Raw genomic sequence first — 487,587 nt, 5'->3', positions numbered from 1 at the left:
AGTCTGTTAACTTAAACTTCACTTGTTCCAAGTTTCAATCCTATCGATTAAATAGAACGGGTTCTGACATGGGGTTGAAAATATTACACGTAAAACCCTATGACCCGAGATAAAAAAATGCACTGTATAACTTGTTAAACCCTTTAATAATAGGCGTTAAAACAATAGGGTTGCTATTTAAAAAAAAAAATAGTCAATAATGTCATATCGCACATTTGAGGCACCCTGTAAACAATTTTTTGCATTAAAGTAAAAACAATTGAAGATACTAATCGATGTGTCCGAGCATATTTCCGAAAAAAAGAACAACTTTCATATAGCGAATTTACTCACTTACAAATTAGAGATCTTAAAGGTTTAAATAACCGCTGGTGAAAATCGATAAAATAAATGTTATAGTGTGTATATTGACGCAGTTGAGACAGAACCGCGGTGCAAAAGCCTCCATTGTGGACATCCACAAGTAGTTTTCGAATTCTACCGGTTCTGAAAACGTCCTTTAACGTTGATTTCATATTTAGAACCCGAAATTTTATTGTATTTATATATATTTTTTCAATATATCTCGCCGCGATTTTATCGAGTTAAATTTTCGGCAATTCGGCAACATGGTCGCGGATTGCTGCATTCAAGGGTGTACGAAGGTTCGATATCCGACAGTTGGCGCAAAAAATACGAAAACTCTTTTTAAAGTGCCGGATAACGTGAGTATAAATGGTTGTATTTTTGGTTTTTAGGTACTCGGTTTTCGAAAAAGAGGTTTTCTTTTAAATTCGGAGTACTTTCGGAGACTATATGCGAAGAATCCAAATATGTTTTTTCTGGAGTTATTTAAAAAAAAATACAATAAATACTTTATTGAGACCCTTTTTTGTCCTGTATCAGCTGGTGTTTTTAAATTTATAATGCGACGTTTCCTCTTCCAGATATCATCATTAACTTTATATTCTTTCAAATACGGACCTGGATATTTTTATTTAATTTTTTCGCGTCGGTTTTGCGTCCAATAAACACAATGACATATAGGGTCATCATAAGGTGAATGCGCCTATTCTTGACCAGTTAACGTAAATCTCACCTTTCATAAATGATAAAAAAAGTTAATTAAAAAAATCAATTAGGTTTGTTTCTAAATTTATTATAAGTATTTATAAAATAATGTAAAAATAATACATAAATTTACAAAAAAAATTGGTACCTACTTCTTTGGCTATTAAAAAACTAAGTAAATGCATATGCATATATGAATAAAAATGAGTAAAATATACTTAAGAAAAGAGTAAGAGCAGTAAAATTGTAATTAGCGCAACAATTAAAATTTAAGCGTTATTATGTACAAAATAAACAAGTATAGTCTCTATCAGAAATGTCATCATAAGATAGTCCAATGAAGTCTGTACATTTCATGTGGTACCACCTAGAACACCTATCACATCCGACATTTTTTTCATCTTCCTCTTCAGTATCACTTATTAAATCTTCATTGCAAGATGAACATTGCAGATGCCCTCGTTCAATTATTAAGTTATTATCATTTTCTTTTTCAAACTCTTTTGGTTGTTGAAGAGAGTTTTCATCTTTCTTTCCTGCCTTCTTTTTCACAATTTTGTTTTTATTTTTCATTTGCCTGTCCTCTCGCTTCCTTTTTATATCTTCCTCTTTTTGTCGCTTCTCATCTTCTTGTTTTGTTAACTTTAGTCTCCAAGCTTGAGAAGAAATTGCACTGGGAAACTTATCCTTTACATTCCTATTCTTACCTCTATATTCTACTGGCTTGGGGTATGACAAATGATTATTCAAGATGGATTTTAATCGCATTGCTCTGGGAGGATGCTGAATGTCAGATATTGTTACTGACGCGCTTACATTAATTACGCATTTATTAGATAATAATTGCTTATGATTTCCGTTAAGTTCAATAACATTATTATTTGTTTTATCTGTTAAGGCAGGGGAACTTCTTGCCGGATAGTCATTCTCAATCGGTGATTCATTTTCTTCAGACACAAATTCTACGATAGGTGCACGATCATTATTTTTCGAGTTTTCGTCTATATCTTGAGCTTCAGGTTCAGTTATAACAATGGCTTCTAAATTGTTTTCCAGTGTTACAGCATCGAATGGAACTATTGTAAGGTCTTGCAAACTAACAATGTCTCCTACCTGAATTTGATTTTGTTCTGTTTGTAACCTATTTGCGTCTCCTTCAGCAGATTTAATTTCGTTCAATATCACTTCAACATTGATGCCATACTCTGTCAAGGAAGGAGCTAATTTTAAAATTACCTTTCTTGCTGTCATCAATTCTGCAGGTGTAAGATCTTCTTCGATATTTACTATATCTAAATGCACAGTTTATTCCTGTATATTTTTTACACATTTGGTATAATCAACATTATCTAGATTGAAAGGATACAACCTGCATATCCGAAATCCGTTAATTATCTGCCCTTTCATGTCGCTATTATTGAGAGTTTCTTGGTATAATTGACAGAAGTTTAATTTTGTAACACACATATTTGTGTTTTCCGGACGCGCTTGCCAGTTGCGAACAGTCTTTTTCCATTCGGTCTTCAATGGCTTAAAGACACTTACATCGGCAGGCTGTAACATGTGTGTCATATTGGGTGGCAAGGCATACAGCACGATTTGATTTTGGTCGCAATATTCAGATAAAGCCAAAGTCATATGCGACTTGTGACCATCAATAAACAATAATGTTGTGTCTCATGTTACTTTCAATAATAGCCGCGTGACGTTATATGTGGTGTCTCAGAGGTAATTGTGTACTATATAGCCGTGTGAGCTTTGATCGGCGTCTCAGTCCTTTATAGCTTGTATGGAACTGAAAGAGCGCGGCTTTAACTGTCTGACACTAGTTTTGGTTTTTGAATTTGAGACTCGAAAGTGAATCTTCGTGGTTTCAAAAATAAGTCGTTCATAAAATCAAAATGTATAGAAAATAAACATTTTTATTGATTAAGATACAGCATAAAAGCAAGAAAGCTAAGAAATAAACGAAATACGTCCAAATTCAAACATTATTTGGTACGGTTATGTACCTGGAAAAAGCCTCCAGATTCTCTTTGAACCTTTTGATAACAAATAACGCATCAACATCTGCCAAGGAATATTGACGCCTTAGAAAATTGAAAAGCTTTCAATGTTCTTAGGTTGACGCTCTTTTAAAGCAACATTTTGCCTGGGTTGCTCAATATCAGGACCTAAGAGACTGTTTACGATCTCCTGCTTGAACTTTAGGATGGACAGTTTTTCATTCACTATTTCTTGATGTGCAAAATATGTGCATTTACCAAAGCACTACCAATAAGAAGCTCAATAGCGAGCTTACAGTACCACTTCACCCCTCTGAGTAATGAAGTGGTGTAAGACTTTGATGCGAAAGATCAATGTAGGCTTTATGTTTGTTGTAGTCAACAATCGCAGCAGGTTTTTGAAATTCTTTATCATGGTCATTAAATCATCAGTGTGTTTTGCGGATAAGGTAAGCACAACTCTTTTATCTTCCCACTTTTGGACAATTAGACCTGAGCTTTTTGTTAACAATTTGCTTAGGATTCATTTTTCAAAAAGTGCCAACTAAGTGAGTGTTCCTGGCAAGTAGAGCGTTTGCCAAAACCACACTTGTATAATAATTATCTGTAAAAATAATACGTCCTTAGTGTCAAGTAAGTCATTTGCAAGAGTGAGTACTACTTTTTGTGATGAAGATTGGCCCTCTACCCGATCTTGTTCACAATAAATCAACATAGTGTGAGTATATCCCTTTTTGATGCAGAGCTTATAAAGTTTTATTCCCAACTTGTGCATTCGGAGGAAAAAGGATGCCTAATACGGATGTTAGGTATGACTCTGCTTCACGAAATGACAGGCTCAGGCAGGTGGAAGTAAGACGCAACATTTGTTGCACACGGCCATTGATTTAAGTTTTATGTGTTGAGGCCGCGTGACCATACGAAAACTCTCATAAAAAAATTGCCAAAAAGTTTCTAATTAATTTTTTTTTGTAAAACAAAATATTTATAAGTGTTCTAGAACACCACAATTAACTTTTGAATTGGCCGGAGGAACTAATTTTTTTTTTGCATTACGGCAGTCAACGTGTTAATATTATTAATAATCAAAAGGATTTAAAGCCCAAAAGTTTTACATTACAATAACATATCTGAGAAATCATCATTTAGAAGTTCTTGCATTGAGTAAAAACATTTTTTATGGTGATCTGCCATATCAATGTGTTTCTGCTGTCTGGGGACAATTATATCCATTTTTTTTAAGTCCAAACAAATTACACTTTATTTAGGCCACTTTTTGTCCTCTATAAAATGACAGTTTTCTTTTTATTTCCAGTGCATAAAAGAGCGAGAAATATGGATGAAAAACCTCGAGCCTCACATGAAAAAACCCCACCGCAAACGTAAATTCATTTACGTGTGCGAGGATCATTTCGAGGAAAAATATCTGCGACGTGACCCACCCGAACCATCGTTTATCGATGGAAAAATGGAAACGGTACCACGGAAACGTCTTCGTTTGGTAACGGGGAGTCTACCAACGAAATTTGAGTGCTCCACGGTCACCAGTGAGGAGAATTCCGGTGATGAGCAGTTGGTGACCATCGAGCCTCCATGGTCCCCAAAATCCTTTGACGACATCGATTCAGACTGTTTGTCTTTGAAAAGTGAGTTATTGTCGTCAACTCCCGATCTTGAGGAGCCGTTTTCTTCCGATGGCGAGGAGACAACCACCGATATTCAGCAAAGACTGTCTCCGGAGCAAACGAGTTATAACATGGACAATCTTCTGGATGAATGGATTTCTTTTGGATCTATATACGTCCAGTCTTGGGGTTATATTAGGGCGGCTCCAGTGGGGATCCAGTTTATGTCTTATTCATATTTGGAGCCCTCCAAGTGGCGTGGGATTCTCGTGAGGAACGACATGAGTGTCCAGGTACACGAAAAAAAAAACTAAAGATTAAGAATCTTGGCTGAAGATAAGCTTAGAGTCATGCAAAATATATATGTTATTTAAATATTAATAATCTTTGTCTTAGTATAGCAATACTTGGCAGAACACGTTTGCAAATATTATTTTAATAGGATATAAGCTTTACCATTCTTAGGTAACGTGATTAGGTAGTGATTTTTTAATTAGTATTTAATAGGTAGTAGTAGTGGTGTTTCCGTGCTACCTTAATCTGGATCTTAGTATAGCAAACATTGAGTGAAATAATTTGGCAACTTGCAAGATGAAGATATAATTTAATGAATCTAATCTGAAATAATATTGAATAATGAATGAAATATAATAATAGGAACTTGAGCTGCAACATTTTCCTTAACTTGCTCTTGTACTATTACACATTTATTTTCATTTAAAATAAGATTTACTTTAAATTTTGAGACAAGCGTACATTTAAAAATACGATTAAACTCTTCTTGTCTCAATGTTCTTAAACCAGATTTAAACACCATAACAAGTAATTTAAGATAATTTTTTGAATCGAGTGGTTTTAAGGATTTTTTTTTGTGTGTACCATAAAATGCCTTATATCGCCTCAAATTTTTATGTGCGAAATTTCAGGCGATGGCTCATGGAAACATCGTGAAATATCGCACTCAAATTAAGCGGGTCACGTGCCTCGACGACCTCATGTTGACGATAAAAGAAGTCTCCAGTTTGCACGTGTGCAAAGGCACTCTCGGTCGAGTTTGTCCAGTGGGGCTCTACATGAAACGGATCACCAAGAAGTCGCAAAGGTGCAACGATTGCCTGAAGATTTATCGGAACGAGTATGAGAAAAAGAGACGCAGAGAGATCCGCGAAGAGAAGAAGAAGATAAACCAGAGACGGCTGACGAAGAACTTGAGACAGCAACTCGTACGGGCAAACGAAAAAGTTGAGAGGTGTTGAGCAGTTTGTGTGAATTTGATGTTAATGTTTTTGATATTTCAGATTGTTAAGCTGCAGGATGTTGTGGAGGATTTAGAGGAAGAGATTCGGCGAGAGAAGAAGAAACAGTTGATGCTATAAATGGGAATTTGATAAATTGATGGGTATAAGCCGACTGAAATTAAATCATTTAAATGAAATTGTGTTTCACTATTATGTCCGTTAGCTTGGTTCTCAAATAGTCAGTCAAAATATTATGAATTTTATAATGATTAAGAATCACATTCAATTCAATCACATACTACTGGGCAATCACTTTCCAGTTTTTAAATAGAAATATCGAGATAATAGTAGATATAAAAGGGAAGATCAAGAAAATTTAATTTTTTTAAAATTAATTTTAAAGGAAAAATAGAAATAAAATATATTTCCAGATTTTAAATGAGAAATGAAACAAAAATTAATTTTGCAGATTTTAAGCCAAAAATTAAAGAACATTTTGAATTTTAAGTGAAAATTTAAAAAAAAATAATAAATTGCAGATTTCAAGTGAAAAATTCCAGATTCCTAGGTTTTGAGTGAAAAATTTTATATTTCACAAGTTCAAGAAAATTTTGAATGATTTTAGTGGAAAATTAATTTTCGGATATTATAGAGTAGAAAATTAAAAAAAAAATAATCCCCAGATTTTAAGTTAGTAATTGCAAGAAAATTAAAAATATTCCGATTTTAAGTGAAAAATTTAAAATATTAAACCTACCTTTACCTTTTAATAAAATATAAAACCTACGTGGAAAATCCAAGAATATTTTAAATATCCAGATTTAACAAAAAAACAATTTTTCTGATAATTGATATAAATTTCTGGATATTAAGTAGAAATTTAGAATTTCTGCAAATTTAATATGAATACAATAAATAATTGTGAATTATGCAAATAATACGTAAAACTTTCAAAAGATACTATTTTTAACTGATACTATAAAGAAAATTCAAGAAAATTTTAAATTTTCAGATTTTAAGTGGAAATTACAAGAATATTTTAAAAATGCCAGATTTTATGAAATAACAAATTACCTGATAATTGATATGAATTTCCAAATATTAAATGAGGAAATTTTCGAATTTCTCAAAATTTTTATATACCTTATATTTTTTTATATTTGATATTTCAGATTGTTAGGCTGCAGGATGTTGTGGAGGATTTAAAGGAAAAGATTCGGCAAAGAAGAAGTTGATGCTATAAATGGGATTTTTTTTGAATCTTATCAACAATATAAGTTCAACTATATATTATCAACAACTAAGTCTTATAACTGAAAATAAAACTGTCGATATTATAAATAAAATAGGGTCAAATGCAATAGATGGTGATGGAATTTCCATTAGAGATCTTAAACTATGTCTTCCTTTTTGTCTTAAGCCATTAGTCAATATTTTAAATTCCTGCATCTTAGAAAACCAATTCCCCAATGACTGGAAAAAAGCGATACTCATTCCCTTACCAAAAATACCTTGTCCAACAGATTATAAAGACATTAGGCCAATAAGTATTCTGCCTGTCATTTCAAAAATCTTAGAACGTCACGTATATAACGAAATAGCTGACTATGTTTATAATTTAAAAATTATTCCTGATTGCCAGTCAGGAATTCGTAAATCTTATAGTACTATAACAAGTCTTATCAGTATTGTTAATGATATCAGGTTTAAAGAGGATTCAAAGGAAATAACTTGCCTAACTCTTTTAGATCTAAGTAAAGCATTCGATACCATAGATCACCAAATGCTTTTGGCAAAACTGCACTATTATGGTTTTTCGGCAAATGCCATAAATTTTTTTAGCTCTTATCTTAAAGATCGGTTACATTGTGTCCGAACGGTGAATGATGATGAATTTAAATTTTCAAGGTTTTTGTTATTTAAAAAAGGGGTGCCTCAGGGTTCCATATTAGGCCCCTTACTTTTCTCTTTATATGTTGCTGATATGAATAAGTGCATCGAAAATTCTAAGCTGCACCAATTTGCTGACGACTCCCAAATTTATAATTCTTTTAAAATATCAGACGTTCAGGTGGCACAGAATAAAATTAACGCCGACTTAAATCAGATTGCTTTGTTTGCTGAAAACCATAACCTCAAATTAAATGCTTCAAAGTCATGTGCAATGTTTTTTTCACAAAATAAAAGTCATCTTCTAGATTGCATGGAAAATTTTAAAATTAATATTAATGGAACAGCTATACCAACCGTTGCGGAAAAACGTAATCTAGGGGTTATATTCGATTCAAATCTCAGCTTTGCCTCCCACATTAAGAACAAAATTAAAATTGCTTACGGTCGTTTAAAAAACTTATATCAATATAAAAATCAGTTACCATCAAACACCAAATATTTGCTTTGCAATTCGCTTGTACTGTCTTTGGTGGATTATGCGGACATTGTGTATGGCGACTCACTAACCGTATCTCTGTCAAGGACGGTGCAAAAACTGCAAAATAGTTGTATGCGTTTTTCCTTTAATATATCGTATAGAGACCACATTACTCCTTATGTAAATTCACATTTTATATTAAATATGAGAAATAGAAGGAAGTGTCATATGTATAATTTAATTTACAAAATAATTAAATCAGGTCAGCCGCCATATTTAAGAGACTTATTTTTTCACCATGATTATATACACAATGTAAGAAATCCAAACTTAATTAGAATTCCATTTCATCAAACATCAGGTTTTAAAAAATCATTCCAGTATGTAGGCATTCATATGTGGAACAAGTTACCGGATTACATTAAAAATAGTTCTTGTAATTTATTGCATATGTTAAAGAAATTCTTCTTAATTTTCAACTAACATAGGCATTTTAACAAATTCACACCATCAAATTTTTATTAAAAATATAATTTAATTATTTTTATTTAATTGCAACCAAATTATTTTTGAGTTCTTACTTTTTAAATCAACACTGGTCTTGTTGATCTTGCAGGCATAAAAATAAAATTTTAAATGGTTCATTTTGGAATATCTATTCATTTTTGCGCCGTGTTGCCCTGGTTTTCCAGCCTCGGCTCGTGTTTTTTGCCGCCCTTCCTCCTCTCTGTCTATTGCACAGATGGTACCTATATTAATGTAATTGATATAGTAAATTATTACACTATATTTTTTTATGTTTTTAGGGTTTAATGACTTATTTTCTTAATAATTATAATTGGGAAAGTCTTTATTCTTCTTTTAGTTGTAATTAGGTTAGTATGTTTTAACGGTCTGAGCAGCACCTATAAAAGTCTTTTGAATTAAAAATTGAATTGAATTTGAATATTGTTTTACACCTGTTTTTATTGCCTGTAATAAATTTATTAGAGGATTTTAAAGGATATACATAATAGTTCTTGGAAATTTTATTATTTACAAACCTTTACCTGGCCTATATATAATTACAGATAATATTAAATAGTTATCAGGTAAAAAAGGTAATTTTTAAGAAATAAAATGCAAATTGACGTAATTTACCTAAATAGGTGTCGTGTCAGTTGGATGCTTGAGTGACGATGGCTCTCTGAAACAAAGGACTGTTTTATTAAAAATATTTGTACTAACACTCTCTAAACTCTATTCAGAAGAATATTCTCTATCTATATAGATACATCAAAGAGTGAAGAAGGCAATGGAGCAGTAATATACCTACATTCCCGACTTAGAATTTAATACCAATTTAAAATTGACCAGAATTGTAGCACATTTACTTCTGAGGCAATTGCCATTAGAGAGGCACCTAAACTTGCCTTACAAGACAGTAACAAACACTATGTTATACTATCGGACTCCATGTCTGTTCTTCAAGGCATTGAAAGGAGTTATGTTTGGTCTTATAAAGTGGAAAGGTCTTATAATATGGAAAAATAATAAACTTAAACATTTCTATGGGTTAAGGCTCATACTGGTATTAAAGTTAATGAGCTGGTAGATTTGCTGGCCAAAAATAGAATTGCCGTCGGCAACTACATACCTGATCTTCCTTGGCTCACTGAAAAAATACAAATGTTAAGTGGAATGATATTTGGGAAAATATTTGCAAAGAATCTCCAACAAGTTATTGCAAATTAGTTCCAAAAATACCTTCTGCATACTGACATAGTGAACTAAACGTGCCAAGGCGTTTTAAAACAACTATAATTCGTATGAAATTAGGAAATGCTTGGTACCCAGCACACCTCAACAAAATTAAAGTATTACCCACTGATCTGTGCACAAATTGTAATGTTATGACCTTGGGTGACCTTGTGTCGTTAACTTTACAGTGTTACTATTTTGCCAAGAGTTTGCAGACGGTAGCTCAGAATTATTGGAGGCTTGGGATTGTTTGAAGGTTCACTTATGACTGACTATTAAAGAATATAATCTTGATTATAACTATTAAATAAGAGGGCGCCACTTAGTTTTTTTTTATAAATGAAAGAAAACTAAGAAAATCACTTGGTATATAGGTTTCAATTAACAACTAAATGACCCTGAATAAAGTAGACTTAAAGAGGCAAAAAAAAATATCTTAACAATACAATCAAATTATATTTACATCAAAGATATGTATACACCTCATTTTCTAATCTGTTAAATGTTAATAATTTATTATGAATTAAAACATGAATAATGTTGATATGATTAAAATAAATTTGACAAAAGTAACATTTAAATTATGATTTCACTACTAGGTAGATTTCAGCACTTGAAAAATAAATTACAATAATTAAAATTTTTAATATATATTTGTAGTACGCAGGGGAAAGTTCATGAACCTTTTTACCTAAGGCATATTAGCCTTAACCGAGTTATATCTACTCACCTACTAAAAAAGGTACTGAAAAATACTGAACAAAAAATAACTAAAATTATAGATAAGAAATTGACGTATTAAATTATGATATTGATTAAATATTTGTAGCAATAAATTGAAATTAAAAGTATATTAATAAAAATTTAAATAAGTGAGATAAATCTATGGTTAGTAATATTCAAATAAATGGAATAAACCGGCCTGTGTACTCCTCCAAGAAATGAACGGTAAGGCTTCAAAATCGAGGCTGTGAATGTATGCCATTTGTAGCTTAGCTATCCGGACTGGAAATCTCTAATACTAGCTCTTAATTCTAGCTCTAGCGCCACCGCTTTCAGCAATTTCCCGGGGAAATCAAAATCCTGCAGCCATCAACAATTGAAGAAAAATAAAGAGGAAAACGGAAAAGTAAAACCATAAAACAACGGTTGCCATTGTATTCACTGTCGATAAAAAAATAAATGGCGTTAAAAATGTGACACACTCACCTTGCTAAGTTTCATTATCTATCCATCAAAATCTTGGGCATCCTGCACCAGAATTATGAATTAAACGGTTCCCTAAGGGAACAAGATTAAGGACTATAAATTACAAACCATATTGGCCACTTCCTGCTGAGCTGTCAATGTTAATCCAATCAGAGAAAACATTAATTAAAACCAACCAGAAGAGTGACGGACCGTCAACAGAAAGCATGAATAATTAAACCAGGAGAGTGATGCGTTACAGTAGTAATGTGTCATTGACAGTGTGAATTTAAAGAAATATCGATAAAAGAAGTTCACTGAAATTATTAATATAATTATTGAAATTAATGAAATATCAATGGAGCGTTAGTGAACATAAGAAATAGAAAAATAAAACGCTACAACCTAAATCACATATTTTTTTAATGTAAAAATATACTGAAGAAATCGAGATGGTAGTGGAATGTAAAGTGGCTAGTCCATTTAATATTATGCATTTATTGGCACTAGAAAATGCAAAAATATTTAACCTTCCTTAGAAATGTAAGACTTAGTATTTTTAATTAGAATAGTTATCCTAGTTCCAAGTCTCATTCCCTTATGTTTCCGTGGTCAATATCCCTTGTATTTTATTAAGTCGCCCTGACAGACCCGAGCGGCGTGAAGTGTGTCTCACTATCTTAAATGTTTAGATAGTATTAATGTAAGGATAGGATAATGTAGCTAAGAACCGTCCTATAAATCTAGATATTAAAAATAAGATAGCATTAAAAAAAAGCATAATCTACACAAAGGATAAAGAATATTTTTAAATCAATTATCTGAGTAGTTAGAAATATGCGATACTTAATAGTGGCAAATCAAATAAAATATTAAAAATTGTAACTGGCTGCATAAAATGGTAAAATGCCACATGCCACCAAAAATGTTTTTAAAAGTAATGTTCTTAAAAAAAGCGCCTAATGCCTGGAATAACATCAAAAGTTGGTCCATCAGCCTGGAAAATATTCAGTAAATATACTGGCACTGAAAAACGCCATTTTAAGTGTCTGGAAATTATTTTGGAAATAAAGACTCTAAAATATTCCTTAAAGATCATTGGTAAATAGAATTTTTACCAATTTTAATATAAATAAACAGGTTTTTTCTTCCATAGAACGTAAAGCAGTAAAATATTTTCAGGCTTTCTGAAAGTGTAAGTAATCATAAAGAAGCACCCAATATTAAGCTTGCATTTTATAATACAAAATTAATTGGCTCTATTTTCACTAAATTAAAAGGTCTTATCCGTAAAGAATTATCTTCTAATTTAATTTAAAAGGTTCCCTGCTGTAACTGTGATAAGCACAAGTACGATTGCAATATTATCACTAAAGACAAAAAAGAAAAAAAAGAGCGAGTTTTCGAAAGTAAATTTTTTTAAGCGAAATGTTATTTTTTCATATATAACGACACAGTAAATTGTACAACAAACACCCAATATAATCAGTTGCTGTACATCTATAAACATGAGATAAACCATCAATGTACGGACACAATTCTTATACCACAATAAAACAAAATCTATTATTTTAAAGAATGTCGCTAATAAATTTTAGAACAATACCATCATATATGTATAATCAGTGTTTCTCTTAATATATGTATAATTTTTTTTGCCGGGAACATTGGTAATAAATAATAATATTGTTTAATGAGGAATGGATATATTATATGTATATATTTTTGACTTTGTTATTGGTTAGGTAAGTTTATATATTATGTAATAAGTGATGTTAGCCTGTAAGAGATTACTACACATAATTGTATTGTGTAAGTTAAGTTTCTTGATTTATTGATGATTCTTCTTCACTTATTGGAACCACGCATAATTTAAGTTTGGTATCGGCAATTCGCATAATGCTCTTGTAACAAATAAATAATATTGGTAACACAGATGCATAGGCAGGCGGATTTTGTTACGTAGATGTCAAGAGCAACATTTTATGTTTTCTTAATCGAAAGAGTCCTGTACATCTTAACACTATCTTTTACTGTACATATTGTTTTAATTTATTTATTTGTTTAATTGTAAACTGTAACGTGTCATCTCCATCCCCGAAGATGGCCTAAACAAAGGATGAAACATCGGCGTTTCTTCTGAAATAAAATCAATTTTATTTGAAATTCTAAACCTGGGACACTTTATTTCCATTTCACACTAAGGACCGTTAAACTTTATTAATTCAAAAGAATGTTCTCTACAAATGTCGTTTTGGCTCTAAGAGGATTCAAGTAAATGGTTTAGAAATATTTGAATTTTTATGTAAGGGATCTTAAGAAAGCGTCTAATGCCTAGATTAACATGATAAGTTAGTCCAAGAGTGTAAACAATATAGAAAATAACTGAAGCCTGGAAGAAATACAAGTTTAAAAAACTGGAACTGGAAAACACCATTTCAAATATTTGGAAATTATTTGGATTCACTGTAAAACAAGAATCTAAAATATTCCTTAAAGAAGTCATAAAAAATATATAAAAATGTAAAGGATCAGAAGTAGTTTGATCAGTGAAAGAAAAAGTACAATGTTCTGAAGAATGGTCTCTGAAGTGTTATTCTAGGTCCAAAATTATCTCGATGGAAGTTTCCGAAATATTGAAGTTTTCCTATAGTTACACAACGCAAAACTTATTAAATTATTATTTCATTAGAATGTATCAGTAATATGACCTATAGCTTCGAATATAGGCAAAATATTTATTTAAAACAAACAACAAATACACTCAAGAACCTTTTGAAAAACGACACCGGTTTACAACCATCATAAACTATGTACATCTACCCCATTATAATTTAAATCTCCTTTTTTTTTCACGTTACCTTCAAGGGTGCCAGGGCGTGGGTAAATTGCAACCCCAGACTTCTCAGAAGGACAACGGGGGTTAAATCCGTCGTATACAGCCGATGCAGACCCTCGATTGCCGCCATGGTTGTCACATTGTGCTTTTGCCTTTCGCTCTCGTATTCTCTCAGGTAGCCGAGGTCGTCTGAAAAGGGAGTTTTTATATAACGGTGTAAAAATATAAAAAAGGTGGTGAAAAAGCTGGGTTCTCATTTATCTATCCTTATCTCAGTTTAATAATTAGAAGAGTATTGGAAAAAATTGATGTTTTTCTGGTTCAATTAGATAAACTATGCCAGAAAAACACCATTTCCAGAAGATCCAAACACTATTAAAAAAATGAAACGATGATATAGGAAGTAGGTGAAAAAGTGGGGGTTCTCATTTATATATCCTTATCTCAGTTTAATAATTAGAAGAATATTGGAAGAAAGTGATGTTTTTCTGGTTCAATTAGATAAACCATGCGAGAAAAACACTATTTCCAGAAGATCCAAACACTATTAAAGAAATTAAACGATGATATAGGAAGTAGGTGGAAAAGTGGGGATTCTCATTTATATATCCTTATCTCAGTTTAATAATTAGAAGAGTATTGGAACAATGTGATGTTTTTCTGGTTCAATTAGATAAACCATGCGAGAAAAACACTATTTCCAGAAGATCCAAACACTATTAAAGAAATGAGATGATGATATAGGAAGTAGGTGGAAAAGTGGGGGTTCTCATTTATATATCCTTATCTCAGTTTAATAATTATAAGAGTATTGGAACAAAGTGATGTTTTTCTGGTTCAATTAGATAAACCATGCGAGAAAAACACTATTTCCAGAAGATCCAAACACTATTAAAGAAATGAGATGATGATATAGGAAGTAGGTGGAAAAGTGGGGGTTCTCATTTATATATCCTTATCTCAGTTTAATAATTAGAAGAGTATTGGAACAATGTGATGTTTTTCTGGTTCAATTAGACAAACCATGCCAGAAAAACACTATTTCCAGAAGATCCAAACACTATTAAAGAAATGAGATGATGATATAGGAAGTAGGTGGAAAAGTGGGGGTTCTCATTTATATATCCTTATCTCAGTTTAATAATTAGAAGAATATTGGAACAAAGTGATGTTTTTCTGGTTCAATTAGATAAACCATGAGAGAAAAACACTATTTTCAGAAGATCCAAACACTATTAAAGAAATGAGATGATGATATAGGAAGTAGGTGGAAAAGTGGGGGTTCTCATTTATATATCCTTATCTCAGTTTAATAATTAGAAGAGTATTGGAACAATGTGATGTTTTTCTGGTTCAATTAGACAAACCATGCCAGAAAAACACTATTTCCAGAAGATCCAAACACTATTAAAGAAATGAGATGATGATATAGGAAGTAGGTGGAAAAGTGGGGGTTCTCATTTATATATCCTTATCTCAGTTTAATAATTAGAAGAATATTGGAACAAAGTGATGTTTTTCTGGTTCAATTAGATAAACCATGAGAGAAAAACACTATTTCCAGAAGATCCAAACACTATTAAAGAAATGAGATGATGATATAGGAAGTAGGTGGAAAAGTGGGGGTTCTCATTTATATATCCTTATCTCAGTTTAATAATTAGAAGAATATTGGAACAAAGTGATGTTTTTCTGGTTCAATTAGACAAACCATGCCAGAAAAACACTATTTCCAGAAGATCCAAACACTATTAAAGAAATGAGATGATGATATAGGAAGTAGGTGGAAAAGTGGGGGTTCTCATTTATATATCCTTATCTCAGTTTAATAATTAGAAGAGTATTGGAACAATGTGATGTTTTTCTGGTTCAATTAGATAAACCATGCGAGAAAAACACTATTTCCAGAAGATCCAAACACTATTAAAGAAATGAGATGATGATATAGGAAGTAGGTGGAAAAGTGGGGGTTCTCATTTATATATCCTTATCTCAGTTTAATAATTAGAAGAGTATTGGAACAATGTGATGTTTTTCTGGTTCAATTAGATAAACCATGCGAGAAAAACACTATTTCCAGAAGATCCAAACACTATTAAAGAAATGAGATGATGATATAGGAAGTAGGTGGAAAAGTGGGGGTTCTCATTTATATATCCTTATCTCAGTTTAATAATTAGAAGAGTATTGGAACAATGTGATGTTTTTCTGGTTCAATTAGATAAACCATGCGAGAAAAACACTATTTCCAGAAGATCCAAACACTATTAAAGAAATGAGATGATGATATAGGAAGTAGGTGGAAAAGTGGGGGTTCTCATTTATATATCCTTATCTCAGTTTAATAATTAGAAGAATATTGGAACAAAGTGATGTTTTTCTGGTTCAATTAGACAAACCATGCCAGAAAAACACTATTTCCAGAAGATCCAAACACTATTAAAGAAATGAGATGATGATATAGGAAGTAGGTGGAAAAGTGGGGGTTCTCATTTATATATCCTTATCTCAGTTTAATAATTAGAAGAATATTGGAACAAAGTGATGTTTTTCTGGTTCAATTAGATAAACCATGAGAGAAAAACACTATTTCCAGAAGATCCAAACACTATTAAAGAAATGAGATGATGATATAGGAAGTAGGTGGAAAAGTGGGGGTTCTCATTTATATATCCTTATCTCAGTTTAATAATTAGAAGAATATTGGAACAAAGTGATGTTTTTCTGGTTCAATTAGATAAACCATGAGAGAAAAACACTATTTCCAGAAGATCCAAACACTATTAAAGAAATGAGATGATGATATAGGAAGTAGGTGGAAAAGTGGGGGTTCTCATTTATATATCCTTATCTCAGTTTAATAATTAGAAGAGTATTGGAACAAAGTGATGTTTTTCTGGTTCAATTAGATAAACCATGCGAGAAAAACACTATTTCCAGAAGATCCAAACATTATTAAAGAAATGAGACGATGATATAGGAAATAGGTGGAAAAGTGGGGGTTCTCATTTATATATCCTTATCTCAGTTTAATAATTAGAAGAATATTGGAACAAAGTGATGTTTTTCTGGTTCAATTAGATAAACCATGCCAGAAAAACACTATTTCCAGAAGATCCAAACACTATTAAAGAAATGAGACGATGATATAGGAAATAGGTGGAAAAGTGGGGGTTCTCATTTATATATCCTTATCTCAGTTTAATAATTAGAAGAATATTGGAACAAAGTGATGTTTTTCTGGTTCAATTAGATAAACCATGAGAGAAAAACACAATTTTCAGAAGATCCAAACACTATTAAAGAAATTAAACGATGATATAGGAAGTAGGTGGAAAAGTGGGGGTTCTCATTTATATATCCTTATCTCAGTTTAATAATTAGAAGAGTATTGGAACAAAGTGATGTTTTTCTGGTTCAATTAGATAAACCATGCGAGAAAAACACTATTTCCAGAAGATCCAAACACTATTAAAGAAATTAAACGATGATATAGGAAGTAGGTGGAAAAGTGGGGGTTCTCATTTATATATCCTTATCTCAGTTTAATAATTAGAAGAATATTGGAACAAAGTGATGTTTTTCTGGTTCAATTAGATAAACCATGAGAGAAAAACACAATTTTCAGAAGATCCAAACACTATTAAAGAAATGAGATGATGATATAGGAAGTAGGTGGAAAAGTGGGGGTTCTCATTTATATATCCTTATCTCAGTTTAATAATTAGAAGAATATTGGAACAAAGTGATGTTTTTCTGGTTCAATTAGATAAACCATGAGAGAAAAACACAATTTTCAGAAGATCCAAACACTATTAAAGAAATTAAACGATGATATAGGAAGTAGGTGGAAAAGTGGGGGTTCTCATTTATATATCCTTATCTCAGTTTAATAATTATAAGAGTATTGGAACAATGTGATGTTTTTCTGGTTCAATTAGATAAACCATGCGAGAAAAACACTATTTCCAGAAGATCCAAACACTATTAAAGAAATTAAACGATGATATAGGAAGTAGGTGGAAAAGTGGGGGTTCTCATTTATATATCCTTATCTCAGTTTAATAATTATAAGAGTATTGGAACAATGTGATGTTTTTCTGGTTCAATTAGATAAACCATGAGAGAAAAACACAATTTTCAGAAGATCCAAACACTATTAAAGAAATTAAACTATGATATAGAAAGTAGGTGGAAAAGTGGGGGTTCTCATTTATATATCCTTATCTCAGTTTAATAATTAGAAGAATATTGGAACAAAGTGATGTTTTTCTGGTTCAATTAGATAAACCATGAGAGAAAAACACAATTTTCAGAAGATCCAAACACTATTAAAGAAATTAAACTATGATATAGAAAGTAGGTGGAAAAGTGGGGGTTCTCATTTATATATCCTTATCTCAGTTTAATAATTAGAAGAGTATTGGAACAATGTGATGTTTTTCTGGTTCAATTAGATAAACCATGAGAGAAAAACACAATTTTCAGAAGATCCAAACACTATTAAAGAAATTAAACGATGATATAGGAAGTAGGTGGAAAAGTGGGGGTTCTCATTTATATATCCTTATCTCAGTTTAATAATTATAAGAGTATTGGAACAATGTGATGTTTTTCTGGTTCAATTAGATAAACCATGAGAGAAAAACACAATTTTCAGAAGATCCAAACACTATTAAAGAAATTAAACGATGATATAGGAAGTAGGTGGAAAAGTGGGGGTTCTCATTTATATATCCTTATCTCAGTTTAATAATTATAAGAGTATTGGAACAATGTGATGTTTTTCTGGTTCAATTAGATAAACCATGAGAGAAAAACACAATTTTCAGAAGATCCAAACACTATTAAAGAAATTAAACGATGATATAGGAAGTAGGTGGAAAAGTGGGGGTTCTCATTTATATATCCTTATCTCAGTTTAATAATTATAAGAGTATTGGAACAATGTGATGTTTTTCTGGTTCAATTAGATAAACCATGAGAGAAAAACACAATTTTCAGAAGATCCAAACACTATTAAAGAAATTAAACTATGATATAGAAAGTAGGTGGAAAAGTGGGGGTTCTCATTTATATATCCTTATCTCAGTTTAATAATTAGAAGAATATTGGAACAAAGTGATGTTTTTCTGGTTCAATTAGATAAACCATGAGAGAAAAACACAATTTTCAGAAGATCCAAACACTATTAAAGAAATTAAACTATGATATAGAAAGTAGGTGGAAAAGTGGGGGTTCTCATTTATATATCCTTATCTCAGTTTAATAATTAGAAGAATATTGGAACAAAGTGATGTTTTTCTGGTTCAATTAGATAAACCATGCGAGAAAAACACTATTTCCAGAAGATCCAAACACTATTAAAGAAATTAAACGATGATATAGGAAGTAGGTGGAAAAGTGGGGGTTCTCATTTATATATCCTTATCTCAGTTTAATAATTAGAAGAATATTGGAACAAAGTGATGTTTTTCTGGTTCAATTAGATAAACCATGAGAGAAAAACACTATTTCCAGAAAATCCAAACACTATTAAAGAAATGAGATGATGATATAGGAAGTAGGTGGAAAAGTGGGGGTTCTCATTTATATATCCTTATCTCAGTTTAATAATTAGAAGAATATTGGAACAAAGTGATGTTTTTCTGGTTCAATTAGATAAACCATGAGAGAAAAACACAATTTTCAGAAGATCCAAACACTATTAAAGAAATTAAACGATGATATAGGAAGTAGGTGGAAAAGTGGGGGTTCTCATTTATATATCCTTATCTCAGTTTAATAATTAGAAGAATATTGGAACAAAGTGATGTTTTTCTGGTTCAATTAGATAAACCATGCGAGAAAAACACAATTTTCAGAAGATCCAAACACTATTAAAGAAATTAAACGATGATATAGGAAGTAGGTGGAAAAGTGGGGGTTCTCATTTATATATCCTTATCTCAGTTTAATAATTAGAAGAATATTGGAACAAAGTGATGTTTTTCTGGTTCAATTAGATAAACCATGAGAGAAAAACACAATTTTCAGAAGATCCAAACACTATTAAAGAAATTAAACGATGATATAGGAAGTAGGTGGAAAAGTGGGGGTTCTCATTTATATATCCTTATCTCAGTTTAATAATTATAAGAGTATTGGAACAATGTGATGTTTTTCTGGTTCAATTAGATAAACCATGCGAGAAAAACACTATTTCCAGAAGATCCAAACACTATTAAAGAAATGAGACGATGATATAGGAAATAGGTGGAAAAGTGGGGGTTCTCATTTATATATCCTTATCTCAGTTTAATAATTAGAAGAATATTGGAACAAAGTGATGTTTTTCTGGTTCAATTAGATAAACCATGAGAGAAAAACACAATTTTCAGAAGATCCAAACACTATTAAAGAAATTAAACGATGATATAGGAAGTAGGTGGAAAAGTGGGGGTTCTCATTTATATATCCTTATCTCAGTTTAATAATTAGAAGAATATTGGAACAAAGTGATGTTTTTCTGGTTCAATTAGATAAACCATGAGAGAAAAACACAATTTTCAGAAGATCCAAACACTATTAAAGAAATTAAACGATGATATAGGAAGTAGGTGGAAAAGTGGGGGTTCTCATTTATATATCCTTATCTCAGTTTAATAATTATAAGAGTATTGGAACAATGTGATGTTTTTCTGGTTCAATTAGATAAACCATGCGAGAAAAACACTATTTCCAGAAGATCCAAACACTATTAAAGAAATGAGACGATGATATAGGAAATAGGTGGAAAAGTGGGGGTTCTCATTTATATATCCTTATCTCAGTTTAATAATTAGAAGAATATTGGAACAAAGTGATGTTTTTCTGGTTCAATTAGATAAACCATGAGAGAAAAACACAATTTTCAGAAGATCCAAACACTATTAAAGAAATTAAACGATGATATAGGAAGTAGGTGGAAAAGTGGGGGTTCTCATTTATATATCCTTATCTCAGTTTAATAATTATAAGAGTATTGGAACAATGTGATGTTTTTCTGGTTCAATTAGATAAACCATGCGAGAAAAACACTATTTCCAGAAGATCCAAACACTATTAAAGAAATGAGACGATGATATAGGAAATAGGTGGAAAAGTGGGGGTTCTCATTTATATATCCTTATCTCAGTTTAATAATTAGAAGAATATTGGAACAAAGTGATGTTTTTCTGGTTCAATTAGATAAACCATGCGAGAAAAACACTATTTCCAGAAGATCCAAACACTATTAAAGAAATTAAACGATGATATAGGAAGTAGGTGGAAAAGTGGGGGTTCTCATTTATATATCCTTATCTCAGTTTAATAATTAGAAGAATATTGGAACAAAGTGATGTTTTTCTGGTTCAATTAGATAAACCATGCGAGAAAAACACTATTTCCAGAAGATCCAAACACTATTAAAGAAATTAAACGATGATATAGGAAGTAGGTGGAAAAGTGGGGGTTCTCATTTATATATCCTTATCTCAGTTTAATAATTAGAAGAATATTGGAACAAAGTGATGTTTTTCTGGTTCAATTAGATAAACCATGAGAGAAAAACACTCTTTCCAGAAGATCCAAACACTATTAAAGAAATGAGATGATGATATAGGAAGTAGGTGGAAAAGTGGGGGTTCTCATTTATATATCCTTATCTCAGTTTAATAATTAGAAGAGTATTGGAACAAAGTGATGTTTTTCTGGTTCAATTAGATAAACCATGCCAGAAAAACACTATTTCCAGAAGATCCAAACACTATTAAAGAAATGAGACGATGATATAGGAAATAGGTGGAAAAGTGGGGGTTCTCATTTATATATCCTTATCTCAGTTTAATAATTAGAAGAATATTGGAACAAAGTGATATTTTTCTGGTTCAATTAGATAAACTATGCCAGAAAAACACTATTTCCAGAAGATCCAAACACTATTAAAGAAATTAAACGATGATATAGGAAGTAGGTGGAAAAGTGGGGGTTCTCATTTATATATCCTTATCTCAGTTTAATAATTAGAAGAATATTGGAACAAAGTGATGTTTTTCTGGTTCAATTAGATAAACCATGCGAGAAAAACACTATTTCCAGAAGATCCAAACACTATTAAAGAAATTAAACGATGATATAGGAAGTAGGTGGAAAAGTGGGGGTTCTCATTTATATATCCTTATCTCAGTTTAATAATTAGAAGAGTATTGGAACAAAGTGATGTTTTTCTGGTTCAATTAGATAAACCATGCGAGAAAAACACTATTTCCAGAAGATCCAAACACTATTAAAGAAATTAAACGATGATATAGGAAGTAGGTGGAAAAGTGGGGGTTCTCATTTATATATCCTTATCTCAGTTTAATAATTAGAAGAATATTGGAACAAAGTGATGTTTTTCTGGTTCAATTAGATAAACCATGAGAGAAAAACACAATTTTCAGAAGATCCAAACACTATTAAAGAAATTAAACGATGATATAGGAAGTAGGTGGAAAAGTGGGGGTTCTCATTTATATATCCTTATCTCAGTTTAATAATTATAAGAGTATTGGAACAATGTGATGTTTTTCTGGTTCAATTAGATAAACCATGCGAGAAAAACACTATTTCCAGAAGATCCAAACACTATTAAAGAAATTAAACGATGATATAGGAAGTAGGTGGAAAAGTGGGGGTTCTCATTTATATATCCTTATCTCAGTTTAATAATTATAAGAGTATTGGAACAATGTGATGTTTTTCTGGTTCAATTAGATAAACCATGCGAGAAAAACACTATTTCCAGAAGATCCAAACACTATTAAAGAAATTAAACGATGATATAGGAAGTAGGTGGAAAAGTGGGGGTTCTCATTTATATATCCTTATCTCAGTTTAATAATTAGAAGAATATTGGAACAAAGTGATGTTTTTCTGGTTCAATTAGATAAACCATGCGAGAAAAACACTATTTCCAGAAGATCCAAACACTATTAAAGAAATTAAACGATGATATAGGAAGTAGGTGGAAAAGTGGGGGTTCTCATTTATATATCCTTATCTCAGTTTAATAATTAGAAGAATATTGGAACAAAGTGATGTTTTTCTGGTTCAATTAGATAAACCATGAGAGAAAAACACTCTTTCCAGAAGATCCAAACACTATTAAAGAAATGAGATGATGATATAGGAAGTAGGTGGAAAAGTGGGGGTTCTCATTTATATATCCTTATCTCAGTTTAATAATTAGAAGAGTATTGGAACAAAGTGATGTTTTTCTGGTTCAATTAGATAAACCATGCCAGAAAAACACTATTTCCAGAAGATCCAAACACTATTAAAGAAATGAGACGATGATATAGGAAATAGGTGGAAAAGTGGGGGTTCTCATTTATATATCCTTATCTCAGTTTAATAATTAGAAGAATATTGGAACAAAGTGATATTTTTCTGGTTCAATTAGATAAACTATGCCAGAAAAACACTATTTCCAGAAGATCCAAACACTATTAAAGAAATTAAACGATGATATAGGAAGTAGGTGGAAAAGTGGGGGTTCTCATTTATATATCCTTATCTCAGTTTAATAATTAGAAGAATATTGGAACAAAGTGATGTTTTTCTGGTTCAATTAGATAAACCATGCGAGAAAAACACTATTTCCAGAAGATCCAAACACTATTAAAGAAATTAAACGATGATATAGGAAGTAGGTGGAAAAGTGGGGGTTCTCATTTATATATCCTTATCTCAGTTTAATAATTAGAAGAATATTGGAACAAAGTGATGTTTTTCTGGTTCAATTAGATAAACCATGAGAGAAAAACACAATTTTCAGAAGATCCAAACACTATTAAAGAAATGAGATGATGATATAGGAAGTAGGTGGAAAAGTGGGGGTTCTCATTTATATATCCTTATCTCAGTTTAATAATTATAAGAGTATTGGAACAATGTGATGTTTTTCTGGTTCAATTAGACAAACCATGCGAGAAAAACACTATTTCCAGAAGATCCAAACACTATTAAAGAAATTAAACGATGATATAGGAAGTAGGTGGAAAAGTGGGGGTTCTCATTTATATATCCTTATCTCAGTTTAATAATTAGAAGAATATTGGAACAAAGTGATGTTTTTCTGGTTCAATTAGATAAACCATGAGAGAAAAACACAATTTTCAGAAGATCCAAACACTATTAAAGAAATTAAACGATGATATAGGAAGTAGGTGGAAAAGTGGGGGTTCTCATTTATATATCCTTATCTCAGTTTAATAATTAGAAGAATATTGGAACAAAGTGATGTTTTTCTGGTTCAATTAGATAAACCATGAGAGAAAAACACTATTTCCAGAAGATCCAAACACTGTTAAAGAAATGAGATGATGATATAGGAAGTAGGTGGAAAAGTGGGGGTTCTCATTTATATATCCTTATCTCAGTTTAATAATTAGAAGAATATTGGAACAAAGTGATGTTTTTCTGGTTCAATTAGATAAACCATGCGAGAAAAACACTATTTCCAGAAGATCCAAACACTATTAAAGAAATGAGATGATGATATAGGAAGTAGGTGGAAAAGTGGGGGTTCTCATTTATATATCCTTATCTCAGTTTAATAATTAGAAGAGTATTGGAACAAAGTGATGTTTTTCTGGTTCAATTAGATAAACCATGCGAGAAAAACACTATTTCCAGAAGATCCAAACACTATTAAAGAAATGAGACGATGATATAGGAAATAGGTGGAAAAGTGGGGGTTCTCATTTATATATCCTTATCTCAGTTTAATAATTAGAAGAATATTGGAACAAAGTGATGTTTTTCTGGTTCAATTAGATAAACCATGCGAGAAAAACACTATTTCCAGAAGATCCAAACACTATTAAAGAAATGAGATGATGATATAGGAAGTAGGTGGAAAAGTGGGGGTTCTCATTTATATATCCTTATCTCAGTTTAATAATTAGAAGAGTATTGGAACAAAGTGATGTTTTTCTGGTTCAATTAGATAAACCATGCGAGAAAAACACTATTTCCAGAAGATCCAAACACTATTAAAGAAATGAGACGATGATATAGGAAATAGGTGGAAAAGTGGGGGTTCTCATTTATATATCCTTATCTCAGTTTAATAATTAGAAGAATATTGGAACAAAGTGATGTTTTTCTGGTTCAATTAGATAAACCATGCGAGAAAAACACTATTTCCAGAAGATCCAAACACTATTAAAGAAATGAGATGATGATATAGGAAGTAGGTGGAAAAGTGGGGGTTCTCATTTATATATCCTTATCTCAGTTTAATAATTAGAAGAGTATTGGAACAAAGTGATGTTTTTCTGGTTCAATTAGATAAACCATGCGAGAAAAACACTATTTCCAGAAGATCCAAACACTATTAAAGAAATGAGATGATGATATAGGAAGTAGGTGGAAAAGTGGGGGTTCTCATTTATATATCCTTATCTCAGTTTAATAATTAGAAGAATATTGGAACAAAGTGATGTTTTTCTGGTTCAATTAGATAAACTATGCCAGAAAAACACTATTTCCAGAAGATCCAAACACTATTAAAGAAATTAAACGATGATATAGAAAGTAGGTGGAAAAGTGGGGGTTCTCATTTATATATCCTTATCTCAGTTTAATAATTAGAAGAGTATTGGAACAAAGTGATGTTTTTCTGGTTCAATTAGATAAACCATGCGAGAAAAACACTATTTCCAGAAGATCCAAACACTATTAAAGAAATGAGACGATGATATAGGAAATAGGTGGAAAAGTGGGGGTTCTCATTTATATATCCTTATCTCAGTTTAATAATTAGAAGAATATTGGAACAAAGTGATGTTTTTCTGGTTCAATTAGACAAACCATGCCAGAAAAACACTATTTCCAGAAGATCCAAACACTATTAAAGAAATGAGACGATGATATAGGAAATAGGTGGAAAAGTGGGGGTTCTCATTTATATATCCTTATCTCAGTTTAATAATTAGAAGAGTATTGGAACAAAGTAATGTTTTTCTGGTTCAATTAGATAAACCATGCGAGAAAAACACTATTTCCAGAAGATCCAAACACTATTAAAGAAATGAGACGATGATATAGGAAATAGGTGGAAAAGTGGGGGTTCTCATTAATATATCCTTATCTCAGTTTAATAATTAGAAGAGTATTGGAACAAAGTGATGTTTTTCTGGTTCAATTAGACAAACCATGCCAGAAAAACACTATTTCCAGAAGATCCAAACACTATTAAAGAAATGAGACGATGATATAGGAAATAGGTGGAAAAGTGGGGGTTCTCATTTATATATCCTTATCTCAGTTTAATAATTAGAAGAGTATTGGAACAAAGTGATGTTTTTCTGGTTCAATTAGACAAACCATGCCAGAAAAACACTATTTCCAAAAGATCCAAACACTATTAAAGAAATGAGACGATGATATAGGAAATAGGTGGAAAAGTGGGGGTTCTCATTTATATATCCTTATCTCAGTTTAATAATTAGAAGAGTATTGGAACAAAGTGATGTTTTTCTGGTTCAATTAGATAAACCATGCGAGAAAAACACTATTTCCAGAAGATCCAAACACTATTAAAGAAATGAGACGATGATATAGGAAATAGGTGGAAAAGTGGGGGTTCTCATTTATATATCCTTATCTCAGTTTAATAATTAGAAGAATATTGGAACAAAGTGATGTTTTTCTGGTTCAATTAGATAAACCATGAGAGAAAAACACTATTTCCAGAAGATCCAAACACTATTAAAGAAATGAGATGATGATATAGGAAGTAGGTGGAAAAGTGGGGGTTCTCATTTATATATCCTTATCTCAGTTTAATAATTATAAGAGTATTGGAACAATGTGATGTTTTTCTGGTTCAATTAGACAAACCATGCCAGAAAAACACTATTTCCAGAAGATCCAAACACTATTAAAGAAATGAGATGATGATATAGGAAGTAGGTGGAAAAGTGGGGGTTCTCATTTATATATCCTTATCTCAGTTTAATAATTATAAGAGTATTGGAACAATGTGATGTTTTTCTGGTTCAATTAGATAAACCATGCGAGAAAAACACTATTTCCAGAAGATCCAAACACTATTAAAGAAATGAGACGATGATATAGGAAATAGGTGGAAAAGTGGGGGTTCTCATTTATATATCCTTATCTCAGTTTAATAATTAGAAGAATATTGGAACAAAGTGATGTTTTTCTGGTTCAATTAGATAAACCATGAGAGAAAAACACTATTTCCAGAAGATCCAAACACTATTAAAGAAATGAGATGATGATATAGGAAGTAGGTGGAAAAGTGGGGGTTCTCATTTATATATCCTTATCTCAGTTTAATAATTATAAGAGTATTGGAACAATGTGATGTTTTTCTGGTTCAATTAGACAAACCATGCCAGAAAAACACTATTTCCAGAAGATCCAAACACTATTAAAGAAATGAGATGATGATATAGGAAGTAGGTGGAAAAGTGGGGGTTCTCATTTATATATCCTTATCTCAGTTTAATAATTAGAAGAATATTGGAACAAAGTGATGTTTTTCTGGTTCAATTAGATAAACCATGAGAGAAAAACACAATTTTCAGAAGATCCAAACACTATTAAAGAAATTAAACGATGATATAGGAAGTAGGTGGAAAAGTGGGGGTTCTCATTTATATATCCTTATCTCAGTTTAATAATTAGAAGAATATTGGAACAAAGTGATGTTTTTCTGGTTCAATTAGATAAACCATGAGAGAAAAACACAATTTTCAGAAGATCCAAACACTATTAAAGAAATTAAACGATGATATAGGAAGTAGGTGGAAAAGTGGGGGTTCTCATTTATATATCCTTATCTCAGTTTAATAATTAGAAGAATATTGGAACAAAGTGATGTTTTTCTGGTTCAATTAGATAAACCATGCGAGAAAAACACTATTTCCAGAAGATCCAAACACTATTAAAGAAATGAGACGATGATATAGGAAATAGGTGGAAAAGTGGGGGTTCTCATTTATATATCCTTATCTCAGTTTAATAATTAGAAGAATATTGGAACAAAGTGATGTTTTTCTGGTTCAATTAGATAAACCATGCGAGAAAAACACTATTTCCAGAAGATCCAAACACTATTAAAGAAATGAGACGATGATATAGGAAATAGGTGGAAAAGTGGGGGTTCTCATTTATATATCCTTATCTCAGTTTAATAATTAGAAGAATATTGGAACAAAGTGATGTTTTTCTGGTTCAATTAGATAAACCATGAGAGAAAAACACTATTTCCAGAAGATCCAAACACTATTAAAGAAATGAGATGATGATATAGGAAGTAGGTGGAAAAGTGGGGGTTCTCATTTATATATCCTTATCTCAGTTTAATAATTAGAAGAGTATTGGAACAAAGTGATGTTTTTCTGGTTCAATTAGATAAACCATGCCAGAAAAACACTATTTCCAGAAGATCCAAACACTATTAAAGAAATGAGACGATGATATAGGAAATAGGTGGAAAAGTGGGGGTTCTCATTTATATATCCTTATCTCAGTTTAATAATTAGAAGAATATTGGAACAAAGTGATGTTTTTCTGGTTCAATTAGATAAACCATGCGAGAAAAACACTATTTCCAGAAGATCCAAACACTATTAAAGAAATGAGATGATGATATAGGAAGTAGGTGGAAAAGTGGGGGTTCTCATTTATATATCCTTATCTCAGTTTAATAATTAGAAGAGTATTGGAACAAAGTGATGTTTTTCTGGTTCAATTAGATAAACCATGCCAGAAAAACACTATTTCCAGAAGATCCAAACACTATTAAAGAAATGAGACGATGATATAGGAAATAGGTGGAAAAGTGGGGGTTCTCATTTATATATCCTTATCTCAGTTTAATAATTAGAAGAATATTGGAACAAAGTGATGTTTTTCTGGTTCAATTAGATAAACCATGAGAGAAAAACACTATTTCCAGAAGATCCAAACACTATTAAAGAAATGAGATGATGATATAGGAAGTAGGTGGAAAAGTGGGGGTTCTCATTTATATATCCTTATCTCAGTTTAATAATTAGAAGAATATTGGAACAAAGTGATGTTTTTCTGGTTCAATTAGATAAACCATGCCAGAAAAACACTATTTCCAGAAGATCCAAACACTATTAAAGAAATGAGACGATGATATAGGAAATAGGTGGAAAAGTGGGGGTTCTCATTTATATATCCTTATCTCAGTTTAATAATTAGAAGAATATTGGAACAAAGTGATGTTTTTCTGGTTCAATTAGATAAACCATGCCAGAAAAACACTATTTCCAGAAGATCCAAACACTATTAAAGAAATGAGACGATGATATAGGAAATAGGTGGAAAAGTGGGGGTTCTCATTTATATATCCTTATCTCAGTTTAATAATTAGAAGAATATTGGAACAAAGTGATGTTTTTCTGGTTCAATTAGATAAACCATGAGAGAAAAACACAATTTTCAGAAGATCCAAACACTATTAAAGAAATTAAACGATGATATAGGAAGTAGGTGGAAAAGTGGGGGTTCTCATTTATATATCCTTATCTCAGTTTAATAATTATAAGAGTATTGGAACAATGTGATGTTTTTCTGGTTCAATTAGATAAACCATGCGAGAAAAACACTATTTCCAGAAGATCCAAACACTATTAAAGAAATGAGACGATGATATAGGAAATAGGTGGAAAAGTGGGGGTTCTCATTTATATATCCTTATCTCAGTTTAATAATTATAAGAGTATTGGAACAATGTGATGTTTTTCTGGTTCAATTAGACAAACCATGCCAGAAAAACACTATTTCCAGAAGATCCAAACACTATTAAAGAAATGAGATGATGATATAGGAAGTAGGTGGAAAAGTGGGGGTTCTCATTTATATATCCTTATCTCAGTTTAATAATTATAAGAGTATTGGAACAATGTGATGTTTTTCTGGTTCAATTAGACAAACCATGCCAGAAAAACACTATTTCCAGAAGATCCAAACACTATTAAAGAAATGAGATGATGATATAGGAAGTAGGTGGAAAAGTGGGGGTTCTCATTTATATATCCTTATCTCAGTTTAATAATTATAAGAGTATTGGAACAATGTGATGTTTTTCTGGTTCAATTAGACAAACCATGCCAGAAAAACACTATTTCCAGAAGATCCAAACACTATTAAAGAAATGAGATGATGATATAGGAAGTAGGTGGAAAAGTGGGGGTTCTCATTTATATATCCTTATCTCAGTTTAATAATTAGAAGAATATTGGAACAAAGTGATGTTTTTCTGGTTCAATTAGATAAACCATGAGAGAAAAACACAATTTTCAGAAGATCCAAACACTATTAAAGAAATTAAACGATGATATAGGAAATAGGTGGAAAAGTGGGGGTTCTCATTTATATATCCTTATCTCAGTTTAATAATTAGAAGAATATTGGAACAAAGTGATGTTTTTCTGGTTCAATTAGATAAACCATGAGAGAAAAACACTATTTCCAGAAGATCCAAACACTATTAAAGAAATGAGATGATGATATAGGAAGTAGGTGGAAAAGTGGGGGTTCTCATTTATATATCCTTATCTCAGTTTAATAATTATAAGAGTATTGGAACAATGTGATGTTTTTCTGGTTCAATTAGACAAACCATGCCAGAAAAACACTATTTCCAGAAGATCCAAACACTATTAAAGAAATGAGATGATGATATAGGAAGTAGGTGGAAAAGTGGGGGTTCTCATTTATATATCCTTATCTCAGTTTAATAATTATAAGAGTATTGGAACAATGTGATGTTTTTCTGGTTCAATTAGACAAACCATGCCAGAAAAACACTATTTCCAGAAGATCCAAACACTATTAAAGAAATGAGATGATGATATAGGAAGTAGGTGGAAAAGTGGGGGTTCTCATTTATATATCCTTATCTCAGTTTAATAATTAGAAGAATATTGGAACAAAGTGATGTTTTTCTGGTTCAATTAGATAAACCATGAGAGAAAAACACTATTTCCAGAAGATCCAAACACTATTAAAGAAATGAGATGATGATATAGGAAGTAGGTGGAAAAGTGGGGGTTCTCATTTATATATCCTTATCTCAGTTTAATAATTAGAAGAATATTGGAACAAAGTGATGTTTTTCTGGTTCAATTAGATAAACCATGCGAGAAAAACACTATTTCCAGAAGATCCAAACACTATTAAAGAAATGAGATGATGATATAGGAAGTAGGTGGAAAAGTGGGGGTTCTCATTTATATATCCTTATCTCAGTTTAATAATTAGAAGAGTATTGGAACAAAGTGATGTTTTTCTGGTTCAATTAGATAAACCATGCGAGAAAAACACTATTTCCAGAAGATCCAAACACTATTAAAGAAATGAGATGATGATATAGGAAGTAGGTGGAAAAGTGGGGGTTCTCATTTATATATCCTTATCTCAGTTTAATAATTAGAAGAGTATTGGAACAAAGTGATGTTTTTCTGGTTCAATTAGATAAACCATGCCAGAAAAACACTATTTCCAGAAGATCCAAACACTATTAAAGAAATGAGACGATGATATAGGAAATAGGTGGAAAAGTGGGGGTTCTCATTTATATATCCTTATCTCAGTTTAATAATTATAAGAGTATTGGAACAATGTGATGTTTTTCTGGTTCAATTAGACAAACCATGCCAGAAAAACACTATTTCCAGAAGATCCAAACACTATTAAAGAAATGAGATGATGATATAGGAAGTAGGTGGAAAAGTGGGGGTTCTCATTTATATATCCTTATCTCAGTTTAATAATTAGTAGAGTATTGGAACAAAGTAATGTTTTTCTGGTTCAATTAGATAAACCATGCGAGAAAAACACTATTTCCAGAAGATCCAAACACTATTAAAGAAATGAGACGATGATATAGGAAATAGGTGGAAAGTGGGGGTTCTCATTTATATATCCTTATCTCAGTTTAATAATTAGAAGAGTATTGGAACAAAGTGATGTTTTTCTGGTTCAATTAGACAAACCATGCCAGAAAAACACTATTTCCAGAAGATCCAAACACTATTAAAGAAATGAGACGATGATATAGGAAATAGGTGGAAAAGTGGGGGTTCTCATTTATATATCCTTATCTCAGTTTAATAATTAGAAGAGTATTGGAACAAAGTGATGTTTTTCTGGTTCAATTAGACAAACCATGCCAGAAAAACACTATTTCCAGAAGATCCAAACACTATTAAAGAAATGAGACGATGATATAGGAAATAGGTGGAAAAGTGGGGGTTCTCATTTATATATCCTTATCTCAGTTTAATAATTAGAAGAGTATTGGAACAAAGTGATGTTTTTCTGGTTCAATTAGACAAACCATGCCAGAAAAACACTATTTCCAGAAGATCCAAACACTATTAAAGAAATGAGACGATGATATAGGAAATAGGTGGAAAAGTGGGGGTTCTCATTTATATATCCTTATCTCAGTTTAATAATTAGAAGAGTATTGGAACAAAGTGATGTTTTTCTGGTTCAATTAGACAAACCATGCCAGAAAAACACTATTTCCAAAAGATCCAAACACTATTAAAGAAATGAGACGATGATATAGGAAATAGGTGGAAAAGTGGGGGTTCTCATTTATATATCCTTATCTCAGTTTAATAATTAGAAGAGTATTGGAACAAAGTGATGTTTTTCTGGTTCAATTAGACAAACCATGCCAGAAAAACACTATTTCCAGAAGATCCAAACACTATTAAAGAAATGAGACGATGATATAGGAAATAGGTGGAAAAGTGGGGGTTCTCATTTATATATCCTTATCTCAGTTTAATAATTAGAAGAGTATTGGAACAAAGTGATGTTTTTCTGGTTCAATTAGACAAACCATGCCAGAAAAACACTATTTCCAAAAGATCCAAACACTATTAAAGAAATGAGACGATGATATAGGAAATAGGTGGAAAAGTGGGGGTTCTCATTAATATATCCTTATCTCAGTTTAATAATTAGAAGAGTATTGGAACAAAGTGATGTTTTTCTGGTTCAATTAGACAAACCATGCCAGAAAAACACTATTTCCAGAAGATCCAAACACTATTAAAGAAATGAGACGATGATATAGGAAATAGGTGGAAAAGTGGGGGTTCTCATTAATATATCCTTATCTCAGTTTAATAATTAGAAGAGTATTGGAACAAAGTGATGTTTTTCTGGTTCAATTAGACAAACCATGCCAGAAAAACACTATTTCCAAAAGATCCAAACACTATTAAAGAAATGAGACGATGATATAGGAAATAGGTGGAAAAGTGGGGGTTCTCATTTATATATCCTTATCTCAGTTTAATAATTAGAAGAGTATTGGAACAAAGTGATGTTTTTCTGGTTCAATTAGACAAACCATGCCAGAAAAACACTATTTCCAGAAGATCCAAACACTATTAAAGAAATGAGACGATGATATAGGAAATAGGTGGAAAAGTGGGGGTTCTCATTTATATATCCTTATCTCAGTTTAATAATTAGAAGAGTATTGGAACAAAGTGATGTTTTTCTGGTTCAATTAGATAAACTATGCCAGAAAAACACTATTTCCAGAAGATCCAAACACTATTAAAGAAATGAGACGATGATATAGAAAGTAGGTGGAAAAGTGGGGGTTCTCATTTATATATCCTTATCTCAGTTTAATAATTAGAAGAGTATTGGAACAAAGTGATGTTTTTCTGGTTCAATTAGACAAACCATGCCAGAAAAACACTATTTCCAAAAGATCCAAACACTTTTAAAGAAATGAGACGATGATATAGAAAGTAGGTGGAAAAGTGGGGGTTCTCATTTATATATCCTTATCTCAGTTTAATAATTAGAAGAGTATTGGAACAAAGTGATGTTTTTCTGGTTCAATTAGATAAACTATGCCAGAAAAACACTATTTCCAGAAGATCCAAACACTATTAAAGAAATGAGACGATGATATAGGAAATAGGTGGAAAAGTGGGGGTTCTCATTAATATATCCTTATCTCAGTTTAATAATTAGAAGAGTATTGGAACAAAGTGATGTTTTTCTGGTTCAATTAGACAAACCATGCCAGAAAAACACTATTTCCAAAAGATCCAAACACTATTAAAGAAATGAGACGATGATATAGGAAATAGGTGGAAAAGTGGGGGTTCTCATTAATATATCCTTATCTCAGTTTAATAATTAGAAGAGTATTGGAACAAAGTGATGTTTTTCTGGTTCAATTAGACAAACCATGCCAGAAAAACACTATTTCCAGAAGATCCAAACACTATTAAAGAAATGAGACGATGATATAGGAAATAGGTGGAAAAGTGGGGGTTCTCATTAATATATCCTTATCTCAGTTTAATAATTAGAAGAGTATTGGAACAAAGTGATGTTTTTCTGGTTCAATTAGACAAACCATGCCAGAAAAACACTATTTCCAAAAGATCCAAACACTATTAAAGAAATGAGACGATGATATAGGAAATAGGTGGAAAAGTGGGGGTTCTCATTTATATATCCTTATCTCAGTTTAATAATTAGAAGAGTATTGGAACAAAGTGATGTTTTTCTGGTTCAATTAGATAAACTATGCCAGAAAAACACTATTTCCAGAAGATCCAAACACTATTAAAGAAATGAGACGATGATATAGGAAATAGGTGGAAAAGTGGGGGTTCTCATTAATATATCCTTATCTCAGTTTAATAATTAGAAGAGTATTGGAACAAAGTGATGTTTTTCTGGTTCAATTAGATAAACTATGCCAGAAAAACACTATTTCCAGAAGATCCAAACACTATTAAAGAAATGAGACGATGATATAGGAAATAGGTGGAAAAGTGGGGGTTCTCATTTATATATCCTTATCTCAGTTTAATAATTAGAAGAGTATTGGAACAAAGTGATGTTTTTCTGGTTCAATTAGATAAACTATGCCAGAAAAACACTATTTCCAGAAGATCCAAACACTATTAAAGAAATGAGACGATGATATAGAAAGTAGGTGGAAAAGTGGGGGTTCTCATTTATATATCCTTATCTCAGTTTAATAATTAGAAGAGTATTGGAACAAAGTGATGTTTTTCTGGTTCAATTAGACAAACCATGCCAGAAAAACACTATTTCCAAAAGATCCAAACACTATTAAAGAAATGAGACGATGATATAGGAAATAGGTGGAAAAGTGGGGGTTCTCATTAATATATCCTTATCTCAGTTTAATAATTAGAAGAGTATTGGAACAAAGTGATGTTTTTCTGGTTCAATTAGACAAACCATGCCAGAAAAACACTATTTCCAGAAGATCCAAACACTATTAAAGAAATGAGACGATGATATAGGAAATAGGTGGAAAAGTGGGGGTTCTCATTTATATATCCTTATCTCAGTTTAATAATTAGAAGAGTATTGGAACAAAGTGATGTTTTTCTGGTTCAATTAGACAAACCATGCCAGAAAAACACTATTTCCAAAAGATCCAAACACTATTAAAGAAATGAGACGATGATATAGGAAATAGGTGGAAAAGTGGGGGTTCTCATTTATATATCCTTATCTCAGTTTAATAATTAGAAGAGTATTGGAACAAAGTGATGTTTTTCTGGTTCAATTAGATAAACTATGCCAGAAAAACACTATTTCCAGAAGATCCAAACACTATTAAAGAAATGAGACGATGATATAGGAAATAGGTGGAAAAGTGGGGGTTCTCATTTATATATCCTTATCTCAGTTTAATAATTAGAAGAGTATTGGAACAAAGTGATGTTTTTCTGGTTCAATTAGACAAACCATGCCAGAAAAACACTATTTCCAAAAGATCCAAACACTTTTAAAGAAATGAGACGATGATATAGAAAGTAGGTGGAAAAGTGGGGGTTCTCATTTATATATCCTTATCTCAGTTTAATAATTAGAAGAGTATTGGAACAAAGTGATGTTTTTCTGGTTCAATTAGATAAACTATGCCAGAAAAACACTATTTCCAAAAGATCCAAACACTATTAAAGAAATGAGACGATGATATAGGAAATAGGTGGAAAAGTGGGGGTTCTCATTAATATATCCTTATCTCAGTTTAATAATTAGAAGAGTATTGGAACAAAGTGATGTTTTTCTGGTTCAATTAGACAAACCATGCCAGAAAAACACTATTTCCAGAAGATCCAAACACTATTAAAGAAATGAGACGATGATATAGGAAATAGGTGGAAAAGTGGGGGTTCTCATTAATATATCCTTATCTCAGTTTAATAATTAGAAGAGTATTGGAACAAAGTGATGTTTTTCTGGTTCAATTAGACAAACCATGCCAGAAAAACACTATTTCCAAAAGATCCAAACACTATTAAAGAAATGAGACGATGATATAGGAAATAGGTGGAAAAGTGGGGGTTCTCATTTATATATCCTTATCTCAGTTTAATAATTAGAAGAGTATTGGAACAAAGTGATGTTTTTCTGGTTCAATTAGATAAACTATGCCAGAAAAACACTATTTCCAGAAGATCCAAACACTATTAAAGAAATGAGACGATGATATAGGAAATAGGTGGAAAAGTGGGGGTTCTCATTTATATATCCTTATCTCAGTTTAATAATTAGAAGAGTATTGGAACAAAGTGATGTTTTTCTGGTTCAATTAGATAAACTATGCCAGAAAAACACTATTTCCAGAAGATCCAAACACTATTAAAGAAATGAGACGATGATATAGGAAATAGGTGGAAAAGTGGGGGTTCTCATTTATATATCCTTATCTCAGTTTAATAATTAGAAGAGTATTGGAACAAAGTGATGTTTTTCTGGTTCAATTAGATAAACTATGCCAGAAAAACACTATTTCCAGAAGATCCAAACACTATTAAAGAAATGAGACGATGATATAGGAAATAGGTGGAAAAGTGGGGGTTCTCATTTATATATCCTTATCTCAGTTTAATAATTAGAAGAGTATTGGAACAAAGTGATGTTTTTCTGGTTCAATTAGATAAACTATGCCAGAAAAACACTATTTCCAGAAGATCCAAACACTATTAAAGAAATGAGACGATGATATAGGAAATAGGTGGAAAAGTGGGGGTTCTCATTTATATATCCTTATCTCAGTTTAATAATTAGAAGAGTATTGGAACAAAGTGATGTTTTTCTGGTTCAATTAGATAAACTATGCCAGAAAAACACTATTTCCAGAAGATCCAAACACTTTTAAAGAAATGAGACGATGATATAGGAAATAGGTGGAAAAGTGGGGGTTCTCATTAATATATCCTTATCTCAGTTTAATAATTAGAAGAGTATTGGAACAAAGTGATGTTTTTCTGGTTCAATTAGATAAACTATGCCAGAAAAACACTATTTCCAGAAGATCCAAACACTATTAAAGAAATGAGACGATGATATAGGAAATAGGTGGAAAAGTGGGGGTTCTCATTTATATATCCTTATCTCAGTTTAATAATTAGAAGAGTATTGGAACAAAGTGATGTTTTTCTGGTTCAATTAGATAAACTATGCCAGAAAAACACTATTTCCAGAAGATCCAAACACTATTAAAGAAATGAGACGATGATATAGAAAGTAGGTGGAAAAGTGGGGGTTCTCATTTATATATCCTTATCTCAGTTTAATAATTAGAAGAGTATTGGAACAAAGTGATGTTTTTCTGGTTCAATTAGACAAACCATGCCAGAAAAACACTATTTCCAAAAGATCCAAACACTTTTAAAGAAATGAGACGATGATATAGAAAGTAGGTGGAAAAGTGGGGGTTCTCATTTATATATCCTTATCTCAGTTTAATAATTAGAAGAGTATTGGAACAAAGTGATGTTTTTCTGGTTCAATTAGATAAACTATGCCAGAAAAACACTATTTCCAGAAGATCCAAACACTATTAAAGAAATGAGACGATGATATAGGAAATAGGTGGAAAAGTGGGGGTTCTCATTTATATATCCTTATCTCAGTTTAATAATTAGAAGAGTATTGGAACAAAGTGATGTTTTTCTGGTTCAATTAGATAAACTATGCCAGAAAAACACTATTTCCAGAAGATCCAAACACTATTAAAGAAATGAGACGATGATATAGAAAGTAGGTGGAAAAGTGGGGGTTCTCATTTATATATCCTTATCTCAGTTTAATAATTAGAAGAGTATTGGAACAAAGTGATGTTTTTCTGGTTCAATTAGATAAACTATGCCAGAAAAACACTATTTCCAGAAGATCCAAACACTATTAAAGAAATGAGACGATGATATAGGAAATAGGTGGAAAAGTGGGGGTTCTCATTAATATATCCTTATCTCAGTTTAATAATTAGAAGAGTATTGGAACAAAGTGATGTTTTTCTGGTTCAATTAGATAAACTATGCCAGAAAAACACTATTTCCAGAAGATCCAAACACTATTAAAGAAATGAGACGATGATATAGGAAATAGGTGGAAAAGTGGGGGTTCTCATTTATATATCCTTATCTCAGTTTAATAATTAGAAGAGTATTGGAACAAAGTGATGTTTTTCTGGTTCAATTAGATAAACTATGCCAGAAAAACACTATTTCCAGAAGATCCAAACACTATTAAAGAAATGAGACGATGATATAGGAAATAGGTGGAAAAGTGGGGGTTCTCATTAATATATCCTTATCTCAGTTTAATAATTAGAAGAGTATTGGAACAAAGTGATGTTTTTCTGGTTCAATTAGATAAACTATGCCAGAAAAACACTATTTCCAGAAGATCCAAACACTATTAAAGAAATGAGACGATGATATAGGAAATAGGTGGAAAAGTGGGGGTTCTCATTTATATATCCTTATCTCAGTTTAATAATTAGAAGAGTATTGGAACAAAGTGATGTTTTTCTGGTTCAATTAGATAAACTATGCCAGAAAAACACTATTTCCAGAAGATCCAAACACTATTAAAGAAATGAGACGATGATATAGGAAATAGGTGGAAAAGTGGGGGTTCTCATTTATATATCCTTATCTCAGTTTAATAATTAGAAGAGTATTGGAACAAAGTGATGTTTTTCTGGTTCAATTAGACAAACTATGCCAGAAAAACACTATTTCCAGAAGATCCAAACACTATTAAAGAAATGAGACGATGATATAGGAAATAGGTGGAAAAGTTGGGGTTCTCATTTATATATCCTTATCTCAGTTTAATAATTAGAAGAGTATTGGAACAAAGTGATGTTTTTCTGGTTCAATTAGATAAACTATGCCAGAAAAACACTATTTCCAGAAGATCCAAACACTATTAAAGAAATGAGACGATGATATAGGAAATAGGTGGAAAAGTGGGGGTTCTCATTTATATATCCTTATCTCAGTTTAATAATTAGAAGAATATTGGAACAAAGTGATGTTTTTCTGGTTCAATTAGACAAACCATGCCAGAAAAACACTATTTCCAAAAGATCCAAACACTATTAAAGAAATGAGACGATGATATAGGAAATAGGTGGAAAAGTGGGGGTTCTCATTTATATATCCTTATCTCAGTTTAATAATTAGAAGAATATTGGAACAAAGTGATGTTTTTCTGGTTCAATTAGACAAACCATGCCAGAAAAACACTATTTCCAAAAGATCCAAACACTATTAAAGAAATGAGACGATGATATAGGAAATAGGTGGAAAAGTGGGGGTTCTCATTTATATATCCTTATCTCAGTTTAATAATTAGAAGAATATTGGAACAAAGTGATGTTTTTCTGGTTCAATTAGACAAACCATGCCAGAAAAACACTATTTCCAAAAGATCCAAACACTATTAAAGAAATGAGACGATGATATAGGAAATAGGTGGAAAAGTGGGGGTTCTCATTTATATATCCTTATCTCAGTTTAATAATTAGAAGAGTATTGGAACAAAGTGATGTTTTTCTGGTTCAATTAGATAAACTATGCCAGAAAAACACCATTTCCAGAAGATCCAAACACTATTAAAGAAATTAAACGATGATATAGAAAGTAGGTGGAAAAGTGGGGGTTCTCATTTATATATCCTTATCTCAGTTTAATAATTAGAAGAGTATTGGAACAAAGTGATGTTTTTCTGGTTCAATTAGATAAACTATGCCAGAAAAACACTATTTCCAGAAGATCCAAACACTATTAAAGAAATTAAACGATGATATAGAAAGTAGGTGGAAAAGTGGGGGTTCTCATTTATATATCCTTATCTCAATTTGATAATTAGAAAAGTATTGGAACAAAGTAATGTTTTCTGGTTCAATTAGATAAACCATGCCAGAAAAACACTATTTCCAGAAGATCCAAACACTATTAAAGAAATGAGACGATGATATAGGAAGTAGGTGAAAAAGTTGGGGTTCTCATTTATATATCCTTATCTCAATTTGATAATTAGAAAAGTATTGGAACAAAGTGATGTTTTCTGGTTCAATTAGATAAACCATGCCAGAAAAACACTATGTCCAGAAGATCCAAACACTATTAAAGAAATGAGACGATGATATAGGAAGTAGGTGAAAAAGTTGGGGTTCTCATTTATATATCCTTATCTCAGTTTAATAATTAGAAGAATATTGGGACAAAGTGATGTTTTTCTGGTTTAATTAGATAAACTATGCCAGAAAAACACCATTTCCAGAAGATCCAAACACTATTAAAGAAATGAGACGATGATATAGGAAATAGGTGGAAAAGTGGGGGTTCTCATTTATATATCCTTACCTCAGTTTAATAATTAGAATAGTATTGGAACAAAGTGATGTTTTTCTGGTTCAATTAGACAAACCATGACAGAAAAACACTATTTCCAGAAGATCCAAACACTATTAAAGAAATTAAACGATGATATAGGAAGTAGGTGGAAAAGCGGGATTTTTATTGATATATCCTCATCTCTTATACCTTGCATGCGAAATAATTAGACAGCAAATAAAAGAAAATTTTTGGGAACACATTTTTTAGCTGTTACAAAATACAACACATTAAAGAAATGTTTAGTGGATTAAGAGAAATACATATTGTGTGAAAAATTGGTAAATCGATTTAATAATTAAACAGCTCGCCTATGGTTTGAATCTAGACTTATTCTAGGTATTGAATGTTCTAAGACTGTATATAGTAAAAGTATACTAGAGAGACTAAGCTGATAAAAATTCCTTGACTTACTAATGGTACTTCCCGAATAAACGGCTTTGCCTAAGATGTCATTCAAGCAAGTGACGTCGCCGAAACCCAAATTGACCCCCTGGCCGGCCAAAGGGTGAATTCTATGAGCCGCATCCCTAAAAAACAATAGTTCTCCTTGTGACTTTGAGAAAATGCAATTTTTACCCGACTAGCGCCACCCCTTTGCCAATATACTGACTGGAATGGCCGAAACCCAAAGGAAAACCCGCCCTGCTACCCGTTTCGATTGTTTTTATTTTAGGGGGGAATTGTCGCATCTCGTCGACTCCACAGTTCAGGAATCGCAGGAATGTGTCGAAAGCGCTGGTGGCCTGTAGGACCAGAGAGGACCTACTAAAGGTCCCGTACTAAAAAAGGGAAAATTAATGAAAAGTTGTTTTTTTTTTAAGTTTTACGTACAATCGCTCTGTTAAGTTCATCGACAAACTCTTCGTCCGATAGTCCCAATAGTCGTTTGGCCTCTTGTACAGTAGTGGACCAAACCAAGGAGCTCATATCGTCTGTAAGCTATAACTTGATGGTCAGTCAACTCAAGAAAAAACTTAATTTATATATATAAGGGCTTACAGGGAGTAACGCAACTGGTCCAGTAGGCAAGAACCGTTGCCAAGCGATTTCGTTTTTGATGGGCTAAAGATGTAAATGTTTTTTTTTAGAATCATAGTCTTCCCAATGTATTGCGGACTTACCTCTGAAAGTTTTAATGTGGCAACCACGCCCATTTGATGGTAAGACCAGGATAAGTAGTCCGCTTGCATGGCTTTTCGCACTGACGAGTTAACGCCGTCGCAGCCGAGCTACAATTTAAAAAAAAACTGTCATAATTCAAAAATAAATTGAAATATACTGTATATACTATTATTATTATATACTGTATATATTGTATTTTTGAGAATTTGTATCCGTCTTTTTGGATTGATTTGACCTTAAGTTCCTAGAGGATTAAAGGAATTATTTCAAATTCCGGAATGCCATAAATAATTATATAAAATTCCAGGAGTATTATTGCAAGTTTATAGAAAATACGAATATTGACGTCAAAAGTCTGGAACAAAATGGAAGATATGAGAAGTTATTTCACATTTTTAAACGATATTAAAGATGATTTCAAGTATCTAAAATAACATGGAAAATGGATTCAAATTCCTTGCAATATGAAAAAATATTTCAAATATTCTGAAAGTGAAAAGTGACTTTAAGCTTCTAGAAAGGTCAAGGACTCATTAGAAAGTGGTGGATTAACATAAAGAATTACCTAAAATCTCTGAAGCATATGAGAAATTATTGCGGACTTATAGAAAGCACTAATAATGACGTTAAAAGTCTGAAATAAAATGGAAATATCTGGACGAAAAAGTGGAATTTCTGAGGAAGAATGTGAGTGTAAAAACGTCACTCTCCTTTTAAGATTTCAATAAAAAGAATGTTTTTAAAGGGACCTTAATCTTTTTAACAATTTCTCACTTTTATTGCAAATATTTAAATGAAATAGTTGGAATTTAGGAAAAAAATTACACATATAAAAAGTCCAACTATTTTCGCATGATTTCCTATATAAATGTTCTTTGTGCCTCAAAAACTCTTTTAGTTACAGGCGATTGTATCATTCAAGGTCCAAAGGCCATTAAATTTGAAAATTTTTAAAACCAAATTGTAATTTTATGATTTTTATTTTTTAGCGGATATTTTTGGTCATAGCTTGGGAGCCACTGGTGATATTTTCATAATTTTTTCACGAGAAAATAGTGGGATTCCCGAGGATAAATGTAAGGACGTCACTCTGAATTTAAGATTTTGAATAAAAAGGGCATTTTTGAATGGACCCTTTTTTTGTTGTAATTTTTTTTACCAATTTCTCACTTTTATTGCAGATATTTCTATGAAATAGTTGAAATTTTTACATAAAGAATTACATATAAAACTTACAGTTATAGGCGATTTTATCCTCCAAGGTCCAAAGGCCACCAAACTTGAAGAAATTATGACCATTTTTTTTTTAATTTTTAAATATTTTTGGTCATAACTTGATAATCATTGAAAATATTTTCATAATTGTTTCACGACAAAATAGTGGAAATCCTGAGCATGAATTTGAGTGTAAAAAAGTCACTCTGAATAAAAAATGCATTTTTGGTTGGACCACTTTTTTCGCTCAAATTTTTACCAATTTTATTGCAAGTATTTCCAATGCTTTTTAGCGGACATATAAACTAGCTTTTCTTAGTCTTCGTTTTATGGTACTTACAAGCACTTAGAAATTTCTTATTTTATAGTAGTTTTGTATCTCCTACCACTCTTGGGGACTACTTCTAAAGTATTTCTTCTGTTATAATAGGAAATAGGCCTTGATAATATTGATTTATTCAAATTCAAATATTTTTTTTTATTTTACAAGGTTTTTCTCCTTGCCTAAACTTTTTTAAGATTTTTTGTTTTATTTGTATGGATAAATGAATACCTCTTGGCATTTTTTACCTGATAAGAACTATAGCTGAACTAGATTGATGGAAATTTAATTTTAAAATCGACTTGGAAAAATAATTGCTTTATTTATGAACTTATGAACCTCACAGCAAAAAATTTGTAAGATAAGAATGTTGGTTATAAAAAGTGTGGGTGTTTATGCTAAGGGAATGTATAGCCAAGACCAAAATATAAAATGTTTTATAGTAAAATGTTTACTAGTAGTAAAATTTAACTACATACGAACGATAGTGTATATTCCTTGATTTATTTGATTGGACACCTGTTTCGAGGTTTTTAAAAAAAATTGCAAAATTTTGAAAAAAAATTTTTTGAGGAAGTTGATTCTTTCCACTGAAAAATTGAAAAGGTGCTCGTGGCTCAAAAACTACTCAAAATAAAATTTTCAACATTTGTATGCATACTCTTCAATTAATTTAATTGGACACCTGCTTCAGGGTTTTTTGCGAAAAAATTAAAAAAACGGTTTTTAAGGAGGATGATTTTTTTTTTGAGGAAGTAGAACTTTTTTAGTGAAAATCGAAAAAGTGGCCGTAGCTCAAAAACTACTAAAAATTAATTTTTAAAAATTTGTATGCAAACTCCTCAATTAATTTAATTGAACACCTGTTTCAGGGTTATTTGAAAAAATGGCAAGATTTTGAAAAAAAAAAATTTTTCAGAAAGTTGAAATTTTCACTGAAAAATCGAAAAGGTGATCGTAACTCAAAAACTACCCAAAATACAATTTTAAAAATTTGACTGCATATTCTTTAATGAATCTGATTGGACACATACTTCAGGGTTTATTGAAAAAATTGTAAAATTTTGAAAAAAGAAAATTTTTTTGAGGAAGATATTTTTTTATTAAAATATCCAAAAAGTGTAGGTTAAAAATTAGTAGCTAAAAAACTACTGATAGAAAAATTTTGAAAATTTTTATGCATGCTCCTCAATTAAATTTAATTAAACACCTGTTTCAGGTTTTTTTTTTTAAAAATATAAAATTCTGAATTTTTTTTTTTTGAAAAAATTGATATAAATTGAAAAAGTTATCATAACTCAAAAACTACTCAAAATACATTTTTGAAAATTTGTACACATATTCTCAAATTAATTTTATTGAATACCTGTTTAAGAAGTTTTTAAAAAGATAAACAAGATTTTCAAAAATCAATTTTTTTGGGGAAGTAAAACTTTTTCACTGAAAAATCGAAAAAGTGGTCGTAACTCAAAAACTCATCAAAATACATTTTTAAAAATTTGTGTATACATATATTCCTTGATTTATTTGATTGGAAACCTTTTTTAAAGTTTTTTCAGAAAATTGCAAGATTTAAAAAAAAATTTTTTTGAGGAAGTTGATTTTTTTTACTAAAAATCGAAAAAGTGATCGTAACTCAAAAACTACCCAAAATACGGTTTTAGAAATTTGACTGCATATTCTTCAATTAATTTGATTGCACACATATTTCAGTTTTTTCTGAAAAAAATTAAAAAAATTTTTTTTTGAGGAAGATATTTTTTTAATAAAAAATCCAAAAAGTGCTTGCAGCTCAAAAACTACTCAACGTAAATTTTTGAAAATTCATATGCATTTTCTTCAATTAATTTAATTGAACACCTCTTTCAGGGTTTTTTGAAAAAATTATAAAATTTTGAAAAAAAAAAACGTTTTTTTTGAGGATGATTTTTTTCCACTAAAAACTCGAAACAGTGATCGTAACTAACAAAACCACTCAAAATACATTTTTTAAAATGCGTACATATATTCTCAAATTAATTTTATTGGATAGGTACCTGTTTAACGATTTTTCAAAAACATATACAAGATTTAAAAAAAAAAAATTTTTGAGGAAGTACAATTTTTTTATTAAAAAATCAAAAGTGCTCGTAACTCAAGAACATAAAATTAAATATAATTTTAATTACATTACATTAAATATAAAAAAAAAATTCAAAAAATGCTTGTAGCTCAAAAACTACTTAACGTAAATTTATGAAAATTTATATGCATACTCCTAAATTAATTTAATTGGACACCTGTTTCAGGGTTGTTTGAAAAAATTATAAAATTTTGAAAAAAAAAGTTTTTTTTGAGAAAGATGATTTTTTTTTTCAATGAAAAGTAAAAAAAAAATAGCCATATCTCAAAAACCACTCAAAATACATTTCTGAAAATTGGTACACACATTCCTCAATTAATTTCATTAGACACCTATTTCAGCGTTTTTCCAAAAAGTTAAAACATTTTGAGAAAAAAAAATTTTTAGAGAAATATGATTTTTTTTTCAATGAAAAATCCAAAAAATAGCCATAACTCAAAAACCACTTAAAATACAGTTCTGAAAATTGGTACACACATTCCTCAATTAATTTCATTAGACACCTATTTCAGCGTTTTTCAAAAAAAATAAAAAATTTTGAGAAAAAATTTTTTTAGAGAAATATGATTTTTTTTTTCAATAAAAAATCCAAAAAATAGCCATAACTTAAAAACCACTCAAAATACAGTTCTGAAAATTGGTACACACATTCCTCAATTAATTTCATTAGACACCTATTTCAACGTTTTTCAAAAAAATTAAAACATTTTGAGAAAAAAATTTTTTAGAGAAATATGATTTTTTTTTTCAATGAAAAATCCAAAAAATAGCCATAACTTAAAAACCACTCAAAATACAGTTCTGAAAATTGGTACACACATTCCTCAATTAATTTCATTAGACACCTATTTCAGCGTTTTTAAAAAAAATTTAAACATTTTGAGAAAAAAATTTTTTTAGAGAAATATGATTTTTTTTTCAATGAAAAATCCAAAAAATTGCCATAACTCAAATACCACTTAAAATACAGTTCTGAAAATAGGTACACACATTTCTCAATTAATTTCATTAGACACCTATTTCAGCGTTTTTCAAAAAAATTAAAAAATTTTGAGAAAAACAATTTTTTAGAGAAATATGATTTTTTTTTCAATGAAAAATCCAAAAAATAGCCATAACTTAAAAACCACTCAAAATACAGTTCTGAAAATTGGTACACACATTCCTCAACTAATTTCCTATTTAGAGCGTTTTTTAAAAAAATTAAAACTTTTGGAGGAAGTGCAGTAATTTTTTTTTATTAAAAAATCCAAAAAGTGCTATTTATTTGAACATTTATACACATAACCATAAAATAAACTCATAAAACACCTATTTCATAGTTTCTCAAAAACATAAAGAGATTATGAGAAAACAACATTTTTTTTTGACCCACTTCAAACTCAAAAATCCTAAAAACCACTGAGAACATCCCGATAAAACAAAAAACACAATATTCAGAAAAACATACTCTACAAACTTCATTACGGGTCCAAAACCGTCCGAACAAAAATTTCAGAAATATTGGACTATTTAATAATTCCTATGAATTTCTGACACCGCAAAACAATATTCTTATTCTGGGTAATTTCATTAACGAAATTAATTATTTTCCAACGAATCAATTCCCAAGAAAAACAAACGGTTCGCGTCCGTGACCTAACTGAAGTTTTATGTAAAAAATCTGTTGTATATCATAACATAATCCGTTTTAAGAAAAACTAAAAATAGAGAATCCCATGAATGTTATAACAGGAATGAAGTCGGCTCTTTCGGTTAGTTGCATGTTTAATATCGAATGAGTGAGAAGTTTGGATTGTGTTTTTCCAGTTTGTAGGTATGTGTAAGTAGGCAGATTGGGTATAAATGTGCTTTTTAATTTTTTTTTGAAAAATGCTCCAATAATGAAGAAATGCCTCAAAAATGTGTATAAATTTATAAAAGTGTATTTTAAAAAAAAATTAAGTTATGGTAATTTTTGAGATTTAAAAAAATATATTTTTCTCAAAATTTTGTAGTTTTTTTGAAAAATGCTGAAACATAGACACCTGTAGAATTTAAATTAATTAAAAAATATGTCTACTAATTTTCAAAAATGTATTTTGTATTAATATAAATGTACTTAAGTATTTATGCATATATGTACTTTAACGTTGTATTTCACTTTTTTACTGTTTGTTTTTTATTCTCTTTTACTCGTTTTACTTATTTTTTTTATATTTGTTTTTTATTTATGAAGATATTGTAAGCATGTTTTAATAGAATTGTAATTTATATTATTGTATTTGTATGTAGCAATTTGCTAAATAAATAAACATTATTATTATTATTATTATTATTATTATTAAAATTAGAATTTCCTAAAATTTTTTCATCAAAATTGTTCAAGTTCTTAAAAAAATGCTGAAATAGGTGTCTAATAAAATTAATTGAGGAATGTGTGTACCAATTTTCAGAACTGTATTTTAAGTGGTTTTTGAGTTATGTTTTTTTTTTGGATTTTTCATTGAAAAAAAAAATATATTTCTCTAAAAAAATTTTTTTCTCAAAATGTTTTAATTTTTTTGAAAAACGCTGAAATAGGTGTCTAATGAAATTAATTGAGGAATGTGTGTACCAATTTTCAGAACTGAATTTTAAGTGGTTTTTGAGTTATGAAAATTTTTTGGATTTTTCATTGAAAAAAAAAAATCATATTTCTCTAAAAAAATTTTTTTCTCAAAATGTTTTAATTTTTTTGAAAAACGCTGAAATAGGTATCTAATGAAATTAATTGAGGAATGTGTGTATCAATTTTCAGAACCAAATTTTGAGTGGTTTTTGAGTAATGGCTATTTATTGGATTTTTCATTGAAAAAAAATACACATTTCTCTAAAAAAATTTTTTTCTCAAAATGTTTTAATTTTTTTGATAAACGCTGAAATAAGTGTCTAATGAAATTAATTGAGGAATGTGTGTACCAATTTTCAGAACTGTATTTTGAGTGGTTTTTGAGTTATGGCTATTTTTTGGATTTTTCATTAAAAAAAAACATATTTCTCTAAAAAAATTTTTTTCTCAAAATGTTTTAATTTTTCTGAAAAACGCTGAAATAGGTGTCTAATGAAATTAATTGAGGAATGTGTGTACCAATTTTCAGAACTGTATTTTAAGTGGTTTTTGAGTTATGGCTATTTTTTGGATTTTTCATTGAAAAAAAAATCATATTTCTCTAAAAAAATTTTTTTCTCAAAATGTTTTAATTTTTCTGAAAAACGCTGAAATAGGTGTCTAATGAAATTAATTGAGGAATGTGTGTACCAATTTTCAGAACTGTATTTTAAGTTGTTTTTGAGTTATAGCTATTTTTTGGATTTTTCATTGAAAAAAAAATCATATTTCTCTAAAAAAATTTGTTTCTCAAAATGTTTTAATTTTTTTGAAAAACGCTGAAATAGGTGTCTAATGAAATTAATTGAGGAATGTGTGTACCAATTTTCAGAACTGAATTTTGAGTGGTTTTTAAGTTATGGCTATTTTTTGGATTTTTCATTAAAAAAAAACATATTTCTCTAAAAAAATTTTTTTCTCAAAATGTTTTAATTTTTCTGAAAAACGCTGAAATAGGTGTCTAATGAAATTAATTGAGGAATGTGTGTACCAATTTTCAGAACTGTATTTTAGGTGGTTTTTGAGTTATGGCTATTTTTTGGATTTTTCATTGAAAAAAAAATCATATTTCTCTAAAAAAAATTTTTTCTCAAAATGTTTTAATTTTTCTGAAAAACGCTGAAATAGGTGTCTAATGAAATTAATTGAGGAATGTGTGTACCAATTTTCAGAACTGTATTTTAAGTGGTTTTTGAGTTATGGCTATTTTTTAGATTTTTCATTGAAAAAAAAAACATATTTCTCTAAAAAAAATTTTTTCTCAAAATGTTTTAATTTTTCTGAAAAACGCTGAAATAGGTGTCTAATGAAATTAATTGAGGAATGTGTGTACCAATTTTCAGAACTGTATTTTAAGTGGTTTTTGAGTTATGGCTATTTTTTGGATTTTTCATTGAAAAAAAAATCATATTTCTCTAAAAAAATTTTTTTCTCAAAATGTTTTAATTTTTCTGAAAAACGCTGAAATAGGTGTCTAATGAAATTAATTGAGGAATGTGTGTACCAATTTTCAGAACTGTATTTTAAGTGGTTTTTGAGTTATGGCTATTTTTTGGATTTTTCATTGAAAAAAAAATCATATTTCTCTAAAAAAAATTTTTTCTCAAAATGTTTTAATTTTTCTGAAAAACGCTGAAATAGGTGTCTAATGAAATTAATTGAGGAATGTGTGTACCAATTTTCAGAACTGTATTTTAAGTGGTTTTTGAGTTATGGCTATTTTTTAGATTTTTCATTGAAAAAAAAAACATATTTCTCTAAAAAAATTTTTTTCTCAAAATGTTTTAATTTTTCTGAAAAACGCTGAAAACGTCTAATGAAATTAATTGAGGAATGTGTGTATCAATTGTCAGAACTGTATTTTAAATGGTTTTTGAGTTATGGCTATTTTTTGGATTTTTCATTGAAAAAAAATATATTTCTCTAAAAAAATTTGTTTCTCAAAATGTTTTAATTTTTTTGAAAAACGCTGAAATAGGTGTCTAATGAAATTAATTGAGGAATGTGTGTACCAATTTTCAGAATTGTATTTTAAGTGGTTTTTGAGTTATGACTATTTTTTGGATTTTTCATTGAGAAAAAATCATATTTCTCTAAAAATTTTTTTTCTCAAAATGTTTAAATTTTTTTGAAAAACGCTGAAATAGGTGTCTAATGAAATTAATTGAGGAATGTGTGTATCAATTGTCAGAACTGTATTTTAAATGGTTTTTGAGTTATGGCTATTTTTTAGATTTTTCATTGAAAAAAAAACATATTTCTCTAAAAAAATTTTTTTCTCAAAATGTTTTAATTTTTCTGAAAAACGCTGAAAACGTCTAATGAAATTAATTGAGGAATGTGTGTACCAATTTTCAGAACTGTATTTTAAGTGGTTTTTGAGTTATGGCTATTTTTTGGATTTTTCATTGAAAAAAAAAATATTTCTCTAAAAAAATTTGTTTCTCAAAATGTTTTAATTTTTTTGAAAAACGCTGAAATAGGTGCCTAATGAAATTAATTGAGGAATGTGTGTACCAATTTTCAGAATTGTATTTTAAGTGGTTTTTGAGTTATGACTATTTTTTGGATTTTTCATTGAGAAAAAATCATATTTCTCTAAAAATTTTTTTTCTCAAAATGTTTAAATTTTTTTGAAAAACGCTGAAATAGGTGTCTAATGAAATTAATTGAGGAATGTGTGTATCAATTGTCAGAACTGTATTTTAAATGGTTTTTGAGTTATGGCTATTTTTTGGATTTTTCATTGAAAAAAAATATATTTCTCTAAAAAAATTTGTTTCTCAAAATGTTTTAATTTTTTTGAAAAACGCTGAAATAGGTGTCTAATGAAATTAATTGAGGAATGTGTGTACCAATTTTCAGAATTGTATTTTAAGTGGTTTTTGAGTTATGACTATTTTTTGGATTTTTCATTGAGAAAAAATCATATTTCTCTAAAAATTTTTTTTCTCAAAATGTTTAAATTTTTTTGAAAAACGCTGAAATAGGTGTCTAATGAAATTAATTGAGGAATGTGTGTATCAATTGTCAGAACTGTATTTTAAATGGTTTTTGAGTTATGGCTATTTTTTGGATTTTTCATTGAAAAAAAATATATTTCTCTAAAAAAATTTTTTTCTCAAAATGTTTTAATTTTTTTGAAAAACGCAGGAATAGGTGTCTAATGAAATTAATTGAGGAATGTGTGTACCAATTTTCAGAACTGTATTTTAAGTAGTTTTTGAGATATGGCTATTTTTTGGATTTTTCATTGAAAAAAAAATTATATTTCTCTAAAAAAATTTTTTTGTCAAAATGTTTAATTTTTTTTTGAAAAACGCTGAAATAGGTGTCTAATGAAATTAATTGAGGAATGTGTGTACTAATTTTCAGAACTGTATTTTGAGTGGTTTTTAAATTATGGCTATTTTTTGGATTTTTCATTGAAAAAAAAAATCATATTTCTCTAAAAAAATTGTTTTCTCAAAATGTTTTAATTTTTCTGAAAAACGCTGAAATAGGTGTCTAATGAAATTAATTGAGGAATGTGTGTACTAATTTTCAGAACTGTATTTTAAGTGGTTTTTGAGTTATGGCTATTTTTTGGATTTTTCATTGAAAAAAAAATCATATTTCTCTAAAAAATTTTTTTTCTCAAAATGTTTTAATTTTTCTGAAAAACGCTGAAATAGGTGTCTAATGAAATTATTTGAGGAATGTGTGTACCAATTTTCAGAACTAAATTTTGAGTGGTTTTTGAGTTATGGCTATTTTTTGGATTTTTCATTGAAAAAAAAACATATTCCTCTAAAAAAAATTTTTTCTCAAAATGTTTTAATTTTTCTGAAAAACGCTGAAATAGGTGTCTAATGAAATTAATTGAGGAATGTGTGTACCAATTTTCAGAACTAAATTTTGAGTGGTTTTTGAGTTATGGCTATTTTTTGGATTTTTCATTGAAAAAAAAACATATTCCTCTAAAAAAAATTTTTTCTCAAAATGTTTTAATTTTTCTGAAAAACGCTGAAATAGGTGTCTAATGAAATTAATTGAGGAATGTGTGTACCAATTTTCAGAACTGTATTTTAAGTGGTTTTTGAGTTATGGCAATTTTTTGAATTTTTCATTGAAAAAAAAATCATATTTCTCTAAAAAAATTTTTTTCTTAAAATGTTTTAATTTTTTTGAAAAACGCTGAAATAGGTGTCTAATGAAATTAATTGAGGAATGTGTGTACCAATTTTCAGAACTGTATTTTGAGTGGTTTTTGAGTTATGGCAATTTTTTGGATTTTTCATTGAAAAAAAAATCATATTTCTCTAAAAAAATTTTTTTCTTAAAATGTTTAAATTTTTTTGAAAAACGCTGAAATAGGTGTCTAATGAAATTAATTGAGGAATGTGTGTACCAATTTTCAGAACTGTATTTTAAGTGGTTTTTGAGTTATGGCTATTTTTTGGATTTTTCATTGAAAAAAAATCATATTTCTTTAAAAAAATTTTTTTCTCAAAATGTTTTAACTTTTTGGAAAAACGCTGAAATAGGTGTCTAATGAAATTAATTGAGGAATGTGTGTACCAATTTTCAGAACTGTATTTTAAGTGGTTTTTGAGTTATGGCTATTTTTTGGATTTTTCATTGAAAAAAAAATTATATTTCTCTAAAAAAATTAGTTTCTCAAAATGTTTTAATTTTTTTGAAAAACGCTGAAATAGGTGTCTAATGAAATTAATTGAGGAATGTGTGTACCAATTTTCAGAACTGTATTTTGAGTGGTTTTTGAGTTATGGCAATTTTTTGGATTTTTCATTGAAAAAAAAATCATATTTCTCTAAAAAATTTTTTTCTTAAAATGTTTTAATTTTTTTGAAAAACGCTGAAATAGGTGTCTAATGAAATTAATTGAGGAATGTGTGTACCAATTTTCAGAACTGTATTTTAAGTGGTTTTTGAGTTATGGCAATTTTTTGGATTTTTCATTGAAAAAAAAATCATATTTCTCTAAAAAAATTTTTTTCTTAAAATGTTTTAATTTTTTTGAAAAACGCTGAAATAGGTGTCTAATGAAATTAATTGAGGAATGTGTGTACCAATTTTCAGAACTGTATTTTAAGTGGTTTTTGAGTTATGGCAATTTTTTGGATTTTTCATTGAAAAAAAAATCATATTTCTCTAAAAAAATTTTTTTCTTAAAATGTTTTAATTTTTTTGAAAAACGCTGAAATAGGTGTCTAATGAAATTAATTGAGGAATGTGTGTACCAATTTTCAGAACTGTATTTTAAGTGGTTTTTGAGTTATGGCAATTTTTTGGATTTTTCATTGAAAAAAAAATCATATTTCTCTAAAAAAATTTTTTTCTTAAAATGTTTTAATTTTTTTGAAAAACGCTGAAATAGGTGTCTAATGAAATTAATTGAGGAATGTGTGTACCAATTTTCAGAACTGTATTTTGAGTGGTTTTTGAGTTATGGCAATTTTTTGGATTTTTCATTGAAAAAAAAATCATATTTCTCTAAAAAAATTTTTTTCTTAAAATGTTTAAATTTTTTTGAAAAACGCTGAAATAGGTGTCTAATGAAATTAATTGAGGAATGTGTGTACCAATTTTCAGAACTGTATTTTAAGTGGTTTTTGAGTTATGGCTATTTTTTGGATTTTTCATTGAAAAAAAATCATATTTCTTTAAAAAAATTTTTTTCTCAAAATGTTTTAACTTTTTGGAAAAACGCTGAAATAGGTGTGTAATGAAATTAATTGAGGAATGTGTGTACCAATTTTCAGAACTGTATTTTAAGTGGTTTTTGAGTTATGGCTATTTTTTGGATTTTTCATTGAAAAAAAAATTATATTTCTCTAAAAAAATTAGTTTCTCAAAATGTTTTAATTTTTTTTTAGAAAAACGCTGAAATAGGTGTCTAATGAAATTAATTGAGGAATGTGTGTACCAATTTTCAGAACTGTATTTTAAGTGGTTTTTGAGTTATGGCTATTTTTTGGATTTTTCATTGAAAAAAAAATTATATTTTTCTAAAAAATTTTTTTTCTCAAAATGTTTTAATTTTTTTGAAAAACGCAGGAATAGGTGTCTAATGAAATTAATTGAAGAATGTGTGTACCAATTTTCAGAACTGTATTTTAAGTGGTTTTTGAGTTATGGCTATTTTTTGGATTTTTCATTGAAAAAAAAATCATATTTCTCTAAAAATTTTTTTTTCTCAAAATGTTTTAACTTTTTGGAAAAACGCTGAAATAGGTGTCTAATGAAATTAATTGAGGAATGTGGGTACCAATTTTCAGAACTGTATTTTAAGTGGTTTTTGAGATATGGCTATTTTTTGGATTTTTCATTGAAAAAAAAATCATATTTCTCTAAAAAATTTTTTTGTCAAAATGTTTTTATTTTTTTGAAAAACGCTGAAATAGGCGTCTAATGAAATTAATTGAGGAATGTGCGTACCAATTTTCAGAACTGTATTTTAAGTGATTTTTGAGTTATGGCTATTTTTTGGATTTTTCATTGAAAAAAATATCATATTTCTTTAAAAAAAAAATTTTCTCAAAATGTTTTAACTTTTTGGAAAAACGCTGAAATAGGTGTCTAATGAAATTAATTGAGGAATGTGTGTTCCAATTTTCAGAACTGTATTTTAAGTGGTTTTTGAGTTATGGCTATTTTTTGGATTTTTCATTGAAAAAAAATTCATCTTCCTCTAAAAATTTGTTTTTCTAAATGTTTGACTTTTTTTGAAAAACGCTGAAATACGTATCTAATAAAATCAATTAAGAAGCACTTGTATAAATTTTCAAATACATATGTATTTCAAATTATAACAATTTTTTGGGTCCATAAAAGTGCATAATCCAGAGCCAAAAAACACATCATATTTTAATACATCGCTAAAATACGATTTCTTCCATAAATCAAAACTACATCTCCATCCTACTTGAACGCACCATCAAAAAAACAAAATCTAAATTTAGTTCCAATAATCATTATCCGGAACATAATTGTTTTGGAACGCTCTCTCCTCGAGCAAATTAAGAAATTTCTCACTTTAATATATACAACTTCAAAAGAGTTTATTTTATAAGCTATTTTCAAACTTGCGTGCAATTTATTGATTGCAGCAGCATTCTTATAAATGGACGAGAAAACGATAAAATGGGCAGAGGTCACTATAAACATGGAGGAACCCTCGTTTGACATTAGTGAGGAAGAAAACGAGTCCGGATCGGACTACGGAAGCGAAGTTAAAAGTATCCCTATCCAGCAAATTTGGGATTCGGAGGCTTTATGGGAGGAACTACTGGTAAGTTAAATATTTCTGGTTTTTACAATGATTCTTTGATATGTGGTTTACTTTAGTTGTTACCTGATGGAGACGAGTTGAAAGATCCGATTTCCACGGAAAACAGTGAAGAAATTTTAAAGAAGAATCACGAAAGTGGGTTTTTAATGGCAGCTTGGCTAGGAAAATCGAATGTTTTAAGTGTGCTTCTTGACGCAGGGGTCTCAATAAATACACAGGATAAATACGAGAGGTATAGTATAAAATACCGAGCATACAAGAAGTTTCAATTAAAGAAACCCAAATACTGAGTGAAAAGTTGGAAAATGGACCAAAATACCTGACCAATCAAAATTTAGTTCAAATGCCTGAAACAAACGGAAGAATTTTTATTCAAGGCGTTCCAGGAATTTTTTCACGCCCTTTTTTCACTATAAGATTGTAATCTGAATATGTAAGTGTAATTTTGTTTAATTAATGAATATTTTTATTACTGTACTATAGCTGTAGTATGTAGTCCAAGCCGATAAGTTTTTGGTAATACAAGCACACCTAAAACTAGAACTGGGACGCCTGGACTATAAGATGAGTATCAAATGTATTTTCGTTATGGGATTTTCTTAGTACAGGCACACCTGGACTATAACTTTAAATTTAGTCCAAGTATAAGAATTCATGGAAATTATTAATTTCTTTATTAATGGCACGCCTGCACTATGGCCATAAATGTAGTTCTAGGGTGTAGATTCAACTTTGAGGCATTGATTGACATTATTAGTATTTTTACTACAGACACACCTGGACTATAGCATTGTAGTCCGAGTGTGTAAATCTAACTTTGAATAATTAATGGAAATTGAATTTCAAGAAATTATTGAATTTTTAAGTATTGGAACACCGGAACTATAAGATTGTAATCAGAGTGTTGACAGTATAATTTTGTGTTATTAATGGATTCTTTTACTACCTATACGCCTGGACTATAACTAAATCAAATATGTAGTCCAAGGACATAAGTATATTTTTTTGTTAATTATGAAACGTCTTAAAGTCTCTGGTAGTACAAGTACCCCTGGACTATAGTGTATAGTCTGAGATTGAAAATCTGAACTTTGTTCTATTAATTGATTTTTTTTAATTCTTGGGCATAAGTCTGGACTAAAAATAGATACGTAGTCTTCTTAGACAATCCACAGTCCACAGTCCTCTTAGACAATCCAAGTGTCCAATTTCGTTCAATTAATAAAGCAAGCAAGTTGATAAGATATATATTGATTGATAAATTATTCATTTTTTAGTACTGGGACGTCTGGACTAAAAGATGAGTGTGTATGTCTAATGTTTTTTCATTAAGGGACTTTTTTAGTACAGGCACACCTGGACTATAACGTTAAATTTAGTCCAAGTATAAGAATTCATGGAAATTATTAATGACACGCCTGCACTATGGCCATAAATGTAGTCCTAGAGTGTAGATTCAATTTTGTGGCATTGATTGACAGTATTAGTATTTTTATGACAGACACACCTGGACTATAGCATTGTAGTCACAGTGTTCAAATCTAACTCTGCTCCATAAATGGAAATTGAATTTCACGAAATTATTGAATTTTTAAGTATTGGAACACCTGAACTATAAGATAGTAATCAGAGTGTTGACAGTCTAATTTTGTTTCATTAATGGATTCTTTTATTACTAATACGCCCGGACTATAACCAAAGATGTAGTCCAAGGACATAAGTATAATTTTTTGTTAATTATTAGACGTTAAGTTTCTGGTAGTACAAGTACCCCTGGACTATAGTATATAGTCTGAGATTGAAAATCTGAACTTTGTTCTATTAATTGATTTTTTTTTATTCTTGGACATAAGTCTGGACTAAAAATAGATACGTAGTCTTCTTAGACAATCCACAGTCCACAGTCCTCTTAGACAATCCAAGTGTCCAATTTCGTTCAATTAATGCAAGTTGATAAGATATATATTGATTGATAAATTAATAATTTTTTAGTACTGTGACGCCTGGACTATAAGATGAGTGTGTATGTCTAATGTTTTTTCGTAAAGGGACTTTTTTAGTACAGGCACACCTGGACTAAGTATAAGAATTCATGGGAAATTATTAATTTCTTTATTAATGGCACACCTGCACTATGGCCATACATGTAGCTCAAGGGTGAAGATTCAATTTTGTAGTATTGATTGACATTATTAGTATTTTTATTACAGACACAGACATTTCGTTCAATGCAAGTTGATAAGATATATATTGATTGATAAATTATTAATTTTTTAGTACTGTGACGCCTGGACTAAAAGATGAGTGTGTATGTCTAATGTTTTTTCGTTAAGGGACTTTTTTAGTACAGGCACACCTGGACTATAACTTTAAATTTAGTCCAAGTATAAGAATTCATGGGAAATTATTAATTTCTTTATTAATGGCACACCTGCACTATGGCCATACATGTAGCTCAAGGGTGAAGATTCAATTTTGTAGTATTGATTGACATTATTATAATTTTTATTACAGACACAGACATTTCGTTCAATGCAAGTTGATAAGATATATATTGATTGATAAATTATTAATTTTTTAGTACTGTGACGCCTGGACTAAAAGATGAGTGTGTATGTCTAATGTTTTTTCGTTAAGGGACTTTTTTAGTACAGGCACACCTGGACTATAACTTTAAATTTAGTCCAAGTATAAGAATTCATGGGAAATTATTAATTTCTTTATTAATGGCACACCTGCACTATGGCCATACATGTAGCTCAAGGGTGAAGATTCAATTTTGTAGTATTGATTGACATTATTATAATTTTTATTACAGACACAGACATTTCGTTCAATGCAAGTTGATAAGATATATATTGATTGATAAATTATTAATTTTTTAGTACTGTGACGCCTGGACTAAAAGATGAGTGTGTATGTCTAATGTTTTTTCGTTAAGGGACTTTTTTAGTACAGGCACACCTGGACTATAACTTTAAATTTAGTCCAAGTATAAGAATTCATGGGAAATTATTAATTTCTTTATTAATGGCACGCCTGCACTATGGCCATAAATGTAGTTCTAGGGTGTAGATTCAACTTTGTGACATTGATTGATATTATTAGTATTTTTATTACAGACACGCCTGGACTATAGCATTGTAGTCAGAGTGAGTAAATCTAACTTTGATCAATTAATGGAAATTGAATTTCAAGAAATTATCGAATTGTTAAGCATTGGAGCACCTAAACTATAAGATTGTAATCAAAGTGTTGACAGTATAATTTTGTTTTATTAATAGATTCTTTTATTACTAATACGCCCGAACTATAACTAAAGATGTAGTCCAAGGACATAAGTATATTTTTTTGTTAATTATTAGAAGCTAAGTTTTTGGTACTACAAGCACATCTAGCTATTATTATTTTTATTACAGGCACACCTGGACTATAACATTGTAGTATGTTCCCTTAATGGAAATTAAATTTCAAGAAATTATTTAATTTTCAAGTATTGGAACACCTGAACTATAAGATTGTAATCAAAGTGTTGACAGTATAATTTTGTTTTATTAATAGATTCTTTTATTACTAATACGCCCGGACTATAACTAAAGATATAGTACAAGGACATAAGTATATTTTTTTGTTAATTATTAGAAGCTAAGTTTTTGGTACTACAAGCACATCTAGCTATTATTATTTTTATTACAGGCACATCTGGACTATAACATTGTAGTATGTTCCCTTAATGGAAATTGAATTTTAAGAAATTATTTAATTTTCAAGTATTGGAACACCTGAACTATCAGATTGTAACCAGAGTGTCGACAGTCTAATTTTGTTTCATTAATGGGTTCTTTTATTACTAATACGCCCGGACTATAACTAAAGATGTAGTCCAAGGACATAAGTATATTTTTTTGTTAATTATTGGAAGCTTTTGGTAGTACAAGCACACCTGGACTATAGTATATAGTCTGAGGATGAAAGTCTTAACTTTGTTCCATTAATTGATTTTTTTTTTAATTCTTGGACACACGTCTGGACTAAAAACAAAGACGTAGTCTAAGTGTTCCCCTTAAGACAATCCAAGTGTCTAAGTGTGTTGTTCAATTAGTGGAAGTTGAATTGATAAATTATTAATTTTTTATTACTGAGACGCCTGGACTAAAAGATGAGTGTGTATGTCTATCTCTTCTTAATACAGGCACACTTGGACTATACAGATTATTCTTTGTAGTGTTTAAAATATTGATCTTTTAATTGAGCGGTTGAATTCCTTTCAACAGAAAAATTGCTTCTTCTATTTCCAAAAATGGAAAAAGGGAGCTCAAAAATTACCTGGAAAAACTCTTTCTACTGCCTGGAAGAAATAACAATATTGACCAATTGCCTGGAAAAATTTAAAGAAGCCTTCAATTGCCTGGATTTTTGATCTATATCTAGATTTTCTATCTATTTCAATATCCAAAAGAAAATATATTTTAATTACTTGATAAAAGCCAAAAGTTTAGTTTAAATCGCTGGGAAAAATTCTTTGGGACGTTTGGAAGGGATTTGTTGTAAGTTTTTCAGGTTAATGCATTTTTTTCCATAGACTCGAGACTTTTGGACTAATTTCTATGCCTGGAATTAATTTTTAACTCATTTCTTGATTAATATTCGATAATCCTTTAACGCATTTTAACGTAATTTGTTATACCTACTTTTTCCGCAGGTATCTTCAGTCATCTTGTCCAGGCAGTCGTTTTTCTAAATTTTCGAACTAAATTTCATTATTTTCCCAGGCATTTGATCAGGCAAAATCACTGAATCTTGTAATTAATTTTTTTCTAATTAATGGTGTTTGACTTTTGAATAAATTTTGATTATAGTTAATCTGAAATACTTGGAAAATAGTGCCTGAAAAAAATACAAAACATACTTGTACTGTCTCGAAATTTATTCAAATGCCTTCGTATTTTTTACATTTTCCCGAATTTTTGACTAATTTTCATCTCTATACTACTGCCTGGAATTAATTTATAATTTTTTTCTAGGCATTTTTAATTTTTTTGGCGTATTTACGTAATTTGCTTAGATTATTCAGGTGATTTTAATCAGGCATTTATCCAGACTTCTTGGAGAAAATTTTTAATTTTCTCACATATTTTGATTATTTAACTGAAAAAACCTGCTTAGAAAAAATCAATATTTAGTGTCAAAAGTCCTGGAACACATGAAAAAAATCTTGAATTGTTTAACAGTTATTTTTAGTCCAGGCGTTCTAGGAACTTTTTAATCTTTTTCAAGCTTGGAATCGATTATTTATTCATTTCTTCCAGGTATTTGAAGATTTTTCATAGTTTTCCTTTAATTCAGTCGGTTTCCAGATTTTTGAAGGAAATCTCTAGTTTTTTTGTCCAGGCATTTGCAGTCACTGTTTCCTGTCACCTTTTTACATTCTTCAGGTGGTTTAAGCCATTTTTTTAACTCAATCATTTTCCAGACATTATTTCAACTTTTTCACATAATTTTTTTAATCCTCTTCAACTTCAGACTTTTACATAATTTTCGATTATTGTATTCCAGGAATTTGAAATCACTTTATGCTTCTTTCAGTTCCAAGTGTAATTGTTTTTCAATCTTTTTTATTTTGCAAAATCTGAGACTAGAAAAACCGCCTCAGAAATAGCCCAAAATGTTTGAAAAGGATTTCAAGCGTTCCGGGGATTTTCCAGATATATGAAATAATTTTCCAGGCTTATGGATAAATTTTCATGTCAATTCGAATTCCTGCAATTATTTTTTCAATTTTAGGCATTTGAAGCTTTTTCTGGGTAATTTAGCGTCATGTTTTTACATTTTCCTCTTTTATGTTCCACATCTTCTGTGATTTCCAAGCATATTTTAAGAATTATTTTAAAATGGATTTTATACATTAAAATCATGTAAATATTTCTGCTCCAATCCTTTTAAACCACAAAATATTCTTCCGAACATTAAACTTTTTGTTCATCAGAACATTCCCAACTAAACAACTATTAATTATAACTACAAATTGGGAAATGATTTTTTTAAAAGGGTTTCTCTCAATTTGCACCAACTTGAGAAAATCCACAATACATTTTTAAGGTGTTTATGTTATAATACTCTAAATTCTAAATTGCGGACTACATGTTATGTAAATCATGTTATGTATGTAACTACATGTTAGCCCGATCTCATTTTAACATTCCAAATTTTGAAAAAGGACGTTCTATGTCAACAACTGTCTGTAAAGATTCTTTCTAAAATTAGGTTAAATGTACTTGGAATTGATTTGATCACTTTTATATTCCTTACTGTAGAACAAATTATTACCAGAATCCCCTTTGGTAAAAGACGTTGATGTAGCCCGGATTTCTTAGCGACAAATTTGCTACGATTTCAAAATAGACAGAAGCTCCTAAAACTAGATAAGTCATAGATAATAATTGTTTTGTGATTTTTGACATTCTTCCAATTTCCAGGACCGCCCTTCATCTTTCCTCGTACGCAGGCCACACCGAGTGCGTGTCCCTCCTTCTGAGCCGCGGCGCAGAAGTAAACGCGATCGCGCACGATCAGAACGTGCTCGTGACGCCGCTCCACTGCGCGGCGAGCATGGGACATCTGAACTGTCTGCGCCTTCTGATCAAACATGGAGCCCACGTGAACGTCGGCATCGAGAAACGCAGTCCTTTACACTACGCGGTGCAGAACTTGGCCGTGGAATGTGTGAGGGAGCTGTTGGAACATAATGCTATACCCAATACGCCGCAAGTATGTGTGGATATATTGCCAATTTTAAATGGTAAAAGGGAATTTTACGCTTTTGTTATAGGTGTATAGTGAAGCTCCGTTACACGTGGCCGCCGCCCTCGGCAACGAAGAGGCGGTAAAATTGCTGCTGCAATACGGGGCGGCGGTAAAAGTTCAAAGTGGAACGGACAAATTGACTCCGTTACATTTGGCGGCGGAGCAGGGATATCCATCATGCGTGCGATTGCTTATTGAAGCTGGTGCGAACGTGAACGCTATTAACAGGAAGAAACAGACCGCGCTCCACCTGGCGGTCATGTCGCAGTGCACTGAAACTGTCGAGTTGCTTTTACAAAAAGGTATGAAAATTGCTCTTTTTTTTTGGGTATAGTAAGTGTCTGCTGGAATGGTGGCACTTATACAGTGTCTCCAAGATAAGGATGTCTATCATGGAGATCTCGGCAGCTATAGGAGATACGAGGTTGATTAAATTAGAGAAAAGTTGCGCATTTTAGAGCCTAACAATACGCCGTTTAGAAAGTTTTAAAATTTTTAGTAGATCCGGAGACATTCGAGAAAACCGAAATTTGCCGATTTCGTTTTTATTTTTTTCTGGCGTTATTTAAAGAGATATGGAAAAACAAAAGACACTTTCTCATGGCCACTTTTTAACCTCTAAAAAAATAGCATTGCGAGATTTTTCCATCCAGAGAAACCATCATCAACTTAATTTTTTTATATGGCGCGTAAAAAAAGTACTCCCTGTATAAAATAGCATATTTTTTTACGATTACAACGATGTATGACACAATATGTTTCTACAATATTTAAATTGTAAAAAATAATTTTTTATTAAATTCCGATAGTTTTGATGTAGTAGGCTGATTAAAGAGATTCAGGGTTTTTTGTACAATCTACAAGAAATTAAAAAAAAATTTTTGAAAAGAATCATATTAATATATTCATAACTCAAAAACTAAGAAAGTTACCCATTTAAAAATGGATATAATTATTACTCATTTAATTTGATCAGACACCTGTTTCAAGGTTTTTTGTAAAATGTACAAGAAATTGGAAAAAAAAATTATTACATTATTAATTTCATTGCAAGCATTTAAAGCCATTTCAAATTTTTTTCCGGATAATTGACGTCAAGTTATACCATTCAGGCTTTTAAAATTAATCCATAATCTGTAACTTGGAATGTAGTTCAAGTTTTTTCATGTTTTTTCATTTTAATGATTAAAATACTTGTAAAATGTATTTTTTTACTATAATATGTGTAAATTAGTCCAAGAAGTCTGGAAAAATGACTGTTTAAAATCACCTGGATAGTGTAAAAAAATTATGTAAATATGCCCAAAAAAATTCCCGGAAAAAAATTAAAAATTAATTACAGGCACTAGAATACAGAAGAAAATTAGGCCAAGTTTGAAAAATTATTTCGTATACCTGGAAAATGCAAAAAATACCTTCCAGGCAACTAATTTTCTGTTTTTTTTTCACGTATTATTTTCCAGACATCCAGATTAACTATACCAAAAAGATTCAGGAAAAAACTTTAAAAAAATTACGAGTAACGGTGCCTTGGAATGTATGAAGAAAATAAGAAAATATCGTCTAAAAGTCTGAAATAATGACTGGTTAAACGAAACGACTAAAAATGCCTGAACAAATGACTTGATCGCAAAATATCAAAAAAAACTGGAAGAAATAAATTAAAAATTAATTAATTTCTTCCATAGTTCAAGTTAATTTTCACTTTATTGCAGGCATTTGAAGCTATTCCACCTGTATTATTATTCCAAGAAATTTCAATCAACTTGAAAACTAGTAAGGAAGGAAGTTGAAATTCCCTTGAATTGATATTTTATAAAAATTAAATATTTGTTGTGATCATTGGTAATCAATTATTTACATTAATTTAAAAGTGGTTCAGAATTCTTAGAGAATCATTGACTCAAAATCGATGAAATGTTTAATAATGAAGGAAAATAAGCTCTTGTCGGTTTTGAATTGATGAAATACTCAATCAGGTGCATCTTTGTCGCCCCAAGATATTCATAAAATATTCATCATATTGATGATTATAATTCTGGTCTTGAAATTGATTTGATAAGTCATCAGTCTCATAGGGTGAAAATCAAATATTCGTTATGACTCATATAAGTTAACTATATGAAACTGAATTAACTAATCATTACGGTGATTGTAATTAATGATCGGCTCCAAATCAATGAAATCTTTGTTATGTTTCAGAAAAATCCTTGTCTCCATAAAATTAACGAAACAATTATCACAATAGTTCTAACAAGCATTTGAAGTTCATCCGTGGCTACTGACATGCCATCCAGAGCTTTCAGGAGACTTTTTTTGTATTTTCCAGACATTTGACGTCACTTTTTATCTCTTCCAGTCAATTAAAAAAATCTGTAAACTTATTCCAGGAAATTTCTATAAACTTATATAGGATAATATAAGATGTCTCAATAAACATCGCTTAATGTGGTACAGTTTTTACGTTGTCAGTACTTGTTTGTCAAGTCATCGGTATTCAATTGATTAGAATTATCTATTAAGTTTGTGTCCAAGAATATATGCTGAACAAGAAATTTGGAACCTAGTATATTCATACGCAATTGGAGTGATTGATCTAACGCTTTTACTAATAGCGCATTATAGCACCCAAACAACTGCGTAAAGCTTTATATTGAATGCGATCAACCTTATATAGTAGCGTATTGGAAGCTGATCCATAAAAAATAGAACGGTAATTATACAGGGTGACGCAAATTCGAGCCTCACCATTGGGATCTCGTAAACTAGAAGAGATACGAGGTCGGTTAAATTGAGGCAAAGTTGCGCCATTTAATGCTCATTAAAACGCCTTTTTGAAATTTCAAAAGTTCCGAAGATATTTGGAAATAAACCGATAATAGCAATTTCATTTTTATTTTTTTACGACTCTATTTGAATCGATATAACAAAATAAATTACTCATTCTTGTTGCTATTTTCTCTATTCTACAAAATGGTGCCGCCAGATTTTCAAACCGACGTTTTTTATTTGAGCTGTCATCATCAAGTTTGTTTTTTAAATACGGTCCTGGATTTTTTACTATGGATTTTAATATTAATGGATATTTCTATAAGGACTCATGTGTTATAGAGAAAGACAAAAAATATATTTTTGATAGGATTAAGAACGTTTTCTTTACAATAATAAAAAAGGTTAATAAATAATACAATAATTAAAGTAGTATTCTTCAATTCTTAAGCCCTGAGATATGTAGAAATTTTAGCAAGTATTTATCAAAAACACGCTGACAATCATTGTTTAATTGTTTACTTTTAAACTATTTAATATTTTGACAGTTCACTGGTTGGGACACCCTGTATATAAATATGTAACTTCTATAAAAAACCAATGTTGTCTCCATTAAGTTTTAATAACATATTTTAAAAAATATAAGCGTCTTTCTCATTTGGAAATAACTTAATTACGAGTAATGTGTTCCTTCCAATTAAGTTAAATTATTTTTTTGTTTCATGTCCATGCAATAGTATTTCATATTTTCCATAGTTGCAGTTAATTTTCATTTTATTCCATTGAAGAACATTTATGTTCTTATTTAGTAACGACTGCCTAAAAAATACCTGACAGATGTCAAACAAACGACTTCAAAATGTTCATAAAAAAATCGTTACAAACCTGGAAGAAATCAATTAAAAATTAGGTAATTTCTTCCTTTGTTCAAGTTAATTTTGATTTTATTCCAGGCATTTGAAGCCATTTCAAATTCCTTCCAGATTTTTGAACTGTATTATTATCCCAAAAAAGTTAAATGGAAACTTTTAAACCAGGAAGGAACTCCAATTTTTCTTGTATTGATAAGGTAATCATAATAATGATTGCCAAGGCTAATTGTTCCAAAACAAACGAAATATTTGTTGTAATTGATCGATAATAATATATTTAAATCCTAATTTGATGAATTCAAGTAGCCAGTGATTCTAGAGAATCCTCGACTCAAAATCAATGCATGATTATTAATAATGAAAGAAAATGTAAGAATGAAAATGAAAGAAAATAATGAAAGAAGCTTTTATCGGTTTTAAATTTATGAAATAATAAACACATCTATTATAAGAGATCAGGTAAGTCTTTGTAGCCCCCAAGATGTTCATAAAATAGTCATATTGATTCTGTACAATCTTTAAGATGAAATTGTATAGTAAACTTTCTCTTTGTCTATATTAGATTAAATTAACTAATTATTACAGCGATTATAATAATTGATGATCGGCTCCAATATTTGTTATGTTTTTGAAAAAAATCCATGTCTATAAAATTAACGAATCAATTAGCACAATAGTTGTAGGGACTCATCGATGGGCATCTCTGAAACAATATTTATTTGGTTTAAAAGGCAAATTTACATATAGCGATTTTACTCCACGACTTTTTGCTTTTATAGGTGCCAATTCGAACGCTCAAGACTGCGACGGCCGAACTCCCCTGCACTGTTCGACGGTGAACGTGCAAAGAACGTGCGAGTGCGCTCGCACCCTACTGAAATACGGGGCGAATCCGAACACCCCCGACGCATACGGATACACCCCGATACACACGGCGGCCCTGAACGAATTCTCGAATTGTGTCCTTTTATTAATTCAAAGTGGGGGCGACGTCACCCTTAAGACCAAGGGCGGCATTTCCGCCATGAACTTTATTACGAAAAAGACTCCGGAAGTGTTGCCCAAGTATATTGCCAGGTAAGTTTGAGGTTTGAGTTCTTAGGGAGTCAGATTTGAGGATAGAAACGTTATAAGGTAGTTTTGGTTAAGGAACTTTTTTTAATAATTTTTTTAACAATTTTTCTTTATTTTTTAAAATATTTTCCAGAATAATAAGAATTTCTTTAAAAGAAGTTGAGTGGAAGAAACGGCATTCATTTCCCAATAATTTAGTATACGAACGTTTCTTGAACTTCAAAGAGTTTCTGAGTTAGAGCCAATTTTATCAACCAAGGTCCACCAAGTTTGAGGCTTTTTAAATAGGTTTGAGTTTATTAAGATTCATATTAATTACCTGGCATTTTTGAACATAACTCAAGAACCACTTGAGATATTTTCATAATTTTTTCACATTAATAAAGGAAAATTTCCAAGAATGGATTTAAGGGAAAACATAAAATTCTCAATAAAAGATTTAGGTAGTTAGGGTAGTTTTGGTCAAAGCATTGTTTTTCCTAATTTTTTTTAACAACCTTTCTTAATTTTTTACAATATTTTTCAGAATAATAAGAATTTCTTTAAAAGAATTTAAGTGAACGAACGGGCATTCATTTCCTAATAATTTAATATATGAACGTTCCTTGTACTTCAAAAAGTTTCTGAGTTAGAGCCATTTTTATCAACCAAGGTCCAAGAGTCACCAAATTTGAGGCTTTTGAAATATGTTTGGTAATATTAAAATTCATATTAATTACCTGGCATTTTTGAACATAACTCAAGAACCACTTAAGATATTTTCATAATTTTTTCACATTAGTAAAGAAAAAATTCCAAGGATGAATTTAATGGTAAAAACGTGAATTTGAGTCAAGGATTTGAATAGTTAGGGTATATTTGATTGGATCCCCCAATATCACCCCAGCTACCCTCACAATGGTCCTGCAAGTGTGACTTTATAAGCTTTACACTCTTAAGAGAAAAATGTTATTTCTGAAGTTTTCGCACACAGTCGAACGCCTTACTTAAGTCGCAAAAGAATACTGTGTCATATTGACGATTATGGAAAGCTTCAGTGATGTGTGAGTGAAGATCAAGAATTCCAAGCACAGTATCCCTATTTTTCCTAAAGTTAAACTGGAATTCACTGAATTCTGAGTTATATCTCATTCGTATTATCAGTTATTTCTTAATGCCCTGGCTTTTTCGACAAGTTTTGAAATAATTGAGGTTAAACACAATCTCGCTTATGAATGTTATAACGCATAAGTGGACGAATTTTGCCAGTGGGCCTATTATGAAATGTTTTTTACCATTTAATTAAATCTGTATTTAGTCCATAGATATCACTACTGTTTTTATTTTTTAATTTGTTATAGGATCCCTACACTTCTGAAAAAAAGAAGTTGTATGAGGGATCAATGTTAATATGTTCCATAAAGTGGGGAATTTCTCTTATAGGTTTCAGGTGTGTTTTTTGATAAGTCTCTAGGTTTCTCAATAATGCCCCATATTGTTTGCCCAGGTTTGATGATTTGGTGTTGTTGATTTTTGTTTAGCCCTACTGATTGCATTTTTATAGGATGTTTTGTTTGTTTGGGCATATTTATGAAATGTTTGGTATTAAGAGTCTCTATCAATGGTTTTTAAGTTAGTTTGACATCACTGAGTCAGGTAAACAAATTTTGGACATTTGCGGGTAGAAACACCATTCCAGTCCAGGAACTTGGATTGTTATATTTTCCAGAGTAATAAGAATTTTTTTTTTCTTAAAGGAATTTTAGTAAAAGAAAGGCCAATTATTTACCAATAATTTCATATACCAACGATTTTTTTACCTCAAAGACTTCCTAAGTTACAGGCTATTTAGTCAACCAAATTCCAAGAATCACCAAGTTAGTTAAGATATGTTTATAATTTTTATAGTTATATTAGTATAGAAAAATTTCCAAGGAAGGATTTAAGGTCAAAAACATGATTCTGAGTCAAGGATTAGGGTAGTTAAGTTGGTTTTGGTCGAGGCAGGTTTTTTGCTAAGTTTTTTAACAAACTTTCTTTATTTTTGATAATATTTTCCAGAATAATAAGAATATTCTTCCCAAATAATTTAGGGGAACATAGGGTATTCATTTTCCAATAATTTAATATATGAACGTTTTTTGTACCTCAAACACTTTCTGAGTTAGGGGCAATTTTATCAACCAAGGTCCAACAGTCCCAAATCTGAGGTTTTTAAAATACGTTTGTCAATATTAAGATTTGTGTTAATAACTAGACATTTCTTGGCATAACTCTGGAACCACTTAAGATATATTCATAATTTTTTCACCTCAGTATAGAAAAGTTTCCAAGGATTGATTTAAGGGTAAAAACATGATTCTGAGTTAAGGATTTGGGTAGTTTTGGTTAGGGAAGATTTTCGAGCTACTTTTCATAGTTATTTTCACTATTCTGGACAATATTTTAAAAAAATAATTGGAATATTCTTAAAAGCGTCCTAGACAAAGCAAGGCCATTTATTTCTCAATATTTTCATATACGAATGATTTATGTACCTCAAACACTTTCCGAGTTAGAGGCAATTTTATTAACCAAGGTCCAAGAGTCACCAAATCTGAGGTTTTTGAAATACGTTTGTCAATATTAAGATTTGTGTTAATTACTGGACATTTCTTGGCATAACTCTGGAACCATTTAAGATATTTTCATAATTTTTTCACCTTAGTATAGGAAAGTTTCCAAGGATGGATTTAAGGGTAAAAACATGATTCTGAGTCAAGGATTTAGATAATGAGGGTGGTTTTGGTAAGGGAAGTTTTTTCGCGCTATTTGTGATAGTAATTTTTACTATTCTGGGCAATATTTTTATAAAATAATTGGAATATTCTTATAAGCGTCCTAGATAAAGCAAAGGCCTTTATTTCTCAATAATTTCATATACGAATGATTTATGTACCTCAAACACTTTCCGAGTTAGAGGCAATTTTATTAACTAAGGTCCAAGAGTCACCAAATCTGAGGTTTTTGAAATACGTTTGTCAATATTAAGATTTGTGTTAATTACTGGACATTTCTTGGCATAACTCTGGAACCACTTAAGATATTTTCATTATTTTTTCACTTTAGTATAGAAAAATGCCTAAAGATGGATTTAAGGGAAAAAAACAAAATTCTGAGTCAATGATTTAGATAATGAGGGTAGTTTTGGTTAGGGAATTTTTTCGAGCTATTTGTCATGGTAAATTTTACTATTCTAGGCAATATTTTTATAAAATAATTGAAATATTCTTCAAAGCACCCTAGACGAAGCAAGGTCATTTATTACTCAATATTTTCATATACGAACGATTCATGTACCTCAAACACTTTCCGAGTTAGGGGCAATTTTATTAACCAAGGTCCAACAGTCACCAAATCTGAGGTTTTTGAAATACGTTTGTCAATATTAAGATTTGTATTAATTACTGGACATTTTTTGGCATAACTCTGGAACCACTTAAGATATTTTCATTATTTTTTCACCTTAGTATAGAAAAATTCCCAAGGATGGATTTAAGGGTAAAAACATGATTCTGAGTCAAGGATTTGGGTAGTTAGGGTAGTTTTGGTTGGGGCAGTTTTTCGAGCTACTTTTCATAGTAATTTTCACTATTCTAGGCAATATTTTTATAAAATAATTGAAATATTCTTTAAAGCGCCCTAAACAAAGCACGGGCATTTCTTTCTCAATCATTTCGTATACAAGCAATTCTTATACCTCAAACAGTTGTTCCATTAGAGGCAATTTTATCAATCAAGGTCCAAAAGTCACCCAATTTGAAGCTTCTGAAAAACGTGTGGCAATATTAAGATTCATATTAATTACCGGACATTTATGAACATAACTCAAGAACTATTTAAGACATTTTCATCATTTTTTCACATTAGAAAAAAAAATTCCAAGGGATTTATGGAAAAAAAACTAAATTCTGAGTCAGATCCTTGACTCCGTAAGGTACTAAGGGTAGTTTTGGTTGGGGCACTCTTACTCGTGCTAATTTTCCTAGTATTACTATTCTGGACAATATTTCCATACACAACCGATTCTTGTACCTCAAAAACCTCCTGACCTAGAGGCAATTTACTTAACCAACATTTAAAACGCATCTTAGATCCAGAATACTCATTAAAACTTTCTTTTGCAGCTTCGACAACTCGATACACCTAAACGCCCACGATATCGGCGACATGGACTGTCAACTGAAGTTGGACTTTCGAATCCTGGTGCCGAACGTGGGCCACCAAGAAACCTCCCTGCTCACCACCTTCATCGAGGTGGGCCAAAAGCAAATCCTGGAACATCCCCTGTGCGAGACGTTTCTGCTATTAAAATGGCGCGTCATCAGGAACTTCTTCTTCTTCAGTTTGTTGTATCAGGCGATTTTCGTCGCCTTATTCTCCGCGTACATCAAAGGGATTTACTTGAAGGACTGTCCCTCTTTTAGGAGCGTTAGGAGAAAGGACAGTTGTTATGCCGAGGACATTTACATCGATATGGGATACTATTTGTTGTCGCTGAACATTTTACTGATGTTTAAGGAGTTATTTCAGATATTACACAGTTGCCGGACGTACGTTTGCGATTGGGAGAACTACTTGCAATGGACGATTATCGTGAGTGTGTTCCTTTGCGTACAGCCTACGTATCAAATGAATATAAGAGAGTTTTTGTACACGTGGCAACATCACGTGGCAGCCGTAAGCGTTTTCTTGGCTTGGGTGGAGCTTATGATGATCGTAGCACGATTTCCAGCCTTCGGTCTTTATGTGCAAATGTTCGCAACGGTCTCGTTTAATTTTGCCAAATTTATGTGCGCATATTTTTGCCTCATAGTGGCTTTCACGCTCTGTTTCGGGGTCATTTTTGCCAACTATCCCGCATTTAGGGATCTAAAGTGGGTATTTCTCAAGGTGATTATCATGATGTCCGGTGAACTGGAATACGAGGATGTTTTCTTCAGCGATACATATGAAATAAAATACCCTTATACGGCTCATATAGCTTATCTAGTGTTCGTTATACTAGTCACAATAGTTTTATCTAACCTTATGGTGGGTTTGGCCGTAAACGATATACAGGGGCTTCAAAAGAGCGCAAGCCTAGATAGATTGGTGCGTCAAGTTAAACTGATGGCCCATCTGGAGAGCATGCTTTTTTCGAAATTACTAAAATGGGTCCCACAGAGAGTGATGACTTGCTTGCATCAGCGAGCCCTTTTATTAAGGTCCCAAAGGGATTATACGTTGGACGTGAGGCCTAATGACCCCAGAGAGAATAAGATACCCAAGCATTTAATAGAGAACGCTTTCCGTGTGGCCGTGAGTAAGAAAGAGAAAGCGAAAGGGAGATCTTTTAGGAGGGTCTTGAGCCCGAAAAGTAGCTCTGAATATAAAAGCGGCGTTGAAAAATTTTTACAGCAAAATGAGGAAGAATTTATGGCGGAAGTTAATAAGATGATCAGGCATAGGTTTGAGAGGATACAGGACGAATTAAAGGCTTATAAGCAGGTTGAGAGTAATAGTAGATCTTAAATTTGTTTTTAGGTGTAGTTTATGACTGTGATAATGGAAATGTATAAATCAACTTAGAGACTGATTGAGTTCATAAAAGAATGCAACATTTTTTCTGAAAAGCAACATGAATACCTTACAAAAAGGTCCACACAGAGTGTTATTTTTATTTGTATTTGAGTCAAAGGTATCAGAGAGTTTAAGAAAGATGGCGTAGTGCATAAATCGGATTTATCACAAAATAAAGTAGGAGTGCCTCAGGGTAACATATTGGGACCTATTCTGTTTATAATGTTTGTTAATGATTTCAGTTCAATAAACATATTGCAATATAACACAATTTTCAGATGACACGAATCTGTCAGTAAAAGAACAACAGCCTATGTCTAAATAAAGAAAAAACTAATCAAGTTTTTGGGTATTTTTGTTGATGAGTTTTTAACCTGGTCTTACCATATAGAATATCTGAATGGAACACTCAATCAAATTTGTTACTGCAGGTAGGTTTGTTTCAAAATATATGGATGAGTCATTTAAAAAAATACTGTATTATGCGAATTTCGAAAGCACTGATACTAGATATGGTATAATTTTAACACAGAAATGTCTTATTAGAATAATGTATAAACTGCATTTTCTACAATCATGTTGTGGCATCTTTAGATCTAAGAAAATTAAGACCATCTATGCCCTGTACATAATTGAACTATTGATGTTTGTTTTTAATAATAGGCAGACTTTGTTCCCTGGCGAATATCAACCACAACTATAGTACATGTACAAATAATATCCCTTTTCTAGTACATCACTTAACCTTACTTATATGAGAAAGGTCCTAATTAAGCTTTATAATAAGTTAAGTAGCAATATAAAAAACATTACAAGTAAACTAAAATTAAAGCAGTTCTTAACTAATCTTGAGCCTTATAGTATTGAGGAATATTTGAACCGTTAGAATTAGTAATAATATTGATTTATTAGTATTAGGTTGTTTGTGTTGTGTAGTTAATAGTTAGGGTTCTTTGACGTCATTTCACTTTATATTTGTTTTTTATACAGCTATTGTATGAATTTATATATGATGCTTGTAAAATCTGTATAACTAATAGCAGTAAATAAAGTTTTTTTTTAAGAAAAATGTTCTCTTAGCTTCTACCAGTAAATTACTCACCAATAAGTCACAAGTGTACTCATCTCCATTTTCCAGTTGAATTTTGACATTTTTTTCAGAATATTCGGGGAGGGTGTACTCTTTAACCCTGGCATCATATTGGATCGTAACATTTTGGCAATTTTTAGTCTCTTCAGCGACGGCAGATAATAAAAGATCATTTTCAACTATATATGATACTGTTTCAGTTAGTTCAGGCTGTCCGAATGTTATTGTTGTGTCCGACAAGGCATCCCAAACCTTTAATTTTCAATAAAAATTACTTATAAGTAGTTTGATTATATAGGGGAAAGTACCTGTAGTCTTTTTACTGTGGCAAACCTGGACTTTTCAATGTTTTTCCAGGCTCCGATGCTGTTTAGTAATGTCCGAGTGCCTGGGTTAAGGGATACTACTCTATTACTGTATTTTTCTGGTAAGGTCCATGGTTTATTCTTACTGGCTTCCAGTAAAAGGATCTTTTTTTCTGTTAGTTTCTTATTTTTTCCTGAAAAATGACATAAACTGAAGGCTTGAAAAATCAAAGCAGGAACTTCTTCCACAGGTACCACAAGGCAGTGTCACTGGTCCTCTACTTTTTATTTTTTATATAAATAACTTAGCAAGGGAAATTTAAATAACAACTCCCACCTTTACAATTTTGGACTAACACTAACTTGCTTACAGCTCAATCAGCACTATCAGAACTTCTTGACATCTCCTCTTAGTGACTGAAGGTAGCATAAGAGTTGTTTATAACAAACCAACTTATTTTAAATGCTAACAAAACAATTACAACAAACATAGAGACAGGGATATTCCAGAGACTCAGATGTAGAGTAAATGCTGCTCATTACTCTTTAATAATTCTTTCAAAATACTTGACACCCTAAGTAAATAAACCCAATTGTAAAATATGGAATCATGTTCTAGAGAGAACATGATTCGATTGATGGCCATTTTAGAAAGCTAGAAATTCTAAGACTTTATGGGTTTAATGAATGTTGTTTTATGAATGTGGTGAAGAGGTTTATCGAGTATGAGTCGCGAACAGTCTTCCCCATAGGATTTGTGAGTTTTAATTACCCCCAACATAGACTTAGTAGTGTAACAGAGAAAGGTTCTGCCTACTTGTGAATTAAATGTTTCAATAATATTCCACAAAAAATCAAACAGCAAAAAACTCTTCTTGCCCTTGAAAGGTTATTAAAGGAATTTCTGGTTCAAATTAAACCATATTCTGTATAAGAATTTCTTAATTCCTGATATTTTATTTTCATGAGATACCTGCTTTTAAATATTTTTAAATTTTAATATTGTTATTTTTGGAATTACTAAAATAGTTAAAGAAATATGTGTAGAATGATTAAATAAAGTGTTTAATTAAAGTAATAAAGCAGTATTTGTTTAAATATCGGATCTTTGGCCTAATATAGCAATTTTAATTTTTTACCTAAAGTGCAGGCCAATGTTGTCCCGACCATTCCACCTCCGGCGATAACAATATCGTAATGTTTAGTAACATTATTGGAAAAATGCCTTTTTAGCATAAAATTGACTTCGGCATTACAACAAATTGTAATTTTCCTTATTTTATATAAATTTAATAACATTTTTGGCGTTTGTTATTATTCATACTAACCTCAAAGAATTTATGGAAGTGTCTACTGTAGTCCCGGACAACTATAATTTATTAAGGGAATTTACGTGCATTTATCATCAGGCTAATGATGAATCTGTTAAAAGAAGAAACGTCTAACGATATTATCATTTCGAACCCAGTGGCTACAATGAATGATTCTTTATTTTCATCCAAATTTTTTTTTTCATGTAAATTTGGTTTTCAGAAAAACATGTAGTACAAAGTTGAATATTTTTCTTTTTTGAATCTTTTGATATAATGTTATTTGAGTTTAATATAAAAATAAATGCTCTGTTTCCAACTTTATCATGGCTTTACCTACCTTCAAGTATTCTCTTTTTAGTGATTCATAAATAGCTCGGCAGGTTTCACGAACGATTTGACCTATGGACTGAGGTGATATAGCTGTACTGAATTTAAGGTCTTCATAGGAATTTCCAGTAGCCAAATATCTCAAAGTAACAGTTAATCCTTCTTCCGCACTAATTGCATCTCCCATGACTGTATTTTGTTTCGTAATTGCTGGCCGTACTAACTCTAATAATATATTGAATGAATCGTCGTCCATTCGTAAATAATTCTTGAAATCTATTGGTTCTGTGCAGGCCTGGATTACCCATGGGGCTAAAGGTGCTGGAGCCCCGGACTCCGTCATTCAGAGGATTCCTGGATTCCCCTGAAAATAGTTCTGACTTAGGAAACGCAAACATTGAGAATAGTAATGGTACTATAATAAGCGGCACTAATGATGATAATTCGCACGATGGAAATTTAAAAGAAAATTCAGCAGAGTCAGGTATAACTTAATTTAATTTATAGCAAAGTGTTTTAAAGAATTACATTTTTTTTTATTTAAAAAAATGGGTTAAAAGGTTCCAGAGTTTTAATGGTACCTAAAATTAATTTCACATTTTCAAATAATATTTTATTTTAGTGCCTTCAACAGATAAATCGGATTCAACCCTTTCCCTTGAACGTAGTTTATTGCCACCATAGACTTATAACCAAGGATATCCTTGGTTATAAGTCTATGATTGCCATCTAATAAGGATCCGGCGAAATGGCCAGAGATAATTAGCGATAATTTAATAGATTTTTATTTGGAAAAAGGAGTCGAATATTTTCAAAATTTTGACTCTGATAAAAGTTTTAAAGCTTTATTAAGATCGTACAAATCCCAAAATCGAAAATTTTGAATATCAATGGTATACAAAATTTTGGTAAACGCGGGGAAACGGTAAGGAGGCAGTGGATTTTATATTCTCCCAGCACCGGAAAAATTTACTGCTTTTCTTGCAAACTTTTTAATTTCAACAAAAGTGCTTCATTTTGTTGGGGGTTCTCATATTGGAAAAAGGGTCCTGAAAAAATCGAATTACACGAAAACAGCAGAGCATAGGACTTGTATGAATAAACTTCCTTTGAGAATTAATTTAAAAAAACTAGTAGACAAAACTATTGCAGAAGCCTTTAAGAAGGAAAATAATTATTGGATTGATGTTTTTAAAAGAATTGTATTTGTAATTAAATTTCTGGCAAAAAGGGGTCTGCCTTTCCGGGGTGACAATGAGACAAGGGGTCTTTACATGGGAATGTTGGAACTAATTGCCAAATTTGATCCTTTTATAGATAATCATATTAAGAATTATGGGAATAAAGGTAAAGGCACTGTTTCTTATTTGTCTAAGACTATCTGCGAGGAGTTTATCCAAATAATGTCCGATAAAGTACTAAAAAAGATTAAAGAAGATATAATAGCATCAAAATATTTTTCAATAATAGTGGATTCGACTCCAGATTTATCGCACGTAGATCAGAAATCGATAATTATCCGCTTTTGCTCTAGTGAAAAGGGTGGGCAAGTATATGAGAGATTTTTAGGATTTGTACCTATTTTCAGTCATACTGGTAAATCCCTGTCGGAGGTTGTTATAAATTTTTTGACAAAAAATACGCTGGATTTAAAATTTTATCGTGGACAGTCATACGACAATGCTAGTAATATGTCGGGGCAGTATAATGGCCTTCAAGCATATATAAAAGAAATTACAAGGGTAGCTTTTTACGTGCCATGTTTTGCACACTCTTTAAATTTAGTTGGAGAATGTGCTGTTGAGATGCTACAAAGTTTTTTAATTTTTTGCAAAAATTGTATGCTTTTTTTGGGTCCTCCACACATCGATGGCATTTGCTTTTAGATAATATTGGCAAAAACATTACTGTCAAGTCGTTAATTACCACTCGTTGGAGCTGTAGAGAAGATGCAGCAAAAGCATTATATATAGTAACAAGCTATGTCAAAATAAACAGCTGCCTAAAAATGATGTCGGATGATCTATCAGAAAAAAAAGACACCAAGTTAGAAGCCATGGGACTTTCTAAACAAATGATAAAAATGGAGACTCTTGTAATGGCTACCTTTTCGAGCAAAATTTTAAGACTTTTTGGGGAAGCTTCCAATATACTTCAAAAGCCAGGTCTGAATTTGTTGTTTGGTGAACACATTTTAAAAGGGCTAATCAGAAGTGTTTCCTGTTTCCGAGACCAATTTGACTTGTTTGAAGAAGAAGCCAAAAGTTTACTACCACAGGAAGAATATGAGTATTCTATATGCAGGTCAAAGCGACAAAAAAAAAATACCTGGACGGTAAAAATAAAATATTATTGAATGAAAGAGAATTATTTCGCACGCAGTCATTTTTAGTAATAGTAGATAAGCTGGTCAATGAATTAGAACGACGGTGTAATGCATATTCAGATCTTGCCCAGTTGTTTGGTTTGATTTAAAAACTTAGCTCTAATGTATGTTTATCTAAATCAGAAGTTGAAGAGTTTTCTGCAAAAGTAATAAGCGTATACGCAGATGATCTAAATATTAATTTAACAGATGAGCTGGTATTTTTCTCGGAACTTCTTAAAACCTCTTCCGAAAAAATATGCAATCCACTTGATCTTTTAAGATATATTTTAGAACACCAATTAATTGACATGTTTTCTAACGTATATACGCTTTTGAAAATTTATCTATCGATACCAACAGCAAATTGTGAGTCTGAACACTGAACGAAAAATTAACATAAATACAATGAAAATCTTCATTAAGACAATGATTTTTATTATTGTTTTTCAGCCGATGAACAAGTTCATTAAGCCAATGAATAGTACATCATTAACCACATGAAAGGGATTTCATTATGTTAATGAACATTGTTCTTTAAAATAAAAACCGAAATTATTATTCCTATTAAACGTTTTATAAATATTATGAAAACTATTCTTTGCCGTAATGAATGTCTTCATTATGCCAATGAAATTATATCACTAATTTAAAAGGCTTTTCTTAGCAATAATGACTCATATTCTTTGTGTCAATGAACCATATTCATTGAATAAATGAATCAATTCATTGATTTAATAAAATTATTTTTAGTCAAATTTAAAAAAATTCCCAATGCATAGTTTCTGCACAATTTTATGCAGTTCCCTGAGAACCACTATAGATAAGTATTAATTCGTTTTAGGTAATTTTTTATTTTGGAGAAAATAAATACACATTATAAAGTTATACTTTTATTTATTCTGTGGTATTTAGATACATATTTAGAAATTGCACGTGTATTTGGATTTTACATTACTGAATTTAAAAAAAATTGTTTGTAAAAATGAAAAAAACATTTTAATTTCATGAGGAAATTCAAAATCGAAGATATAAATTAATTTAAAACAAATATCTAATGCCCTTATTATGTTGGTAAATTTAAATCTGATATCATCAAAATTGACAAATATTTCATCAATTTCAAAAATACTGTTGCCTGTAGCATAAATGGATGGCTGTAGGGATACTTTTGTTCTTTTAAGGTGGTCTATTCTCTCCTCGATATCCATAAGACTGCTTGCAATGTAGATAACTGACTCTTGAGCGTCTTTTATGGTATATTTGGTAGTTGTTTTTTTCATGTACAATCTTTCTTAACAGTTTTTGTTGTTGCCACTAAATACTTATGTAAAATCCAGATTAAGGCAGCATTACGCCCATGTACAAACCGATAAATAAATTAAGAGATTATTAACATCAAATTAAAACCTATTAAAATCTTAAGGAACGTGAAGTTTTTTGAATGGTTTTTTACGTCTTTTGGCTTTATTTATTATTAAAGAAAACTGAGAGGCAATATATTGTAATAATTCTACTTACTCTCTGAGATGGTCATCATCGAATCATTAAGTTTTTCCAACTAAGTTTTAACTGATTTATCCTTTACGTGATTTTCCATCTTTAGGAACAGTTTTTCCCATGACTTATCCAATCCTTCCAACAATCCATCCTTGCTAGACATACTATTGAACGCCAACGTAAAATCCATGTCAATCTGTAAACGTTACAAACATCAAATTATTATAATAGTTACTTATTTTATTTAAAGCTCATACCAGTCTATATCCAGATGGATTTTTATAGAAAGACCATTTTTCAGTTATTTCAGACGAGCTTTTGGATGATGAAAATTGGAGATACGTACTGTATGCGCTTTAAATGTAGAAACTAGAAACAATAAAAAAATTTTGAATATAGAAAACTTAGATACTCACCTCTAGCTAATTTCAACTTTTTGATATTTACTTATCCCGTCGTTCTAAACTATTCTTGAACCCAAATATCACTTTTCCAAACTATCGAAACTTTCTTGAATCTATACACCACTATTGTTTTAAAAAACCACGTAAAATGCAGAAGCACAGGCCTAAGGAAGAGATTAAGCGAGTCATCTCCGACCTCCGGTCGCATGCGTTCCAGACAAGAAAAGACTCGCAAAATACATATTAACAGCGGAGATTCAGGAAATATTAACACCGTCTATAGATTACAACTTGTAATCTATGTTGTAATCTATAGACGGTGATATTAATGTACAATATGCATAGGATCAATGAGATCGTTTCATTATTATTATGAAAACTCGTCTTAAATAGGTAAATCATTATGCTAATGTAGATTGTTCTTTAATATAATGAATTTTATTTATTAATATCAAGATGTAGTCAAATAAATCACTTTACATAATATTAATGAAGCTGTTCATTGGGATAATAATTTACCGTATTTGATTTAAACAAAAGTGTTCATTAATTTAATAAACAGTCTTCATTGAGACAAAGAATACCATTTCGTAAATTCATATGTGAATAAATATGCCTTTTAAGTAACCATTTTTTACACCGCAGCCTTTTCTTTTTTTTCACTTCATTAGTATCATCCGAAAACAACGCGACTACTAAAGCAGCTATAGTCTTTTTTGAGATAGTTGGTGCCATGGTGAACTAATACATACTAAACTAGTTGTACTACCGATCGCTTGGAATTTTTGCAAGTCCGTGGGCAACATTTTGTACGATCTGTTTATACGATTTACAGTGCAACATGTTGTACGATCGGTAGTCCAACAAATTGCATCGTCTGTGGGCTGTTTTAGAAACATACAGTCATGCTTTGTACTAAGGAAATAAACGATAACATTATTATTATTATTTGTTGGCTCTACGTTGTACAGCAGACACTTCCATTTTTAACATATCAGTCAAACTTAAAACTTGTCCAATAAACTTTCAAATTTCCGTTTGCATTTTTTTTGTAAATTAATCACTTTTCTTGCTTTATCTACCTTGCATCGTTATCTTAATATGTTTGTTGTGCATTTCAATCTTTAATCCTAATAGTTTATCTTTTTCTATAAATAGTCAACAGTTGATTATAGTTATTGTGTTGTGTTATACCATTGTCTGAGTTGTTTTTGCATTCAGTTGACTAATATATTAAGGAAAAAACCTACCTAAGAACCAAAAATGAATAGCAGTGACGATGACGAGGATCTTATCATTAATGAATTCCGAGTAAGTTTCTCGTTTGAGACATCACGGTTTAGGTTAGGTTAGTCCTGGGAATCCCAGAGCCAAACATCAACTAATTTCTGTTATACTGCACTCTTATTTACCACAATAAGTAAAGTCTCACCCTCTCATGCTATTTACAGTTTACTATTATTACCTTTCCTTTTTTTACACAGAAATATGAGGAACTTCACTTTTCTGGGAGTGATTCCGAGCTGATGCTAGTAGATGATAACTACTCAAATCGTTCGTTTCATTCATCAGACGAGAGCTCTGAAGAATTTGACCCTTTAAAACCACCTCCCATACCTTATGACATACTTATAGCAAACGTGGTGGAGGTATCATCAACAGAAAATAAAGAAATTAAAAAATGTCAAGAGTTGGTTATAGCGGGTACTTAGGTTGCTTATTTGTTCACCCATTTGGAGGTTATTTCTGTTATTTTAGAAAAAAAACGTGCCGTGGCACCCACTTGCCGTATAGCTAATAATTTAAGGGGTTTAATAACAAAGAAGCGATGCCATGTTTGTAAGAGATATGATAAGAAGCATTATAAGGAACCTTATCACTTTCAAAATGTATCAAGATGGATAAGTGAGCAATTAAAGAATATTAATGAAGTAAGTATAGATAAATTACTATAGATTTTCTAATTTACTTTATCATTTACAGCCTGACTTTGATGCTAAGTTCATTTTCTGTCAGCCGTGCAATCTGCCATTATCAGGACTTAAAGATGACTCACATTATTCAGAATACGGTCATGAATTGTAAGGGTTACACTCAATTAATTTAAGATAAAAATTTAATTTTCTTTGAAGGAGCCTACAAGATTTTTGCTCAGATTGCCTTCGGGTAATCGGTGTTTACAATATGACGGAGCATAAACAGTCCTCTCAGCACCTTAAATACTGTAATAAGAAATGCACCGAAATCGCACCGAAAGAACCTGAAGAAAACGTCCAATTACAAGAACCAAACTTAAAAGGTACCTCAAAGAAATCGAAAGCCAAGCAGAGCACTGGGGCAACCCAGAAACGAAAACCGAAAAAATCCGTCGATTTACCGGCACCAAAATTAACGGACGCAGATATCGAACATTTTAACGCACTCGCAACGAACCAGTGTCAGTTTTGTCATGTCCCCAAAAACGGACCGGAACATCACAAACTGAACCCCGAATGCCGAAAGAGGGAAGAAAGGATCATGGACGACATCATTTTAAATCGGCCGGAAATTCTCGAGCAGTTTATTAGGCCTTGTAATCCTGCCTCTGTACTTAAGATTTGCTGCTCTAAAAAGAATTGTAAAGGTGAGTGCGGTTTGGAATTATTAAACGGAAGAATAACTAGGATCCTTCAAGTGGATTGAGTGGTTATAAAGAAAACCTCAGGCTAAGATTGAACTTTCTGGAAGAGTCTCTTAATAATTTTTCCAGGAAGTTACAGAGTGTAATTTTGAAAGAATTTTTGACAGTTTTTGGGTAATTAATAAATTTTTCCAGGCAGTTGAGGTCTTTCTTTCAGGCATTTTATTGGCAGTTAAAGAGGAAATAAAAAACATAAAAGTGACCTTAACTGTGAGTGGTTCTCAGACCTTTACAGACAAAATTGCCTCTAACTCAGGGAGTTTTTGAGGTACAAAAATCGTTCTGGTATGAAATTGTTGGAAAAGAAATGCCTTTTCTTTTCCCTAAACTCTTTTAAGAATATTTTCATTATTTAGAGAATTATGAAAGAGAATATAGAAAATGAATATATAAAAAGAGAATCATTAAAAGAGTTAGTAATAAAAATTACCTCAAGCAAAACTGCTGTAACTATCTTAATTCTGACCTTAGAATCATGTTTTTACCTTTAAGTCTTTCCTTAGGAAGTGCTGTATATTAGTGTGAAAGAATTATAAAAATATCTTATGAAGTTCGTAATTTATGCCCAAAAATATTTGCCTAATAATAAAAATTTTGATGTTGCAGTATACATTCTAAAACTTCCAAATTTGAGAACTCTTGGACCTTGATTGACAAACTTGCCTCTAATTCAGTGAGTTTTTGAGGTACAAGAATCGTTGTGGTATGAAATTATTGGAAAAGAAATTCCTTTTCTTTTCCCTAAACTCTTTTAAGAATATTTTCATTATTTAGTGATCCTTTACTAAAAGAATTAGTAATAAAAATTACCTCAAGCAAAACTGCTGTAACTATCCTAATTCTGAACTTAGAATTATGTTTTTAAAATAAGCTGTGTTAATTCTTTCCTTAGGAAGTCCTGTATATTAGTGTGAAGGAATTATAAAAATAAATATCTTATGAAGTTCGTTATTTATGTTCAAAAATATTTGCCTAATAATAAAAATTTTGATTTTGCAGTATACATTCTAAAACTTCCAAATTTGAGAGCTCTTGGACCTTGATTGACAAACTTGCCTCTAATTCAGTGAGTTTTTGAGGTACAAGAATCGTTGTAGTATGAAATTATTGGGAATGAAATATATTTTCTTCTCCGTTAACTATTTTAAGAATAATTCAAGTATTTAGGAAAATACTCTCAAGAATAGTGAACCTTGAGTAAAAAAGTTTGTAAGAAAAATTACCCCAAGCAAAACTGCCCAAACTATCCTAATTCTGAAGTTAAAATTATGTTTTTACACGTAAATCTATCCTCAAAAAGTACTATATGTTGGTGTGAAGGATTTATAAAAATATCTTATGTAGTTTGTAATTTATGCCCAAAAATATTTGCTTATAATGAAAATATTGATGTCACAATATTCTTTTCAAAACTTCCAAATTTGAGAGGTCTTGGACCTTGATTGACAAACTTGCCTCTAACTCGGTGAGTTTTTGAGGTACAAAAATCGTCCTGGTATGAAATTATTGGAAAAGAAATTCCTTTTCTTTTCCCTAAACTCTTTTAAGAATATTTTCATTATTTAGTGATCCTTTACTAAAAGAGTTAGTAATAAAAATTACCTCAAGCAAAACTGCGGTAACTATCCTAATTCTGAACTTAGAATTATGTTTTTAAAATAAGTTGTGTTAATTCTTTCCTTAGGAAGTCCTGTATATTAGTGTGAAAGAATTATAAAAATATCTTATGAAGTTCGTAATTTATGCACAAAAATATTTGCCTAATAATAAAAATATTGATGTTGCAGTATACATTCTAAAACTTCCAAATTTGAGAGCTCTTGGACCTTGATTGACAAACTTGCCTCTAATTCAGTGAGTTTTTAAGGTACAAGAATCGTTGTAGTATGAAATTATTGGGAATGAAATATATTTTCTTCTCCGTTAACTCTTTTAAGAATAATTCAAGTATTTAGGAAAATACTCTCAAGAATAGTGAAGCTTGAGTAAAAAAAGTTAGTAAGAAAAATTACTCCAAGCAAAACTGCCCAAACTATCTTAATTCTGAAGTTAAAATTATGTTTTTACACGTAAATCTGTCCTCAAAAAGTACTATATGTTGGTGTGAAGGATTTATAAAAATATCTTATGTGGTTTGTAATTTATGCCCAAAAATATTTGCTTATAATGAAAATATTGATGTCACAATATTCTTTTCAAAACTTCCAAATTTGAGAGGTCTTGGACCTTGATTGACAAACTTGCCTTTAACTCGGTGAGTTTTGGAGGTACAAAAATTGTTCTGGTATGAAATTGTTGGAAAAGAAATGCCTTTTATTTTTCCTAAATTCTTTTATGAATATTATAATTATTTAGGAAAATACTTTCAAGAATAGTGATGCTTTACTAAAAAAATTGGTAATAAAAATGACCTCAAGCAAAACTGCTCTAACTATCCTAATTCTGACCTTAGAATCATGTTTTTACCCTTAAATCTTTCCTCAGGAAGTCCTGTATATTAGTGTGAAAGAATTATAAAAATATCTTATGAAGTTCGTAATTTATGCCCAAAAATATTTGCCTAATAATAAAAATTTTGATTTTGCAGTATACATTCTAAAACTTCCAAATTTGAGAGCTCTTGGACCTTGATTGACAAACTTGCCTCTAATTCAGTGAGTTTTTGAGGTACAAGAATCGTTGTGGTATGAAATTATTGGAAAAGAAATTCCTTTTCTTTTCCCTAAACTCTTTTAAGAATATTTTCATTATTTAGTGATCCTTTACTAAAAGAATTAGTAATAAAAATTACCTCAAGCAAAACTGCTGTAACTATCCTAATTCTGAACTTAGAATTATGTTTTTAAAATAAGCTGTGTTAATTCTTTCCTTAGGAAGTCCTGTATATTAGTGTGAAGGAATTATAAAAATAAATATCTTATGAAGTTCGTTATTTATGTTCAAAAATATTTGCCTGATAATAAAAATTTTGATTTTGCAGTATACATTCCAAAACTTCCAAATTTGAGAGCTCTTGGACCTTGATTGACAAACTTGCCTCTAATTCAGTGAGTTTTTGAGGTACCAGAATCGTTGTGGTATGAAATTATTGGGAAAGAAATATATTTTCTTCTCCGTTAACTCTTTTAAGAATAATTCAAGTATTTAGGAAAATACTCTCAAGAATAGTGAAGCTTGAGTAAAAAAGTTTGTCAGAAAAATTACCCCAAGCAAAACTGCCCAAACTATCCTAATTTTGAACTTAAAAAAATGTTTTTATCCTTAAATGTGTCCTCAAAAAGTGCCATATGTTGGTGTGAAGGAATTATAAAAATATCTTATGTAGTTTGTAATTTATGTCCAAAAATATTTGCTTATAATGAAAATATTGATGTCACAATATTCTTTCCAAAACTTCCAAATTTGAGAGGTCTTGGACCTTGATTGACAAACTTGCCTTTAACTCGGTGAGTTTTTGAGGTACAAAAATCGTTTTAGTATGAAATTATTGGAAAAGAATTGCCCTTTCTTTGTGTAAAACTCTTGTTAGAATATCCCGTAACTAAGTATTGTTTGTATTAAGTTCATTTTATAGGCAACTTTTTTTCTATATTTTACTGAGTTGAACATAGAAAAAAAAAGACTGATTCCGACTTTCTCTACAATCTATTTTTAAAAGCAAGTAAAGGTAAAGATAACAACTGCCTGGAAGATACAAATTATTAAAAAGAGGACTATTAGCAATGAACTGCCTAATTTCAGATAGCTGAAAGAGAGAAAGCATCTTAGTTTTCAGACATATATGAAGATTGTTTCTCAATTACTTCCTTTCTAAGTGGTTCCAAAAAAAAGGAAAGTTAAAAAACTTGTCTATAGGGAGTTCAACAACTGAGATAACTTTAACCTAAACGGTGTTAAAAGTTCCCAATTTAAACACCTTGTTTAGCTAAGATTTTATTGTTATTAGAGCTTCCCCGGACATTTCAAGAGGTCTTTTCATCTCCACGTTCTCCCTTAAAAGTTCAAACACTTCCTATAAAACCCTCTGCTATCATTAATCTTAACTTTGAATCAGACAATGCTCCATTGTACCGTATTGTCAATTGGTTGCATCCTTTCTTATGTTTATCTCTTTGCTTCCTTTCTGATAGGAAATATTAAGAGTCCCTAAAGAATTTCAACATTCCACTATAGGATTTGGCATCACCATTCACTGATTCGTGATTTGATTAAATAATATTTGAATAATCCGCTAAACTATGAACTATTTGATGTATATAGTGAGATGTTTAGGCGGTGCTGAACTCCAGTGGGTTCAGTGGGGGGGTCCAGGTGTTGTTGTATTCCTTAAGTACAATGTTATATGTGTTTGTGTGACATCTTAAAGAGAGGTTTTGATAACCTTAAACCTGACTTAATTAATATCTTTTTACTAGATAAGGAAAAATCTAAGCTATTAAAGGAGAAAAGTTACGAGGAATATTTACCCTTTGATGGATACATGAAAGGTTTGTCTATTTGACCAATAAAATTTGTAATGTACCGCTAATTATTCAACTTTTATTAGTTAAAGTGGACCCAAAAGTAACGAAGAGTAAACCACATCAAGACGATCCGTACAAAGTATATGACGCTGTGTTAAAACAAATAGATACTAACGAGAAAATGATAAGGGAATTTGAGTCTATTAAAAATGATTGCTCATCAGATGCGACTTGTAGCAAGTCACTTAAAGGTAATTGATTATTCATTGGTTGACATTAATATGGCTGATGTATGTTTTACTAGAACCTGAAAGTGCTCCTAAGGACTTGCCCGATAAGATGGAAAATAATACTAAAGGTAAATATTAATTAGTTAGTCAGTAAAGATGAATTTATCATTTATTTTGAAAATTGGTTATAATGGAGATAGTGAGAAGAGAGAGAGAGAAATTGATTCAACTGCCTGGAAGAATAATTTAATTTATTCCAGGCAGTTAAATCAATTCATTCATTTCTCAATGAACCAAAAGAGAAGTAGACTCAACTGCCTGGAAGAATATTTTAATTTCTTTAAACAGAAAAGTGAAATAGAATTAGGCTGCAACTCAACTCCCTGGACGGTTTTTTGTTTTGCTTATAGTCACTTCAATATTGAACTCTCAGACAGTAACAAAAAAACAGTTCCCTCAAAGGATAAGTTAATTTATTCCAGGCAGTTGAGTTAATTCAACCATCTGACAAAGAGCAAAAAGTGAATCGGAACGCATTTCACTCTAACTTTTTTTTTAGCATCCTGCAGTCAATTGGTGTTCTCCCATAAACGTCAAATGGATTTCGTGAGCACGTTGCGACGCCTCATCACCGCCCAGCGATGCTACTTATGCCAAGAAAACGTTTTCACGCGAAATCGAAAAGCGAAAACGAACCACTACCGCACCACCGCCCACTTCAACAAACTTTTGGATTATATGAAACGTATTTGTCCCCATTACGGATTTAGGTTCCGCGATACCGTCGCCTTCTTCTGTGTCCCTTGTCACGTTTTTTTCTTCACCTTAAATATGGCGATCAAGCATTATATTAATGACGAGCACAGCAGGTAAATTATAATTGAAAATACTCTTATTTAAAACTTATATATATTTGTAAACGACGTGCACGATCGCGATTCGGTTATAAATTTTAAGGTTCTTGTAAAGAGCGAAATTTGGAAGTAATGCAGTTATGTTCCTTATTTATCAACGCTCCATAAGTACAAATTATTTTATTCCTTATAAGCACTCCTGGACTGGGACTTGCGAGTTCTATTATCTTGACTTTTTGTACAGGGTGTCCCATTAAGAATGTTCCTCGGCTGTATCTCAGGCCCCAATAATCGTAGAGCGTTGAAAAAAAAATTAGTATAAAAGTGGCCCAAAAAAAATAGGTGGAAAATATTTTGAAGTTCATTGGTCAACCGCTAGAGCGTGTTCTAGCTACTTAAAAACTTTAAAGTCTAGTTTTTTCAAAAAACCTTTAATAACTTGCATTCCAAAATATTATCGAAATAATCTACAAAGTATTCCTGACAAAAATGTTTGGACAACCATCAAATGTCAAATAAAGTGGTGGGGAGAGTTTCTATCTTAAATGAGAAAAATGGTAAGAAGTAGGCTTTGGCTGCACCCATTTTTTTTAAACAACTTTTATTTAAAAGCTCTTTTATTGCTTTATTTTTCTACCAAAAAGATATTATTGGAAAATTTTCCTAAAACCCGCTAGGGGGCGTCTACTTCTAACTTACGCTATTCGACTGATTATTTTAAGAAACTCAAATGCAACCATGTGTGTTTTTTTATGGTATTAATAGCGGAGAACAAAGCTTAATAATTTAGTAAAAATCGCATTTTGATATCACGTCTCTAAAAAAAATGTGTCCACTAGAAAGTGAAAACATCAAATATGGTCGTTAAGTTCTATTTACCAGCCGGGTTAAAAAAAACTGGTGTCTAAATGAATCTTTGTGTAGAGAAACAATCTTGGTATACCAGCTTTTTAGAAATTCCGGAAGGTGACGTTTATTTATACACTTCTTTATAAATGAGTTTCAGCGGGAATAAATCTATTCAGTATGGGAAAACTATGCATAGGAACGTTTTAAATTTTTGGACAACGTAGCAACAAATAATACCACATGATGTGCTAAAATAAGTTAAAAGAATAATATTGAAAAAAATACAGCAACATATTAGTTGTGTTCATAAAGGAACTAAAAATTAAAGTTTATATAAGACTATCGGTTAGCAGTTTATTCGAGTACAAATAAATAGCTAATTAAATTATGCCAATTTTAATAATAAGTTGGCTTTGCATTCGTTTAAAAAACAAAAAGGCCGGTGACAACTCTGTGACAGCTACTTAAAAGTTTTCGGTCGTCCTATAAATTTAGTTATTTATTTCGATCAGAGATTATTCTTTGACTTTAATTTAAAATGCGTCTGTCTTTGCAAGAGTCGGTAAATGTTATCAAAATTTTTTATGAATGTTTTGAAAATGCTAGTAGCATAGCTGCAAGCCTGTATGCTTAACGTTTTCCTCAAAACCGGCGTCTGAGTAGAGGCATATTTCTTTGTTTGGCCCGTCGTTTTCGGACAACAGGTAGTGTAGTCCATCAAACCTACCGTAGACAAGGTCGCAGGAGAACGGAGGAAAACATAATAAATTTTTTGGCCTATGTAGAATTTGATCCGCACTTAAGCATCAGAACTTTTTCAGGCGATTTAGGCATACCTCGTTCTGTAGTTCACCGAATTTTGCAGGTATAACACAATTTTTCAGAAATAAGTGACTAGATACTTAAGTTATATGTATAATTTTGACGACCTGTATATTTAAATATGCTTATTAATTAATTATTTATCTTATGCTTTATATTCAATTTATTATGCTTTGTAATCACTTTAAGCTTATATATTCTCATGTAACCTATTGTTTAACAACTCTTTGCTCGTATGTCTTGTAAGTCGGTCACACCCTGTCATAATAAAAGTTTTTTTTAAAACACCCTCGTGTTGGAAACTTATTTAACTGGCGCAGTCGGTAGGATCGGGGCAGTTTTGGCAATAAAAATTCACGTCATCGAGACGATTATTGCTTCAGAACGTGAGTTTCAACTCTTCAGCACCGAGACGAACTCCTGGCAGCTGTGGTTGGCAAGCAAGCAGCAGAGTGTTCACCCGATAGGAAGAAGACCGAAAAGTACCAAACGGTAAGTGCCCAATTCCTATCAACCCTTTTCATTTTCTCCGTTTGAGCAGGTGAAAAGTTCTGTTAATTTCTCCGATTGAGCAATTAATAGTCTAGTATTAAGTTTTATTTTATTTTTATTGATTTTATAAATTGGAAAAGATATATTCCAAATCGATATTGAATTGCACATTTTATTTAGCATATTTAAACTTTGACGATTTTAATTTGAATTTTAGATTTAAGATATAATAGTTAAAGAAAACATTTCTAGTCAAAATAATATTTTATGAATACTAATTTTGAAGATATTGATAGTTTAATCAATACATTTTCACAAACATTAAGATTAAATCAAGAAACTATAAGTGAAAGTATTGAAACATCAAATCAATTCACAATGCCTGAAACAAATGCTTCAAGTAATGTTAATTATACTTTATTAAAAATGTATGTAGACACTATTCTACCATACAACGGAAATCCAAATACCTTAAATAGCTTTATTTCCGCCGCTGATTTCTTATTTGCAACTTATGGAAATGAAAATGACGTAGTATTAAAAAATTATTTGATACGTACGATTCGCATGAAGTTAATTGAAAGAGCTCAAATTCTAGTAGGTTGTAGATTAGAACTAGTAACATGGCTTCAAATTAAAAACGCTTTATTTGACTGTTTTGGCGACAAAAGAAACTTAGAGTGTTTAGAACAGGATCTTTTTATGGCAACCCCTTATAAAAATGAACCTTCTTTACAATTTGGAAAACGTTTACAAGTTTTAAGAAGTTTATTAGCACAAAAAATCAATGGTTACCCATCTACTCAAATGGATGAAGGTACCAAATTAATTCATTTAAGACAATATGATAACGTATGCTTAAGAACCTTTATACGCGGATTACCAAATCCTTTACAAAGTATAATTCGACTCAAAAGTCCAGACTGTATTGAAAATGCTATGACAATGATTGTAGAAGAAGAAAATTTCCAATATACCCAAAATTTAATTAGACCGACACCTATTCATAACAAACAACAACCCCAACAAAAACCAAATCATAATCATACTAGACAACAGTACCAACCCAATAATATTAATTATCATAGATCAAATAATCAAAACTATAATCCAAATTATAACCCTAATTATAACAATTACAATCCAAACCCAAATAATTATAGTAACCAACAATATCTAAACCAAATACACAATAATCAAAGATTTAATACTAATCCTGAATTTCCTAGAGGCCCAGTAGATATTAGACCTCGACAATTACCTCAAAGACCATTACCAACAAATAGACAAGTTTTTGGCCCTCCTCAAAATGTATTTAAACCTACAGGAGCAATTCCTAAAAATCAACCAGAACCTATGTCCACAAGGACAAGTTATACTATGCCTTCTCAAAAGAGTTTTCAAAACAAAAATAATAACAATAATAATCAAAATCATTTCAGACAAACCGGTCCAAGAAACTTTATATCTGAAGAACTATACCAATTTGAAAATAAACGAGAAATTAATCCTAACGAAGAAGAATATTATGCCGATAATATTCAAAATGACTATTATTCTGATAATATGTCTAATCAAGATCAATATTATTCTGGTAATAATGATCAAGAACATAATAACCACTATGAAACATATAATTGTAATGATAATCCCGAATACGACCCCAATTATGATTATTCATCATTTAATGATTTAACATTAAATGAAAATCATAATGAGAATGAAAATTTTCAGATAACCAGTCCTTCAGAAATTCACAAATGATTTTCGATATGAATGTAGAAACAATTAATAGCCTACCATATTTACAAATAAAACAACCCCCTATTAAACTTTTAATTGATACAGGATGTTCTCATTCTCTACTAAGACCATCAATCGCAGAAAAACACTATCCAGACAAAATATATCAATTTTCCTCTACCTTAAAAACTGGCGTAGGAGAGAAAGAAATTTTATTTAAAGCCGATATTCCAGCTTTTCCCGAATTTAAAACAAATAAAAATATTTCATTTATCTTATACGACTTTCATAATTATTTCGATGGCATATTAGGATTAAATGACTTAAAGAACTTTGAGTTTAATATAGATTTAATTAACGAAAGACTAATCAGCAAAAATAATTCATTAACCTTATTTTATCGACAACCCGAGCGTGAGAAATATAAAATTACTGTTAATGCATACGAAGTATTAAGTGCCAAGATTCCAGTAGCACATGATGACATGGATATAATTTTACCAGAGACAACAATAGGTAACTTATACCTTCCCGAGACACTAACAACAGCACGACATGGATTCGCACGCGTTGACATTTTTAATTATACCGATAAGAATATTCAAATTGAGTTAAATGAACCACTTAGAGGTCATATTTTACCTAATTTCCATAAAGAAAATTTTGAATTTTTTCATATAGAAGATTTGAAAAATAAACCTTATAATGTAAATAAATCGATACCTAATTTTGATATAAATAATTTAATCCGACATGAACATCTTAACCCTGAAGAAAAAAGTAAACTTTTAAAATAATAAAAGAATTTTCAGATATTTTTCACAAAGAAAATGACAAATTAACCTTTACTAATAAAATAAAGCACGAGATCAAAACCACCGACGAAATCCCCATACATACAAAGTCTTATAGATACCCCTTTATACATAAACAAGAAGTACAAAGACAAATAAATAAAATGTTAGACGACGGTATTATTAGACCAAGCTCAAGTCCGTGGAGTAGTCCAATTTGGATTGTTAGTAAAAAATTAGACTCCAGTGGAAAACAAAAATGGAGAATAGTAAACGACTACCGAAATGTAAATTCCAAAACTATAGACGATCGTTACCCTTTACCCAATATTAACGATATCTTAGATAAATTAGGACGGTGTACTTATTTCTCAACAATTGATCTATCATCCGGCTTTCATCAAATAGAAATGTCTCCTAATTCAATTGAAAAAACCGCTTTTACAGTAGAAAATGGACATTACGAATATGTTCGAATGCCATTTGGTTTAAAAAACGCGCCGGCAACCTTCCAAAGAATAATGGATAATATTCTAAGAGATATACAAGGAAAATTTTGCTTAGTTTATATGGACGACATTATCGTGTTCTCTACAAGCCTTGAAGAACACATAAAACACCTAAAATACGTTTTCGAAAAACTTAGAGACGCAAAATTAAAAATTCAATTAGACAAATCCGAATTCCTTAGAATCGAAGTAGAATTTTTAGGACACGTAATAACTAGAAATGGCATAAAACCAAACCCCAAGAAAATTGACGCAATACAAAAATTTCCAATTCCAAAAACAGCAAAAGAAATAAAATCTTTTCTAGGATTGCTAGGTTATTACCGAAGATTTATAAAAGGATTCGCTAAATTAACTAAACCATTTACAAAATGTCTAAAAAAGGGAGCTACAATAAATTTGACACCAGAATACGTTGAAGCTTTTAATATATGTAAAAACATACTATGCAACGACCCAATACTTCAATATCCCAACTTTGAGAAACCATTCTTACTTACGACAGATGCTTCCAATGTTGCTATAGGAGCTGTACTTAGCCAAGGAACAATAGGCTCAGATCTACCTATTGCTTACGCATCTAGGACACTAAACCCCGCAGAACTTAATTATTCAACAATAGAAAAGGAACTCCTTGCTATTGTTTGGGCAACTAAATACTTTCGACCATATCTTTTTGGAAGAAAATTTACTATCATCACTGACCACAAACCTTTACAATATTTATTTAATATGAAAGAACCAAATTCACGTCTCGTAAGATGGAGACTTAAATTAGAGGAATTTGACTATGATGTAAAATATAAAAAGGGAACCCAAAATACTAACGCAGACGCACTATCCCGCATAGAGATTAATGTAATAGAAAATCAATCACTTTCAGGAAACCCTGGCGATATCTCAGATGATATAAATCAATACCTATCTAATGAATCAGAAAATGTAACAATTGAAGAACTAGATCAATTAGAAAATATATTTGACCCAACCAAAAAGAAAATCCACATAATATCAGACATTCAAATTAGACCCCCATTTAACCTTCAAAATATTCAAAATACTCAAAATATTCAAAATCAACAATCTGATGGAAATACAGTCCATTCAGCAAATGAAGATCCAATACTAAATATACCCACAACAGAGAACTGTTTGAACACTTACACAAATCAAATCATTATTACACAAAAATCCAATGAAAAATTTAACGTTTTAAAAACTATTCATTTTAATAATAAAAATAGGTATCACTTAACATTAACAAATAATTATGAACAAGAAATTATAAAATTCTTTAAAGAATATGTAAATCCAAAAGTAGTACATTGTATCTACATTATGAAATCGGAAATTAATGATTTAGATTATAAAATAAGTGTAATACTACCCAATACGTTTAGACATAATTCTTATAAACTTATCATGACAAAATTATTTTTAAATGATATAATAGATAAGGATATGCAATTAAAACTAATAACTAACCACCATGAGAAAACTTGTCATAGAGGAATAAACGAATGCTTGATGTCCCTAAAAACATTATATTACTGGCCAAATATGAAGAATGATTTGACAGAATATATTAATAATTGCGAAATTTGTCAGCAAGCTAAATACGATAGACATCCACCTAAAATTAAATTTGCTTTGACACCTACACCCTCTGAACCTTTAGAATCTATTCACATAGACACCTTTCAAATTTGTAACACAAAATTTCTTACAATAATAGACGTATTTTCTAGATATACTCAAGCATACCCATTAGAACCAAGTTGCACAGCAACTATTGTGCTAGATAATATATGTACTTTTATTAGTCATCACGGTTTACCACAACAAATTACTTGCGATAATGGTACCGAATTTAAAACATCACTATTGATTGATTTTTGCAAATTACATAATATAAAAATACACTTTACCACCCCCGGTAATTCAAACAGTAATAGCCCTATTGAAAGAGTCCATTCAACCCTTATAGATTTATTTAGAGTTTTAAAACTAAAAGAACCCAATGCCTCTACCAAGCAACTTATGTTATACGCAGTAATAGGCTATAATCTTGCATATCATAGTGTTACAAAACAGAGACCATTTGACATCATCAATGGCCGTGTAAAATCTTTAGACCCCTTCGATTTAACTGATGAAATAATTCTCAATAAATACATCACTGATCGAAGAGAACGCCTAAAAATAATATATGACAATATATTTAAAACATCCCTAAATACTAAAATAAAACAAAACCAAAAACAAAATGAAAAACGTGAAAACCCCGTTGACATTCCCTCTGGTAGTAAAATTTATGTAAATGACAAACAAGCTCATAGATCAAAAGATAAACCTAGAAAGAAAATAGAAATTGTAAAGAAAGATATCGGAACTAAAGTAATTTCAAATAAAAAGAAAGTCATACATAAATCACAGATTCAAAAACCTAAAAGACTTTCTTTTCCGCAGGAAAATGAACCCCCTGATGATGACATATATCGCACTACTGATAACTGCACCGACACAACAGATGACGGATCAGACTAAGAACGACTTATCAGTCACCCCTATAAATACGCCCTTACTCCCATTCCACCTTGGTAATGCACGAGTAATAGAAAATAAGCATACATTTATAAATTTTATAGACTTAGAACCCTTATTGTTAGAACTTAATAATTTAGAAAACGCTTATAATATTTTAAATGCTTCTTGCAATAATACCAATATAATCAATTTAATGTTAATGCATCATATAAATACTTTTAATTTGCTTACGCACGCAAAATATTTAATTAATGAAATAAAAATTAAATTAAATAATATCAAACCGCATAGAACGAAACGTGGACTATTAAACGTCGTAGGAAAAACCTCAAAATGGTTATTTGGTACTCTGGACTCAGATGATGGAGAGCGCTACGAAAAAGCTATTCAAGAATTACGTAATAATCAAAATACTTATAAAAAGGAATTAAATTTACAAATGTCTTTAACTAAAGAATTAATCAATAATTACAACAATACTATAAGCATATTAAATAAAAATCAAAAATCTTTACAGGCACATGTTAATCAATTTGAAAATCAAATGAACAAAACAATAACGGATATTTCAATACTCCTAAAATTACAAAATACTATAAACCATATAGTTATTAACTGTCAAAGTTTTATAACAATTTTAGATAACATTGAAGATGCAATCTCATTTGCAAAATTAAATACCCTGCACAGCACAATACTGTCAGCTTCTCAACTAGAACTAATAGTTTCAAATTTATCTACCCTTTATGGTACAGATAAAATATTAATGTTAGAGGACCTTAATTACTATTATCAATTAGCAGGACTACAAGTCAGCTTTTCAAAAAATAAAATAATTTTTGCAATTCATTTTCCAATATTCGTAAAAGAATCATTTGAATTGTTTCACCTGTTCTCAGTTCCTATAAACCAATCCTTAATTGTACCCAAATCACCCTACCTTTTGACGGGCACTTATTCACAACAATACCAAGATGAAGCTTGTCCCAAGATTGAAAACCTCTACATATGCCGAGATGCTTTAAATCCAGAACTCAATGATTGTGTTACTACCCTCATCAAGAAAGCTGAGATGACGAAATGCCAACTACTCAATGTAAATGTAACCATACCAATTATACGCCCTATTACCAATCAACATATTTTGGTAATACCTACTTCTACCAAGATTAAAATCCAGAAGCTGTGCCAGAATAAAGAAATCCTCTTCGTGACAGAACCAAGCCTAATTTCTATACCTTATAATTGTGGTATTAGTCTACTTGGATCCAAATTAATGAACAAGGAAGACACTGTAGAAAGCAGCCCTTTCTATCTACCAAAAATTAATTTCGACAATATTGAATTTAAACTTCACTCCGATGTTATTCAACTAGATTCCATTGATTTCAACCATGTCCAAAGACTACAGGAACAAGCTAAACTACTGAAGACCATTCCGGAAGATGACGACCCAGTCCACCCTATTACTTGGAGTTTCGCTACTACCCTTGGTTTATTGCTAATTGTTTTTACTATTGCCTTTGCAGTATACGAACTCCTAATTAAGAAGAAAGAAGAAAAAGAAGAAGAAGCTAACAACCCTACCAATGGTAAATCCGAAAACAGCCCTTCATCCCTGTTGTTTTCGTCTTAGGCGGGAGGAGTTATATGTATAATTTTGACGACCTGTATATTTAAATATGCTTATTAATTAATTATTTATCTTATGCTTTATATTCAATTTATTATGCTTTGTAATCACTTTAAGCTTATATATTCTCATGTAACCTATTGTTTAACAACTCTTTGCTCGTATGTCTTGTAAGTCGGTCACACCCTGTCATAATAAAAGTTTTTTTTAAAACACCCTCGTGTTGGAAACTTATTTAACTCTTACTTAATTTAATTTTTTTTGCATATAGATTTCATCCATTGAACATTAATCACATCCACCAGGCATTAAATCTAAAAGACTAGTCATTGGATGGAGAATATGTTTCTCGAAAATCCAAATTTTCTCAACGAAATTTTATGGACAGACAGAAGCAACGTTCAATAGTGACGGAGGAGTTAACAGACATAATATGCACTATTGGTCTGAAACTAACCCTCGTTGGATACGCGAGATCCAGCATCAGGGAAGGTGGAGTGTTAATGTCTGGTGCGGTGTAATAGGATCTCAGGTTAAAGGTCCATTTTTATTTGATGAGAGCCTAACTGGAGAACGATATCTTGGATTTTTAAGAAATGAGCTCCCAGCATTATTAGAAGAGGTGCCTCTGGTTATAAGAGCCAACATGTTTTTACGAGATGGCTCCAAAATCTAAGCTAGAACGTCCTCTAGCGGTTGACCAATGAACTTCAAAATATTTTTCAGCTATTTTTTTTGGGCCACTTTTATACTAATTTTTTTTTTCAACGCTCTATGATTATTCGGGCCTGAGATACAGCTGAGGAACATTCTTAATGGGACACCCTGTATATTAATAAATATTTAATACAAAAACAGTGCTATTAGATTGGATTTTATAGAGAAAAAACGCTGATTTTTCAAAAAAATTTCTTACTGGGGGTAAGGGTTGTGTTGATGAAAAACAATGTTTTTTACAGAAAATTTATATTCAATATTTAATTTAATAACACTGTCTATTTAGATTTGATATAATTTTATTTATAAATATTTAGTATAAAAACAGCGTTATTAGATTGGATAATATCCGTGATTTTTTTGGACGAAAACCGTGATTTTTCAGAAGAATTTAATCAAACGTTTGAGTTGTGGTAATCGAGTTTAAAAATTAGATATGTAAATCCCGTGTCGATTTTTTTAAATTGTCTTCCTTTTATAAACAGAATACTATATGATATACGTATATTCTACAGTTTAATAAACGATAATAATATATGATGTGTTGCTTGAGATGTTTGTATAAGGGCCCGTAATTAATGAATTAATGAAATATTTTTTGCCAAATTTCGTTTTACTAAAGATTTTATTTAACTTGCATTGTATGCATGTTTGTTCGGAGTGGAATCTGATTGTGAACTGAATCAGAACAACTTTGCATTTTTTTTATAGGGTTGACCCGATTCAACTCCTAGAAGGGGTAAAAAGTTTAGTGTTTGCTTCTGGAGAACGGTACACGGTATTATCTAGAGAGATGCAGTTTTTAATGTTAGATAGCTAAGGACAAGCTAAAATAATTTGCTCTTAGCAGGAGGAATGGGTAGTTTTCTGTATTTTGAAAACGCTGACATTTAGAGACATACGACTTTCAGTGTTAAAGAGCTAATTTGTCAAAAAAAGGGGGTTGAAAGCGGTAGTCTTCGGTATATTGATATTTATCAAGTCTTAAGGCAAAATTTGGTTCAGCACGAGGGGTAAACCACCTTGGAATTATGGTGTACAAATGCATGGAAGTCCGTGGAATTACTTTGAAGTCGTTCAAATTTTTTGGAATTCCTTGAAAATTGATGGAATTACTTGATGTTTTGTAAAATTTCTATAAGTAAGTAATTTTGTCATTGATTTTTGTGCCAACGTTTATGATATTATCCAAGGTTAGATTCATTTTTTATTTTTGGGTTTAAATAGATATTCTTTATAAAACACGCTTCCCTCAAACGTCTTTTTGTGTTCAAATGAACCAAAAAATCTTATTTTGTCTGATTTTTTTACTGATGTTCAAAACAAAAATATGCGAAACGTGCGTGCTACAAATTGCTTACCAATTTAACGCAATACGTTAAAAGTGTTCCTTCATGCCATAGAAATGTACTCGAGTTATTTATCTATATTTATAATTTTTTTCTCTAAGTATAAACTACCTATCTATTACCTAGAATACATTTGTTAATTAAATTTACAATAAAAAGACCAAAAATCTATGGAAGTTATTTACTTATAATACTTTCGGATTTGCAATCACGACTGCTAATAACTACTAGCCGCTATTACAATACGAATTTCACGTCTCGTTCCACGCGCCACGTAATCGCGCGCGATTTATCCTTTACACGTAAGGATTTACGCTCGCTATTCATTCCAAACAGTTTTAACCAAAGGCAAGAGTTTCTTGGTAAATTACGAGTTTTTTTGAGCCACAGTTTTGATCGTCCAATTTTGCATGCGAGCAATCGCGCGTTCGACAGACGCGCGGTTAATAAAACGTTACGTGTAAAGGCCGCTATTTACTAGACGGATATAGCGATGTTGCTGTTTACGGAAGAGGATACGGCAGCGTTTGGGCTTATAGAACCGAATTGCGAGCATGTACGTCGCTTACAAATACTCATTTAAAACAGGTTAATCTATTCAAATACCAAAATTCTCAATAAATAAATAAATTTTTTTAACATGCGTTTGATTTATTTATTATTTCTTTCCTTCTGTTTTCTCTCAAATTCCACTCTATCGGGAGAGATTATATAGCTGCCATGACGTAAGGACGGTACACAACCTAATTTCAAAGTATTTATGGTCACCAAAAACATCACACAGTTCTAACTCCATTTTGCATTATTATAATAAACAGTAATTATAGAATCCTATGGTTTAAAATATATGTATGTATATCTATTTTGTCATCATTATCGAAGTGGGATTGTCTATTTTCGACGACGTATTAAGTAATTTTTAATCTTGATATAGCTGCAGACACATTATATTAAATACTTAGCGGATTGTATAATTATATTGGTTGTAGACCTAATTCAATGTATATTTGGATGAAGTTTTATTTCTAGGCATTCAAGAACTAGTATTGACTCGAATTTACCAACTGAGTAATGGGTAGTAGAGAAATATTGTAATATATTTTATATGTAAATTCTGTATTATTTATTTTCTGCTAATAAACTATTATTACTATTCCGAATATATTGCTTGGTATTTTTTTTAGGTTATGTTCGCGTTTTTGTGACGTTTGTTTAATATTCGACAACTCGGCGAAACATCGGGAGCACAAGACGAAATTCGATGAGTTCATCACCCTGGAAACGGATTTAAGGATTAAAATTGTCAACTTGCACTTCTACAAATACGACACCAAAGTGAATCATACGAAGTTGAAAATTAATTGCGCCATGTGTAGCGGAAGGAGACAACATCCGTTATTTTTGAAATTGTGGGAGAAAGAGGCAGCGGAAACAGACGAGGAATCCGAAGGTGAACCGCCAGACTGGCAAAAGCTTATTGATAAGTTAAAAGTGACGAAAGATGTCGGCAAGGATAAAACAGATGAGGAAATGTTAGCGTTAGACAGGTTGGCGGTGACGGGGAGATGCGGCTTATGATAAAATGCTTGGTAAGGGTTTTTCTTTTTTAATTTTTGCATTCGATAAGAGTTAATTTACCATTTTAAGCCCTTATAAGATAATGTCTTATGATGACGATATTTATAATGAAATGCTTAGAAAAAGAGTAGTTGATGCCCTGTATATTGCTGTTTAACTATTTTCTTTTAACTAAACAATTTGTGGTTTATTTGAGAAACGCTGATTTAGGTGTCCAATGAAATTGATTGAGGATTATGTGTACAAACTTTCGGAACTGTAACTTGAGTGGTTTTTGAGTTATGGCCATTTTCTGGATTTTTTATTAAAAAAAAATCGTTTTTCTCAAAAATAATTTTTTTCTCAAAATCTTTTAATTTTTTTTAGAAACGCTGAAATAGGTGTCTAATGAATTTAATTGATGAATGTGTGTACAAATTTTCAGATCTGTAGCTTGAGTGGTTCTTGAGTTATGACCATTTTCTGGATTTTTTATTAAAAAAAAAAATTCCTCTAAAATAATTTTTTACTCAAAATGTTTTAATTTTTTTGAGAAACGCTGAAATAGGTGTCTAATGAATTTAATTGACGAATGTGTGTACAAATTTTCAGATCTGTAGCTTGAGTGATTTTTGAGTTATGGCCATTTCTGGATTTTTTTATTAAAAAAAAATCATTTTCCTCAAAAATAATTTTTTACTCAAAATGTTTTCATTTTTTTGAGAAACGCTGAAATAGGTGTCTAATGAATTTAATTGAAGAATGTGTGTACAAATTTTCAGATCTGTAGCTTGAGTGGTTTTTGGATTATGGCCATTTTCTGGATTTTTTATTAAAAAAAAAATCATTTTCCTCAAAAATAATTTTTTACTCAAAATGTTTTCATTTTTTTGAGAAACGCTGAAATAGGTGTCTAATGAATTTAATTGAAGAATGTGTGTACAAATTTTCAGATCTGTAAGTTGAGTGCTTTTAAGTTATGGCCATTTTCTGGATTTTTTATTAAAAAAAAAATCATTTTCCTCAAAAATAATTTTTTACTCAAAATGTTTTCATTTTTTTGAGAAACACTGAAATAGGTGTCTAATGAATTTAATTGAAGAATGTGTGTACAAATTTTCAGATCTGTAAGTTGAGTGGTTTTTGAGTTATGGCCATTTTCTGGATTTTTTATTAAAAAAAAAAAATTTTCCTCAAAAATAATTTTTTACTCAAAATGTTTTAATTTTTTTGAGAAACGCTGAAATAGGTGTCTAATGAATTTAATTGAAGAATGTGTGTACAAATTTTCAGATCTGTAGCTTGAGTGGTTTTTGGATTATGGCCATTTTCTGGATTTTTTATTAAAAAAAAAATCATTTTCCTCAAAAATAATTTTTTACTAAAAATGTTTTAATTTTTTTGAGAAACGCTGCAATAGGTGTCTAATGAATTTAATTGAAGAATGTGTGTACAAATTTTCAGATCTGTAACTTAAGTGGTTTTTGGATTATGGCCATTTTCTAGATTTTTTATTAAAAAAAAAATAATTTTCCTCAAAAATAATTTTTTTCTCAAAATCTTTTAATTTTTTTGAGAAACGCTGAAATAGGTGTCTAATGAATTTAATTGAAGAATGTGTGTACAAATTTTCAGATCTGTAACTTAAGTGGTTTTTGGATTATGGCCATTTTCTGGATTTTTTATTAAAAAAAAAATAATTTTCCTCAAAAATAATTTTTTTCTCAAAATCTTTTAATTTTTTTGAGAAACGCTGAAATAGGTGTCTAATGAATTTAATTGAAGAATGTGTGTACAAATTTTCAGATCTGTTACTTAAGTGGTTTTTGGATTATGGCCATTTTCTGGATTTTTTATTAAAAAAAAAATCATTTTCCTCAAAAATAATTTTTTACTCAAAATGTTTTAATTTTTTTGAGAAACGCTGAAATAGGTGTTTAATGAATTTAATTGACGAATGTGTGTACAAATTTTCAGATCTGTAACTTAAGTGGTTTTTGGATTATGGCCATTTTCTGGATTTTTTATTAAAAAAAAAAATTTTTCCTCAAAAATATTTTTTTTCTCAAAATGTTTTCATTTTTTTGAGAAACACTGAAATAGGTGTCTAATGAATTTAATTGAAGAATGTGTGTACAAATTTTCAGATCTGTAAGTTGAGTGGTTTTTGAGTTATGGCCATTTTCTGGATTTTTTATTAAAAAAAAATAATTTTCCTCAAAAATATTTTTTTACTCAAAATGTTTTAATTTTTTTGAGAAACGCTGAAATAGGTGTCTAATGAATTTAATTGAAGAATGTGTGTACAAATTTTCAGATCTGTAGCTTGAGTGGTTTTTGGATTATGGCCATTTTCTGGATTTTTTATTAAAAAAAAAAATAATTTTCCTCAAAAATAATTTTTTTCTCAAAATCTTTTAATTTTTTTGAGAAACGCTGAAATAGGTGTCTAATGAATTTAATTGACGAATGTGTGTACAAATTTTCAGATCTGTAACTTAAGTGGTTTTTGGATTATGGCCATTTTCTGGATTTTTTATTAAAAAAAAAATCATTTTCCTCAAAAATAATTTTTTACTAAAAATGTTTTAATTTTTTTGAGAAACGCTGAAATAGGTGTCTAATGAATTTAATTGAAGAATGTGTGTACAAATTTTCAGATCTGTAACTTAAGTGGTTTTTGGATTATGGCCATTTTCTGGATTTTTTATTAAAAAAAAAATAATTTTCCTCAAAAATAATTTTTTTCTCAAAATCTTTTAATTTTTTTGAGAAACGCTGAAATAGGTGTCTAATGAATTTAATTGACGAATGTGTGTACAAATTTTCAGATCTGTAACTTAAGTGGTTTTTGGATTATGGCCATTTTCTGGATTTTTTATTAAAAAAAAAATCATTTTCCTCAAAAATAATTTTTTACTCAAAATGTTTTAATTTTTTTGAGAAACGCTGAAATAGGTGTCTAATGAATTTAATTGACGAATGTGTGTACAAATTTTCAGATCTGTAAGTTGAGTGGTTTTTGAGTTATGGCCATTTTCTGGATTTTTTATTAAAAAAAAAAAATTTTCCTCAAAAATATTTTTTTACTCAAAATGTTTTAATTTTTTTGAGAAACGCTGAAATAGGTGTCTAATGAATTTAATTGACGAATGTGTGTACAAATTTTCAGATCTGTAACTTAAGTGGTTTTTGGATTATGGCCATTTTCTGGATTTTTTATTAAAAAAAAAATCATTTTCCTCAAAAATAATTTTTTACTCAAAATGTTTTAATTTTTTTGAGAAACGCTGAAATAGGTGTCTAATGAATTTAATTGAAGAATGTGTGTACAAATTTTCAGATCTGTAGCTTGAGTGGTTTTTGGATTATGGCCATTTTCTGGATTTTTTATTAAAAAAAAAAATAATTTTCCTCAAAAATAATTTTTTTCTCAAAATCTTTTAATTTTTTTGAGAAACGCTGAAATAGGTGTCTAATGAATTTAATTGACGAATGTGTGTACAAATTTTCAGATCTGTAACTTAAGTGGTTTTTGGATTATGGCCATTTTCTGGATTTTTTATTAAAAAAAAAATCATTTTCCTCAAAAATAATTTTTTTCTCAAAATCTTTTAATTTTTTTGAGAAACGCTGAAATAGGTGTCTAATGAATTTAATTGAAGAATGTGTGTACAAATTTTCAGATCTGTAACTTAAGTGGTTTTTGGATTATGGCCATTTTCTGGATTTTTTATTAAAAAAAAAATAATTTTCCTCAAAAATAATTTTTTTCTCAAAATCTTTTAATTTTTTTGAGAAACGCTGAAATAGGTGTCTAATGAATTTAATTGAAGAATGTGTGTACAAATTTTCAGATCTGTAACTTAAGTGGTTTTTGGATTATGGCCATTTTCTGGATTTTTTATTAAAAAAAAAATAATTTTCCTCAAAAATAATTTTTTTCTCAAAATCTTTTAATTTTTTTGAGAAACGCTGAAATAGGTGTCTAATGAATTTAATTGAAGAATGTGTGTACAAATTTTCAGATCTGTAAGTTGAGTGGTTTTTGAGTTATGGCCATTTTCTGGATTTTTTATTAAAAAAAAAAAATTTTCCTCAAAAATATTTTTTTACTCAAAATGTTTTAATTTTTTTGAGAAACGCTGAAATAGGTGTCTAATGAATTTAATTGACGAATGTGTGTACAAATTTTCAGATCTGTAACTTAAGTGGTTTTTGGATTATGGCCATTTTCTGGATTTTTTATTAAAAAAAAAATCATTTTCCTCAAAAATAATTTTTTACTCAAAATGTTTTAATTTTTTTGAGAAACGCTGAAATAGGTGTCTAATGAATTTAATTGAAGAATGTGTGTACAAATTTTCAGATCTGTAGCTTGAGTGGTTTTTGGATTATGGCCATTTTCTGGATTTTTTATTAAAAAAAAAAATAATTTTCCTCAAAAATAATTTTTTTCTCAAAATCTTTTAATTTTTTTGAGAAACGCTGAAATAGGTGTCTAATGAATTTAATTGACGAATGTGTGTACAAATTTTCAGATCTGTAACTTAAGTGGTTTTTGGATTATGGCCATTTTCTGGATTTTTTATTAAAAAAAAAATCATTTTCCTCAAAAATAATTTTTTTCTCAAAATCTTTTAATTTTTTTGAGAAACGCTGAAATAGGTGTCTAATGAATTTAATTGAAGAATGTGTGTACAAATTTTCAGATCTGTAACTTAAGTGGTTTTTGGATTATGGCCATTTTCTGGATTTTTTATTAAAAAAAAAATAATTTTCCTCAAAAATAATTTTTTTCTCAAAATCTTTTAATTTTTTTGAGAAACGCTGAAATAGGTGTCTAATGAATTTAATTGAAGAATGTGTGTACAAATTTTCAGATCTGTAACTTAAGTGGTTTTTGGATTATGGCCATTTTCTGGATTTTTTATTAAAAAAAAAATAATTTTCCTCAAAAATAATTTTTTTCTCAAAATCTTTTAATTTTTTTGAGAAACGCTGAAATAGGTGTCTAATGAATTTAATTGAAGAATGTGTGTACAAATTTTCAGATCTGTTACTTAAGTGGTTTTTGGATTATGGCCATTTTCTGGATTTTTTATTAAAAAAAAAATCATTTTCCTCAAAAATAATTTTTTACTCAAAATGTTTTAATTTTTTTGAGAAACGCTGAAATAGGTGTTTAATGAATTTAATTGACGAATGTGTGTACAAATTTTCAGATCTGTAACTTAAGTGGTTTTTGGATTATGGCCATTTTCTGGATTTTTTATTAAAAAAAAAAATTTTTCCTCAAAAATATTTTTTTTCTCAAAATGTTTTCATTTTTTTGAGAAACACTGAAATAGGTGTCTAATGAATTTAATTGAAGAATGTGTGTACAAATTTTCAGATCTGTAAGTTGAGTGGTTTTTGAGTTATGGCCATTTTCTGGATTTTTTATTAAAAAAAAATAATTTTCCTCAAAAATATTTTTTTACTCAAAATGTTTTAATTTTTTTGAGAAACGCTGAAATAGGTGTCTAATGAATTTAATTGAAGAATGTGTGTACAAATTTTCAGATCTGTAGCTTGAGTGGTTTTTGGATTATGGCCATTTTCTGGATTTTTTATTAAAAAAAAAAATAATTTTCCTCAAAAATAATTTTTTTCTCAAAATCTTTTAATTTTTTTGAGAAACGCTGAAATAGGTGTCTAATGAATTTAATTGACGAATGTGTGTACAAATTTTCAGATCTGTAACTTAAGTGGTTTTTGGATTATGGCCATTTTCTGGATTTTTTATTAAAAAAAAAATCATTTTCCTCAAAAATAATTTTTTACTAAAAATGTTTTAATTTTTTTGAGAAACGCTGAAATAGGTGTCTAATGAATTTAATTGAAGAATGTGTGTACAAATTTTCAGATCTGTAACTTAAGTGGTTTTTGGATTATGGCCATTTTCTGGATTTTTTATTAAAAAAAAAATAATTTTCCTCAAAAATAATTTTTTTCTCAAAATCTTTTAATTTTTTTGAGAAACGCTGAAATAGGTGTCTAATGAATTTAATTGACGAATGTGTGTACAAATTTTCAGATCTGTAACTTAAGTGGTTTTTGGATTATGGCCATTTTCTGGATTTTTTATTAAAAAAAAAATCATTTTCCTCAAAAATAATTTTTTACTCAAAATGTTTTAATTTTTTTGAGAAACGCTGAAATAGGTGTCTAATGAATTTAATTGACGAATGTGTGTACAAATTTTCAGATCTGTAAGTTGAGTGGTTTTTGAGTTATGGCCATTTTCTGGATTTTTTATTAAAAAAAAAAAATTTTCCTCAAAAATATTTTTTTACTCAAAATGTTTTAATTTTTTTGAGAAACGCTGAAATAGGTGTCTAATGAATTTAATTGACGAATGTGTGTACAAATTTTCAGATCTGTAACTTAAGTGGTTTTTGGATTATGGCCATTTTCTGGATTTTTTATTAAAAAAAAAATCATTTTCCTCAAAAATAATTTTTTACTCAAAATGTTTTAATTTTTTTGAGAAACGCTGAAATAGGTGTCTAATGAATTTAATTGAAGAATGTGTGTACAAATTTTCAGATCTGTAGCTTGAGTGGTTTTTGGATTATGGCCATTTTCTGGATTTTTTATTAAAAAAAAAAATAATTTTCCTCAAAAATAATTTTTTTCTCAAAATCTTTTAATTTTTTTGAGAAACGCTGAAATAGGTGTCTAATGAATTTAATTGACGAATGTGTGTACAAATTTTCAGATCTGTAACTTAAGTGGTTTTTGGATTATGGCCATTTTCTGGATTTTTTATTAAAAAAAAAATCATTTTCCTCAAAAATAATTTTTTACTCAAAATGTTTTAATTTTTTTGAGAAACGCTGAAATAGGTGTCTAATGAATTTAATTGAAGAATGTGTGTACAAATTTTCAGATCTGTAGCTTGAGTGGTTTTTGGATTATGGCCATTTTCTGGATTTTTTATTAAAAAAAAAATAATTTTCCTCAAAAATAATTTTTTTCTCAAAATCTTTTAATTTTTTTGAGAAACGCTGAAATAGGTGTCTAATGAATTTAATTGACGAATGTGTGTACAAATTTTCAGATCTGTAACTTAAGTGGTTTTTGGATTATGGCCATTTTCTGGATTTTTTATTAAAAAAAAAATCATTTTCCTCAAAAATAATTTTTTACTCAAAATGTTTTAATTTTTTTGAGAAACGCTGAAATAGGTGTCTAATGAATTTAATTGAAGAATGTGTGTACAAATTTTCAGATCTGTAGCTTGAGTGGTTTTTGGATTATGGCCATTTTCTGGATTTTTTATTAAAAAAAAAAATAATTTTCCTCAAAAATAATTTTTTTCTCAAAATCTTTTAATTTTTTTGAGAAACGCTGAAATAGGTGTCTAATGAATTTAATTGAAGAATGTGTGTACAAATTTTCAGATCTGTAGCTTGAGTGGTTTTTGGATTATGGCCATTTTCTGGATTTTTTATTAAAAAAAAAAATAATTTTCCTCAAAAATAATTTTTTTCTCAAAATCTTTTAATTTTTTTGAGAAACGCTGAAATAGGTGTCTAATGAATTTAATTGAAGAATGTGTGTACAAATTTTCAGATCTGTAGCTTGAGTGGTTTTTGGATTATGGCCATTTTCTGGATTTTTTATTAAAAAAAAAAATAATTTTCCTCAAAAATAATTTTTTTCTCAAAATCTTTTAATTTTTTTGAGAAACGCTGAAATAGGTGTCTAATGAATTTAATTGACGAATGTGTGTACAAATTTTCAGATCTGTAACTTAAGTGGTTTTTGGATTATGGCCATTTTCTGGATTTTTTATTAAAAAAAAAATCATTTTCCTCAAAAATAATTTTTTACTCAAAATGTTTTAATTTTTTTGAGAAACGCTGAAATAGGTGTCTAATGAATTTAATTGACGAATGTGTGTACAAATTTTCAGATCTGTAACTTAAGTGGTTTTTGGATTATGGCCATTTTCTGGATTTTTTATTAAAAAAAAAATCATTTTCCTCAAAAATAATTTTTTACTCAAAATATTTTAATTTTTTTGAGAAACGCTGAAATAGGTGTCTAATGAATTTAATTGACGAATGTGTGTACAAATTTTCAGATCTGTAAGTTGAGTGGTTTTTGAGTTATGGCCATTTTCTGGATTTTTTATTAAAAAAAAATAATTTTCCTCAAAAATATTTTTTTACTCAAAATGTTTTAATTTTTTTGAGAAACGCTGAAATAGGTGTCTAATGAATTTAATTGACGAATGTGTGTACAAATTTTCAGATCTGTAACTTAAGTGGTTTTTGGATTATGGCCATTTTCTGGATTTTTTATTAAAAAAAAAATCATTTTCCTCAAAAATAATTTTTTACTAAAAATGTTTTAATTTTTTTGAGAAACGCTGAAATAGGTGTCTAATGAATTTAATTGAAGAATGTGTGTACAAATTTTCAGATCTGTAACTTAAGTGGTTTTTGGATTATGGCCATTTTCTGGATTTTTTATTAAAAAAAAAATAATTTTCCTCAAAAATAATTTTTTTCTCAAAATCTTTTAATTTTTTTGAGAAACGCTGAAATAGGTGTCTAATGAATTTAATTGACGAATGTGTGTACAAATTTTCAGATCTGTAACTTGAGTGGTTTTTGAGTTATGGTCATTTTCTGGATTTTTTATTAAAAAAAAAATAATTTTCCTCAAAAATAATTATTTTCTCAAAATCTTTTAATTTTTTTGAGAAACGCTGAAATAGGTGTCTAATGAATTGAATTGACGAATGTGTGTACAAATTTTCAGATCTGTAACTTGAGTGGTTTTTGAGTTATGGCCATTTTCTGGATTTTTTATTAAAAAAAAAATATTTTCCTCAAAAATAATTTTTTTACTCAAAATGTTTTCATTTTTTTGAGAAACGCTGAAATAGGTGTCTAATGAATTTAATTGAGGAATATGTGTACAAATTTTGAGAACTGTATGTTGAGTGGTTTTTGAGTTATGGTCATTTTATCTTAAAATCCTAATACTTTCAGATCTAGAAATGTTTGATAGTCAAGCTTACCAAGAATTTCTCGAATCCTGTGTAGGCAATCGAACTTAATAGGAGGAGGAGGAGGAGGTAAATTTTGCTGATTGCCATATCATCAATTTTAAATTATCATCATATAAAGTCAAGAAGAAGCGTCATTTGTTTTGATCTAGGGCTTCTTTTTATGTGGGGTTTCAAAAGCAGAAAATAACAAAAAAAGGTTTGTGGGTACTTTTTTATTGAAATATAGTTATACAGAACTAAAAACTTAATAAAATAGCAATAATACAAATTGAACAATGTTTATTTAATATTTGAATATAACAATATATTCGTTAAAATAGCACCGTCTTGTAGCGGTTCTAAGAAAGAAAAATGGACATTTCCCTAAAATAAACCGGCAGTTAAGAGAGATCGAAGATTGGCCCTAATTAAACTAAAAAAATTGAATTCCTAATTAGAATCTTAATTAATTAAACATACGCATAGTTAATTCTCAATAAAACTGAGAACAGATTAATCCTAACTTTGATTTAGTGTCTTAAGAATTTGTTTTTAGGTAAAAAAATTTAATGTGGTACAATTCTGATTATAAAACTATTTGTTCCTACGCTTCTATAGGATTTTCTTATTTTTGTTTTATTTTTAATCCATGACTATATTAATGCAGTAATTTTTTGACAAGAATTCAAATTGAATCAGTTTAACCAAAAAAAAATTCTTACTTGTATTAAACCTCTTACCCTGGTATTCACAACTTATTTTATTACACTTTTGGCAACGTGTCATTCAGTTTGCACTAAAGTTAATACTAAACAAAAAACAAAGTTATTCCAACGTTGCCACACGTTACTGTTTTCGTAAATTGCAAAAGAGTTTATACAATTCTCCTTCTTTTGTCAACACTTCAAACAAAAGTATTTTCGCCACCGTTGCCATTCGGCTGCAACCTGCAGCAATTGTTATTGTGGCAACACTGGTGCGGCTCGTCTTTGGACAGCAACGGAGCGGGATTACCCCTGGGAGTATCTTGTCTTATAGAGTATTTTTGCGCTTTTTTTTTACACATTCCGCACCTAAACATTTCATTGTTTTCTTCTTAATATGATTCATCTATATATAAAGAACGATTACTCACCGGGAAGTTATCATATAGAGGTCCTGCCTGTACTGGGAGGTCATCAGGGCGTACAGGTACGGATTGGCACAGGAGTTTAACGGATAAAAGAAAACCAAAAGGATTTTTGATTTCGTTATGTCGATAAGTGGGAAGCCTACCAGGGCGCAAAGTCCGAAAAACGCTACTGGGGTATATGTGGCAAAATCTAAATAAAAAAAATAAATAATTGAGTGAATTATTTAATGTTAAAGACCCAATAAGCTACCTAGGTTAAAAATTACCAAATTAATAAAAACAAATATTAAGTTAGAAATAGCGTCAAGGGATTAAAATAAAACATGAAGATGTCAGAAACATTTCAAGTTTCGTAGTTAATAATACAAGACCTAATTTTTTAGCAATTATCATGAATCAGAGTTTTCAGGATAAATAAACTGTAAAAAGATCATTTTTTCCTTTTTAAAAAATGGTCTGCAATGCTTCCTATTCCATGCGGCACAAATATACCTTACAGTACGCTTTTAAAGAACAAAAATAGAGTCCAATAAGGACATTTCCCAAAAATAGATCCCTTACCTTAATTGTGACTCGATAAGTGTAAAATAAACTTAAGTAATTTCGTAAATATTCCAAATTCCATATTTTCCAGAAATTTGTAATAATATATAAAATTTCCAGACCTTTGAAGCGATTTTCAGAGTTTGTTCAGTTGAAGTCGCTTGATAAATGTCCCAGATTAAATATTAATTAATTAATATTTAGAATATTGAATCAATTTTTTCAAAGTTTCGGAATTTTGAAGTAAATTTCAATTTCATTTCAGGCATTTCAAGTAATATTTAACTGATTAAAAAATCTCAGCAAACTGCACAACAATAAGACCTACTATACGATTTTAGTTGCACAGCATCTACATATAAATTTCTCTGCAGTCAGTCATGATTATTGTATCTTTAATATGTAAACAATTAAGATCAAAAACACCTGCACAAACTGACGATTTTTTTGGACAAAAAACCCCTTTTTTGTACAGTAAAATAGTCACATAATTAAAATAACCCACATACATAAGTTTTTGGTTATTAACTAATTAATTCAAAAAAACTATTAAATACTTATGAATATATACGGAGCTCTTATCGGTTCATGTTGTTCCGACTACATTTGCGTTAAATTTTTAACTCACCTATAAAAATTAACAAGGCCATTTTCTTCGCTATAGTCATTTCTCCCTTATGGCTCACCCTTCGGGTCTCATACCCTAAACTCAAATAAATCTGAGTATAACAGAAGACAATGATACCCAGAGACAGTCCGTTTATCACAAATATCGCGTAAAGATAGGCCTTGTCTAGGATCGATTTCACCTCCATGGGCAAGCAGATACTAAAAAGAATGAAATAAATATTTGTGCCCTATAAGTGGGAAATGTGCACACCTGGTGCTACTGTAGTTGCTGACGCCCACCAATGGACAGGCCGCCATCACGATCGAATAGATCCAGCCGCAAGTCATTATTTTCACAGCAGTGGACAGTCTGATCCTCTTGGTCAGGTCGATCGCGTATTTTATGGCGAACCATCGTTCTAACGTTACGATTGTTAGCGTGAAAATTGACAAGTGGCCTGCGAATACCGTTAGGAATCCTGCTATTTGGCAACCGATTCCTGTAGAGAAAGAAGAAGTAAATGGTTATTATTTAGGTCGATTAGGGACAGGAATTTTCAGTGAAGATGTTATGCCAATATTGAACCCTATATAAATTAAATGATTACAACTTCTAAATATTTTTGGTTTGTCCTGAAGTGCCTGGAATAATTCTTCCATTTATATTCTCTCTAAATGAGTTAAGAGCTTCTTAAAGTCTAGAAATTCCTAATTGGCTTAAAGAGCCTTATTTCACTGTACTCAAAGACATTTTTTTCTAATTACTAAGTATTTTACGCTTATCCTGGAGTACCTGAAATAAGTTTACCAATCATTTTCTCCAAATAACTTTAGAGCATCTTAGAGCCTGGAAAAAAATTATTTTATTTACCAATTAAATAATGCATATATCCGATATGTCACTATTTTAAAATATTTTTAATCTAGACAATTGAGTTAAAGAAGTGAAAAATGCTTGGCTATCTATACTAAGCTCAAATTCAAAACTATTTATTTGTGAGAATTGCAACAAAAAAGGCAGTTCGTCGATTATAAAAAAACGCTACACATAATAATAATAATATTAATAAAATGTTTTTATTCAGCAAATGATAAAATAATGCCTATTTGCTTAGAAAGACGAAGATTAGCTACAAGCTACTCTTAAACTCCTTCATTAAAAAAACTAAAAAATAAATTAATTAATAAATAATAATTGCAACTATAATTATACATTATAGTTCACTATAAGTAACAACAACCAACCTCCATACTAGCAGTCCCTCAATAAACCATAAACAAGATAACTCATCCCATTGATTCTTCCAAAAATAAATTTCTAAAATTTCTTTTAAATGTATACAAACTGTTATTAAACAGAGGTTTTTGACTATTATAAAAAAGAACAATATTGTACGTAAAAGAACGGGTAAACAAAGCAGTTAAATGGTGTGGCACAGGTGAGAAAGGTATATTTCAAAAATCTCGTTACGATTCGCTCTTTTCGAGATATTTAAATTTTCAAAATTTTCAAATTCATTCAACAAACATGACATTGATCAACTATTTAGTATTGCTCATTTTGAAAGGATTAAGCAGCAGTTAACATTTTTACCATTTATTGCTCTCTTTTGTTTATTATATTTAAGTAAACAATTGATTTCATGTATCCCCATATGCAAAAATCTAATGGGTTAAAGTCGGTATTTCGTGCGGGCCACTGTTATTAATACAAAAGTCAGTCTGTAGGTCTGTTTATTTGTCTTCCTGCTACTTTTCGTTGGTTTGGTGTGATTTGTTTTGTTTATAACCTTGTACTTTTTATTTACTTGTCTCTTCTTTTCTTTTAGGTGTTTGGGGAGTGAGCTTTTTTATGCGTTTTTTCGCATACAAGAAGTAGAATTTGCAATTTGTCGTTTTATCTTCTGGTATACGTATGTTTTATATCGCTTTGGCAATTGTGTAGGCCAAGTTGTTCAAGTGTATGATTTTTTTTTGTCTACTCTGAAGTTGCTTGAATGAAATTTTTCACTGCTTTATTTGCCGACTTGATCAGTTGTTTTTCTTGATTTTCTTTAAAAGTATTCTCGTTTAATTTTCATTTAGGCTTTGTTCCACTAGGTTTTTTTGTATAATACTTTTTTGAATCGCTAGGCTGTTTGGGGTTTTATTCACATTTCCTATGCATTTAATTCTTTCTTGTTTTTTTTCTTTACTACTCCTATTCGGGTTAAATTTGTTTCTTTCTGATTTTTAACTGAATAGGACGTGGAATTCGAAAACCTTGGCCCGTACGAAGTCCAGTCTTTAACATATTAGATTTTTCTATATTAACATAAAATCAATTTTTTACGAAAATATAATAAACAGCAGAGAGCATACCCTTTTTAAGCAAAACTGTTTGCACATTACATGTTTTAAATAAAAAATTAAATTATGCCAAAATGTTGCTGGTGGCGCACTTTATGACAAAATTTAATATAACATAATTAAAAACCATATTTCAAATTTCGTTAAAAACGTGTTTTATATAAATGCACGTAAGACGGACATAGGGAAATATGCTGTTGAAAATATAATGATTTTTTTTTATCTAATACGTATATTCCTGACAGTTTAGATTTGTTTACATGAAGTAGTGCATCATTTAGACATAGATTGGATCTAATATAAGTGACTCCACCATATAAATTTTAGATATCTGATAATTTTAGGGTACTCGAGGTCATTTTTTATTTTATTGTACTACTTGAGGAAAACTCTATTTGTTCCTTGCCGAGTACTTAAATAAAATTAAATTTATCACCCTGTATCTTGGCTGTCTTTGACTTTCGAATTTAACTTAACCTCATTTTTTAAATGGCATGCTTATTGAACCTTACTTTTTTCCATCTCGACTCACCGGTGAAATTTATTTAGATTTTCTGCGACACAATCTGCCACAATTATTAGAAGATCTTCTTCTAAATGTGAGACAGAATATATGATTCGTACATGATGGGGTTTTACCACATGTTAGACGAGAAGTTCATGAACACTTAAATAATGAGTTTCCGACCCATTTCTTGGCCTCCCTACCTCCCAGATTTAACGTCTTGCGGTTTTCTTCTATGGGGCTATTTAAGAGAGTTGGTATATCATAATACTCCGGAAAAACCTCCTTCGATATCTTACAAACCCCTACTTATTTTAATACAAGTCCCTATATATATCTTTTTATAATAAATAATATTAGTGTAAGTACTGCGCTAGCGGCGGTCGAATAAGCAGCAATAAGGCAAAAACCGTTGTAGGACCCTCTAGTTATTTTTTTACATGCTCCTATTTTTTTTTTAGCAACAAGTTAATAGTCAAACCTTGTACAACTTTGCAATTTTTCCCCAAGAAAACCAATCACTTTGAAAATGTCAATTATATCGTCCACCTGAGGATTAGGATTCTCTGAACCACCTGATACCATTAAAAAAATCCTATCTCTTCTAGATTTTAAGAGAATGCGGTCGAATAAGAAGCATCACGTTGGTGGTCAAGCTAGGTCCAACTTTGTAATTTTTTTCAAAAAAAAAACAATAAATCTAAAGGATTCCTTTGAAGGTTTTTGTAAAGATTAAGACCTTCTAAATCATCTGATGCTAATGAAAAAATCCTTTAGTTTTAGAGATATGACCCTTTAAACTTGATGAAAATGTAGCCCTGAGAAAGTTGAAGATGGGCATAATTGAGCCTACGGACAACGACATTTTAATTTTGTACCCAGTTGGCTGCGAGTCGATTCTTAACTATTTTACGATCCTCTAAGTTATTTTCTTACATGCCCCTAGTAATTTTATTGAGCTAGAAAATTCGATTTAGGGATACCGGCCGAATAAGCAGCAACAAGTTGGTGATCAAACCAGGTCCAACTTTGTAATTTTTTTCCAAGAAAACTAATAAAATTAAAATTTTTCTTTTAACATCTCTGTAATGATTAGGACCTTCTAAATCCTTTATTGTCATTAAAAAAACCGTAAGTCTTCCAGATTCTGAGATATGACGCTTCAAGCCAAGTTAAAATCGGAGTTCTGTTAGGAAAATTCTTGTGATTTTATTCGTGGACATGATGAAGACTGGTCCTGATGACCCAGCAGATCTATATTTATATTCGCCATTATAAAATCAATATCACTCTTTTTATATGTGACAGAATAGACTTAATATCAAACTTTGTATTTGTACCGAAAAAGGCCCGTACAAAAAGCGACTGGAATATTATAGCCAGTAATATTCCAGCCTTCACCTAGTATAATTAAATTTGCAACTTTATTTTAGAGTCTTCTAATCATGTAGAAAACTGTTGAAATTCTTATGAATGCTATGTATATAGTCTTTTTTATTTTTTAATACTTTCACAAGATTCTGGAATAAAGGACATAAATGATCAGTAAATATATGTTCTGCACTCACTATTTTTGTGATAAAACTCTTGGCATTTAAAGAATTTTTTAACTGATATATTATAGTCTTAAATGGGGCATTTTTCCCATCCAATATAGCCTTTTTTGCATGTATTGACTTATGAAAAAGGCCTGGGCTGCATTCACCAAATATTATCGAAGTATCATTAGGTTTTAGCTTTTTACCAAAGGTAATTTTTTCTCTCATCGTACTTTCACCAATCAGCCAGTTAAGATGTCATTCGTAATTTGTAATTTTTATTCAAGATAGGTTCATTTTTGTTAATTGCACTTCGTAATCAGTTAAAACACTTTCCACGTTGGATTTGAGTACATTTATGTTTTTTTATTTTTACACTTTGTAATAACACATAAAACCATTTTTACAATTTCAATTTTTAAACTTTTTGTTGTTTAATATCACTGTCATGTTGCTTCTTTAGCTTAATAATAATACTTGGAGTGCTTTCAGTTTTTGATTTATTTTTATTAGTTTTCTGTACTATCTGATTCCATGCCGACTTTTTTTCTAAATCCCAAATTTTCTGTTTTACTTAATCAATCACTTCATCGTTGCCTTAAATATAGTCCTTATCCTTAGTGTTAGATTCAAGTCTTAAAATAATACTTTTTACAATAGCGACCTTATAGTCATGGCAGCTGGATTAACATTTAAAAATTTATACACGGTGTCTTATTTTGAGCTTACATAGTTTTCAAATTTTCATTTATTTTTGATACTGGTATTGCTTGAAGCGCACACTCTGTATACTACTCCTTTTATAATTTCACTATGATAAAACCAAAAATGCTTACCATATTGCCAATCATAAGCGAAATTAAAATATGACCCAACCGAATGAAAATCCATCGAGGCTATTAACAGTAAATACAGTCCCATGCATAAATCCGCGAATGCCAAATTGCAAATTAGAAATCTCGAGACGTTTACCTAAAAAAAAAAAAAACAGAAGAATAATTACCTGTGAAAAATATCCTCCTCTTCCACCTCAATAGCAAGTCAAGCAATTTTAATCATTTTTATAAAGAGTCACATTTGTGATCAATTATTTTATGTCATAAAATGAAAACCTAGCCAGACTCACTTAGATACTGAAAGGATTACCATTAATTACCTCTTAAACAGTTTGTTTTACAAGGTGGCGCTTTATGAATTATTGTCATTTTATGGCAGAAAATTAACTTTGACCATGCCCTTATTAAAAAAAAAATAGGTAGAAAGCTGGAGAGGAACAAAATGATTGATAAAAATTTACCTCAGTTTTACTAAACCAAATGACAATAATGACGGCGATGTTGCCGACGACAGCTAAAATAACCACGAACCAGACCGAGTTTCTGAGCCACGTGAATCCCATGATGTCCTCGCAGGGATTTAGGGCGTTCGGGGCAGGACTGCACTGGACAGTTTGTAGTCTAGAAAATTGTTTTTTTTTTAGATAATTTAATTTGACAACCTTTTGCATGTGTGGTAATTGTTTTCATTAAAGAGTTTTATATATATTGCTGCTAACTGTATATTTTTCGATAAAAAAATGAAACTCTATATTATACAGAGTATTTTAAATTCGGCCCTCAACATGAAGGTCTCGGAATCTAAAAGAGATGATTAATTTTTTGAGACAAATTTTGATAAATCAAATATTTCTTAAAGAAAATGGACGTACCATTTAAAACTGAAGAATTATTGTTATTTCTTGTGCACCAGACTCTATTTTCCTACGTATATACATACTTACTTAAAACTAATATTTCCACAAAACACTTCGATAGGAGTATCATTGATCAGGGTCGGACTGGAATGAAACGTGCCCATATCGTCCTCTTCGACATAATCGGACTCTCTCGGTTTCTGATGGTCCATGAATACCCCGGTCAAGGGTTTCCGCGGTACCGAATTCGGATGCGGCGCAAGAAAAACGTTTAAAGTAAAATTGGGAACTTTCCCTCTTATATAACTCGCCGTGTCCTCGGAATATTCCAGAGACCTTTTCCTCTTCTTATAATTGTTTGTTTGACCGACGGTCTTTTGGTTCTGGATGCAGATTTGCCGCATGTTTTGCTCGTAAACTGCGTGTTTAACGGGCGAGTGTTGCTTCGGATACTTGAAGGCGCAACAGTGGAAATGGTGCGTCAGTTTGGCCATTTTTAAACTCTAAAAAGGGCAATTAAACGGAGAGTGTCTGTAAAAACTCGAGAAGTTTTACCTGTAAATCGTATAAACTAGGAATCGTGTGCAGCGAGGAGGTATCTCGAATTTTAAGTACTTCCAAAGTTTCCAATCCGAAGTATGGTAAAGTTTTTATGGACGTTTGCGAGAGGTCTCTATAGATTGATGAAAATTCAACGTGAAATGTTTAGGCTCGCAAGCATTTTTGACGTAAAAGTAACAATTGATGAATTACTTCTTTTTTATTAAATTTAGATGTTTGATAAATTATTTTTACTTACAATTCTCTCAGGTTCATTAGGCCTTGGAAAGCAAATTCTCCGATTTCTGTCAGTTTAGGATTGGCTGTTATGTGTCTGTGGTAAATAAGAAAAATTCAACTTTTTGCTCGTCTTTAATTTTTTTTTTACTTACAATTTCCCAATTTGAGAGCCGTTAAAAGCGTAATCTTCTATGCTGGAAATGTCGTTGAAATTTAAGGTCCTTGAACGAAAAACGTTAATTTACTTATTACCCTTTTAATTATTATGTTATGGTACTTACACCTGTTGAGCGGATACCTTGATGGAATTGCTGTGTAACTTTTCGATTTTATTGTGATCCAAGTCTCTAAAAAATATTGACACCAAAATCTAATTATTTTCCTTTTTATGTATCGTTTTTTGGATGTTAAGAGATAATTTAAATTTAGCCAACCATTCTTTTACTTTCTTAAAGCCCAATTTTATACAATCCCTTATATTTATGAAAAGCCCTCTTGTCTTGCAAATGCCACAGTTATGCTGCTGATACCTATTCATTCTTCCTGATGAGAACTCTCTATTCCTATTTCTATTAACTATGCTTTGTCGACATTTAATACTATTGCTTTAAATCGTAATTTAATATTAAATTCCAAAAAATCTCTTAATCTTATTTTTGAAAAAAAAATTACAGAGAACGAGGACCTAATTCCAAAGTGTTTAAATGAGTCACTTGATGGCTTGATTAAAATATTACGGTATGACAAAATTGTTTCTTTCTCTATACGATGCGTTGAATAATTTTATTTATTTATACCTTCCATATTTTTTTTTTACCTATTTGTTGCTCTCTTTATACTGTGACATAGTTCAGTTACTTAATTAATTACTTTGATTTATTATACATAAATTAATTATAGATTAGCTCAACAGATGACTAGTCCTGTACCCCTAAATTTTTTTACATTAGTCTTCATAAAAAACGTCGAAACGTCGGCCAATTAAAAATTGGAGGATTTATATTTCAACCATCTAATTGAGGGACTCTATACTCTGTCAACAAGCATTACATATTAGTTTTATTCTGTTAATATTACTAATTATTTAAATTTTATTACATTCTTTAATGTACAAACAAGACGGTGACTTCAAGCCACTTTGAATTAATCCAGGGTTCTTTAAATACAGTCACGATACTATATTAAATAACTAAAATTCTAAATCATCGCAAACGCGTCAAAAATATAACTAATTACGTGTTTGAATGGCGAAATAAAGCTATTTTCACGAAAATAAATTAATAAAAAAATTAAAACAAAAAATACTTACAGTATACTTACAATAAGAACAAAGTATTCTCCGCTGGAAGATAGTGTAGCTCGGGCACCTCGTGCAACCCCGTATTGACTATTCGCCTGTAAAATTGCCATATCAAAATAGAATTTCACGATTTTTTACCGGTTCAAACTTACAAGGATCGAAAGTGACTCGAAGAAACCCCTTTTAACAATCCATAAATAAATTTTATCTGAGGGGCATTGTAGATGTATCTGAAAGGAATAACGTGAATGTTTTTTATATGGAAAAATTGCCCTTTTACTTTATTCTCCTCTTTGAAACGTTCATAGTAGAGCGTGGGAAATGAAAGCCTTTTTAAGGCGACAGTCGAAATATTGACACACGTATTTTATTTTCTTTAGGTATTTTTAGTTTTTTAGATATAAAATTATTTTACTTTTCTTAGATATAAAAGGTTTTAAAAGCGTTACTCAAAGAGTCAATATATAATTAATTAATTAGATCGTTCAGTTAATTAATCAAGACTAATAGGCACGATTTTATCCTAAACCTAATTAATTGAATGTCGACTCACATTGTCCTTAAATTGGATATATTGGCAAAGGCTCCCTCCTCGATGACGCGCAAATTAGGCAGGTCCGAAAGAATACTGGAAAATAAATTAAAAAATTATTACGGTAATCGCTTTTCTTTGTAAGAAGCAATTTGTTTTTTTTTTACTTAATTTAGAACAAAAGAATATTGAGTCCGTGTCATATATTTTTGCCATTATTAGGATTCCTAATCACCCCCTACAGACCCTGATGTTTTTTTTAATCGATTTGAAACACTGCTCTTCAATATTTGTCAATCCTAACAAAGGAACTCAGGGAGGACATTTATTATTATAATTATGAAAAAAAAAACTATTCTTGCCTCACTTACACATCTTGGAGTCTTCCTCTATAAGCCTCCATCGCCTCACTAGTGATCACCGTGATGTTCCTTGTCTCGGAGATGATCAATCGATTAAGAGTAGAGTTCAAGTTGGTTGGCACGTGAGTGAGTCCGTTTCCTCTGCAGTGAACCTCAAAATCGTCCTCGTGCGAGTAAACGGAACAATTGAAGGACGTTGGTGAACGTTTTTGGCTGTTGTAGTTTTCGAAGGTGAAGTCCGAGGTGGATTTTTGGAGGAGTAGAAGGAGGAGGAAGAGAAGAGAGAGAGGCAGATAGAGAGTCATGATGGATATAATCTAAAATAGAGAAATATATAAAGGTATATTATTTAATGTTGCGCATTAAGAGTAAAACTATTGGGTGACAAACTAAGATTCTAGGTGCATACGTAAAAAAATGATTGAAATATCCTGCAGTATTTTTTTCATATTTTTTTTCGTTCTAGGCTTTGCATAAGCATAAGAATAGGATCCAACCGAATACATTCAAAATCAATAGTCATAACTTACTAAAAAAGATAAACAAATTTAAATATATTAAGACTGTGCTTGACTTTTTTTTTTATTTCTTTCTAAGACTACTTTCTAAGTTTCCTTAATTAAGATTCACTCTTTTAATATAAATATCTCAAGACAAGAAATGGTATATTTACTTTGTATTTTATTATCAGAAATTAATTACATAAATAATATTTCAGTATTTTTAGTATAGTATATTATAAGTTGCTGTGTTCCAATAGCCGCCTAGGTGAGAACACCTGTACGCGTCATAGCTGATAAATCAATTATTTTCTTTTTGATATTCACACAATATGTCCACTAGAATACAATCATTATAAACCTATACCTTAATAACTGAACTATAATAAAAAAAATGTTTTGTCATCTCATTTTTTGAAATTTTAAATCTGCAGAGAAAAAAGTTTTATTATACCTAATTTTTTTTGACGATCTTGGAAGCAAATTATAAGACTTTGGTGCTAAATAGTCAAAGAATTTTTTAATTAAACTTTTTAAGTTCCATGGAGTTTTTGTGTGGTTATTGTGTTTATTTCATACTGATGATCAACTAAAACATTTTTTGACTTTTGTTTGTAGGTGTACAGCTTTTATTAATTTAATACAAACACCTTATACTGACAATGTCCTCAGAAAATAGCAATTTATATGTATACCTCCAATCCCTTTTAAATATTATTTATTTAAAGTATATATTTTTGAGAAATCCACCTCACACAACAATACAGTTTTCACTAGAAAATATAAGCGTCGTGTCGACAGCGTAGAAAATTGTTTTACCATTAATATTCTCTTCCAGAAAAACATTCTTGAAGACAATTACGTACAGTATTATTAATTGATGAACTAGTTAGTGACCAGGGTTATTTTAGGTAAATGACGTGGTTGTGGGTTTACTGGTCAAAGACTAAAGAAAAGAATTTTTTTCTAGACCAACGTTTCGAATTATATTCAGGGCTTTGCAACACGATAAAAGCAGACGGCAATTCTTTGAGGAAAAAGAAACAATAATAAATTAAAATAAAGTAATACGTTAATACGGATAGTTAAATTTAAATAAAAAAAAATACATTCAAATATAGTATGGATATAACATATTAATTTAATTTCTTTTTCCGCAAAACATCACCGTTTTCTTTTATGCTATTGGAGAGCCCCGAAGATGAATTACATATAATTCAAAACGTTGGCCTAGAAAAAAATGTTTTTTTTTTAATATTTGGCCAATAAACCAACAACAACGTCATTTACTTAGTATTATTAATTCTTTCCGTTTATCCTTTAAGTAATTTTACTAATAATGTTAGTGGGACTTAAACCTTATTAGGAACATACTTTTATATAATATATGTATTATTTGGGACCGTGTCATTTTTTTTAGATCTTTGGCTGATTGGTCGATAATTTTTAATATTATTTCTTCACCACTTTTAAAAGTTGGGCATTTTATTGAAATTTTGAAACTAGAAGGCACTATGCAGGTCTCAAAATTTTTTTTATGATATTGTCAAAACCAGGTGATGTGTTGCTTGTTAAAGTTGACATATGTTTAATTTTTTTTTAAGTTCATTTTCTTGTACAGGCATTAAGTATATGGAGTCCGAATATTTGCTGGAATATCAGGTGTGCTTATAAAGCCAGTTCTTTAATTTTTTTTAATTATTTTGGGGAATTTAAAATATAACTTTTTATTTTTTTTCACTATTTGAGAAAATATATTTGTAAAAGTTACTGTGGCAATTTCTAGGTCATTGCCGTTAATTACCTTAGTCCAGCCTGTCTGTCAGTCAATCTGTAAGTGTTGTTTAATATTTTCTCTGTTTAGTTTAGTAAACGTCTTGTCAGATGCCTTTGTATCAATTACAACTTCATCTTATAGTATGTTAAGAATAATTGGAACATGATTTGTTATACTCTTATTAAAAATTAACTTCTTTATTACTGAATTTCTTTGTTAAGAATATATAATCCAGACAGATTATCACCAACTAATATTATCAATATCAGCCAAATTTTTTAATTTTATAACAGAGCGATTAAATCAGTTTTAGAAATAGGTGGAGGTTTCTAAATTGTTTTTAAGCATTTTTTTAATAATTTTTACCTAGTTTAGTCCAATAGTCGTTTTTGTTGAAATCTTTACAGTTGTAATATGTACATTTATATTATGTTAATCTATAGAGGCTACCTGAAATGTTTCACTAAGATTAAAAAACATGCAACAGCTTCCAACATTAGCGTATTGCGAGGTTGTCAAAATTTTTGCTTATACTGCGTTTGTTGTGATAATTGGTGGATGGACAGACGTAGAGTGCTTCGTGTTTTTAACGGGTATTAAATTTCGGTTCATACATTTTTTATTTGAATTCCTTCATGTATTTGTCTCATGGTTTCTAGAACATTCAGATTAGTTCTTCGTAAGAATTCGATAAAAACGATTTTCGTAAACAGGTTAACGTTCATAGTTAAGTTGAAACTTTTCAATGCTTAATGCCTTTTTAAGCGTATTAGGTGAACAGTCTAAAAGAATATTCGTGGGTTTTTACTATTAATATATTGGTCTGTATATTATCAGTTGGCTTAGCATTTTTGCCTTTCTTCACATTTTCTCTTTTAATTTTAAAACTTAATTTTTTTAATGCATCGATTACATTCATTATTTCGAATGTTCTTGCCAAATTACCTCTGCATTTTTTTGTACACAAATACGCTGTTGTAACGGCATAGATTTTATCTCAGAAAATGAGATACCGGTACATTGTTTGAACACATTTGATTTAAAAAAAAATTAATCCGATTATGTTATAACAAACAATTTTTAATTAAGTTTTGAAAAATAATTAAAATAGAAGACAGTCAATGTTATTGTTTCAAGTTTCCTTGAATAAAAATTTTAAATATTAATCATATTATGAAATAATTGCGTTTTAATCTAAGATACCATGATTCTTTTTCAAGATAATCATTTTTTTTAGACAAGGAGGTTTGGAAAAATAATTTTTGTTATAATGCATTATTAGTGATTCTATCAATTAGGCCTAATAATTTAAAAAAATATATGGAAGTAATGTTTCAAAACCACCTTAACGGGAATGTTAAATATTAATAATATTAAACATTTTATGACTACATATTATGTTCAAACTATCAATTCATGTTTACTAACGAGACTTGGAAAAATATAACTTTTTTTTTCAGGGCTTACTTACTATTTGGTTATATGTTTGTAAGCCTACTGCTGTTATTTCTTTGGCACATCCTGTATAGTATAACAATTGAAATCCCACGCGAAAACTAAAAAAAAAAGATCCGTTTTCTGTTTGTTATAAAAATGAATGCATGTGACAAAAACCAAACGAGATCCTCGATTGTTTACGGCTGACCGATAATTGCTCCAAATTACAAAATTAAACAACATGGTCGACGGGGGACCATGAATTTTTTCAAATTTTCAGCTTTAAGGTTCATAAATTGGTGACTTTATTGTATACAGGGTGTAACATAAATGATGACTTTAATTTTAAGGGGTGATTCCTTGTAATTTTTTAATTAAAAAAGTTCATATAAACATATGTCCGGAGACGCTTTGTTTTCGAGGTACAGGGTGTTAAACTTTTTTTGTTAAATCGATTTTGCATTAATATCTAAAAAATACTTTTACTGAATTTATTGACATTTTTATATAACTTTATAAGGTATCTTTTGGCTTATTTGTACGTCGCTTAATTTTTGTGAAAAATCAGAATGATAGCCACGACTGGCAATACAAGCATGCAATCTTCTTCCCATCGATTGTCGCACCCGTTGTAATATTCCTGGAATGTTTCGTATAATATTAGAAGAATCTACAATTCTGTTTCTTAAATCAGTTTCATCAACAACTGGTTTCGCATAAACAAGCGATTTCAGATATCCCCAAAAGAAATTGTACAGAGGATTCAGGTCTGGAGATCGTGCTGGCCATAGCTGAGGTCCCCCCCGACCAATCCATTGCTGAGGAAAAGTGTTATTAAGATAGTTTCGAGCAACAAACTAAAATAAGCAGGTGCACCGCCGTGCATAAACCACATTGTATTTCTTGTTGCTAGTGGTAATTCATCTAACAGACCTGGCAATGTTTCTTCTAGAAATTGTCTGTAAATGTCACCATTCAGCCGAGGAGGGAAAAAATGCCGTCTGATAAGATGATCGCCAAGAATTCCTGCCCAAACATTCACTGCAAACTGTTGTTGGAATCCAGTTTCTCCAGTGGCATGGGGATTTTCGTATTTTCTCGGCACAACTCTAATCGTGCAGAAAAATCTCTTGGCAACAGTGTTAAATGTGGTATGGATAAAGTAATTTTGATTGCAAAACCCTTTAAACACTTTGGTGGCTAATATCAAACTGTAAAGATAATCTTCGCGTACTAGTTGGCGGATCGTCTTCCTCTGCTTGCAGAATTGCTTCCTCTAATTATTGAGTCATTATTATTCTCGGTCTACCAACGCGCTCAGCATTAGCAGTTTCAGATTCAGTTTCGCACAGTTGGGCATGGAGTCTTATGAAAGTCGTTTCTCATGGAATTATTCTATTGGGAAAGCGTTTGTGGTAAAGTCGATGGGCTTCCGCATCATTTCCAACTGCAAGCCCTTAAATAAAATACATTTTAGCTAATTCGACGTTATTCATAGTCATCTGCACACTAAAATATATTTTATAAAATATTAAATTGAATTTTTTATTCACCTGATACTTTGAAAACTGTACCTTTAAATATCAATATCAATATTAGATGTCAGAATCCTACTCTGTTTCGTTTGTTCCTTGTAGACTCTGTTAATTCATTTAAATAAGTCTTAAAAAACTAAAGTGCAGAAATTGTTTTACGTTTATGTAATTTTTGCTTCTTTGTCCTTTATTTTTGCTATAGTTATGTTCATTCTCATATTATTGACTATTGTTATATTATTTGCCACTTATTGTTAGTATTGCGTATTTTATTATATTCTTGTAAATTGGGTGTGCCGTTAAAATAAATAAAACTTAAGGGACAAAAAAGTTCCATTTTTAATTGTTTTATTAAAAAAAAAAATTAACACTCTGTATCTCGAAAACGAAGCGGCTCCAGAGACATATGTTTATATGAATTTTTTTAATTAAAAAATTACAAGGAATCACCCCTTAAAATTAAAGTCATCACTTATGTTACACCCTGTATAATAAATACAACTACGTATTATATGTATGACAACTTTTGAAATATTCAATATTCGTTTTATTCCTGGATTTTACGGTAATTTTCTACGTCTTTCAAACATTTTAAATATTTTTTTTTTAAATTTAGAAAGTTTTAGTATTTAAAGTTTTTGTTTTTAATTGAAGAATCTTTCAGATTTTTTAATATTTTCCAGGTTTTCTATATATATTTTTTTTTGCTAAATAAAGATATTATTATTTTAATAAGTTTTCAGACATCTGGAATAAAATATCGTTTTATTCCTGGACTTTAGGTCCACGTCTTTCAAATATTTTTTCTTTTAATTTTAAAGTATTAGGATAAGTTTTTGTTTTTAATTAAAGAATTTTTCAGATTTTCAACATTTTCCAGGTTTCCTGAATATTTTGATAATTTTCCAGGCATTTAGAGTAAAATCTCGTTTTATTCCTGAACTTATGGGCCATTTTCTATGTCTCTCAAACATTTCAAATAATTTTTCTTTTAATTAAAATGTTAGGAGAAGGTTTAATATTCCAGGTATTTGAAATAAAATCTTTTATTATTCCAGGATTTTGGAGTCATTTTCCATGTCTTTCAAGTGTTCCAAAATATTTTTTTTTAAGTTTTGGGATAAGTTTTTGTTATTAATTTTAAATTTCAGAATTATTGAAATTTTTAACATTTTCTACTTTTTCAATAAGTTAGGAATTTTTCATGTTTTTCGAGTAAATAGATTAATTTAGTCCGTGAAATATTTACAGGTGTTTCGAAAATAATAAGTCCTGACCATGTCAAAACGATCGTATTTTTTTTGTGATTAAGTAGGTTTAGAAATTAATAAAGACACTACTCTAAAAGACATACAGAAATATACAGGGAAGTTCTATTTAAAATTCAAAAAGTGCCAAAACCTTAAAAAAACAATCGAATAATTACAATCGGATACTCCAAATTACAAAATTAAACAACATGGTCGACGGGGGACCATTAATTTTTTCAAATTTTTAACTTTAGGGTTCATAAATTGGTGACTTTATTTTATATAATAAATACAACATCGTATGATATGTACGACAACTTTTGAAATATTCAATTTTATTGTGCCTTGAATGTATAAAAACAGTCAGAAAATCAACATAAAAAACGATCAGATCTACTTTTCTAAGCCTCCTTAATTAAACACGAATTATTTTAGCATAACGTCCCCTCAATGCCAAAACCACAAATGTACTCTGCTCTTAAAGAAAATAAATAAAAAAATTAAAAATCAATATAAATTTAATTTGCAACTCGAACAGTGACCAATCCTAATTATATATCAGCACTCTAAAGCAAAAGAGTGTATTTTAGTGCTCATTCCAATATTAAATGGGGGTTTTCTTAAAACTACAAATTTGCACATTCGCGGCTTTGGCATTGGAGATTAAATTTGAAATATTTTAAGATCAAGAAGGTCATTTTCTATAGTAAGTTTTCCACTTCAAAAACAAAATCAATATTTAGGACGAATCACTCAATATATACACCAAAGAAATTCTTTTGCGCGTTATTCTGATCTACATTAGCGGGTTATTTATAGCCGTTATATATAGGAAATGAAATCGTTTCGGCAAACGCTAAAAAGATGATGGCCTAATGCATTTTTTAATGGCCTCGTCGTGAATGAAATGGAAATTAACATGCAAGAGCAAAAATGTTCGCGCGTAAAATGCCAATTCGTTTTTAACAACAACAGTTCGTCATATTTTTTTAAACCAAGGAAGAAGTAGAAGATTCAATGAAGTGAAAAACAATTTAACAATCAATTTCATTAATAAGACTCTTATAACTTCGAATACTTTTTAATGAAATCGTTTTTGACATTTTTAATACGGTTGAATTTAATCAAGTTTGTTAAATTCGTTCGTAGTTTAATCAGTCCCGCCTTAAAGCTTGGAAAAAGAAATCTAAATATTAAATTTTTTAATTTTCGATTTAAATACGCAATTTTACGGGCTTGAATGTAACTTTTCCAAGGGAGGGTGTACCGAAGGTGATTGTCCTTATTGAACCCCAAATGTTAATTGCTCGGTCAAAAATTTTTTCAGTTGTACGATCTGGAAACATGACATAACTTACCCTAAAATGATCCCTTATTATTCTCACGTCTTAAAAGTTAATTTTTTCGAGAAAGTGCAATCAAAATTGTTTTCCAAACTCTTTCGATGATTATTTTAAGGTAAAGCCGATTTTATAAATTTTAACCTTTCTTCCCATTTTCAAAATGCTCCCATTTCTTTTTAGTTCTGTTCATATCCCATTATAACCCGGTGTTTCCGTGCTTTAGGTGATGGGAATAAGCCACTATAGGTATAGTTAGTTTGATTTCGAAAAAATACATTTTTTAGAACGTAAAAAAGGTCGATTTGTTTACGGTTTTAGTATTTTTAAACACAATTTTTTTTTTAATGAAGAAAAATAATTTCTATGTATCAAAACATCGAAGGTTTTTTATAGGCAGAAAAATAAAAATCTTACCATGGATATTTTAACATTAAGAAAAATAACAATATTCTTCAATAGTTTCCCATATCAAAGTGAATAAAATCATTAATTTTTATGTGCTAGAAAGTCGACGGTTTTATATAGACAAAGCAATGTAAACATTTTATAATGAACATACTACCATTTAAAAAAAATTCTGATTTCTGACCTGGTCAGAACGTCGATGATTTTCTATAGTCAATTCAACAAAAAATCTACTATGGGCATTTGAACATAAAGAAAAATGGTCAATATTCAATGGTTTTCAGTATCGAAGTGAATCGTTGATTTACGTTTTTTTAAAGTCTATGGTTTGATATAGACAAAGCAATGTAAACATTTTACAATGGACATTCTGATGATTGTCACGAGTAAAGTAAAACATTTACCTTTTTATTATATATATATTGCAAAAGAAACACAGACACTATTGAGCCATTTTATATATACGACTTTACCTATCGATGATTAGCTGATGAATGAATTACAATAATTATTTTATAATAATTACGTTTATTTGTATATTAATATTGTATGTATTAGTGGGTACATCAGGTGTGTCTCAGTTATTGAAAAAAAAATTGAATATTAACGATTCTTCAAGTTTGAATTTAATTTTCAAGAATGGACTTCTGCTTACAAATAATTTTTTTTATACATCCAGGAGCTGATGTTTTATCTATCGACCTCTGATGGACTCGTTTCTTCTGTTCAATTTCTCACTTAACTTTATTGTTCATTTTATTGACATTGAAAAGAACGAAAAACCTATTTATTGAATAAAAATACTTAATTTGATGGTTTGATTTGATAAATTGTTTGGAAAAGTAATGGGGTGTGATCCTCATATAATTTAATATGGAAAAAATTACGAAGTAAAATATATTTCAAATTATTAATTGGCCTATTCTACGTCTCTCTTTAGCAAAGGAATTCATGTATAATTAAAATCAACCGAATAAGTAGCTATATGCATCTTCACTTAACATTATAAACACATTTGCCTTTAATTTACGTAATTTCGAAATTAATTAAATCAAGAAGGCAGCACAGTTTATTCTAAGGATATTCGACGATGTAATGATGTAATTATAGTTTTTACACTATTCTCTAAGAAGACAATGGATATTCATATAAAATACACCCAATTTTGTGAAGAAAAAAAACGTAGGTACTTATATCAGATAATCAATATGGAAGATGTGAAAAATAGAAAACGACAATGAAAACGACGGTGAAATTGTGATACCGATATGTACATCGTACCTTCGAAGTCGAATATATGTTGTGTAATTTTGGATTTTTGAAAATCATTGTGTTTTATATAAGATTTATGTTCATCAATTCTTTATGGCCTACAGGTTTCACCTACATACGTAAAATTTACCACAAGTACAGGATCTTTCCCTATACAGGGTGTCTACTATAAAAACCGCCAAACTTTAATAGGTAATTAAACAAGTCACTTGCAACAAAAAAGTCGCATAACATTTCTTCGAAAAGTTGTTAGTTCTTCTGGTATTTAACATTTTTTGATTTTATCAAATTTCTTTGTTTTTTTTTCATATAAACAAGAATATCTCCGTTACTCTTACCACCACATAAAATTTAGATATGCCATCTGAAAGAGAAATAAATTTGCTATAAGATGGGCATATTTAAGTTTTTGAGTAATTTTTTATACCGGGTGTTATCAGAAGTTAAATGTAACATTTGGAAAATGTGCAAAATTAGTGGTATCTTCTTCGTTGTCGTTTTTCTAAAATTTGGTAAATAGGGACATGTTTTTTCTTCAGCAAAAACTACTGCATTTAATATGCTTTCCAATGATATACTTACTTTTGTGATAGCTATTTGTTTTCACAGCAATATCATGAGCAAAAGAAAGAAAACCACAAAAATTGAAAATTTTTACCATTAAAATTACCAAACATTTAACTTCTGATAACACCCGGTATAAAAAATTACTCAAAAACTTAAATATACCCATCTTATAGCAAATTTAATTCTCTTTCAGATGGTATATCTAAATTTTATGGGGTGGTATGAGTAACGGAGATATTCTTGTTTATATGAAAAGAAAAACAAAGAAATTTTTAAATACCAGAAGAGCTAACAACTTTTCGAAAAAATGTTATACGACTTTTTTGTTGCAAGTGACTTTTATTAATCACCTCTTAAAGTTTGGCGGTTTTTATAGTAGACACCCTGTATATTGACCTCCCTTCTACAGGGTTTAGGTCAAAAGTATTTTTATAAAACTTTTGGTGTTTGCTTAAAATTTTTGAATCCAATATCAACATTTTTTTTTCTTTTTGAAATGTCAGATTTTGACAGATCAGTCAGTTTTTTCTTATAACACCCTATACAGAATGTTTCAAATAAAGATCTCGGAATTTATAAGAGATCTATATTCGAAATTTTTAAAAATCGATTTTATTTTTTTCTGAGCTTTTTTCTTATCCGATTTTAAAATAATTGACATTTTTGGTTGCCACCTTTTTCTTGCCTCATGATGGTGTTTTTAGATTTTTAATACGACGTTTCGTCTTTTGCCCACCATCATCAACTCGGTTTTTTCTTATGGGCGCTATATTGAATATTTGTGAAAAATTACCTTTTTAACGATGTATCACAACTAATATTCATTTTTTTTGTAAAAACCCGAATATAAAAAATACTTTGTAGATAAATGTAGAAATCTACGATCGTTTCCCAAAATATTATTGTTTGGAGACAACTTAAAAAAAGCAGATTTAAGCCATTTAAATAATAATTTAGCTCATAAACTGTATATTGATTATTCCAATTTTCTTGAGAAGGTGATATGAACCGATCAAATTACATTTACAAATTGTGGCATTTATTAACAGAATTAAAATTAATTTATTAATTAATTCAAGAAATCTTTTAATTTTAATGTTTTAAAATACGTTTTTCTTTTCAGTTTTTAAAAATCGGAGAAAATTTTTTTTAAATAAATTTCAAACATTTCCTGGATTTTCCGGACTTTACGGTCATTTTCCACGTCCTTCAAACATTTCAAATAATTTTTCTTTTAATTTAAAATTTTAGGATAAGTTTTTGTTTTTATTTCCAGAATCTTTCAGATCTTTAACATTTTCCAGGTTTTCTAAATCGTTTCATAAGTTTTCAGGCATTTGTAATAAAATCACGTTTTATTCCTGGACTTTACGATCATTTTCCACGTTTTTCAAACATTTCAAATAATTTTTTTTTAAATTTTCAAGTTTTAGGTTAATTTTTTGTTTTTATTTGCAGAAACGTTCAGATTTTTAATATTTTCCAGGTTTTCTAAATATTTTGTTAATTTTCCAGGTATTTGGAATAAAATATTGTTCTATTCCAGTACTTTGATGTAATTTTTCATGTGTTCCAAACATTTCAAATAATTTTTATATTCCAAGCATTTGTAATAAAATCTCTTATTATTCCAGGATTGGGGTCATTTTCCATGTCTTTCAAGTGTTTCAAATTATTTTTCTTTTAAGTTTTGGGATACATTTTTGTTATTAATTTTAAATTTCAGAATTATTGAAATATTTTAACATTTTCCTCGCAATCCTTTAATATTCCAGGTCGTTAGAATAAAATCTCATTTTATTCCAGGCACTGATAGGAATTTTTCATGTTTTTTCCACTTCGTCAATTTTTTTTTTAATAAATAGAATAATTTAGTCTCTTTTGAAATATTTACAGGTGTTTCGAAAATAATAAGTCATGGCCATGTCACAACGATCGTATTTTTTTCATGATTAAGGCCCGGTTGTACAAGCAGTGGTTCAACTTAAGTTCTACTAAACTGCGGTTCTTCGTTGAACGTAGTTCAGAGGTTCGTGTGTTGTTCCAGTACAAGTTTAGTTAAACTAGGTTCTATTTAAAGTATGCAATGGCCACATAAAAAAGAAGAAAAAGAAATGAAGAACCTAACCTATTCATTAAAATTAATTAATTTATTTCCTTTGTTTTTTGTCTGTTGCCGATTATAAGTATTTTTTGAACACAAACAATACCGTAAATTCCGAGTGTGTTTTGTGCCGCCTTGCTGCTTGCCAAACCGTTTGGGTCTGCTTATCTGACATGGGGCAAGCAATTTCTCTGTGAGAGAAGAAAATGTTCTTATTAATTTAGTAAAGACATACAAGGAAAGCATAGAATGTAAGAAAACGGATCACAACAATCATGAAATTAAAGCAGAGGCCTTGGAGAAAATTTGTCTGGAATTTAACAGTGTTCTCGGAGAGCCCCTTAGAACTGTTACATTTCTAAAAAATAAGTATGAGAATATAAAGAAAGGGCCAAGCAAAAATTTATAACAATAACTGCAAGCGAGAGTGATATCCATGAAATATTAGGGAGCCAACTTACAGGACTAACATCAAAATATAACACTGATGCTATGGCAGGTTTTTTTAACTTCTTTTAAATCATTTTCAATCTTAAATATTGTAAATTTTTAAAAAATCTAAAAGTATTTTTAAAGTCTATAAATAGTGTAATTGAACTAATACAAATCATCATATTTGTCCGTAACCGATAAAATTTGTTCAGAAATTTTATCTACTATGAATCTTACAGCTTGCTTTTCCAACCTAAATCTAGCCTTAAATTCTTTATCATCCCAAATGATCCAGTCTATCCCTGTACACTTATCTAGTACGATTATCTAGGGTGTAAAATTTTATTTACTAATTCCAGAAAATTATCGTCATTCGTAATATCTTCCCCAATAGGATTCATTTTTAAATTTATGGTTTTTAAACTAAATCTAGGGTACCTGGTGGCTAATAAATTAGCACCATACCAAACACAATAATTATTGAAAGGCGGCTGTATTTACGTAAATAAAAAATATCAAAATGATATACTAAATATTAATTTCATCTCAAAAATTTGCTTCAACTCCCTTTGAACGCTCCAAATTGGACGTTCAAGATGAACCGCAGGTTATCGTTTAAACCAACATTGTACAACGGATTAATTCCGCTGAACCGGAGATCTTTATGAACTGTTGTTGAACGCCCATTGTACAACCGGGCCTAAGTAGGTTTAGAAATTAATAAAGACAATACTCTGAAAGACATACAGCAATATACAGAGTTCTATTTAAATAATAATAATAAGTTGCCACCCTGTTTTTCTTCCTAACTGCCATTCTAAGCTCTGTTTCTAGGGTCAAAACATGTCCACGATAAACGGCAAAAAAACCATAAATCGCGATATAAATCTGATGAAGTTTTATGGTTGATGTTTGCTAATGCCTTAAGTCGGCTCTAAATAACGGGTTTAATGTGCGACCGCACTTTTATGGCCTAATTTTTATGATTATTGTTTGGCGAACTGAGAATTTTACACACATATTAGCAAAAATATAGTGGGTGTCTCATCTTAAACACGGTATAATGTTACTTTAATTACTTACTAATATATAAATGAATTTAAGCACTTTCAGTATCATCCGTAAACTAGATAAATTAAGTGCGTTATTTCCTTTGATTATTTTATTAATAACTTATAAAATAAACACACTTGAACCAATTATTGATAAGATTTTTAACGATTGGGAAAATATATGAAGTACACAATATGTTATAATAAAATAGTCGCAATACAGAATGTCAAGCTAAGCTTAGAAATGAACAAAACACGATCCGTTTTCTACCAGTAACTAAAAAATTATATTCGGGACACGCTATATTAATAATTAAAAATCATTTATTATCACTTTGATATTTGTCCAGTCTAGATCAGAATTTCAACACGATCTCTACGAAAAACTGGTCGATCTATTAACGGCTCGTTAATAAGGTGTAAATTCATATTTCAGCCAATATTTGTCCAATTCATTATTTTAATCTCTATAAGTGTTCAATTGTTTCGTGAATTGATCTGTTTTGGTAAAAACTCGTCCTAAAATATTCCAGATAACGTAAATTGTGAAGAATTAATTAAGTTTTATAAAGATACCCGAGCAGATTGATGGTTGATGGTACCTGGTTCGGTTTCTGCAATTTTTGTTGATTACATTTCGTTGATTTTTTTTAAATAGTGACCTAAAAATTCATTAAAATGGAAAGAACTAGTTATTCAAATGTAGATTTGATGAATCTATTTATTATTCATGGGCAATGTGACTAAATTGTAGCAAGAACATGCTGAAAGTTCAACGAAATGTACCCCAATTTACAAAAAATGGATAAAAGTAAATTTGTGCAAATAACTTTATAGAATTTGATTCACAACTTAAAATGATACAAGTTTACCCAAGCTTGTAACGTCTGATGAGAACAACATCGTGAATGTTTTAGCCTACTTTCACGCATATCCGCAAGGTTCCATCCGGAGTGCGTGGTTTAGGCCTAACTTATTATTCTGTACAAAAAATTCTGGACGAAAGTACATCAGCTGAAACTGGATGATTACCAACGTCGCGTTCGATATTGTGAAACTAGAATTTACTGTAAACCAACTCATACTAATAGATATCTTAATTTTAATTCTAATCATCCAATAATGGTAAAAAGTTTATATGATCGTGTTTGTATAAAAAGTTTTTATTATCTACCGAAATGTTGGTTCAAATTAGGTATTTTTTTAAAAATAGGTCTTCTCGTTGTTTTTATCGTTTTTTAATTTTAATATTCATAACAAAGTTAGGTGGGATATTGAAAAGAAGAAACGAGCTCAGATATTAATAGATTAAACCTCAGCTCCTAGGTATATAAAAAAATCTATTATACCTCAAGTAAATTATTGTATTTAAAACTTATTGAACTTAAATTAAATTAAGTATATCGACGGTGGATGTGGAAAGTGGATAAGTCTATTTTTTTTCTTCTTTTGAATTTTGTAAGATAGTAATTTCTAAATTGATTTTTACTATAAGTGACGTTATACTCAATAAAATAAGTAACTCATGAATTCATCACAACAATACAGATTTTACATGATCCATCATATCAAATGCGTTGGAATAATCTAATAGTATCAAGACAGTGGCATTTCCGGAATCTTGAGAAGTGACAATATCGTCCACTATATCACACAGTGCCGTCGAACTCGGGGTCTAAATCCCGACTGTTTGGAAGGAATAATATTAAATCTATCAACATAGTTGATTATCTGAGTTCCCATAGCTTTTTCCAAAATTTTTGAGAAAGTCGGCAAAATTTGATATTGATCTTAGTTGACTTAGTTCAGTAGGGTTATTAACTTTAGCCAGAGGCAAAACGTTGACTATTTTCCAGTTTTTTGGAAAGTTCTTTAAGTTCTCAATACAGCTATTTATTAATGAATATGCATGCTGTTATACGAAAATACATTTTTGAAGAGGAGCCCGCCATATGGCTAAATTACATAACGAGAACAAGTGGGTTATTTTAAATTTTATTATTAGGAAAATACCCGAATAAAGTTTTCGTTTAGTTATCGACTCAATAATAATTGTCTGAGAGAGCCAATTAGGGTGAAGTGGTAGCAAACAACCGTATCTATAAACAAACAGTAATTAATCAATATAGGATCAAACGTGGTCGTGTTTTGATTAATTATTTTATTGATTTTTTTAATAAATACCATGATACTTTTCCATATATTTTTTTCTTAGTCAAAGAGGTTTTGATTCGTTATTAGTGATTATCGTAAGTAGATGAATGAATCGAATGAATTTATTTTTCTGATTGAATAAGTTAAAACAGTCGTGGTATAGTAGTAGATCGACATTTAGAAAATTTGAATATTTACTTATAGGAAGTGGACACAAATGTTAAATATTCAATCTTGAGTTTGATGTCTTTTTATTGACACAATTTTATTTATTATTCTGTTTATGGAAAATTAATTTTAAGTAGTCCATATGTCAATTTACAAATTTCTGCCTAAAACTATTATTATTGAATTCAGCCATGCATTTACTAAACAGCCAATTTTCCAACCAACTAAGTTTGAAAAATTATTTTTCTTCTTGATTATATCAAATTTGACTCTTAAAGTTTAAAAATTGATCAAAATCATGATATCCGAGTGCTATCCGAGCCTGGTAGCATTGGAATGCCAAAACCTAATTTAGCCTATAGTATTTAAAAAAAGACACACAAAAATGCAAGGAAATTTATGTCAAATAACAATATTATATTTCTTTAATATTCCTATTAATAATAATAATAATATTAATCACAATCATATTAAAAATAACATTAAAATTCAAATTCAAAATGTGTTGCCTATTGTTCTAAGAATCAAAAAATTTTAGACTAATTTTTATCATATTGCTGCTAAACTTCGTATTGCTTACATGCGGTTAAAGAATTTAAATAAATTAAAAAACTTCTTATCATCTTAAAATAAAATATAGGTTATGCGAAAATCTTGTGTTGTCATTGGTTGATTATGGAGATATTGTTTATAGTGAATCACTCACAGGAATGTTGTATCGTAAAATCCAAGAATTACAACACTCTTATATGAGGTTTGCTTTTATATACGTCCCACATTACTCCCTATTTAAATAATAATTTGATTTTAAATACGGAAAACAGGAAAAAGGGTCATATGTTTAATTTTATTTATAGAAATCTCAAAACAGGTCAGCCGGTGTATTTAAAGGATTTATTTAATAGTTTTTTTTTATCATAAATATAATACACGACTTATTGACAATTTTAGAGTACCACGGCATAGATCAGCTAATTATCAAAAATCATTTGAGTACATTGCAACCAGGTTTTGGAATAACTTGCCGAGAGAGGTCAAGACTTTTAAGGAGCAAAAGTTCTCGTTGTATATTGAAACCCTTGTTGCTTAACGAGCAATTAGTTGAGGGTGTGAATTGAGCCTTTGAAATATGTCTAAGTGTGATTGGTGGCTAGAAGTAATAATAACAACCTTGTGGCGGAATTATTAACAAAATGTATGTTTTAATTCTATCAATCCTACAATTTTTACGAAACAGGCTGTGGGTTTAATTTTAACGTGTATTAAACACACATAATTTGAATTGGTCACCTGTCTTAAAACCAACTTTCCACTTGCAAAATAATGTTATCCATGCACTATTTACTATTTGCTTTATTTGACAGGAGGAAAGCACTTGTACAATTTTTTTTTAACAATTTAAAAATCTTATAGTAATCAATTTGTTACATTTAAAATAAGTTTTTTACTACAGCAAACAAGCGGAAAAAACTAAATATTTCTCTATTTATATGTTTTAAATTCGTACATATTATTCGATACATATATCCAATCATTCCAGGATTCTATTTCATTTGCTCGAAAAATTAAACAGAAACCATAAGACCACTTTAAATAAAACCAAAAAATTAAATTTTAAATATTAAAAAAGAAAAAAACATAATAACTAGATTAGGATCCCTTATTTAAATACTTGTATTGCTTATTAAATTTCCTATTCTTATTACAATTGCAGCAGCTGATCATAATTAATCTTATAGTAATTTGCATTCTTATTGATATACACAAGTTATTTTGGAAAACGAGGTTGATAGAGAAAGTGGAAAATATAAACATGGAATTCTTGAAAGAATTCAAAATTTGGTAAATATTGGTCTTAGGATGAAGATTTAGACGTTATTATGCCTTGTAATATTATTGATTTACCATTCGGCAAGAATAATGTAAGTAAATACAGTTTTGTAGTATAAGTGTTATAACACTCTGTTAGGGATAAGTAAGAAAAGATGTTTATATAGGAATCTCCAATTTTAGACCTTAAGCAATATAGCAGCACTCTCAGTTATGTTAGTAATATTAATGGAATTGTGAAAGATAGAGACTAAAAGTACTATTCAAAGTTCTATTACGAGTTCTTTGAGTAATTTTGAATTTGATTTCAGGGTATGATTGATATAATTTCAGCTTTTTTCCAGGCATATGAAGCCAAAAATAATTCCATAGGCCTGAAGGAGACCAAATATTATTTTAGTCCACTGGAATGCTTAGAAAAATTATTTGCCTAGATGGATGGAAATTATGGAATTTTATATAAAATACTTCAAAAAAACGTGGCTTTAGATGCCTGAAAAAAAGTCTTGGAAGAGATTAAATTTGAAGTTTTTCCAGGCATTTGCACCTAAAAATAATGCAAAAAGCCTGAAAGATATCAAAAATTATTTTAGTCCAGTGAGCAACATAAGAAAATTCTTCCAAATGTCTGGAATAAAGCTACAAATCCCTTGAAGATGTTGTGGAAATATATAAAATTTTCAAAAAAACTGGCTCTAAATGCCTGGAATATAATGATGATTATAATGATGAATGAGAAATATAATATCTTCCAAATAATAAACTTTATTTTCATAACATGTGGCATCAAACTTTTCAATATTATTTGAAATTTTTCTATTTTTCGTGTCATCTATGATTATTCAAGTTTGTAACAGTATCTCCTACTTTTAATATATCAGATTTCTCGATACATTGTATAAAATTTGTTACCAAATTGCAACACTTTAAATTACAATTTTAAGGACATTCCAATTATAATTTTATAGAAGTTACTTTAATAATTTATTACCGTCCCTATTTGTACTTTTTTTTATAAGGAAAATTCCTCTAATTATAGCATTTATTCTTACACATTTTTTTCAGTGCACTCTTTTTCTTATTAAATATACTCGTTAAACACAATAATATATATTAAGAAGACTTCTTTATATTTCTTTTTTTTTGTTTGTTTCTATGATATACGCGGCTGTGCAACATATGCATTAGGGTGCATACTAATGAGAATCAAATCAAATAGAATATTAATTATTACATAAGTTATTCAACATAACATTTCTTGTTCAACCCTAAGCACCTAGGCAACCTGCGGGTGCTTTTACATTTAAAAATACATTCTCATTAGAATACTTGCCCCTAAGATACCGCACGCAATAAACAAATAGAGTAAATATTTTAATATAAACAATCACAAGTCCGAAAAATCACACAGAAAAGAAAAAAAAAGAACTGCTCAAATATGAATCCAGATTAACACCTATGTAATAAAATAATAATAAATATTATTTTCAAAATAAACAATATTTACCTATAAAATTATCTCTCTAAATCAGTGTAATAAGCATGTATGTAAATATTGAACCAAACTTACCGATAAATTTAATTCACAAAAATGTTCTCACGTTGAAACCGTTATCAAAGAGATTCGAAAAGCGTCTGACGGCGTCGCGACGCTTATCACCGGCGTTTTTTTTCCCGTATAAAAGCGGAAAGTGACGCTCGCTTCGTATCATGCGCCTTAACCGACTCTCGAACTCGCATTGGTGCTAAAAGGTTCGGGTTTTTTTTCCTCTCTCGATTGTTGATAAATATCTGCTCAAATATTTGATTTGTGTATGTGCGGCATGCGTCATCTTGTGCCTTATTTTGAGGGTATTGGTTGAGTGGGAATCATTTATAATTTGCCGAAAAAATTTGTTGTAATTGCTATTCAGAGATCTTCGTAACCTGGTCTGTTTTCATGATGTATGGAATAAGACACACTGGTATAGTAAGTTCGAAATCGAAAAATTACATTTTTCAGAAAAAAATTTTAACGGTTTTCTATTAGTTTTGTTCTTCTGATGTCAAAGAGGCCATATGCAAATAATTTTTTTTCACTTCCAGGCTTTTAGAGTAACTAAGGTAAAATGAAAATCCCACAGTCTTCCACCTTTTGTTTATTAAACATAATTCTGGTTTTGAATTCCCAACATGTTTCGAATACAGCGGTGTCCATCATCAAGGGATAAAAAGTTTAAAATTGGCACAAGTTACACATACCAGGGCTTGAGTTTATGTCAAAAAACCTTTTTTTGCTACGACTCCATTGCAAGTATCAACTATTTCTTCACAACAAGGAATAATTATTCACGTTTTCCCAGGCATTTGAAGCCATTTTATATGAAATATACTTTTCAGGTACTTGTAGTCTTGTTCCAGGCATTTGAAATATTTTTCAATGTTTTTCAGGGAATTGCAATAATTTCACTAATCTTACGAATTCTTTGAGCTCCTTTGAATTTGATTCCAGGGTATGATTGATATAATTTCAGCTTTTTTCCAGGCATATGCAAAATAATTTCATAGGCCTGAAGGAGATCGAATATTATTTCAGTCCACTGGAATGCTTAGGAAAGTTATTTTTCTAGAATGTATGGAAGTTATGGAATTTTATATAAAATACTTTAAAAAAATGTGGCTTCAAATGCCTAGAAAAAAATCTAAAGGCCTGGAAGAGATTAAAAATTATTTCAGTTTACTGGAAGGCATTAAAAGTTACGTGAATTACCAAAAAAAAATTAAATTTGCTTGAAACCCCTGAAAAGAACCACTGGAAAAAATGTAAAATAATCCAAAAAACTTCTGAAATATTTTTTTCAATTCCCTGGAAGACATAAAAAATGACTTTATATGCAAACAGTAATTTAAGACTAAAATGATTATTGTTTATTAATTTAAGTTTTTTTCAGGCATTTGAACCTAAAAATAATGCAAAAAGCCTGGAAGATATCAAAAATTATTTTAGTCCAGTGAGCAACATAAGAAAATTATTCCCAATGTCTGGAATAAAGCTACAAATCCCTTGAAGATGTGGAAATTTATATATAATTTTCAAAAAAAACGGCTTTAAATGCCTGGAATAAAATAAAAAATTGACATTTAAAGGCCTGGAAATAGTGAACAATTTGATACCATGAAAACATATCCGAAAGTCTGGCACAGATGAAAAAATACATCAGTTTACTGGAAAGCATAAGAAAATTATTTCAAATGCCTGGAATAATATTACTAATCCCTGACATATAACTTTAAATGCCTGGAAAATGTGGAAAATTATTCATTCGTAAAACAGTATTTTAGTCCACTGTAAAGCATATGAAAATCATTCCAATCTCCTGGAAGATATGAAAAGTTGAGTTAAATGATGAAAAGAAAAGCTTAAAATTACTTTTCAGGTTCTTGAAGCCTTATTCCAGGCATTTGAAATAATTTTTTTTAATTTTCCAGGGAATTTCAATAATTTCACTAATCGTTGATATATGTCTTTTAATTTAAAAACAAACTAAACCTGTGGTTTGCATACTTTTTACAGCATAAATAATATGAAAACAATGTTATACTGGAATAAAAAGCAATTTTTTTATCCAGGCATTTATACTGAATTGGATTTTGGGTTTCTTCCAGGCAATTTAAGCCTGGAAGATATCAAAAATCATTTTAGTCCAGTGAGCAACATAAGAAAATTATTCTAAATGTCTGGAATAAATCTACAAATCCCTTGAAGATGTGGAAATTTATATATAATTTTCAAAAAAAACGGCTTTAAATGCCTGGAATAAAATAAAAAATTTACATTCAAAGGCCTAGAAATAGTGAACAATTTGATACCATAAAAACATATCCAAAAGTTTGGCACAGATGAAAAAATACATCAGTTTACTGGAAAGCATTTGAAATAATTTTCTAATAATATTACTAATACCTGGCTACATAACTTTAAATGCCTGGAAAATATGGAAAATGATTCATTCATAATAATTATTTAAGTCCACTGGAAAGGATATAAAAATCATTCCAATTTCCTGAAAGATATAAAAAGTTGGGTTAAATGATGAAAAGCAAAGCTTAAAATTACTTTTCAGGTACTTTTAGCCTTGTTCCAGGCATTTAAAATAATTTTTTTAAATTTTCCAGGGAATTGCAATAATTTCACTAATCTTACAAATTCTTTGAGTAATTTTGAATTTGATTCCAGGGTATGATTGATATAATTTCAGGCATATGAAGCCAAAAATAATTCCATGAGCCTGAAGGAGATCGAATATTATTTCAGTCCACTGGAATGCTTAAGAAAATTATTTGCCTAGATGGATGGAATTTTATATAAAATACTTAAAAAAACGTGGCTTCAAATGCCTGGAAAAAAATCTAAATGCCTGGAAGAGATTAAAAATTAGTTCAGTTTACTGGAAGGGGATTAAAAGTTACGTGAAACACCAAGAAAAAAAATAAACTTGCTTAAAACCCCTGAAAAGAACCACTGGAAAAAATGTAAAATAATCCAAAAAACTTCTGAAATATTTTTTTCAATTCCCTGGAAGACATAAAAAATGACTTATATGCATACAGTAATTTAAGACTAAAATGATTATTGTTTATTAATTTAAGTTTTTTCATAAGAAAATTAAGAAAAACATAAGAAAATTATTCCCAATGTCTGGAATAAATCCCTTGAAGGTGTGGAAATTTATATATAATTTTCCAAAAAACCGGCTTTAAATGCCTGGAAAATGTGAAAAATTATTCATTCATAAAACAGTATTTTAGTCCACTGGAAAGCATATGAATAAAATCATTCCATTCTCCTAGAAGATATGAAAATAGGGAGGTTAAATAATGAAAAGGAAAAACTTAAAATTACTTCAAACTCCTGGAATAAAATTTAAAATATCCCAAAAAATTTGCATTATTTGAAAAATTATTTAAATTCCCTGGAAGATATGAAAAATTATTGCAAACGTCTGGCATAGAAAATCTAGAAATTATATCAAAATGAGTGTGAAAGCTTGGAAAATATAAAAATTTGCTTAATTCGCTGGCATAAAAAAGTGATTCTTAAAAGTACAGTTTTTTTTAATATTTGGATTTCTATATCGTCATTTCACTTTGAGCTATCATAAAGCATACAAATATAATGATGGTTTCGGTTTATTTCATTGAAATTAGATAAACTATGCTAGAAAATTAGATAAACTATGCTAGTTTAAAAAATTTTAAATTTCTTTCGGGCATTTGAACCTAAAAATTATTCAGTCATAACTCTCTTATTAGCCGAGACCTTATGCCTGGAATAACACTACAAATCCTTGGAATAAATGGAATATTATGTAAAACGCTTGAAAACGTGGCTTCAAATGCCTGGAAAGTCGTGAAAAATGATTCCTCAAATAACATGAAAAAAAAATCTAAAAGCCTGGAAATGATGAGAAATGATTTCAGTTCATTAGAAGGCCGTAAAAGTTAGGAAGCGAAGATTTGGAAATTATATCAAAATAAGTCTGAAAGCCTGGAAAACAAATAAATTAGCTTAATTCGCTGGCATAAAAAAGTGATTCTTAAAACTTTCTACTATTGATGATTAAGAGTACAGTTCTTCTTAAATTGGGATTCCTATATCGCCATCTCAGTCTGTTATCATATAGAATGCAACCAAAATTATGGTTTCTTTCATTACAATTGGATTACAACTATGCCAGAAAAAACAGTATTTCCAGAAGATCAAGACAACCATTTAAATCTGAAATGATTTATTGTCTTTTGATTTTAAGAAATTTTAAACTTCTTCCAGGCATTTGAGATTGAAAAATTGAAATCTTGCATTTTTAGGCTTCATTTTTGGACTCGTCGAAAATGGTAATTTTGCGAATTTTTAAAGTGCTCGTATTGCCTTACTTTTGCTTATAACCCGGTGTTTTTGTTATATAGGTATTGAAAACGAGACGTTGATATATGTCTTTTAATTTAAAAGCAAACCTAACCTGTGGTTTGTTTACTTTTTGCAGAATTTTTCAACGAATATGGAAACAATGCTGAAAAAAAACAATTTTTTTATCCAGGCATTTGAACTGAATTGTATTTCTTCCAGGCAATTTAATAGATTTTGCTCTTTATTTCCTTGAATTTAAAGAAAAAATTATGGACAAAATTATGTCCATAATTTTTTCAAACAATCATTCATCAACTCATTTTTACTATCAGATCAACTCATTTTTACTACCTGGAATATATAAAATTATGCATTTCCATGCTTCTTATACTGATTTTTAAGCAGTTAAATAAATTTTATTCTTCAACCGTCGTCTGCAATAAATAATTCCTAGAGTGTTTGATATTGATTAATGGCTAAACAAAATATATGGATTTAGTTTTTTTCCAAGCAATTAAACTCACTTTGGTCCTCCTAGAATCAACAAAATTCATTTTTTCTTCCAAGTAGTGAACTAAATCCATTTTTTATTCAGGCAATTGAACCTAATTTACATCTCAACTGCCTGGAATAAATAGAATTATATTTTTCTTCCAGCATAACTTATTTTGGTCCTCAACTACCTGGAACCTGACAATAAAAATTCAGACGTTTCAAAGGCATTTTTCCTTAATTAATTTTGTTTCTTAACTACCTCTTAACTGAATAGTTAAAAAGAGTTTGATACTAATTATTGGCTAAACAAAAAAACATATTAACTATTTTTTTATTTTAAGAATGTTCAGAGCCAGATTTGCTGGAAGAATATTGGTCAGATTTTACCTTTTCCTAAAGAATTGGTTAACAAGCTTTTTTTTTATTTAAAAATCCTGGACTGTGTTTCAATTTTGGTCCTAAACTGCCCAGAATTAAGCATATAATATGTTTTCAAGACAATCGATTATTAGTTTTCAGGCAGTTTATTTGATTTATTCCAGGCAGTTGAAGAATGAAATTTATTTATCATTTGATGTCATAATCAGTAGATCAACTCTTGACTGCCTGGAATAAATCAATTAATGTTCTTCCAAGCAGATAATTTTTTAAGACATACATTTTGTTCCTTAGCTACTGTTCAGGAAGCTTTTTCTGAGCTATGACCATTGAATTTAAAAAAATTGGCAAATTTAGATATTTTCAAAGTCTCTCTTTCCTGCAGATCTGCTCGGATCGCTTCATAAATCGGTATCTTCATAAACTATAAAGTGAAATCATGTGGCTAGTTTAATTTCTAAAAGAAAACACACTATACACAAAAACGCCACATATTAAGGCAGTTTATTCATGGTTTGACAAAAATATTCAATACAAAATTTAAAAAAGCACAATCACCCTGTCCTAAGTAACGAATTACAACGGCAATTCTTTTCATTCGGAAATGGCATAACCCTTTTTGATATGCAAACCAAATGACAAGGAGGATTATTGGGATCCACTATGGTAGGCTTACCCACTAAAACAAAAACAGAACAGTTATTTAAAAAATTACCAATGGAATAATTAGATTTATAAAAAATTTATTTAAAGCAACACTTTAATAGTAAATATATTTTTTAGACATCAGTTTAACTGACTTACCTCGTTGATTTTCAGGCACTGGTGACCCATTGATTCCAATTAAAAAAATATTGAAACAAATTAAGGAACAAACCAACGCAATAAAGTACTTCATATTGGCAACCATTAAAAAAAAATTGAATTTTTATCTGCTGACCTACCAACCTTAGTAAACTGTTCGCTCGGTTCAGTCAAAGCTTTTATAGGAAGTGTTTGTGAATAATGTGTTTCCCCGGATTGTAAATTGTTTTTTTTTTTATTTATGTTAATTACATACGGAGGTTAGTCAGGGTTATAAACAATTGGGTCGGTGCTTTCTTAGTAGCTTAAACGGAATATGATAAATGTTTACTAACACGGACTTTTGTCATGTGTGACTAATTAAAAACCCCATCGAGACGTTTATGTGAAAAATTTATTCTCGTTTCTTTTCACATCAATGATAGACAAAATTTGAATAAAATAACGTAAAGGAATTTCGCTCCTGGAATTTAGGCTGGAAACGTTATTCTGGATAGATTTGGGTAGCTAGGATAGTTTTGGTTGAGGTGATTTTTCGTTGCTAAGTTCTTCAATATTATTTGCATAAATAATTTTAATATTCAGCAGTTTATAGCAAACGAAGAGCATTTCTTTCCCGATGTTTCGTACCATAACATTTCTTATAACTAAAAAAAGGTTTAGTTAGGGACGATTTTGTCTGTAATGGTCCAAGAGCTTCCCAGTTTGAATTGTTGAGAAGCAAATTTTAACAGAAAGATTTATATTTTAGGAATAGTTTACTATTTTTTTTTACAAAGATAGAGGCATTCCAGAAGATGGTTTTGAGGGTAAAAAGGTAATTCTAAGTTAAGAATTTGGGTAGTGGTTGAAGTAGTTTTTCTTTGGGTAATTTTTTTAACAAATTTTCAATATTCTTTTGAAATAATTGGAATATTCTTGAAAAACTTGGAATATAAGAGTTTCACTCAAAGAAAGCAAATTTCTTTCCCAAGAGTTTTATAAGGTAACAATTTGTGTACCTCAAAAACTCACTGAATTAAATTAAATTTTGTTAGTCAAGGTCCAAGAGCTCTCAAATTGGGAAGTATTAATACATACCTTGTAACCTCAAAATTAACTAGTATATTTCTATAATACTCTGTCGTTATCTAAATTGAACTATTTATTAGAATAACTAGACGCTCGAAAAAAAAATACGGTTGACCTATGGATATCAAAAATGGTAAAATGACTATGGTAACGTCTCAAAATTCCGACAAAAAGTAGGAGTATCTATTAAAATAACTAGAGGTTCATAGAGGAGACTTTTTTGGGGGAAATATGAAAGATGTAAGTAGGTGTAGAGCAATGGGCTTGTTGCCGACTTTTTTTTTTCGCAATTTTTTTCATAGAATTCAACAACACTTAACATCCTAAATAAACTGTAAAAATTTCAGCTTTCTATGTATATCCAATCTTTAGATATTCGACGTTAAATATTGAATATCCGTAAATGAGGAATTTACTTTATAGGTGTTTTTCTTTCAATTTGTAAAATTAAAAAAAATTGAGAACATTATCGGACTTATGTTAATTAAAAATTAATCGTCCTTTCTAACTTTTCCAAGTTCACTTTAGAATGCCGCGTTGAATATTTGAAAGCAGTTAAGAAAGTTAGTTTGATATATTAATACTTGGGTTTTATTAATAAAACTCGGAAAAAATAGTAATTATGTAAATTGGCTATTGATTAAAATAACTAGAGGTTTGTAATAAAATATATAGGGGCTCGTTGGTAAACGGCGAATAGAACACGTAAATGGAAGTATCTACCAAGATCTTAGTGAAATACAAAGTGCTCGATGGAAAACCAATTTACTTTAAAAATATGTAAAAAAGGTTTTATAAATATTAGTTCCCAAATCAAGATTTATATTTTTAGACATAATTTAGGAACCACTTGGAATAATTTCCTTTTTTTTTACACAGATAGAGGCGTTCCTGAGAATGGATTTGAGGGTAAAAACGTAATTTAGAGTTAAGAATTTGGGTAGTAATTAAAGTAAAGTAGTTTTTGTTTGGGTAACTTTTTTAAGAAATTTTCAATATTCTTCAGAAAATTTTTATGAAATAATTGGAATATTCTTATATAAGAGTTTCACTCAAAGAAAGCAAAGTTCTTTTCTAAGATTTTTATAAAGTAACAATTTTTGTTCCTCAAAAACTCACTGAATAGTTTCTAAGATGCGGAATGTTAAATTTAAAAAAAATAATTGTAGTTGTCCTGTAGGCAATTCTCTTGACATTTTATAGTATTATTTCGAGTAATAAGAAACGAAATCATGCTTAATCACAGAGACAATTTAATTTTGAGACTTTTTGGCCAAACATTTTTAAAAACATGTGCACCAGGTCCCAAGTCTTTCAAGATCATAAAATCACGATGCATAATTTATCAACTTATTGAATGATTTACTGATTGTAACCTTGACGCGTGTCCTGAAGGTCATTTAAAAGTCAACTTTATTACCTTTCTATAGAACAGTTTTTTTGTACTTTGAATAGGATTCAAAAACTCACTTTTTGTTGTAATTTACAATTAATTCCTAGTTTTCAGACACCTATTTATTACATTTTATTTAAGTATGAATTGACGCTCAGCAAACCCAAAAATCTCCTAGACAGATCCTTATTTTGTACTACATTGCTATGGGTATAAACTACAGTAAAACTCCTCTAATTCGAACTTCTTTATCTCGAAATATTCCCTAATTCGAATATTTTATACTACCAAAAAAGGTATCATCAAGTTTATATGATATTTTATCTCTATAAGACACATTTCTCTATCTCGAATTTTTCTATAAGTCGAAATAACGTTTAACGCATTGCCGATGGCTAACTCGAATTTTGCGGGGTACGGACATTTTTCTAGGAAAAAATCTGTTTGTTACATGGATTTGCTATTGCATCATTTTTCTTTTTATTAGTTCAAACGGAAAAAGGCTCTCATCGCGAGACGTGGCGGTTTTGTGGTTACAGTTTTTTGGTGCGTATGCGAATTAAGACAATTTGTTTTTATTAAAAATAATTACGGCTAAGAGAAATTTAAAGTGCTTACCATTGTGTGAGAAATTGAAATTAATTGCTGAAGTGGAAAAAGGTGAAAAGAAAAAGAAGGATATTGCCGAACAGTTTGGGATACCACCCAATACTCTGTCAACGATCCTAAAAAACAAGGATAGACTTTTATAAAAAAAAGATGATTACGCTTCAAACTGTAAGAGAAGGCTTACACCTTGTGTGAATGAAGATATTGATGAAGCAATCTTGTCTTGTGAAGAATGGCAAAAGAATGTATTGCCCACTCTGATCGTTGCAATATGATAAGGATGACATTTTTAATGCTGATGAAACAGGAGTTTTCTTTAAATGTTTACCCAACAAAACACTAGCATTTAAAGGACAAAAATGCTATGGTGGCAAAAACAGCAAGGAACGAATTACAGTTATGGTTGGAAGTAATATGAGTGGGACTGAAAAGCTTACGTTGCTAATCATTGGTCAAAGAATCAAAGTCAAAGAATCCACGTTGTTTTAAGGGCATTAAATCATTTGCAGTGGACTATGAGTTTAATAAAAAAGCATGGATGACAAGTGAGATTTATGAAAAATGGCTATTAAAGCTTGATAAGAAATTTGCAGCCCAAAGAAGAAAAGTTTTACTATTCGTTGATAATTGTCCTGCACATCCCAAGTCTGTTGAATCTAAGTTAAAAAATATTAAACTTGAATATTTTCCGCCTAAACCTTACGTCAATCTTACAACCCATGGATCAAGGAATTATAAAAAATTTGAAGCAACATTATAGGAAGCGGATTGTTATGAAAGTTTTAGCCCATATGGAAGTGGCAACTCCTACAACTGTGCCGTTACTTGACGCAATTCAAGATCTTAATAAAACGTGGACTCTGGACGTAAAAGAACAAACCATTGTTAATTGCTTTAGAAAAGCAGGATTTGTTAAAGATAAAGTTCAACAAGATGCTGATAACTGGGACGAGGATGACCTTGTTCCATTATCTGAATTAAAAACCCTGTGGACCTCATACAGAAGGGCTATAAACATGAGTGATGTTTCATTTGAAGACTATGTGACGATTGATGATAATGTACAAACAACAGGTTTTCCAACTGATGAAGAGATCCTAGAAAGCGTAATAGAAAATCTTGTTCCAAATAAAAAAGGTAGGCTAGTCTAGATTATGCCTTTTTAGATTGTAAGAATTGTTTTGTATTCTTTCAGACCCTGAAGAAAATGAAGATGATGGCCAAAGCGAAGGTGAGACTGTTCCGACACCTACAATTGACGAGACGATTTCTGCTATTGAAAAGATAAGATGTTTTATTATATCCAGAGAAAATATTCCATATGAAATACACAATTCTTTAAATTTATTAGAAGAAATAAGGAAAAATGGACCAATTTCACACAAAAAAAATAACTGACTTCTTTAAAAAAAATTTATAAACATATTGATATGCATACATATTATGTAACACATACAACATACAAAATTTTAGTTTTATACGAAGAAAATACTTTTTTTGGTACTAATAAACAATAACCACTTAATTAGGCGTTTTTTTCTGTAAGTCGATTTTTCCATAAGTCGAATTTTTTAGTCTGTCCCTTGAAGATTCGAGTTAGAGAAGTTTCACTGTATATAGATACAAATAGTAGATCTTATGCAAGAGTAAAGTATAAGGTACTAATATTTCTCCTAAAAAAGGCATAGCCAAAAATTGGTTCTATAGGAAAGTAATCGAAAAACCTTTAGCACATTTTTTTGATTTTTTTTGAATCAATTATGACCTTTTGCCAAGGTCATAACTGATTCATAATCAATTGAAGAGTTGTTTTTTTTTAAATGCAAACCAAAAGAACGGTTTTCATGGGACAGTCATCAAGTTATCCTTTAAATGACCTTTAGAAATCAATAATGTGGAAATTATGCAATATAGGATAGTTCCTTTTAAGTCGTATAAATCGAAAGCGAGTTTTGATCCTAGGACTATTTTCTCTTTATCGTTATAGTGACGTTTGTATCGAGTCTAATTTTAATAAATAAAAGAGGGTCATGGAAAAAAGTTAGTATGTAGTTACCGTTTTTTTAATTTTTTACAGTTTGACGTGAGCCATACAGACCTATAGACTGAAACCTACCATTCTGAAGGGAACAAAATGAAAACTCCTCGCATGTATATTATGTTTTATTGTACAATATGCTTAATAAATAAAAAAAAAGAATTAAAAGTTGCATAATTTAATTGAAAAAAAAATGTGTGCTTATCAGTTAGATCACAAATATTTTTTCCATTTTTTTTTCGTGTGTGTCCATTTAAGATTTACAATGTTCTTAACATATTGCTACGGGGTCGGATTTATTAATCAAACTTTTTTTACAGAGAGCCCCCCCTTGGATTGTTGTTGAACAACAAAACTAAAAACTGAGAAACCATAATGCATAATGCAAATAAGAACTTATCTTATTATATACACGAATAGGGAAATTGACTGTTTGTCGGTAAAAAGCGTCGCAACAATCCCAAGGACCCATTAAAAAACAACAAACATTATTTTCGTTTTGATACAAAAAAACATGTAAAAAGAGTCTATCTATCTATCTGTCCCACTCTATGTACACTTCTACACTGCTGATCAGTGTTTGTAGTCGGCGCCAGATGGCGCCCTGAGCACTCACTCGATTCACTTAACGGATCAAGAAAAACAAATCGATCATCAATAGGAGGAGGAGGAATTCATTTACAAGAGGCGGATGGGCTCGAGGGGTCACTGTCAATCGAGTACCACCACCTGCAGTTGATCGACTAGTTTCGATTTTAGGTATCGCCACGGTTTTCTTGCCGCACGTCGCAACTCCAACGACGATATTTGACGACGGATTTTTCTACAACAAAAAAAAAAACAAATGTATATTTAAAATTTATAATTACTTAAAATATTAACTGTTGATTTTATCTTAAAAACAGTGTCGGCTTCCATATTATTAGGCTGATAGGTCAATTAATCCGTTTGGACAGCGGACACAGGAAATATTTTTTGACTGTCAGGATTTAGGGGAAATTACAAATAAAATTAACAAAAAAGCTTATGGTTGATATAGTTGGGATTACTATAGAATCGAAGGGAACTCGAGAATAGAAGGTTGGATGTAATCCAAAAGAAGTGACTTCAAATGCCAAGCACTAAACTGAAAAAGCTGACAAGGTCTAAAATATGGAAAAAACTGCTTACATATTAACAGCATACAAAAAAGCACTTAAGTGACTAAATACTTGTGTGTGCTTATAACACTAACATTATAAAAGACAAAAATGTCTATATAATAACTTTAAATTCCAACAACTTATATCGAAATAAACAATTGCGAGAAAAAAAATATTGTAACGATATTCAGGAGTCAAAAACATTAAACTGACTCGCCTTGGCTGTCGTTTATTGCTCCCAAGGTGAAAACTGACTAAAATGTCACGAATCGCTTCCCTTTTAAAGACCAATGGAACAATTTAGAAATGTTTGAAATTTTCTTTATTGTTTTTACCGAAAGAGACCAATAATTTCAATAGAATATTGACATTTAAAGCAAACAAGTATAGATATTCTAAAAAATTTAAAATACGGGCATTTCCAATAATACAACCTAAATTGGGGCCAATATGGAGACCTCAAACAAAATGAACTAGACACTATAAATAAAAGTATTAAACTAAACCCTACTAATAACTTTTAACTATAAAACACATACGAATAAAATAGTACGAACACTAGGAAAATTAATTAAGTATTTATATTTTCATAATAATATAAATAAACAAAACTAGTAGACGAATCTATCCTATCCAATTCGACACAACTAATCCCTAACACAAAAAATGCACAATACAAAAATAACTATTTGGGGACTATTATCACCTTAAGAATATACAAAATTTATTATAATTATGATATATACATATTCCCTAATTTTATTAATGAATATTTTACGTTTTTTTTTATATTTGTAATTTCAGAGGGAATTAAGTTGTTAAATTTTGGCACAAAGTAATTTATAACATCAATCGGTTTGTGATTAAGTGATAAATACAGATTTTTATGTATGTACGTTACTCCTGGTTCCCTGAGTATCAGAAATATTTGAGATATCAGTTTTATGTGCAAACAAGCAGACATTTTTTATTTAAAGTCGATCTATATTACTGATCTTAAAACTATATAACAATTCGTTGAATTTTGGATTACTTACACAAATTGAACATTTTGTTTGTATGTACCACCCCATCCTATAACGCAATACGACTCTATCAAAGTATGTAAAATAATGTTTAAAATAACTTTAACAGCCTGGAATAAACGATTTTTTTTTCAAATACTTCGGAGAACATAACTGAAAATTATTCCAAAAGCCTGAAATACGAAAATTACTTGAAGGTTATCAAAGGAATGTAGACTAAAATTGTAATTAAAATTGTATTATTTCAAATATTCTAGAAAAAAAAATAGTCTAAGGGGGTAAAACATACAAAATGCCTGTAATATCTATGGAAGTAATAAACCATTATCGAAAACTTAAAGAAATGTTTAAGAAACTCTAACTTCAAAAAAATAAATTGAAAATGAAAAATGACTTAACATTAAGGCTAAAATAATAATTCCAAATTCCTGGAATACAAACAAAAATTACATCAAATTACTAAAAACATAAGAGGAACTTCGATTATAAACAATAAATGAGCACGAAATGACCGATTATTCAATTCCTGGTCCAACAACGAAAATCTAAATATCTAATAAATGAAATCTAATAATCTAATCTAACACTTTCAGAGACTTTCCATTGCGATTTAACACTCTTCGATAAACAAATACAGTCAAATTATCAAAGATTACGCACAAAAACAGCAGTTTTCTCGGAAACAGTTACAATCTGGCATCTGTAAAATAAATACTTTAATCTTTGGAAAAAAGATTCAGATTTTGTGCAGAATCTTGGAATTAAGTGACTTGCGTTAGTCTAGACAACACGCAACACGTAATGCGCCTGTACATAAGGGGATTCGAGCGCTCGAATGTCAATAAACAAACGCTCGGCGTATTTGCTTATATACTTAGCACAAATTTTCTTCTGCTTAAATGTTCATTATGAATATTTGAACTAGGTTCTTTTTTCATTTTTTCCGTAAACATATAAGAACATGTAAAATATTGTATTCGTTTTGTTTTATATAAATTTACAAAGCCTATGATTCACTTGATGCGCAAAACATTTTAGAACGTGAAGAATGTAAGATTACTCACTTTTTTCAAGTATCAACCAAGATATTGTCAAAATAAAACACTTTGTTAAAAAATATCAATTGCTTACAACTAATAAAAAAACGTATATTTTGCAAAACTACTTTAAAGCATCATTTTTTGTCCCTTGAACTATCATTAGAACTCGAAAGGTAGATGGAAGTCCAAAACTCACTTTTGAGTGGCCCACTTGGGAAAATTTGACTCAATACCAGTAAGAAACTTACTTATTGGTCTCCGTGGCCCTAAAGTACAAATCGTCGGGGGCGTCCATCCAACTGATGACCTGCTTACGCCCCGATCCGGACCTCGTCATCTGCGCGATCTTTGGTTTGCCGTTGACCTGCGCCACCTGCCGGGGCATCTGGGACCCTCCTCCGCCCATCATCAAGTTGCTGGGGGCCAATTGACCGACGTGGGCGGCCGCCGCCGCCATCATCGCCTGGTACTGGTCGGCGGTGGTGCCGGACGGCGGCGGTACCGCCAGCGGCACCGTCGGCGGTAACGGGGCCCCCGCCCCCGATCCCGGTAACACCACCGGCACCGCGACCGGCGGCATCGCCGGCAGGTGCCGGGATATCGGTAAGGGATCTTTGGCCATTCGTTTTGCTGCCGGTGGGGCGTTTAATGAGGAACCTAAATGAGAAAAAAATCAAGAATGTGGCTTTTTTTATGCGTTATGGATTTTAAGTTCACTGAGAAGGTTATAAAATGTCGTTGTTGTAATCTATTATTGAGCATAACTCTACTGCAAATGTGGAAAATGTTAAAACTAAATGTAACCTCCCAAATACCAAACATATTCAGAGATGTTGAAAATTATTTGCATTGAAGGTTCGTAACGTAGGCAATGGCAGCGAACTATGACAATGAAATCGTTTTTCAGGGTTTAAGAACTTTTTTTTTTTTAAAGGAAACCCTCACTTTTTATGCCATATATGCAGCTTTGATAAATGTACTGGATGATATATTTAGAGCACAAGATAAAAAAATTAATACGATTTTAGTGTTGTTGGACTTTTAGAAGGCATGACACTGTAACTCACGATCTGTTGGTGGCCAAATTGCAATATTATGGATTTTACAACGAATCTTGTATGCTTATAAAATCATATCTATCCAACAGATTCCAATCGCTGTGCTGTAATATTTTTTCTGATAGAGCAGCTGTAGCATCCGGCGTTCCCCCGGGGTCAATTTTGGGCCCCTTAATATTCCCTATTTATACTTATAGATTTACTAAAATCATTGAACTTTTGTAAGATTCAAGCTTTTGCTGATGACACGCAGATCCACATTAGCTTTTAAACTAGAAAGATTTTAAAGAAATGGAATTATGCATTAATAAAGATCTTAAACTTTTATGTGAATTTTCTGAGGATAACAATTTAAAGCTTAATTCGGCAAAATCTAATGTTATGGTTTTTAGTACTAAAAACTTGGGGGTTGTTATCGATACTCAACTAAGATTTCAAGAACATTTTTAAGAAAAATTATACAAAAATCATTTGTTTCTTTAAAAATTTTATACACTAATAGGCACATATTAAGTAAATCCCTTAAAAAAACCTTATGTGAAACTCTTGTGTTATCTAATTTTACATAATGTGTCTACCTCGAAAAACTCATCCATTATCCCAAAGATGCTGGTCATACACTTTTATAAAAGGTAAAAAACACGAAATCTACAGCATCACAAATACATTTAATAAAATAACGAAGGTTACATGTTTCGCTCGACTAGAGCATCATCAGACCTAAACAATAATTAAAATTATGTAACCCGAAAACAGGAGAATTCAACAAAAACTTACCATAACATACACAAAACACCTAATATTTAAGTAAACAGAGATTACAATAAAGTGGCACTTTCTATGTACAAAGAACACAACTAAACAATCAAATCCTTTATACATTTAAGTACAAAGTTACACATTTAAGTAACTATCTATGTACAAAGAACTCAACTAAACAATCAAATCCTTTATACATTTAAGTGCCACTTTATTGTAATCTTTGTTTACTTAAATATTAGGTGTTTTGTGTATGTTATGGTAAGTTTTTGTTGAATTCTCCTGTTTTCGGGTTACATAATTTTAATTATTGTTTAGGTCTGATGATGCTCTAGTCGAGCGAAACATGTAACCTTCGTTATTTTATTAAATGTATTTGTGATGCTGTAGATTTCGTGTTTTTTACCTTTTATAAAAATACTGTGTCTACGTTTATCGTTTTTCTTTGGATTTGGAGAGCAAGAATCGCATACAGAAGGTGCAGAATGCTTGCTTGTGATTTGCGCAAATTTGATCATATTTCACACTTATATAAAGGTAGTTAAAGATGAATGATGTTTTAAGAAACACAACAAATTTTAAGTCAACGTGACATAGCCCAGTAGTTTCAAGTTGGACAATAACGGCAACATCGCCGTTTAAGGTGTTGTCTACAAGATTTTCGATTAACGGCCGTTATTTCAATCGATTCAATCAAATGGTTAATAATTAATTATGGATGGTATGCGATACCACGATGTTGCCATATCATTTACGGATTAAATAAATCATAATTTTTTTGTTTAAAATAAATTTTGTTAGTAATGGCAACATGACGCGTTAATTCTACGAACCACGACTAGCTTAACATAAGTAATTCCAAATTAAGCACTAGTAAATGGATTGTTGTCAAATATCTACAACAGGAGTCATTTATACAGTTCTAGAGTACTTAGAAAACACTTACAGGCAGTAAAAGTGACTCAACTTTCTTGAATTAACTCTCAGTTTACCTTGGGTGCCTGGAAGAGCATTAAGACTACTCAAAAGATACTTCCAGGCATTTAATTTCTAGACTAGAGTTTCCAATAACCTTTAAGTGCCTGAAGAGGCTTTAGAGTACTTAGAAGACACTTACGGGCAGTAAAAGTGACTCAACTTTCTTGAATTAACTCTCAGTTTACCTTAGGTGCCTGTAAGAGCATTAAGACTACTCAAAAGATACTTCCAGGCACTCAAATTCCTAGAATAGGGTTTCCAATAACCTTTAAGTGCCTGGAAGAGGCTTTAGATGACCTAGAAGACACTTTCAGGCAGTAAAAGTGACTCAAGTTTCTTGAATTAACCCTCAGTTTACATTAGGTGCCTGGAAGAGCATTAAGACTACTCAAAAGATACTTCCAGGCATTTAATTTCTAGAATAGAGTTTCCAATAACTTTTAAGTACCTGGAAGAGGCTTTAGAGTACTTAGAAGACACTTACAGGCAGTAAAAGTGACTCAACTTTCTTGAATTAATTCTCCTATACTTAAGTCTCTTTGAGAGTAATGGATGATTATTTTAAATTATGCTGAAGTGCCCGGAAGAGCATTAAGACTACTCAAAAGATACTTCCAGGCACTCAAATTTCTAGAATAGGGTTTCCAATAACTTTTAAGTACCTGGAAGAGGCTTTAGAGTACTTAGAAGACACTTACAGGCAGTAAAAGTGACTCAACTTTCTTGAAGCAAAAAAGTAATATTGGTCACGCGTCCAAGAATTCAATGTAACATACCAAAAGTATTGAAAGAAGTCGTCCATATTATCAAAGAGACCCTGATATAAATAAATCAAAGGAGAACAACACAAAGTCTCGGTCTCAAAAAATTCTTTAAATTGTTAGAGTGGTGACACGTGTTTCGCTCTTTAGGGCATCATTAGACCTAAAAAATAACATTGAACCTCAATTTCAAATATAAGGTTGTATTCAAAATTTACCCTCGATGTGACCTTAAAGCACACTTTTTTCCTCGTAAGATTTTGCATAATATAAAAGATGAGGTTTCCATATAGTTATTTAAACCTTGAAAACCAATTTCAAAGTCAAAGAGATTATGCTCAATTTTAGATTACAACGTATAGTTTGGGATCTAAGCTCTTACTTACCATCATCCCAGTCCAAATCGGAATAGAAGCCAGTAAAAAAAAGCCATTTTTAAAAATCAAAAATATTCGTCATACTAAATATTTGTATAGGTTCATGGTGTATTAAGCGTGATATACAAGATGCTCCAGATCTTTAATCTCAACAATATCTCAACAATTTTAATCGCATATTCTACGTCAAAAATACATTCTACTCTGTCATATGTAGAGAAACGTTTTCATCTGCGAGGTGTTAAAAATATAATAAAAAAAAATAAATTTAAAAAAAAAATGTATTGGACGTAATAGACATTTAATTGGACGTGATATTATCAATTTATGACTTCCTCATATTGGAGTTTTTGCAATAAATCATATATGCATCTCCTGTGAACCGAAGAACTTATTGGTCGCATTAGAAATGCTTGCGAGGAATTACGAAATCGAAATTTAGCTGCTACCATCGAATCTCTAAGACGTCGATGTGAATTATGTGTTCAGCAAAAAAGTTTATACCCCAAATATCTAAAGATTCGTAATTTTAGAAGGTTTTTTCGTAGATTTTTTCAAAAAAAAAATCCCAAAATAAGGATCGACAAGTTCTTTTTTTTAAGTCTAATTTAGTCTTTATTTGGATATAATTATGCTCATTTTTATGTACATTTAAAATAGAAATATGTGAAAAAAAAGAACTTTTTTGTCTAGAACTTCAACGACAAGATACTTACTATCGATACCATTCATCTCTTCGTACGTCCGACGTTTCAAAGAAGGCGACATATTATTCAGAGGAATCTTCTCCGCTTCCGGTTTATTCGGCACTCGCTCGTACAGTAAACTTCCGTCGGCCGCTTTCGGGGGTTTAGGGAAAGCCACCACTTCCGGTTGGGGCAGAAGATCCTAAAAACCCAAAAGAATTTCAATATAAAAAATTATTAAATCAAATTCCTTTCTGATTCCACTAATATTGTAAAACTGAGATCTTTTGCATCCGAATCCAATACCATAACGATTGTGCCAGAAATGGTATCATATTAGTACTTTTTATATGCAAGGGATTTATTTAATGATAATCAATACTATTGAATACTTAAATACGTGAAGAATATAGTACTCAGCGAAAAAGACAGTAACTAAAAATATTGAATAAAACATTATAACTCTTAAGTCATTAATGGAAATTGAAGCGGAGGCTTTAAGTAAGGTTAAGCAATCCTGTGAATCTAATAGTCTGTCTTTAAACATTAATAAAACTAAATTATTTTCATTCGAGTTTGTTTGCACTGATTAGATAAATACACAGGATAAAAAACTGGAAATAAACCACTAAAATAAATTATTAGCCACACTTTAGCAATGCTACTTACAAACCCCGAAAACGTAAAATTTACCTTATCGGTCAAAATCAACCATTGCGGCGTAACCGCACTGGATCTCCCCAACCGGGTGGCGATCGCCGTGACGCTTCCCCGGTTTCGTTTCCTGTACATCATCAGGAGCTGCACCTCTTGTTGCGTTTTATGAGCCTAATTAATAAACAACCAAAAATTTATCCTCGATATTATCGGAACATTATGGCATATTCGTTACCATTTGCGCGGCACATTCTTGTTTCACCGCTTGGATGTTGATGGCGAACGAGGGACACCTGGCGGCGTGTCTCGGTCTCATTATTTCACGACAGAGGCGTCTCGACAGTCGGGTCAACGGGGTCGTTAACAAATGGAACGCGGTCCGAGTTTTCATTACCGGCCGGGGAGAACCGGCTCGCACCGCTATGCCGTGTGCGGTGGCGTAGTGTCGTCCTAGGTGGGCTTTTAGTTTAAATTCTAAAGAGAAAAATGAGTGTTAATTTTAATAGTTTAGTCATTCATGAAATGATAATAATTGTCGCAGTTAGTCGGGTTTTAAAGAAAAACTAGGTTTTCTGGCAAAAAGAACTCCTTTGGTAAAGGTACCATCCCTTTATTATATCCCATATTTAACTGGGGGGAAAAGGGTGCATTTTTTTCCTTATAGGGCATGGGCTAGGCATAAAGAGAACTTATTTAAAAAGTAGAAAGTTTATTAAATGGACTAAAGGAGTGAATATTTACATAAAAATGTACCTAAACCAGAACTGACGTAACTATTAAAATTTTTAATCCAAAGGTACGTTTTTACCATAAAATCCTTCCTCAAAAATCGCTCTGTTGGTATGGTAAAAAAAAAGTAAAATATTTAAAATGGTTCCAAAGTTATACCCAAAAATGTTCGATAATGCATAAAATTTTTAATAATTATTAATTTGCAACAAGCACATTTTACAAATTGTATAAATGTTATTACATTAAGGAAGGATGGCAAGTGACATGAAGGAATAAAATACACTTAGAAATCTAGTTTTAAAAATGGTGAAGTGGCAACCTCAATCCAACTTATAACTGGGTGCTCCAATTAAAAAAACTAGACCGTGGACTCTCTAATACTAAACCGAAATAAATAAAAAAAGATCTCAGCTGATTTTGCTAGAAATGCAACATATACTGTGTTTTACCCATCACTCAATGTAAAAATGCTTATACCAGCAAATTATTTGAATTTTAAGTGTGAATTTTCATTAATAAGATTTAAGGCCAAATTCGTACAACAAATAAGTTTTTTTTTTGTGAATTCGCATTTAAAAACACGTTCGACCAGTTTAATCCAGACGACCTATGTTTGGTATGTAATTCTCATGTAAAAGAAACATTTATACACTTATTTTTTGAATGACCACTATACCAATACTTAAGATTACCACTTTGGCTAGATCATCAACATTTGGCAGATCTAACTTTGGAAAAAACCTTAAAGAGATATTGTTTACTGCAGCAAATATTCTAAAACTGCGTCCTTCATTGCAGAATGAGTAAACCCGATCTATCTCCAAGGTATAATGCTAAAAACAGGAATTAAATTCCTGTGAAGCATATACTATATATATATATATACTCACAAAGCATTTTCTTTAATGACTCTGTCAATAGATGCCTTTGTTTAAATATAAGCTTTAGATTTAGGAATGCTCTCGTAATACACATGCTGTCATGCTCAGTAAACCTCAAATCACTGTCCAGAACCAGCCCTAGATTTTTAGGGTGGTCAACAAGTGCATGTTTATTATTATTATTTAAATTTATTTGAATGCTATCCTTATGCAACTGTCGTGATTGAGTTCTGCCAAAGAGCAACACCTGAGACTTGGAGGGGTCAAGAGTGACGCAGTGCTTATGAGAAATTAAGAGCAGTGACTCCAAATCTTTATTTATTTTATTTATGCACTCGAGAACACGACTCGGATTAAAAGATTTGTACCCCTGCGTATCATCTGCATAAAAATGTACATTACAAGATTCAATATATTTTGCCATTTGGGAAGTATATAAGGTAAAAATAAGAGTCCCCAAAATTGAACCTTGTGGAACCCCAAAACATAATGGCACGGATTCAGATACTTCGCCATTGACTTTAACCCTCTGACCTCTACCCTTTATATAACTGGTAACTAGATTGCAAGCGGTAGTGTCGAATACCAGATATTTTAAAATCGCCAAAAGAAAATTATGATTTATTCTGTCAAACGCTTTTGAATAGTCTAAAAGGACTAAAATAGTTAATTCGTTATTCTCGATAGCTTGAAATATATCATCTGTTACTTTTAAAAGCGCTGTTGAACAACTATATCCTGGTCGAAATCCTGACTGGGTGGTTGGTAATAAATTGTACTGTTGAACATATTCTCGCATTTGATTATATATATATATATACAGAGTGTTAAAAAATTCCGTTCAAATATTTTACGAGTGTATTTGTCTCTTGCAGTTTTTCGATACAATTAACCGTTTTCGAGAAAATCTGGTAAACGAAAGGGAAACATTATTAAACCCAATTAAACTATCAAATTAGAAAAAAAAAAGTCGGCCATGATTGTTTTAATTTTTGTAAATTCAAATTAATTGTATCGAAAAAATGCAAGAAACGACAATTTTAGATTATTTCAAAGCTAACTAGATGATTGTTAACTGAAGATTTTTAAATTTCCGCTCAGAAACATAAGATATATAATATAAGATATAAATCCCCCTGAATCCATCCCTAAAATTTGATTTACACCATTTTTGGGACGGAAAATGTCAAGAGCACCCAAAAAAAACAGGAACTTTTTAAAAGATTTGACGCATAACTGTAGTCAATGTTCCAAATAATCGACTTTCCTTAAGCAATTTGCGCAGGTTGAACGCCAATGCCAACAAGGTCAACATTATTGTTAATCAATAAATATAGATTGCATTCTCTCATCATATTGTCTGTCGCCTGAACCTTAAATCGATCTTAGGAACAAGGAAATTAATAGAAATTGATCAACGAAATATCTTTGTATTTGATGCTATTTGCAATAAAGTATACAAACAACTACAATCAAAAGAATGCAACAAAGAATCAAAAATTATACGCACATTTTTTGCCTCCGGTATTTTAACATAAGTGAGCATTTTTTACTATTTAAGATTATGAACTATTGCATAGTCATTAATATTGTTTAAGTCTTCGTTAAAGTTCTGTTGAAACTGTCCTAAATTACTCCAATAAAATACTTATAGTCATTGACTTTTAGCTTTGGTAGTGGGATGAGTGAATTTCCCAAAGGTCAAAAAAAACATTTTTTCTGAATACATGTATTTATTATATTTAAAAGTGCAGTTTTACAGAAAGGCAAACACAATTTTACGTCCCTGACTGGATGGCGTTACCTTGAGTTATAATTGAAATTATGTGACGATACAAACTATGTTTATCCAGTAGAGTAAAAGCCAAGGGCTCAGTTATATTCTTATGCCGATTATGCCTAAATCAGGAAACCCTAAAATTAAGGGTTGTATCAACAGCTGTATTACAATGAGCATGATATTTATTTATAGTTGTTGCATCAATTAGCTCTGGTGGAATTTCGAAGTTAGGCTTATAAACCAGATTTAATCGTTTTGCGTTAGTCTAAAAGTCCTTACCACTTTGCAGAGAATTTATTGAAATATGTAATTTTTCTCTAGCAATAGCCTGCTTAGTATAATTTCTCACGATAATATCTTAAACGAGTCTCTGTTTTATTTTTAACAAGCCTGATGAGCTTTATCCCGTAATTTCATTAAATTTTATTACAGATAAACTATTAAAAAACAGATAACACAGGTAATATCTCATATGAGAACTCAGTAAAACCTTAACAACAACAACAACAAAATATAGACAAACACAAACGATATATTCACCTTTTCCGCATCCGCCAATGTTACAACGATGGGGGCGATGTCCCATGCCCTTCTCGTCCTCCAGGTCGCTCCCGGACCGTTTTTTTCCGCTACTTTCGAACTCTGTGCCGTCACCGAACCGCGTCGGTATCTTCAAGCCGCCGTATTTTTTCCAGTAGCTCCAGCACTGCTGACACAACCGGCACTGCATGTGTGACGGACCCCACGCGTACCATTGCGTCGAAGCGGTCACTAAAAGCCATCACAAATTTTTTATCAAAATTTTGTTACAAAGTACCTTATAAGTGTTGAATGCATAATTCAGGTGAGACCAAGGATCTATAACGGATTTAAAAATTATAGCCTATCAACTTTCCCTGAAGAATCTCATTTGTTACACAACCAAAAGCTACAAAATGATACAAAATGAAGTTTCCACAGAATCATTTCTGGTTTGTCTGGTTTGTAGATTGACAACTACTTATTTTTCAAATTTGTTTATATCGCGGTTTAGGAAATGATAAATTAGGTGGGACAGTACCTGATTAAAAAACAACGGAGCCTATTTTTAACGTTTAATTATATTCAAACTAAAATTTCAAGGGTTTTATTCAATAATGCGTTGCCTCTATTTCTTCTCACTTCCACCAACCTTTTGCGCATTGACCTAATTAAATTGGCAATATAGGACGTATCAATGGATATCCAGCATGCCTTCAAAGCTTCAAAAAGTTCTTCTTGTTTATTTTTGAAATTTTTACATCGGATGTGACGATCAATGTAATCCCAAATGTTCTCGATCGGATTTAGGTCCGGTGACTGTGACGGCCATTTGATAACATTAATTTTTTCTTGGGTCAACCATTTTGCTTAACGACCTTGGATGCGTGTTTCGGATCGTTATCATGTTGAAAGTAGTGGTTGAGTGGCATAACTTCATCAGCGTAACTGCAGTAAGTCTTTATACATGAAACGATCCATCGTGCCTTTTATCAAGTGTAGTGGACCCATCCCTTAGCTCGAAAAACACCCCCACACCATCACGGAACCACCTCCATGCTTGACTGTGGACACCGTATATTTGGGATCATACCTTTGGTTCACAGGACGCCTAACATATCTTTTGCCATCCGAATTATAATCAAATTGAACTTTGATTCATCACTAAAAATAACCTTTTTCCATTCGGAGATTGTCCAGTGACTATGTTCTCGAGCAAAGCTGAATCGCGCCCGTACGTTTTTTAAACTTAGCAGTGGTTTCTTTGCAGGGCGTCTTGTTTTTAAATCACTATATTGAAGTCTCCTTCTAATGGTACGACAACTAACTGAACCCACACCTTCTTCTTCCAAATGCAGCTTCATTTCTTTTGACGTTGCGAATGGGTCAAGTTTTACTTTTTTTAAAATTAATTTGTCAACACGACAAGTGGTCTTCTTTGGTCGGCCAGTTTTTTTTAGAGGAACAACACTTCCACGGAGATTAAATTTTTTTATTATTTGACTTACTGTTGCAGTCAAAAGAGAAAATTTTCGAGCAATATCCGCCTGTTTAACCCCTTTCCGGTAATCGTCGATTATTCGCATCTTAATATCGATCGATAAAGTTATACCACGTGGCATTTTGAATATTTTTCAAAACTAATAGTAAGGAAAGTCAAATCAAGAGAAACCAACGCATAAAACTCTGAGACTGAATAAATATGTTGTTTGTCAATCCACCTAGCAGTCATTTTGGCCTCCTAGCAGTCAAACAAGATTATTGGAATTTGTTTCTTCAAACTATGTTGTTTACATTCCTGAACACTAATAAGCTCAACCGGTTTTTCCTTTGCTTCAGATAAAATATATCCATAAAAATGGAATTTGTCAATCTACTTTTGGCCACCAGTGTAGCTCGAAATCTTTTATGATTATGGGATAAAAAGATGTGTTTCAGGTGCTATCAGTATGGACAAAGAAAATAAAATAAATCACGATTTCAAGGAGTGTAATATCAATAATGTTAAATGTTTAAAATTGTGTTATATCAAATAAAAAGTACGGTCTCACATTGGATGTCAGTCATATCACGTGGGACTTAGTGTGAATCGTAAGAGAATTGCGACAAAACAAAGGTGTCCGTATTTTAAATAGCAATTAGACCTAAACAACAATGATAACATTATTTTTTAACCCATGGCTGGAGACCCAAAATAATATTTTTGAGTGAGACACATGTAACAACAGAAACTGAATTAGGTGAATTAAATGTTGAGGGATATAAGTTAGAGCAGAGAGCAAAGTAAGAAAACAGAGGGTTTAGTAGCTTAATAATATAAGGTTGTTTTTAACTGTTAAAAGTGTTGATAATTATTATATGTAGTTATTGTCTCTTGAAATCGTATTATCTAGTGTGCAATATATGCGTTCTGTGTTATATCATCCAACTCAGAAAGATGACGGTAAATTTATTAATTTGATGAATGTTAAATGGGAAAAATGAAGTATTTTGCCTATTGGATTGTAATTTGAACTTTCAGGCTCATGCTGATTATGTAATGCAAAAATTCTCAAAAAAAGATGGCTTTATAATTAGAATAGAAATTTATTAATTACAACTTTATAATAATATTACTCTACAACATTTACTCTATTGTGCAACGTTAGTATTCAACCTAACACAATACAAAATAAATCAAATAGAGAAAATCCAAAATAGAGCCATGAGACAAATATTAGGATGCAACTGGTATACGTCCATTAAATGTTCTGAATATCTTGCCAAAGGGTTATATTTAATGCATATCTGTGTATTTTTAAGTTAAAACATAGTATGTTACCACGTTATTTATACCATAATTTAAAAGCATTTAAAAAATTAGAAGAAAGGTATAGTGCAGATGTTATTTTGTTAAAACTCAAATCAATTGCTTGAAACTTCAAATCAACTCGTTTAGTGACGTAGTACTTCTTCTCTAACCAAACAATCTAACCACTTTATTGTAGCTAACAAATTAATTATAACATTTTGTTATTACATGTAGCTTCTATGCTAGCTGAAATGCGTTATTATTATTTGCTCAACGCTTTGATGTCAATAAGACCATCCTCAGTGCTGTGCCATAAATGTTGCTAATTGCGCATGCGACATTAAGATGTGCGAAGTTAAGTAGTCAAAAAAATTGTTTTTGATATGCATTGGTAATGGAGAGACAATCAAAAAAGTCTTATGGAAAGCCAGGAAAAAAATAGAAAGTATAATTCCCATAAGAACACGTGCATTAGAAAAATTGAAAGGATTGAGAATTTATGGAAAATCTGTGGGCCTGAGAGAAAAATGGTTTAAATAAAAGTTGTTTAGAATAACAAGGGCTGTAAATAGAAAAATAAATTTCGAACGTGTTTTCCATACAGTGGGAGAAAATGTCGAAAAACCTCTGATCCATAAAGACAATTTTCTTGAAACTTATGAAAAATTTTAACTTTTTTATTTTTGCAACGAATGCCCTTTTTAAGCGCAAAACGAAAAGTGCTTTATGTATTTTCCTAAAAAATTAACAGGAATAAAGTTACTGGCATTTTTTGGTTTTTGGCCAAAACTGGCAGAAAGATGTCAAAATTTTGAAAAGTTGGCCGATCTAAAAATTTTTTTTTTGCTATGCATTGATAATGAAGAGCAAAAAATCTATAGGGACTATACAGTCCCATATAGAGGCCTAAACGTGATCTGCCAGATACCAAAACATCGTTAAAAGTTTGATCATCTCAAAAACCTCTTCATAGTAATGCGACTAAAATGAATGAGAATTTACCGTTGCAGGATTCACACGCTTTTCCGCCAAGGGATACGGCGGTATCCCCGCTGCCGTTGCTGTTTCCGTTCAGGACTCCTTTGTTGTTATTCAGGGCGGCCGGGTTCGGTTTGTTGCTAAAATAAAGGGTTCATTTATTAAGCGGAATACCTCCTTTATAGGGCTATTACGAAATCCATCTGACTTCGCTTGGTATACACCACTAATAAAATTTACTACTATTTTGTATGAACTTACTAATTGGGAATGTAGACTTGTTTGAGTTTTGATTCCGCTTCTACCGCCTTCACCCGTTTCTGTTGGACATACCTGGAAAAATAAGTAAATAGTTAATGAAAAAAATAAGTAAGTAATTTTGCAGGTTAGTAGTATTAAGTTGTCCCACCAGAAAAAGTAAATAGAAACAAGAAAAATTGTTAGTAGAGAGTTCCTTATTATTAACCCGTTGTTTTTTTAATGATTATCGACGTAGTTAAGCTCCATCCACTAATATTTCCCATAGTTAAGTAATGTCGCAAGACTGTGAATGTGCTTTAACTGTTTATTCATTTAATAATTAGTTTTGAATTTAGAATTTTTTTTGTTATAACTGGTGTCAATTGGAAAACTTGGCACCCTTATATCTTTCTTGCAGTTAAAAATATGAAACATCGGAAAAGCACGTCAATTTTATTTGTAAAGGGGACTCTTTAAATTAATATTTTTAGCCTTCTTACTTAATAGGTAGATCACCTTTAGAATCTTAAATGGAAATGGAACAATTGCATTGGGTCATATATGGATGCATAAAGTGTGATGATGGTTTATTCTCTTCGAGAAAAAACTGAAAACTCACATATTATTGAAAACTGTACGCAAAATTCCCAATAATTAATATTCTTGGAAATGTCATTATTGGTCTTCTATTTATTGAAACAAAACTTGACAGGTGATCTGTACCTTAATATGCTTAAAAATACAATTTCATAATGGTCCAGAAAGAGAGGTAAGATGAGATATCAAAGGAAAAAGTGGATTTTGCCCTCTTTCGGGCTATGAAATGATCTCTCCAGTCTGTAGAGTTTATAAATACATGAGAAAAGTACAATTTCATAATTTGATTTAGAATGTTTCTGAGCGGTGACATTCGGTAGAAAGTGAAAAAGTAGACTTTTGGCCCTCTTTTATGCATATAAACCGATGTGAGTTCCAAGAATCCTTGACGATCATTATGAAATTATTTCTCCCCTCTGTATAGTTCATAAATACGTGAGAAAAATACAATTTCATAATGATTTTGAATGTTTCTGAGCGGTGAGATTTGGTAGAAAGTGAAAAAGTGGACTTTTGACCCTCTTTTATGCATGTAAACCGATCTGAGTCCCAAGAATCCTTGACGATCATTATGAAATTATTTCTCCTGTCTGTATAGTTCATAAATACGTAAGAAAAGTATAATTTCATAATGATCCAGAATGTCCTCGAGAGGTGAGATGCGGTAGAAAGTGAAAAAGTGGACTTTTAACCCCTTTTATGCATATAAACCGATCTAAGTTCCAAGAATCCTTGACGATCATTATGAAATTATTTCTCCCGTCTGTATAGTTCATAAATACGTAAGAAAAGTATAATTTCATAATGATCCAGAATGTCCTCGAGAGGTGAGATGCGGTAGAAAGTGAAAAAGTGGACTTTTAACCCCTTTTATGCATATAAACCGATCTAAGTTCCAAGAATCCTTGACGATCATTATGAAATTATTTCTCCCGTCTGTATAGTTCATAAATACGTAAGAAAAGTACAATTTCATAATGATCCAAAATGTCCTCGAGAGGTGAGATGCGGTAGAAAGTGAAAAAGTGGACTTTTAACCCCTTTTATGCATATAAACCGATCTAAGTTCCAAGAATCCTCGACGATCATTATGAAATTATTTCTCCCGTCTGTATAGTTCATAAATACGTAAGAAAAGTACAATTTCATAATGGTCCAGAATGTCCTCGAGAGGTGAGATGCGGTAGAAAGTGAAAAAGTGGACTTTTGACGCTCTTTTATGCATATAAACCGATGTGAGTCCTAAGAATCCTTGACGATCCTTATGAAATTATTTCTCCCGTCTGTATAGTTCATAAATACGTAAGAAAAGTACAATTTCATAATGATTTAGAATGTCCTCGAGAGGTGAGATGCGGTAGAAAGTGAAAAAGTGGACTTTTGACCCTCTTTTATGCATATAAACCGATGTGAGTCCCAAGAATCCTTGACGACTATTATGAAATTATTTCTCCCGTCTGCATAGTTCATAAATACGTGAGAAAAGTACAATTACATTATGCTCCTGAGTGTTATTGTTAATGGACCTATAACCGTTAAAAGGAGACCAATTGAATGGCCTTCCAGGTCACCGGATTTAACATAACCTTGACTTATTTATTATATTTTTAAATCCATTGTTTCTAAAACACAATCTACTGATCTTATAAGGCGAATTGCAGCAGAACGCCAGTCAATTCGCTGTGAAATAAATTTAGGGAGTTTCAGAGTTTCAGAAAAAAACAGATTTTCCTATGGTTTACAGGAAAATGGACAACATTTTCAACGACTCTTAAGATAGTAAAGTAGATAAGTAGATCCTATGTGTTTTATTGAAAATCCATTATTTAAGCTAGATTTTCTTCCTGTTATTTTAAGAGTGTAATGTTATTCTTCTAATCATTTGTACTGCCAATGCAAAAGTTTTTGAGGGTTGAAACAAGAAGTGTAAAAATATTCATCTAAAGCATCCCCCTTTCAAATAAAATTGACGAGTGTCTTTGCGATTTTTCATATTTTAACTGCAATATAGATACTAAAGCAAGGGAAGTTTTCAAATGTACAGCCTGTATAGAATATTTATTTATTTATTTATTGTACGTTTTCTCCATGAACAGCCCCAGCTTTTGAAGAATACTATGTATACCAAATCAAATCAAAATTTATTCAAAATAGTTCTTACATATACATAAATAATATTCAGGAGGGTTAGGCCTAAGTTAAAAACTTGTATGCTTAACTGTCCTCTAATAGAAATTTTGCAGCTTGCGTATTTTTAATTTTAAGCTAATTAACTATTAACATAACAGTAAAATAACCATATCTTATTAGCATTACGATATTTATAAGTTTAGACGGAGGTGAAGAGGTGATGGCGACGAAAAAGCAAAGGCGGCGAGAACGCGAGAAGCATTGCATAATTATAAGAAAACAATAATTGAAATAACACAAAAATGTAAGGGATTTTATTTCTTTAACTTTTGATTTAACAGGTCTCTAAAGTACATTATTATTACTTGTTATTAGTCGCTTGACCATTACGTGTGTAGGACAGTGTAGGGATGGCTCCAAAACGGAAACACGTGGCTTTAACTATTTAGCAGAAAAATGATATAGTTCAAAAGTTAAAGAAAGGATATATCGCTAAAAATTTAGCTATGGAATATAACGTTGGAACATCGACAATATCAGACATCAAGAAGCATTCTGATAAGATAGAAGAGTAAGTTTTTATTGTTTTTTTTTCTGAGAGATAAAGTTGTGTGACAGATAAAAATGTGGACGCATGACATTTTATTTTAAAAGTTTTGACTTGCATGGACGAGTTTTCATGATAAAAGATAAATTGCATGCATGTTTATATGTGGGGGGTTTTTCAAGTTGTTTTTATTGTTTCTAGATTTATTGGACATTGTGTTACTGGACCAGGCACCAAGAAAAGCTTACGCAAAGCGGAATATCCCGAAATGGAGGTGTATTTACGGAATTGGTTTTTAACTCAAAGGCAGAGGCATGCTGTTATAACCTCAGATATACTATCCGAAAAGGCTAAACAGCTTTATCAAAAACATTATGGTGATAACAAATTTCTTGCAAGTAGAGGGTGGCTAACAAATTTTAAAAAGCGACATGGCTTGCGTTGTCTAAAAGTGAGTGGCGAAAAACTAAGCAATAACCCAGAAGCCGTTGAGCCATTTTTAGTAGAGCTCCAAGATGCGTGGAGCAAAATTCCTTCAAAGACCATAGAAAAATGCTGGCGCAATATTTTATCAAAAACCACCCAAGCTGTTTCATCTGATACAGAGTATGATTCCGACGATTTGATGCCACTAAGTGTATTGAAGGAAAAAATTGGCCAACAAAACTTGACCGATAACATTCAAGATAATATATCTGGCATGATTAATCAACTAGGAGGAAAAGAAACTTCATTTACACATTTGGATGTAAATCAGTGGATTGATGCAGATGACGAGCTAGTTCCAGACTTAGCAAGTGGTGAGAATTCAGGAAATTGTTCCTGAACTTAAAAATACTGTGAAGCATCAGGATGCAGTTAAGAGTTTCAATGTGTGTCTGCAATGGGCGGAAGAAAATGACGTGGAACTGCCAGAACTTGTCACGTTAAGGAGGCTGAGAGAAACAGCAGTGATAAAAAATTTAAAAACCTGTAGGCAGACCCAAATTACACATTTTTTTACTAACCCAAACTAATGTTATTGTCATAAAAAAATTGACCTACTGTATGTGTTATGGCTGCATTTAAGTACATTATGTACCTACATACATATGTATTTATATGTATATTACCCAATAATTTTCTATTCGTTATAAAGAATGTGTTTGTTTTGTTTTAAATAAATAAAATTTGATAAAACACCATTTCCATGTTTTTAATTTAATAATTATAATAGGTTAAGGCAATATCCTCAATTTTAACATAGTGTTTCGGTAATCCGGATTTTTTGCTAATCCGGAACAGCGTTGTTTTTATTGATCCGGATTATCGAGACCTCACTGTACTCAGGGTTTTCTAACAGAAAGTCTTTTGTAATATTTTTGAATTTTCTTCTTCTTTTATGCAGAGTGTTCTTAATTGAAGCAGGAAGTCTATTAAAAAGCACAGGTCCATAATATGTTACAAATCTCTGACATAAGGAATTTTTCATAAAAGGAATAGGGAGATTTTTTTGTAATTTTGCTCTTGATATATAGGTAGCCTCTGTAGGGTTACTTATTTTTATAATATAGTTCAAAGCATTGTGTATATATAAGTTTCGAATATTTAAAATCTGATAGGTATAATATAAATCATCAGAAGTATTTTTAATATGATATATTGACATACAGAAAGTTTTTTAATACTGTTACTATAGGCACCTCCCCATACAACTATGCAATATCTTAGTATGGACTCCACAAGGCAAGTATATAAAGCAATAAGTATTTTTTTCTTTAAAATTTCTCTAACTTGAAAAAGCTTATAAAAAAAATTCTAATTTTTTTTATTAAGGTATATTATATGCTCATCCCATTTTAAATGTTGGTTCAACATAACACCAAGATATTTGTTTATTTTAGTTGCTTTATTAATATTTTTATTGCAAAGACAAGTTTGATTATGTTTACAAATATTGTTATGAATTAATATTTGTTTTTTGTTAGGTTTATCAAACAAATCAGGCGAGTAAGTCATAAAAAAGGTTTTTGTCATATTTAAGCAAAGTACGTGTCGATTTAACCATGTAAGCATCTGTTCAAGACCCACCTCTGCCATATCATTATACGCAAAAAAGAAAACTATAAATATAAAAAAATATATAATTACCTATCAGTCGTTTTCCACATATAATAATACTCGATAATATTCTTCAAAGTCTTCCAGGGCAAAAAGTCGCTCCTGATATCGTCGAAGTTTTTCCCGTATTTGAGCAGCGCCTCCTCGAACAGGTTCGCCTCCGAGGCGCTCCACTCCTCCATCTCGTCCCGGCACAGTACCGGACCGCTGCTCGGCACCAGGGAGCACAACGCGTCCGCGAGGTCGTACCGGTGCCGGTGCAGCGTGTCCATCGCGTGGAAGAGCGTGATGTCGCGACTGGAGGCGGCCGCGCTCATGTGCAGCGACGGCTGTTTCACGCTCGAGCTACAGTCGAGGGCGCGGGCGAACGTACCGACGCTACGTGACACGACCAGCACCTGGTCGATCTGTCGGTCGCTCAGGTTGTGGTGGGGCGTCCACGCTAACGTTTCCGTTTCGGTGAGGTCGCGCTGGTCGCTCTCGCCCTCGCGCAGTAACGGTTGGATATCACATTGGTACCTGGAACGGGTTGGTTCATTTGCAATCTCGTAACATTCACAATAGTAATGGGCAACGATTACTTTTACAAGTATCGAGTAGATACTCATACTTTATATCTAAGTATCAGATACTTTGTATCCGTTACAAAGTAGTCATTACTTGTATACTTGAGGGGCCTAGTATCAAAGATGGCAATCTCCATCATTTTGACTTTTAAGCAAAGCACAAAATTTTGCTATACTTTTATTCTTCCTGATATTAAAGCAAAAAGGCTTCACATAACAGAAAATGGCAAACTATGGCAAATTGTAAGGAAAGTTTAGCTAAATTCCTAACCATTTTAAGAAAAAAATAGGGAAAAATATTGTAGAATGCCGTTTTTGATGCCAAAACTAGTTGAAATGAAATGCTAAATCTTATATAATATTTTGAAGAGTTTTTACAAATAATTTCATTTATTATATAATTAAAGAAAACATATTATTATCAAAATGATGTAACTAGAAAACATTTTGAAACATGAATAAACGAATTATATCAAAATAGAAGGAACTTCTTCAATAAATTTACAGGTGGCTTCTTCAGTTTCTTCATCAACTGTTAACGTAATATTATCTTCTCCTTCTTTAACTACTAGCTCCTCTTGTTCGATATCATTAGAGAGAACATCTTTATAAAATCTAAGCTCTTCTAGGGACCTCCAATTGTTACCAAAGTGCTTAGTAAGTAGTTTATCGACATCTTTAAGTTTCAGCGAATTAACTTTTTGCAGACCACTTTCTATAATAACAGGGTCAATCATATTATGAAGACTACATCGTTTCTGTAAAACACTTTTAAATGTTTGCAAATTATTTTTGTAATGTAATTCTCCTCTGATGGTAACATTTCCAGTTTTACATTTTCGTAGGATGAACCGTTTTGTATTTTTGATAGAAAAATGCCATGTACCGGTTGGTCTTAAAACACTCCAGATTGTTTCTTTCCAATTGAAAACCTTAAAATTTTAACCTAAGTGACTAAAACCGGGCTAGTGACATTCTCCAAAACTTTACCTCAAAATTCCCTACTTGTAAAGTTTGAAAAAAAGTCTCTTCAAGAGGTAGCTTCCTTAAAATTCCTTGGTATACAAATTGACTCCTGTCTCACATGGGTCCCACACATAGACACTCTTGGCAAAAAACTAAATAGTTTCTGCGCGTTAATAAGGCGTCTACGAGAAGAGCTTTCCCTAAATTGTCTGAAGCAAATTTACTATGCGTCGGTCCAATCTCTAATCACTTATAGTGTGATGTTTTGGGGATCTTCAACTGACGCCGTGTCAGTCTTTATAGCACAAAAACGGATCATAAGATGCATGCTCAGACTCACACCACAAACGTCTTGTAGGACTTATTTTACTAAGCTTGGTCTACTCACTGTTCCAGCTCTGTACATTCTTATGTTAGCTATTTTTGCAAAGAAACACCTGCATCTTTTTCAAACTAATGAAGATCATTATGCTGAGGGTATGTCTATTGTGACAAGGGGGAGAGCTGAACTGAGTGTCCCAACTCATCACTCTGCCTTTTTTCAAAGATCTCCTGCCTTTGCTGCTATTAAAACATATAATAGATTACCTCTCGCCCTAAGGCAAGAGAAAAATATCATGAAGTTTAGGAAACACACTGAAAGGTATCTGTTGGGCAAGTGTATCTATAGTTTCGATTTACAATTTTAAATGTGTATTATGATTAATATTAAGGGTTTGTTTATTAATTTATTTATTTTCATAATGTATCATACTTGAGATATATGTGGTAAGGTAATGCACCCAATATTATGTCCAACATTATCTTTTTGTTCTTACTATTTTTATTAGCAGTATGTACTGTGTAGATGTTATCAAATTTTAATTTTGTTCGTTTTGTGACGTTGCTATTGTCTATTTAAATTAGATCTTGAAAGCAATAAAGAAATTATTATTATTATTATTATAATTGTGGCGTTTTTTGAAAACAATGCCAAATAGGTTGTTGGCTGTGTTAAAACTTCCAACTTTTTTATCTCTTTTTCAATATTGCCAAAGACCCTATCAGCTGGCAAGAAGACCATAAAAATTACCTCTATGGTCTCAACATGTTTTGGCCCTTTTGACAAAAGCCATTTGCAACACATATCGATAAGAGTAGTGTTCTTGTTTTGGCCACTACAACCATCTGCCATTAATCTAACGGTGGTGACCTCCGGTTTAAAATCAATTTTGTTAAGCCTCTCGAATACTGCTTAAGAAATTTCGTTGGAACCTTTGCCGAACTCGTTCTCCGTCCAATAATACGAAAAGAAATTTGTTTGAGTAAGCTTCCATTTAGATGTCCCCTGGACTATGGTAAATTTATACAAATAAAGTTGCCTGGAATAATACGCACTTTCATCTGGCACCTTTGGAAGCACAAGGTTTTTTTGGCAATCGAAAGATAGTGTTATTAAATCATCGCGTGACTCCTTAAGCAATTCAAAAAAGGCATTAGCTCTTAGCTTATGAATTTTTTTCTCAGTAGCTAATTTTTTTCCTCTTCGTCTGTAGATCTCTTAATCTTTTCTGTTAGCTCTTTCTATTAGGCCGCTACGAGGCGTCTTCTTATTGGTCAAAGTGGAGGTAGCCGACTTTGATACTTAACGACTTATGGAGATTGCCGCGTTTGATTGATATTTTACTTATAAAATATATTTAGTACGCATAAGCAGCCACCGGTGACATGGAAATTTGGGATTTAAAAAAATATTTCGTGTAACGAGTAGTTGTGGTCGAAGGATTCGATTACTTCGAATCTTCGCATGTATCAGATATTAAAGTATCGGGTAGATACTATTCGCGCATCTCTAATTTACAACACTGTCTCATTTTATAAGATTAACACGTTAAACGACCAGCCCTAATATTTGAAACTTTACTCCTGGCCCAGGCTATTATTTTGCTTAAATCTTGGTCGCGTCATAAGATTATTTTTTGAGAAATAGTTGTTGGAAAGGAGTTTTTAGTATAAAAAAAATGCGCACCAATTTGGTACACGCGAGCAAGAGAAAAAACAAGTTAAGTTTACCACGGACATTGTGTACCATATTGGCTCATACCCAGAAATGTTTCTTTTACATTTTATTTTGACAAAATAAACTAAGAAAAAAGAAATTGTCTGCAATTTCATCAACAGTTATAAAGAGCTATTAATAATCTAAGTCTAAAAAATGTCTATAATCGTCCTATTCCTTTGAATCTATGAGATGCAAACCAAATTAAGGACTATTTTGCTTCAGTTTATAGACCGTTATTAAATTTCTAAAATAGTCTGAAGCCTAAAATCAAATGCACACGGTTGTGATTCAATATCAGCGTCAATATTGCAAGACTGTGTTCCAAAGCTACCTCCAAATATTACGCATTATATATATAACTGTTGCCTAAAAACTGTATCTATTTCTTATTTTATAATTTTTGATTATTATGGACCAATTGGTATATATCTGTTCATTTTTATATTAATATTAGTGTTACCATTTTAAACGCAAATTTTTGTTGTGCTATCTAAAATAATTTCCCTTATATTATTTGTTAAAATAGGTTAAGTAGATTAGCCTTTGGCTAGACTTCGCCTATGTACACTATTGAAAAGTACAAATAAAGCCATTATTTATTTATAAGGTGTTATCGGTTTTGTGATTCTTATATATTTCAATATTCGAAAATTCTTAATGCTAAATGTAATTAGAATATTTGTATTTTTTATAAGCAAATAAACTGTTTTAAAATGCTATCAGAAATCATACTTTGTACCAACTCGTATTTCTCCCTTATCGGCTAAAAGTGTTTTCTGGGCAGGGTCGTAGACTAGGCAGTAAAAGAACATGTCGTCCTTATTGAGGTACGAGGAGAGCGCCTCCGTTTCGTTGAAGAGCGTCACCGAACATTTGCCGCGGATGTGGGTGGCCGGGAGGGTCTCCACCTAAAACAGAAAATTAATTTAAAAAAAAAATGTAAAAAACGCAAAAAAACACAAAGACATACTTGTCGGGTCAAGAAGAGTTCTCTATGTTTCATTTGGTGACGCTGCTTGGGACCCAGCTGCTCGCTGGAAAGTGAAGAATCCGAGACTGGACTACCGTTCGTTTCGTCTAAGGCACCTGGAAACAGAAGCAAAAGCTTTTACTACGAAATAAGTCAAGGTCTCATAGTGCAATCGCTTATCTGGGAATCATGAGTTTTGTGCATCAAATTATTTTAGTTTTGGGAAGTTCTCAAGAGTCAAAAGTACGTTACATTTGCAGGTAGTAGTGAGGACAAAGAGACTAATTGTTAATAAAAAACTAAAAAAGAAATTAGAAGATCAGACAATAACACTATACTACACTATTTAATGCATCTTATTATATATACAGAAAATATCAATTAAAAATGAACACGCTTGAAAGCGTCGTACATCTGCCCTGAGATAAAAACACCCCTGGTTCCCTTCTTTCTTCTAATCGATCGAAGTTTACTTCAATACGGCTTATTATTATTACTCGCTCCCTTTGTGCAACCCCTGGGACTTATTTTATATTAAACGTTATTGTCTTTGTCTCGGGGTGGTTGGAAATAGCGAAATCCGATAGGTTTTGGTAAGCGTTAGTTTTTTTTTTTTTTGGTTATTAAATCTTGTATGGGGTAAAAAAATTAGAGTTTTCGTAGCATTTTTGGGGAACATTCAAGTCATTTCACCTGAGTTTCACTAATGTTTGAATATCCTGAACCACCGCTTAAGGTTCTTGAAACATTAATGAAATCCAGAATTTCTTATTGAAAAGGATTTTCATTTTTACGTAATTAATTCAAAGAATTTTTTATATAACCTAAAAGCCACTTAGAAATTTTTTATTTGCTTCTTTATATTAGTGCAGAAAACTTCTCGAGGATGGATTTTCTTTCGATAACTGGAATATTTTAAAAACAGTTTCAGGCAAATAAAGAGTATTTATTGCCTAAAAATTTCATATATGCACGAATCTTGTATCTCAGACATTTGCTGAGTTAGAGGCAATTTTGTCTACGTAGGTCCAAAAGCTATCAAATTCGATGTTTTCAAATTCACAATATTCTTAACATACAATATCAAGATTTGTATTCAGCATCACATATTTTCGGATACAACTTAGAAAGTACTTAGAATATCTTCATCATTTTTTACACCGATATAGAGGAGTCCTGAGGATATATTTAACGGCAAAAGGGGATTCTCTGTTAAATACTTGCATTGAAAATTCACAAAATGACCATAACTCAAAAACCACTCAAAATACGGTTTTGAAAATTTGTACACACATTCCTCAATTAATTTCATTGGACACCTATTTCAGCGTTTTTAAAAGACATGAAAACATTTTGAGAAAAAAATGTTTTTTGAGAAACATGATTTTTTTTAGCATTGAAAATTCACAAAATGACCATAACTCAAAAACCACTCAAAATACAGTTTTGAAAATTTGTACACACATTCCTCAATTAATTTCATTAAACACCTATTTCAGCGTTTTTCAAAAAAATTAAAACATTTTGAGAAAAAAAATGTTTTTTTAGAAACATGATTTTTTTAGCATTAAAAATTCACAAAATGACCATAACTCAAAAACCACTCAAAATACGGTTTTGAAAATTTGTACACAGATACCTCAATTAATTTCATTAGACACCTATTTCAGCGTTTTTGAAAAAAATAAAAACATTTTGAGAAAAAAAAAATGTTTTTTTGAAAAACACGATTTTTAGCATTGAAAATTCACAAAATGACCATAACTCAAAAACCACTCAAAATGCAGTTTTGAAAATTTGTACACACATTCCTCAATTAATTTCATTAGACACCTATTTCAGCTATTTTTAAAAAAACTAAAACATTTTGAGAAAAAAAATGTTTTTTGAGAAACATGATTTTTTTAGCATTGAAAATTCACAAAATGACCATAACTCAAAAACCACTTAAAATACAGTTTTGAAAATTTGTACACACATTCCTCAATTAATTTCATTAGACACCTATTTCAGCGATTTTTAAAAAAACTAAAACATTTTGAGAAAAAAAATGTTTTTTGAGAAACATAATTTTTTTAGCATTGAAAATTCACAAAATGACCATAACTCAAAAACCACTTAAAATACAGTTTTGAAAATTTGTACACACATTCCTCAATTAATTTCATTAAACACCTATTTCAGCTTTTTTCAAAAAAATTAAAACATTTTGAGAAAAAAAATGTTTTTTGAGAAACATGATTTTTTTAGCATTGAAAATTCACAAAATGACCATAACTCAAAAACCACTCAAAATACGGTTTTGAAAATTTGTACACAGATACCTCAATTAATTTCATTAGACACCTATTTCAGCGTTTTTGAAAAAAATAAAAACATTTTGAGAAAAAAAAAAATGTTTTTTTGAAAAACACGATTTTTAGCATTGAAAATTCACAAAATGACCATAACTCAAAAACCACTCAAAATACGGTTTTGAAAATTTGTACCCACATTCCTCAATTAATTTCATTAGACACCTATTTCAGCGTTTTTCAAAAAAATTAAAACATTTTGAGAAAAAAAATGTTTTTTGAGAAACATGATTTTTTTAGCATTGAAAATTCACAAAATGACCATAACTCAAAAACCACTCAAAATACGGTTTTGAAAATTTGTACACAGATACCTCAATTAATTTCATTAGACACCTATTTCAGCGTTTTTGAAAAAAATAAAAACATTTTGAGAAAAAAAAAATGTTTTTTTGAAAAACACGATTTTTAGCATTGAAAATTCACAAAATGACCATAACTCAAAAACCACTCAAAATGCAGTTTTGAAAATTTGTACACACATTCCTCAATTAATTTCATTAGACACCTATTTCAGCGTTTTTCAAAAAAATTAAAACATTTTGAGAAAAAAAATGTTTTTTGAGAAACATGATTTTTTTAGCATTGAAAATTCACAAAATGACCATAACTCAAAAACCACTCAAAATACGGTTTTGAAAATTTGTACCCACATTCCTCAATTAATTTCATTAGACACCTATTTCAGCGTTTTTCAAAAAAATTAAAACATTTTGAGAAAAAAAATGTTTTTTGAGAAACATGATTTTTTTAGCATTGAAAATTCACAAAATGACCAAAACTCAAAAACCACTCAAAATACAGTTTTGAAAATTTGTACACACATTCTTCAATTAATTTCATTAGACACCTATTTCAGCGTTTTTCAAAAAAATTAAAACCTTTTGAGAAAAAAAATGTTTTTTGAGAAACATGATTTTTTTAGCATTGAAAATTCACAAAATGACCATAACTCAAAAACCACTCAAAATACGGTTTTGAAAATTTGTACCCACATTCCTCAATTAATTTCATTAGACACCTATTTCAGCGTTTTTTAAAAAAATTAAAACATTTTGAGAAAAAAAATGTTTTTTGAGAAACATGATTTTTTTAGCATTGAAAATTCACAAAATGACCATAACTCAAAAACCACTCAAAATACGGTTTTGAAAATTTGTACCCACATTCCTCAATTAATTTCATTAGACACCTATTTCAGCGTTTTTCAAAAAAATTAAAACATTTTGAGAAAAAAAATGTTTTTTGAGAAACATGATTTTTTTAGCATTGAAAATTCACAAAATGACCATAACTCAAAAACCACTTAAAATACAGTTTTGAAAATTTGTACACACATTCCTCAATTAATTTCATTAGACACCTATTTCAGCGATTTTTAAAAAAACTAAAACATTTTGAGAAAAAAAATGTTTTTTGAGAAACATAATTTTTTTAGCATTGAAAATTCACAAAATGACCATAACTCAAAAACCACTCAAAATACGGTTTTGAAAATTTGTACACAGATTCCTCAATTAATTTCATTAGACACCTATTTCAGTGTTTTTCAATAAAATTAAAACATTTTGAGAAAAAAAAATGTTTTTTTGAAAAACACGACTTTTTACCATTAAAAATTCACAAAATGACCATAACTCAAAAACCACTCAAAATACAGTTTTGAAAATTTGTACACACATTCCTCAATTAATTTCATTGGACACCTATTTCAGCGTTTTTTAAAAGACATGAAAACATTTTGAGAAAAAAAATGTTTTTTGAGAAACATGATTTTTTTAGCATTGAAAATTCACAAAATGACCAAAACTCAAAAACCACTCAAAATACAGTTTTGAAAATTTGTACACACATTCCTCAATTAATTTCATTAGACACCTATTTCAGCGTTTTTCAAAAAAATTAAAACATTTTGAGAAAAAAAATGTTTTTTGAGAAACATGATTTTTTTAGCATTGAAAATTCACAAAATGACCATAACTCAAAAACCACTCAAAATACGGTTTTGAAAATTTGTACCCACATTCCTCAATTAATTTCATTAGACACCTATTTCAGCGTTTTTCAAAAAAATTAAAACATTTTGAGAAAAAAAATGTTTTTTGAGAAACATGATTTTTTTAGCATTAAAAATTCACAAAATGACCATAACTCAAAAACCACTCAAAATACAGTTTTGAAAATTTGTACACACATTCCTCAATTAATTTCATTAGACACCTATTTCAGCGTTTTTCAAAAAAATTAAAACCTTTTGAGAAAAAAAATGTTTTTTGAGAAACATGATTTTTTTAGCATTGAAAATTCACAAAATGACCATAACTCAAAAACCACTCAAAATACGGTTTTGAAAATTTGTACCCACATTCCTCAATTAATTTCATTAGACACCTATTTCAGCGTTTTTTAAAAAAATTAAAACATTTTGAGAAAAAAAATGTTTTTTGAGAAACATGATTTTTTTAGCATTGAAAATTCACAAAATGACCATAACTCAAAAACCACTCAAAATACGGTTTTGAAAATTTGTACCCACATTCCTCAATTAATTTCATTAGACACCTATTTCAGCGTTTTTCAAAAAAATTAAAACATTTTGAGAAAAAAAATGTTTTTTGAGAAACATGATTTTTTTAGCATTGAAAATTCACAAAATGACCATAACTCAAAAACCACTTAAAATACAGTTTTGAAAATTTGTACACACATTCCTCAATTAATTTCATTAGACACCTATTTCAGCGATTTTTAAAAAAACTAAAACATTTTGAGAAAAAAAATGTTTTTTGAGAAACATAATTTTTTTAGCATTGAAAATTCACAAAATGACCATAACTCAAAAACCACTCAAAATACGGTTTTGAAAATTTGTACACAGATTCCTCAATTAATTTCATTAGACACCTATTTCAGTGTTTTTCAATAAAATTAAAACATTTTGAGAAAAAAAAATGTTTTTTTGAAAAACACGACTTTTTACCATTAAAAATTCACAAAATGACCATAACTCAAAAACCACTCAAAATACAGTTTTGAAAATTTGTACACACATTCCTCAATTAATTTCATTGGACACCTATTTCAGCGTTTTTAAAAGACATGAAAACATTTTGAGAAAAAAAATGTTTTTTGAGAAACATGATTTTTTTAGCATTGAAAATTCACAAAATGACCAAAACTCAAAAACCACTCAAAATACAGTTTTGAAAATTTGTACACACATTCCTCAATTAATTTCATTAGACACCTATTTCAGCGTTTTTCAAAAAAATTAAAACATTTTGAGAAAAAAAATGTTTTTTGAGAAACATGATTTTTTTAGCATTGAAAATTCACAAAATGACCATAACTCAAAAACCACTCAAAATACGGTTTTGAAAATTTGTACACAGATACCTCAATTAATTTCATTAGACACCTATTTCAGCGTTTTTGAAAAAAATAAAAACATTTTGAGAAAAAAAAAATGTTTTTTTGAAAAACACGATTTTTAGCATTGAAAATTCACAAAATGACCATAACTCAAAAACCACTCAAAATGCAGTTTTGAAAATTTGTACACACATTCCTCAATTAATTTCATTAGACACCTATTTCAGCGATTTTTAAAAAAACTAAAACATTTTGAGAAAAAAAATGTTTTTTGAGAAACATGATTTTTTTAGCATTGAAAATTCACAAAATGACCATAACTCAAAAACCACTTAAAATACAGTTTTGAAAATTTGTACACACATTCCTCAATTAATTTCATTAGACACCTATTTCAGCGATTTTTAAAAAAACTAAAACATTTTGAGAAAAAAAATGTTTTTTGAGAAACATAATTTTTTTAGCATTGAAAATTCACAAAATGACCATAACTCAAAAACCACTCAAAATACAGTTTTGAAAATTTGTACACACATTCCTCAATTAATTTCATTAAACACCTATTTCAGCGTTTTTCAAAAAAATTAAAACATTTTGAGAAAAAAAATGTTTTTTGAGAAACACGATTTTTTTAGCATTGAAAATTCACAAAATGACCATAACTCAAAAACCACTCAAAATACGGTTTTGAAAATTTGTACACACATTCCTCAATTAATTTCATTAGACACCTATTTCAGCGATTTTCAAAAACACTAAAACATTTTGAGAAAAAAAATGTTTTTTGAGAAACATGATTTTTTTACCATTGAAAATTCACAAAATGACCATAACTCAAAAACTACTCTAAATATGGTTTTGAAAATTTGTACACACATTCCTCAATTAATTTCATTAGACACCTATTTCAGCGTTTTTCAAAAAAATTAAAAAATTTTGAGAAAAAAAATGTTTTTTGAAAAACACGATTTTTTTAGCATTGAAAATTCACAAAATGACCATAACTCAAAAACCACTTAAAATACAGTTTTGAAAATTTGTACACACATTCCTCAATTAATTTCATTAAACACCTATTTCAGCGTTTTTCAAAAAAATTAAAACATTTTGAGAAAAAAAATGTTTTTTGAGAAACATGATTTTTTTAGCATTGAAAATTCACAAAATGACCATAACTCAAAAACCACTCAAAATACGGTTTTGAAAATTTGTACACAGATACCTCAATTAATTTCATTAGACACCTATTTCAGCGTTTTTGAAAAAAATAAAAACATTTTGAGAAAAAAAAAAATGTTTTTTTGAAAAACACGATTTTTAGCATTGAAAATTCACAAAATGACCATAACTCAAAAACCACTCAAAATACGGTTTTGAAAATTTGTACCCACATTCCTCAATTAATTTCATTAGACACCTATTTCAGCGTTTTTCAAAAAAATTAAAACATTTTGAGAAAAAAAATGTTTTTTGAGAAACATGATTTTTTTAGCATTGAAAATTCACAAAATGACCATAACTCAAAAACCACTCAAAATACGGTTTTGAAAATTTGTACACAGATACCTCAATTAATTTCATTAGACACCTATTTCAGCGTTTTTAAAAAAAATAAAAACATTTTGAGAAAAAAAAAATGTTTTTTTGAAAAACACGATTTTTAGCATTGAAAATTCACAAAATGACCATAACTCAAAAACCACTCAAAATGCAGTTTTGAAAATTTGTACACACATTCCTCAATTAATTTCATTAGACACCTATTTCAGCGTTTTTCAAAAAAATTAAAACATTTTGAGAAAAAAAATGTTTTTTGAGAAACATGATTTTTTTAGCATTGAAAATTCACAAAATGACCAAAACTCAAAAACCACTCAAAATACAGTTTTGAAAATTTGTACACACATTCCTCAATTAATTTCATTAGACACCTATTTCAGCGTTTTTCAAAAAAATAAAAACATTTTGAGAAAAAAAATCTTTTTTGAGAAACATGATTTTTTTAGCATTGAAAATTCACAAAATGACCATAACTCAAAAACCACTCAAAATACAGTTTTGAAAATTTGTACACACATTCCTCAATTAATTTCATTAGACACCTATTTCAGCGTTTTTCAAAAAAATTAAAACATTTTGAGAAAAAAAATGTTTTTTTAGAAACATGATTTTTTTAGCATTAAAAATTCACAAAATGACCATAACTCAAAAACCACTCAAAATACAGTTTTGAAAATTTGTACACACATTCTTCAATTAATTTCATTAGACACCTATTTCAGCGTTTTTCAAAAAAATTAAAACCTTTTGAGAAAAAAAATGTTTTTTGAGAAACATGATTTTTTTAGCATTGAAAATTCACAAAATGACCATAACTCAAAAACCACTCAAAATACGGTTTTGAAAATTTGTACCCACATTCCTCAATTAATTTCATTAGACACCTATTTCAGCGTTTTTTAAAAAAATTAAAACATTTTGAGAAAAAAAATGTTTTTTGAGAAACATGATTTTTTTAGCATTGAAAATTCACAAAATGACCATAACTCAAAAACCACTCAAAATACGGTTTTGAAAATTTGTACCCACATTCCTCAATTAATTTCATTAGACACCTATTTCAGCGTTTTTCAAAAAAATTAAAACATTTTGAGAAAAAAAATGTTTTTTGAGAAACATGATTTTTTTAGCATTGAAAATTCACAAAATGACCATAACTCAAAAACCACTTAAAATACAGTTTTGAAAATTTGTACACACATTCCTCAATTAATTTCATTAGACACCTATTTCAGCGATTTTTAAAAAAACTAAAACATTTTGAGAAAAAAAATGTTTTTTGAGAAACATAATTTTTTTAGCATTGAAAATTCACAAAATGACCATAACTCAAAAACCACTCAAAATACGGTTTTGAAAATTTGTACACAGATTCCTCAATTAATTTCATTAGACACCTATTTCAGTGTTTTTCAATAAAATTAAAACATTTTGAGAAAAAAAAATGTTTTTTTGAAAAACACGACTTTTTACCATTAAAAATTCACAAAATGACCATAACTCAAAAACCACTCAAAATACAGTTTTGAAAATTTGTACACACATTCCTCAATTAATTTCATTGGACACCTATTTCAGCGTTTTTAAAAGACATGAAAACATTTTGAGAAAAAAAATGTTTTTTGAGAAACATGATTTTTTTAGCATTGAAAATTCACAAAATGACCAAAACTCAAAAACCACTCAAAATACAGTTTTGAAAATTTGTACACACATTCCTCAATTAATTTCATTAGACACCTATTTCAGCGTTTTTCAAAAAAATTAAAACATTTTGAGAAAAAAAATGTTTTTTGAGAAACATGATTTTTTTAGCATTGAAAATTCACAAAATGACCATAACTCAAAAACCACTCAAAATACGGTTTTGAAAATTTGTACCCACATTCCTCAATTAATTTCATTAGACACCTATTTCAGCGTTTTTCAAAAAAATTAAAACATTTTGAGAAAAAAAATGTTTTTTGAGAAACATGATTTTTTTAGCATTAAAAATTCACAAAATGACCATAACTCAAAAACCACTCAAAATACAGTTTTGAAAATTTGTACACACATTCCTCAATTAATTTCATTAGACACCTATTTCAGCGTTTTTCAAAAAAATTAAAACCTTTTGAGAAAAAAAATGTTTTTTGAGAAACATGATTTTTTTAGCATTGAAAATTCACAAAATGACCATAACTCAAAAACCACTCAAAATACGGTTTTGAAAATTTGTACACACATTCCTCAATTAATTTCATTAGACACCTATTTCAGCGTTTTTCAAAAAAATAAAAACATTTTGAGAAAAAAAATGTTTTTTGAAAAACACAATTTTTTTAGCATTGAAAATTCACAAAATGACCATAACTCAAAAACCACTCAAAATACAGTTTTGAAAATTTGTACACACATTCCTTAATTAATTTCATTAGACACCTATTTCAGCGTTTTTCAAAAAAATAAAAACATTTTGAGAAAAAAAATGTTTTTTGAAAAACACAATTTTTTTAGCATTGAAAATTCACAAAATGACCATAACTCAAAAACCACTCAAAATACAGTTTTGAAAATTTGTACACACATTCCTCAATTAATTTCATTAGACACCTATTTCAGCGTTTTTCAAAAAAAATAAAACATTTTGAGAAAAAAAATGTTTTTTGAAAAACACGATTTTTTTAGCATTGAAAATTCACAAAATGACCATAACTCAAAAACCACTCAAAATACAGTTTTGAAAATTTGTACACACATTCCTCAATTAATTTCATTAGACACCTATTTCAGCGTTTTTCAAAAAAAATAAAACATTTTGAGAAAAAAAAATGTTTTTTGAAAAACACGATTTTTTTAGCATTGAAAATTCACAAAATGACCATAACTCAAAAACCACTCAAAATACAGTTTTGAAAATTTGTACACACATTCCTCAATTAATTTCATTAGACACCTATTTCAGCGTTTTTAAAAGAAATGAAAACATTTTGAGAAAAAAAATGTTTTTTGAGAAACATGATTTTTTAGCATTGAAAATTCACAAAATGACCATACCTCAAAAACCACTCAAAATACAGTTTTGAAAATTTGCACCCACATTCCTCAATTAATTTCATTAGACACCTATTTCAGCGTTTTTCAAAAAAATTAAAACATTTTGAGAAAAAAAATGTTTTTTGAAAAACACGATTTTTTTAGCATTGAAAATTCACAAAATGACCATAACTCAAAAACCACTCAAAATACAGTTTTGAAAATTTGTACACACATTCCTCAATTAATTTCATTAGACACCTATTTCAGCGTTTTTCAAAAAAATTAAAACATTTTGAGAAAAAAAAATGTTTTTTTGAAAAACATGATTTTTTAGCATTGAAAATTCACAAAATGGCCATAACTCAAAAACCACTCAAAATACAGTTTTGAAAATTTGTACACACATTCCTCAATTAATTTCATTAGACACCTATTTCAGCGTTTTTCAAAAAAATAAAAACATTTTGAGAAAAAAAATGTTTTTTGAAAAACACAATTTTTTTAGCATTGAAAATTCACAAAATGACCATAACTCAAAAACCACTCAAAATACAGTTTTGAAAATTTGTACACACATTCCTCAATTAATTTCATTAGACACCTATTTCAGCGTTTTTCAAAAAAATAAAAACATTTTGAGAAAAAAAATGTTTTTTGAAAAACACAATTTTTTTAGCATTGAAAATTCACAAAATGACCATAACTCAAAAACCACTCAAAATACAGTTTTGAAAATTTGTACACACATTCCTCAATTAATTTCATTAGACACCTATTTCAGCGTTTTTAAAAGAAATGAAAACATTTTGAGAAAAAAAATGTTTTTTGAGAAACATGATTTTTTAGCATTGAAAATTCACAAAATGACCATACCTCAAAAACCACTCAAAATACAGTTTTGAAAATTTGCACCCACATTCCTCAATTAATTTCATTAGACACCTATTTCAGCGTTTTTCAAAAAAATTAAAACATTTTGAGAAAAAAAATGTTTTTTGAAAAACACGATTTTTTTAGCATTGAAAATTCACAAAATGACCATAACTCAAAAACCACTCAAAATACAGTTTTGAAAATTTGTACACACATTCCTCAATTAATTTCATTAGACACCTATTTCAGCGTTTTTCAAAAAAATTAAAACATTTTGAGAAAAAAAAATGTTTTTTTGAAAAACATGATTTTTTAGCATTGAAAATTCACAAAATGGCCATAACTCAAAAACCACTCAAAATACAGTTTTGAAAATTTGTACACACATTCCTCAATTAATTTCATTAGACACCTATTTCAGCGTTTTTCAAAAAAATAAAAACATTTTGAGAAAAAAAATGTTTTTTGAAAAACACAATTTTTTTAGCATTGAAAATTCACAAAATGACCATAACTCAAAAACCACTCAAAATACAGTTTTGAAAATTTGTACACACATTCCTCAATTAATTTCATTAGACACCTATTTCAGCGTTTTTCAAAAAAATAAAAACATTTTGAGAAAAAAAATGTTTTTTGAAAAACACAATTTTTTTAGCATTGAAAATTCACAAAATGACCATAACTCAAAAACCACTCAAAATACAGTTTTGAAAATTTGTACACACATTCCTCAATTAATTTCATTAGACACCTATTTCAGCGTTTTTCAAAAAAATAAAAACATTTTGAGAAAAAAAATGTTTTTTGAAAAACACAATTTTTTTAGCATTGAAAATTCACAAAATGACCATAACTCAAAAACCACTCAAAATACAGTTTTGAAAATTTGTACACACATTCCTCAATTAATTTCATTAGACACCTATTTCAGCGTTTTTCAAAAAAATAAAAACATTTTGAGAAAAAAAATGTTTTTTTGAAAAACACGACTTTTTACCATTAAAAATTCACAAAATCACCATAACTCAAAAACCACTCAAAATACAGTTTTGAAAATTTGTACACACATTCCTCAATTAATTTCATTAGACACCTATTTCAGCGTTTTTCAAAAAAATAAAAACATTTTGAGAAAAAAAATGTTTTTTGAAAAACACAATTTTTTTAGCATTGAAAATTCACAAAATGACCATAACTCAAAAACCACTCAAAATACAGTTTTGAAAATTTGTACACACATTCCTCAATTAATTTCATTAGACACCTATTTCAGCGTTTTTCAAAAAAATAAAAACATTTTGAGAAAAAAAATGTTTTTTTGAAAAACACGACTTTTTACCATTAAAAATTCACAAAATCACCATAACTCAAAAACCACTCAAAATACAGTTTTGAAAATTTGCACACACATTCCTCAATTAATTTCAAGAATATTATCCAAAATTCAACCATTCTTGTACCTTAGAAACTTTTTGACTTAGAGCCAATTTTGTCCTCAAATTTAAAATTTTAAAACACATATTCCAACAATCAATATCAAAATCCTTTAGCTGACACATTTTTAGTTATAACTCAGGAATCACTGAAAAGTCTTTCATATAATTTTTAACGCACAAACAGAGGCATTCCAGAAGACGATTTTTAGGGCATAAACGTAGTCTTGTATTAAGGATTTACATTACTTAGGGTGATTTCGATTGGGGGCATTCTTTGGTAATCTTATCACCGAAAGGCAGATCAATTATTCTGAAAGACTTGAAAGTTAGACATTCACCATAAAAATTTTACATAAACATCCCAGAAATGTTCTAGGATTCTAGGAATATATTGTAAAATTAAGTGTATAGAGCAACTGACTTATTTTTTATCTTTCAATGCTCATACCACTCCCCCCCCCCTTTTGCAGGCACAAGAATAACATTTAAATCCACAGATTAATTAAAAAATCTAAAAAAATAAAATAAAAATCTAAATATCAAAAGGCGGCCTATAAATTTAATTAAACTTTTTGTGTAACTGGTGAAAAACGACCTCCGATCCTCCTCGCGTCCCGGTCGGCGGGGGTCCCGGACGGGGGATGAGGAGGGCTCGGCGGGAGGGAGGACGGGAGGCCGAATGAGAGGGTGGTGGGCCAGATCAATATGTAAGAATGCAGACTGCGGGGGTGATGGTGTATATCGCCATCAGGCTGCCGGATGCCGGGGATGAAATGATGTTAATCCTCCTCCAGCATCCCTCGCCACCCCACACTGCTGTCCTTTGTCTGCATAAAAGCCATGTTTGTTTTTGGTGGGATGCCCCGGTGGCTTATTATTTTTTAATTACTTGCTTTATATACAGGGTGTCAATTTGAAAACTTGCCACCCCCCTTATTATCTCGACACAGGTTAGGGTTTTATAAAATCGCTAGGACACGTCAATTTTATTAACGAGGGAGAACAATTCTTATGTAGAAATCACTTTGATTCTTTCAACCCTCTCCCTCTCGAAAATCTTAACAGGGGTTGAAGGATACCTCATTTGAAATGACTTTTTATTCATTATATTTTGACACCTTATTTTTTAAATTTCAGTGCTGCGTTGCCAAGTAAGGGTTATTTAAACATTGTAAATTACTTATTATTACACATTATTCTTGTAAGTGTTTTAATTACGGTAAAGCTAAGACTTGTATTGGGACATGTTTTTTTAGGATAGTAAAATGTTTTATTAAATCAATACATTTATACTCATATTACTCATTAATCATTTTACTAACCTATTGACTTACTGGTTTTTTTTCAAGAGAACAGGTGCATTTATAACCGAAAGGGTTTATCAGTCCGGCAAATTCTTTTGGTCATAAATGATAAAAAATTTTTTTTCTTTTTTCTTCTTTGGAATTGGCCTAAATACAGTAATAATGATATAACTGTATATAAAGGCAAGGCAATAAAAAGACGTTCTAGACAGTTAAATATCAAACGGCATTTGATTATATTCAAAATTGTCTAAAATTTTCCTTACTTAGTTATAGGACACAAGCATAGATACACGCACTCTGTGAAGTTTTGTATATACCAATGAGCACTAGTTTTAACACTAGTAAGAAAACAAATTTATTTTTCTCGTAAAAGTTCGCCCATTTATTCAGTAGGCCGAGTAAGAGACTAAAGGATCTGTAATCATCCTGGACAAACCTTCCACTTCCCTTATAAATTAAGGCCCCGGATTCTATTCTAATCTAATTCTAACATCTAACATTCTTTTTAATAGTATAGTATTAATTAATAAGACAGTTATAACGTCATACCCAACAAAATAAGTGATATGATCCGAAATTTAAAATATTATTTAGTGATGTTTCCGACCAGTCAATGTCAATGAGAAAAGTTGAATTCTCTTTTATATATCCTTGTCCCAGTTTACAAACTAAAGGAGGATAAGGATAAAGTGACATTTTTCTTCTATAATTGGACCAATTAAACACGAAAAACCCTATTTCCAGACGAACCAGACACTATTAATAAAATGAAACCATGATAAGGAAATAAGAGGAAAAGTTGAATTCTCATTTATATATGCTTGTCCCAGTTTACAAATAAGGGGAGGATGGGAATAAAGTGATATTTTTCATCTATAATTGGACCAATTAAACCCGAAAACACTATTTCCTGACGATGATGTAAGTTGTTATATCCTGGCATATAGAATTTACTTCATCTTAGAGTAGGCATGCAATGGCGATTTTAAATTTAATTTATTCTTTGTAATATTAGGCTAATTACTCGTTGAATAAATAACTAAATAAATGACTGGAAAACGCTGAAATAGACCCCAACGAATTGAATTAAAGAATCTGTAGGCAAATTTTCACATCTCTATGTTGAGCGTTTTTTTGAGTTACTACTGTAGCCAAATGTGCTCGTCAATATTAACGATTTAATGCAAAAAAAAATCATATTTCAACTCCGCATAAATAAATTAACAAAAATTGTAAAAAAAACACGGCAATTAAGCAATTATTAATATATCGCGGACATGTGAACGAAATTCTCCACTCAATTCAACCTTTGAATAAACAGCAAAATATCGATCGAATATTATTTGAATTTCCACGGTACACAACCACGTAATATTATAAATAAGTCGGCTATCATTGCAGGAAGTCAATGTAATTGTTCAAGTAATTATTCAAAGCGCATTATAGGATCACAATGGATGGATGATAGGATGTTCGCTTCGTCATATTTTTGTTTAATATCCTATAGTCGATAAGAACGTAATTTTTTATTGAATCAAAAAAAAAAGTTGTTTTTTTTTTTACTGTTTAGTTTGTAGAAGTTGATGTCTTTAGGAGACCAATACAAGGTGTGTCGAAAAATAGACGGAGATATTTCAATGGGTGACTCCTTGTAAAAAAATATGATAAAAAGTGTCTCTAAACATAGGTCCGGAAATGCACAGTTTTCAAGATACAGTGTGTATATCATTTTTTTCAAAAATATTAATTGTTTATTAATATTATAAATAATAATATTATAAATTTGGGTCTTCCTCCACACTTTGAGCCACAGCAGCGACATTTTCAGCTGAACGAACGTTACGGTGATGCACGTGCCTCACAATATCAGTAACCGATCCAGTCTCTTCAAATTGTCTTACTGTGTTCGAAATTGTTTGCTCTGTAGGACGATTATGTCGACCGTAATCGGCTCGTAAAGCTCTAAACGTTGACACAGGAGAATCACCATTTTTATAGAACAATTTAATAATTTTAGTACGTTGTTCGACTGTTAAACGATCCATATTATTTTATAAATGGCAAACCTTCAACTAAAAAAAAAAAACGTTTATTTTTGACAGGTGTCGGGGTTGTACTTAGCCAACCTCGAATCGGATAACCCGCTACTACTCTTATACAGAATCTACAACAAGATAGGATGATCAACCGTGTCGAAGTCTTTTAATACATATTTTCCCCACATACACAATTTATTTTTTAAGTAAAACAATAAAAAAACACTCAGTACATCCTATATCCGACCCCTCGCCCTCTACATTCTTACATATTCTATTGATCTGATGGGGAGGGGGGAGGGAAAGGGAGGGTTGGGCGGCCACCCCCGCCGTCACCCCGCTCCACTACAGAGGGATCGCGGCAAGGGGGATGGGAGATCCCCACGGGTGAGGGCGGCAAACGAGGGAACTACGGGGGAGAAGGGGAGGGGGGGCGAGTTGTGGCGGCGTGACGTTCATTAGCAGGGGACGGGGGCGGCGCGCGACAACACCGCCGCCGAATCTGACCACTTCCCGCCAGCTCTGTTGGACGAATAGCCGCGAACACAGAGACAAAATTTAAAAAAAAAGATTTATTTATCATATACATATTATAATGATTGAATTGAATATAAAGGACAATTAAAAGGGTAAATTATTTTGTTTATTAAAGACGGCTCCTAAAATAAACATTTTCTGTGTATAGATTTTGGTAATTTTTTCAAAAAAGACTAAAATAGTCTTGAATGTCCCAAGAATCGTTTATTACAAAATGTTGACCAATAGAATTCACGACATTGATCTACTTTTAACTTACTACTTTTCTCTTTTTTTCAATTTTTTTGTAATAAGTCTACGTACTACACTTATATATTGAGACCGTGTGCAAGTTTTGTATTATTGTACAAAAATTTATAGTATATTACGTTTTTATATTTTATGTCTTATGTATTGTGATCTTTTGTATGTTTTTTTTGTGTATTTCTTTAAATTTTATTAGCTTTGTTTACAAAATTTGTAAAATGTTGTTATCAATAAAGCAGATTATTATTATTATTACTAATTAGAGACAAATTATTTTGTTTCTTACAGGCACTCATGACATAAAAATTCCAATATCTTGACTTTCAATGTATAGATTTTTAAAATTTCTTTAAAAAAAAACTAAAATAGTCTTCAAAGTAGTCCATAAGTTAATAATTTTTAAATTTTGCCTAATAGAAACCAAGATATACACTTGTCAATGAGAGACAAATTATTTTGTTCCTTAGAGGCACTCCTGGAATAAAAATTCCAGTATATTGACTTTTGATTATTTTTTAAAAGAGACTAAAATAGTCTTGAGTCTCCCAAGAATCATTTATTACAAAATGTTGACCAATAGAATTCACGAAATTGATCTACTTTTTACTTTTCTCTTGTTTTAAATTTTTTATGTAATAAGACTATGTACTAAACTTATATATTACGACCGCATGCAAGTTTTGTATTATTGTACAAAGATTTATAGTATATTACGTATTTATATTTTATGTATTGTGATCTTTTGTATGTTACTAATGAGAGACAAATTATTTTGTTTCTTACAGGCACAATTTTTATTTCAAGAAATTCCAATATCTTGACTTTCAATGTATAGATTTTTGAAATTTCTTAGTAGTCCATAAGTCAATAATTTTTAAGTCTTGCGTAATAGAAACCAAGATATACACTCGTCAATGAAAGACAAATTATTTTGTTCCTTAGAGGCACTCCTGGAATAAAAATTCCAGTATATAGACGCACCGGTAACTTAGACCTTTTGGCGTCTATCACAATTTTTAATAGTTATATAAATAAGCAGGTTAATACATTTATAAAATGTCTATGTACAATATAAGAGTATGTGTATGTAAATAGATTGGACAGACAGATAAAGAAATACAACAAAACAAATAAATAAATCTAAAATATCTATGTACAATGCTCGTATATATCAATGATCTGAATAATAAAAAATGTGTCTTCTTTAATTTGTTTTCAAATCTTTGAGTATATTTTTGTCTCTTTTAGAAATGAGATTATTAATTCATTATATTTAGGGATGAGTAGAGTTTTGATATTGTTAGTTAAGTTATATTTTAGCCTAGAGTCTTTATACTTAATACATTCAATTAGTATATGCTGGACTGACAGAGGTAGATTGCATGTTTCACACATTGGCTGGTTACCTTTTTCTATTAGATATTCATGGGTGATTTTTGTGTGGCCTATTACTACTCTGTCTTTTCTTGTGAGGTTTGATATTTTATTTCCCAAGAAAAATTTGTCTTTAATTCTATATAGTTTATTGTTCTCGTCTTGAAGGTCCCAATCGACTTGTATTAGATTTTTAATAATATTAAGGGAGAAGTTATTTATATCTTTTGCATAAAGATGTTTATGGATGGGAATTGCATTAAGTTGTTCTTTAGCGAGTAAGTCGGCTTTTTCATTTCCCTTTATTCCAATGTGACTGGGGACCCAGATGATCATGATATTATATTCAGGTGAATGTGCGTTTTCTAATTGGTGCTTAATTTCAAGAGCAAGTGGGTGTTTTGGAAGATATGATTCAATACATTGTAATGCAGCATTAACTAATTTGGGTTTTTTAAAGTAAATAGATGTTCAACTGATTTATGTATTGCGAATAGTTCTGCTGTAAGAATCTCTGTTGATTTAGTCAGTGAGAAAGAAGAGAATAAGATGATCCTACCCTGTTTCCGTTTAAGACCCATCTGTGTATATAATATGATGATGTTTGAATTTAGTTATATTGTCTAAGAATAGTTGCTTAAATGTAGGGGCTGAAGTATCTTTCTTTGAGTGTTTTGCTAGGACCTTTATTACTTTAACTGGTGTTAGTGTCCATGGTGGGTGTGTGTATGTGTTGTAGCTGTATGCTTGTGTTTGTTGAACTTGAAATCTCTGCTGTATTTGTTTCAGTCTAATGTTTGCACCTGGAAGGGGGTTGGATCTTTGGTTATGGAATTTTGAAAATGTTGCTCGTGCTAGACTGTTCTGGGTTTAAACTTTGTGTATTTGCATATTTTAAGGTAAGGTAAGTAGTTTTATACAGGGTGACAATTTCAAGAGTAGCCATGGCTTATAATTTTTAAACCGTAAAAGATATAAAAAAATGCTTAAAACCGTTTCTATAGTAACAAGGGGGAACCAAAATGATTTTTTTAGGGATATACTATCATCCCCCTAACCCCCAGAGCCATCCCCTTAAAAATTTTAAATTGGAAGGGTATTCGAGTGATACCTTGTTTGAAAGGTCTATTAATTCCCTATATTATGCGACCCTACTTATAATAATCAATGCATTTATTTTAGAGTTATGCCAATTTTAATATTTTATTAAAGGTTATTTAAGTGTTTTTTAATTTCTTATAAAATTAACATATTTTGAAAATGTCATAAAATATTTAACATTTGAACATTAGTACAAATGGTTAAGAACTAGGAAAACACTCTGCAATATTGCATTTATTCTATTTTTAAAACAATAAAAATCTGCATTGAACTTTAATTATTTTATTAAATGCTCAAAGTGGCTTCCATTATTTTGCAAGCAAAAGTACAATCTGTTTTCAAACTCTTGACGAACATTTCTAAAAACTTCAGTTGTTAATAATCGGCACTCTTGTGTAATTCTTTGTTTTAGCTCCTCAATGGTGGCAGGCTGCGTTTTGAAAACGACCGATTTTAGGTGACCCCAAAGAAAAAAATCGAGAGGGGTGAGATCTGGCGATCTTGGCGGTCACTCAATAGGTCCTCTTCTTCCAATCCATTGGTCTGGATAATGATTATCTAGCCACTCTCTAACAGGCAATACATAATGTGGTGGGGCCCCATCTTGTTGAAAATGCAATAAATTTTCATCAAGAACAAGATCTCCATTTTCATCCCTTTGGTTTTCCTATTCCGTTATTACTAAAGGCTCAACAGTTGTTTCTAACATTTCAGCATAAATTTCTCCATTTAGATTATCATCAATAAACAATGACCCAATTATATTATTCCCTAGAATTCCGGCCCACACATTTATTTTTTGGGGATATTGGGTGTGCCCTTCCTTAAAAATATGGGGATTCTCATCACTCCAGTAACGGCAGTTTTGCTTATTAACGTTACCGTTTAAATAAAAAGTGCACTCGTCACTGAAACAAATGTTTTTTATAAAACGTGGCTCATTTATTATTTTTTGGGTCATTAATTCACAAAATTCGATCCGCCTGTCTGGATCGTCATCACCAAGTTCTTGAACAATCTGTAGCTTGTAAGGATGGAATTTATTAATTTTTAATATCTTTCGTACTGATTCACGAGACACTCCTGTGGCAGCTGCTGCTTGACGAGTCGACATACCAGGATCCATAGCAAAATGCCCAAGAACCTCAATCTGAGTTGCTTCATCCAGTATTCTTGGCTGATTTTTCTTTATATCACCTACAAACCCAGTTTCTTCAAATTTTCTTACCAACTTCTGGATGTAATAATGCCCAACCTGCTTATCTGGGTGCCTCTCATTAAATATTGTGGCACTTCTACGAAAACAGCGATTTTGAGAACCATAAATAAATATCATTTCAACTCTTTCGGCGATCGTATAAACCATTGTAAAAATAAAACTAGAGCAGTGAGAGAACTTTAAATCACAAAAAGAACCACGATATTACTAACCAACCCAAAAATTGAACATTTTAAGGCAAAATTTAAATAAACAAAAAACAACAAATATTTCGAGAATGGCAGGCATCGAAAATTTTCCTTTTTTTTACATCGCCAAATACCATTCCGACAATTCAATAATTTCAGTATAAGTGTACTATTTATTGGAGTTTTGTTTTGGCTTTTAACAATTCATTTTAATATCAGAATAAATATTTTTATTCTGATTTTATTTCTTTAGTAAAATGAATTGACTAACATTTAAAAGGACATACATATCTCGGAAATGGTTGCATTGATTTTAATGAGTAAGACGGCAAAATATAGGGAATTAATAGACCTTTCAAACAAGGTATCACTCGACTACCCTTCCAATTTAAAATTTTTAAGGGGGTGGCTCTGGGGGTTAGAGGGATGATAGTATATCCCTAAAAAATTCATCATTTTGGTTCCCCCTTGTTACTATAGAAACGGTTTTAAGCATTTTTTTATATCTTTTACGGTTTAAAAATTATAAGCCATGGCTACTCTTGAAATTGTCACCCTGTATGTTGGGGGAATACATTCTGCTTCACAATACAAGCTATTTATTGAACTTGTATAAAAAGCTCCAAGAGCTATTCTGAGTGCTGCATTCTCTATAGGTCTAAGTGATTGAATATAACTTTGTGGAGCAGATGAATAGGCGATAGATCCGTAGTCTATTTTAGATTTTTACTTTGTATGTGATAGCATGCGCATAACTTGCAAGTCTTTTTTGCATTTTTGTTTTGTGTATGTAATATGATATTTAAAATTTAGTAGTGAGTCAAAGTAGACCCCCAGAAATTTATGGTGAGATTTAGTGGTGATTGGTTGGTTATTTATATGAAGATCAATCAGTTTGCTGCAATTCCTTTTTCTACAAAAATGTATTCCTATTGATTTATTCGGTGAGAAATCCAGGTTGTTGTTTGAGGCCCACTCTACTAATCTATTTATTCTAAAAGAGTCTCCCAAAAATCATTGATTGCAAGCATCATCATAAATATGAAGTTGAAGCATTGATGGACCTAAAAAAACCTCAACGAACTACTTTAGTAGCAGGACTTCAGTCTACATATTAAAATCCCTTATAGAGAAAAGCTATGCGAAGGTGCAGTGCAACACAATCAGTTGCCACTGATCGAAAAAATACAACAACAAAAGAAAAAGAAGGAAAAAAAAAACCGCGGGGTTCATTATTAAGGCCGATATCGCGGTGGCTTCTAATTTTTCCGTCTTTTTGCACCTGTTGTACGGACGGGCGACCGGCTGCCGCCTTTTTTGTTCTCGACGGGGCCCCCCTACTGGAGAGCTCGACCTCTGCGACCGAGCTTCCACCGGATCGCCATGAAATCTGAGAGTTTTCGCGCCGCACAAATCCTATGCTGATGAGCTTAAGGCAACCGATCGAAAGAGTGTCCGTGTCTTGACAGTAAAAACTACATCCGATTTTGACCTTTTCGTTATAAGAAACTATACAATATCAGTTTTGACTGCATTAAACAATTTAATAATATGACTTGAGATTTAAAGGGGGGAAAAAACATCATTTTATTCCCATCTTCTTCTAATTTTCAGATTGAGATAGGGATGTACCATCGTGCCGAAAAAAAAACTGGGACATAAAAAATTTAGGTAGGGAATTGTCTCCTAGTATATTAGAGTAAATCGCATTCCTTGGGTATGTTACGCATTATGAATTTTTGGAGTCTAAATAATTACATATTTAAATAATAATATTGATACAAAACATTTTTATGTTTATTTGGAACACATTTTATAAATAAACCAAAAACTAACTAATATCTTTTTTGATAATATAGAATAAAAAATTATTAATACTTAGTAAGCGCACCGTCGTTATCAATTACAGCTTGAAAACGTCCTGACATACTTAAAATTAAGTTTCTGGTATATTCTTAGGTTATTTGGTCCCATGCGTCATCTATCTTTAGGCGTAATTCATTCTGATTTCTAGGCCTTTTTAAATTTATTTGTAATACTTAAAAATGTATTAATTTGTAAACATCTTTTTAACCAGACGATTTTTCAAATAGGACACTTTACAATTTAAATAGAGATTCATTGTGATTGATGATTTCCTATGATTTTTTATTAAAACCTTAATAAAATAAAACAGTAAAAAAATAGAGTCATTTAAACCCTTAATCCTACCTATATGAGATGCTCGTGGCATCAGTTTTATGCTTTGAAAAATTCTGCAACATGTAACAAATAAAGCAAATTGTAGTAGATATTTAATTATGTTTCTAAGGATATATAACCCTGAGATTATTTAATATTTTTTAAATTTCAAGCATCAAATTTCTTGTTTTATTAGACATTACTGCTAAAACTGAAAGTAAAAAATTAATTATTACACTTCAGCCAAGAAAAAATCAGGTTTGCTATAATGAAAAAGTTTCAACCTAAACTGGCTCTTGAGTACCATGGTTCATTTCAGTTAAAATAAATTAAATATTATCTTTATATATATAGTTTGCCATTTTACCCCAAACGTTTCCAATTGGGTTGATATTAGGGCTTTTCGAGGGCCACGGTAAAACTTGAATTCGTCTAGAACTATACGGGCTGTATGTATAGGAGCATTATCATGTTGGAAAATAAAATCTTGCCCATAGACTACACCAACCGATGGCATCATAACATTGTTCAGGATATTGCAATATCATAAGGCATTAATTCACCTTCCCTGCACTATTTGACAAACGCGTGATCCTCTAAAACTAATCCAGGCCCAAACGTTTATACTAAAACGTCCACTTTGATTAGCCTTATGTGTATATCTTTCATCACATCTGGTTTTAAAAGGCCTGTAAACGCGGATTTTGCCATTATTGCACGATTGAAAGGTTTTTTCATCCGAAAATACCACCGTTTCCCATATATTGTTTTGGTGTGCATATTGATGGGGAAATTCTAATTTTTTTTGTTTTTTTTGCTTCAGTCAAAAATATTTTATTTGTTGCACAGCAACTTTTAATTTCCGAAATTTCTTATCCTACTACGAGCTGTATTAGCAGAACCAGGAAAATGCGTGTCTTCTTTCGCCTTTATTGCTGCTTTCAAACGAATTGTTTCTTAGAAAGCCAACTAACACTCCATCTTGAATGTCGTTTGAAATTTTTGATCGACCAGAACCTGGATTTCTTACAATAGCTCCAGATTCTGCAATTTTTGCCCTTAGCTTAGGAAAGGGTATTGCCCAATTCTTCTTATAGGAACTACATCCAACAGACGAGTGTATATTATCGCTTTTTGTTGAGGCAGGCATTTTGAAAGAACGATTTTGTTGACGCGGCTGTTAGAAAATTAAATTAACTTTGACAACATCAAAATATATTATTCTAGTAGACCAAGGATTTAGGAGATTTTGCTGTCCCAGTTTTTTTCGGCACGATAGTACAGGATTTCAATTTGAAAAGGTACCGCCCGCTATATTTCTGCCCTGTATAAAATTTTCACGTTTTTGTGTGTGGAAATTTTTTAATTTTATACACGGGCAGAAATATAGGGGGCGGTACCTTTTCAAATTGACACCCTGTATAAATGAGAATTCGATTTTTCTATGTTTTTCTATATCATCGTGTTAGCAAGAAGAACGCAAAGACGGCCACTCAGCATTATTTCTACGATACCGCGCCAGAAAGTATAAATAAGAATGAAGGTTGTTTTTAAAAAGATGTAATGGGAGTTAGTTTAGGCTATCACGTTAAGCGGGCTCGTTGTATTATTGAGTTTAATAAATCGGTTTTATTTTAAATATCGTGGTTTTACTATTTTTCCCTAAAATAGTATTCTAACAAAGTCAGAAGTGAAATAAGACCCCAAGTTTGCGTCGTTTACAAAAGGGACCATATTTTAACCTCTTTGGTGGTTGTGAATTGTGAATTTTAGTGTTGGTGATTGTGTGCGAGTGTATGTGCTAGTATGGAAGGTAAAAAGGTAGAGAGGACCCGCTCCTATACACCGCCCTTATCGCCGAAGCAAAAAAGACGGCGTCGTTCTCCAAGATCTTCTTCGTCCGATGACTCTCGGTTTTATAGGCAACATAGTTACTACGAAATTGAAGTGTCAACTACGAATAATTATTAACGAAGCTGTTGTTGACGTTTCCGTTTTAGTTTTAGACGATGATTATTTAAGGCACGATTTAATCGTCGGAAGCGATTTTCTAGGAGACAGAAATGTGATTATGAAAAAATCAGAATGCAAGGTTTCCTTAAGCAGATTACCACCACTATGTATCGATAAGGATATTTACGATACGACCAGGCAAAGCTAAGATTGAGGCTGTCATGAAAATGAAGAGCCCTCAAAATGTTACAGAAATTCGACAATTTCTGGGTTTATCCGGTTATTTCCGTCGTTTTGTTGACAATTACTCACGACTCGTAGAGCCATTAACTCGTTTGACTAAAAAGAGCACGCGTTGGGTTTGGCGAGGTGAACAAGAGACAGCAGTTCAAAAAATAAAATTGGTACTTACGTTAAGACCCATTTTAAGCGTGTTTGATCCTTCTCTAGACACTGAGTTGCATACAGACGCGAGTTCTCTGGGATTTGGAGCTATTCTCTTCCAGAAGGACACATCAGGGCAAAAGCGTGTCATTGCATATTACAGTAAACAAACATCGCCCGGACAACGTAAATTACATTCATACGAATTGGAAACTCTTGCAGTAATACTAGCACTTCGTCACTTTCGCACCTACCTTCTAGGGATTTAATTTAAAGTCGTCACGGACTGCAGTGCGTTACGGACATCATTCACAAAAAAGGACTTAATTCCACGCATAGCTCGGTGGTGGCTGGAAGTCCAGGACTTTAATTTTGTCATAGAACATCGCCCAGGCACCCAAATGACCCATGTGGATGCTCTAAGCAGGGACTTAATCCAAGATACTATAGAACTATCGCAGATAGATATTACTGAAGGTGAATGGCTGCTGGCTGTACAAATGCAAGACGAGCAAGTACGTTTAATCCGCGAGATATTGCAAGAAAAACATATTACCAGAAACACAAAACAGTATTTTGATAATTATTCTCTTCAAAAGGGCATGTGTTCAGAAAATTGGAAAGTGGTAACAAAGTGTGGCTTGTTCCTCGAGGCGTCAGGTGGCAGATTTGTCGGCATTGCCATGATGAAATGGGACATTTTTCTCTGGAGAAAACTCTCCAAAAGATAAAAGAAAATTACTGGTTTGCAGGCATGAGGCGTTTTGTCAAGAAATACGTTGAGTCGTGTCTAAAGTGTCAATATTATAAGCACCGTTCTGGGAAAAAGGAAGGCACGCTACATCCCATCTCTAAGATATAGATATACCATTTCATACTCTTCATATAGATCATGTTGGGCCCTTCGTGAAAAGTCGCCGAGGTAATGCTTATATATTGGTTATCGTGGACGCTTTCACAAAGTTTGTGATAGTAGAAGCAGTGAAAGACACTCGAGCGCGTTATGTGACGAAAACCCCTTTGAACTATATGTACATATTCGGGTCTCCAACGAGGATTATAAGTGATCGGGGTATCACATTTAAATTATTTTGTGACAATTACGGTGTGAAGCATACGTTAAACGCAGTAGCCACTCCGCGGTCAAACGGTCAGTGTGAACGGTACAATCGAACCATACTTAATGCCCTCGCTGTAACGGCAGCGGGAAATCCAGAAGATCGTTGGGACGAGCATGTGAAGCCGATTCAGTGTGCGATTAATTGTACTGTCACTAAGAGTACTGGGGTGTCGCCACTTGAGGCATTGGCAGGATTTAAGCCTCGGCATATATCTGAGTCTTATATCCTTAACGAAGTACAAGCCGATTTAAGTCGGGTAGATATTCATGCACTACGCCAGACGATATCAGGACGTATTTCTGAGGATCAGAGACGTCAGAAGGAACGTTTTGATAAGAAACGTGCTGAAGCGAAGTATGAAGAAAGTCAGCTCGTGGGAATCAATAATGCTCTAACAGCTACAGGTGGAAGCAAGAAGTTACTCCCAAGGTTCAAGGGACCGTTTAGGGTTCCAAGGTGCTTCCCAATGATCGGTATGAAGTGGAGGATCTACGGGAAAGAAACGGACTGTGGTGGCAGTCGACAGCATGAAACCCTGGATTGTACTAAAAGGTTAGTATATGGCTAACAACACGGCAAAATGGTTAGTAAAAGACTAACGAAAGCGAAACGGTTAGTAAACGACTAACGCCCTCAATGGTTAGTAAACGACTAACATATAAGATAAAGAACGGTTAGCAAATGGTTAACATATGAAATAGTTGACAGAGTATGATTGGTATACGACCATTAACGGACGTTGACGGTTAGAATAATGGCTAACATGTTATATTCAGAATAATTAAGTTTTGGAGTTCTGAGGCCAGAACAAGAACTCAGGATGGCCGAATGTTAGCAAGAAGAACGCAAAGACGACCACTCAGCATTTCTACGATACCGCGCCAGAAAGTATAAACAAGAATGAAGGTTGTTTTTAAAAAAATGTAATGGGAGTTAGTTTAGGCTATCACGTTAAGCGGGCTCGTTGTATTATTGAGTTTAATAAATCGGTTTTATTTTAAATATCGTGGTTTTACTATTTTTCCCTAAAATAGTATTCTAACAATCGTTTCATTTTTTATCCGTGATTTCTTTATTATATTACTGTTCTCTTTCTCTAAGTTGTAAGACATCGTTATGTTTTTATCCGTCTTATTATTCTTTCAAAGAATAATAATTCTGGGGTCAGAAATAAAACAGAAACCTGTTTACTTAAATGTCGACGTTTCGGCTTATATGAAGTCATCCTCAGGACACTAAGTCTAGGTTTCTTCAGTAATAATTAAAACACATGTTAGTATTTATTAATTTTAGTCTATGTTTGTATCTCTTGTTTTCTTTTAGAGTTTATATGTTTTAGTAACTAATGACCCCCAATGTCCTGATATCTGATGTGGTATTAAAGGCATTTTATTTTATTTAAAAAAATGTCATCTGGTACCCTGGTATTATACAATTAATTCCTTTTCTAACATAACCTTAAATTTGTATATTGAGCAGATGCCTAAAACCCACCCCAAAAAATTTCCTTGCAACAGGAGAATGATTTATTAATGTATCCACTAATCATTTCTTAGTTTGAAAAAGAAAAGAAAATTACATCACTGTCAAATAGTGTTTAATGATTGACTCACATAATATATAACGTATTCTATAACACTAATTATTTGTTTATTATATAAAAGTAATATTAAGGGAACACACCCCGTTCATCTGACTTTTTCTTTTATTTGGGGCGGCGGTAGGTTAAAGTTAAACGCCTTTTGAGCACGCAACGTGCCCCGAAGGGGTTTAACCCACCCCTCGGATTGAAAAATGGTCATTCCACCCTTGTCGTAGGTAATCGGTTTTCCAAAAGGGGTCGAGTATAACCGGTGAAACTATGTTTGGATTATTTAATGACGATGATGACTTTTGGAATTTTAATAATCATTTAACAGTTTCAATTACTGCAAAAATCAGTAATAAATGAGTCAAAGAACAGGTAGTAGAGGAAACCATTATGCTAAAGTTTCAGTCACTTCTGTCAATTACATCGTTTGTTACTGGGGCCATCTGCATTTCCCAAAAAGTTAAGCTTTTTTAACTATATAATATTGCTCTATAATCAATGAAACGTTGTACATATAAATCAACGGCGACAAAGAATTTCAATTTGGAAACGTTAAAATTATTCATTTCGTTCGTTCCTATATAGTGCAAAAGAGAGAGGGTGAAAGGGAGTTTTTCGGTGAATTGCGGGACCGTGGTGGGAGGGAAAAGCGGGAAAGCGCCTCTTGATTAGGATGCGATCGATATTTGCCTCCCCCCCTCTCAACCTGCCAGTGTACCTGTCTTGTCACGGGTATGGACCGCGTGTACATACCTGGGACATTCTCCAAAAAAAATATATATATATTAATTCTTTTTAATTTATGATGATTTCTTCACCATGCTGGTAAAGGTCGAGGAATTCAATAAAAACAGCGTAGTGGGACACAGATGGCATTATACTACAATTTGTTTGAATGTTTGAACTTCTTGTCATTCGAAAACTTTTCGATTTTAATCATTTATCACGCGATTGTTGCAATATATAAAAGCCACACATCGACTGCTCTATTCGACGAATTGGCGTAACAAAGAGAGATTTCGCGAAAACTAGCGACGGCATCCCAGATGGTCGCTATGACAACTCTGGAACGAGGAGGAGGCGTCCGCCCTTTTCAGCCGGACTGTACTTTTATAATTATACACTCGCGCTAAAAGTGGCGAGCAAATCCGCGACGACGACAACGACTATTTTACATATTATATTCTATTTTAATTCCCTCTTTGTCCTACCATTATTATTGGACTATTTTATTTAACTCGCATTCATTCAGTGTGGTCCAATGAGTTACAACTTATATAGTTTCATGATGAGCTTGAAACATATGGTTGCAGTAGAAGTTAGCTTTGATAAGTTACACCATGATCTTATAATTTAAAAAATGATATATATATATTTATGGGTTTCCATTGTCAAATTATTATCCAACAGTGCAATCTTGCCCCACAGACCTTTTCTATATATTTGTCAATGATAATTGACAGCTTTAATTTTTTCTTACAGGACAAAGTTAGAGATTTTTTAGAGAGTCTAGAAGTTTGTTGAGTCAATTATCAGTTAATTAAACAATATTATTAACAAGAGACTTTAATATTGATTACTCAAATAATAATTTAACAATAATTTGTTAAATTCTTTTAATTTGTTTATGCATGTTGATGAGCCTAATACTAGATTTTCTGCCTTTCTGCCTTTTCTTGTTTGGTTCTAGATAATCTGGATAATCAGATCATGAGGCTGTTGTTGCATCGTTGCCACTTGAACATTGGTCAAGGTAAACTTCAAAAAAGTGTGGGTCATATATTTTCCAAAAGAAATTTTGAAAGATTCAGGTTAATTTGCCCACTTCAGGAATTCCACAATACTCTATGTGTATTATTTAATGATTCTTTTTCCATAACAGTTATAAAGAAATAAAAATAAAAAAACTTTGGATTACAAGAGGTATAAAAACATCCAGTAAAAATATGAAGGCATTACATTATATAAGAAAGTATTTCTAATTTATAGGAAAGTCATAAAATTTGCCAATTATAATTACTATCCACAGAGTATTTTAAATTCGAAGAAATAGATCAAAGGAGTCCTGGAGAATAGTCAATAAATTAAAAGGCAAAACCAACTCATCATCTCAGACTTCAACCCTTGATGCTAGCCAGATCAATGAGTTGTATTGCAATATTGGACATAACATGAATTATGTGGCACTGATTATGTGGATCTTTGGGAATACTTGGATCATTTGTCTGTTTTGGATGCTTTCTTTTTTGCTCCGGCTTCATCATTAGAAATTCAGGAATTATTTGGACAAATCAAAAATAAAAAAATCTTCCAGGTATGATGATATCTCATTGAGAGTGCTGTTAGCTCTCCCAGACACAGCTTTGGCTAAAGCTATTAATTCTTCATTTTTAACAGGTACCCCAGGTTCTCCCTTTGTACAAAGGTGGAGATGCAAATAATGTTTCAAGCTTTCAACCAATATCCCTTTTAGCAACATTGTCAAAAATTGTGGAAAAACTTATTAAAATTAGAGTCCTTTCAGTTTTAAATATGCACAACCTTATAAGTGTACAGCAGTCCCTAAGCATGACTGATGCTATTTTCAATTTTTTGGAAAATTTATATCTTGAACTAAACAATGGTGATTGTGTTGCCGTCAGCCACGATATACTGTTACTGTTGAGTAAATTGGATTAACTTTCAGGGCCTAAGCTCCAATGAAATGAGGACTAGCATAATAGGTGTCCCTTTTGAGACCTCTCTTATTGTTAATCTACATTAATGATTTGCCTCATATTTCAATAAATGGCCATTTTACCATCTTTGTAGATGATACCACCTGTTCTGTGGCAAAATAAGAATTATGAGCAGCTTGAGGCACATATTCGGACGGATTTATGTAAGGTAAAAAGAAGATGGTGTGATGCTAATAAGCTGTTCTTTAATATTTCTAAAAAAAATATTTTAAAATTCAAATGTGCATTTCATGATGTCTTTTTAAGTAATAATATAGTATTGTCTGCTAATGTGAGCAAATTTCTTGGGTTGTATATTGATTCTGGGTTCAAATTTGAAAAATGTAATAAAATTTCCTCTGGCTATTATGCTCTTCGTGTTATTGTGAATAATTTAAACAGCTCAGTGGCTAAAGCTTCATATTTTTCTTTAGTTGAATCCCATCTTCGTTATGGTATTTGTTTTTGAGGATCATGTTCTCAGTATGTCTTTAATAAGGTTTTTATGTTGCAAAAGAGGGCTATTAAATGTTTATTTAGGTCGGTCCTCTCCCTTATTTGTTAGACACAAAATTCTTACTCTTTTTCTCACTCAAATTTATTCTTACTCTGTACTGTATTTTTATTTTGGAAACAGTCTGCCTGATTTTTAAAAAATGTGATGGTGAACTGTCGGGTGAACTAAATGTGGAGAAAATAGGTTATAATACCCGGCATGCCTCTTATGTCAGATTTCCAATCCCCAGGTCTGAACAAGCAAGTAAAAAAATCAGTGGTGTACAATGGAAAGAGAATGTTCAATCATCTACCCTTATCCATACACCAAAGTAACAACAACTTGGAATTTAGGTGCTCCACCAAAGCTTTTTTGTTAAAAATGGGGTACTATAGCCTCACAGAATATTTTTCTGAAGTAGGTATTTTAATACAAATTGTTAAGTAGGTTTGCAATTCACATCTTTCACATTTAATTTTATTATCTTTATTTCAATGTATTTTTTATAATATATATTTTACGATCCTTCACTCTGGTGATGGTTTTACCTGTTTTTTTATGACTGGCTATTTTTATCTTGATTTTTTGTTGTATATACTAACTGGAACAATTTTTGTTTGACACCTTTATTTTATTTTATAACTGTATTTCTTAAGCTTTGTTAACAACAATGCATATTTTGATGTCATTAGTACTATATGTCTTTTATTTGCAAATAACTTTAAAAAAATATATTTTTTATCATAAAAATTGATGAAGATTGTGTTCTACTGCAAAGAAAGATTGATGCTTTAGCACACCGGTATAAAAATCTTTAAATATTTAAAGGTACAATCGAGCAATAAAATAAAGTACAATTTATAAGTTAAGTAGGTAATAATCCCCTTGAAAATGTCAACACTATAAGGGTCATAATTGACAGCAAAAGAATTTTAATCAGTATTTTAGTCTAAATCACTTTATGCAGCAATGATGTGGTTCCCCAACTATAATGCCTATGTAGAGAGAATTCTCTGAGGGATACAAAGATATAATTTTTTAAATCTGAGGCATTGTGCTATTCCAGTCTTTTTTATTTGAACTAAGCAACTATAAAATTGCATGAGTTGTCCTATTATTAGGAATTTTTTGTTAGACAATGTTTGATAAATAAATAAATATGAATAATTATTTTTGCAAAAATAATGGAGTTACATCATTATGGCATTATATTGGTAGTACTGTTTATATTTAGGCTGGTGATGTAATTTGCCTGTCATTTTTCATAGTAGGACAGATCAAAATTCAATTGCAGTCACAAAAATTTCAACTAAACATTTTCATATGATTATTATAAAGGAAAATATAGAAAAGAGATTTCCCAAGAAAAAAATTGCCTACAATGTAAAAAACCACAAACAATATACTGTTAATCACTATAAGCTGTAAATTCCATTTCTAACTTAGAAAAATAATAAAAATTTTTACCTGTACCACCATCCCTATACAAATTGTAATAAAAATCTGGTATACTTACATTGGTGTTATTTTTTATTTTATTAGTGTTATTTTACATATTATATTCTATTTTAATTCCCTCTTTGTCCTACCATTATTATTAGACTATTTTATTTAACTCGCATTCAGACAGGGTGGTCCAGTGAGGTGTCTGCAGTGGTGCAATATGAGATGTTTGCACACGCTTAGAAAATAATTTATTTCTTCCTTGACTTTTATGGCATATTATAATAACTGTAGATGTGTGTACAGAAGAACCATCAAAGTTTCCAAGAGGACCGCTTGAGTGGCGCTAAAAATATACAGCGTGAAAGCTGGCGTGTTAAAAGGGAAGTTAACGGGTGGCAGTGGATCTTGTCCATATACAAATTTAAAGGCTGATTCATTTAATGATTTTTACATCTCTATTAATGCTGCTAATGCGAGAAACGCTATGTTATCATGTTCAGGTACTGTTGACCTGTTAAATTTAATGGATAACCCAATCTTTTTTTCTGTTTCCTATTGATACAATGAAAATAATAAGTGTAATGCAAAGGATTCAAAATAAGAGTTATATACTCAGGATGAAAACGGAAAATTCTGCAAGCACTTCCTGATACTGCTTTGACTGTTTTTTCAAAAACCGTAAATCAAAGTTTTAGGTGTGTTTCCTAGTAGTCTTAAATTGGCCAAGGTTGTATCTCTTTCTAAGAAAGGTGATACTGAATCTCCCTCCAACTATTGACTAATTTCGCTCGAAATTGTCGAAAAACTAAACTGGATTTTCCTAAGACAAATCAGGTTTTATCAACATCACAATTTGGCCGAATTTTGTGATTTCGAGGCATTCGATTGTGTTGATCACAGAATTCTGTTGCACAAGCTGATTTTTATGGTTTTCATGGTGTTTCCTTGAGATGACCTTTCCTTGATTAATCATTTTCCTTGTTCGATTCGAAAAATTAAAGGCAAGAATAAATTGGCAGGTGAATTAAAGGGCTTGGTGCTGGGGAAGACTCACTACAGATTGTCAGAGTATTTAGAGGATAATTTTCAGCTTTGACTTAAATTTTTAATATTTTATCATATATTTAATATAATAGTGAATATTTTGGGCATTACCTTGTCTCAGTTTAGCCATCAAATTAGGGAAATTATTTGAATCTTTTTATTCATTTTTTTTATTATGGAAGTCATTGTTCTTTTTTATATTGATGTATTGGTTGTAGTTAAGTTATCAGAGCTGAATCAGTGTTAATGACAATTAATTGGTTAATATGGTTGTTAATTCTGTTAGAATTTAATAGTTAATTATTGTGGTTAGGTTAAATGAATTATTTTTTTTTTGTAATGGGGTTGATCTCATATAATAATAATAAATAAATATTTTTTTAAATCTTGTATTTTTTATAAAAATGTGTGCCTTTGTTTTATTTAGTTTATGTTTTGTTTATAACAATGTTATTTGTTGAAACAATAAAGCTTTCTTCTTCATCATATAGTCACAGTATAGGGTTGCAAAAATAACAAAAGAAAAAAAAATCATCTGGTGACAATTTGTTCGCCATTTTTCATAAATTTCATAGCATTTCAACTCTAAAAGCTCAGAAAAATAATACAATTTATACTACCACCATCCCTATACAAATTGTAATAAAAATCTGACAGACTTACATTGGTGTTTATCAGCAAGCTGGATCAACTGGGGCGGTAAATCTCTCCTACGATAGAAGCACATCACTTTCGCCTCCACATTACCGGAGGGCGTTTTATTCAGTTCTTCAATCCTCCGGATTTGGTATGGGGACGTTGACGAAGTTTCAAAATACACGTAATCTATCACAAAAGAATTAATTATTTGTCTGTACGTTTTTTTTTTGACAATAAAGTAGATTATTATGACATTATTTTGACAAGGTCTTTAAGACCTTTTGGTCTATTCGACAAGGGTGTCATTGTACAACATGTTGTCGAATGACCGAAAATTGAAATCTTTGAAAAAAAATTATAAAAATCACTAGCGATGCAAATCTGTAGACTTTTTAATAATCTTATTAATAATTAGGATTCTTGAATGTGTAAGCTTTGTTACATTAAGTTTGTTATTATTTTTTGGTTTTAACTGATCAGACTTTTTATGATTTAAAATTGATATTTATTAAAACAATACAAAACTCAATAGTAAAGATAATGTTAAAGAGACCTAGGTTATTTTCAACAAAGCAATTATATAATTCTGATATACAAGATTTGAAAACTTTTTTTATAACAACCTGTTGCTCTTATGTTCATAAATTCTATGGTAAACAAAGTATAATAAACCATAGACACCAAACCCGAGCTAATAAACACCAGCAAATTGTACTACCTTATATGATTCAAGATTTTGGTCAACATTCGGCAGTATTTTTAGCTCCAAAATTTTATAACCTTCTCCCAGAAAATGTCAAACAACAGAAATACTTCAAAAAGTTTAATGAGCATGCCCTAAGTTATATATTAGGAAACAAAAGAAAATTTTGTTGATTGATCATAAGTGCTTGTATCAATATTCTACTTTTCACCAAAGTTTTTATTTTCTTACTCGATAGCAATCACTACATAAATACATAAGGGAAAAAGAAAAAATCTCAGTATGGACATTTATTCAATTATTTATTTTGTTTCAAATATTATACGTTTTAGGTACCAAAGACTAGGAAATTCTGTAAAATACTACATAATACCTTTGTAGGTAAGATGTATATGTGTATATAGTATATGAATCTTTTTTTTTTTTTTCTCTTTTTCTCATTTTTATTGTCTGGTTTTTGATTTTTGTTATGTAGCTTTGGGTAAACTTATTTAAAATGTTAAATATTGTGAACTAATTTATATAACGGCTAGTCTGCTAAGGGTAACAACATTGATATATTAGAATTTTTGAATTGTTTCTACCATAGCACATACAGATACTCTGGTATCTAGGTGCTTTATATTCTTAGAATTGTAATATTTTATATTGAAGTTGAATATTGATATTCTGAGAAATATAATATACTGTACAACAATTTACCTAGGCCTTATTATAATACAATATAAACTACCTATATATAGTATACCTATGAAAACAAGAAAACAAACCTTCATGGTTTAATGAACATCTTAGGAACATGAGGGAAAGGTTACGAGCACTACATGGTATTCATTTGCAGCACCCTACTATGGTTTCTAAGCAAGAGTTAACTCAGTATAAAAAGTCCTATCGGGGAGAGCTGTGCAAAGCCAAAAAAGCTGCAAATGACAACTTTATTAGGAGCTCGGAAAACAAGCAGGCAGCAATGTGGAGTTTAATTAGTTTAAAAAATGCTACATTTATTTCTTCAAAAAATCAAACTGCTCAAACTTTTAATACCTTTTTTGTTAACATTGCAAAAAGTATAGTCTCAGAATTACCTACATCCACAAACAATTTTTCCACATTTTTAACTCCTGGTAGATATTTACCACTGACTCTTTTAAATTTCATGAGGTGAGTTTCAATGTGGTTAGAGATAAAATGAACTTAAAAATATTATCATTTATCCATTGACAAATCTCTTAAATGCCTGCATAAAAGAAAACGTTTTTCCTACATCCTATAAGGTGGCTAAAGTGATACCAATATATAAAAACAAAGGTTCAGTTGATGATGTGTCAAACTACCGCCCAATATCACTGTTGCCAATTTTCTCAAAGATTCTGGAATCACTCATAAAGGATCAAATGTACCAACATTTTGAAAAAAACAATCTCCTTGTGCAGGGTCGGTTGGGTTTCAGGAGAAGCAGGTCAACTGCATTGGCTATTGAGAGTTTGGTGGATTTTTCATCAAGGGGTCTGGAAAAGGGTTTCGACACCTATGCTTCACTCTTTGACTGTGTATCTTATGAAATTTTATTAAGCAAGCTCTGTTACTACAACTTTCATTCAGAGAGCATTGCCTTTGTCAGGTCATACCTGTGTGGCCGACTCCAATATGTGTCATATCTAGTGTATCTGATAAACAGCCATTACATCATGGAGTACCACAAGGAATCCGTTCTAGGCCCACTCTTATTCCTTATTTATGTAAATGACTTGCCTTATTTTACAGACCGGGCACATGAGCATAAGTTGATCCTGTTTGCTGATGATACTACTCTACTCCAGCATCATCACCCAGCAAAACAGAAAATCGCCAGTACAGAGGAAATAGAGAGTAAAATGAGGGAATGGTTTGTAGCAAACAAACTAAACCTTAATGCTTCAAAAACACAGCATCTAAATTTTTCACTTCGAAACTCTCAAATAGATCTGTCACAGGATGAATCTGTAAAGTTCTTGACTCTGGTCTCACTTGGGAAAACCACATTATTCAGCTGGCATCTAAGTTATCAAAAATAATCTTTCTAATAAGAAATCTATCCAGCTCTGTATCAAGGGAATTTTTGTTGTTGGCTTATCATGGTTACTTTAGCTCCGTTATGTCATATGCTGTGCTGAACTGGGGTCACTCCGCTCATGGGGAGAAGATATCTGGTTTACAGCGCAGGTGCATAAAGGCTATGACTGGTTTGGGGCACCATCATATTTAACACACAGTAATATACATCACTATTCAACTCAAAACAGTCTGAATATTTTGCCGGAATTTCGCAGGCTTGGGAGAACCCGCAGAGGAACTGTTTATCATGGGATTTGTTTCTATAATGTGTTACCATCGCAAGTTAGGGAACTTAATGAACAAGCTTTTATTAAAAAAATTAAAAACTATTTATTAAAAAAGTCTTTTTATTCATTTGAAGAGTACCTAAATAACTATTTTAATGACCTAATTTAACTGTTTTATAAATATTGTGTGTTTATTTTTAAATTGAGTCTCTGTAGATTTTAATTATATATAAATTTTAGAATCTTACTGTATATGTGCGTATGTAATTTATATTTATTAATTTTAGTTAATACTTAAGTTTTAAATCATGAAATTGCATTTTATATATTACCGTTTATATTGAGTTGTTAAAACACTATGTGTAATATTACAAATAATGAAATATAATATATAATATGAACCTTTAAATCTTTTCTTGTAAGGTTTTGTTTACTCGATGACTTTAATAAGTTTTCGTATCAAATTTTGTAATATTGGTTTTTTGCAAATAAATAGCTAAGTTTACAATGTGCGGATCTATTAGGTCCATGAAGCAAATGATAGACTATTTTTATTTAGTACAGCTCCATTTATAAGGATTGATTTTGAAGGTTAAATTAGTGTAGGATTATCTCTAGGATCAAAATGTCAGTTGCAGGGAGTTTATCAGTTTAGAGAAAGAAATATAGGACATAACCTCTGAATCTTTAAAAGGGTTATTGTTGTTTAAAAATTAACTTGTCATTTAGGTACTTCGATCTACTTTCTTTGGGAAGCATCAAATTTTAGTACCATACCATTTACACTGAAAAACTTGTTCTCGTGATGTCATTTGATCCAAGTATTAAATATTTGGTACATGGGTTGTAAGCGTAGCTAATGATTAATATATTACATACATTTTCTGTAAGTATGGAGGTATTTTCCATAATTTAACAATATTGTTTTAAGAAATTCTATGAATGAACAAGACAATGCTCATTTCAGGAATGCCGTTTACAAAAATCACAAAAATAGTGGGACAAAAACATTGATAAAACTGGGAAATGCTTGGACAATCCTCGTCAAGTAACTTCCATGAACACTCGAACAACTTTTATTATTATTATTCTTTATTCAAGAAATTTACAAATCAATAGTTACATATTAGTAAACATTATTATTATTATAAATTCTTACAGGTTTAAATTGCACCTAAGTAAGCATACCTGTGTGTGCAATAAATAAATATTGTATAACGAATTGGATCAAAATTGGCATCTATATAATATGTAAATATCAAAACAGTTTAATTATTTTACACGAAAAATAGTGAACTACATATTTATTGATGTATTAGAGAAACTTCAAAAAAAGACTTAAGTTATTACAAATGAATTGTTGACATTTTTATTAAAAAGTTTTTTGTTTTTTAAATTCCTGATATCTAGTGGAATTAGGTTGTAAAATTTGGGTGCTAAATAGGTGGCAAATCTGAGATTGAGATTTCTTTTTGATGAAGGTATTTTTAAGTGTTTGTTAATGTTTTGCCTAGTGTTGTGTTTGTGTTGTATAAAATTTGTTTTAATCCAATCTTTTAAATAAGTAAATTTACCAAGAGAAAATACGTACAGTGCACAAATACTGCAGGTTTCAGTAGAGTAAAGGTGAGAGGTTGGAAACAGTCTTGCTTTTTTAAAAATAACTTTAAGAATATAGTTTTGACTAGTTCTTAGCTGTTCTTGATTGCTAGAATACATACCGCCCCACACCAATATCCCATAGGCAAGTAATGGTTCAACAAATGCTTTGTATGTCATAATAGTTGTTTTTTTGTTTAATATTTCACGCAAAATATAAAATTTTGGAATTAAACTTCTTATTTTATTCCGCAAATATAGCACATGTTGATCCCACTTTAGGTGTAAATCCATTACTATACCCAGGTATTTTGTTGACTTAGTTTTTATTGACTTATTTTGTTAATTCTGATTGTAAATTTAGACTCATTGGTTAGTAAGAATTTTAGAATCTCCAAAATCCAGTTAAATAACTTCATTAATTTTCAAGTTTAATAAGTTCTTATGGTGTCTAAATGTGGACACTTTTAATGGAATATGGCAAGGGAACAAAAAAAAAATTGATACACTAAATAAACAAAAGGAAACTTTATCAAAAAACAAACAAACTAAACTTAAAAAGCTTGGGAGCTCCCGATTATGAGCTTCACCTGGCCCTTGTCAATTGTACGGCAGTTTCACAAAGTATCCATATTAATTAGGTAATTTCTGTACCCTTATGACATTCCTTTATCTCTCTTAGGCCACCCTCCAAAGCCGACAGAACGAATTAAAAAAAAAAAAGGACAAACTGTTGATTGATTACATAAAATGGCATAGATTCACAGGCAAACCGAATGATTACTTAAGAAAGAATTCACCACCGGCTACACAGAAGTCTAAATTCCCGACGATTGAAACGGGTTCACTTACCTCCGACACGATACATGTTTGCCGTCATTTTCGGACGGGGCACAGGGGGAATAAACGCACGTACTCGCTAATTATTATAGCAATCAGCACGGAGAAACGCACATTTTCAAAAAACTAGTGTTTTTTAAGCGGGATTCTCTCTCTGGTTTTTTTATTGTTTTCCGCTAGTTGTTGCGGTTGTACACACCACCACCACGTACCACCACCAAACTTTCGGACGCCATTTTCTCGATTGCTTCGGCGTCTGCGGGTGAGAGCGCGAGAGGAAACGAACGGCGAAAAAATGGCTTCGACGGTGGCGCCGAAAGAACGCGTAGCGGCCCACGCGGCTACTAACCCGCCCGCGCGGATAAAGAAGGAATTCGTTAAAAGCGAGGAAAAAAATGTCTATAGGAGGTGCGTTCCCGAATCAAAGTAATTGAAATGTTAATGTAATGTCCCTATGGTAGTTTGGAATGTTTAAATAACTGTTATTAATTGAACATTGTACATTTTTTTGTTTCTCACGATTGCCACATGAGTTCTGTCAACAAAACGTCACGTGTCAACAGTAATTCTGCAATTGACATATCCATAATCTGTTTATAGACTTATCCGACGTTGCCGCCTTTTACATATTTAAAATATAGGTTATAAACTCCTGTTGACATACAAGGGTGGTCTCAAAAGTACCCGGCCCAGCAAGGAACATACAAAAAATTTAAAAAAAAAAAATGTTTTTATTTTATTTATAGTAAACTCGGAAATAATAAAAAAAAAGTAGGGTAAGTTGGCGAACTTAAGGCTAATATTCAAATTACACTTCTTTTTCCAAACTAAAAATATTTATTTATTGGTATTTTAAAATCTACTTGTCCCCAGTGGCGAAGCGTGAACTTTTCTTTTGGGTAGACAAACAATAAAAATTGTTAATTAGAAAAAAATGTGTAGTCAATATTATTCACTTTAATGAAATAGATAATGAAAGCGCAGGAAATATTAACTCAAAGAGAAATATGTAGTGATATAAAAAAGAAAAAATAATTACTACTAGCATAAAAAGATAGATAGATAAAAATAAATACTACTTACAAAAAAACACAACATAGGTATATTAACCATAACTTATAAATCCATAATATCCATTATTTTAAAATTAATTAAAGACAAATAAAAATACAACTAAAATACAATTGCCAATATCAAACAGTCGTTCATAAATAACCCCTAAAATATCCAATAAAAAAATCTTTTCTATACACCCAAAAATAAAAATACTAATTATTAAATTACAATAGCACGCGCCCGGACCAAATGCCAAATGCAGATTCATCAAAAAATAATACTGAAGATGTATTGCGGCCGACCAGATCAAGCGTGTCCATAAACAATAATTCTCAAGAGCATAATAAAATAGCTGGTCGACTTCGATAGACAAAAGGTCAAATGTCTTTCCCGCGAGTAAATTTTGCATACGTAATAAGCTAAATACTGATGTGGCTGGACCTCTGTCACCTGCTTGATGTGTATATGGTTCGATTAGATGCTCCAAATTTCGGAAGACAAATATCAATGTGTCTTCCTGGGGCTCGTATACATTAATTGGGTGTCAGCCCTGCATTTTTATTTTAATTGGTGCGTCAGACGGGGCGCGCCTTAGATATTATAGATAGATAGATATTATAGCGGTTTAGATACTATATAATAATAGTAAGGAGAGCGACTACATTCTGTGTTTTTTATTTTATTTGAATTCAACAATTACATGAAATAATTACGTAATAAATTAATGAGAAATAACTGGATAATTTTGGGTAGACAGTGTCTACCTTGTCTACTCGTACGCTTCGCCACTGCTTGTCCCAGTAATCGATTTACAAAATATCACAGCATTGTCAAATAATTTATTTCTTAAACGATGCAGTGTTCGTCATCTTACCCACAAGGGTTGATAAGCTGACGAACTGTATTGGGTAAACTGCAGGAGAGGGTGGCCGAAAAAAAGGACAAGGCCTGGGGTTTTATCCAATTATTTATTTTTTTGGCAACGTTTCGACACTATGTTGAAATTGGCCATGGTGTTAATCTAATATGATATGCCATAACAGTACAGATAGAACAAGGAAAAACAACAAAAAGTCGTTCATTCGCTTCGTCTGAACGATTTTTCCTAATTATTCTAATTTTAACAAAAGTCGCAGACCCATACTTTGGTTTTTGCTTGTCTTAAATTTAGATTAATGCATTCAGAATGTGCCCATTTAGAGCATGTATCACATATCAAAAGCATAACTCGTTGTTTTTGGAAATTCTTCTTTATTGGAAATCAAACCCTCGATATATTACCCCCCGTATCGAATTTTTTTACCAAAAATTGATTTTTTTCGATATCGACCTAACTATACCATCGTCTTTCTCTTATCACCCACATCAATATCAACCCATATATATCAACGATTTGCTAGGAACCACTGTCAATCCAATCTACAGCTTTGCAAACGATAGCACACTTATTTCCACATTTAAGTCCGCGAAACCAACGACAGCCGCAAGTTCTCAGAATCTTAGGCAGCAACAAGTAGCTTCAACCAACAACGATATTAGAGCAAGCTTGGAGTGGGGCGGTAACAATCTGGTCAATTTTAACGCTAAAAAAACGCAGGCTGCAGTATTTACGATGAAGACTAACCTTGGTGGCCCGGAGCTGGTTATGGCAGGGAAAACATTGCCAATGAAATCATCTTTACATCTTTTAGGAGTCGAGATCACCGACAGTGTCCTGGCATGACCACGTTGCCGAGGTCGCCAGGGCGACTTCCAAAAAACTCGAAGTGCTTTTCAAAACGAAAAAACTGTATACACCAGAACAGCTGCTGACTCTTTATAAGGTTCAAATACGCCCTTCCCTCGAGTATTGCTCGCATGTCTGGAGCTCTGCACCCAAGCATAGTTTAAACCTGCTGGATTCTATACAGAAGAGAGCTATTCGTCTTATCGACAAACCAGAACTGACAACCCAAGTAACATTTTCTCAAGCAGTTGGTTTTTAAAGTTGCCTTTTATCCGCACCAAGGTTCTGCAATAGTCATTGGCTTGCTTGATGGAACTATTTAGGTTAAATTTTGTGCTAATAGGAACTAGGAACCTTGGGTAAATTAAAAATCTAATTAGTTCTAGTCAAGTGTCAACAATAACGTTGTTATGGCCATAAACGAGGGCTTGATGGTTTTGAGATAATAAGGTTTTGGAGAGGTTATATTTCAGCATTAATTTGGCAATCAAAATTCCAATATAGAACGATTTTAGCATTAAAATTACCTATTCAGAGCCATATGGTCTTGAATCAATTGCCTAACTATTTGGCACTTTATACGGCCTATTCCGGAAAATATAGCATTTTTTAACACCTAAAGGACTTGCTAAAAGTCATATGGATAATAAGATAACTTTATGGAATAAGGTTTAACCAACTAGTCACAATAAAACACAGTTTGCGGATGGTCGCGACTATTAAATCCTACGTCATTTATTCTTAGAATACAGGAATGTCTTGGCACAAAATTGTAAGAAGTGGTAATTTTAAAAGAAAAGTGAAGCGAAACTTCCAACGAATTACAACTGGTCAGGTAAATATGACAAATAAAATATTGACAATTTTGGTAGATTATAACGTAAAAAAAATTTAGCTTGCAATAGATACACCGGAAGAAGATAATTCTCGTAATTTAACTGATGGCGGTCTTGGCATTGAACCTGATCCTCTAGAATCAGATATTCACGATGCCAGTACTAGTGGCTTAACAGAAAAACTGGCTTCAGAACAACCAAGTTCATCGATGGATTGGAATGAAGATGATGAAATTGATGACTTTAAGAAATTTGATTTTAGTCAAGATTTAAAAGATTGGGCACTGAAATATAACATTAGACACGTTGCCATTAAAGATCTTTTAAAAATTTTAAATAAAAATACAGAGGTCAAGTTTCCGAAGGACCCTAGAACTTTTTTGGCTACTCCATGTAAAATAAATTTACGGGATATTGCGAAAGGTCAATATCGACAAATCGACTGCTGATATACATATCGTTCCCCGTTCTATAGTTTGGACCACTTTAAATGGCATTTTCTAAAAAAAAATATTGCTTAGGTTAAAGTTTGATCCAATAGGTTTTCCAGTACCTAATCAACTTAATTCAATCTAAAATACTATTACAAAGACAAAAATATAGTGTTAATACAAGGATTAAAGTAGGTATGATTGCTCACAGTAACCAAAAACCTACCAAAATATGAAGTCCAATACTATACAATTTTTAAGTTTTAAATATTTAAAAATCTGCTTTTTATATGTATTATATTTTTGAATTTATTAAATTTTAATTATTAAAAAATTCCAAAATTTATAAAGAATATAAATCTAAACATAAATTACCTTTATTGTTGAAGCTTTTTTGTAACTTTAAAAAGTCAAAACCCATTTTGGGTCAAAGTCCACCTGCCTACCCCAAGGACGTCGTTGATCGGGACTCATTCATCTGGAGAACATTTTCTCTGTGGAATGGGCTTCCACCTCACATATTTCCCGACGCATACAACCTACAGCGATTCAAGATAAATGCAAATATCTTTGCTCAAGCACCACTCCAAGAGTGACATAGGACTTTCCTCTTGTGCTTGTGTTTACCATAAAAAAAAAACATCACGAAAATACTGGGATGTAATGGGATTCGAGCAGAACTAACTGAATGAGAGCACTTTGAAAATTCGGAAAAAAGTCAGTTTTCGACCTCGTTTTTGAGGCCAAAAATGGGCTTCAAAAATGCGATATTTCAGCTCATATAAGAACTACGACCTCGCGGATGGTCTCGTTGAATTCAGACTAAGACAAGACCGTTGGAATTTTCCCGATAGGATGCATAGAAGCCGAGATATCGATCTCCAAAGTTTGGGATTTTTCATTTTTCGAGTATACCCCCAAATTAGAAAATGAGAGTATTTTGAAAATTCGAAAACTTTCGACCTCGTTTTTCAGCCCAAAAATGGCTTCTAAAAATGCGATATCTCGGCTAATATCAGAGCTACAACCATGCGGGTGGTCTCGTTATTTTTTATATTATGTGTAAGTATGTAAATTTTATCAATCTATTTTTTCTCATAAGCACCAATGCATTGTAGTTGCACGTTTTCATGATGCACTGTATTCGACGTTGCTTTATGATTATCATTATATCCGGCGTTAGGCCGGGTACTCTTGCGACTGCCCTCGTAATCTTTTACCCAATATTGACGCAAAGCTTGACAACATTGCAAGCCATATGCTTTGACATACGTCAAATATTATGACATTTCTGTTAATTTTGAATGCCGTTATTTTAATTTTCAATCAAAGAATTTATAACAAAACTGTTGCTAATAGGACCTTTCCAAAAGGTTCCTAATGGAACTTAACGATAGCCCCATCGTAAATCATGAATCACTTAACGAACCAGCCTCAGATGGTAAGTTTTAGCACTAAAAAAAATTCACTTTATGATTTCAAACGTTTTTTCAGATAAAACTTTTGGGGGCCTAGCAGAAGATGTCTATCATCTGGCCCACGTACGAAGGCAAGCCCAAGAAGTCATCGATGATCTATTTTCAAGCAAGATAAAGCGAAGAGAGGTATATCTTAATGCTTTAGAAGTGGAGCTTGAGAAAACAGAAGACTTATTAGTACCTGATATTGATAAATTGTTGGAGAAAAATGTACCCTCCGCCTCTAAAGTGGTAAGCTATCATATTAGGGTTTTTAATTAGGCCTAACAAGAAAAATGTTAATTTTAGGCCGAATATAGCAAAAAAATTAATGAAAATCATCTACTACTAAGTGTCATGGAGAAGAAGAAGCATTGCCCTGTGGCACAATGCATTGCCGATATTTGAACTTGAAACATATGTATTTATTTTATTGAACAATATTATAATTAATATAAACACAACTGGTGGCATTCATTATTTGTTGACTAACTATTTTCAAACTGTTTTATGGCCTTATAAATGGTTTCTAAACAGTCTAACCTGGGCAGCATATCCTGAAAACAAACAAAAAAAGTAATTCCAGGCCTCGAAATGTTATTTACTTACACTTAAAAGGGGTATTAGTGTTTTCTTGTTGTTTTCTAAGACTATCAGACTTAATAAGTGGATCACTTTATACTGGAAATTAATGGAATTAATAATACTAGTTGTTATTCATAAAACCGACTTACTCTTAATATGACTTCATTTATGAATATATTTTGTACATTTTCACTTGGGATAAATTTAATGTTGGTTGTTAATGCATACTTTCTATTGATTTGGTATCCTAGTCCCTTTACAATTATAATGTTTTCTAAAAAGTTCATAAAATAAAGGCGAATATGATATAAATTGATCAACTAGACCAACCTTCCTTAATACTAAATAAGGTAGGTACAACAGTAACTAAAAGTATGAAAAAAAGGGCAATTCCCACATAAAGTGAGACATATATTTGGCTTAAAATCACCGCACATGTCTGAGAGGCAAACAAAAGGCATTTTTTATAACTAAGGACCTCATAATCCCTCTTGATGGACACTCGAAGACACCCCTGGCCTTTCTCTACATTTAAAACCACAATTTCGCCATTGAGACACTTAAACTTTCCGCTGTTCGGCACCATTTTAATGGCATCTTTTATTTAATTTTGATAGAGGTTTTTAAAAATTCAAAAAGTAAACAATTATTTTTTTTTTAAATGAATCACATGACATTGACAAGTGAGGTTATGTAGCGGAAGGGCGGAGTTAATTAATTGCGACGTTGCCTTGTTAATCATTATTTTAAGTGTCGTTTTCAGAATGGCATTTCACTAGTTAAGTGTAGTAAATAAATTGGGCTTAAAAAAACTTGATTATTGTAGTTTATGTTTATAAGAAATTAGTTGAATCCTATAGTGTATTTTAAAAGTAATCGAGATTGCAAAGGGATTCAAAAGATGTGCGCCAAAAAAGCCATTACAGGCGGCAACATCGCAAAACGTCAATTTGCGACGCTTTGAAGATTTTTCGAAAATCTGGGCCTACCTAAGTATTGTCATGCCCCTAATAGAGGCTCTAACTTGCCGATATTAGTTTCTAATTGCCTGGACGCGCATAAATATTCAAATAAACCTTAGATATACAACTAAAACGTGAAAATCAGCCAATAATATTTAAAATTGGCGGGCGAATGGTGTATGCGCAGTTGCCACGCGTTCGTCCTTGTTGTGAACCCGAACTCCATCTGCGAGCGTTGTTGTGAATTCAATATGGCGATAACAATTTTATGTTGTGCCTGTTGAAGAAAAATAAAACGTTTTTTTCGTAAATTATTGGGTGAAACGAGCGTTAAATTTGCCGATTTTCCAGTTTCGCGGTATGTTTAACGTACGGGACACGTAAAATCGTCACGGGGAGCGTCCGGATTCAAGGTACGCGAAAACTTGTACACAAAGGTTGTGAATCTTAACCCAGTAGAGAAAATTTACGTTTGCTAAACGGGCAAAAACTCTTTGATTTTTTAGCGGGTTTTTCGTCAAGAACTTATGTAAGTAAGGGGCTCGACCCGGTTTTTTTGTCAGGAGATCGCCTTAGGTAAGTTTCAGTGGGGGTTCTCTTTCAGTGAGGTTCTCATTACCTTGTTGCTTACATTATGTCATTTTTTTTATGTTTTCAGGTTGATATGTAAACGCTTTTTTAAGCTGTACCCTAAACTTTTCTAGTGCTTAAAGCGTGTTACTTAATAGCACCCTTTTTTTATAATAAAACATTTACTTTGCCAGAGTATTTTTGAAAAGACTCGGTGAGCAAGAGTTGGGGCCTTAAGCCTAACACCTACTAGACTTGTTCTTCTATTTCATCATTCGGTCATTTATTCTCATATTATTTCAAATACAGGACTAGTTTATTCATTTAATTAGTTTCATTATTTAAATAATGGTAAAATACAGCATGCCAAAAAAAACTTACGTTACAACCAGCACCAGTTCATCTTAACTAAAGTTCGTAAGACCCAATATTTATGATTTGTAACATTTCTCCGAGTTTTCCTTTAATATAGGGTTGAATATTTCTACATATTCCTGTATACCATTATATACAGGAATTTAAAAATTAAAAATTAAATTAAAATTGATGAATTAAAAAACAGCCACAGTAAAGACTCTGATGGAATGAACACAAAAATTATCAAAGCTATAAAAAATGAAATTATCATTCCCTTAACTAAATTAATCAACCACTTAATACTCACTGGCATTTTTCCAGCAGCATTTAAAACTGCAAAAGTTGTACCTCTTTTTAAAGGTAAAGGATTTGCTGATGACTATAATAGTTATCGTCCCATCTCCCTCTTACCTATTCTGTCTAAAGTGCATGAACAAATCTTAAAAAACCAGATTAATGACTATTTTGAGTCAAATCAGCTCTTTGCAGTAACTCAATTTGGCTTCAGGAAAAACAGGACAACAACTTTAGCTATAGACCATTTTACAAGTAATATCCTGGAAGGATTTGAAAGGTTTCTTGATACCTTGGCCTCATTCCTGGATCTCACAAAGGCTTTTGACTGTGTGACACATAGCATTCTTCTAAAAAAACTGGAAGCCTACAATTTTCACCGGGAAGCAATTAAGATGCTTGAGTCATACCTGTCGAATAGAGTTCAGTTTGTTGTCTTTAATCAGAATAAGTCTGATATTAAGCCTTTGAAATATGGAGTTCCACAGGGGTCTGTCTTGGGACCCATACTATTTCTTATCTACATAAATGATCTGGCCTTTTCACAGGGGGGGCTCTGTTAGCACTGTTCTGTTTGCTGACGACACAACTTACTATCAAAGTTATCACCCTTCAAATATCATTAATTTAGATCTCCAGACCCCGGAGAATACCCTCTTTCAATGGTTCTTGGCAAATCGTCTTTCTCTCAATAGTTCAAAGTCACAAACACTTAATTTTACTTTACGGCACAATACATTGACTGAGCATCCTGCTTTTGGAAGCTGTTCAGATGAGGCTAAGTTTCTTGGTGTTCACCTTGATCCAGGATTGACTTGGGAACAACATATAGTCAAACTGTCTAGTAAACTGTCCAGTCTGTTGTTCCTCTTTAGAAATCTAGCGGGAATTACTTCCTTGCAGGTCTTACTTACAGCATATCATAGTAGTTTTCACTCACAGCTAACTTATGCCATACTGACATGGGGTCATTCCTGCCATATAGATAAAGTATTTGGGCTGCAGAGAAAGTGTATTCGTATTGTGACTGGTCAGGGTTACCGAGATGACTGTAGGGAATCTTTTCGGAAGCTTAAAATATTAACTTTGCCGTCCGTGTACATTATGCAGTGCCTGTTGCGTGTTCACCAAAATCTGGATCACTATAGAACCCACCTACATTTTCATAATTATGAAACTAGGAATTGTAATGAGCTAGTGCCTGAGTTTAGCCAGCTTGAGAGATCAAGAAATGGAACCAGATACTTTGCACCAAAATTTTATAATTGTCTTCCAACAAACATTAAATCTCTTAGCCTTCCGCAGTTTAAAAACCAAATAAAAATGCATCATTTGAGGAGTACTTCTCATCCCAATTTTAATTTTAATCTTATATGTTAATATTGTCTTAATAAGAATGTACGTTAAGTGTTTTAGGTTTAGTGCAAATATTGTGATTAGATGTTCTATTTTATCATGCTTTTGGGCAAAACTTGTTAATTTGTATTCTATCTGTTATCTTTATTTGTAAGTAAGTGACTTGACTTGTAATAATGCATTGTATGTATATTATTATTAATAAATACTACTACTACTACTACTACTACTACTATATAAGAAACACATGTTATATAAAGGAGAGTCGAAGTAGTGATTCAAACAAACAGAAACAGAATCCATTTATATTGTAATTATAGAAATATATAATAAATTACATCTATGTTTACTGAGAAGTATCACACTCTAAATAAAAACTCCATATCCTATCACTCAAAATCACACTAAGTAATAAGTAAATTATTTAACACAAATTACTACAAGACTATGATTGAAGAAAGGACAATTTGCAAAACATTTGTCTTGGTTCTTAAAAGTACTAAATTTCGAGTATAATTGTGTGGCAAAATGGTATTACAAAAGTTTCAGACTGTCTGATATTTCAAGAAGGAATGGAAAAGTTTAAAGTGACAACAACTGAGGACAGTCTATAGTAGCATTTTTAATTTTATGTAGAAAAGACAAATCTAGTCTTGATTGTAGTGTAGGCAAACTTAGACCATCCATCATCCGCTGTTCTTCGCTTTTTTGAGCTGCTCAATGTAACCATTGTAAAATGTTATCAATAAAGTATTCTGAAAGTAAACCTAGACAAGTCAACACTTGACCTCTGAATAAAACCAAGCACCTTCATTGCCCTATTTATCTCAAATGATAATTTTGAATCTATCCACATTCCCGAGTCCGAAATTTCTGTTGTAGAGCCAATCAGAAGATTATTTATTAAGTAAATAAAATGTGTACTTTATAATAATACTTTACCTAGAAAAAGTAATTTTATGACATTTTCTAGGCTCCTTGTAGAAGAGCAGCATAATTGAAAAACTATCAGCAAATTGAAAGCTATAAAGCACTGAATATAAATAAATAAATAACGCCTTTATTCAAGTATTTCTTTGCACATACAATGCAAAAACATAAGAAAATGTACACTCACATCATATGCACAAGAATAGCGCAACTGGCGAAGTTTAGCCTCCTGGCCATTCTTCCACTCAACCAATTCTCCGGATATTAAGTTCACCATCTTTAAATGTTAACAGAGAAAGTCCAATGGAATGCTTTTAAGAGATAACACTGAGGATAAAACAGTTTTAACCAACCATAACAATGCAGTACATATATACATACAATATATCTGTCACTAAAAAAGTTCTAAAAATCTACTGCACATCTAGTAAATACCTCTTGTACTTAGACCTTAAATAACCAGTATTGCATACCTTAAATTGAAGAGGTAAGTTATTATATAAGTTAACACAATTATAACTGAAGCTCTTTTTAAAAAAAGAAGTTCTATGTTGTGGCATTGGTAAATAATTTTTATCTCGCAAAAAGCGATTATGCACAGCCTCTCTATAAATTAGTTTTTTAAACAAATATACTGGTTGTTGACGCATATTTAGTTTTCTAGAAAATAGAGTCAAGTTAAAATTATACCAGTTATCACACTTAAGCCAACCCAACTCTTTTATATTTTCTGAGACATGATCAAATTTTCTTAATTTATAAACAAATCTACAGCATGGATTCTGAACGTATTGTATCCGTTTTTTATTTACAACATGGATAATATACTATGAAACAATACGAATAAATAGCCATAATAAGTGACTCACACAATTTTTTTCTGGTTTTAAAATTAAAAGATAAATCTGAATTTAAAATCTCAGCAGCATTATCAGGATAGTCTGGATTAAACTGAAATAATAATTGTGTATAATCCGCATGTGCTTGCATGTGCGTTGATACAATAGAAAACATATCTGCAGTATAAATAACATACAACAAAGGGCCAAGTATGGAGACTTGTGGCACTCCTGAAATAATGTTTCTACTCTCCGATGTCTCACCACCTATCCTAACTACCCGCCTTTGACCTGTTAAATATGACCTAAAGAACAGTATTTCAACCTTCCCAAAACCATAATATGATAGCTTGGCATCAACTCATGATCAATAACATCAAAGGCTTTAGAGTAGTCTATCAAAATTAATACAGCAGCCATTTGCCTATCTTGAATTTTTACAATGTCGTCAGTAATATTTAGAAGTGCCGCTGCTGTACTATGACTAGCTCTAAAGCCCGATTGATGCACAGGAAAAAAGCCATTTGTGATCTGAACATGAACCACTCTTTCCAGAACTTTTGATATTACAGGAAGCAGACTATAACAGGCCTCAAATCTGTAAAACTGACAGGATCATGTTTTTTAGGTAGTGGGGTAACAAGAGATTCTTTCCAGCAATTTGGGAATTGACCATGTTCAAGACAACTATTGACAATATGAGTTATATGTAATATTATCACATGCAAACACAGTTTCACCATCTGAAGTGTTATGCCATCAATACCTGCAGCATTTGACCTAATACTCTGCACTTAAACACATCAGAGTAACAATCATAATAACATATTTACCTAAAATATTTCAACATTCAATTTATTCTTTAATGTTTAAACACCACCTTTGGACTTCCAAAAAATTGTTTTCTTTATTTGTTGCTTACATGTTCGCTTATTATCTGTGGATTAAGGAAAGTATAATTAAAGCATTATAGGTAAATTGCAGAATGATGGTAAGAGGATTTGATGTAACATTCAGTATTGAAAAAGTTGCCGAGCATTTTTTTGAAACCCAATTTTTTTAATTTAAATTTTATTTTATTATAAAATTATCAAAAAACATGGATAAATCGAGCATTTTCTCAAAAAAAGTTTATAAACCAAAGCAAATCAATACTCTAACAAATCCCTCTGGCAGGTTATAGACAATATTCCATAAACATACATATGTGTACATACAACAGGTTTTATTTATCGGGTGGGTTCTTCCATAACACCTGATTACAACAAACAAAACATACTACCATATACCATACATGAAAATACAATTTGTGAAGTAGCAAAAAGACAGCATACAATATATGGGATATATTAAGAAAAAATAAACAATTTGAAACTGACTCAGCAAGTTACTAATTTTAAACTACCTATATATCTATTTGAGCATACACTAAAATTAAAATGTTCAGTCCTAAATACAGATTGACTAGAGCTTGTTAATAACATGAAAAATTCAAAATTCAAAAAGTTTACTGCTCTGTATGCAAAAAATTTTTCATTTTTATGGGTAGGAATATGGTATCTAACAACATTCCTGAGATTCAGGTTATGGAGGTTTCCATGAGGCACCATATAGTTGGGAGAATGTGTGCTCACTATGCCATGCATGAATAGAGCAAAGTGAACACCAACCAACAGTTAGCGGGATAAGAATTTGAGGAATTAGTTGTACCTGTTTTGTAAGAAGTGCTCTAGAAAATAGGCTGTAGTGCATTCATGAAATTTACAGTTCAATGTATCGGCAATAAAATGCCAGAACACAATTTCTTTCAGTAGTTTGTGTTCCCTTGGAAAAAAATGGTGAACCAAGACATCATATCCAAATGTGTTTTATAAAATTGTGATTAAACTTCATTTCAAAGAAATAATTCACATTTTCTATCGTTGCAGACGGTATGTGGGAATTTTACAACTACGTCAACAGATTAAGTTAAAAACCCTCCGAACAGCCATGACTGATACAAGGCGAAGAGTAAAATTGTACGCCCTAAATGCGGATCGTCAATGGGACGACAGGGGCACGGGGCACGTTTCCTCCTCCTACGTGGACAGATTGAAAGGCATTTCCCTCTTGGTACGTGCCGAGAGCGACGGATCTCTACTATTGGAGTCGAAAATCCAATCGGACACTGCGTACCAGAAACAACAGGACACCCTCATCGTATGGTCGGAGGGTGACAACTTTGATTTGGCGCTCAGTTTTCAGGAGAAGTTGGGCTGCGACGAGATTTGGGAGAAGATCTGTCAGGTGCAGGGCAAAGATCCTTCAGTGGAAATCACCCAAGTATACACCCGTAAACCAGATCATTTATTAGATTTAATTGACATTTTTTTATAGGATATCGTGGAGGAGTCTGAAGATGAACGATTTGACGATATGTCGGATTCAGCACCGCCGATCGAACTGCCTCCGTGTGAGTTTAATCGATTGGAGCAGATCAGTGATTTGATCAGTAATTGTCTGACGACGCCTATGCGCAAAGAGAAACTTGCTGCAGCTATTGAAACTGAAGGTAAGCCCCAAAGTAAATGATATAACATAACTAACCTAAACTAATGTAATATGAATTTTTAACTCATAATTTCACTATTTGAAGTAGATCCTACCCAAAAAGCATGATATTTCCAAAATAATTGGCTGGACATACTTGAACCCTGATTGGCTTACCTCAGAGAATAATTTGCTTTTTGTTTCATAAGAACATAGATTAACTAATTTTTGAAATATTGGACTTTAAAGTGGGTGCTCAACTTGAGAGTCAATCATTATTTTTTGACACTGCTACGGACAGTTAAATATTTTCAAAATTATTGGAGGCTAGGCTTGAACCCTACAAAGCAGTCGTAAAGAACACTTTTGTGAATATTAGGCTCTTTGTTTCATACAAATGCTGCAAGTAGTTTTGGAGATATTGGTCTTTGAAGTGGATGCTTACTTTGAACGATGGTTACTAAACAAAAAGTTCGATAATTCAGAAACTATTGGTTGGACAGGCTTAAACCATAAATAGCATTTATCAAGGATACTTCAGTGAATATTTTGCCCTTTGTTTCCTAAGAATGCATTAACTAATTTTTAAGATATTGGATTTTGAAGTGGGTACTCAACTTGAGTGTCAATCATTATTTTTAGACACTACTACTTTATTACTACTACAAAGTTAAATATTTTCAAAATTATTGGAGGGCAGGCTTATACCCCAAATAGCAGTTGTAAAGAACACTCTTGTGAATATAATTAATAAAAGATACATTTCCAAAAATACAGCCTCAATTTCTCTTTACTTGTTTTAATTGTTATGACATGACGTGTGGTCGTCTCAGATTTGAGACTTCTTCAGAGGGAAATGAATGAATGAAATGAAATACCAATGACAAAATTCAAACTTTTTGAAAATTAAAACAGAATATGAACCTAGGATACAAATAATTAACTTCTGTGAATATTATCCCTTTTTTGTATTGGATTTTGGATTGGGTGTTTTACACCTTGAAGGTGGATCATCACTTTTGGTTACTACTAAACAAAAAATCCAATATTTCATAAATTATTGGTTGTGCAGGCTTAAACCCTGAATAGCATTTGTAAAGGACACTTCAGTGAAAATTTTGCTTTTTGTTTCATAAGAATGCTTCAAGTAGTTTTTGAGATATTGGACGTTAAAGTGGGTAATTACTGTGACGTCAATAATCATTTCTTGGTTACTACTACACAAAGAGTCCCATATTTCAAACGTTATTGGCTTAACAGGCTTGAACTCTAATAGCATATCTAAAGGACAATATTTTGCTTTTGGTTTTTGCTTTGAGATATTGAACTTTGAAGTGTCAATAATAATTTTTGCTCACTACTACAGCAAAAGTTCAATATCTTCAAAATTATTGGAGGGTAGGCTTGAACCCTAAAAAGCAGTCATAAAGAACACTTTTGTGAATATTATGCTTTTTGTTTCATAAGAATGCTTCAAGTAGTTTTGGAGATATTGGTCTTTGAAGTGGGTGCTTACTTTGAACGATGGTCATAATTTTTTGGTCACTACTAAACAAAAAGTCCGCTAATTCAGAAATTATTGGTTGAACAGGCTTCAACCCTGAATAGCATTTGTCAAGGATACTTCAGTGAATATTTTGCCTTTTGTTTCATAAGAATACATTAACTAATTTTTAAGATATTGAACTTTAAAGTGGATGTTCAACTTAAAAGTCAATCATCATTTTTAGACACTACTATAGACAAAATTAAATATTTTCAAAATTATTGGAAGGCAGGCTTGAAGCTGGAATAGTAGTTATAAAGGACACGGATAATATTTTACTTTTTGTTTAAGATTAAGATTATGTTAAGTAATTTTGTAGGTATAAAAAGTACCTTAGATGAATAATTATGAGTAACAAAAGACTTTTACCTTGTTTATGTATTTTATAAGTAATTCCTTCAAGGCCATTTAGTGTTATCAGGGCTTTCCCTTGAAACTGCCCTAATATATATACATATTCTAATTGAGACAAATTTCCTAAAATGTAACTTAAAATAAACAAACAATTAACAATAAACTAACAATTTTCTTTACAAAAAAAAAGTATGAAGTAATGAAAACAAAAATACATTTTTAGGAATTATATTTGATAAGGAGCTCGCTTTTAAGCCACATATATTGTCATTAAATAACAAACAAGCAAATGTCAACTTCTTAGTAAGAAAAATAATGCAAAACACAACAACAGACATTGGTAGAATTGCAACATGGGCATGTTCCAGAGTCTAATTAATGTATGGTGTCTTGGGATGGGGTCAATCTACAGACTGGCATACAGACTCATGTCAACATTTTAACAATTTAAAAGTATTAACTTTCTCTGTAATATATGTACAACAAGCCTTCCAATATGTAAAAAGCAATATTGCTAACAGGCCAACTCACCAGTCAATCCATAATCAATTCATGATACAAGAAACAAAAATCAAGTTGTGATACCCCAAGATAGACTAACCCTAACTCAAAAAAATTAAAAAAAAAATCTGCCCTTTAATAAATTTAAACTCACAATTAAAAAAATCTTCCTTCACATAAATCCACATAACATACAGGAATTCTTGGAGTTTGATTGGGGTACATGCTACCTGCAACCTAATGCCTAGCCTAGTAAGAGCTTGGCTAGGCATTAGGTAATTAATTTTGTAATTGTATTTATTTATGTTTTGTACTACTTTATGTTAGTTTTTTTTTAGAAAAGATAAGTTATCAATAATTACAATATCTTATGCCTATTTTACTAAATACAACGTTTTGTAATTGATTCATTCAGTTATCAATTAGGTCATAATATTTTACACCCATTTTACTAAGTACAACATTTTGTAATCAGTTTATTACTCAACATTTTATAATTGGTGTTAGATATTGGATAACTACCTTATTAACAAACTAAATATTTTTTTCTTTACCCATTAATTTGACGTTGCTTAAACATAGATTGTATTGTAAACCTTCACTGCAAATAAAGATTAATTCACTTATTTATTGAAACTTCAAATTCCAGGTTACATCCGTAAACTAATCAACGTATTCCACATGTGCGAGGATCTCGAAAGTACCGAGCGCCTCTACCACCTCTATGACATCTTCAAAAACATTTTTCTACTCAACAAAAACGTCCTGTTCGAAACGATGTTCAGTGACGACCTGATATTCGACGTGGTCGGCTGTCTGGAGTACGACCCGACCTCCCCGAGCCCGAAAAGACACCGGGAATACTTACGGAAACAGGCCAAGTTCCGGGAAGCGATCCCGATCAAAAACCAGGAACTATTGGCGAAAATCCATCAGACGTTTCGGGTGCAGTACATCCAGGACGTGGTGTTACCCACCCCGTCCGTTTTCGAGGAGAATCTCCTCTCCACCTTGAGCAGTTTTATATTTTTCAATAAAGTGGAAATAGTGTCGCTGGTGCAGGAGGACGAGAAGTTTCTCACCGAATTATTTACGATGCTGACCGACGTGAATACCCCGAACGCGAAACGTAGAGACCTGGTGCTGTTCCTCAAGGAGTTTTGTAATTATTCGCAGAATTTACAGCCGCAGGGCAAGGATTCGTTTTATAAGACGCTCACCTCGCTTGGGATCTTGCCGGCGTTGGAGATCACGTTGGGCGTGGACGATCAGAAGACCAAGACTGCCTCCATTGACATTTTGACGTATATCGTCGAGTATACGCCTTCGGTGGTGAGGGAGTATACGTTACAGCAAGCCAGTAACCCTGATGAAGTGAGTTTTATTTTCTTTTTCTTATTATTGGTTATATTGTAACTTAAAAACCGAAGTTACACTTTTGATACTTATTACTATTATGCGTTTTTTGAAAAATGTACAGAAAGTTAAACTTCAATCGAAACACATTAATGATGTAATTACAATGATTGAGTGCCCACCAACTAACTAAACTAAACCAAACTAACTCAATAAAAAAGAAACTATAGGGAAAAGTTACAGGTCAATAAAAGCACTACTAAGATACATACCAAAATAAAATTAGATTGAGTATAGTAATAAGTACTAGAATAGCGGATTATAAAAATTAATTTAATTCCACACTTCTTTAAGGGTTAAAACGTTTATATTAAAAATATCTATATCACAGAGTTGAAGCACTTAGTTAACATGATTTTACGGGGTAATAGAATAGCCAAATTCACATTAAATAATTTAGTGTTTGTAGGTCTAAGGGTTACCTTGGTCGATTTCATCATTAAAATCTATTCTATTAATTAAATTCAGATTATTATATTGTTTGTTGTTCACTTTATTATACAGGGTGGTCCATTTAACTTGAGACATCGCAATATCTCGAAAACTAAACGTGTATCCAGAAAATGTTTCACGTGAAGTTTGAATGCTTTCCAGGGAGCCATAAAATTACATCATTGGTTTGACCTTGAGTGGACGTCTTCAAGATCAAATAAAGGTCAACTTTTTTTTTTTTTTTTTTTAATAGTATATGATTTAGCTTTAAAAAATAAGTACCTTTCATCTGACACTTTTTTTACATGCGAACTCTCCTTTTCAAAATATTAATTCTTGATTCTTTTACGAATTTTTTCCTTGACAATGACATTTGCCCTTGTCGATAGTATCTGATGATCTATCAAAAGGAGTGCAAGTATCTTATGATAGAATTTTATTATCAACAGAATTGAAAAATTAGAAATATAACGTACAGTAAGTTCAAATAAAGTTGTCAAGTGTTGACCATCCACTTTTATACATTTTTCGACTCGCTTCCTAAACGATCGATGAACAGAGTGCAGCACTTGTGGAGTTATCTGCCCGCAAACCTCCGTGATTCGCAGCTTCATATTTTCGGTAGTCGTTGGTGGATCGCGATATACGATCTCCTTCAAATAACCCCATAGAAAAAAATCTAAGGGCGTCAAATCAGGTGACCGTGGCGGCCAGTGGACTGCTCCACCGCGACCTATCCAACGTCCATTGAAGTCACCCAACACTTGGCACGCGTTGCGCGCCAAGTGTTGGGTCGTCGACAACCGTCATGCTGGTACCACATATTTAGTCTCACTTCAAAACACACATACTGGTAGAATCTTCAGCAAAAAAATTATGGTATTTTTGGCCTGTAAGGACACCATCAATAAAATAAGGTCCTATGACTTTATCATTGATGAAACCACCTGGGATTTTCGACTGCCCAATAATGCATGTTATGACGATTAACTACACCATAGTTTGTAAACGAAGCTTCATCGGTGAATAAGACGCGCAGAAAGAAATTGTTATTTTCATGCAACTGGGCCCGTATTGCCGATTTGAAAAGTGCATTTTTGAACAGCATTCGGAATTTCATTCGCATACGAACATGAAATGTAGTGGCAACGTGGCATAGCAAACTCGAGTGCTATTGGAGGCCATGTCAAACGGGATGAAGACGATAAAGATTTTTTAACCTAACCTAAAATTTAAGTTTAAAAACATCAGGAAATTTTGAGGCTTTTTTCATGGAGTCTCTTGGGTTTTTCGAATAGACTTTTTTAAGACGGATTCAAAAAATAAAAAATATTGCGGTTTTGTGTCGAGTGAGCAAAGGGAAGAACTAATTTCATTCACGGAAGGGCATCCAGAATTAATATAAGTCAGGCAGAATAAGGCAGAAGTAGAATAAGTCGGGCAAATTCACCAAAGATTTTTCAGCTAAAATTGCACATCTATTGTTATGTTCCGCTTTTCGTCAAAATAGAAGTTGAAAATATCTGAGGGTGAAAGATTATTATTTATTGGAGTGACCTCGTCGTGCCAGATCGGTAAAGTATCTGGAAAGACCTGTAATGTCGTGTTCGAACCCATTCCTACACTTTTTCTTATATTTTATAAAACTAGATATAGTGTTGTGAGCAATGGAACGTTCCCGTTTATTCTCGAAGAACGTTCACGACTTTTTTCGTGACGTTTATTCTCAAGAGCACGAATGAGCATGAATCTGAACGTTCTGCAAAAATGTGAACGCTCTACTACTAAATCTGGAGCTGAAATTAATACCTTCTGAGTCTGACGAGTCTGAATTTGATTTAACGGAAATTCTGAGTGATTTAAAATCAAGCGAGCGCGAGGAAGGAGAGGATAGTTCCTAAATAGGTTGTTTGAAAGTTTAACTTAATAAATAGAACATAAATAAACACAAACATTTTTAATTTCAGATATTTTCCTAATATGTTTCCTTTGCATTTTTTTCATTTATGCTCGTATGTGCTGAAAATTCTCGTTCGTGATCGTTCATGCTCGAGGAACGTTCTCGAAAAATAAATTCTCGAGCTTTTTACAGCACTAACTAGATAGAGGCACATCATCATTACTATCATCTAAGTTATCCTCATTGCCATCGATTGCCTGACTGGTTGCTTTGAAAACAGGTTCAGCTTCGGAATTATGGAAACTACCTAAAATAAAATAATATGATATAAAAAATAATGATTACAAGTACCAGGTACATATTAAAAAAAAGATAACTTACCGGGAAGATTGTTCATTGTGACCTGGTCATCGTCGCCAGAGTCCTCGTCTGTCACATAGCCATTAGCATTTGTTGGTGGCAGAATCACAATCGCATCCGGAGAGGGAATTTCGTTATCAATATTCTCAACCTCTTCCAATAATTCATTTAAAGTTAATGGTTTTTTCCAGTACCTAAAAAGTAGCCTATATTCCTACTGGCCTTTTAAACGGACGGTACCTATTACACCATAACCTAGCTTTTGTTTACAACCAAAAACTATTCTTAAATATCAAATATTATAAAATGAACTGTTTTACACTGATATTTATACAAAACTATAAAAAATATAAAATAAATATAAAGTATTTCTTACCAGATGTTGTCCATTATCGACTAAAAAAAAATAGCGAAAAATACTTTCCTCCGTTACACAACAATAAATGTTTAAGCATTCATAAACAAAACAGTGTTAGTAGCGCAATCTTTGTAAGAATGGTCTAACTTCGCGAAAAAAAAAACGATATTCGAGCGTCCATTTAAAAAGCCAGTGGGAGTATGTTAATGATATTAATTTCATTTTCGAAATCCGTGTGGCTCAAGGGTGTTTTTAGCGCTCCACAATTAAGGGCTGCCATTTTGTGACTTGCAGGGCGATTAGTGTTAGCGGGAATTATGTGGTCTGTTTGTCAAGGTTTTCGAAATATTTTAAACGTTAAACTATTATCTTCTATCCTTAAAATATTTAAATCGAGAAAATGAATACTTTTTTGTCGTTTTATTTACTGTATGTTTTATGTTTTCGCCTAGGAACAGATTCTTCTCAACATAATTATAGAACAAATGATCTGTGATTCTGACCCGGAACTGGGCGGGGCCGTTCAGCTGATGGGCGTCCTCCGGATCCTCCTCGACCCGGAAAACATGTTGGCTTCCGTTAATAAATCCGAAAAAACCGATTTCCTAAACTTTTTTTATAAGCACTGCGTGCAAATCCTAATAGGTGAGTGCGTTACCCGACATTCTATTACAAAACACTTCTATAAATCATTAAATTTTTCAGAGCCTTTACTGGAAAACACCATAAATGACATCCCCCAAAGGGAGGATTACAAACACGTTCAACTGTTGGGCTTAATTTTGGAGCTGTTGTCCTTTTGCGTGGAGCATCACACTTATCACATTAAAAATTGTATTTTAAATAAGGATCTGCTCAGGAGGATACTGGTGCTAATGAAATCTACCCATAAGTTTCTCGTTTTATGCGCCTTAAGGTAGGAATAACGTTTTTTCATAATATTTTTATAAATGATTGGTTTTTTTTTATAATTAGGTTTATGCGAAAACTCATATCCCTTAAGGACGAATTTTATAACCGTTATATAATAAAAGGGAACTTGTTCGCGCCAGTGGTGGACGCTTTCGTAAGGAATAAGGGCCGATACAACTTACTCGACTCCGCCATCATTGAAATGTTCGAATTTATTAAATCGGAGGATATAAGGACGTTGTGCGGACACGTGGTCGAGAATTTCGGCAGGAGTTTGGAAGATATCGGCTACGTGCAGACGTTTAAGGGGTTGAGGTTACGATACGATCAGCACCAGGACAAGATGAAGGATAGAAACAGTTTGGATGGGTGAGTTTTGCATTTTAACGTACTTTATATAAGAGATAAGTAATAAGAGACTTTTAATAGAGTTGTTAGACATGTGAGTAAGAAAGTGGCTTAACTTTTAGAAGGGGAATAAGCTTCAATAATTATTTATTTGCCATTTACACCTGTATAGTATTTAGTTTTTATCGATAAGAATTAATTCGTGCACTGTAAATTGCTTATTCACGGAAGATTTCTACTTGGGAACGTTTGCGTTAATAAAATTATCCATCAGGGAGTGTGATGTTTACAAAAACCAACACAAGACCAGTTTTTCAACGTGATGCATATAGAAGAGGACTTTGCAAGGGTTGTAGGAATTTATCGGTGTCAGAAGTAACAGTTTTAGAGCTAAAGGATGAAATAACTTTAAAATACAATGGTTGTGAATATCATAAATTTAAAACGTACTTCAATAAACTATAGAAGACAAAAATATAACTATACATATTAAGAATGAAATAACAAACAGACCACAACCCCTGTAAACCGTGACAAAAATACAACAAATATTGTTAAACAAATAAATCTTCCCAGTATTATTAATTATAAAGCCAGAAAATAAACAGGATATTAAAAAAACTCAAAAAGGTCTACATAAACAAATAAATCCAGTTGAATTAAAAATATGTACTGAATAGCCTAAAAAGTACAAAGAGCGGTAATATTTTAGTAAAACGTCCTAAAAAAAATGATGTTGTTACACAAGGAGGCAGAGAAGGAATTAACAGAATGTTATATAGAAATAACGAAGTTAAACGACTCACAGATTTAAAATTAATTGTTGATTACCAAATAAGTGGCAGTGGTGACTTAAAAACTAGCTGATGAAAGCATCTATCTAAGAACAAAATAGGGTTCCTGAAGAAAATGATAATCTTTAAATTATATAAATATTTAAAAAAAGAAAAATACACATGCAGAATTTGTGGAAACTGTTCTGGAAAACTATGTGATAAATTTATGAATATGAGGAAACTGTAAATTGGATGGCAACTTTACAATATTTGAATATGAAGATTTTAGTGCGCCAAGATCTTTGAAATGTCAAGTTTTTTGTCACAAAAAAAAAACACTTTTTTATTCTGAGGTACACCCTATGAAGAAATGTCCAAAGACCGACAAGAGCTGCATAAATTATATTGACGAAAACATCAAATTTAATCTGGACCATAATGTAAAGCATTCTTCCAATGACGATCATTTGGATACCAAATCAATACTTTTAAAATTTAAATTGACTATGGGGGATAAAGTGCAAAAAGCTGACCTGCTACAGGATCTGGACGTTTTTCGAAACTGGATGTTGAGCTATGACCATTTTTCTGAACTTTTTAAAATATTTAAGTTTTTTTTGGAAAAACGCTGAAATAGGTGTCTAATGAAATTAATTGAGGAATGCGTGTACAAATTTTCAATGCTATGTTTTGAGTGGTTTTCGAGTTATGGCCATTTTTGGATTTTTCATTGAAATAAAAATCATGTTCCTCAAGAAATATTTTTTTCTCAAATACTTAATTTTTTTTGGCAAAACGCTGAAATAGGTGTCTAATGAAATTAATTGAGGAATGCGTGTGCAAATTTTCAATTCTGTGTTTTGAGTGGTTTTTGAGTTATGGCCATTTTTTGGATTTTTTATTGAAAAAAAAATCATGTTACTCAAGAAACATTTTTTTTCTCAAATATTTAAATTTTTTTGGCAAAACGCTGAAATTGGTGTCTAATGAAATTAATTGAGGAATGCGTGTGCAAATTTTCAATGCTGTGTTTTGAGTGGTTTTTGAGTTATGGCCATTTTTTGGATTATTCATTGAAAAAAAATCATGTTCCTCAAAAAATATTTTTTTCTCAAATATTTAAATTTTTTTGGAAAAACGCTGAAATAGGTGTCTAATGAAATTAATTGAGGAATGCGTGTGCAAATTTTCAATGCTGTGTTTTAAGTGGTTTTTGAGTTATGGCCATTTTTTGGATTTTTCATTGGAAAAAAAAATCATGTTCCTCAAAAAATATTTTTTTCTCAAATATTTAATTTTTTTTTGGAAAATCGCTGAAATATGTGTCTAATGAAATTAATTGAGGAATGCGTGTGCAAATTTTCAATGCTGTGTTTTAAGTGGTTTTTGAGTTATGGCCATTTTTTGGATTTTTTATTGAAAAAAAAATCATGTTACTCAAGAAACATTTTTTTTCTCAAATATTTAAATTTTTTTGGCAAAACGCTGAAATTGGTGTCTAATGAAATTAATTGAGGAATGCGTGTGCAAATTTTCAATGCTGTGTTTTGAGTGGTTTTTGAGTTATGGCCATTTTTTGGATTTTTCATTGAAAAAAAATCATGTTCCTCAAAAAATATTTTTTTCTCAAATATTTAAATTTTTTTGGAAAAACGCTGAAATAGGTGTCTAATGAAATTAATTGAGGAATACGTGTACAAATTTTCAATGCTGTGTTTTAAGTGGTTTTTGAGTTATGGCAATTTTTTGGATTTTTCATTGAAAAAAAATCATGTTCCTCAAAAAATATTTTTTTCTCAAATATTTAAATTTTTTTGGAAAAACGCTGAAATAGGTGTCTAATGAAATTAATTGAGGAATACGTGTACAAATTTTCAATGCTGTGTTTTAAGTGGTTTTTGAGTTATGGCAATTTTTTGGATTTTTCATTGAAAAAAAAATCATGTTCCTCAAAAAATATTTTTTTCTCAAATATTTAAATTTTTTTTGGAAAACGCTGAAATAGGTATCTAATCAAATTAATTGAGGAATGTGTGTACAAATTTTCAAAATTGTATTTCGAGTGGTTTTTGAGTTATGGCAATTTTTTGGATTTTTCATTGAAAAAAAAAATCATGTTCCTCAAAAAATATTTTTTTCTCAAATATTTAATTTTTTTTGGAAAAACGCTGAAATAGGTGTCTAATGAAATTAATTGAGAAATGCGTGTACAAATTTTCAATGCTGTGTTTTGAGTGGTTTTTGAGTTATGGCCATTTTTTGGATTTTTCATTGAAAAAAAATCATGTTCCTCAAAAAATATTTTTTTCTCAAATATTTAAATTTTTTTGGAAAAACGCTGAAATAGGTGTCTAATGAAATTAATTGAGGAATACGTGTACAAATTTTCAATGCTGTGTTTTAAGTGGTTTTTGAGTTATGGCAATTTTTTGGATTATTCATTGAAAAAAAAATCATGTTCCTCAAAAAATATTTTGTTCTCAAATATTTAAATTTTTTTTGGAAAACGCTGAAATAGGTATCTAATCAAATTAATTGAGGAATGTGTGTACAAATTTTCAAAATTGTATTTCGAGTGGTTTTTGAGTTATGGCAATTTTTTGGATTTTTCATTGAAAAAAAAAATCATGTTCCTCAAAAAATATTTTTTTCTCAAATATTTAATTTTTTTTGGAAAAACGCTGAAATAGGTGTCTAATGAAATTAATTGAGGAATGCGTGTGCAAATTTTCAATGCTGTGTTTTAAGTGGTTTTTGAGTTATGGCCATTTTTTTGATTTTTCATTGAAAAAAAATCATGTTCCTCAAAAAATATTTTTTTCTCAAATATTTAAATTTTTTTAGAAAAACGCTGAAATAGGTGTCTAATGAAATTAATTGAGGAAAGCGTGTACAAATTTTCAATGCTGTGTTTTGAGTGGTTTTTGAGTTATGGCCATTTCTTGGATTTTTCATTGAAAAAAAATCATGTTCCTCAAAAAATATTTTTTTCTCAAATATTTAAATTTTTTTGGAAAAACGCTGAAATAGGTGTCTAATGAAATTAATTGAGGAAAGCGTGTACAAATTTTCAATGCTGTGTTTTGAGTGGTTTTTGAATTATGGCCATTTTTTGGATTTTTCATTGAAAAAAAAATCATGTTCCTCAAAAAATATTTTTTTCTCAAATATTTAAATTTTTTTGGAAAAACGCTGAAATAGGTGTCTAATGAAATTACTTGAGGAATGCGTGTACAAATTTTCAAAATTGTATTTCGAGTGGTTTTTGAGTTATGGCCATTTTTAGGATTTTTCATTGAAAAAAAATCATGTTCCTCAAAAAATATTTTTTTCTCAAATATTTAAATTTTTTTGGAAAAACGCTGAAATAGGTGTCTAATGAAATTAATTGAGAAATGCGTGTACAAATTTTCAATGCTGTGTTTTGAGTGGTTTTTGAGTTATGGCCATTTTTTGGATTTTTCATTGAAAAAAAATCATGTTCCTCAAAAAATATTTTTTTCTCAAATATTTAAATTTTTTTGGAAAAACGCTGAAATAGGTGTCTAATGAAATTAATTGAGGAATACGTGTACAAATTTTCAATGCTGTGTTTTAAGTGGTTTTTGAGTTATGGCAATTTTTTGGATTTTTCATTGAAAAAAAAATCATGTTCCTCAAAAAATATTTTTTTCTCAAATATTTAAATTTTTTTTGGAAAACGCTGAAATAGGTATCTAATCAAATTAATTGAGGAATGTGTGTACAAATTTTCAAAATTGTATTTCGAGTGGTTTTTGAGTTATGGCAATTTTTTGGATTTTTCATTGAAAAAAAAAATCATGTTCCTCAAAAAATATTTTTTTCTCAAATATTTAATTTTTTTTGGAAAAACGCTGAAATAGGTGTCTAATGAAATTAATTGAGGAATGCGTGTGCAAATTTTCAATGCTGTGTTTTAAGTGGTTTTTGAGTTATGGCCATTTTTTTGATTTTTCATTGAAAAAAAATCATGTTCCTCAAAAAATATTTTTTTCTCAAATATTTAAATTTTTTTAGAAAAACGCTGAAATAGGTGTCTAATGAAATTAATTGAGGAAAGCGTGTACAAATTTTCAATGCTGTGTTTTGAGTGGTTTTTGAGTTATGGCCATTTCTTGGATTTTTCATTGAAAAAAAATCATGTTCCTCAAAAAATATTTTTTTCTCAAATATTTAAATTTTTTTGGAAAAACGCTGAAATAGGTGTCTAATGAAATTAATTGAGGAAAGCGTGTACAAATTTTCAATGCTGTGTTTTGAGTGGTTTTTGAATTATGGCCATTTTTTGGATTTTTCATTGAAAAAAAAATCATGTTCCTCAAAAAATATTTTTTTCTCAAATATTTAAATTTTTTTGGAAAAACGCTGAAATAGGTGTCTAATGAAATTACTTGAGGAATGCGTGTACAAATTTTCAAAATTGTATTTCGAGTGGTTTTTGAGTTATGGCCATTTTTAGGATTTTTCATTGAAAAAAAATCATGTTCCTCAAAAAATATTTTTTTCTCAAATATTTAAATTTTTTTGGAAAAACGCTGAAATAGGTGTCTAATGAAATTAATTGAGAAATGCGTGTACAAATTTTCAATGCTGTGTTTTGAGTGGTTTTTGAGTTATGGCCATTTTTTGGATTTTTCATTGAAAAAAAATCATGTTCCTCAAAAAATATTTTTTTCTCAAATATTTAAATTTTTTTGGAAAAACGCTGAAATAGGTGTCTAATGAAATTAATTGAGGAATACGTGTACAAATTTTCAATGCTGTGTTTTAAGTGGTTTTTGAGTTATGGCAATTTTTTGGATTTTTCATTGAAAAAAAAATCATGTTCCTCAAAAAATATTTTTTTCTCAAATATTTAAATTTTTTTTGGAAAACGCTGAAATAGGTATCTAATCAAATTAATTGAGGAATGTGTGTACAAATTTTCAAAATTGTATTTCGAGTGGTTTTTGAGTTATGGCAATTTTTTGGATTTTTCATTGAAAAAAAAAATCATGTTCCTCAAAAAATATTTTTTTCTCAAATATTTAATTTTTTTTGGAAAAACGCTGAAATAGGTGTCTAATGAAATTAATTGAGGAATGCGTGTGCAAATTTTCAATGCTGTGTTTTAAGTGGTTTTTGAGTTATGGCCATTTTTTTGATTTTTCATTGAAAAAAAATCATGTTCCTCAAAAAATATTTTTTTCTCAAATATTTAAATTTTTTTAGAAAAACGCTGAAATAGGTGTCTAATGAAATTAATTGAGGAAAGCGTGTACAAATTTTCAATGCTGTGTTTTGAGTGGTTTTTGAGTTATGGCCATTTCTTGGATTTTTCATTGAAAAAAAATCATGTTCCTCAAAAAATATTTTTTTCTCAAATATTTAAATTTTTTTGGAAAAACGCTGAAATAGGTGTCTAATGAAATTAATTGAGGAAAGCGTGTACAAATTTTCAATGCTGTGTTTTGAGTGGTTTTTGAATTATGGCCATTTTTTGGATTTTTCATTGAAAAAAAAATCATGTTCCTCAAAAAATATTTTTTTCTCAAATATTTAAATTTTTTTGGAAAAACGCTGAAATAGGTGTCTAATGAAATTACTTGAGGAATGCGTGTACAAATTTTCAAAATTGTATTTCGAGTGGTTTTTGAGTTATGGCCATTTTTAGGATTTTTCATTGAAAAAAAATCATGTTCCTCAAAAAATATTTTTTTCTCAAATATTTAAATTTTTTTGGAAAAACGCTGAAATAGGTGTCTAATGAAATTAATTGAGGAAAGCGTGTACAAATTTTCAATGCTGTGTTTTGAGTGGTTTTTGAGTTATGACCATTTTTTGGATTTTTCATCGAAAAAAAATCATGTTCCTCAAAAAATATCTTTTTCTCAAATATTTAATTTTTTTTGGCAAAACGCTGAAATAGGTGTCTAATGAAACTAATTGAGGAAAGCGTGTACAAATTTTCAATGCTGTATTTTGAGTGGTTTTTTAGTTATGCCCAAATTTAGGTTTTTCATTAAAAAATTGTCTTTTCTTTTAAATTAAGTTTTAATATTCAAAAAACCAATTATTTTACATTTTCAGTCACATCTGCCAATCGCCCACATTTTAATAATATTAAACTGCAATCAATTGAGATTAAAGAGGTTATATTTGTGAGGTATCTTGGTATTATTGTTAATAAACATTTAAATTAGGATCATTCATATCATAAAATTAATAATTAATATTCGCAAACTCATTGACTCAACAAAAATACTATGAATAGTATAATCCTTGGTTGAATCATACTATTCATGCTGAGATGTGGAGTAATTGTCTTGGGAGGATTATATTAAAGTTCATTAAAAAAATTTAATCTGGCACAAAATTATATTTTAAGACAAAAAAGATACTCAACTCAATTATTCTATTCTGAAAATCAAGTAATTTTCAAATATATATAAATCACAAACATCAAACTAAGAATAACGTAAACAGGCACTTAACATTACCTTATTTTAAAAAGAAATTATGGCCTAAATTTATAACATATTTGCCCCCCAACATTTTACAATATTCTTCTAAATAACTTGTATTGTACATTTTCATTTTTTCACATGCATCGGACAAAACTAGAGAAACTTTTAAAAATTAGCCTTTATTTGAATATGAGAGTAATCCATTTCTATACAATATCGATAGGGCATGACGGGTCCATCAGGAGACCTATATGCACAACTGCCTTGGCAGCCCACTGTTTCGTCAATTCAACAATATCGATAAAACATATAACGTAAACCAAAGATTGTATTTAAATAAACAAAATATCCTAGGGACACATGTAGAGAAACCAAATTTTTTCACTAAATATTTCAACATAATACTTAATTCTAAATCAATAAAATTAATAGTGGGTAGAGTATCCCTTATTGGCAATAACCTCGCGACATGTGTTTGGCATGGATTCCAAAAGTTTCATAATGGTTTCTTCTTCAATATAATTTCAGGATTCTTGCAAAACTTTTATTAGATCACTTTTATTGCTGATCTGATATTGTCTTATACGCTGGTCTAGTTCCTCCCAGAGGTTTTCAATAGGGTTAGGATTGGGACTTTGTGTAGCAGAGTCTATAACCCTAATCTTTCCTGACGAAAACCATTCTTGAATCACCTTTGATTTATGTTTAGGCTCGTCATCCTGCTGATATATCCAGGTCAATGGTAAATTATCTTCAGCTAATGATAAATATCCAAAAACACAAATCGATCTATAATACAATAACATATAATAGTCCTAAATCGTACCCAGAAAATCAACCCCATATCATGCAGGATCCACCACCATGGTTTACAGTAAACTTTGGAACAAATGTTTTGCCTTCTGGCCGATGTATACCCACGATATTCCATCAGACTCGGGTAAATTAAATTTACTTTCATCAGCAAAAAGATTTTTTCCAGTCGTTGGTCGTCCAATGCAAATATTTTTTCGCAAAGTTGAGAAAATTGTCTTGTCTGCTTGAAATTGTCTTGCTTGCAACAGATTTATGAAAACTTCAGCATTTTGCTTATGTCCACTTATCATATACCACTCTTGTGCGCATCAACTATTTTTGCACGAAGATCTTCCGTCAAAAATCATTCGTGAGGCATATTCACTTAGAAACTATTAACAGATTTCACGTAAAGCGAAATAAATACTAAATTTGGTTAATTTTTATGTGACTTTCTCTATTTAGGTCCAACGTAAAATATTTGGATTCATATTATAAATTAACAACCGATAAAAGTAATGTGGAATATAATGGAAAAAAACCTTGTTGTTAAGAGCGACAATATTTTTACGAAATAGTAATTTAAATACTGAAGGATTTTACAATATAAGGAATTTTAAAAAGTTTTTCTACTTTTGTCCTATAGCACAGATTACCTAAACCAGATGCGAAAGCTTGCGTCGGCATCTTTCAAGTTCGTAACACAAGCGGCGTACAAAGGCGCGGCTCCAGTCAAAGCGAGGCCTTTACCGGTAGCGGATCATTTCCACCATTGGTCATAGACTTTCTTTATTTTTTAACACGCATTTTTTTTGCACCAGTTGTTCAGTTTCAAAAAAAAACTATCTATTAATAAATATTTATTTTATTATATATAAATGGTTAAGAATTCGAATTTTTTTACTAGTTTTTTTTTAAGATTTTTTTAAAGATTTCAAATCTCTGTTAGCATACTTTAAAGCGTAAAATATCCTAAGTCTTATAAATAACTTTACAATATATAATCGAGGGAAATTATTACAGGGATGATTAAATTTTATTAAACTCATAACGTTTAAATATTTATGAGAAATGCCAGGTTTAGTAGATATTTGATCAAACATTGAAATAAATTTTTTTTCTAATTCATAAATAAAACATACAAATTTCTCGCTAGGTGTTTTCAAACTACCAAAAATATTAGTTTCGGTGTTGCTATATGCCTTTAGTTTAGTTAATAAATTTGAAGCATCAAGGTTTCTGGATTCTTCTGAAAAACTGACACAAATGGGACATTTATGAATATTTAAAGCTTTTTTAATTAAGTAACCACAGACATATTTAAAAGCATTTTGTGTGGTTAAACTGTGTTCTCTATAATCACAATCAGAAACAGTTATTGCCTTACATATTTGAGATGACTGCGTAGGCATCACTTTTCTTAAATTTTCATCTGAAACGTTTTTTAGCTCAGCTAGAAGCACGCCTAAATCGTCCTCACAGTTCATATATTCAGAGTGTAAAAAATTCTGACAAAATATTTTTTTATGGGCTCTTTGAAATTGAATTGGGGTTGGATTTACGCAATTCCCTCCTTGTTGCCTTATATTTCCGAAATAATTTTCAAGACAGTCTTGATTTATTTTTCTGGTTTTTAGGTAGCTAAATCCGCAATTTGAAAGGCGCTGCCATAAGACTTTCAATCCATAGATACATATCATCCAACACGAACAAAATTTACACTTTTTTGTCAAATTTTTTCCTTTATTATTGCATATTTCAAGATTTTTTAAAAATAGCCACATGTGATTTAAAAACTCAACTTGATAATCAAGACCATATGCATTTTTAAATTTATTCGGGTGGGACGTATTTGTAGAATTAAACAAATCAAACAAAGTATTAAATTTATCTATAATTTCAATTGTAGGTAAAGCATCTACAGGAAGTGCTCCTAAAGTCATATATGTATTCATTCCACTCGCAACACTATGACTTAAAACTTGAGTGGACAGTTTTACCTTCATCTTTTCAAAGTTATTAGGATATATGTGGGATTTAGTAAGTTTCGGAGCACACCTATACACTTGCTGGCTATCTTTTTCATAAAATTGTTCGACAAACTTCCACTTTCCAAAAGACGTTACTTTGTTGCCAAAATGAAAATTATTTTCGGCTAAATTATTTTTAGTAGCCTTTAATAAATGTGGAGGGTCAAAAATGTAAACTAATTTCAAATCGCCCAATTGAAATTCAGGATTTTCTTCGTTGACCTTTAGCATTCTAGAAAGCTGTATAAAATTAGAGCCCATATCAGTTACTAAGCCTTGGATAAATAAACCAGCATCTGATAACTTTTTAACGCATTTAGTTAATATTTTTAAAATATCTGAAGCTTTCAGTTGGGAGTTTACAAAAAAATAAGCCAGTGGTTGCTTTCAGTTATGAAAAAGTCCGCGAACCATAATAGCAGCAACATTTTGTGCTATGATATTATTATTGTCATTTTTTTCCAATATCCTCCAAGCCTACAATTTCATCTTTTGCTAAATTAAAATAAAGATAGGACATTAAAGATGTTTCATCAATACATATGGTACAATACTTATCAAGTTCAGACATAGTTTTAACTTTAATAGCAAGAGGATTGAATGTCTGTTCGTTTAGTCCTGGTTTTGAAACAATACTTTGTGTCATTTTTTCCAGAGAATTATAGCACTTTGAAAATGCGAAAAATCGATTTTCTTTAAACCCAAAAATAGCTATAGAAACCCCTATCAGCGGCTTATTCCCATCACCTACATTACGAAAACACCGGGTTATAACGAAATTCGACCAGAACAAGTGGAATTATAGCTCTTTGAAAATTCGGAAAAAAGTCAATTTTTTACCCAGTTTTTGAGCCCAAAAAAGGGCCACAAAAATGCGAGATCTCAGCCAATATGGGAGCTACGACCTTGCGGATGGTCTAGTTGGATTCAGAAGGACGAAACTAAGACAATATGTTTAGTAGGTAAATTTAATATTTTTGCGAGAAATCTATATGCTTTTGGCCCCAAGAAATACAAAACTAAAGCAAACCGTTTATAACTATCTGGATATCGTTTACCTTTACCTACTTTATGCTGTAATTTAGCTTGAACTTTTATTATTTTAGATAAAGTTTTATTTAAAAAGCTGTCACATAATTTAATAAAACTATCGAGTTTCGGTTTAATCGCTTTAGCCTGCTCAAATTGCTTTTTTTGTTTTAATACATTCCTTTTTAAGCCTCTGACTTGGTATCGCAACTTCAGTTTTCTTGGGCTATTGGCAGTCAATGCAGATGAAGTTTGTGTTCCTATGCTTGGTGATTTTATGCTTGTAATGTAATTGATGGGCGTATCTTTAGTGCCTGTCACATCTAAAAAATTATTAACTCTAATACTATTTAAAACTAAATAAATTAAATACGTTTACCTTAAAGGATCACTTGGAAGACCAAAAAAGGTTACTTCTGTGTTCACAGAAGAACAGCATCTACTTATGCACTTATAACTCGTCATAGTTAAAAAAAATATATTTGCGCTCGCACTATGCCACTTCTCAGCGTCACGGGTACCGAAGCAAGCGTGAAACTAAAATAATTATGCTCCCATACTATTCGATCCGACTTTGAGCAGACGAAAATAGTGGGGAACGCAGACCATGCCGCCAGGCTTACATTCGCATCTGGTTTAGGTAATCTGTGCCTATAGTGTATGTTCTGTATAGGAAATGTGTAAATCAATTTTTGTTAAATTAACAATAAAATGGTATCCGGTAGAAAAAACTGCTGCAGAATTTTTTGTGACCTGTTAATGCCTGGCTATAAGAGATTCTAGGACGCCGTGACTGTTTACAACGTCCAACAGTTCCTTTTTTCGTTTATAGGGTCCCGTCGATATTGAGGAACAGTCGATACAGACGCGACCAACGGCAAATGGAGGAGGAGGAAGAAATGTGGTTTAACGAGGAAGACGATTTCGAGGACGGTCCCTCGATGCACGGCCAACAACAACAACAACAACAACAACAGCAGCCACAGCAACAACAACAGCAACAAAATAAATCACCGTCGACGCCGCCTCCGCCCCCGAACTCCGCTACCGGACACGACATTTTATCGAAAAAACTGGAAACGAATTTGGACAGTATAGGACCGACCGGTGCCAAGGTGTTAGAGAAAAAATCCCTCTTAGATGCCAGTATAGACAGTATAGGTGGCAAAAAGTCACCTACGTTACCCACCTCGCCGCAGAGTGTCGTTGAAACGAATGGACCAAGTAAACAGGTAAATTAAAATATCAGAAAGCTCTGAGTGGAACTCTTGCTTCTAATTTTTTAATAATTTCTTTTACGCAGAATTACTTATACTAGTTTAAAATTTGTAAACGTAAACGCTCGGTAATCGTGGTGCATTTCCAAATAGAATATACCCTGTATATGAGTGCATTTTTACGTATCTCATGTTATTTTTTATAAATGTTATATTATTAACTAGCGGAAACCTGGATGTACCCTAACGAAGCAGACTTGTTTAGCAGTGCATAATTGTCAAAACACTAGAGGAGGCGCAACCAGTAGGATAAAATATGAACTAAATAACAAATGCGATATAAAAGTAATATTACATCTATATTTTTAACCCAGCAAAAATTAGTAATATACTCTACAGACTACCAAATAACCAATGTTGCAGACTTCAACATGGATCTTTTAAAGAATATCAAGCTACAAATAGTTATAAACAAAACGTTGAAATAAATAGTTTCCAGTTTCAAAACACAGTAAGTCAATAAAATGCCATTCGTACAATTAATAATACTTCATCAATCCTGGACTATTTAATAACAAATAAAAATATACAGTACACCATGAGCCTCAAAAATCACAAAAATTTGTATAAAAAGTATAACGCAAAAAATTACAAAGACATACATAGATATTAAAAAATGGGAGACTAAAGTAGAAGAACGGATAAAGAGAGACAATATTGACGCTATTCGAAAAACTGACTAAAATTATAAATACAAAAATGCTTTGCACAAAAAAAAATGCAATAAAAATACAAAATAATAACTTTTGGATAAGTGCAGGATACATACAAAAATTAAAGAGAGAGAAAAATTATATGTAAGATGGAAAAGGATGCAAAACGAATATACCAAGGAGAATTTGATAAACCAAAAAAAAATTAAATAAAATTACAAAAACAGTAAAACCGGAAAAAATCAAGGAAACACAAGGGGCAGTAGAAAAACATGGAAAATAGTAAATGAGATTTGTAAGAGAAAAACAACAAAACAAAACAAAAATTATTGCAGTGGATGGTAAAATTTTTGATTAAGATCCTGGTCTTTGCATTACAAAGGAAGAAGTACAACAAAGTATTAGCTTAAGAAAAACTGATCAGGATGAAATTAATAAGATCATTGTGTCCTCGAACAGAATCACCGAAAAGAACATAGAAACACTGCTTAAAGTCGTTGGACCTAAGATTGTAGGTTTAACAAATAATGTCCTAACTAGTGGCCAATTTCCCGAAAAATTAAAATTGTCAAAAATAATGCTGACTTTTAAAAAAGGTGAACAAGATCTATCGACCAATTTGTTTGTTAAGCACATTTACCAAAAATCCTGAAAAGGGCAATAAAAGCTAGAATGATAAAAGTGTTCATACACAACATCCTCAAATTTGACAGTAGAGATCACAAAAGAGTCAGCACGGATTTCAAAAGAACAGCCGCACTTTGGGAGCAACAGATTAGATCTACACATTTCGGTAAAATCAGATCTACTAGATTACATAACCAGTGGGATAGATAAAGGTTTGTTCTCACAGCAGTAAGAAACAAGTTTTCGACAAAGAATCATGCGCAATACAGTAAAATGCGTTCGCACAGAAACTTCTGATCGGTTTCAAATCAAAAGTTTGATGTTCTTACACAAATTTCTGATAGTCAGACTTGTTTTCGGATTTATTTCAAGCAAAGTGTCAGAGAATTCGTGTAGCCAATCAACGCCGATCTTCGGAATATGAACATAACCTTCTAAATTGTTGTTTGTATTTTGTCGTTTTGTATAGTCCCTGATATTCGTTTTGAAAAATTATATTTTAAGTTGTTGGATTAGTCTAATAATACACTTTAAGGAAATGATTTTGAATCGTCGGAAGAATCCTATCAGAATTTTGTTGATTCCGACACAAACTTTTAAAGAAGATAAGAGGATAAGGCCCAAAAATCAAAACTATTTTGATAAAACTGTGTCCCAATTTAATAGAATAGAATTTCTCGACCATTTTAGAGTAAGCCTTGAAGTAGCAAATAATCACACAACTTAAACTCTATTAATAATATACAGCTATTTTAAGGTTGTAGTGTAAATTTTGTTTTGTTTATGTTTTATTTATTTTCTCATTTCCCACTGGCATAAAAAAGTGAGGTTATTTTTCTTCTCCACTCAACCCGTATTTGCTGTTCGCACAGACGGTTTCAAATCGATCAGAAGTTGTAATATTTTACGCATGCGCATCAAGAATGGTTTGGAAACAGTTTCAAACTTGTAAGAAATTTGCAGTGAGAACAAACCTAAAAACGGGTACTTAATAACTGTGTTTGTTGACTTGCAAAAAACATTTGATACAGTGGGAATTAATTTGGTATTAAAAAAATATAAGAAATATAGGATTTCGAGGTATACATGTCATAAGTTTCAATTAATTAATATTACTGGAAAATTATAAAATCAATAAATTGCTTCAAAAATGTCGTGTTTTTTCGTAAAATTCTATGTTCGAAAAGTTCTAGGTTAGGTTTTCTATTTTTTTGTTATATTTAACTTTTATTTAAGTTCTTTATTAAGTATTTCCTGCCTTGTAGATGGGTTTGTTTGACACCTGTAAGAGCTCTTGACTGTATTTTTTTTTTTTTAATTTCTCAGGTGAATAATAATTCGTCGTCGCCGAAATCCCCCCTGTCGTTACAACAAAACGCGATAACGAACAACAACGCGACGACGTCGCCGCAAACGGTCGAGGCGTCGACGGTGACCGTCACGACGACGACGCCGACGACGACTGCGACGTCCGGTGACGGAAAAGTCGCCATTTTCAAACGGGTACGGGTAAGAAAACGACCAATCATGAATTCGTTGATTGTTAAAAGTTTAATAATTTTAATGTTGGATGTAATTTTGTAGGGTTTGGTCGATTATGAGGGCGGAGACTCGGACGAAGAAGAAGACGCCCAAGACCAAGGCGGGGGAGGAGGAGGAGGCAGCGGCGAAAATGCCAGTAAAAGACCGCGACTGTCGTAGTGCCCTCTATCGCCGTTTCTCTAGGAAACGGAGTTTTATTTACTTATTTGTATATGTCAGCCAGGAAGGTACGTGTTCTGTTATTTTGGGTTGGTTTATTTGGCAAATACGAATCCAGCAGAATTGAATAGAAAACCGTGAGATTCTAAATAACGCTGAAATAGGTGTCCAATCAATTTTATAGAGGAATATGTGTATACATTTTCAGAACTGTAGTTTGAGTGGTTTTTGAGTTATGGCAATTTTTTGGATTTTTAATTGAAAAAAAAATCATCTTCCTCAAAAATTTTTTTTCTCAAAATGTTTTAATTTTTTTTAAAAAACGCTGAAATAGCTGTCCAATTAAATTAATTGAAGAATGTGTGTACAAATTTTCAGAACTGTAATTTGAGTGGTTTTTGAGTTATAGCCATTTTTCGGATTTTTCATTAAAAAAAAATCATCTTCCTCAAAAAAAATTTTTTTTTCAAAATGTTTTAATTTTTTTGAAAAACGCTGAAATAGGTGTCTAATGAAATTAATTGAGGAATATGTGTACCAATTTTCAAAATTGTATTTCGAGTGGTTTTTGAGTTATGGCCATTTTTTGAATTTGTCATTGAAAAAAAATTCATCTTCCTCAAGAAATTTTTTTTTCTCAAAATGTTTTAATTTTTTTGGAAAACGCTGAAATAGGTGTCTAATGAAATTAATTGAGGAATATGTGTACCAATTTTCAAAATTGTATTTCGAGTGGTTTTTGAGTTATGGCCATTTTTTGGATTTTTCATTGAAAAAAAATTCATCTTCCTCAAGATATTTTTTTTTTCTCAAAATGTTTTAATTTTTTTGAAAAACGCTGAAATAGGTGTCTAATGAAATTAATTGAGGAATATGTGTACCAATTTTCAAAATTGTATTTCGAGTGGTTTTTGAGTTATGGCCATTTTTTGAATTTGTCATTGAAAAAAAATTCATCTTCCTCAAGAATTTTTTTTTTCTCAAAATGTTTTAATTTTTTTGAAAAACGCTGAAATAGGTGTCTAATGAAATTAATTGAGGAATATGTGTACCAATTTTCAAAATTGTATTTCGAGTGGTTTTTGAGTTATGGCCATTTTTTGAATTTTTCACTGAAAAAAAATTCATCTTCCTCAAGAAATTTTTTTTTCTCAAAATGTTTTAATTTTTTTGGAAAACGCTGAAATAGGTGTCTAATGAAATTAATTGAGGAATATATGTACCAATTTTCAAAATTGTATTTCGAGTGATTTTTGAGTTATGGCCATTTTTTGGATTTTTCACTGAAAAAAAATTCATTTTCCTCAAGAAATTTTTTTTTCTCAAAATGTTTAAATTTTTTTGAAAAACGCTGAAATAGGTGTCTAATGAAATTAATTGAGGAATATGTGTACCAATTTTCAAAATTGTATTTCGAGTGGTTTTTGAGTTATGGCCATTTTTTGAATTTGTCATTGAAAAAAAATTCATCTTCCTCAAGAAATTTTTATTTCTCAAAATGTTTTAATTTTTTTGGAAAACGCTGAAATAGGTGTCTAATGAAATTAATTGAGGAATATGTGTACCAATTTTCAAAATTGTATTTCGAGTGGTTTTTGAGTTATGGCCATTTTTTGGATTTTTCATTGAAAAAAAATTCATCTTCCTCAAGATATTTTTTTTTCTCAAAATGTTTTAATTTTTTTGGAAAACGCTGAAATAGGTGTCTAATGAAATTAATTGAGGAATATGTGTACCAATTTTCAAAATTGTATTTCGAGTGATTTTTGAGTTATGGCCATTTTTTGGATTTTTCATTGAAAAAAAATTCATCTTCCTCAAGATATTTTTTTTTCTCAAAATGTTTTAATTTTTTTGGAAAACGCTGAAATAGGTGTCTAATGAAATTAATTGAGGAATATGTGTACCAATTTTCAAAATTGTATTTCGAGTGGTTTTTGAGTTATGGCCATTTTTTGGATTTTTCATTGAAAAAAAATTCATCTTCCTCAAGATATTTTTTTTTCTCAAAATGTTTTAATTTTTTTGGAAAACGCTGAAATAGGTGTCTAATGAAATTAATTGAGGAATATGTGTACCAATTTTCAAAGTTGTATTTCGAGTGATTTTTGAGTTATGGCCATTTTTTGAATTTTTCATTGAAAAAAAATTCATCTTCCTCAAGAAATTTTTTTTTTCTCAAAATGTTTTAATTTTTTTGAAAAACGCTGAAATAGGTGTCTAATGAAATTAATTGAGGAATATGTGTACCAATTTTCAAAATTGTATTTCGAGTGATTTTTAAGTTATGGCCATTTTTTGGATTTTTCACTGAAAAAAAATTCATCTTCCTCAAGAAATTTTTTTTTCTCAAAATGTTTTAATTTTTTTGGAAAACGCTGAAATAGGTGTCTAATGAAATTAATTGAGGAATATGTGTACCAATTTTCAAAATTGTATTTCGAGTGGTTTTTGAGTTATGGCCATTTTTTGGATTTTTCATTGAAAAAAAAATCATCTTCCTCAAGATATTTTTTTTTTCTCAAAATGTTTTAATTTTTTTGAAAAACGCTGAAATAGGTGTCTAATGAAATTAATTGAGGAATATGTGTACCAATTTTCAAAATTGTATTTCGAGTGATTTTTGAGTTATGGCCATTTTTTGGATTTTTCACTGAAAAAAAATTCATCTTCCTCAAGAAATTTTTTTTTCTCAAAATGTTTTAATTTTTTTGGAAAACGCTGAAATAGGTGTCTAATGAAATTAATTGAGGAATATGTGTACCAATTTTCAAAATTGTATTTCGAGTGGTTTTTGAGTTATGGCCATTTTTTGAATTTGTCATTGAAAAAAAATTCATCTTCCTCAAGAATTTTTTTTTCTCAAAATGTTTTAATTTTTTTGAAAAACGCTAAAATAGGTGTCTAATGAAATTAATTGAGGAATATGTGTACCAATTTTCAAAATTGTATTTCGAGTGGTTTTTGAGTTATGGCCATTTTTTGGATTTTTCACTGAAAAAAAATTCATCTTCCTCAAGAAATTTTTTTTTCTCAAAATGTTTTAATTTTTTTGGAAAACGCTGAAATAGGTGTCTAATGAAATTAATTGAGGAATATGTGTACCAATTTTCAAAATTGTATTTCGAGTGGTTTTTGAGTTATGGCCATTTTTTGGATTTTTCACTGAAAAAAAATTCATCTTCCTCAAGAAATTTTTTTTTCTCAAAATGTTTTAATTTTTTTGAAAAACGCTAAAATAGGTGTCTAATGAAATTAATTGAGGAATATGTGTACCAATTTTCAAAATTGTATTTCGAGTGGTTTTTGAGTTATGGCCATTTTTTGAATTTTTCACTGAAAAAAAATTCATCTTCCTCAAGAAATTTTTTTTTCTCAAAATGTTTTAATTTTTTTGGAAAACGCTGAAATAGGTGTCTAATGAAATTAATTGAGGAATATGTGTACCAATTTTCAAAATTGTATTTCGAGTGATTTTTGAGTTATGGCCATTTTTTGGATTTTTCACTGAAAAAAAATTCATTTTCCTCAAGAAATTTTTTTTTCTCAAAATGTTTAAATTTTTTTGAAAAACGCTGAAATAGGTGTCTAATGAAATTAATTGAGGAATATGTGTACCAATTTTCAAAATTGTATTTCGAGTGGTTTTTGAGTTATGGCCATTTTTTGAATTTGTCATTGAAAAAAAATTCATCTTCCTCAAGAAATTTTTATTTCTCAAAATGTTTTAATTTTTTTGGAAAACGCTGAAATAGGTGTCTAATGAAATTAATTGAGGAATATGTGTACCAATTTTCAAAATTGTATTTCGAGTGGTTTTTGAGTTATGGCCATTTTTTGGATTTTTCATTGAAAAAAAATTCATCTTCCTCAAGATATTTTTTTTTCTCAAAATGTTTTAATTTTTTTGGAAAACGCTGAAGTAGGTGTCTAATGAAATTAATTGAGGAATATGTGTACCAATTTTCAAAGTTGTATTTCGAGTGATTTTTGAGTTATGGCCATTTTTTGAATTTTTCATTGAAAAAAAATTCATCTTCCTCAAGAAATTTTTTTTTTCTCAAAATGTTTTAATTTTTTTGAAAAACGCTGAAATAGGTGTCTAATGAAATTAATTGAGGAATATGTGTACCAATTTTCAAAATTGTATTTCGAGTGATTTTTGAGTTATGGCCATTTTTTGGATTTTTCACTGAAAAAAAATTCATCTTCCTCAAGAAATTTTTTTTTCTCAAAATGTTTTAATTTTTTTGGAAAACGCTGAAATAGGTGTCTAATGAAATTAATTGAGGAATATGTGTACCAATTTTCAAAATTGTATTTCGAGTGGTTTTTGAGTTATGGCCATTTTTTGGATTTTTCATTGAAAAAAAAATCATCTTCCTCAAGATATTTTTTTTTTCTCAAAATGTTTTAATTTTTTTGAAAAACGCTGAAATAGGTGTCTAATGAAATTAATTGAGGAATATGTGTACCAATTTTCAAAATTGTATTTCGAGTGATTTTTGAGTTATGGCCATTTTTTGGATTTTTCACTGAAAAAAAATTCATCTTCCTCAAGAAATTTTTTTTTCTCAAAATGTTTTAATTTTTTTGGAAAACGCTGAAATAGGTGTCTAATGAAATTAATTGAGGAATATGTGTACCAATTTTCAAAATTGTATTTCGAGTGGTTTTTGAGTTATGGCCATTTTTTGAATTTGTCATTGAAAAAAAATTCATCTTCCTCAAGAAATTTTTTTTTCTCAAAATGTTTTAATTTTTTTGAAAAACGCTAAAATAGGTGTCTAATGAAATTAATTGAGGAATATGTGTACCAATTTTCAAAATTGTATTTCGAGTGGTTTTTGAGTTATGGCCATTTTTTGAATTTTCTATTGAAAAAAAATTCATTTTCCTCAAGAAATTTTTTTTTCTCAGAATGTTTTAATTTTTTTGAAAAACGCTGAAATAGGTGTTATATGAAATTAATTGAGGAATATGTGTAACAATTTTCAAAATTGTATTTCGAGTGGTTTTTGAGTTATGGCCATTTTTTGGATTTTTCACTAAAAAAAAATTCATCTTCCTCAAAAAATTTTTTTTTCTCAAAATGTTTTAATTTTTTTGAAAATCGCTAAAATAGGTGTCTAATGAAATTAATTGAAGAATGTGTGTACAAATTTTCAGAACTGTAATTTGAGTGGTTTTTGAGTTATAGCCATTTTCTGGATTTTTCATTAAAAAATCATCTTTTTCGGGTTATCCTCGTAAAACTTATTGACATAGCATCCAAATTATTTTTGCAGTTTAGCATTTGAATACGACTCATAAAAAGTTAATTTAATTTAATCTCGATCATTTTTAGAGCGATTTTCCTGATTTAAGCTGCTCAGGAAAGAAGGAGATTTTTTCTAAGCACTATTTTTTATTTCACACCGATAGGGTTAAAAATAGCAAAATTACAAGCATTTTAAGTATTCACATTTTTAAACACATAATAACAAGTGTTCAGGTGATAAAAATAGCCATAACTGCATTGTAGGCTCTGTTTATAAGGAAATGTTGGAAGTTTTATGTTATGGGCAGAACACCATTGACCTATTAAAATCGAATGAATTTATTGACATATTCCAGGAACCCCCAGGCAGTCCAAGTCATTTTTTTATTTGTTTAAAACAGAAGAGTTCAACCGCCTTGGTCGAAAATAAAATAATTACAAGCAATTGAAGTAGTGAGGTCGCTTGTAATTATTTTAAAGGATGAAAAGTTCTTACATTTATTATTGCATAACAAATATTATTTTCATTAACTTAATGACGGTATATTTTTATTACAGGTTAGCCAAAAAAAAAGCAAAACAAAACAAAATCGGAGCAATAGGAAACCCGACCGAGTGGACAAAATATACAAACTGTATAAGTATACAAGAAATTTGGTGTCAAAAAGGAAAATAAAATGGGCGGGACGAGAGTGCGCGTTTCCGTTTTATTTTTTTTTTATTTCTCTTTTTTTTTTCGAATGAAACTAGAGAACGTTGTGAATTTTATGATGTAGGGTAAGTTATAATAAATACAAATTAAAAATATCTATAGAGGTAGATAAAAGATAGTGTCTATAATACGTTTTTTTTTCTTTTCGAGAAACGTGTGTGAATAGATGACGGTGTATGGGGCTTACGAGAAAGGATGTATAAAAATGCGCATTATTATTATTTTTATTTAAAATTTTTTTTGCTTCGTGCTGTATATTGGCCGGTTTTGGACAACTGGGACAATTTTTTTTTGTTAATTATATACAACTTTTGGTATTTTTAAAAATCCATGCCATATCCGGCCAAAAAATCTGTATATTTTGTCAATTGTAGAGCCTGGTCTCAGTAGCTATATACGGGGTGGACAAAAGAATAAGCTTTTTTGACCACCTCGTATATCATATGGCATTATTAATGGTCTCCAATATAACTATAATTTGTTATGTTATATTCGTGATGTATGGGGTTTTCTTTTATAACATATTCTTATATAAAAGAAATCGCCGTACTGAGGACGTGTATTGTACTTTTTATTATTGTCGAAAGTATAACACACTCGAACGAGGAAAATGTTTGTACATCTTACTAAAAATATCATCAGGGAATGTCCACAAATGTTTCGTTACGAGGGTGATAAAATATATTCCTTTTTATTTATTTAACGTGAGATTCCGATCGCACTTGTAACTTATTTTCGTATTGTAATTATGATAATTTTAAATTATGAATACGTGGCAGCCCGATAAGAGTATTTTTTATACAGATCCAAGTGAACGAATAGCAGACAGCAAACATAAATCGGTTATTGTATAAGCACCATTTTTTTTTTTCTAAAACTTGATTCATCAGTTGTAATTACAGTAATGTTTTTAAAAAATTGTAATATAAAATGTGTACTCGTTATATTTAGGTAAATAAATCTAAGTAAAAAAAAAAAAATACCAAGTTTTATTTCATGATTGAGCGGCTATCTTGAATCCCTATACTTCCCATTGTATGAAGAGCTTAATTAGTTATAAACAGAACAGTCTTGTGACGTTAATCGACTGAAAGACGTTGGATTCAGATCATCGTTAAACAAAAGTTTGATCTGCTAGTATTAGGCACTAAAATCGTAAAATTTCTACATGCTATAGGGCTCCAAGTCCGGTAATAATTTTTCCACTTTCTTTTTAAAAAGTATTTGTCCCCCGTTCCTCTGAAGACGGTCTGGAACATTTAGTATGGACCCTTTCTCTGTCAATGTTTCGGATATCTAACATTTAGTGTTATATTTATGAGTAATATTATCTACAAACAATTCCCTATGCGTAAAACATTGCGCATTCGTAAATATAAACAGCCTTCAGCAGAGATTTTATCGTCTTCACACGCACAGAAGTAACAGATAACTCAAAAGCTCAGAAACCTGGTATCCAAATTTAAGTTTCTAAAGACTTATTTGAATATTAAACACTTGTTAGTACTATACTATTCGTTAATACAACCTGAACTTACAGAATAACCAGCTGATGAGCAATTAGAGATTCTCAAATTAATCCGCTAAACATCATATAAAAATGGCGGTACTTAAAATAATATTTGAAAAAAATTAAATTGCTTCCAACTGATTGATTATTTACCGACAGTTATATTAATAAAATTTTCTAATGAGCATTTACGAAAATAAAATAAGTTTGGAGCCATTAACTCCTATCCTCATAAAAGCAAACAAATCTTGGACAAAGATGTTCTACATTTATTGGTCCTAAGGCGTTTAACCTAATTCCTTAATTATGACCTTTAAAATTTAATTGTAAAAAAACACTTTTAATCAAAACTACAAGAATGATTTCAGCAAACAAATCGCCAAGTTTTACACGTTTTAGTGAACAATAGATAAAATATACTGAAATTATTAAAATGTGAATTTTAGTAATAGAATCAAAGTTAGATTGAAATGTACTAAACTCGACCTCTATGAACATAATTGTGACCTTTTCTCAAATAGTACAACTACATCCCGAATTTAGACGTTATTATGCTGTGTTTCAATGTCTGTTTAATTTAATACCTGACCCTAAAGATATATATAGTGCAGACGGTTCGGGAAATAAGTCGTACTTATAATGTTCCAGTTAGAACCTTAATGAGAAGAATGCGTTCCAGAATTTGGATAAGATGGCATTAGATCGCAAAGGCTCACTCACTATGGAACAAGAAGCAAGTTTAGCCAAATATATACAAAACATGGCATTTCACGGCGCTTTAACTGCTCTACTTGCTTATTCTTTTGTGGTCCAACAAAATATTCCACATAAATTCAATACTGAACAGAAGACGGCAGGACAAGACTGGTTTCTAGCCTTTTTGAGAAGACACCCTGTACTGGCCGTTCGTAAGGCTCAAGGTATGTCTACTACCAGGGCCAAGGGCATGACAAAACAAGAACGTACACAATATTTTGAATTACTGGGTAACGTTCTTAGAGAAAATAATTTATTGAATACCCCACAAAAGATTTTTAATCTCGATGAAACAGGATTGTAATTGAATAACAATCCAGGCAAAGTTGTGTTAACAAAAGGGGCTAAAATGGTAAATTGTATCACATGCGCTGAAAAAGGAGAAACTATTTCCGTTATAACCTGTGTAAACGCAGAAGGAACTTTTTTCCCACCTTGCTGCATATTTAAGGGCAAAAATACAAAACGGGACTTCGAAGATGGCCTACCACCTGGCGGCAAGGTTGTTATGGGCGAAAAGTCAGCTTATGTCACATCTGAAATTTTCTTCCAATGGTTTAAAGACTTTTTTATTCCGCGAAAAGTTACCGGTAAGGTTCTATTAATTATGGATGGACATTCCTCGCACTGTTCCAACTCTTAGATTTTGCTGTAGCGAATGACGTGATCCTGTTTTGTTTGCCCAGCCACACCACTCATTGGCTCCAACCGATTGATCGCTCATTCTTTAAGCCCTTGAAAGCTTATCGGGCTCAAACTTGTACATAATAATCCTGGTCAAAAACTAAGCCGATTGCAATTTGCCCAACTATTAAATATTGCCTGGTGTAAGGCTGCAACAATTCAAAACGGGACTTCCGGTTTTAGAACCTGTGGGATTTACTTTACTTTTAATCCCGAAAAAATTCCCGATTATGCTTTTATGGTCAACGACGAACCATCGGTTGAAGATGATGGTTGAAGAGATTTCCAGTGAGGAGGAGAATGATCCCAGACCAGGTAATGTCACTGCAGTTGAGGAACCTGAAGATACGAATCCCCTTGAAGCAATTTTACCGGTTCCACGCGTCGAACCAGGACCAAGTGGCTATAAACGGAAACAACATGCCGAGATACTAACTTTAACGGAAACAATTTCTGCCAAACGGTCAAAGAAAGAAGAAAAGAACAGAAAATTAAAACAAAAAGAAGAACGGAAAAAAATACAAAATATTAAGAAAACCGGATACCAAAGAACTACCAAGCCCTTCTTCGTCAGATACCGAAACAGAAGTAGTAACGCAGGAAAGCGACGAATCCGAAGTCGATATTGATGAATCAGAATTTTGCGCACAACGTCATGGATGATTTTACGACAAAAAAGGTCCCAAATGCGACTGGCTTCAGTGCGCGACATGTATGAAATGGATCCATGAGATATGTACGAGATCTGACAGATTTTGCGAACAATGTACGCCATTATCCAAATTTGCTTAAAGAAACAGTTAAATTAGAGGATATCTACTAGTAGCCACTAGGAATTATATTAATAAGTTTTCATGTTTTATATTTGACTTCTTTCATTAGAAATAAATTTATGTTTTTGGGATCATTAGCCTTTTTTATTAAAAAAAACTCCTAATTCCTAATTTTTACATAACGAAAACATGTTGCCATATTACCCATGGGTGCGGGTAATATGGCAATACCGTATCATTGGACATTTATGATTATACTCTTTCTGACGACGAGAATATGGCAACGAGAGTTTTCACGTCGCAAACCTACATGGGTACGCTCTGAGGTTCGGTGTTCGTATTGCGAGTAGGTCTGATGGAGGTCAGAATGTGAGCGATTAACATTTATGTTGCCATATTTTTTCCGCTTTACTCTTTACACACAAACTGCTTAACAGGATATCCCAAGTACAAAGCAGGGAGTAAACAACAAGTCTTAGTCTACTAAAGAAACTTAAAACCTTAAATATTTAGAATTGATTATAATGTAATCAAATAATAAATATTAACAATGACAAACCAATGTACCAAAGCTTTTGCTTGTGACCACCTTTTGGTGGTCATATCACGATACAAATTAGACTTACATATAAATACAATAGAAAATGTCTAAGTTAGTTAACGGATAGATGTAGGATAGATAGAAGACTTATTTAATTTTTGAATGCAACATACAATATTAATTTTCTTCATTGTTTTACTCAATACTTAACTATTTCCGTAGACTCATACAAATAAGTATCGGATAATGTCAAAAAATAAAACTATAAGACCTAAACATACAACTTTTAAAAGAAAAAACAATAAAGTATCTACAATTAACTAAAAACTAACAATTTAAGAAAACTACAGATTTTAAGAAACAAACAAATACGAATTATGGGAGACGAGACGCTGCAAATTAAATATTCTGTTACCGTATAAAAGGAATTTTTAATTAAAATTTTCAATGAAGCTTTGAATTTGTTGACCTTAGTTTTTTTTTATTTCGATAGGAAGATTATTGTATAATTTAATTGGTAAAACTACTGGGCTGTTTGCCACTGTGGTTAATTTATGTTTGGATAAATCCAAATTTAAGTTACCCCTGAGTTCATAGTGGGTACCTCTAGACAAAGAATAGTTAGACAGGTTACGCTTTATATGAATGACGGAGTTGAAAATAAATAGGCAAGGAAATGGCATAATTTTCAAGTCTGGAAAGAGTAGATAAGAGATAGAGTATTAGGTTAGAAACGAATAGGTATTAATTTTTTTTAAATTTTATGGCGGTCTATGGACGTAAAATAGAACTTACCCACACTGGTCTCAGGTGCTCCTTTTATTTCCACTATTAATTTTTGTTTCATATAAATGAATATTGTTTGCATGTTTCGATAAAGCCAAATGAGCCAATGTGAGATGTCCCTGAGATAAGATAAAGGGTCAAATTTAGATGGCAAATTACTTGTAAGATTATTGGCTACGCTACAATAAAACTTATTGAGGTGAAATAAAAGGGAACGTTTGTATTTAATTTATTTTTTAAGTTATTGAGGTGGTTATTGGATCAATTAGAACTTTTATTGTGAAAGGGCCTAGAATTTTGAAAGTTATTAATGATGGCCCAACATTAACTTTAGAGAGTCTATTATTATTATAGTGAGATCTTTTGGCAGAGACATGTAAATATACGTTATTGGTTGCAACAACTTATAAAATTCTTGTTATAACTGAATTTTAACATAGTTCAATGAGCTAAGGTTCTAATTATTTCATTATTATTCAACGCCTTAATCTTTTAAACAAATGTTTTTATTTCTAAATCTTACATATTATAAAGCAACAAAACATAGAATATATTTCTTAATTAAGAATTTACTTTTGATTTTTATCGACTACTTCCGCCTTCAATCGCTCAGCTAAGGTTTTCCGCAACTGAAGCTGACCGGCTCCGATGCTGCCCCCAGTTAAAACAGCTTCGGCAGCTTTCGCTGACTTCGGTCTGTTATTTTTCGCTTTAGAGCTGTTTCCGTTAAGTTGTTTTTGTCTCGCTTCCTTTTTCATTGCCACCAGTTTGTCGCGTTGCGCTCTCAGGTATTCTTGGCGTTTTTTCAGTTCCAAAGCGTCAATCTAAGTAGATAAAGATGCAAGGAAAGTAGAAGCTGTTGAAATATTTTTCACTTACTTCTTTGTTGACTTCAATGACATTAGCTTGTTTTTTTAAAGATGTTTCATCCTCTTGTTTACAAGATTCTGCCAATGGCTCTTCTATTGATTCTAAAAACGTGTTTATTGGGTCACCTTAATTTATTATTGCTAGGCGGCTCTTACCAATAGTTTTTTTCAGTTGCTCCTGCAAAATGGGTTTTTGTTCCATCAAATTTTCAATTTCAACTGTAGACGTTCCCGATTGATCTTCAACAAATCGTCTATATATACATATACAAAAAAGAATATAGAACAACTAGAACTTTTCCCACTCAACTCGAATTAACTCACTTGGAAACTTCCTCCAGAATCTCCTTTTCCAGCTTCGACTCTCTGTCCGCATTAACTTGAGCCTTATCGTCAGTTTTCGGGATAAACGATTGGGGCATGATTCCATATTTTTTCTCGATCAGTTCCAGGGCTTGCAGCTGCAGTTCCACGTTTCGTTGCGTCATCATTTTGACGAACATTTTAAAATCGTTTGCCGCCCAGATTTGTTCAAATAAAGTCTGAAAAATGCCCAACCAAATTTAATGAAATATAAATTAATAAAATGTTTGATTTACGTTGTCGAAGGACATGTGATACTTTTTGCCTTCGGTGCAAGCCTCTTGGAACTGTTCGGAGCTTATGCCTATGTCCTCCATAAAGTTCCCTAGCATAAAGTCAACCTGAGATGAGTCAATGTAAGTTACTTCTATTTAAAGATGTAAAAAAAGCGGTTTATTACCAGGTTCTTAAACTCGTCAAAGATGGCCTTGTAACCCTCATGTTGCGTATCATTTGGCTCAAAAACTAAAAAAAAATATCAATAAATGATATGATGCACGTACTTGTGCCTACTTAGAGACTTTTCTTCGATAAAACTTTGCAGGGGCGCGTTCCATATTGGGCCGTTCAAGAAGGCCACCAGAGAATCGAAAACCCAAGAATTATCGTCGTTCTGGGACATTATTCTTTCCAATTTCACTTAAAACAAACGAAAACCTTTTAACAATAATTAATTTATTAATGTTTGTATTAAATTTCTTTTGGATTTGTTGTCATGGATGCGGTGCCGTTTTATCGATTTTATGCAAACAAAATGGATATACAGTATTCATTAGAGATCAAACAAAAAAGTTTCGGTTTTAAACTTCTGACTCTTATTATATCTTTATTTCAATTAAAAATATGAGAAATCAAAAAGCGACGTCAATTTTATTTGTCAAAAGAGACACTAAAAATTAGTATCTTAAATAGAAATGAGGGTAAAATGGTACTAAGAGGCGTTCAATTATCTTTTTAGTGGAAGTCTACTTTGTTGCTTTTTGTCCAGAGTCCACGATTTTTTTTTAACTTTTAGGACTAATATCTCCATTTTTAACAGTCTTTGGGGAAAATCCTGAAATAGGTGTCTAATGAATTTATTTGAAGAAACTGTGTTTGAAATTTCACATCTCTAACTCTCTTATTTTCAGAGATATGAGCACTTTGTCCCTAGAGATTACGATTTTTACAAATAATTGTTTTTTCAATTTTCAGGATTAATATCTTAATTTTTAACAGTCTTTGGGGAAAATCCTGATATAGGTGTCTAATGCATTTATTTGAAGAAACTGCGTTTGAAATTTCACATTTCTAACTCTCTTAGTTTCAGAGATATGAGCACTTTGTCCCTAGGAAACACGAATTTTCAAATTATTTTTTTTTCAAATTTTAGGACTGATAGTTTTATCCACTGTTGCCAGACGCCCCAGACGGACGTACCAACTGGAACTCCGCCTTATTTATCATTTTAAACGGTACCAAGGAGGAACATTTGGATATGTTAGGCACGTATTTAGGTATAATTGTTGACTGTAATTTAGCTTTTCCCGATGACATTATTAACACAGTTAATGAAGCACACACAATAATAGGTTTCATTTTAGAACTACCAAAAACTTTAATGTTGAGTGTTGCTTAAAACTGTTTTTGCCGAAGTTAGATTATGGAAGCATAATTTGGTCTGCACAATATGACGTCTGGATTAAAACCATAGAGCGTGTACACCGTAAATTTTTAAAATATATGTTTTTAAGAGATTTGGATATTTTCCCGAACAAGGTTATAACCATAATTTGCTTCTGAAAACATTTAATAGATAATTCCTAGAAAATCGGCGCATTAAAACATGCCTAGTGTACATTTATAAAATTTTAACAAATAAAATTGATACTCCTCAAATTATGGTAATGCTGGTTCCATCTTTAACAGTCTTTGGGGAAAATCCTGAAATAGGTGTCCAATGAATTTATTTGAAGAAACTGCGTTTGAAATTTCACATCTCTAACTCTCTTAGTTTCAGAGATATGAGCATTTTGTCCCTAAGAATCACGATTTTTTCAAAGAAATTTTTTTTTCAACTTTCAGGACTAATATCTTAATTTTTAACAGTCTTTGGGGAAAATCCTGAAATAGGTGTCTTATGAATTTATTTGAAGAAATTGTGTTTAAAATTTCACATCTCGAACTCTCTTAGTTTTAAAGATATGAGCACTTTGTCCCTAAGAATCACGATTTTTTCAAAGAATTTTTTTTTTCAAATTTTTGGACTAATATCTTTATTTTTCACAGTCTTTGAGGAAAATCCTGAAATAGGTGTCTAATGCATTTATTTGAAGATACTGTGTTTGAAATTTCACATCTCTAACTCTCTTAGTTTCAGAGATATGAGCACTTTGTCCCTAAGAATGACGATTTTTTCAAAGAATTTTTTTTACAACTTTTTGGACTAATATCTTTATTTTTAACAGTCTCTGAGAAAAATCCTGAAATAGGTATCTAATGGATTTATTTAGAGAAACTGTGTTTAAAATTTCACATCTCTGACTCTCTTAGTTTTAAAGATATGAGCACTTTGTCCCTAAGAATCACGATTTTTTCAAAGAATTTTTTTTTTCAAATTTTTGGACTAATATCTTTATTTTTCACAGTCTTTGAGGAAAATCCTGAAATAGGTGTCTAATGCATTTATTTGAAGATACTGTGTTTGAAATTTCACATCTCTAACTCTCTTAGTTTCAGAGATATGAGCACTTTGTCCCTAAGAATGACGATTTTTTCAAAGAATTTTTTTTACAACTTTTTGGACTAATATCTTTATTTTTAACAGTCTCTGAGAAAAATCCTGAAATAGGTATCTAATGGATTTATTTAGAGAAACTGTGTTTAAAATTTCACATCTCTGACTCTCTTAGTTTCAGAGATATGAGCACTTTGTCCCTAAGAATGACGATTTTTTCAAAGAATTTTTTTTTCAACTTTCAGGACTAATATCTTAATTTTTAACAGTCTTTGGGGAAAATGCTGAAATGGGTGTCCAATGAATTTATTTGAAGAAACTGCGTTTGAAATTTCACATCTCTAACTCTCTTAGTTTTAAAGATATGCGCACTTTGTCCCTAAGAATCACGATTTTTTCAAAGAATTATTTTTTTCAAATTTTTGGACTAATATCTTAATTTTTAAAAGTCTTTGGGGAAAATCTTGAAATAGGTGTCTAATGCATTTATTTGAAGAAATTGTGTTTGAAATTTTACATCTCTAACTCTCTTAGTTTCAGAGATATGAGCGCTTTGTCCCTAAAAATCACGATTTTTTCAAAGAATGTTTTTTTACAAATTTTTGGACTAATATCTTTATTTTTAACAGTCTCTGAGAAAAATCCTGAAATAGGTATCTAATGGATTTATTTAGAGAAACTGTGTTTAAAATTTCACATCTCTGACTCTCTTAGTTTCAGAGATATGAGCACTTTGTCCCTAAGAATGACGATTTTTTCAAAGAATTTTTTTTTTCAACTTTCAGGACTAATATCTTAATTTTTAACAGTCTTTGGGGAAAATGCTGAAATAGGTGTCCAATGAATTTATTTGAAGAAACTGCGTTTGAAATTTCACATCTCTTACTCTCTTAGTTTCAAAGATATGAGCACTTTTTCCCTAAAAATCACGATTTTTTTTAAATATTTTTTTTTTCTACTTTTAGGACTAATATCTTAATTTTTAAAAGTCTTTGGGGAAAATCTTGAAATAGGTGTCTAATGCATTTATTTGAAGAAATTGTGTTTGAAATTTTACATCTGTAACTCTTAGTTTTAGAGATATGAGCGCTTTGTCCCTAAAAATCACGATTTTTTCAAAGAATGTTTTTTTTCAAATTTCAAGATTAATATCTTTATTTTTAACAGTCTTTGGGAAAAATCCTGAAATAGGTGTCTAATGAATTTATTTGAGGAAACTTTGTTTAAAATTTCACATCTCTAACTCTCTTAGTTTCAGAGATATGAGCACTTTGTCTCTAGGACACACGATTTTTTTTCCAATTTTCGTGACGAATATCTCCATTTTCAACTTCAAAGTTGCAGTATAAACTTTCCTGAATTGAGATTTTCGTTTTGAGGTTATAGGAAAATTATTGCATTAGGTCTAAAAATACATCATTTTTTTTAACTAGACATGGTAAACAAATTTAAAAACGTAGTCAAAACAGGAATAATAATTATTTACTTAATTTATTGCGTAGATATTATGTCACTATTTCAGTAAAAACTAATTTAAAAATTACTATTTATTATTGATATTACTATTCAATTATTGAAAAGAAAAAGAAAATAGACTTGTTCACGTATTTAGAAGAAATATCAACTTAAATCTGTAACGACACCTTTCGTTATATTTAATCCAATAAATCTTAAATACAATAATCCACATGAGGTATAACAGATTTTTTATATACCCTTACTCATTAATTTTTTCATCTTATTTATCCTCTAGTGACACCTTGTTAAGAAAATCGCTACAATAAGGGCGTCAATAATAAAAGATTACTATTTTTGAAGCTTTTGCTACAAATAGTTAATTAATTTTTAACAAAGGCTAAGAGTAGCCTTAATATATTAAAAGCAATAACTCTCCCAACCATTTTGACAAATATGCTGGCTTCATTGTACCAAATATGGGACTTACTTACCACTTGAAGAGTTTAAATACTGTCAGATTTGATTTTATATGCCCATATAATTTCTTGCTATAAATAAGTCCAAGTTGTGAAAGAAAAAGGGCGAAGCAAAATTGTAGTAAAGCAATTTTTGATAGTGTACCACATATCAACGCCATCCCTATAATATATTGCCGAATATCTGCTTTAGTGATGAATGTAGGCATTTTTTCTAATTGGGAATATTAACAAACAAAATTGTCGATATTGAACATAGATATGCAATATCCTCAAAAAGTTCATGATTGGATTGATATTTTTGGAAATACAGATTCTTTATTTACTTAACACATGATCTGTACCTTAATATGCTTGAAGAGACTATTAATCCTTTTATCAAACATGAGCTACAAACTCAAATTTGTACAGAGAGTATGTAATTAATTCAGTTTTACAGGAGAAATTATTAACATTCCAGCAAAAGGGTGGTCATTGGCAGCCAAGATCACTGGATTTAACGCCCTTAGATTTAGTTTTTTTGAAGACCTTTTAAATCCATTAAGATCCTGGTGAAGTTTTTCGAAACGTTAGGAAGGAGTTCAAAAACAAATTTTATTATTATTGTTATGAACAACATTTTTAGCAACTTATAATATAGCGCGTAAGTAGATTTCTCTTTTGCAAATAAATTCTTTATTGAACTAAATTTTTTTCCTGGTATTCAACGATTTTAATGGTGTAACCCTTGCTATCATTCGTATTACAAAGAACCCCAATGCAATAGCTTTTGTGTAAAAACAATCCTGGAAATCAAAATTTCAATGCAGACAAGTTTCATTGTTTCTGCGACTTTGAAACGTTCCTCTTTCCCGATTTTTCACTGCAAGAAAGATATTGAGAAGTTTAAAATTTGATAAGTGTTTCGACCCTAACATCCTCAGGCCTAAAACGTAAAAATACATACGTACTTTGTGATTTACTCCTACGTTTTATATCTTTTGACCTGATGTTACTCCATTAAAAGTGAAACACATAGTAAGCTAGCCTTACCTTAAAAAGAGTCTTCACTGGGATTTATTTCAATCAAACACAATAATAATTCAACAAAAAAAAAGTTTTATTTTTATTCGAGTCCCAATTTCTCCACACACATATTTATACTAAAACACCAAATACTCACAACCACCTAAAAAATCAGTCCGGTAATTAAATAAAAAAAATATATATATAAACTTGATATGAGATAATACATACGTCTATGTAAAAAAAAAAACAAAAATATAAAATCTTATTGCATTAAAACAGTTACACACTATTTACAACGGCCCGGTACGTATGTAAAGAATCAGATGCATGCACTTAAAGTCTAATAATGCCAGTATTTAAAAAAAAAAAAACAATAATTAATTACGTTTGGCAACTTTAAAGAATATTCCACTTATTCACTGACGTTCAACATCACAGGTAGACTAAAGTTTCGTTTATTCTCGCTTGTTTTGAGGAGTACTCGTCTGAAAAATTAAAATCTCAGTAATGTTTAAATAAGTCCTCAATGACGGACCTCTTTCTGTGGCACTGATTTCCTATCAGCTTGCCCTTGGGGCGTGGTCTGCTTGGGAGGAGGCGTGGCTTGTGCCACTGGTTTAGTGGGAGGAGCAGACGTGGTCTTCGTAGTGGTAGATGGTTTTGAGGTAGTCGTTGGTTTAGGTGTGGTTGTAGTTGGTTTAGGTGTAGTGGTAGTAGTGGTTGGCTTAGCAGTAGTAGTGGTTGGTTTTGGTGTAGTTGTAGTGGGTTTAGGAGTGGTGGTAGTGGCTGGCTTAGGAGTGGTAGTAGTGGTTGGTTTTGGTGTAGTTGTAGTGGGTTTAGGAGTGGTGGTAGTGGCTGGCTTAGGAGTGGTAGTAGTGGTTGGTTTTGGTGTAGTTGTAGTGGGTTTAGGTGTGGTGGTTGTGGTTGGTCGTGGAGTAGTAGTAGTAGTAGTTGGTTTTGGAGTTGTTGTAGTTACTTTAGGTGCCACTGTGGGTGTAGCAGCTTTAGCACTTTCTCCCTGCAAAACATATACAAACTACACTATCGCCCATATGTAGAGCAACTTTTAAAAATATAAATAATTCAGACATAAACAAGATTTGGTATTAAAAAATACCATCATTGGAATGTTTTTGTTAATCTTATGAGACCACATTCTTGGCTGATATTTTTTTCAATTTTTAAGCACACCATAGGTAGAGCAACTAAATTTTGTATTTATGTCTTGTCAGTTTTGTTTGCACTCTTTTGAGTTCATCTGAACTGATTAGGTGAACTTAAAAGTATAAAGATTGAAGGTATACATTTGTTTGTGAAAATAGAAGGAAAAATTATGGAGAAACTAAAAAATAGTGAAGATCAATGTGTAACGTACAATGTAAATGGTAGTACAACGTAGGTTCTTGAAGTTGCTATACTTGAAAACCGATAGTTCCTAACCCCCTCAAAGATTTCCTGAGGATAACTAGCTTCTTATGTTCGACATGCTCTTTTCCTAATTAATTTTTCATGTTCATTGTTTTAATATGTTATAGTCAGTGTTTGCTTGTGAATTTTTATATTAATTTTACCCAATGAATTTATGTGCATTCTATATTTTCTTAATTTTAAGTTTAGGTATTGTCTTTCCTGCTTTGTAATTTGGTTTGTAACATGGGGATCCCTAAGCATTTTGCCTGTTTAATTTACAACAGAGAGCATGAGATGCATACAGCTGAGTTATAGGCAAGACTGTAGGAAAGCATTTGGTTTATTAAAAATGTTGACTTTTCCATCATTATTTATCTATGCAAGCTTGCTATACACAAAAAATAATTGCCCAAGCATTGGGACACATAAAGATGTGCATTTCTATCCTACAAAAAGGCACAGGTTGGATGCTAGACTTCCTTACAACAGATTAAAGAGATGCCAAACAGCAACTACAGTGAGGGACAAAAGTATTGGCACATATTGATTTTTATTAAAATTCATATCTGTCCTCTTAAGCTACTAGACCTATTACATTTAAAAATTTTCTAATTTAAAGTGTATACCCAAGAGCATTCGTTTCTTAATATTAAATACAAATTTAATAAATAAAAGCTTTACAAAAGAACCCATATTAAAATTCCCATGGACAAAAGTATTGGCACACATGTTTACAAAGTATTTAAAAATAGGTGCCTTGTATGTGAGAATTCTGAAGCAGTTTTTTTACATTCTTTAACAGAATATTTATATGAAGTAAAATATTTCTTTAGGTTTGGTGTTTATTTTAAGTGCATACATTGCAAATATGAGTCGCAAAGGCCAAGAAACGACGGAAACGGAAAAGAGGGTAAATCGTATTTAGCGATTGCCCAAATTGTGAAGAAAAGTCCATTTACTGTGCGAAGTGTCTTAAAAAGGTTTGAAACTGCAGAAAATTTCAAAAATAAGCCTAGAACTGGACGTCCGCCAAATTTGGCAGGAAAGAAAAATTGTGAATAAAATTAAGGAAAATCCTCGAACTAGCGCTTCTGAAATTGCGGCTATATTGACAGAAGAAGATAGCATCAACGTGAGCTCAAAAACAGTACGAAGAGTTCTTCATAGGGCTGGATATAGTGCCAGAGTAGCTCGGAATAAACCACTTAAATAAGGTTAACCAAAAAAAGCGTCTTGAATTTGCGAATGCACACTTTCATCAAGATAATATATTTTGGGACAAAGTAATATTCTCCGATGAAAGTAAATTCAACATTTTTCATTCAGATTGATTTTTCATTCAATTTTAAAATTTAAAGATGAATTTAGGGATCTGTGGAATGCTCATACATTTTATTCAGTTAAAAATAGTTACTAATCATGCTCACAATACAAGACAAAGAAGAAATCTTTATGTACCAGTTTAACATACAACAGCAAGTCAAAGTTTTGGAACTTATATAAGGCCAAAAGCAATTTGCTTCTAACTTTGATTAGACATATCATAAAAATTAAGATTAAACAGTTTTTAATGCAAAAATGTAGAATATTAGTGTCACTGTTGTAAATGCAGCTCTCATATCCTAAATTATGTATATAATTTTTTTTTTTTAAATAAGTATCATATAAGTGATTTTAGTTTATAAGTTACTGCTTTTACATGGATGTTATATTTATATAAATAGATATATAGAGTCATTTTTTTTATACATGTCTTAGTACTAAATGACTGACACATACAGGATTTCGTTTTCCTAGATGTATGCTATCTTTCCTATCTGTTAATGTGATTTTATTTGATTACAATAATTATGTATGTACATTTGTAATGACAGGATTCTAAATAAATTCCTTTGATGAATTTTTCAATATTTTTAGATTTTAATATATCTCTGCACTTTTCCAGTTATATGAATGGATATAGTAATATGAATGTTATCTGTATTTTATTTTATAAGTGTACAGTTTTAACCTTAGGTAACAAGTAATTGTATTTGCGTGTAAAAATAAGTTAATGTATTAGTAGGTGATGTATCAGTGGCGCTTTTTAATTTTATACTTTTGTAATACCAAATTTTCTCGAACTATTACGTGTATAAGTGAATTGTATCATTAATAACACGAATAAAGAATAAAGAAAAGGTGTTCCAAATAGTGACAGAAAAAGAAAAATTGATAGTGTGGTGGATAGAGATATCAAAAGATTGGTTGTACAAGATCCATTCATTATCAGTGCTTCTTGAGTTAATCAACAGTTTGGATATGGACTATAAAACGAATGATTAAGAAAGCTGGTTTATATAGTAGAAAGTCAGCAAAGGAACTATTCATATAAGTGAAGAACAAAGAGACCAGACTTTGATTTGCCAAAGAGCTTAAACAACTAATGGAAAAATGGAAAACAGTAGTGCTTAAAATAGGTTCTTCAGCCTGACAATGACCCAAAGCACAATGAATCAAAACTAGTTAAAATTAGCTAAGTGCTAATAAAGTTGAAATGTTGCTTTTCCCAGTCCTTTTTAAATTGTATGAAGAAATTCAAAGCATATGGAAATATGGTTTAATCCATCTATAATTAAGGACATTAAAGTAAAGGATGAATTAATCAATATCTAAATATCAGTGAGGATTCCAGATCATTCTGGCAGTAGAAATGGTTCGAGCATACCACATAAAATAAAATATCAAAATGATTAAGAGATCTCAAATGCTTTTGTGACACATTTGGGTTGGATTTTATGCTGAACCATTAAAAATGTTATATAATTTGTCAATAAGAACAAACACATTTCCAAATTTATGGAAACAAGTTAAAATATACCCTGTCTTTAAAAAAAATCAGCACATAAAATTATAGACCCATTGCTATTCTGTCATGTGCAGCAAAGATATTATTTGAATCCATAATATGTAAGAAGGTTTATTGCTTTGTTAAAACTAAACTCAATAATTACCAACATGGTTTTTTTTAAGAAAAGGTCCACTGCATCCAACTTGGCTAACATAACTCAATTTATTAAAGTCTTGATAAAAAATCACAAGTGGATGTAGTTTATACTGACTTTACTAAGGCCTTTGACAAAGTATAATACATTATACTGTTAAAAAGACTTGGATATCAATATGGGTTTAGCAATCATATTTATAACCTAATTGAAGTAATCACTAATTCTAAGGCTGTTATATGCAGATGAAAGTATATGTGAAGATTGTGAAATGATTCTTGGTCTGTAGCTAACAACTTGCATTTTAATATAATTAAATGCTATGTAGTAAGTTTTTCCTGAAAAAATATCTCAATTCAATATCAGTAGAGCACAAATGGGGTGATTTTATCTTGATTAGATGAAATGCAAGATTTGGGTGTTTGATGCACAGCTCAATTTTAAAACTCGTATTTACACCATTATAAATAAAGCAACAAAATTTTATGGGTTGATAGTAAGAAGGTGTAAGAGTTTTACCAATACTAACTGTGTTAGAGCTCTTTAAATGTCATACATAAGAAGCATTTTGGAGTATTGTTCCATTGTTTGGTGCCTTGCTTATTTAAGGCAAATAGTATAACAGGAATACCTGCTTTGTAGCTTACTCTACAATTAGTTTTTTACTGTGGAATTTGTAAATAAATAAATAAACCAATTCCTCAATACTATATTGAAAAAACTATATTGTAAAGGATATGCTACCAGATATTCAATAAAAATGTATATTTATTTTAGGAAAATATGTTTAGTTCAAGTTGTTTTACTTTTGAGCCATACATTTTGTAAAATATTTTAATTTCAGTATACAAAGGGTCTTGAAAATACAAATTGATTATCATTAAAGTTGTTTTTCCTACTAGACACATTTAAATAAAAAAAACAAACCATAATATCAACAAAACAAAAAATTACCTTTTTAAGATCACCCCATCCAAGTTTCTCCAGGGAAATCTTCCCGATATAATCATTAAACGGTGAACCCAAATACAGAGTATCCTTGAACACGTGCATTTCGGAAATACCAGAAATGCCCTTAAAAGTGTGGGCACTATCGGTAATTTCACCGTTTTTATTGATCCTTAATAGGGTGACCCTTTTCGGTTTTAGACCGCTGGGAAAAGCATCGAAATGACCAATCTGAAAAGTAAAATTGTGATTATTAATATTGCCTTATGTATTGACCAATAATTTGACTCACATTATGGACTGCTTTCATGCAAAAGTCATTGGGATAATACTGATCGATTTTCTGGAAAATTAACTGAGCCAGACCCATAAATCTGGCAATAGCTTTTCTGATAAAAGGAAAAGGGCCAATGGACTGTAAGAGAAATGGATGCTGGGCATCACGGGACATTACCAAGGGTACCAGGAAACCTCCTTTGCCGTCTGCTTTGATGTTGTCTGGTAAACCTGGGAGGCCATCAATGAAGATATCTTGGGTACCTAGAGAAAGAATATACATACATATTTACCACTACACAAGACTTTAAATAAAATAGTACCTTTTTTGGGCCCTTTTAAGTAATATCTATGAATGGAACTTGTTAAAGTATCTGCAACAATGATGAACTCTTCATTGTCTGATAAGGCCAGGCCATTGGCAAAGTGAAGGTTATCAATAAGTACCTGATTCTTCTTTGTTTTGGAATCGTAATGAATCAGTCTGAAAGTGTTTTATTTAAAATCTTTTTTCTGTCATAAATGTTTAATTACCTTCCAGAACCATCGGACAAAAATGAAAACACTCCATCCTCCAAAGTAAAATTGGAAGAATCTGTCCAATAAATATCAGCATTGCTGCTCAAAGTTAAACTGTTAAATAACTTAATTGGCCTGCCGGCTATTTTCGTGCTAGGGCTAATCAGTTGTTGCTTGGAACCTATATTCGAATTAATAAAAGAAAAACCTTGAAAAAAGTATACATACCAGTCTTTACATCCACTTTAAATAACCCATAATAAGCATCTATAGCATATAAGACACCATTCTGGTCAAACTCAAGACCTAGGGGTCTTCCACATATACTTTCTTCATAAGAACCTTTGCAAGGTTTACCAAATTTAACTACAGGTGTTATGTGTTCACCTGAAATAAATATTCATTGTGCAATACATCCTTATCTGTTATTCTTAAATTAAATACAAGATAAACATTCAGCAACATTAATTAAAATTTATTTAATGATAAGCGGTGCTCACAAGTAAATAAAGATAACATTCACAAATAACAATGAATGTAATATTTTTGTCTTTTTAACTTATTATATACCTGTTAATTTGACAATATCCCCACTATATAGTGATGTGTACAATTCCCCATTTAAATCATCAAAAGCTTCTGGGCCAGTGAGGTCACCCTTATGCCAGATTTGTACATTATCCAGTTTATTGTTTAAGGATAGTTTTCCTGTAAAGGGTTTTGCTGGAGCCACACTAAAATAGAAACAAATTTCAACATTAACATTTTAGTAATATTTGGGAAAAACTTTATGCTCTTGTTACCAAAGAAACTCATTTTTGTGAACATATTGGAGCCTGTTATATTCTGTTAAGTTGTTGGTTTGAATGGTGCTTTAAACAATAATTAATTCATAGTTACTTACTTAATGGGCTTAGAAAATTCAGCATAAGGTGGTAAATTGGGTATTAAAGTCAAAAAGGCTGCAATCACAAATAATTCCAAAGCCCTACGTAGGAAAAACTTGAATATTCCGCCTAAACCCATGGTGGTTCCTAAAAAAAAAACAGTAATTAATGCAAAAACATGCACGGAATCCTAGGATGTTACCAATAAATTATGATGAGTTGGAGCCGAATTTTATGGTTCCGTTAGCGATCGACGACCGGTTCAAGTAAACGAAAAACACCACACGTATTCAACTATAGACTCGCCGAAAATGACGGTTCGAGTTAATTTACAATTTAATTATTATCTACTTTTTTGTTGTTGGGCCAGTGGAATTCATTTGACAGGTCATTAGTTTTGACATTGTTAAAAATCAATGAGTTTTTAGGTTAGTTGCTGTCTTTTTTTAATGCGTACGTTAGAAAAAGATAACCAAAATATTTTGACATTTGTCAACGATGGCTCTAAGGTGAGTAACGAGAAGGAGTAGTACTTAGCGAATTTCAACCAATCAAGTCATTGGATCAATTGAATTGAGCTGTAAAACTCATTTAAACGGATCTAATAACTTTCGAATAATTAGCATTTAATAAATATTCTTTTTTGTGTTATATAAATTCGTTTAAAATTGACAATCGTGTTCTGTCATTCATGTCAAGCAACCATCATAGATAATAATACTTTTTAGATAGGAAAGCTCCATAAACGTCGCGCCCTCTGAACGTCGAGGAGTAATACTAACTAGAAGAAAAAATGGACTTGTGACATCATAATAGCGAAAATTTGAAATTTGATTAGAAGAATAAGTTTTGACATTGAATCCGTCCAGAAATAAGATGAGCTCTGCGGTGTATTGACCTTCACTGGGTAATCTTACCCTATTTTGCCACAATATCCTTGTAGGATCCTACTCTATTACCTAAACCTGGGTGCAGTTTTTACCTTCATTTTATTTATTTTTAACGGTATTAGATATATGACAATCCGTCAGCTTGGTGCACATTCTGTTGCCGGCTGTTACTCTATGTGCTCACAAGTGGTCAGTTTTCCATAATCACGAACTGAAAAAAGAATTTTTAAATGGAATTCTTACTTGAAAACTGTTCTAACTTACCTTCAATTAAGCCTGGAGGTTAAATCTTCTCCATGGATATGGACTAATTTTCACATACATAGAATTTCCTTGCATCCCAATTCCCTGCAACCAACGTAATAACACAAGAACACATTTTTTCATTTAATGGGATTTACTTGACACTGTAATTTTTTTTTGTTTTAATTACTCATTGGTTTAATATGTAAAAGTTGCGACAGCATCCTGCCTAAACTTTGGCCATCAAAAGCAAATGAACTTACAAAACGTAAATTTTTTTTTCCAAGGGTGCCATATAAAAGGATATAAATTATTTCTTTTTTAATTTAACAGGATATGTACGTATAAAAACATCCTCATGAATCAACTTAAAACAAAAGATGATTATAAGAATTGCCGCCAAAATAAACCATAAACCTGTTGGATGGCAAAAAGCGTGATGTATAAATTATAAAAGTTAATAGTCACGATTTCCATGGGCGCTACATGGTACCTACTTCTCAGATCAGCTAAATCGTCTAACTATTCTTAGTAATTTATTAATTGTACGCTTATGAATGGCGTTCTTTGAACATCACCATCAGGTAATGGGTTTTTTCATGTGTTAGCATCCCATTGTGTAGTCAATCATAAAATTATTATTATTTTTTAAACGAAAATAGAGTACCGTTTTGCGAAACTAATATAACCAGCACCTATTTGTAATTTTTCCTAGTAGAGATCGTGCCGAGTGGGTAGAATCAGAGATAAACAGGCACAGAGGAAGTTAGGAAAAAATGTGCACAACATAATAAATCGTTAAAAATAGTTTTTGCAACGAAATAGTCGATCATAGTACATGCGGTTGATAAAACGCCCCTGAAAATGTTCATAATTAGTGTAATTCTCTTGATGAGTTTAGCGAGTGTCGCAAAGGGCCAGGGCGAACGTAAGTTACCCTATTTTTTATTTTATATCTCACGTAAAAGAACCCACAATCAATATATTAACTTTCTACCGCCTTTCCCAGAATTAACATTAGAAGAATGCTTCGACAAGTACGATCGGGGAATCTACGCCCATCCCGACGACTGCACCAAATTCTTATCCTGCGCCACCACCGATCCCCTGGATTGTCCCGCTGGACTCCACTTCAATCCCACCGAATTCGTATGCGATTGGCCCGCTAATGCAGGATGTTTAAAAGTAACAACGCCGAATCCCGAGGAAACGCCACCGCCTGAAGCAACCGAGCCACCTGGCGAGGACAAACCGAAGGAGACTCCAGAGCAAACGGAGCCTCCGAAGGAGGGTGAAACAGAAAAACCAGAAAATGTTCAAACGAGTCCCAGTGGTCCACCGGGATCAGAGAAACCCAGTGAACCTAGTGCGAGTACCTCAAATCCAAGTTCTCCCATGGAAACAGAGAAACCCAGTGAACCTGACGCAAGCACTCCCAATCCAAGTTCTCCTATGGAATCAGAAAAACCGAATGAACCTCCTGAGAGTACACCAAATCCAAGTTCTCCGTCAGAATCAGAAAAACCAAGTGAACCTGAAGTTAGTACTCCAAATCCCAGTTCTCCTATGGAGTCTGAGAAACCGAGTGAATCTCCTGAGAGTACACCAAATCCAAGTTCCCCTTCAGAATCAGAAAAACCAAGTGAACCTGATGCGAGTACTCCAAATCCCAGTTCTCCTATGGAGTCTGAGAAACCCAGTGAACCTGATGCAAGCACTCCCAATCCAAGTTCTCTCATGGAATCAGAAAAACCGAGTGAATCTCCTGAGAGTACACCAAATCCAACTTCCCCGTCAGAATCAGAAAAACCAAGTGAACCTGATGCTAGCACTCCAAATCCCAGTTCTCCTATGGAGTCTGAGAAACCAAGTGAACCTGATGCAAGCACTCCCAATCCAAGTTCTCCCATGGAAACAGAGAAACCGAGTGAAGGTCCTGAAAGTACACCAAATCCAAGTTCCCCGTCAGAATCAGAAAAACCAAGTGAACCTGATGCAAGTACTCCCAATCCAAGTTCCCCTTCAGAATCAGAAAAACCAAGTGAACCTGATGCGAGTACTCCAAATCCCAGTTCTCCTATGGAGTCTGAGAAACCCAGTGAACCTGCTGCAAGTACTCCCAATCCAAGTTCTCCTATGGAATCCGAAAAACCGAGTGAATCTCCTGAGAGTACACCAAATCCAAGTTCTCCGTCAGAATCAGAAAAACCAAGTGAACCTGACGCAAGCACTCCTAATCCAAGTTCTCCTATGGAGTCTGAGAAGCCAAGTGAACCTGATGCTAGCACTCCAAACCCAACTTCTCTTATGGAATCAGAAAAACCAAGCGAATCTCCTGAAAGTACACCAAATCCAAATTCCCCTTCAGAATCCGAAAAACCAAGTGAACCTGACGCAAGCACTCCAAACCCAAGTTCACCCATGGAATCAGAAAAACCCACTGAACCTGGCGCAAGTACTCCCAATCCAAGTTCTCCCTCAGAATCAGAAAAGCCAAGTGAACCTGATGCTAGCACTCCAAATCCAAGTTCTCCTATGGAGTCTGAGAAACCCAGTGAACCTGACGTAAGTACTCCCAATCCAAGCTCTCCCATGGAAACAGAGAAACCAAGTGAAGCTCCTGAAAGTACACCAAATCCAAGTTCTCCCTCAGAAACAGAAAAACCCAGTGAACCTGAGGCAAGCACTCCCAATCCAAGTTCTCCTATGGAGTCAGAAAAACCTAGTGAACCTGCCGCAACTACTTCCAATCCAAGTTCTCCTTCTGTGACAGAAAACCCTAATGCTTCTACCCAGTTATCAGAGACTTCTCCAAAATCACCTTCATCAGAAACGCCCGAAGGGTCACCTAGTGAAGAACCTCCAACGAATTGCCAAGGATCAGCAGAAGCTCAGAGCCCAGTCTGCGAGCCCACTCCGGCACCACAAGTAATAACATTAAAATATAATTTTAAATTAAATCTTTTAGCATCTGAATTATATATAGGAAAAATATCCTAGTGCAGAGCCAGGACAGCCTAGCAAGCCACCTCTATGCCAAGAACCAGAATCCAAAGGACTTCCCGAGTGTCAAGTAATTACTGATGTTTCCGTTAATCTTTCTAAAGTAAAACTGTGTTATTTTTCGCCAGGAACCAGCAACGACTAGTAAATATCCTAGTGCCGAGCCTGGACAACCTCCTTCAGTTAATTGTCAAGATCCAGCGGCTCAAGGTCAGCCTGAATGTACGGCTACTCAAGCACCTCCTTGTGATCCAAACAGTGAAGTTTGTGACTTAATGAAGACTCCGCAGCAAGAGGTTTCTCCTAGTCCCACCGTGGAGAGTCGCTTTAAAGATACACCTCCGGTCCCAGAATCTGATAAGCCATTGACTGAGGCACCTGCAGGACAACCCAGTCCAGGTAGGCTCTAGTTTATTCTTAGAACATTAAAAGGCTAGAATTAGCATTGACGTGGAACTAAAAAACACTGTGTAATATCATAAAAATTTGTCACCTATTTTGGCAGGCACAATAACAATACTACTGTTCCCCTTTAATAAAATATGAAGCATTTTTTTAATTAAATACAATAAGAGACCCTACAAAGAGCTCAATATTCAAAGTTTGAGGTGAATGTAGATAAAGTATATTGAAGACAAGAGCAACAACATCGCAACGTTGCTCGATCACATTGTTGATTCTACCGACACAATCAGGAAATTTTTTCAAACAATTCAGGAATCTTTATCAGTGACGTCGTCAAAAATATTTATTTGATAAATATTTATTCATAACAGATTATGGTTTAAACATAAACAATATTACAGTTTATGAATTCTTTATGCGTTTTTTTAACGTACTTCATTAGTACGTATCTGATTAAAAGTATTTTTATAGAACTAAAATATTTTATAATTATTATAAATTTTTTAATAATTTGTTTTTTAAGATATAACTGTTTAAAATTTTAATATGTAATTTTTTTGCCAAGACAAATATTCTAAAAAAATATTTTAATTTAAAAATATAGATTTTTGTATTTCACACATTTTCTATTGCACGTTTATGATGACGGTTCTCCCTTGATATGATGTTGTGCCAGTATCGGCATTTACTTGTGAAAAGATCGTCTTTTTCCCATGGAGTTTATACTATTAAAATACCTATTTTTCTTAGATTGCAGATATTCTATATCTACAGATAATTATTGTGAATATTTTTAAAACGACTAAGCATAGCTAATATGTTTACGTAATAAACAATATTCATTTAATGATAAGAAATATACAGGGTGTTCCATTTGAAAAAAGCGAGAAATAAAGCTTTGAAATTGGTAAAATTTGAATGACAACTACGAACATCCTGTGACAGAAAGAACCATTCGAATCAAAGTAATCCTCCATTCTTCTAGAATCCGAATTTAGCTTATAATTGACATTAAATTAACATTTCTGATGTCAAGATGAAATTAAATGATGTAGTGATTTTTAATTTTTTTTTTTGTAAAAAAAAAATATTGCAGTCAAACCGCGCTTGACAAAGTAGGCATATTTAGCGCATGTACTGAGTAGCCTAAGGCAGTCCCAAAAATGAAATAAAATAAATGGCACTTTATATTTAAAAAAATATATCGCCACTTTTTTGAAGCACTCTGTAGACATGCGCTATTGCTTCTCAAAAAAAAATTAAATAGGGTTAGAAAATGTTAACCTTTTATGGAAGACCGAGCTTTCGAAAATGTGTCTAAGCTTGACAACAGAGAATATGTGAATATGTTTGTAAACAAAACACCCCCTTGTCTTACCTCTGAACACATGTTGAACTCAAGAAAAATTGTTGTTGACTGATTCTAGTCTTTCAATGTTCTATTACAAGTATAACATTAGATTTGAGTCGCATTTTTATTACCAGGTAGTCTAACTTTGAAAGAATGCTTGACAAAGTACAAATTTGGCATTTTCCCAAATCCTTCCGACCCCACCAAGTTCTACATTTGCACCAAGACGAAACCACTGGAAATGACTTGCCCGAAAGGTTTGGAATTTGATCCGGCCTCTTTCGGATGTGACAGGCCGAAGCCGACGTCCCCACCTCCTCCACCAGGTACTGCTTTCGTTTTTACATGGATTGATTAACAAATATATTCTTGCAGCGCTTAATTTGCGAGACTGTTTGTCCCAATACAAACGAGGGGTGTTCTCTCATCCTACCGATTGCACCCGATTCTACGTTTGCTCGAAACAAGGCCCACTCGAGATGCAGTGCCCCGGAGGGCTGCATTTTAATCCCGTTAAGCTCGTCTGCGATTTCCCTTCCAGACACTGCGTCAGCGAAGCTGCCAAAACTCGAGATCAAAGTAAGCAAACTAATGAAACTGAACTTACGGTTATTAAATTTGCCATAAAACAGTTTTCAAGACGATGAAACAGGACAGGATAGTTCCGGACGTAATGGACCGTTGTCCGGAAAAACTGGCAGAGGTGGCGTTCCCTAGCGGAGGCCAAGTGAACTTAGGCAAAGAGCTCACGCCCACCCAAACGCTGCAACCTCCCTCGATCTACTGGGAAGCCGATCGCAAATCATTTTACACCCTCTGCATGGTGGATCCAGACGCACCGAGGGCCAAAGAGTCTAAGTTTAACGAGTGGAATCACTGGCTGGTCGGGAACATTCCCGGAAATCGGATCGCTCAAGGTCAACCTCTGGTCCAGTATCTGCCTCCTTGTCCCCAAAGGAACTCACCGCCTCACCGGTACACTTACATGGTGTTCAAACAGCCGAGCAGGATCAGTTTTAAGGAGCCAACGATCCCGGCCAACTCGTTCCAGAACAGGGACGGATTCTCGTTGAGGAATTTCGCACAGAAGTATCAGCTGGGTCAGCCTATTGCCGGTAATTACTTTAAATGTCGATGGGACAGGTCGGTACCGAAGATCTTTGAGAAAATCCAGTACCAACCGCCACAGTTTAGCATGAGGATTGGGCCGAACAGGTCCCACTTTAATTCGTATTCTTATTCTTACAGTTTTAGGATTTAAATTCTAAGAGTATGCATATGTTTTTGTAATTAATAAATATAATAGAGTAAAGAAGATCTGTTGTTTTTTTCTTGGCAGTGGTCAAGAGCGATACTCCTATTTTAATACCAAATTTCTCTTGCTCTACAGTTTTAAATATTACTTTAACCAAAAGAATCCCTTGATTGACGAGTGTATGAATATAGAATAGTTTATCAATGTACAGGGTGTCCCAAATTCGAGGGTGACCATTGGGATCTCGGAAACCGTAAGAGTTACGGGGTCGGTTAAATGGAGGCAAAGTTGCGCAATTTGTCAAAATCGTTTTTACCTTCTACCGACTTTATTTAAAGATATATCGGAAAACTAAAAACAGTTTTTCATTGCCACTTTTTATGTCCTACAACATGACGCAAAAAAAAATTAATCCGACGTTTCGTTATTTTTTCGATCATCATCAACTTTATTTTTTCTTATGGGCGCCATATTGAATTTTCTCATTTTTAAAAAGTATTTTAATTGCCTTTAAACTGAGGTATCGCACTTGCATGTCCGATTACTCCGAGATACCAATGGTCACCCTCGAATTTGGAAACAGATGACTTGATTGAGACAAAGATTCCCTGTTTTGAGCCTTTTTAGAAATAAATCTGATGTAGTAGGAATGTCTGGACTAATCTTCTAAATACTGTTAATCCTTTTCCAGGCAATTGATGGTGAGCTGAGTGAGCCATTATTTTGAGACTTTTATAGAGATGAGTCTGAGGCAGTTGGAACGCCTGGAATATTCTTCTAAGTACTCTTAATCCTCTTCCAGGCATTTGCACTACTTTGAGTGCTTGGAAGAGACCTTAAAATACGTTTAAGCCTCTTCCAGAGAATTAAAAATATTTAGAGAGATCCTGAAGCTTTATTGCAGACACTTTAGCAAGTCACTTTAAGTACCTGGAATAATGATCTAGGGACACTTAAGTCTCTTCCAGGCATTTGAGTTGACTTGAGTGCCTGTAACGATCCTTTAAGTACTTTTTAATAGGGTTTTAAGTCTCTTTGAGTACCCATCGGTAATAATGATTATATAAATATTTACTTCTTAAAAGTCTCTTCTCCAGGCATTTGCAATAGTTGAGTGCCTCTTAAGGGAAATGCGAAAATCTCGGTGATTTTTATAGGACTTCACTAAATATAGTTTGCCTTTGGTTAAAGAAATCACTTTTCAAGTGAAATTTCTCGTTTTTATTATACATAGACCTTTTTTCTTGATGCAATTTAAATTCTCTTATATATAGGCAAATAATTTTTTTGCCTCTATTAATTTCGAGTCTAGAGCACTGGCTCAAAAAGCCTGTAAGAAAACTTTTGACTCAAAGACACGTTATTTACCTGTCACTTGTCAATTGAGAGATATTTAGAATCTTAAACAGCAAACACCTAATTATTTATTGCTTAAATAATAAATTAAACCTTATAGTGCGATCCTGTGGTCGCGCTTTGGTCCAACGACAAATGACAGTTAACGCGTTGTTTATCTGTCACTTGTCAACTGGGTGACGTTTAAAAGGCCACAGGGTCGGGCTCAGATTTTTCTTTTAAACTAAATTAAATTATATAATCGTTAAAAAAACCCATAAAACGAGGGAGTCAACAAAAACAAGCGATAAAAGGGGAGTAATTTAAAATGGCAAACAAAAGAACGAATCCTTTTTGAACTTGGCCCGATAAACTTGTCAGTTTCAGCTACGGCTCACGGTTGAGTGGCTTACAAAGGCGCAGTAGCTACACGTGCCCCGCTGACATTACAGTCAGCATCAAGTGGTTTTCACATTTCGAATCGGGATTTGTTTAGTATCCTACGGGATTCTGATCTGACAAGTGAGAGGAGTATCGATAGATTCCGTGCAGAGGGTTCGGATTGCCGCCAAATTCTGGTAAGTAAGTATATTTAAGTAGATAATATTTAATTCAAAAATTTAGTTAAATTAGGAGTGTAGGTTGCATTCATATTGTCCTTTAACTACTAGTAATGGACTGAATTTATAGAAAAAAAAATCCAATTCAAATTTATGTAATTATTATATTGCCTCAGCCTCGCTCTCAGTCATTACGACTAAATAAATTAGCATTAAACAAATGGCTGTAGCAAAGACTATAAGGCAGAAAATAGCGTTTTTAAGGGCATCATTACACCTGCCCTCCTTAAAAGTTAGAAATATAAAATTTAACGAGGTGGAAGTTTTAGCGAGGCACGTCGTCACGGTATTAAAAGACGTTCTGACATTAATTTAAATTTTTATGTTTATCGTCAAGTTGATTATAAGGAAATTTATACGCAAGCGTGGAACAACAAATTTGGGAGCTTTATACAAGAAATTAAAATACGTATAGGTATTAAGGTTGCCTCAGAAATGAACGAAATGTCTATATAGAGAATTGTATTTACTTTAAATTGTGTACTTTAAAGATGTGCCCCGGGAAGCCACTAAACCTTATAATTTCAATCTAATTAGGGCTAAGTTATCTTCTTACCTATCCTTCAAGTAATTATTTTTTTAATATTAATAAAAAAATAATATTAAAAAAAAAAAATTATCACCTTGTATCTTGAAAACTGTGCATTTCCGGACCCATGTTTATAGAAACTTTTTCTCATGTTTTTTTACAAGGAATCACCCATTGAAATATTTAATTTTTTAAATTTTAAGCTAGTCAAAAGTCATAAATTTCGTCGAGACTTGGAAATTCAAATTTAAATTTCATTTAACCAATAGGAGTCAAATCCTAACAATAAAACAATTATTGAAATATTGAGTGTGAAGATCAACTTACTAATTGGTACAATATAAAACTAATACGTAGTACACTAACTGTTTAAACAAGTAACAACTTAATTCAAATACAAACACTGAACTCCCACAAAAAGCAGAGTGATGAATACATTGCATAAACCTTGAGAGCAATAACTGGTACCATGCATTAAACTGATCCAAACCTGTTAATATGCCCTGCATAATATCATCACCATAATAAAGATGCACACAGTACTCTTGATTTCACTAGGGACTTTAAAGAATGATTTTATGATGGTATGAACATTACAAAGTAAGGTCATGAACAGAGTCCCAATGTGGTCTCATTCATTACGTACCTAACCAAAGTCAATCTCATCTTTAAGCAAAGAAATGGACGTGTTAACTTCATTCACATCATTCACGAACCCTATCCGTTTGACATGAAGGTGAAAAGTAGAAACTGACTACTAGTATTTGTAAAAATGTCCTAATCTTTTAAACGTTCAGATTCAATAATTTAATATATGAGGAACTGGTTGAACCTTATTATTCTTGTATTTATTTGTACTCCTAAGAAATTTAGTAGTACCAATGTTTATTTCCTTAATTTCTTAACTTGTAACTTGCCTTTGGTTTTTTGCATTTTGCTATCTTTTCAAACCTGGTAGTGGGGTGAATCCTTCACAAACCAATAAACTTCACCTAACCTCAAAACTAAATCAGAAAACAGTTTTATCACTAACCAAACACTTTTTATTTTATTATCAACACGTGTTTCGCTAACGATGCTGACATCTTCGAGAAAAGATTAAAACTATGTAGAAATTTATAGCTATTGAGTTTTGATCTTCTTCTGACAGACACACGTGAGTTTGTGGGATATGAAAAACTCCTACTTGATGTTCATGAAAGCCCATTTATCAAACCTTGTAGTCTCCTTACTTTCTATGATTATATACATGATTTAATTCATACATGTGAATATTTTAAGAAGCTGACTGTATGGGATCACCTAACTCTTTTTTTAGAAAGGTTAAGGTGAAAAGTAAAAAAAAAATGTGTACAAAACTGTTGGGATTTTATTCTCAAACTTTGACAGGTGGTCAATTTTTTCTTATGGAATACACTGTATATGAGTTCATAGTTAAAAAAGGGAGGAATTCTCTGACTTTTAATTAAACCGTTTCGGAAATTATTGAAGATCTTGGTAGACGGTCCATTGTTAATCTTTGACGTTTATTAGAAAACAAATGATTAAGAAGACATTATCATTTTGCCGTTTTGTAAAATACATTAAGTAGAAACAAGAAAACCTTAAGATTTAATATTTATTAAGGGATATTTAGTACAAAAATACAGTATTTTAATAATTAACTTGAAATTAAATCCAAATAATCATAACCGCTTTATATGACCACCAACATTATTAATACATCTTGTTGAATTTTTTATATTTGGTATTAATTATAAATTGTCTATGATTTTGGTTAATATAATTATTTAAAATAGAATCATTTGTTTTCTAGTAAATGTCAAACAATGACAAGATTTTCAATATTTAATATTTTTGAAGTTTGGATCTCGATATTTCCAAAACGGTTTAATTAAAAGTAGTGAAACTATATATCTGAAATCAGAAAATTCGCCTCTTTTTAACTATGAAGTAATTTATTGGGTGTTCCATAAGAAAAAACTAACTATGTGTCAAAATTTGACATTTCTAAATGTGAAAAAAAAATGCTTGAAATACAACCTTAAAAGTTTTATCTAAAATTGTTTTTCTTACTTTTCACTTAACCCCTGTAGAAAGGGAATCAATATATGGGGAAAGACCCTCTAATCGGAGTTATGTAGGGCTGAAAAACGCCGTTTTTGCAGAAAATAATTGCCTGAGAAAAAATGCTTTTTAAGAAAATTATACGTGATACTATAGTTTTTATATCTATACTTTTCTCACATAACCTTAAGGTTTTCGAGTAAAACGTGAATAAACCCTATTTCATTAGCAAGAGTTGTCGCTATGAAAATTGCAGTAGTTAAAGTCAAAATATTAAAAAAATTAAGGAAAAGAAAAAAAACATTAAGTAAATTAAAAAAGAAAATTTATAAATAAGACAAATTAATAATAAGGCAATAATAACTTGGGAAATAATTAGAGTAAAGGAACGTTTCTTTCCACACAGATTTGGGGTAGGTATACGATGAAATCTTACTGAAAATTTCTCTGAAATAATTATGACAAAGTAATTACGAAAGGTAGCACTTACGAATATTGTCTGAGACTGTATACCAAGAATAAGTAAGAAATAATTAAAGTATTTATAATATTTAAATGTTTTGAAGATGACTTCATAGAGGTCTAAAGGTCGACATAATTAAACGAAATGATTGCTTAAGCTACTTCCAGGCAGATGGAAAAATTGAGAAATGCTTGCAATTGCTTAGAAGAAAATCATAAATTATTTCCAGGCAGTTAAAACTCCATACAGGGTGGCCATTTGAAAACGAAACAGAGCCTATTTTGGGTCCCTCAGAACATTTGCGAAAAAATCTTCGGACCCGTCAATTTTTGATTCAAGTGGAAACCATTTTTTTGCTAGTTTCGCCCCCCTGAAGGCAAAGCCCTAGCGGGGGTGACAAGGGCCCCCAAAATTTTAAATGGAACGGGGGGGTCGAGTAATACCTTATTTTCAAGGAATTTTTATGTGGATTATAACCCTAAAGTTTTAAATCGTTACTATTTGCCTAGTCGATACAGCGGCTAATAAAAGTTACAAAAAATGTTAAAAAGTATAATTTCAAATAAAGGGCTTAAAGATAAAATCAATCAAGTAAATGTTCAAAATGTTGGCCTTCGACTTCCATACAATAATACAGGTTTTGTTCAAACCTTTCCCGTACATTTTGCAAAATTTCTGGGGTGATTTGACGACATTTATCAATTATTCTTTGTCGCAAACGGTCTAGCGATGTTGGCTGACTAGCATAAATTTTAGTTTTTAAATGGCCCCATAAAAAAAATCTAACGGGCTTAAGTCCGGGGAACGAGGAGGCCATTCAATAGCTCCTCTTCTTCCAATTCATTGTCTTGGAAACGTTTGGTCCAAATATTGACGAACCCTTGCAGCATAGTGGGGTGGCGCCCCATCTTGCTGAAATACTAGACGATTTTCCAAGTATTCGTTGTTATTTTCTAGTATCTCCACTAATGCTGGATGAATTGTATTTTCTAATAACTCCAGGTACATCTCTCCTGTTAAATTGCCAGGTAAAAAAAGGGGCCTACAATATTTTTACCAAAAATGCCAGCCCAAACATTTAATTTTTCAGGATGTTGTGTATGCACCTCACGAAATATTCTGGGATTTGAATCAGCCCAATAGCGACAGTTGTGACGATTCACAGTACCGTTTAGGAAAAAGAAGCATTTGTCAGAACAACATACATTAAATAGAAAGTGTGGATCATTGAGGGCTTGTTCAGATATAGTTTTACAAAATTGTACTCGCCTATCAAAATCGTCTTCGTTTAGTTCTTGTACGAGATGCATTTTGTAAGGATGAAACTTGTTTTTTTTAATATCTTCTGAATGCTGCTTCTCTTAATACCAAACACGGTTGATAACTTCCTTGTGCTCAGTGTAGGATCTTGCACAATATGGCCTAAAATAGCTACTTCTGAAGCTTCATTCACCACTGGATTATCCATTTCGCGCTTTTTATTAGCCACAGACCCAGTTTCCCTAAATTTTTGAACCAATTTCAAAATGTACTTGCGATGGACCTGTCGATTAGGGTGTTGTAGTGTGTTAAAGAGCCGGGCAGTTCTATTAGCATTTTCATTGTTCGCAAAGAAAAGAGAGATTATTTCAATTCTTTTAGCAAGTGAATAAACCATTATCACACTCAATGTTGTAACTAACTAACTTTAAAGAGCTATTTGTTTGACACACTATGATCTGACAGCAGTAATTGATAACCACTATTAAACTTCAAAATGTTGCTATAATAACAGTCTCAACAATAACCCAGAGTTCCCTTGCAGAATTGGCATAGATACCTACGGGTATTAAAAAAAAAACAACAGAAAGTACGGTTCACAATGTAGGAGAACAAATTTTTTTGTATTTATTTAACTGCTAAATTTACAAGCATTTTTTTTCATAAAAAAATTTGACATGTTTTTGTAACTTTTATTAGCCCCTGTATCGACTAGGCAAATAGTAACGATTTAAAACTTTAGGGTTATAATCCACATAAAAATACCTTCAAAATAAGGTATGACTCGACCCCCCGTTCCATTTAAAATTTTGGGGGCCCTTGTCACCCCCGCTAGGGCTTTGCCCTCAGGGGAGCGAAACTAGCAAAAAAATGGTTTCCACTTGAATAAAAAATTGACGGGTCCGAGGATTTTTTCGCAAATGTTCTGAGGGACCCAAAATAGGCTCTGTTTCGTTTTCAAATGGCCACCCTGTATTTAGTCTGCTAAGAAAATTAAGAAGTATTTGAAAATTAGATGTGCCATTCAAAGTGACGACTCACTTTAAAGTCAAATATCTGAAAAACTACCAGGAAGATTCCAGAAAAACAAAAAGCAAAATATTCAGAAAAGAATTGTTGGCAAATATAGTGAAAAGTGTAAATTAGTCCATGCAATAATTTTAGAAATATTGGATTTTCTATAGAGTGCTGCCAGAAAACGAGCTTTTCCTTTAAGAGGATGACTCACTTTAAAGTCGAATATTTAGATAACTAATAGGAATATTTTAGTGAAACAAAAAGCAAAATTATCAAAAAAGAATTTCCTACAAGTATTCCAAAAATTGTTAATTAGTTCAAGCAGTACTTTTGGAAATATAAGGGGTTTCTTATAGAGTGTTTCCAAAAAATGTAGTTAGACTTGTTTAATGAACGGTTTTTTTATCACTGGTTTTGCATGCGTTTAAGATAAATGAGGATCTGCGTTTTAAATGTAAATAGACCAACCTCCTTAGACCAGTTAAAATGTTATGACAAATTGGATATCTCCTGGATTAAAATTGCCAGATTCCCAATTAGACACAAGCTTAGATACAAACATGAAATATTCAGAACCTGAATCAAATCCAAAAGAATGTAGTGATTGGTTTATCTGGAGTAAACAGCAGCATTTCTTTCAGCTGGTGAAGATAACAATGAAAATATTTCCTGGAGAAATTAGAGTTCGAAATATCAAGGCTGGATTTAATAAGATGCTGATCTGGTCTCTGAGTCTCATCTTTTATTTATAACCCAAATGAGGCAAAATTATTAAATTATAAAAAAAAAAAACAAGAAAAATTATAACTGTGACAAATTATTAATAACACACTAATAAATTGGAATATAATCATAGTAAAGGAACGCTTTTTTTCAATACTAATTTGGGGTAGGGCATTTGTCATTAATTCGAGTTCTTGCAGTTCAAATTATAAGGGATTCTAAATGTTTTTCCTCTCAAGGCTTTAAAAGCATTATAGTTCACTAAAATTTGTTTCTTTTCAATTTTTACGAAGTCCATAACGAGGAACTGCTCTCTCAAAGATATCATTTAAAACACCATAAAAGCTATAAACTGCATCATTAAATTCGTGAAGAAAAATAGCCCTTCGAAAAAATTATAGTTGAGACTCAAGGTTCTGCTCGAAAATCACCTATGATTAAAACTTTTGGGTTTAGTATACAAATGAAGAAGTAGGTGGTACATTAATAGCAAGTATAGAAATAAATATAGTCCACACTAAGGAGCAAACAACATCCACCAGTGGATTTTGATTGGCTCTCATAGCCTCCAAATGTCTATCCTTGCTACAATTTTTAATTAATAACTAATATTAAAGAGTAATTTTATCATTCGAGCGGTTTACTAAACAACACTTTATTATTTGTCTCATTAATTTTGTTTAACTCGTTAGGGTGTAAAAAGCAAGCAAGCTCTATAACAGCTGCTACGCTAGTCTCTAATTTTCTTATACCGCATATGCGGAATTAACTTTGATTGATGTGTGCCTGTAATAAACCCTGTTTTACTATAAGCCAAGTTTTTGGAAATTATTATATCGAATTACAAGGCAAATGATATGGTGAGAGACACATCATCAACTTCTCTCTTTCAGACCGAAAAATGTTCATATATGCAGTAATACTTTTGACGATCTTACCATGGACGAAGCAGGCTTCAAATATAATCGAGGACGACTTCAGGTATTACAATGTGGGTGTATTAATGGCCTCGAACCTAAATTACCCGTTTGATTTGGAGAGGTGCGGTCCAGCGGTGGATATGGCCCTGGAAGAGATCAACGAAAAATTCTTGTCTCAGCATAAAATCAAACTATTGAAAGTGCAAAAGAGGTAAGCGTAAACTATAAGTAAATAAGTGGTGTCACGGGGCAATGTCGTATAGAGGTTTAATTAAAAAAAAAGTCTTTTGACATGAAAAAGGTTTTTTTTGCTTCTTTCAAAGGCCGTAGAAATGGCCGCAAATTGACTTAAGCGGATATAAAAGCGAAAGGAGCTTAAAATTATAAAAATTCCTCCTCTTTTATTAAAAAATATCGTAAAGGAATTTTATTTTTAGACATTATTTTTTTGCCGTCAAAAAACGTAAAATTAATAAAAGAAACGCTTGTAAATGTTATAAGCACTTTATAATACTAAAACCTATAAACGCTTATCCGCTAGCAATAAATTTTATTTATGGGTTGGAAACAGGAGAGCGCACTAAAAAAAAAAGTTTTTTTCTATATTTTTATCACGTGCTTGGGAGACAGACTTTAATTGCTTAAATATGGCTTTAACTAAAAGACTTTAGGCGATAAAACTTTTGTATCCAGTGCTGAGACTATTTGCTCCCTCATAGTTATAATTTTGCCGAAATTAAAGTCAAGTAAATAAAGGAAATTGCAACCAGAAAAATCTGTTGTTCCAGCAAATAATGTTAAAAGAAAACCTCTAGGGAGGATCCACCCTTGTATTTAGTCATTTGAAAACAACTTTAGTACTTTGAAACTATTATGCGGTGAATTGAATAGTACAATAATAAAACTCACCAGTCATTTCAATTTGATTATTTCACATTGCTCCAAAGAATTATTAATATAGTTAAATAAAATAGAAAATCTATACATAGAGGTCCAATTCATATTACCGTCATTAGGTTTATTATAATTTATATAAGTTTTTACATTATTTGGTGATGAATAGTTAGCCTTAGGAATTAAAGGTGTAAAAGTAAGTTGTAATCTGTAATATGCATCTTTATAACACTTAAATGACTATCAACATTTTCTTTAAATGTTTTTTGATCGTCTTATCAAAAACTCTGGTATTTTTATTTATTAAGCCTATTTCTTGTGGGGTATTTGTGCGATAAAGTTTCAAAAATAATTTTTTCCTATATATATTCATACTTAAATTGAAACGGTAAAGTTTCCTCATGTCCATTATTTTTCTTTCCTTATAAAGTAAATTGGTTGGAAATAGTCGATTTTTTTCAAATATAATTTTAAGTATCCATTTTTGAATGATGGTTAATTGCTGTAAGTGGGAATCCCGGACACCACCCCACCCGATCAATCCATATGTCAAATCAGATTGAACCAACGAATAGGTATTGTTTTAAATATTTAAAAGTTTAAACTAAACCTCTAATTTTATTGGTCAACTGCTTTAATTGTAAATCCCATTTAAGATGTTGGTCTACAAAAATACCCAAATATTTTATAGACGGTGGTGCAGGACTTGACAACGATTGACTAATTTCTAAAGCACCTATTTGGGGAATATTTTTGGTGTAAGAAGTAAAACTAATATATTTTGTTTTTTGCCCATTTAATGTTAGTTTGCTTTTCCTGAACCAATCAGCAATTAATTGAAAATCATTTTCGGCTGTTTATTTTAGGGCTTGCCAGGTCTCTCCTGTGTGGACAATAACTGTGTCGTCGGCGAAACTTTTTTAGTTCTTATAGAAAAAAGACTATTTATATATATCCCTTACAGTACCGAGATAAAAAAAAATTGAGTTTGGGGTTTATATTTATTTTATGCCGATAAAGTTGGGTCAAAAGGTACGGAAAATTATTATTTTATTAATTATTTTAAAAAATTAAATATTTTAAAAAATATTCGAAAGGGTTTGGGGAGGGATTTAGGGAGTACACAATTGTGTGTCTAGGGAGCCAACATTAGAAAAGCAAAATTGTGAAACAAAATTTATTACTTTGTATGGAATGAAATAAAACAGTTTTTATCTTTGGTTAAACAAAGAAAAACATTACATTTTAGGCAACGCATTCTGGACCGACTTTTGCACCTGCATTAAAATTTTTTTTTCACCTGCTTCTAACCTGCATTTAACTGGGTTCTTCATTCTTTGGCCAGTGTTTAAAACCATCAAAGCGTTTGTCTGTCTCTTTTTTATTTCATTTCCTTCAACGCTAGTCTCTTCCTCTATATTTTCTTGGCATTCTATTTCCTCCAATACACGCTTCTTAGTACCGGCAATCAGATATTCCCCAAGATTAAGTCTAAATTCCAAAAGATCCATAATATCTTTGCTTCGAAGGTTTTGACTATAACAATCCCTTCGATACTCCATCCAGCTGTTTATTATTGCTAAGCCGAACAAATGTAGGATGGCTTTAAGAGTCCATTTCTATTCGTATGATTTAACAACAGCTGGGCATGCTATGCCTGAACGTTTTTTTTTCTGTTTTATTACATCTTTGCACCTCAGTTTTCGGCTGTCTTCCAAAAGCTGTGCATATCATTAAAACAGATTTATTATCTTTCCACTTTGTAATGCAAAGTTTATTATCGGTTCTAACAACTTCTTCTCTTCCCTATTCATTAAACTGTCTTTTTTAAAATCAAACTCTTTCACTCTGTTGGACATAATTGTAGCAGTTGCATCTATATTTAAATTCGTCAATTTGTTCATCAAAGCAATAGTTGAAAAGTATCTGTCAACATACAGGTAACTATTTTGAGGTAATGTTTCTGCTAGACGCAATATTATTGAGAGTCCCAAGCCTAAATCCCTATCTTTTAGTGGGGTAGTATTGCCCTGGTAGATTTCATAATCCAATACCAGTCCGTCGGATGTCGTAAGAACAAAATTCTTCAGTCCCACTGGTCTTGGTTTATTTTTAACAAATTGTCGAACTGGACATCTTCCCAAAAAAGGAATCATTTGTTCGTCAATAGAAAAAGCTGTCATTTCTTTTCTTTCAATGGCTTTACATCTATTGTGAACCAAATCATTTACCGGCTGTATTCTCCACAATCTATTCTTGTTTTGTTCCTCTTCTGATACGCTAAGATTGTCAACGACATGTAAATTTACACGTATCATGTAAAACCTTTGTCGGGTCATGACCCCATCAATTAATGGGAACTTATATTTTCCATTCCAATACATATGTATCCTTGGAAGATGAATACATCCCATCAAAGCATTCATTCCGAAAAATTTCTTTATTTCTTGAGAGGTAAAGTTGTTTTCTTTTGCATTTTGTTGCAACAAATACTGGGAAGTGAAATTTGCGGATGACTCAAAAAATTATCATCCAAATATTTAGCAAAATATTCGTTTGAAGTTTTTACGATGGATGGAGTATTATAGTCCTCTTTTACAGGAAAATCCTTGCTTCTAAAGTTTCCATGCTTCCACTGGAGAGTCTGGAAATATATAAGGGGTAAATCATTTTCTGAATCTGAAGAGCTATCAGCTTCATTTGGTGCTACAATTGGGATCTTTTCGTGAATTTCAAACTCATCTTCTTCACCCTCGGACTCTAAATCCGACCCAACTTCGTCTAGAAGTTTTTTTAAATTTTCTTACTTCTTCCTTTAACAAAGAATTAATTGGATACGACTTAATTAAAACCAAACTACTTTATCTCCCGTGGCTCACAATTGTGATATACATAACAAAACCATTCTTGGAATCAACAATTTTAAAGATATTTTCAATCTCTAAAAACAATACACTTAATTGAAGTTTATTATACCTATTTAATATTAAGCACTTCTTTTTTCTCCTAAATTCTATAAATAAATAATAACTAACCTGCACGAGCCATTGTTGAAAATAATCTGAAACTTTTCAGGTTATGACAAAAATGCACTCCCGGCAAAATAAACGATTTGCGCGTGCACACCTATAAAATGCGCTATTCACAATCATGTCGCACGGTTCTCCACCCAGATTAAACATTTTTTGATCTTTATAACACTAGTCACAATAATTGTGACTTCGGGTAGCGTAAGGGATATAATAAATAAAAGTGGTCCCATTACAGTGCCTTGGGGTACTCCACATTTGATATCTCTCATTTCGCTATAAGTGTTGTTAACTTTTACCACTTGTTTCCTACCTGTCAAATAACTTTCGATAATTTTATTGGCTATGCCTCGAATGCCGCAACTTTTTAATTTTTTTTTTAAAGCATTGAGTGGTTAACCGTGTCAAATGCTTTTGTTAGGTCTACAAATATACCTAAGATTGGTTTATTTGCATCCAATGCGTCATACAGCTGTTCCGTTAATTTAATAATGGCATCTTCGGTTGACGTCTTCTCCCGAAACCCACATTGGTGTGGGGATAAGATCTTATATTTTTTTTAAAAGTTATTTACTCTCGAAGCTAAATTTGTACAATTATTCCTCATTTAATTTGATTAGACATCTATTTCAGGGATTTTTATAAAAGAGTGCTTACCTTGAAGCTCAGAAATTGTTTTTGACCATTACTAATTCAGACCGTGATATTTTCTTAATGTCAGTCCAGTTTATTCTACAGCACAAAAACTACTACTTTTTTTTCCTATAGGATTCCCGTAATACAATATTTCTTATGACACTTTGATGTCCAATTCCGAATGAAATATATAATACACACCCCATTTATATGGAAATATTTGTGAACCCATTGGGGATTTATCCGGATTTCTCGTTATATTGATAAAAAAAAGTAATAAAGTAATTTTACAAACCCCCATTACAGGCATAATAATTAAATTATATAGCCTCTACCCCTGGCTTGCATGAAAGAGCTTTAATTGGGTCTGATGCTTAATGAATATTTAGTGGTGGCATGTGCGCAAAATACGTGCGATAAGAATCGAGCAATTAATTGAATCAAATTTTAATTCGCATCAAATAAGCCATTTCAAATACACATTTAAAACCGTTAAAGTTATTACTATTAAAAATAAATAATAAGATGCCACAGATTCGAGGCGAGCGAGTAATCATCATGAGACTGAGACTAGAGAAATTAATATAGTTAAAGCAGTATTGTTTATTTTATTTTTATTATTTAAGTAGATTCCTAGTTTTAATCTAATAAAAACATATTACAATGTACACATGTGTAAGGGATTATTAATATGCACCTGTTAAATACATGTGAATATAATAGCATACATCACTTTTTGGACCACAATATAAGGAGTAAAAATTTTGACCAAATGTGATGAAGACAGCAGATTGGCTGTAAAATATGACTATTTCCAGGAAGTATTTACAAGGGATTTTAATATTAGCTTCAAGAGTCCTGCCATCGATGCTTGCTCGGAATGTATAAGACTTAAAAGCTTAATAACTGCCGAAACCAACAGGGATAATAAGGCAAAGCTAATATGCATGCTACGTGTTCATAATCTAAAAGCAAAGGCATTTTATGAAGAACTTAAAAAACCTGACGAAAATACTTTAAAATTATCCTTCGACTGTCAAAAAAATATGGTGTTGCCCCGAGTCCCGGAAGAATCAGCTTACTATTCCAGGCAGCTCTCTCTATCTATACAATTTCACAGTATGTGAAGGAAATTCCAATGACAAACAGACTAAGGAAAGTATCACTTCATACACTTGGACCGAGAATGTGTGCGCTAAGGGCTCAAATGAAATATCTTCACTAGTTAATCATAAACTTTCTATGGTAGACTTGACTGATGTTACCTCAATCAAACTTTTTTGCGATGGGTGTCCTGGCCAGAACAAGAACGTAACAATGATGGGTATGCTGATGTATTGGCTGTATCACTCTAACTCTACAGTGAATGAAATTATTGTGACATTTCCTGTTGTTGGTCACTCTTTTTTTACCGGCGGATCGTGTTTTCGGACGAATTGAAAAAAGAGTTTAAAAAAAGGAAGTTATAGTTCATCCTGATGAATATAGGAAATTTTTTTCCGAGTTTTCAACTGTGCTTGATATCGAAAAAGATTGTCAAATTTTTAACTGGAAAAAAGCTATAGAATCGGTTATAAAGCCACCTGGGCAATGGCATTTTAAGTTTGCTCCATGTAAAAGAATTTCAATTTTAAAGAAATGGAACTCAAGCAGTGTTTGTAAAGGGGGAAGTAAATTACAAAAGCGATTTCGGGATATACAAGTCCGTTTTGAAAAAAGGAAAAACCTTGGCTACCTTAAATTTGGAGCCTCTTCCTAAGGAATGTGCAGTAAAACCAGCCAAGCTTAAGGATGTGGATGCTTTATTAAAAAAAACATTTTGGTTTAGAGTGGAGAAACATTAAAGAGGTCGATTTAACATTTTATAAAAAAGTAATTGACAACGCTATTGAATCACTTCATGATACAGAAGTTGAAGAAGAAGAAGAAGAAGGAATGGAACCCATGGAAGAAGACGATGGACTAAGAATTTAATTTTTTAATTTCATTTAAAAAAAATATTTGTTTTTAAATTATAAACTTTTACTTACTTAAAACTCCCTAAATCCTACAGATACTGAAACAAAACTTTTTAGTTCCATGGTGCGGTAGCAAAACTTCTTATATCCCTATTATTTTTGTCCATAACTACTTCTTTTAAACAAAAATTTACTACTTAGTAACAAATATATAAATAAACAGTTGTCATAAATGTGTATTTTCATTTTAAACCACAAAAATTTGTTCTTACAAGAAATCCGAAGTTTTTCTCTTCTCCTGTAAAATTGGTTAGCGCGGATCTAAAGAGTTTTGGAATTGGGCGCCTCAATTATTCCTCATTTAAATTGATCAGATACCTGTTTCAAGGTTGTTTATAAAATGTACAAGAAATTAGGAAAAAAATTATTTTTGTAAAAAATATTTTTAAATTTTTTTTTCAAATAATTCATATCAACATACTCATAACGCAATAATTAAGAAAGTTACAATTGTGAAAATTTATACAATTATTCCTCATTTAATTTGATTATACTCTATTTCAGAAGTGTGTAGAGCAATAAAACCTCATTAGGTATGCAAAAGTGGTACCTGGTGATCCACCAATATTTTATGCCACTACCTTAGTTGGGTATTAGTTTCAATGTAAAATTCTTTCTTTTCGTTGATTGCAGGTAGTGCCACCCGGTTTTGGGTCAATTTATGAGTTTTGCCCATTGTTACCCACTGATAAACATTGAAAACGGTTCGCCAAAGGCGTGCAACTGGGACTTGTTTTTTACCTTATAATTAATGTACTTAAATGCTATTTTATTTTAGAAAGTTACTTTTGTTTAAATGGAATAATATATTTTTTTCACAAATTTAGATACCTGTTTCAGGGTTTTTTATAAAATGTACAAGAAATTAAAAAAAAAAATATTTTTGTGAAAAAATTTTTTTTTCGTCGGTCTGACTCAATTAAAAGTCCAGAATATCAAAAACTAATGGGAATATTTTTAAACTAAAAAGTATAATATTTAGGAGAATATTCAGCATAAATCTTGATAAGAGTACACACTCGTTATGTCAACCGTTTAGGAAATATTAGGTTTTTTAAATAGTGGTGACTAAAACCAACGTTTTGACAAAGTCCAAAATATCATAAACTAATACGAATATCTTTCTGAAATAAAAAGTATGATATTCAGAAAAATATTTGGTACAAATCTTATTAAGTGCAAACTAGTCGAGGAAACCATTAAGGAAGTATCAGACATTTTCAGCAGTGGGATCTATGTTTTAGTTCTAGGCAGATTTTAGAAGAAAACATGACGTATTATATTGTCCTTTAAAATAACAATATGTATTTCTTGTATATTTGGAAACAAAAAAGGTATTCTGACTATACAATGAGATCTGATATTATTGTTAAGTTTTAATATAATAGCCTCATTTAATACTTATCACACATCTCCTATATACCTTGACCAAAAATTGACTCTTTAAACATGACAAATTAGTAGATTTGCAAAAAATAACAATATTTCCTTTTACTGCAGTTACACCTCGTGTAGTGGTGTTCTGGCGCCAGGATTAGCTGCCGATATGCACTTCATATCAGATGTGATCGCTTTTATCGGTCCGGCTTGTCTGTTTGCGTTGGAACCGGTGGCCAGACTGGCAGCTTATTGGAATACACCCATTATTACTGGCATGGGAGACCAGGTAAGAAGACTGCAGAAAAAAAAAATTTAAAAAAGACTTCTTATTCTAACAATGTTTTAGCCTCCGAGCGAAGCTGAACTCTTAGTAACTTCCAGGATTCTCGGTCGATATAATCCAAGCAATAAAAGTGAAAGTGCGGTAAGTGCCTATTATAGCTAGCTCCTAGAGGGCACCCAAGATCCGTAGAATGCGCTACATCAGCTTTATTTAAGGTTATACACATAGATTCAAAAGTTTTGCATAGGCTTATATAAGCTTAGAACATTAAAAGAAAGAGATCTTAGAAATTGATTAGTTTTAATTAGGAAAACAACTAAAATGCTTGTAACAAAAACTTTATTACTCTTCAGAATGTTTTTTTTAAATGTCGGGTTATTTTTGAATAAAAATTAAAATTAACAAATTGATAGTAGATTGATAATAGATTTTACCAGACTTAAGACGAAGGTGTAAAAACAAATTTACTGCTTCAGGATTCAACAGCCTGGAGAAACCACTTCCAGGCAGGTAATGGTCAGTCTGACATGTTGACTATCAAAACTTTATTGGCCTGAATAAAATCAGGTTGGTCTTCCAGAAATTGGAAGTCTAGAAACCAAGGAGATTTATTTGCCTGGAAGAAATGAAATAATTCTTTTCCAGGCAGTTTGAGTCTGAGCAAGAGAATTTTCATTCCAAGTAGTTATTGCCAATATGTTTCTTGGACTTTAAAAGCCTCGAATGAATCAGCGTTTTTCAAGCAGTTTTTTAAGAAACAGGCTTCAACTGCCTGGAATTAAATACAATTTTACTTTAAGATTAAATTGCCTGGAGCAATTAATACACACCATTTTCAAGTACCTAAAACATATATCTCTTTGGAGTGCAGGTATGGCCATAGTTGGGTATAACCAAGTAAATATAACGGTTTTGTTAACGTCATGGAAGTTAGCAACAGAATCAGAAACGAAAATCAAATTTTTACAGTCGCCCAGATAAGTTCTGCACGCAATCTATTTTTTTTGCATAATATGCAAATATAAAAAATTATAGTATATTTATAAAGCCGTTAAAGCAGCCTAAGAATATTGTAGAGTGTAGAATTATTTCAACACTGTTAAAGTTAAAATTGTAGAGTGTATTCTCGAGCCCAAAGCCCAAAGCAAATTTAGTTTCATTGTTTTAGTTTGAAATAAATAAAGGATGTTTTCAGTAAAAGATATTACCGTCAAATATGAATATGCCAATTAGATATTTGGGATAAGAATTGAAATTCCCGCATACACTTTTGTCAATATTGTATTAATTTAATTTAATTGTTCTATTATGTTATCCTAATTGACTAACCTCAAGAGTAACTTAAGCTAATCGAAATTAATTTAAGACTTTCCGAGTAATCCTTAAGTGCGGTCATTTCACCCATCTTAAATCTGTTTAGACGATTTCCTAATTTCAGTGTCCTAATGATCCAATTTGTTTAATGTTCGGTGGTCTTATATTGAGAAAGTGCTTGGGTTAATTCCAGTATGAATATAAAATCTTTTTTATTTTAAGTTTTTTATTAATACTAATTACGTCGCTTTTACGCTCCATCTAATTTACTTTTAATCAGGTATTACCATATTTATTTTTTTCCAGGGCATTTTAAAGGACAAAAGCAAATATCCCACACTAACGAGGATGTCTTATTGCCAATGCAGATTGAAAAAAGTGTTCGCCAGCATTTTAAAACAGTTCCGTTGGAAACACATCGCGCTTATTCTGGATAGATCGGACTTGTTTTCTCTTACTGTAGGTATGTAGTTAGAATGAAGAGAGTCAATATGATTGTATTACCCGTGAATATGAGACGAGGTGGCCGAGTGGTTAAGGCGTTGGACTGCTAATCCAATGGGCTCTGCCCGCGTGGGTTCGAATCCCATCCTCGTCGAACTCTTTTTTTTCATTTGGAATAATTTTAGTTTTAATTGATGCTTCTATTATTATTAATAATAAATGACATTTTAATTTTTATTATATTTTTTGAGAAAATTTCGATTAATAGAAGTTATTACTATTAAAAAAATAAAAAAAAATAATTATTTTTAATAATTAATGTTTCTATTATTATTAATAATAAAAGATTTTTTAATGTTAATTATATCTTTTGACAAAAAAATCGATTAATAAAAGTTATTAATTACTATTAAGAAAAAGTTATGTCAGAAGTGGGATTCGAACCCACGCCCTCAGAGAGGACCAGAACGCTCGAAACCTGTAAAGAACAGGCAAGGAAACCTTGAGTCTGGCGCCTTAGACCGCTCGGCCATCCTGACATGCTACGAGTTTATAAAAATGTTATACACACCACGCGGTCACAGAAAACCCTAATTTTAGCATTCTATATTATTTATGCACTCATGCTATTTAATGTTTTCGGCCATATTATGATTTTAAATACAGAAAATCTATGTGAATTATTGTAAAAAAAAAAAAAAATTAAAAAAGGACATTAAAATACGAATTTAAGGAAAAAAAGTATTGCCCCGGGTGAGGATCGAACTCACGACCTTAAGATTATGAGACTTACGCGCTGCCTACTGCGCTACCGAGGCTTGCTAGCCCTTCCCCATATTTCCAAACACATTTGTTTTATCCGTATACACTGCTCAACTAAATATATGCTACTTTATTTTAAAGTTAAATCAGCATTGATAATTTTTCGAAATTGTCAAGGTGGCCAAATTACTTGTCAGAATATTGCCTTATCACTAAAGGGGTAGATAAGAAAACTATCGAGTGTGTAAAAAAAAGTATCGATTATTTAACTTTATTAACACATTTAAAATTAAATGCTCAAAAACACCACCCTTGTAAACGCTTCTATAGAGGCAATGATTCTGCTATCTATCTATTTATATCTATTTTATAAGTACTCCCAAAAGAAAAAGTTGATAAGCGTTATGTCAGGTAATCGAGGAGGCATACGTATAGGGTCGTTTGCTGATAAAAATTGGCCATCGAAAAGTCAAGTAATTTTAGAATATCGTATGTATATAAAAATCAATATTTAGTTGATAGCATTAAATGTATTTTATGCTTTTATATAAAATATTTTTTATCTCAGACTTAGGGGTATCAGAAAGTGTTAGTTACCTGCAAAAGCACTAGATGAATTTTAATCACTGATAAACTACTACAACTTATTTTATCCACAAACGCGGAAATTAAACTACAGAAAAGTACGCCGTTAAAAACTGAAATATTAACCAATAAATAAATGAATAAATAAGGCCTTTTATTAGATTAAAACAGAATACGTTCATAATAACCATTACTTACGTTCATAATAGCCCTTAAGCCATTGAAATCGGTCACTGTAGCGAGTGCTGCCAACGTAAATCTGGTGTGTTTTAGTTTCTAACCATTAATTAAAAGGTAACCATGTCATTTCTATGTCGGTTAATTTAAATACATAATTTTGGGATAGTTTTGCAAAATATCTGTGAAGATTTAGACGAAATGCTGTGGTGAAGCGGTGAACTGGAAGTTTAGAAATTGTTTATTTTCTGCATACATACAGGTATATAATTATTGTTCCCGTTCTTGGACTTTTCGTTTTTTTTTTTTAATATACCTGTAACTTTTCTTTTATGACAGCTAAAACTTTCACACGCATGCAAAAATAAATCAGTAAAATGTTTCTAAAACATCGTACGAGAATCATCCAGCAATGTCTTCAATGTCCAGCCATAACCTCATCGGATTTTCTAAACATGCTTCTATTTTCCGGAAATTTGATTCATCCCTTCAAAGGATTAAGCGTCAAAAATTAGCATTAAGCATGACTTGATAAATGATTGATTGATACAACTGAATGCGTCTTTTTTGATATCCTGGCACAAGTGTCTGTGTAGGTCTCTACCTGTAGAGCACAAACTTATGCTTTTATAGAATGCTGTGAGTTGTGCTGCTAGTTTTTTTTAAATAAATTGATATTTGTTGTTCACTTACGATAACGTTCACGAGCTCTTTGATTTTTCATGATTTTCTATGATTTTTCTAAATACGAGAAAGGCATATTTTGTGTAAAAACTTTAAACTATTTACTCAAGAAACATCAAATTGTCACTTTAATCTTGATGACATAAAATAAACAAACGACCATTATATAGAATATGAAATCAGAGCCATGTTCACCAAGACATAACCAAATCCTTAAATACTCGTTGCAAAAAGACTTCTACATAAACACTTTTCATCTTTAGGAAAAAATTTGGAACACGGATTGAAAAAAGAAGGTTTACTGTCGTTTGTGCGAGAATTGGACGGGAACGAGAACGATTCTATCGATAATTATTTAAGAGATGCTAGTATGTATGCCAGAGGTACTATAATTCAATTTGGCAATAAATTATAATATGTATATCTAAAACAGATTATTTACAGTTGTTATTTTGAGCGTGAGAGGCACCCTTGTGAGAAAATTCATGCTTGCTGCCCACAAGTTGGGAATGACGAAAGGCGATTGGATTTTCTTAGATGTTGAAATTTTCCAGGTAAATGTACATTTCTAAGAGTGAAACGAAAACAAAAATTCTCTCTCTCTCTCCGAAAGGGATCTTACTGGGGAGACCACGATTGGAAAGCAGGTGACATCGACGATTATAAAGCAAGAAAAGCCTACGAAGCTCTGCTGAGAGTGTCATTGTTACAACCAACCAGCGATAAATTTCAAGAATTCGCCGATAAAGTTAAGGAACGATCTTTACGAGATTACAATTTTACCATAAGTGAAGGAGAAGAGGTAACAGTATTTTGATTTAATGAGTATGTAATGACTATTGCTCACGAGGATCAACAAGTGAGTACTAAGTTATTACATACGAATAGAATATTAAAAGCTAAAATTATTTTGCGGAACTTGCATTCACACTATAACCCGCACAGAAATTTTAATCTTTTACTATAATAATAATTTGCTTTATTCGTAAATAGTAGTTTGTATTTTAGTAAATTATCATAATATAATACATTTTCAATTTGCCGCGTTTCTGTATAAATATTTATAGTAAGTACTGAAACAGCGGTATGCCAGCAGTGCAGCTGGTCTCAACTTTTTGCAAGAAACAAAACCATACTTCTAGACAGTTAAATTAAACTGTGATATTCTCCTATAAGCCACTAGTATACACGCAACTGCTTAAAAGAAATTAAAAAAAATATATATTTTTCCACTTAGTTGAATTGGCGCATGTTTATCTATAGAAAATCTATATCAGCTGGTAGAATACCATCAACTGCCTGGAAGAAATAAAAATATTCTTCTAAGAAATTGAATTGACAATTGACTCAATGTGCAATGTCAGCTGGTCTCAACTGGTTGTCAGAAATAAATAAAACCATTCTTTTAAACATATGAATTGGGGAATCCTCCATATCTTTTTAAGGCAGTTATATCCCCACCTCCGCCTACAAGAAGAATAGTTGATGATTTTCTAAGTGTGTGTCCTTTATCTATAGCTTATTCCCCATTGAACCATATGTGTTTATGCTTTTAGGAATAAATTATTCGAACAGAACGGACTTATATGATTAAATAAGTTTTTCATATTTTATACAACACATTTCAGCTACCGTAAATGTTCTGGGAGTGTCTAAATGTCTTGGTATATATTAATTCCAAGTACTTTGTAAATATTTAACAAATATGTTATTTTCATCTTTCGCAACTCAGCACACTGTGGTAAACTACAGCAATTCTCATGATTAATTCAACTTTAAATGAAGAGAAAATTTTTATGACAATTAAAGTCATGAATTAATATATATATTTAAAATGGGTGAATAGTAAGTCAATATTATTAAATCGTCGTCGAAAAAAACGAATAATATAATATATATTTAATTATTAAAGAAAAATGTCGTTCCAGGTGAACTTTGTCATTGGTGCATTTTACGATGGCGTCTACCTTTTAGGGATGGCCTTAAACGAAACGTTATGGGAGGGCGGTGACATTAGGGATGGTAATGACATAACTGACAGGATGTGGAATCGCACCTTCTTAGGTAAATTAAAGAAATAACAAGACATAATTATTAATTCTTCCTATATAATAGGAATCACTGGACACGTTCGCATAGACGACAATGGGGACAGAGATGCCGATTACTCAATTCTGGATTTAGATCCTATAACAGGAAAATTTGAGGTATGCGATGTGATCGAATGATTTCACACAAATTGCGAGATGTATTTACAGGTGGTCGGTCAATATAATGGTCTCCATAAGAGGTACGCGCCTGTACGTGGGAAAAGAATTCATTGGCCAGGGGGTAGGGAAGGTCCTCCCCCGGATATTCCCAAGTGTGGCTATCTGGATGATAATCCAGAGTGTCGCGATAAAGGTTTGAAGCTTACGCGCCACTATTATCAATAGGTTCAATACTTTTAACATTTTTAACGCTGCGCATATAGAGGCCTATATGGTGGTAATATATGGAGCTTTTGCTCTGGGAGTATTCCTAGCATTAACATCTACTTTAATTTGTGTTACTTATAAGTAAGTTAAAAACATTGACGTTAACACACGAACAGTTTTTATGTATTTAGGCATATGAAAATATCCGCTGATTTAAATAATATGTCGTGGAGAATTCGTCCCGAGGATGTCATATTGGAGCCTGGAAGGACGTTCGGCTCTAAGCTGGCTTTACAAAAGTTGTCAGAGGTATTATGAATCGTTTATTAAATTTGTGATTATATCTTAATTGTTTCTTAAGACTTATGGATTGACAAGCTGCAGAGGCTCGATCACATCAAATTCCTCGCTACCATCCGCAAAAATCTACACGACTGTGGGAATCTATAAAGGAACTAGGGTGGCCATTAAGAGAATTACAAAAAAGAAAATTGATATTACCAAAAAACTCTTATGGGAAATAAAACAAGTAAAGGAAAATGTTTTGATTGTAAACTGAGGTTTCTATATCTAAATATATTTCTAGGTGAGAGATGTGACTCATGAAAATACGGTGCGATTTCTGGGAGCTTGTATCGAGTGTCCCACCATTTTGATTTTAACAGAATATTGCTCCAGAGGGAGCTTAAGAGACGTTTTGGAAAATGAAGATATCCATTTGGATTGGAATTTTAGGATGTCACTCATTTACGATATTGTAAAGGTATTAAGCAGCTAACGTTGAAAGACTAAGGGTTTTAAATGTTTTTTTTTAGGGTATGAATTACTTGCATGGTTGCGACATATCATTTCACGGAAAACTTCGTTCCTGTAATTGTTTGATCGACGGCAGATTTGTATTGAAAATTTCCGATTTTGGACTGACCTCCTTAAGTACTCCCGCCGACCTTATCAAGGATGCCAATTATTATAATAGTAAGTGTAAGTAGAGGTCATAAGCGTGACTTTATGGTTTTGTTATTAATTTCAGAAATGTTATGGGTAGCCCCGGAGCTTTTGCCTTTAACGTTAATACCTGGAAATCCGGCTACGCAAAAGGGAGACGTGTACAGTTTCGCGATTATCCTGGAAGAAATTATTGTTAGGGGAGGACCGTACGATGCGGCCAGGAGATATTTGGAAGTCGAAGGTAAATAATAAAATGTGAATGATTGTAAAAACGTTTGAACTAGTTAATCTGAAACGAACTTTAGATAGATTTTCTGGTTATCTTCTTTGACTTTTTTTTTATAATAAATAAATATGTCTTTATTTTGGTATCAAATGCAAATCACAGTACATTTACCCAAAAAGGCGAAGATTAGCTAAAGTCTAACCTTCATTTTAATTACAAAAAATAGTGCATTTGTGCAATTATAACCATGTTTCGGTTAAATAAATAATATCATAACTCTTGATTACTATATATTTGAGAAAGGCTTAGAAAACTATGAAGAACCGATCTTACATTAAAGTTAGCAATACTTAATAATCTGTTAGACATTTATATCTTATCTTCTATTATTTTCTTAAAAATTGTTTTTATTTTAATTAATTAATTTGGATAGACAGGAAATGCACACACAGTATTTTTAAAATACCATTGTGCAATAGGTATTCTAAGCAGTTGTTGTTTTGTAATGTTATAATGTATGAATGTATTATCTGCTGAATATGTATACATACGAAAACGCTCTGTAAAAAAGAAGCAATGATTTATAATTCATTTTTGATCTAAGTTTTGAAAGATAATTAATATAAATGGGACATTCTATATCAGTAGACAAATGATCAGTAGAAATTTTTTTCTGTTTACATGACCTAAGATACCATCTCAGGAAATTCTACTATTTTGGTTATAAATAAAGGTGTGCGTTGTCTACACTTGCAGACTGTTTGGGTACATTAAATATACTTATGACATCGATTATAACAAATTAACAAACCTATTTTAATTAAAGTATGAATTTAATTTTCAAATTTTTTTTTGTGGAAGATATCGAATCGAATATTTATATTTCACTTTTGCACTTAATATACCATAGAAAAACTTTTTCCTTTCTAACAAAACACGTGTTGAACATCCGGTCTGATGATGCCCTTAAGGCGAAACATGTTACCATTAAAGACATTAACTGATACTGTAGATTTAGAGGTTTTTAACTTTTTTAATTTTTGGACTTTTTTGAAATAATTCGGTATGGCAGGATATATTTTAAAAGAAAAAATTGCAAGCATAGGAATTAAATATCCCTAAGAATAAGACTGGCATATCGTCGGCTAAGTGCGTTAACCTGCTAACTCCATTTTTAGGCCAAATACTGATTTTTATACATTTTAAAGCGTAATTCCGTTTTACACCTATACGAAAAAAGGCTACATCAACTTTTTACTGTAAACCCGAGTAATCGGCCAAACGAAAAACTGCTTCATTAATATTTAATTTTTTCGCCGTTGAAAATCTGCTATCTCCGCTGTCATGCGTTAAACTACACAATAAATATACCTGTTGCCACTCGCACACGTGCCTTCGTTGTTTATACGAATTTTATAGAAAAATAATAGTAGTTAAAGAATAATTCCAAAGCATTAACTGGCCAAAGGTAAGTACCATTTATGTTATAATATAGTTTATTTGTTATTATAATTATTATAACTTATAAAAAATAGCCTATTACGAATATTATGGAGTTAGCAGTTTTTCCAATTTCATTATATTTATTTTTCCTGATCATAACAGGTTTTCTGTAAGTAAATCCTTAAGGGCATTATTAATTATTTGGATTATAATTACATTTTTAAAGTTATAATTATAGTTCTCCGGTTTAGATGATTATCCCTAAATATAAATTTAATAGTCAGTTAGTTCATACAGGGTGATTCCAGTTAAAAGGAAATTATCAACCTTGGAATGACTCTAAAGTTTAAAAAAACTATAAATTCTTAAAAAAATTTTTTTTTGTTAATGTTTTTATTGTTTTTGAATACCAATACTGTGTACCCACTATTGAGTTGCATAAATGTTAGGGAGTTTTGTTTTTATTACAGATGGATCGTTGTTCCGATCGCAGTAGGCTAATAGTACAACTGGCTCAAAATATCTTTACGGAACCGAATGATGATGTTACCTTAGAAGATAATTTAGTTAACGCTGTCGATGTCTCCTGGTGAAGAAAATATGGATATTCCGCTGAATCATGTTTTGAATTTGGAAACATCTGTCACTGCCAGTTATACTACAGTACCTGATGTGGAAATAAATATAATGGATTGTTCATACGATAACTCGACTCTTACATCACATCAAATAGACTGTCCTTTTGTTATAGAAAATGACGATATCACACTACTTTCTTTGATCGAAGAACCAGATTCTTGGATGCTTAAGTCGAAAGTAAATTATACAGAAAAGAAACAAGACACTCTAGAATTAGGTACACCAAATTCCGAATTCTTGACCCAAGATACAGAAAAGAAACGAGATACTCGAGAATCAAGTACAACAGATTCCGTATCCCTAGCCGAAGATAATACGAAAAAGAACCATGATATTATAGAAGCAGGTATAACAGATTCCGAATTCTTTGGCCGAAGATCAATTAGATCCTGACTATTCAATATCGGATTCTGATCAGAGTAACCATCATCTGGTTCCATACTCTGACCATTCTGACTCGGATGAGGCGTTTGATTATCCAGAAAAAAGCAAAAAACGAAAGAAAAGATTCCAGGTTGATAAATCTGAATGGCTTGTTGAAAAAAATAAACTTTTACGGGAGAGAGGTAAACCATATTTGGGAAGAAAAAAGAATAATAATCGGTGGAAATATGATGAACCCAAGCAGCCACGAAAAATGAAAGAAAAGTGCAGGTGTCCAGTAACTTCAAAAGGCATACTTAGATGTGCATCAATAGAAGAAGTTGACAGAAAAAACAATTTTTAATTACTTTTGGCAGTTGGCGTGGGGAGAAAAAAAGATATACGTTGACAGTTTAGTTAAATCTATTTTTCCAAAGAGACGAAGACAAAGAAATATTTCCGACGAATCTAGAAGAGGTCAAACATTGGAATGTCATTTAAAAATAAATTAATTGGTACGAGTATGCCGATTAATGTTCCTAAATACACTGGGTATTGGAAGATGGTCAGTGTTAAATTGGAAGAATATATCAACACCAAAGGAAGCTCCTTATTCACGTAGAAACAGTGAGAAAAAAGCTAAGCCTTTTCAAGATGCCAAAGAAAAACTGTTTGAGTTTTTAGATTCCATGCCTTCACTTGAGTCACATTACTGCAGATCTCAAACGGAAAAGAAGTACCTCCTTCCAGAATGGCATTCGAAAAAGGCATTATACGACTTTTATGTAAATGACTGGTGCAAAAATCGAAGTTTAAAGCCACTATCGATAACCATTTTTAATAACGGGTTAAATACACGAAATATCGCATTGTTCTCACCAAAGAAAGACCAATGTGAAAAGTGTACTTACTTCAAACTGGGAAACCTATCAGAAGAAGAGTTTAGCTTACATATCAAGCGGAAGAATTAAGCTCGAATGGAAAAAGAGAGTGATAAACAAAAGCACTCATTTGTATTTACGGTAGACTTACAAGCTGTACTAATGTCACCAAAGTAAAATGTCAGCAACTTGTATTATAGGACAAAACTGCAAGTTCATAATTTATCTTTCTACAATATAATAAATAAGAATTGTTATTGCTACTTGTGGAACGAAACTGAAGGAAGTGTGAACTCTGAAGAATTTGCAACTATTTGGTGTAATTTCCTTGAAATTAAAGTAATGCCTCTTGTAAACAAAAGCAATGATAAAAATATAATAATATACACAGATGGATGTACTTACCAAAATCGGAACGCTTTACTAAGTAATGCACTTTTGAACTTTGCTCAACAATTCAATGTTACAATTACACAAAAATATTTAGAAGTAGGGCATACTCAAATGGAGGCAGATATGATGCACTCTACTATAGAACGACGCTTAAAAAAAATTAATATCAATGTACCCGCTGAGTATATACAGTTTGTAGAAATGCTCGTAAAATTCTTACCCCTTACGAAGTAAAAAGTAAATTACCTTAACTTCACTTTTTTTTTTAAATTTGATAAAATTGACTTCTTTAAAAGTATCCGTCCAGGAAGAAATAAAGGTGATGCAAAGGTAACGCAGATTAGGGCATTGCAATGTATCCCAGATGGAGGTATATTTTATAAATTAAGTTTTGAAGATACACGGCAAATATTACCCCAAAGAAAATCTTTAAATGTAAGTTCCTGTCCATTTGATTATCTAAATCAACTTCATACTGAGAGACGTAAAATTTCAAAAAGGAAATTTAATGACCTACAATTCCTAAAAGCAACCCTGCCTGTCGACTACCATAAGTTTTTTGACAATATTCCCCATGATTAGTTTGTTTTGTGTTTTAATTTTAGTGATTTAGAATGTTCAAAATAGGAAATTTTTTTAGATCTGATTTTCTGTTTATATTTTCCTTATTACCAAAGAATGTATTTTTTTTGTATTTTTGTTAAAAAAAAATAATGATGGTTTTTATTCAAACGTTATGAAAACCTGTTAACTCCTGATTTTGAAATAGTAAAACTGAAAAAAAACCTGCTATCTCCTTTAAACCCCAATAAATTAATAAAAAAAAAAGTTTTCGTATAATTTATTTATAAGAAATATTCACTTACAATACAATACATTGTTTGGAACAAAAAATAAACAACTATGTAATATTTTTCTTATTTATTTAAAGTACTTTATAGCATTTTTTGTATCTTTCAGGGATTTCCCAGGCATCATCCAATATCCGTGAAATATGGCATCTATATCTCATTTGAAAAAATATATTGCTATGTCTAAAATATCCCACAAATATACCAAATGTCGTACATGCAAAAGCATTATTTCTACCATATGTCTAACGCATATCTGTTAAGAGTATTCGATCTCTTATGTCTGTAAAATATTCCAGTTGCATTGCATTTTCAAAATTTCGATGATGGAGAGTATTGTCAACATTTAATCGAAGATATATTTCATATTTGCACTTAATATACTATTTAAACATATTGGGGCAAGGAAGACTCACCACTGGACAAAAATATGGTAGTTTTTCTAACCTCTATTAATGTTATTCCAAACAGGATTTTTCCAATTGTTATTATTCTTATCAAGATGCCTAGCATATATTATAGAACATGACAAAATATTCCTGGCATATATATTTTATGGTGACCTTGGATATCTGTTGAATATGCCTAGCATATACCAAGTGAGATATAAAATATTCTTGGCAGATATGAATATGCCAATTAGATATCCTGGGCATATGCAATGCATGCAATGTACTTGTGCTGTCTGGGATCGTTAGTGAAACACATGTGGAGAATTAAATAAAGACTTTTGGTTAGTGGTAAAACTGTTTTGTGATTTACGCGTCAAAGTCAAAAATCGAAAAAATATGTAAATATTTTATTGTAATTTTTGTATGAAGTAAAAGTTATTCTGTTTCGCTTGAGCAGTGTAAAGGCATATTTCCAAGGAGATGACAAGTGTCAAAAGTCAAATAAAAAGAAAACATAAATCAAAATCAGCTGACTTGAAGTTGGGTTGGGTGTGCATCAATGTCCAAAATATCATCAAAAATGTGCAGTTAATTAAAAGTAAATTAACCAAAATCGACCAAAACGAAAAAACTTCAAGAAAACTCAGTCAGTTTTCCAAAGGGGGCTTAACATAGGTAAGACATGACCATATTATTAACCTCAAACCCCAATCATGTGATGACAATAATTATTGCCAATTTAATTATTCAGCCAAATGGGTGAAACAAACTATAAAGACTCCAATTCAAATAACCCAAACCAACCGACGCCACCAGAAAACAACGACATGGATGCCCAAATAATTGAAGAGGAGGAAACGGGGGTTTTGTCTCAGGCCGAATATCAAATGTTAGACAGTCAATTAGACGCCCTATCCACAGCCCTCGATGACATTGAGAGTAAGAATGATAACATTCACTCCCAATTGTTGGAATTGTTGAAGGCCAATAGAGAGATTCGGAAACAATTAAATCAGGAGAGCCAAAAGCAAGTCGGGGAGGCCAATAGTGAGAACGAGAAGAAAAGCGACTAAAGTGGTAGTTTTTTAATTATTTATTTATCGGAAGATTCTTTAGATAGAATTTTATAATGTAGAATATTTAATTTTTGGAGAATTATTAAATCTGGCTGCAGTCATTCCCTTTGTGTTATCTGGTATTATTAACTTTATTTTAAATAAGTAGTTGATGTTATTTAATTTTGTTTTTTGTTAATAAAAAATATATTTTCTAATCTATTTTAGGTTTTTTTTCAAACTGTTTATTTATTGATTAATGCACCAAGTGACATATGTTTAGTCTAAAATTCTAAAAAAGCACAATAAGCACAAAATAAAAATACAAGCTAATATACATAAGTTGTATTAGAAAGGAATTTGTTCACATATAGATTCAAATGCTTAAACCTATTACAAAAAATACACCAGTAAAATATGTTATAAATATTAGTTGCTACATTTTCCCGACTGTATAAAAAATCATTTAAATTATAAATGGATTTTGCAAAGCAAATCTACCAATTTCACTTTAAAGGATTGCGGTTGTTGAGTTCAGTTGGCAATTGATTATACATTTTTAATAACATAATATAGGAACTTTTAATAGTAGTAGTTACATCATGGCATAATTTAACAATGAATAAACATGAACATAATGATAAGACAACAATTTTTTTAGTTTGCAAATAACAAAGTTACTTGTACCACACTTACCAAGTACATACATGATCAATGTAAGCTGACCAACTTAGTACACTTTCAATCATAATTCCCAGAAACTTGTTAGAGCTGACCTGACTTTTATCAACACCCTCAATATTTAAAATCACATCAGATTCATTAATGCAAGTTCTAAATAGCATTAACTGAGTTTACGCAGATTTAATAGAAGCTTATTATCATTGTATATCATAATAATACTCTATCTAATAATACCCATCCCCCATTTTAGTGTAACTGGAAAATGTCTAACATATACAGCTGCTAAATTATTAAATATGTTGTCGGAACAATTTAAAAACAAAAAATATTATACTGTAAAGAAAAAATTGTACTCATGGATTAAAGATAGATTCCATTAAATTATAACTAACTAGTATTTAGTCAATTTAATATTTCTGAATTTGATAATATTATTTAAGCAGGTATATGTTACTATTGTTAGTGTTAGGTTGAAGTTCATTATGAACTAATTATTGATGAGCTGAACGTGCATACACACAGACACATTATGTCCATTGTATGCATATTATAAGCATATTCCATCTCATAATAATTGTAAATTAATATGTAATTGATTGATTAAATAAATTGTATAAATGTGTAGACCTGCCAATCTCTTCGGTTTAATTCAAGAATTACTTGATACAATAGAAGTTGTATCAATCATCAGAGTATAAAATTTAAAAAACCACAAAATGTAAAGTTGAGTAGGTACTAAAAAAATTACAGATTGCTACTAATATAAGATTAAATTTAAGAACAATAACAAAAAAATTATACAGAGCAGTTGTAAAAGGAAGTATTTAGGAATCCCACCCTTATTAGGGGGTTAAAAATGGCAATAATATTAGAGCATTAAGATTTTTGAGAAATGTTCATATCTGCTCTGGTCTCTTCAAGAACTTCATTAGCAACAATTATCATTCTATTAAAGGGAGGTAAATTATTATTAAGATCCACATTAACTAATTTTTGATTATCATTCTGGAAGTCTTCGATTAACTTTAAATACATTTAATCAGATAAAATTGACTAGCTTACAGTCTTTATAATTAAGGTTGTTAAGTATATTATACAAAAATATCACAGCCTGTGTTTTTCTTCTAACTGGCAGAGTATTAAATAAAAATCTATCCAGGATACTTCTATAAAAAACCATGTATGAATAGGAGTTATTATTTATGACATAAAGATACCGCAGAAATCTTTTTTGCACCCTTTCTATTTGGTCTGTATGCACAGATTCCATAAGCATCCGTATTTGAGAAGCCTATTCAAGGTGGGATCCATCAACTGTTGTATTTTATAGTGTTGTTATAGTGAAGATTTTAAAATGCTTATAGTGTTCTTAGTGAGAAATGCCAGTGCTTTAAAGGCTTTTTTCATAATGTTTGAAAAGTAACTATTTAATGTTAAATTTGACTAAAACAAAACTCGACAGTTCTGACTCAACTGGTTTAAGATTTGGCAATCAGCAATGAGAAGCCCAAAAACAGCAAAGGACCCAAATTACTACTTACTTGTCATGGTATTCCTGAGGTTGCTATAGATGTGTTTAATCTTGAAGAGCCTACCCTAACTTGCAGGACTTCAACAAACAGTAAGCATGCTTTATTATTCTGTTCGAGTTCAGGAGGACCTTATCAAATGCTTTCTTACAGTCAGTATAAACTATGTCCAATTGAGGTTTATTGGAAATCTTTGTTAACCTATGAACCATAAATTTTACAAGAGATACAATAATAGCTCCTGCGGTTTGTAGCAGCCCTTTCTAAAGCCAAAATGCTCAATTGCAATAATTTTATTTTCGTTTAGGAAGCTACTCTAAGCCTATTACAATATACTTTAGAAAAAGCAGTCAAAATCGAAATTGGCCTGTAATTTTCAATCTTTTTATGTATAGGTCGAACAAAGGACACTTTCAGTTGAGTAGGGAAAGTATCTTATTGAAATGATGCATTTATGAGGTGCCTCAGGACAAGAGATGTGTATATTCAGGTACTTTAAAACAGGGAGCAAGGAATATCAACACCACTTAAGTGCTTGCATGAAACTCATCTTAACACTCATGGACCTCAAGCTTATCAGTAACTGGTTGAAGAAAGATTGAGTTACCACAAGCTTCTGCATTAAAATGGGGAACAGAAATTCACCGATTAGTGGTCACTTGCCTTATATTTTCAATGAAATAGTGGTTAAATTGTTCAGCTGTAATCATAATTAATATTTTTAAAAGAAGTTGGATTATATGCTGTCTAAAAGACTCGATACATTATTTATTGTGTGCCAAAAAGCCCTCGTTTTATTGGAGGCATTATTATAAATTTGAGAGTAGGCATTTTTTTGTTATTAGTAATTAGCAGTTCTCTATGTTCTTTTAATTTTAGTTCAGAGTTTGACTGAACAAGACAATTTTCTCCTGAACTTCATGATTTTTGGGATTACATTGTATATGTGGAAAACAATTTAGTCAAATAGAGGTGGATTAAATAATAAATTACCAAAGCTGTTGATGAAAAAAAAAATCAGGACGTCTGTAAATTATTAATCTCTCATTTCGGCGACACCTGGGAAGAGAGAATTTAATTGGAATCTTATAATTTATTTTTTTATTGACTTGCGAAGTATTGGGAGTGAAGTCGATAAGTTTTGTAAAATGAATGTTAAGGAATCGACGGAGATATATCAGGTTTCTTTTGTATTTCTTTCGAAACGTTGAAAAAGCTTTAAATGCTGTATTTTTTCATGCCAAAACTCGTCTTGTCCATTTTATTTTATTAAATTTTGTCAAAATGGAGTCAAGTGGAGTGATTGCTTGCATTCATATTCATAGCTTATAAAACGTTTTTTGCCAATTGTGAAAATTTACTCGATATGGACAAGGCAAGTTTTGAAATCGAATCCCTCATTTAATGCACTTAATCTTGGCCCCCTGGTAGTATTAATTCATTTAAATTAAAACTTATAGAACTAAAAGACTGAAATTGTCTGTAAGGTTTCGGTTTCGTATTTTTTATTATAATTTTGTTCATTTCCAAATTTTTGATTATTTGTTATATTCTTTGCCACTTATTATGTCTGTACTATAAATAAATAGATACTGCCTGGCCTACCCAACAAAGCAATTTAATTTAAAAAAAAAAAGATTTCAACATATATTTCATTTATATATTATAGAAAAAAGAAATAAAAAAATGTAACGTAGGCCCCGACGAGATTCGAACTCGTGATCTCCTGTTTACTAGACAGGCGCTTTAACCAACTAAGCCACGGCGCCGTTGTGTTTAAACTCATATAAGCTGATGCTACTTGTTGTGTTCGATACGTTGTAAAATTAAGGGTACTAAAAGAAAATGCCTTTAGAGAGGGATTTCATTTTAAATATATTATGACCTTTACTTTCTAGAAATCATAACAAGAGTGGCCAGCAGAGAAAACCCACCGTTTAGACCGGCGGTGAGCCAAGGAGATTGTCCGGAGGAACTTTTGGAACTTATGGAACGATGTTGGAATGATAATCCCGAAGACAGGCCGACCTTCGATTCGATTAGGCTTAATTTAAAAAATATCATGAGGGGCTACTGTGAAAACCTGATGGACGATTTGCTAAGGAGAATGGAACAATACGCCAACAATTTGGAAGTTTTGGTCAGCGAAAAGACCGAAGAGCTCAGTCAAGAAAAAAGGCGCTCCGAAGAACTTCTTTATCAGGTTTTAGAGATTTTAACAGGAAAATGTTCCGTGTATAGTTTACATTGGTGTTTTTAGGTATTACCTAGACCGGTGGCCCAACAGCTGATGTTGGGTGAAATGGTCCAACCAGAACAGTTTGAATGTGTCACCATTTATTTTAGTGATATTGTAGGGTTTACGGGGCTTTGCGCTAACAGTACTCCAATGCAGGTACATTCGAATATTTATATTTAAAGAGCTGTATTAAAATAAAATTTGTAGGTAGTAGACTTTTTAAATGATCTTTACAGTACTTTTGATAGGATCATTGGATTTTATGATGTTTATAAGGTAAGGAATTATTGTTAAAAAAAAAATATTTTATTAAAAAAAATGGGTTTTCAGGTTGAAACTATAGGAGATGCGTATATGGTGGTATCAGGGTTACCGGAGAGAAACGGTGATAATCATGCAAGAGAAATAGGGTTGATGGCTCTGGCAGTTTTGGATGCTGTGAAGAGTTTTACTATTGCGCATCAGCCCGACAGGGTTTTGCAACTCAGAATAGGTAGTATATAATAAAATAACACCACACAAACTTTTCTTATGTAAAAAATCTTTATTTGCAAATTATCCTAAATTTATACTACTTGGAATGATTAACCGTTAATAATATAAATATATACATTTTTTCAAGTAACTATGAAGCATTGGCACCGGGAACTTATACTCATCAAATGAGACAATTTTTATATTTTATATAGTTTGCAATTATTAACGTATCGCATATTTCTACTCTGATAATTGATTCAACAATATTCTTTATGTAAATTATGCTATTGCATCAATTTATTAACTTTTTATATTTTTCTTTAAATTATTTATTTCTTTTTTTTTAAAGTTATCTTATTTTTAATATCTAGCTATGTCTAATTTATAAGACGGTTCCTAGCTACATTATCCTATCCTAAACAATTTAAATTTAATTGCTAACATTTTTGATAGGGTAAAATGTGTCATTTTTGAAAAGGTATCTGTATATTAATTATTTTAAAAATGGTTTTACTTTACTCGTTTTGGCTGAGTTTTTAACATTGTCTACAATAAATAAGTATCAGTCCTATAATGAAAATTAATTAAGGCTTTTAAAACACGATTATGGAGTGTCTGTATTTTATTAAAATTTGTTGCACAGCATATACATGTGCTTTAATATCGAGAAAATCTCCCCTGTGACAAATATAATTTTGTTTCTTTGTGTGGGCTATATGTGTTTCCAATAAGTTTAAATATTCATCTAAGATAGACCTCTAGACAGTTTTCGATTTTTGTAATTTGTAATTAAAATATTCAGATTTGCCATAGTCTAAATATGAAATATTTGGTTTTATCCATATTAATCTTTCAACTAAGTATGTGTAACAACCATCATTTATAGTATGACCTAGTATAGTACACATAACTATTTCCACTATAGAACAAGACTGTTTCGTCAGTAAAAGTAAAATATCGACACTTTCAACCATTTTGTGACTTTTCAATGCTAAAAAATCATGTTTCTTAAAATTTTTTAATTTCTGTTTAAAACGCTGAAACAGGTGTCTAATGAAATTAATTGAGGAATGTGTGTACAAATTTTCAAAACTGTATTTTGAGTGGTTTTTGAGTTATGGTCATTTTGCGAATTTTCAATGCTAAAAAATCATGTTTCTCAAAAAAAACATTTTTTCCCTCAAAATGTTTTAATTTCTGTTAAAAACGCTGAAACAGGTGTCTAATGAAATTAATTGAGGAATGTGTGTACAAATTTTCAAAACTGTATTTTGAGTGGTTTTTGACTTATGGTCATTTTGCGAATTTTCAATGCTAAAAAATCATGTTTTTCAAAAAACATTTTTTTTCTCAAAATGTTTTAATTTCTGTTAAAAACGCTGAAACAGGTGTCTAATGGAATTAATTGAGGAATGTGTGTACAAATGTTCAAAACTGTATCTTGAGTGGTTTTTGAGTTATGGTCATTTTGCGAATTTTCAATGCTAAAAAATCATGTTTTTCAAAAAACATTTTTTTTCTCAAAATGTTTTGATATCTGTTAAAAACGCTGAAACAGGTGTCTAATGAAATTAATTGGGGAATGTGTGTACAAATTTTCAAAACCGTATTTTATGTAGTTTTTGAGTTATGGTCATTTTGCGAATTTTCAATGCTAAAAAATCATGTTTTTTAAAAAACATTATTTTTCTCAAAATTTTTTAATTTCTGTTTAAAACGCTGAAACAGGTGTCTAATGAAATTAATTGAGGAATGTGTGTACAAATTTTCAAAACTGTATTTTGAGTGGTTTTTGAGTTATGGTCATTTTGCGAATTTTCAATGCTAAAAAATCATGTTTCTCAAAAAACATGATTTTTCTCAAAATTTTTTAATTTCTGTTTAAAACGCTGAAACAGGTGTCTAATGAAATTAATTGGGGAATGTGTGTACAAATTTTCAAAACCGTATTTTATGTAGTTTTTGAGTTATGGTCATTTTGCGAATTTTCAATGCTAAAAAATCATGTTTCTCAAAAAACATTATTTTTCTCAAAATTTTTTAATTTCTGTTTAAAACGCTGAAGTAGGTGTCTAATGAAATTAATTGAGGAATGTGTGTACAAATTTTCAAAACTGTATCTTGAGTGGTTTTTGAGTTATGGTAATTTTGCGAATTTTCAATGCTAAAAAATCATGTTTTTCAAAAAACATTATTTTTCTCAAAATTTTTTAATTTCTGTTTAAAACGCTGAAACAGGTGTCTAATGAAATTAATTGAGGAATGTGTGTACAAATTTTCAAAACTGTATTTTGAGTGGTTTTTGAGTTATGGTCATTTTGCGAATTTTCAATGCTAAAAAATCATGTTTTTCAAAAAACATTTTTTTTTCTCAAAATTTTTTAATTTCTGTTTAAAACGCTGATATAGGTGTCTAATGAAATTAATTGAAGAATGTGTGTACAAATTTTTATTTAAATTTCTAAATAATTGATGAAAATAATTAGAAATTTAAACATTATTTAAATTTCTAAATAATTTAGAAATTCATCTCTCTTCGAAAACTATATTTTTATTTTAATAAATTTCATGGACGAAATAACAGTGATAAAAAGCCATTGGACAATTCCAACCGATGGGAACTAAGTATTTATAGGTCCCGTTTAATGGACCTATTTCGCAACTGTATGGACGTCCAATGGACTTTTTGCACCGCTATGGACCTCTATTGGTTTTTTTCAGAAATTAAACAGATCCATTGGACAGATTTGTGCTGTTTGAGTAATGACGTTATTTTTTTGAAAAATAGTTAATTGTTTTCCCATGGTTTCTTACAGTCATTACCAGCCTTACTCCATTTGTCTGATTTTTTAAAAATCCTTATATTCCGAATCTATTTTTGCAATAAATTAACTCAATAAGGTTCATAATTAGACACCCAACTATTCTTCAAGTTGCTTTTATTATGAAGAAGATCTGCTCGAATTTTACAGCAACACTGACAATATAATTGAATTTAGCATTCTCTGATGTTATTTTAGGTTCAGATTAGCATTCCAAAATAGCGGTTTCATTTTTTTGGAATCTGGTTCATTCTGTCTCTGTTCTTTATCTGGATTTAGATGTTCAGTTAATCTGTTGCGTATCAATCTATGTAGTACAGCATTAGGGAGCGGTTGTTTATCAATTTTGTCTTGTTTAAGAAAACATGATTGTGTCGTGGGTACATTGTATCGTATTTATGTATTCTCCTCCATTCGTTTGACTTGAGGAAACAGTCAAATTAATTAATATTATGTATTATAGAACTCTTCTCAATAAGTCGTTGGTTCTTCAATAAACTTACCGAAAAATGGACTAAACCAAAAGAAGCCGCAGTAGCAGTTTTTTAGTATGATAGGAAAATCACATCTCACCCCCTGAAAAACACCTAAAACAGATATAAAAAAATATATACCCTAGAAGTCCGTTTAAGCAGTTACGAATAAATATATGAACTCTGCTGCAATTTTTTTAATGTAAATCTTTGTCTGTTTTAAAGGTATTCATTCCGGCCCTGTATGCGCGGGCGTAGTAGGCCAAAAAATGCCGCACTACTGCCTATTCGGCGACGCCGTTAATACCGCCAGCAGGATGGAGAGCACCGGTCAACGTGAGTTTATTCAACAATTTGTCAATGTTTATACAGTGCGAACGTAAAGGTTGGAATAAATTCATTTAAAATTCAGGGGTATGTTCAAAAAAAAAAACGCTCGGACATGTCGATTTTTATTTTTAACTGCGGGTTTTCTTACTATAATTTTATGTATACAGGGTGGCCCAAAAATAAGTTACGGTCATCAACGTAATTTTTTTAAATGTAAACACCTATTTTTTATTTTAGATTTAGGTTCTACATCAAATTCTAAGTACATTTCATGTACCATGTCCTATACCTAAACTCGACCGTTGACGATTGAACACAATAAAAGGCTATTTTTGGAAGAGTTATTTATATCAAGCAAGAATACATAAAAATATTTTAATTAATTTATTAAGTGTTGAAAATGGCTGCCACGAACCTCTTGGCAATATCCCAGTCGATGCTGAAATTCTTGTAAAACGTTATCGATAACAGAAGGTTCTATCAATCTTATTTCTTCCGTTATTCTAATTTTTAAGTCTTCAATGTTGTTTGGCCGATTAACATAAACTTTGGACTTAAGATACCCCCACAAAAAAAAATCTAAAGGAGTCAGATCCGGCGATCTGGCCGGCCATTCAATTGCACCCCTCCGACCAATCCAACGTCCAGGGAAAACGGTATCCAGGTACTGGCGCACGGGACGAGTGTAATGGGCTGGAGCTCCATCTTGCTGATACCATAAGGAATTATCTAATATATCCGGGTCTTCTGGATCGGGGTATAAAGTGGCAAGGCATGGAACCAAGTCATTTTCTAAAAACTCTAAATACCTCTTACCATTCAAGTATCCTTCAAAGAAAAAGTTGTTTCAATCACCCCCGCCCAAACATTTACTTTTTGAGGGACTTGGCTGTGGCACTCCATCATCCAGTGCGGATTTTCAGTAGCCCAATATCGGCAGTTTTGCCGGTTTACACTACCATGAAGACAAAACGTTGCCTCATCAGAAAATACAATTTTTTTTGAAAATTGTGGATTAGCATGGCACAAGTCCATAAGTCTCTCACAAAATTCTAAACGCCTATCTGGGTCATCTTCATTTAGTTCATGAACCAATTGAACTTTGTAAGGGTGCCATTTATTTATACCTAAATACTTAACGACGGATGTCTGGGATATCTGATTTTCTAACGCAATATTGCGAGTCGTTTTATGGCAATCTTCTTCAACTGCCAGCAAAACATTTAGTTGCTTCTCTTCTGATATACTTGACCGACCTTTCGTATAATTATCCCTGACATGACCCAAATCCCGATATTTCTGTTCTATTTTACTGACAGTACTTTGAGATATACGTGGCCTATCAGGATACTTGGCATGATAAATTTCACAGACTTCCATCTGAGTGCGCATCCTGTTTCCATAACCAATCATCATCAAAATCTCTATTCGCTCTCGCTCACTAAGACGTACCATTTTTTGAAATTTTAATTTTATCTTTTGATAAACTTAACACAAGCAAAACTTTGTGTTTCGTCATCACATGTTTGTAGTAATTATAATTATTAACTTTAATTTTCTCTTAATCAATACTTAGTGATACTTTAACTTTAATTTAATTCTTTACTTGTATTTAATATTTATGCATTCAAAAATACGCGTTTTGCTAATAACTTATTTAACTTTACATAATTTGCCTTACATCTTTTCCTTTTCCCACCATTTGTATATTCCTGAACTATACATATCTTTCCTTATATTGAATACGAATGTAAAAAGAGTGGGAGAAAAGGAGAAGGTTGTGCTAAGCTGTGAATTGAGTAGCAGCAATTCTGGCATTGACCGAAAACCGATTTGATCGATAAGTGTCGACACTGTTTTACGCGCGTATTTTTCGGTACGTGACCTACCACACCCATCCCCAAAATATCCAGGGTAAGTTACTTTATTTACTAAGTTACTTTCTATTTACGTTTACGAATCAGCAGGTGAGAGGTTTAGATTACCGGTTAAATTCGAATATTGAGTCAGTGAAACCTATGACTTAAGGGTTTTACTTAATTCCCTCGGGATATACATATTTCGAAGGAGTTGACCCATTTTACTTTGCTTAGGCATCTAAATCAAACTAAATTCACTCAAAATTATTTGATGTCAACGAATTGTGACAAGTTAACAATCAAAAACACCAACCACAAATGTAAATAACCAAACAATAACTGATAGGTTGCTTGATATAAATAACTCTTCCAAAAATAGCCTTTTATTGTGTTCAATCGTCAACGGTCGAGTTTAGGTATAGGACATGGTACATGAAATGTACTTAGAATTTGATGTAGAACCTAAATCTAAAATAAAAAATAGGTGTTTACATTTTAAAAAATTACGTTGATGACCGTAACTTACTTTTGGGCCACCCTGTATACATAAAATTATAGTAAGAAAACCCGCAGTTAAAAATAAAAATCGACATGTCCGAGCGTTTTTTTTTTGAACATACCCCTGAATTTTAAATGAATTTATTCCAACCTTTACGTTCGCACTGTATAGTACGTGAACGTGTTCGTTTGTAGCCTTAAAGAGTCACGTAAGCGAAGCGGCGAAACAAATCCTGGACAAATTCGGTACTTTTAACTTGGAACTGCGCGGTGAAGTGGAATTAAAAGGAAAAGGTTTTGTGACCACTTATTGGCTGTTGGGTTGCTCCGATGCTGACCCCAGGCCTCCCAGCACCCCCAGGGTGCCCAGCACCATGGAATTAGATGCCAGCAGTAATCCGTATCCTTTAGTTTTTATGGGTTAAAATATATTTAGTGTTATCATATAGTAAATATTTGTGCAGTGGAAGAATAGCATAATTTTTTCAGTTTTTTTTTAATTATCTGTGATGAACGTGCATATGAAGATGTTAACATTGCTTATCGGCATATTTGTTTAACTTAATAAATGTGTATTTATGTTTATTTAGTCTTGTGTAAGAAAAATTATTAAAAAAAAGACAATATATGCATATAGTATTTATTGTAAAAAAAAACAATACAATCCCTGCCCTAAAAATACTTATTTTATTATTTTTAACATAAAAGCTAAGTACTAATACTAATTTGTAAGTCAATAGAAACATACCTTTATAGCAGGTCTCCAAAAAAAAAAAAGAAATTATATCTAACTGCATTTTCAGTCAATACAAATTTGTATAATAATTGAGTCAGATCAACCAATTTTTTTTCCATACATAAAGAAATGAATTGAGACCTGTCTGAGAAGTTATGGCTCGAAAAGGCAAAGGGAGGTTCACTACTGTTCATGATCACTGAATAAGAGAATTTCAATATTATTAAAAATTAACAAAAGATAAGTTTAGAGAGTCAGATTGGACCTTTACGGTAGTGAAAAAAAGTATTGAAACTTTTAATAATGTTCATATGAATAAACAATAAGTTTGCCACTGATGTACATCCATATTATTGAGGTCAAGAATTCAAAAGAAATATAATTTATGTTTTTTTTTTTACATTAGACAGTATGGAAACTAATTATATTCTAGGCTTTAAAAAATTCTCTCTTAGTCTTACAGAGCAAAATCGTGTTAACGAATTTATTTTATGTGATTTAAAACAAAAAGTTGTAGATTGAGAAGAAATAAATCGTTGATTGAAGAATATCTAAATTCAGAAGATCAAATCAAAGTACTTCGAATTGACAAAACTATTTAATTTTCCAAAACTTGACCCCAGAAAAACTTTCAGCCTAATTATAAAAATTTCAGAGGAATTTGGTGTTAACATGCCCAGTAGAACTATAAGAAACCATATACTTGATTAAGGTTTTTATATTTTAAGAGTCGCTTTTAAAAAGCCGATTTATCTAAGAAAAATAAAATACCTTCCTGTGAAGTGATAAACTGTGCCTGACAGATGCAAAATTCCAAATAAAGTAGCGAATTCCTACTGTGAAACATGGAGGAGGCAATATAGTGGTCTGAGCATGTTTCTCTTAATCACAGGCCTAATCATTCAAGTACAAGGTAAAATAGACTACTTTTAATACAAAGAAATAATAAAGTGGAAAATACAATGCTACCATTTGCGGAAAATGATATCGAGGTGAATTTTTACACAGGACAATGATCTGAAACTTTCTTCTAAGCTAGGTTTTACGAGAAAAACATAACTGGACTTAAATGGCCGTCTCAATGCCTAGACTGAAATCCCATTGAACATTTTGGGGACGTCCAGATTCACAGGACATTCTGATGCTAAAAATCAACGACAATTGTTTAATATTATGAAACTAGAGTGGTCGCAGATACCCCTAGAAACTCTCCAAAAATTGGTTAATCATAGAGTCATAGACCCTGCCATAGATGCCAGGCAGTCTTAGATGCTATTTTACAAAATACTAAAAAAGTGCTTATCATTATGTTTTTTTTTTAAACAAGTTTCCATACTGATTTACAACCTTTACTTGAAAATTCCTTAATTATTTAACAGCAAAAACCCAAAAAAAATTTTTGTTTACATTTTGATTTTAACTCATATAACAGGGCAAATATACTCATCATCTTAAGAAGTTTCCATACTTTTTTCCACTACAGTATATATATCTAGCCAGTGAAAAAAATAAAAGAATTTACAGTAAAAAAAAAAAAAATTTAAGTTGTGAATTTGATGATTTCCTTTTATGGCAATGTAACATAGAGAACCCTTCCCGTACCTGAATCACATCCGCTCAAAGACTGTCTTCTCTATTAAACACCTCCATAATTTTCTCCATGATTTCCCAGTGTTTATCCTTTTGCAAATCCTTGACGAAAACCGAATACCATGCCTCATCGTCCAAATCGTCCATCAATGGTAATTGCACCCCATAACACTGGAGAGCCAAAGAAATACAGGCCACGGCTATGTGTTGAGGTGAATAGTCCAAGACCGCCGGGTCCAAATGGAAGTCCTGCAGGAACGACGCTGCTAGACGGGCTATAGGGATCTTTTCCCATGTTTCTTTTCCCAACCTAATGAAGAAAACAATAGGAGAGTAAACCTAATTTTATACATAGAAAAAAACAGTCTAATATAATAAATAAGAAGGTTGTGATTGTTTGGTTTTTTGTTTATCCAATAAAAATGAGAGTTTATTTCCTTAATTATGTTTGAGACAATTAAGGAGAAATAATTGATGCTATTACAAGTTTTATATTCACATCGTATTAAATGAAAGTATCTTGTTATGAAAATTATTGTGGTAAATGATAGGTTTGATTAAAAGTGCCGTATGCTGAAATAACATTGCTGTGAAGATGTTCTGTGAGTTGATTGCCAAAAAGATAACAAATTAAATGGGTAATTCAAATCTGTATGTGCCTACTTACTTTGACTTTAATAGTATTTAAATCAATTTATTCCAAGTCGAGGTTGACCAATTTTCCTAAAAAAGGGCCATAAATGTTCGATAAAATTTCAAGTCAAGGTTGGTCAATTTTCCAGGTTGGGGTGTTTTTAATGGGAAACAAGAAAAATCCTATGAAGATTTTAATAAAATTAATAGTTTTTAAATAAATTTGTTCCAACTCGAGGTTGGCCAATTTTCCTAAACAATGGCCATAAATGTGCCAATTTTAATGAAATCTGATTTAAATTAAAGGGCTTTTAATGGAGAATAAAAAAGGCCTCTATGAAAACTTTTGAATGAAAATCTTAATAAAATTAATAGTTTTCGAGCGAATTTGTTCCAAGTCAAGGTTGGCCAATATACCAAAAAAATGGCCATAAACTAAATAGTTTTGAAAAATAGTTTTGGCCCGATTTTCATGAAATTTATTTTAAATTGAGAAGTTTTTAATTGGGAACAAAAAAGGTCCTTATAAAAATGCTGATAAAATTAGTGGCTTTTGAATGGACAACGTTGTTCCAAGTCTATGTTCGTGAACTTTCCTAAAAGAATGGCCATAATTAAGCCGATTTTGGCCCGATTTCAATGAAATTTATTTTGAATTGAACAGTCTTTTATTGGGAAAAAAGTCTTCTATGAAAATGTTGATGAATAGTGTTTGAACGAATTTATTCCACGTCAACGTTTTCTTGACTTGGAATAAATTCATTCAACAATTAACTTGCTGACGATCATGAAAAAATGGCCATAAATATATCAATTCTGACCAGATTTTTATAATTTTTCTTTTGATTAAAAGATTTTTAATGGGAAACAAAAAAGCTCCTTATACTTCTTAAATTATCAATGTCTGTTTATACCAAGACAATTTCCATGAAAAATCAAAAATGTGAAAAATGAATTTTTATTGCCATGAAAGCTTAAGTTAAATTAAATTAAAAGTTTCTTACAATGAAATAACCATTGGTGTGAAAATGTTTTTTAAGTTTACTGCCAACGAGATAACAAATTTATCGGTAATTCGAAGTATATACAGTGAAAGCTCTCATAAGCGGACACTCACGGTTCCGTAACTTTTGTCCGCTTATGGAAGGTGCCCGTTTAAAAGGGAGTATGTGAGTATAGAGTATAAATAACGGAGTATATATTCATGAGGAAATGAGGTAATACATAATCATAAGAAAAATGAAACAGAAACTCGCCACATTTTTAAAGTATGTATTTATGCTATATATCTATACGTATGTATACGCATACAAAAATATAAATGCGTCAATACATGGTACGAAAAGTTTAAAATGTTTGTATATCCATCTTTTGATGAAGGAGACAATTTTCGTAATAACTTTCTAAATTTTTTCAATATAGAAATATGATTTAGAGCTTCGCCATATAAATTTATAGTTTTTGAACCTCTTAGTGAGTCCACCAGTTCCACTTCTTCTTCTGAGTCGTTTGGACTACCATATTCAAGTTGGCCTGGGCTTTCTACATCCAAATTCGAAAAGTTGTCAATGGCATTTTCTTCTGTTGTTATGTTGTTGTCTGAGGCCAGGAAATCATCTACTTTCTGGGAGTCTGCTACTCCTAAATGTTTGGCATGTCACAGTAACTGAGCAAGTGTCGTTAAGGGCAGATCGTCTTCAGCATCGCAATAATTTTGCTCAGCAAATTCTGAGTTACATCCACTTTTTCTGAAAACAGCTTTGCCAAAACAGTTCTTAACTTCTAGAGGAATTAACTTTATCCCGTGCTGTTTTTATAAAATACAAAGCTTCTAACACATTAATAGACTTTGTAAGCTCAGATAAGCTATGGACATCGTCAATTTTTGTTAAAATGTTTTAAAATCAAATACCGATAATAAAATTTAAAGTTCTGTATAATACCTTGATCCAAGGGCTGACAAACTGAAGTTGTGTTTGGCGGTAAAAATATAATTTTCACATTTTTCATTTTCAGATCACGAGGATGAGAGCATGCCTGCATTGTCTAAAAATAAAAGAACTTGCCCTTTTTGGATTCCTATTTTCCGGTCGAATTCTAGTAACCACTCAGACATGATTTCTCGGGTCATCCATGCCTTTTTGTTGGATTCCCAAGTCGCTGGTAGATCCTTAAGAGCAACGTTTTTTAAAGCACGGGGACGAGCCGCTTTCCCGATCACAATCAAATCGCATTTTTCACCGGCCATATTTGCACAGAATAAAATGGTTAGTCTATCTTTCCACCCACACATGTTTCTCCTTTAAGGGACAGAGTTTTGTCGGGCAATGCGCGAAAAAAAAGTCCACTTTCATCTGCGTTGTACACGTCTTCTGGTTTGTAGCCAAGCAACATGGACGGAAGTTTCTCCAAAAATTGTGACACATCAACTTGATTTACTGCAGCAGCTTCCCCAGATATGCATTTGAAACTCACACTATGTGTCTTGCGCCACTTTTGCAGCCACCCACCACGCACTGAAATTATTATAGCCCAAAGTAATGGCGATTTCTTTAGCTTTCATTTTCACTAACGGCCCTGAGATTGGAATGTTTTGATTTCTAGCTTTCACAAACCACTCAAAACATGTTTTGTCTATAGCAAAACTTTAAAAAATCCTTCTTTTGATTTATATTAGTTCCTGATTGCCATTTACTCCTGATATCTTCCTTATTTTTGGCAATTTCAGCTGCCTGCGTTTTCCCAATATTAAACCTCTTTGCCAAATGATGAACTGAAACACTTTCTCTGTCTAATACGTTAACAACTTCCATCTTTTCCTTTAACGAGAGCATCCTTTTTTTTGGTGCCATTTTAGTTATAATAATAAAATATCTCAATCAACTACGAATTTGCCTGAACTGAAGATAAACCAGAAGATTAGATACTGGCTAGCCAACGAAATGCGTAAATGGGGAATCACCTAATATAAATCGGGGAATTACCGAATTTTATTTATGTAGATATGTGCATTGCAATAAGCGGAACTAAAAATCGTCCGGGTATTAGAGTTTCGCGTCCGCTTATGGGAGATTTTTTGATCACATACAGAAAAATCTAGTGTCCGCGTCCGTTTATAAGGGCGTCCGCTTATCGGAATGCATTTAACATTGAAAATGATAAGCTGAAATTCGGTTCCAGGAACTTTGTCCAGTTAAAAGAGATGTCCGCTTATAGGAGCTGTCCGCAAGAAGAGCTTTCACTGTAACTACTTACTTGCTTGGACTTTTAAATTTCGTGCCTATGGAACTGACTCAAAATAGCATAAAATTAACTTTAAGTAGATATGCACAAATAAAAGTAAGATATTCATTTATTTAATCACAAATGTCATTCAGGTATTGCCCATTGACTCAATGTGTATCCCATCAAACTATAAAAATGTTTTCTATGTGTAGGTAAAGTTTACTTACCATCCTTCCATGCTCTTTAAATAATGCAGCATGTACTTATGGGGGTGCACAGTGCCAACCTCGAACTTTAACACTCTCATAATCAAAAGTTCAGCTTGCACTATGGCATCTCTCATGTTCCAGTACTCGTCGCCTATTTCTAGAGGACTGGAGCCCCTATGTAAAGTGTTGTGGGCCACATTTATAATATCCCTGATCTTCAGGGGGTCATCTTTCACTTTTCCAGCCAAATAGAGGGATGAAGAGGCTATAAGCTGCACAATATTATTAAAAAAAAAAAAAAAAACATTAATGCTCCTTATAAAGAACTTGTTCGGAAATCTAATTGCAATAAAGTGTCTACTTTGAAAGTGTGATCTTTGATTTATTTTAGTAAAAAAAACAAACCGCTTTCTTTTGAATCATAAAAACCATATTCAAACTTTCTTCCTGTGTTGAAGTATTTGACATTACAACTGATATGCAACATGATCCAATATTAAGAAATAAATATTTCAAAAAATTAAATGTAGCACATAATGCATTCATGAAAAAGGTTATTATTGAGTTTAAGGGCGAGGACTAACAGTTTTTAGAGAGAATTGGTAGAGATCTGTACATTACCAGTTTGACATTAATTTATAAGACAAATCTCATTTTAATATTCCTTGTGTTAATGAGTGTTAAAATGTGGACGGAAAACAAATAATAAGGATCTTCTGACAATTTATTAATATCTACTATATTAAAAAAATTTCCCATATTTAGAATACTTACAAAAGAATCATATCCCGAGTGATCAACCTCTTTAAAGAACCTGTGCATAACGACAGCGGCAGTGGCAAGAGTTAAAGGTTGGGCATTAAGCTTTTTGCCACATTCGAAGATGAATAGGGCAGGGGTGAAGCCGTTGAGGAAGTTGTGCTGTCTGTAGTCTATTGATTTTTTCCTGGATTTTTCCCTTTGGAGTTCCATTACATCTATGACGTCCTTCATGTTTACTGTAATTACGTAGATAAATATAGGTTACCCATGTAATATTCTTTAAAACACCAGGACTTTTAAGCAGTTGAATGTAAACAAATATTATATTATCTTGTATGTTCTTTAAATATTTATAAATACCTGAACAAATTTTACTAAATTAAGTTAAACCTGTAGAATATTTAGGCCAAGGCAAGAAAGAAGGCGTCCTTCAGATGCTGTTAGAAGCCGAATTAAATAAACGTGCTATGCTTAACAGAAAGTAGGTCAAAAGTGATAACCAATTAGTTGATTACCGGCACAGTTTAAATGGGATATTTGCAATATTTTAATTAATAATTTATTTAATTAAAAAAACAGCACGTTTACCAAATTTGACCAATGAAACCAAGTGTTTGGAATTTAATCAATTCGTTCGAAAATTCGATATTGAGGTTATGAATTGTGTTGATAGATTTGACATCGGCAACTGTCAGTTGGCTTAAGGTGTTTCTTCATGTTATGCGTAGGCAACAGGCACAAACAACGTGACGTCTTTTTCAACATTTTATGCAGGCAGGGTGTCCCAAAAATCAACGATAAGCCGAAAACTTGCAATAGACCAGGTGCTCAGGGATTCAAAATGAGTACTTTTGAGATTATAGGCATTCACAGAAAACCGAAAAAAATTCACCCCCCTGTTTTGTTAAGAAACCCAAATTTTAGAATTTCTTAACAATTTTTTTTTAATGAAACCTTGATTAACCCTTGGATAAATTACAAAACTAAATTGAAACACAACTGTTCACATTTTTAAGAAATTATCAGATTTTTACTCAACTTGTCTTGAAAAATGTGTCTTTTAACCATCATTTCCCAACTTTAACTAACTGTCCTGAAAGAGAAAATTACTTCACTGTTTTGCAAGTGACTTCAAAAGTTGGCGTATCTAATCTAGATTTAAAACTGGTAAGATGCTTGCTAGATTATTGGTTCAATAGTGGTGTATTTTTTTTAGTACATAGTCAAATGTACGCCGCTACTCATTACTGGGTGAACATATGGCACCAGGCTATTCTTCTACCCCGCCCTATCTAGGGTAAGTCCGGGATAGATGCCCTACCTAGAAAAGTTATCTAATGTGTGAAGACTGTTATACTAATTAGACACCTTTTCCGGAATATAAAACTGAAGGAAACTTAAGATTTTTGACCGAAAATAACTAAAATATAAATCCGGAATGCTGGCCATCCCTCCCGAGTATCCGGGAGTGTTGCCCTTCAAGACTGGTAGTGATGCCCCACCAAGAAAAACAAGATAATTGCAAACATAAACATTTGTTTTCTTTTAATAAGTATTTTTCATTACACATTTAATGAAAAAATAATAATTAAACATAAAAGAATTTCGAAAAAACAGGGATATAACATTAACAAAATGTTTAAAAAACATAAAAATATAAGAAACTTTTATTTTATCGGGTTAATTACTAAATTAGAAAAGCAGTATTATTTCTTCTTAGACAAAAGTTTTCCACAAAGATCGCAAACGTTAATATATTTGCTACAATTTTCATGATACAATGTTTTGCAGTACAAACATTGTATCCAATCGTCCTTTTTTTTAGTGGCAGAATATTCTTCTCCACATCCGGTACAGCATTCATCTTCGCTTCCTTTTTCATCAGAATCTTGATACACTATTTCTTCACTACTGATTTCTGAGTCACTGTCACTTTTTTTTCTTTAAATCGGTTTTCTTTTGTTTTAAGGCTTGTCTTTTTTTTTGACATCTTATTATCCGGAAGTTGCTTTTGTTGGCCTTTTTTTAAAGTATTTAGTTTTAGTCGTTTTTTGTTTAAATTTTCCTTCGAAGTAAGAATTGCAGCAACATTTTGACCGCGTTTTCGTACTTTATTTACAGCACTACAGTCTGGAACAGGAGATAACTCCTGAAGTAGTTTGCCTGGAATTATTTCAGATGGTGTTTCATTTATGGTTATGTCATCGGAACGTTGTGTTTGCTCTCCTAATTCCCACAAAACTTCGTTTGGGAAAGGATTATCTGGTCGAGAAGAAGGGCCAGCAATGGGTTCAGCTAACGTGCTTGGAACAAACGGCAACTCCGGCTGAGTACAAACTCTTGCTTCGTCGGATTTTTTTTGATTTTCAGCAGGCATACCGTCATGCTGACGGTTCTCTGCATTTTCATCAATCAAGTACGCATAATCCGGTATGATATCGGGATCGTATGGGTATATGCCTGTACTTTTAAATGCAGATATTGCATTTGAGGTTGTTGCTGCTTTTGCCCAAGCCTCTGATATTAATGTACCAAATTGTAGCCTGCTAATTTTTCGTGAAGAATTTGATCTCATCCATTTATTGCACACGTTGTTCCACGCTGATTTTAGAGATTTAAAAACAGCTCGGTCCAAAGGCTGTAGGAAATGAGTTGTATGACTGGGTAAGCTTAGAATTATAACGTCATTCTCATCAGCATACTCAAGCGTTTCTCCAGAACTGTGATGCGAGGCATGCCCATTTACCAAAAGAAGAACTTTTCCTGGAGGTTTTCTAGGTAAAAACTGCTCTGTTAGCCCGTCACGAAAAATGTCAGCGTTTATATAGGCTGTTTTGCAGACATGTAAACATAAGGTCCTGGTGACATACCATCTTCATATTCAGCTTTTTTATTTTTTCCTTTCATAATAAAAACTGGCGGTAAAAATGTTCCTTCGGCATTACAACATGCAATCACTGTAATAGTCTCACCCTTTTCACCCAAGGTTATAGAAGAGACCTGTTTGGATCCTTTAGTAGCAATAACTTGTGTTGCTTTATTGCAGAGCTGCAAACCAGATTCATCCATGTTGTATATGTGCCCAGGTTTAGTCATGATATCATTTTCCTGTAAAATGGAAACCAACAGTTCAAAGTACTCCGTTACACGTGGTCTTGACATTCCCACTGCCCGAGCAACAGACACGCCTTCAGATTTTCGTACCGATAATAAACTATTTCGCCTCAGAAGCGAATTGAGCTAGTCAGAACCCGCTCTTTCACTGTCTACGCTAAATCTATGGTCTATACCAAGGGCTGTGGCAAATTTGTAAGAAATATGTCTTACATCATCACGTGTAGGTGCAAAACCCCTTGACTGCATTTTTTAATATGCAATACCAACTTTTCCTCATTGTGCTTGCCTAGTATTGAAGATGGTCCTAGGCCTGTTTTTTCGGTATTATTATTTGTCCGTCATTATACGTTATTCGTGCGAGAATATTTTGATCGGACGTTACCAGGACGATGGATTGGAAAAACAGGTGCTATTGAATGGCCTCCACGGTCGCCGGATTTATCACCTCTAGACTTTTTTCTTTGGGGTCACTTAAAAAGCAAAGTTTATGAGACTGAACTCACTTTGTAAGAAGATTTACAAGGCAGAATTTTAAATGAGTCTTCAAATCACGCCTGAAGTATTGCAGAACGTACGACAACGCTTTGAGCAAAATCTTTGGCCATTTTGAACATTTATTATAAGCTAACACTTAAGCAAATTCTTTTTAAATATATTTTTGCGATAATTTTTTAAATGTCTTGATTTAAGGTCAAAATATTCTGTAATATGATAGAGCTATCTCATTTTTTGTCTCATAATTTAATAATACTTGATGGTTTTGTCCTACTGCCTGCCATTGTTTTTCTTAAAAGTAGGTACCTTTAGTAGTCTATGATAAAGTAAAAATATTGAAAATTACCTTTTAAGGTTTAAATGCGAGTGGGAAAGTGATTTTGTGATTATTAAGTGTCCCCTTCGAAAATAAAATCGACGGGTCCCAGCGTTTTTTTTAAAAAGTTAATGGACTGCCCGTAATTGGCTCTGTTTCGTTTTCGATGCGCCACCCGGTATATATCAGTCATTTAAGGTATATAATTAAAAAAATTCTTCAACAGAGTAATAGATCTTAATAGAAGCAAGCAATCTCTTTAAATGATTTTTTTTTTTGAAAATCCTAGGCGAAGTTAAGTTTTTAATACTGATAGGTAGATGATTAAAAATAGAAATACTGTCGTAAAAAATTGATTACTTTGTTAAAGCTGAAGTAGGTCGAGGAAGGTGCCAAATCATCTGATTCCTGCTTGGGTACCGAGCACTCCTGACCATGAACTTTTCTCTGTACTTATAGATTATGCAAGCAGTCTCAAGAATATACAGACATGGGAGAGTTAGTATTTCATTTTGGTGAAATAGAGGATGGCATGGATCCCGGGGGTTAGCCCCACATATGTATCGAATGGCCCGTTTTTGAATAACAAACAACATTTGAATAATGTAACTAAAAATCTAAAAATTTCGGACGAACTTCCCTAATTAAATATGGACGCCGCATACCATTTCCCTTGTCTCTTTTATCAACTTATAGTTGCTAATGTTGAACAGGTATTTAAGGTATAATTTGTCTAACCTTCTCATTGGTGAAGTTTACATTCCTCGAGGCTCTAATGCTTTGATTTATCAATCACATCGTGACATTATAGAGACCATTGGAAATAATTATACATTGTCTAATTCTCTATAACTATTTCTAATGATCTAAACATATTTTTAGATTTACTTTTTATAGAATTGGATGTTGTTCCTCCAACTGATTTATTCTTTCCACTGGGTCAGCATTACTTGGCATACTAATGTGAATGAAAGTGTACTACTAGTCACAGACAGTTAAACCTTAAACAAGTTATATATTTTTATAACTGGGGATTTCTTAGTTACTAGTTTATGAAGGGCTTTGAATGGCAAGAGATGTTGACTCACTTCACTGTTGAAGAAGGGGCGGTAACTGTTGGTAAAGATGTGTCACTGTTTATAAAATGCTATAAGAGCTCCAAAGAAAATTCGTATCACTTACCGTGCACCTCTCCTTTTCAATTTGTTCGTTAATGGCATATAGAGCAGTGGATTACAAGTTGCAACTGTCTAAAGTTTACAGATGACATTAAAATATACAAGGCTATTATTTCTGATTCTGATGCCCCATTTTGGAACAAAGATAGGATAATTTCTTTCATTGGTGTAATAAACCTTCTCTTTCTTAATGCCAATAGTTTTTTTAGAAGAAATCGTTTCTACCCTCTAATATTTTCTATTCTATAAATTGTGAGAACTTGATAATGTTAATTCTGGTAAAGGATCTGGGAATCTAGTTTGACATAAAAATCACTCTTCAGGATCGATAACTTGAAAGCTCTGGATTTTAGCATCTGTGACTTGGTCTCCATTTTATGCTGCTTTTAAGTTAGAACAACTTCAGAGCAAATTCATTAAGCCTTTGCAAGATCAAATGATGCCTGTTTTGTCCATATAGTTTTATTAAGTGACTGCCCAACTTTGTTGGCTCTTAGTGTGCCAGCTCGTCTATTGAGAAGATTTTAATATTTATTGTTATGAGAATTTTGTATTTTATATTTAAATGTTTCTGCCATTTTCTACTTAGATTGTTAATTGCTTTAATGGAGTTTTCCCATTTGTTGAAAAATAAATAAAGAAACATACAAATAAAACAATATGTTTTAACTAATTTGTAACAACAATCATGCGTTTATTTAAACAAGAAAACAGTGTCTTTAGTGACGTACACATAAATGCAATTTTTCTTGCACTTAACACACATTTATACTCATGTTCGGGGGTTATTCAAATACCGCATCACAAAACAAATTAGAATAATTTTAAAAAGGAATATAATGTAAAATGTTAAGTGCTCCAATTTTCACGCCAAATGATTGACAAAGTGCTTTTTTCTGCTAAATATCTTCTTTATAAGAGTTGTAGGATTTTTGAACCTACTTTATAGATGTACCTTTATAACTATTTATATGAAAATGCTAAATTTAAATGAAATGTTCATTAAAAACCTAGGAATGGCTTATTAACTCAACAAAAGGCAGAAATCCGAATCCGTAAATACTGCATTTTTAATTAGTATTTCCGGATCCATATTTATTGAGGTCATCCGACCTCTATTAAAACAAGATTGATGCTGCATGCCTCAATTTAGACAGAAGAACCTTTATTTTTGTTCAGTCTCAAATACTCATATATTTCTGTTTCTAATAAATCACCTTTTCTAATTTAAACTTAAATTTGTCTCTATTAATATTAAAAAAAAAGACTCATTGGCTCTTAAAATTAACTTTAACAGCCTCGTTTAATCTTTATATTAACACTAATAATGAGCTGATTTCGAGGGGCGTCGATGCAAAAAACCTACTTGAATAAGCGCGGCGTCGCGACGCTTATATAAAACGGAGGACGCTCTTGCATTCCCTCTTATTACCTGTTGAACCACAACCACTTCGAAGTCATTTTCAAAAGTCCATAAATTGTGTATAACAGTAAAAATTTGTTTCATTATTAAGCGAAAATAATAAGGTTCAAAAAAGTTACAAGGTAAGTTAACATTATTTTGTTATATGAATAATATTAGATTGCCGTGCTGCAATAAAGAATTGTTTATTAAATTATTATTTTCTTTTATATATAACGACATAATAATCGAATATTGCTAATTTAATTAACTATCTATATATATTTTTCTTTCTTCAGTTTTGACTAATTTTTATTGATATTTTCGAAAACCGCAAGTAATAAATAAATTATAATTAATGTTCTCTTGGATTTTGGACAGGATATTGTATATCAAAATGTATGTTTGTTTATCTTTGAATCGCAATTTAATCAAAAGCAATTGTAATCCAAAAATTCAAGTGATATTTCCAGCCATGTATGTAGGCTACAATTACATTAAAAAAATCAAGAAAAAATTAACTTACATTGTAGAAAAAAATTGTAATTTTTTGGTACATACTTCCTTCAATTCTTGTTTTCCAGTTAATTTTTATTCATATTTTAGTTTCGAAATTAATTTAGAAATTACTTTTAAGTCCCTTTTTCTGGTATACAGGATAAAATTACTAAAAGAGGGACACATTTTTTGTGAGTAACATTTGCATATAAACTATCTAAAATATGTATGAAATTAAACAAAAAAGAGAGACATAATAGTATAAATTATTTTAGAACTATCATTCAGTAGATTCCCATAAAATCGAAAATAATAATAAATTTACGTTTCATTACCGCCATTTGAGATTAAGTGCATATATTCCGTTTGAGGGACAATATCCAGCAAATGACTACCTGGAGGCATATAAATCCTTTAAATGTTAATTTGTATATGGGGTGTAAGACTTTGGACATTGATTTTTCCTGCTGCAATATTTACAACTTATTCGTTTCCCAAACAAAATCTATGCGCTACGCAAACACGTAATCTTGTTCGAATACCGGTAAATCCAATTTTGTCAACGGGATAAAGAAAAACATTTTCCTTAAAAAGTTTTTCCCACCCCTGGTTGTCATTGTTGACGCGCTCGAAATAAACCTCGACTGTGAAATATAACAGTGACACCCTCCTCTTTAATTTTGAAAAATTAACAAAAAACCGCGGACTCATTTAATTCGGCCCCATTATACCTTTTATATTTTCATTTAAATATTCGAGGAGGTTCAAATTAAGATTAAATTATGCCAGATGCGTTCTGAAACCGTTAAAACTTTGTGAAAAGTTTCACTTCTCGCGCCCCCTCTCTCCCGCGGTTATAAAAAGTGAATTTCGTTTTAAATGTTTAATTGATGTATTTGTACAGGGTTATTCATTAATACTTTCGGAAGAGAGCGAAATATTACACTAACTTTAAAGTCTTGACTGCATCTAGTTATAAATCCTAGATTTCTATACGCTTTCTGAACTAACTTTTCAGCATAAGACAAAAATGTCAACTTAGAATCGAAAATTACTCCGAGATCCTTAACTTCCGTTACCCTTTTTAAAATAGTGGAACCTATACTATAATCAAACAATGTAAGATTGCAAATTCTTCCAAAAGTTATTGAATAACACTTCGGAACATTTAAATCTGAATCATTAAGGTTGCACCATTCATAGAGATTATGCAAGTCATCCTGTAACAATTGACATTGAACATTAGAATCAATAGACAAAAACAATTTTAAATCATCAGCGAATAATAAAAATTCACAATTTCTTACAAATAATCCTATATCATTAACAAAGATTGTAAGAAGCAACGGACCCACATTGTGACCCCTGAGGAACGCCAGATGGCATAGAAAAGCTGCTAGATAAGAAGTTATTATCTTATACAAAAAAAAATTGTACAATTGTATTAAAGAAGGAAGTAGGCTGCTTCAGTACAACCTTCAGCATGATCATTCAAACACTATTCAAGAAATGATAATTTTACTCCGAAAAAGCACTGTCAAAATTTGTTTAAACTCATTGCAAAGCTATAGAATATAATTTACTAACAAAATATGTAAAAATCTGCCGAGTATGAGGAAAATTTAATTTTTTTTAAGTTCTCCCTTCTTCGTAAATAAACTCCAAACATTTCCCATTAAACCATAAAAAATTTAATAGCCATCACTTAAATTAATCCCCTTCAAATCTTATTACGAAATAAATATTTTACTAAGTCATATCAATGTAACATCGTTGTAAAGTTTATACCGGGTACAACTTAATACTATTATTATATAGAAGGTCCCCAAATAATTCGAACATAACATTTAATTAAAACGAATTTATTAACGCACATTCCATCAGACATATTGAGAATCGAATTTGAAATATGTTGCATATAACAATGCATTTCCATAAATATTGCCTTTTCTCGCATTCATGAAGTTTTAATGCACTTATATATTAAATAAGAGAAACTGGATGATAATAATGTGCACCGCTGCTCTATATGTATGCTAATAATTATTGCGAAAAAAAGAACGTATAATTTTTAGTTTTAGAACAAATCTCCTGAACAATGTCATTGAAGCACTTGATAATCGTTGGGTCTCTCATGATTGCTTGCATGAGCAGTCCACAGAAGAAAAGTTGTTTTAGACCTGAACTGTTTAAGTCTGTTGGCGAGGTAGCGGATTACGTAAAATGCCTAAAATCTAGCACGGGATCACCACCGTAAGTATTCAAGGTTCTTCCATAACAACTTCTTGTTGTTGGATAAATTTTATATAGGTTTGTGTTCAAACAGACCTTGAATTTGCGTCTGATTGCGTCTCTCTTTTATAGCGTCCAAAAGCCAAAAAACTATTTACAATTTAAGAGAATTTCTTTGCCAAGTCCGGACTGCCAATTGCCGTTTTTTTAAGGTTAATTTTGATGGATTTTCTTACTCTATAAATCTTGACGACTACTATATGTAACGCAAATATAAAGCAGGCCTTTCAGCACATATTTTTTGAGTGCGCCCCACTTCGTCTAATTTCTTCTGATGAGGTTTAATTTATTGTGCACAACTTTATATGCTTTTTAAACAAAAAGTTAAACCTGTTATACATTACTTTTTAAGACTTAGAAGCTTTATATTTAATGAGTAATTTTGTTCTTTCTTTTTTTATTAGGGGGACTGATTATTGGGGCTAGTTCCTAAGTTGTATTATTTTCTTCCTAACTGACCACATAATATATATTGTTGTATAATTAAGTTAGTAATTAGTTTATACAGGGTGTTCGAAAAATAGACCGAAATATTTCAATGGGTGATTCCTTGTAAAAAATATGACAAAAAGTTTCTATAAACATGGGTCCGAAAATGCATAGTTTTCAAGATACAGATCTTTTGAAATTTGGCAGTATTACTTGTTGTATTAAGAGCCTAATTTAGCCCTTATTAGATTAAAATTATAAGGTCCAGTGGCGTCCCGGGGGACATCTTGGCAAATATTATTGGCAAAACAGTTTTATGCCACTGCCCTTTTTTCAACTAATATTTGTTGTTTGATTAAGCATTTAAAAGTACAACTTTTTCGCCTCTTGTATTTTATTCGTATCTCACTTCGTTTTCGACAAAAAAAAAATAAAAACCGAAGGAATTTAAAGGTGGACCAATTCAATGGCCACCTCGCTCCCCTGACTTAAATCCAATAGATTTTTATTTATGGGAATACCTTAAAAGTCTGGTTTATGCTAATCCCATACAAACAATAGCAGAGTTAAGAAATAAAATTGTAAATGCTTGCGAAGAAGTGAACCTCGAATTTTTGCTCGAGTGCGTCGTTCAATGATTCGTCGAGTGAGAAGATGTACAGAAGTGGATGGTGGACATTTCCAACAGTTGTTGCAGTTGTTGTTGCAATAAAAAACTTCTAGAAATGTTTTTGATTTTTTGTTTTCCAAGGCACTTAGGGCTAAAATAAACATAAAATAAAAAACTAAAATAAACATAAAATAAAATACAACAAGTAATACTGCCAAATTTCAAAAGAATCGAGTAAATATTTTGTTTGATATTACTAAAAAATTAATATTTAAAAAAAAAATTATCACCCTGCATCTTGAAAAGGCTGCATTTTCGGACCCATGTTTATAGAAACTTTTGCTCATATTTTCTTACAAGGAATCACCCATTGAAATATCTCCGTCCATTTTTCGAACACCCTGTATAGGGTATAACTATAGCCAATTTTTTACGTTACTGTTCTTAGTTTTATATATTAAATAATTCTGCCTTGCTACTTATTTTATAACTGTTTTGTTTACTACTATTTTATAACTATTTTTGCTTAAAGATATTTTTCCTTGTAATGCCTGTACTCTATTTCTACAGGGTGTTTTAGAACTATGGGATTAAACTTCTGGGGGTTGTTCAGTGCAACAGAAGAATCCATTTGAGTATAGGAACCCATGTCCGGAAATGCGTCACTACGCCACTCCGGCCCTAAGACGCGTTAAAATTTATAAAAAACATTAATTACCTAAATAGGATCTGCTGCATTTATTTTTACCTCTTGTACATGATACCATAACAACAATTGTTTAAAATCAACGCTTATCAATGTCATGTTAAAAAATTTTATAGCTTGCAATTTTTAAACATTTATTGCTAATGGAAAACTTTACCAATCAAGAATTGGCGAATATGCATTTGGCATACGGAGCAACAAACTGCAATGCACGAGCAGCATCGCGGTTGTATCATAAACGTTATCCCGAACGACAGCATCCTGGATACCAAAAGTTTATTGCGGTTCATCGGCGGCTCGCTGAGTCAGGCATGTTTAAGACCAAGATGCATGATACTGGTGTTGCTCGAACCGTAAGAACGGTGGAATTTGAAGAAGAAGTGCTTCAGCGAGTTGCCGATGAACCATCAAATAGCACACGTGACGTCGCAAAAAATATGGATACGAGCAACGCTTCTGTCTGGCGGGTATTACACGAGCAACAACTCCATCCTTACCACTTCCAGAAAGTTCAAGGTATGACTGCAGCCGATAATCATCTTAGAGTTCAATTTTGTGGATGGCTTCTGGATCACATCATTGCACCACCAAATTTTTTACGATATGTTTTGTGGACCGATAAAGCCTCTTTCACAAGAGACGGTATTTTTAATAGTAGGAATAGCCATGTTTGGGACGAAGAAAATCCTTATGCAATTTTTCCAAGAAAACATCAGAATCGTTGGTCTGTCAACGTATGGGCAGACATTGTTGATGATTATTTAATTGGGCCACACCTTCTACCGGAACGGTTAACAGAACCTATTTATCTGCGTTTCTTGGAGGAATTTCTCCCAGAACTCCTTGAAAATGTTCCACTAAACGTTAGACAGCAAATGTGGTTTCAGCATGATGGATCCCCGGCTCACTTTGTTGTACAAGTACGCGAGTATTTGGCTCAGCGGTTTGGGCACCAGAGGTGGAGCAGTTTCTTGGCCTCCTAGGTCACCCGATTTAACGTCGCTCGATTTTTTCTTGTGTAAAATCTTTAGTCTACGAAACTCCAGTAGAATCAGAGCTAGACTTAATTGGACGAATAACAGCAGCATTTGAAATCATTCAAAACGAGGATCAAATTTTTAGTGTAGCCGAAATTATGTGCGGCGTTTAAACCGGTGTATTGAGGTTGGAGGAAGACATTTTGAACAATAATTGTTGTGATGGTATCATATACAAAAGGTAAAAATAAATGCATCAGATCCTTATTTAGGTAATTAATACTTTTTCTAAATTTAAACGCGTCTTAGGGTCGTAGTGGCGTAGTGACACATTTCCGGGCGTGGGTTCCTAGACTCAAATGGATTCTACTGTTGCACTGAGCAACCCCTAGAAGTTTAAAGCAATAGTTCTGAAACACCCTGTATATATAAATATATTGTATTACTTTAGAAGCAATAAAATTATATTCTAATAATTCATTTTTAGTTATGGCAAAAGATCAGTACGACAGCCAGGCATGTTGTTGCAAAAACTCTACCCACTCCTGCAGAACTACGATCCAGAATACCTGGAACAATTGTTCTACAGCATCCTAAAAGCTGAAAGAAATTTACAAGATTTCCATGAATAATAACTTAATTTCAACTGGTTGTGCCGGTTTATTCGTTAATTTAGCCCTTAATATTAATATTAGGACATATAAGGCTGGATGCCCTAATATTGAAATATAATAGACTGAATTAGTTTGCAAAATACGTTTGTACCTAAATGTTGTATTACTTTGTAATTTTTAATTATCGTTCGTTAATTGAAGACCTGTCAGTATTATCAAATTGTTGTCATTAAAAGACCTTCGAGAGCAAATTTAAAAAAAGTCTTTTATTATTACGCCTTTTCCCATCCATTAATTAAAAGTTTGCCAAAAATTCAGCGTGTAGATAATTGGATAAAGCTGATTAGGTTTATCTTAATTCCTAGCTAAACAGCATGTATAATATCTATTATATTGTAATTATTTTCAAACAACATATGTAGAGGATCTGTTAAAAGCTATTGAAGGATTAATGGTTTATGAATGTTGTTTATTGCCAAGAGATTATACAAAAATCCATCCTCGAAAAAGGGACTGATATGATTCTGTTTTTTTACTGCGTTTTTACTTCTGAAACGAAAATGATAGTGTATTAAAAGTATTGGAATTTCAGACCTAAATATTTATTACAATTGACGTATTTTATTGATTTAATTACGTAGTAAAATTTAATACTTTAAGCCAAATAATAAAAAAAGATTCATGTATTAGAGCCAAAAAAAGATAATATAAGTTAATTTTCCGCAATTATGAAATACGTATGTGTTTTTGCCGAAATTTCCTTATCATGAACTTCCTTAGGCACTTTATATATTAAAAAACCCAAAGCGGTATCCCATCAATAAATCAATAAAATAGTATCAGACATGTCAATAAAAAGGCTTTTTTACGATTACGATATATAAAACGGATAAAATTTAAAATTAATTAATAGTCGTCCCGATAATTTTCACAATGAGGTCGACAGTCGTTCTTTTAATATGCATCTTAATTAATAGCAACGCGAACGCTAGATACCTGAGTAAGTATTTATTTATTTATTTTATATTATAATTTAAATATTTTTGGTTTTAGAAAGCAACCTTTTATCTTCCGTTGACTGTTCAATACCGTCAAACCAAGTGATTTTGCATCCGCATCCCACCGACTGTACCCAATATCTCCAATGCGTCCATGGATCCCCCATGGAGAGACCGTGCGCTCCCGGAACTGAATTTAATGATCAAATAGGAAATTGTGACCATCCATGGGCCGCGAATTGCTCCAGAGATCCCCCAGTAGAGGTAATTATTTATCGATAATTCAATTATTAAAAATAACTAATCATTATAAAAAAGGAGGTGGAAGAATCAGACAGTGATAATGAAAGCGAACAAGTAAAACCAGAACCTGAGTCTGAAGAGAACGCAAATGAGGAATCCGAACAAGTGGATAATGAGAAAAGTAACGAGGACGATGAAGGAAAGGAAGCTTCTGAGGAAAACCAACCGGAGACAGATAACGAAAATGAAAACAAACAACCAGAATCCGAAGAAGCAAAAGAGCCATCGAATGAATCAGAAGAGAAGCCGGCAGATAAATCGGAAGAAGATAGCGAATCGCCTCAAAACCCTGATGAGGACAAAAAAGACTCTGAAGAGGCCAATGATAGTCAGCCAGAGGTAGAAGACGTTCCGGATAAATCAGAAGAACAAACCGGGGAGGATAAAGAGAAACCAGAATCCAAAGAAGAGGAATCAGAGAACGTTCCAGAAAAATCAGAAGAACAAAACGAGGAAGATAAAGAAGCTGATGAAGAGAAGCCAGAATCCAAAGAAGATGAATCAGAGAACGTTCCAGAAAAATCAGAAGAACAAAACGAGGAGGATAAAGAGAAACCAGAATCCAAAGAAGAGGAATCAGAGAACGTTCCAGAAAAATCAGAAGAACAAAACGAGGAGGATAAAGAAGCTGATGAAGAAAAGTCAGAATCCAAAGAAGAAGAATCAGAAAACGTTCCAGAAAAATCAGATGAACAAAACGAAGAGGATAAAGAAGCTGATGAAGAGAAGCCAGAATCCAAAGAAGACGAATCAGACAACGTTCCCGATAACACCGAAGAACCAACAGAAGAGAATAACGAGCCTTCGCAAAGTCCTGAAGATGAAAGAGAAAATGAACCTGAAGAAAAACCATCCAACGAAGATCAGCAAGAGGACAGTTCAGAAAAACCAGAAGAACAAAACGAGGAGGAGGATAAAGAAGCTGATGAAGAAAAACCGGAATCCAAAGAAGATGAATCAGAAAATGTTCCCGATAACACCGAAGAACCAACAGAAGAGAATAACGAGCCCTCTCAAAGTCCTGAAGACGAAGAAAAACCATCAGAATCCAATGAAGATCAGACAGAAGAACAAGAACCATCGGTAGAAGATGAAACCGTCACAGAACCCGAAGTTACAGAATCATCATCGGGATCAGATGAGTTGGAAAATGAAGTTACTGAGCCCAATGAGAGTGAAGAAGGTATTGAAATGTATTTTAAATGTTAATTTTAGATTTTTATAGTAATTTATAATATAGGATCTACAACAGAAGTAGATGCACCAATAGTCCCAGGGGAAGATGAGGAAGAACTTTCTACTCCTTCGTCTGATAGTGTGGAAGAAACTGAAAATGCTGAAGGTTCTGGCAGCGAAGAAGGTATGTGTCGAATTATCTGTTTTTTTTTTTAATTTAGCTTTATGTTTACCTTTTATTGTAGAAGAAACAGCAGATGAACTAAGCGCTTGTGCTAAGCAACCTAACGAGTAAGTTAGATCATTTGGTAGAAAACCAATATAGATGCTTATGTTTTTTTTTTTAAACATTTTAGGGTCTTTGTAATACCAGCTCCAAATAATTGTAATCAATTCATACTCTGTATGTTCGGACAAAGCCATCTTATGACCTGTGAATCTGGATACCATTTTGACCAAGAGTCCAAAATCTGCGTCGAAGGTGTTTGTTAATTAATATTTTATTAATGTATTCATAATAGTAAATAAAGTAGTGTAAATATTTTTCATTCATTATTTTATTAAAAAAAAGATATTGGAACCTTTTATAAGTGATTTTAACCGTCCATTTTGGCGACTACTTCCAATACGTCTTCACAATGTGAGACGTGTTCCAACTTCAAAGAACCTCTGGATAGGGAGACACAATTTTTACTGGACACTTTTTTAATACTCTTTAAAGTCCTGAAGTGGGAAAGAACCTAAAGAAAACTCATCAGAGTTCAACGAAGATCAGCAGTTCAGAAAAACCAGAAGAACAAAACAAGGAGGATAAAGAAGCCGATGAAGAAAAACCACAATCCAAAGAAGATAAATAAAAAAATGTTCCCGAAGAATCAACAGAAGAGAATAAGAGAATAACGAGCCCTCTCAAAGTGCTGAAGATGAAGAAAAACCATCAGAATCCAATGAAGATCAGGCAAAAGAACAAGAACCGTCGGTAGAAGATGAAACCGTCACAGAACCCAAAATTACAGAATCATCAACAGTATCAGATGAGTTGGAAAATGAACTGAGTCTATTGAGAGTGAAGAAGGGATTGAAATGTATTTTACATGTTAATTGCAGACATTTATAATGTATGATCTATAACAGAAATAGATGCACCAATACTCCCAGGGAAAGTTTTGGAAGAACTTTCTATTCCTTCGTCTGAAAGTGTGGAAGTAACTGAGAGTGCTGAAGGTTATGGCAGCGAAGAAGGTATGTGTCGAATAATATGTTTTTTTAATTTAGATATATGCTTAGCTTTTATTATAGAAGAAACATTGGATTAAGTAAGTGCTTGTGCTTAGCAATCTAAGTGTTAAATCATTAGAAAACCAATATAGATGCTTATGTTTTTTGTTATATTTTAGGGTCTTTGTAATACCAGCTCCAAATAATTGTAATCAATTCATACTCTGTATGTTCGGACAAAGCCATCTTATGACCTGTGAATCTGGATACCATTTTGACCAAGACTCGAAAGTGTTTGTTAATTAATATTTTATTCACGTATTGAAAATAGTAAATAAAGTAGTGTAAATATTTGTCATTATTTTTTTTATTTATACGTATAGTTTAAAAAATTTTATTTATTGGACCCTTTGATCAGCTTAATTTAGGTGCCTGCTCCGAATACGTGTATAATGCATTTCTCATGGAGACGTGCTTTTGTTGAGGTTGTTTTCCTAATTTTTCATGCCTCTGGAACATCTACATATTTTATTCTGCCTTTTATGTAGATCAAACTTAACGTTGGCATCCGAAGGAAAATTGATGTCCAACTTCAAAGAACCTCTGGATAGGGAGATACAATTTTTACTGAAATCTGTACTGGGCACCTTTTTGACCCCTTTGGCGTTATCATCTAATTTTTTGGATTCAATGAATGTTGTTGCAGTTTTTGGTTTATTTGGTATTGTTGATAAATGATCTCTTTCAGGTCTTATTCTTGATGGGACTGACCTGAAATGCGAATATAATGAATATTTAGTTGCCTTATAACTGAAATTAAATACCTGCTCCTTCTTTTAGTAATTTCAGCTTTTTGAGGTTCCCAGGGCACCCTTTCTTCGGGTATTTTAATACTTTCAACGTATTTAATAGGACCACAAGCCAGGCATTTTTCTTTTCTACATTTTGGCTTGGAATATGCATCCTATAAATGTTTTTTAAATCATTGTTGAATCCTACAGCATAAATATACTTACCACTTCATCAAAATCCAGACTCTTGGAAAAGTCATTTAAATCTATTCCAGAATCTACCGGCCTGTAAACCCCCACTCTGCTCAAAAAAGTCGGTTGAGGTGCTAAATAGTTATCGGACCAGTGGGTGGTCATGATGTGCCTCAATTTTTGCAGTAAAATTAAATTGTCACGTTCGATTTTTTCGGTTCTCTCGTTTTCTTTTTGTAATTTTTTTAATTTTAATGCTACATGACCCCGAAACGGAGGCGACTTTGTATCTATTACCGGGGTGGCTAAGAGAACCTTTGAACAAAAATGTTTTTTAAATAAGCGCAATATATAGAAAATCATTTTTACCTTCTTCTTATGATATTCGTACTTTCTTTGCTGCCAGGGTCTTATCAGCAAATTTTCTCGTGTGGAAATCATCGTAAAAAAATCCGCGATATGAACGATATTGGGAGTGTATGTAGGGACAACAACTGTTGTGGTTGCCAAGTAAATAATAATTCCCTTGCAGTTATTGATTTATCAGAGAGGGTCTTACCATAGTTTCCATTCTGTAATTTTCAATGATTTTTCGGGATACATCCAGGCAATAAATAAGAAACAGCTAAAATAAACATTTATAATAGACTTCGTAAGAATTAAATGACTAATCTTAATAAAATCGTACTTCAAATAAATACATAAACACGTTGAGTAAGATCGAAAAAATTTTTATAGGTGTTTCGTATAAATATTTTACGTTATAAATTTGCGGTTTGTTTTTCGCTACATTCCCGAAAAAAAACGCCTTTTAATATTTCATTCTTAAATGGTAATTTTTTTTTCATGAGGCACAATTTATTCTTCCTAATTATGAGAAGTTTCGCCCTTTCTCGTGGGACGCTTTTTATTAATTTGTGCCGAGGCTGTATACATATACACACGGTCCTTTAGACCTTGGTAGAAAAATTAAATTATTTGGATTTAAAAATTTATCGAATTCGAGACATTATACAGTCGTGTATTTTTTTATTAAGGCACTTTTGAACTTGACAGTTTTTATTCATGACCATTTATGGATAAATGGATAAGTCAACAAAAAAAAATCACTAAAACTGGTGACTCTAGTGCCAGAACGTGGGTTGCATACAATTTCAGATAATGACTATAATATTTTTGGCTATTTAATAAATAAATGATGAAACTCTAATTTGAATCATTGTTCTTATGTTCCTGCGTCTTAACTTTAGTATAAGATTAACTTCGGTTAACAGGTTACGTTCTAAGAATGTAAGTATTGTAATAAGGTTGATTGAATATTTGGGTTCATATTCAATTAACCCAAATATTCAATCAACGGTAATAATAAAAGGTTTTGCAGAGTTACTCCATTTAATAAAAATTAGCTTAGAATTTGTCAGTTAGAGTAATTGAGAATATTTTTATTAGATCAATAGGAGATTATGTTTATCGTCATTCCATTTATTCATTGTGTGATTTATTTAAAGTTTACATTAAAAGTTCATCATTCCTGAACGACAAAGTTACACTTAAATCAATTCTATAGATCTAGATAATACCTACTTTAAATATACAATCTATGAGATACAAGAAGTGCTATAGATGTATATGTGCTTTTAAAAAGTCTAAATTTTCCTCATTTAATCTGCTTAATTAAGCATTGGTTACATCCTGAGGGTTATTTTTGTATTTTAAAAATCAGATTAGCAAGGATGCAGAATCCATATGCAGTTTTGCCTCTATTATAATAACAAATTTCAGTATCTACTTGTTGAAATAATTCTTTGATTGAATTAATTATTGTCTATTTTGTTAAGTGTCATTTATACGATATTAGTGTTTAAAGCCAAGTCTGACGAATCAGACTGTAACTATCTTTTTCTTAATTTAATTACGAAAAAAGAATTTGAGAGTTGTGGAGTAAAATCCTGGAATTTACTTTAAATGTCCTAAAAAATTGCTTCAAACTCCAGGAAGAACTAAGTAATCAAAAATAATTTCAATTGACTGGAATAGACAAACATTAATTTATAATTCCAGGAAGGCATCGAAAATGACTCCAAAAGTCTGGAAAATAATCCCGAAAGACATACAAAAACTACTTCTGGAATAAAATGAAAATTTACTTTAAATGTACGAAAATTTAATTGAAAAGGTATAAATTACTTGAGAATATGACAAATACCTGGAAATGAAAAATTGCATCAAGGCACGGAATTATTTTTAAAAACTCGAAAATATGAGAATAGTGACGTAAAATCTTAAAATATACTTCAAATGCCTGAAAAATCGCTTGGCATTCCAAGAAGGGTTCAAAAATTATCCCAAGGGTCTGGAAAACATGAACTATAATCTAAAAATTCTGGAACACAAACAAGGCGATTTCAAATGCCTAGAATACATAAAAAGTTACTCCAAAAGTCTCGAAGTAGAATCCTGAAAGACAGAGTTCCTTGAAATATATCCAAATTTATTTTGAACTCCAGGAAGGCAAATAAAGGACTCGGAAGTCTGGAAAATATAAAAATAGTGAGACAACATCTTGGAATTGTACTTCAAATTCCTGGAATAAAATGAAAAAAATCTATTTTAAATTCCAGGAAGATTCCAAAAATGAGAAAAAATTGATGTATGAGCTAAAATCCTAAAAGATCCCTCGAAAATGTATAAAATATGATAATGGCGACCTAAAATGGTGGAATATACTTCAAATACTTAATAATAATAATTGCTTCAAATTCCAGGAAGACTTGAAAAACAACATCAAGGGTCTGGAAAATGAGACGTCAGAATCCTGAAACATATACAAAATGCCTGGAATAAAATAAATAATTGCTTCCAAGAAGACTTCAAAAATCCTGGAAGACAAAATAACTTTAAATGTTTGGAAGAAAATTAATATTTACTTTAAATACCTTATATATATACATTAATTTTAAATTCCAGGAAAACATAAATGACTCTGGAAAATATGAAAATAATTACGCACAATCCTGGAATATGCTTTAAAATTATGCCATGGAATACGCTAAAAAATTGCTTTGAATTCCAGGAAGACTTCAAGAGCCATTTTGAATCTTAGAATTCAAATTATGAAATAATATTTAAATTATACTTTATGATTTAAGCGTACAAGCCTTAAAAGAGCCTTTCGAGATTTAGGCACTGCCTTAATCTTTATTTTTTGAAATCGTGACTAAGTTTAATAGTTAGGTTTACGTATTACCTACTTAAGTTTATATAATGCAATTAAGTTTGTCCAACTTTCTTAAAAATGTTTCTTTCGTTTTTTAATAAACAAATTTAAAAAAAGACTAATTGAAATATTGAATTAAAAGAAATTCTCGTCTAGTTTTCAAGCTGATTTTTCTCTTCTTTGATTTTCTTCTTTTTTGATTTTTATTTTTATTTTGGAGTTTATCCATGCTATATAAATAGCTTTTTATAATTACTCATTAATAGAATATTTTCATAAGATGTCCATGAAAATACAAAAGATATACTTATTTTAGACGTAGATAAATTAGACGTTTATTTAAGACGTAAATTTAAAAAAATGGGCGTTAGAAAGAAAAAGAAAGATGCTTGAAAATTAAAATGTACAAAAAGGGATGAGATTCCGTCGTCAATACTTTCGATGTCATCTTTGACAACGTCGATTTTTATTTAAGAAAGGGTACTTGGCATATGAAGATTTTTACGATAAATTTTCACTGATTACTGAATATGGCAACATCGAGTAAAGTGAAATTCGTAAAAGATCGGAACATTTTTGAGGACAACTTATACTTCACACCTTGAACCCTTATTCAAAGATGAAATGAATGGAACGTAATTTAGATAATGTATTTATTTTCCTATGATTCTTCAACAAATAAATAGAATTACGTAAAGTGCTTTTACTGCCCTTTTAATATATGTAGTCGACGGTTTTTCAACATTAATATAGGCCGGCATTTTCCATGTCACTAAATCCGGTACTGTAAAGTTAATAAATAAAATTGTTGAATTTGGCAGGAAACCAATCCACATGGGATCCAAGAGAGTCAAATGTGGTTCAAAAAAAATCCAACTTCTTTTCGCGTGAATTGGATGATACTTTGCGTCCAATATTATTGCTACCATTATTGTCTAAAATTACAACGAAGTTTTAAATGAATCTCAGTTGGTCAGAAATGCAAAAGATGGCATTTTCCACATGCTGGAAAAACTTTACCTGGGACTTAATGTTGATAATATATTATATAATGATTCTTTATTAACAAAAGCCTAATATAGAATTAAGTTTTATACTAAAATGGATAAAAAAAATTAATCTAATAGGTGTGAGAGGGTGAGTTTTGACGGGTGTCACTCAAAGGAGTTAGATGTCACTGTAGGTGTGCCTCAGATGTACGATTGGGTCCAAAACATGTTAAATTGCAACACATGTTTAGTATATTGTTTATTGACGATAAATCAAATTTTGATAAGCACATTAAGCAGCTATGCACTAGATTGCCTTCTGGCTGTTTTGCAATCACAACAATTAAGAGCGACTAAATAAGAGTATCGCTAAAATGTATACTTTACCTTAATTGATTTTCACCTGACTTATGAGGTTTACTTCTGGAACCACTGATCTCTTTCTTTAATTACTTCTGGGTTCATTTTAAACTATGGGTCTATACCTGTGTCGGCTAAATTTAAGAGATTTATGTGGGTTTTTTTTTATAAATAAAAATATATTCACCCTTCCTTCAATTTTTAATCTTGAGACTGCTGCTTGATGTATAAAAAGTATTTGTTATCTTCAATAATACTAGGTCATTTTTAAACATAAAATTTAAATTAAATTTTTTATAGAAATAAATATCGTCTCTCCCTGTCATTTATGGAAGCTTAAAACATACAAAAGTTTTCGACAACGGGTAAAAAAATCCTGCTTCATAAAGCATTTAATAGCGTGGAGAAATACTTAGAGCATTTTTAGATTTGCTTGTGTTTTTACATACATTTCATTCAATGTGTACTTTAAATTTAAATATATGTCCTCTAGCACATCCCTACATCACCAGAAAAACGGAAAAATAAACATACCAAAATTCCAAAAAGCAAAAAATCTATTGGTGAAAGACATTTTCAATATATCGCACCAAAACTCTTTAATATTCTACCTAAAACCCTACAAGATAGTATGAAACATAAGTCTTTTAAAAATGAGCTTAACAACTGGATACAAAAAAAAATAAAAAGATCAATATTGCATAATTTGGTGAATAACTCTTGAAATCCATCGGAGTTATTAAAGTTTTAAATACAATTTTAGGCCTATTTATTGTGTTACTAGTAAAGAATCAAAAGGATGTCGAAAACTTGACTACAATATTGAAAAGTGTCTTATTCCCTAATGTGACTTTTACTACCGAAATGTGACTTGTCAAGAATTTCACAAACAAGTGGCAAATTAGTGCAGCCTATATGCGAGTACCTGTTTTATTGCCCATTTATGTCGATGTAATTTCTAGATATCATTATATTGACAAATGAACGTATATTTATTTATTTACTATTATATTGTAAGTACTGTTCCACTTGAACAATTATAAATGGACATAAATTAGATTTGAATCTATGGCTGGTATTGGTTTTGTGCAATTTTTTTTATTACAATAATTAGACCTATGATTGTTTCACTCTATTTGTGGTTTATAAAATTAATTATTTTTCTTTACTACAGCTTCACACACATAGAGGCCTTCAAAGTTTAATTAACCAGACACTTTATTAGACATAAACAGACATTTTTTAATTCTAAAACAAACGTAGGTATGTACATAAGTCCGTTTAATATCATAATCATCATCATCATCACAACAAACGTCGTAATTACATTATTTTTTATCAGATTATCCTACAAAACAAACGAATTAAAAAATGTGGTTCGTTACTAAAATATAGGAGTGGATTAAGCCCTAGGATTAAAATAAAATGAAAAGTGCAGGTTTTGCATATTTTTTTTAAAAGTTTTTCGACCCGGAATAATAACAGAGGGGACTTTTTTGTCCTTTGTACGTTTCATTAAGGTTTATTAAGATTCAAAAAGTGTAGGCCCACGTCTTTTCTTAATTTAATTTACTACTAGAGTTTTAATATATTCATATTTGCGGGTGCCTAACAACGTCTTAGTTTACTATAATAAAAATCTGAATTTTTAGGTTTTCCGTTTTCGGACACATCGACCCGTAATTTGCAAAATGCTCCTTACTGATTAATCTTAAAATTAAAAAAAAAACACATTTTTTTTAGGAAATAAATATTTATTCACAGATTCAATATATCAGGCACATCAGAACAATAAAATAAAAAAACAATTTGTTAACTGGAAAGTTTCTATATTATGTATACAATATATGTAAACAACTCGCAAGGATAAAAACAACTTTTAATATACAGAGACAGTAGTAAAAAATTCAATATAATAAATCTGTAACTTTTCAGGGTCCTAAGACATATATATTGACAAGTGGCATTACTAAGTACATGACTACTACATACGTCATCCTAATCATACTTTTAGTCAGCGAAACAAACGAAGGAAATAATGATGGATGGATTATGTCGCGCACATAACAATTATGTTTGATCGCTTAAAAAGTCTCTATATAGGGTGTTTCAAATTTGACTTAAAATTCAGAATAGTGCCGAAGACATTCGAAAAAATACGAAATTTTTAAAAAGTACATGATGGGGTTTTTAGATTTTTAATACGACGTTTCGTCTTTTGCCGACCATCATCAATTTTGTATTTTCTGATAGGCGCTATATTCGGTTTTTTTGCATTTTAAAAATCGTTGCAAAATTTTCTTTTTAATGATGTATCACAAGTAATATCTATATCGTATAAATTAAATCGATTTGGTTTTATTGGCTTGAAGTCTACTTAAGAGTTCACAAATACTGCCGATTTAAAAACACTCTACTGTACCCGGGTCATTTAGAGTATGTTTCTTCTAATTTTTTATTGATGCTCTGCAACTAGTTGAAGACAAATTTGTAAACCAAATAGCATATAAATTGAGTATTTTGGATAATTACAATGACACAGAAGTACTGAATATGCTAAATATGGCCCAACTACTACTCGCCATGAGAGGAGGCATCTCATCACATTTTATAATATCCGAAATGGGAAATAAAGGATTAGTGACGCGCCAATTAACCAAAAGGGAAACTACATTTGTGTTGTTAAAAAAAGTGTTTTTTTTTTTGGAACATTTCTACGCTTCAAGAACCACAGACTTTAAGCCACTTATCTTGTAATACCCATCTTCCTTCCTAGTTATTCAATTTTTAGTGTATTCAGTTTTCAATTGTCCTACATATCTTGGCATCGCCTCTAGCGGTCAGCTTAACTTTTTCTTTTTTCAGTCTCAGTGTATAAATTACTATCGCCGGAATTATTTATCCAACTGCATTTGAAAAGAAGCCAATCATGAAAAGCCCGTTTGGGTTAAACAGCTTGTTTGGTTAATGGTTTTAACTATTATTTTTGTCATACTTTATGTTAGTATTAGATAGGAAATTAATGATAATTTTGTGTATGCCACGTGTGGTTTTAACCCTTTAAGTTATGGTGTACACTACAGTGTACGCCTACTTTCATAAGATTTAATCCGTGTAGCTGGTTTCGAATAGGTGATGGTAACGTTGTACACGAAAGTATTGTAGTGTTACTTTAATTCTCTAGATATCGCGTCAAGTACAAATATGAACGTTTGATAATATTGATATTTGTGTTGCCCAGCATATTCTCTTTAGACACGTGCTTCTTTAATCTTTACAAAGTTTTTTACGCTATTTCTTTTACAAAAAGGCGTTAGATATTTTTATTATAATAATTATTAGATCAGGTAAGCACAAAATAATAGTATTTTGCAAAAAGATTATTCGATAAGTAGATATGATGAATTAAAATTATGTACATTATAGTGTACGTCATGACTGACAGATATTGGACTAAACCATTAGGGGACAACGAGTTGTTTGAACTCATGTTCTATAATGTATCCTCAAGAGGTATAATAACATAAAAATAGTTTTATTTTTCGAGTTATTGCAAACAAATTCTTGTATTTTAGATGAACTTTTTGAGAGTCCTACTAACCCTTGTCTCAATAACTTGGAAGATTCTTCATTCAATGAAGCCATCCCAGACCCGAGTGTAAGCTCCGAAAAATCTGAAGTTGCTTCTTGCCAGACAGCCTCTGAATATGCCAAGCAGTATTTTGATTCACAAAATCCTATATAAAAAAAAAAGATATAAGGTGGATAAAATGAATGTATGAAATGTCACCTTCAATTCACTTTTTTCAACCCTCTCAATCCGAGGTAAGAAATTTGTCCCTTGGATTTTTTTTCCAAATATTTTACTGACAAATTGCTAGAGTCCTGTATAGAGAAAACAGTCCTCTATTTTTAATTGACTAAAGAATCATTTTGGATTGGACTGGGCTAGCAATCCAGAATTGGAATTTTACAAGGATCTTCAGAACGCAGTTCATAATTACCAACAGAGAGGAGCTGAAGAAGATTAACAAAATGAAGAAAATGAAAATGATAATAATGTGGTCATTGAAGAATATGAAGGACTTAGGATCTAACCTGTTTAAGGACTTTTGGTACTTTTTTGCATTTTTCTAAAAAATAGGAATTTAGAGAAATAAATTTTGTTCTTAAAAATTATTTAGAATTTGTGTTGTATTCTTTAATAAACTTTTTCACAAAACATAGTTTTTGGTATTTGCAAAAAATAAATGCAAAACTGTGTATTTTCAAACATTATTTCCTTTTTTCTTATTTATAAATAAGTAATGATTTAAAAAGTAAACACAAATCGAAAGAATTTAGATAGACTCATCCACCAAACATTTTCCCAACTACATAACACTAAAAATAATTTTTTTAAAGATTTTTGCGCTTCCTGAAAAATTGCTTCTATTGCAAATTTTTTTCGAGTTTTGCATTTAGTGTACTCATATATTCTCTTGTTAGTTTATCACAGACAACTGTGGCAAATTTAGTTTTTTCCAAAAATTCGGGTTTTTACCAAAAATAAATATAGCTTGTGATATATCGTTAATAAAATGACTTTGCACAGGTTTTAAAAATGTAAAAATCCAATATGGTGCCGATAAGAAAAAACCGATTTGAATATGATTGACAAAAGATGAAACGTCTTATTAAAAATCTAAAAACATCATCAGGTGGCACGAAAAAAGTGAAAATAAGATCGATTTTTCAAAATTTCGATTTTTTTTCGAATATATTCGGAACCATTAGGGATTTTTTAAACGGCATACTGTTAAGCTCGATGTTGAGGTATTAAGCCCATATTGAGGGTCGAATTTGAAACACCCTGTATAAACTTGGACCGTTAAAGAAAAAAGGTTAATGCATTAAAAAAATAACACTTCAACTAAGAGAAATCGGGGGGAGCATTATTTTCTTAATTTGTAACACCAATATTCCAATACAAAAGCTCTGCTACACAAACTAATAAAATTCAACAACAGTTTATATTATTAATTCTTGTCAATAAACTTTAAATTCATTAAGAAAAAAATTCCCAATCGTGTATACATAAATTAAGTCCGTTATAATTTTATAAAATCAGGTTCATCAAACTTTGTTTTCTCAAAAGTTACCCACCACAGTGGACGTCTATAAAATAAATACTGCGTATTAATTAATGATAATACTAAGAGGCGTATAGGGTGGCTCAATAAGGTGAGTTTTAACCATAAAAACGAGATTGAGATCAGTGAGCCGCCTACTAAGTATACGTTGGATTAATAAAAGCAATTAGAAATTTGGCAGTGAGACGACGTAAGAATTGAATTTCTAACGTTCCGAAGTGAACGTGGTGTAGTAAAAAAAAAAAAGCAAATACACAACTCCCTTATTAATCCAACTTATCGTACAGAAAAGTATAAGATTGTCAAAAGGTTTTATTCTAAGAGTAGGGAATAAGCATTAAAAAAAAAGTATGCGGAAGTTTTGACAAAACTCTTCATAATTAATTAGTCCTTTAAAATTTACAATATGTGATTTTGAACGTAACATCTAAATTATCTTGTGTCAATCAAGTGTCTTTGGTCAAAACGTCCTAATAAGAAAAATTGTTTTTTTTTTGTGCTTAAGCTAACTTTTATTTGTCAAAGTGAATAGGTCCCTTATGTGTGCGAGACGTTATTAATAAAAGCGTTCGAAACAATGATTATATAAAAAAAAGTGTGCGCACGTACAGATCTATTATAATACAGCAAAAATTGAGCATTTTTAAGGGTTAAGCTAATTTAAATAAAAACACAGCACAAACGATTTTTTTTTTGAAAATATTTTTCAAAAACAATAGAATCTAAATTTTAAATAAGGAACATGGCACCTCACTTTTTATTGTAACAGAAAATAAAAATCGCGGACAGCCTACGGTATCGATGTTTACATGTACGATAATTTACGGTTTTAATTTAAAAAGTGTAAAAAAAAACAGGATGGTGTCTACTTTCCCGTCGGCGGTAGACTATTCGGTTTAGTCACTCTGTAACATTAAAGGATTACTACTAAAAATCCTCGCATTTCGGAGACTTCTTACTTTGGCTTCCTGTTTTTCTGGTTATTATAAAACCCTTGATGGAAAGTGAACGGCGGCCTATTTTGGACGATGGGCGGGGTCGGCTGTCTATAAACGTTCGGCTGTCCTCGACCGACAAGACGAGGGTCTGCTAAAAAATCTTCACTTGATCTTAAAACATTTCATTTAACTGCTTCTTACATTGTACAATATACGGCATGGGCATCCCGTGGTAGATATTAGGGGGAAAGGTGAACCGTTGTCTTTCTAAGTGAGTAACGTCACTAGCGGGAGTGGGGGATCTGCTACTCTTAGCCGTGCCGGGAGTCGGTCCTCTTTCGCCGCTCATCTAAATAAAACGCAAGAAACGAGCGTAAATGTGTGTAACTTTACGATAGTTTAAGTTTATACTGTATAACCATACATCTAATGAATATTCAGTATTAATAAGATAAAGGCTTTGATAACAGGGCCCAACTAGCGTTTTTGGCAACAGCTACGTAATCGCGACTATAAAGAATACTTTAAAGTTGTGGTTACTAGTCGCGGGAACCGTTTAGGCACCGTTCTGTTACCACTTTTTTACCAAAATTGGGAATGATTTTGCTGTAGCAAATACGTAATTCTATCGTCCCGGGAACTTCTTTTTAACGTCCCATAGTGGCTTTCGGGATGTCATAAAGTAGTAATTGTGCAGTGCTAGTTACTAAGAAGTTACTGAGACAATTTTATGCATACATTTTGATTCTCTTTCATTGTCAACACAAATAATTTTATATGTCCGTCTTTATTCTAAGTGATGGCGTTGTATCGGGGTTAATCTACTTCATATTGTATATTTAATATAGCTGATATTATCGCTTACTGGAGTGGAAAAATGTAAACGAAGCAAATTTTACTGTTAAACATAGGCAATATAGGACGAAAATAAAGAACGCCTCATTAAAATAATGACTTTTAACAAAAAAATATACCAAGTCTAAATATTTAAATTTAATTTTTTAAAGAAGGTAGATAATTTTTTTCATTCCTCTTTACTCCTATGAATATAAGAAGTCTATAATTTAATAAAAATTGCATAAAATGTAAAAGTATTCCGATTTTAGGAAATTCATAAAATCGTGCAATACCTTTTCACAAAATGGAGACAAATAATTAAAAAAAATATGGCGAATTGTTGTTAGAGTTACCAAGAAGTTTCTTTTTTACTTCAAAGTAAAAATGACTTAGGAATAAGTAAATTATTTCAAAAAAATGCTACTATAAAGTATATTTTACTGCATAGTAGAAATAATTACTTAAAGGTAATTTGCTTTAATAGCCAAAGTGGTAAATATTACTTTAAAGAAGAAATAAGGGTAACTATTTCGGTCTTGTTACTGATAATATTACTTCAAAGTGTATTACTGCGTGGTAATATTTTGATGTTCCTATGTAGTCGCAAGAACTTGAAATTTAACTTTGTAATCGCGCTTACTTAAAAGTTCCTATTTAATCGTCCCACCGACCAATATTTTCTACTTTATAGTAACGACGTTGTAAAGGTAATTAGGTCAGGTCGCTAAGCGGTATCAGCTACCATCAGAGTTACCGCAAAGTAATAATTACTATATAGTCAAGTATTAAGTTAATATTACGTATTTCTTACTAATATTTTTTACTTGGCAGTTATTTAAACTTATAAGATATTTTTTTGGTACCAGTTACCGATTTATTACTTGAATAAAGTAATATAGTCAAACAATGTTGTAGCCGTAACTAAAATTGCTAGTTGGGGGTGTCAAGGACGGACTCGTCGTTGGTAATAGAATTAATAAAATAAATGTATTATATAGAAAAAAATGCAAAAATGGATATGTGGATATATTTTCATATAACATAGTATAATATACAAAACTACTTACAGATTTTAACGCATAGCTATACAGTGCTTTTCTTTAACGTCTCTTTATTTTTTGAACAGATCAATCCAAAATATTGAAACTTGAGGTTATGCAATAATTGATGAATGAATACTATGTTCTAAAGCAAAATTGACAAATGAAAATTTCAAGATGGCTTCTGGGTACCATTATGGAAAAAAAAATTAAATGGAAAGGGTGGTCTTGTGGCACATTGTGTTTTTTTACCCTTTCTTGTAACTAAGTCTGTTATTTTCATGTGAAAAACATACCGAAGACACCTATAATGTATTATTGATTGTTATGGTAATTTTCAGATTTTGGTTCGAATATAAATATGGGATATTTTATTTAAAATTAACACTAACAAAAATTTATTTTTCATATAAATAACAAAAACAAAATTATTCTTCTTGTATCAGTTCCATCTTTCTGTTATTATTCTTTTTTATTGACGAATTTGACGTTTGACATATTATCATTTGAAAGAACTTTTTATTCCTTTAAAACATGAATTATTAAGAAATCTATAAAAATTATAAAATATTTAATTTCTACTAATAAAGTAGGTACATCAAAAAAAAGCATAAACAGTTCATAAACGGTATTATTGTTTATAATTTAAAGTATAATCTATTATTAATAAATATTTATCGAGTAAATATTTTTTGACGACGTCACTGGTAAAGATTCCTTGGTATCGGTAGCATCAGGAATGCGTCTTGCAATGTTGTAACTTTGAATATTGATTTATTTATATCTTATCATATTATTTTATTTAAAAAAAAATGCTTCATATTTTATAAAAGTAGAAGTAGTATTGCTTTATGCCTGTCAAAATAAGTGACAATTTTTTTAAGATATTATAAATTGTTCTTTTGCCATTTTTGCATAAGCATCATTGAAGTTGCAAGCAAACAATCTTTCCATACTTCCACGGTAATGCTAATTCTAGCCTTTAAATGTTCTAAGACTTGTGCAAACCTTTGCCGACATGACATATAAGTTGACACTCATGACAGTTGATCGTTTTGACATCTGTGACGTTTAGTTAGACCTCCGACGGTGCCATATCGAACCCATATTAAACAATATTCATGTGTTTTTCAAAAGTTGCTTTAAAGAAATAAAGAAAGAGATGGACTAAAGAACAATTGCCTGGTTATTTCTGTTTTTCAAGTTTTTAATCATTTTCAAGAATTAGCGAAAGTTTTGAAACGTTTATTGCTTAGCTAGATTGTCACTTATTACGACGTTGTCAATAAATTACATATTTTACATTTTAGTATATTTGTCATAATCTCAAAATAAAAATGATCCGATTCGCCTTGGTCTGCCCTATATTTATGTGTTAAAATCTGTATGATGAGAGATGGGTCCGTCCCTGCCGATCATTGTCTCGAAGCAAGCCTAATCGTATCAGTACTGAATGAAAATGACTTTCTTAGATCTATGGTACGACTGACTGACTATACCTGTCTAATCAATCTCGGTCCGTATCCCGGTTGACTAAAAATAAACTGCGGCGTGGGCGGAGTACTGGGCGGCGGAGTTTGGTACTGGTGCGCGGGACAATAACCGGGAGCAACGACGGTACCGGCGGGCGAGTTCGTTCCCCCCGTGCTCCCGCTGTGACTCTGACCCATGGACATGCCGCCCCCCGCGCCGCCTATCACGAACGGCGGCGGTCGCTGCGACTGTTTCGACGCCGTCCCCACATTGCCACCCCCGTAATGCGACTGTTGCTTCGCGAGGGAATTGCGACGCATCGCGGTATCGAATGATGTCATGCCTATTAAATCAATAATTAATTTTATTGAAGAATTCCATTTTGCATGTGGAGTGAACGATTAATAAGGAAGTTTTTTCTCCACAAAATAATATGCCAATCTTGTTTCAAGAGTGATGCTTTTCGATGCCTTCCCAAAATTCTTTCTCTTTTCTTGGCTAACATCCATTATGCCAAAATTAACTAAGTTTTCTAATCCAAGAAACACATTTGAACTAACCCATAATTTATCTAGTACGACAACTCTTTCCCCGTTTCATTTGATGTTTCTAACCTTTTTTCCTAGCATTCCTCCTCAAGATCGTTTATCCTATAACCGTGGATTGCTCTCTTTATATTCTAATTTACCTACCCATATTATTTTAGAAATTTGCTCCTTAATAGATACTGTTTTAAGACAGCATTTCTTTCAAATTAACGAAAAGTTTTATGCTTAAATCTGGCCTGGCTATGGGTTCAAATTTGTCTCCATTTCTTGCAAAATCCTTAGATGATTTTAAAAGAAAAGCTATGCCCTAAACTCTTGGAGCTACAGGTTATTAAAATAAAAAATAAAAAAAAATCGTTTCTTCATCATAACTTTATTAACTTCATAGAATATGCTTATAAAATTTAGCATACACCCTCTGAGTATCAATTTTGATGTAGGAGATTTTTTTGAAGTTTATCTAGTGGCGTCCGTACAGGAACGTAGACTAAATTAATATTTTTGAAAAATATTACGTATGCCACTTCTTTTCCGTAAAATAAAAACAATTTTTATATTCCCCGTTCATTTTAGGGTAAATCCGATTTCTTGACTTTTTTTCATCCGACATGCAATTACCGCGAAAAGAAAATAAAAAACATTTTTATACGTGGTTAATTTTATTTATAATTATTACAGTATAGCAACTCTAATTATAAAAGTCTAGCGGTACTTTAATGTTAAATAGTTTAAAAAAAAATTAATACAGAGTTTAGGACATAGCTTTATTTGAACTTTTCTTCTTAAAATCACCTAAGGATTAACACCCTTAAGGATCAGCATCTTATTCTGTAACACCCTTTAAATATTTATAATATTTTCACAATCTTACAAAAAAAGTCAACTTTTTTCACAACTCTATTAAGTTTACATATGAAAAAGAAAATGAAGATTCATTACTCTTTGTTAATATATTGATTAAAGGATCAAGTACCAACTCAGCCTCAATTTTTCTTTAATTTGTTATGGCATGACGTTTCGTCTCGGATTTGAGACTTCTTCAGATGGCTGTTAAGAAAATACAAATAATAAAATTAAAACTTTTCGAAAGTTACAACAAAATGCGAACCTAGGATACAAACAAAGTAACAGTTTCATAATTACAGAACACAAAATTGACCAGAAGTAGAAATCCTTCAGTATAGGTCTTGTCACTTAAAAAATCCGCAAAAAAATTAAAATTAACATCGGTATCAGTATAATTTTCATTTTTTGAACGATTTATAACTTCTGGTTAACTTTGTGTTTGTTATTAAATGTTTGAAGTTCTGTAATTATGTAACTGTTGCTTTGTTTGCGTATTTTTTTGTATCCTATAGGCTCAAATTAAATTAAGTATATCGAACGGTATCATTACGGATTTGAGTTCATATTTCTTTTAAATACGTGAATAAGTATATTTTCTTCTTCTTTTCAATTTTTTGAGCATGTGAGATAGTAATTTCTAAATTGATTTTTGCTATAAGTGACGTAATACCCAATAAAATAAGTAACTCATTATGAATTCGTCACAACAATACAGATTTTACTTACCTAACCGTTGAAAAATCGTTATCATTTGTATTTTCTTAACAGCCCTCTGAAGAAGTCTGAAATCCGAGAAGAAACGTGGCATGACGTAGTAAATAAAACCAGTAAAGAGAAATTGAGGCTATATTTATAGACACTTTTTATTTATAGAAAACTATACTCTTGGGATAAAAATTTCCCGTCTTTAATTAACTTTTCATAGACTTATTAAAAGTCCTCTTTATTTAAACACAGAAAGAACTTGATACAATTTATGAAATGCCTAGAAATAACGGATATTCTGACAAGACCATCGATAAAATCTATATTAAAAATCAAAATAAATTCTTAAATAAAAAACGTCTTTGTAGTGAAAAATTAAATGTTTGTTTTGGGACCACAAACTCCTTCTGTTTTCTAGTTTCAGGCAGTTGGACCTAAATTTTTCTTTATTTTAAGCCACTCAGTGGTTTTATATTTTTTAGTCTCTTTTAAGGACTTTTTATGGAAATTCATTTATTATTAATAAATAATTATCTGAATAATGATGTTAAGTGTAGTTAGGATAGATTTGGTTGTATTCGGTTGCGTCCTACTAGATTAGATTGGATTGGCTCACTTCTAAAAGTGTAATGTTGTCGTGTTTGTCGTTTATTCTTTGTTATCTTATGTCTCACAAAAGATAAAATCATGTCAATACCAAAGACAAGATTCCTATCATTCACAGATCTCGAATTTACAGACTAAAATGTTCTTATACTGTGTGCTACATCGGTCAAAGCGAAAGGAGAATTGAAACTCGTGTAAAAGAACATACTAAATTAATAGAAAACAACTTTAAAAGGTTTATTACTAATACTTATTCACTTTCTGCTAATGACATTATTGAAGCGGATCCTGAGGTGCTACATGTTTGTTTGTTTGGATCTTTTCTGCAAATTAATAAGGCAATAAGATCACCTGATTATGATCGAACAAGTTTGAAAGTAACATGTTTTTTAATTATTTGAGTCTTATGAACCCTCATTCTTCATTAAACTTTTCCTTTAATTTATATTTCATTTAATCCCTTTATTAAATCTAATTAGTCGACAGTGTTTCGCCGTTTGACCGCTGTTCCTCTGCAGGAACCTTTTTTACCTTAAAAATGTATAAAATTAGCCAGTTTCTGTGCCATTTTAAAATTAATGTTTGATTGTTTACAATCAGCAATACTACTTTACGACTTTTTAAATCCGAATGTAATATTTTTAGTGTCCAATGATGATGAGTCATCTTATTGAAATGGATCACTTTTTAAACAAGATTGGCATTGTATTTTGTGGAGAAAAGACTTCCTTTTAGGAAAGTATATTCCTTATCAATTTAAATAAGCATAAAATTTGATTGTAATTACATTTAGCGTTCACAGGCACGAATCCCCGTGGGTTCCCGGCTTGATTGGTTCCTCCTAAATTCATCTGTTGCATTCCGTGAGTCAACTGAACGAAACCGTTTGGAGTGGCGGTGTCGAATGGCGTGATCGGTACGGAAGAGGTACCGCTCGGAGTAAGGGTGCCCCCCTGAGGGTAGGATATACTTTGGGTACCATAACCTACAAGTCATGCAAAATAAATTAAAAGGAGGACAATTGTGATGAGCTATCGTTTCTTGTTTACTCCTAATACACCAGGGTTAAATTAGGGAAATGTTCACTTTCTTTAAGCGAATATTAAAATAAATGATGTTTAATATATTAGAACTAGTAAAGACAATATGTTAAAAAACTATTCAGCTATTAAATCTCTAATAATATGAGAAACATGCCAAGAAAATCCTTAAAGAAACACATAAGAAAATTACCAGTTGTAGGGTAGATCGCCGAGTTATTGGTATAAATAAGAGATGGTTGATTTGGATAAAGTACAGTGGCAGCAGCAGCAGTAGCAGCACCTGGTGGATTGGGTTGATATACCATCTGTACAGGTTGATGATGATGATGATGGTGGTTGGGATACACAGGCATCATTTCTGGAGGAGTTTGACTTTGATGGGAAGGTCCTGGTGGTGCCGTCACGTAGTTTACAGTAGCGGGATACCCGGCAGGAACGTATGCTATATAAAAAAACGGCTATAAACAGTTTTTTCAGAAAACAATTTTATTACTAACTAACATTTTTTTTAAATTATCAACACGTGTTGCGCTAACATTAACCAAACTCGTGGAAAGTATTTTTTGTATTTAACTCAAGACGGTTCATGAAGAGCATTCAATTGGCCAACCCACGGCTGTACCTCATTCTGTTTAAAAAATTTTCACCACACTTGTTTGCACGTTTGGATAATTCTCGAACTCTGGTATGAACTATCTCTCTCAACCTTCGAATGTAGATATATCTTTCTATTTCTAGCCCTAGTCTTTGGTCGCTCAAATGAGGTTAGATTCATTGCTTCCTAACTCAAAAATTGTAAAAATTGTCCTCCACTGAAGAGTTTTCAAAGCTTGCAAAAGTTGTATTCACTTCCAAATTATCTTGATTTCCTTTAATAAATAAGTCTGTTTGTCTTAGATCACTTTTCCCAAACATTCCAAATCGAAATCGCTACTGTACTCATGCTCAGCTAACATTTTGAAATTTTTTGCGTTATCTAAATGCGTAATTTTTTCACGTTTCTGTTATTTTCTTTTTGCTGATTACAATGCAATTATTTCATTTGAGAATTCATATTATGAACCCTCAATTGATTCATATTCATAGTATTGAAAATTTTATTTTGTTAATTTAATTACATCTCGGATGTAATCGAAACCATTACTTTCCAAAAATTCAGAAGTCAGATGTCCCAAAGTTTTTGATATAAGGACGCTTGGAAAGAAGAAGAAGATACATCGAAAGAAACAAGAATTTCATCTTCACTTAAAATGAAATAAACTTTTTGAAAGATAAACGTTCATAAGGTATTTTTAATGTCTCAAATTGCTCTGCCAAAAACTTGAAAATATTGTAAGTTGGAGTTGCCTATAGCGGAGATAATTTTTCTCGTTTTATTGCCGAGTTTAAGGATTTTTGCCAAACAATATAAATTTTGAATTGTTGCGTTTAAAATGTTGTAACTTGAATTTATCTGAAGTGGCAACAAGGTTTTTGCAATCATTTAATGCTGCCTTAAACTGCGAAATCATTTTTGATATAAGGTTCTTGGAAATCTTTTTATGATCAATATTTAGTAAGATTATAACATCGTTTAAAATATTCTGCTTTGCCTAAAATAACAACATTGTTTCTTTTATCAACTATATAAGTTTAATTAAGAAAGATTTCCAATCTGACCCTATATCACTTACTCACTTTCACCCTTGATCACCCCTTAAAAACGCTGGACCTTGCACAATGGGGCTTAATCGTCTAATTGATTTATGGTAGTAGGAGTCAACGGTATATATTTGAGTAAACTGTAAAACTGTTTGGTGGTTCGAGTGTACACCAAAGGTTTCAATCCAAGTTATATAGTTAACTTTTTATAGATTGTTAAGTGTTAATAGATTAGGTATTGTAGTATTTAAGGTTATTAAATGTATTTGTTTCTGTAATCACTTATTTATTGAAAAATTAAAATCATACATTAGTTTATCTACAAAAGAATCTTATATTAAATGTAAATATAGAAAGAAGAAATCTTGATTGACGGGTAATTTATTAAGGTGTATAAGAGAAAGAGATAGGTTAAAAAATATATCAGCTTTAAACCCAAATAATTTAAATGCCAAGGAAATGTTTGTAAATTACAGAAAAATTTTGACAAAAATACTGAGTAAAGCTAAAGCTGTATATTTTAGGCAAATTTTTGAAACATGTAAACAAAACCCAAAAGAGTTGTGGAATAACATAAAATATGTCACTAATCAAAACTCAGCTAAGCCGAAAGTAACTAGTGTAATGGGGGAGTCAGGTTTGGTAACAACAGATCAAAAAATATCAGAGGAATTTAATAAATACTTTAGTACGGTGGGGCAAACACTAGCCGCTAAAATAAAAAAACCTCAAAACTATGTTATTATTCTTCAAAAAAACTGTAAAAGTAGTTTTGTTTCTTAAACCTATTGTCGAAAATGAACTTATTACTACAATTGGATCTTTGGGAAATAGTGATTCAAATGTTGATGATGGCATATCTAATAATTTTATTAAGAATTATAACAGATACTTGATAGTGCCTCTTTTACATCTGGTAAATACTATCTTTGGGTCTGGAGTTTACCCTGAAATTTTAAAAAATACAATCGTTATACCACTTCATAAATCAGGCCCAAGGGATGAGTTAAAAAATTATAGACCCATAGCTCTCACCAACAGCATAAGTAAAGTTGTAGAAAAATGTATTAAATTGAGATTATGTAATTATATTGATAAAAATAACCTACTTAATGCAAATCAATATGGTTTTAAGACGGGAATGGGAACTGAGGATGCTTTAGTCAGGGTAGCTGACGACATAATAAATGCTTTTAACACCAATACAAAATGTATGACAATCTTCCTGGACCTGGCTAAGGCCTTTGATACTGTGCCGCACCACATCTTGATGGAACGCTTAGAAGCTAAAGGCATAAGAGGAATACCATTAAATTTATTAAAATCATTTCTTGAAAATCGTTACCAGCAAGTTAAGATAGGCGAGATTCACAGTAGTAAAATTCCAGTGAGGTGTGGTGTGCCACAGGGCACGGTCCTTGGTCCAATATTGTTCACTCTCTATATGGATAGTATATTTTCGGTAATAACAAGTGTGCAAGTTGTCTGTTACGCTGATGATACAGCTCTCATGGTTGGGGGTGGCACGTGGGATGAAGTGTTTCAAAAGGCCGAGCAAGCTCTTGTTGAGGTTAAAAAATGGCTGGATTTTAGTTTATTATCTCTTAATATTGACAAGACTCATTTCATGTGTCACTCCATGACAAAAGCAGGATTACCTTATGACCTTGAGACTATTAAAATTCACGACAATGATTGTAGGAATATGAAAACTTGTAATTGTGTGCGGATTAGTGCAGTGGACGAAATTAAATATTTGGGTGTATACTTTGATAGGCATCTAAAATGGAAGATACATGTGCAATATATCTGTGGTAAAATAAGAAAACTTATGTATAAATTCTATATATTAAGACAATGTTTGTCACGTAAAACAATACTAAATATTTACAAAGGTTTAGTAGAATCAATTATTAACTATGGAATTTGTATCTGGGGAGCCGCCAGTAAAACTTTCTTGAATCCTCTTGAAATTACCCAAAAAAAAATTATAAAGATATCTCTTTTAAAAAATATAATGCATCATACCGAGTTACTATTTCAGAAATCTAAATTACTGACCATTACTAAATTATATTTAAAATCAATAGTTAGACTCCTTAGTAACCAGAAAATTAACATTAATACATCAACCCACTCAATTGCAACTAGATTTGCACAAAGTAAATCAATGATCTTATCAACTCCAGTGCATTATACCGCAGTTCAGAAAAGTATAGTCTTCTTAGCTCCCAAAATATACAATCAATTGCCTCAGGAACTAAGAAATAAACCATTCTCTAAAATTAAACGGAAAGTTAATTCATGGCTACTAAACCTTCAAAAAGATATACTTCTGACAGTAATATAGATTATTTATAATATTTTATCACAATAGGTATGTACGTAGAATTGCTTGTTCTTTTCTCATTTTCTATTGTTCCGACTAACGACAAATAAAAAGCATTTTCTGCTTATATGTATATTTATTAATTGATGAATTATAGACACCCGCACAACTTTTTAAAAGTAATTGTGTGTCTAGTCTTAGGCAAGTATTATGTTGTATATTTTCCTAAAATAAAGAGATTATTTATTATTATTATTTATTATTAATCACAAGCGATAACTAACGCACACAGGTGTATATTTCACACCTAGGGGTTACAACAACTTGTATATGTAATAATCAGGCAAAAAATTCGCAGTTTCTAGTAAATTAGTTACAAAATCAATAAATTTGGTAGGGTGTCAGGGTTTACAGATCCCTCCAAATAAATAAAAACTACAAAAATAAATATACCCGTCTGTCCTTGTGGTGGCACCTGCACCGAATATCTTTGATGTGGCGGGGTCTGACTGGCGGGCGGTCCCGCTGCGGCATAAAAATTAACGGGTGTCGCCGATTGGTTCCAGTATGGTCCCGATGGCGTCGTTTGATACGCGATCGGTTGGGCAGTTGCAGGTCCACCTCCCTCCTGCATGTAATACGTGGTGCCTATGTCTGCCATACTTGGCTGATCCTAAAAGAATCAAAAAGAGTTCACGTTTGTACGATTTTTTTCCTACACATTTACCATTCGGGCGTCATACGATTGTTGAATGGGCATGTGAGTATAAGGTGAGGCAGTGTAAACGATGTAGGGCTGCGGATAAACAGTAGGCATGGCGCCCTCTGAAGAAACGTTCGGGTAGTTTTGGTAGTGTGGCTGGGGCAAGTTCGAGGCACTATCGCAAGAATTTATTACCTTAAAGTGAAAGAAATGTTAAATTTGGTGATTTTACTTTTAAAGAGGTATAATTTCGAGTTGTAGGTACGCTTACAGAGGAAGAAGTCGATAGGGGCGGTGAAAAAGGCAAGCTGGGACTCGTCGCCGTATTTGTGAAACTGGATTTCACTTTCGAGGGAGACTGTTTTGAGCTGGATGTTTTCTAAAAAAAAAAATCAATTATATAATTGTAACATTTTTTTTTTTGGTATTTATTTACTTCATGTATGGGCGATGACGATGATAAGACTGGTGCTTTCTCTTTCTCGATAGTGCGAGATTCCTCGAGTTTCTCGGTGGAACGGGAAGTGGGGAGATCCACAGCTAAAATTCCAGGTGCTGGTTTTATAGGGTCGTAATAATATATCGTGCCGTCCTCGTTTTTGTATGGCTTACCAGTCTAGAAAATAATTATTAATGGCTATTTCAAGTGTTTTAAATTTTCTACACCTACTTCTGGATTTATAATAATGCTCCCTTTGGGGACGTTATTTAAATCGGTGACAGCCCAAACCACATGGTTGCTTCCTTTGTTTATATAACCTGGAAACGGAAGAAAATTTTAATTATTACAGATTAGATTCGTTGTACTGATGACACATGCATAATTTATGTAGGAGATACCTGGGACGATCTCAAGTGTATGGCGGAGTTAGATTTAGCAAACGCATTTCGTTGCTTTAACAATCAAGTATTGACAATAAATTTTGATAAAACATATTTTATGCCATTCGGATACTATCAGGATTCATTGCCATTTTTTAAAAACCTCAGAATTCGAATAAAAAATGTAGATTTTAAGATAAAAAGGGCAGACAAAATCAAATAGTTAGGTATATTTTTTGACGCAAATCTCAAATGGCATAATCACATTCAATTAGTAACTAATAAAATAAGATGTTTTGTTATTAAATTTAAAGAACTGAAAAAGTATTTTGATGAGGAATATTTAGTATCATTATATGCAGCACTTATTCAACCACAATTTGAACTACGGTATTTTCGTTTGGGGTGGGGAGCACTAAAGATTCACTTACACCCATTGGAAATTGTTCAGAAATGGATTTTAAAAAATTAATTATTTTTTAACACGTTGACTGCCGGACGTATATCAGAACTTGGGTCAGGTGCGCCGGGAGTGTTTTATTAATTTTGTTTTCTAATAAGTAGATTTTAGATCCAAATATGGTAGCAAGAGACACTTTTTTTTGTATTTGACCTTGTTTAGAAGCATGTATAATATGTATACACGCGGCGCAGTATTATTTTTTATCAATCTGCGCCGTGTGTGTAAATACTATACACAACCGCTAAAATTTATACATATGCCTGTCCAGGTAAACCACCAATATGTGTTGAATGTTTTTTTGTAATTCATAAAGCCAAATTAAAGTAATAAAGGGGTTTTCCATATTTTTATCAATTATGCCATTTTTTCTACAATGTTTTAAATATTTGGTGTATTTTTCCATTAGTTTAGAAGTAATTTTTAGTTATCACCTTCTATTTTTTTTTTAATAAAACATTTTCCAATTTACTGTATGTTACATTTCCTAACCTAAAATGCGGTATTTTCTTACTAAAAAATAAAGAAAATCCTATCCAACTTAGACTCGCATTATTGGGCACTTTTTTGCAATGTAAAATTTAAAACAGCTATATTTTCAAAAAATAGAAAAATATTTTCACGCCAAACACGTTATATGTTAGTCCTACGCGGGACAAATAGAGAACCCATAAGAAATACACGTAATGTGTGCGTAAATCGTATACACGCGGCCTGCAGTCATCAATAGAACTATGTATATATTTTATACATATGGCGCCAGTGACACACACGTTGTGTATAATATATATACACATGGCAGTCAACGTGTTAAGAAATGGTTTTAGGTAGAAACAAACAATACTGTTCAGATCAATTATACAGAGAAAGCGGAATTTTGGATCTCAGACAACTCTTTTTTCAAAGCATTGTGATAAGGCAATATAAAAAGAAAGATACTCTTTCAAATATTTCATATACTCATGAAAAAGTTAAAGCTTACACTGGATCACTGCCCAAAGTTAAAACAACAGTTGCTCAATGCAGCTACTGGTATATTAGCCCAAAAGTTCACCGAGTTAGCCTCTGGGCTTCTTAGTGCAAGAGGGTTTAAAAGCTTTGAGCTTCAATTAAAAGAATAGATTCTAAAAAATACAAGATTAAAAATTGGAGAAGAAAAAAGGAAGATAAAATATTTTTAATGGATGAGGTAGAAAAAAATGAAGGACAATTTTTTTCTATGATTGTTAAAGTTGAATTCCAGATACTAATATTTACATTTCATTTTATTCTATTTATATGACTTTATCTATTTATTTACTTATATTATTTTTTATTTTTGAAGACATACAGTTTGAAAAACCAAATGGAAAATGTATCTACTTGTTAGCTTCGAAATCCTAATCATCTCTTGTTCAGCTGCCTTTCCTTTAGTTTCTGTTTCCCCATTTATTCACCTGTTATTCTATGATATATATATTTTTTTATGGTTAGTGAAGGAATATGGAAAAGTTTTAGCTGCTTAGATACTAGACATTTTCATGTCATCTTAGAAAAAAATTATGTTTAAGGTAAAAAGGTATTCTTTTTTTTCTTTTCTTTTCTTTGTTATTATTATTATTATGTTTGTCCCACTAACAAGGTTTTCCTTTTGTGGGTAATCATTTATTTATAGTGCCTTATTTGTTTTACAGAGTTGTAATATTGTGAAATTTGATATAAATAAACTTATTATTATTATTATTATTATTATTATTATTATTATTATAGATCACAGAAGAATATAGTTAATGAAGACATCGCAGTCAATACTACCGCTAAGGAATTGGAAAATCATTTCTAGAGACTGTACAACACCGAAGAAAAAGTGGATCTATGGATCAACATCGATAACTATATTAAAAACAAAACAGAAATCAAAAGAACAAAATAAAATCACCAGGCTCAAATTAAATAACAAACGAAATGCTCAAATATGGAGCCCATTAGCTGAAGAACTATCACAACTTTACAGTATGATTATCCCTACAGAAGATAGTAATAGAAATCTAGCATTGCAATCCCTATCTGCAGGAAAGGAGAAAAGAAAGACCCCTAGGAACTATCGAGGCATAAGCCTGCTCTCCAAAATAATAAGCCAACATTTATCAAGCACAGTCAGCATCAACGAAGAACAACAAAGCTTTAAATAGAATAAATCAACCATCGACGCTATATTTATACTGCGCTAAATCATTTAAATAGAATTTAATAAACCAGCGTTCCTCTGCTTTGTTGAGCTGATTTGATAGTGTAACTAAAGGATGTGCTAAAAATCTTGCAAGAACGCAACAACAATATAATCCAGGTAATAAAATAACTCAATACCAACAACAGTACAAGTGCGAATATCGATAGGTAGTGTCAGGCAAGGAGATAATTTTCCCCGGCAGTAGTTTTCTTCTTTTTCCAAGAAATTAATTAAATTCTTATTTCTCAATTGCCTGAAATATAATAAATTAGAATTTTTTCACATAATTTACAGTAATTTGTTGCAGTTTTCAGGCAAACGTTTTCATAATGTTTCTCAACTGTCTGAAAGAAAAAATTACAGTGTACGCCTTTTCCAGGCAATTTGAAATTCCTTGTTTTTTTCTCGAGTAGTTTATTTGGTTTTGTTACTTATATGCTTGGAATAAATAAAATTTTATTTTTTCCAGGCAGTTCTTCTAAGAAATCTACCTGGAATAAATAAATTTATGATTTTTTCAGGCAATTTTGTTTTTCAATTGCCTAAATTAAAATAAATAAGAATGTTTCCAAAATTGAATAAATGTTGTTTGTCAACTTCCTGAAATAAATAAAACTATATTACTTCGAGACTTTTATTTCCTTTTTCGATTTTTCTTCGTGGCTTTCCTTTTCTTATAGTGTTATTTTTTTTCCAGAAGATTTATCGTAACATTTTTGCATTTTCCAAGAAATTCATGGTCATTGATTGCCTTTTTTTCTAGCAGTTTTGCAAAGTTTATTTTCTCAACTGCCTAGAATTAAAAAAATCAAATTTTTTTTCAGGCAGTAATTTTTTTTTTTCAGGAATTTATTGTTTCTCAAATTGACTGAAATATAATAAATTCGATTTTTTTCAGGCAATTTACAGTCACTTGTTGCATTTTTCAGACTATTGTTTTTATGATGTTTCTCGACTGTCTGGAAAATTAAATGACAGTACACCTTTTCCAGGCAATTTAAAATCCCTTGCTTTTTTTCCAGGTAGTTTATTTGGTTTTGATCCTTATATGCCTGGAATAAATAAAATTTTATTTTTTTCAGGCAAGTTATGTTGAAATAAATGTTGCATTGCATGCCCTTTTCAGGGAGTTACTATATGTTTTTCTTTTTCCAAGAAATTGAATCAATGTTGTTTGTTAGTGGAATAAATAAAATGATGATTCTTCTAGGCAATTTATACCCTTTTTTGCCTTTTCCAAGTGTAGTCATTCTTACTTATTCCAGATATTTTTCAAGGTTCATGCTTAACTGCTTAGAATAAATGAATTATTATTCTAAGGCGTTAGGTTGTTGAATTATTTAAGGAAAACATTCTTAGTGCCTTTATCTGACGAAAAGTGACAAGTGACTTGTTGGGGTGACGTTGAGGATTATTGGAATCCAACAGGATCAGATTGATAGATTGTGAAAAAAATAATTTATACGAAATTCAAATAAACGAAATATATTTAATTTATTTTTAAATTATGAAACTTGCCTACACTGTAATAAATAATTTCTTCCAGGCAATTGGAACAAAAAAATTAAATTAATTTTAAAAAAATTCTTACGACCTGTTGCGACTCTGTTCCCAACTATCATTAATACGTTGACTAAACGATAAGTGACAGTTATTGCGTCACTTGTCATTCGAGTGACGTCTAGAATCCTACAGAATCGGACTAAAACGTTGGCATTTTAATTATTAAAAAAAGAAAGTAAGACACATAATCTACGAAACGTAAAAAGTGGAGAATTTTATTTTCTATTATTCTTATTATAAAGTTATATAAACCGTTGACTAAACTATAATAAATAATTTATTCCAGGAAATTGAAGCAATAAATAAGTTTTTTTAAGAAATTTTTTTTAATGAGATCCTGTCACTTGTCATCTGAGTGACGTCTAAACTTCTACAGGCATGGACTAAGAGATTTGCATTTTAATTATTTAAAAAAAAAAATTTATAAAAAATTCAAAATAAAAAATGAATAATTTTACTTTCCCATAAAATTACAAAAATCAGTGGCTAAACTGAAGTAAGTGATTTTTGTCAAGGCAAGTGAGGCAATAAACACATTTTACTATTAAAAAAAATGTGTGTTAACTCTTTAAAAAAAAATTTTAATTAATTCAGAAAACTTCTTGGTACGATCCTGCCTTTAATAATCATTGACACTTTGGCTCAATGTTGTTAATCTGTCACTTTTCAACTTGGTGACCTTTGCAATCTGACAGGACTGGTCGAAAATTTTGACGTTTTATTTATTTTTAGAAAAAAAACCATATATGGAAAATTGAACATAAAAAAGGGAAAATTTTACTCTATATTGAGTTCATTATAAAATTTTAAAAAAAAAATTTCTTCCAGGCAACTGAATAAAGAAATTAATTAATTATTTATAAATTTATTCTTAGCAGTTAATTATTATTAATTAAACTTAATAATATTAATTAACTGCTTAGAATAATATTTTTTTTTTGCAATTTGCAGATGCAGTAATTTCATAGTCCATGCTCAACTGCCTGGAATAAACACATTTATAAGATACAGAAATTTTTCACTTTTTCCAAGAAATTAAATTAATCTTATTTCTCAACTGCTTGGAATAAATAACTATATTCTCTCCAGACAGTTTTTTGTCCTTATAGTAATATTTTTCATTTTCCAGGAAATTTATCGTAGCACTTTTGCCTTTTGCAAGAAATTGCCTTTTTTTTTCGCAACTTATTGTCCATATATTGTCTAACCATAGCTTCAAGTTTTAAACTTTATTCTAGGTCTGATGATGCCGTAAGGAGAAATCCGTAACTAATAGACGCTACATTTGTGAGACTTTGACTTTCAGTTTGTTTTCCTCCTTGTTAAATATTATTAAAGTCTTTTTGAGAATAATAAATGAATTTTTCGAATACCTTTTCCAGGCAGTAAAAAATCATAAAATAAGCGTGAAATGTTGGACAAGGTTACAGAATCGGACAAAACGAATTCAAAATATTATGCTATGCAGACGATGCGGTTTTCTTCGCAAATATGACATGAGCATTTCGATATCAAAAACCAAATCTATGACCATAAGCAAATAATGGAAATCGAATGAACTTTGAATACCTGGGGATAATGGACGAAGTGAAAATACACGTAAATAAAGCAGCAAGAATATCTGGCTGTCTACAAAATACTATTTGGAAAAACCAACACATGTCGATCACCAGGATAACTCGTGAACTTCATTGGTCACAGACAGGACAAACATATTCCTATCAAAAAGAAGTTCCGATTTTGCGAATCTAGATTTTTTAATTTAATTAAGGAACATATTGTATACAAGTTTTCAAAACTGTATTTTAGGGTTATGCCAATTATCCGAATTTTTCTCTCTTTTAAAACATTAAATCAGAACAATCCAGAAATATCAAATTAAATTAATTATCGATAGTACTACCTCTGTTGTAAGGCTCCTCTCCTTCGCCAGCGGGGTGAGGAGTCGAAGTAGGACTCGGAGTCACCGATTCAGACATCTGCGATTGGGATTTGTATCCGGAACTGGAGGGACTAAGGCGCCACGACACCGAACTTGCTCCTGAATCTGAAAAAAAGGCAAAACTCCTCTTTATAATTCTTATTTTATTTTCGTTCGTATCGGGTGTTATCGGAAAGAAAAAGTTTACCTTGTTTAGTGAGTAGCCTGGGTCCAGGTGCGCTATGGGTAGACATAACACTATCGCCTCTAGTTAAAATGGACACGCTGCCCCCGTAGCCTCCGAAACTGTAACTTTTCGCGACGCACGGTCGCATCGATTGTTCCGTTTCTTCTGAATGAACCTTAAAGATTATAGAAATATAGATTAAGTTAACAATAAAGGGAAAGAGTACAATAGAGTAAGTGGAACTAAGCAAACTAATTAAAAAACATCTAAGGGATAAGAAAAGAGAGAATTAACTAATAAATTAAACCATAGATGATAAAGGCAATGGCATAAAGGTTTTCACAAAACAAATTTTTTAACTAACTGACAGTAAAGGTAATGTTACCACAAACTGGAGTCGAATCTTGAAAATCGCTGACGAATACCACTCATATCATACATATCGTATCATACATACCACATATATCAGACCTATACGAATTTAAAGTATAAGATCAAAGAAAAAGGTGAAAGTGAGAAATGTCGGATCTGAAGAATTACCCGAAGTAACTGAGGAAGAAGTTATAACCAACATAATCGAAGGGGTCGGTTATTGAAAGTAAAGTAAGTATCAGTCAACGGAACAGGAAAGTTTTAAAAAAGTAACCTCAACTGCATGTCGGTTGCTCACCATGAAACTCTTGATTGAGAAGTGCAATGAAAACCACTTTCCTTTGAATCTGCCCTTTATAGACTATGAAAAGGCATTGGACACGGTTGAACATTTAGAGAGCACTGCGAAATTGCCGGATCGATAGTAAATATTCACAACTAATACAAGAGACTACCAACGAAGCATACAAACATAATAATAATAGTGATAAGTTTCAATGGAAACATAACAATTGTCAAATAATTAGAGCAGAAGTTTACAATATATCATATAATACTATTACAACTACCCATCTACATAAGTTAATATAACATAACTACTTAAAAACGAAAACGCGACACTTTATCACCCAAACTGTTCATATTGGCTTTGGAAGATGTGTTTAGGAAACTGGAACGCACCTACGTTATCCATATGACATAATCATAATGGCAAAATATCCTACAGAACTTCAGAATATGATAAATGAACTAAATGAAGAGTATCTAAAAATATTTGACTGAAAATGAAGTTAGTTAAGTCAAAGTTAACAAAATTATAGAGCAAAAACTACTCTATGTAGAAAGTTACACATTGTGTCAAAAAATAAGTTTTAAAAAGTAATTAAAATGCTGAAAGTTTGAAACGTTTAAATGATGCCAATAAAGAGCTATTAAGAAAAAACTGCAAAAGTTGGTTAAAAAAGCCTCAAAAAGGAGTTCATACTTTTATATTCACCCTGCATATTACCCAGCGTCATGTGTAAAACCGCAATTTAAAGCTTAACGAACAATCTTTGAAATGATGTAATTCAATGGATAGCAGTGGTCTTCTTTTATTCATTTCAGTAAAAATTAACTTTTTTTTCTAAAGAAAAAATCTTGTTTGGGCTCGTTTATCTCGTGAAGTATTTTTTTTGCAAAAATAGCTTGTATTAAATAATTGCTACATTTACGTAGAAAACATATCATTAGTTCGTAATATCAACTGATCGCATTAGCTTTGGAAAACGTAATTAGGAAAGTGGAACGCACCTACATTATACAAATAACATACTCATAATGGTAGAAGATCCTACAGAATTTGAGAATATGATAAATGAAGAGGTTCAAAAAATTGGACTAAGAATGAATATCAGTAAAATGAAAGTCATGCTTATAGAGGAAGGCATAATCCAGGTGGGAAACCAGATAGCGGAGAGAGTGGAGCAATACAGTGTACTTAGAAGAGAAAATAAAACAGTGTGGATATAAAGAAGAATACAGCAATCCTGGGCGACGTTTGGCAAGCTATACTCAATGCCTCTCAATGTTTGAAAGACGCTTCTCTTATAATGTTTACTGAATGTACAATGATGTTCCCAACTCCTTAAAACATTTACCAGTAAATAGCTTAACTCCAAGATGAAACTCTATCTTTTAAATCAAAATACTTAATATGATTTATTATATTTTGTACGCTTATATTTTTCTTTGTTGTTGATAATATACGTTTACTGCACGATAATATTTTGTTGATTTAGTGAGATTAAATCCCAATGTATTTGTGAACAGAACAATCAAAATAATTAGAGTCGTTGTTTTTTTCTTTTCCTCGGTTTTCTTTTCTTTATAATTATCTTACGCATGTGAATTATTAAAAAAAAATATTATAAAATTAACTAGGTACTACAAATATTTATTTCGGGTACTATAAAAACCTTTAAAGAAATAATAAGTATTCTTTTATAGCTTTAAATCATGAATAGTTTGGATAAGACTAAAATTAGGCATTTTAAATGTTTAAATATTGGTAAAATTTTGTAACTGCGTCAGTTTGAGCCTGTAAAATTTATAGTGACCATCAACACTATAGGCATTAGGCTTACTTATATTTTGTATAGGTGTAAGTGCTGGACTTGGAATAATTTTAAAATTGCTTTCCAATTCCTTCTTGTATAAGGACTATATTCTGTATTATAATTATGAATCACTGTACTGAATATTTACTGATACAAATAAAAGTTACTATTACTTATTACAGATGACATGATCTTAACATTTAGACAATATATGGGAAAAAGTGAAAAATACCTTATGTGTGGGCTTTGGGCAGGTAAGAAATTGGTTATGTACCCAAAAAATTACGATTAATATGTATATAATAATATGTTATAAGAAAGATACAGTTTTGAAAATTTGTACAGTTATTGCTCATTTAAATTGATTTGACACCTATTTCAGGGTTTTTTGAAAAATGTATAAAAAGTTGAGAAAAAAACATTTTTATGAAAAAAATATGTTTTTTTCCTAAGAGATCTTATCGACATGCTCATAACTCAAAAACTAAGAAAGATACGGTTTTGAAAATTTGTACAATTATTGTTCATTTAAATTGATTTGGCACCTATTTCAGGGTTTTTTGAAAAATGTACAAAAAGTTGAGAAAAAAACATTTTTATGAAAAAAATATGTTTTTTCCTAAGACATCTTATCGACATGCTCATAACTCAAAAACTAAGAAAGATACAGTATTGAAATTTTGTACAATTATTGCTTATTGAAATTGATTTGACACCTATTTCAGGGTTTTTTGAAAAATTTACAAAAAGTTGAGAAAATACATTTTTAACAAAAAATATGATTTTTTCTTAAGAGATCTTTTCGACATGCTCATAACTCAAAAACTAAGAAAGATACGGTTTTGAAAATTTGTACAATTATTGTTCATTTAAATTGATTTGACACCCATTTCAGGGTTTTTTGAAAAATGTACAAAAAGTTGAGAAAAAAAAATTTATGAAAAAAAAAATGTATTTTTCCTAAGAGGTCTTATCGACCTGCTCATAACTCAAAACTAAGAAAGATATAGAAAAATTACAAATTATATAGCTTTTTCCTTATGTAATAAAAACTGACCACTATCATTTTCAACACTACAAGAAACGAAGTAGTCACAGAAACAAATAAAACAAAATATGTTGGAATTATAATTGACCAATACTTAAAATGGAAAGGTCATATTTATTACCTTTATGGCAAAGTCCGAAACTTAATGCAAACATTTTACGTTCTTCAAGAAGTATTGGGCAGTAAATTGTGTTTGCTTATTTATAAATCTTTAGAGGAGCCTCTCCTCTCTTATTGCATAATAGTATTGAGTGGTATCTATAAGTCTAATCTTCAACCGTTAAAAGTTGTCCAAAATTACCTGCTTAACGTAATTCATAAAAAAATAGGCCACTCAACTGAGTTCCTATACGAATTTAATATAAATCATGTGTGTATATAAAAAGTATGTTCTTTTTTACATAGGACTGATAGCTCAAAAAAACAAATCACGAATTTCCAAGGTTCCAAGGAGTAACATGCATAACAATTTTACTTGGCCACAGAATCATAAGTAAATGAACCATCATTTTATAGATTATTTAGGAGCAAAATTTTATAACTTTATTTCCTCTGATATTAAGAATATAATAAAATATCAGATAGTGTTCAATGGGAAGGTCAAGAATTAAAAAACTACTTAAATTATTTAATTAACAAATTTTAAGAAAGGGGTGAAACCCAAACATTGTAAAGATTGACGGTAATACATTTATATATAGGCATACACAAGTAATAAGTGACTTAAGTGCTTATTTTGTACTTTTATAGACATTGCTTTTAACTAATTTTTTGAAAACAAATAAAATAAATGATAATGTCAAACTAACAACAGGACTATATTGGATGCGGGAAATCGCAAATGGGAGAGGCGTACGTCCGTTAGTGGAAAGAAGAACGCTATTAAATAAGAAGTTAAATCAATGTGAATTAATTTAATAGATACCTTTAAGAGTTTCCTAAGTTGCCTGCTTTGAATCTCCGGAGGATGAAGCCTGTATCGTGCATAATCGCTGTCTGTGCTCGACCATTGGATCTCGGACCAGCCGAAATCCTCTGAAGAGTCGTGCATCTGAAATAAAACCCTCGATTAGGCGTAACGAATATAAATTTACGTTTATTTCAAGTACGTCGCCTCTGAAAATCCGTCTTCGCGCTCTCTCGTACTCCTCCTCCCGTTCCTCGAAACTTTTGCTTCTTCTCCCATCTAAACCGTAGCCTCCCCTCTCGGGACTTTTAAAACAATAGTCCTCAATACTGTTCGAGTCTCGTTTAAGAATCGATCTGTATAAAGACCAAAATAAATTTCAGAACGTATCGTTGAATCATTATTACCTTCTAGGAGGATCATCGTTAAACATTTCTTTAATATGTTCTTTAAATCTAACATCGGGGATCCTGGTGTTTTTCGTTTTATTCACTACAATGCACTTGCCCGACTGGTCAATGTTATGATCCATACCAAAGTAAGCGGCGCATCGATGGACCAGCATACGATGGTAGCTCGTCATTGGTGGAAATTTATAGTGGGTTTGACTAAAAAAAAAAACAAACAAACCAAACATTAAGTGTCTGGAAATAAAAAAAAAGACTCTTACAACTTGTCGTTGACTAGACCAATTAATTCTTCCTCTATACGTAACATGAGAGCCCTATCTTTCGGATTTCTGTTTATCGTGTCCGGAATGAATTGCTCTAAGTCTACCCCAGTGGTGTCGGTGTAATAATCTGCACTGTTATCTATAAAGAAAAATATTTAAGTGAATGAGGACGCTTATCATCTCTGAATTATATATTGAAGGTCATGTTCAAAAAAAAAAGATTTTCTACATCTCTACTTTACTCTAGGGAAATATTTGATGTTCGTTCACTATACTGCTTATCCGTCGCGTATATACACATAAATCCAAAAAATTTAAAAATTATGTAAGACATCGATATCAAACTAGAGTAAATATGAATAGACATTTGCACTTTTTCATCATTTTATCATGCACCAAAGCTATATAATTTATTGTCGTTTCATATAAGGAAAATAAAGGTTATTAAGAAATTCTGTACAGCATGCAGGGAGTATATTTTTGATAACTTACTTCTTTTTAGGAATGCTTTTTATTATTAGGTACAGTCTATGGATATATATATATATAGGTATAGATTATAAGTATGCAAATTATATTGCATGTTATTTTATTTTTTGTTAATTGTTATTTTTGAAAAGAAAAATGGAAAGGCAGTTGAAGTTTTTTAGTATACTTTATTAGGCTTAACCCTTTCGATACTAACGGGTGATATGTGTCCCACCAAAAAAACTGTTTTTAATGTACGCATTTATTTTTAAATTAAATGTTTAAAAAATACTAGTGGGTCATATATGTCCCAGGCAATTCTTTTTACAAACGGGTGGGTCAAAAATGTATTATTTTTATATCGGCTGTTGTCCCAGTAGTATTATCCAGTTTTTGAAATTAAATATAACTCGTGGGCTTTATTTTGAGGTTAGATTGGATAGTAAATTTGAAATGTAAACAAGCGGTTAAGTGGCGCTCTTGTTTTTGTGGTTATTAAAGGTGTTTTTTTTGTCTTTAAAAGTGAATTAAAACTATGACAAGGTAAGTTTTAGTTAAGGTAAAATATTGTATGTTGTATTTGAATAAAATAAGACCCAGATATTTAGATTTAGGGACGTATATGTCCCAGTCGTAAAATTAAGATTAAAGTGGAAATTTAGGCATTAGCTGTATGTTTCTTATAACGTCAATTTATAAGGCAAAAAATCATTGAAAATTACAAAAAGTTAGTAAGCCTTTTGAATATGTGAATATTTTTTTGATATTTTTCGGTTGGAATTTATGCCTCTACACCTCGTAAAAATTTAAACATAATAATTTTATAAAAAGTTCCAATAGGTATTTAGAATTCAAATTAACAGTTTACAGTACGTACGTTTAAAAAATAATAATTACAGCATTTATAGTCGTTATGTTTGGTGAAGACCTACATGATATATATTTTTAAAAACCCATCAGCTGATGCTTACTTTTTTGTGCTTGCAGTAGAAAACCGCTAAAACCTAAAGAATTACAAGAAATGGCTATGAGTATTGACCAGTATGGATTATCCGATGATTCAGATATGGAAGATCCTTTTCAAGATTCCGGCTCTGAGTACCAGCCCTCATCTGAAAGTGATATTGAAATGGATGCACTTAAAAAGAAGAAGCCAAAACGAGTCTCCCAGGATGAATTGGCAATTATTTGTAGTACCGACAATACTTCCAACATTGAAAACGAAAGCCCTGAAAGCCTTATTGAAGAAAACCAGGAGAATTCTGAAAATGCAATTTGTGACACTACAAACATTCATTGGACCACCAGTAGCAGCTTATTCCAGCCAGCAAAAACCATACCAAAAATAAAAATCCATAGGATTTTGTATTCCGACATAACTCATAAATCGTCTGAACGGGAGTGTTGTTTCAAACTGTTTCCTAAAAGCCTGTTTATGTTTATTTCCCAATGCACCAACCAGAGATTACAAATTCTCGAAGTCAAAACAAAAAAAGCATATGCTCCAACTGATCATTATGAGATCATGATAGTTTTGGGGTGTTATATTGTTATGGCATATAACAAAGTACCGTGCATGGCAAACTACTGGTCCTCTAATAAGTCACTTGGAAATGAAGCTATAAAAGAAGCCATATCACGCGATCGTTTTCTTCTTCTTACATCTAAGATGTATTATAATAATCCAAGTCGTCCAGAAAATTCAGGAAAGCTTTATTACATTGAAGAAGTAATGTCCTGTTTGAAGCATACGTTTTCAAAAGCGCGTTCGGAGAGCACATTTCAAAGCATAGATGAGTCTATGGTAAAATTCAAAGGCCGTTCAGCTCTTAAACAGTATCTTCCTCTAAAACCAATAAAAAGGGGCATCAAGGTTTGGGAAAGGTGTGATTCACAGTCTGGTTACGTATATGATATGAACATATATTGCGGGAAAGAAGTTGATACTCCAGATAGCACTCTTGGCCAAGGATTAGGTGAACGGGTTGTAAAGACCTTATGTAAGTCTATTAGAGACCCGGAGGTAATGGTATGCTTTGATAGATTTTTTGCTTCTGTTTCATTGATGTCTTCCATAAAATTTGCTGCAGTGAGTACATGTATGCCAAAACGAAAAAATCTTCCAAAATTTGAAGATTTTGTCGCTAAACAAAACATGAAGAAAGGCGATTCTTGCTCTTTATTTAGCAACGTAGGTGTTGCTGCATACTTATGGAAAGATTCAAAAGAAGTAATTGTTCTCTCAAACTGCCACAGTTCTGAGATGGAAACTGTAGAACGGCGACAGAAGGATGGAACTAAGGCTACAGTGCCGTGCCCCAAAGCAATCAAAGATTATAACTCCTATATGGGAGGAGTGAATCTCTCAGATCAACTCTCCGGCCTTTATGATATAGACCGGAAGTCACAGAAATGGTGGAGAAAGGTGTTCTATAAACTTTTTCTTACTTCAGCCACAAATGCGTGGATACTTTTCAAAGAAGCTCACAATCGTGATGTTCCATTTATGGTTTTTTTACTTAACTTAGCTGAATCGCTTATTAATTTGGGAAGAGAAAATGCAGGCATGGTAAGGAAACGTTGTACTGGCAGACCTTCAAGTTCGTCAAGAAATATGGTAAATGTTGGCGATCATTTACCTATTCAGGGAACCACTCGACGTAGATGCCATTCGTGCTCGTCAAAAAAAATCGAAAAACGTACAAAAACTATGTGTTCAGGTTGCAAAGTTCCGTTATGCGCGGACTGTTTTTCGATATACCATAAATAGTTTGCGCGTTTATGGTTTCTACAATTAAATTTTATGTATTATGTTTATCTGGTGGTACACATTTGTCCCGATGTTTACTTAGTTTTCATTACTAGTGGGACACCCGTGTCCCAGGTTGTATTTCTTTTATACGCTTATATAAATAGATAAAAAGCAATTTTTTGTTTTATTTCTAAGCTACCTTATCCTATAACAAGATTTTTTATTTAAAAAAATTAAAATTTAAAACTCGTATTTTGAATGCATCAGCTCGTGTGGGACATATATATCCCATTAGTAAAATCAAAACCATTTTTTAAAAAATAAAGTCGTTGCGAAAGGGTTAATTTAGTTTTCCAAGAATTCATATCATTTTTGCATAGGTGCACACACAAGTATTTGTTTACCCAGGTGCGCTTTCCTTTTGACCTAATTCCTAGACACTTAAGATTACGTAAAATTGTAAAACTTATTATAATAATTAATAAATACAATAAATGAATATAAATTAGTTCATTACGCACCTCTAGATAAACACGGACTATTCCCCGTCGAACTGTCAAAGCTCAAACTGGTTTGTGAGGAGCTTTGTTGCCTCAGTTTCCCTCTATTTTTACCGGGATAAAGCGTGTTAGGGCTCCCCATATTATTAACGGCATTACTATGGTTATTATTATTTCCTCCTCGCTCCTTTAAGCATTTTATGCAGTTTTGGTTTTGACACTCGCAGTATTTTTTACTAGAAAACAAACAATCAAGTACAAATTATGATTTTTCAGATGTACCGATGATCACCTTCTAGAGCCCACTTGACTAGATTTGTTCAGTTGCATGGAAGTGCCACCACCAGCACCACCACCACCTTTGGCATTAACATATTTCGGACTCGGAGGCAGTTCACCCTCTACGGGGTGTAACCTTTCGTAGGCCCCCGGGTTATCACAAAGAGGAGAACATCTAGAACGTTATTCATTTATAGCCTTAGTACATTGAATGCCTAGAATAAGCCTGGCTGCAAACCGTAGGCGAGGTTTTTCATTCAATATATAATTTTCTTAATCCACTACATATTTTTTTAATGTGTTGTATTTTGTAACAGGTAAAAAATGTACTCTTTAAAAGTTTTGTTTATTTGCTGACTAATAATATATACTTTGCTAATGAAGAAGTTAAGTTAATGAAAAAAACAAGCAACATGGCAACGTAGAATACCTCTATGTTTACAATGCACGTGTCCGATGTTGCCACATTTTTCTAGATATTTTTTCACATCTTTGAAGTTAGCGCCCGATCGATATCTAGCAACCAAAAATCTAGAGCGCAGCACATGTCGTTTGCCAGTAACCAATTTATAGTCCGCGCCCGCTGTTATTTAATCGATATAAACATAAAAAGAATAAAATAAAAAGAATGACAATAAAACTCCTTTGGAATTCCAGGAGATACGGGCATTATATTGATTAAATAAATAATAGTGAGCGCCGACTATAAATATGTTAAATATAAAATCCTCATCCAATTTTTTTTCCAAGAGATCACACAAAATGTATACAAACAAACAAACAAACAAACAAAAAAGTCACGGTCTCATAAGCAAATTTAAGCCAGTTAAGGCCTCGCTTAGCAAGCGAGAGGTCTACGGTTCAAAACTCAACAAGACCACAAGCTTTTTATTTTTATTTGCTTATATATTGTGTTTCTAACCTCACTGTGTTGTTTATTTTTGTTGTAAGTTTTACGATGACTTTTTTTATTATATTTTCTTTGTATAAATATGTCGCTGGTAAACGACATATGCTGCGTTTTCGATTTTGTTGCTGCAAACACTACCTTCATTTTTGCACACATTAATTTTGCGGCATTTCAGGTTCGAATAAGCAATAAACTTGCTAGATTATAATAACATACTTAATTACACATTTCTATTAATTTTTTGGTATCCAATACTTAATAGATACTTGGCAAATATGCCGCCTTTTATAATATTATAACCTGGAAGGATGACACCATTGACACCTAACTCGCCTGTGAAAGGAACGATCTGAATTTCCTTTTTCCCAATATATGTGACCCATTTCTTTATCATTTTTCAGCAAAAAGGTAGTATTTAGTCTTAATATTAATTAAAAAAACGCACTGAAACCAATGATGATATCAAGCTGATATCAGTATGGATTCAGCCTGAATTATTATAATGGGACCACGTGATTGCTATCAGCCAAAAAGAGGCCCGAAAGGTTTCACCTACCTACGTGAAGGAAAACACGGACAGAAGTTGGTTAATTCGAACTTCAGTCCGTATTTTTGGTCCGTTGCATTATTTGTTATTTTTGAGTTATTTTGTACCATTCTTTTTAGAATGTCGAGTTTGGGTTCGACCCCGGAATCCACATATTTTAAATGTGACTATTGCGGCTTTTTAGTATGTTGTTTTATTGCAATACTCCACAAACACCACAAAATTGGTAATTACATGTAAAGTTACAGATTAATTAAGCCTTAAACTTAAAACAGAAGATAATATAACTTAAAAAATTATAATAAGAATAGAATATAAAACTTAAAAATAATTAACAGAGATAAAAAAGAAACAAGAACAATCATAAAAGGGATATTAACCTGGTATAGTATTCCCAACTCAAATGTAATAGTTAAATGGAAAATCATAGTAAAGCTTTCAAATCTTTTAAAGAAGTAGTCAAAATGTCTATCTTAGCTTGAGTAAAAATTTCATTTAGAACAGTCAGCATTTGGTTGAAAGGGGATAAGTTGTTATTTGGATAAACCTTAAAGAATTTTTGATCATTTGGAAGCCTAAGATTAATTTTTGGTACATTTAGTCAAATATAATTGACCAAATAGTCAAATATAATATATTGTATAAAAATATCACAGCTTGTATCTTTCTTCTATCTACAAGAGTTAAACCTTTTTTGAACCTTCTCTATTTAATCTATGTGCACAGATTCTAAGTGCATCCATATTTTGAGAGGCATATTCAAGGTGAGGTCTAACTATTGCATTATATAATATTACTATTGTAGCGATTTTGAAGTGATTAGTATTGCGGATAAGAAAACCCAATGCTTTAAATGCTTTTTTTTTACAATGATGAAGAAATTACTATTAAACTTTAAGTTAGACTGAAATAGAACACCCAGGTCTTTAACCTCACTGACTCGACTAAGATCATAATTTCCAATACGATACTGGTTCAAGACCGGATTTATTTTTCTGGTAAAAGAGGTACCAGAACACTTTTTCTTATTTAAAGCCATTCCACTATTACTAAACCATGCCACACAATTATCTAAATCCTGCTAATTAATCCTTTTTAATTAATAATCAGTGCCATTATTTGGAACACTATTTGGTTTCCTATTATATATGGAGGAGAACCAGGGTTTTACCTTCGAGCTTTGCGCCAATGTGGACAATATTTTAACTTTAGTGGCCAAAAACACAGCAAATTAGATGACGAAATGTTGGTTTCGTTCATTTATGCCAGAAAACCTCTATGGGATCCGAGAACCCCTTTACAATCAAGGCATAAAAATAGGTTGAAGCAATTGTGGGAGGTCAAAACTGTAAACACCAAAAAGATGGGATAAAAGTCACGGATAGGCGGCTTGACAGCTTCATGTAATGTATCCGTAATTACGTACCAATGTGGATTTAGGCTGATTAGTTTGTTGAAATGTCATTAACGTCATTTGTCAAGAAATGTTTATTTATACCTATTTATTGTAAATTCCTTAAATTAATTTTATGGGGTTTATTAATTTAATTTCACGCTGTTTCCTTTATAAGATTTGTTTCCCTTGCAGAAAAAAAAAATGAGTAAAAGTAAAAATATAATATTGTGCTAATAAAATTAAAACATAAATATACTACTACTTAGTTCGTTAGTTTTTATTTAAAAATATATGATCTCCGACCGGTTTCTCATTTTCGTCAATTACCAATTCATGAGTTACTAATAATTGTTTCTTCCACAATAATTCTAATTCCAAATTATTTTCTTTTACGGAAAATTGTCATTTTTTATGAAAAAGGAAACAAATTAAGTAAATTAAACATGAATCTAGAATGAATAAACATTTCTGGACAAAATCTACAGCGTTGCTGTGTGTGGAAATTTGGTGGTTTCAAGAATCGAAATTAAAAATATTAATTATTATTAGTGTTTAGTGTTAATATAGTATAAAACAGTTTTGGTTATTAAACGAGTTTCACTCTTTCTTTTGCTTTATAATAAAGAATGCAACTCACTGGCAACATGGAATACTAAGTATGTTTATCAACAAAATATCCCCTCTGCCCCTTGTGTAAATGTTGCGCTCAATCCAACGCAGCCGATGTTTATTCTAGTGTATTCAATGTTCTAAGTTTATAGCCTAAAAGAAAGTTAAGTGGCTAATCTTACCTAGAGTTCGGCGTGGCTACCAAAGTATTTGGTGACGCACTACCGCTGATTGCACATCGTTCCTCGTCAGGCGGTGACGGTGATAGTACCACGGTTGGCGGGGATTGTAATGGAGGAGGGTCTCCTGCTCCCGCAGCAGCAGCAGCAGACGATGGTTCTCTTGGAGGAGATTGTTCGTGGACAGCGTGACTACGCCCGAGCACTTTTAGTTTTGATGTTGGCTAATGACAGAAATTGTACATAAGATTCATACGAATTGTTTTTATTTAACAGTCTAACGTTATTTGAACAGGAAAGAGTACATCACGAAAGTCGCGTATTCACATATTCGGGAAATTCAAAGTTGGGATATCGTCAATACCATCATTTTAAGACTATAATTTTCGATATAAAAGAATTAAGTTCCGACCCTTTTTAGTAATTTCCAGACAGCACCCATCCTCTGATGGACGTCCAGTATTGGTCCAAACTAAGTCGTAATATTCATGGATTAATAATGGACATCCTATCCATAATAATTGTAGACAATCTAAATTGGACAAAATAACTTTGTCCAATGGACTTTCCAAAAGACGCTTTGAAAAGTATAATTAGTTTACTTCGACTCCAGTGTATAAATTTTCTTGAGAAGCCATTGGACTCTAATTTTTACAGATACATAAAATGTCCATACAGAATTCGATGAATTAACTGCTATAATTGGAAAACTCTTCTTAGTAGAAATTTTTGTCCTGAATATAATTTTTAGTTGGACATTTTCCTAATCATCTACAGTTTGTTTCATTCATCTACGTTTATTAGTTTTCGAGAAAATGAATTTTTTAGGACCAAGGGCTTCTCTAGGTACCCCTACATATTTTAATTAATTTTTTAACTAGGCAAGACTGTAGAAAAACTCCTATAATTGGAAAACTCTTTTTAGTAGAAATTTTTGTCCTAAATATAATTTGTAGCTGGACATTTTCTTAACCACCTGCAGTTTGTTTTATTCATCTACGTTTGTTGGATTTCGAGAAAATGAATTTTTTAGGACCAAGAGCTTCTTTAGATACCCCTACATATTTTATTTAATTCTTCAATCAGGCAAGGCTGTAGAAAAACTCCTATAATTCCAAAACTCCTCTTGGCAGAAATTTTTGCCTTGAATAAAATTTGTAACTGAATATTTTCCTAATCGTCTACAGTTTGTTTCATTCATCTACATTAATTAGTTTTTAATAATGCATGCAATATTATTTTAAATATGTCTGAAGCAATAAAAAACCACTTCAAATGCCTGGAATAAGCTAGGAAATTACTCCAAGTGGATCTAAAAACTCGAAAGAAATAAAAAATTAGTGTCAATGCCAGGAAGTCATAAAAATTTAACAACCAGATTAACTCCTATAACTGAAAAATTCTAATTGGAAAACGGTTGTATCTTAAATAATATTTGTAGTTGAATATTTTCTTAATCACCTACACTTTGTTTCACTTATCTAAGTTTTTTGATTTTCGAGAAAATGATTTTTTTAGCACCAACAGCCTCTCTGGGGACCCCTACATATTTTATTTAATTTTTTAAGTAGACAAGGCTGTAAAAACACGCCTATAACTGAAAAACTCCTGGGAGAAAACATTTTTATCCTTAACAAAATTTGTAGCTGGATATTTTCTTAACCATCTACAGCTAGTTTCATCTAGAAGGTTATTGGACCTGATGACTGGATGCTATTGGAATGTTCGGATATAACCAACCTTAAAAAATCATTCAAAATAGTCCGTATATCCGAAGTTCGTTATAACCAGTAAAACATAAATTATATGCACATATTTTGCATTAAAAAAATGGCACAACTACTGCAATTTTCATAGCGATACGCCTTGCTTTCGAGAAATAAAATAGGGTTTTTTCACATTTTACTCGAAAACCTTAAGGTTATGTGAGAAAAGAATACAAAAACTATAATTTTTTTATCACCTATAATTTTCTTAAAGAGCATTTTTTCCCAGGTAATTATTTCTGCAAAAAAAACTGTTTTTTCATTAACCCTACCCTTGGCCCCCCACCCACCCCACACCAACTTACCAGTAAGAAATTGTTTTCAAAAATCATTGTTTTCCAAAATAATACACATGAATAACAGCTGGTTTCGTCGTTAATATCTAATCTAATAACACAGTTTGTTCCAATCTAAAAGCAGTGCTTTTAGATTGGATGTTATGGGCGAAAAACGGTGATTTTGCAACAGGAGTTCTTACTGGGCAAATGTTTTGGGGTGGGTGGGGGGGGTAAGGGTTCTGTTAATGAAAAACAATGTTTTTGCAGAAAATATATATTCATTATTTAATTTAATAGCACTGTTTATTTAAATTTGATATATATATTTTATATATAAATATTTAGTATAAAAACAGCGTTCTTATATTAGATAATATGGACGAAAAACAGTGATTTTTTAGAAGAATTTCATCAAATATTTGAGGTGTAGTAATCGACTTTAAGAAATAAATATGTAAATCCTGTGACAATTTTTTTTAAATGCCATTTAACAGTCTAACGTTATTTGAACAAGAACGTCACGAAAGTCGCCCGTTCGTTTTCATCATAAAACACGCACATATTTGGGAAATTCAAAGTTTGGGATATCGTCAATACCATTTCCTAATCATTTAAAGACTATAATTTTCGAAATAAAAGAATTCAGTTCCGACCCTTTTTAGTAATTCCCAGACAGCACACATCCTCTGATGGACGTCCAGTATTGGTCCAAACTAAGTCGTAATATTCATGGATTAATAACGGACATCCTATCGATAATAATTGTAGACAATCTAAATTGGATGAAATAATTTTGTCCAATGGACTTTCCAAAAGACGCTTTGAAAAGTATAATTAGTTTACTTCGACTCCAGTGTATAAATTTTCTTGAGAAGCCATTGGACTCTTATTTTTACAGATACATAAGATGTCCATGTCCATACAGGACTCGATGAATTAACTGCTATAATTGGAAAACTCTTCTTAGTAGAAATTTTTGTCCTGAATATAATTTTTAGCTGGACATTTTCCTAATCATCTACAGTTTGTTTCATTCATCTACGTTTATTAGTTTTCGAGAAAATGAATTTTTTAGGACCAAGGACTTCTCTAGGTACCCCTACATATTTTATTTAAGGTTTCAATTAGGCAAGGCTGTAGAAAAACTCCTATAATTGGAAAACTCTTTTTAGTAGAAATTTTTGTCCTAAATATAATTTATAGCTGGACATTTTCTTAACCACCTGCAGTTTGTTTTATTCATCTACGTTTGTTGGATTTCGAGAAAATGAATTTTTTAGGACCAAGAGCTTCCTTAGATACCCCTACATATTTTATTTAATTTTTCAATCAGGCAAGGCTGTAGAAAAACTCCTATAATTCCAAAACTCCTCTTGGCACAAATTTTTGCCTTGAATAAAATTTGTAACTGAATATTTTCCTAATCGTCTATAATTTATTTCACTCATCTATGAGTACTAGTTTTCGAGAAAATTAATTTTATTTAGGACTAAGTTCTATTCTAGGAACCCCTATATATTTTATTTAATTGTTTAAATAGACAGACACAAGGAAAACTCCTCTAGATGAAAAACTATCTTTGAAACATTGTCTACAGTTTGTTTCATTCATCTACATTAATTAGTTTTTAATAATGCATGCAATATTATTTTAAATATGTCTGAAGTAATAAAAAACCACTTCAAATGCCCGGAATAAGCTAGGAAATTACTCCAAGTGGATCTAAAAACTCGAAAGAAATAAAAAATTAGTGTTAATGCCAGGAAGTCATAAAAATTTAACAACCAGATTAACTCCTATAACTGAAAAATTCTAATTGGAAAACGGTTGTATCTTAAATAATATTTGTAGTTGAATATTTTCTTAATCACCTACAGTTTGTTTTACTTATCTAAGTTTTTTGATTTTCGAGAAAATGATTTTTTTAGCACCAACAGCCTCTCTGGGGACCCCTACATATTTTATTTAATTTTTCAAGTAGACAAGGCTGTAAAAACACGCCTATAACTGAAAAACTCCTGGGAGAAAACATTTTTATCCTTAACAAAATTTGTAGCTGGATATTTTCTTAACCATCTACAGCTAGTTTCATCTAGAAGGTTATTGGACCTGCTGACTGGATGCTATTGGAATGTTCGGATATAACCAACCTTAAAAAATCATTCAAAATAGTCCGTATATCCGAGGTTCGTTATAACCAGTAAAACATAAATTATATGCACATATTTTGCATTAAAAAATGGCACAACTACTGCAATTTTCATCATAGCGATACGCCTTGCTTTCGAGAAATAAAATAGGGTTTTTTCACATTTTACTCGAAAACCTTAAGGTTATTTGAGAAAAGAATACAAAAACTATAATTTTTTTATCACCTATAATTTTCTTAAAGAGCATTTTTTCCCAGGTAATTATTTCTGCAAAAAATACTGTTTTTTCATTAACCCTACCCTTGGCCCCCCACCCACCCCACACCAACTTACCAGTAAGAAATTGTTTTCAAAAATCATTGTTTTCCAAAATAATACACATGAATAACAGCTGGTTTCGTCGTTAATATCTAATCTAATAACAAAGTTTGTTTATTTAAATTTGATATAATTTTATATATGTATATTAATAAATATTTAATACAAAAGCACTGCTTTTAGATCGGATATTATGGGCGAAAAACGGTGATTTTGCAACAGGAGTTCTTACTGGGCAAATGTTTTGGGGTGGGTGGGGGGGTAAGGGTTGTGTTAATGAAAAACAATGTTTTTGCAGAAAATATATATTCATTATTTAATTTAATAGCACTGTTTATTTAAATTTTATATATATTTTTATATATAAATATTTAGTATAAAAACAGCGTTCTTATATTAGATAATATCGACAAAAAACAGTGATTTTTTAGAAGAATTTCATCAAATATTTGAGGTGTAGTAATCGACTTTAAGAAATAAATATGTAAATCCCGTGACAATTTTTTTAAATGCCAAAATTTTCTAGAATAGTATATAATATACGTATATTCTTCAGTTTAATAACTATACCTTGACCATATATACGGTTGATAAATGTACCAAAAAACAAAAATTTACTAAAAAATCGTTGAATAAATATATATTGAACGATAATATTATATGATGTGTTGCTTGGGGAATGTCCGTTGGACCTTCATATTTCCAAAAAGAGGAAACCTTTGGATGTCCATAGGACACATTTGTGCTGTCTGGATTTACCGAAAATCATCCAGAAACGTCATCTGACCATATTTTTTATGACTCAAACGTCATCCTTATGCTTTTATATGACTGATTGATTATAATTGGCTAGTTTTCCGGTTTTTTTTACAGAAAATAGTGTTTTGCTGATAAACATTAATATTTAAATAATAACGGTTGTTAGTAGATTATACCTAGATAAATTCCGTATGTCTGAGGGAAAAAATGGTTTTCGTAGGTGGCAGTATTAAGTGTCAAAATCAAAAAAATGTAGAGAAAAAACTACTTTACATAGAAACTTGTACATTGTGTCAAAAATCAAATTCTAAAAAGTTATTAAAATGTTTAAAGTTTGAAACCTCTATGTGCCCCAAATAAAAAGTTATTAAGAAAAAACTGAAAAAGTTGGTCAAAAAAGGCTCAAAAAGGGTATACTACCCAGCGTCAAGAGTAATGCCGCTATTTAAAGCTAAAATATCAAGCTTTGAATTGATGTAAACAAACTGACATTAGTGAGTTAATTTTATTAGGAAAAAAAGTCATTTCTGAAAAAATTCTTTTTTAAGCCCGTTTATCTCGTGAAGTAATTTTTTTTGTAAAAAATGGCTTGTATAAAAAAGAAAGCTACATTAACGTAGAAACCATATCATTAGTCAGTAACAACATAAATTAAACCCTTCAGGCTTCAGAGGCGTTTTAGTACCCCGAGGTACCAAGCAAAATATTGAAAAGTTCACGGGGCAAAAAAGCGCCCTTTCAGTTAATCTTTGCGTCAAGGACTTTTATGCCTGTAAGTTTTAAAAAATTAGGAAACACCATAACGAAGCAACTTGATCCTACGTGAAAATTTCCAAAAAAAAAGGGTTTATCCCGATTTTCCCCTTTTTTTCCCTTTTCCCCAATTCTCACTCTCATCCTTCGTACGTATAACGGCGAAAACCAGGAAAAAAATTGCCATAAAACCAAAGTTATTAGCTTTAAAGTGACGAAAAAAAACAGCGGCATTATCTAAGGTTTGATATAATTTAAAATATAATAAAATAGCGTCATTTTACGACGTATTGATAAGTTTGCCACACGACTTTTCAATATGTATTCGATTTAAAACCCAAATTCCATAACTAATAAAAAAAAACACTTTCACAGGTCAATGTTTTAGGGTATATAATCATAGTCGTTGAACCCTTTTGATATAAATATTTTATAACCAGTGGAATATTATGATGTGAAATGAAACTTTTAATAGACGAAGTTCTACTAGACATTTTTTCTATAAAAATTCCATAACAGAACGGAATAACGCTAGGTTTATATAAAATACTGATCCTATTTACATTTTAATTTACGATTTATTTAAATTTTCCTTCCTTTTCTTAGTTCTCATAATGTAAACACTTTTATATTTCTTTAAAAATAGAATGCAGGCATATATGTGAATACTCTTTAAGTAGCATAATAGCTAAGTTACGGTATTTATAATATCTACTTTCTTACTCTTCCTCTTGTTGGAGGCCCAGATGGTCCCGGATCTCCTTCCTCCTTGGCCTCCATGGAGGTCCTTGGGGAGGCCCTTTGCTGCTGCATCTTGTTACGTTAACTTACGTCTTCCATGCAAACGGGATCATATTACCACGGAATTTGTTCAAGGAAGTAAAGATTTACGGGGGTATCCTAGTGTCCATTTTTTTTAACAATAAAGGAACTTGTAGATCTCCTGAAACAATACAATATTGAATTCAAGATATTAAAATAAAATGAATATAAATACTAAAAAAAAAAATATTAAATAGGACATGGAAACGTTGGATCGTTGCCAGTCATGTAGGAAGATAAAACACCATACAGATGTTTTAACAAATAAGAAATACCGCTAATAAATGTTTGCTTAATCAATAAGCGATATTCAGATTTAATGTAACTGTTTTTGGGAAATTTCAGACTTAATTCACGCAGGGCTCAACAAACTTAAATAAGCTGGTTTATACAAAAATGTCAATTTACACATATAGTATAGGTACCCTTGTTAAATATCTTTATTTGTTACATTTAGTAAAAACAATAATAAATTTAAACGGTTATTAAATGTTTGTCTACATACTTTCTCTAGGATTTTACGTAAAAAAGCCTTGAGGAATTGGAGGAAATTCAGAACAACGAGGAGCGCGTCACCGAGTTTTCGCGGATTTTCGTTTTAGCTATACTGGCTGGTTTCATTCAGCATTCGCGGGTGCATCGCCTTGATTTTACCGTGTTGCCAATGTTCCACTAAATATACACATAAAAATATTATCCTTAAAACATAAAAAATGAAGTAGGTATATTCGATTTTAATTCAACGAAATAAGTAATTGACACAAGTCACTTTCCTCATTTAAATAGATTAATTTTTTTAAAATATTTAATAGAAATGGTTATAATTCAAAAACGCTTTTTTTATGAAGTCTTCAAATTAAATGTGCGTAGAGTTATCCGCTTGGGATCCAATTAGGGCGTCAATAAAGCTATGTTCATTTGGACTATCTTGATCAGAAGGATGTTGAATGCTTGTTGATGTATAATAAGGAGATGGAGCTGGTGCGTAAGAAAGCGAACTTGAGAGAGTGGCAAATTCGTTGTTCTTGGAGTAAACTGCCCGTGTGAATGATAAAGTATTCGCATATCAGCATCATGGAGAACGCAATTAATTTTTATGTTCTACATCAGCTCGAACAAATGCATCATACGTTGTTAATTTATTTGCCACGTATTCCCCATTCTGATTTTCTGTAAGTGTTTTTATTGATTTAAAAGCTTCATCCATTTGAGGATCAGACAAATTTGGGCGCTTTCCCGAGGTTTTTTTTCCTACTGGAACCAACTGCCTTACGGTGTCTCGTCGTGACGGTTCTGATTCTATTCCAATATTATGAGGATCCGAAGGGTTTAACTGCTTTCCAGAACTGTTCTTTCTTATTGTTGCCAACTGTTTCTGCTTGCTGTAATTGAAGAATGCTTGAGGAACCTTCAATAAGGATGGTTTCTGATGAATCCTCGTATTGCGTGTTTTCCAAGTCCTGAAACAAAGTATACATGCCTATAGTATGGGTATAATAATAATATGCAGAGTACATATTTAGATGTTGGGAGGTGATAGGGCACTTAATGAACAATTGCGGCCTTAGTTGGATATCCTTTTTTTAAATAATGTTTTTTTTTCAGTTACCAGATTCACTTGAAGAGTGGCTCAAAATTTCCGATGACTATGAAAACTTATGGAATTTTCCTCAATGCTTAGGAGCCATTGACGGTAAACACGTCGTACTACAATGCCCCTTTAGAAGTCAAAGCGAATATTATAATTACAAGGACACTTTCAGTATTGTCCTTATGGCAGTAGTAGATGCAAAGTATCGATTTTTATACGTAAACGTGGGATGTCAAGGACGAATTTCAGATGGTGGTGTTTTTAAAAATACACTTTTCGTAGGAAAACTAAGTGATGGGACTTTAAATTTACCAGCTGAAAAACTCCTGCCAGGAAACAGGACGGAACAACACCTTTTGTATTTGTTTGCGACGATGCGTTTCCTCTACAGGAGAACCTGATGAAACTATTTCCCGGCGAACATTTGAAGGGGACGTTCCAACGCTCATTTAATTACAGATTATCGCGAGCAAGACGAGTAGTGGAGAATGCTTTTGGCGTTATGTCGTCTGTATTTCGAATTTTGCGAAAGCCCTTGCTTTTGAAATAATTGTTCTTACATGTTGCTACTTACATAATTTTTTACAAAATACTAAAACAATCATGGGCTGTTATGCTCCCCCTGGAACCTATGACAATGAAGATGTTTCAACGGGCATTTTGGTTCATGGATCTTCGCGAAACGAACCAGAACCTTCATCTACATTTATGAAGTTAAATAGAATTGGTAGAAAATCAACCAGAGTAGCACAGGAAGTTCGAGAACAATTTGCACATTATTTTTCAGGCCATGGAAGAGTGCCTTGGCAAGACAGAATGGAATAAAATAATATGTTTCATTATAAAGAAATAAAAAAGTTTACTTACTTGTTCTTGAGTATCTCTTGTATGTTTTGGTGTATTCTTGTCTTTTAAAAACATTAAATGTTTATATCCAAACCAACGGGACACGTATAATTCATTTGTTCCTTGGCCAGATTTTGTGACGCTTTTTGCACATTCCCGTCTAAACTGGGTTTGCAGAACTTGCCATTTCCTCTCAATTTCTTCTCGGGATAGTCGTAGAACGGTCGCTATAATATTGAATACGTCAGTTCGTTTATTTTTGTTTTTATAAGCTTCATTTTCGGGATTCCATATATTCGAATGTTCCCTTATAAGCTCTATCAAATTTAGAACCTGGTCTTCTGACCAATCGTGCGACATTTTCAAATGAATTGAACGTTACTCTGCCGATGTACCGCTCTCGAATGCCTGAATTAAACTAAACGCAGAAACTGTTGACGCACTGTTGGTCAACATTTCCTTTGATGTACCGCCTCGAAAGCGAACATCGTGTAACAGTTTGTCAACAGTTGCGCAACTGTTGAGCAACACGTATAAATTGAGCCAACTCACGAGTTGATCAACTGTTGTTCAACAATGTTCGCTTAGTCTGTTCCCGCCTTTACAAAAGCACTTATATTTTTAATTTTTTTATTTTCAAATAATTCTAATTCTCGTTGTAAAATTAAATTTAGGTTTAGAATTTTTTCTTAATAATTAATAAAATCATTAAAAATTCAAAACATTAAAATATTCTACATTACAGTATTGACTTAATAAAAATATAATATTAAATAAATTTGAATAAAATAATTACAATAACACAAAATTAAAATTGGAATAAAAACAGATACCTAATCTAGGATTTAAATTGGATAAATAATATAGATTTAACAACTACACTCTCACTAAGGTTAAAATGCTAAAATTACATAAATGAATCTTATATTAACTTAATTTCTTTTAACTGATTAATATTTGACTTATTATATCATCGATTTTAATTTAAAAGTTAGGTTAGAGGAGATTTTTTTTATTATTCTTATTTCGTCATTTTTTATACATTTTGAGTTTTAATAATCGAACATTAAAAAGAAACACTTTTTTCGAAAAAGTTTATTGACTACGTTTCAATAATTTATATCCTTCACTGAAAGAGGAAGATACACTGTGCATAAAACATAATTGTGAACCCTGGAATGACGTGGGTAATAGATATAATAAAACCTTCATCATTTCATAGAGACATTTTGGTATAAACATATTTAATAACCTAAATTATATTGTAAAAATTAATTCCGTATAAAACATATGTGAGGAGGAGGGTCACAGGAAAAGCTGAAATTGTCTTATGAATTTAATCAACAAATTCTGGAAACAGTGAGAGAGAGCTCATTTAAAATATTTTCACGTAATTTATTATTGCAAACCAAAAGTTCTACTGATTTTAAGGGATTTAGTTCTAGTAGATGATGATCCTGGAAAGTCACTTACAGTGTTCGAAGATCTGAATTTATTCTAAACGTCCTTCAACTTAAATATGGTAATGGAAAGTACATATACAAATAAAAAGAAAAGATTTTAAAACTGCTCTATGGAACACCGAAGTATACCGACAATTTTGTGTGTCCTATTATTTTAATTGCATTTAGTGAAAGATTGAGTACGAATTGTAGAACGAAGAGTACTTTCTTAACAATAATATTTCTGTAACCTCCTTCCAGTCATAGTTTATTAAGTTTAGTTTAAATAAGTTATAATTTTTTCTTTCGCTATATATTTATCTTGTTCGTTTGTTAAACGGGAATTTTGAGTTTCATTCAATGTTTACGTCGCATTATTTTCGTTAAAATGTAAAACATCGGCAACGGATCGTGCTCTAATACCTGGCGGGATGCCAATGTTTTCAGTCCCGTGACGTCACGGGGACGTGTTCCTTCGAAATGTTCCCTGGCGTGATGTGTTGCCCGACCGACGTCGGTTACTATGAAAGTTTTGGCAAATATGTTGTTATTCAGATTTTAACGGACGATAATTACCTACAAATTTTAAGCTCTTTAAAAAACATTCAGCTCTACACAGAAAAAATAGGCTTTGATTGTGTGCTTTTTTTATTTATCCAATAAAAATTAAAGTTTATTTGATTAAATATGTTTGAGACATTACATTTATTATATTCGGACCATATCAAAATAGTATTAAATGAAAATATCTTGTTATTATGTAAAAGATTCTATATATTTAAAACTAAGAAATCAGTACTGGTTTAAAAATAAGAGAAATTACAATGCTCTCTTTTTCTTAAACATTACTGTGATTGGCGCACTATCGTTACCATAATTTCAATGTGATTATTCTGTCTTAAGTAAGTATCGGTATACCAAATAAAATAATTAACAAATTAATGCCTTTTTGGGGGTTGAATACAAGTTTTTGCAGGTAAGTTAGTTTATACAATATTTTTCCCAATGTTTTATTGTATAAAATAATGAAAATCTAAACGATTTCCTATTAATATAGGTATTTTTATGTACATTTTCAGCAGTACCATCTTTTACTAAGTTTTTTTTTTGGAAATCAATAATAAAAAAGTTTTCCATGTGGTGCAAGTATTTTTTAATCTAATTATTATATTTTTAGATCAAAACTATTTTGTTTTAATGTTATTACTAAAATTAGTTAAGGATATAGCATTGCTGGGTGTACTGTACTGTGCTGTGTATTTCAAATTCGTATGTATCTACTTACTTTTGTTTTTTGTTTCTTTTATATTCAGAAAAAATTAGTTTGTGATGTTTGATAGTTTTACCGGGTTATTATGTATTTTATTGTATGACCCACCTGCAGATATATTTTTTTTGAGTAGTTATTTATGTTTAAAACCTATAATAAAAAGGTTAACCTAATATATTTTTGTTTTATTAATTTGAAAAAAAATGCTGTCCTTGTTTGTTCTTATGGAACTAAGTTAAAATCGCATAAAAATTAACGATCCGTGCTTCAAAAATCAAATATCTGGATCTCAAATTTTTATGCAATTTTTTGACTTATATATTTGAATGAATTCGAACACCCCAAGCCAAATACCATTCAAATAGTCTTCAAATTAATATTCAGTCAATAAAACAATTGTTAAACAATTATGACAATAAATACTACATCGAGTTAAAACAACTGTGGGTTAAGGTTGTTTAGATAATCCTCTAAGATAAATAATAATTATTTTTGTCGCAAAAAAAAATTGATTTATTTTTAAAAGAATTCATATTAATGTAATTTACACCTAATATTTGCTCAAAATTATACCTATTTTTAATGAATCGGACCTTTCATTGCATTAAAACCAATGAAATTCATCATGTCATGTTAGTTTAATTACATTTTGATAACGTTTAAATAAGACCACAATTTAATTCAATAATTCTTATATTTGCTAACTATTTTTAAGTAGATATGCACGAATAAAACTAAGATATCCATTTATTTAATCACAAATGTGATTTAGGAATTGCAAATACAGTACCCCATTGACTCAATCTGTATCCGATTCATAAAATATATAAAAGCGTTTTCTATGTGTAAAATCTTTTTTGTAACCTACTATATATTTGTGAAAAAAAATTTGAAATATAAATCTGATTATTCTAATTAAGCCTCCCTTATGCAAATATTCAAGAGTTTATGTCTCTTGATTTTTAAATAACAATTTCTTTTTTCAAAAGTCACCGAAAAAACTGTGCAGCATTTATCATTTATTAATTTGTTATTAATCCCTTTTCTAACCATACCCGTCTTGTCAGAATGTAAAAGACCACTTTCTATTTAAAAATATTATTGAAGAAAAGCAATATAATCTTATAAATATGTATAAAATTAAATAAATCCTTATTACCTGTTATCCTAAAAAAACTGTTGGCGAATATATAATAATATAAAATATGAACGTTAAAAAATCGCGTTTCACGGTAATGAAGGAACGGTGTGGGTATAATGTGAAGTGAAGAAGCCCCTCTGACCAGCAGATAAAATAGGGCAAGTGAACCCGTTTAGGTCGACGGGACCCAGTGAACTAATTTCCACTACAGCAGTAGCAGCAGCATGCTGCGATGCCATGCCATGACATAGGCCATGGAACGGCGTCCCTTAGGCAGGACACTGGGGAGTTATAACGTGAAAACTAGGACAAAAGCCGAAATTGCAACACAATAATCTCACTCAGGTATTGGGCTCTTTTTGGGGGTCTAATTGGTGCTTCTCTGGTACCTTACGTTATACAAGATTATAGTAAGTTTCGTCTCGAGTAAGGTATCTCATGTGTTTTTGGATTACCATACTGATTGTTTAGGTAATTGATTAGTTTGTCTTTTTTAGATTTATATTTAAATAAAGGCTGTAGTTATTACCTATTTTAAGCAAAGGGACTTCTCTCTATTTTGTTATGTAAATCCGTGTCTTTATATCAGTGTCTGAGGAAGCTGGAATTAAACCGGCGAATAAGTTTTTTTAAAAAACGCTGAAATAGGTATCTAATGAAATTAATTGAAGAATAAGTGGACCAATTTTCAAATCTGTATGTTGAGTGGTTTTTGAGTTATGGCCATTTTCTGGATTTTTCAATGAAAAAAAAATCACGTTTTTTAAAAAACATTTAATTTCTCAAAATCTTTTGATTTTTTAAAAAAACGCTGAAATAGGTGTCGAATGAAATTAATTGAAGAATAAGTGGACCAATTTTCAAATCTGTATGTTGAGTGGTTTTTGAGTTATAGCCATTTTCTGGATTTTTCAATGAAAAAAAAATCACGTTTTTTAAAAAACATTTAATTTCTCAAAATCTTTTGATTTTTTAAAAAAACGCTGAAATAGGTGTCGAATGAAATTAATTGAAGAATAAGTGGACCAATTTTCAAATCTGTATGTTGAGTGGTTTTTGAGTTATGGCCATTTTCTGGATTTTTCAATGAAAAAAATCGCGTTTTTCAAAAAACCGTTAATTTCTCAAAATCTTTTAATTTTTTTGAAAAACGCTGAAATAGGTGTCTAATGAAATTAATTGAAGAATATGTGTACCAATTTTCAAAACTGTATTTTAAGTGGTTTTTGAGTAATAGCCATTTTCTGGATTTTTCGATGAAAAAAATTCACGTTTTTCAAAAAACATTTAATTTCTCAAAATCTTTTAATTTTTTTGAAAAACGCTGAAATAGCTGTCGAATGAAATTAATTGAAGAATATGTGTAACAATTTTCAAATCTGTATTTTGAGTGGTTTTTGAGTAATGGCCATTTTCTGGATTTTTCAATGAAAAAAAAATCACGTTTTTCAAAAAACATTTAATTTCTCAAAATCTTTTAATTTTTTAAAAAACGCTGAAATAGGTGTCTAATGAAATTAATTGAAGAATAAGTGGACCAATTTTCAAAACTGTATTTTAAGTGGTTTTTGAGTTATGACCATTTTCTGGATTTTTCAATGAAAACAAATCACGTTTTTCAAAAAAAAATTAATTTCTCAAAATCTTTTAATTTTTTTAAAAAACGCTGAAATAGGTGTCTAATGAAATTAATTAAAGAATAAGCGGACCAATTTTCAAATCTGTATTTTGAGTGGTTTTTGAGTTATGGCCATTTTCTGGATTTTTCAATGAAAAAAAATCACGTTTTTTAAAAAACATTTAATTTCTCAAAATCTTTTAATTTTTTTAAAAAACGCTGAAATAGGTGTCTAATGAAATTAATTGAAGAATAAGTGGACCAATTTTCAAAACTGTATTTTAAGTAGTTTTTGAGTTATGGCCATTTTCTGGATTTTTCAATAAAAAAAAATCACGTTTTTCAAAAAAAAAATAATTTCTCAAAATCTTTTAATTTTTTTAAAAAACGCTGAAATAGGTGTCTAATAAAATTAGTTGAAGAATAAGTGGACCAATTTTCAAATCTGTATTTTGAGTGGTTTTTGAGTAAAGGCCATTTTCTGGATTTTTCAATGAAAAAAATCACGTTTTTCAAAAAACATTTAATTTCTCAAAATTTTTAAATTTTTTTGAAAAACGCTGAAATAGGTGTCTAATGAAATTAGTTGAAGAATAAGTGGACCAATTTTCAAATCTGTATTTTGAGTGGTTTTTGAGTTATGGCCATTTTCTGGTATTTCAATAAAAAAAAAATCATGTTTTTCAAAAAAAATTTAATTTCTCAAAATGTTTTAATTTTTTTAAAAAACGCTGAAATAGGTGTCTAATGAAATTAATTAAAGAATAAGTGGACCAATTTTCAAATCTGTATTTTGAGTGGTTTTTGAGTTATGGCCATTTTCTGGATTTTTCAATGAAAAAAAATCACGTTTTTCAAAAAAAAAATAATTTCTCAAAATCTTTTATTTTTTTTAAAAAACGCTGAAATAGGTGTCGAATGAAATTAATTGAAGAATAAGTGGACCAATTTTCAAATCTGTATTTTGAGTGGTTTTTGAGTTATGGCCATTTTCTGGATTTTTCAATGAAAAAAAATCACGTTTTTCAAAAAAAAAATAATTTCTCAAAATCTTTTATTTTTTAAAAAAAAACGCTGAAATAGGTGTCGAATGAAATTAATTGAAGAATAAGTGGACCAATTTTCAAATCTGTATTTTGAGTGGTTTTTGAGTTATGGCCATTTTCTGGATTTTTCAATGAAAAAAAATCACGTTTTTCAAAAAAAAAATAATTTCTCAAAATCTTTTATTTTTTTTAAAAAACGCTGAAATAGGTGTCGAATGAAATTAATTGAAGAATAAGTGGACCAATTTTCAAATCTGTATTTTGAGTGGTTTTTGAGTTATGGCCATTTTCTGGATTTTTCAATGAAAAAAAATCACGTTTTTCAAAAAAAAAATAATTTCTCAAAATCTTTTATTTTTTTAAAAAAAACGCTGAAATAGGTGTCGAATGAAATTAATTGAAGAATAAGTGGACCAATTTTTTAAAATCTGTATTTTGAGTGGTTTTTGAGTTATGGCCATTTTCTGGATTTTTCAATGAAAAAAAATCACGTTTTTCAAAAAAAAAATAATTTCTCAAAATCTTTTATTTTTTTAAAAAAAACGCTGAAATAGGTGTCGAATGAAATTAATTGAAGAATAAGTGGACCAATTTTTTAAAATCTGTATTTTGAGTGGTTTTTGAGTTATGGCCATTTTCTGGATTTTTCAATGAAAAAAAATCACGTTTTTCAAAAAAAAAATAATTTCTCAAAATCTTTTATTTTTTTAAAAAAAACGCTGAAATAGGTGTCGAATGAAATTAATTGAAGAATAAGTGGACCAATTTTTTAAAATCTGTATTTTGAGTGGTTTTTGAGTTATGGCCATTTTCTGGATTTTTCAATGAAAAAAAATCACGTTTTTCAAAAAAAAAATAATTTCTCAAAATCTTTTATTTTTTTTAAAAAACGCTGAAATAGGTGTCGAATGAAATTAATTGAAGAATAAGTGGACCAATTTTCAAATCTGTATTTTGAGTGGTTTTTGAGTTATGGCCATTTTCTGGATTTTTCAATGAAAAAAAATCACGTTTTTTAAAAAAAAAATAATTTCTCAAAATCTTTTATTTTTTTTTAAAAAACGCTGAAATAGGTGTCGAATGAAATTAATTGAAGAATAAGTGGACCAATTTTCAAATCTGTATTTTGAGTGGTTTTTGAGTTATGGCCATTTTCTGGATTTTTTAATGAAAAAAAAGTCACGTTTTTCAAAAAAATTAATTTCTCAAATCTTTTAATTATTTTAAAAAACGCTGAAATAGGTGTCGAATGAAATTAATTGAAGAATAAGTGGACCAATTTTCAAATCTGTATTTTGAGTGGTTTTTGAGTAATGGCCATTTTCTGGATTTTTCAATGAAAAAAAAATCACGTTTTTCAAAAAACATTTAATTTCTCAAAATCTTTTAATTTTTTTAAAAAACGCTGAAATAGGTGTCTAATGAAATTAATTGAAGAATAAGTGGACCAATTTTCAAAACTGTATTTTAAGTGGTTTTTGAGTTATGACCATTTTCTGGATTTTTCAAGGAAAAAAAATTACGTTTTTCAAAAAAAAATTAATTTCTCAAAATCTTTTAATTTTTTTAAAAAACGCTGAAATAGGTGTCTAATGAAATTAATTGAAGAATAAGCGGACCAATTTTCAAATCTGTATTTTGAGTGGTTTTTGAGTTATGGCCATTTTCTGGATTTTTCAATGAAAAAGATCATGTTTTTCAAAAAAAAAATAATTTCTCAAAATCTTTTAATTTTTTTAAAAAACGCTGAAATAGGTGTCGAATGAAATTAATTGAAGAATAAGTGGACCAATTTTCAAATCTGTATTTTGAGTGGTTTTTGAGTTATGGCCACTTTCTGGATTTTTCAATGAAACAAAATCATGTTCCTCAAAAAACCATTCTATTTCTCAAAATCTATAAGTTTTTTTGAAAAACGCTGAAATAGGTCTGGAATTAAATTAATTGAAGAATAAGTGGACCAATTTTCAAATCTGTATTGTGAGTGGTTTTTGAGTTATGGCCATTTTCTGGATTTTTCAATGAAAAAAATCACGTTTTTCAAAAAACATTTAATTTCTCAAAATCTTTTAATTTTTTTAAAAAACGCTGAAATAGGTGTCTAATGAAATTAATTGAAGAATAAGTGGACCAATTTTCAAATCTGTATTGTGAGTGGTTTTTGGGTTATGGCCATTTTCTGGATTTTTCAATGAAAAAAATCACGTTTTTCAAAAAACATTTAATTTCTCAAAATCTTGTAATTTTTTTAAAAAACGCTGAAATAGGTGTCGAATGAAATTAATTGAAGAATAAGTGAACCAATTTTCAAATCTGTATTTTGAGTGGTTTTTGAGTTATGGCCATTTTCTGGATTTTTCAATGAAAAAAAATCACGTTTTTTAAAAAACATTTAATTTCTCAAAATCTTTTAAATTTTTTAAAAAACGCTGAAATAGGTGTCGAATGAAATTAATTGAAGAATAAGTGGACCAATTTTCAAATCTGTATGTTGAGTGGTCTTTGAGTTATGGCCATTTTCTGGATTTTTCAATGAAAAAAAATCACGTTTTTTAAAAAACATTTAATTTCTCAAAATCTTTTAAATTTTTTAAAAAACGCTGAAATAGGTGTCGAATGAAATTAATTGAAGAATAAGTGGACCAATTTTCAAATCTGTATTTTGAGTGGTTTTTGAGTTATGGCCATTTTCTGGTATTTCAATAAAAACAAAATCATGTTTTTCAAAAAAAAATTAATTTCTTAAAATCTTTTAATTTTTTTAAAAAACGCTGAAATAGGTGTGGAATGAAATTAATTGAAGAATAAGTGGACCAATTTTCAAATCTGTATTGTGAGTGGTTTTTGAGTTATGGCCATTTTCTGGATTTTTCAATGAAAAAAATCACGTTTTCCAAAAAACATTTAATTTCTCAAAATCTTTTAATTTTTTTTAAAAAACGCTGAAATAGGTGTCTAATGAAATTAATTGAAGAATAAGTGGACCAATTTTCAAATCTGTATTGTGAGTGGTTTTTGAGTTATGGCCATTTTCTGGATTTTTCAATGAAAAAAATCACGTTTTTCAAAAAACATTTAATTTCTCAAAATCTTTTAATTTTTTTAAAAAACGCTGAAATAGGTGTCGAATGAAATTAATTGAAGAATAAGTGAACCAATTTTCAAATCTGTATTTTGAGTGGTTTTTGAGTTATGGCCATTTTCTGGATTTTTCAATGAAAAAAAATCACGTTTTTTAAAAAACATTTAATTTCTCAAAATCTTTTAATTTTTTTAAAAAACGCTGAAATAGGTGTCAAATGAAATTAATTGAAGAATAAGTGGACCAATTTTCAAATCTGTATGTTGAGTGGTCTTTGAGTTATGGCCATTTTCTGGATTTTTCAATGAAAAAAAATCACGTTTTTTAAAAAACATTTAATTTCTCAAAATCTTTTAAATTTTTTAAAAAACGCTGAAATAGGTGTCGAATGAAATTAATTGAAGAATAAGTGGACCAATTTTCAAATCTGTATGTTGAGTGGTCTTTGAGTTATGGCCATTTTCTGGATTTTTCAATGAAAAAAAATCACGTCTTTCAAAAAACATTTAATTTCTCAAAATCTTTTAATTTTTTGAAAAACGCTGAAATAGGTGTCGAATAAAATTAATTGAAGAACAAGTGAACCAATTTTCAAATCTGTATTTTGAGTGGTTTTTGAGTTATGGCCATTTTCTGGATTTTTCAATGAAAAAAAAATGTTTCTCAAAAATAATTAATTTTTCAAAATCTTTTAATTTTTTTAAAAAACGCTGAAATATGTGTCTAATGAAATTAATTGAGGAATGTGTGTACCAATTTTCAAAACTGTATTTTAAGTGGTTCTTGAGTTATGGCCACTATCCCATAATTTACGTGTATTCCCCCGCTGTGCGCCGTTGTTCCTGGATTCAACCGAACCGAATCGATTCTGGAACGGCGCGTGTCGACGATCATCGATTACATCATCGGACTACCGCGAAACGATCTCGGATAGAAAACTGATTTTTTTTTCTTCGGTTTTGAATTCTCAGAACCTTTCGGGTTTTGCCCTTATGTAGTCCCGATATAATTCCGCAATTAATTGTTTCCTTTCACCGAATATTCCTTCAATCATTTTCCGAGATTTAGGCATAAAAATCTTAAGCCAAGAGGATGATAACTCTTATTTAAATCAACAATATTTTCCAAAAAAAATTATTATTCGATTCAGAAAATCTGATACTCAAGCCAGAATGAAAAGTGAGTCACGAATAATTTTTTATGTAAGTTTAGGTATAAAAGCTATAGGCTGATGCAACCCTTGCAACCGAGTTATTCGACCGATGTATGCTGGAGCGAGAGGAAGTGGGGCAAAAAAGGTCGTCCACCTACTAGCGATCGTAAGAATCCGAGTGACCTATTTATCTTTCCTCTTCTCTTACAATCCGCACTTATCCAGGATTTTATTTAAAAATCAACTAATTAATAGACACTATCTTTCCTTTTTCTGGTCTACATCACGCGAAAAATCCCTTTAGATTGATTCTATTATAACAGTTCCCCCTTTTAGTACTTTCGTGATAACGTTACAAGACAAATCGTCAGCAGTCACGGATAAAGTTAATAATAAACTGTGAAATAGAGTCGGCTAAGTTATAATACGTTTTAATTGCTTGCCCGAGCATCACTTTCGATTTCTGTAATATTCCCTTATAGCCAATACTACTCAAATTATTGTTTTCTTAAATTTGACGAGCAATAAAACAAAGGCGCTTTCTGCAAATTTGCACGTTCTCTTTGATCGGGCCTTTTATTCACCATCAAATGCACTTTGAGCAAACAACAGAGGGTGATGGAAAGGGCGGGAAAGCACGCGAAGGTCGTCTATGACGTCAATGGAGGGCTAAAAACGCAATCCCAACGCATTTCAGCTATAAATTAGACAGTTAAAGCCAAATCTTTGTTTTTGAAATCTAGAGTGATTAGGCATTCGAATGCTGCAAGAATTTTGAAAAAATACTGAAAAACGGCGTCACAATCGCGAGTTAAACACTAATAATTGTTTTTTTACGATAAATCAAAATAATCGAAAAATATTTTTTTATTCTTTTTTGCAATTGCTAATTTAATGGACCCCTCCAGATTTGCATCCGTGAACTCATTCCCCACATAGTACATATTTTTTCAAAAGTATATCCACAGATGTAAATAGCTCCCTCTTATACCTATCGTGGAACTCGTAAAGAGGTACACCAGGATTAACACGAAGAAAAAAGAGGCAATAGAAATGGGCAAAAAAGAAATAGTGGGGATGGAAGAGGAAGAAAGAAAAAACCCCAATACAATATTGACAAGAAAAATAGAAAACAACCAGGCAAATTGCAGGACAAAAATTCTTGTTAGGAAGTGGATTAAAAGTAATTATGGAGAGATAACTTATCCAATTACGCAATTCTTGATAGGTTACGGCGGTCTTGCGGCCTATTTCGAATTTAAAAGAAAAATAGATCTATCATTTATTGTGCCGTATCATTTAAGTCACCTTCAATGATGTCACCCTCATTCGATGAATATTCAGAGATTAATGGTGCCGGAAATCACTAGGAAGAAAAGTGATGGTTGGAGTGACTAAGGCCTAGGACGCATTTCCATTTATAAAAAAGGTAGCATATGTAAATGTTTTATTTTCCTCACATATCAGATACTATATCTAAATACGCAAAATTGCTTGGTCTAGTAATAGTTTGCTCAAACAATTTTAAATGTTATGGAATATGCTATATATTTTTTTTTAATTTCACGTTGCCATACTCTGAAAAATCCAATAAACACGTGTTTTTTCTACTTCCCTACTAACGACACCTCTCGACTATCTTTGTGTTATTTATTTTATTGTTAAATCTATGGAAAGGTGAAAAATTCAGTATAAAAACATCATACAACCACGTGCGGAGCTATTTACATCTGTGTTATATCTTCGAGTGCACAGGTCGATGTTTTAGAAGCGTCTTTTCGACTGTCTGTTCCCTGACTAACTAAGACAACAGGAGAGCCTCCATTCTCTGGATATAATTTAACCGGATAACTATCTATAGATATTACGGCTTTCCCTTGTAGCCGATTTGCGAAGAGAAAATTAATATTATGACAATAAAGTGTCTAAATAATCCATGAAGTATAAAATGCTTTTTTTATTTGTCCACTCCCATAAAGGTTAAGCTGATTTGTCCGCATGTAAACTGAGATCCTTGGCTCGTTATTATAATTCGATCGGCGATTCTTCGAATTTACCCTTTAAATTTTCCCTGGTATCGTAACCTTGACTTTGTTCCGGAACTTCGGTTCGGCCTTGATTCGTCAAACGTGTACAGGGATTGATTCGATTTTTTAGTTCCCTTATTTTATCGCGTGAAAATCAACCCATTTTGCTTATTCATCTATTTCAAGTTTATCCTCCTACCAACAAAATATCGATTAGAAATATTAACTTATTCGGTTGCTGGTCGAAAAGCCTGTAATTAACATTCCTTTCTTCTGACTGTAAACAGCTGAGTAAACAAAGAAAATTAGATCCACACTTTCCACCTTAACGAGCATTTTTCTAGGATGAGTCAGTGGATCGATACCTAATAGAATTTTAAAGAGAAAATTTGGCATTTAAACCCGAAAAAAATTATTAAGGAAGAGAATGAGGTAACTGCTATTTTTATGCGTGACACAAACAATGCCACGGCATTAAAACAAAATAAAGTCAAAAAGCCATTATATGGAATCTAAAGGTAACAGTTCACGAATCTGACCTTATACAAATAAAATAAAAAATATATATATTTCCTAGAAAAGCAGAAGGAAACATTTTTTATAATACCTTCATTAATTTAACTTATTATAATAATCTGGTCATATTAATTAATATAAAACTATAAGAAAAATGAACCTTTTTAGAGCCGTCACATTATCGATTTACATGCCTTAAAGAGTGAACTTGTTAGTCATTTTAAGGGTTTCTTAGAAAATAAAATCGGTGCACGCAACACATGGGTAATGTCCAATTATATGGTTGCTATCGAGAAACTTCTAATAGTGGTACAATGAACGAGTTCATGGCATCATTAGACCATCATCGCGACGTGTTAAAGTTTAAATGAAGTCAATCGGAACAGCACCAGTTAACTTGGCTGGTGACCGTTTTGTAAATACGCCAGTTGTCAACATGCTTTTATTTTTGATAGCAAACCAGATACCTGTGAACCTGTCAAATATATTGGTGGTGTTCCAATTGACTTCATTTAAACTATACCTGTAAGCAGCAAGGGAAAGTTGAATCAACGTGGTTTTTGTGATGATCATGAGATTTTTGTTAAATAAATCTTGCATGTGCAGATTTGAATTTTTGAAAAAAAATTAATCTGTTTTCAGATAGCAAATGATATTTTTAAAAGCATAATTTATATAGTCACCATATGAATAAAAATTGTTTAATCGGGGTGGAGTGACTTAATTACTTGCACAAATTTAAATACTGAAATTGGGACTTATTGTAATGCAGGGTTAACTTTGATAACCTTACTATATCCCATATTTGAGAAAAATGGAATGGTGATTTTGTATACGTAGACCATCTGACATCAATAATAACACATGCATTCAACGTTGAATTGACTTGATTTAACAAAAGGACATTCAAAAAGAAGGTTTCGGCCATTCAACGCTATACAACTTGATGCCGGGGTAATTGCCTATAGCAGCTTTTAATTCTGGAACGAAAAAAATAAAACTATACACCCAGCACAGGTGTATATACAAAGCAAAATGAACGTGAAATATTTCCCTTCTGAGTAACACGGAAACTGCTCCGTGGAGTAGAGTTTTCCTGGAAATTTGTGAATTGCGCAACCGGGCACAATACAATTATTATTGAATCTACTCCGAATCCTGAATGCAAGTTTAACGTTTCCTCGAATATCGGGTAATGAAATATAACGGGGAACGAGTGAAAATTTCAGGGACCATCAGTTACCACTAATTGAGCTATTCTTGAAAATGTTGTTAAGCCTTTTAAGTTAAAATTTCTTGTTCTGTAGACATGACTATTTGAATATATTTAATTACGGCATTTTTTGGTTTAGAAATTTCAAAGGCATTACATAAATCAAATTTGGACAATCAATCTATGGATAAAAAAACATCAATTTATGGAAAAAAGCTTCCTATTAAATAGAGCCATTAGTACATAATGAGTAACTTAATAGTCAGTAAAAGGTACCCAAATCTAAAATGTTATAATAAGTAGCACATAGAAATAAAATACAAAAAAAGGTAAGTCGATCAAAATATTTGGTAACACTATAAAATGCTCTACTTTATGGAGTGATGCAACAGATCTTTTGAAGCAAATCAAAGTTTGTGTAGACTTTATATTAATTGGGAGATGGTTAAAAACCATAATAGTTAAATAAATACCAGAGTTCCTAGTCAATTCACCCTTCGGAATGGGTATTGGAATATTGAAGTTTTGTCTGGTATTACAGCACTTTCTAGATTTATCACTGGTAAGATGTAAGTTGTATTTTTTATAAATTAAGCTAGTTGTTACCAATGTAAACAAACAACACAAATCAGTAACTTTATATCCTTAAATAAAAGCCTAGAGGTCTCTAAAGGTGTTTAACGCCAAACATACCTAATTGCTATGACCTTCTCAAAATTTTGTTTTTTACATAAAAAAGATTTGCTCCAAATTATTGAACTGATGGCAGTTTATTTTTCAATTATATTATTGTTCGCCTTTACAAACATAAAGTCTCAATTTGTAATTTCGGGTTTCATTTAATGTGGATTTATATATGCTAAATTCACATCAAAACAGTCAGAGGGTTAAATTAAAAATTCATGTTCTAAAACAGCAAATATAGAAATTTAATAAGCAAATTAAGAATCACTGTGAGTATATATCCAATGGTCCAAAATTGAGCCAATTTATTTATTTCTTATACAATATTGACCACTTACTTTTATCTGTTTAAATTTCTTGTTTCTTATTCGCTTTTAACTGTATGTTATTGAGTTGATTTACTGTATACTGTTTATCCTAATTATTAGTATTTTGGTACTTTTTATTAGCATAAGATAATTAGGAAGAGCATATATTATAAGCCTTGAAGAAGTATTATTAAGCATTTATATGACTCTATTATGCTCAACTGTATACTCCTGAAATATTGACAAAGCACTAAGCCAGTGCATCTTTCCTTTAAAAATTTGACTAATCATTTAACCAGTGTGCTTTAATCCTGAAAACTTGACCAGAGGAATGGGTTTTAGTGGGTCGGGGCATGGCCGACTCCAACCCCACACTACCCTGGACATTTGACAGAAATTACCCCAATTTAACGTCCAGGGTGTCTACTGTTTGCAGAAATCAAAAACTAAAATGGAGCAAGGTTTGACAATGTAATAATAAATGATTTTTCTGAAATTAAATATATATAAGTGTATAATGTTATTGATTATAGCATAAAGTTTCCTATGCAATAGATGAATTAAGCACACTTTTAATAAATAAAATTAATATATAGTATTATCATGAGAATAAATGGCAGTTATTCACCACATAAAACCAATACATATTTTGAGCCTCCCTGACATTTTCCCACATTATGATGACCAAGTTTTTAGCATTTAATGAATTATTGTTTAATTCTCACAGTAGCAAAGTTTTGGCAAATAATTTGTTTATTTCAGCAACAACTTATAAAAATAAAAAAGGCTTACCTGGACTCAATAATACTAAGCTTATGGAGTGAGTTAAGTTATTTATGTAATAATCCACTGGATTCAAATCAAATATTAAGTTTTATATTCCATAAGCCTCTTGCTCTAAAGGGTGTCCTGTTGCGGCTCCTTCATTTAATTTAAAGATTGCGGTGATTAATCAAAATAAATCGGAATTTAATGATCTCTTCTCCAGAATCCAGATTCAGTGTCCAGCAGGATTTTTGGGAAACTTTAAATATCTACATACATTCCAAACCAAAACCTAAAATTTCAAAACATACATTTTGATTGACAGCAACTGTCAATGTATGACATGCGAATGGCAAATGAGACAATCTTCCAAAGATGTGTTAAATAACTCAAATATTATCACAAATTTGTGAAAAATCTACTAAAATAACTTAAAATATTCATAGTTAAGAATTAGAAATTATTATACATATTTTTGTGACCTTGAGACGGAGTAAAATCAGCTGGAATGGATTGGATACGTCACGAATCCCTCGACCAGCGACCGGATCGAATTGTTGTTATGTGCATCCAGCAACCGAAATCGAGAACGCAGCAAAACGCAATATGTCGGTTGCCAGCGACCTATTTAGTCCGCGCTCGTTGTTATTTAATCAATGTAATGCCCGTAACTCCTTTATGTGGTTGCAAAAATGTAATGGCTTATAATTCCCAAAGGATTTGGACAAAACATTTTAATTTAATACATAATATTAATTATAAATATTTAATTAATTTTCACAACTAAACCCTAGTTTGTAGAGCTTTAGGACGACCATAATTCGTTATTAATATCTGGACAAAAAATTATTAAAATCCCTTGGGAACTTCAGGAGATACGGGCATTATATCGATTAAATAACAGTGGATACGGACTATAAATAAGTCGCTGGCAAAGCCACATATGCTGCGTTCTCGATTTAGTCGCTGGATATCAATATGACGCTAGCTTCACACACATTTTAGTGTTGTGGTTTTGTTTTACTCATAGATGAGAGGTTTATAAAGAGTTCAAGTTTAAGGGTTTCAAGTGAAAAACCACAAAGTGTTAAAATTTTCTTTAAAGCTTGCTGTTGAATCTTAACTATGTCGTTTTCACTTGGGGGTCCACCGAAAACCGCCTCAGGCTTCACTTTACCCTCAGCAACTCCCACCAGTAAGTATAGAAATATAATCACCTAGAAATCAATTTAAACTACGTTGATTATATACTATAATTTAATTTTTCCAGCTACACCTTCTACAGGCTTTTCATTCGGTGGGGTAGCTCAACCCGGTTCTGGGGACAATAAAGCAGCGTCCACCTTATTTTCAACTCCAGTGAAACCTGTTACTACTACGGCCAGTACAGGGAGTTTAGGATTCGGTTTTGGTGGGCCGGCAAAAACTAGTGCTAGTTTAAGTTTTGGCACTGCAACTCCGCAAACTACCCAGGCACCTACTTTGGGAGGGTTCGGATTTGGTGCTGGGACTACTTCTTCAGGTAAGTGTGAAAGGGTATAGAATATTTTATTTATTATAATATGATTTTAATAATAATAATAATAATAATGATAATAAATGTCTTTTATTAGGGAAACTTACAAAATAATTTTCCAAAATCTGAAGAACAAGGTGCAGTCTAGGTTTAAATAAATAAAAAAAATGTTTATTATGCAATATTTTACAGATTACATAAAGGGTTAGCATTCTTCCATACAACCATATACTGTACCTCTATACAAAATTAAACAAAATATATTGTAACTGCATCTTAATACTATATTTATGATTCTTAACGTACCTGCCACCAGTAACTAATAGGGATTTATATTTTCTCCTAAAACCCAGTATAGACTTACTATCTATATTAAGTGAAAAATATCAGAATTCAGTAGTTCAATGGCCAAAAAAGAAAAGCAAGTTCTAAATGCGAATGTTTGATGTCGAGGAATTGTTATCATGTCTGAAAAACATAAGAGAACTCAAGAATGAATGTTTAAATGAGTAACAAATTTATTTTTAACACTTATTAGAAAGGATGGGTTTTGTAAAACCTTAAATAGAAAAACCTCAAATGAAAATATCCTCGTTTCTCCATTCTCAACCTGTTCAACTTCCTAGAAGTGTAAAAAATGTGGTCAGACTTTTATATCCCAAATATAATATGTGAGCAAGTATTTTATACCTTCTGAATATGATTTCTTTCAATCAAATCTAAGTAAATGATAAAAATTCTTGGCACAATGCCCCTTAGGAAGCGTAATGTTATCTGATGAAATATGCATGCTATCAACTTTTTTTTTTATAAAGATCTCTTGGTGTATAATGTTTTCAAAAATGTTTAAAAAAAAAAAAAAAAAACATGCTTTATTGTTATTAACAAAGAAAAATTGTTCTAAACAAAGCTACCTTAAATTACTATCACCAAACTTAAACACTACACCCCATACACACTCGAGTTCCAAAACAAACATCAGAAAAAAAATACATATTCCATAATTATCTCCTCAAGTATAAGACAGCAAGGAATTCAAACATACAAACAAATCAAATAAAATTCAAATACTGTAAACTTAGACCTAGAGAAAATTAGAATTTGTCGACGTAGTATTCATCCAGTGAATAGTAACATTTTTTGGTCAAAAGTATTTTCAATTTACGTTTAAAAGTGTCAATACATGTTGCCTCCCTGATTCCACCTGGTAAACGATTGAAAATTTTGATACCCTCGTAGAAAATAGAGGAGTGGATTGGAAGATTTAGATCTTTCACTTGACGCGTTAAGTATCTTGGATTTGGGGTTATAAATTTAAAGCGATTTGCAAAAAGTAAGCAGGCCACTTCCTGAACGTAGAGGGAGAAGACAGTGTGTATGCCCAGCCTAACAAATAATCGGCAACAGGAATTTCAGTTTGCAAGAGAATTTAGAACCCTACTGACTCGATAATCGTTAACTAAAGATTCATCTCCTGACTTGTATATTGGAGTTACTGTTTTTCAGGAAATGGAGCCTACAAAATATCTGAAAATCCTCTATAAATATATGAAATTATGTGGTCATTACCAGTTCAGTCAACTAGGTTGTTAGATTGAAAACCTTCCATATTAGTTGTATTCACTGACTTGTACAAACACAGCTTGTGTAATGTATGAATAAACATTTCTATATATTAAGCCTCAAAGAAGTTTTTATGTTCAGCTGTGTTTTTAGGTACAGTTTTTCATAAATTGGGGTAGGTTGATTTGATGAATGAACTAACAAGACTGGGTCATAGTGCTAGTGGCCAACTAGGACAAATAACTATCAAATCAAATCATTAGTTTCCATTGACCTCATAACAATGTATGGGAATTGTCAATAAAAAACTACAATGCTAATAAAAATAGTGTAAAATTACAAGATATGAAAGGTAACAAATTTAACTAAATTTAGTAAACTACAGTTAAAGAACTCTGTCAATGAGTAAAAAGTACAGTCAGCTAACATGGTCCTAAATGCCTTCTTCAAAGTTGGAAAAGTCTTAGCTCTCTTTATTCTACAAGGGAGATACAACCAGGTAAAAGAGATGTATAATTCCTGCATTTCGAGTTTTATAGAAATTGAGATCTCCAGATCTCATGTGGTTGGAAAGAGTTTTATGTGCACTCCAAGATATAGATGTTAGGATTTTTTCTTTTTTAAAAATACCACGGCATGTTTCTCTGAAGAAAAGTCTGAACATCGTACGTACAATGCGCTTTTGATTTATTAGCACTGTCCCAATACTGGAGAAATTACCCCAAGCTAATAAGGCTTAGGATAGAGTGGAATGCACTCAGGCATAATAAAAGCTTTTAAGTGTAGATACATCCACATAGTTTAGAGGCTGCAAGATGGCATAATTGCTGCAGGCCTTTTTACTGCACACAGATTCCACCAGAGGATCCCATGATAGACGTCTATCAATTACAATTCATCATTCATTGTCTATCAATTACAACAACTTCGTTTGAATTTAAATTTAGTACTTTTAGGCAAAAAATAAAACCAATTTTCTACATTGTTCTTTCTGCAATCATAGTCTTGTTAGCAATTTGTGGCCGTGTTAAATAATTTACTGTAATTTTGTTTTATATTGAGTAACATGTAGTATGCTACTTTTCTCAAAGTAAATAGATTCCATTGATAAATAAGTAAATTGAAATTCTAATAATGTTCAGCTGCCGCAACAACTGCTGCAACTACAAGTGCTGCTGCTGCACCTCCATCTTTACAATTCAGCTTTGGTGGAGCTGCTGCTTCTACAGCTGTCCCCGCTGCCTCCACATCAACCACCAGCTTTACACCAATTTTAGGTGGGGCGAGTGCTAGCACCACCACTAGCACTGCTGCTAGCAGTACCCCTGCCTCCTCTTCAACTGGTATGTGAATATTCTTTTATAAAATTGACAGTATCATGAAATTGAATTGTTAGGTTTATTGTTTGGTACACCAGCTGTGGCCGCTTCTGTAGCATCAGTGCCTAAACTAGGATTAGGTACTACAACAAGTGCAGCAAGCACTGGTGCAGGATTTTCTTTGGGGGGCACAACTGCGACAGCCAGTGTGTAAGTTTTGACTAAAAGTTGTAATAATCATTTTATGGGGTACATAATGGTTTTGCTATAGAGCTCCAAGTCAGACGACAAAATCTCAAGCTGTCCCAACTGCTAGTTCATTAACGTTCTCCCAATTAGAAGATTCGATTAATAAATGGACCATAGACTTGGAAGAACAGGGAAAGTTCTTTGTTAATCAGGCCAAACAACTTAACGCTTGGGATACCCTTCTTATTTCTAATGGTAATTTTGTTCCTTCAGTTCTGATTGCCCTGTAATTTAACACTGTCTGTTTAGGAGAAAAAATCCTAAATTTAAATAGTAGCATAGAAAAAGTGAAACAGCAACAGTCTCAGCTGGACCAGGAATTGGATTTTATTCTGGCACAACAAAAGGAACTGGAGGAACTCGTCGGGCCACTGGAGAAGGAGCTGATTGATATTCCTGTGCAAGATATTGATCGGAATCAAATGTAAACTCTCCCGATTCTTTTATTTTTCAGGTAGTTCTAGATTTGTATACTTTTTAGGTACCAATATGCAGAAGTCATCGATTCTCAACTGAAACAGATATTAGATGATTTAAAAGAAATAATTGAAAATATCAATGAATCAAATAGGGATGAGGAAGTGGCCGCAAACCCAGTAAATATTTTAAAAATAATTTTACTGAATGGATGATATTTAACAATTTTTCTTTTGCAGATTACTCAGATAAGTAAGATTTTAAATGCCCACATGGGTTCCCTGGAGTGGATAGACACGAATACCGCACAAATCAGCAGACAGTTAGATGAACTTTCTAAACTCGAAGAGGCCACTAAGAAGAACTTGAGTTTGAACCATTCTTCTACATCCATGTTTATGTAATTATATGAAAATAGGCACTTAATAATAAATATTTTTTTCTTATAAAGTTGTATGATTTGTTGGGGAAATGTGAGGGTACATACGGAACTTTATATACTCCGTATTATAGTATTTCCATGCATCAAACGATAGATAACCTTAAACCTTAAATTAAAATTTTTAAATATGACAAGTGACAGATAAACATATGTGAGTATAGCAACAACTGTCATATGTCAACAATGCGATAATGGCCTTAATTTTATAGCAACAAGTTTCCCTCAGAACTTAGGGCCGGTATTATAAAACTACTTCAAAATGTAGAAGTTAACTTTATCAAAAAAATCCTGGTTTTTGACATATATTACGTCAATAATTTTGAATACATATAACCCAACACTGAAAAAGCTTCTATTCCTCTACATATAGATGGCGGTAAAAAAAACGAAATTATCTCCTCGAGACTACCGGACTGTCAAGCATCTGATATGTCATATAAAATGCAGCAATTTTTCATAGTTCATTAAACAAAAATGACCTATAGTTGACGTAGAGCAAAAATAAAGCTACTTTCAGGACTTAATTTCAAAACAATACTGTATCAAGGACCATTTCCATTTTTAACCAGCCTCACGTCACTATACAAATATGGGCTATGGTTGACGTGAAGTAAAATATACTTCTTTATGTTCTGTTACAGTTGTATTCATAAAGAAACAGTTAAACCGATTCCAAGCGGTCTATCGGTAATTACCGTTCCTAAATGGTATTAACCAAACACGTCCAAGCGATTATAGTTATAACCGCTTGAGATACGTGACGTCACCAATTAGCCCTTTACACGTCATCAATTTGGAACAGTAATTACCCACGTCCGGAGCTGCTGTTTTCTAAACGTCAAATGTCAAAGATATTGAAATAAGCGCGGGAAAAAATTAAAAACAAACCACAAATTATTTCCTTTTTAAAGATCACAACATTTATTATGGCTAATAAGTTTTCTTTTTTGATATTTATGTTTAAGAACTAATTACATATAACATTACTGGCGTCTGGGGTATTATTTACAAACAAACAAAATGATGACAAATTACGAAGTTTCTTCAACGAAACACGTCCAAGCGGACACGCTTGGTTATGTTATAAAGGGACTGTTCAAGGTCAACCAAGGGCTTAACCGCGGTTAAAACCGATAGATCGCTTGGAATCGGTTATAGAAAGAGAAACCGATATGACATGACAAATGATGTTCCGTCAGTCAATGCCAACAACGTCATTTCTCTCAGCTCTCTGTCAATTTTGCCAAGCAAGATGGCCGACATACGATTCCACCTGCCCCATACAAGTTTCATACAGGTGCACTGTATTATAGTATTTTCATGCATCAAACGATGGATAACCATAGTCCATAAATTAAAAATTTTAAATATGACAAGTGACAGATAAACATTAGTGAGTATAGCAACAAATGTCATATGTCAACAATGCGATAATGGCCTTAATTTTATAGCAACAAGTTTTCCTCACACCTTGGTTGACGTGAAGTAAAATAAACTTCTTTATGTTCTGTTACAGTTGTATTCATAAAGAAACAGTGATTATGTATAAAAGTTTCTGCCGGTTAACTCAACGCCACAAAACAGAGATGATTAATGGTTGACGTGAAGCAAAAATATGTTTTAAACTCTATTTAACTATAAAGCAACATTCTTGGTACTTACCAACGCTTTTGTGAATCTTAACTACCTGAAAAATAATAGTTAGAGGTAAAGAGGAAAATTTAGCAACGTAGCAAAATCCTTATTTTAAAGAACAAAAAAAAAAGCAACAGCATCGTCATGTATCTCTTTCTTATTAGATTTTTGGTACACGTCAGCTCCAAACTCGTACGTTAACAGAGTCAAACATAGCATGTCTGTCAAAGCAAGTTGGGATAGATAGATGTGTTCTCAAATTAACTTCACAATGATCCTAAAGGGATGTCGTGAAGAAACAAAAATATTATTTGTTTAAACAGTTGTGTATAAGGTAAAATTGTTGCTATATATTAGAGACCATTTTTACTTTTAACTAACTTCACGTCATTAAACAAAGACGGGGTATGATTGACGTGAAGCAAAAATATTTTTTTAACAGTTGTCAGGCCTCAATTATGGCGCAACGCTGTTACTATGTATCAAAAACCATTTTCAATCTTAGTGAACTTCACGTCACTAAACAAAGATGGGCTATGGTTGACGTAAGCCAAAAATAATTTTTTAAACCCTTACTCTTCTAATTTGTATACTAACAGAGTCATTATATATAAAGGTTCTCCCATTTTTACCCTCATATTCAAAATAAAAATGTCATATGCTTGTCCTGTATGTATTAGAGACTACTACGACTAAACTAGGCGATTTATGGCTGACGTGAAGCAAAACATTTTTTTACTACTCTTAGGGCTTAGCTATGTAGCAACATTCTTGCTACTCACCAAAGCTATATTACACCTAAGGCTTATTTATGTCAAAAATAAAGCTAATAAATACATGCCTAACAAAAAATAAAAGAGGAAAATATAAAAAAATTAACCGAATATTCGTGTCTCTTTCGGTTTTAATTTTTTCTTCACGTCAGCCCCGCTCACCGCCATCTTGTTTTAAACGCATACGTCAACAGTGTCAAACATAACATAACTGTCATAACAAAAGTGAGGTTAGGTTTGCACCTGTCAAAGTGTTATGTAAAAATATTTTTCGAAAATCTGTTATTTCAGGGGCCCCCATTTGCCAAAAATAAACCGAAACAATGAACACGCTGGTCCGGATAACCTGCTCGAGTGTGCCCCTTCAAAACTCCGCTAAAACCTTATTGGGGAAAATCAATATACAGGCGGTGCGAACGATCACTAGCAAATTGGACGATTTACCACCGAAACCGAAGCCCTGGGACTATCACAATAAAAAATTTAACATTATGAAACATATGTTTGATAAAACTACCGCTAGGTTCGATGAGAACACTAAGGTAAGATTACCCGAGGAAGAAATAAATATATCCAGTATAAGTTGTCAGCAAATTCCAGGAATATATTTATATAATATATTCCATTAGGTTATTGTGGTAGAAGGCCCTATAGCAGCGGGCAAATCGAAATTCGCCCAAGAAATCGCAAAATCCTTTGGCATGCAATACTACCCCGAGGCTAACTTGGATATGCGGTACATCAATGAATATGGGTTCGACTTAAGGCAGCTCGACAGTCAATTGGCCCCGGATTGTCGAAGTTTCGATGTGATGGACTTTTTAAAGAATCCTAAGCACAAATTGGTTGCTCGGATGCAAATTGAACAGTACATGATCAGGTAAGTCCATATCAATTTAGGTCAAATTATTAATTAACAGGAACAAGGTGAAACTTAACAGATAAATAGAAGACACTTTTGGTTATTTTCTTGTTCATTTATTTATTTATTAAGTATTTAGGATACAAACAAGTAAAATTCAAAAATAGTATATTGATATTACAATAATAATTTAAATTTACTATCAAGGAATAGGCAATAACAAGAACTATATTAGTATTCTTACAGTCTATCTAATATACTAGTATTCTTATAGTCTATATACTATTAGAAAGAACATTTGAAGAATTTGACCTGTCATTAATAATCTTAAATAATGGTAGAATGTTGTTGTGGTCCACAATTTGGAAATGAGTTTTATAATGTAAAAACCTTAAAAATGTAGTCTGGATTTTCTCAACTCTGTTAATGTTGTTTTTTCTATTATTTTATTAACATTCTATTACAACTAGCTTGTCAATGTGTAGAGAAAAAGTTATTTTTTAGTCAGATATGACCCCAAGATCTTTTATAGTTAAAAAAAGTACTTTTTAAATATAGATTGTCCCAGTACATTGACGCTTTGGCTCATGTGTTTAGTACAGGCCAAGGAGTGGTCTTGGACAGATGCGTTTATTCAGATTTCATTTTTATTGAGGCAATGTTCAGTCAGAAGTTCATTTCTAGACCTGGTAAGCTCTTTCAGAAAAACTCCCTTCGACCATATTCAATAAAACATTCTCAGCTGTTTTTGACTGTGTATACTACCTATTAGCATAAAATACATTTTACAGAGTTAAACTTAGATCTGAAAGCTACAAATAATACTGCTCCTACTAATAATAAGTTGGAAACCAGTAATGTACAATTTAAATTTATACAGTGACATAAAGTCAAAATAATCAAGCTCTGGACAATATTTGTTTACAGTGGATTACATTCTATTATTCTAACATATATACATTACACACATTAATTATTTCATCAAAATGAGAATGAAGGATCAATGAGGTATTCAGATAAACTCCCAAAACCTTCATTGCACTAACCTTCATATTGTACTAGCAGCTTGCCTTGAAAAACTCAACAATTCAGAGAGAGTGTTTTATTGATTAAATTGTTTGTGCATAAGAATACATCAATTATAAATTTCAGCTTATAAAAAGTATTATGAATTCAGAGAGAGTACTTTGCAAGAGCTTCTGAAGCCTCACTTGATTATTTATCTTGATGTACCCATTCTCACTGTTATGGAAAACATCAAAAAACGCAATATTAGCTATGAAAAGGCTTCGCCTGCTTTAACTCCCATGTATTTGGAGGTCATGGAGAGGAACTACAAGCAGAATTACTTGAAAGATATGGCGTAAGTACCACCTTATTTTCTCTGGTTACTAAGTTAATATTCTCTATTTTTGGCTTAGTGAGCACGCAGAACTTTTGGTGTATGATTGGACAGTGGAGGGAGACATGGAGGTGGTTCTGGAGGATATCGAAGCGATCGATTTCCAAAGGTACGACTATCAGGACCCACAATTGAAGGATTGGATGTATGACGCCGAAGAGGATTGGGCGGTTCTCAGATACAAGTAAGCATTTTTAAATTGTATAACGATTTTTTGCAGCATTAACGTGGTTTTTGTAGATATGCGGAGAGAAAGGAGAGAATTATGAACTTCTGTAATGTACCGTGTTTTGATGTTCCAGAATTGATGGTGGATGCTATTGAAGCCGATGATTACTACAGGATAATGCGAGAGGTATGAACAGGTAGTTTACAATCAAATTGGTTTATGATACTTTGCCCTACATCTATAGGCAACTTTAGGAACAAACGTTCTAGTACAAGATGTTTGTGTAAATCAGGATTTCCATGCTGTTTTTAGCTAAGGTTTTATTATTTGCAAAAAAGTACTAATTGCAAACATAATTGTTGAGATGAATGGCTTTTTTAAGTTAAAGGAGGTTTTTCCTGATTTTCTTACACTATAAGGAATACAAAAACCTTTTGGCACAGTTTTTTCCGAAAAAAATTGAAAAATTCATTCGTGGCTATCTGGCCCTATAAAATCCGGTTACTTTTTTAACAATTATAAAAGAAATTCTTTATTCAGTAACAGCTGAAGGATCAGTTTTCTATCCAGGTCATCATCAGGTGATTTTAATAAATTTCTGCGTATTGTTGGCATTGTTTTACAGACGCTAAATCTTTCTCTTAGGACAGTAATAATTAGCAGACATTTTAATGAAAAAACAACTTTCCAATCTAATATTCCCCTTTGACCCATAGGAGATCGTTTAATTTTGATAGAAGTATAAATACTTGTATAAACAATGTATTCTCTATCCTGTAATCCTTATGTTTTGTTTAAATAATTCAAATAGTAATGTAAATGACCAATTTTCTTAACTGTTTTAACTAAGTATGTTTTAAGGAGGTTTTCGCGTTTTAAGAGATTAAAACGCGAATGGAGGATGCATGCAATAGTGGCATAAAAATTCAATGTTAACTTAAACGTTAACTATAAATTAATTAATAATTTATTCCAGGCATAACTTGAATTAAAGTGCCTGAAATCTTAAGAAATCTACAGCTCAACTGCTTGCATTATAAAATAACTGAAACGTCAACTATTACTTAATTAATTAAATATTTCAGGCGGTCTTTATATGGCTTTAATTAAGTGCCTGATGATTTAAAAAAATATACTTATTCAACTGCCTGGAATTGCAAATAAATTTAACTTGAACGTTAACTATAATTAATTAATTAATTATTCCTGGCAGTTGAGGCATAACTTTAATGAAAGTGCCTGAAATCTTAAGAAATCTACAGCTCAACTGCTTGCATTATAAAATAACTTAAACGTCAACAATTACTTAATTAATTAAATATTTCAGGCGGTTTTTATAGGGCTTTCATTAAGTGCCTGGCAATTTAAAAAAATATACAGTTCAACTGCCTGGAATTGCAAAATAAATTTAACTTGAACGTTAACTATAAATTAATTAATTAATTATTCCAGGCAGTTAAGGCATAAGTTTAATGAAAGTGCCTGAAATCTACAGCTCAACTGCTTGCATTATAAAATAACTTAAACGTCAACTATTACTTAATTAATTAAATATTTCAGGCGGTTTTTATATGGCTTTAATTAAGTGCCTGGCGATTAAAAAATATACAGTTCAACTGCCTGGAATTGCAAAATAAATTTAACTTGAATGTTAACTATAAATTAATTAATTAATTATTCCAGGCATTTGAGGCATAACTTTAATGAAAGTGCCTGAAATCTTAAGAAATCTACAGCTCAACTGCTTGCATTATAAAATAACTGAAACGTCAACTATTACTTAATTAATTAAATATTTCAGGGGGTTTTTACATGACTTTAAATAAGTGCCTGACGATTAAAAAAATATACAGTTCAACTGCCTGGAATTGCAAAATAAATTTAACTTGAATGTTAACTATAAATTAATTAATTAATTATTCCAGGCATTTGAGGCATAACTTTAATGAAAGTGCCTGAAATCTTAAGAAATCTACAGCTCAACTGCTTGCATTATAAAATAACTTAAACGTCAACTATTACTTAATTAATTAAATATTTCAGGGGGTTTTTACATGACTTTAAATAAGTGCCTGACGATTTTTAGAAAATATACAGTTCAACTGCCTGGAATTGCAAAATAAATTTAAATTGAACGTTAACTATAAATTAATTATTCCAGGCAGTTGAGGCATAACATTAATGAAAGTGCCTGGAATCTTAAGAAATCTACAGCTCAACTGCTTGCATTATAAAATAACTGAAACGTCAACTATTACTTAATTAATTAAATATTTCAGGGGGTTTTTACATGACTTTAAATAAATGCCTGACGATTAAAAAAATATACAGTTCAACTGCCTGGAATTACAAAATAAATTTAACTTGAATGTTAACTATAAATTAATTAATTAATTATTCCAGGCAGTTGAGGCATAACTTTAATAAAAGTGCCTGAAATCTTAAGAAATCTACAGCTCAACTGCTTGCCTTATAAAATAACTTAAACGTCAACTATTACTTAATTAATTAAATATTTCAGGGGGTTTTTACATGACTTTAATTAAGTGCCTGACGATTAAAAAAATATACAGTTCAACTGCCTGGAATTGCAAAATAAATTTAAATTGAACGTTAACTATAAATTAATTAATTAATTATTCCAGGCATTTGAGGCATAACTTTAATGAAAGTGCCTGGAATCTTAAGAAATCTATAGCTCAACTGCTTGCATTATAAAATAACTTAAACGTCAACTATTACTTAATTAATTAAATATTCCAGGCGGTTTTTATATGGCTTTAATTAAGTGCCTGACGATTTTTAGAAAATATACAGTTCAACTGCCTGGAATTGCAAAATAAATTTAAATTGAACGTTAACTATAAATTAATTAATTAATTATTCCAGGCAGTTGAGGCATAACTTTAATGAAAGTGCCTGGAATCTTAAGAAATCTACAGCTCAACTGCTTGCCTTATAAAATAACTTAAACGTCAACTAATACTTAATTAATTAAATATTTCAGGGGGTTTTTACATGACTTTAAATAAATGCCTGACGATTAAAAAAATATACAGTTCAACTGCCTGGAATTACAAAATAAATTTAACTTGAATGTTAACTATAAATTAATTAATTAATTATTCCAGGCATTTGAGGCATAACTTTAATGAAAGTGCCTGGAATCTTAAGAAATCTATAGCTCAACTGCTTGCATTATAAAATAACTTAAACGTCAACTATTACTTAATTAATTAAATATTCCAGGCGGTTTTTATATGGCTTTAATTAAGTGCCTGACGATTTTTAGAAAATATACAGTTCAACTGCCTGGAATTGCAAAATAAATTTAAATTGAACGTTAACTATAAATTAATTAATTAATTATTCCAGGCAGTTGAGGCATAACTTTAATGAAAGTGCCTGGAATCTTAAGAAATCTACAGCTCAACTGCTTGCCTTATAAAATAACTTAAACGTCAACTAATACTTAATTAATTAAATATTTCAGGGGGTTTTTACATGACTTTAAATAAATGCCTGACGATTAAAAAAATATACAGTTCAACTGCCTGGAATTACAAAATAAATTTAACTTGAATGTTAACTATAAATTAATTAATTAATTATTCCAGGCATTTGAGGCATAACTTTAATGAAAGTGCCTGAAATCCACAGTTCGACTGCTTTATAATCAAATTCTTTTTAATTAATCCAGATCGTTGCAGTTTTTTTTCCCATTTTTCCAGGTAGCTTAAATGTATTTTCATATGATTCATGTTCCTCGAATAAGGCTGTTGTGGCCTTTTTCTTCTAATTTCCAGGCACCGGAAGTGGGTTTTTATTTGTTTTAAGCTTCCGGTATAAATTTTCATTTATTTCAGCCAGTTGGGGTCTTTTTTTCAATTTTCTAGGCAACCGAAATGTGTTTTCATATGACTCAAGTTCTCGTAATAAATTCTCGTAATTAATTCCAGGCCATTATTATCTTTTTAACTAATTTTCCAGGCAGTTAAATTGAGTTTTCACATGATTTAAGTTTCTGAAACAAATTTTCGTTTATTCCAGACAGTTGGTGTGTTGTTCTCCTAATTTCCAGGTATTTAAAGTGGTTTTTCATATGTTTTAAGCTCCTAGTATAAATTTTTATTTATTCCAAGTAGTTGGGATCTTTTTCTCCTAAGTGAAATGGGATTCAAGTTCCCTGAATAAATGTTCATTTATTTATTTTTTCTTTCAGTTTTCAGGCATTTAAAGCCGGTTTTCATTTGCTTCAAGTTTCTGGTATAAAAAGTCATTTATTTCAGACACTTGGGTTTTTTCTTTCAATTTTTCAAGCAATTGAAATGGGTTTTTATATCATTTAAGTTCCTGGAATAAATTCTCACTTATTCCAGGGACGTTGGCGTCTTTTCTCCCAGTTTCCAGGCATATGAACTAAGTTTTCATTTGTATCAAGCACCTGAAATAAATTTTCGCCTATTCCAGGTAGTTTTGGTCTTTTTTTTACAGTTTCCAAGCATTTGAAATGGGCTTTTATTTCTTCAAAGCTTCTAGTATATTTTTCTTTCAATTGAAATAGGTTTTTGATTTCCGAAATAAATTTTCGTTCATTCCAGGCAATTGGTGTCTTGTTCTCCTAATTTCCGGGTATTTAAAAATGCTTTTTTACGTGTTTCAAGGTTCTGGCTAATATTTTTATTTATTCCAGGCATTTGAGGTATTTCTTTCCTTATTTTCCGGGAAGTTAAAGTGGGTCAAAATGGGAAATATGATTCAAGTTATTGGAATAAATTTTTATTTATTCCAGGCAGTTGGGATCTTTTTTTAACTTTTTCAGATCGATTAATTATTAAATAATTTTTAATTGAAATTTTATCTATTAATTAAATTAGTAAATATTTCAGGTGATTGTTACGTGATTTTAGTTAAAAGTGCCTGACGATTTAACAAAAAAAAATACATACAGTTAAAGTGCCTGGAATTATACAATAATTTAAAATTAACCTATAAATGAATTAATTCAAGACATTTCAATCATAACTTTAATTGGAGTGCCTGAAAAAGTTCGCAATTCGACTGTCTGTAATTTTAATTTTTTTTTAACTTAAACGTTACGATTACATGAGTTTAATTAAAATTCCAGAAGGCCATAGTACACTTTGAAAATCACGATATTTGAGAAATATAAAAATATATCTAAATATTTGCACGTGATTATTATTTATTCCAGGCACCTTAGACGTAACTTTTTTAAATATTTTCCAGATATCTGAAATAATTTGTCCATTTTATTCCATGGTATAATTCTCCAAGTTTTCTAGAGGATTTTGATTTTTTTATGCTTCTAGGTTGTTCTTTTATGACCTCCAAGCAGTTAAGGTAATTTTTTCTTTTATTCCAGGCACTCAATGTAATTAATTTTTAATGTTTTCCAGGGATTTGGAATACTTCATTTTTGTTTAGCGTTTGAGTAATTTTTCATTTAATTCGATAGTCAATTTCAATCCACATTTCAGGCATTTGAATTCATTTATATCGTTCCTATAATTTGACATATTTTTAATTTTTTTTTAAGCTCTTTATCCACCATTGTAAGGTTTTTTTAGTGTAATTTATCACGTTTTATAGGCATTTTACGTATTTTTTTATGGTCCTTTTCAGGTTTCCATACTAATTACTGTTTTTTTTTACCATTTGATGTTTTTTTTTTTAAATTCCAAGCACTTAACGTACGTTTTTAAGGCCTTCCAGAGTTTTAAAATAATTTTCTTTCTTACTCCAGGCATTTCACGTCATTTTTAAATGTCTTCCAGGTATTAAAGACCATTTTTCAATTTTTCCGTCTTACAGAGATTTGAAATTAAATTTCGGGATTCTGCAGTAACTTTTGTAACAAGTTTTTGTCTTTCAAGTATTTGTTGTTCGTTATTCCTGGAATTGAATATATTTTTAACTTAAATTAATTAATTAATTGTTTCAGGCATTTGAGTCATAACTTTAATTAAAATATCTGACATGGTAAGAAATGTACAGCTCGACTGCCTGGAATTATAAAATAATTTTTAATTTAAACGTGAACCATAAACTAATTAATTAATTAATTACTGCGGGCATTTGAGGCATAATTAAAGTACTAAAAATGGTAAAAAATCTACAGCTCGACTGCTTAAAATTGTAAAATAAATTTAACTTACAACGTTTATTACTGAATTAATTAAATATTTCAAGCGGTTGTTACATGATCTTAATTAAAAGTGCCTAACATTAAAAAAAAAAATTGTAACGATGATTTTTTAAATCAATTATTCCAGGCATTTCAGTCATAACATTAATTAAATTGTCTGAGGTGGTAAGAAGTCTACAGTTCGACTGCCTGGAATTGCAAAATAATTTTTAACTTAACTTAAGATTAATTAATTAATTATTTGAGTTGGATATTGCAGGCCTTGGCAGCTGACTTCGTCTAAGGGTGTCAAAGGAGGAGTATCAGAGATATCTGTTTGAACTTACGCTTCTGTGTTTAAATTCCTGAAGAACATACAATAACTTATTCAGATTGAGAACTCCTTGATGTTTTACTTATGCGAGCTTGCATCCCTGTAGTTCATTATTCAGGTTTGGGTTTCACAATACGCACCCTCATACTTCTTGATTATGGCATCTTGCTCTGGCAATTGGTGCTGCAGTTCAAACATTTTAATTTTTAATGTGACTTCTTCCTGGTTGTCTCCTCCCTTTACTTACCAAGTTACGTTAATCTAAAAGCTCTTCACTAGTTCTTAATAATGACAGACCTCTGCACACAACAGAACAGAAAATTCAGTTTTCATTTAAAACCGTATAGCATTTTGTTCATTCTATGCAACTAGGATGGAAGATATGGTTGCAAACTAATAAATTTCTTACAAGGTTTGAACGCATTTGACATTGCAAGGATAAAATAATGTTGCAAAGACTCCTATCTTGTTTGTTTATTGTCCTATTTATTGTCTCTTGTCCTCCAGGAATTAAAAGCCATTTTTCAATGTTTCTGTTTTACAGGGATTTGAAATTAATTTTCGGGATTCTGCAGTAACTTTTGTAACAAGTTTTTGTCTTTCAAGTATTTTTTGTTCGTTATTCCTGGAATTGAAAATTTTTTTTAACTTAAATTAATTAATTAATTGTTTCAGGCATTTGAATCATAACTGTAAATCAAGTATTTGACATGGTAAGAAATGTACAGCTCGACTGCCTGGAATTGTAAAATAATTTGTAACTTAACCGTTAACTATAAAATAATTAATTAATTAATTGCGTTGTAAAAAATCTACAGTTGAACTGCTTGGAATTATAAACTGAAAACGTTTATTATTTAATTAATTAAATATTTCAAGCGGTTGTGTTACATGATTGATTTTAATTAAAAGTGCCTGACACTTAAAAAAATATTAATTTTTAAGGGTTAAGTTGGATAAGGGGCCTATTAAAATCCAAGCTTTTCAACACTTTTTTTGTTTTAATGGCAACTTTTCGGCCTACATTAAACCTTCTTCAGGGCATTACAAAATTAAAAAAAAAATATAGACAAGTTAAAAACATTATGCTATACAGTTATAAAAAACAATATTAAAATACATTAAAACTAAACTCTTATATTAGTCAATCACTTAAATACATTTAGTGTGTATACAATTAAATACATACTAAAATACAGAGATGAAAATTGACATTAAAATTTGAGAATTTTAAATAAAATTAAAAATTAAATGGGTACATTCAAATGTACTTACAACAGAAAAATTAAAGCTTTTCGTTATACAGTAAAAAAGTGGTCTATATGTACTAGTACTACCATAATGTTTTTAATTTATGAATTGTTTTTTAATTCACACCTAACGAACGAACGGTAAAAATTCTACTAATATCAAAAGTACAATTAAAGGGCTTCTTTTTATTATTAATCATAGTCTAAATCAATGTTAGTTTTTCACAAAATACTTGTAAAATAGGCGTCGCGTTCTCTACCTTTCACAAAAAAAAAAAATGAAAAACCATCAGTATTTGACGATGTCCCACGGACGAAATACGTGTCGTTTTCTTTGGGGGAATTATGATTTTGGGTTTTTTTTCTATATAGTGTAAACTCATCGGAAACAGGCACTTTTCTTGAAATGCTTAGAAAATACTTTTTTTTAAATATTTGCAATGGATGCTCCTTTTAAGGACAAAATTAAAAATATTTTACACTATTTTTCGAAAAATGTTGGAGAAAGGAGTTATTGCGATTTTTTTGGTTGCTGGACAAGAATTTTATGAAAAATTACCATGCAGGAAGATTCTTAGTCTCTTCCTTGAACCTATGCCACTAATATTTAAAGAGATTAAAGAATATTCACGGGAAAGCATAGAAAACTGCCTATACTTGGAACAACTTTCTATTTAAACATTTCTACCATGAATAACCCAAATTTTTTTTATGGTACATTCAAGGAACATTCTTTACAAAATACCACTGGGTCCTTAATAAGTACACATGTAGCGAACTTTACAATTTAATAAAGGCTCATTATATTTATTTTTTTTAATCCTTAGGCTCCCGGTCAAAAATACGAAAAAGGCTACAACGCGGAAATGGGCGACGGAGGGAATCTTTTCAAATGGGCGGTGCCCCACAGGAGCACTTTACCCCTAAGAGAAAGAAGGTAATTTAACCATTTTACCTTGTTAAAAATTCCAATAGTAAAAGCCCATTTTACCCTTTTTAGGAAACTCTAGGCACCCGAGCAGTTTAACCTAATATATTCATAATTATGTAAATACCATTTGATATAATATGTAATTCAGGCAAATAAAACTCGTTATTATTTAAAACCAACCAAGTGTTTTCTTTATTTAAACTACCAGAAATAAGTGAAACCTCACTTTTTGCCTCTGATAAGTCTGCCTACCGTATAAAGTCCTAAAAGAACCCCGGTGGTACACATGAGGGCGGTGGTACGCATCAAAACTTGATCGAAAAAACCACCCTTAAGGTGTACGGGGATGTCGTTGTTGAGTTGCATCAATTTTTGACGTTCTTCCACGGATTTTCTGATCGCATCTCTTGAGGTTTGAGAAGCATGTCGCACTAATGGTCTAAACTGCAAAAAAAGGGGAAAAATTAGTCGAATCTTATTTAAATTGGCCCACATTTAAACTCCTCTAGAATCTTAATGAAGCTGAAATTCAATTCAGAGGAACTTAATGCTTCCTGAAGATGCAAATATATTTGGCGAAACAAGATTCCACTTTTATTTTATGATCCTTAAACCCGCAACAGTATTACAAACGGTAAAACCTTATTTGGATAGTCAAAATAAATAATTAGTGGTTGATTGTCACTAAGGCTTGATAAATTAAAGGTACGAATAACAATCCTGTTTTTTTTTTGGTACAACACGCTCAACAAAAAGGAATTTACAATATGAGGATTCGGATATATTTACCTGACAAATGACCCTATTGAAAACCATTATTCAAACAATTTTGAGCGAAAAATCAACTGATTCCACGATTATACTGTACAATTAGACTAATTTAGAATTTTCCTATTGTACTTGCCAATTAGCGGATTCAATCGGACGATTTAAATGGCAAATCTAATAATAAACCTCCTCTTTTTGATGCTTTGAAGCTGTGGTATTTTTATCACGATGTACAAAGTGAGCCAAAAAAGGTTAATAATGTCATTATATTCTTCTAATCGAATGGAAAGGTAACTCTTACAGGATTAACGGCTAATATGGATTTTTTCTATTCGTTCCAATTTTTTTTTACAGTCAAAAGTGGTCATTTTACCACTCAACTGCCTGGACGAAATTGTAGAAATTTCTGGCATATTTATAGGTAAAATTGCCATGTTTGGTGGCATTTTTGTTATAAAACACTCTGCTTATGAGACGACCTAATAGAAAACCAAATTGTGATGTGAAACTTACTTTTATTACCTTCATGGGCATATAAATCGATCTGAGTCCCATGAATCTTTGACGATCGCTATGAAAATATTTCTCTCGTCTCTAAAGTTTATAAATACGTAAGAAAAGTATAATTTCACATTGATTCAAAATGTTTCCGAGAGGTGAGATGTGGTAGAAAGTGAAAAAGTGGACTTTTTACCCACTTCTAGCCATATAAACCGATCTGAGTCTCATGAATCTTTGACGATCGCTATGAAAATATTTCTCCCGTCTCTAAAGTTCATAAATACGTAAGAAAAGTATAATTTAATAATGATTCAAAATGTTTCTGGGAGGTGAGATGCGGTAGAAAGTGAATAATTGGACTTTTTACCCACTTTTAGCCATATAAACCGATCTGAGTCCCATGAATCTTTGACGATCGCTATGAAATTATTTCTTCCGCCTCTAAAGTTCATAAATACGTAAGAAAAGTATAATTTGATAATGATTCAAAATGTTTCTGGGAGGTGAGATGCGGTAGAAAGTGAATAATTGGACTTTTTACCCCCTTTTGGGCATATAAACCGATCTGAGTCCCATGAATCTTTGACGATCGCTATGAAAATATTTCTCTCGTCTCTAAAGTTTATAAATACGTAAGAAAAGTATAATTTCACATTGATTCAAAATGTTTCCGAGAGGTGAGATGTGGTAGAAAGTGAAAAAGTGGACTTTTTACCCACTTCTAGCCATATAAACCGATCTGAGTCTCATGAATCTTTGACGATCGCTATGAAAATATTTCTCCCGTCTCTAAACTTCATAAATACGCAAGAAAAGTACAATTTATTAATGATCCAAAATGTTCCTGAGAGGTGAGATGCGGTAGAAAGTGAAAAAGTGGACTTTTTACCCCCTTTTGGGCATATAAACCGATCTGAGTCCCATGAATCTTTGACGATCGCTATGAAATTATTGCTCCCGTCTCTAAAGTTCATAAATACGTAAGAAAAGTATAATTTGATAATGATTCATAATGTTTCTGAGAGGTGAGATACGGTAGAATGTGAAAAAGTGGACTTTTTACCCCCTTTTGGGCATATAAACCGATCTGAGTCTCAGGAATCTTTGACGATCGCTATGAAATTATTTCTCCCATTTCTAAAGTTCATAAATACGTAAGAAAAGTATAATTTGATAATGATTCAAAATGTTCCTGAGAGGTGAGATGTGGTAGAAAGTGAAAAAGTGGACTTTTTACCCACTTTTGGGCATATAAACCGATTTGAGTCCCATGAATCTTTGACGATCGCTATGAAATTATTTCTCCCGTCTCTAAAGTTTATACATACGTAAGAAAAGTATAATTTATTAATGATTCAAAATGTTCCTGAGAGGTGAGATGTGGTAGAAAGTGAAAGAGTGGACTTTTTACCCCCTTTTGGGCATATAAACCGATCTGAGTCTCATGAATCTTTGACGATCGCTATGAAATTATTTCTCCCGTCTCTAAACTTCATAAATACGCAAGAAAAGTACAATCTATTAATGATCCAAAATGTTCCTGAGAGGTGAGATGCGGTAGAAAGTGAAAAAGTGGACTTTTTACCCCCTTTTGGGCATATAAACCGATCTGAGTCCCATGAATCTTTGACGATCGCTATAAAATTATTGCTCCCGTCTCTAAAGTTCATAAATACGTAAGAAAAGTATAATTTGATAATGATTCAAAATGTTTCTGAGAGGTGAGATGCGGTAGAAAGTGAATAATTGGACTTTTTACCCACTTTTAGTCATATAAACCGATCTGAGTCCCATGAATCTTTGACGATCGCTATGAAAATATTTCTCCCGTCTCTAAAGTTCATACATACGTAAGAAAAGTATAATTTCATAATGATTCAAAATGTTCCTGGGAGGTGAGATGCGGTAGAAAGTGAAAAAGTGGACTTTTTACCCCATTTTGGACATATACACCGATCTGAGTCTCAGGAATCTTTGACGATCGCTATGAAATTATTTCTCCCATTTCTAAAGTTCATAAATACGTAAGAAAAGTATAATTTGATAATGATTCAAAATGTTCCTGAGAGGTGAGATGTGGTAGAAAGTGAAAAAGTGGACTTTTTACCCACTTTTGGGCATATAAACCGATTTGAGTCCCATGAATCTTTGACGATCGCTATGAAATTATTTCTCCCGTCTCTAAAGTTTATACATACGTAAGAAAAGTATAATTTATTAATGATTCAAAATGTTCCTGAGAGGTGAGATGTGGTAGAAAGTGAAAGAGTGGACTTTTTACCCCCTTTTGGGCATATAAACCGATCTGAGTCTCATGAATCTTTGACGATCGCTATGAAATTATTTCTCCCGTCTCTAAACTTCATAAATACGCAAGAAAAGTACAATCTATTAATGATCCAAAATGTTCCTGAGAGGTGAGATGCGGTAGAAAGTGAAAAAGTGGACTTTTTACCCCCTTTTGGGCATATAAACCGATCTGAGTCCCATGAATCTTTGACGATCGCTATAAAATTATTGCTCCCGTCTCTAAAGTTCATAAATACGTAAGAAAGGTATAATTTGATAATGATTCAAAATGTTTCTGAGAGGTGAGATGCGGTAGAAAGTGAATAATTGGACTTTTTACCCACTTTTAGTCATATAAACCGATCTGAGTCCCATGAATCTTTGACGATCGCTATGAAAATATTTCTCCCGTCTCTAAAGTTCATACATACGTAAGAAAAGTATAATTTCATAATGATTCAAAATGTTCCTGGGAGGTGAGATGCGGTAGAAAGTGAAAAAGTGGACTTTTTACCCACTTTTGGGCATATAAACCGATCTGAGTCCCACGAATCTTTGACGATCGCTATGAAATTATTTCTTCCGCCTCTAAAATTCATAAATACGCAAGAAAAGTATAATTTCATAATGATTCAAAATGTTTCCGAGAGGTGAGATGCGGTAGAAAGTGAAAAAGTGGACTTTTTACCCCATTTTGGATATATACACCGATCTGAGTCTTATGAATCGTTGACGATCGCTATGAAAATATTTCTTCCGTCTCTAAAGTTCATAAATACGTAAGAAAAGTATAATTTGATAATGATTCATAATGTTTCTGAGAGGTGAGATACGGTAGAAAGTGAAAAAATGGACTTTTTACTCCCTTTTGGGCATATAAACCGATCTGAGTTCCATGAATCTTTGACGATCGCTATGAAATTATTTCTCCCGTCTCTAAAGTTCATAAATACGTAAGAAAAGTACAATTTATTAATGATCCAAAATGTTCCTGAGAGGTGAGATGCGGTAGAAAGTGAAAAAGTGGACTTTTTACCCCCTTTTGGACATATAAACCGATCTGAGTCCCATGAATCTTTGACGATCGCTATGAAAATATTTCTTCCGTCTCTAAAGTTTATAAATACGTAAGAAAAGTATAATTTCATAATGATTCAAAATGTTTCTGAGAGGTGAGATGCGGTAGAATGTAAAAAAGTGGACTTTTTACCCCCTTTTGGACATATAAACCGATCCGAGTCTTAGGAATCTTTGACGATCGCTATGAAAATATTTCTCCCGTCTCTAAAGTTTATAAATACGTAAGAAAAGTATAATTTCATAATGATTCAAAATGTTTCCGAGACGTGAGATGCGGTAGAATGTAAAAAAGTGGACTTTTTACCCCCTTTTGGGCATATAAACCGATCTGAGTCCCATGAATCTTTGACGATCGCTATGAAAATATTTCTCCCGTCTCTAAAATTCATAAATACGTAAGAAAAGTATAATTTATTAATGATCCAAAATGTTCCTGAGAGGTGAGATGCGGTAGAAAGTGAAAAAGTGGACTTTTTACCCCCTTTTGGGCATATAAACCGATCTGAGTCCCATGAATCTTTGACGATCGCTATGAAAATATTTCTCCCGTCTCTAAAATTCATAAATACGTAAGAAAAGTACAATTTATTAATGATCCAAAATGTTCCTGAGAGGTGAGATGCGGTAGAAAGTGAAAAAGTGGACTTTTTACCCCCCTTTTGGGCATATAAACCGATCTGAGTCTTATGAATCGTTGACGATCGCTATGAAAATATTTATCCCGTCTCTAAAGTTCATAAATACGTAAGAAAAGTATAATTTATTAATGATCCAAAATGTTCCTGAGAAGTGAGATGTGGTAGAAAGTGAAAAAGTGGACTTTTTACCCACTTCTAGCTTAATAAACCGATCTGAGTCCCATGAATCTTTGACGATTGCTATGACATTATTTCTCCCGTCTCTAAAGTTCATAAATACGTAAGAAAAGTACAATTTATTAATGATCCAAAATGTTCCTGAGAGGTGAGATGCGGTAGAAAGTGAAAAAGTGGACTTTTTACCCCCTTTTGGGCATATAAACCGATCTGAGTCCCATGAATCTTTGACGATCGCTATGAAAATATTTCTCCCGTCTCTAAAATTCATAAATACGTAAGAAAAGTACAATTTATTAATGATCCAAAATGTTCCTGAGAGGTGAGATGCGGTAGAAAGTGAAAAAGTGGACTTTTTACCCCCTTTTGGGCATATAAACCGATCTGAGTCTTATGAATCGTTGACGATCGCTATGAAAATATTTATCCCGTCTCTAGAGTTCATAAATACGTAAGAAAAGTATAATTTATTAATGATCCAAAATGTTCCTGAGAAGTGAGATGTGGTAGAAAGTGAAAAAGTGGACTTTTTACCCACTTCTAGCTTAATAAACCGATCTAAGTCCCATGAATCTTTGACGATTGCTATGACATTATTTCTCCCGTCTCTAAAGTTCATAAATACGTAAGAAAAGTACAATTTATTAATGATCCAAAATGTTCCTGAGAGGTGAGATGCGGTAGAAAGTGAAAAAGTGGACTTTTTACCCCCTTTTGGGCATATAAACCGATCTGAGTCTTATGAATCGTTGACGATCGCTATGAAAATATTTATCCCGTCTCTAAAGTTCATAAATACGTAAGAAAAGTATAATTTATTAATGATCCAAAATGTTCCTGAGAAGTGAGATGTGGTAGAAAGTGAAAAAGTGGACTTTTTACCCACTTCTAGCTTAATAAACCGATCTGAGTCCCATGAATCTTTGACGATTGCTATGACATTATTTCTCCCGTCTCTAAAGTTCATAAATACGTAAGAAAAGTACAATTTATTAATGATCCAAAATGTTCCTGAGAGGTGAGATGCGGTAGAAAGTGAAAAAGTGGACTTTTTACCCCCTTTTGGGCATATAAACCGATCTGAGTCCCATGAATCTTTGACGATCGCTATGAAAATATTTCTCCCGTCTCTAAAGTTCATAAATACGTAAGAAAAGTATAATTTATTAATGATCCAAAATGTTCCTGAGAAGTGAGATGTGGTAGAAAGTGAAAAAGTGGACTTTTTACCCCCTTTTGGGCATATATACCGATCTGAGTCCCATTAATCTTTGACGATCGCTATTCGATTAAGTTCAAAAATACATAAAAAAAGTATGTCATAGTACTTCTGGGTGCATATTGGCTTTTTCGACCTAATTCCATCTGAATTCGATGAATCATGGGTTCATAATTGAATTAAATAAAATCAGTCGTCTGTAAGGAATATTTTCCGTAAGAAAATGACTATTATAATTTTTTTTTCAGGCCATAATGCTGTTAATGCTAAAATTAAGTTATTTTTCATCAATCTTCATGCTCTCGCGCCACAACAGGCATAAAATCAGATTATTTTGTATATAAAAAGCTTTTTAAAACCCATATGCATATAATCGAGTTATAAACTACAGCCAAGCGACACAGAACAAATCGAATTATGTGCGTTAATTAGATTTTAAAGGTGTATGCTAATTAAACGGGCCTTTCAGTAGTTAAAAATCACATAAAAAAAATTCAGATTCAAGTTTCAATTTCTGTGTAGTTAGGCAGAAAAAAAAATTGATTAACGTTTAAACCAATAGAAAGATCCAAACGAGATAAAACTGATTGAAACAGGTTTCGCCAATTTGCTATTCCGAACGTGTATCGACTAAATTATTCATCGAATTTAACCGTCAAGCGCAACGAAGGTACACATTTGCACTATAAATACGAACGTTTTTTACTAAATGCCGTTTTAGTGCGTTTTAAAATGTTCATTTGCTTGTAAAAAAAAAATAAATAAATTAAAATTATGTACGCCATTTTACCTTTTTATTCAGATAGATAAAAGAATCCATGGAGACTTTTGTAATGGTGTAATTTTACTCGGGGTGTATAAATCCATGTGGATAAAAGAACTTATGGATGAGAGATAACGTTTCGTTACAATGATTTAAAACGTTCTAAAATGCCTTTCAACGTTATTTTTATTACGTGATTATGTGCTCTACAGACGAAAGATTAAATTTAATTACGAACGTTTATGTACAATTTAATTAGTTGTTTTTTTTTTAAGTTTACAGTAAATGTATAGAAAATATTTATGAAAATAAAGACAAAAAAAATGAAAAAACATCTAAGTTTAATGTAATGCCTATTACCCAATTAGACTTATTTAAATACGATTTTTAATAACTTTATTTTAAGCACATTTTAATGTAAAATTGATAATTTCATATAAAAATAAATAAATATTTTATATTTATATTAAAGTGGTTGTTCGTATTAATACATTACAACTACTAAAAATTTATTATTAGCCCAGGCATGTATTTGAGTAAAAAATTGAAATCCAAAAAAAGTGAATAAAAAAATTTATAAACACATATATGAAAATAAAAACAAAAACGTAGATTTAAATTAAACTTTGAAACACCAAAGAATAAAATATTTAACTAAAATAAATGAGTTTATTTTTGTTAGAATATTAGAGATATTTATAGAAAAATTGAAATTATAAAGTTGGGTACTTCAACATAGGCATGAACTTAATCCTTCAACAACGGGTAAAAGCTTTAAAAACAAGTATATTAACTTTTATTCCAAATCCTTGGGACAATTTGTGCTATCATCTAATAAGCCTGGAAGATCACAATTTATATAATTCCAAGCATTTGAAATCACTTGTCATTCATTCTATTACAACGTTTTCCATGCTTTTTGGTAACAATTGGTTAGGCCTGGAATAATATAAAAATCATTCCAGAAGCCTGGAACAATATTTCACATAAAAATAGATTTTCGGTTTATTCCAGGTATTTTTTAAATTTATTGAAATGTTTTGCAGGAGTTTCAAATACCCTTTTTTGGGACCTTTTTTTACACCTTCCATGCGTTTAAAGTAATATTTCATGTTATCCCAGACATTTGAAATCAATTTTCATATTATTCGGCGGTTTGTAAATAATTTTTTAGGCCTGGAATAACATGATAATAGCTTCCAAATATCTGGAAGTGATAAAAATTATTCTATACTTTTTTCTAAGTTTTTGGGGCGTTTTTTAAATACATTCCAAATATTTCGAATTATGTCTTAAATGAATTTGAAATTATTTCTTAATTTATTCCAAGACTTTTTAAAATATCTTTTAGGTATTTAAAATATATTTATTTACGTTATTTCAGGCTTTTAAAATGTTTTAATAAAATTTCATATTGTTTTGAAATAATTTTTCATTCCATTCCAGATTTTTTGAATAAAATGCTGGATTAACTTAAAAATCATTCCAGAAGCCTCGAAGAGACAAACAATCGGTTACAATGCCTAGAAAACCTTAAAATTCAGAGATAACTTTGAGTGTACATTTCGGCCCTTATAATTAACAAAAAAAATTATATGAGGAATATTTTAATTAATAATTTTAATGCATGCACTTAAAAATAATAAATTAAAAACAAATTTAAGACCATGTTATACAACAGTTATAGTGGATCTCAGTTGAGCTTCAAGTCAAAAATTGGACGGTATAAATGAAATAAATATGTCTGAAAAAAATTAATAACGAGTGGTGTATTGAGGCAATAAATCAGTGGGAAAGTTCATAAATCGCCTTTCAGTTGGAAAAAATAAAAGTGTATTTCAAATACCTGGATAGAGAGAGACAAAAGAAATTATCCAAAAAAAAAACCTGGAGAAAATACAATATAAATAATTATCCTGATAAAGAGCAAAATATGACGTCAAATTCCTGGGACAAAATAAATTAAAATTTCAAACCCCTGGAAGGCATTAAAATGTCCGATGGCTGGAACATACAAAAAACAAACTTTAATCCTTGGAAACTATAAAAAAATTAAATAATAAAATCATGCGGTTCTTTCAGGTAGTTGAGAAGAGATTTTTTCTTTCAGAAAATACTTGAAAAGCTCTTTCAGATATCAATAATTTTAAAATTTTAACCACATGAATTCAAGATATTCGCTTGTCAGTAAGAGACGAATTATTTTATTTCTCCTAGGCACTCCTGTGAGAAAAATGTAATTATTTAGATTTTTAGTGAATGGATTCTAGTAATTTTTTAAAGAGTGCTAAAAGAGTCATTAGAGTATTTGTAAAATAAATAATTACAACATTTTAGACACTATAAATCAAGATATTCAGTTGCCAATAAGAGACAAATTCTTTTATTTCTCCCAGGCACTCCTGTGAGAAAAATGTTAATATCTTGATTTTTATTGTATGGATTTTCGTAATTCTTTCAAACAGTAGCAAAGGAGCTATTAGAGTAACCCAAAAATCAGTAATAACAAGAGTTTAGCCATTAGAAATTAAGATGTTAAGTTGCCAATAAGAGACAAATTATTTTATTTCTTCCAGGCACTCTTGTAAGAAAAATGTTCGAATATCTTGATTGTTAATAAATGGATTTTAGTAACTTTTAAAAAGTGATAAAAGATTATCTTTGAAAACCCTGTATATGGTAAAAAGCAATACAGAAATTAAAGTTAGTTATTTGATCTATAACCCTTTAACTGTATTTGCCAGATTGATTGTAGTTTCGAGGTACTTCTCTTTCCGCAGGGCTGTCCGGGAGTAAAAATAATTTTTTCTTTTCTTATATCTTTTTCTGTCTTTTCTTTATAACATAATATTTTGAGAAGAAACTCGTGTCACTTAGATCGTCGGTTTTTAGTTAAGCGAATTATTCTTACTTAATATACTCGATTACTTTTAAAGGAGCTATTATAGTATCTCAGAAATCAACATGTCAGCTACTAGAAATCAAGATATTAGGTTGTCAATAGGAGACAAATTATTTTATTTCTTCTAGGCACTCTAGTGAGAAATATATCAATATCTTGATTTTTAGTGTATGGACTTTAGTGATTTTTTTCAACAATGCTAAAAGAGCTATTGGAGTATACAGAAATCAATAATTACAACATTTTAGGCACTAAAAATCAAGATATTCAGTTGCCAATAAGAGACAAACTATTTTATTTCTTCCAGGCACTCCTTTGAGAAAAGTATCAATATCTTGATTTTTATTGTATGGATTTTGGTAATTCTTTCAAAATATGCTAAAGAAGGTATTATAGAAATCAATAATTACAACATTTTAGCGAGAAATCAAGATATTAGGTTGCCAATAAGAGATAAATCATTTTATTTCTTCCAGACACTCCTGTAAGAAATATATCAATATCTTGATTTTTAGTGCCTGGATTTTAATAATTTTTTAGAAAATTATTAAAAAATCCTAAGACTGAAAATAAATACTTTAAAAACTAAAAGACTTTAGGAGGCATTAGACTATCTTAGATATCAATAATTATAAAATTTTTGACTACACGAATTCAAATTATTGACTTGTGAGTAAGATTCTCTCTTATTGAAAAGTGACATTACTTTATTTCCATTGAATATTTATTGGATACCATTTGAACAATATTCGAATACGTGCATAATTGCAAATGCAAAGTTTAAATAAAAAATTATCCTTAAAGCCTGGAAATAACAAATAAGAAATGGCTTTCACATAGAACAAACTTAAAGTATTCTTAATTGAAAATCACCAAAATTGACTTCAAAATTTATTAATATGCATATATATAATTGCATCAAATCTATATTAAACTCTGTTATTAGATTGGATATTAACGACAAAACAATGATTTTTGAAAACAATTTCTTACTGTTAAGATGTGTGGGGTGGGTGGGGGGGCAACGGTAGTGTTAATGAAAAACGGTATTCTTGCAGAAAATACTTGTCTGAGAACAAAAATGCTTTTTATGAAAATTATAGGTGAGAATATACGTATATGATATACGATTTTGTTTACAAATGGAAGAAAATTTCATAATATTTAAAAAAATTGACAAGGGATTTATATATCTAATTTTTATACTCGATTACTACACCTTAAATATTTGATGAAATTCATCTGAAAAATCACTGTTTTTCGTCCATATTTTCCAATCTAATAACGCTGTTTTCATACTAAATATTTATACATAAAATTATATTAAATTTAAATAAACAGTGTTATTAAATTAAATATTTAATATTTTCTGGAAAAACTTTGTTTTTCTTCAGAACAACCCTTACCCCCCCGCCCACCCCAAACACTTGCCCAGTAAGAAATTCCTTTGAAAAATCACTGTTTTTCATCCATAATCTAATCTAATAGCACTGTTTTTGTATTAAATATTTATTAATGTGTATATATATAATTACATCAAACTGTATTATTAGATTGGATATTAACGACAAAACTTGCGTATTTCATTTTTTTTACTTTAAATAAGACTTGAACTGCCTGGAACAAGCAGAAAAATAATAAAAAAAATTGCTTAATTTTGCATAATTGCTGCGCAATGATTTTTTATAATGTTATAATAATTTATAAGTTTACAATAAACCAAGTTACTAATACAAAAAAAATAGGTAATTTCCCCATTATTTATTTATTTATTTATTTTATTCATGAATCCGATTCCAATCTGTAGTTTATTACAAACTAAAACAACAAACAGTCTCATTACGGGTTTTCATCGAATACACCAACGTATAAATTCAATAAACTCCCACTACTAAAAATAATTTAATTTTTAATTAAAACTGTGTTTTTTTGTTCGGTTTGCGGGATGAAGGGGGTGAGAGACGGCTAAATTTTAGCCAACTACAACGCGAATAAATAATTTAAATTAGCGGACAATTTAAATTTTAAATTAGCATGTTGGCTTTTCCCCGAAAAATATTTACTTCGGTTTTGAAGCGGCGTTAACGATTGAAATTTATTGTTGATGTTTTTTTTTTATTGTTGAGCTGTTTTGTGTACCGGTGGTTCGAGGGAAATTAATGAGGATTTTTTTTCTTTTATTGTTGTTGATGTTCGATTTAGAGTTACGAGAGATAAATATGCAAAACGGTTTAATTTTCGTGAAAATTGATGTTAAAATTATACCTTTTCCCATCCCTTCTATCATGTTTTTTTTAATGAATATTTAGATGAAATTTCTGAAAAAGAAATAGAAAATGTTAGTTTCAGGAGGTTAATTGTAATAATGATTTTGTTTTAATACTAAAAATCATTCAACTGTTTTTTGATAACATTTGATTTTTGAAAAGTATAATTTTGCGGTTAGGAAAATCAAAGGAATTTTTTCAAGGCAATTGAAGGCATTTTCCATAGGAAACAAACATGTGTAATTTAGTAAGTAAACTGGTCTATCAAAATGCTATTTATTTATTTAAAGAAAATATTTATGCTATATTTAATTTAATAACACTGTTTATTTAAATTTTATATATAAATATTTAGCATAAAAACAGGGTTATTAGATTGGATAATATAGATGACAAACAGTGATTTTTCAGAACAATTTTCAATCAAATATTTGAGGTGTAGTAATCGAGTTTAAAAACTAGACATGAAAATTCCTTGTCAATTTTTTTAAATATTATGAAATTTTCTTCCATTTGTAAAGAAAATCGTATATCATATACGTGGAAGAAACCTATATTTTTCACACTATAATTTCACCTATAATTTTCATAAAAAGCATTTTTTTTCTCAGACAAGTATTTTCTGCAAGAAAACCGTTTTTCATTAACGCTACCCTTGCCCCCCCACCCACCCCACACATCTTAACATTAAGAAATTGTTTTCAAAAATCATTGTTTTCCAAAATAATACGCACGAATAACAGCTGATTTTGTCGTTAATATTTAATCTAATAACAGAGTTTAATATAGATTTGATGTAATTATATATATGCATATTAATAAATATTTAATACAAAAACAGTGCTATTAAATTTGATTATGGACGAAAAACATTGTTTTTCCAGAAAATATATATTAAATAATAAATAATTTAATAACACTGTTTATTTATACTTCATATAATTTTATATATAAATATTTAGTATGAAAACAGCGTTATAATATATATATTTGCGATTTTTTTACGCAATTTACATTTAATAAGAATTCTTGTTTTAATTTTAAAAAACTATAAAAATATATACGGAATCTACATATTTATTTACACACTACACATTTGGTAACTAGTCGCATATAATTAAATAAAAATAACTCAATTTTCTATCAAAATATTTAAATAAGTTTACAGAACAAATTATATAGAACATTTTACAAATATAAAATTAGGAACTAAAAATTCTATGAACAGATTGGACGTAATTGTAAATTTCTATTACATCTACTAAGTTTCACAGAATTTAATTTTACTTAAAGTACTAAGCAAATTGTAAATATGTTCTAATGTTTGCTATAAATACACCCAGTATAGTGGTATTGTAATTTTATAAAAAAAAGGTAATTTTACTTACTTTTAATTACTTTTACTTAACTTGCCAAAAAAACTATTTTGTATTAATTTTACTAGCTTAGATTTAGGTTGCATTTTGCAAAGTTGTACATTTTTTAGAAAAAGTAATTTTATTATACTTATTGAAAAAATGGAATATAATATAAAACGACATATAATAAATATTTAACTTTGTAAAGTTACAAAAATGTTTTTTTAACCGGTACAGGAAACACTTGTGACTGATATTAAAATATAATTTACAACACAACTTTTGAAACATTACATTACAAAAAAAATATTATAAACCGATAAACTATAATAAATTAATGAACATTTACAGTAAAGTTACATAATCAATTGTAAACCTACAAAGATAAGTAATCTTACTTCCACAAGCACAATATAAGTTATAATTGTATATATTTGAATTATAAAAACTGGGACCAAATTAGAATATTAGAATATTTAAATAAATTTACGAAGCAAAAGATTAGTAGAAAAATTTACAAGTGTAAAATTACAAACCAAAAATTCTATTAAGAAATTGCACATGATTGTAATTTTATTACAATTTTACAAAATGAAATAAATTTTATATTAAAATTTACAATACAATATGTATAGCTTGTAAAGCTTTTACACTGTACACGTTTTTATTTTTAATTATTACAGTACAATTAGCAATATCTTAGAGAATACTTTATAAAATATATAAACTAAATAAAGCTTTTATAAAAAGAACTGATTTCCTCCTATCATCTTACTGTTGTAAAACAATTACTCTATACGGGAGTCCTATTTTTCTAATTTTACATATTTCTTAACATCAAGCAACGTATAATTAAACAAAACAATTAATTTACAAATCCAACATTGATCTTAAAATCCTGATAAAATTTACAAACTAAATTGTCATTTACATTGAAAACTAAATAGTTTACATCGTAAACATCCGGTAAAATTATAAACTACTTGACTATTCGTCGATAGAGGAGGCAAGTTTAAACGGTAAATTTTACACGCGATACCCAGGAGGTCTATAGAGTAAATACATGTCGCCGAAATTGCGTCCGAGTTTAAAAATGACGACCGACACACCGAACAACCCTCTCGCTTTTTAATTACATTATGCAAATGGAATTTCATATTTCCCGCTTCTTGTTGTAATTAAAATTTTAGGTTTAAATAAAGCGGGTCGCGGGAGTCTTTTGTTGACCCACACGTAAACTAAATAATAGTGGATATTTAGGTTATGAATTAAATTTAAAATATCACAGAAAAAATTGGTGTTTAATTGGTTCTTTGATCCCAAATCCCCTCTCTTAATTTGTGTGAATCTAATGGGGATGCAACTGCTTTTATACAAAGAAGACTTTATTTAATTTAATTAAAATTTACGATCCTTTATTTAGATAAAATAGAAAAATCATTATTAAAGCATAATAAACAGCACGTGCTTTATTTGCATTTAATTACGGCAAATAAAAGGTACGTTAATTTATTTTATTGAAAAACCAAACAAATAATTTGCATTATTTCCAAATTAATGGGTTTAATCCGATAAATTTGTTAATATCGAGAATTGACCGCCGCGTTACGAACGTTAAAATAGTCATTTTCATTATTAACAATTAGAATTTTGGCCGTACGAGTTTAATTTAAATTCAAAACGGGAGTAAATTGAAGGCGCGTCTATAGAACGTTCGGTATATTATTGATATATACTGGGAATGTTTCGCCTTGTATTTTCGAAGATATATGAATGTACTAAGGAATGAAGGAATCTTATTAAAAAAAAAAGTGGAAACTTTTTTAAGAAAATTAAGTTTTTTACTTCTCTTATAAAATTGCCATGTTTGGTTGCATTTTTGTTATAAAACACTCTTGTGATAAAACGACGTAATGGAAAACCAAATTGTGATGTGAAACTTACTTTTATTACCTTTATGGGCATCTGAGTCGCATGAATCGCTTGAAATTAGGTCTCTCGTCTGTAAAATTTATAAACACGTAAGAAAAGTATAATTTCATAATGATTCAAAATGTTCCTGAAAGGTGAGATGCGGTAGAAAGTGAAAAAGTGGACATTTTACCCACTTTTGGGCATATAAACCGATTTGAGTCCCATGAATCTTTAACGATCGCTATGAAATTATTTCTCCTGTCTCTAAAGTTCATAAATACTTAAGAAAAGTATTATTTCATAATGATCCAAAATGTTCCCGAGAGGTGAGATGCGGTAGAAAGTGAAAAAGTGGACTTTTTACCCACTTTTAGCCATATAAACCGATTTGAGTCCCATGAATCTTTGACGATCGCTATGAAATTATGTATCCCATCTCTAAAGTTCATAAATACGTAAGAAAAGTATAATTTCATAATGATCCAAAATGTTCCCGAGAGATGAGATGCGGTAGAAAGTGAAAAAGTGGACTTTTTACCCACTTTTGGGCATATAAACCGATCTGAGTCCCATGAATCTTTGACGATCGCTACGAAATTATTTCTCCTGTCTCTAAAATTCATAAATACGTAGGAAAAGTATAATTTCATAATGATCCAAAATGTTCCCAAAAGGTGAGATGCGGTAGAAAGTGAGAAAGCAGACTTTTTACCCACTTTTGGGCAATTAAACCGATCTGAGTCCCATGAATCTTTGACGATCACTATGGAATTATTTCTCCCGTCTCTAGAATTTATAAATACGTGAGAAAAGTATAGTTTCATAATGATCCAAAATGTTCCCGAGAGGTGAGATGCGGTAGAAAGTGAAAAAGTGGACTTTATACCCACTTTTGGGCATATAAACTGATCTGAGTCCCATGAATCTTTGACAATCGCTATGAAATTATATCTCCCGTCTCTAAAGTTCATAAATACGTAAGAAAAGTATAATTTCATAATGATCCAAAATGTTCCCGAGAGGTGAGATGCGGTAGAAAGTGAAAAATGGACTTTTTACCCCCTTTTGTGCATATAAACCGATCTGAGTCCCATGAATCCTTGATGATCGCTATGAAATTATGTATCCCGTCTCTAAAGTTCATAAATACGTATAAAAAGTACAAATTAATAATGATCCAAAATGTTCCTGAGAGGTGAGATGCGGTAGAAAGTGAGAAAATGGACTTTTTACCCACTTTTGGGCATATAAACCGATCTGAGTCCCATGAATCTTTAACGATCGCTATGAAATTATTTCTCCCATCTCTAAAGTTCATAAATACGTAAGAAAAGTACAATTTCATAATGATCCAAAATGTTCCCGAGAGGTGAGATGCGGTAGAAAGTGAAAAAGTGGACTTTTTACCCACTTTTGGGCATATAAACTGATCTGAGTCCCATGAATCTTTGACGATCGCTATGAAATTATTTCTCCCGCCTCTAAAGTTTATAAATACGTATGAAAAGTATAATTTCATAATGATCCAAAATGTTCCTGAGAGGTGAGATGCGGTAGAAAGTGAAAAAGTGGACTTTTTACCCACTTTTGGGCATATAAATCGATCTGAGTCCCATGAATCTTTGACGATCGCTATGATATTATTTCTTCCGTCACTAAAGTTCATAAATACGTAAGAAAAGTACAATTTCATAATGATTCAAAATGTTCCTGAAAGGTGAGATGCGGTAGAAAGTGAAAAAGTGGACTTTTTACCCACTTTTGGGCATATAAACCGATTTGGGTCTCATGAATCATTGACGATCGCCATGAATTTATTTCTCCTGTCTCTAAAGTTCATAAATACGTAAGAAAAGTACAATTTCATAATGATCCAAAATATTCCCGAGAGGTGAGATGCGGTAGAAAGTGAAAAAGTGAACTTTTTATCCACTTTTAGCCATATAAACCGATCTGAGTCCCATGAATCTTTGACGATCGCTATAAAATTATGTATCCCGTCTCTGAAGTTTATAAATACTTAAGAAAAGTACAATTTCATAATGATCCAAAATGTTGCCGAGAGGTGAGATGCGGTAGAAAGTGAAAAAGTGGACTTTTTACCCACTTTTAGCCATATAAACCGATTTGAGTCCCATGAATCTTTGACGATCGCTATGAAATTATATCTCCCGTCACTAAAGTTCATAAATACGTAAGAAAAGTATAATTTCATAATGATCCAAAATGTTCCTGAGAGGTGAGATGCGGTAGAAAGTGAAAAAATGGACTTTTTACTCACTTTTGGGCATATAAACCGATCTGAGTCCCATAAATCTTTGACGATCGCTAGGAAATTATATCTCCTCTCACTAAAGTTCATAAATACGTAAGAAAAGTATAATTTCATAATGATCCAAAATGTTCCTGAGAGGTGAGATGCGGTAGAAAGTGAAAAAGTGGACTTTTTACCCACTTTTGGGCATATAAATCGATCTGAGTCCCATGAATCCTTGACGATCGCTATGAAATTATGTATCCCGTCTCTAAAGTTCATAAATACGTAAGAAAAGTACAATTTCATAATGATCCAAAATGTTCCCGAGAGGTGAGATGCGGTAGAAAGTGAAAAAGTGGACTTTTTACCCACTTTTAGCCATATAAACCGATTTGAGTCCCATGAATCTTTGACGATCGCTATGAAATTATGTATCCCGTCTCTAAAGTTCATAAAGACGTATGAAAAGTACAAATTAATAATGATCCAAAATGTACCCGAGAGGTGAGATGCGGTAGAAAGTGAAAAAGTGAACTTTTTATCCACTTTTAGCCATATAAACCGATCTGAGTCCCATGAATCTTTGACGATAGCTATAAAATTATGTATCCCGTCTCTGAAGTTTATAAATACATAAGAAAAGTACAATTTCATAATGATCCAAAATGTTGCCGAGAGGTGAGATGCGGTAGAAAGTGAAAAAGTGGACTTTTTACCCACTTTTAGCCATATAAACCGATTTGAGTCCCATGAATCTTTGACGATCGGTATGAAATTATATCTCCCGTCACTAAAGTTCATAAATACGTAAGAAAAGTATAATTTCATATTGATCCAAAATGTTCCCGAGAGGTGAGATGCGGTAGAAAGTGAAAAAATGGACTTTTTACTCACTTTTGGGCATATAAACCGATCTGAGTCCCATAAATCTTTGACGATCGCTAGGAAATTATATCTCCTCTCACTAAAGTTCATAAATACGTAAGAAAAGTATAATTTCATAATGATCCAAAATGTTCCTGAGAGGTGAGATGCGGTAGAAAGTGAAAAAGTGGACTTTTTACCCACTTTTGGGCATATAAATCGATCTGAGTCCCATGAATCCTTGACGATCGCTATGAAATTATGTATCCCGTCTCTAAAGTTCATAAATACGTATGAAAAGTACAAATTAATAATGATCCAAAATGTTCCCGAGAGGTGAGATGCGGTAGAAAGTGAAAAAAGTGGACTTTTTACCCACTTTTAGCCATAAAAACCGATTTGAGTCCCATGAATCCTTGACGATCGCTATGAAATTATTTCTCCGATCTCTAAAGTTCATAAATACGTAAGAAAAGTACAATTTCATAATGATCCAAAATGTTCCCGAGAGGTGAGATGCGGTAGAAAGTGAAAAAGTGGACTTTTTACCCACTTTTGGGCATATAAACTGATCTGAGTCCCATGAATCTTTGACGATCGCTATGAAATTATTTCTCCCGCCTCTAAAGTTTATAAATACGTATGAAAAGTATAATTTCATAATGATTCAAAATGTTCCTGAGAGGTGAGATGCGGTAGAAAGTGAAAAAGTGGACTTTTTACCCACTTTTGGGCATATAAATCGATCTGAGTCCCATGAATCTTTGACGATCGCTATGATATTATTTCTTCCGTCACTAAAGTTCATAAACACGTAAGAAAAGTACAATTTCATAATGATTCAAAATGTTCCTGAAAGGTGAGATGCGGTAGAAAGTGAAAAAGTGGACTTTTTACCCACTTTTAGCCATATAAACCGATCTGAGTCCCATGAATCTTTGACGATCGCTATGAAATTATTTCTCCCATCTCTAAAGTTCATAAATACGTAAGAAAAGTAAAATTTCATAATGATCCAAAATGTTCCCGAGAGGTGAGATGCGGTAGAAAGTGAAAAAGTGGACTTTTTACCCACTTTTGGGCATATAAACCGATCTGAGTCCCATGAATCTTTGACGATCGCTATGAAATTATGTATCCCATCTCTAAAGTTCATAAATACGTAAGAAAAGTAAAATTTCATAATGATCCAAAATGTTCCCGAGAGGTGAGATGCGGTAGAAAGTGAAAAAGTGGACTTTTTACCCACTTTTGGGCATATAAACCGATCTGAGTCCCATGAATCTTTGACGATCGCTATGAAATTATGTATCCCATCTCTAAAGTTCATAAATACGTAAGAAAAGTACAATTTCATAATGATCCAAAATGTTCCCGAGAGGTGAGATGCGGTAGAAAGTGAAAAAGTGGACTTTTTACCCACTTTTGGGCATATAAACCGATCTGAGTCCCATGAATCTTTGACGATCGCTATGAAATTATGTATCCCGTCTCTAAAGTTCATAAATACGTATGAAAAGTACAAATTAATAATGATCCAAAATGTTCCCGAGAGGTGAGATGCGGTAGAAAGTGAAAAAGTGGACTTTTTACCCACTTTTGGGCATATAAACCGATCTGAGTCTCATGAATCTTTGACGATCGCTGTGAAATTATCTCTTTCGTTCATAAAGTTCACATATACATAAGAAAGTACAATTTTACAGTACTTATTACCATAGATTTCTCTATACCATAGATTACCATAGATTTCTCCAGGGTGAAGTACCATTATGCAAAGCAAAATAATAGACGAAGGGTCCTGTTTACTTCACAATCTTTATTTCAAAAATGTCGACGCGTTTCGGTTGTTAAACCTTTGTCAAGGGAAAACTATTTAAGTGAAATATAAAAGGGTGTTAGTAAACTAATAAATTAATTAAAAACATAGTAAAACTTACATGATATTGTCACAAAAGGGTTAAACACAACGGCACGCACATAACATTACATTAATCTAAAAATATCTCATCACACCGTATTTACAAACAATAACGAATTTTGGTTTTGAAAAATTTCATATGGGCACTACATTATACACAGATATGTAATACTAGTACGAATAGAGACATTTAGGATTAAACGCGGTTAACAGAATATTTTAAAAAACAATAAATTCACAGGAATGTGTTAAAGTATTTAAATATATTCTAGTTTTGCTATTTCTAGATTTTCTAATATATGTAATTTTTTGCTTTTTATTTGAGTTATGCAAAACTTTGTGCAAAGTTTAACCAGCATATTTGGCTGGACAAGAGTCGCGTGATAAAAGATAAACGCCACTGCCTTCTAATGGGCTTACAAAGTCTTTTAATCTTGAACAAAGACTTCTTATATTTTGAAAGGACTTATACACAATTTTTATATGGTTGTCTATATGGACTTAAGTGAATTTCCTATTCTTAAAGAAATTGGACTAATAAAGGAAATTTTTACACATTTCGGAGGTCGGTAAGGATGGATGGTCTGATCAAGGGGCTCACTAGATAGGAACTGAAATAATATTTCATTGAACTTTTTTCTAATCAAATTATTTATTAAGACTTATATTTTATTTTTATAAAAATTATATTGTACTTATTATGGATTTTTGAAATAAAGATTGTAACGTAAACATTACCCTTCGTCTATTATTTTGCGTTGCAAACTTATAATTTGCCTATTACTTTAAGTAAAATATGTATATACTTGTACGAAAAAAATTACAGTTACAGTGACTGTGAACACTCTTAAAGCAAAAAATTAAAGAAGAACTTTATATCGCTCGAAAATCGTTTTGCATTAAATCCCTATTATAAAAAAAAAGCTTCTTACATGGTACATAATTACACTCGAGTATGTAATAAATAAAATGTTAAAACCGAGAAGTAAAATCTAATTTGAATCCGCTCCGCGAGTCCGGGGGCGGCGTGATAAATGGATGCACGGCTGTTTTATATTAAATTTGCTGATAGTCCAGGTCTGAGTAGTGAATACGTTCGCGTTGATAATTTAATGAAAGTCGCTCGCTCTGCTTTAAACTTTTTAAAGTAATCATTGGCCCGAACGTTGAAGGACCCTCCGGAGGCCCTTTTTACGTCCGTATATGTATATACGAAACGTACATGTGTATTTTAACGAGTAAACTGCTCTATTAAAAAGCCCGTTTTTTATTTTAAGGAATTTTTTTTGAACCCCTTTTTCGTGTCCGCTAACTAACGAAAATATTTTTAATTGCTTAGACGTTTTGTCGTTTGTTGATTTATTTTATTATATTTGCTTAATGTGCATAAAATACAAAAATAAATAATGGCCACGTATGTACACATATGCATGTATATCCGATTAATTAGCACTATAATTACAGTATGATGAACAATTTACAAATAATTAATCAGTGGGCGTAATTTTGTTTATACGGTATAATTGATTGCTTTATAGGTTCAAGTGAGTTAATGGTCGTTGAATTGCAATAGAGGGCCTTAGCAAGTAGTCCTGCCTAAAATTATTGTAATTTTTTAATTTGTTGTTTATAAATTCTAATTTTTTTATTAATAAATTATTTTTTTGTAATGTTGACGATTAAAATGTGATGCTCCAAGATAAAGGATGTAAGGTTAGGAGGTGTTAATCAATACCCATAGATATAATATACTATTTACTAACTATATTTATCACCTATAATTTTCTTAAGAGGAATTTTTTTCTCAGGCAATGATTTTCTGCAAAAAAAACGTTTTTCATTAACCCTGCCCTTACACCCCCCACCCACCCCACATAATTTACCAGTAAGAAATTGTATTCAAAAATCATTGTTTTTCAAAATAATACGCATAAATAATAGCTGGTTTCGTCATTAACATCTAATCTGATAACACAGTTTGTTTATTTAAATTTGATATAATTATATATATATGTATATTAATAAATATTTAATAGAAAAACACTGTTACTAGATTGGATCTTATGGACGAAAAACGGAGATTTTTCAAAAGAATTTATTACCGGACAAATGTTTGGGGTGGGTGGGGGGGTAAGGGTTGTTTTGATGAAAAATAATGTTTTTGCAGAAAAAATAAATTCAATATTAAATTAATTAACACTATTTAAATTTGATATAATTATATATATATAAATATTTAGTATAGAAACAGCGTTATGACATTGGATAATATGGACGAATTTCATCAAATATTTGAGATGTAGTAATTGAAATTTTCTCCTTTGTAAACAGAATCGTTTATAATATACGTATATTGTACAGTTTAATAAATATACCTTGACGGTTGATAAATATACCAAAACCAAAAATTTACGAAAAAATATATTTACCGCTAATAATATTAGATGTGCTGCTTGGGGAGTCTCTATACTATTTGAAAAAACAAACACATATCGATAACCACCAAGGCCAGGATTAGACCAGACCCTTAGGATAATAAATAATTAATAATAATAATATAACTCGAACCATTTTCAGAGCATGATAAAGGCAAAGAAAGTAAATAACATTAAATTAGCCCACGTAATTTTTACGGAAAACATATACTAAAACATAATAATAACAATAATAATACCAAACTGTGAAATTTGATTAATCCCTATATAGTAAAATGGCAAACAAATCCCTGTTAAACCACCCGAAAATGCATAAATAAAACCTAATTAAGTATTAACAAATAAAATCACATAATATAAAGTGCATTAAACTGAGCATAACCTAATAATGTAATACCGAGTGGATGGGGCCGAGAGGGGGGGCGGGGCCAAGGGGCTTTATTCGTAACCCCCTTGGCACCCAATTTGCACTCGAGCCCCGTCACATGAACGCATTAAATTCCGATTCGAGCGTTCGGTTATTATCGCGTATGTAAATTCGTCACGTGTCCATCGAATCCGTCCCACAGTCTGTCAACTTCACTTGATCAAAATTTAATTAACGGTGTAATGGGAAGACAATCCAATCATTGGTTCATAGGGATTAACCCGTTTTTGGATTTTTGATTGTACACGAGGAAATCTGATTCGGGCCCTTTGAGTCGAGGGAGGGGGTGTAAAAAATTGCCTATTGTTCTTCGTTAAAGCCTAAAAAAAGCCCTTTGAAGGGATTTTTTTTTGTTTTGTCACCGGTGGACTGTTAAATGTATCGGTTATTAGAGTTTGTCCTATTTAGTTACATTTTTATAGAAGACTGAATGATAAATTGTAGAAAATTTTGTACTAATTAAATATTTGTACTAATAATACCTAGTGCGTGGCCAGAGGCCTCGCACCATCACGCAATTTTTCCAATAATTACAATTTTTGGATTTAATTTGAATAACTGTTAGAAAAATTGTTAAAGATTTGAGGCCTCTGGCTCCACATAAGGCCTTTTTAATATAATTTTAACATAAAACCACGTAATAAAAAATAAATTACATATTACTCTTATATTAATCTATAAAGCCATTTAAAATCAGACAAAACTTCGATATTCTAATGCCCATTCTAAATAGTGAATTAATTAGAAACTCTCTTATTTAGATTTATTAACTATCATCTAATTAATATATAGTCTACACAAACGTTGATTTTTACAAAAGTGCAGCATTTTATACTCTTATTAAAAATAAATTATTGAGTATTTTTTGCCAGGAAAATAAGTAATATTTTATTTAAAAAAATGGTTAAAATTGATTTTTTTAACGGCTAAAAAATCTGAAATACTTCAGTTTTTGCAGCATTTTAACTGGCGTTTCTATATAATTAGATATTTTAAAAACAGTGCCTTAAATCATAATTTTGCAAGGGTAACTTTTTTTTCCAAATTAAATGGAGAATCTAACAGTTGACTTCTTATAAAAAAATTGTTATCGCCTTGCAGATTTGAGACAAAAAAAGTCCCTTCGTATGTTACGTCACTGGCAATTTTGTAAAAAATTAGATTCATCAGTTATTGATAATTCACTACAATAACCTGCATGCGAAATTTAATTAAAATTGAGCTGGTAGTTTAAAAGTTTATTTTTAAATTAATTATCCTTAACTTTATCACCTGTATCTTTGTTAATAAAGTCTATTTCTTTTTAAATCCTCTATCATGTATTAAAACCAATGACATTTAAACTGCACCATCCTGTATATTTTTGATGTTTGGTCATCTCCATCTCATGGGAAATCTTTAGTCTCTTCTCTTTATTTATTAAAAAAATTACTATTTGCTACTTACTACTAGACTTTGCTACTTACTCTAAATTTAGATATTTTTTAATCACTATTTAGTTATTCTTTAGGTGATGATCTAGTAAGAAGCTTTGCTCACAAATAGTTCGTATTTTATGATAATAAAGCATGTTTTGATTTAATTTGACCTCTGATTTTCCAAATGATAGTACAATAATTGATTATAATACAGATAGATTGGGGGCAAGAGTTCCTAAAGAAACATTAAGAATCAAATAGTTATTTTCATTTCTTTTTTTGGATCAATGGGGGTTTCTTTGTCTAACATCTGCGAAATGTTTAATTTTTGAAATAGCCACTTTAAGAGATCCAAAACACTTAACTTAAAGTCAACATTTACTAAAAAAAAATAGTAAAAAAAAAAGAGATTTTTAAAGTGATTTAAATTTAATTCAATAACTGTAGTACGTGGAGAAATTGTATGGTGGTGTCTTACTAAATAAATGAAATTTATTCAGAATTTATTAAATTGTAGGTTTTTTTAAGCAGATAAAAATAAATTATTGAGTAAAACAAAGGTAAGAACACAAAGTCACGGTTTCATCAAATCTATATAATTCCTCAAAGTTACACGTGTTTCGCTGCTATCGGAGCATCATCAGGCCTAAAAAATAAATTAAGATATTGTTTACAAAAAGAACGTTTATAAATTATGATAAAACTCATTACTTAGACCTACACAGATCACATTACAACTAACAACAAAAGAAAAGCTAGGTTATGTTAACAATTCCCACCATAGATAAAAATGTATGCTTAAAAAGTAAAAATGTAAAATGTCCCCAGTGGGGAACGATCCAGCAGCCTTTAGATTCACAGGCGCGCGTCTAACCCATAGGCCACCAAGTAACGAATCAAACATGGGGAACAATCCGAACTATATTAATAAGCGTGAATATAAGTGAACAATCTTCACAATAAAAACCAAAAAATACATAAAATCGAAAAGGAAAAGACTTTTTAAATTCTTTGAGAGACGTTGTTATAAATGAGGTGAGGTTCAAACGTGAAAATATCGTTCACACACACAAGGACAGGGCTCTTTTTAGCTTTAGTTATTTTCATTTCTTCTAATAAGTCCAATTTTTTGCCTTTTGAGCACTCACGCAAAATATCCGCTCCCTGAGTTAAAGAAAAACCATGTGAGGAGGCCAATAAATGATTTGCAAACGCCGATTTAGTTTCAATCTTGTCAGTATCCCTGTACCTGTCCACTAAACTTGTATGTTCCTTTATTCTGATGGAAATTTTTTTCCCCGATTGCCCTATGTAAATGGCATTACAGTCATTACATCTTAATGAATATACCCCTGATTTTGAAAATAAATCTGCCTTATCTATTGTACTAACTCGCTGCCTTTTTAAACTGTTTGTAGTTTTAAAAGCAATTGTGAGATTTGTAGACTTGAAAAACTTTGCAAGCTGAAAAGAAATATTACCAAAAAATTACATTGATATAAAAAGGTGACTATTTTCATTATTAAGATGGATTAAGTTGTAAGTGAGTTTGTATTTATTATAGAATTTAGAATAAAGGCGATTAATTATATCAAGTGAAAAACCATTATTAAAAGCAATATGTTTAATTATATTTAGTAATTAAATTTTAGTATTAAAATTAAGTAATTTGTAAAGAAATTATTGAGTATTTTTTGCCTGGAAAATGAGTAATATTTCAGTTAAAAAAATGGTTTTAAAACACTTTTAAATTCCTAAAAAATCGTTATAATATCTGACAAAGAAGTTTAAATAAGATTTATTTAATTAAACTAACATTTATTTAATTAAATTAGCTAAAGCATTGCTATAATATCTGAAACAAATAAAAAAAAATATTTCTTCCAGGCAGTTGAAATATTTGAGTTTTTTTTTCAGGTAAAATTAAGTGCAGTTTTAGGCACTCGAATATATTTTAATCATAAACTATCTAGAATAATAATATTGAAGTTTTCCAGCTAATGTTTGTCAGACAGTTAAAGTTACTTATGAAGTATATTTTATCTGGAAATTTTTTCCATTTTAAAAAAACCTTTATAAGCCTGTATAAACACTTTTTCTTCAGAAAAAATTAAATCTTTAATTTTATTTTTGGTGATACCTTCAATTATTGCGATAGTTTTGGTATATATTTATGATATTCGGTCATTTCCATTTCCTCTGAAACTTTTAGGCTCTCATCTTTATTTACTGAAAAATTCCTATTTGCTACTTGCTATTACTTTCTAGATTTAAGTACTTTTTAATCACTATTTAATTATTCTTTAAGTGACAAATGCTTTATCTAGTAGGGAGCTTACGTCATATTTTATAATAATAAAGCATGTTTTGATTTGACCTTTGATTTTCCAAATGATAGTACAATAATTAATTATTATATAGACAGATCGGGGGCAAGAGTTTCTAAATAAACATTGGGAATCAAATAGTTATTTTAATTTTTTCGCGAATACGAAATATTTAGTTTTTGAAATAGCCACTTTAAGAGATCCAAAACATTAGACTTAAAGTCAACATTTACAAAAAAAAGAGATTTTTAAAGTGATTAAATAATTGTAATAAGTGGAGAAATTGTATAGTGGTGAATTGGCTTTATACGTAATAATTTTACTTATGACAGTTTTTCACTTAAATTGCAACACTTTCGAAATTTCTTAAATTGCTTTAAGTATCGCCATATGCTTCGCATCACTATAAAATTTTTAAAATGTAAAGTAGTCACTAAATGGCTTCACAGCCAAAGTAAAAAAAATCTAAAATTTATTAAAGAAGACATTAAAATCCATAAAAAAATTATTGGTAGAATATTTTTTAAATATTACACTATTTATTGAGAGCCTTTTTAAATATTTTTCAAATTAAGCTCGGTACGGAATTTTCAAATAAAAAACAAACTGCTTTTTATTTTGCAAAATTTTTTTCGGTAAAAACACACGTAACGTAATCGTAGCCGCCAATTTATGGAAAATAATTAAAACTCGATTTTACAAAAGAATATTTTTGAACCAGAACTTCGATGGAAAATAACAAAAAAAAATCAGAATACGTTTATAGTATTTAAATATTGAAAATTAAAATTAGTCAATTTAGTCATTGGTCGACTTAAAAAAATTCACCACGAATTTTTTATTGAATACGAGACTTTTGAACACAATATCTCTCAAATTAATCGAGATTCTCGTGCTTCAAGAGAATTTAAATATTCCCCAATATATTAACCCCCAAAATATTTTAAAAAAAATCTCTTTCAAAACAAAATTCCTTGACACATTTCCATTCTTCTCGGTCACAAATCATCATAATCCTCCTCTTGAAGCTGAATTTCATTAAAAAAAAAAGAAACCCCGTAGTGGATTTCGCGATCTCTCTGGGAGTTGACGGCGACGCCCCTCTTAAAAGAGCGTCGCGACGTCGTGATCATCGTCGTCGTCGTCATTATTGTTGTCCTTGTTGTCCTCCCACCGTTGGTGGTCGTCTCCTACTACGCCGGTCCACCCGGATTATCATCTTAAGTGGCTCCTGTTCTTGCCTCCTTAAAAGAAATGTTTGACCATAAAGAGGCGCTTTTTTATGGTGATTTATATTGAGTCCCTCCGGGTTTTCTCCTACGGACGCTTATTAACATTCCCGGTTTTATGCGCTCTTGGAAATCACTGTTTTTAACAAGCAAGAGAACCCGGTTAATTTAAATTGATGTTGTTCTTGGTTTTTTTACTACTTTTCTCGGGCACTTGGTTTGAATGGATAATGAAGTGTTGATGAATTTATAAGGGATTATAATTTTAAAGATGCTTCCAAAGTGTTTCAATTTAAATGATGTTAGTATGAAAATGTAAATACGTTAAGTGGTAGTAATATTTTGTACTAATTGTCACTCAATTGTATATTAAAATTGTACTAAAAAACATATTTAAATATTCTTTCAAAAACATAAAAATGAATCCACCACTTTGATCCTCCATTGAAAATTCAATAAACCTATAAACTCCGACGGTTCAAGGTTATAATTCCTATCGAAAAATTAATGAACCGACTTTAATAAAGAAAATATAGAAAAAAAAATGAAGAAAAATTGGCTCGTACTAGACCCCATTATAGTGACTAAAATTATTCCAAGTATGAGTTTAATAACGAGGTTTTCAGGAACGATGACTCGCCAGAAACGTGACCGACAAACCCATTTTCCTTCCTGTGGACGAATTTCATCGTTGAGGAGTCATTAAAATGGCATTTAAAAAATTAAGGGAATTTTGGAGAGATATATTATGGAATATTAGTGCACTAAGTGAAATGGAAAAATATTTTTTAACTTACATGTTTTTTCAGAAGGTTGCAACGATTTTCTCAAATACTATTCGAAATATGGAAAATTTTCTTTTACCAGTGGATTTATAATTAAAAATACTACAAATAAATATTCTTTTATTGTAAATTTTTGAGAAAATTATTGGGTCAAAATAAAAAATATATTTTTTTTCTAATAAATTGATAAACTATATAAAATACTTCAAAAAAGCTTAATGACATTTTTTCTAAAAATGTACCAAAAGAAAGTTATACCGCAATTTCCCAAAAATATTTGCCTCAAAAAATCGAAAGGGGTAAAATCTGGACGCAGTTTAACAATAAACGGAGAATTACTATAAAAAGAATATTTCCATACGTAATTAGATAAACTGCAATAAAAAATCACAATTTTCATATATTTCCAGATGATCCAGATACTAATAAAACAATGAAACTATGATATAGAAAATAAAACATAGAATAATTCTATGGACATTATTTTCTTATTTTTAATAAATAAATCTATTTATATTTGTATTAAATTTATAATATACTTTACATTTTCAAAATTGTTAGTCCTCATTAAAAATATTTAAGAAATCGATATCACAATCAGATTGAAGAATAAGCAAAAGTCTTTTAAAAGCTTGAAAAATAGCAGGAAATTCAACAAATAATTCGACAAATTTAATTTTTTCTAACGAAAATTTTTACCAGTAAAGCTCTTTACCCTTTAAAGTCCCTAAAACCTAAGGCAGTAAAATCCAACATTAAAAAAACTTCATTACAAGACCCCATATCACCATCACCTTGAACAATATTCAATTAACCTTTCAAAAACCCTATAAACGCCCTCATATTTCCAAACCGTTAAAAAACTTCTTCTCGCCCCCAACCCTTTAAAACCCGAATCGCCCCGAACATAATTTAACGAACTCACCCCCTGCCGCCCCAATATAGAAAAGAAGAAGTTCGACAACAGTGAATTTAGCAGCCCATAAAGTTGGAAACTTTTTCTTTAGCAGCGGGCTCCATTCTTCTATGAATAAAGTTGTTGAATTACGAGCGGGTGTGGAGGGAGAGGGGGTTTATATACTTAAAAAAAAAATAACAACTTTTTTACTTTTTTTACTCGGGATATCGTGGAGTGGCGAATTGAACTACACAAGAGAAACAGGGCATTCGAGATGATTTCGGAAATGTTTTATCGAAGTGTAATTGCGGTTTTTTGACGAGGGAGTGTGTTAATTTGGTTCTGAAAGTGGATGAGTTTGGGAGATTTTTGAGGTACGATATGGAGGGTTCGTTAAAAACTGTTCGTAATTAACGTGGTGAGTTAAGGCTCTTGAGTTTTTAAAAATTTTATATCTTAGTTGATGTAGTAAAAGAGTTGTTAGTTGTTAAAGAAAAATGTACTTCAGAAGCATAGGACTGACCAAGAATTAGTGGAATATCTTCAAAATTTATATAAAAATAATGTTCTCTTTTATATTTATTATTTATCTTATAAATTTGAAAATATGGGGGCACTTAAAGGCCTTTTAAAGATTTATTAGATATTGTTCAGATTGATCGTGAATTTGAGTTCTTAAATATATCTGAAAGGTGTGCGGAATTTTGTAACATTTTTGATTTACTGTTTAAGGCAATGAAAAGTTAAAATATTGATGCTCAAATGAACTAAAGTTTTTCAAGATAAGTTTTTTTTGAAATATTTGCGAAAATTCGATCTTTGTGGTGTTTGAAAGGGTATTTTGATACTTCTATTGATTCTACTAAATTTTGTGCTTTTTTTAACTACATTTCAGATATTCACTGAAATACTCTCAAAAATTATAAACTAAATCAGCCGAATAGTAGAAAAAAATTCTTGTTGGGTGCCACACAATTTTTTTCCTAAATCCAGATAATAATTAAAAGGAATCTCTTTTAAAAAGATCTTATTTAAAAAAACATACACTGGAACAAGTAGATTTCATCCAGAATTTCCAGAGGTGTACCCAGCAAGCAAGTAGATTATTAGAAAGATTTGCTATGTATGCTGCGATGTAGTAAAAGATATTGTTTTTTTATATATTAGTTATTTAAAAAGAAATTTACTTCAGAAGTATAAGACTGACCAAGAATTAGTGGAATATCTTCAAAATTTAATTAAAAAAAATGTTTTCTTCTACATTTATTATTTATATTATAAATTTCAAAATATGAGGGCACTTAAAGGCCTTAAGTTGGAATATTGATGCTCAATGTAAATCACTTAATGTACAGATCGTTTGATCAAATTAATTGATACCTATTTTAGGATTTTTGATAAAATTAAAGAATTTGGAGCGAAAACCTTTTTCGTCAGTTTTTTTTAAAATTTAAAACAATATTAATAACTCTAAAACTACTTAACTTAGAAACTTAAAAATTCGTATATAAATTATCTGAATTCATTGACTAAATACCTAGTTTAAGGTTTTTCGAGAAAATTAAAAAAAAATTGACTATAAATCCTTTACTGAGGCCAGATACAACCAAAGAGACGTGCAACTAGATAGAAATTTTTATCCTATTGTTGTTGCTCTCTTTAATCTGTATATATTGTATTTCGTCATCTTTCTCTTCCCTTATAAAAGGTGAGCTAAGGTTACGCCACAATACTAATTTTTCGCAATGCTAAATGTATTTAATTATCAGAGCAGTCAAGAGAAAACATTCTTCCATCTCCGTCTAAATGAATGCAAAAATACGGGATAGCTTGTGTCCAATCCTCTAGAGATTTTGAGATTTTTGACGAGTGCTTAAATTTTACGTATTTCATAACCTACTGGATTTAGGTGAACTTGGTTACAGTAGTTAGTAGTTGTAGTTTTTTGTAGGATACAGATTTTAGTGTTTTGACTTGTGTTAGGAACAGAAATATGTTCATTAAGCTAATTGTTAAGGCTGTAGTTAAAATAGGTAGTCCATGAAGGTTCAAAAGGAAAAATTAAGAGATTTGCAAAAAAAACATTAAAATACTGCATCATAAATAATGAAACATGTGTATATGTATTTCATACACATACAAATTTAACAGTATATTCATTAATATAAAATAGAACAGACTCATCTATTCTTTACTTATTAGTAGAAAAACAGTTTTACCACTTTACCAAATCAATTTTATTTATTCTGGATACCCGTTTCGCTAACGATATTAGCATCTTCAGCAAAACATTAAACTTTTTTTATTTTAAGTGTTACACCAAATGATATATTTTTTAGAATATTATTATAGTACTGTGATAATTAAAATCTTTCTATATTTTAATTTAATTTATGTATTTGCATGCTACTGTTACCGTCTTAAATTATAAATTATGAAAATAATTAAGAAAATGAATGCACATATTATAGTTATACCATATACTAAAAATGCAATATAAAACGTTTCAGAATTATATTTAGTTTACTTAGTTCCCCAATTTAAATGTTATTAAATTGCATTGTTTTAATTAAAGTTCGCCATTGTTCTGAGCAATTAAAAACATATCAATTACTTTTTATTTGCTTTAATTAAAATCAGTCGTTCTGTCTCAGAACATAATTATGATGTTCTGACTTCTGAGACATAACGGCTGATTTTAATTAAAATGAATCATTAAACGCTTAATAGCCGAGGTTTGAATTATGGCGGCAAACGCTATCTGCGCCATCTACGTTCACCTTTCACGAAGAGAGACAATGATGGAAAATAATCGGATATTTTATTAGCGCACAGTTGCGCGTCTCTTTAAAAATTCGTGTGCAGATTCCCCAATTAAATCAATTGAATACCTATTTCAGGGATTAAAAAAAAATTAAAACTTTAAGAAAAAATTGCCTTTTTACGATTATTCTTTTTCACAAAAATTCAAAAAAAAAATAACTAAACTCAAAAACTACTTTATTTAGGGATTGGCTAATTAAGACGAAAAATTGTAAAATTTCGAAAAAAAAACATTTTTTTGACAGTTAATTTTTTTTTTACAAAAATTCCATAATATCCCTACAGCTCAAAAATTACTTGACTTAATAATTTGGAAATTCTTATGTAGATTTTCTAATTAAACTGAGTAGATACCTATTTTAGCGTTTTTTCAAAAATTGGCAAAATTTTGAGAAAACAAAATTCCAAAAATGTTCATAACTCAAAAACACCTTAATTTACACATTTGAAAAATTTTACATTAGTTTAATTGATTGAACACCTATTAGAGCATTACTCGAAATAATTTAGAAAAAAAAATTGAGACATTTAAAAAAAAAAAAACTAAATAATGTCCTAATATGTAAATAAAAAATTAAATATTTTAAGCAGTTAAGGTAAGCAAATGATATTCAATTGCCTGGAATATGAAACAAATAACTAATTAATAACTATAAAAAGTAATAAATTGACTGCCTAGAATAAATTTAAACAATGACTCAGATGCCTGGAATAAATTTTTTTTTATTCAAAGATAAAGAAAAATTACTATGAACTATCTGGAAAAAGTACAAGATGTCTGTAACCGCCTAATTATTCTTAAAGATAAATGTACTAATTTTGAATCCCTGCAGGTTGCTTTATACGCAAAAAATTTAATAACTTGTGATTTTAATTAAGTATAACTTAACCCTAACCCAGTTAATTAGGACGAACCCCTTACATAAACTTAAAAATCCAAAAGTGACTAAAATACCAAACATGGACTGTCAAAACCAATATGGACTTTTAGCTAATTAGCGCGTTTGCTTATTAATTTTAAGAAACTCGATTATTTTATTTAATTTAAAAAAAGAAAATTAATCTAAAACTTTAAATAGATTGAGAGATTTATTGTGAAAGGCGAACCAATCGTGCAAAGTCATTTCTCCGTAAGGAGCCTCAGGAGAGCGAGATAAAGAGAGAGAGAGAGAGAGAAAGAGGCGGCCGTATAACAGCAAAGGAGCCTTTTGGGACAAGTCGATTTAGCTACCGTCACATACGATATAAATTCCGCTCCTTATCTCCCTACTAGATGTCTAATGGTAGTTGTAAATAAAAATGCCTGACAAATTTTACGGTGCTTTGCCGGGACGCAGGTTTAGAACTCGCTTTTGATTTGTGTTTTACCGTTTAACGTTCGCTTTATAAAGTTTTATACGGGATTAAAAGGCCATTCGACGATTTGTTATATGAAATAAGGGGTTTTTTCGTGAAAATCAAAGGACCCAAGGGCTCGAGAGTACCTTAGAAGAGCCAGTGGATACAATTTTTATGCCCTTGTTAAAAAGTTAAGAAAAAATGCGAATCTGCTGATTTAACTAAAGAATTGGCTTACGAGTTTTCAAAAAAAAATTAAATTTTCGTTAAAAAAATTGTTTTCTAAAAATTTTACGAAAATTCAGAAAAACGCTAAAATTAAATTTTTCGTCCTGATTTTTCTAATATTCTTTGATTGCATCCAGCTATGACGCTTTTACTCAAAAAGGAATTATATTAAGTAATTGTAAAGTGAGTTATGAGTGTATAATAAACCAACACATTTTTTAATTTTTAATTAAATATACGATATTATGTGATTATTCCTATACAGAACGTGTTCTTTTTTTTAAAGTTTATATTTAGTCTGGAAATAAAAAATTGACAAGAAGTACCTGGAAAATGACCCAAAATTCTTGGGAAAATTTGGTCTAAAAATGACTGGAAAAAAATAATTATTTATGTGCCTGGAAGGTGTCAAAACTTGGTCTCTATTACTAGAAAAAAAGAAATACATCAAAAATAACTGAAAATGCTTGAAAAAAAAAAGAAAATGACAATCTGCAAAAAAATAAGAGTAGCTAACTGTAAATACTGCCTAAGACGAATTAAAAAAGGGAGCCTTGCAGCTATCAAAAACTTACGTACTTCAAGTGCCTGGAATCAAAAAGCAATTATTATTTAAATGGAATAAAAATTCTGGAAAAGATTGAGATCTCAATTGCCTGGAAAGAGTCAAAAACACCCAAGAGAACGAATGTAACTTGTTTTCTTAAAACTTTACGAAAATTTCGAAAAACGCTAAAATTAAATGCGCGTAATTAATTTAGGTAAAAACTCACGCAAGTTGAGTGGCTTTTCATCCTGATTATTCTAATATTTTTCGATTGCATCAAGATATGACGGTTTTAGTCAAAAAGGAATTATTAAAATATTGATTTTTCAGTTTTTGTTAGGCCTTTGATAAAAATGTTTGTTTTTTATATTTTTCTGCTATAGAAAAATATAAAAAATATGAGTTAGTGAATCAATCACAATATTTTTTAATTTTTAATTAAATATACGATATCGTGATTATTCCTATACAATTTTTTTTTTATTTAAAGATTAATATTTAGTCTGAAAATAAAAAATTGACCAGAAGTTCCTGGAAAATGACCCAAAATGCTTGGGAAAATTGGGTCTAAAAATGCCTGGAAAAAACTAATTATTTATCTGACTGGAAGGTGTCAAAACTTGGACTCTATTACTAGGAAAGAAGTTTCTATAGATGCAAGAAATACATGAAAAATCAAGAAAATTACTATGTGGAAAAAAAGTAGTAGCTAACTGTTTCTGTCCCTTTTTTTACTGCCTAGGATGAAGTAAAAAAAGGGAGCCTTGCAGCTATCAAAGACTCACGTACTTCAAGTGCCTGGAATCAAAATACAATTTTTCTTTAAATGGAACAGGAAATCCAATTGCCTGGAAAGAGCCAAAAAGAGAATGACCCTAACTGCACTGGAGGAAAAAGAATGATTACAAATACTGCCTAGTATGTTTCAAGGATGTCTGTAAAAGTGAAATCAACTATCGGAACTCGGAACTATCACAACGTTTATGCCTGTGCAATCCTAAAAGCTTTCCAAAAGCCTGGAATTAAAAAACAATTAACAGCAATAAAAATAATGAAAAAGTTAGTTTAGTTGCCTGGATGAAATTAAAAAAAAAAAGCCTAAAATACCTTAAATTAAATTTTCAATTTGCATCCCTTTTATATTAGAAAATCAATATTTTAATTGTAAAAATGTAATTACTTTCATACTGTAATTGTTTTTAAAGTCTATACTTTGGCGCCCAACGTTTTTGTTAATACAAATTTAAATTTTTTACCTTTTCTGCGTACTTTCCTAAAAATATGCACATTTATGCGTTTTTGGTATTTAAAAGAAAAAAATAAATATGATTAAGAAATTAGACGAAGCCAAGACCAATAAACAGACTCAAGAGGCAAAAATATGATGGCTTATATCTTCAAAAGACTCACAAAATTACCCTTTTTTTCTGCAAAAATAATCCACCTGCTTGCTGGATACACCTCTGGAAATTCTGAATCAAATCTACTTGGTCCAGTGTATGTTTTTTTAAATAAGATCCTTTTGAAGGAGATTCCTGCTAATTATCTGGATTTAAGAGAAAAAATCTTTGGCGCCCAACAAAAATTTTTTCTTACTATTCTGATAATTTTGTTTCTAATTTTTGAAAGTATTTTAGTGAATATATGAAATTTAGATAAAAAAAAATTATCTAGAAAAACTTATGCTATATATACTGATACAATAGTTATAATATATATACTAATAATACACATGCCCAAACCAAATCATTTTTGAGTAATGTTTTTTTTTGAATTATATTTTATAAATTAGTTATATTAATCATTAATTAATCAATTAATTTAGAAAATCTTTATATGATTTTTAAATTCGTAAATGAAGTAGTTTTAGAATTATAGGCACTTTTTGGAATTATGGTAAGTTTACTATTATAAAACAAATCCTGAAATACGTATCCAATCAAATTAATCAGACAATCTGTATACTAATTTTTGGATGCCTAAGTCAAGTAGTTTTTGAGTTATAGATGTTTTTCGTGAAAAAAAAAATCTTAAAAATGTACAATTTTTTCGAAAAACCATAAAATAGATTAATGTCTTCAAATAGATGTTTAACCGTAAACAGGTTTCAACCACAAAAGAGCTGTTCAATCAATTAATTTAGACAATCTATATACGAAGTCTTAAATCCCTAAATCAAGGAAATTTTTGAGTTATAGAATTTTTTGTAAAACTTTTGTGAAAAAATTAATTAATTTTGAATTTATAGTTTTTTGTTTTATTACAAAATTTGAAGTATTTTATATCCATTATATTAATCCACCGTAACTTATATGTAGCAAATTTACTAAATAGATAAATTATATTATTATTATTATTATTATTATTATTTTTATAAAAAAAAAATTGTCAAAAAAATCTTCCCCCAAATTTTAAATTTTCTCAAAAAAGCATGAAATAGGTATTCAATCAATTAATTTGGACAATCAATATATGAATTTATCTTATTTATTGTTATTAGCAGTTTTTTTTTAAATTGTGAAAAAAATCAATTTTTTTTTCAATATTTAACTATTTTCTTGAAAATCTTTAAAAAAAGTATTCAGTCAATTCAATAAGGCAGGCAACCTGTAATAATTCTTAAATGCCTAATATAAGTCAAGTACCATTTGAGTTATAGGATTTTTTTGTAATTTTTGTGAAAAATATATTTTTTTTCAAAATTTTACAATTTTTTTGAAAACTCCTGGAATAAGTACCCAATCAATTTATTCAGGCAATCTGTATACCAAGTCCAGTAGTTTTTGAGTTTTTTGTGAAAAAAAAATTGTATGCCAAAAACTTTTTTTCTCAAAATGTTACTATTTTTTTCAAAAAAACCCGAAGTAGGCGTTCAATCAATATGATCAGATAACCTGCATATAATTTCTGAAAATTTTATATTTTTTTCGAAATACGATAAAATAGATCGATGTCATAAAATAGGTGTTCAATTAATTAATTTAGACAATCTATATACGAAGTTTTAAATCCCTAAATCAAGTAGTTTTTTGTAAAACTTTTGTGAAAAAAAAATAATTAATTTTGAACTTATAGCTTTTTGCTTTATTACAAAATTTTAAGTATTTTTTATCCATTATATTAATACACTGTAATTTACATGTAGCAAATTCACTAATAACTGCCAAAAAAAAATGTTCCTTCAAATTTAAAATTTTCTCAAAAAAGCCTAAAATTTAATCAATTAATTTGGACAATTGATGTATGAAATTATAAATCCTTAAGTCAAGTAGTATTTGAGTTATTAGCATTTTTTTTTAAATTGTGAAAAAAAAATCTTAATTTTACTATATTTTGGAAAATCCTTGAAAAAAGTATTCAGTCATAACCTGTCTTAAATGCCTAAGTCAAACAGCATTTGAGGTATTGTAATTTTTGTGAAAAACATTTTTTTTTTAATTTTACAATTTTTTTGAAAACTCCTAAGATAATTACCCAATCAATTTATTCCGGCAATCTGTATATTAATTTTTAAATGCCTAAGTTCAGTAGTTTTTAAGTAATAAATAATTTTTTAAATTTTTGTGAAAAAAAAAATGCCAAAAAATTTTTTTTCCCAAAATTTTACTATTTTTTCAAAAAAACCTGAAACAGGCGTTCAATCATTTAGATCCGAAAACCTGCATATAAATTCTCAAACACCAATTATTACATTATAGACATTTTGTTTAATTTCGCAACGATCGGTTCCCAATAAACCTCTGCCTCCTCAAATCAAAAATTTCAAATGACAATGACTTTTCCAGAGGTTAATTATTCAATTAACGGAAAGCACCTGCGTAATATTCCATGGCCCGGGTCCAATCTGGAAATAATTAACTCCGTGCGGCCGGTTTTCCTTAAACGACACGGAAATTTCACCTGACCGTAATGGTCTACTTTATTTAAACGGTTGGGAAACTCTGTTGTGAAACTTATAATTACGTGAAACGCTAAACACATGCACTGCTCTCTCCCTCCCGACGCGGTCATTTGTAGACACGTTTTATTTATTTAAGTGTTTTTTAATTAGATTATGGGCATCAGCTTCATTTAAATTATGCATTTCTTATGCCAGATATTCTGTTCTTCTTAGGGCTCACCTTCCTTTATACGTCCAATAAAAAGTCCGCTTTAAATAAATCCCACCCGGGACAACAAAATTTGAAATCCAACAGACTATTGCGATAAATTATTCGTAATATCGCCCAGTGTTTCTATATTAACTTTTGCCGGAATAACTTGAATCAGTAAAACGACAGAGCGGGGCATTTGTCCCGATATTATATACTTCTGAAGCCCGGAGGCGATACCCCGGGAGCGGAATGGAAAAAGCAGTTAACATAAATTTCGGACCCTCTCTCTTTCCCTCTCGCCCTCTCTTCGCCTTAATTTCCAGATGGAGAAATATATACGGGGAATTCTCTCTGTTTTATGTCGGGTATATAAAGTTGGAAATTAAGTTTTTGCCCGGATGATACCAATGAATTAAGTACACAAAGGTTTACTTAATTACATGGAGATTGCTTGAATGGGCAGTAGGGTGGAAATCTTAAGAAAACCCTCATTCATAATTCTCATTTATATGCTAAAGTGTTTTTTTTTTATGCATAACTTAAATTGATATTATATTACTTTTTTGTGTAATCAGTGGCACATTCTAGGGTTCAGTCGTTGAGGTCTGAATAAATTCGCCAAAATGGTTAAAATTGTGCATAACTTAAATGGATACGATTGTCAAAAAGTTTAATATTTTACCCACTTTTAGGCATATAAACTAACTGAGATCCAAGAAGTTTTGATGATCGTAGTTTAATGATTTTTTTAAGGATTTGCTAGATTCTGGCTAATAATTAAACATTCTTAGACAAATATTTTTAGCAAAATATGCCTATACCTTTTTAATTCTTCATTTTTTGACGTAGGTATTGTCAAATTAAAATAATACATTTTTTGACAGATTTTGAGCAAATTAAATTTTTTCAATTAAAGTTTTTTTGTGATTTTCTCCCACTGTATAAAAATCTTAAAATCATTTTTTTTTGTAAAAAAATAAAAAAAATATGTTATATGTTACGTACCCCTTACATATTATTAATTATATTACTAGACTTTTCTTACTGTTGATTAATCTTCACTTGTTTATCTATTAATCATCAATGATTTATCTATTAATCATAGATACCAATAATTTCTTCTAATTTTGGAAATTTTTTAAAAACTACTAATTTTTAGCCTCTGTACGAAACCCAAAAATCCCTATTACATTTTTATTGTTAATTTTTTGAAAATAATCGTAAAATACTTTTTATTTTGAGCATCTATAACAAAAATGAAAAATATGAATTTATCGATAGATTTCGAGAAAATTAAACTTTCTCGATTACAGGTTTTTGATTTTCTCCCACTTTACGTACCCCAATAAATAAATTGTTTTATTTTTTCCTGGCTTTCCTATGCAAAATAGAGACTTTTCTTATTAGACTTTTTTCATTGTCTCTTTATGATTAAACAATAAAAATTTTTTTTTGATTATACAATTTTTTTTAATTTCTAAATTTTCCAGTAATTTTTGGACAGAACCCAAAAAATGCCTATAACTTCCTTCCTGTTCATTTTTCGAAAATAATTCTAAGCCACCTTTTATTTTGTCTCCAAAGAAGCATCTACTACAAAAATAAAAAATATACATTTTGGCAAAATTACATTTTTAAAGATAGACATTTTGCGTGATTTTCTCCCACTGTATGGAAAATAGTATAAAAATGGCTCTTTCTACTGATATAACTTATTAAGCTAAGCAATATTTATTAAAGCCAAATTTGTCTTAAAGCCACAGATTTGTTGTTAAAAAATAAAAATATGATTTTCTGAAAAAAAATCCATCATGGTACATACCCCTATATATAAATCATTTTATTTTTTCCTGGCGTTCCTATGCAAAATAGAGACTTTTCTTATAAGACTTTTTTCATTGCCTTTTTATACTAAATAGACAGCAATTATTTTTTTTTAATTTTAGCATTTTTTAAAAAAAATTAAATTTTTAGCAAATTTTTGGACAAATCCAAAAAATGCCATTAACTTTTTTAATGTTAATTTTTCGAAAAAAATTGTAAATTACTTTTCGTTCTGTCCTTAAAGAAGCATTTATTGCAATAATAAAAAATCTATTTTTTTTACTTCATTGCAAGAAAATAACATTTAAAAGATAAGAGGTTTTTCTAGCTTTTCTCCCACTGCATGAAAAAATGTAACAAAAGTAGTGATCCAGACTACATAAGAACAATAAAATATCAAGCCGATTCAGGCAGTAAGGAATGCGGTACAATCCAGATAAATTAGAAAATTCTAACCATAATTTAAACGCAAACGATTGTCATGTATTTATATTGAATTAAAAAATCACTGAAACGCTAATAAAAGCTGTCAAAAAAGGGCATTTATTTTTCCAAACAGTTGAAGCTATAGCCACTCGTTTTCTCCAAGCAATTAAAGAATTTTTCTTCTAGGTCTTAATATACTATAGGCAATAGGCGTTACTACCTAAATAGTTTTGCACACAGCTTAGATAAGTAAATTTTTCAATACTTTTTGGATATTTAGTTCCTCGAATAAATCCAGGGCTTCTTTCATTTGTTTCCAAACATTAAAAGCCAGTGTCTGAAGAAACAAGTTCTTTTTACCATTTATTGGAAAGAGAAACAACAACAACAAAAAAGACACTCGAAACTAATTTACCCAAATGGCTAATACCTGCATCGGGAACGTAAGCGATGAAAAGTTCCTGATAGTTTCACTTTGTTGTCCCGAACTTTGAATTCCAATTTATTGTTTCCCTCGAGTTTCCTTATTAGGTGCCCCGGGCACTTTAATTTCCATTATTCTGGCGTGTGAAACCGATCCGGGTGTATTACCATTTTGCCAGGCTGTATTGGAAGTTTAATTGTGTGTATGTGGTTTAACTAGAGTATTGTGTTTGTGGAACATTTATTTTTTTTAGGACCTAATTTTAATATCAAAGAAATGAAAAAACTGATGGAACTGGTTTCTTTTGCCGGTTAAAATTTCCCATTAAGCCTTTTCTTTCAAAACATTTTTATTATAATTAAACTCGGACCGGGCGAAGTCGTTTCTGCCGTAATGGAGTTTTTATTCGAACCGAACCGAACGTTTCCATGTAAGTTCCAAAAGAGCCTTTCATGTTAACATCCTTTTTATATCGTAGACAAGACGTTTAATTACTATAGAAATTACGCTGTTTAGTGCCTTGAGTGATTAGATCAGTGCTTTTACTGGTATCTCGCCATGACCACAATGTAAAAGGGCATAAAAGACGTAAAATAAAAATGAAAAAGTAGAACCTAATTCTTACTATAAAACTTGCAAAAAATCTTCTTCGTGTCACAGGATTCCCACTTCTAAAATTAATTAATGCATCATTAACTACAGGTAAAATTTCAGAGGAATTTTTGAAAAAGACTCTATAGTTCCTGTTTTAAAAGTATCTGAACCTTGTGATATAAGGTGACCTTCGACCCACAAACTTAATATCACCTGTTGTGGGCAAACTATTGGAGAATGTCGTATCAAGGCAATTAAAAGATTGCCTGGGGCAAAGACTGGGAGAATATTTTGATTTCTTCCAGGTAGTTGAGTGAATTCAATCAAATTACAGTGAATTTGATTTTATCCTTCTCTGACTCTTGAAAAACTTTAGGAAAATGCCCAACATTTCTTACAGGTCATTTTAGAAATGTTAATTATTCAACATTCTATTGAAAATATTCTTAAAACTTGTCATTTATAAACCTTTCCAGGCTATTTTGTGTTCCAGATTCCCTGGAAATGCTCTTTAAAATTCCCTGATTAGGTTCATTCAAATCGGGATTTGCTTCTCTAATTTTTCCTAGTTTACTCGCTTTGACAATACCATGAAATTATAAACCTCAAGTGTAGTAAACACAGATTAAATATTTAAAATTTTTTTTTTACAAAAAAATTATTCTCTGGTCTTTGTGGAATTAGGCATTATTCGACATTCTATTGAAATATTCTTTAAAAATTAGGATCTATTCACCTTTTCTATGACATAAAAAGTAATTGACTCAATTGCCTGCAATAATATTTTAATTTCTTCCAGGCAGTTGAGTGAATTCAATCAAATCATATAAATTTCCGAATACTTTTCCAAATAAACGTTCTTGTGAAATATTTCTCCAATAGAAAAGAAAATAGGATTTTTCTTCCATTTAATTAAATTCCCTGGAATGCTCTTTAAAATTCTCAGATTGGCTTAATTTAGACCAGTAATTTGATTCTTCTCTCTCTCTGTCTCTACTCTTCAAAAATAACTAAAAAACAGATCCCCCAAAGATAGTAAACAAAAATTTAAAAAACATATCACAGGTCATCTTAGAAATTTCAATTATTCAACATTTCATTAAAATCATTTTTAAGATTTGTCATTTATCCACCTTTCCAGGCTTTTTTTGATTCTAAATTCTCTGGAAATACTCTTTAAGGTTCTCTGAACCCAATCAGAATTTATTTCTCTACCCTTTCTTAATTTACTCACTCTGACAATACTCTGAAATTATGGGGTTTGTAATTGTGTAGTGTATTAAACCAAAATTAAAAACTTATGATTTTTACTTTTTTATACTAAAATTATTCTCTATATTTTTTGGACGTTGTTTCCACAGGTCTTTTAAGAATTAGGCAGTATTCAACATTCCATTGCAATATTCTTTGAAAATTATCATTCATTCACTTTTCCTGGTCATATTGTATTCCAAACTTTCTGGAAATGCTAGTTAGAGTTCCCAGACTGGCTCGATTTAAATCAAGAATTAAATTTTTGCCTTCTCTAACTGTACTTTTCAAACTATTCAGAAAATAGATACCTGAAGTGTGTCATTTAGCCACTTTTCCAAGCTATTTTGTGTTCCAAATTCTCTGGAAATACTCTTTAAACTACCCTAATTGGGTGCGATTAAATAGGGAATTTGTTTTTTTTTATTTTCTTAACTTGCTCACTTCAAGAATATTCTGAAATTAAAAGACCTTAACCTCGTTTTTGAGGCCAAAAAATGGGCTCCAAATATGCGATATCTCGGTTAATATGCGAGCTACGACGTTGCGAAAAGTCTCGTTGGATTCAGAAGAACGAAACTAAGACAAAACCGTTTGAATTTTCCCGATAGTGGACATAAAAGCCGAGATATCGGCCTTCAAAGTTAGAGTTTTTTTATTTTTCGGGTATACACCCCCGTATCGAATTTTTTCGCAAAAATTGAATTTTTTTGAAATCAAACTAATTATACCAGCGTGTTATTTCGATCACCTACATCACAAAAACACCGGGTTATAACAAGATCCGAGCAGAACTAAGAGAATGAGAGCACTTTGAAAATTCGTAAAACAGTCATTTTTCGACCTCGTTTTTGAGGCCAAAAATGGGCTTCAAAAATTCGATATCTCGGCTAATATGAGAGCTACGATGTTGCGGATGCTCTTGTTGGATTCAGAAGAACGAAACTAAGACAAAACCGTCGGAATTTTTCTGACAGTGGTCATAGAAGCCGAGATATCGGCCTTCAAAGTTAGGGATTTTTCATTTTTCAGGTATACCCCCCCGTATCGAACTTTTTCCCAAAAATTATTTTTTTTCGAAATCGAACTAACTATACCAGCGTATTATTCTAATCACCTACATCACAAAAACACCGGGTTATAACAAGATCCGAGCAGAACTAAGGGAATGAGAGCACTTTGAAAATTCGGAAAACAGTCATTTTTCGACCTCGTTTTTGAGGCCAAAAATGGGCTCCAAAAATGTGATATCTCAGCTAATATGAGAGCTACGACGTGAAAATGGTCTCATTGGATTCAAAGGAACGAAACTAAGACAAGACCATCGGAATTTTTCCGATAGTAGTCATAGAAGCCGAGATATCGGCCTTCAAAGTTAGAGTTTTTTGATTTTTCGGGTATACCCCCCCGTATCGAATTTTTTCACAAAAATTATTTTTTTTCGAAATTGACCTTACTATACCAGCGTACTAATCTAATCACCTACATCACAAAAACACTGGGGTATAACAAGATCCGAGCAGAACTAAGAGAATGAGAGCACTTTGAATATTCGGAAAAGAATCATTTTTCGACCTCGTTTTTGAGGCCAAAAGTGGGCTCCAAAAAGGCGATATCTCGGCTAATATAAGAGCTACGATGTTGCGGATGATCTCGTTGGATTCAGAAGAACGAAACTAAGACAAAACCGTTGGAATTTTTCCGATAGTGGTCATAGAAGCTGAGATATCGGCCTTCAAAGTTACGGTTTTTTCATTTTTCGGGTATACCCCCCCGTATCAAATTTTTTCGCAAAAATTGAATTTTTTCGAAATCGAACTAACTATACCAACGTGTTATTCTAATCACCTACATCACGAAAACACCGGGTTATAACAAGATCCGAGCAGAACTAAGGGAATGGGAGCACTTTGAATATTCGAAAAACAGTCATTTTTCGACCTCGTTTTTGAGGCCAAAAATAGGCTCCAAAAAAGCGATATCTCGGCTAATATGAGAGCTACGATGTTGCGGATGGTCTCGTTGGATTCAGAAAAACGAAACTAAGACAAAACCGTTGGAATTTTTCCCATAGTGGTCATAGAAGCTGAGATATCGGCCTTCAAAGTTAGAGTTTTTTCATTTTTCGGGTATACCCCCCCGTATCGAATTTTTTCGCAAAAATATTTTTTTTTCGAAATTGACCTAACTATACCAGCGTATTAATCTAATCACCTACATCATAAAAACACCGGGTTATAACAAGATCTGAGCAGAACTAAGAGAATGAGAGCACTTTGAAAATTCGGAAAACAGTCATTTTTCGACCTCGTTTTTGAGGCCAAAAATGGGCTTCAAAAATTCGATATCTCAGCTAATATGAGAGCTACGATGTTGCGGATGGTCTCGTTGGATTCAGATGAACGAAATTAAGACAAAACCGTGGTATTTCCACGATAGTGGACATAGAAGCCGAGATATCGGCCTTCAAAGTTAGAGTTTTTTCATTTTTCGGGTATACCCCCCCGTATCGAATTTTTTCGCAAAAATTGAATTTTTTCGAAATTGACCTAACTATACCAGCGTACTAATCTAATCACCTACATCACAAAAACACCGGGGTATAACAAGATCCGAGCAGAACTAAGAGAATGAGAGCATTTTGAATATTCGGAAAACAGTCATTTTTCGACCTCGTTTTTGAGGCCAAAAATGGGTTCCAAAAATGCGATATCTTGGCTAATATGAGAGCTACGACGTTGTAAATGGTCTTGTTGGATTCACAAGAATGAAACTAAGACAAAACCTCGGAATTTTTCCGATAGTGGTCATAGACGCCGAGATATCGGCCTTCAAAGGAGGAGAAGAAGAAGAGAAGAAATGTCTAACTCAACTGCCTGTAAGAAATCAATATTTCGTTTCAGGCATTTGATGTTTTTAAAAAGAAAATAAATAAAAAGGAAAAGAAAAAGAATACTTAATGTATCCGTGAATTTTTGGGTGAAAATTTATTTTTCTTCCAGGTATTTGACGTTTTCAAAAAAAAAATTAAAAGAAGAAGAAGAAGAAGAA

General features: G+C 31.2%; 23 protein-coding genes, 4 long non-coding RNA genes, 4 other non-coding genes and 1 pseudogene across 63 annotated transcripts; 13 read left to right on the top strand and 19 right to left on the bottom strand.

The window, feature by feature from the left end:
* The first annotated feature begins 416 nt into the window (after positions 1–416).
* Positions 417–6,116, top strand: LOC126736229 (uncharacterized). Its single transcript, XM_050440493.1, has 4 exons — positions 417–704; positions 4,372–4,974; positions 5,608–5,922; positions 5,980–6,116. Exons 1-4 carry the CDS (start codon positions 609–611, stop codon positions 6,055–6,057), a joined length of 1,092 nt encoding a protein of 363 aa, XP_050296450.1. The 5' UTR covers positions 417–608; the 3' UTR covers positions 6,058–6,116.
* Positions 6,117–9,305: 3,189 nt separating this feature from the next.
* Positions 9,306–75,383, bottom strand: LOC126736228 (ubiquinone biosynthesis monooxygenase COQ6, mitochondrial). 2 transcript variants are annotated; one of them, XM_050440492.1, is made up of 11 exons: positions 75,184–75,383; positions 74,048–74,238; positions 73,752–73,991; positions 41,968–42,075; positions 41,846–41,908; positions 41,678–41,785; positions 41,423–41,625; positions 41,258–41,373; positions 14,080–14,246; positions 13,347–13,357; positions 13,097–13,200 (listed from the first exon to the last, which is right to left on the bottom strand). In XM_050440492.1, the coding sequence occupies exons 1-11, from the start codon at positions 75,341–75,343 to the stop codon at positions 13,188–13,190; spliced, it is 1,380 nt and encodes a 459-aa protein (XP_050296449.1). In that variant the 5' UTR covers positions 75,344–75,383; the 3' UTR covers positions 13,097–13,187. The 2 variants fall into 2 exon arrangements, with proteins under 2 accessions (XP_050296448.1, XP_050296449.1); XM_050440491.1 differs by lacking the exons at positions 13,097–13,200; positions 13,347–13,357 and adding an exon at positions 9,306–9,476.
* LOC126736224 (transient receptor potential channel pyrexia) lies at positions 47,377–73,689 on the top strand. 2 transcript variants are annotated; one of them, XM_050440482.1, is made up of 7 exons: positions 47,377–47,443; positions 55,369–55,550; positions 55,607–55,782; positions 62,027–62,318; positions 62,380–62,656; positions 66,775–67,072; positions 71,215–73,688. In XM_050440482.1, exons 2-7 carry the CDS (start codon positions 55,383–55,385, stop codon positions 72,599–72,601), a joined length of 2,598 nt encoding a protein of 865 aa, XP_050296439.1. In that variant the 5' UTR covers positions 47,377–47,443; positions 55,369–55,382; the 3' UTR covers positions 72,602–73,688. The 2 variants fall into 2 exon arrangements, with proteins under 2 accessions (XP_050296439.1, XP_050296440.1); XM_050440483.1 differs by having other exon boundaries at positions 47,385–47,443; positions 55,372–55,550; positions 71,215–73,689.
* A 4,243-nt stretch (positions 75,384–79,626) lies between the features above and the next one.
* On the bottom strand, positions 79,627–80,183 carry LOC126736237 (uncharacterized). The gene is made up of 3 exons (XR_007660639.1): positions 79,997–80,183; positions 79,807–79,918; positions 79,627–79,745 (listed from the first exon to the last, which is right to left on the bottom strand). It is a non-coding gene; the product is annotated as an uncharacterized LOC126736237 (long non-coding RNA).
* Positions 80,184–80,951: 768 nt separating this feature from the next.
* Positions 80,952–152,253, top strand: LOC126736227 (uncharacterized). 3 transcript variants are annotated; one of them, XR_007660635.1, is made up of 12 exons: positions 80,952–81,264; positions 81,438–81,657; positions 81,712–81,884; positions 81,937–82,034; positions 82,086–82,576; positions 87,049–87,120; positions 87,180–87,347; positions 87,401–87,454; positions 87,886–88,195; positions 100,820–101,224; positions 110,243–110,328; positions 152,125–152,253. XR_007660635.1 is itself a non-coding variant. In XM_050440490.1 (11 exons), the coding sequence occupies exons 1-10, from the start codon at positions 81,217–81,219 to the stop codon at positions 101,211–101,213; spliced, it is 2,028 nt and encodes a 675-aa protein (XP_050296447.1). In that variant the 5' UTR covers positions 80,953–81,216; the 3' UTR covers positions 101,214–101,224; positions 152,125–152,253. The 3 variants fall into 3 exon arrangements, 1 of the variants encoding a protein (XP_050296447.1); XR_007660634.1 differs by having other exon boundaries at positions 110,243–110,458; XM_050440490.1 differs by lacking the exon at positions 110,243–110,328 and having other exon boundaries at positions 80,953–81,264.
* LOC126736226 (follicle-stimulating hormone receptor-like) lies at positions 110,525–141,167 on the bottom strand. Of its 4 annotated transcripts, none has more exons than XM_050440486.1 (16): positions 140,981–141,167; positions 121,594–121,901; positions 121,244–121,318; positions 120,843–120,920; positions 120,711–120,785; positions 119,672–119,737; positions 119,543–119,611; positions 119,410–119,484; positions 119,166–119,283; positions 118,698–119,113; positions 118,215–118,374; positions 117,754–117,889; positions 112,797–113,025; positions 112,545–112,744; positions 111,377–111,563; positions 110,525–111,314 (listed from the first exon to the last, which is right to left on the bottom strand). In XM_050440486.1, exons 2-16 carry the CDS (start codon positions 121,887–121,889, stop codon positions 111,146–111,148), a joined length of 2,349 nt encoding a protein of 782 aa, XP_050296443.1. In that variant the 5' UTR covers positions 121,890–121,901; positions 140,981–141,167; the 3' UTR covers positions 110,525–111,145. The 4 variants fall into 4 exon arrangements, with proteins under 4 accessions (XP_050296443.1, XP_050296445.1, XP_050296446.1 ...); XM_050440488.1 differs by lacking the exon at positions 140,981–141,167 and adding an exon at positions 140,918–140,964; XM_050440489.1 differs by lacking the exon at positions 140,981–141,167 and adding an exon at positions 135,290–135,313.
* Positions 146,646–147,314, bottom strand: LOC126736236 (uncharacterized). The gene is made up of 2 exons (XR_007660638.1): positions 146,975–147,314; positions 146,646–146,849 (listed from the first exon to the last, which is right to left on the bottom strand). It is a non-coding gene; the product is annotated as an uncharacterized LOC126736236 (long non-coding RNA).
* LOC126736232 (tigger transposable element-derived protein 4-like) lies at positions 148,004–152,099 on the top strand. Its single transcript, XM_050440497.1, has 2 exons — positions 148,004–151,184; positions 151,243–152,099. Exons 1-2 carry the CDS (start codon positions 150,767–150,769, stop codon positions 151,443–151,445), a joined length of 621 nt encoding a protein of 206 aa, XP_050296454.1. The 5' UTR covers positions 148,004–150,766; the 3' UTR covers positions 151,446–152,099.
* Positions 152,198–218,415, bottom strand: LOC126736225 (metastasis-associated protein MTA1). Its single transcript, XM_050440484.1, has 13 exons — positions 218,078–218,415; positions 212,630–212,791; positions 178,407–178,522; positions 178,169–178,344; positions 173,894–174,382; positions 168,511–168,582; positions 168,274–168,389; positions 164,502–164,732; positions 160,804–161,042; positions 160,605–160,739; positions 159,942–160,113; positions 155,541–155,949; positions 152,198–152,908 (listed from the first exon to the last, which is right to left on the bottom strand). The coding sequence occupies exons 1-13, from the start codon at positions 218,103–218,105 to the stop codon at positions 152,797–152,799; spliced, it is 2,457 nt and encodes an 818-aa protein (XP_050296441.1). The 5' UTR covers positions 218,106–218,415; the 3' UTR covers positions 152,198–152,796.
* Positions 218,416–223,388: 4,973 nt separating this feature from the next.
* LOC126736346 (uncharacterized) lies at positions 223,389–224,035 on the top strand. Its single transcript, XM_050440661.1, has 3 exons — positions 223,389–223,555; positions 223,609–223,823; positions 223,881–224,035. The coding sequence occupies exons 1-3, from the start codon at positions 223,495–223,497 to the stop codon at positions 223,977–223,979; spliced, it is 375 nt and encodes a 124-aa protein (XP_050296618.1). The 5' UTR covers positions 223,389–223,494; the 3' UTR covers positions 223,980–224,035.
* Positions 223,975–224,822, bottom strand: LOC126736345 (uncharacterized). Its single transcript, XM_050440660.1, has 4 exons — positions 224,487–224,822; positions 224,306–224,430; positions 224,181–224,252; positions 223,975–224,128 (listed from the first exon to the last, which is right to left on the bottom strand). The coding sequence occupies exons 1-4, from the start codon at positions 224,740–224,742 to the stop codon at positions 224,060–224,062; spliced, it is 522 nt and encodes a 173-aa protein (XP_050296617.1). The 5' UTR covers positions 224,743–224,822; the 3' UTR covers positions 223,975–224,059.
* A 533-nt stretch (positions 224,823–225,355) lies between these two features.
* Positions 225,356–261,454, top strand: LOC126736166 (serine/threonine-protein phosphatase 4 regulatory subunit 3). 8 transcript variants are annotated; one of them, XM_050440400.1, is made up of 11 exons: positions 225,356–225,531; positions 225,625–225,647; positions 231,393–231,786; positions 231,841–232,015; positions 235,044–235,768; positions 239,313–239,776; positions 239,836–240,141; positions 252,050–252,449; positions 255,101–255,283; positions 255,359–255,543; positions 261,294–261,454. In XM_050440400.1, the coding sequence occupies exons 3-10, from the start codon at positions 231,454–231,456 to the stop codon at positions 255,473–255,475; spliced, it is 2,703 nt and encodes a 900-aa protein (XP_050296357.1). In that variant the 5' UTR covers positions 225,356–225,531; positions 225,625–225,647; positions 231,393–231,453; the 3' UTR covers positions 255,476–255,543; positions 261,294–261,454. The 8 variants fall into 8 exon arrangements, with proteins under 8 accessions (XP_050296357.1, XP_050296354.1, XP_050296353.1 ...); XM_050440397.1 differs by having other exon boundaries at positions 225,625–225,694; XM_050440396.1 differs by having other exon boundaries at positions 225,356–225,555; positions 225,625–225,694.
* On the bottom strand, positions 238,324–239,174 carry LOC126736167 (piggyBac transposable element-derived protein 3-like). The gene is made up of 3 exons (XM_050440404.1): positions 238,879–239,174; positions 238,524–238,696; positions 238,324–238,449 (listed from the first exon to the last, which is right to left on the bottom strand). The coding sequence occupies exons 1-3, from the start codon at positions 238,890–238,892 to the stop codon at positions 238,337–238,339; spliced, it is 300 nt and encodes a 99-aa protein (XP_050296361.1). The 5' UTR covers positions 238,893–239,174; the 3' UTR covers positions 238,324–238,336.
* Positions 261,455–266,985: 5,531 nt separating the features above from the next.
* LOC126736421 (cilia- and flagella-associated protein 36) lies at positions 266,986–268,509 on the bottom strand. Its single transcript, XM_050440752.1, has 7 exons — positions 268,243–268,509; positions 268,130–268,194; positions 267,966–268,070; positions 267,691–267,908; positions 267,523–267,620; positions 267,377–267,468; positions 266,986–267,321 (listed from the first exon to the last, which is right to left on the bottom strand). The coding sequence occupies exons 1-7, from the start codon at positions 268,349–268,351 to the stop codon at positions 267,067–267,069; spliced, it is 942 nt and encodes a 313-aa protein (XP_050296709.1). The 5' UTR covers positions 268,352–268,509; the 3' UTR covers positions 266,986–267,066.
* A 4,948-nt stretch (positions 268,510–273,457) lies between these two features.
* LOC126736951 (adipocyte plasma membrane-associated protein Hemomucin-like) lies at positions 273,458–308,241 on the bottom strand. Of its 2 annotated transcripts, XM_050441626.1 has the most exons (13): positions 308,036–308,241; positions 296,511–296,638; positions 281,566–281,649; positions 281,394–281,512; positions 280,429–280,558; positions 280,095–280,258; positions 279,753–279,911; positions 279,540–279,705; positions 279,329–279,489; positions 279,022–279,269; positions 278,736–278,960; positions 273,923–274,405; positions 273,458–273,872 (listed from the first exon to the last, which is right to left on the bottom strand). In XM_050441626.1, the coding sequence occupies exons 5-13, from the start codon at positions 280,548–280,550 to the stop codon at positions 273,843–273,845; spliced, it is 1,758 nt and encodes a 585-aa protein (XP_050297583.1). In that variant the 5' UTR covers positions 280,551–280,558; positions 281,394–281,512; positions 281,566–281,649; positions 296,511–296,638; positions 308,036–308,241; the 3' UTR covers positions 273,458–273,842. The 2 variants fall into 2 exon arrangements, with proteins under 2 accessions (XP_050297583.1, XP_050297582.1); XM_050441625.1 differs by lacking the exons at positions 281,394–281,512; positions 281,566–281,649; positions 296,511–296,638; positions 308,036–308,241 and adding an exon at positions 280,614–280,801.
* LOC126736949 (cell surface glycoprotein 1-like) lies at positions 282,244–287,618 on the top strand. Of its 11 annotated transcripts, XM_050441618.1 has the most exons (9): positions 282,244–282,472; positions 282,554–283,078; positions 283,193–283,249; positions 283,421–284,472; positions 284,531–284,617; positions 284,676–284,946; positions 286,438–286,629; positions 286,679–286,882; positions 286,936–287,618. In XM_050441618.1, the coding sequence occupies exons 1-9, from the start codon at positions 282,409–282,411 to the stop codon at positions 287,562–287,564; spliced, it is 3,081 nt and encodes a 1,026-aa protein (XP_050297575.1). In that variant the 5' UTR covers positions 282,244–282,408; the 3' UTR covers positions 287,565–287,618. The 11 variants fall into 11 exon arrangements, with proteins under 11 accessions (XP_050297575.1, XP_050297571.1, XP_050297576.1 ...); XM_050441614.1 differs by having other exon boundaries at positions 283,193–284,472; XM_050441619.1 differs by having other exon boundaries at positions 282,554–283,249; positions 283,649–284,472.
* Positions 289,315–329,843, top strand: LOC126736950 (atrial natriuretic peptide receptor 1). 2 transcript variants are annotated; one of them, XM_050441623.1, is made up of 23 exons: positions 289,315–289,471; positions 296,466–296,703; positions 304,570–304,735; positions 304,796–304,873; positions 306,353–306,509; positions 308,962–309,081; positions 309,143–309,252; positions 309,312–309,500; positions 310,627–310,762; positions 310,814–310,905; positions 310,957–311,101; positions 311,172–311,256; positions 311,307–311,424; positions 311,477–311,644; positions 311,702–311,878; positions 311,931–312,090; positions 312,146–312,304; positions 322,418–322,722; positions 322,780–322,914; positions 322,966–323,034; positions 323,089–323,251; positions 326,756–326,866; positions 329,413–329,843. In XM_050441623.1, the coding sequence occupies exons 2-23, from the start codon at positions 296,474–296,476 to the stop codon at positions 329,640–329,642; spliced, it is 3,303 nt and encodes a 1,100-aa protein (XP_050297580.1). In that variant the 5' UTR covers positions 289,315–289,471; positions 296,466–296,473; the 3' UTR covers positions 329,643–329,843. The 2 variants fall into 2 exon arrangements, with proteins under 2 accessions (XP_050297580.1, XP_050297581.1); XM_050441624.1 differs by lacking the exons at positions 289,315–289,471; positions 296,466–296,703 and adding an exon at positions 297,448–297,582.
* On the top strand, positions 306,563–306,644 carry Trnas-gcu (transfer RNA serine (anticodon GCU)). The gene has a single exon. It is a non-coding gene; the product is annotated as a tRNA-Ser (tRNA).
* Trnal-caa (transfer RNA leucine (anticodon CAA)) lies at positions 306,914–307,029 on the bottom strand. Its single transcript has 2 exons — positions 306,992–307,029; positions 306,914–306,958 (listed from the first exon to the last, which is right to left on the bottom strand). It is a non-coding gene; the product is annotated as a tRNA-Leu (tRNA).
* On the bottom strand, positions 307,236–307,308 carry Trnam-cau (transfer RNA methionine (anticodon CAU)). Its single transcript has one exon. It is a non-coding gene; the product is annotated as a tRNA-Met (tRNA).
* Positions 322,215–322,288, bottom strand: Trnat-agu (transfer RNA threonine (anticodon AGU)). The gene has a single exon. It is a non-coding gene; the product is annotated as a tRNA-Thr (tRNA).
* Positions 329,844–337,030, bottom strand: LOC126736952 (cyclin-Q). Of its 2 annotated transcripts, XM_050441628.1 has the most exons (5): positions 336,733–337,030; positions 336,385–336,608; positions 335,629–335,882; positions 331,556–331,853; positions 329,844–330,152 (listed from the first exon to the last, which is right to left on the bottom strand). In XM_050441628.1, exons 2-4 carry the CDS (start codon positions 336,601–336,603, stop codon positions 331,571–331,573), a joined length of 756 nt encoding a protein of 251 aa, XP_050297585.1. In that variant the 5' UTR covers positions 336,604–336,608; positions 336,733–337,030; the 3' UTR covers positions 329,844–330,152; positions 331,556–331,570. The 2 variants fall into 2 exon arrangements, with proteins under 2 accessions (XP_050297585.1, XP_050297584.1); XM_050441627.1 differs by having other exon boundaries at positions 329,844–331,853.
* Positions 331,886–335,609, bottom strand: LOC126736953 (tigger transposable element-derived protein 6-like; annotated as a pseudogene).
* Positions 337,031–338,078: 1,048 nt separating the features above from the next.
* On the bottom strand, positions 338,079–339,534 carry LOC126736773 (uncharacterized). Its single transcript, XM_050441305.1, has 3 exons — positions 339,243–339,534; positions 338,610–339,162; positions 338,079–338,313 (listed from the first exon to the last, which is right to left on the bottom strand). Exons 1-3 carry the CDS (start codon positions 339,532–339,534, stop codon positions 338,079–338,081), a joined length of 1,080 nt encoding a protein of 359 aa, XP_050297262.1.
* Positions 339,535–342,888: 3,354 nt separating this feature from the next.
* On the top strand, positions 342,889–349,267 carry LOC126736427 (uncharacterized). The gene is made up of 3 exons (XR_007660663.1): positions 342,889–343,023; positions 345,454–345,631; positions 348,880–349,267. It is a non-coding gene; the product is annotated as an uncharacterized LOC126736427 (long non-coding RNA).
* Positions 349,268–349,838: 571 nt separating this feature from the next.
* LOC126736311 (cilia- and flagella-associated protein 251-like) lies at positions 349,839–352,031 on the top strand. Its single transcript, XM_050440605.1, has 6 exons — positions 349,839–350,006; positions 350,060–350,268; positions 350,323–351,490; positions 351,548–351,667; positions 351,729–351,774; positions 351,840–352,031. The coding sequence occupies exons 1-6, from the start codon at positions 349,940–349,942 to the stop codon at positions 351,973–351,975; spliced, it is 1,746 nt and encodes a 581-aa protein (XP_050296562.1). The 5' UTR covers positions 349,839–349,939; the 3' UTR covers positions 351,976–352,031.
* Positions 352,032–353,050: 1,019 nt separating this feature from the next.
* LOC126736310 (uncharacterized) lies at positions 353,051–355,976 on the bottom strand. The gene is made up of 5 exons (XM_050440604.1): positions 355,891–355,976; positions 354,054–354,309; positions 353,718–353,999; positions 353,526–353,665; positions 353,051–353,472 (listed from the first exon to the last, which is right to left on the bottom strand). Exons 2-5 carry the CDS (start codon positions 354,123–354,125, stop codon positions 353,196–353,198), a joined length of 771 nt encoding a protein of 256 aa, XP_050296561.1. The 5' UTR covers positions 354,126–354,309; positions 355,891–355,976; the 3' UTR covers positions 353,051–353,195.
* Positions 355,977–360,058: 4,082 nt separating this feature from the next.
* LOC126735924 (cAMP-regulated phosphoprotein 21) lies at positions 360,059–421,831 on the bottom strand. Of its 4 annotated transcripts, none has more exons than XM_050440046.1 (22): positions 421,568–421,831; positions 402,740–402,959; positions 395,996–396,216; positions 392,365–392,526; positions 392,094–392,308; positions 388,350–388,491; positions 388,087–388,287; positions 387,882–388,035; positions 387,698–387,823; positions 383,275–383,428; positions 383,049–383,192; positions 376,762–376,850; positions 376,528–376,707; positions 376,363–376,470; positions 376,116–376,286; positions 375,842–376,061; positions 371,609–371,860; positions 371,163–371,360; positions 367,697–368,013; positions 364,522–364,669; positions 364,342–364,471; positions 360,059–364,287 (listed from the first exon to the last, which is right to left on the bottom strand). In XM_050440046.1, exons 2-22 carry the CDS (start codon positions 402,827–402,829, stop codon positions 364,248–364,250), a joined length of 3,462 nt encoding a protein of 1,153 aa, XP_050296003.1. In that variant the 5' UTR covers positions 402,830–402,959; positions 421,568–421,831; the 3' UTR covers positions 360,059–364,247. The 4 variants fall into 4 exon arrangements, with proteins under 4 accessions (XP_050296003.1, XP_050296004.1, XP_050296002.1 ...); XM_050440047.1 differs by lacking the exon at positions 421,568–421,831 and adding an exon at positions 409,147–409,300; XM_050440045.1 differs by lacking the exon at positions 421,568–421,831 and adding an exon at positions 403,344–403,488.
* On the bottom strand, positions 373,909–375,835 carry LOC126735926 (uncharacterized). Of its 2 annotated transcripts, XR_007660548.1 has the most exons (4): positions 375,393–375,835; positions 374,405–375,338; positions 374,169–374,345; positions 373,909–374,006 (listed from the first exon to the last, which is right to left on the bottom strand). It is a non-coding gene; the product is annotated as an uncharacterized LOC126735926 (long non-coding RNA). The 2 variants fall into 2 exon arrangements; XR_007660547.1 differs by having other exon boundaries at positions 374,405–375,835.
* Positions 421,832–422,495: 664 nt separating the features above from the next.
* Positions 422,496–427,054, top strand: LOC126735925 (nuclear pore glycoprotein p62). The gene is made up of 8 exons (XM_050440049.1): positions 422,496–422,735; positions 422,811–423,062; positions 425,762–425,962; positions 426,016–426,148; positions 426,210–426,382; positions 426,437–426,611; positions 426,669–426,783; positions 426,844–427,054. Exons 1-8 carry the CDS (start codon positions 422,666–422,668, stop codon positions 427,006–427,008), a joined length of 1,284 nt encoding a protein of 427 aa, XP_050296006.1. The 5' UTR covers positions 422,496–422,665; the 3' UTR covers positions 427,009–427,054.
* A 2,631-nt stretch (positions 427,055–429,685) lies between these two features.
* LOC126736364 (NADH dehydrogenase [ubiquinone] 1 alpha subcomplex subunit 10, mitochondrial) lies at positions 429,686–440,729 on the top strand. 2 transcript variants are annotated; one of them, XM_050440682.1, is made up of 8 exons: positions 429,686–429,996; positions 430,084–430,334; positions 430,875–431,005; positions 431,469–431,679; positions 431,738–431,902; positions 431,959–432,073; positions 440,447–440,556; positions 440,620–440,729. In XM_050440682.1, exons 1-8 carry the CDS (start codon positions 429,778–429,780, stop codon positions 440,627–440,629), a joined length of 1,212 nt encoding a protein of 403 aa, XP_050296639.1. In that variant the 5' UTR covers positions 429,686–429,777; the 3' UTR covers positions 440,630–440,729. The 2 variants fall into 2 exon arrangements, with proteins under 2 accessions (XP_050296639.1, XP_050296640.1); XM_050440683.1 differs by lacking the exon at positions 440,620–440,729 and having other exon boundaries at positions 440,447–440,560.
* LOC126736365 (cytochrome c oxidase subunit 7A1, mitochondrial-like) lies at positions 440,713–441,507 on the bottom strand. The gene is made up of 2 exons (XM_050440684.1): positions 441,340–441,507; positions 440,713–440,994 (listed from the first exon to the last, which is right to left on the bottom strand). The coding sequence occupies exons 1-2, from the start codon at positions 441,364–441,366 to the stop codon at positions 440,773–440,775; spliced, it is 249 nt and encodes an 82-aa protein (XP_050296641.1). The 5' UTR covers positions 441,367–441,507; the 3' UTR covers positions 440,713–440,772.
* Positions 441,508–487,587: the final 46,080 nt, after the last annotated feature.

Source organism: Anthonomus grandis, chromosome 5 (genome assembly GCF_022605725.1).
Source record: "Anthonomus grandis grandis chromosome 5, icAntGran1.3, whole genome shotgun sequence".
NCBI classification, from domain to species: domain Eukaryota; kingdom Metazoa; phylum Arthropoda; class Insecta; order Coleoptera; family Curculionidae; genus Anthonomus; species Anthonomus grandis.
This window is presented reverse-complemented; position numbering and strand designations above follow the sequence as displayed.

What these genes read in the sequence shown, in the direction of transcription:
- LOC126736229 (XM_050440493.1), top strand. Translation starts at nt 609, where the DNA reads ATGGTCGCGGATTGCTGCATTCAAGGGTGTACGAAGGTTCGATATCCG. An exon ending in TTTTTAAAGTGCCGGATAAC is followed by an intron (nt 705 to 4,371) that starts GTGAGTATAAAT and finishes TTTTATTTCCAG; the next exon opens with TGCATAAAAGAGCGAGAAAT. An exon ending in TCGTACGGGCAAACGAAAAA is followed by an intron (nt 5,923 to 5,979) that starts GTTGAGAGGTGT and finishes TTGATATTTCAG; the next exon opens with ATTGTTAAGCTGCAGGATGT.
- LOC126736224 (XM_050440483.1), top strand. Translation starts at nt 55,383, where the DNA reads ATGGACGAGAAAACGATAAAATGGGCAGAGGTCACTATAAACATGGAG. An exon ending in CTATACCCAATACGCCGCAA is followed by an intron (nt 62,319 to 62,379) that starts GTATGTGTGGAT and finishes CTTTTGTTATAG; the next exon opens with GTGTATAGTGAAGCTCCGTT. An exon ending in TTGCCCAAGTATATTGCCAG is followed by an intron (nt 67,073 to 71,214) that starts GTAAGTTTGAGG and finishes TTTCTTTTGCAG; the next exon opens with CTTCGACAACTCGATACACC.
- LOC126736228 (XM_050440491.1), bottom strand. Translation starts at nt 75,343, where the DNA reads ATGTTATTAAATTTATATAAAATAAGGAAAATTACAATTTGTTGTAAT. An exon ending in GACCAGTTGCGTTACTCCCT is followed by an intron (nt 41,786 to 41,845) that starts GTAAGCCCTTAT and finishes ATCAAGTTATAG; the next exon opens with CTTACAGACGATATGAGCTC. An exon ending in TTATTCGGGAAGTACCATTA is followed by an intron (nt 14,247 to 41,257) that starts GTAAGTCAAGGA and finishes CTCCCTTTTCAG; the next exon opens with ACGACCTCGGCTACCTGAGA.
- LOC126736227 (XM_050440490.1), top strand. Translation starts at nt 81,217, where the DNA reads ATGAATAGCAGTGACGATGACGAGGATCTTATCATTAATGAATTCCGA. An exon ending in TCAAGAGTTGGTTATAGCGG is followed by an intron (nt 81,658 to 81,711) that starts GTACTTAGGTTG and finishes CTGTTATTTTAG; the next exon opens with AAAAAAAACGTGCCGTGGCA. An exon ending in GATGGAAAATAATACTAAAG is followed by an intron (nt 87,455 to 87,885) that starts GTAAATATTAAT and finishes CTTTTTTTTTAG; the next exon opens with CATCCTGCAGTCAATTGGTG.
- LOC126736226 (XM_050440486.1), bottom strand. Translation starts at nt 121,889, where the DNA reads ATGACTCTCTATCTGCCTCTCTCTCTTCTCTTCCTCCTCCTTCTACTC. An exon ending in TCGAGTCACTTTCGATCCTT is followed by an intron (nt 120,786 to 120,842) that starts GTAAGTTTGAAC and finishes GCAATTTTACAG; the next exon opens with GCGAATAGTCAATACGGGGT. An exon ending in CGCTTATGATTGGCAATATG is followed by an intron (nt 113,026 to 117,753) that starts GTAAGCATTTTT and finishes CTTTCTCTACAG; the next exon opens with GAATCGGTTGCCAAATAGCA.
- LOC126736232 (XM_050440497.1), top strand. Translation starts at nt 150,767, where the DNA reads ATGGATCAAGGAATTATAAAAAATTTGAAGCAACATTATAGGAAGCGG. An exon ending in TCTTGTTCCAAATAAAAAAG is followed by an intron (nt 151,185 to 151,242) that starts GTAGGCTAGTCT and finishes GTATTCTTTCAG; the next exon opens with ACCCTGAAGAAAATGAAGAT.
- LOC126736225 (XM_050440484.1), bottom strand. Translation starts at nt 218,105, where the DNA reads ATGACGGCAAACATGTATCGTGTCGGAG. An exon ending in GCTTGCTGATAAACACCAAT is followed by an intron (nt 178,523 to 212,629) that starts GTAAGTCTGTCA and finishes TTCTGTTTCCAG; the next exon opens with GTGCCTTAGACGAAACGAAC. An exon ending in ATGTGGAAAACGACTGATAG is followed by an intron (nt 168,583 to 173,893) that starts GTAATTATATAT and finishes TTATTTTTCCAG; the next exon opens with GTATGTCCAACAGAAACGGG.
- LOC126736346 (XM_050440661.1), top strand. Translation starts at nt 223,495, where the DNA reads ATGGAACTTAACGATAGCCCCATCGTAAATCATGAATCACTTAACGAA. An exon ending in TAACGAACCAGCCTCAGATG is followed by an intron (nt 223,556 to 223,608) that starts GTAAGTTTTAGC and finishes ACGTTTTTTCAG; the next exon opens with ATAAAACTTTTGGGGGCCTA. An exon ending in TACCCTCCGCCTCTAAAGTG is followed by an intron (nt 223,824 to 223,880) that starts GTAAGCTATCAT and finishes TGTTAATTTTAG; the next exon opens with GCCGAATATAGCAAAAAAAT.
- LOC126736345 (XM_050440660.1), bottom strand. Translation starts at nt 224,742, where the DNA reads ATGGTGCCGAACAGCGGAAAGTTTAAGTGTCTCAATGGCGAAATTGTG. An exon ending in CTTATTTAGTATTAAGGAAG is followed by an intron (nt 224,431 to 224,486) that starts GTTGGTCTAGTT and finishes TGAACTTTTTAG; the next exon opens with AAAACATTATAATTGTAAAG. An exon ending in CACTAATACCCCTTTTAAGT is followed by an intron (nt 224,129 to 224,180) that starts GTAAGTAAATAA and finishes GTTTGTTTTCAG; the next exon opens with GATATGCTGCCCAGGTTAGA.
- LOC126736166 (XM_050440398.1), top strand. Translation starts at nt 231,454, where the DNA reads ATGACTGATACAAGGCGAAGAGTAAAATTGTACGCCCTAAATGCGGAT. An exon ending in CTTCAGTGGAAATCACCCAA is followed by an intron (nt 231,787 to 231,840) that starts GTATACACCCGT and finishes ATTTTTTTATAG; the next exon opens with GATATCGTGGAGGAGTCTGA. An exon ending in GATAGAAACAGTTTGGATGG is followed by an intron (nt 240,142 to 252,049) that starts GTGAGTTTTGCA and finishes TTTCGTTTATAG; the next exon opens with GGTCCCGTCGATATTGAGGA.
- LOC126736167 (XM_050440404.1), bottom strand. An exon ending in CACAATGAACAATCTTCCCG is followed by an intron (nt 238,450 to 238,523) that starts GTAAGTTATCTT and finishes ATTTTATTTTAG; the next exon opens with GTAGTTTCCATAATTCCGAA.
- LOC126736421 (XM_050440752.1), bottom strand. Translation starts at nt 268,351, where the DNA reads ATGTCCCAGAACGACGATAATTCTTGGGTTTTCGATTCTCTGGTGGCC. An exon ending in TTGACGAGTTTAAGAACCTG is followed by an intron (nt 268,071 to 268,129) that starts GTAATAAACCGC and finishes GACTCATCTCAG; the next exon opens with GTTGACTTTATGCTAGGGAA. An exon ending in TCATTGAAGTCAACAAAGAA is followed by an intron (nt 267,322 to 267,376) that starts GTAAGTGAAAAA and finishes TTATCTACTTAG; the next exon opens with ATTGACGCTTTGGAACTGAA.
- LOC126736951 (XM_050441626.1), bottom strand. Translation starts at nt 280,550, where the DNA reads ATGGGTTTAGGCGGAATATTCAAGTTTTTCCTACGTAGGGCTTTGGAA. An exon ending in CTTAAAAGGGCCCAAAAAAG is followed by an intron (nt 279,270 to 279,328) that starts GTACTATTTTAT and finishes TTCTTTCTCTAG; the next exon opens with GTACCCAAGATATCTTCATT. An exon ending in GCATGAAAGCAGTCCATAAT is followed by an intron (nt 278,961 to 279,021) that starts GTGAGTCAAATT and finishes TTTACTTTTCAG; the next exon opens with ATTGGTCATTTCGATGCTTT.
- LOC126736949 (XM_050441611.1), top strand. Translation starts at nt 282,409, where the DNA reads ATGTTCATAATTAGTGTAATTCTCTTGATGAGTTTAGCGAGTGTCGCA. An exon ending in CGCAAAGGGCCAGGGCGAAC is followed by an intron (nt 282,473 to 282,553) that starts GTAAGTTACCCT and finishes CGCCTTTCCCAG; the next exon opens with AATTAACATTAGAAGAATGC. An exon ending in TGCAGGACAACCCAGTCCAG is followed by an intron (nt 284,947 to 286,437) that starts GTAGGCTCTAGT and finishes TTTTATTACCAG; the next exon opens with GTAGTCTAACTTTGAAAGAA.
- LOC126736950 (XM_050441623.1), top strand. Translation starts at nt 296,474, where the DNA reads ATGTTCATATATGCAGTAATACTTTTGACGATCTTACCATGGACGAAG. An exon ending in TTAATTTGTGTTACTTATAA is followed by an intron (nt 311,257 to 311,306) that starts GTAAGTTAAAAA and finishes TTATGTATTTAG; the next exon opens with GCATATGAAAATATCCGCTG. An exon ending in GATTTTATGATGTTTATAAG is followed by an intron (nt 323,035 to 323,088) that starts GTAAGGAATTAT and finishes ATGGGTTTTCAG; the next exon opens with GTTGAAACTATAGGAGATGC.
- LOC126736952 (XM_050441627.1), bottom strand. Translation starts at nt 336,603, where the DNA reads ATGAAGGACGTCATAGATGTAATGGAACTCCAAAGGGAAAAATCCAGG. An exon ending in ACTCGGGATATGATTCTTTT is followed by an intron (nt 335,883 to 336,384) that starts GTAAGTATTCTA and finishes AATATTGTGCAG; the next exon opens with CTTATAGCCTCTTCATCCCT. An exon ending in TTAAAGAGCATGGAAGGATG is followed by an intron (nt 331,854 to 335,628) that starts GTAAGTAAACTT and finishes TTTCTTCATTAG; the next exon opens with GTTGGGAAAAGAAACATGGG.
- LOC126736773 (XM_050441305.1), bottom strand. Translation starts at nt 339,534, where the DNA reads ATGTCAAGACCACGTGTAACGGAGTACTTTGAACTGTTGGTTTCCATT. An exon ending in AAAAGCTGAATATGAAGATG is followed by an intron (nt 339,163 to 339,242) that starts GTATGTCACCAG and finishes ACGGGCTAACAG; the next exon opens with AGCAGTTTTTACCTAGAAAA. An exon ending in CCTTTCCCAAACGAAGTTTT is followed by an intron (nt 338,314 to 338,609) that starts GTGGGAATTAGG and finishes ACCGATTTAAAG; the next exon opens with AAAAAAAAGTGACAGTGACT.
- LOC126736311 (XM_050440605.1), top strand. Translation starts at nt 349,940, where the DNA reads ATGAGGTCGACAGTCGTTCTTTTAATATGCATCTTAATTAATAGCAAC. An exon ending in GCCCAATGAGAGTGAAGAAG is followed by an intron (nt 351,491 to 351,547) that starts GTATTGAAATGT and finishes TTTATAATATAG; the next exon opens with GATCTACAACAGAAGTAGAT. An exon ending in AGGTTCTGGCAGCGAAGAAG is followed by an intron (nt 351,668 to 351,728) that starts GTATGTGTCGAA and finishes CTTTTATTGTAG; the next exon opens with AAGAAACAGCAGATGAACTA.
- LOC126736310 (XM_050440604.1), bottom strand. Translation starts at nt 354,125, where the DNA reads ATGATTTCCACACGAGAAAATTTGCTGATAAGACCCTGGCAGCAAAGA. An exon ending in ACGAATATCATAAGAAGAAG is followed by an intron (nt 354,000 to 354,053) that starts GTAAAAATGATT and finishes TTTTGTTCAAAG; the next exon opens with GTTCTCTTAGCCACCCCGGT. An exon ending in GTCTGGATTTTGATGAAGTG is followed by an intron (nt 353,666 to 353,717) that starts GTAAGTATATTT and finishes AAACATTTATAG; the next exon opens with GATGCATATTCCAAGCCAAA.
- LOC126735924 (XM_050440046.1), bottom strand. Translation starts at nt 402,829, where the DNA reads ATGCAGCAGCAAAGGGCCTCCCCAAGGACCTCCATGGAGGCCAAGGAG. An exon ending in CCCTATCGACTTCTTCCTCT is followed by an intron (nt 376,287 to 376,362) that starts GTAAGCGTACCT and finishes TTTCACTTTAAG; the next exon opens with GTAATAAATTCTTGCGATAG. An exon ending in GCCACCACAAGGACAGACGG is followed by an intron (nt 371,861 to 375,841) that starts GTATATTTATTT and finishes TTTTTTATATAG; the next exon opens with CATACGTTCCTGCCGGGTAT.
- LOC126735925 (XM_050440049.1), top strand. Translation starts at nt 422,666, where the DNA reads ATGTCGTTTTCACTTGGGGGTCCACCGAAAACCGCCTCAGGCTTCACT. An exon ending in TGCTGGGACTACTTCTTCAG is followed by an intron (nt 423,063 to 425,761) that starts GTAAGTGTGAAA and finishes AATAATGTTCAG; the next exon opens with CTGCCGCAACAACTGCTGCA. An exon ending in ACAACTGCGACAGCCAGTGT is followed by an intron (nt 426,149 to 426,209) that starts GTAAGTTTTGAC and finishes GTTTTGCTATAG; the next exon opens with AGCTCCAAGTCAGACGACAA.
- LOC126736364 (XM_050440682.1), top strand. Translation starts at nt 429,778, where the DNA reads ATGAACACGCTGGTCCGGATAACCTGCTCGAGTGTGCCCCTTCAAAAC. An exon ending in GGTTCGATGAGAACACTAAG is followed by an intron (nt 429,997 to 430,083) that starts GTAAGATTACCC and finishes ATATTCCATTAG; the next exon opens with GTTATTGTGGTAGAAGGCCC. An exon ending in GAAGTTCATTTCTAGACCTG is followed by an intron (nt 431,006 to 431,468) that starts GTAAGCTCTTTC and finishes TATAAATTTCAG; the next exon opens with CTTATAAAAAGTATTATGAA.
- LOC126736365 (XM_050440684.1), bottom strand. Translation starts at nt 441,366, where the DNA reads ATGGTTTTCAATAGGGTCATTTGTCAG. An exon ending in TCAATAGGGTCATTTGTCAG is followed by an intron (nt 440,995 to 441,339) that starts GTAAATATATCC and finishes CTTTTTTTGCAG; the next exon opens with TTTAGACCATTAGTGCGACA.